Source organism: Lissotriton helveticus, chromosome 4_1, assembly GCF_964261635.1.
Source record: "Lissotriton helveticus chromosome 4_1, aLisHel1.1, whole genome shotgun sequence".
In the NCBI taxonomy this organism is placed as follows: Eukaryota; Metazoa; Chordata; class Amphibia; order Caudata; family Salamandridae; genus Lissotriton; species Lissotriton helveticus.
This window is the reverse complement of record NC_136063.1, coordinates 1,256,022,181-1,256,598,896: the sequence shown is the minus strand read 5'-3', so window position 1 is coordinate 1,256,598,896 and position 576,716 is coordinate 1,256,022,181. Positions and strand designations below refer to the sequence as shown.

The 576,716-nt window shown below is 44.8% G+C and overlaps 1 protein-coding gene across 1 annotated transcript; it reads left to right on the top strand.

Moving 5' to 3' along the window:
* The first annotated feature begins 106,838 nt into the window (after positions 1 to 106,838).
* DIPK1C (divergent protein kinase domain 1C) lies at positions 106,839 to 509,206 on the top strand. The gene is made up of 4 exons (XM_078687817.1): positions 106,839 to 108,149; positions 342,593 to 343,273; positions 469,236 to 469,400; positions 506,763 to 509,206. The coding sequence occupies exons 1-4, from the start codon at positions 107,970 to 107,972 to the stop codon at positions 507,000 to 507,002; spliced, it is 1,266 nt and encodes a 421-aa protein (XP_078543943.1). The 5' UTR covers positions 106,839 to 107,969; the 3' UTR covers positions 507,003 to 509,206.
* Positions 509,207 to 576,716: the final 67,510 nt, after the last annotated feature.

Here is a 576,716-nt window from a genome sequence, read left to right as displayed (position 1 = left end):
ACCTGAGTGGCTCTGTGTGCAACTGTATGGGTGAGTAAGTGGATGTGTGATTGACTCTATGAGAGAGTGAGTAGGTGTGTGAGTAGCTCTATGGGTGACTGACAGTGTATGAGTGGCTGTATTGGTATATGAGTGGATATGTCAGTGGCTGTATTAGTGAGTGAGTTGGTGTATGAATGGCTGTATGGGTGAGTGAGTAGATGTGTGTGTAGACCTATGAATCAGTGAGTGGGCATGTAAGTACTGGTATCTGTGTGTGAATAAGTTTGAGAATGGTTGTGTGGAAGTTGGGGTGGGTGTATGAAAGGTTCTATGGGGTGTGAGTGGGTGTGTCAGAGATTCTGTGGATGATGTCATCAGTGATGTCATTAGTGATGCTATTTGATTGAGATGTCATTAGTGATATCATCAGTGATGTCACTGACCATGTCATGAGTGATGTAATATTTAAAGTCATAAACAGCGCATTGAGTGGGCGAGAGTTATAGTTAGCTCAATAACTATAGCGGCTGAATTTGACTGGTTTTGTATGAGTGAAATCTAAGCCTAACTATAACGTCTCTGTGACCTTTAGTTTGTTCAGTGAATTTCAAAGGTTTATTAAATGCTAATTCCTAACTATAACGTCCTTCTAACCTCTGTTTTTTCCAGTGAAATTTCTATAGTTTTTTAAGTAGAATCGCGTTTGCAGAGTGGTGGAGAAAGAGGGCCGGACCTCTGACCAGCTCTCAGTAATCCCGCTGTGTAGGACTTACAGGAGGTACCAGGAGGGCTTTTTGGCCCCCAAGGCCCTTCAATAGTAAAGCAGACTTAATCCCACAATCAGAAGTGAGCCATTAGGCACATTTGCAGAGGGGAGTAGAGAGGGGGCGTGGCTTCTGAAGACCTCTTAGAAAACCCGCTGTGTGGAACTTACTAGAGGTAACAAGAGGAGCTGATTTACGCCCCTGGTACCCATCTCCTGGGGCCCAGCCTTTTACAGATGGCGAGGTGGTCTGGGTGGCCCCCTCCCTGAGAGAATTGGGCACCGGGCCTGCCCATGTAAAGTGGGTACCTCAAGGGTACCCACTCACCAATGGGACTGCGGGGGATCCTAAAGGCCCCAACGGTCCCTGGCAGATCTCCGCCTTCTGCAGGAGCTGGCATTCCTTTCGGACAGAGGGTGCTGCTGAACATACAAATACCTCTGTCCAGAAGCAATTCTGCTCTGCTTCAAGTAAGCGAGTGCATTTTACAAGCATGGCCCCCCTCCCTGGGCCGACTTTGGCCCCAAGGACTTCATCCCCCCGGGCCTGGTGTTTTGCAGATGGGGAAGGGGGCTACATGGCCCCGGACTGAATTTGGCTCCAGGGACCCCATCCCGGGGCTTGCCCATTTCAAGTGGGTGCCTCCAGGGCACCCTCTCACCAATGGTACCGTGGGGGATCCTAAAGGCCCCCTGGGTCCCTGACGGTTTCCTTTGCTGCGGACCGGTACTGCTGACATGCAGCTCCTTGTGTCCCAAAGCAATGTATGTTTACCTGCTTGCTTCACAGGGAAACATACACTTGCTCTGCTTTCAACAAGCGAGAGCATTTTCAGCTCTTGCTTGTTGAAGTCAGAGCAGTTGTTTGCTATGGCTTTGCTGCAGCACCTCTCTCGCCAAGCCATAGCAAACTGCAATATCCTGGGGTGGGCACGCTGGGACAATGTTGGAGCCAGCCACGGGGGGTGGCGGTCCCCAGGGCCATCTAGGGCCCCCCTCCTTTGTTTCAATTTGCCAAGAGAGGTGGTGGTCCCCGGGGCCAGGGGTCCGCAAAGGACCCCCTTTATTATTGTAACTGTTCCCCATGGAGGTGGTGGTCCCTCGGGCTGCATGGGGGACACAGAACGAACCTCATCAACCAATCCTTTACAGTAGTCGAGGAAGAAATCCTCTATGATATTTATCAATGCTGTAACAGGTAGAGCAGGCAAATGCATTGCTCTTCCCATAAGTATCTCATGGGGCGATAACCCAGTTCTCCTGTCAGTAATGCTGCCCAAACTCAAAAGCACCAGAGGCAATGCATCAGGCCATTTCAACAATGTCGAAGCGCAAACTTTGGCCAGCCTTGCTTTTAAAGTCCCATTGACTTGCTTCACCATGCCAGATGTTTCCGACCTGTAACTACAATGCAGTCTTTGATCCACATGCAAGGAGGTGCACAAAAGCTTCATGACCTCGTTATGAAAGTGCCTTTGTCTATCCAATTCCAATGTAGGTGGAAATCCAAATCTAGGAATGAGTTACTTCAATAACAGCTTTGCTACTGTGAGACTATCACACCTTCTGGTCAGGTAGGCTTCAACCTATCGAGAATAGATACACACAACAACCAAGATGAATATCAACTCATTACACACAGGCATCTCAACAAAGTCAATTTGGATCCTATTGAAGGGACCCCTTGTGGTAGCCCACCAAGTGCATTATGAATTATTTTAGCCACAAGAAGGTGGCGGTCCCCGGGGCTGATCCCACACATTGTTTTTTATTTTGAATTATTTAATGTTGTGCCCCGGGGAGCCGCAAGGCTTCCATGCATATTATCACTGCACCGGGGAGGTGGCAGTCCCCTGGGCTGAGAGGGAGGCTTGTGGCCTTCCCCACATTGTATTTTCAAATTAATTAACATGGAAAGGTGGCAGTCCCCAAGGCAACAGGGGGCTGAGAGCCCCCCACATTTATAGCTTTCAGTGCCCTGGGGAGGTGGTAGCAACCGGGGCTTAGTAAAAACCTTGAAGGGGGCCCCATGAGCCCACCTCTTTCATTACCATTATACCCCCAGGACATGGCACAACTGGGGGTTATTACAAAGCAAGCATGGGAGACCACACCTGCATTTTTTTTTTCCTCAGATTCACGGGTCCACCCACGAGTCCACAGCAGAATTAAAAAAGAAAAAATGCCCTCAGGGACCCACCGACCATATCTGAGGGGTCAGGGTATTCCTATCCTGCCCCCTTTTCTTTTTTTAGAACTTTATTGCTGGGACTCAGCTTCAAGCCGAGTCCCAAGGTGGCTGCCAACACTTCATGGTTGAAGTGTTGATAGCCAATCAAATTTAAGTAGATTTTGCGAGTCCACTGCAAGGACCAGTGTCACCAGATATCTATATTTTTTAAAGATAGATGTCTCAAAAACTACTAAACGGATTTAGACCAAATCACAAAAAGCACGCTTTCTGGACCAACATCTAGCTTTCTGTCAAATTTGGTGTAATTGCATTCAGCCTTTTGGGCTGTAGCTGCATTAAAAAAATAAAAAAACGCCCCATTGACATCACGTGAGGAAAATGCGTTTTGGGATCATCCTTTTTTCTCGACTTCACTTGGCAGACCAACCTTAATTATTTCAACACAGCAGCTGAAACAACAAGCATTGGCATAGCGAATAGGTCTCGCCTTTGTTATGTTATGTTATTAGGATTTGTATAGCGCACAGCTGCCCCAGCAAAGGGGCGTCCCGGCGCTGCCAGCATCAGAAAACGGACCTAGACATCAGGACAGTAGAGCACCGAAGAATAGAAAAAACGGCCAAGGAAACTAAATTGAAGGAAAAAGGAAAGTTTTAATAGCTTTCCTAAAGTCCAACAGACATTCCATTCTACGGATCTGGACAGGCAGGGAGTTCCATAACTTGGCTGCCAGGCAGTGAAAGGACCGGCCCCCTGCACAAGACGTTACACACAGGGAACAGTGACCAGATGCTGCTCCAAAGAGCTCAGCTGGCACGAGGGACCATACGGGGTAAGAAAGTTACCTAGCAGGCTAGGCGTAGCAAGCTTCAGAATCTTAAAAGGGAGACACAACGTCTTAAATTGAATGCGCTCCACCATGGGAAGCCAATGAAGTCTCCGAATGGCTCCAGCAGAGGGGCAAGACCACGGGAGCCCCAACAAGGCTCTGGCTGCGGCATTTTAAACACGCTGCATCCGTGTTATTTCAGCCTAATTGGCCCCTAGTAGGAGAGAACTGGCATAGCCCAATCTGGAAAGAATAGCTGACTGGACAATCAGCTGGCACATTGGTGGATCAAAAAACTTCAGAAGGGGCTTAAGACCCTGCAGGAGACCAAAGCAGGTGCCGGCCACTTTTTGAGTATGGTCTTGAAAACTGAGGGAGTAATCCATCCATACAGTGAGGTTCTTAACCACTGCCTTCGGATTAGGAGTACAACCCAGGGCACTCAGCCACCATTGCTTACTCCACAAGCTCGAGTTCTTCAGTACTATAAAAACCTCGGTTTTGCTAGCGTTCAGCTGTAAGCAATTAGTAGTCATCCATTCTGCAAAGGCAGCCAGGCCGCCTCTAAACCTAGAGGCATTCAATATGGAACTTTCAGCCAGGGCCACCACCAGCTGCGTATCATCCGCATAAGAGACCATGATGAGGTCCCACTGCCTGTACCGCTGCAAGAGGCTGGACATACAGATTAAACAGTGAGGGACTTAGCGCCGAGCCATGGGGCACCCTCTGATCGATGGAATGATCCTGAGAAAGAAACAGGGGGGCTGACACTCGGAAAGATCCAATTCAATTTGTCATTCTGTGACACATCGGGATGACTATAATATTTCGAACCAAATCCATTAGCATGTATCCTTAGCTTATAATTTGGAGTTTGATCTTAGTCCCAAACAATTTGTGTCAGAACCCAGGCGTCGACGCGTTTAGATGGTTTCTTTTATTGGCCCTTCTTTTTCAAGACAAGTGCTAAATACGTCTCTCTTACTTGGCACTGGGTTTGAAATATTATAGTCATCCCGATGTGTCACAGAATGACAAATTGAATTGTCTATGTTTGTGTCTCTTTATGTATTGTTGTGTTGGAGTTACATAGTAAGGGCATGAGCGGACTTATATGTTTATTTTTACAAGAAATGCTTTGTTGAAGTGTGTATTTATATCCCTTATGGTGACATTATTATTTATTTGATGTATTTTTGTAATGGATTATTCTCTTTGAGATAAATTGTGTTTTGTAATTATCAAGTGTTTTAAATTGTGTTATGAATTATTGTTTATATGAATACATGTTTTTAATTGCAACACTGATAACTAAATGGTTTTAAATAAAAGGACATTTCTGATATTTTTATGATTTAGAATCTGATCATTCAGGACTATATGTTTCAGCCGAAACATATGAGTATCGAGTAAAGGATTGTTCTCTGGTTTGAAAAAATATTGATATCAATAGCATCTGTCTACCAAGGGAGATTTTCGCATTTACTAGTCAATGAGTCATTATACCAAGGGCTGGCATCAGAGGTACGGCCCTTAGACCACTTAGCCATAATAAGAGAGGCTTATCCTTGGGTGATTCAATCACAAAATGAACGATATCCTGTCTCAGCGTTATTAAGAGGTCCCAGAGGTTTCGTGCCGAGAAGCTTGTGAAAGTCCTCCAACCTCAGTTTATGCCAAGGGCGTTTGAAGACAGGCAGTTGGGTAACTTTGTTGAAGGACATTACAACCAACAAATGGTAAGTCCAACCCATGGGTTTAGGAGTCTCCAGAGTTGCAGACAGAATATTGGAGAAAATAGGGCCCAACAAATGGCCAGCCAAGTGGGTTGGGCCGGGGACCAGTTGGTTTAGTTCGTACGCAGCTAGGTCTGCAAGCAAGCTACTGATCTCATTGTCTTGCGTTAAATCAAAGTGAAGATTAAATTCACCTAGAATACTGAAATTGTCAGTGCCCATAGGGAGCGTGCAAACAGCCACCAGAAGGGCAACTTTAAAATTAGAGGCAGACGCTGGTGGGCGATAAACTAGCAGCCCAGATAGGGTCAGATGGATACTAACAGTGATACTAAAACAAGCGCACTCGCAGCCCTCAATTACTTCTTTAATGAAAAGACATGAGTAACATGATTTAAAAATCAACGCGACACCACCCCCCTGGACTCTCTGTTAACCATGCCAATGGAGTACCCGGAAGGCAATGCTAGATTCGGTTCAGCCACCATGTCCTCATATCCTCATTGAGCCAGGTGTCAGTCAAGAAGAATACATCCGGGAATTCCTCTATAACTAAGTCATGGATTTCTAGGTAGTGCTTAGCCAGCGACCTCACATTTAGCTGGAGAATTTTCAACCGACGCCGGGGCTGAGTGATGGAAGGGGATAAAAGGGGTAGTAGCGTAGGGGAGACATATCTACAGCATAAACAACCAAATGGTCCTTCCAGAGAGTTAAATGGGGGTGCACTACACACCTTAACTGTGGGGTTAACGGCTAATAGGTCTTCCCTGGAATAGGTGTGCAATCCAGGCGAGCCCTGACTGGCGTTCCTGGCGAGAGGTGACGTACTGGCAGGGATGGGCGCAAACGGCCTTGGTCCGTGCCATATCCTGCTTAAATACCGGTAGCGTCTAGGAGCCCGAAACAGCTAGACTGCCAATGCAAGCCTAGAAGTGGCCGACCGGAAGTGAGGATTTCCGGCGGTCGGGTTCAACTCGCCCTCCACATCAATCAACCAAGGAAGGCTGCGGTGGACCGGGGCGATTTGAAGCTCACGTTGTCAAGTAAGTAAGCAGGATCCTATTGAGAGCACACTAAACAGTAAAATGCGGATAAAATCAGCAAAGGCACTACAAAAGAAAGAAAGGGTTCAAATTAGCAGCGCTACCAGCGTAGTTTAGAACCTCACGTCAGCTGGTCAATCAATTGAGCTAATGCGCCCAAATCCCGTTTAAATACCGGTAGCGTCAGGGAGCCCGAAACAACTACACCGCCAGTCAAGATGGCGTCTAGAAGTGGCGGAACGGAAGTGAGGATTTTCGGCGGTCGGGTTCAACTCGCCCTGCACAATAACCAACCCAGGAAGGCTGCGGTGGACGTGGGCGATTTGAAGCTCACGTTGTCAAGTAAGTAAGCAGGATCCTATTGAGAGCACACTAAACAGTAAAATGCAAAGGCATCACAAAAGAAAGAAAGGGTTTAAATTAGCAGTGCTACCAGCGTAGTGAAGAACCGCACATCAGCGGGTTAATGGGACCTTATAAATCTTTAGCCATGCAACGGTTGATGTTGTTGCACCAAGGATATTGTTCTGCATAACTAAATACTTACAAGGTCCCAAGAGCGAGACCTATTGCCTACTCCTATCACACAAGCTGGTATCACACCACAAACATTCTTTAATACTAGGGCTTCTGACTAAGGGGTGGAGGCCCTACTCAGTCCCAATTGTATAATGCCCAAATCCACGTAGGTGTTACACAAAATCATACATACATAAATAACGTAGTAAATGAAAGGATGTAAGACAGATAAAAGGGGGAAAAGTATTGGAAGTGTGCTCACAAAAGTAATGGAGGGGGAGGATGTAAGGTGGACAGTTAAGATAAATGTACCCTGAGGCCACTGTAGAGTGGTTAGTAGCACTTTACAACAATCCCGCATAAAACAAATTAAACTCAAATAAAGGGAGGGGGATGAATACTTGAATTGGTGTCCTCTGGAAAGCACTCCATCTATATCTTCTGAAAAAAACCAGGATTAAAGTAAAGAAACACCATTAAAATAGTAAGAGGCGCAGTCAGAGCGCTTGAAAAAATATGTATGCAGTCAGGGAAACAAGTATACAGATGTCAGAATGACTTACGGTAAAATGCAGTACATGATGCATGTAACGACGTGCAAGGAAACCCGTCCAGGAAGTTATGCGCCTACCTTCGTGTTACAGGCTTTCTATGCGCTTTATTGCGCCGCCAGGAGCAGTCCGCGCTGAGTCGACTTTAGATGCGGCGGCCCACTCACAAAAACAGTTGTTTGTTAGCAGAAGCGACAATGTGTCCTTTGTGCAAACCCTTATTATCACAGCTTATATTTCTAAGCGCTGTGCTGCTTTTCACAAGTATGGAAGTGGTGGTAGGTTTTGATGTGAGAGGTTTTTTCATGTCTACTACTGCGATTAAAGCATGCTTGGGGAAGGGGGTAGGTATAGGGGGTAAATGGGTTTCCCGCCATGGAGCAGTTCTTAATATCAAGTTATTTTTACTAACCGATGCTGAATTTGCCAAGTTAAAATATTTTTTCTTCCATTTGAATTTATGTCAGACGTAAATTCAACAGTGGTGGTTTCACTAACCAGATTTTTCACCAAGGTTTCATTTCATCAAGTGCTTTAGGCCTTTCAAAAGGTATGAAAATAAATTGCCAATACAAGATAAGTTCCCACATTCCGTAGATCTCTGCAGTAGATGCAGTAACCTACTGTACTATCATCGCAACAAGGAGGAAGTGTCACTTTATTCAACGAGGTAGGGGGGTATGAAAGAGACAGTGAGGATGGATTGTGAATCCTGCAGCAAGGCAGGTGCTCTCCGTTGGGCAGACTCCGGATCCTGTGACTCGGTGTCTCTACAACTCACTGCTTCATTCCCAGGCTGCACCAGGTATGTGTAGGCCACGCCAGGCTCATCAATACCTAGAATGCCCTATCAATTAAAAACTGCAATCATCTTCTCACACTTGTGACGTTAACTGACAAGTAGCAGCTGCTCCCTGGAGACCCGGCCGCAGCCTCTCCTCATAGCACAGCTCTGTGCTGGGTCTGACCAGGAAGCAGCGGTGGGCGCAGGCCCTCCGTGGGTCAATGGGTGTAGTGTCCACAGGGGCCCAGCAGGAGGCAGGATTCAGGGCTAGAGCAAGAATATCTAAAAATGCTGAGAAAAGGATTCACTGAAATAAGCAGCAGAGGCACAAACTTTGGTGTCCAATCATTGAAGCTGCTTGAAACTGCTGCCTTCCTGGACGTGTGTCAAATGGTAAAACACGAAGTGTAGATGGAAAGATAAAATCCTGATACAACAATTGAAATCAGTAAATCAAGAATCACAACAGGTCACATTCCCAAATTCCAGAAACCCGTAATCTTCAGTAGTGAGAGCAATAACGCGAAGCAAAAATCGCAAACTCAAAATGCGAATAAAGAAATTAAAACACAAGTGCTTAAACACAAGCGCAGACCAGCGGACGCAAAAACTGATTGTTATGAGAGCAGGAGGTTAGCCCACGAGTGGAGCGCATGCGCACGCTTGGGAGAGTCTTCACTTTTCAAGCACTGCACTTGTGCTTGTGGCGTGCCCCTTCTCGCTCCCGCAAGGTGAATGCCGCCACAAGCACGAGTGCAGTGCTTGAAAATGAGCAGAGCAATGGCTAAAGGTTCTCCTATGCAGCGCAAGTGTGCTGTGTAGGCGAGACCTAAAAAGTAGAAGTTCTGTGAATATTTTGGGGAGATTCGTCAAGTTGCGCCAAAGTTATTGGCAAAACAAAAAACACTTTTCCTATGGAAACTTTGGTCCTAACTATAACTACCTACTGGAGAGGAACTGGTATCAAGGGTGCAGGATAAGGTTTCTTGTCACTACTGATGCACTTTGAGTACTCTCTCACAACTCTTTGAACCATGTTGTCCATGCTAGGCCCCCAGAAACTTGATCTCACTAGTCTCTTCATTGAAGACATTCCAGGATGACCTTCATGGGCAAGCTTAAGAATGTCATCTTGCATAAGTTCTGGAGGCACACACTTACCACCTTTAAAAATAAACTCACTCTCAACTTCTAACTCATTTGACACTTGGTGGTAAGACTTTAAGTCTGCAGGCATATCGTTGACTTTGGGCCAACCCATCAAAATAAAATGTTTCAAGAGATTCCGTCTATCATCTCCTGCTACACTGCTTCTCCATGAATCTTCTGTAATGGCAGAAAATTCCTTGGCAACACAGAAGCAACAAATTCAATATCATCATTCCTTACAGACTTTCCTTCATCAGAGCATGGTAAGCGGGAAAGACAGTCAGCAGTCACATTGTTTTTACCAGGAACATATTCGACAGCAAAATTATACTTTTGTAACCTTGACATGAGTTTGCTTATGCGTGCAGTGGCATTACGACCACCACCTGGTGATAAAATAGAAACCAAGGGTTTATGATCTCTTCTGAGTAGAAATCTGTTCCCCCATAAAAAATACAAAAAATTTTCTATTCCCCACACATACCCCAGTAGTTCTTTTTCAATATCAAAGTACTTTCCTTCTGCATCACTGAGGGTGCGGGAACCAAAAGCAACACACCACTCATCCTTACCACACTTCTGGGATAGGACACCATAAACACCATTCAAACTGGCATCAACAGTACCAATGCATAACTTGTTCACACAAAAAGGTTTCAAGGTAGGTGCCTGCACAATCCCATCTTTAATTAGCTGAAAAGCATCTTGTTCGTTTTTTCCCCAAAGAAACTTTGTTTTTTGTCCTGTAAGCTCCCTAAGAGGTTCCATCTTAGTTGCAAATCCCTTTATAAATTTGCTATAATACTCACATAAACCAGCAAAGGACAGAAGTTTCTCTTTGTTATAAGGAGGCGGGGCTTTCACTATGGCATCAACAAGAGATTTTTTTGGAACCACACCATCTCCAGAGAGAGTATGTCCCAAATATTCAACAGAATCACGGGAACATTTTACATTTGTTATCCTTGAGAGTTAAACCATGTGAATCCAAACGTCTGCAAACTTCCATAACATGTTCTTTATGAGACTCACAATTGGGAGAAAACACAAGAATGTCATCTTGAAAACGTTTCATGAATGTATCTAAATCTTTGAAAATATGATGCGTAGCTCTCTGAAAAACTGATGCCGCAGAGGCTAAACCAAAAGGCATCCTTTTATATTGAAATAGCCCCTGCGTTGTAAGAAATGCAGTAAGTTCCTTTGAATCATCAGTCAATGCGATCTGACGATACGCTGAACGCAAATCAAAAGTGGAAAATACTTTAGCTCCCTCCAACATACACACAACTTCATTTATCTATGACTAAATTGGCTTTTAATGCTCTCAAGTCTACACAGAGCCTCAAACTTTTCTCGTCTTTCCTCTCTAAAACGATGGGAGAAACTCACTCAGATGATTCTACTTCTTCAATGATATCATCATCAAAAAGATTCTGTAATAAAAGTTTGAGATCTTCCCTCACATTGACTGGGACATTCCTTAGTTTTGGTTTGACTGGTATTGCTCCATTCTTTAATCTGATTTTATGACTGAAATTATTGAGCTTTCCCAGACTCTTTGAAAAAACTTTGGGAAAAGATTCAATAATCTCACTATTGGTCTCATCCCCTTTAAGTCCGTCCGATATGACCATCACTGGATCACAATTCCTATGGTTGAGAATTATCCCCAAACTCCACTGATCTTTCAAAGCCAAAACATTCACTCCTTTTGCTGCAACATACAATTTTACACGCGCAACTCGACCCTTGAAGGTCATATCAACTTCAGAAAAACCTTCCATGTCGATAATGGTTCCATCAAAAGCCTTAGCAATGATATCAGATTTCTTTAAGTCTTGTAGACTCATAACTCCTTTGAATATATCAATGAAATATGTATTATTAGTCCAAGGTGATGAGGAGTCAGCTATGAGCTCTAATGTCAAACCAAGAATATGTACAGAACATTTAGGAGGTCTCAAACTAAACCCAGTGTTCTCCGGGCTTCCATCCTCCATAAGAGAGACTACAATACCTCTGTTATTTTCCCTTACACTGTCATCGCACTCTACCTCATTCAAAAAGGAAACTTTCCCTCTATTGCCATTTCCCCCATAGTTATTCTTGCAAACATTGGCAAAATGCCCATGACGTCCACACTTCTTGCATTCTTTACCCAAAGCAGGACATCTAGGGAATGATGTCCCATGGTTTACACTTCCACACCTAAAATAGGGAAAATGTTTGTCACATTTTTTTAAATTACATTGACTACTTGTCGTACTACGAGGTGATTCAGATGTAACAGCACATACATCTTGATTTTTTTCCTTTCCTTCTTTATCGAAGGACTTCTTCAACTTCTCTGATTGTTCCATAACTTTGGCAGTTGTAATAACAACTCTCAAATTTGGGTCACCCATAATCCAGCACTGTTCCTGGATTTCTTTGCTCTTGACATGAACAATGATCTGGTCTCTAATCATTTCATAGGTGATGGGGCCAAAATTACAGTTTACAGAAAGAGCATGCAAAGCAGTAAGAAAGTCATCAAGTGATTCAGAATTCTCTTGTGCCCTGGTATAAAACTTAAACCTATTCAAAGCAACACTGGAAGTAGGTTTAAATCTAGTGCCAATGCGGGCCATAGCATCTTCAAAATCATTTCTATCACCACTGCCATCTGTTTGAGGAAGTGTTCTGAAAGCAACTGCAACTTGGTCTGCTGACCCTAACGAATGTAGAAGAATATTTTTCTTTCTTTCAGGAGAAAGTCTTTCCCCATCAATAGGTTTAAGATAAAAGTAAACAATTCTTCTTTCCACCTTGTCCATGGAATGAGTGGTTCTCCTTTACTTGGAAGGAGGTCCAAATCGCATCATCTCAAAACAATGTATATGTAAAGGAGAGCATGAGCGAAAGAAATATACATTTCCAAGGTGTTTGAGAAGTATACAGGCTAAAGGCAAAACTCAGATGAGTTTATAGAATATGTAACAAGTAAAAAATCATTTTCACAGTGAAACTATCTGGCACATGCATCAACCAAAATTGCCTTCTGTAAAATAGCCAATCGGTAAATCAGGCCGTTACTGAACTCAAAACCTGATTTCCCAATGCATCAAACACAATCCCAAGAAAAATAAAGAATCGCAAATATACCCCCGCGCTAAATTACCGAATTACAAAATAGCGATTTGTTAACACCGAGAAATGCATTTGCTCCCGGAAATACTGAATCGCAATTAAATAATCGTAACGGAATGCATCAAAATGCGCTAATACCGAAAATCCCCAAATTCGCTATTTAGCATGAGCAGAATAAGGGGAAGCTAAACCAGGAGCTAAAGTTGGTGAAAGGATAAAAAAAACAAAAAAACAGGTGGATACAATCAGAAACCCTTCAAAGATATCACTGGAGACCCCTTATGTTATCCAAAATTGCTGCCCTCTACGTGCTTGCTAGGAGGATGAGAATCAATGCAGCAGCACAGCGCAGGAGGAGGATCCAGGAGAGGGTATTTAGGGTGCGCATCACATTGCTGGGCCAGAATGAGGATGAAATCTATGACAAGTACAGAATGAATCGTGCTATGATCATGTGCCTAATTGCTGACCTGGAACCACTACTGCAGCACCAGCCACGTAGACCAATGCCATCCCAGCGCACGTCCAGGTCCTATGCAGCCTGCACCTGCTGGCATCTGGAAGTTTCCAGGGGGTCTTGGCGGTTGCAGGAGGTGTATTGCAAAGCACATTTTCACGCTTCTTCAGCAAATTCCTTTATGCCATGCTGACAATGAAACATACCCACATCACCTTCCCCACAACCCCGCAGCAGTTGAACCGGACCAAACAGGACTTCTACCAGGTGGCACAGTTTCCCCATGTCATAGGATGCGTTGACTGCACGCATGTCCCCATCTGTCCCCCCTCAGCCAACGAGTACATATTCCGTAACCGGAAGGTTCATGTGCAATGCCAAGAAAATCATTAGGGACATTGTAGCGCAATTTCCCGGGAGCAAACACGACGCCTACATATTCAGACACAGTGGCATCCACAGGCGTCTGCTCAACGGTGAATTCGAAGAGGGACACCTACTAGGTACATACATATACCTTATTTTTTACACCATCATCACATATGTAATTGTATTTATGCCGCTTACCCTTTGCTTCCCACCCTGCAGGTGACAGCGCATACACCTTGCTTGAATATCTCCTCACTCCCTACCTCAAACAAGCAACACCTCAGGAGCAGCGCTGCAGCGCTACAACGCAGCAAATATCAGTACCAGGAATGTGGTAGAGCGAACTTTTGGTATCCTTAAAAGTCGCTTCAGGATCCTACACAAGACGGGAGGTGCATTGCAGTATAACCCTGTAACCTGCTGCAGGATAATAGCAATGTGTGCCATGCTTCACAACATCGCTACAAGAAGGGGGATACCAATAGAGGTAAACGCAGATGACAACTTTTGTGATGAACAACGCCACGCACAACACCCACAGGCACACGGGCCAAACACAGCTGAAGGTCAAAGGAGGCGGACAAACATCATACAACATCACTTCAGAGGTAGGTAAGAATGAGCCATCACTACATTTTGTGGTGTGCAAATGTTTAATACACATGAGCACTTGTCAAGTGAATATGATTAATACGTCAACATTATGCTGACTCAACACATTGTGAGAGATACATATCCGTTGGCATCACAGGAGTATGATCACGATATGTAGGTGGCCCATGGTTACATCACCATGGCCAAATAGCCAGTAGTACATGTCTATTTGCGCCTTCCACGTACCCCCAGCCTCCTGTCGCGTGACTCCTCTACATCACCACGATGTGTGTCGGTGGCTGTAGAGCTGCGCCAACTGCGCCTCCTATCACTGGTCTCCGGCACAGAGATGCTGCTGACGCTGGATGCCGCCTCACTCGCCTCCTCCACTCCCAAGTTGCTGGCACTAAATGTGCCAGACTGAAGATGTTCTACAGCAGTGGTCACCTGGCCTAAGGCCTTGGCCACATCACCGCAGTAATGACCCAGATCTATCTGCAGTGACACTGATCTGCGTGACAATACAGCTGTGCTGTTACAGAGCTTGGTGATGGCCCGAGTCAATGCAAGTTCTGACGATGCCTCCTGCGCTCGCTGTGTTGCCCTGCTAGGACCGCACGGGTTTGCTCCTGTAGGCACTGCTTGATGTCTCGATTCCCCTCTGCTACAACTGTGGTCAGTTGATGCACAGTGTCTGTCATTGTGCACATGTTGCTTGCCAATTTGAAGATGTTCAGGTTCATTGTTCCCATGTGTCTCCCCTGCAGGCGCTGAACACGCAGCATCTAGGACTCTACCCCACCGTAGCCGTGTGTAGGCTGTTCGGATCCCTCAGCAAGTCTTTCCAGGGGCCTGCGTCGCTGTCTGACTTGGACACGTGCTGGTGCTGGAGCTGGCGGAGTGACATGGGACAGGCGGGGAACACTTGTGGGTGCTGGCCTCTGATCCTTCTCCATCACCTGCAGGGAGGGGACATGTGCCCTGCGTCTTGGTGGTGTTGTCAGTGGTGGTGGTGATGGTGTTGATGTCGGTGGTGGTGGTGGTGGTGTGGATTGACGGCCCTGTGGAGTCTCTCCATCGGTCCCTGCCGGTGTTTCGGATATGATGAGGCGTTTGCTGTCATCAGAGTCCACGGGAGATGCATCTGTGTGTGAAACAGTGCATTGTTAATTTTTATTTCTAACTGTATCTGTTATTCATTTTGCATACTTTATACTTAATAAATGACATATTTAGACAGACTGTTAGACCTGTGCTGCTGGTCTCATTTCTTGCACATTGGGGATCATACATGCACACTTGGATGACATGACTACAACTCCCATGATGCAACACTTCTCTAAGGGTATATGTGTTAGGGACTTCTTCCTGTACACTGAGATTAGCCTGGGGGATGGACATGGGTATGCAAGACACAGTGTATCAACACAGGCATGCATCTTACCTTGTTCTATGGTCGCTGCGCCGAAAGTGTCCATGTGGGTGACTCCCATGACTGCCTCTGGCTCAATGGTCCCCTCGACGAGGTCCTCCAGGGCTGTGTTGGGAGTTACCCAGGATGTCCCCCCTCCTGTGGCAGCTGCATCCTTCACCCCTCAGCGATTTGCTCCTTTGCCCTTTTTCTGAGGTCATACCACCTCTTTTTAAGATTGTCTATGCTGCGGTGCATGACTCCTACCGCATTTACCCTCTCCTTGATGCGCAGCCAGATCTTGTGCTTCTCGGTTTCAGGCACCTTGAGTGACAGCTTTCCAAATGGCTTGTCATGCTTGCTGCTCACCCCCTCTATCAGAAATTCTAGTTCCTTGTTAGAGAACTTTCTCTTCCTCTTTCTGGGCGTGTCTGAGGTTTGGGATACATCCTTGTCCATCCTGGATTGCTGTTGTGTGGCTGGTCTATGAGAGTTGAGAATCTCAGCTCAGCTCCTGTGCTCTGCCTCCTCCTCTGAGCTCCTCGGGGCACTGAATGAAGCATGGGCTGGATGACTTCCTGGTTGTGATGTCATCAGCCTGCTTCCAAAGCGACCCGGTTTTTGCGAAATCGGTAATACCGAATTCGGTAATTGCTAATCTTTATTTTGAGCTCTCGCTATCGTACTTTTGGTGTTTCTTTGTGATTTTTACCGATTCGGTAAAAAATACAGAATCTGTTGATGCATCGCGAAAAAAGAATCCTTATTTGCGATTCCTTATTTATCGCTAATAAGGACTCGTTTTACCAAATTTTGATGCATGGGCCCCACTATCTTTTAGTAGAACACAAAAATACGAGATCAAATATTAAGTCTCTTTGTGCAATAAAGAATCAAGATATGCTTGCTTGGCAGAAACTGGACCAATGTATAAAATATTAAGTCTCTGTGCAATAAGGAAATGCTTGCTTGGCAGAAACTGGTTCAATGTTAAAAAAAATAACTAAACAACTTACATGGCAGTCACAATAGAAGAATAAATGCTCTGTAATGTAGAATCCTTAATCGCACGTAAAGTAGACACACTGGAGTGAGCAATCCGTGTTCCAGTTGCTATAGAAACAAATACACAGAAGAAACAAAGATGGCGGCTCACGCATGCATAGATACAGCATACGCAGCGTGCCGCCGCCGAGTTGTATTCACTCCTCAAAGGTTCCAAAGAGAGCAGGCTCGAGAACTCCCAAGCTGAGTGGCAACAATTCAAATGTACACAGCACAAGAACAGTTGCGAGGCACAATAGAACAACAGTGAATGTTATTTAAAGTTGAGGTAAAATGTTATTTAAAGTTGAGGTAAAATACATAAAAGTATTACAATTATGAATTACCTTTTTTGGTAAAAATATCACTGTGTCTTGGAATGTGCTTTGGGGACGTGATTCCCAGCTTTACTCAAAAAGGTCCCAGATGAATGTTGTTGAAGAGAAACGATGTTAAGAAACAAAATTAAAGCAGACCGTAGAAATAGAGCACTGTATGAAAAAGTAAAATATCGATGAATCCAACGGTAATAAATTAAAGTCCGGGGGTGCAAATGAACTTGAATCCAAAGGAGACATATTAAGGTCCATAAGCGAGAAAAATGATTTTTAAAACATTTTCATGCAGGTTCTTGAAAACAAGTTGCTCCTGTGCTGAGAATAGTAGCAGACAAGTTTCCAGTCATCGCCAAATTTGTAATAAATGGATCCAAGTAGAATATTGTATAAAATATAAGATTTATTCCAAATCAGCACAGTACATCCAACTGCTCAGGTAGAGATCTTCTCAGCTTCTGCTACCTGGAACATGGAATGCCATGTACCATGGTAACAGATTACAAAAGGTATTTCAAATATAAATGGCTTTAAAGGAAAAGCATTTAAAGAGACAAAACAATATAAAGAAAATAGAACAGCACCCACTCAGCTCTTCAGGTGCCGCTAAATCTGTGCAGCTCAGGTCAACGCCACGTGGCTGTGGGCCCTTGCTGACCGCTGCCTCTGGCCTACACTGCGGTCAGCATGTCTCACAAATATCAAATCAAATACTGACTTGCAAGGACATGCCATCATCGCTGGCTGCACACCTGCTCAGCTCTTCAGGTGCCACTAACTCTGTGCACCACAACTCATGGACCCTTTATGATTGAGTTTCGTGCTGTGGACAGAGGACGCAACAATGTCACCTCAGGCAGTGGAGAAGACCTGGTACGATGATGATGAGGCAGGTATACCACACCCCGCTGCAGCTGGAATATTCCAAAAGGAGACAATCATTAACAATTTCTTCACGTGAGCACGCTCAGCTCTGGTGCCCCTACCTCAGTGCAGCTCAAGTCATGGACCCTTTATGATTGAATCTGTTGTGTGTGATTCCAAATCTGGTGCCCCTACCTCAGTGCAGCACAAGTCATGGGCCCTTTATGGTAGAATCTTTTGTGTGTGATTCCAGATCTGGCGCCCCAACCTCAGTGCAGCTCAAGTCATGGACCATTTATGTTAGAATCTTTTGTGTGTGATTTCAGATCTGGTGCCCCTACCTCAGTGCACCACAAGTCATGGACCCTTTATGAGTTAATCTGTGTGTGTTATCCAATGATCACTGTTCTAGTTAATGCTAGCACCAACCACTCCCTGAGGGCTGGCTTACACTCACCCCACACCCATCCAGCACAGGCGTAACTGGACATGTGACCCTGGTAATAAAAAGAGCCAGGCGCATGTGCCCGTAGCCAGCTCCACATTCTATCTAAGTTTGTCCATGTGGTCATTATGTATGCATGATGGCGCCGAGCCCTACCTCATTACATTGTACTGTGGACAGCGGATACAACCATGTCACCTCAGGCAGTGGCTAAGATCTTGGACATGTAGCTTTGTCCCCCCCGTAAGTGTACGTGGGGTGGGCTGGGCTGGCGTACGTCAGTCCAGCTTAGGGGTGTGAAGAATTTGCCCTGGGCTCTGGGCATGGTACAGTTCTGGCCTGGACAAGGAAATAACTAATGCGTGGGTTTCTGTTGTAGTGTCTGCGCCACCCTGCCCCGAATCTGAGGAAAATTGAATTTTGCCCTGTCATGTGTCCCTACGTGTTCCCCATCGTATGTTATATGTGCATGATCGATATGCATATTTACCCCCTTGCCCGAATAAAGACGCAATTACAGTTGTGTCCAACGTTAGTATGTCAGTTATCCAGTTCCTCCTGAAGGCAACGTGAATTAGGCTTCTAGGCCTATGTTGCCAACGTCTTTACATTGTGCACGTTAAATCATCGAGTTGTCCCCGTTTTTAGGCCTCACAGGGCACGGACACCAGATTCAAGCTCCAGTCTCCTGAATCACTCCGAGGAGAGATGCAGCCCCGCCCGCATCCCTGACCCTTCACTTACTTCCTGCCAAGCAGCGCGGTGCCCGGCCTGGCCTGCCTGCCGGTCTGCCAACAATATGTTATGCTTACAGTTATCAGTTCAGCTCCCCGGCTTCACATTCCTAGCTAACGAACCGCATAAACATCTTCATCTATAGTCTAGTCTTTCTGTCTCCATGCAAGAGAATTACTGAGTTAGTATCCATAGAAGATTCATAGCACACGCAATACACTAAGAAATATATGCATGCACCAGCCTTAGTGACAAGTAGCCTTTGCCCTGATGACTTTTAGATTCAAGCAACATGTACTCCAAACACGAGATATCTGATATGCTATAGGTACATGTCGTCCTGACATCCCAGACTTTAGTCTCCTCTTCTAGTGCCAGAAGTCAGAGCCCCCAGCTCTCCCCAGTTACACGTCATGACCCGTTTGCGCGCACCAGTAGGTTAAAGGTTATAGCTGCCCAGGTAGCCCCCTCCATGTATCCACCCATTTATGACACTTCTGTGACGTTTACATCACATATTTCCGTGCACGCCCTGTGCACGCCTTCTTTTTACGCCCATATGTTCTTATCTTCCGTTTGTCACTTGTTACGCCTACTGTATTCAATGCAATTGTACTGTTTTACTATATATACTGTATGATGTTAATGAGATGCTGCAGCTGCCATTTCCCCTCTGTCCTGTGTCTGTCCCTTCCTGAACCTCTGCAGGTGATGGAACCCGATGGTCCATTGGCTCGAGCCATCTAATTAAAGCCCGTATGACTCAGATACCACGGATTCTGCCTCTTATTTATTGAGCTATCCTTTTCAGTTAATGCATAGAAAAATAGTACCGGTAATTAATTATTTATTTACCACATAAATGGCGCCCGAACAGGAAAGAGCCCCTTCCCCACGCGCCGGCGATGTAACGCAGGCCCCCTGACCCTTCTACAGCCGTGACGGAACCCTACTGTGCACGTGCAGATATTTCTGCTTCAAGTCTCCCTCAGGCCCACGGAGGAGACGGAGACTGCGGTCCGGCATCCAGACGAGGCGGTGAGGAAGGCGGATCGTCCCGACCAGAGCCCAAGCCGAGAGAGCAAGGTCCGAGGTATCCGGAGGCCCACCTGTTTCCGAAGCCCGAGGCGCATGCGTAGTGCGTAGCAGTAACCAGACGTCGTAGCAGTCCAGTCCAGTCCGAGGCCTTCAGTTTTGCTTCCCGGTGAGTACCGTTGCTGGGAACGTATCTAGACGGGTTCATTAATTTGTGCCCGGTCCGACGGGTTTGGGTACACAGATCCGGTCCGACGTGTTCACCTAGGTGGATACGGTATGACGTGTCTCTTTAGGAGACCGGTATGTTCTGTACTGTTTTAGCAGTGCATCCAGTAATTCTAGTAAGTCTGTTCTCTGGTATAGGTTCTCGAGAAATTCAAGTATTATGTTTTCAATGTATTAGGTAGTATCTGTTCGAACTGTTATTAATGTGTTTTTGATGTCGTGGTATGAGTGATTGTTTTCTATTTATTACTGTGTTCATTGTGTATTGTGTTCAAGTTCAAGTACGGTTCAAATATGCCGCTGTTTTCTAAGTTACGTCAGATAAAAACCAGAAAAGGGTTACTCGAAGAATCAGTTCCTGTCCCTCCCAGGGACAGTCCTGGACATTTCATGTATCATAAGCATGGCTTAGATGCCATACTGTATCTAGATTTATGGGTGGACTACACCAAAGATCTCGAAGAGAAATATAGATGGCCTGTTTCAGAAACATGGGATGCCGAGTGCATCATGAGAGTAGAAGAAGCATTATGGAAAAAGAAAGCCAGACAATCCCAGAAAGACGCCATAGAATTGTGGCGTAAAGAATCCCATAAAAGAACAGAAAAGGAATTCAGAAAAGCAGAACTAAATAGAGAATCTTCAGAAAAAGCCCAAGAAAGGGAATTACTAGAAGAAGGTGAACGAGTTAGAGCAGAACAATCAGACAGACAAAGAAATGCCCTTATTAAAGGTATGTATCCTCTTCTCGCCGAGGGTTTGCCGAAGGCGACCCCGGAAACACCCTGTAATTTACCGCCACCATTGATCCCGACTAAGCTACGTCATAAACTGACTGCAGCCGAAATTTTTCTTTCTTCCTATTTAGATGACACTGTCCCAGAATATGCTAATACGAATCCTACCCCGCCTGTTCAACTTCCACCTCCTGTTAATAATGTAATTACTGTGCCTCCAGTCGTTGGTCCCGGGAATCCTGTTAATGTGCCAGTACCCCAGGATCAACCCACATTACGTACTCCTGCTTTACCAGTCACGTTACCAGCAGCCGCACATTCAGTATTAACTGACGATTCCAGTTCAGGAGGAGCAGGGGGAGGTACTCCTATCACCCCGCCTCAAACAAAGCGACTGACGCTGAGAGATGCAGCGTTACAGCGTACGCCAAAAGTGACTACGTACGAAGCCCTCAAAAAGTATCTCAATGAGTGTGGATCTGATTGTAGATATGACCCAGTGCCCGGCGAAGATCACATGATAATATATTCCATACGTTTACGACGAGTTGCAAACTTCTTGGTTACCATATCAAATATGGAAAAACATCTAGACAGAATATATCATTTTATCCAAACAGGGGAGAAACCAGAAAGTATTCACGAAGCTATGGTACAAAGGAAAGTCGAGATTCAAGGCATGATTTTGCAATTTTTAATAAATTGTTTAATAAGAGAACAGGATTATCCTGATAAAAACAAAGAAGATATGAAAGTCCTGACAAGATGGAGTAACAATATAGCAGAAGGAAAACACAGGACACAAAATTGTATAGAAACCATGTATAGAAAGATTCGTAAAGAAATTATATGTATACACGAAAAGGAGAAAGCAAACAGAGTAGCCGAGAAAGAGAACGACTCTTCAGACGAAGAGGTAGACAACGAGAATCCCACCAGAATAGCGTATGTAGGTAGGACGAGACCTTCTGATAGACACACACGCCTAGATTACAAGAAAGCTTTTCCTCCTCTCGTACCAGAACAGTGTTCTCTTGAACAATTATTCCAGGCTACCGATAAAGTTCTGAAACTACGAATAGGTTACAGTGAGCTTAGTACCATGCATGAACAAGAACTAGCCCGATCAGCAGTTCGATGGATTAGTGATTCTACCACGTTTTCAGACGAAGTAGTGGCTCAAATGTTTCTGAAACTGCCCCCAGGCGAACAGCGACTGGTGGGTATGTATATGATCCAGCACCTCATTACACTGTACGAGGATCAGCATTCTGATCCAGGTCCTTTATATAATGTATTGAACGAATTACTACTAAACAGATGGAAAGGTCTAGGTACCGATTTAATTAGTGTCATTTTAGAACAGTGCCACAAACACAGAACGTTCCTGTCTCCGCATTTTGTTCCTGTTTCACCCCCATTCTACATAGATAGACAGAATCCGTTGCGAGAAGTGCATCCTGTTAAGGGAACGGGGGGTGCGCTCAAACGAGTATTTGTGTACACTCCTATAACGAAAATAGAACTACTAGAAATGAAAAAGTTAGTGCCCTGTCACGATAAAGATCCAGCAGGGTTCCACCGTGAGTTAAAAGATATGCTCCGTATGGGAGAATACACGTATCCTGATATCATCAAAATGTTAAAGGTCCTGTTGCCCGCGGGCATATATGAAAAACTCAAAGAAAAAGAATGGGAGGTGGGAGAGAAAAAGATTGACTGGACCGCGTTAGAGAACGAAGATAATACACGAGTCCCAGGTACTGGTCTTGGGGATAAAGCCAAAGAGTTGCCCGAATTGTTAATACAAGTCTTGCCAAGATTACTAGCCACGAAAAAGGAAGATTGGGATGCCATCTCAGCCTGTAAACAGAAACAAGACAAAGACACTAGTGATTTCTATTCCAGATTTGAGAAATGTTTCATTATTAATAGCGGTTTGAAAACAAGTAGTGAGTCGTATCCACATCTTTTTGTTACTAAACTAGTTGAGAATTCTTTACCACAAGTTAAAAATCGAGTATTAAAAGTCGAGAGTACTTGGCAAGCTAATACCCCGTCACAAATGCTCCAGATGTTACAGTATCACCAGAACCGAATCAGGGAAGAGCAAGAACACGAAAGGAGACGTATGAAAGACACGAAAATGAAAGTTCTAGTTGCACAGTCTGTTCCAGCAGATAGTCAGAAGAGGGGTACGAATCAGACTAGTCATTCTGCAGCTCCCGTTAAAGGGACATGCAATTACTGTAAACAGCCAGGTCATTATATAAACGAATGTGCAGTTCTGAAACACAACATAGCTACAGGTAAGACGAAAGAGAGACCGCGTCCTCCTAGACAGGAACATGTTCCGCAGAATTCGCAACCACCGCAGAACGCACAACAGACAGTTACAGTACCGCAGCCTATAGCTGCCACACAACACGTTACACAACAGATGTACCAGTACGCACAGTCAGATTATCCAGAATATCAGCAGTATTCATGAAACAGCCTAGAGAGGGAGGTTGGCTTGCCTCTCATCGAGGTTCCTGTAGATCAAGAGGGTCCCTATGTACACAGTCAAGTATTAGGGAAAGACAGAAAGTTTCTGATTGATACAGGGGCAAGTAGGACTACCATCAGTCATGACGAGGTTCCAGGGGCTCCACTCTCAGGCTCAAGAAATGTTTCCCTGGGATTTTCAGGAAAGCCGATTGTTAATGAAATATCGAAACCAGTTTCCCTAGAGGTTGGTACATTGTCCCGAACTACAGATTTGTTACTTACGAAATCATGTCCTGAAAATTTACTTGGTATTAAAACATTGAAAGAGTTAGGTGCCGTTATATGCTGTTCTCCGGAAGGAGTGAGATTGTTTTTACGTGATTTTGAAGGTCATTATGTGTTGCGTGATTTTGATCCAAGATTACTGAATGTACCACAGCATTTATGGGCGCAAGGTCCAACTGATGTAGGTTGTATGCACATTACACCATATCGTGTCACTCTGAAACAAGGTGTTGTATTACCACGAATCCGACAGTACAAGTTGCCACCTGAGGCTGTAGCAGCCTTATCGAAAATCATTGACGAGCTCATTGCTCAAGGAGTAGTTGTAGAAACTGACTCCAATGTATGTAATTCCCCTATCATTCCGATTCTTAAACGTACTGACCCAAATGCACCTCCAGTTTATCGATTAGTGATTGACCTTCGAGAACTTAATAAATGTATCATACCCCAGTACCCAGTGGTTCCAGATATCTCTTCCCTATTGACTGCCATTGATTCCGAAGCTACGTTCTTTACTGTTATTGATCTCAAGAACGCATTCTTTAGTGTCCCCATTCATCCAGACAGCCAGTTTCTTTTCGGATTCTGTTTATATGGAAGAAGCTATAAATTCACACGTGCACCTCAAGGTTTCACAGAAAGTCCTAGTATTTACAGTCAAGCACTTAAAAGACAACGAGACAGTATTCACATGCCAACTGACACTGCCCTGCTCCAGTATGTCGATGATCTATTGATCACAGCCCGTACAGAACGTGACTGCGAACATGCGTCACTGACAGTCCTGTATTTTCTGGCAGAGATGGGGCACAAGGTGTCCCCTTCGAAACTGCAATTCTGTGTCCAGCAAGTGGTATACCTTGGACACTTACTGTCCAAGAGGGGTAGACAGTTGACACCTGACCGTATCAAGTTAATAGCACATCTTCCACAGCCCAAGACACAGAAGGAGGTACGAGCTTTTATCGGCCTCACTTCTTACTGCAGACAATGGATTCCTCAGTATGCATATCTAGCCAAACCACTGATACAATTGACAACACAGGAGGCAGCCACATCGACTGTCCTCCCTTGGACCCAGGAACATACACTTGTTTTCAATGAGTTAAAGAAAGCTTTATGTAATGCACCTGTATTAGCGACACCAAACTACAGTAAGCCTTTTACACTTTTTGTCACTGAACGTGATGGTACAGCATTATCAGTTCTCACGCAAGATCAAGCAGGACAACACAAGCCTTGTGCTTATTTTTCTAGCACATTAGATCCAGTAGCCCAGGCTCTGCCTGCGTGCCTCAAGTCAGTTGCAGCCACAGCTCTAGCTATCAGACAAAGTGATTCCATAGTGTTAGGACACTCCCTGACAGTACAAGTTCCACATTCCGTGGAAGTTCTTTTAAACCGAACACAGACTCAGCACTTGACAATTGCACGTTTAACAGGATATGAACTGACACTGTTTCAGCCACACATAGAAATCAGACGCTGCAACATTTTAAATCCTGCTACACTGTTACCCTCGATTACATCAAACCCTGCCACACATGACTGTGTGGAAGTTATTAACACCATGACAAAGCCAAGACAAGACTTGAAGGACATTGCATTACCTGATCCAGACCTGACACTTTATGTGGATGGTTCATGTATGAGAACAAGTACAGGAGAGTTAGTAGCCACGTATGCAGTGACTACTGAAACTGAAGTTATAGAAACACATCGTATTGACACCTTGTCTGCTCAAGCAGCAGAGCTCATCGCTCTGACCCAAGCCTGCATACGAGCCAAGAACCTGAAAGTAAACATATATACAGATTCACGTTATGCATTCGGAGTCGTTCACGACTTTGGAGTCCTATGGCAAGAAAGAGGTTTCATGACCTCTCATGGAGCCAAGATTCAGCATGGCCCCCTCATTCAAGCTCTGTTAGAAGCAATACATTTGCCGACAGCCATTGCCATTATGAAGTGCAAAGCACATACGAAAGCCACTGACACCATTTCCCAAGGTAACGATCTAGCAGATCGAACAGCCAAGCTTACAGCTCAGACTCCAGACATTCCAGTTAACATGACAAAGACAGATGTTTCAGATCAGACGACTTGTATGACAGTTAAGGACCCTATACGAGATGTACTAGACATACAGATACATGCTACCCCAGACGAAATCAAGAAATGGTCTGAACAAGGAGGGGTCCAGACAGATCAGGGATGGTTGACGAAGGGAAAAGCCACATGGTTTCTCCCCGATTCTATGGTCCAAGTCATTATTAATACAGCACATAGTCCAGCACATTTAGGAGAAAAAGCCATGTTAGACAGCATCCAGAACATTTGGTTTAACAAGCATTTACGAGCAGCAGCCAAGCAGAAAGTGCGTACCTGCATGATCTGTTGTCAGTTCAATCCAGGTAAAGGTGTTCCGGTGGAACAAGGTGGATTCCATCCTCCTGACCACCCTTTTGAAGTCCTCCAGATGTATTATATTCAGATGGATCGATGCCGAGGTTTCAAGTATGTCCTCGTAGTTGTATGCGCTTTGTCCAGATGGACAGAAGCATATCCAGTCCCAGATTACACTGCCGCGACCACTGCCAGGCAGTTGGTTCGTGAGTTTTACCCCCGCTATGGTTTGCCCAGGGTCGTGTATTCAGACAACGGACAGACATTCTCATCCGAACTCATGAAACAAGTATCTCTTCTGTTAGGGTACCAGTGGAAGTTCCACTGTGTGCGACATCCCGAGGCAGCTGGCCTCGTCGAGAGACCCAACCAAACTCTGAAAATACGTATTGCAAAGGTCTGTGCCGAGAAAGGTGTAGATTGGATGGTAGCCCTGCCAGTCGCCCTTTTCTATATGAGAATGGTCGCTCACTCCCGTTCAGGTCTGTCACCGTTTGAAGTTGTATTTGGTCGTCCCCCAAACATGTGGGGTACACCTATGCCACGTAAAATCACTGATGTTGACAGTAATATGCTGACAGATTACCTAGCTTCCTTGATGTCTGCACTACTCTCTTGTCGTTCACAGGTCGCGGCTGCCTTTCCAGACAACACCCAGGTGAAACCGCACAAGGTAATTCCAGGCGACCTCGTCCTTGTAAGGAATTTTGATCGTTCAAGCCCGCTGGAGCCCCGCTGGAAAGAGCCGAAACTTGTTCTGATGACCACAAGGACCGCTGTGAAACTGGAAGGCCGGAAGGGCTGGCTACACTCCAGCCACATCAAGCGTTTTCATGGACTGCGTCCAAAGACTTTTTTCAAGGACTGCCCCGATACTGACTCTAAACTTCCCCTGTTAGAGAAAACTCCGCAGCAGGAGTATAAACTCAAATTAAGGTCTAGCAAGTCAGACAGTTTAATTGTTTAAGTCCCTCTCGGGTGAAGCGGTTAGACAGGTTCCTGACATGTATGAGATAGACCCCCATAGTGAGAGAGTTAGACGAAGTTCCAAGAAAATACGTTACTGTAAGAATCTGCGCAGCAGATGCATTGTTACTTTATTGTTTATGTTATTTCTGAGTCTTACGATTACATGCATAAGTTATGTTTTACATGTATTTTTTCCTCCTATTGATTCGCATGTACATCTTTCCTCTAATGATACAGTAGAGCACACTTTTAGTGAACTACCCCCTCACAAGTTATCCTATCGACTTGCCATGCGCAACAATACTTTTATACGTATGTTACACTATTCACACCAGACTAGCAATGCTACTAATTGCTGGGTGTGTGGTCGACTCCCCCCTTTCCAGACACCGAAGGGAGTTCTGCCACTCTTTCCCTATCCGTTTTCACACAATGGTTCGTGTGGAGCATGGTTTACGATAACGTCATCTTTAGACGATAAGTCCCTTCTGAATAGAACATGTTTTCCAGACAAGGAAGGTCTTTCCCATAGGACAGGGTTAGATCTAGAAAATGAAGTATATGATCTAGGTAATTTCTCCTCGAATTTCATGGTTTTGAATGATCAGTCCGAGACTACTCCAGATTTGCCTGCTATTACAGTTCTACCAGTAAAAGGCGAATTATGTGTTAGAAGGAATGGTTCAGTACATCTAGGACACAGTGATTGTACTACTGTGGTCGAGTATAGTGACAGTGGGAAATCTACTTTCAAAGCCTCACGTCATTCGTATTTTGTATGTGGTCAGACCGCATATGTACGTCTGCCCCTAGATTGGGATGGAACATGTTACATTGCCTTCCTACTGCCACCAGTTTTCCTAGCCGCATCCGATTATCACAGAAATACACATCTAGTACACGTCAGACATAGAAGGGAGATCGAGTCCCCAATTGTCGATCAAACTGAAACTGCATTAGAACAGTATACAGATTTCAATAAAGGTTTCTTTTTCTTCATAGGACCTATCCAGAATAGTAAGCTAATACGTAGGTTAACCAGAACCCTTGAAGCAGTAGTGAAAGAGACTACTTCCGCTCTAGGTAACTTAACAGAAGAGCAATCTGCTATGAGATTTGTCGTTCTTCAGAACCGCCTTGTTCTTGACTAAGGGTGGGCGTCCGAATCGGCTACGCCCACGGAGTAGGCGTAGTGTTGCCTTCTACGCATTTTGCGTAGACAGCGTAGCCGGCAACACTACGCCCACTCCGTGAGCGTAGCCGAGTCGGCCGCCACCCGCCTCCCTCCCGCCCTCCACTAGATACTTTATTTAAGCATTTGCACGGATAAAAACAACTTAAAAGCACTTACCTTGTCCGGGGCTCGTCCGGGTCTTCATCTTTGAATAGCGTCCTTTGCCTGGATACCAATGCGCATGCGCGGGCGGCCGCGCATGCGCATTTCTCGGGAGAAATGCGCATGCGCGGCCGCCCGCGCATGCGCATTGGTATCCAGGCAAAGGACGCTATTCAAAGATGAAGACCCGGATGAGCCCCGGACAAGGTAAGTGCTTTTAAGTTGTTTTAATCCGTGTAAATGCTTAAATAAAGTATGTAGGGGAGAGCGGGAGGGAGGTGCGTAGTGGGGCTACGCGGAGTGCGGGAGTGGGCGTAGCTTCTCGCCCTCTCCGCGTAGCTCCGCGGAGCCCCACTACGCCCCACTACGCCCAGGGTTATTCTTGACGTCATACTGGCCGATAGGGGCGGAGCTTGTAGAGTCATCGGATCTAGTTGTTGCATTTTCATTCCTAATAACGCACCGTCTGTATATTCAGCTATAACAAGACTTCATAAAATAGCCCATCAGTTACACCAGAATCCAGGCACCTGGACATGGTCCGGTTGGCTCTGGAGTATAATATCTGCCTGGGGATGGAAAGTACTGTCATTCCTGGGAATAGTAGTAATGGTCATATTCAGTTGTTGTCTCTGTTTACAATGTGGCCCTGCGATTTGCGGCTTGTGCGCTACCTCTTGTATTCCAAGTCCAAAGTCCCATTCCAAGAAGATAAGAGACGAGCAAATAATGCTCTATGACCAGATAGACGGTCTTATGAATATTGATGTTTCCTGAAGGAAACGTAGGGAACAAGGAGGGAATGAGGAAAATTGAATTTTGCCCTGTCATGTGTCCCTACGTGTTCCCCATCGTATGTTATATGTGCATGATCGATATGCATATTTACCCCCTTGCCCGAATAAAGACGCAATTACAGTTGTGTCCAACGTTAGTATGTCAGTTATCCACCCCACACCCATCCAGCACAGGCGTAACTGGACATGTGACCCTGGTAATAAAAAGAGCCAGGCGCATGTGCCCGTAGCCAGCTCCACATTCTATCTAAGTTTGTCCATGTGGTCATTATGTATGCATGATGGCCCCGAGCCCTACCTCATTACATTGTACTGTGGACAGCGGCTACAACCATGTCACCTCAGGCAGTGGCTAAAACCTTGGACATGTAGCTTTGTCCCCCCGTAAGTGTACGTGGGGTGGGCTGGGCTGGCGTACGTCAGTCCAGCTTAGGGGTGTGAAGAATTTGCCCGGGGCTCTGGGCATGGTACAGTTCTGGCCTGGACAAGGAAATAACTAATGCGTGGGTTTCTGTTGTAGTGTCTGCGCCACCCTGCCCCGAATCGACAATGTTAATGCTAGCACCAACCACTCCCTGAGGGCTGGCTTACACTCACCCCACACCCATCCAGCACAGGCGTAACTGGACATGTGACCCTGGTAATAAAAAGAGCCAGGCGCATGTGCCCGTAGCCAGCTCCACATTCTATCTAAGTTTGTCCATGTGGTCATTATGTATGCATGATGGCCCCGAGCCCTACCTCATTACATTGTACTGTGGACAGCGGATACAACCATGTCACCTCAGGCAGTGGCTAAGACCTTGGACATGTAGCTTTGTCCCCCCCGTAAGTGTACGTGGGGTGGGCTGGGCTGGCGTACGTCAGTCCAGCTTAGGGGTGTGAAGAATTTGCCCGGGGCTCTGGGCATGGTACAGTTCTGGCCTGGACAAGGAAATAACTAATGCGTGGGTTTCTGTTGTAGTGTCTGCGCCACCCTGCCCCGAATCGACAATGTTGCAATGTAGCATGCACCCGGAGGGCGGGCTCGCACGAACGGAGAAATGAAGGAGCGCAAGACCGCTCACGGCCTTTGCTCATACATGCCAATGCTGTGTGTATCAGTATTGCCGCAGCATGAGCCAAATGCCTAGCCCTACTCGCAGTGCGAGTTCAGCCAGGCCTGAACTCTACATCTGTGTCCGCCCCATCCGTACCAAAGGCCTACACTCATGTGGCCGCCCACCGTCAACTGCCAACATCACTGTGTCGTTGTCAGGCTTGTGGACATGCACAGACAGGCATGACAATGGTGTGCCGTAGGAGGGCAAGTGATGCAACCGCGCAGAGCACACAAGTAAATAGGCTCGGGGGAGGGAGGAGCAGCTTTGAGGCAACGTAACACACAGTGATGCTGCACATTTTCCACATGCAAGACATGTCAAACATGAATCTCAAAGTCGGACACATCCCACCCTACCCCCAACAAGCCACTTCACATTTCCTGAAAGCAAGCAGATGACAAAATAAAATTAGGGATGAAAGCTCCTTTGTCTGAACTATCAGGCGGGAGCACATCTGCACCTCCGACCTTGGAATTGCATGTGCCTGGCACCCCCTGACAGATACTATAGCAGCTGATGATGACTTCCATACTTCGCTCAGCCCGATGAAATACCAATGTATACACACCCCACAGACAGAAGTCCTTGCTCGAAGTTATCTTGCATGAATGCCCTTTACACTTACTCCCACATCATCCCAGGCGCACAACCGTTACGCACTAAAACAACTCATTTGTCTGAGCTGTGGCATTTCATCCACAGAACTGGTGCAGGTCAGAACAGTGCCACTTCAATCAGAGCCACTGACGCAATGGCAGAACATCCCAGACACATGCACAACCCCTGTCACATGGAACTGTACCGTGCACGTATGCTGCATTTACTGGGGGCACTGCCATTGCAGTACTGTCGATCAGTTACCGGCTAAGCTTCTGCCTTGCCAACGTCACCTGCCTGTGTTGCATTGTCAATTGTTCATATTCGAGTGGTGCATGGATGTCTGCCTGTCCAACAGGAAGGTAGATGAACTGGATTTTGACATGTGTGTGTGCCCCCTGTTGGCACACGACCAGGAGTGTCCCTGTTATACCCGTTTATGGGATACCTTGATACTTGGCATACATGCTAACAGCTAGAACTGGGAGATTGCACAAATCTTCGTGTGCAGTGACCACATTGAAAGGCTCCCCTATCGGGCTGTAGTGCTAATTGGTGAAAGGGGGCGGGAGCAGCACATCTGTCCAGACCTGCTAATGGATGGGCTCGCCGTCTGATGTAGTCGACAATGACCTCATGTTGGAAATGATGGCCTACGAAGCTGCAATTGCTTTCATGGACGAGTGACTACGTACCTGCAGCCACAACTGATTGGAATCCATTGCACATGTCACAACACATTTTTGCATCTTGGAGATCTGGTCACATATCCCACAACAACACTGGACATGGCTGCATTCACCTGGACTCCGACTACATGAGCGGACAACAACCTGGGTTAACACGCACCTCTGAAAGGTGAGGCACTCCTCTGGAGTGGACAGCGGCGCTTGGCAATGTTCCTCATTCAGACATACTGCTGCATTGGTCTGCATGTTGTGGCACTTATCTTGCCCATACTGACACGCATATGCTAATAAAGTCTATGCACCTTCCCTTGTATTCAACTGTGATGAGTGTTGATTTGAATGACAACGTGTGTCTCACCGCCTATCTGGGTCACGGCCATACATGAGCATTGATAGCATTACCCAGGGAGTACTTCTTTGTTGAATCACTGTCCCTACATTCATCCATACTTACATACTTGATTGATCATAGCCATGACACATCTGTGTGAATTAGAATGTTTTATTCACATTCAGTGGTGTGTTGAACCTGGAGCAGTACAGGGCCATGCAACCCCTACTTTACATTATTGCCCTGTGAAGGGCCAGCCAGAGTCTTTTAGGGATTGACAAGTTGATCGGAAGTGGAAGACTTCAGTCCGCAGTGTGATTGCTGTGTCATTGATAACCAGACAAAATATTGCAGTCCATGTCAAGGTCCAAGGTGAGTGTCACTGAGTGTATCGGGGGACAGTGGAAGGTGTTATTCCAGGGCATGATGCAGAGGGCAGAACCAAGCTGAAACCAGCCATATGGCGGAAATGAATGCTACCACTTCATTCTTACCACAAAACTGGATTCTTCATCATCTTCGCCCTCTGATGTGTCAGGTGCCTCACATGTGGGTGGTGGTGTTCTGTCTGCATCACTGTGTGGCAGTGACACATCAGGAGCCGGAGGTTGAATGTCTGCCGCACTGTGTGGCACTGACACTTCAGGGGACGGAGATGTGGATGTAGTGGTAGTAGCAGCATTCATCTGTGCCAGGCCTTGTGGTGGCAATACCATGAAGAGGATCTGCAGGGCATGGAAGATCCCAGCTACATCTCACTGCTGTGCAGCCGTGGCAAACATTCTTTCCACCTGCATCTGCTCTAAACTCTCCATTACTCCCCTCATGAGTACCAACTCCTGTGTGACATCGCTGTAGCCACTCTGAATAGACAGTTGTTCTTTGCTCAGAGTCATGACTCCATCAATGTCAGCCGTGGATTGTTGGAGAGCATGGCGTGGACAGTGGGTGTCCGTTGGGGACTGTAAGTAGTCCCTGATGGGACTTAGACACCCACGTATGGCATCTAGTTTGGCTGCCATGAGGTCAAACCTGACCCGCAGCTGATCAGCCATCTTCTCCTGGCACCCTAACACATGGTGTTCGTATGCCATGTGTTGGTCGTGGGGGTCCTGGGAGACATCCGTGGCGGTGGGTGCTTCCTGCTGTGTGGTATGTGAAGGGGGTGGGGTCTCCTCGAAGCAGCTGGGCTGCTCTGCTCCTGGAGGTGGGGTGCCAGAGCTATCCATGAGCTGTTGGAGGGCGTTGGGGTCGATGTTGGGGATGTCCTCTTCATCATCAGTGCTGTGTTGTTGGGTCTGCTCTGCAGGAGGTGTTGATTCTCCCTCTGCAATGTGAAAGGGAGATGCAGATTGACTTTGTGTTCACATGTATGTTCACGCATTGTACACGTTTACTAACAGACTACATGACAATGTACAATGTGACTGTTTGTGAGGAGATGCCTATTTGATGCAGAACAGTTGAAATTTCACATTCCTAGCTAACGAACCGCATAAACATCTTCATCTATAGTCTAGTCTTTCTGTCTCCATGCAAGAGAATTACTGAGTTAGTATCCATAGAAGATTCATAGCACACGCAATACACTAAGAAATATATGCATGCACCAGCCTTAGTGACAAGTAGCCTTTGCCCTGATGACTTTTAGATTCAAGCAACATGTACTCCAAACACGAGATATCTGATATGCTATAGGTACATGTTGTCCTGACATCCCAGACTTTAGTCTCCTCTTCTAGTGCCAGAAGTCAGAGCCCCCAGCTCTCCCCAGTTACACGTCATGACCCGTTTGCGCGCACCAGTAGGTTAAAGGTTCTAGCTGCCCAGGTAGCCCCCTCCATGTATCCACCCATTTATGACACTTCTGTGACGTTTACATCACATGTTTCCGTGCACGCCCTGTGCACGCCTTCTTTTTACGCCCATATGTTCTTATCTTCCGTTTGTCACTTGTTACGCCTACTGTATTCAATGCAATTGTACTGTTTTACTATATATACTGTATGATGTTAATGAGATGCTGCAGCTGCCATTTCCCCTCTGTCCTGTGTCTGTCCCTTCCTGAACCTCTGCAGGTGATGGAACCCGATGGTCCATTGGCTCGAGCCATCTAATTAAAGCCCGTATGACTCAGATACCACGGATTCTGCCTCTTATTTATTGAGCTATCCTTTTCAGTTAATGCATAGAAAAATAGTACCGGTAATTAATTATTTATTTACCACATAAATGGCGCCCGAACAGGGAGGAGCCCCTTCCCCACGCGCCGGCAATGTAACGCAGGCCCCCTAACCTTCTACAGCCGTGACGGAACCCTACTGTGCACGTGCAGATATTTCTGCTTCAAGTCTCCCTCAGGCCCACGGAGGAGACGGAGACTGCGGTCCGGCATCCAGACGAGGCGGTGAGGAAGGCGGATCGTCCCGACCAGAGCCCAAGCGGAGAGAGCAAGGTCCGAGGTATCCGGAGGCCCACCTGTTTCCGAAGCCCGAGGCGCATGCGTAGTGCGTAGCAGTAACCAGACGTCGTAGCAGTCCAGTCCAGTCCGAGGCCTTCAGTTTTGTTTCCCGGTGAGTACCGTTGCTTGGAACGTATCTAGACGGGTTCATTAATTTGTGCCCGGTCCGACGGGTTTGGGTACACAGATCCGGTCCGACGTGTTCACCTAGGTGGATACGGTATGACGTGTCTCTTTAGGAGATCGGTATGTTCTGTACTGTTTTAGCAGTGCATCCAGTAATTCTAGTAAGTCTGTTCTCTGGTATAGGTTCTCGAGAAATTCAAGTATTATGTTTTCAATGTATTAGGTAGTATCTGTTCGAACTGTTATTAATGTGTTTTTGATGTTGTGGTATGAGTGATTGTTTTCTATTTATTACTGTGTTCATTGTGTATTGTGTTCAAGTTCAAGTACGGTTCAAATATGCCGCTGTTTTCTAAGTTACGTCAGATAAAAACCAGAAAAAGGTTACTCGAAGAATCAGTTCCTGTCCCTCCCAGGGACAGTCCTGGACATTTCATGTATCATAAGCATGGCTTAGATGCCATACTGTATCTAGATTTATGGGTGGACTACACCAAAGATCTCGAAGAGAAATATAGATGGCCTGTTTCAGGAACATGGGATGCCGAGTGCATCATGAGAGTAGAAGAAGCATTATGGAAAAAGAAAGCCAGACAATCCCAGAAAGACGCCATAGAATTGTGGCGTAAAGAATCCCATAAAAGAACAGAAAAGGAATTCAGAAAAGCAGAACTAAATAGAGAATCTTCAGAAAAAGCCCAAGAAAGGGAATTACTAGAAGAAGGTGAACGAGTTAGAGCAGAACAATCAGACAGACAAAGAAATGCCCTTATTAAAGGTATGTATCCTCTTCTCGCCGAGGGTATGCCGAAGGCGACCCCGGAAACACCCTGTAATTTACCGCCACCATTGATCCCGACTAAGCTACGTCATAAACTGACTGCAGCCGAAATTTTTCTTTCTTCCTATTTAGATGACACTGTCCCAGAATATGCTAATACGAATCCTACCCCGCCTGTTCAACTTCCACCTTCTGTTAATAATGTAATTACCGTGCCTCCAGTCGTTGGTCCCGGGAATCCTGTTAATGTGCCAGTACCCCAGGATCAACCCACATTACGTACTCCTGCTTTACCAGTCACGTTACCAGCAGCCGCACATTCAGTATTAACTGACGATTCCAGTTCAGGAGGAGCAGGGGGAGGTACTCCTATCACCCCGCCTCAAACAAAGCGACTGACGCTGAGAGATGCAGCGTTACAGCGTACGCCAAAAGTGACTACGTACGAAGCCCTCAAAAAGTATCTCAATGAGTGTGGATCTGATTGTAGATATGACCCAGTGCCAGGCGAAGATCAAATGATAATATATTCCATACGTTTACGACGAGTTGCAAACTTCTTGGTTACCATATCAAATATGGAAAAACATCTAGACAGAATATATCATTTTATCCAAACAGGGGAGAAACCAGAAAGTATTCACGAAGCTATGGTACACAGGAAAGTCGAGATTCAAGGCATGATTTTGCAATTTTTAATAAATTGTTTAATAAGAGAACAGGATTATCCTGATAAAAACAAAGAAGATATGAAAGTCCTGACAAGATGGAGTAACAATATAGCAGAAGGAAAACACAGGACACAAAATTGTATAGAAACCATGTATAGAAAGATTCGTAAAGAAATTATATGTATACACGAAAAGGAGAAAGCAAACAGAGTAGCCGAGAAAGAGAACGACTCTTCAGACGAAGAGGTAGACAACGAGAATCCCACCAGAATAGCGTATGTAGGTAGGACGAGACCTTCTGATAGACACACACGCCTAGATTACAAGAAAGCTTTTCCTCCTCTCGTACCAGAACAGTGTTCTCTTGAACAATTATTCCAGGCTACCGATAAAGTTCTGAAACTACGAATAGGTTACAGTGAGCTTAGTACCATGCATGAACAAGAACTAGCCCGATCAGCAGTTCGATGGATTAGTGATTCTACAACGTTTTCAGACGAAGTAGTGGCTCAAATGTTTCTGAAACTGCCCCCAGGCGAACAGCGACTGGTGGGTATGTATATGATCCAGCACCTCATTACACTGTACGAGGATCAGCATTCTGATCCAGGTCCTTTATATAATGTATTGAATGAATTACTACTAAACAGATGGAAAGGTCTAGGTACCGATTTAATTAGTGTCATTTTAGAACAGCGCCACAAACACAGAACGTTCCTGACTCCGCATTTTGTTCCTGTTTCACCCCCATTCTACATAGATAGACAGAATCCGTTGCGAGAAGTGCATCCTGTTAAGGGAACGGGGGGTGCGCTCGAACGAGTATTTGTGTACACTCCTATAACGAAAATAGAACTACTAGAAATGAAAAAGTTAGTGCCCTGTCACGATAAAGATCCAGCAGGGTTCCACCGTGAGTTAAAAGATATGCTCCGTATGGGAGAATACACGTATCCTGATATCATCAAAATGTTAAAGGTCCTGTTGCCCGCGGGCATATATGAAAAACTCAAAGAAAAAGAATGGGAGGTGGAAGAGAAAAAGATTGACTGGACCGCGTTAGAGAACGAAGATAATACACGAGTCCCAGGTACTGGTCTTGGGGATAAAGCCAAAGAGTTGCCCGAATTGTTAATACAAGTCTTGCCAAGATTACTAGCCACGAAAAAGGAAGATTGGGATGCCATCTCAGCCTGTAAACAGAAACAAGACGAAGACACTAGTGATTTCTATTCCAGATTTGAGAAATGTTTCATTATTAATAGCGGTTTGAAAACAAGTAGTGAGTCGTATCCACATCTTTTTGTTACTAAACTAGTTGAGAATTGTTTACCACAAGTTAAAAATCGAGTATTAAAAGTCGAGAGTACTTGGCAAGCTAATACCCCATCACAAATGCTCCAGATGTTACAGTATCACCAGAACCGAATCAGGGAAGAGCAAGAACACGAAAGGAGACGTATGAAAGACACGAAAATGAAAGTTCTAGTTGCACAGTCTGTTCCAGCAGATAGTCAGAAGAGGGGTACGAATCAGACTAGTCATTCTGCAGCTCCCGTTAAAGGGACATGCAATTACTGTAAACAGCCAGGTCATTATATAAACGAATGTGCAGTTCTGAAACACAACATAGCTACAGGTAAGACGAAAGAGAGACCGCGTCCTCCTAGACAGGAACATGTTCCGCAGAATTCGCAACCACCGCAGAACGCACAACAGACAGTTACAGTACCGCAGCCTATAGCTGCCACACAACACGTTACACAACAGATGTACCAGTACGCACAGTCAGATTATCCAGAATATCAGCAGTATTCATGAAACAGCCTAGAGAGGGAGGTTGGCTTGCCTCTCATCGAGGTTCCTGTAGATCAAGAGGGTCCCTATGTACACAGTCAAGTATTAGGGAAAGACAGAAAGTTCCTGATTGATACAGGGGCAAGTAGGACTACCATCAGTCATGACGAGGTTCCAGGGGCTCCACTCTCAGGCTCAAGAAATGTTTCCCTGGGATTTTCAGGAAAGCCGATTGTTAATGAAATATCGAAACCAGTTTCCCTAGAGGTTGGCCCATTGTCCCGAACTACAGATTTGTTACTTACGAAATCATGTCCTGAAAATGTACTTGGTATTAAAACATTGAAAGAGTTAGGTGCCGTTATATGCTGTTCTCCGGAAGGAGTGAGATTGTTTTTACGTGATTTTAAAGGTCATTATGTGTTGCGTGATTTTGATCCAAGATTACTGAATGTACCACACCATTTATGGGCGCAAGGTCCAACTGATGTAGGTTGTATGCACATTACACCATATCGTGTCACTCTGAAACAAGGTGTTGTATTACCACGAATCCGACAGTACAAGTTGCCACCTGAGGCTGTAGCAGCCTTATCGAAAATCATTGACGAGCTCATTGCTCAAGGAGTAGTTGTAGAAACTGACTCCAATGTATGTAATTCCCCTATCATTCCGATTTTTAAACGTACTGACCCAAATGCACCTCCAGTTTATCGATTAGTGATTGACCTTCGAGAACTTAATAAATGTATCATACCCCAGTACCCAGTGGTTCCAGATATCTCTTCCCTATTGACTGCCATTGATTCCGAAGCTACGTTCTTTACTGTTATTGATCTCAAGAACGCATTCTTTACTGTCCCCATTCATCCAGACAGCCAGTTTCTTTTCGGATTCTGTTTAAATGGAAGAAGCTATAAATTCACACGTGCACCTCAAGGTTTCACAGAAAGTCCTAGTATTTACAGTCAGGCACTTAAAAGACAACTAGACAGTATTCACATGCCAACTGACACTGCCCTGCTCCAGTATGTCGATGATCTATTGATCACAGCCCGTACAGAACGTGACTGCGAACGTGCGTCACTGACAGTCCTGTATTTTCTGGCAGAGATGGGGCACAAGGTGTCCCCTTCGAAACTGCAATTCTGTGTCCAGCAAGTGGTATACCTTGGACACTTACTGTCCAAGAGGGGTAGACAGTTGACACCTGACCGTATCAAGTTAATAGCACATCTTCCACAGCCCAAGACACAGAAGGAGGTACGAGCTTTTTTCGGCCTCACTTCTTACTGCAGACAATGGATTCCTCAGTATGCATATCTAGCCAAACCACTGATACAATTGACAACACAGGAGGCAGCCACATCGACTGTCCTCCCTTGGACCCAGGAACATACACTTGTTTTCAATGAGTTAAAGAAAGCTTTAGGTAATGCACCTGTATTAGCGACACCAAACTACAGTAAGCCTTTTACACTTTTTGTCACTGAACGTGATGGTACAGCATTATCAGTTCTCACGCAAGATCAAGCAGGACAACACAAGCCTTGTGCTTATTTTTCTAGCACATTAGATCCAGTAGCCCAGGCTCTGCCTGCGTGCCTCAAGTCAGTTGCAGCCACAGCTCTAGCTATCAGACAAAGTGATTCCATAGTGTTAGGACACTCCCTGACAGTACAAGTTCCACATTCCGTGGAAGTTCTTTTAAACCGAACACAGACACAGCACTTGACAATTGCACGTTTAACAGGCTATGAACTGACACTGTTTCAGCCACACATAGAAATCAGACGCTGCAACATTTTAAATCCTGCTACACTGTTACCCTCGATTACATCAAACCCTGCCACACATGACTGTGTGGAAGTTATTAACACCATGACAAAGCCAAGACAAGACTTGACGGACATTGCATTACCTGATCCAGACCTGACACTTTATGTGGATGGTTCATGTATGAGAACAAGTACAGGAGAGTTAGTAGCCACGTATGCAGTGACTACTGAAACTGAAGTTATAGAAACACATCGTATTGACACCTTGTCTGCTCAAGCAGCAGAGCTCATCGCTCTGACCCAAGCCTGCATACGAGCCAAGAACCTGAAAGTAAACATATATACAGATTCACGTTATGCATTCGGAGTCGTTCACGACTTTGGAGTCCTATGGCAAGAAAGAGGTTTCATGACCTCTCATGGAGCCAAGATTCAGCATGGCCCCCTCATTCAAGCTCTGTTAGAAGCAATACATTTGCCGACAGCCATTGCCATTATGAAGTGCAAAGCACATACGAAAGCCACTGACACCATTTCCCAAGGTAACGATCTAGCAGATCGAACAGCCAAGCTTACAGCTCAGACTCCAGACATTCCAGTTAACATGACAAAGACAGATGTTTCAGATCAGACGACTTGTATGACAGTTAAGGACCCTACACGAGATGTACTAGACATACAGATACATGCTACCCCAGACGAAATCAAGAAATGGTCTGAACAAGGAGGGGTCCAGACAGATCAGGGATGGTTGACGAAGGGAAAAGCCACATGGTTTCTCCCCGATTCTATGGTCCAAGTCATTATTAATACAGCACATAGTCCAGCACATTTAGGAGAAAAAGCCATGTTAGACAGCATCCAGAACATTTGGTTTAACAAGCATTTACGAGCAGCAGCCAAGCAGAAAGTGCGTACCTGCATGATCTGTTGTCAGTTCAATCCAGGTAAAGGTGTTCCGGTGGAACAAGGTGGATTCCATCCTCCTGACCACCCTTTTGAAGTCCTCCAAATGGATTATATTCAGATGGATCGATGCCGAGGTTTCAAGTATGTCCTCGTAGTTGTATGCGCTTTGTCCAGATGGACAGAAGCATATCCAGTCCCAGATTACACTGCCGCGACCACTGCCAGGCAGTTGGTTCGTGAGTTTTTCCCCCGCTATGGTTTGCCCAGGGTCGTGTATTCAGACAACGGACAGCCATTCTCATCCGAACTCATGAAACAAGTATCTCTTCTGTTAGGGTACCAGTGGAAGTTCCACTGTGTGCGACATCCCGAGGCAGCTGGCCTCGTCGAGAGACACAACCAAACTCTGAAAATACGTATTGCAAAGGTCTGTGCCGAGAAAGGTGTAGATTGGATGGTAGCCCTGCCAGTCGCCCTTTTCTATATGAGAATGGTCGCTCACTCCCGTTCAGGTCTGTCACCGTTTGAAGTTGTATTTGGTCGTCCCCCAAACATGTGGGATACACCTATGCCACGTAAAATCACTGATGTTGACAGTAATATGCTGACAGATTACCTAGCTTCCTTGATGTCTGCACTACTCTCTTGTCGTTCACAGGTCGCGGCTGCCTTTCCAGACAACACCCAGGTGAAACCGCACGAGGTCATTCCAGGCGACCTCGTCCTTGTAAGGAATTTTGATCGTTCAAGCCCGCTGGAGCCCCGCTGGAAAGAGCCGAAACTTGTTCTGATGACCACAAGGACCGCTGTGAAACTGGAAGGCCGGAAGGGCTGGCTACACTCCAGCCACATCAAGCGTTTTCATGGACTGCGTCCAAAGACTTTTTTCAAGGACTGCCCCGATACTGACTCTAAACTTCCCCTGTTAGAGAAAACTCCGCAGCAGGAGTATAAACTCAAATTAAGGTCTAGCAAGTCAGACAGTTTAATTGTTTAAGTCCCTCTCGGGTGAAGCGGTTAGACAGGTTCCTGACATGTATGAGATAGACCCCCATAGTGAGAGAGTTAGACGAAGTTCCAAGAAAATACGTTACTGTAAGAATCTGCGCAGCAGATGCATTGTTACTTTATTGTTTATGTTATTTCTGAGTCTTACGATTACATGCATAAGTTATGTTTTACATGTATTTTTTCCTCCTATTGATTCGCATGTACATCTTTCCTCTAATGATACAGTAGAGCACACTTTTAGTGAACTACCCCCTCACGAGTTATCCTATCGACTTGCCATGCGCAACAATACTTTTATACGTATGTTACACTATTCACACCAGACTAGCAATGCTACTAATTGCTGGGTGTGTGGTCGACTCCCCCCTTTCCAGACACCGAAGGGAGTTCTGCCACTCTTTCCCTATCCGTTTTCACACAATGGTTCGTGTGGAGCATGGTTTACGATAACGTCATCTTTAGACGATAAGTCCCTTCTGAATAGAACATGTTTTCCAGACAAGGAAGGTCTTTCCCATAGGACAGGGTTAGATCTAGAAAATGAAGTATATGATCTAGGTAATTTCTCCTCGAATTTCATGGTTTTGAATGATCAGTCCGAGACTACTCCAGATTTGCCTGCTATTACAGTTCTACCAGTAAAAGGAGAATTATGTGTTAGAAGGAATGGTTCAGTACATCTAGGACACAGTGATTGTACTACTGTGGTCGAGTATAGTGACAGTGGGAAATCTACTTTCAAAGCCTCACGTCATTCGTATTTTGTATGTGGTCAGACCGCATATGTACGTCTGCCCCTAGATTGGGATGGAACATGTTACATTGCCTTCCTACTGCCACCAGTTTTCCTAGCCCCATCCGATTATCACAGAAATACACATCTAGTACACGTCAGACATAGAAGGGAGATCGAGTCCCCAATTGTCGATCAAACTGAAACTGCATTAGAACAGTATACAGATTTCAATAAAGGTTTCTTTTTCTTCATAGGACCTATCCAGAATAGTAAGCTAATACGTAGGTTAACCAGAACCCTTGAAGCAGTAGTGAAAGAGACTACTTCCGCTCTAGGTAACTTAACAGAAGAGCAATCTGCTATGAGATTTGTCGTTCTTCAGAACCGCCTTGTTCTTGACGTCATCCTGGCCGATAGGGGCGGAGCTTGTAGAGTCATCGGATCTAGTTGTTGCATTTTCATTCCTAATAACGCACCGTCTGTATATTCAGCTATAACAAGACTTCATAAAATAGCCCATCAGTTACACCAGAATCCAGGCACCTGGACATGGTCCGGTTGGCTCTGGAGTATAATATCTGCCTGGGGATGGAAAGTACTGTCATTCCTGGGAATAGTAGTAATGGTCATATTCAGTTGTTGTCTCTGTTTACAATGTGGCCCTGCGATTTGCGGCTTGTGCGCTACCTCTTGTATTCCAAGTCCAAAGTCCCATTCCAAGAAGATAAGAGACGAGCAAATGATGCTCTATGACCAGATAGACGGTCTTATGAATATTGATGTTTCCTGAAGGAAACGTAGGGAACAAGGAGGGAATGAGGAAAATTGAATTTTGCCCTGTCATGTGTCCCTACGTGTTCCCCATCGTATGTTATATGTGCATGATCGATATGCATATTTACCCCCTTGCCCGAATAAAGACGCAATTACAGTTGTGTCCAACGTTAGTATGTCAGTTATCCACCCCACACCCATCCAGCACAGGCGTAACTGGACATGTGACCCTGGTAATAAAAAGAGCCAGGCGCATGTGCCCGTAGCCAGCTCCACATTCTATCTAAGTTTGTCCATGTGGTCATTATGTATGCATGATGGCCCAGAGCCCTACCTCATTACATTGTACTGTGGACAGCGTATACAACCATGTCACCTCAGGCAGTGGCTAAGACCTTGGACATGTAGCTTTGTCCCCCCGTAAGTGTACGTGGGTTGGGCTGGGCTGGCGTACGTCAGTCCAGCTTAGGGGTGTGAAGAATTTGCCCGGGGCTCTGGGCATGGTACAGTTCTGGCCTGGACAAGGAAATAACTAATGCGTGGGTTTCTGTTGTAGTGTCTGCGCCACCCTGCCCCGAATCGACAATGTTAATGCTAGCACCAACCACTCCCTGAGGGCTGGCTTACACTCACCCCACACCCATCCAGCACAGGCGTAACTGGACATGTGACCCTGGTAATAAAAAGAGCCAGGCGCATGTGCCCGTAGCCAGCTCCACATTCTATCTAAGTTTGTCCATGTGGTCATTATGTATGCATGATGGCCCCGAGCCCTACCTCATTACATTGTACTGTGGACAGCGGATACAACCATGTCACCTCAGGCAGTGGCTAAGACCTTGGACATGTAGCTTTGTCCCCCCCGTAAGTGTACGTGGGGTGGGCTGGGCTGGCGTACGTCAGTCCAGCTTAGGGGTGTGAAGAATTTGCCCGGGGCTCTGGGCATGGTACAGTTCTGGCCTGGACAAGGAAATAACTAATGCGTGGGTTTCTGTTGTAGTGTCTGCGCCACCCTGCCCCGAATCGACAATGTTGCAATGTAGCATGCACCCGGAGGGTGGGCTCGCACGAACGGAGAAATGAAGGAGCGCAAGACCGCTCACGGCCTTCGCTCATACATGCCAATGCTGTGTGTATCAGTATTGCCGCAGCATGAGCCAAATGCCTAGCCCTACTCGCAGTGCGAGTTCAGCCAGGCCTGAACTCTACATCTGTGTCCGCCCCATGCGTACCAAAGGCCTACACTCATGTGGCCGCCCACCGTCAACTGCCAACATCACTGTGTCGTTGTCAGGCTTGTGGACATGCACAGACAGGCATGACAATGGTGTGCCGTAGGAGGGCAAGTGATGCAACCGCGCAGAGCACACAAGTAAATAGGCTCGGGGGAGGGAGGAGCAGCTTTGAGGCAACGTAACACACAGTGATGCTGCACATTTTCCACATGCAAGACATGTCAAGCATGAATCTCAAAGTCGGACACATCCCACCCTACCCCCAACAAGCCACTTCACATTTCCTGAAAGCAAGCAGATGACAAAATAAAATTAGGGATGAAAGCTCCTTTGTCTGAACTATCAGGCGGGAGCACATCTGCACCTCCGACCTTGGAATTGCATGTGCCTGGCACCCCCTGACAGATACTATAGCAGCTGATGATGACTTCCATACTTCGCTCAGCCCGATGAAATACCAATGTATACACACCCCACAGACAGAAGTCCTTGCTCGAAGTTATCTTGCATGAATGCCCTTTACACTTACTCCCACATCATCCCAGGCGCACAACCGTTACGCACTAAAACAACTCATTTGTCTGAGCTGTGGCATTTCATCCACAGAACTGGTGCAGGTCAGAACAGTGCCACTTCAATCAGAGCCACTGACGCAATGGCAGAACATCCCAGACACATGCACAACCCCTGTCACATGGAACTGTACCGTGCACGTATGCTGCATTTACTGGGGGCACTGCCATTGCAGTACTGTCGATCAGTTACCGGCTAAGCTTCTGCCTTGCCAACGTCACCTGCCTGTGTTGCATTGTCAATTGTTCATATTCGAGTGGTGCATGGATGTCTGCCTGTCCAACAGGAAGGTAGATGAACTGGATTTTGACATGTGTGTGTGCCCCCTGTTGGCACACGACCAGGAGTGTCCCTGTTATACCCGTTTATGGGATACCTTGATACTTGGCATACATGCTAACAGCTGGAACTGGGAGATTGCACAAATCTTCGTGTGCAGTGACCACATTGAAAGGCTCCCCTATCGGGCTGTAGTGCTAATTGGTGAAAGGGGGTGGGAGCAGCACATCTGTCCAGACCTGCTAATGGATGGGCTCGACGTCTGATGTAGTCGACAATGACCTCATGTTGGAAATGATGGCCTACGAAGCTGCAATTGCTTTCATGGACGAGTGACTACATACCTGCAGCCACAACTGATTGGAATCCATTGCACATGTCACAACACATTTTTGCATCTTGGAGATCTGGTCACATATCCCACAACAACACTGGACATGGCTGCATTCACCAGGACTCCGACTACATGAGCGGACAACAACCTGGGTTAACACGCACCTCTGAAAGGTGAGGCACTCCTCTGGAGTGGACAGCGGCGCTTGGCAATGTTCCTCATTCAGACATACTGCTGCATTGGTCTGCATGTTGTGGCACTTATCTTGCCCATACTGACACGCATATGCTAATAAAGTCTATGCACCTTCCCTTGTATTCAACTGTGATGAGTGTTGATTTGAATGACAACGTGTGTCTCACCGCCTATCTGGGTCACGGCCATACATGAGCATTGATAGCATTACCCAGGGAGTACTTCTTTGTTGAATCACTGTCCCTACATTCATCCATACTTACATACTTGATTGATCATAGCCATGACACATGTGTGAATTAGAATGTTTTATTCACATTCAGTGGTGTGTTGAACCTGGAGCAGTACAGGGCCATGCAACCCCTACTTTACATTATTGCCCTGTGAAGGGCCAGCCAGAGTCTTTTAGGGATTGACAAGTTGATCGGAAGTGGAAGACTTCAGTCCGCAGTGTGATTGCTGTGTCATTGATAACCAGACAAAATATTGCAGTCCATGTCAAGGTCCAAGGTGAGTGTCACTGAGTGTATCGGGGGACAGTGGAAGGTGTTATTCCAGGGCATGATGCAGAGGGCAGAACCAAGCTGAAACCAGCCATATGGCGGAAATGAATGCTACCACTTCATTCTCACCACAAAACTGGATTCTTCATCATCTTCGCCCTCTGATGTGTCAGGTGCCTCACATGTGGGTGGTGGTGTTCTGTCTGCATCACTGTGTGGCAGTGACACATCAGGAGCCGGAGGTTGAATGTCTGCCGCACTGTGTGGCACTGACACTTCTTGGGACGGAGATGTGGATGTAGTGGTAGTAGCAGCATTCATCTGTGCCAGGCCTTGTGGTGGCAATACCATGAAGAGGATCTGCAGGGCATGGAAGATCCCAGCTACATCTCACTGGTGTGCAGCCGTGGCAAACATTCTTTCCACCTGCATCTGCTCTAAACTCTCCATTACTCCCCTTATGAGTACCAACTCCTGTGTGACATCGCTGTAGCCACTCTGAATAGACAGTTGTTCTTTGCTCAGAGTCATGACTCCATCAATGTCAGCCGTGGATTGTTGGAGAGCATTGCGTGGACAGTGGGTGTCCGTTGGGGACTGTAAGTAGTCCCTGATGGGACTTAGACACCCACGTATGGCATCTAGTTTGGCTGCCATGAGGTCAAACCTGACCCGCAGCTGATCAGCCATCTTCTCCTGGCACCCTAACACATGGTGTTCGTATGCCATGTGTTGGTCGTGGGGGTCCTGGGAGACATCCGTGGCGGTGGGTGCTTCCTGCTGTGTGGAATGTGAAGGGGGTGGGGTCTCCTCGAAGCAGCTGGGCTGCCCTGCTCCTGGAGGTGGGGTGCCAGAGCTATCCATGAGCTGTTGGAGGGCGTTGGGGTCGATGTTGGGGATGTCCTCTTCATCATCAGTGCTGTGTTGTTGGGTCTGCTCTGCAGGAGGTGTTGATTCTCCCTCTGCAATGTGAAAGGGAGATGCAGATTGACATTGTGTTCACATGTATGTTCACGCATTGTACACGTTTACTAACAGACTACATGACAATGTACATTGTGACTGTTTGTGAGGAGATGCCTATTTGATGCAGAACAGTTGAAATTTCGACACCATCACGGATGTGAGGTTGTACTTGTATATTGTCATCTCACAGTTTCCTGATATGCCAAATGCGAATGGCCATTTTCTGCACACAAGCGGCAGCAGTTGTGTCCTCTGTTCTGAAGTGAAATTGTTGCAGTTTGTACCACATTGTTGTTAATGTTGAGGTGCTCGGATTCTCATGTGTGTGTGCTGCATTATGGGTGAGTTGCCCCTTCAGCTCTCATTTTGTGGGACCTTACCCCTTTCAGGCGGTGTGCCTTTGACTTCTGTGCTTATACAGTGCTGAGTTGTTGCAGACTTAGCTAAATTGGGCTCTTAGTTGGAGTTGTGACTCTTGGGCATGGTTTGTTCGCAGATGTGATATACTTAATTGTGCAAGTGTGCCATAGTGTCCATCTCCCCCCGTCCCCCCAGTCCCAGGTCGTTACTCACCCTGTTGCTGTTGGCTCAGGTCCTGTTGTGCAGTGTCCGGTCCCCCAAATCTGCCACCGTCTCCCCAATGATGGTCCTAGGCTTGTTCTACGTGGGCCTTGTGGGGTTCTGGTTGTCCTCTGTACTTGCTCCGGCTACCTCCATGATGCTTCACTGTTGTATGTGTTTTGTTTGTGTTTTTTGTGCCGCTTTTATAGTGATTTTTCCCGCCTGACTCGCTGAATTTTTTATCGATGTTGGGCCCATTGCAGCTTTTTTTCACATTCTGGTTTAGATTTTTATCGTCGTCCCAGTTATTTTATCGCGAACATTTAACACGTTATCGGGAATCTATTGCATGTTACCACCGTGTTGTGAATACGACATTAACACAGACTTATTTTCCTATGATAGACGGTGATATGTATATTTGAGTTAACCTATTTTGGTGATGATTATCGCACGTTCTTGAGAATATCCCCCACAGTGTGATTGCTAACAGATCTTTGGAGTCCACACCCCTGTGTGCCCAACACTCTGCAAATGCACCTCCGGGCACACTACTGGTTGGGGGGTGAAGTCTACGTTACTCCTGAAGGACTTTGGGGGACAAGAAGCCATTCTGGAACCTCCTGTAAATCCTACGCAGCAGAAATCCTGAGCGCTGGCCTAAGGCACAGCCTCCTTTCTCCACCACTCTGGCAACACGACTACTAGTTAAAGAAGCAATTGCAAGGCAAAAGCTCTCGCATTTGTGAGAGTAGAGCTATTGGCGTTGTAAATGTAAAAGTTTTTTACTCATGTTTTTTGGAGTGGAGTAGATCTACATTGTGTGTAATAGAATGATGTGGTATGTTGTGCAGTGAAATTATGTGGCTAGAAAGTATGTGGTATTAAGTATATAAGAATTATGTAGAGTGGGATTATGTGTTATGGAGGGTACTTATGTGGTAAGATGGTCTGTGTTGTGGAGTGGTAAGCTCAGGTTTAGTCTTCCTCATTTCCATAGAAGCTAATCTATAAACTCAATGAGACACAAAAAAAGAAGGAACCACTGATCAGCACTTCTGGACCTAGTCAGAGCTATGAGCCGACCCACTCGAATTATGCAACTGTTTGGCTGCAGCGATTTTTGCATACTTATACCTTTTTCACATTTGCCACATAATCCATCATTTGACGCATATTCTGCAGATTTGAACAACAAAAACATTTTTTCTAATTCAAACAGCTCAAACGTTACCAAAAATGCAGTGACAAGTGTTACAGCATGATCGAAGGCTCTTAGTTAGCTGGAATGAACACCTGCTACTTATTGCTAAATGTGGGTGTTAAATTGGTTCTATTGGTGCGCAAACCAGTCTGGCTCCTTACTGCGCCTCTCTTGTCTCTTTTTGCATTTCTCTTGCTTCTTTCTGCATCTTTTTTCCTCTTTCTGCACTTCTTTTGCCTCTTTCTGCACATCTCTTCTGCTTTCTGCATCTCCCTTCTTTCTGCACCTATCTTTCTTCTTTCTGCACCTCTCTTGCATCTTTCTACACCTCTGTTGATTCTTTCTGCACCCCTCTTGCCTCTTTTTACACCTCTCTTGCCTCTTTCTTCACCTCTCTTGCCTCTTTCTGCACTTCTCTTACCTATTTCAGCACCTCGCTTGCTTCTTTCTGTACCGCTTTTGCCACTTTCTGTACCTCTGTTGCTTCTTTCTGTACTTCTCTTGCTTCTTTCTATACCTCTCTTGCTTCTTTCTGTGCCCCATGTCCCTCTTTCTGCACTCCTCTTTCTGTACCCCTCTTGCCTCCTTCTGCACCTCTGTTGCTTCTTTCTGCACTTCTGTTGCTTCTTTCTGCACATATATTGATTCTTTCTGCACGCCTCTTTCCTCCTTCTGTACCCCTCTTCCCTTTTTCTCCACCTCTCTTGCCTCTTTCTGCACCTCTCTTACCTCTTTCTATAGTTCCCAAGCCTCTTTCCGTACCTCTGTTGATTCCTCATGCACTTCTCTTGCCTTTTTTCTGCACCACTGTTGGTGCTTTCTGCACCTCTCTTGCTTTCCCCACCTCACTTTCTTCTTTCATGTGCCCTTTTTGCAACTTCCTGCACCCCTCTACTCTCTTTCTGCACCTCTTTTGCCTGTTTCTGCAAATCTCTTGCCTCTTTCTGCAGTTCTCTTGCCTCCTTCTGCACCTATGTTGCTTCTTTGTGAACTACTTTTGCCTCTTTCTGCACCCCTGTTACCTGTTTCTGCACCTCTCCTGTCTGTTTCTGCTCCACTGTTGCCTCTTTCTGTACTTCTCTTGCCTCTTTGTGCACCTCTGTTGCATTTCTCTTGCCTTTATCTACACCCCTCCTGCTACTTTCTGTACCTCTGTTGCTTCTTTCTGCACTTCTCTTGCTTCTTTCTGTGCCTCTCTTGCTTTTTTCTGCACCCCTATTGCCTCTTTCTGCACTCTTCTTCCCTCGTCCTGCACCTCTCTTCCCTCTTTCTGCACCTCTCTTGCCTCTTTCTGGAGTTCTCTTGACTCTTTCTGCACCTCTTTTGCTTTTTTCTGCACTTCTGTTGCCTCTTTCTGCAGCCCTCTTGCCTCTCTCTGCACCACTCTTGCCTTTGCCTGCACCCCTGTTCCCTCTCTCTGTACCTCTTTTGCCCGTTTTTGCAACAGTATTGCCTCTTTCTGCACTTCTCTTGCCTCATTCTACACCCCTCTTGCCTCTTTCTGCACCTCTGTTGGTTCATTCAGAAAAAGGCAAGAGAGATGCACAAAGAGGGAAGAAGGTTGCCGAAAGAGGCAAGAGGGGTGCCGAAACAATTAAGAGAGGTGCAGAAAGAAGCAAAAGAAGTGCAGAAAGAAGCAACAGAGGAGCAGAAAGAGAAAAGAGAAATGCAATTCATTCTGCACTGCTTTTGCTTCATTCTGCACCTCTATTGCAAATTTCTGTACTCCGCTTGCCTTTTTCTGTACCCCTCTTCCCTCTTTCTGCACCACTCCTGCCTCTGTCTGTACCCCTGTTCCCTCTTGCTGTACTTCTCTTGCCTCTTTCTGCACCTCTGTAGCTTCTTTCTGCACTTCTTTTGCTTCTTTCTGTACCTCTCTTAATTCTTTCTGCACTTCTCTTGCCTCTTTCTGCAGTTCTTGTGCCTCTTTCTGTACCTCTGTTGCTTCTTTTCGCACTTCTCTTTCCTCATTCTGCACCCCTCTAGCCTCTTTCTGCACCCTGGTGCTTCTTTCTGCCCTTCTCTTGCTTCTTTCTGCACCCCTCTTGCCTCTTTCTGTTCCCTCGTCCCTCTTTCTGCACTTTTGCCTGTCTGTACCTCTCTTGCCTCTTTCAGCAACTCTTCTGCTTCTTTCTGTACTTCTGTTGCCTCTGTCTGTACCCCTCTCACCTCTTTCTGCACCTCTGTTGGTTCTTTCTGCACTTTTCTTGCTTTTTTATGCACCTCTCTTGCTTCTTTCCGCAACCCAATGCCACTTCCTGCACCCCTCCTCCCTCTTTCTGCACTTCTCTTGCCTCTGTCTGCACCCTCGTTCCCTCTTTCTGCACCTCTTTTGCCTGTTTCTGCAACACTCCTGCCTCTTTCTACAGTTCTATTGCCTCTTTATGCACCTCAGTTTCTTCTTTCTGTACTTCTCTTAACTCTTTTTGTACCCCTCTTACCTCTTTCTGCACATCTGTTGCTTCTTTCTGTACTTCAATTGTTTTGCCTATTTTTGCACCCCTCTTGCCTCTTCCTGCACCTCCATTGGTTCTTTCTGCACCTTGCTTGCATTTTTACGCATCTCTCTTGCTTCATTCTGTATCCCTCCTACCTCTTTCTGTACCCCTCGTTTCTTGTTCTGCACCTCTCTTGCCTCTTTCTGCAGTTCTCTTGCCTCTTTCTGTGCCTCTGTTGCTTCTTTCTGCCCTTATCTTGCCTCTTTCTTCACCCTTCTTGTTTGTTTCTGCACCGTACTCACCTCTTTCTGCACATCTTTTGCCTCTTTCTACCTATCTCTTGCCTCTATCTGGACATCTCGTGCCTCTTTCTGCACCTCGCTTGCCTGTTTCTGCACTTCTTTTGCTTCTTTCTACACCTCTGTTGCTTCTTTCAACTACTCTCTGGCCTCTTTCTTCACCTCACTTGCATTTTTTTGCTCCCCTCTTGCCACTTTCGGCACCCCTGTTCCCTCTTACTGCACCTCTTCTGCCTGTTTTGGCACCTCTCTTTCCTCTTTCTGTACTTCTCTTGCCTCTTTCTGCATACCTTTTGCTTCTTTCTGTACTTTTTTTGTGTCTTTCTGCACCTCTCATATCTTTCTGTGCCTCATTTGCTTCTTTCTGCACCCCTCTTGCCTCTTTCTGCACCCTCTCCCTTCTTTTTGTACCTCTCTTGCATCTTTCTGCACCCCTGTTCATTCTTTCTGTACTTCCCTTGCCTCTATCTGCTCCTCTGTTGCTTCCTTCTGTGTGTCTTTTGCTTCTTTCCGCACCCCTCCTAAATTTTTCTGTACCTCACATCCCTCTTATCTCTTTCTGTACCTCACCTGCCTCTTTCTGTACCTATTTTGCTTCTTTCTACACCTCTGTTGCTTTTTCAAGCAATTTTCTTGCCTCTTTCTGCACCTCTCTTGCCTCTTTCTGTACCTCTCTTGCCTGTTTCAGCAGTGCTTTTGCCTCTTTCTTAACCTCTTTTGCTTCTTTCTGCACTTCTCTTGCCTCTTTCTGCACCTCTCTCGCCTCTTTCTTCCTGTATTCACCTCACGTGCCTCTTTTTGCACTTCTCTTGCCTCTTTGTGTACCTCACTTGCTTCTTTCTGCACTTCCCTTGCTTCTTTCTGCGCCCCTCTTGCTTCTTTCTATACCCTTTACCTCTTTCTGCACCTCTGTTGCTTCTTTCTGCACTTCTCTTACTTCTTTATGCCCCTTTCTTGCTTCTTTTGCACCTCTCTTCCCTCTTTCTGTACCCCTCTTTCTGCGCTTCTTGTGCCTCTTTCTTCACCTCTCTTGCTTCTTTCTGCACCTCTTGCCTCTTTCTGCACCCCTCTTTCCTTTTTCTGTACCTTTCTTGCAGTTTTCTTGCCTCCTTCTGCGCCTCTGTTGCTTCTTTCTGCACTTCCCTTCCCTCTTTCTGCACTCTTCTTGTCGGTTTCTGCACCTCACTTATCTCTTTCTGCGTATCTATTGCCTCTTTCTGCAGTTCACTTGCCTCTTTCTAGACCTCTCTTGCCTCTTTCTGCCCCTCACTTGAATGTCTCTGCACATCTTCTGCTCCTTTCTATACCTCTGTTGCTTCTTTCAGAAATTATCTTGCCTCTTTCTGCACTTCTCTTACCTGTTTCTCCACCACTCTTGCCTCTTTCTGGACCTCTCATATCTTTCTGTGCCTCATTTGCTTCTTTCTGCACCCCTCTTGCCTCTTTCTGCTTCCCTCTCCCTTCTTTTTGTACCTCTCTTGCATTTTTCCGCACCCCTGTTCACTCTTTCTGTACTTCTCTTTCCTCTATCTGCTCCTCTGTTGCATCCTTCTGCATGTCTGTTGCTTCTTTCTGCACCCCTCTTACGTTTTTCTGTACCTCACATCCCTCTTATGTCTTTCTGTACCTCGCCTGCCTCTTTCTGCACCTATTTTGCTTCTTTCTACACCTCTGTTGCTTTTCCAGGCAATTTTCTTGCCTCTTTCTACACCTATCTTGCCTCTTTCTGTACCTCTCTTGCCTGTTTCAGCAGTGCTTTTGCCTCTTTCTTAACCTCGTTTCCTTCTTTCTGAACTTCTCTTGCCTCTTTCTGCACCTCTCTTCCCTCTTTCTGCACTTCTTGTGCCTCTTTCTTCACCTCTCTTGCTTCTTTCTGCCTCCTCTTGCCTCTTTCTGCACCCCTCTTTCCTTGTTCTGCATCTTTCTTGCCTCTTTCTGCAGTTCTCTTGCCTCATTCCGTGCCTCTTTCCTCTTTCTGCACTTCTCTTGCCTCTTTCTGCAGTTGTCTTGCCTCCTTCTGTGCCTCTGTTGCTTCTTTCTGCAGTTCTCTTGCCTCTTTCTGCACCCTTCTTGTCTATTTCTGCACCTCACTTACCTCTTTCTGCACATCTCTTGCCTGTTTCTGCAGTTCGCTTGCCTCTTTCTAGACCTCTCTTGCCTCTTTCTGCACCTCACTTGCCTGTTTCTGCACATCTTCGGTTCCTTTCTATATCTCTGTAGCTTCTTTCAGTAATTCTCTTGCCTCTTTCTGCACTTGTCTTACCTGTTTCTCCACCACTCTCGCCTCTTTCTGGACCTCTCCTGCCTGTGTCTGCACCTCTCTTGCTTCTTTCTGCAGCCCTCGTGCCTCTTTCTGCACCTCTCTTACATCTTTTTGCACCTCACTTGCCTCTTTCTGTATCTATTTTGCGTCTTCCTACATCACTGTTGCTTCTTTCAGCAATTCGTTTTGGACTCTTTCTGTGCTTCTCTTTCTTGTTTCTGCACCACTCTTACCTCTTCCTGCAGCTCTCTTGCTTCTTTCTACAACTCACTTGCTTCTTTCTGCATCCCTCTTGTGTATTTTTTCACCCCTCTTCCCTCTTTCTGTACCTCTCTTGCCTTTTTCTGCATCCCTGTTCTCTTTTTCTTCACCTCTCCTGCCTGTTTCTGTACATCTTTTGTTTCTTTCTGTACATCTCTTGTTTCTTTCTGCACTTCTCTTGCCTCTTTCTGCACCTCTGTTGCTTCCTTCTGTACTTCTTTTGCTTCTTTCTGTACCTCTCTTACGTCTTTCTGTAACTGTTATGCTTCTTTCTACACCTCTGTTGCTTTTTTTCAGCAATTCTCTTGCCTCTTTGTGCACCTCTCTTGCCTATTTATGTACCTCTCTTGCCTGTTTCTACAGTTCTCTTGCCTTTTTCTGTGCCTCTTTTGTTTCTTTCTACACTTCTCTTGCCTCTTTCTGCACTCCTCTTGCCTCTTTATGCCCCTCTGTTGTTTCTTTCTTTACCTCTCTTGCATATGTCTGCTCCGTTCCCTCTTTCTGCATCTTTTTTCCTCTTTCTGCACTTCTTTTGCCTCTTTCTGCACATCTCTTCTGCTTTCTGCATCTCCCTTCTTTCTGCACCTATCTTGCTTCTTTCTGCACCTCTCTTGCTTCTATCTTCTGCACTACTCTTGCATCTTTCTACACCTCTGTTGATTCTTTCTGCACCCCTCTTGCCTCTTTTTACACCTCTCTTGCCTCTTTCTTCACCTCTCTTGCCTCTTTCTGCACTTCTCTTACCTATTTCAGCACCTCGCTTGCTTCTTTCTGTACCGCTTTTGCCACTTTCTGTACCTCTGTTGCTTCTTTCTGTACTTCTCTTGCTTCTTTCTATACCTCTCTTGCTTCTTTCTGTGCCCCATGTCCCTCTTTCTGCACTCCTCTTTCTGTACCCCTCTTGCCTCCTTCTGCACCTCTGTTCCTTCTTTCTGCACTTCTCTTGCTTCTTTCTGCACATATATTGATTCTTTCTGCACGCCTCTTTCCTCCTTCTGTACCCCTCTTCCCTTTTTCTCCACCTCTCTTGCCTCTTTCTGCACCTCTCTTACCTCTTTCTATAGTTCCCAAGCCTCTTTCCGTACCTCTGTTGATTCCTCATGCACTTCTCTTGCCTTTTTTCTGCACCACTGTTGGTGCTTTCTGCACCTCTCTTGCTTTCCCCACCTCACTTTCTTCTTTCATGTGCCCTTTTTGCAACTTCCTGCACCCCTCTACTCTCTTTCTGCACCTCTTTTGCCTGTTTCTGCAAATCTCTTGCCTCTTTCTGCAGTTCTCTTGCCTTTTTCTGCACCTATGTTGCTTCTTTGTGAACTACTTTTGCCTCTTTCTGCACCCCTGTTACCTGTTTCTGCACCTCTCCTGTCTGTTTCTGCTCCACTGTTGCCTCTTTCTGTACTTCTCTTGCCTCTTTGTGCACCTCTGTTGCATTTCTCTTGCCTTTATCTACACCCCTCCTGCTACTTTCTGTACCTCTGTTGCTTCTTTCTGCACTTCTCTTGCTTCTTTCTGTGCCTCTCTTGCTTTTTTCTGCACCCCTATTGCCTCTTTCTGCACCCTTCTTCCCTCGTCCTGTACCTCTCTTCCCTCTTTCTGCACCTCTCTTGCCTCTTTCTGGAGTTCTCTTGACTCTTTCTGCACCTCTTTTGCTTTTTTCTGCACTTCTGTTGCCTCTTTCTGCAGCCCTCTTGCCTCTCTCTGCACCACTCTTGCCTTTGCCTGCACCCCTGTTCCCTCTCTCTGCACCTCTTTTGCCTGTTTCTGCAACAGTATTGCCTCTTTCTGCACTTCTCTTGCCTCATTCTACACCCCTCTTGCCTCTTTCTGCACCTCTGTTGGTTCATTCAGAAAAAGGCAAGAGAGATGCACAAAGAGGGAAGAAGGTTGCCGAAAGAGGCAAGAGGGGTGCCGAAACAATTAAGAGAGGTGCAGAAAGAAGCAAAAGAAGTGCAGAAAGAAGCAACAGAGGAGCATAAAGAGAAAAGAGAAATGCAATTCATTCTGCACTGCTTTTGCTTCATTCTGCACCTCTATTGCAAATTTCTGTACTCCGCTTGCCTTTTTCTGTACCCCTCTTCCCTCTTTCTGCACCACTCCTGCCTCTGTCTGTACCCCTGTTCCCTCTTGCTGTACTTCTCTTGCCTCTTTCTGCACCTCTGTAGCTTCTTTCTGCACTTCTTTTGCTTCTTTCTGTACCTCTCTTAATTCTTTTTGCACTTCTCTTGCCTCTTTCTGCAGTTCTTGTGCCTCTTTCTGTACCTCTGTTGCTTCTTTTCGCACTTCTCTTTCCTCATTCTGCACCCCTCTAGCCTCTTTCTGCACCCTGGTGCTTCTTTCTGCCCTTCTCTTGCTTCTTTCTGCACCCCTCTTGCCTCTTTCTGTTCCCTCGTCCCTCTTTCTGCACTTTTGCCTGTCTGTACCTCTCTTGCCTCTTTCAGCAACTCTTCTGCTTCTTTCTGTACTTCTGTTGCCTCTGTCTGTACCCCTCTCACCTCTTTCTGCACCTCTGTTGGTTCTTTCTGCACTTTTCTTGCTTTTTTATGCACCTCTCTTGCTTCTTTCCGCAACCCAATGCCACTTCCTGCACCCCTCCTCCCTCTTTCTGCACTTCTCTTGCCTCTGTCTGCACCCTCGTTCCCTCTTTCTGCACCTCTTTTGCCTGTTTCTGCAACACTCCTGCCTCTTTCTACAGTTCTATTGCCTCTTTATGCACCTCAGTTGCTTCTTTCTGTACTTCTCTTAACTCTTTTTGTACCCCTCTTACCTCTTTCTGCACATCTGTTGCTTCTTTCTGTACTTCTTTTGTTTTGCCTATTTTTGCACCCCTCTTGCCTCTTCCTGCACCTCCATTGGTTCTTTCTGCACCTTGCTTGCATTTTTACGCATCTCTCTTGCTTCATTCTGTATCCCTCTTACCTCTTTCTGTACCCCTCATTTCTTGTTCTGCACCTCTCTTGCCTCTTTCTGCAGTTCTCTTGCCTCTTTCTGTGCCTCTGTTGCTTCTTTCTGCACTTATCTTGCCTCTTTCTTCACCCTTCTTGTTTGTTTCTGCACCGTACTCACCTCTTTCTGCACATCTTTTGCCTCTTTCTACCTATCTCTTGCCTCTTTCTGGACATCTTGTGCCTCTTTCTGCACCTCGCTTGCCTGTTTCTGCACTTCTTTTGCTTCTTTCTACACCTCTGTTGCTTCTTTCAACTACTCTCTGGCCTTTTTCTTCACCTCACTTGCATTTTTTTGCTCCCCTCTTGCCACTTTCGGCACCCCTGTTCCCTCTTACTGCACCTCTTCTGCCTGTTTTGGCACCTCTCTTTCCTCTTTCTGTACTTCTCTTGCCTCTTTCTGCATACCTTTTGCTTCTTTCTGTACTTTTTTTGTGTCTTTCTGCACCTCTCATATCTTTCTGTGCCTCATTTGCTTCTTTCTGCACCCCTCTTGCCTCTTTCTGCACCCTCTCCCTTCTTTTTGTACCTCTCTTGCATCTTTCTGCACCCCTGTTCATTCTTTCTGTACTTCCCTTGCCTCTATCTGCTCCTCTGTTGCTTCCTTCTGTGTGTCTTTTGCTTCTTTCCGCACCCCTCCTACATTTTTCTGTACCTCACATCCCTCTTATCTCTTTCTGTACCTCACCTGCCTCTTTCTGTACCTATTTTGCTTCTTTCTACACCTCTGTTGCTTTTTCAAGCAATTTTCTTGCCTCTTTCTGCACCTCTCTTGCCTCTTTCTGTACCTCTCTTGCCTGTTTCAGCAGTGCTTTTGCCTCTTTCTTAACCTCTTTTGCTTCTTTCTGCACTTCTCTTGCCTCTTTCTGCACCTCTCTCGCCTCTTTCTTCCTTTATTCACCTCACGTGCCTCTTTTTGCACTTCTCTTGCCTCTTTGTGTACCTCACTTGCTTCTTTCTGCACTTCCCTTGCTTCTTTCTGCACCCCTCTTGCTTCTTTCTATACCCTTTACCTCTTTCTGCACCTCTGTTGCTTCTTTCTGCACTTCTCTTACTTCTTTATGCCCCTTTCTTGCTTCTTTTGCACCTCTCTTCCCTCTTTCTGTACCCCTCTTCCCTCTTTCTGCGCTTCTTGTGCCTCTTTCTTAACCTCTCTTGCTTCTTTCTGCACCTCTTGCCTCTTTCTGCACCCCTCTTTCCTTTTTCTGTACCTTTCTTGCCTCTTTGTGCAGTTTTCTTGCCTCCTTCTGCGCCTCTGTTGCTTCTTTCTGCACTTCCCTTCCCTCTTTCTGCACTCTTCTTGTCGGTTTCTGCACCTCACTTATCTCTTTCTGCATATCTATTGCCTCTTTCTGCAGTTCACTTGCCTCTTTCTAGACCTCTCTTGCCTCTTTCTGCCCCTCACTTGAATGTCTCTGCACATCTTCTGCTCCTTTCTATACCTCTGTTGCTTCTTTCAGAAATTATCTTGCCTCTTTCTGCACTTCTCTTACCTGTTTCTCCACCACTCTTGCCTCGTTCTGGACCTCTCATATCTTTCTGTGCCTCATTTGCTTCTTTCTGCACCCCTCTTGCCTCTTTCTGCTTCCCTCTCCCTTCTTTTTGTACCTCTCTTGCATTTTTCCGCACCCCTGTTCACTCTTTCTGTACTTCTCTTTCCTCTATCTGCTCCTCTGTTGCATCCTTCTGCATTTCTGTTGCTTCTTTCTGCACCCCTCTTACGTTTTTCTGTACCTCACATCCCTCTTATGTCTTTCTGTACCTCGCCTGCCTCTTTTTGCACCTATTTTGCTTCTTTCTACACCTCTGTTGCTTTTCCGGGCAATTTTCTTGCCTCTTTCTACACCTCTCTTGCCTCTTTCTGTACCTCTCTTGCCTGTTTCAGCAGTGTTTTTGCCTCTTTCTTAACCTCTTTTCCTTCTTTCTGAACTTCTCTTGCCTCTTTCTGCACCTCTCTTCCCTCTTTCTGCACTTCTTGTGCCTCTTTCTTCACCTCTCTTGCTTCTTTCTGCCTCCTCTTGCCTCTTTCTGCACCCCTCTTTCCTTGTTCTGCACCTTTCTTGCCTCTTTCTGCAGTTCTCTTGCCTCATTCCGTGCCTCTTTCCTCTTTCTGCACTTCTCTTGCCTCTTTCTGCAGTTGTCTTGCCTCCTTCTGTGCCTCTGTTGCTTCTTTCTGCACTTCTCTTGCCTCTTTCTGCACCCTTCTTGTCTATTTCTGCACCTCACTTACCTCTTTCTGCACATCTCTTGCCTGTTTCTGCAGTTCGCTTGCCTCTTTCTAGACCTCTCTTGCCTCTTTCTGCACCTCACTTGCCTGTTTCTGCACATCTTCGGTTCCTTTCTATATCTCTGTAGCTTCTTTCAGTAATTCTCTTGCCTCTTTCTGCACTTGTCTTACCTGTTTCTCCACCACTCTTGCCTCTTTCTGGACCTCACCTGCCTGTGTTTGCACCTCTCTTGCTTCTTTCTGCAGCCCTCGTGCCTCTTTCTGCACCTCTCTTACATCTTTTTGCACCTCACTTGCCTCTTTCTGTACCTATTTTGCGTCTTCCTACATCACAGTTGCTTCTTTCAGCAATTCTTTTTGGACTCTTTCTGTGCTTCTCTTTCTTGTTTCTGCACCACTCTTACCTCTTCCTGCAGCTCTCTTGCTTCTTTCTACAACTCACTTGCTTCTTTCTGCATCCCTCTTGCGTATTTTTTCACCCCTCTTCCCTCTTTCTGTACCTCTCTTGCCTTTTTCTGCATCCCTGTTCTCTTTTTCTTCACCTCTCCTGCCTGTTTCTGTACATCTTTTGTTTCTTTCTGTACATCTCTTGTTCCTTTCTGCACTTCTCTTGCCTCTTTCTGCACCTCTGTTGCTTCCTTCTGTACTTCTTTTGCTTCTTTCTGTACCTCTCTTACGTCTTTCTGTAACTGTTATGCTTCTTTCTACACCTCTGTTGCTTTTTTTCAGCAATTCTCTTGCCTCTTTGTGCACCTCTCTTGCCTATTTGTGTACCCCTCTTGCCTGTTTCTACAGTTCTTTTGCCTCTTTCTGTGCCTCTTTTGTTTCTTTCTACACTTCTCTTGCCTCTTTCTGCACTCCTCTTGCCTCTTTATGCCCCTCTGTTGTTTCTTTCTGTACCTCTCTTGCATATGTCTGCTCCGTTCCCTCTTTCTGCATCTCTTTTGGCTGTTTTAGAAACTCTCTTACTTCTTCTGCAGTGCTTTTCCTCTTTCTGCACCTCTGTTGTTTCTTTCTGCACTTCTCTTGCCTCTTCCTTTATCCTTGTTGCTTATTTCTGCACCCAAAAAAGAAGTGAGGAAGTACAGAAGTAATGATAGAATCACCCACCAAAAAGCTGTATATAAACAATAGAATTCTATCAATGTGATGGGAGTGATTATTTTCTTGGTATTTTTGTATCTTTTTAGTGAAGACCTACTGTCTTATGGGTGAGAGAGGTCCTCTCTGCGGTTGGCAGAAGGAGAGCACTATGTGCTTTTAAAATACCCCTCACACACTATGAATCCCATAGTGTCATGCTTCATCATGGGGGTCTTCCCGTCCCTCTATGGGGCGGGGCGTGCTATGACCTACGAGCTACGCGGGAGCACTTGCGTATTTGACGATAGGCTATGTGTAGTGTAAGGACAGTGATAAGTGATGGGGGTGTAGGGACCTATATACGTGAAAGAGTGGTATAGAAAAATTTAAATTTCCCTGGCTAGTTTCTGCACTTCTGTTGCTTCTTTCTGTACCTTTCTTACTTCTTTCCACACCCCTCATGCTTCTTTCTGCACCCCTCTTCCCTCTTTTTGCATCCTTCTTGCCTCTTTCTGCACCTCTGTTGCTTCTTTCTGTACTTCTCTTCCTGCACCCTCTTCCCTCTTTTTGCACTTCTGTTGCCTCTTTCTGCACCTCACTTGCTCCTTTCTACACTTCCCTTGCTTCTTTCTGCACCCCTTTTGCCTCTTTCTGCACCTCTGCTGCTACTTTCTGCACTTCTCTTACTTCTTTATGCCCCTCTCTTGCTTCTTTTGGCACCTCTCTTCTCTCTTTCTGAACCCCTCTTCACTCTTTTTGTACTTCTTGTGCTGCTTTCTGTACCCCTCTTGCCTCTTTCTGTACTCTGTTGATTATTTATGCACTGCTCTTGCTTATTTCTGTACCTCTCTTACATATTTTAGTACCCCTCTTGCCTCATTCTGTACCTGTCTTCCCTCTTTCTTCTCCTCTCTTACCTCTGTCTGCACCCTGTTCCCACTTTCTATACCTCTTTTGCCTGTTTCTGTAACTCGCTTGCCTCTTTCTAAAATCTCTTGCCTCTTTCTGCACCTTTGTTGCTTCTTTCTGCACTTCTCTTGACTCTTTCTGTACCCCTCTTGCCTCTTACTGCACCCTCCGTTGGTTCTTTCTGTACTTCTGTTGCTTTTTTCTGAACCTCTCTTGCTTCTTTCTGCACCCCTCCTGCCTCTTTCTTCACCCCTCTTTTCTCTTTCTGCGCCTTTCTTGCCTCCTTCTGCAATTCTTTTGCTTCATTCTAAAGCTCTGTTGCTTCTTTCAGAAATTATCTTGCCTCTTTCTGCACCCTTCTTCCCTCTTTGTGTACCTCTTGTGCATCTTTCTGCACTCCTGTTCCCTCTTTCTGCACTTCTGCCTGTTTTTGCACATCTCTTGTCTCTTTCTGTACGTCTCTTCCCTTTTCCTACACCTCTGTTGCTTCTTTCTGTACTTCTTTTGTGTATTTCTGTAACTTTCCCACTTCTTTCTGCACCCTTCTTTCCTCTTTCTGCACCCTTCCTCCCTCTTTCTGCAGTTCTCTTGCCTCTTTGTGTACCTCTTTTGCTTCTTTCTTCGCCTTTCCTCCTCTTTGTGGACTTCTGTTGCCTCTTTCTGCATTGTCTTGCTTCTTTCTGCACCTTTCTTCCTCTTTCTGCACCTCTCTTTCCTCTTTCTGCACTTCTCTTGCTTCTTTCTTCGCCTTTCTTCCTCTTTATGTACATGTTTTACCTATGTAGGCATAGTTCGAAATTAGCATTTAAAAAACCTAGAAATTCTCTGAAAATAAAACAGATTTCAGGGATGTTATATTTAGGAATTAGCATTTAAAAAACTTTAGAAATTCACTGAAAAAACACAGGTTCAGGGACGTTATAATTAGTGATTAGAAGTTAAAAAATGTTAGAAATTAATTGAACAAACTACAGGTTTCAGGGACGTTATAGTACATTTCACTCATACAAAAACAGAGAAATTCTGCTGTTGTAGTTAGCTGAGCTAACTATACCTCGCCCCCCCCACAATGCATTGCTGATGATGTCACATATTACATCACTCATGATAAGGTCAGTGACATCTCTTATGACATCACTGATAACATCTCAAATGACATCACTGATGACATCATCCACTCAATATCTGATGTACCTCCTCACACCCTAATAGAACCTTTTATACACCTACTCTAACATACAGACTACCATTCTCGAAACCATAGACACACCAATACCAGTTAGTACATACATGCTCACTGATTCATAGGTCTATACACACATCCACTCACTAACCCACACAGTCACTCATACATGTAGTCACTCATCAATACAGCCACTGATATATGCACTCATATACCCATACAGACAGTCACACACCGCTGCTCACCCATAGAGTTACTCAAACACCTAGTCAGTCACCCAAAGAATCAATCACACTGCCATTTACTCACCTATACAGTTATACATACACACCACCTCACTTATTCATACCGATAGTAACACATACTTACTTTCTTCTACAATCACTGACACAAGCACACACTCAGCCACACAGCCACTCCCACAATCACTCACTCTCACATATACTGCCTTTCACATATGTAGTTATTTACACATATACCACTGAGACATCTATTCACTCACCAACACAGCCATACGCACACTCACTCACATATACAGCCCCTTGCAGATGCACTCATGAACCCATACACCTAGTGAATCACCCACTTGCACATCCATGCAGGGAGTCACACACACCCCCGCCCACCCCCACAGACACTCAGGCACCCATACAGGTACTCAGATAACCAATCATCAACCCATATCAACACTCATGTAGCTACTCACCAACTCATACAGCCACTTACACACCAACTGACAAACTGATACAGACATCCACACAGTTTAGTCATTTACCCATGCATTCACTAAGACATGTTTAATCACACACTTATACAGTCAGTCATGCTCCCACTAAATCATCCATTCAGACACTCATACACCCACTCATTCTTCAAAACATCTTGGTGTGTGTATATATATGCAATCCTGACCTTCTTCTTTTATGGGAATTGTATGCAATTATGCAAAATAGCTAATGATTATGAGGGGTTATGTGTCTCTAGGTTTCCGACCATGGTGCTAAATGAGTGACTCACCTCATTCTATGATCCTGTTTTTGGTAGCAAAGGCCTGTGAGGATTATCAGTTTGGACAAATATGTATCTCCCCATTACATGATAAGGTACAGTTTATTTGGATTTTAAACGTATAGTCAAATATGAACGTAACTACTACGGTCTCCCCAGATTTTTTCATAATTTTTTTACATGTATTGTTTACCATTGGCCAAACTATAGATCTGAATAGTGGCCATGTAAATGGAGGGTTCACCTCTTTTTAAAATTATTTTAATTAAGTTGTTAACACTTGGCACTTGCACTATTTTTAACTATAATTATTTATTATTTTCACTAGCCTCTCTTTTTTATCAGCTTATTTAGCATATGATGTCTGTAGGATCAGGAAAATGCATTGTTAAGAAATTCACCACTATGGTGTTATTCATTAATCTTGTGTATAAATTTAATGAGCAGCAGAAGGCTTTCTCTGTGACTTAGTTAAGTATTTTTTACATGCTTTTCCTTTGTTCCTAGTAGTATGTTGTTTAGTTTCATTGTATGCTGCTATTGGCTGAGCAGGGAGGAGGGTACTTTGTGTTGCTATATCAACTAAAAATGGGTCTTAGCGTGTCATGTGATCAAGGTTGTGGCAACACAGCTGAAATGCGTCATGCCGATCCGCAGGAAATAGAATTGCACTAATTGAACCTACAGCACATTGTGGTCTGTACCTGTGCTTCCGAAGACTTTGAGTTATGGGATTGTGATTTTTCATATATATATATATATATATATATATATATATATATATATATATATATATATATATATATATATATATATTTATATTGGTGCTCAGGCTCCACCTCCAGAGAAGCACTCTCGGGCGGGTGCAGTGCGCGATTGTGGACACCGCAAATTATTGTCGCTCCAGTTCCTCCGAATTTGAAAAGAAACTCCGCACTCACGGGGGCATTTGAATACAGTTTTATTTCAATCGACCAGCAATAGCAACAAACGCGTTTCGGCGATATGCCTTCTTCCGTGTTAGTGAACACATCGGAAGAGGTCATTTTTAGAGAGGCTTCATTAGCGGTGCTTGCAAGACAAAAGAGGGACAACAATCATATCCTTAAAATGTGCGCTGTCTTAGTAGTTCACAAGCTGATTATGAAATGATATATCTTTCCACAATCAAAATATCGTAAAACAATCAATTAATTTGTATTCTTTAAAACACCAGCAGCAGACTGATCATTATATTTACAAATGTACATATAGTTGACAGTCACATATTAGTTTGCCGTCAATCGACTTTTCTTCACAATACACAAACGATATATATCACCAATGATTAAACATTTCATTCAATGTTAAACCCTACATCTGGACTGTTTCTCAAATTGTGGGCATTTGACGTAACATTATTTTAGCCGTGTATCGGCACAGGTAAGCCACCATCTTGTAATTATCATGTATAGTGTTATATTCACTTTTTGTCAACGCGGTATATCAGCTTTACTTTATTACACAAGTAAAAGGCTAAAGAGCTGGTGATATATATTGTATGTATATTGTGAAGAAAAGTCGATTGACGGCAAACTAATATGTGGCAAAATGCAAAATAGACCCGGTGGAGGTATTTAAATTGAATCAACCGCAGGCTCATTGCAATAGCCGCCCCTATGGGGAAGCCAAGGCTTCTGTCCAGTCCTCTTCCGCCATCTGACCTACATCTCCCTCCCAGGCCTCCATCAAACGCTGCAAGGAGGGGAAACAGTGCGTGACCAGGGACTGATAGATTTTAGAAATCTTATGGTCTAGGAAGTCCCCCATAAATACCTTAGCCTCTACTGGGCTGAACTCTGGCAGCGAGTCCAGGCCCTCCAAGCTGGGGGAGATAGCATGCCTAAAATGCAAATATTTAAAGAATTGCTTCTTTGGCATCTGGTAATCCTTCTGGATGTCCTGAAAGGATTTTGAAATTGTGCCCCGCATAACGTCCCCCAGATATCCCAATGCTGTCCCAATCGCGAAACCCGGAGAGGCTCTATAATTGCGGAAAGCGAACATTGTGCCATAATGGGGTCTCCCGAGTCAATCTGTTCCACCAGTCCATCCTTGCAATGCCTGCCTCCAAAGCTGAAAAGCAATCTGTGTGGCAGACGGAATGAGACGTCTGAACAGACCAGAATAAAGAAGAGTATGTAGGGACTGGTCACCCATGGAGTGCCGCTCCACGGCATATGCCGGATCCGCTCTGTCTCCATACCACAATTCGTTTAAGACAAGTAGATGTGATGCTACATAATAAGACCAAATATCGGAGGTTGCCAGCCCCCCGCAATATGTGGATAGGAAGCACCTCCGGATTGCCACCCTCACTTTGCCGCCATTCCAAAGAAACTGTCCCAGGACAGAATTCACCTGCCGAACCACTGTGAGGGGATCGGATAGGGATGATTCTGTAATTGATACAAAAGTTGCGGGAACGCTACCATCCTAAAAATGGCTGACCGGCCGTAGATGGACAGGGCCATGTGGGACCAGGTCTTAATATCCAGACGCTCCCATACAGGTGCAAGTTTCCGCAAGGTTCCTCTCCCAAACCGTGGTGAGGGAATTGGACAAATACGCCCCCAAATATTTCATTCCCCCATATACCGCCCATACTGATGATGCCCAAGATACGAGCTTGCCCTGACCTCCCAATACCCACAGTGTGGATTTCCGAGGGTTCATATAAAGACCTGATGTTTCCCCAAAGATCTGCATGATACGCAACAACCAGGGGCCCGTTTGTTCTAGGTTGGTAAGAAAAAACAAAATATCATCTGCATACAGGGCGATGCGATCAGAGAGTCCATGCGCCCATTCAAAACCGGACACCTGAGCGTCCATCCGCACCCAAGCAGCTAAGTGTTCCATTGCTAGAGCGAAAAGATATGGGGACAGGGGACACCCCTGCTTGGTGCCCCATCCAATAGAGAATGCAAAAGAGACGAAGCATTCGACTCACACTGATGCCTTCATGTCAGTGTATAACAGGGTCAGGAAGGACAAGAAACACAGTCCGAGGTTCAGACACCGCAGGAGCGTGAATAGATAGAACGAACTCAAAGAATCGAACGCCCTATCCATATCCGCCAGCAAGAGCGCTGCCCAATCCCCCAATCCTTGTACCGTCGCGACAGCCACATGTGCCCGCCTAATATTATGACAGGTTGCACGCGGGGGCATGAACCCAGCCTGGTCTGGATGTACAAATAGGGCTATATGGGGGTGGGGGCGCTTCGCCAATGCCTTAGCTAATATCTTGGCCTCCACGTTCAGGAGGGAGATAGGGCGATACGATGCGTGGTGTTCTGGCGGTCTACCGGGCTTATGAAAAAACACTATTTCTGCATGTCTCCAATCACTCGGCGGTCCCTGGCCTCCTCCACCACCCTACGGTAGTGGGGCCCCAGCTGTAGAAAATATATATTTTTTTTTTACTTGCACTGGAAGCTATTAGGGCCTGGTGCCCTGCCCACCTTCAGATCTCCCAAGGCCACCCCCAATTCCTCTTCAGTAAGTGGGCCATCCAGTTCTTCCTTAACTTCACTGCATCTGGCAATACCTTTGGCGGGAGATCGGCCAAGAAACGATCAATGACTTCCAATGAGAGGCATTCCGTGGGGGCATATAATTGAGAGTAATACTCTGCAAAACTATGTGCGATAGCTGACGCGCCAGGCAAAGGGAGCCTATCTAACCCCACAACACCCGGGAGGGACTGGGAGAAAAAGCGATCCCTGACACAATCGATGTAACATTTTACCATGAGTAGCCAACCAAGCCTGGTGAGCCTCAGTTAAGAGGATATGTGAGTATTCCTGTTGTGCTAACAATAACAGGTGCCGAGCCAGCTGCCCCCCCTCTTCCCCGCGATGCGTCTCCAACTCGAGAATAGTAGCTTCTGCACGGACCAGGGCCTCTCTACTCAGTCTTTGGGCAGCAGCGCAAAATGAAATATCCACCCCCAGAATGGTGGGCTTCAAGACCTCCCAAAGAGACCCTGCCCCTGAGAGCCAACCCAAATTAATAGCCAGATATTGATCAATGGCATCCTCCATTCGTCCCCTATAATCCTCCTTCTGAAGGTTCCAGATGGATAGGCGCCATCGGAATGGCCCACAGGCCTCCCAGCTCGTATAGTAAGTGCCACCAGCGAGTGGTCCGAAAGTCCACGCAGGAGAATATCCACCGCCACCACCCTGCTGTCAAAGACCCGTGGAATAAACAGATAATCCATCTGTCCCTGGACACATCCATCACACAGTTCCAGTCCCCCCCAACAACTACCAGGCCCTCAGGTATATCCGCCCACAAGGCCATAATCTTTTCTGCCAGCCCCCAGGAAAGAGGCGGGACATAGACAGTCCCCAGAACCAAAATCTCACCACCCACAGTGCCCTGCACAAACATATACCTGCCCTGAACATCCCCCCAGGTCTTGACATGTGTGTATGCAACTCTACGGTGTATTAAAATAGCAACCCCTCTGAAACCCCTCACCAATCCGGAATGAAAGACCTGTGTAAATCCAAAGTGCTGGAAACATAATGCCATAGTCCCCATGAGATGGGTCTCCTGCAACAACAACACATCTGCGCGGGCGTGCTTGTCCGATTTCAGGATAGCCCCCCGTTTGATCTTGATGAGTGCCCCTCTAACATTCCAGTTAAGGACTCCAATAAGACCAGAAGCCTCCTGTGTGCTTACTGACATTCCTACGCTGTGCAGGTCCTATACAGTACAATGGCGGCATAGATAATCTTGCACATAACACAACAGAGTCCAGAACACCGGTAGACAGTGCAGCAACCCCACAACCCCTCCCCCCCAAAAACACAACCCAACAACACCCCCGACCCTGTACCTCCAAAACAGTGAAGTACCTGTTGCGCCAGGCAGAGCAGGCTGATCCCAACAGGAGGTCCCACCCCTCACCTGCCAATGGATCCCCAATGCACAGTCCATTGTCTACTGGCCTCCTCTCCTTCTGTGGAGCCCCTCGAAGAGATCGGCCATTACACATGCTTCTCCAGTCTATAAGGAACATTAATGTTTGGAAAAGTGCATGGTCATCCTGGGTTCAGTCAGCCGAAACATATGGCAAAGAAACGGACCCCTTCCGAGCCACTGCACCTGGAGACTGTGAGCGACGACTGCACTTTGAGCACCTTCCCCCTATCCCCCATGGCCTGTGCTGTTTCCGGGTAGGCCCACCCAATGAGGAGTGGGATTCCCTTCGCGGGGGGAGCGAGGACGTAGCCGCATAGTTTCATCTGTCCAGTGGAACACCTCCTCTGGTGTATCAAAGAAGTAAATGCGGGACCGATACAACACACGGAATCTGGTTGGATAAAGCAAGGCGTAGGGGAGCTTGAGTTGATGGAGGCAGGCCTTAGCGGCTAGGAACGACTGCCGCCACTGCTGTACTAGCTTAGTGTAGTCCGGAAAGATTAAGATGCGTGAGTTGTCGAACAGCAGCGGTTCCCTAGCCCGGGCCTGTTTCAGGATTGTGTCCCTGTCGTGATAATTGAGGAGCTTGGTGATGACAGACCTCGACATGCCCCTTTGGGGGCTTCTGCATCAGGGCCCTATGTGCACGCTCCACCACGAAGCAACCCGATAATTCCCCAGGGGGGAGTCAGCTCCCAAGCCAGTCTGTAAGAAACCGCTCCATATTCCCCTTTTCGCAGTCTTCCGGGAAACCAACAAAATGCAAGTTATTGCGTCACACCCTTCCCTCCGCGTCCTCCACTCTCAATGCCAGGCCCCGTTGTTTAGTCTCAAGGGACAATAGTTTCTGTTGCAGCGTAGCGACCACGTCCTCCATGCCCGAGATCCTCGTCTCTGTCTCTGTGATGGGGCGGGCAACCTCATTCCTTAGGTCCTGGCGTAGGAGCATTACGTCGAAGCCGTCCGCCCCAATCTTGGCTTCTAGGGCGCCTCTGGATTGAGTAATGGCGACCATGAGGGCCGCATTGTCAGGTACAGCACTCTGAGACCCCCCGGGCAGAACCGCTGGAGCCCTCTGGCCAGTGAACTTGTCCATAGTGCTCTGTTTAGTCGAGCCGCCGCCTGGCTTGTCTCTGGTCATAGTGACCCAGGTGCTGTCCCCAACCCCTGCTGAGAGACCCCCAGGGGGGGCAGAGATGCAGTCGCTCAAACGGAGGTCGGGGTCCCACTCCTGATGGCGTCTAGATAGAGGCAGGCCGCCCCACAAGCTTCCCCTCATCTGGCCAGCCCAGTGGAGCCCCCGGGAGGCACCCCCGGTTTGTGGCCCACGCCCAGCGGCCCGAAACGACTGCCAAACCCCTGCTGACACCACCCCTGAAGAGATCGAGGAGGGCGGGGGGCAAGGTGGGAAAGAAAAGGAACGCCCGGGCCTCAACAATGGACTCATGGGTGCTCCTGACTGCGGCCCGACTCGGCCGCCGAAGTCCCAGATAGTCCCCACCTGCCGTGCTGAATAATTGCCCCCAATTAGGTGCCTCGCACTGTCCAACCGACAGCTGTCCAAAATGGCTAGACAGTCTGTGGGGGCCAAACGAGGGATCCCAGCGCATCACTCCAACCTTGTAAACCCACCCGTCTGCTGCAGCTCAGGGCCTTCCATTAATGCCACTCACGCCGGATCACCATACGGCTGCAGGCTCCCCCCCCCCCGGTGTGGCCCGACAAAACCACTGGACCCCCAGTGGGCACTAACACTCTGAGGAGGGCGGGAGAGATGATGAGGCAAGAGGCACAGGCCACCACCCAGGCAGCTCAGCTGTACTCACTCACTGGGCACTCAAACTGAAGAAACTCCAGCCCCACAGGCCACCGCCGGGATGGATTTGCGGCACCAAGATGGCGGCCAGCCAGCCGCGCGTTCTCGAATTCTCCCCTACCCCGCACCCAGGCCCGATCAGGCCGCTGACTATATCTGTACCCCCGTGAGGGACCGGAGGGCCGCCAATATTTCGGGGCGAGCCCCGCTCAGCACGTCTCCGCCAAGGCCCAGATCGCCATCCACACGAGGCACACCTCCTCTGTCGCCCCGGCGGCGGCCAGGCAATGCGGCAGGAAACTACGTGACACCGCAGCTCAGGATGGGGCTGCGTCGCAAGTGGGCCGCAGATGCCTTTGATCGCCTCACCTCCACATGTGAACCGGCTGGGGCTCCAAAATCCGGCTCCAGGGGCAGCCCTCAGCAGTCAACGGTGGCGAGACAGACCAGGGACCGCATCTAACACAGGAGAGGCAGGATAAATTAAGGATCATGGTGTGGCTGGAAGGAGCGCGCACACCTCATGTCCACCATGCTGGCCCACAAAGCTACTCCCCCCATTTTGGTGTCATTTTGATCATTAAATTATTCTGTTTTTATAAAGTGGAGTGGGATTTTAAATGTCTTGTGTTTTTGACTTTTTACTTGTTTTGGTACTTCTAAACGCTTTGACCATCTTCTTAAGTGCCGCCTGTCTGATCTGTGTCGTAGCTCCAGGGGTTGAGCTCAGGTTTAATTTACTGAAAACTTTACTGGACCTAACAAGAATAGTGGCATTATTACATATAGCGGACTACCATCCAACCCAACTAATCCTCTTTCTCACATCATAATAGTCCTTGGCTTTGAAGGGAACTACTTTTTGTATTCATATGCTCATTGTAAAAGGGAAAAATGTCCTTAGTCCCAGTGAAGTTAGTCAGTGGAGGAGGTGAGTTGGCCCACTGCCTCAAGAAGTATGCTGAAGTGGGCAGAAGAAGCAAAATATGAATGCTGCAGTAACATGCCAGTGGATACAGGGGGTTGCTGACAGCCGCGGTCGGCAGTAGGAGTTCCTGCAGGGTGGTGACGTGGGGAGGGGGAGGGGCATGGTGGGGGGTAGTAATGTATGGACTGCATCACCAAATGTGATGCAGTGCGCGCAACAAAATTAGATTTATTTATTTATATGTTTACTTACCTGTTAAACTCCGTAATCCATACATTACTACCCCCCACCCTGCCCTTCCCCACGTCACCGCCCTGTAGGAACTCCTATTGCCGACCGCAGCTGGTTGCTGACAGATTCCATGAGTATATAATTTTAGTAAAATCTAAAGCTCTGGGCTAATGCCAAGCGAAGCACAGCAACTTTAGCCGATATGACAGCAATAAAATGATGCACAATAAATGTAACCAGACATGGCCATGCACAAACCCGTATGCCTGACTGTTGTCGGGAGTCCTCACTCATGGGACCCGATTTACCTGCACAGGGGCGACTGAAAGTCTCTGTCAAGTACGGGGTGGACAAGACTCCGTATTCGACGAAATCCCAAACGAGGATGCAGAAAAAGCAAAACCGTACAGAATTTTACTGTAAGAGATTGGATTTCCAAGCTTCGAAACATCCGGATATATAATATCAACGTATAACTCCTTTCAGTGCCTTAGAAGTTTTAGAATTCTAACCACTTTCAAGCTTGAACAATTTTCATGTAATATTAAAATGAAAATAGTTTCCAAGCTCGTGCTGAGTCCGTGCTACACGGCCCACGCTTTCCAAACGCTGATGCCCGCTTGGCACAGGCGATTGTTTTGTACTTTACTGAGACGTGACCAGACTGCAGATCCCACGATCATTGTTCAAAATGTTTGCCTCATCACATGTCGAATTTAATGGGCTGGAAGTGGCCTGAGAGACGTGTGGGGCCGCGAGCTACCGAGCCTCGTCCGCGAACCCTTCCCAGGACCCTGCCCCCCACAGCTCGGCCCTACGGCAGCCACCTACACTGGGAGAACTCAGGGGGCGGCTCAAGTCGCGGACTAAAAATCCCTTTATTCTTGCGCGTAAACCCACAGAAGGGGCTGGTGGACAGGAGAGGAATGCGGGCTGCCTGGTGACCGGGAGGCTGGGTTGACAGCGCACAAACGGAGGCGGAACTACGCGGCTTAAATCTAAAAAGTAATATTCACTTCGGTGCAGGACCACACTGCGCTTTCCGAGGACGAGTTGGCAGGAACACAGCACCGCCTTGGTGCAGCCGGCGAAGCAGCAGAGCTGTGTGCAGGAGCTGTCCAGAGGTGACGGGTGCAGCTCAAGTCCACCATGCATCACTGATGCTTCTGTGATCTTCGCAGTTCTCCTTCACCATCCCAACGGGTCCAGACCCCAGAAAGGAGATCTGCGGGGACCCTGCCCCGGGACAGTCGCCCCCTAGAGCTGGATGGGTCCCCGGCTCCTCCCCCTCAGGTGTCACCATGAGACCCCCGGCGCTGCTGAGGAGGCTGCAGCTGCGGGGGTGCCGGCGCGGCGCGCTCCTCTTCCTGCTCTGCTGGGCGGCCGCCTGGGTGCTGGTGAGCACCTTCCTCCTGGTGCACAGGGGCGTCTTCTCCGAGCGCTGCACCGACGCCGAGAGCCGGAGGATCCTGGGCCGCCTGGTAAGGCGCGCGCAAAAACCGAGCATCCAAGTACTTCTTTCAGGGAGAGCTTGGCGTGTAAATAGCCCAGGTTAGACACATCTCCCCGTTAGTGCACCGATTTTGTTCTTTCAAAGACTGCAACCCCTTCAGAAAGCTAGGCGTGCTGCACTATTACGCAGAAAGCCACATATGCAAATGTTCTGCAAACGGGAATTAATGGGAAGGGGTGTGGGAGTGACGGGGAGTCCTGCCAAGTTTTTGAAGTGCAACTGTTGACAGGCGGATTTTGGTAATTAGTTTCCCGAGAAGCACTTTCTGGCGATGGTTTTCCGAGGGCGGGAGGGGTTGCAGTGTGTGCGGGCCTGAATAGTTGCTGTTTTGGGTGCGATATCCATACTTTGCTGGAAAGCGCCTGGACGCGGATAGCGCTACGGAAAGCTTAATAAGTAAAAAAGAAACACACACATTAGTACTCAGTGAGCGTTCTATGAAATTATTAACCTGGTGGGTGGAATGGTGGTCAACTGAAAATCCAAACATGCTTCAGGCTGCGATCTTCAGCATTACCAGCCTGTTCCTAAAGTACACAGAGATTGCATGGAAACGCGTGAGACACAGGTATGTGATGTAAATTTAGCAACATGTTGTCCTAATCTCGTGTTAATTTCAATATTTATGTTTCTGTTGTATCGCTCCTAGTAAAAGTGGGATCGGCATGAGGGCGCTATTTGGTAGTAACTTTGTAAATGTTGTTAAAGCACGTCTCTGTACAATTAGTTGATTTCATGGCGTTTTTCGCATGGCTACCGTGCACTAACATTTACTGTAACTTTACGTTTACCCGTGTGTGCGAGTAACTGTACATGCATGCGTCCAAAGTCAATCTAATGACTACTTCTTGCCCGTACTGGTGGTCATCCGCCGCTTCGGCGCCTTCCTTGATCTCTGGCGAGGATCAAACGCCTTGAGGCTGCTCACTAAGTGCCGCAAGGAATGCGCGCGTTCACTCAGGTGTGGATACGTCTGTCAGCCACCCCCTTCTCTGCCCTCAGCTGACCTCTGGGTCTCCCCTGGCCGTCAGAACACCTGGCAGCAGCGGAATCTGCCTTCGAGAGCATCCTGCGCGTGGGCGGGTCAGATGAGGTGTCCACTGCCCAAGAGACGGCAGGCTGGGCATCACAACCCCAGGGCACTCGCATTACGCACTCTCCCACAGCAGCCAGCCGCTCACTCACTGCCAGCTTCCTCCGGAGAAACAGAACTAATGACTCAGCACCGCAGACGAGCTATACACAAAGTTGAAAACAAATGTTCTAAAACCACATTTCGGTCAGTTGCGCACTAAAATGTGAATCACCTACTGTGAAGATGCAGGCATGCACCAATAAAGACTCTGGAGCCAGGCTTTTATTTCTAATTATCTCCTAAAGAGCGCCGAGCCTGTGCGCTGTGCCAGTTCCGCTCTGACTGTTCGCACGCCCCCTGCGCGCGCAGCCGATCATGCTCGCTCACACGTCATGTCGCCGACGTGACGTGCATCAACTAGACCGTCTCTACATATCTCCCTTTTTTCACACAACATTTGTAACTTACAGTCCGTCGCTCAGATCATAGTCTCTGAACCTCGTGGGCTTCACCACCACTCTGCCACTCCGAGTCTGTCTTACTGGGGTGGTGTAGTTCTCTTCCTCGCCGTTCCTTCTGCTTCCTCTTGCCTCTCCTTGTCCAATTCTGTCACCGCCATTCTCATCCGCTCTTATCTCCTGCCCGATGCTCCTCGCTTCCACTTGTCGTTGTTCTCCTCCTCTCAGGGCAAGTTCATTCTCCTGGTGTTCCTGTTGCCCGAACTCCTTCTCTTCTTCTTCTCCGCCTGCTCTTCCATCGTCCCAGGTTAGGATCTTATTGCATCTAGCCATGCGGTCTTGTGACCATATGTTGCCGTCACTCAATCTGGCCGCTCTGCCCTTAATTTCCTTCACCTGCATGGGCTTGCTGTATTTGCTCTCTCCCTTTCTTTGTAGTGTGGGCAACTTTACTCTCACCCATTCTCCTTCTTTGAGCTCTGTGTCACGCACATTCCTCCGCTCGTTGTAATGTCTTGTGTATACTGCCTGAGCTCTTTCTATGTTGGCTCGCACCACTGCGGGGGACCATTCGCTTACTATCGTTTTTTCTTTCCATACTCGGTTGTCCTGGGTGAATGGTTCCCGGCCGCGCAATAACTGAAAGGGGCTATAGCCCGTGCCTGTGGGGGTGATCCTGTATGCCCATAACATGTGCCAAATGTCCTTCTCCCAGTCTTTGTTGTCTGAGATGGCCGCTTGGATTGATCCCATCACTACCCTATTGAAGCGTTCTACTTGGCCGTTTCCCGCCGGGTGGTAAATGGATGTGTGTTTCGCCAGGATGCCATTTCTTTGCATGAAGTTGTCCCATTTTTCCGATCTGAATTGGGGCCCATTGTCACTGAGGATGGACTTGGGTATGGCCTCCCTCACAAAGGTGTCTGCCAAAAACTTAACTATTGTTTCAGTGTCCATGGCTTCCTCTATCTTCACTTCTGGCCATTTCGAAAATTTGTCGACCAAGACACACACGTACTTCTGGACTCCTTGTGTGTCTAAGATCGGGCCTAAGATATCAACTGACAACTCTTCCCATGGATTTCTTGGCGTTTCAAAAGTACCCAATGCTGGGCGCAGTGGTTTGAGTGTCTTATCTGCACCTTGGCACCTCGCGCACTCCCTTACATGCCGTTCTGCTCTTATATCCATTCCTGGCCACCAATAGTCTTGCTTGGACCGCAGTTTGAGTTTCCCGATGCCCAGGTGTCCTTCGTGTAGCATGTCCAGCAGTCTGGGTATGATGTTTGTCGGGGGGATGACCTTCTCCCCTCTATACACGAATATTCCTTGGTTGTCCAATGATAGTTCTTCCCTTACTTCGAAGTATGGATTTAGTTCTCTCTGGATGTGTCTCTTGTCCGGCCATCCTTGGGTGATGTATATTTTCACCTCTTCCAATGTCTGGTCTTCCTCATACGCCTGTGTCCATTCTTGGAGGCTGATGACTCTTTCGTGATCCTCCATTAGTGCCACCCATTCTTCTGTACCGGCCTTGTCTTCCTCCCCTGGTTCCATGGCTGCCGCTCGGCTCAAGTAGTCTGCGACCTTGTTTTTGCTGCCTGGTATATGTTCCACATCGTACCTGAATTCAAGAAGTTTTAGTGACATTTTCGATATGCGGGGCGTGGCATCTGCATGGCCGCTCGATGTTAGCACTCTCAGTAACGGTTTGTGGTCTGTCCGCAACTGAAACCTGGTGCCCCACAGGAATTGTCTGAATCGCGTGGTGGCCCACACCACCGCCAGCATCTCCTTCTCTATCACGCTGTACTTCTTCTCTGTTTCACTCAGTGTGCGTGAGGCGAAGCTGATTGTTTCCAACTGTCCTTGCCCTCTGTCTTGCATGAGAACAGCACCCAATCCTTTGTCGCTGGCGTCAGTGGTTAGTACGGTTTTGCCTTGAGGGTCGAATCCTTGGAGGGGTATAGCTCCGGCCACTTCCTTTTTGATGATCTCAAATTCCCTTTGTGTATCCTCTGACCAACTAAATTCTGTGTTTTCTTTTGTAAACTGTCTCATGTGATGAGTCTTTGAGGCAAAGTGCTGCACGAATTTCCCGTAATACTCTGCCATTCCCAGGAATGACCTGACCTCTTCCTTGGTGGCGGGGGATGGTGCTTCACAGATCGCTCTGACATTTTCTGCTTTAGGAGTCACACCCTGCACTCCTATCTCATGCCCCAGGTAGGTTACCGAGTTCATCCCTATTCGGCATTTGGACCATTCGGCCGTGAGTCCTTTCCTTTCTAGGATCTTCAATACTTTTCCCAACTTCACATCATGGTCTGGTAGGTCTCTTCCCATCACCAAGATGTCATCCTGGAAATATTGAACGTCAGTGAGGTCCTTGAATAATTGGTGCATCATCTTCTGAAACACCGCCGCTGCTGAGGCTAAACCGAATGGCATCCGGCGGAACTGATAGCACCCGAACGGGGTGATGAAGGATGTTAGTTTTCGGCTGTCCGGGTGCAGAGCTACTTGATGGTACGCGGAGGTCAAATCTATGGTGGAGTACCACTTGATCCCCCTGGTGCTGGCCAGCATCTCCTCTATCCTGGGCAAGGGGAACCTTTCCACCACAATGTTTTTATTCAGTTCTCTCAGGTCGACACACAACCGGACCTTTCCGTTGGGTTTCTTAACCACTACTAAGGGCGCCAGCCACTCGGCGCACGTGATGGGTTCGATGATCCCCTTCTTTTCCAAGTCTTGGAGTTCTTCCCTTACTGCTTCTCTTATCGCCAACGGGACATTTCTTGCTTTGTGGGCCATTGGGACGGCGTCCTCCTTCAGAATGATTTTGTGGGCGAACTTTCCCAGCTTCCCTACTGTGCCTCCAAATACTTTGGGGTATTCGCTCCTCCATTTGTCCAGACTTGGCACTGCTTCCTGGTCCGTCACTAGTATTTGCTCCTTGCCTCCCGGATCCAGCTTGATGCCCAGGTCGCCTTGATCCAGCCATCCTAAGACCGACGGGCCTCTCTCCGATACATAGAGCTTGCAGTGTGCTGACCGGCCTCGAAATTCGAAGGTCAGGGGTCTGAACCCCGCCATTGGTATGCGGTCTCCGTTGTACGTGACTGGGCGGATGTCTAGTTTCTCTAGCTCTGGGCCGAGACGTGGTGCAAATTTCTCTTCCCATACTGCTCTCTGGATGATGGTGAAGGGTGATCCTGTGTCTGCCACCACGTTGATCTTGACACCACCTATAGCCATTTCCAAGACTGGGTTCATCGTACGTCTTCCTTCTCTGTCCAGGACTTTGCCATCCGTACTTAGTATTTGGTCTTCAATGTATATCACCGTGACCTCTTCTGCCTCGGTGTCGTCGTCCAGATCCTCGTTGCATTCACCCACACATCTCACCGTGCTCTTGGAGGCCTTCTTCCTGCAAACCTTCTCGTAGTGGCCAATTATTCCGCAGTACATGCACTTGGCGCGGAATGCGGGGCACTTCCGATCATGTGCTTCGTGCGACCAGCTCCCACACCTGTACCATGGCTTCCTGTGGCTCCCTGCTTGTTTCCCTGACGTGCGTGCGTTGCTTTGCCACTTGGTGGGCCCTTTCTCCGTTGGTTTCCTGTTCTGATACTCTCTGCGAGGCCCTTCCTCATCTACCTTGTTCACCATAGTGCCAGTCGCCATTTCTTTCTTCGTCACTTCAGCACATCGACGTGCTAGTTCCGCTCTTTTTACGATGACTAACACCTCTTTAAGTGTGGTGTCTCCGCTGGCCCATAACTTGTCCTGCACGGTCGTGCACGTGGTGTGCATCACCACCTGGTCCTTGATGAACTCTTCTTCCCAGTTGGCGAACTTGCACATGGCTGCCAGCCGTTTCAGTGCCGCCACGTATTCCTCCACCGTTTCACCTTGCCGCTGTTTCCTCTGTTGGAAATTGAACCTGTCCCCCGACACGCACACTGCCGGTCTGAAATGTTCATTGAGGTCGTCGAGCGCGTGTGCGTATACATCGTCGTCCGTGGCTGTTCTCTGTGTCGGGACTAAGCTCTTGTAGATCCGGAGTCCTTCCGGGCCTAGGTTCAGTAGCAAGATGCGCTTCTTTCTCTGGGGTTTGAACACCTCCTCGTTCTCGTCTTCCAGGACACCTATGAAATTGTCTATGTATTCTCTCCAGTCCTCCCATTTCATGAGGGGTTCTCCTGGGCGAGGTAAAAACTGTACCGGCGCCGTCGCGTATCCTGTTGGCGCGCTCATCGTCTCTCTCTTTAGCGTGGGTAGCGTTCCTCCTCGGCTGCGGGGACTCCCTGGTGCGTCGTCCTGTTCCTCTTCACTCGCTTGGGCTCGGGGGCTATCTGTGTCGGCCCCCTCAGTTCCCTGTGAGTTCTCCAGCGCGCGTTCTCTGGTCCTGCGGGTCCTGTGTGGGTCGGTGCCTTTTATTCTGGTTCCTGGGGTCTGTCCCCCCTTTTTTCACTCCTCTGCGCCTCCCCTTCAGGTGTTCCTGGCTCTGCCACGCTCTTTAGGGTACCTATTGTCCTGCACAAGGGTGTTCCTGCTTGTCTGTCCCTTGTGTGGTGGTCCTGGTGCCTCTGGTGCTCTGCTTGCCATTTTGGGGTCTGTTGGTGGTCCTGTCTTGCTGGGGGGTCTTCATCCCACCCTCGTCGCCATTGTGAAGATGCAGGCATGCACCAATAAAGACTCTGGAGCCAGGCTGTGTTAACTGCTTTTATTTCTAATTATCTCCTAAAGAGCGCCGAGCCTGTGCGCTGTGCCAGCTCCGCTCTGACTGTTCGCGCTCTTTCGCGCCCCTCGCACGCCCCCTGCGCGCGCAGCCGATCATGCTCGCTCACACGTCACGTCGCCGACGTGACGTGCATCAACTAGACCGTCTCTACACCTACTGTTCTCTCTCTCTGAAGTAAAGTAAAAGTCCACATTTGTAAAGCGCACAATCACCCGTAAGGGTCTCTAGGCGCTGGGGGCCGTCGGGAAGATTAAGCGAGCTATTGCCCAGAGTCACATGGTGCTGGGCTAACCTGCCGCCGGAGCCGGGGATCGAAACGTGGTCCCCAGATTCCAGCATCAGTCGCCCTGGCCGCGGCGCCACACCTTTTCCAAAACACACAAACACGACCCACATGCGGCTGTATGTAGAAAAACATGGATTTTCACAGCTTCTATACAAGTTGCCTTAATACCTGTCTTCGTGAAACTGCATTCAGGGGATAGCTACACCATCCCGCAACTCAATAGATACAGACATACGAAATGGTAAAATAATTTAAATCTAGAGCAGTAAAGAATTGTGAAAATGTAACAAAAAAAGCTGAGGCATCCAGCTAGAGGGTACCACTAGAAATCGTTATATGTTTCACAAACGGTCAGAAATGTCATTCATTACTTGTAGGTAATCCAAAGATTACAAACCTGCACACATTTGCAGGTAACCCACCAAGCTATACTGATGAGCCAAGAACGCATTTTGGATGACTGACAACCACAGTGAGGGTATCAACACCAAACCATTACAAGGGGGTCCAAGGGATATCAAGTTTAGAGACCCACACCTGGTTATTATCCCCAGCACCTTCTATATGTATAACACAGAAACATAGGGGGTCTAACAGCCTATTTCATTAAGCTGAGCTGTCAGTTCCGACTTGTCAAAATCTCGGAGTGTTTTAAATCACATTGGGGACAGCCTTTTATAAACAAAAGTGGAAACTATGTTGATAGAGGACACAGTTATTCAAGAGATCATACAAAGATGGTTTACAAAATCCAAAACAGTATTGCAAAGGGTTTCCATCAAATTGACTTAATGATCATCCTATCATCTGGCCAACCCAGGTGTAAGCAAGGCTAGTCCCCTGATCATTGGGACTTTATGAGCCACACCATTTGTTGCTGGTTAAGGATTTGGTCCGCCAACATAAATGAGCCGTCAATATGGCTGATCTTTGATGGTCAAGTAAATAACAGTGCAACATAAGACAAAAGTGGTGAATTTTAAAATAGGATGGTGTGTACTCCTATTACAATTTTATTCTGCGGATGGACAACACCTCCTAATTAAAAACCTAGAACAGTGCAAAAAGAGACAGTCAAAAATATCTGCCTGGTAATGGGCCAACATGTTTCTGCCTAACGGGATTATCGTCCCTTGGCTTTCGTCAGGGCCTCTGTTCTTACAATAGTTGCACTTAGTGAATATAAATTAAAGAAACACCCCCAACACCAAAGCGAGAAAGTGTATTTAAGAAAATCGGTCGAATACGATACAACCTGTATCAACCGGAACCTCTATCCCTCCATGTCAGTTAAGAGAAGAAAATATTTTTCTATGGAGGGAAATATGCAATAGTTAATAATTAAATAACTGTGTCCCAAATCTAAGACATGTATTCCAACAAACCGTTATGTATAAAAATTTATATATTAGTTAACTCATGCTCACCCCTCCTGGTAGGGGACTTGACCTCACCTCACCTGGACCTTGCTCAGGTTCTACGAGGCCCGCACTATATAAATATAAAAGGTGACACTGTTCCCATGAGGCAAAGGGTCAGACTGATTTGCATATAGCCATGTCTGAACTGGGGTGGCAGAGTGGGCTAAAGAACGGTGATGGGTCAAACGCAGATCTTTTGACTGGGTGTGAGTGTTTGATTGGTTCAGATGCTCCGTCCATCACCACCCCCTTTTGTACCGCTTTTGGCCGCCATAAGTGTGGCAGGGTATGCTCAGACGTGAGTCCCTTGCTCACTTTGCCACTGGATTCAAGCAAGCCGGGCTGAATGCGGCTGTAATGCCAGAAACCGGTCCTCGGAAGCTTGTTTCCGGTCCAGGGAAGGCATGGCTTGGCAGTTCGGGCTGGAATGTTCCCATGAGGCACAGGGTCAGACTGATTTGCATATAGTCATGTCTGAACCGGGGTGGTAGAGTGGGTTACAAAACGGTGATGGGTCAAACCCAGATCTTTTGACTGGGTGTGAGTGTTTGATTGGTTCAGATGCTCTGTCCATCACCACCCCCTTTTGTACCGCTTTTGGCCGCCATAAGTGTGGCAGGGTATGCTCAGACGTGAGTCCCTTGCTCACTTTGCCACTGGATTCAAGCAAGCCGGGCTGAAGACGGCTGTAATGCCAGAAACCGGTCCTCGGAAGCTTGTTTCCAGTCCAGGGAAGGCATGGCTTGGCAGTTCGGGCTGGAGTGTTCCCATGAGGCACAGGTTCAGACTGATTTGCATATAGCCATGTCTGAACTGGGGTGGCAGAGTGGGCTAAAGAACGGTGATGGGTCAAACCCAGATCTTTTGACTGGGTGTGAGTGTTTGATTGGTTCAGATGCTCCGTCCATCACCACCCCCTTTTGTGAAATAGTCAGGGCCACGGGAATTATGCGTCAGAGGAGGCCAAAAGTATGCAACAAGGTTGACTAAATTATGCAACAAGGAAAGCAAATGATGTGGCATAATGCGGCACATTTTGCGATAGTAGTACACCATTATTTTGTATAATTTTTACACATGGTAACAGTGCCTGAGAAAAGAGTTCACCCTAATTAGAAACAATTGAACACCAAAATACAACAATTAGTTACTGAAAGATGAGGAGTCAACCTTTACGAAAAGCCTTCTAGTGCACAGGAACCAGAGTCAAAATATGTTTTGTAACTTGAAACCGTTTGAGCTAGAAACTATTTTTAAAATTAAATTCTGCCGAATATGCAGCAGATGATAGATTATGTGACAAATACATAATTATGCGATAATTCCAGTGGCTCTGACAATGTCTTATTACTGTTTTAATTATTATTTCAGCATTGTTACCGTTGTATGCCATTGTACTTTCCTTTCTTTGGGCTAAAACTTTTAAGTCAATGCCTCCATAATATGGATGTAGTGTGAAGCGTAGTGCATTGAAAAGTGATTGGACAAACAATGTGCAAGTTTTTGGTTTTGTGGTCTCGATACCAGTAGCGGCCTGTGGAGGGAGTTCCGTGGGGCAGAGAGGTGGGGCGGGGAAGGGTCAGGGTGGGGGGTACTCAACACCGGAAAATGGATGATCGGAGGTAAGTAAACAATTAAATAAATAAAATGAATTTCCTAGCACATGCAGGGCGCGCTACGAAATTCATTTCATTCATTTAATTGTTTACTTACATCCGATCATCCATATTCCGGTGTTTACTACCCCCCACCCTGTCACTCCCCCGCCCCACCTTTCCGCCCCACAGAACTCCCTCCATGGGCCGCTACTGCTCGATACATACAGCTCCGGCTGTCTATCAGGAACCAGCATTGTATACCTTACTTCACAGATCCAATTCTCGTCCAGGATTGCAGGGTCTTCATGTCAAAACCTTTTCAAAGAGTACAGTTCAACTAAGATAGTGTAGAAGATGTGTCTTTGAACATTCAAATGAAACATATGAGCTCCTCATGAAAGGTTCAGTGCCAGAGCTGCATTGGCCGTAGGGGGCACCAGGCGTTTCCCCGTCGGGCCGCCAAGCTGGGGGCTGGTTGTACACCCCTGGGGGGCTGTTTTTGTTACCGGGCCGATTTTGCAGAATAGCTGCAATATCAGCCCCCTGGAACAAAAGTGGCACAAAGCTTTCCACTAGCCCCCACCCACCTCCGCGGGGCTAGCCAAGCTCTTTGCCAGGGCCGGTTTCTGTTCCCTGTCCAACCCTGGGCACTGCTTCACCCATGCAGTATGCAAAACTTGTTTAGAGTTTTGTAGACCTCTCTGCTGTGATCTTGCTCTTCGGCCGTTAATTTTGAACTATTTAGTGGTTGATGAAGCTGAGCTAGTGGGCCAAGGTTGCACAATGGTTATTTGTAGTAGGGACTTGAAGTGCAGTCCTCAAGGCTTGAGAGGCTTCACCAACTTGCACTCGATCGTGACTGTAAAATCAATTATTCCATTCTTCATAAGTCACATGATTCTTCATTGGTTTCATTCATTAATTATTCATGACAAAACTTTTCTTACATATGTTAATATTTTACATATGCTCTAATGCACAATGCATTTAGGGCTGTTGCCCTTCATCAGGGGATTTTTTCAAAACCACGTATTTAGTATCTGCGTTTTGCACAAGCTCATTCCTCGTTATGTTAGGTATCTGCAAAACATGGCCATGCTTAGTATAAGGTGCGTGAACGGCTTATACCCGTTCACGCATCTTATACTACTCCGAGAAAAATAAACGAGGAACCAGAGATTTATTTACTTGAAAGTTTTTTATAGCGCAGACAGGACCCATGCAGGCATCAGAGCGCTTTACAAACTTACAGAGAACAGAGCAATAATAACAATAAAAACATATTCAAGAAGAGATACAAGAGAGGGTAGTACCAAGTAAAGGGAGGGTAAGCTTACAATGTGCAGAGAGCAACAGAGATAACCCAAGAAAAACCAAAAATGATCACAAAGAAGAAAGAGAAGCACAGGCTTTATTAAATGTTGACAATTTGGAGGTGAGCGACCAGAACATATCTTGTCATACTGGTAGGGAAACGTCCATCATTGACTTGAGGCACTCTCCAGGGTTTACTCAACTTAAATGTTCAATCTATATTGCGACTCTCAATATTGAAGTAAGATATTGTATTACAGAAAAAAAAGTTTAAAAAAAAGAAAAACAAGTTTGTATATTGAATGAAGACTAGCAGTAACATTGCTAAATGTGAAAGCAAGTGTTTCATTGGATAGGGTTTGGGGAAGCATTCTTACTCCTTCAGTATTGATCTCACTTTGCCCTTTGCCTCCGATCAGAAACTGCAGACAAGACAGAACAAATAATTGTCAGGGGATAATTTGACACAGGGTAAGAGTTCTGCAGAATATGCACAATATCATGCTGAGTCCAATTTCAGCAAGTGCTGCAGTCATAAATACACTGTATTTGCTGACATTGTCTCCGAAGCTCCCTGTAATAGCACTTCTGCAAATCCCGATTTCTGCAGTCGTATGGAATTAAAAACAGAGGCAAAAATATGTGTGGCGGTTATGATGAAATGCGCTATAACGATTTCTATTAGGCTTTATTTATATTTCTTTATTATATTAATTTTATTTAATACTAACTCTTACCATTACCATGGTATGAATCCACGGAAATCATTTATAAGGTGATGAAAACAAGTGTTACCTTACTTTATTACTAGCCTTAATATATATAGAAATCCATATATCAGAGTCAGTGGTCTGGTTTGACTTGAATATGAGTAATGTTTGCAGCACAGTGACAGCAAACTATCTGGCAAATCGTAGGAATCTCTTGGCCGGATAGGAAATCAGGAGCCAAAGAGAGTAAAGGGCTGGCTGCAGGGTAGAGAGAGACTCCTCTTCCATCTAGGTAGATTAAGGGACTGCTAAATTACTACAGTTCTGAGATACAGACATGATGGACCAATGCCATAGGCGTAAATGATATAAACTTGTCCCTGAACACCAACAAGTCTCCCAGGTAACAACAAATCCGTAAATCCTATTAATATCCCTAATAATGTATGACCAATTTATCACGTAATCGTTTAGTTAAGCAATGTTAATAATCCTATTGATATCCAGCTCAATTCTTTTCCTATGAGCTCACCTCTTCTTACCCCAATGATATTTACACGTAACTATTTTTCAGCCATCAAACACCGCATTGTGATAGCGCACACTATATGTAGCATGAATCTTGATTTGACCTTGTTAACTGAAACCTGGTTTAATCAAGCTGATCAAATAATTATGACCTACTCCCACCTGCTGATTACTCCATTTAACATTTTGACAGGGAAACCAAGATTGGGATCCAGCGGCCCTAAACTCCTGTAAATACCCACCTTTCCATCCTGTGTCCTACAAATCTCACTTTTCAATGCCTTGCAGTTGAACTGAAGTGGACTGGTCGTACCATTGTCAGGATGCTTTCCTCACATCTTTTCTAAAACGATAAATATGGGGCAACCAAAGTTCAGAAATGTTTTATTAGAGATGTGCTGGACACTTACACTGGCCAAATTGCCTGCACATTTGGCATGTATCTCTCAGATAGCCAGAAGATTGTGATGCGAACAAAGCCAGTAAAAGCATCATTTATATTCATTCTTAAGTTGTTATTGATACCGCTCCACTGACAGAAACAAATAATAAAAAGCAAGAGCTCTGCGTCCCAGGACCTGAATTACGAGAAAAAAAAGATTCAGATTGATTAAACGTTCCAGACATCTTCACATAACCTACAGCACCTACATGCTGCAAGAATGTTATTTAGAAAACACATTTTCCAAGCCAAATCATCTCCCAAAGCTCGAAATAAATTAGCAAATTGTCGGCCATAGAAACTCTTTAAAGTTTTCAATTCAATTACTAGCCTTCAACATGTTGTTACTCCTTTGTAGCATCTCAGGTTGTTTGAACAATTCCGTCATTTATTTGATAGCCAGGTCAGAGGTACTGAAGATCCCCTCTCCTCCTTCTCTAAGTCCCCTATGCATGTCACTTGTAGAAAATCTCCAAACAGTTGGTCTTTTATGATGGGTTCTCTCAGTCTGAACGCTTATGCAGTATTGCGATTTTGAACTTCATGAATCTGTGTTAGAAATGGGGGTCTCAAGTTGGCAATGGTTTGCACCTTTGTTCAAGTGTAGACCGTTGCTTCTAGTCAGGGTGTGGATGATGCGCCCTTACACAACCCCTGCTCACCCCCATGGTAGCATGGCACAAGCAGACATACTTATCTCAGAGGCAGTGTGAAAGAATTTGTGTACACATACAGTAATACAGTGAAAACACTACAAATGGACACATTATCAGTTTAGAAAAATAAGTAATCTTTATCTAAACCAAACAAGACCAAAGCGACAAAAATCAACAATACATATACCAAGATATGCTCAAAAATAGGTTAGTCACACAAATAAAGCTTGTAGCAACAAATAACTCTACCTGGAGCAATTACGATGCTGTGACAGGTGAAAATCCAAAGTACGGCACCGACTGCGAGATGCACGGCATCAGGAGCGGAGTCACACAGACAAAATCAACAATACATATACCAAGATATCCTCAAAAATAGGTTAGTCACACAAATAAAGCTTGTAGCAACAAATAGCTCCACCTGGAGCAATTACGATGTTGTGACAAGTGAAAATATAAAGTATGGCACCGACCGCGAGATGCGCGGCATCGGAAGCGGAGTCACACAGACCCCCAAAGAACAGGACCTTGGCAAACATGAAAGCTTACTGTTGCCGGGGAGGTGATGTTGCGGTGGCGGCGATGCGCCGGTTCCTTGCAGTGGTGCAGTGTTGATGGATTCAGAGCGTCCCCATGTCCAGTATTGGCTCCGTGAAGATGAAGCACCACTGTGATGAAGTTGGGGCTGTGGTGCAAGCTGAGGTGGTGCATTGGGAGCGTCGCGAGTGGCGTCCTAGGCTCTGGTGCAGGCAACGGCCTCAGTGACGGCGTCTGACTTGATACAGTGCAGCTTCGGCAGAGGTCAGGGCTTCGGTGCAAGTCGGGGTGGTGCATCATGCTCTTCATGTGTGTTGCCCAAGGCTTCGTTGCAGGTCACGGCTTCGCTCGCCAGCGACGGTGTTGCAGTTTCCCTCTGAGGCAGCTGGAAGAGCAGTTCCAGATGCAGGAGGACAGAAGAAATGAAGTCTTTGTGTCCATGAGACTTCACAACAGGAGACAAGCTCTATTTCATGACATTGGAGATCTTCTTCAAGCAGGATACACAGCACACAGCAAAGTATTGGTCCTCTCCTTGGCAGAAACAACCACTGCAGGCCAACCCCAGAGAGCACACAATAAAGGGGCAGAACTTCTTTAGTTTTCCCAGCTCTTCTCCTTGGCAGAGGTCCCTCTTGACTCCAGAAGTATTTTAAAGTTCTGGGGTCTGGGCCCCACTATTTATGTTCAATTTATCTTTATTCTCTTGTGGCAGCAAGGTTTTTTGCTCAGTCAAAACCAGTTCTGTCCTCTCTGGTCCAGCTGCCTGGCAGGAGGTAGAGACAACATTGTGTAAGGCAGACCAGGCCCATTCAGATGCAAGGAAATCGCCTCCCCCCTACTCTTAATGCAGCCAGGGTCTATTCAGCCCAGGCCTGACTCATCCAGGAAAAGCAGGACACACCTCAACACCCCCAGTGGCTGTCTACAGGGAACGCACATCCCCAGCCCCCTGTCACTCCAAAGCCAGACAGTCAATCCACAAACCAGCAGAGGCACAACGGATGGCTAAGCAAGAAAATATTCACTTCCTAATAGTGGTATTTTCAAACACACAATATGAAAATCATCTTAACTAAAAGTTGTTTTTTTATATTCTGATTTCAGGCATACTAACTCCATCATTCTATCTTGTCCCAATGAGAATTTATACTTATAAGATGTTATAAATAAACTCCCATTCTATCCTATAAGACAGATAGCCTTTCAATAGTGAAAAACAAAATACACTGTACATGCATGCATGCATGCATGTCACACAAATCAGTACAAATCCCACCTTTCACATACCTCACCCTGCCCTCAGGAATACCATGGGCCTACCTTAGGGGTGACTCACGTAATAAAAGAGAAGGTTAGGGCCTGGCAAGTTGGTACACTTGCCAGATCGACATGGCAGTAGAGACTGCACGTAGACACTGAAGTGGCAGGTCTGAGACTCCTTTGAAAGGCTGCTTGTGTGGGTGGCACAATCAGTGCTGCAGGCCCACTAGCAGAATTTGACTTACAGGCCCTGGGCACACACAGTGCACTGTACTAGGGGCTCAGTAGTAAGTCAAACAAGCCACTCATGGAAACACCAATCCATATTCACAATTTACAGAGGGAGCCCTTGCACTTTGTCACTAATCAGCAGTGGCAAAGTGCCCAAAGCATCTAGATGAGCAAAAATAAATTCCGCACACAGCATAAATACAGGCGGCATAGGCAAAAAGGGAAACCTACACCAAGGATGCCAGGTCTAACCATCTGTGTGCTGATGACGCTCTACTCAGCTCTACTTGAAGGAAAACACTCTGAATTATGTTACCTTGGCTGCCATGATTCTAGACAATATTTAAAGTTAGATGACTGCTCACATCTTACATTTATTCAATGCAGATAATAAAAGCTTCTCTACATTTCTTCTTAACGCAGTCACTCGCAGTTTCAAGATTGGCTTGACTCTAGCAACTTTCTAAGCTACACTCTATCCATCGACAGTGTGTAATCTTTGGGTTTCATTTTAGGGTCTCAACCCAGTCTCTAGAAATATATTAGTGCCAGGCGAGTAGGACCTTTCACCAGCTTTGAATGATTTGTGGAATTAAGCCTTTCCCTGCAGAGGAGGATTTCAGAGATGTGACCCAAGCACTGGTACTATCCACAATGGTTTACAGTAGTGCCATTCTCAAGGACATTTCTAAAATTAATCTTTCCTCATTGAAAGCCTCACTTCATTCAACACCTCATCTTATCTCTGGGATTGACCGTTCTGCTCACATTACGCCTATACTCCACAGCTGATTTTTTACTCCCTCTGGATGTAAGGGCAGAATACAAATGTTCATGTTCAGTGCACAAACTCCTACATCCTGACAATTCCTACTAGTCCTAGAAGCTGACATTTTTTAGAGCGTGCCACCTTCTAAGCAACTCAGATTTCCTTTTACTGGAAACCAATGTCTGCAAAAAGCAGCAATTCCTGAATCAGTCGTTCTCTGGATGTGCACCTAGAGTGTGGAATACTATTCTGTTTCCCATATGGCAAACATCCTTTACACCGACTGCGTTACAACGCATGTCATTACCCCGCATTGTTCTACTCTCAGCAAATTTGACAATGCAGGGCTTTACACTGCAAGCCATTACAACGCATTCCCCATTACAACGCCCCAGGGGAGTTAGAATAGTAAATTGCGTTTTAATGGACAATGCGTTGTAATGACTTGCGGTGGAAAGCCCTGCATTGTAAAAGTTGCTGCAGAATAAAAAATGTGGGGTAATGGCGCATGTTGTAAACATGTGTTGAGTAAAGTGTCATATTCCTCCCATATACCTCATCAAATCCTTTCCCATTTTGAAATGTGTTCTGAAATATTTTGTCCTTGATTAATAATTCTCTCTGCTCCGTGAAATCCCTAACTTAGATTGATTCTTTCCTGCTCTTTCAAACCTAAACTGGTGTGGAAGTTTGGTTACCTGTCTGTTTTTGACTTCACTACCTCGCTTTTCTGGTCATTTTTTATTTTAAGACTTGTATGTAACTTTCTTTGTTAGCGTTTATGTACATAATTTGCTCTTCAAGTTCTTACTGAAGTTATTCTTTACGGTGCTACCATTTTTATGTTTTATGGATTATTGTATTTGCTTTCCTTTATGTTACGGCCACGCTTCTTCTCTGGGAAGTACTTCCTGTTTGGTGATGTAAGCTTGGCCTGCCAGGATTAAAGATTAAAGAGAGCTAGACTGATACTAGGCCAAGGAAGGGCCCAGGGGAGTGAAAAGGTGGCACCTCCTTCTCATCTGGTTGTGCCTGTATTCAAGTCGGAACCAGCTTGAAGACCTTAATTGATATGTTACCCGAGGGACCTGCAATCTGAAGAGCGAGATGGCGTTATTTATATCTCTCTACATCTCATCAGATGGAGCTAACAAGAGCCTTGATACTGGCATAGCTGGATTACTATAATATTAGCATAATCAGGCACTAATTCATGTTCCTGACTGCTCTGATGTCTGGCAAAGCAGAGGACTTAGGGTTCGAAAAGTATATGGTCCTGTGGATGCTGAAGGCTGTTCCCTTGCACTCACCAAGCTTAAGGTGGACTCTGATAGGTTGCAAAGGGGTAGGACCTCATCCAGGTTGCCCTCTTGGCTGCTCCAGTGCAACTCCTTTACTGGCAAGGGCCGGACTCATGATTGGCTACATTCTAGTTGCGTGGGCAGACGTGTAGCACAACCCCTGCCCGTTTCCTTCTAGGAGTTTAGTATCTCTGACCACGACAGGACAGTTAGTCAATGTAGCGCCATACAGTGCAGTGGGTCTGTGGATCTCAGTAGGAAGAGGTACAGTAGCATTTTGTGAAATGAGTGAGTGTATGACTAAACGAGTGAGTGATTCATTGAGAGAGAAAATAAATATGTGCAATGTATATAGTATAGCGGAAGACGAAAAGCAGATAAGAGCACCTGGATGAGGGAGCACACAGGAACATTTCAAGATAAACATCTACCAGGTCCACACTCTTACCTCACAGACCAAATGTGGACAGGTGTGCTATATTGTGTGTTCCTTTATGAAGCCTCAGCATGTTTTGTTTCAAAATTCTTCCTCTTTAGTACCTCTAATCCTGAATCAATAATTAATTCTAAACGTAACTGTCACGCTAACTTATAATTACATTTACTCCTAGCCCAAACTTGACCTTAATTCTAAACCTACACCAACCTCTGACCCTGGACCCAAATCTTTAAACGCCTGTCCCATTCTTTAACCTTAATAAACCTAATCTTAAAACCTAATATGATACTGTTAGAACTGGCTATTTCTGGTAGGCTAAGGCTGACGCCAAAGCCAGGCAGAAACCACCATTCTAGTTAGGGTAAGGAAGTCACACGCCAAGATAACCCCTGCTCACCCCCTTGGTAGCTTGGCATGAGCAGTGAGGCTAAACTCGGAGGCAATGTGTAAAGCATTTGCGCCAGCACACAACAGCAACAACATCCTAGGCACACCACAAAAGGAACTCCACACAAGGTTATGTAAAAATAACTTCTGTATTGTCAAAACACATTAGATAGAAATCACACATGTACATTGTGCCAACTGGCACGGGCAATATTCATAAGGGATTATGTACAGGACAGGGCCACATGGGCCACTGTCAGAATCAACACTTTTAGAAATAGTACTTTGTAGATGATAGAAAATAAGATATAAAATCACTGTAGCACAAAGTAACAGTTATAAATCACAACCAGTATCTACTGGTAACAGGTAAGTACCACCTACGCAACCCTAACCACCTTAGGAGAATGCCACGCAGGGAACCAGGACCTCACTAGGACCACCTCTACTAAAAAGAACAACCACCTAAGTATCACACAGCGTTTAGGGGTATAGGAAAGAACACATTACCCATGATGCATAAATATACATTCAGAGGAGTAGTAAAGGGAAACACATGATGCATAAACCTACACATTCAGCGGTGTTAAGAACAAAGCACATGATGCATCACAAACACATTCAGAGGTGCAGCGCTAGGAGACACATGACGCCTAAAACATTCAGAGGTGCAGCGCAGGGAAAGAAAGACACAACTCAAATAGCGCAAAGACACATGATGCCTAAAACATTCAGAGGTGCAAGGAAAAACCACACAATTTCGCAAAACCTACATAAGCCACCACCTGTGGCAGTCCCTAGGCCAACTGGCCTTGTTGGGGCTAGAACGCCATGTGTTTCAATAGTCAGGGGCCTAAACGGTGCAAGTGCCCACTACTTGCTGGGCACCTGTGGACATCCCAAGACCTAAACGGTGCAGCTGCCCACTAATTGCTGGGCAGCTGGGAAACAAACTGCGACAGGGTCCTCACTGACCCTTAGGCACCAACTGCGCCCACTGCTGGAGCCACACAGGCTCTGGGCATATCACATGCCCCACTCGTTGGAGCCACACAGGCTCTGGCACTACAAATAGCCAAACGTTGGAGCCACACAGGCTCTTAAACAAATATGCTCCATGGAGCCCTCAGGCTCTGAACAAATACCTCGCAGGCAGGGGGGGACGGGCACCGGCAATGTGCCCCGGCGCCCCCCTCCAATTAAAATGGCCCCCGGAACCTTCTCGGGGCTCTAGACAACATGGCCCCAGGGAGCCTTCTCAGGGCTCTACAACGTTGGGGCGACCCGCTGCCAATCGGGGCCGCCCTGACTCTGTGCCTCTCAACCAAATGTGCGCCCAGGGAGCCTCTCGGGGCTCTAGAACGTTGGGGCGACCCGCTGCCAATCGGGGCCGCCCTGACTCTGTGCCTCTCAATCGGCACCATCAGCGGCCGCACAGAGCCCCCCAGCCTGCCTACTCACCGGGCTCTTGTGCGGGGCTCCTCCGGGCGGCGGCTCACTCTCGCCGGCTGCGGGGCTCTCCCTCCATTCTGGGAGCCTCGCTCCCCTCGCGCCGGACTTCTCTCTCCCCCCGGAGCTCTCCCTTCACTTGGGAGCCCCGGGGGACCCGGCGGACAGCTTCCTTCGCTCCTCTCGCCTCTCAGGCAGCTTCACTCCTCTGGTGGCGGACAGCGCGGCACCTGCGGGGCTCCCTCCTTCCTCACGGGAGCTCCGCGCTGCTACCAGCGGCCTCAGCCGCTGTCTTCCCCACTTCACCCGGGCCCCCTCCTGAGACCCGGGGCTCTCAGCCGCAACTCCGGTCTCCCTCCTCCCGCTGCAATGCCGAGGGCGGGACTTCCGGTGCTTTGTCTCGGGGCCGCGCTGCGATTGGCCGGCCGGCCCCAACACTTCCGGGTCGCCGCGGGCAGCGCGGCGGCCCGTTTTTAGGCAGGCAGGCGGGGAATCATTATCCGAGGGGTGGGCTCCCTCGAGATAAATAAGTAAAAAGTGTATACGCGGCGTGGGCAGCCGCGAAAGGCCATAACAGCGCTACCACGCGCTGAGGGGATAATTACAGCACTCCCAGTGCTATAAACGAAATAAAGCGCTCGTAAGCGCTAGCAGCCAAATAAAGCGCTTCCCAAGCGCTACAGGCGAAATAGAGCGCTCTTAAGCGCTGGAAGCAGGACAAAGCGCTCCCAGGCGCTAGGGGGAATCAGGAAAAGTCCAGCAAAGTCCTGGGGGGATAGGAAGAAGGTCCAAAGGATCCCAGGGCAAAGCAAAGTCCCCCCATCAGCCCAGGCAAGGCAGAGGGGTCCCCCAGAAGGCATCCAGGCATCCAGGGGCTGGGCAGCGCCCGCCCCTGGTAGATTCAAGTCAGAAACAAGAACATTTTGGAAGGGGACACAGCCCCTTCTTATACAGAGAAAAGTCTTTGAAGTCTTTGTGCAGGCAGTGTGAGAACCAGCTAGAACTGGTTATAGGGAAGTCCTTTCAGTATCAGGGACAGAGGTGACAGTCGCCCAGCGGGGAGGTGGAGCCAGCATTGTGGCAGGCAGGCACAGTCCTTCACTATCAGGTGCTATCTCCTCCCACTTCCCTGGCAGCAGATGCTGCCTTTCATCCACGGACTGACTCAGACAACCTCCTGGGGGCTCTGAAGCCCCTGCCACCCTCAAACCAGACAGTCAATCCACAAGCAGGCCCAGGCACTCCTGGGCCAGGCTCACAAGCCAATCACATGCCAGGCACAAATTACACAAATATGCCAACTTCTAAAAGTGGCACTTCTAGACTAGACACAACCATGCCGCATACACCATTAAGCAGCATTCAATCTCACGAGTTCACACATATCAAACTCGACCCTGCACTCCCCACACATCAGGAACTAGGATCACTGAAATAATATCGAGGGACAGAATATCGACCATCAAAAATATTGTTGACAAAATATCGACAGTCAAAATATCGAGTTTCTATCTACAAACAGGTAAGTACAAAAATATCGAGTTAAAAATATCGTTTACAAAAATATAGTTGTAAAAAATATCGTATTTACTAAAAACAGTGTTAAATTAAATTAATATTAATAATTAATTACTTAAATATACTTAAAATTACTTAAATTAACTTATAATAATTAAATAATTAATGAAAGTTAAATAAATATTTTTTTATTTCATATTTATTAAACATATATATAGTAACAAAATATAATAAATAATACCCAAAAACTGAAAACTGACCCTGAACCCTAAAAATACCCCTTTACCCAAAAACCCAAAACTGACCCTGAACCCTAAAAATACCCCTTTACCCAAAAACTGAAAACTGACCCTGAACCCTAAAAATACCCCTTTACCCAAAAACTGAAAACTGACCCTGAACCCTAAAAATACCCCTTTACCCAAAAACTGAAAACTGACCCTGAACCCTAAAAATACCCCTTTGCCCAAAAACTGAAAACTGACCCTGAACCCTAAAAATACCCCTTTACCCAAAAACCCAAAACTGACCCTGAACCCTAAAAATACCCCTTTACCCAAAAACCCAAAACTGACCCTGAACCCTAAAAATAAAAACGATATTACTTCACTTACCTTAAAAACGATATTTTGGCTGTCTATATTCTGTCCTGTCGATATTTTGGCTGTCTATATTCTGTCCTGTCGATATTTTGTCCAAACGATATTTTTGACTCGATATTTTGTCCAAACGATATTTTGGAGTCGATATTATGTCTGTGCACCCAGGAACTACCATGGGCATACATATTCCCTATTCATTCCTATGGGAGGGCAGGTCACTCACCACACATACACAGAGAGCTCACGCACTTTAAACTGTACCACAGTGAAAAAGTGCGCAGAGGCCTAAAACCATCAACACTAGGTTCCAGAAACAGGCTAGGAAAAAGCAAAAAGTTTCGGGGTGAACCTGCCAAAAGGGCCAGTTCCAACAGATACTAAAAAAAACATTTCTCAACCTCGATTCCTAACAGTAAACATTTCCCTCTCAATACCCTTTACCTAATACTAAGCCACATCCTAAAGCTAGCACTCTGTCTACTCCTAAATATAACCACAAAACACTAACACTAAACGTAGCACTTACATTTAACAGTGTTTTTGTCCAAGTTTGTATCCAATGTTTTTGAGGCCATTATGTTTTTTTTGGTCCCAAGAATTTATTTTGTCTGCAGGAGCTTTTATCCAGAGGAAATAATATGTTGTGAAATTATTTGTCGAATGTAGGGTCTAATTAAAAGAATGTAAATGTAAATGTAAATGTAGTATACATGAGTGCATAGACATGTCAGAAGATATTTGCTGGGGAGAAGGGAGATTATCATTTGTGGGTTCAATACCATATCCTCCTATTAATTAGATCTTTAACAAGCATTGCCATAGCCAAAAGGTTTCGCCTTTGGGACCTCATAAGTGTTTAGTTATCTAGCACAATATCCTTGGTGCAACAACATCAAGTGTTGCATGGCTAAACATTTATAAGGTCCCAAAGGCAAGACCTATTGGCTATGCCAATGCTTGTTATCTTCTTCCCAGCACTTCCAACCCCAAGGGATAACATGTGGTGATGTATATAAATATATTAATAATATGGCAAATGGTGGGAGGTTGAATGGTCCAGGTGGCACAATGCTATGGTTGGCACTAAGCAGGAAGGTAAACATTGGTTCAGTCAAAAGGATGAGCTTTAACTGTTATGTCAACATTGTTCATTTTGTCTACATGTAGGAGGAGTGCGCCCATCTTGTATCTGTTGTTGCTACTTGTGGGTGTCTTAACATCTGTTTTCAGTGGTCTTCAGACTACTACATAATTCTGCAGGGGTGAATGGAGTAGTTCTTGGACCTGTATCCTCAGGTGATATAGCCTCGTGGTTTAGGCTTTTTAACTTTGATTAATAGATTGGATTGTCAAAGCCTTGACTTAATGAGAGGTATAGTATGTCTCATTTCTGTATCTCTTCTGAACTCTTTATTCAGAACATGCTCATTATGCACAACATTTTTAATTGAAATTGGATACTACAGTGCACCAGTAGGACGTTCATAGGATGGGCCTGTTAGCGAGGTGTATCTTACAATTGAGCACCCACCTTTTTGTCGTCTTTGTGTGTATTACAACCGGTTAATGTGCTTCTCAGTGAGCCCCACTGGACAGCCTAGCTATGGTCCAGGCGAACCATGACATGTCAACTGTTTGTGCAGGCACATTATAGATTTCTGCATTTACAACTGATGTTCTGTGTGCTCTTGGGTGAGCCTTGACATTTCCATTTATTATTGCTTTTTTCCAACTCAGAGGGTGGGGGTTGTGTGGACTCACAGAGGGAGCAACTAGGGTGTTCAAGTGGGAGGAAGCAACACAGAGGGCGTATGGAAGGCAGGAAATGGAGAGAGCAATGGTGGGCAGAAAAACCAATGGACGAGAGAGAGAGAGCAACGTGGAGCAGGGGAAGAGGCTTTCAGCCGAGAAAGCAGCAGGGCTGGGGATTTGGGGAAAGAAGGAGTACACAAGGGCAAGAGCATGATCATCACGGGAAGGCAGATGAAACGCACATGAAGGAGACATTGGTAAAACACATACACAATCGTAGAGTCATTAAACAAAAAAAAACCAGCATTAAGCGCGCGGCCGTGAAAGCGGCACGGCCGCGAAAGGGAAAGGGATCGCGCTAGGAAGCAGCAGCTGCTTGCGTGTGTGTGTGATCGCGGAGTCTGCTGTTTTTTTAAGCACATACTCGTGCTTGTGGGGCACCCCTGCTCGCTCCCGCAAGGCGGATGCCGCCACAAGCACAAGTATGTGCTTCGAAAAAGAGCAGAAGGACGACTAAAGGACCTCCTATGTAGCGCATACGCGCTGCGTAGGCGAGACCTAAAATGCTATCAGTTGACTATGTGTTGAACTCATTGAGTCTTATTACTGTGTCAACTGATTTTAATTCTAACAGTTTTACCACCTGCTGCAGTAAGCGTTGACTGATCTCTATTAGCACTTTCGGAGATAAAATGGATAATACTATTGCCCAAATGGATTAAAATTGTCTTAAGGCCTGAAACACCAATGGAAAATAACAGGATACTGCACAGTACCTCCCCAGGACCTACTGAAAAAGGCTCACTACCTACTTTTGCCATTTTCCCATTCTATGAAAATATTGCAGGTGGACTTAGAAATAGGAATGAAACAGGTAGCAAGTGCTATCAGTTCTAATTTACAAGACCCACATCAAGGTAGGCAATTCACTGGGGTTTGAAGAGCCACCACTAGACTTAACTTCTTAATCCTGGCTTAACCACTTTAACAAAATATGCTTTAAATAAACACTGAATTATGAATCGGAGCATAAATCGCAATACAGTGACATTTGCCTGTGAAGGCAGTCTCTTGGCCTTTCTATCCGGATCGCTGCCGCTCTAGTTGTGGTCCTGTGGGCTAGTTGGAATCTCAGGAGTATTGAGATATCACTTGCATTCCCAGCCTCCCCATTAGGCTAAATTCTATGATCCAAGGCAGTCACCTTTAGAACTCTGTCCTAACTTTTTGTCAAAGATTGAACGGATTTTGAATCCATCTAAAAGCTGTGGGCAGGATGAGGTAAGACAAAACTTGGACTGAATGCTAACTTGAAAGAGTGTAAGTACACAGTGTCTACTCTCATTATCTATTCAATAAAATGAAATATGTTGACAAAGTAATAAAATTTGAAAATGGCAGCACGGCTTTACAATTTGGGGTCAACAACTTCACTGAATTGTTTGATATTAGGCAAATCATAGTCTTCCCATGCCTCACTTCCCTTATCTCTCCCCTGATCTGGCAATGCGTGTACACTTTGAAAGAGGATTGATGGACAATATAAACTCTAAAAGCATATTCCCAGGACAATCCCCCAGAATTGGGTCATTCATACATATAAGGGTGTTTAAGAGCAGAGACCCCGCCATATGGCTCGAAGTGTCCTGTTAGGCAGCTAGCTGTGAGCACCAAGAAGCCGCATATTTGATGTCCCGCCCCAGCTGTGCAGGCAATCCATTTGGCACCAAAACTGGAATCTCCAATGTCTTCTCCACCCTATCACCACTGGTTACCCTTGTGCTCCAGCCCTCCCTTAACCAAGCACAGCCCTGGAAAGTGCAGCCACTAGGCTACTTCCAATGTATGGAGAATGGCAAAATCTCCTCAATGGGCAACAGTAGGGGACCAGAAGCACTGCTGGTCAGCATATGGGTAGGCCTCCACCCTGTCTTTAATAAAGACACCTATTCACCACTGATACTACCATGACACTCAGCTGAATGAACTACAGGTGACCGAGAAATTAGGAGTCAAAGACATATAGAATGGATCAAAGCAGTCAGTGGGGCCTTCAAGTGTATCCAACTGTCCCAGCTTGATCGCAAGAAGCTCTTCAAAGTGTAACCAATGACAATTAGATATACATTCACTTATAGAATAAATCAAGTATCAAGAATTTCACCTCTCAGAGTCTTGATTGGATGCATTTCTAGTTAATGGAATTGTAGCTCTCCAAACAAACATTGGTAAACGTGTTAGGTTTCGCCAATTCGGTCTAATAATAAGCTGTTTTTAATGTAAGTTGCAGATTGTTGAGTAGTTTTACAATATAAGTTACATAAAGTCCGTTAAAGTGTTATGACTTGTTTATGTACAAAAAGGCAATATATTGTGCTGTTACTAGTGAAATAGTGCAGGTAAGTAATAGCAACATTTTGGAAGATGGAATGAAAGAGGGAAATAATAGAATTAATTGATGTAATGGCAATATTATGTGTTTAGAGGAGTTTATTTATTTATTTATTTATTTATTTATTTATTAAAAGTTTTGTATAGCGCTAGCTGGACCCAAGGGTATCAGAGCGCTTTACAGCATGTACAGCAATGTGTCTTAGCGGCGAAAGAGGAATCCACATCTTGACATCTGGAGGGCAATGTACAAAACATAGACATACAGAATCTTGGGGACTCAAGGGGTGATGGGTACTTAGGTCATCCTCATTCAGTTCAGGAGGACTCAATGAAGAGGGCTTTGAGTAAAGTCTTGAATTTCGGGCAGTGCGAGGTCATTCTGATGTGGGGAGGGATGTTGTTCCAGATCCGGGGAGCATTGCCCGAAAAGGATTTATTAGTAGTTTTGCGTTTACCGTGATTTCAAGGGAATGAGAAGAAGCGTGTTGGAGCTTCTAAGGTTTCTGGACTGGCCAGCCCTTTTGAATTTCGCGGCCAGGTATTCTGGTTTGCCTGTGTGAAGGGCTTTGTGCGTGAGACGCGCTGTTTGGAAGTTGGCTCTTTGTTCAATGGGGAGCCATTTCAGATCCTTGAGCGCAGGAGAAATGTGATCAAATTTCTTGGTTCCTGTGACCATTCTAGCCGTGGCATTAAGGGTGGTTTTCAATGGGTCAAGGTGTGATTTAGCTGATCCGGTCAGGGCTGCGATTCCGTAATCAATTCTGGAAAGCACCAGTGCTTTGGTGGCCTGTTGAAGGTCCTTTGGGTGCAGGAAGGGTTTAATTTTGTAGAGAAGTTTCAGGTTGAGGAAGGCGCTTTTGGCGGAGCTCGCGATGTGTTTTTTCATGTCTAGTTTGGGGTCAAGGGTGATACCTAGGGACTTGACCGAATCTTTTGGTTTAAGGGTGCCATTGAGGGCGTCGATGGCTTTGAGCCATTCTTCGATTTGGGGGTTTTCGTTTCTGTTGGAGATGATTAGAACTTCAGTTTTTTCTTGATTCAGGTTCAAGTGGCTCTGTGTGAGCCATTGTTGAACATCTTTGAGCGTGTCATTAAGTTTGAGAATGTCGCCCATAGAGGAGGTTTCCAGATAGAGCTGCGTGTCATCGGCGTAGAGGTGGAAGGGGATGTTTGAATTCTTAAGTATTTTGGTGAGGGGTTCCATGTAGATATTAAAGAGTTGGGGGGAGAGTACTGATCCTTGTGGGACTCCTCTACAGACTGGTAGGGGGTCGGATTCAAAGTTTTTGATTTTTACTCTTTGCGAGCGATTGTGTAGAAAGGAGGAAAACCAGTTAAGTACAATCATTTCCAGACAGGAGTTCTGCGCCAGTCACATCATGCCCCTAGTGCTTGCAAGTTAACTGCATGTGACTGCCTGTTTAGTAGTAAAATGTAGCAATATTTGGTGTTTAGAACAGTTAGGACAACGTTTGGCCCTGATGCCACTGCACCTGCTGCACTATTCAAATAATGACCCTATTGCCTGTACGGTAACTGCATTTGTGAATGCCTGCTTAGTAGTAAAATATTGCAATATTTGGTGTTTAGAAGGGTTCCTACAGCTTTAGGCACCCGGTGTCACTGCACCTGCTGCTACACTGAAATCATGACCTCAGTGCCTGCAAGGTAACTATAATTGCTACTAGTTATTTAGTAGTTAAAAGTAGCAATATTTGGTGTTTAGATGAGATCTGACAACTTTTGATCCTGGTGCCACTGCACCTGCAGCCCCTTGTGCCTACTAGATAACTGCAATTGTGACTGACTATTTAGTAGTAAAGTTTAGCAATATACTGCGTTTTGTGGCATCCCTTGAGCTTTTGGCCCTGGTGCCACTGCACCTGCTGCAACATTCAAATCAAGCCCCTTTATACTGCAAGAAAACTGAAATGGTGTCTGTCTGTATAGTAGTAAAATATAGCAATATTATCTATTTCACGGCGGTCATGTCAAATTCTGGGCCCAGTGCCACTGCACCTGCTGCACCATTCAAATCATGACCCTGTTGTCTGCCAGGTAACTGCACTTGTGACTGCCTGTGTAGTGGTAAAATCTAGCAATAATCTGGGTTAAGTGAGGTCCCTAGAGCTTTTGGCCCCAGTGTCAATGCACAAGCTGCACCATTCAAGTCATGTCCCTTTCAACTGCAAGGTAACTTCAATTGTGGCTGCCTATTTAGTATATAGAAATATTAAGTATTTAGAGAAGTTCTGATAACTTTTGGGCCCAATGCCACTGCATCTGCTGCAACATTCAAATAATGACCCTGTAGCCTGCAAGATAACTGCACTTGTGGTTGCCTGTTTACGAATAAAATATAGCAATATAAGTTGATTAGTGGGATGCCTGGAGTTTTTGGTCCCAGTGCTATTGCACCTTCTGCACTGTTGAAATCATGACACTGTTGCCTGCAAGATAACTGCACTTGTTACTGCCTGTTTCGTAGTAAAATATTGCAATATTAGGTGTTTAGAGGACGTCTGACAACTTTTTGGCCGGGTGCCACTGCACCTTCTGCACCATTGAAATCATGACCCTAATGTAGTGGTTCCCAAACTTTTTTGACCCGTGGCTCCCTTGACCTAATTGGCAGTTGGCCGTGGCTCCCCACCATTTTTTTACCCGCGCACCGGGGTGCCGCGGCGCACCCTTTGGGAACCACTGGTCTACATGAAGAATCAAGCCTAGACGTGATGAAGGATTCAGAGAGTAGCCATCACTGTCATAAAACTTTATTTGCAATCACAAAATCTTATAAAGTACATCTCAATGCATACATAGAGTAGTATAAAGCACTCCCACTAAAAGTAACCAGGCTAGAGAAAGGCTCAAGGAGCTCTGTGGCGTTACAAGATGTTTACGTGAGATGGGCTCTGATCATGGGTATCCGCTGAAATCTTTTCGGGGGGGGCACATTTTTTACTTTATCACCATCCCCCTTGCAACCTTTCCCCCTCTGCCTTACACCCTTCTCCCCCTCCACCTTGCACCCTTCTCCCCCTTCCCCTTGTACCCTACTTCACCTCAACCGTGCACCATTTTCTACCTTCTCCCCTCTGCCTTGCACCCTTCTCCCCTCTGCCTTGCACCCTTCTCCCCTCTGCCTTGCACCCTTCTCCCCTCTGCCTTGCACCCTTCTCCCCTCTGCCTTGCACCCTTCTCCTTTCTGCCTAGCACCCTTCTCCCCTCTGCCTTGCACCCTTCTGCCCTCTGCCTTGCACCCTTCTCCCCTCTGACTTGCACCCTTCTCCCCTTTGCCTTGCACCCTTCTCCCCTCTGCCTTGCACCCTTCTCCCCTCTGCCGTGCAGCCTTCTCCCCTCTGCCGTGCACTCTTCTCCCCTCTGCCTTGCACCCTTCTCCCCTCTGCCTTGCACCATTCTCCCCTCTGCCTGCACCATTCTCCCCACTGCCTTGTACCCTTCTCCTCTCTGCCTTGCACCCTTCTTTTCTCTGCCTTGCACCCTTCTCCTCTCTGGCTGGCACCCTTCTCCCCTCTGCCTTGCACCCTTCTCCCCTCTGCTTTGCACACTTCTCCCCTCTGCCTTGCACCCTTCCCCCCTCTGCCTTGCACCCTTCTGCCCTCTGCCTTGCACCCTTCTGCCCTCTGCCTTGCACCCTTCTGCCCTCTGCCTTGCACCCTTCTCCTCTCTGCCTTGCACCCTTCTCTACCTTGCACCCTTCTCCCCTGTCTTGCACCCTTTTCCCCCTCCCCGTTGCACCCTTCTCCCCTCTGCCGTGCACCCTTCTCCCCTCCTCCTTGCACCCTTCTCTACCTTGCACCCTTCTCCTCTCTGCCTTGCACCCTTCTCCCCTCTGCCTTGCACCCTTCTCCCCTCTGCCTTGCACCCTTCTCCCCTCTGCCTTGCACCCTTCTCTTCTCTGCCTTGCACCCTTCTCCTCTCTGCCTTGCACCCTTCTCCCCTCTGCCTTGCACCCTTCTCCCCTCTGCCTTGCACCCTTCTCTTCTCTGCCTTGCACCCTTCTCCTCTTTGCCTTGCACCCTTCTCCCCTCTGCCTTGCACCATTCTCCCCTCTGCCTTGCACCTTTCTCCCCTCTGCCTTGCACCTTTCTCCCCTCTGCCTTGCACCCTTCTCCCCTCTGTCTTGCACCTTTCTCCCCTCACACTCTCCAACATGCAGCAGTCACGAGTGACGACCCCTCAACGAGGAGTAAGGCAAAGACAGAAGCTGGCAGAGTGCGGCTGCATCAGGGCATAAGGCGCCCACCCAACGCTCTCCACCAGGCCTCTCACCCTGCACGCACCCAATGCTCTCCACCAGGCCCCTGAACCTGCACCCACCCAACGCTCTCCACCAGGCCCCCCACCCTGCACCCACCCACCCAATGCTCTCCACCAGGCCCCTGACCCCGCACCCACCCACCCAACGCTCTCCACCAGGCCCCCCACCCTGCACCCACCCACCCAACGCTCTCCACCAGGCCTCTCACCCTGCACGCACCCAATGCTCTCCACCAGGCCCCTGAACCTGCACCCACCCAACGCGCTCCACCAGGGCCCCCATGCTGCACCCACCCACCCAACGCTCTCCACCAGGTCCCTGACCCCGCACCCACCCACCCAACGCTCTCCACCAGGCCCCTGACGCTGCACCCACCCAACGCTCTCAACCAGGCCCCCCACCCTGTACCCACCCACCCAACGCTCTCCACCAGGCCCCTGACCCCGCACCCACCCACCCAACGCTCTCCACCAGGCCCCTGACCCTGCACCCACCCTACGCTCTCCACCAGGCCCCCCACCATGCACCCACCCACCCAACGCTCTCCACCAGGCCCCTGACCCCACACCTACCCACCCAACGCTCTCCACCAGGCCCGTGAGCCTGCACCCACCCAACGCTCTCCACCAGGCCCTCCACCCTGCACCCACCCACCCAATACATTCCACCAGGCCCCCCACCCTGCACCCACCCAATGCTTTCCACCAGACCCCTGACCCTGCACCCAACCTACGCTCTCCACCAGGCCCCTAACCCTGCACCCACCCACCCAACGCTCTCCACCAGGACCCTGACCCTGCACCCACCCACCCAACGCTCCCCACCAGGCCTCTCACCCTGCACCCACCCCCCCAACGCTCTCCACCAGGCCCCTGACCCACCCACCCAATGCTCTCCACCAGACCCCTGACCCTGCACCCAACCTACGCTCTCCACCAGGCCCCTAACCCTGCACCCACCCACCCAACGCTCTCCACCAGGACCCTGACCCTGCACCCACCCACCCAACGCTCCCCACCAGGCCTCTCACCCTGCACCCACCCCCCCAACGCTCTCCACCAGGCCCCTGACCCACCCACCCAATGCTCTCCACAAGGACCTGATCCTGCACCCACCCAATGCTCTCCACCAGGACCCTGACCCTGCACCCACCCACCCAATGGAGGTTAAAGACAGTCATTTTATGCGTATCTGTGCTCCCAGATGAACACTGGGATACCGCCACAGGTTTATTAAGCAGCGCACGAACACCCTCTAACTCTCCCAATCATTAAATTATTTCACCATTTAAAGAATCCAAAATATATGTCATCAATAATGTGATTTTTCTGCCTGATAATGGACTTGGTACAACGTTGCACATGAATTTGAAAAAGCCGTCATAATAGGAACGTTCGTGAATGTCATTTGACAGTTGAAAAGTTTTACCCTTTTTCTGTGTTTTGGTCGGCTGGATTATTATTATTTTTTTTGCTGCAGATTTATATAGCGCAAACTCGACCCTAAGAGCACCAGTCACGTTACACAAGGATACATTCATGTTTTCTGTTTTTGTAGGCGCTGGGAGATTAAGTGATCTGCCCAGAATGATACAGGATTCTGAGCTGACGTCGAGGGTCGAAACCGGTTCCCCAGCACCAAAATTAGCAGCTCGCAGTTTCACTACATTTTGAGGATAATTATATATTTTTTTCAGACCCACATCCTGCAGAGCGGCGCGGCGCCCCTGGCTTCCCTCCACTGCGCACCAGGGTGCCGCGGCGCACACTTTGGGAACCACAGATGTAGGACATAGATATTAAGAGTTTACTCCCTGGACAGGTCCTGAGCATGGGTAGAGGAGGGGAGAAGATGGAGCTTGAGGTCAGAGCTACCCACTTTGGAACTGAGGAATCAGTTTTGATTCTGGTTTTGGCTCAACATCCTGTGTTCCTGGGCAAATCACTTACTCTCTCCGTATCTAAAAAAGGAACACGTCCTTATGAAATGTCATTGGTGCTCATGTAAAGCACTCCAATATGTTTGGGTTGCGTTTGCTCTATATAAAAATTGAGGGGAAAAAAATGAAAAAATTAGTTTCATTTACTCTTTCAATGCTATTTGCATCTAAATAACCGAAGGTGCTCGTGACTCCTCAAGGAGCATGACCCCCTCCTATGCTGCAACACCTTCCTTTCTGCCACTGACCAGCATCTCTTTCACAGCTCATCAGCAGCTGAAAGAGTTGATTGCCTTTTTAATGGTTAGAACTGCCGGGCGCCAAAATGCGGGATTATGGGCTTCATCTTTTGCCTTTGAGTAAGAAGTGCCTGGATCTTCATTGGCAGGCGGGCCTCACAGCTATGTCTGTAGCCGAGTCCTGTGTGCGCTGTTTGTGCACCCCCCGCCGCCGTGATGCTCTGCTTCAGAAAGGCAGAGACTAGGGGCAGAGCAACCTATTCATCACGGAGGCGGGGGGGGGCGAAAGTGACACATTCTTAGTGCGACTTTCACACTTCCTTTCCCACATCGTGCGCGGCGTCCCTGGCTCCTGATAACGGCGCACCAGAGCGCCGCAGCGCACAGTTTGGGAACCACAGCCCTAATGCCTGTAGGACAACTGCACTTTTGACTGCCTGTTTAGTTGTAAAATATATTATTATCAGTGTTTAGTGGGGTGCCTGGAGCTTTTGGTCCCGGTGCCACTGCACACCCTGCACCATTAAAATCATGACCCTGTTGTCTGCAAGATAACTGCACTTGTGACTGCCTGTTTAGTTTTAAATCTGAGCAATAATCTAGGTTTAGTGGGGTCCCTAGAGTTTTTGGCCTCGGTGCCCCTGCACCTAATGCACCAGCAAATCAAGTCCCTTTTAACTGAAAGGTTACTGCATTTGTGACTGCCTGTTTAGTAGTCACATATAGCAATATAATATGTTTAGAGGAGTTCTCACAACTTTTGGGCCCGGTGCGTGTTAGTGGATCAAAAAACTTCAGAAGGGGCTTAAGACCCCGTAGGAGGCCAAAGCAAGTGCCGGCAACTTTTTTGGTGTGATCTTGAAAGCTGAGAGAGGAGTCCATCCATACCCCCATATTCTTAACCACTACACATCTTGAGCGGCTTCAGACGATCATGCATCAACTCAATCCATCAGTCAGCATGCGAATAACAGAAACTTAGGAGCAGATTCCAATGAGTACAAGGCCAAGAATCATGGGAACATTTGGGAGCCTCAACCGAGAGGAGAGACAAACCATTTTGTTTCAAGGTCCTCTAATTCTTAGAGAGGAAAGACCACACTATATCGCCAACCATGAAACTCCTCACAAATGAGCAGCGACAAATCACGCACCCACCTTAACTGAGTGGCATCCAATAGAAGCCAAGAATCTCGTGAAATAAAGGCGCACCATGTCATGAACCTCGAGCCTTCACCACAGAACATTCAGAGTGGCCTATCACCATGGTAGACAGAAAGGCGAGTTCGACAGCCATTAATAAAGAACATTTTTTTAACGCAACGGCTGGCTGAGTGGCCCTCTTGTTCAATTCCTTCTTCTACTCCCTCTCTCTTGCGCTCCCCTGTGATCCCTCTACCCTCGGGAGGCTGAGAGCCTAGCCCTCCCTGCGATCTTTAGTTCACAAAAAAAGACTTGCTTTGTTAGTGGGGAACATATAATCTCCTTAGTACCCACAACAGACAGGTTCGTGCTAATGTTGAACAAAATACCATTAATTATTAAATAGTCATTAAAGTGATTTCTATTCCTTTATTTTGCCTGTGAAAATAGATCTGAGGTGCACCCTTGGCACGTGCCGTCACGCCATAATCAGCCTAGGGCTCTTGCCTTGCACAATGCTCTTGGCAGGAATAGTAGCGTGGAAGGGCAAGAGTTTGTCTCGTTCACCTGCAGAACGTGTTTTTCAGTCAGTTTAGGACTCCTTAGACATTTTGCTGTCTCTGAATAAGCTTTCACCTGTCACCACTTCTCTCGGATACCTAAATGCGCCTCACCAAAACGACGCACATTCGTGTTATGCCTTCCAGACATTAAAATGGGCTTGGCGCCAAAGATTCATCGTGTACTGAAACGTGATCTGTCTCCATGTACCTCGCCCACAAAATCCGTGTTTTGTCAAAGTGAGGGCCCCACTGCGTACCATAGTAGGCACTGGTGCAAATCAGGAACACGAGTCCGCAGCCTGTGAGTTGGTAGCAACAGTACTAATAATAAACAGCCATGGCCATGGTGCAGAGGACCCCTCACAACCGTGGGACCCGGTGCCACTGCACCCGCTGTACCATTGACAGATAATGTCCCCAAAACTGCAGTAGGGCAGTCAACTCCAAGACAAAAGGTCGAATCTGGGACTCAAACCCCCTCTCTTGCCCGTGCGTAGATTTACAAAAGGGGGTGGCGGGGAGTGGAATGCGGGCTGCCTGGCGACGGGGAGGCTGAGTTCAGAGCGCACCGAAGAGGGCGGAACTACGAGGCTTAACTCTCAATGCCTCTTCAGTTCGGTGCAAAAGCGCCGGGCGCTGCACGAGGGCGGGATAGCGGGTCCAGGGCTGCCTGGAAGAGGCAGCAGCCGCGCGGGCGTGAGGCGGAGCGGCAGCACCCCCAGCCATGTCCTGACAGCATAAGTGAGGGGGGAATTCGGTAGCAGCAGGCGAGTCGTGGACGGCGGCAGAGGACACCGGTCCCACCGCAGCTGCAGCATCAGTCCACGTGCGGGAGGAGGCATGCCGCGCGAGCACCTGCAACCGGCGTCACTGACCCCTCGCGCCCTGGCTCTGCTCCCACAGGTGCTTCGTCCCTGCCGGATGCCCGCTTCCTTCCCCGGGACAGTGGCCCCCTAGAGCTGGATGGGTCCCCGGCTCCTCCCCCTCAGGTGTCACCATGAGACCCCCGGCGCTGCTGAGGAGGCTGCAGCTGCGGGGGTGCCGGCGCGGCGCGCTCCTCTTCCTGCTCTGCTGGGCGGCCGCCTGGGTGCTGGTGAGCACCTTCCTCCTGGTGCACAGGGGCGTCTTCTCCGAGCGCTGCACCGACGCCGAGAGCCGGAGGATCCTGGGCCGCCTGGTAAGGCGCGCGCACATACATACATACATAAACTCAAAGGCGCATGAAGGGGTGGGCGTTGGTGGGCTGAAGCTTCCCCAAAATTGCTATATTAGACTTCAGAAGGTGAATGAGCAATACAGATACCTTTACATTTTTATGTTATCACATTTGCTGTGGGTTCCAAAACGGAGGTCCTATGGCAGGCTATGACTTCTGACAAATTGCTGCCCAAGTTTTTTTTAAATTATTTTTTGATATGGCGATTGGTGTTTACTTTTCTTTCTCTAACTTCAAAGTTAGATTTTTTTTATTACACCCACAAGATTTAAATATCTATAAATGAACTGTACAAATGTGTTAAAATATATCAGCTGGTAGGAAAGCACAAAGGAAGCATATTTTTTGTGTGATGGGAGCAAAGATTTTGATAGGATCACAACTAGTCAAGGCACTTTACTTGGTGGTGTGCAAATGACAACTATTCATCGAAACCCAAATTCCACACGTTATTGTTTGTCCTCTATATAGTTTTAGCAGTAAAACTCTATGCCGGTACGAACTTTTCTGGCAATTTCAATGAAAAATGTGTTGTCTGTAAATAACAGTGTGATACCACACCATCATTTAGTAATATATTTGCACAGTATGTTCCAAAATGCCTTACCCGATACGTACCATCCCCTTACCACTCTCCTTCAAAATGGGTGTGGCTCATTTGCTACCCTTGTTCTTTGTGTGACACTTGGATTTTTCACAATCCCAATGACTTCAGTGATGTCACATTGTTGGCAGCACCCCACACTCTGAAAATAGTTCCAGCACCACTGCACAAACTCACCAACATTTGCCGCTGCAGCAAGGAAGAGGGTGGAGTGAATAAGTCATGGTGACAAGCTAATAGGCTGCCAGGGAAAAATGTATTCCAACCACGCAACATGTTGCTAACACACTAATACTTCAATTGGAGCCAAGATCAGAAGGTTATTGTTGGAGCCAGCTTCATATGAGAGATGATGGGTGTACCCAGCAGGATGCAGGATTACTCAGATACATGATGGTCCATGGAGAAAACCTTAAAATGGAACAAGATTTATGCAGTATTTGTTCATTTTGTGTAGCACCAACCACAATATGCAGTCCACGTTTTCATTTATAAACCAAATTCTGAAATTTAAGAGGTTTATGATCATATTTTATTTTTATTGGTGGCACAAATAGGCTTCCCGACTGTTTGTACACTATGAGTGGAAATTTGAAAAGAACATTTATTTTACATACATAAATCACATACATATTTTCCACGTTTTGAAGAGATGACCTTATAAGTAGGTCAAAATGACATTTTAACACAGGGGCTACACTTGCTTGGTGTATTTATAAAGGGCAGGTTCGTCAACACGTAAAGGAAATGTTATGTTCAGAATGTTTTAATGCTTAGGTGCTAAGGTATAAGAGATAAAAGATGGCTTTGAATTGCAGCCTTATATGTCTGGCAACCCACCTTAGTCCCTTTAAAAATGCTGATCCCTTGTGACTTGTCTTTATAAAGTGGGTGCCTGGCAATACACGAGCCTCGCATACATTTAGCCTGTAAGAAATGTGGAAAGTCCTGACCCAGGTCTTATCATAAATGATAGGCTGGAGCCAAGCCCCGCACACCCTTATAACCAGGCGCCTATGACAGTGGACTACTGCTACCTCACTTCAATGCTACAGATCATTAAATCTCTACGGAGCGTCAATATTCTTTTTAGAAAGGGTAAGCTCTTCTTATCGGAGCTGTATTCAAAGCAGGGTAGTGATGATTTAATGGGACAGTACTGGCACTTCTTGGATGGATGCTGGTCATTCCAGCATCAGGCAGTAGCAGTAGTTCTCACTGGGGCTGCTTTGCTCTAAGTGGGACAGTTTGAGCGCTCGTAGGAGGTCTGCTGCACTTGTATTTGGGCAGTATCCATCCTTAAGTGACCTTCGTGTTTGATTCATTTTTCTCCTCGCCATCTCTTGTGCTCCTCTAAAACCCCTGTGTCCTCGGGAGGCTGAGAGACTGATCATCTGCGCTTGCTTTGTTAGTGGGGAAAATACCTTTGCCCCAGTTCTCAGAAAAGGCTGGAAGAAGACAAGAGGAGGTCTACTGTAGTTACAATGGGCAGTGTCAGTATATTTTTTGATGTCTGCTCGCCTGCAATGGGCAGTGCCAGTGTCTCATAACCAGTCTTCTTTACTTGCAGGGGACAGTATCAGCTAATTTTAGGAGATCTGCTATAACTGCAATGGGCAGTACAAGCACTTCGTTGTCAGTCTACTTTAACTGCAATAGGCATCACCGGTGCATTGTAGGAGGTCTGCTATACTGCCAGTGGCCAGTAAAGCACTTCATAGCAGGTCTGCTATGCTTGCAATGGGCATTACCAACACTTGTTACTTGCAGTTGGCCCTACCAGTGCTTCTTAGGTGGTCTGGTGTCCCTGCAATAGGCCATACCAGGGCTTCTTAGGAGGTCTGCTCTACTTGAAATGGGCCATACCAAGGCTTTTTAGGAGGTCTGCTCTACTTGAAATGCGCCATACCAAGGCTTCCTAGGAGGTCTGCTCTACTTGAAATGGGCCATACCAAGGCTTTTTAGGAGGTCTGCTCTACTTGAAATGGGCCATACCAAGGCTTCTTAGGAGGTCTGCTCTACTTGCAATGGGCCATACCAAGGCTTCCTAGGAGGTCTGCACTACTTGAAATGGGCCATACCAAGGCTTCTTAGGAGGTCTACTCTACTTGCAATAGGCCACGCCAGGGCTTCCTAGGAGGTCTGCTCTACTTGAAGTGGTCCATACCAAGGCTTCCTAGGAGGTCTGCTCCAACTTGCAATGGTCCATACCAGGGCTTCTTAGGAGGTCTGCTATACTTGCAATGGTCCATACCAGGGCTTCTTAGGAGGTCTGCTCTACTTGAAATGGGCCATACCAAGGCTTCCTATGAGGTCTGTTATACTTGCAATGGGCCATACCAGGGCTTCTTAGGTGGTCTGGTGTCCCTGCCATAGGCCATACCAGGGCTTCTTAGGAGGTCTGCTCTACTTGAAATGGGCCACACCAAGGCTTCCAAGGAGGTCTGCTCTACTTGAAATGGGCCATACCAAGGCTTCTTAGGAGGTCTGCTCTATTTGAAGTGGTCCATACCAAGGCTTCTTAGGAGGTCTGCTCTACTTGAAATGGGCCATACCAAGGCTTCCTAGGAGGTCTGCTCTACTTGAAATGGGCCATACCAAGGCTTCTTAGGAGGTGTGCTCTACTTGAAGTGGTCCATACCAAGGCTTCTTAGGAGGTCTGCTCTACTTGAAATGGGCCATACCAAGGCTTCCTAGGAGGTCTGCTCTAAATGAAATGGGCCAGACCAAGGCTTCTTAGGAGGTCTGCTCTACTTGCAATAGGCCATGCCAGGGCTTCCTAGGAGGTCTGCTCTATTTGAAGTGGTCCATACCAAGGCTTCCTAGGAGGTCTGCTATACTTGCAATGGGCCATACCAAGGCTTCCTAGGAGGTCTGCTATACTTGCAATGGTCCACACCAGGGCTTCTTAGGAGGTCTGCTCTACTTGAAGTGGTCCATACCAAGGCTTCCTAGGAGGTCTGCTTTACTTGCAATGGGCCATACCATCGCTTCTTAGCTGGTCTTCTGTCCCTGCAATGGTCCATACCAGGACTTCTTAGGAGGTCTGATGTCCCTGCAATGGTCCATACCACAGCTTCCTAGGTGGTCTGCTGTACTTTAATGGGCCATACCAGGGCTTCTTAGGTGGTCTGCTATACTTGAAGTGGTCAATACCAAGGCTTCCTAGGAGGTCTGCTATACTTGCAATGGGCCATACCAGCGTTTCTTAGGTGGTGGTGTCCCTGCAATGGGCCATACCTGGGCTTCCTAGGAGGTCTGCTTTACTTGCAATGGGCCATACCAGCGCTTCTTAGGTGGTCTTGAGCCCTTGCAATGGTCCATATCAGGGCTTCTTAGGTAGTGGTGTCCCTGCAATGGTCCATACCAGGGCTTCTTAGGAGGTCTAGTGTCCATGCAATGATCCATTGCAGGGTTTTTTAGGAGGTCTGCTCTACTTGAAATGGGCAGTATGAGAGTTTCTTAGGAGGTCTGCTATGCTTGTAATGGGCTGTACCTGTGCTTCAGAGCAGGTCTGCAATACTTGCACTGTACAGTGCCAGTACCTCTTAGGAGGCCTACTAACTTCTAAAAACAGTAAACAGCCAATCTTAGGAGGTCTGCCATACCTGCAAGGGCAGTACTGGTGCTTCATATGAGTTCTGCTATAATTGCAATGATGAGCACAAGCGTTTAGCATTTGCGCTCTACTTGTAACAGGCTGCTACACTTGCAGTGGGCATACAAGCGCTTCTGAGCAGATCTGCTGTACTTGCAAAGAGCCGCACTACTCCTTCTTAGGTCTGCTTTGCTTTACTTGCAGTGGGCGGTACTAGCCTTTCGTCGGAGGTTTGCTCTCTTTTTAATGGGCAGTACCATCTCTTCATAGAAAGAATGTTTGCTATTCTGGCAATGGGCTTTACCAGAGCTTGTTAGAGAGTCTCCTTTATTTTTATTGGGCAACATTAGCACATTTTGGGAGGTCTGCTATCCCTGCAATGGGCAGTGCCAGCGCTTCATTGCAGTTCTGCTATAATTGCAATGGGCAGTACCAGCAAATCCTTTGATATCTTCTACACCTGCATTGTGTGGTACAAGCACTTCTTTTCAGGGCTGCCATACTTTTAATGGGACAGCTATGGCATTGCCCTAGAGGCCTAACATGTTTTAAATGGCACAGTACCGATACTCTTCGGTAGGATGTAAGTATTTAGGGGCCAATCACAAGAGTACCTATTTTTTAGCACTAGAAAAAGTACAAGCACACAAAACGATTACACATATTTTAAAAACGAATTCCACGATTTAAAGTTAAAGTACTGAAACTGGGAGCCTGCCCTCAAAATATTTCAGTTGGGACCGGCATGTCTCCTGCGTTGGGAGTGGGGCAGGCGTGGGGGTGGTCGTGCGGAATGGAGCATATACAAATAATAATAACTTACCTTGAGGCCGGGTCCCGCGTCTTCTATGCTCCTGCTCTCCTGTCTCCAACCCCAGGAACAGGAAGCAGGCAGCCAGGCTCCCTCTCCTAGGCCAATCACAATGCTGCAATTCAGCATTGTGATTGATCTGAGCGCCGTGACACGGTGCTCAGCCAGGCACTGGAGGAATGGGCATGTTCTCCATGCAGGCTGTAATGCAGTCTGCCTGGAGGAGAAAGTGCGCATTACTGGTTTGGACGGCCCGAGAGGGCCGATCAAACAGTCATTGCGCACTTAGGAGTGGGCAAACTACTCCTCCCCTGCCCAGTTGGCAGAGCTGCCCTGCCCACAAGCCCGCTCGCAAAGGAAACATAAATGCTTCTCGCACTGCGAGTAAGTAGTGGGGTGACGCTCTACCGCCATAGCGGAGGAGCCGCCACTGAAATAATTGAATGTAATCAACCTGAAAAAGTCCCTCAGAACAATCTGTATCCGTCATTAAGTGCTCCTGAGCAGCTTTACTGGGCCCCTTGCATGATGACAAGGAGACAGCCGACCTCATATTGTAATGTGCCTGCCTGTAAAGAACAGCCGTGAATTTTAGTCAATTGTAGTTCTCCATGATAAAGGTTCTGGGTGCATCACTTGACCTCAGAATGACGTTGCCCAATGCACTGAAGTAGAGAAGGGACTACTCCTGCACGAGGAGCCTCATCCCTCTACAGACAGATCTGTCTGATCACATTCTCTCCATTTCCTGGTGCAGCGTGGCTCCAAAGAATCCTCACTGGTTGGACTGAATCCTGGCCTTGAAAACTATTCAGAGCAGAAAATTACTATTGGACCTGAATTTAGGAGCACCTCTTACAATTTTATGTCTATTTAGTAACATTTCAGGATAAGTAAAGAATGTAAGAAATTGCACAGTGACTACCAGATCTGAGCCTCTATGTCCTGAAATGTGCCCGCCAAGGTTTTATTTATTTATCAATTTAAGCTGTTTTATATGACATGAGCATAGCCTGGAGGCATTATAGTGCTTCACAAAACAATAGATATTAACAAATACATTAGCATAGGCAGAATAAAGAGACACTGTACACGCAAGTCAAGAATAACATAACAAAAGAAGCAAGAAGGGATTTTATCATGCGGCGAAGAGCTGATTACAGAACATCACATTAGGTAGCAAGAGAATCAGGATAAGCCTATTGGTTTGACCAGCGGAGGGGCCATGTGTGATGCAAACCTAAGGAGAAGAACTCAATCATAAGGTGAGGTGCAGGCTATGCAAAACAGGGACAAGATAAATAGATGAGTAAGAGAAAAGAAGGGGGGAGAAGGAAGCCGGCATGAGAAGATTCGCTAAAATATAGAGGGAGAGAGGAAAGAAAGGATGCAACAAGGGTGGATGGTTATCAGATAGCAGAAATTATGTAGGCGCTCACGCAATATGTCTGAAATTGAAGAGGTTTCAGTTCGTACTTGAAGACGGATAGAGAGGTAGTGGTTCATAAGCCTGAGGACGTGAGATTCCAAACTCTGGTAGTGCCTTCAGGAGGGGTCGCGCCACTGTATATTGAATTTTGAACGTTGGAAGGTCTAATAGCAGTGTTTCGGTGCCTGAACCCAGCAGGTCTTTACAGTTTCTCTGCAATGAAACTGACTATGGGTGATGCATGCCGTCCTGTGGGGATCGCCCGGCTTCTATGGATTGCCACTAAAGGGTCTGTAGCACTTTTGAGATGTATATTCTAATTCCAGAGACAAAACATGCTGCAGCAAGAACCACAGCCCTCGGGGTGGAGTCTGGGTATATTTTAGAAAGTCCGGTCAAGACAGAGTTGCCATAGTCGATCATTGACAACACCAGGGATTGGACTAAAGTCTTGAGCTCATGACAATTGCGTAGCTAGACATATGCCCGCCCGTGGTGGCCCCTGCATTTGCCGCCCCGCGGCTGTGTGTAAGTACTTGGGGGTGGTGGCAGGGGTGGATTAGGCATGTGCAAGCTGTGCACCTGCACAGGGCCACCAAACCCCAGGGGCCACCACGCCAATATATATCCTTAATATAATAATCCTCTGAGGATGGATACATATTTGTGTGGCGGCCCCTGGCAGGGATTTGGCGGCCTCCGGCTCTGTTCCACTTCCAAACACCCTGACCCCCACCTCTTCACTGGCCTCCGCGCTCCGCCCCATCCAAACACCCTCTTCCGGGGCCCCCTACCTACGCTCCCTGTCCAGGGCTGCCATGAGCCTAGAGCCGCCCCTGGTGGTGGAGGGATGCGTGCTGGCGATTTCCTCAGCGGCCGCCCTGCGACGGCCGCAGGTAAGGGGGGGGGGTGGAGGCTGCCCCCCAAAAACTCGCCCCCTCCATTCTACGTCACTGGTACAGAGAGGAACTAGTGAACTCCCCACAGAAGACGCATTTGGGAGCGCGCGGTCTGAGTCATAGCAATCACTGCGTATGTGAGTCTGTTATGAAGAAAGAAAGACCTCTAGTAGGTATTTGGCATTGTCAGCGATTGCAGTCTCCTTTCATACGCGTGGCACGGAGGCATTAGTGCAAGACTACACCCCCAAGCATAGCTGCTATTGCTGCATTGCAGTATCTCGCAGTCAGAATTCTCTTTACAAACAAACCCACCTGAGACGTTGGTTTGTAAAAACAAGATTCTCTTAAAGTGTGTTTTGGGCCAGACCGCGAAAGCTCCTGTCTCGCAGTGTAATTAGCGAATGCTTAGTGTGATCTAAGACATTTGACAGTGCTCACAACACTATTAAGATTGTTGTAATAGGTGCTGTGTAACAAAATGCTACAGTGATTAAACTATTTATAAAGTGGGTACCATAATTGTATTTAGAGGAAAAAATATATATATAAAGAATAAAGTATGCTAACTATACGGAACACTTAACTGGTGTACTATGATACCTCACTTCCATTTGCTCACATTTTGCGTCCACTACAAGTGCAATAACTAGTAAAAGAGAAGAGGCTATATGAAAAGTTAAATACTTCCAGCACATTGGCCTAACGCGCTAAGTGACGTTGACCGGGTTTTATTTAAAATTGTGAAATCTAAGATTTTTCTATCAAAATAGTACATTACAGTTTAACATTTCAGTGTGGCAGTCTTTGAAGATGGGGTGACAAGAAGGCTCCTTTGCTGCCAGAATGCCAACAACATTTCTTCTCATACACAGCACGAGAATAATGTGTTCATCTTTTCTATGTTTGAGTGGTTTATGTTGCACCTTGCTTTTCTTTTTTTGGCACGCCATCGCAGCTGCTCTGCTGCCCCTGCATTGAACTGAGCCCGTGTGGCCATTACAGTTTCTCCGTACTAGTGACAGTCAGTTTTAGGTCTCGCCTGTCGATGCGCATGCGCATCGAGCAAGGCGAGAGTATTGCGAGTTATCCACTCTTTATCCACACTGCAAGGAATCGTGGCGATTCCTTGCAGTGCCCGTGACTTTTAAGGTCAATGCGCATGCGCATTAAGCTTATGCGCATGCGCATTGACCTTAAAAGTCACGGGCGCGTGCATGTCCGTCTTTGTTTACCCGCTCCGCCCCCTCCCGCCGTGTCGCCTTGCCTACTCTCTTCCACAGCCTCCCCCAGCTCCGCCCCCTCACTACTTGATTGCACGGCCGCTAGGCCGTGCCTCCCCTACTCTCCTCCCCCCTCCTCCTCTCCTCCCCTGCCTGCCTGCCGCTAGAAAGCAAACAAAATGTTAGCGGTAGCAAGCAGCAGTATTGCTCGATACCCCGACCTCTTCCGGTGAGAATATTAATGGTGTTATGCTTTGGCGACTTTAAGAACGGACACATCTTTCTTGTCGGATAATGATTTTGTCCCTTTGTTTATTATATATGTCGGAGTGTTCCCGGCTTCGAGTAAACAGCTGACACCTATCCTGAGCAGGCCCAGCTGTCCCGTCGGTGACCAGCCGTTACCATTCCTCAGTTTAGATTTCAAGTTTATTAAATAGAAGGCGCTCCCGTACTTTCCACCTCTCGAGTCCCAGCGCCGCCGCTGTCGCCGCGCAGCTCGTGTGCTGCCAGGTTCATTATCCCTTCGGCTCGATGCTTCCCACGTTTGATTGCAGCTCCCATGGAACGCGTTGGGCCCACTGGTGAAACCCGATCTCCCGCCTTCTCAGGAGCTTGTGTTCCAGCCGCGTCGTTTGTCCTCCCCTACTCTCCTCCCCCCTCCTCCTCTCCTCCCCTGCCTGCCTGCCGCTAGAAAGCAAACAAAATGTTAGCGGTAGCAAGCAGCAGTATTGCTCGATACCCCGACCTCTTCCGGTGAGAATATTAATGGTGTTATGCTTTGGCGACTTTAAGAACGGACACATCTTTCTTGTCGGATAATGATTTTGTCCCTTTGTTTATTATATATGTCGGAGTGTTCCCGGCTTCGAGTAAACAGCTGACACCTATCCTGAGCAGGCCCAGCTGTCCCGTCGGTGACCAGCCGTTACCATTCCTCAGTTTAGATTTCAAGTTTATTAAATAGAAGGCGCTCCCGTACTTTCCACCTCTCGAGTCCCAGCGCCGCCGCTGTCGCCGCGCAGCTCGTGTGCTGCCAGGTTCATTATCCCTTCGGCTCGATGCTTCCCACGTTTGATTGCAGCTCCCATGGAACGCGTTGGGCCCACTGGTGAAACCCGATCTCCCGCCTTCTCAGGAGCTTGTGTTCCAGCCGCGTCGTTTGTATGGCCTTTCTCACTTTCACCGGCTAATGCTTTATTTATGTAGCGTGCTGTCAGCACTGGAGGCTGCAGCAGCCGGTTCCACGCGTTCTTGCAGCTTTTGTTAATGCAGGAGAGGTGATCGAGGCGCTGCGCATGTTCACCCTCTCACGTCCCCCTCGCCCCACAGACCCCAGCCAAGGGAGCTCCCAGTATAGAGCGGAGGGGCCCCTCAAATTCATCCTCTCCCCTCCCCCTCGCCTCACAGACCCCGGCCAAGGGAGCTCACATTGTAGAGCGGAGGGGCCCCTCATGTTTATCCTCTCACGTCACCCTCAACCCCTCACCCTCACTCACCCTCAACCCCTCACCCTAACTCACCCTCACCCTCACTCACCCTCAACCCCTCACTCACCCTCTCACCCTCAACCCCTCAACATCAACCCCTCACCCTCACTCACCCTCACCCTCACTCACCCTCACCCACCCTCACTCACCCTCACCCTCACTCACCCTCACCCACCCTCACTCACCCTCACCCTCACTCACCCTCACCCACCCTCACCCTCACCCTCACTCACCCTCACCCTCACTCACCCTCACCCTCACTCACTCTCACCCTCACCCTCACTCTCACTCTCACTCACCCTCACTCACCCTCACTCACCCTCGCTCTCACTCACCCTCAACCCCTCACCCTCACTCACCCTCAACCCCTCACTCACCCTCACTCACCCTCACCCACCCTCACCCTCACTCACCCTCACTCACCCTCAACCCCTCACCCTCACACAGTGCAATAGGTCTCGGAGCATTTGAGTTAGAGCTTTTAGAAATGTTTATGGCTTTTTTTTTTTATTCTTTAGCATTTGCTACAGGAAACAAAAATGCTAAAGATTTACACAAAAACCCATAAACAATTCTAAAAGCACTAACTCTAATGCTGCGAGACCTATTGCATTTCCAATGCTTGTTTTGTGTGTGATAGGTGTGCTTTGAGTTTTTTTTTTAAATTTAATATAGCAAGGGAAGAATACACGATTTGCCCAGAATCACAGGATGTTGAGCGCCGAGAATTGAACTTGGTTCCCCAGTTTGGAGATCGAGCACTCTAGCCGTTGGGACACATCCTTGCCCCTGTCTCTGCTCACGGGGTCTCACACCTCGCTTCTCCAATCTCCCTCCGAGATCACCTGGCAGCAGCTGGGACAGCCCCGGTCACTACTTTGCCGTGGGCGGGGTCAGGAGGCCGTGGTTGAAACACAGGGCAACGGATGCTGCAGGAGACCTCCTCCGCGCTCACTGCGAGGCGAGAGACAGCCACAAATTCACCAGGACAGTAGACACGCTATACATGTTTTCTGCTTCTACAATAAAAATGTGAAGCTCGTTCTGAGCCGGGCAGAACGTTCGATCCAGTTAACCAGCAGACTGCTTCTAATCTTCAAATATTCGGCACACATGACAGAAAGTCCTCTAGAAACGCGGACAGTTCTGCCCCACTTCGCGCAAGGTCCTGGCACCGTAGCCAGTGGTATGACGAATGAATCGACTGAGATGTGTCAGCACAGGCAGCCCTTGTGTATCTAGTCCACCAGGGGGCAGTCTTGCAATGAATGGGACAAGTCGCTCTTCAGGACGGGTCTTTAATGGGTGACCTGACACTCAGGCTCACCGCTCCAGTAGTCAGAACAATGCAGCTGCAGCACAAACAAAAGTAGCGTGTAAAACGCTACGAAGCCGCACGACAGGAAGAGATGAAAACATTATTTTTTATTAATATTGTTCTTATTCCCATTAAAATACATGGGAGCCTGAAATCTTTGTATAAAAGCATGTCTCTAATTTCCTTATTACATGCACTGTGTGACTTCTCTAGTCCCTGTAATAAAGAAACGACTAGCTGCTCAACTGTGATAACTTATTACCGTTGAGTTCAGACATCAAAACAACTGCTACCAGAGCCAGCAGGCAAGGGGAAAGGCTGAACATGGAACATAATTAAAGCTGCAGTTTCAATAAAGAAAATAAGATCTTGATTTTCCTTTTTCTGCTCTACTTTTCTAGTTGAGTGGTGACAAGCAGAAAGGAGTTATATATCGCAATGTTCTTTTTTTGCACTTTAGGTAATTGTAGAATGGTAAAATCTCTGTATGTTTCTATATGTTCTGATCTGCAGCGGTTTGGGGAAAAACATCTGACTTGTATCAAACTTAATCTAATATATTTCTCATCAAATATCTAACTGCTTTTTGCATGTTTATTTTGCACTAGAAAGTATACTTTTATTATTCAGGTTTGAAAGCAGTCTTTCTATTTCAAATGAAAAAGCAAACTCACAAAGAATTTAAGTGGTTTGGGGAATAGGTTATGTGTGACCATGTATTATAATGAAAAAAGAAACCATGCCATATGCTCAGATGATACTGCAAGTCACCTCTGAGCACCATGACTATGTCAAGGATCTTAGCCATCAGCATCAATCCTCTATATGGCCACAGAACTCCACAGTGGTTTGAAATATCCTTGAATGTGTGGCAGGGGGTTCATGTATCCCATACATTCAAGCTGTATTTTTTTGCCTCAACATTCTTCAAGCAATGGCCCTTTATCCTGTGGGCCTCCTTTTGCTCTCTGCATTGTATGAGAAGTAGAATATAATCTTATGGCCATATATTAGCTGTGAATACCATGATTTTGCACACTCAAGGAGCAGGAAAAAAACCTGAATCGAAAAAGCATTAGGAGAACAAAGGGGACCTGATTTGTAGAAAGGCTTCTGTACTGTCCGCCGGTAGAGATTGAATCAATATCGGACGGAATCTCGTTGCAAAAGCGTGAGCCCGCAGTGGCCAATCATAGTGCCTGAACACTATGATTGCAAGATCAAAGTTCAGAGTTTTTTTGAACTGCTCTTCACACTCACATATCTTCTACTTACAAGTTGTGCCATCTTGAGGCGTTTTTGACATATTTTGAGCTCACTTGGAGTAAGGTTGGTCCTGATGAGAACCTCTTAAACCAAGAGGTTTGAAACGCCTAGGTCACTGGATAAACCAAACGCTTTTTCATCAAAGTATTCTGTCCCAATAGGAGATTTACAATAAAATCATTAATTGCACAAAATGTATAAAGTGTACATAATGCGGTTTACTGAAAAGATACATTGTTGTTATTAATTGATGTTTGGTTTACCAATGTTATGTGTTCGAGTATGGATGTAGTATGTCTGAAATAGTGAGTCTGATGTGATGTTGTTATTTAATTTTTTTTTAGTATTTGTTGGGTATGTAAACATTTTTGTGTATATAAGGTTTAAAAATGAAAAAGTTTTTCTTGAAAAAATAAAACGAGAATTCAAACAATAAAAAGCAATTAATGAGCTTATAGATGTATTGATAGTCAGTGTTTACATCGAAACTGCACCAGCATTGGCAATTGGTTGTGGTCTTTGGTTAGAAATAGGTAAGCATTTTCCATGTTGAATTTCTATATGCAGACCAGCTTTTTTGGGGTTTCACTCTAAACATATAAGTAGTTCATGTGTTGTGCTGTTAACTATTCTATGTCTACAAAACACATATGTTTATATGCCCACTATTTTCTACAAAAACATTTTTATATGCCCATTCAAGATGCGTATTTGCTCCAAGGAAAGGTCTGAAGAGGCCTGATGGTGGTAAATACATCGGAAAAGATAGATGTCTGTGTGTGCTTGAGGTGGGGTGGGGTGACAGACTGAAAGATGGAGCTATGGAAAGGGTAGAGAGATGCAAAGATTGAGTTGAGAATGAGGTAGATATGAGCAGGGAACACAATGGATAGAGAATAGAGGATGACATAGATGGAGACTGTGAAAATTGAGTTTAGAGGTGTCCAGAGCGACTGTGAGATGGAACTATGAGAGATATAAAGAGTACCAGTCAAATATATTGTTAAATAATCCAAAGGCAACACTGTTTCAATGACACTACACGCCTTCGTGTGAATACTGAGTCTAGGTTCTGCAACACAGGGCTAGATATCCAGCAAAGCACTATATTTTTTCAAAATGTGCCCACATATTCAGTAAGCAAAAATGGATCAGTCATTACGCAACCGTAATTTAATACATTTTTAGATAGACAAATCATGGTTAGTCAGTATAATAGTTTCTAAAGAGAAAGAACAGTTATTAAGCCAAAGTCAAACAGTTATTAAGCATCATAGCTCGCTGCTGAGGGCAATAATGAATGATAGGCCCGAGCTAGAGTTACAAGCCTGAACCACAGACAAGTGTGTGTAACCAAGATAACCGTCTTTCACAACTGTTATAGCCCGAGGCCTCTAAGGATATCACAACATTCCACCCAGTGTGGGCACAATGTAATACATTTTGTATTTCAAATAATTTTTATTGAAAATTTTGAAAAGTAAAACAGAGAGCGAAACCAATGCAACCAAGTAATACATTTTAAAGGAGAAGAAGAAATACGAACACTGGAACTTTAGAGCAGAAGATATCACTGGCTCTGAGCCACTTCAATGTTTTAATGGAGAACTCAACATTCCAATGTATTAAAAGAAATGATACATCTCTCTTCTGGTAGAGAGAGAATAGCTACATCACATCTCACATTCTGTGCATAAACATCAGGGGATCAGTTCTCAATTAGCTCGGGTTGAGGTGAAAAACCAACTCCAGGCTTTTCTCATGGCTACTCAACAGTATGAAATTCCAAAACAGAGACTATCGTTCCGGATCTAAAACTACTTTTAATAATCTATTCCTTTAACAATATTACGTAGTTTAACGCCCACAACCTAAACATGATTTATAGAATACACAAAGGGTCGATCCATTTTCATTAAAATGAGCAAGACTGCTTGAATATTTTACCAAAACTCTGCAGTTCCAATAGTTTACAAATTGATTAAATGCTTTCCTAGAAGAATAAAAGGGAACAAAGATCGCACACGTAGTTCCACAGATGAAAGCACATACATGGACTGACAGTGCATTCCTAATAAAGTATAATGACATTTAAAGACAAGTTACTCTCATCTGATGTTCAAAGCAAAACGCAGTCATTAGAACATACTCCTAAGGCGCACCTAATGAGACAAGTGCGCCTGCATTCACAATTCCGTCAGTCTAGGCTGCGGATAAGACTAGTATTAATGACATTGCATTTATGACGGGACGGCAGCAATCCAGCTAAAATTAAGTTCGTGAGAGGGACATTGGGGGTCAAGATGATAGTATAACTTCCTACTGCATGCATAATGTCCAATTGTAATTGAAAGCCTGAGTTTACATATGGCTGTTCAAAAAGAAATGGAAGTATTTCAACACAAGAGAATGGTGGAATCAGGAGTCAACATGCACTCTCCCACTTGGGAAATAGAGAGCAGGGAAGCGTACATGGAAACCCTGTTTTAGCAGCAGCCCCTGTGGGAACAGACAGAAAGACAACTGTAAAACTAAGGGATGACTGAGATTGGTCTCACAACCGGGCGGCGAGGTGTACAGTGCAACCACAGGTAAAGAAGTACTGCAACTGTAGATACCAGGAAGTGATAATGCATGGGACTCACTGTACAACAAATGAAGTCTGTTTTTTCTCTTACCAGTGTTCAAAAGACTGTTTCTTAGGCAATCTTCAAATCGTGCTGCTCTCCTGACCTCAAATGAATCAGCCAGAATTAATTCAAAGGAGTAAAGGAACCAACAGTATCACTTCTGGGTGCAAACCAGCTCTTCCTTTCACATGACAACAAGGGGGAGTACATGAGTCCAATGGTGGCCGGGCGCATGCGTGGTAGCTGGACCATGTGCTTCGGGAATCACAATTGTGCAACATGCAGCTTCATCCGGCTCACTCCTGGTTTCTGCGTGGCTTTAGCACACATTTTGGAAGTTGGAGTTTCTCCTTAATAGATTGCAGTGAAATCATTTAAAGAAATGGGACGGTTCTCCTTGAGAAAATCACAGTTCTAACGCAGATGTAGCCGGCAACATTTTCTCATCCAATGGTAACAAGCGGCAGTGAAAGCGATCGCGAAAGTGAAATCGATCGCTATGGAAAAACATACGGGCCCGCGAGTGGTGAGCGCGTGCACGCCACAGCGAGCCATGTGGTTTCAAATATCTCGCCCGCCTTTGGACAATTGCGTGCTGTCTTTCATAAAAAGGCGCATGCAAAGGCCAATAGAGTGGCCCAAAAGGAAAAGCACACGCACAAGCGTGTGCGATTCCTAGGTCTGTTTCCAAACCCCCTACAAGAGGTCTCTCGCTGTGCGACACTGCTGCGCACTGCAAGGCTGGGCACGAGCCTTAAAAATTACTTGGGCAATTTTTCCAGCACCAGTACCTATAAAACATATGTTAAAAGGACTTGGCTTATATCTACAGGACTGCCACCCCATGGGACAACTAGGGGAGACTTTAGGGGTTCTGAATCTGTCGAAATATTGCAGATCCTCCTCCACAGGGCTCCTAGCATCAAAGTCGAATTTGGGCAGCACTTTTTCTCACAATGTGGGGAGTGAAATGTGAAATATCACTTAACCCAGGGCATATAAAACTCATTTTATAAGGGTCTTTCTTATAACTACCTGACCCCCTCACCCCTGGGACACCTAGTGTAGACACTTGGGGCTCCTAATATGCCAACACTTTGTAGGTTATCCATTTTTATATGCCCCAAACTCCAAAGTCGAGTTTGAGCACAAATTACTTTTTAAAAGCAGTCCTGACACCCAGGGCTACTTTTAAAACTGACCTCAGGCTTCAGCAGGGCACACATGCAATTGCAGAAAAACTGCTGGTCTCCAAACTGCTATGCCCTATTGTGGGCTAGGGACTTTTAGGTAGTTTTAAACCCCTTTCCCTAATATTTAATAGGGGAGGTCATGCCAACCACAGGGTTACCCCAACCCTTAGTGTACCCTAGTGTATGTAGGTGTTTTCACTGTATTCTAAATGTGTCTCTTTCAGCATAGCACTGGCCCTGGGCCTAGTTAGACAGAGCACAGGGTCAGTCAGAGTCAGTTACCACTAGTAACATCCAACAAAAAGTTGGGGGGTGCCCAGGGCACAGGATGTCTTTGCAACAGCATTTTTCACTTGCAATTTCCCATAAGGATTTCGAACACATTTGCAGCCTGAACCGCTGAACAGAATGACACCAAATTTGGCAGAAAGCTAGCTCTTGGTAAAAAAACACCTTTCTGCAATTTGGTGTAAATATTTTCTGTAGTTTTAGAGTTAGCAAAACAAAAAGATTTATAGATATTTAGGGACGCAAATACTCTGCGGGTCGGACTGATCTCATACTGAGATCTGATTGGCTGGCAATACTTAAACCAGGAAGTGTTAGTAGCTATCTTGGGACTCAGACTCAGCCGACCCCTAAGTAAAAAGGAATAAAAAACACAAGCATTTACAATGCAATGGTCTCGGCATTATTAAAGGTAGAGCTATTGGCATTGCTCATGATTTTTTATTTTTTTAAAAATCATAAATAAATGGCATTGTCATTTACATTGCCAATAGCTTAATCGTTAAATCAATAGCATTGTCATTTGCAATGTCAATAGCTTAATCGCTAGTGTTAGACCTGGCATCATTGGCATGAGTCTCTCCTCCATTTTTTCTGTTTGCCTCCTCTGTTTACGATGTTTTTGCTGGTATATGCTTTGGGGACTGTGCCACTGCTGATCAGTGCCACAGTGCAAGTGCTCCCTATGTGAAATTGCTGTATTGATTGAATTCCATGTTTGGCTTATTTGGTTTACTGTCAGTCTCTAATAGAGTGCACCAGGAGTGCCAGGGCTTGTAAATACAAATGCTGCTAGTGGGCTTGCAGCACGTGTTGTGCCACCCACAAGAGCGGCCTAGTAAAAGTATGTCTGAAGGTCTACCATTGCTAGACCACGTGCAGTCGGACTGTCACGAGGAATGCGCAAGTGCCCCTACTTGCCAGTCCCTAAACCTTCCCTTAACTTTATGTTAGTCACCCCTATGATAGGCCCACGGGCAGGGTGCATTGTAAGCATAAGGTAGGACAAGCCTGACAAGGTTGGCATGTCCTAATAGTGAATTACAGCCATATTCGTTTTTCACTGTTGTAAGGTAACCTGCTCTTCATCAGTTAGAATGGGCTGCCAGGATTATTAATGCTATAATCCTAGCGGGCTCGGGGAGCATGGTGCAATGTCGAGTTTGGTATCCCTGAACTCAGGGTTTAATAACGCATCCGTTTGTGTGGATGGTTTTTGGACTCTGTGTTTGAAAATAGCACTTTTAGAAAGTAGCTATTTTCTTGTCTAACTGTCTACCGGTCTCTGCTGGTTCTGGTGTGCGTGTGACAGGAGCTGGGTGGCTCCAGAGGTCTGAATGAGTCAGTGTGGGATGAGTGGGGCATTTGCATTGAGAGTAGGGGAAGAGTAGCTCCTGATAGCCTGCCCTGCCTGATACAATGCTGCCTCCGCCCCCCTGCCAGGCGACTGATGACTCTGTGCCTGCCAGGGACTTTCCTGGCCCCACCTCCTGCCGGGCAGCTGATGGCCCTGCCCCTGCCAGTGACAATGCTGGCTCCGCTCCTGCTGGGCGGCTGAAGACTCTGCCCTGCACAGTGAATAGGCCAGGTGCCTAGGCCTGACAACACCCACAACAAACCCAAGATGGGGGGAAATTCCCCTGCATGGACAAAGGGATCAAAGCCAAAAAGGGGTATAAGAGAAGGACCCCTGAACCAAGAATTTAGATCACTTCTGACAAGGAAACCTGAACCAAGGACAAGAAGCCTGCTGATCCAAAGGACTGTCTACCCCTTCTGCCAGAGTGCTGTTTGTTGGGGGAATCCTGCAGTTGCTTCTTTATTTTTGCCAAGGAACCAGGAGAGAGGAACTGAGTGTGTACTCTCAAACTTGCTAAGAAAATCTCCAAGGGCTGGAAGAAGTGCCAGCCTCCTGTTGAAGTCACAGGGTCAAAGGACTTCATTTGTTTTCTGAAAGTACTTGTTGCTGGAACCTGAAATCCAGCACCTCTGAAGAATCCAGCAATCTCGACGCCGACGGACGCCGCCGAATTCAGCTCGACATCGTGAGTAACGGCTCCAGTGTCCCGCACCTTCGACGCCGGCCGCCGGGCCCGATCGACGCCAGTAGCGACGCCAGTGAGTAGCGAGTTCGGCTCCAGCTCCAAGTGACCCTGTGTCGACGCCGCCGCTGATCGCATCGACCTCGAGCCCTCTCAACGCCGTGAGCGCTGCTCACTCTTGCAACATCGACATCGACGACGCCGTATCCTGCTTCATCTCGTGAGCGCTGCTCCCGCCTGACTTCGGTCGACGCCGCTGCAGATCGCCCCGACTCCGAGGCCCGATCGACGCCGAAGACACGACGCCGGACATCTCGACGCCGCTGATCATCGAGTGCTTCACTTTTCCAAGGTACTGTGTTGTTGGGGTCTGTGCGACTCCGGGCTCGACGTAGCGCTCCTCGCGGTCGACGCCGAACCTTTGGATTAACTTTGCCTCGACGTCGTGTGACTCCCGTGTGGGTTACATTGTTGCTAAGAACTGTGTTTTAAAGAAGAAGAGTTGGTTTTGATACTAAAGACTTTGTGCTAAGAAGAAACTGTGCTTGAACTATTATTTTTCCTTCCAAGAGTATTTATTAAGATTGTGGTATATTTTTGTCGTTATTTGGTCTTGTGCTAAGCCTTATATAAACATTCTTATTTTTATAATACTACTGTGTCGTGTCCATTTGTAGTGTATTCACTTTATTACTGTATGTGGTCATAAATGCTTAACGCACTGCCTCTGAGATAAGCCTGTCTGCTTTGCCAAGCTACCAAGGGGGTGAGCAGGGGTTATCTAAGTGTGTGATCCCCTTGCCCTGACTAGAAAAGGTGTGTCCCTATTTGTCAGAAGTGTATACCTCTGCCAACTAGAGACAGCCGCTTCTAACAGCTAGCAAATGCATGACCTATTGCATTTACACCCACAGAGAGCCATACACACAAAGCCACCCACACACACATACAGAGCCACCCACAGAGTCATTCACATAGAGCCACCTACACAGAGCCACCCTCACACAGACAGAGCCACCCACACATAGAGCCACCTACAAAAAAGCTATCCACAGAGCCACACACACAGAAACAGAGCCACACAAACACACACAGAGCAACAGACACACAAAGAGCCACACACACAGAGCCACACACACAGAGACACACAGAGCCACACACACAGAGACACACAGAGCCACTCACACACAGACACACAGAGCCACACACACAGAGACACACAGAGCCACACACGCACGCAGACACACAGAGCCACACACACAGAGCCCCACACACAGACACACAGAGCCCCACACACAGACCCCAACACATAGAGCCCAACACACAGCGCCGAACACAGACACACGGAACACACACACAGACACACAGAGCCACACACACAGCCCCACACATAGGATTTTCCAGTTAAAAATGGCCTGAACGGCTTGAGGTTAACGTTGAGAGATGTACATCAAGGACAACGAAGAAAAGCTAGCAATACATTAAAAGTAAGCAGTACTGGTGGGTGGTAGAACATGTAATATAAACAGATGGAAAGAGCCAAAATATAGAACTATTTGGGGATCTGGACTGAAAGTCCGGCATCTCCGAAATTTAGGGCAAATTCTTTTGTTTATGCCATGAAAAGGTTGTGCAACAATCTCCATTAACTTGATAGCAAACACATTTAATCAGTAATTTTGGCTAAGCAGAAGCAGTTACGGGCCTATGGTTATGAAGCATTCCCTAGTAAACTAATGTTCTGGATGGACCCTGCATTTTTCAGCGTTTCAATGAAACTCCACTCAGTCAAGCTGCAAAGCACCAATTAGATTGGAGGTAAAATTCTTTAGAATCATATCAACGAATACCACCATGTCTTAATGACTTGACTTAACTTTGGGATCGACAAATGAATATAAAATACGTATTGTGGTTGGAACTTCTGTGAACCACCGTGGCTTGAAATCCGTGAGCCAGCTGTAGGAAGGATTCTTTAACCACATTTGATCTTGGAGACTACTTACTCTAAGTCAGAAATGTCTCCGTTGCATTTAAGCCAGTAGCTACACTGCAAGTTAAAGCGATTTCTTCTTTAAACTGAATTAATTAATTTAATACAAATAAATGGTGAGAGTACAATACAGAAGGCTCCATACAGAATGCTGTGACAGAATACCAGAGAATGGGATGGCTCCACTATTTATCTACACAAAAAAAAATCTAAGTGCTTTATAATTAGTGCCATTGGAGAAAAAAATCTATTGTTGTGAATGAGCTAAACCCTCTTAATTGAATCACTGTGGAAGGGCACAATGCAGCTTCACAGGGTGGTTGGTACAAGAGATACTCCCACCTCAGTCAGAAGTAATCCAGCTTTGCCAGGCTATCAGTGTGAATCGTTTGAGGGAAGAGAGACTGCACCTGCAGTGCGTGTTTATGGGGTAATGGCAAGTCATGCCTTTTGTTTGCCTATCATATCATAGATGGAGAAAAATGATTGTGCACGTGCAAAAACGTTTGACGTGCTTAGTGAAGGTGAAGAAGAATGAACAATAAAGACGTCTTTAAATTTTGATTTGATTTTGTCATGGTTGTTATAACTTAAAAGGCAGAGGTCGAATATCAGACTTTGAGGGATATTCACCATATCAGCCCTGGGGACGATTTGAGGGGAGCTAGTTTGAAGCCAGCTCTATGGACGGGGTGAGGGTGCCCCCCGTCAGAGGCGCTTTGTCGACAGTAAGGCGCTTCAGGCTGGCAGCCCAACCCGGAAATCGAACGGTGCCCGCTGCCAGCAGAGCAGCGTGGGGCCACAAGGAAGCAGTGTGTGATGCACACGTGGGCACGGGGCACCAGGGCGCGGTGCCCTGGGGGTGTCCGTACACACAGACTGGATGCCTGAAGAGGCCTTGCCCTGCCCGCCCAGCCCCACTCGAAGCGGCTCGCAGGTCCGAGCTTGTTTAGGAATGCGGTCCTGGCTCCTCCAGCCAACCCAAGGGCCGTGAGGAGCAGCTTGTGATCCTGGGCTTAGGTGGCACCGCTGGGCACCCCGGCTCCGTCCTGCTTCAGCTAGAATCACTTCCACGAGCCAGAGCCGTCCTCTGTATTGCCAAATCATTTATAAAGGAAAACAATGAATGTGAGCTCGTGCAATGTAACTGGCGCTCATGTAAAGCGCTTCCATACCTTAGGGTCGAATACGCACTGTATAAAAGTGCAAAAACAGAGCAGCAGAGAAAACAAGGGGAAATATGAAGACCTGACACACCCACCCAGAGAGCATCTATGCAGAACGGCCGAGCCGAGGGAAGGGGTGTAATCTACCGGAGCCGCGTTTGCACAAACCTCCTCTGCCCCCGTCCACCTGAAACAGGCGAGAAGCGGCATCCTTACCTGGAGGGGCAGCCAGCGTCTTGGAATCTACCGGAGGCCGGAGCAGAGTCACAAAAACCCTTCTAGAGCCAAACGTTGAAGATCGGACCCGCAGGAGGCATTTTATTTTACTTGGAAATCAGTGTAAAAAAAAAAATGGCGGCCGCAAAGGTCCGCAAATTTCGGATTCGGGGGCGTGTATTTGTTGTTTTGAGTGACGGGTGACGTCACTGGCGAAAGAACAGCAAAATGTACGCCCCCGAATCCGAAAAAGACGGAGATTCTTTCGAGGGACGCCTCTCTCCTCCAATGGCTGGCCTCCGTTTAGGAAGCCAGCCAATGGAGGAGAGGTGGAGTAAAGAGGCGGGTTGAAAGCCCCGTACTCAAAATCATTAAATCTCCGACCGGAAGCTGGCAAGCCAGCATTTCCGGTCCGAGACCTAATAAGGGTGCAGGGTATGAATACCCTGACCCCCTAGGCTTAGTAGTGCAGTCTCAGAGGGAGCCCACTTGGGGCCAATAACACTTCTTTTCAATTGTGCCACGAAACGCAGTGGATCTAGGAATTCACAGCAAAATCGGGGGAAACGAGCTTTGGCAAAGTCAGTAGGTTTCGCCTACGTCACATCTTTTATCTTTGTTATTCTTATATATTATTTTTTGTTTCACAGTCCAGAAACATTTCAGAAGAAGCCCCTGATCTTAGCCTCTAATTTTCATCAAGTCACATATCGCATGGTTGATGCATTCAGAGCAGCTGAGTTAGTAAGAAATTACTGCCGTCTTACCTATAAACCAATGAAAGGGAAGAGGCTGATAGAACAATAAACATTGAACTGTGCTTTAAATGTTCTCTGACATTCTTTGAAAACCAGGACAACACGAGCGGGCAAGCAATAGATAGTAATATGTATAATTCAATGTAATTTGTGCTTATTATTGCACAGAGTATCGTCTGTCATGAGTTTATGAATCATTGAGCAACAGCATTGGATAAAGTCCCTGTCATTTCACTAGAACAGATGCCAGCTTTTTAATGTGAGCAAGGGAGTGGAGTTAAAAGCAGTGAAAGGTGTGATCATCCCCTGATGCCCAGTGCTGCTCCAGGAGCTTGGTTTATTGTGAGCAAGGGAGCACAGTGAGAGCAGGGTACTCACTTGATGCAGGCCATTGTGTTTTGGTGATGTCCTTGGGTCAAAGAGCTGCTCGTAAAAGGTATTTTTTGCATTTGTGCTCCTGATACGGCGGTACATATATGCCCCCAAATACAGAGAGGATGCAGCGTAATGCGTAGAACAGCTGAATTTGAAGATGGGGAACGATGTTTGAGCCTCGGTGTGAGGCTTAGCATCTTGTGATTCTGGGCAAATCACTGAGGACCTGATTACAATTTTTGAGAGCTGCAATGCTTATCCACAACAGTGAAGTGGTAAAAGCGGGCAACTTTGTTATGAGCCATGACCAATTCCTTTGAATAATCTTGGGGTGTATTTATTTGTCAGGAAATGTATTGGTACGGTGATTAGCGTGACATGACGTCCAAGGATTTTATGCCAGTAATCCATTGTCATGTCCACTGGATGTCACGTGAGAAAATTGATGAAAGAGATAAACACAACATTGTAATGTTTCTTTGTCCTTCTGCGGCAACGAGAAATAAGAGGTTTTGGCTGAAGCATGACAGACTTACAAAAGGAGCGCCTTTGTGGTATGGCCATAGCTGCTGTCTTTGGAACTTGGAAATTGAATTTGAGTCTTGGCGGCTCAATATCCTATGATTTTGGACAAATCACTCAATCTCTCAGTGCCTAAGTATGAATGAGGCATGTAAAGTACTCCGAGACCTTGGGATCAAGTTTGCGCTATAATAAGGTGGCAAAAAAAAGAAAACAAATGCAGGCTTAGAGAAAGCCTGAAAATGATGCACTGTGATGGAGCGCTACACTTCACAAAAATAAAGTATATGCAAGTAAGGAACAAGCTTAACTACTATCTTAGCTTTCAAGAAGATGTACAGTCAACAATCGAGCTGCATGACAAAGAAAAAAGTAGCATGAGTAGGCGATAAACTCTGCAACAGAAAGAAGTACTTGGTCCACACTTCACAGAACCAAAAACACACAAAATTGACCAGAAACAAAGAGGGAATAACACACCCAAACCAATAAATAGCAAGATAGACAGGGTGACAACCAGGAAAACAAATGGAAAGTTGGAGGCAGGCTGTAAGCCCCTTTTAAGAATATTTTTTACGTACAAAAGTCTTCTCCAGCGCAGTGCAATCGCTGTGCAGGTGAAACCTAAAATCAAGTGCTGTCACCACCGCTTTTTTGTACATGCCCCCCCGGGTGGGCCAGGTCCCTGGGGATACAATTAATATCATAAAGGGGGGGAGCACGTGGCCCTCCTTCCCATGCCGAATTCAGCCCTGGTGATCACCATTCCCCGGGGCCCAGCGGAATGAATTAAGGTGGAGGGCAGTATTGAATTAACATATAGTAATTAAATATTAAGTAATTAAATATTAAGTAATTAAGCATTACTTTACATTTAAAAAAAATAGAAATTCACTGGAAAAAACAAAGATTACAGGGACCTTATAGTTAGGAAATACAATTAAACAAACACAGCAATTCCATAGAACTTAAAAAATCTTAGAAATTCATTAAAAACGAAAGATTACAGGGACGTTATAGTTAGGGTCAGATTTTATACGCACAAAACCATAAAAATTCAGCAGTTACAGTTATACTTATAAAAAAAATAGCTCTTGCCTTAAGGTAAGTATAACTTCTGCCCTCGCCATGCAATGCTAATTACCTCATATATTACATCACTAATGGCATCTCCTATGAAATAATTAAGAATATCACTGCAACTTTTGCAGCACAATTATTAATGAGAAATTGGTGCATGGTGGGGGCGAGAGTTCTCCTGCAAGATAATCTGCATAGGTCCACACCAACCACCACCTGATGCTCACATGGTTTTTACAGAAATGCTGGGTTTTGTAAACCTACCCCATTTGGCATTTTAACCAAGGACATGCAAAAACCACTTGCCTCTACACCGGTGCGATTCCCACAAATTCCTGAGCAAAGAACATTACAGTCACAGATATTTGCTCACTTCCATCCCAGTCATCAGGATGCATTATGTACACGTTGAGATGAAAGTCCCCTGTATGGCTCAAAAATGCTGGTCCTCCCTGTCCTGTGTGTTTTTCTTTGCTGCTCTGCTCTTTTCCAGTGAACTTCAATCTGTGGATTTACTGGAAGGTGTTCCACATTGTTTTACTTCACAGGTTATTAGCAGGGTAAAGCTCTTCCCACAAAGGGGGGGTTCCACCCAAAATGTCTCCCCAACCTGAGTGAGTGACTTTCCCATAAAGGATACAGCCGTTTGTACTGTAATCCTCTACCTCAAGTCATTTGTGATGTATTTCTTTGATTCATTGATCTGTATTTATTTGCCTGTAAAAGTGCTCTAACTACAGGTTAGCCCTACGGGAGTTATTTCTTCTAGTTGAAGGCAGAAACGTTGATGTATGCCTAAAATTAATCACTTCCTACAGAAGGGTGAATAAAGGTAGCACTTGTAGGCATAAATACTTTGTGTATATACAGAGTGTGAGAAATTGAGTTATTGGTTGAGGGAGGTGAAACCCTTCTCATCAACAACCACAATTCTTCTTTGAGTGAACCACAAAAGTCACTAAATTAACCTGTGCTTAACGTTCTGTGCATGGGAACAAAAGGAGTCAGGTTTACCTTGAAGGCACTGTGTTAAGTATTTATGCAGCACACAAACATTATTAAAGTATAAACACAACACAAGGTATATCCCACATAAATTAAAAACAAAATAGAGAAAAATGTAATAAATAAAATGAGACCCAATGACAATAGACCAATCAGTAGAACCAGAGATATGCAATCTTACAGGTTTAAGTAAAAATAGTGCAAAGAAGCAGAACGCTGTGGATATCTGGTTACGTGATACCAGCACAAAGTCACAAGCTTAGACCGACTACAATGGAGTGTGTGCTGGATACATGTATCAGATTAGTCCTGCTGAAAAAGTTACCTTCTCAAAGTCTGGCGCACGGTGTTTCATAGGTGGAACTCAGCTGATGCCTGCCAGTCCCAAGACATGGGGACGCACCTCTTGATGATCAAGAACTAACTCTAGCAGCGCCCAGCAGGGCTCAGGCAGGTCCAGTTGTGCACAGCATGCTCAATTCATATTCATAAATAATTCTCTTGTGTACAAAATTGATAGTGTGTCAATTGTATGTGGTTTAATATTATTTAATTAACTCTTTCATAGCTGCCTTTTGCTGTCTGACTAGCCTCTTGTTTTTCAAAAATATTTAAAAATCATAATATTAAATATACTAATAGTATACTTATAAATATTATGAAATATTGTATAACTATGAGTATCTATCTATATATATATCCATATCTATCTATCTATCGATATATATATATATATATATATAAAACTTTTGACCATGTTGACAGATTATACATTTGCATAAATCTTGCCATTCTACTAACTCAGTCAAAATGCCTCATTTCAGGAAGATCTGTCAATGGAAAAACATTTTAAGTGGCTGTGAATTAGTGTACCATTTCCCATTTTAGCTCCCAAGTAAAATTTTGATAAAAGATAGAGCCAAAACCACTGAACAGACTTACACCAAACATGGTATTAAAGGAGAGTGCTACTCAGAAAGTTTGCTTATTTGATTTAGTGTGAATCTAATTTGTAGTGTTTGAGATATTCACGTTTTAAAAAGGTACTGGGCAGGATTTAAGGGATTAACACTTTTGTATACCTCTTCCATTTCAACTCACGAGTCAATTGTGTCAATCACATTTTGAAGTTTTTACACAATGTGATTGGCTGCATTTGGGCTGAATTTTGGTTTTGTCCATCTTGAAACACAAGAGTCAGCGCTGGTTTGAGAGTTTCATGTGGTAAAAAAAAAACGATAGCCATGGGGAGCTAAATCCAAATGTGACTGATCCCTGGGCAATGGTGAAGGGTATCTAGATGCGTGGAAAATATAAGGCAATCCTGGGAAAAAACACACATCTTTTGAAATCCGACTTGCGAGTAGGAGTCAACTCTCGAGCTCACCAATGACCTTTTTTGTCCTAAATTTGACCACCATTTTATCACAGAGTCTCGAGTTTCGTAAAGTATATAACCAGAATTGGCAAAGCCAATAGGTCTCGCCTATGCAAGAGCTATTGTCATTGCTGATATGTTTTAGCTATTATTTAAACCAGCATGGTTGCTGGCATGGCTAAAAGTTAGTGGTGTGAAGGAGAGAGGAGTGGAGTATGATGAGTATGGAGTATGATGGAGTGTTGTGGAGTGGCATGTAGTTTTGGAGAGCTGAGTTGAGTAGCATCAAGTGGCGTGGAGGGGATTAATGTTGTGGAGTGTCATTGAGGAAGTAGAGTATAATAGAGTGAAAGGGTGTGGAGTGGATTAGAGTGTCATAGAGTGGTGTAGAAATGAGTGGAGTAGAGTGTCATAGAGTGGAGTGGCATAGTGTGTCATAGAGTGGAATAGCATAGAGCAGAGTGGAGTGGCATGGTGTTGCATTGAGTGGAATAGAGTGCTGCCGAGTACAGTGGCATAGAGTGGAGAAGATTGTAGTAGAGTGAAACAGCATAGAGTTTAGTAGCGTGGAATGGCATAGAATGAAGTTGAATGGAGCAGAGTGCTGTAGTGTTTCCTAGAGTGGAGTAAAGTATTGTAGAGTGGGGTGACATAGAGTTTCAGAATGGAGTGGCATAGAGTGTATTGGGGTAGAGTGTTGTAGAGTACAGTGGCATAGAGTGGAGTAGATTGTAGTAAACTTGAGCAGCATTGAGTGTAGTAGTGTATTGTAGAGTGGAGGACATAGAGTTTTGGAATGGAGTGGTGTAGAGTGGATTGGAGTAGTGTGTCATAGATTAGAGTGAAGAAACGTGGCATCGAGTGGCATGGAGAGAGTCGCAGAGTAGAGTTGTGTCATATAGTGGCATAGAGTAGAGTAGAGTGCATAGAGTGGAGTACAAGGTCATAGAGTGAAGTAGAGTTTGAAGAAGTAGAGTGTCATTGAGTGGAGTGTTGGAGAGTAGTCCAGAGGGAAGTGGCGTAAAGTATAGAGCAGATTGGAGTAGAGTACAGGGGCATAGTGTACATTGGTTTCAGAGTAGAGCGGCCTGCAATGGTGCAGAGTGCAGTGGCTCAGGGTAGAGTAGAGTGGCATAGAGTGAAGAGGCGTAGAGTGCAGTGGTATGGATTGTTCCAGAATAGAGTGAAGTGGTGCACAGTGGAGTGGTGCAGTGTAGAGTGGAGGGGTGCTGGGTAGAGTGCAGAGGTGCAGAATAGAGTGGAATAGAGTAAAGTGGCGTAGAGTGCAGTGAAGTGTTGAGTAGAGTAGAGTGAGGTGAGTGCTGCAGAGTAGCGTGTAGTGGCATAGGATGCATTGGCGTACAGTGCAGTAGAGTGGCATTGACTACAGTAGAATGGCTTAGAGTTCAGTGGTGCAGAGTAGAGTGCAGTGACATAGAGTTCAGTTGTGTAGAGTAGTGTAGATTTCAATGGTGGAGAGTACAGTCTTGCAGAATAAACTGTCATGGAGTGCAGTGGGTGTGAGGTAGAGTGCAGGGGTGTAGAGTAGAGTGGCGCAGAGTAGAGTGGTGTGGAGACCAATGGTCTAGAGTACATTGGTACAGAGTAGAATAGAGTGGTGTAGAGTGCAGTGGAGTAGAGTGTTCAGAGTAGAGTATAGTGGCATAGAGTGCAGTGGTGCAGAGTTGTTGGCGCAGGGTGCAATGGCATAGAGTGCATTGGTTTAGAGTAAAGTGATGTAGGGTGCATTTACAGTGAGTGCCGAGTAAAGTGGCGTAGAGCACAGTAGTGTAGAGTATAATGGGGCAAAGTAGAGTAGAGTAGAGTGTAGCAGCACAGAGTGCAGTGGTATAGAGTGGACTGGGGCAGAGTGGCATAGAATGCAGTGGCATAGACTAGATTGTTTCAGAGTAGAGTAAAATGGGGTGACGTTGAGTAGTGCAGGGTAGAATGCAGTGGTGTAGAGTAGAGAGCTGTAGAGTAGAGTGGCGTAGGGTGCAGTAAAGTGCTGAGTAGATTAGAGTGAGTTGAGTGCTGCAGAGTAGCGTGTAGTGGCATAGAATGCATTGGTGTACAGTGTAGTAGAGAGGCATTGACTGCAGTTGAATGGCTTAGAGTTCAGTGGTGCAGAATAGAGTGCAGTGACATAGAGCTCAGTTGTGTAGAGTAGTGTAGATTTCAATGGTGGAGAGGGCATTCTTGCAGAACAAACTGTCATAGAGTGCAGTGGTGTGGGGTCGAGTGCAGGGGTGTAGAGTAGAGTGGTGCAGAGAAGAGTGGTTTAGAGAGCAATGGTTTAGAGTACATTGGTACAGAGTAGAATAGAGTGGCGTAGAGTGCAGTGGAGTAGAGTGTTTAGAGTATAGTATAGTTGCATAGAGTGCAGTGGTGCAGAGGTGTTGGCATAGGATGCAATGGCATAGAGTGCATTGGTTTTGAGTACTTTGAGTACAGTGACGTAGAGTGCTTTGGGGTAAGTGCCGTGGTTTGGAATAAAGTGGTATATAGTGCAGTAGTGTGGAGTAGAATTGTGCAAAATAGAGTAGAGTAGAGTTCAGCAGCACAGAGTGTAGTGGTGTAGAGTGAAATGGTGCAGAGTGGCATAGAGTGCAGTGGTGTAGACTAGTTTCAGAGTATAGTGAAATTGAGTGACGTTCAGTACTGCAGGGTAGAATGTATTGGTGTAGAGTAGAGAGGTGTAGAGATGGAGAATACAGTGTTCTGGCACGGTGTGGTATAGAGTAGTGCATTGGTGTAGAGTGCAGTGGCATAGTGTACAGTGTTGCAGAGTAGAGTCAGGTAGAGTGGAGTGGCCTAGACTGGAGTGGTGTAGAATGCACTGGGGAATAGTGGAGTGGTGCATAGTTGCATAGAATTGGGTAGAGTGCATTGGCATAGAGGAGAGTGGTGCAGAATAGAGTATGGAGTAGAGTGGCCTAGACTGGAGTGGTGTAGAATGGTTTGGAGAGTAGTGGTGTGGTGCAAAGTAGCATAGAAGTGGGTAGAGTGCAATGGCATAGAGGGGAGTGGTGCAGGGTAGAGTATAGTGGTGTAGAGTTCAGTGGTTAAGAGTGCAGTTCTTCAGGGTAGAGTGTTGTACAGTGCAGTTATGTAGAGTGACATAGAGAGCAGTGGAGAACTGTATAGTTGTGCATAGTAAAATAGAGTGGCATAGAGTGCAGTGATGTGGAGTACAATGGTGTGGAGTGGCATAGCATGTAGTCGTGTAGAGTGGAGTTTTGAAGAGTATAGTGGTGGAGTGCGCAGTGGTGCAGAGTGGACTGGTGTAGAGTGCAGTGGCTTAACGTTTGTTGGTTTTGAGTAAAGTGGTGTAGAGCGCATTGGTGTGGAGCGCAGTGCTGTAGAGTGCAGTGGTTAGAGTAAAGTGCAGTGGCATGGATTCAAGTGGTTCAAAGTAGACTCGAATGGCGTAGAGTAGACTTGAGTGGGGCGGAGTGGAGTGGCACAGAGTGAAGTGGCACTCAGTAGTTTGTTTCAGAATAGCGTGAAGTGGTATAGAGTTGAGTGATGTATGGTAGAGTGGAGTGGTGCAGAGTAGAGTGCAGTGGCGTAGAGTGCAGTGGCATTGAGTGCAGTGGTACAAAGTAGATAGGGGAAACAAAACCCCTTACGAGGCTCCTCACAATCAGGATTCAGTGCCAACCACTACACTGAGACCACACTGATTGTCACCACAGATGACATCAGAACACTCCTCAACATGGAGAAACAGTGGCCCTGATCCTCCTCGACCTCTCCACGATGTTCAACACCATCTCCTACAACACCCTTATTAACAGACTCTACAACATATGCATACAGGCAGAAGTCCTCAAGTGGATCGCCTCCTTGCTTACACGATGCACACAGAGCATCTGACTACCTCCCTTCACCTCTGCCCCCAAAGTCATCATATGCAGCATACCACAAGGATCATCCCTCAGCCCCACCCTGTTCAACATCTACCTGACTCACCTCTCAGACATCGTCAGATCCCACAGACTCAAAATAATCTCCTATGCAGACAACACTCAAATGATCCTCTCCCTCTCAGAGGACCCCTCCAATGCCAAAACCAACTTCTGCAATGCCATGACCAATGTAGCCAAATGATGAGAGACAACTGCCTCGAACTCAACTCCAACAAAACTGAAGTACTAATCTTCTGGAAGAACACCTCTGCATGGGACCACAACTGATGGTCTGCAGAACTCGAACCTACACCCACACCGACCAACCATGCATGCAACCTTGGCCTCATCCTTGACAGCCAACTGACCATGAAATGTCAAGTGAAAGCATTCACCTCCTCCTGCTTCCATACACTATGCATGCTCCCCAGAATCTTCAGATGGATCCCAACCAACACCAGAAGGACAGTCACTCAGGCCCTCCTCACCAGCCACCTCGACTACGGCATCCCCCTCTGCGCTGGCATCTCCACCCAGCTCCTGAGAAGACTCCAGACCATAAGAGAACACCACTGACATAAACCATAAGTCATGGCTCGATGAGCTTAATTAAAGCAGAAGTATAAAAAATGAAAACAAAACCTCCTGCCCTTTCCTTTTTTATGTTTTTCTAGATGGAAAGTGATAACACAAAGTAAAATATTTATACAACTTGTTTTTTCACATTTAAGGTAATCATACCACAGATAGATCTATTTGCATGTTTTTATACATTCTGAGAGACAGTGTTTTTTTAATCTGACATACTGAACTGATTTATTTTTGCGACAAATATCTAACTGCTTTTTGGTGCTTAATTTTGCTGTAGAAAATCGAATTGTATTCTTCATGTTTACAAGTATCCTATCTCTTTCATATGAAAGAGTACAGCACCAAGGAATTGAATGGATTGCGGGAATGGTTATGGTGTGACTTTGTATTATAAGGAATAAAGTACTCCCTGTCATACATTATCAGGAAATTGTAAGTCACTTTGGAGTTACATGATCTTATAAAGGCCATTTGTGGTAGTTTAGCATTCTTCTGTAGACTTGAATATTTGCCTAGAGTGGTCTTAAAATAGCGATGTGCCTTTGAGGAGCTTGTGTGTAACTCTTATTTATGCAACCCACTAATGATAATTAGCTTGTTCCTCAGTTGCCTGGAAGTGTGACAAATGGCATGAAAAGAGACATATGTCCACGTCTATGAAACACATGAAATAAATGCAAACATTTTACTTTGCTGAACCTTGCAAAATACACACCTTTCATTGCACTAAGTAAAAAAGGGACAAACACCGCCACTTACATCATCGAAGAAAGAACACTTTATGAAAACTGTTCTTGAGTAAATAGAATAAGATTTTTCTCAAATCTAAGCGTGACTTCTTTATGTACAGTGTTAGCCGAAATGGCATGGGAACATGCAGGAAAGTAACGGAAGTGAAGGAACAAAAAACAGAGTCCTAGACTTCGGAGAATTTGTGGTGCTGTAGAAGAAACGGAACTTGGCCTCGTGGCCCTTGTACAGTGGCTCCACTAAAGTCACATGTAAGCGTCAACATTTATGTCCATTGACTTTCGCCTACATTTAGATTCTGACTTTTTGGAACTGAGAAAGGTTTCTGAAAGTACACATTGATATCTGTGAAAGCTGATCAGTTCAAATCAGAATTACAAGAAAATGTAAATCCATACTCAGGCTAATAAACACATTTTTAAACAACACAGTGCCTTTTTATGTCTGGCCTACAAAAAGCATTAGCTTTATACAATCAAAAAAGTTGATAAATGAAAAACAGAAACATGTATACGTAGAGAGGTCTTGCGTCAGCCCTCGTCTACCATTGGTCTGTTCAGCAATCATTTGCCTTTTGGTTCCTCCCACCACAGCACACAACATGGTGCAGTGGTTCAGCCACCTCAGCCATTGGCTCTTGTGCACTGTGAACTATATCCTCCTCACATTTCCACTCTTCCCTAAAAACAAAAGTACTTTAGTGCTCGCTGGTGGACTAGTGCTTTATTTAGTCAATGCTGTTTTTCCCTCCATTCTTTGTCGTTTGTTAGCCCTCCTTGTGTGCTGAAACAAAGTCTTCATGCTAGAGTAATTAAAAGATAATACTTCATATTCTTAGAAACAATGAGAGTCATATTCTCCTGTGATGTGAATTAAAACTGAAACGGCTTTCCATACCTGTTTTAAGTCTGGATGCCGGCTAGACATCTATGAAAATTGCATACAATCCATAACTTTTTGTTCAATTTCTCCTTTTTTAATGAGCATTGGGGCGCCACTTTCCCCTTCTTTGTTTTGTGACACATGCTAGTAAAATAAAATGAAAACAAACGTGACTATAACCTTTTCTAACGCTTGTTTAAAAACTGCTTCACAGCAAAATGATACAGGCATAGTAAGATATTCAAGTTCATAATTCAAAAAGATGAGTTGCATAATACACAATAGGCATAAGAAAGACAGGTCAATTATAAAATACACATGCACAACATAATTAATACTAGCAAAATAAAAAGGGCTTACATTTCTTTATGTATTATAATCAGGACCTGTAGAATTATATAGAAATAGACGACCAAATTATGCAGCAGGGTTGACTATATAATGGGCCAATAAAAGACAATTTGCGCTACACAATGCAAAATATTCTATGGCAGTATTAGTTCACAGTTTTTACAGTTTACCACAATGTAATACAGATTTGGCAACGGTTTCACCTCATTGGTACCAGTTAACACCTTAGTAAGCAGTTAGTAGCATAAATGTGAAGAGTTAAACTTTGTAGAGGGGCTGCTGCTGTGCAGCACCATATGTGGCACAATTGTAAATAACGTTTGATCCATACAAAACATGTTTTAGTTGGAACTCGCAAATTGTGCAGAGGTTGGTGATTTATGTGGCTGGCAAATGTGATATATTTATAATTATGTAGGAAACGCTGATGCTGAAGAAATGCACACAAAAATCCAATATTCCTGATAATAATATACTATAATGAGCTCCCCTTAAAAGGACTTGTAACACGAGTCACACCATAAGATGGCTGCCCGTGAAAGGGGGGCAACTCCACTCCCAGTATGAGAACAGCATAAATGATCAAACAAAAGCAGGTTCAGTGGCGGCTCCTCCGCTAAGGCAGAGGAGTGTCTAAGGCAGAGGCGTGTCTAAGGCAGAGGAGTGTCTAAGGCAGAGGAGTGTCGCCTCACTGTGTTGCAGTAGTGAAGAAAAGGAAAAATAAAATGATGATAATGTGTTGTTTTTTATCATTTTATTTGTTGCTGCTGCAGCAGCATGGGGGTGGGGCAGGGCTGCTCTGCTCAGAAAGCAGGGCAGGAGAGGAGTGGTGGGCACACGGAAGCGTGCATGATGCTTTGGTGGGCCGTCTTGTGCCGGCCAAACAGTCATGCGCACTTAGCATGTTTTTCACCCAGGCTGCATTACAGCCTGGGTGGAGAACATGCCTAGGCCCGCAGACTCCATCTGAGCGCCGAATTTCGTCACTCAGACAAATCACAATGCTGCATTGCAGCATTGTGATTGTCTCAGGGGAGCCTGGCTGCTTCCTGTTAGGCCAAAGGAGGAGAGACGACATGAGACAGAGTGGCGAGAAGATAAGTGATTGTTTTGTTTTTTTAAACTCCCTTACCCCCCCTTGCATTCTGGCTCACCAACTCAGATCTGTGGCAGCCGCCACTGCACAGGTTATCCAATAAATTAATTGGCTGATTTAATTGAAAATTAGATATCCCCAAAGGTGATCTTATCTTGAATGCTGCTGCTAAACAGCATCCAATGAGCAAAAGGAACTCTTGTTAACCAAAGTAACTGTGAATATACAAAGGCCAGTCTACATTGTGTGCTACCCCTATATTTTAGGATTGTTAATACAGATGTATGCTGTGGGTATTCATAAAAGGAAAAAAAGAGAAAGAATGCACACAAGTTTGCTCATCACAATAAAAAGAAGCAATGTCATTTAAAGGTGTTCATCCCAGATGAAATCATAAGGCATCATTTATGATCTCAAAATGGAAACACCTTTGAGCAAATGTCCAATGTGGGATTTGCTTTCCCAGAGTATGCAGTGTTCAATTTATGGCCAATATTTCAACATAGTAAAAGTCACTGTGGGTTTCGACAGTTCTTCCTCTGCTCTGAGTCGCAGATGTGAGTAGCAGCTTTAAACATCCATTTTACATACTCTCGATCCGAACTGCAGGAATTGTAAACAATCCTAGTCTGCCAAGGTACAAGGTACCTTAAGGTCTTCATTATATGACTGATCCAGGTCTTTCTATTTTTTTTCTTGAAGCAAAATGTCTTGTAACTATAAATATTGATAGACTTTTCTATGGATGAAACCATTCAGAAAGCCACAACTTTAGGGGGACAAGCTTCTTATGACCTTGTAAATAAACATCAGAAATCTCCTTATGAGTGGCAATGCCTGGTACCAAATTGTGGAGGCCCAATAATTTTATTATGAGCCAGGATGCCGCCATGTGTGTGCATTAAGAATTCATGTAGTACCAAACGCCAGACTCATAAATACAGAGAGAACTCTTTTAGCTCTACAAATTTTTAACATTGGTTGTAGCTAATTTCCCGCCTAATAACTGGCAAAGTTAAATATGTCCACACTAGCTTGAACTTACCATGCATGCACTCCCCCCAGCTAACAAGGGACTTCAATTAATACTAGCATCAAACAAGACATCTAAATATGAACACGCTTTGACAAAGTCAATAAGTCTTGCCTAGCACACAACGGATCAGACCTATTGGTTTTGCCAGTGCTTCTTATTCAGCAGATGGCTGCCAAACATGTGCAGACATTGTGACCATCTTGGAATGCTTTTTCGTAATATTTATGAGACAACATTTCATAATGTCCACTGTCCATGGCAATCTTTGAATACTTCGCAACCAGGCCTGACAAACCTCACCAAATGCCTCCTGGTCTTATCCATAGAACTGTAGTGTAGTTCCTATATTTCCAATAGGCTCTGCGCATTGGAATAATATATCCTATAGATTTGACTTGGGACTTAAGTCAATAGGTCTCTATCGAATATGCTAAACTTACTAGTGAGTGCCAGCTAGCTCAGAGGTCACTAGAAACTTTCTCGAATAAACAAGAAGGGATTAGTTTCTGACAACCGCATAAACATGACAACTTTGTTTCCCAAGAATAAGAATATATCTCTCAGAGTCGTGGAAACAATAGATATGTATTTCACTCAGTCAATCGTGTATGCTTCGTTTCTACAGAGTTGGAGAGAAATAGTGGGACGGGCGTTTTCAATACAAGGTTTATTGAACAGTCTTCTTTTTCATGCAAGAGAGGTAAACTGCTACAATCGTTAGACAGAATGCAAAGTATAATGCGTACAGTGTAAACAGTAATATGAAATAATACTGTAAGAGCATTTGATGGTTTCTAAGCCATATAAAAATACATACATCAATAACATAGACTAAAATACTCAACTGGTGCTTCTAAAATACGCCTACCCCAAGGTACCTAACCTAGGTCTAGTTCGAGGGAAGAAGTAAGTATTGTGTAGCAAAGGTTTTGTTCTTGCCAAGAATCTACCAGAAGTTTCTCTAGGTTCTAATCAGCTCCATACCTTAGAACGAAGGAGGTCTGTTTTCTCTGTCTCGGGACTCGATTTCCAAACACCCCGCAAGGGGAGCCGGAAACACTGGAGCTGGATTCTCGGCAGAGAAGGGCAGCTTCCTGATCAGTTCGTCAGCTGGAGAGTCGGCTTCCTTCGGCACTTGCTGTATCGAGCTGCGTCGGGCAAGTAGGTCTTCGAACTGCTCCGAACCACCGTATCTTGCTATAGCAAGTGAAGGCATATTTATACGTTGAAGGTGTTTAGGAATGCCATAGTTGACGTAAAGTCGGGCATATGAACGTCATGAATGAACCCCTAAGGAATAGATGTTCATTGTAAAACTAACTGAGTTCTTGGAGAAATCAATATTCAAGCAAGGGAAAGTTCCTAACTGCTTAAGCTGGTTTTCCAAGAAATCGTTGTGACGTTTGGTGAACGGATGGAAGTAGCCATGCCTGAATTTGGGTAGCATGGGCTATGCCTAAATAAGGGCTTGATTTATATGCCTATATAAGGGCAACGTGAATTGTACCTATATAAGGGCATGAGTCGGGAAAATTCAATTGGAGCCTAAAACACCACACAACAGACCCAATGCTAACCACATGGCCTGTCATCACCTCAGAAGAAACTGTCACCACCATGAAATCCATCCACTCAGGGGCCTCATTGGACCCCTGCCCCAACAATGCCTACTCCAAAGGACTTCAACCCATCAGTGCCATCCTCTCACTCATCCTGAATGCCTCCACCTCTTCTAAAACATTCTCAGATGCTTGAAAACATGTAACTGTCCTTCCATTGCTGAAGTAACCCTCTGCTGAGCTGTCAACCCTCACCAACTACAGACCAATCTCCCAACTGCCATTCCTGGCCAAAGTCTTAGAGAAAATCATAAACTGACATCTCACTGACTACCTCAATGACCACCAAATCCTCAACACTACTCAGTCTGGTTTCAGACCCAAACTTAGCACAGAAACTGCACTCATCGCGGCCACGGATGACAAGTGCATGACTCTGGAGAGAAGAGACATGGCAGCTCTCATCCTCCTAGACCCCGCCTCAGCATCTGACACCATCCTCATCCAACACCTACTCAACATCGGAATCCAAGGACACGCACTCCAATGGATCTGCTCCTTCCTGATTGGAAAGATCTAGTCAGTCAGCCTGGTACCATACACCTCGAACGCCCACAACCTCATCTTCCAAGTTCCACAAGGATCCTCCCTGAGCTTAACCCTCATCAGTGCATATATGATCCTTCTAACCAGCATTATTCGCTCTAATTATATCAATGACCTCTCCTAAGCCAACGACTGGCAACTCATTCTCTCTTTCAAGGATAATAAGCCCAGTTCCCACATCATGTTCAATGCCTGCATGACTAAAATCAGCCACTGAATGAAGACCAATTGTCTAAAACTGAATACTAACAAGACTTGAAATCATGATCTTCAGAAACAGTGCATCACTGTGGGTCTCCACTGGTGACCAACAGAGCTAAGAATGACACCCACCCCCTCCGCCCACCACCCACACCAAGCAACTTGGGGTCATCCCCAACAGAAAACTCAACATGACCCCGTAAGTCACTGATGTCACCGCTTTATGATTCCAAACCTTGAAGATGCTGAGGAAGTATTTTCAACGGGCTCCCAATCAGCACCCTCAGAACCCTCATGCATGCCCTGGTGACAAGGAAGCCCCCACTAAGCCAGGATCAACAAAAAACTCACCAGAAGGCTGCACACGATGCAGAACTTGGTGGACAGAATCACTCTCAACCTCCCAAGCTGCACTAACATCACACCACACCTGAAGTAGCTCCACTGGCTCCCATTCACAAACTAGCACAATTCAAACTCACCCACTGTTTCAGGGCACCAAGTAACACTGACCCAGCATACTTCAACAATTGCATCTGCTTTCACAAACCTTCAAGGCACCTTTGCTTGCCCTAAATCCTACTTGCACAATCCCATGCATACAGAAAACCAGATCCTGTGCTCGAGTCTTTTCCTACATCAATCTTAAAGCATGGCACGACCTGCCGCTGTACATGAGAGACTCTTCCTCACTTGTTGAGTTCCACATGAAGCTGAAGACCTGGCTTTTCCAGTAGTCCCTCTAGGCTCTAGGTGGGTCTAGACTCACCTGCGCTGCTCAAAGATGTCCTCCTGGGTGACAGTGAGCTCTGTATTACTTAACATATCCTAACATAACATAACATAAAAGTTATTATAGATGTTGCCATGCACATGCATAGCAGACATCTAGTAGTGTCTGCTCATAAAGTTTAAGAAAAAAGCTTTTGACTGTGGTTGCGATGCATGTAAGTATACAACTAGACATTCTAGAGCAGTTTTAACAACTTTCTAAGTGGCTGCTTGCCACTGTATCAGATGTCAGCGGCAAACAGAGCAGAGTGATGCAATTGAACACTGGGGTAATGTAATTTTTTATGTTTTTAATAAAAATTAGTGTGGTCGATACGTTGGTGGAGCAGGGAGAACAGAGGCAGGGAAGTTAGTCCTTTGTGCACTGCAATGCAAGGTCCTAAAGTTAGCAGTGGAAGGATACAACTCATCCACTCAAAACATAGTGACACCAAAATGTTTGTTGGCAGGACAAACACAAGACTAGAAGGGAAATCCATTAGTCAGGAGCAGGTATCTGAGATAGACAAGACAGACATCAAATCATAAGCAATGAACTGACCCCCTGTATTGCTATGCTCGTTACAATAAGCCTCTTTCAGGAAGCAATGATTTCTACCAATAGCTCGCAAATGTTGCTGCATGTGGTTTTTCAAGATAACGACGTGATGTTTGTTCCCTTTTAACGGTGTTTCAAGCAAAAATGTCCACTGACTTCAAATGGTGAGAAAAACTGTTTGCAAGTTGACTCTTAAAAAACATTAAACGTTTATTCTCTGAGCCAACCCGCAGGCACAAAGCAGTGTTGCAGTTTGCGATGGAAACTACCAGCCTGATTCATCAATCTCCCGTTTAGCGAGCCCCTAATAGCGATTCATAAGGAATCGCTATTAAGGACTTGCAAAACGGGATTCATGTAGGAATAGCAAATATATTGCGATTCTTACATGTTCCTTATTTGCGATTAGCAAATTGCTAATCGCAAATAAGGAATAACTCCCCATTCATTCCTATGGGCCTGTAGGCCCATAGGAATGCATGGGGAGTTATTCCTTATTTGCGATTAGCAATTAGCTAATCGCAAATAAGGATGCGATTTCAAGGGTGCAGGGGTGTCCAAAGGACACCCTGTAGCACCCCTGAAATGTAATCTACATTGGTGTTGCGCACACACATGTCCAAAGGACATGTGTGTGTGTAACAAGCAACTTAGAAAAATGCATTTAAATGCATTTTTCTAAGTTTTTGCTATTTACCACGAGGTCTGACCTCTCGGTAAATAGCGGCCCAAAATTGCAATTTCGCAATTTTAAAATGATTCATGAATTGCATTTAAGGAATCTCAAATAGAGATTCCTTACATGCAAATCTTCGCAAATGTGCGAATTCTTTAATAGCGAATTTTGCATTTGGGATGATGAATCCCAAATGCAAAAATTGCACTCGCAAAAGGCAAGATTCTGAGAATCTTGCCCTTTGCGAGTGCAATTTAGCTTGATGAATCAGGCTGTAAGTGAAGACATAAACATTTGGAAATCATGGAACTCTGCTTGCTAGGTGTAGGCAAGCAATTGGGATCAATGTAAGACTTTACTCTTCTAATAAACACTTTTGAGCCCCCTTTACTTGAATCCTTACCTTTCCCTGCCACAGCTCGTCTACTATCTTCTGTCGTTTTATACAAGTTGTGTGGCTGTTAACTTTCCAATCTATACACATTCAAATATCACCAACTAGACTGCATTCTCAGTCCTAGATCTACAACACATTCGTGTGGGCACTCATGTGACTAGGCTGCGCTTCACTGTATAAAGCAGTAACAATGGCAGAGACAATCAAATTTAGCATGGAAAGGTATTTTGCGCCAAAAGTTCCCGCGAGCGCAGCGCCAAATTGCTTTGTATAACGGGAATGTGCATTAGTCCAGGCGCAAGCAAGGGGCAAGGGAAATATTGTGTGAGATTTCTGCGAATTAACATACTTGACACAGCTTACTCTTGGGCGTTTGTAATCGCATATGGCACAGCGCTTCAACGCCTCGTCAGGGCTATATGCATTTAATTACAATTACAATTAATTCAACATGCAATACAATGACTAATGCCTGCCACCCAAAACATTCTTGTAGCTTTTGGGGGGCCAGGGATAGTCTGAGTTGTCAAACTTGTAGGAGAGTGGTGGTCAGTGGGTGTGTTTGTACTTTTATAGGCAGCAAAGACAGGGGCAACAGATGGCCCAAGCAGCAGTGGCCTCCTGACGAGGACCCTGGCACTTATTTTCTTTTTACAAATTAACCACTGCTTGGGTCATCATAACTTTACAAAAATAACCCGTCTCAATTCAAAGTTCCTCGAACTCAGCGCTTCATGTGCAAACATTTTAAGATCTTAAGGAAAATATGATGAAATCATCCGCATTCCTTGAATCCAACATTTTTTTTTTTACAAATTACCCACTGCCTGGGTCATCATAACTTTACAAAAATAACCCGTCTCAATTCTAAGTTCCTCGCACTCAGCGCTACATTTGCAAACATTGTAAGATCTTAAGGAAAATATGATGAAATCATCCGCATTCCTTGCATCCACCAGATTTTAGGATGTATACTATTAGCCAGCCTGCTGCTTCTTCTCTGCAGAGGATTTTTGGCATTCAGTTGACAATCCCAAAACAGGGCTAAAGGTGTCTCTGATGACTGCATATCTCTGTGAGCTGCCTCGCTGACAAAGTCACATGTAAAAGTACATTCCAAATCATTAAGTGAGTTTTTTCAGTTGAATAATTGGAAGTCTCATTTCTAGAAACTATGTCAAAATAGCAGGGCAGAGTTCAACACGAGAGAAGTTGCCTCCATAATGCAGGTCCTGAAGTGCATTTCCTGTCCTACCCAAGTGTCACAAAGGTGACACTATTATCATTTGCAGAATATTAACTATTTCGCAGTATACCTCAGAAAATAATATTTTATTAAATATTAATGATTTGGTGAATTTATAATATGTTAGGCTAAGTCATACATTTGTATTTTATTTGAAAGGTGTAATTAATGCTTTGAAAGACCTACGAAATGTACTAAGCTTACAAAGTATAGAGTGAGATGGAAATGCTCTGTATTTTAGTAATTTAAATCATGTAGACTATTTCAGGGCTGATTGTAATTTGTAATGCTGTTTGCAAGTTTTGACAATACAAGCAAACCTATGTCTGTCTATCTATCTATCTATCTATCTATCTATCTATCTATCTATCTATCTATCTATCTATCTATCTATCTATCTATCTATCTATCTATCTATCTATCTATCTATCTACCTATCTATCTATCTCTTTATCTATCTATCTATCCGTGTGTGTTCCTGAGTATGAAAATAAACACTAACAAAAATGAAGCTTAAAAGTGGGTGTTTCTCAATGAACAGCCCCAAGATGCGCTTTCGAGCCTGAGGTGGAACACCTTGATAAGGGGCTCCGAAAAGCATGTGAGGTGCGCGCAGGATCATGTGACACACATCTTTCCCATTTTGTGTATTCTCTGTTTCATTGAAATTGTATACTCTTCATAACCGCTCATTCAAATGCACCCAGTGAAGGAGTCTCTGACCTGATGGTCACGGGAAAGGTTATCGCAAAAACTCAGGGGCTTATTAACAACGGACATATTACCGCTTTTCCGGCGCATTTCGCCGGAAAGACGGCGATCATAATTTCGTGATATTTACAATGCGCCGCTAACATGCATTAGTGCGTTAGCAGCAGTTTTCCGAACGCCTCGCCTTGCATCGCTAATTAGATGCAAAGTAGGCGTTCCTGATGAAAACAGCATTGCAATATGTGCTGAGCCGGCTTCGCCAAATTAACAACCGGCAGCGGACCCGCAAAGTGATGCCTGACCTTGCGCTAAGCCCCCATTATCGCCTGATTTTAACGTCTGAAAAAAGCAGACTTAGCATTATGTCCTATGGGAGGTGGATTGTGAAGTTAAATCCACGCTTCAGTATCAGCAAGCTCTGCCATTATCGCTGATCATTTATCTCCGGATTTCTCGCGCTAAAGGGATTTTCGGCCTCTATCGCTGGATCTTATATTGCCAATGCGCAAAGCGTTGTTAATACAGCGCTATCATGGCGACAAAATCCAGCGATAGGCGATGATAGAAAAAAACGTGCTAAGCGAGTTTAACAATAATTATCGCTTCGTGTTGTTAATATACCCCTCAGTTTTACATCCTACACAGGTTAATAAAATGGTTGTCGCTTAATTGGGTTAAAATGGACATCTGTTAGTTGTTCAGTGCCAAGAGGTCAATGAGGTGAATGCATGCTTAACAGGTACACACTGTTTTATTGAGTATCTCCAAACAAGAGAAAGTTCATCTGTGGTTAAAGAATATCTTCGAGTAATGGATGTCTTTGTTTGGAAGACTCGTTTAGTGACACTGGATTCAGATTGCAATGATTTTCAGAGGTTCTGCTTGCAATCCGGTGCTAACAATGCTTCACAGTCAAGTATTGCTGACTCATTACTTCAGACCATACCTCGATTGTGAAGTGAGCTCCTTTGAGAAAGGCCTCTAGAGCTCCTGTATTTATAGAGAGGCAGATACTGGTGATCATCCGTTTTATGGGTCTTCTTGCACTGCAAGAAAGCAGAAAGGTTTGGTTGCGGGTGGCTGGGTTTGCAGGGCTGCTCTGCGAGCAGGTCTGGGGAGGAGTGGTGTGCCCACTCCTGAGTGCGCATTACTGGTTTGGTCGACCCTCTGGGGCCAACCAAACCAGTCATGTGCACTCTGCTTTTCTCCATGTAGGCTGCAATGCAGCCTACATGGAGAACATGGCCAGGCCATTAGCTTCTGGCTGGGCGGCATCCTGACCAATCACAACACTGCTTGCAGCATTGTGATTGGCTTAGGGGTGGGACTGGGAGCCTGGCTGCCTGCTTCCTGTTCCTGCTGGAAGGTAAGTTTAATGTTTGATTATTATTAAGTTAACCTACTATGCTACCCCCTCCCTGCGAGGCCCTCCGCCCCCCACCCGCGAGTCATGCCAGCCTCGACTGCATCCGTGCCTTGTAAGTATAAGGAGGACATCTCACAATCCTCAGAGTTAGTGTCACAAACAGAATGGGGTTGGTGACCTAAGTCCTGGAGCTGGGAAATGTTGGCTAAAACAAAGCTGAATCCTGGGCAGTTTGGATATAGGGATATAGGGATACGCAGCCATAATGTGTAACTGAGTGAGCATACATGTCGGGCCCATTAGTTGTACATATTCCCGAAATAAAAGATGGGTTAAATAGTGGGACAAGGCCCTTTTTGCTGGGTTCTCCCCAAATGTTTTCCATTCTTCCTCCTAATTGTTTGAACTTCTTTCTGTTGGCTTTAGGACTCTGGGCAGATTACCACTACTAATCAGTACTAAAGTGCATAAGCTCTCTCCCTGAAAGCATCGTACGATTGGCTTCTCTATGATTTGGCTTATTTGCTTTACTAATAAGTCCCTAGTACAGTACAATATGTATGTACCCAGGACCTGTATATCAAATGCTACTAGTGGGCCTGCAGCGCTAATTTTGCCACCCACATGAGTACCCCTGCAAACGTGCATCAGACCTGCCACCCTAGTGTCTGTGTTTGCAGTTTTAAACTGTACTTTCATCTTGGCAGATGCACCGACTTGCCATACCGTAACTTTCCCTTTTATTACATTCAAAGTACCCCTAAGGTAGGCCCAAAGTAGCCCTATGGGCAGGGTGCAGTGTATTTAAAAGGCAGGACATGTACTGTTGTGTTTTACATGCCTAGTAGTGAAATACTGATAATTTCGTTTTTCACTACAACAGGGCCTATCTCTCACTTAAGTTAGGAATCAAGCATCCTAGGACCGGTTTCTGGCTATCAGCTGTCATCAGCCAGATGTGACTGGGGGTGAATGTTTTGCCAATGTGCAACATTCCGTCCATCATCTTGTGTGTTTTGCTGTTCGCCCTATGTGGGAAGGGTATGCCCAGTCGTGGGTCCCATTCTCACTACGCCACTGGAGTAAAGCTATCCTGGCTGATGACGGCTGATAGCCAGAAACCGGTCCTAGGATGCTTGATTCCGGTCCAGGGAAGACATGGCTTGGCAGTTCGGGCTGGACTGTTCCCATGAGGCACAGGGTCAAGACTGATTTGCATATGGCCATGTCTGAACTGGGATGGCGTGGTGAGCAAAATAACTATGGATTAACCCAGATCTGTGACTGGAGGTGAATGTTTTGCCAATGTGCAACATTCCGTCTATCATCTTGTGTGTTATGCTGTCTCTGAATACACGTCTGGGTTAGGATGCCAGTTGGGCTGCTTATGAATTCACTCTAAATAGTCACACAAATGAAGCTGAGGTTTGCCCTGCATATCCTGATGGCCCATCACCAGGCTGATGGCCCTCCCTGAGCTAGAGTGGTGGGAGGAGTTGATACAGTGACACCTTAATAGGGCTGTGCCTGTCCTCACACAAAGAAGTCTTGACCCCCTGTAGTGTGTCTGGAGCCAGGGTAGGACAAAGGCTGGGTATTGTGCACTACAAAGAGTTTACTTTGAAGTTTGCCTTCTTCCAAGGCTGAAATCGGTATAAGTACTGGACCCCTGACACCATATACTCAGGACACATCCGGGTTGAGGAAGAAGAGCTGAATAGCAGTCAAGAGGGACTGCCACTTTGCTGTTTGCTTTCTTCTGTTGGCCTGCTGCTTGCTGCTTCTGTCCTGGAAGTGAATGGACTGGACTTTGTTTTCTACATCCTGCTTCCAAGGTTCTTCATGAGTCTCAAGCACCCAACACCGAAGTCAATGGTGCACTGCTCCAACTCTGGCACTTGTAGCCTGGTCAGACATCGACACTGCAGAAACCGAAGCTTCACGGCATGACTCTCAACACCTCATTGTTGCCGCTTCACAGTAACGAACCAGGTACCACACCAGCAACCGCTGCGTCACCTCCCCTGCAGCAGTAAGGAACTGGCGCATCACCTCCCCTGCCTTGCCTTTAAGGAACCAATGTATCAATTCCCCTGCAACATGCCGCACTGGCCTCCGAAACGCCTCTTCTCCTCTGTGTTTTGCATCGTCTCTGTTTTTCACTACACTTACAATGTACTGTACTGGGGTGTGCTGGACTCCGTAACCAGCCCTTGCTCCATTGAGGTCGGACTCACTTTGTGGAGTCGTTAAAGTTGCCCAATGTTAGACCTGACATCATTGGCGTCAGTCTCCCTTCCATTTTTGACCGATTGCCTCCTCTGTTTTGATATGTTTTTGCTGGTTATATGTTTTGGGCACTGTGCCACTGCTAATCAGTGCAACAGTGCAAGTGCTCCCTATGTTAAATTGGTGTATTGATTCCATGATTGTGTTATTTGATTTACTTGTCAGACCCTAGTACAGTGCACCATGTGTGCCCGGGGCTTGTAAATCAAATGCTGCTGGTGGGCTTGCAGCACTGGTTGTGCCACCCACAGAAGCAGCTTGTAAAGTGTGTCTCAGGCTTGCCATTGCAAGGCCTGTGGGCAGTCTGTGACTGCCATTGCGACTTGGCTAAGTGCACCCACTTGCCAGTCCCTAAACCTTCCCTTTGCTTCATATCAGACACCCCTATGGTAGGCCCAAGGGCAGGGTGCATTGTAAGTATAAGGTCGGACATGCCCTGATGTTTGTAGCATGTCCTAATAGTGAATTACACCAATTTTCGTTTTTCACTGTTGAAGGCTACCTGTTCTCCATAGGCCAGAATGGGCAGTTAGATTATTACATTATTATAATCCTAACTGACTCAGGGAATATGGTAGAAATTCGAATTTAGTATGCCTGAACTCAGAATGATAAAATACATCTTTTAATAAAGTTGGTTTTAACATTCTGTGTTTAGAAAGTAGGTATTTTCTTGCCTAGCTGTCCAGGCTTGCCTCTGCTAGGTTGTGTATTCCTTGTCTGGGTTTGTGAGTGCCAGGGCTGGGGGATTCCAGGAGACAGGCTGGGGCAGCCCAGTGGTGAATAGAGAGATCTGCTTGTAGATGGGAGGGAGGAGTTGCACCTGGGACCTGAATAGGGCTGGGCCTTCCCTCTACATTGCTGACTCCACCCCCTGTGGCTTATCTGATGTCTCTGCCTTGCACTCTGAAAGAAGAGAAGGAATCATGTTAACAAAGTGCTCCAGAGCTGTGCCTTCCCTCCCCTGTGCTGGCTCCACCTCCTGTGGGGCATCTGATGTCTCTGCCCTGCACAGTGAATAGAAGGAAGGAGTCCTGTAAACAAAGTGCTCAGGAACTGGTTTGGACTAGGCAGAGGCCTCTCTGCCTTCTGAGAACAAAGGATTTTGGGGTATAAATATTGGGACCCTAATACCAAGAAATTAGATCACTTCTGGAACAAGAAACCTTTCTGCCAAGGAGAAGAACCAAGGAAGCTTCAGGAGTTTGGACTGCCCCTCTGCCAGTGTGCTGTTTGCTGGGTTGGCCTGCTGTGGTTGCTTTATTGCCAAGGGAAAGGAGAAGGAACTTTTTTAAGGAATTTCATCATCTACAGAATATTCTACAAGGGCTTGAACTGTGCTTGCCTCCTGCTGAAGTCTCAGGGACAAAAGATTTCACCTCCAGCTCCCCCTGTGATTTCCCTTTCTGTGACTTCTATCTACAGACATTTGCATGTCGCTGGGAGCTGGAAGTGCGACGCACCAAGAGGAAGCATGTCACCGCCGCAGCTGAGATCGAAGCGTGTGTTCATTGAAGCTGCCTGCTGTAGCATCCCCGGAGAAGCGTGACGCCATCGAGAGAGTCGCCATCGCATCACCGGAGAAGCGCGTCGCAGGGCCTGTCGCGGCTCCAAAGTACAGAGACGTCGCAAGGCTGCCAGGGCGTCAGCGTCATCGCATCGCCGTGTGAAGGGCGCCATCTTCTTGCATCGCAACTGGTTCATCGCATCGCATCAAGGCGCCATCTTGCGCACCACAACGGGCCCGCAGGTCTAGAATCTACGCATCACCTCCGCACCGGTAAGGCTCACGACGCATTCCCTACTCTGCGCAAACTTTGAGGCAGTACACAACCGTTCCCCCGGATCATGGAACCGACGCATCGCCCCTTTTGCGAGCCTTTTGTTCACTTTGCGTTACGCATCCAGGTACTTTGTTGCATTTAACCTCATCACTGAGCCGCAGTGCTGAGCATTCCAATCGCGGGCGTGGTCATGACGGCTCCCGGTCGTCATCAGCACACGCCCACCGTGACTCCTGACGGCCGGGAGCCGTCATCAGCATCGATGAGGTTAACATCAACTTGAACTAAGCAACGTTTATCATCTTTAAGTCAACTTTTAGTACAGTATTGTGGATTTTTGTCATTTGTGATCTTGTGGTAAGTCTATTTAAAGAATACTTATTTTAAGAAAACCTGTGTTGTGTCCATCTGTAGTGTTTGCACTGTATTACTGTGTATATTCACAAATGCTTAACACACTGCCTCTGAGATAAGCCTGTCTGCTCGTGCCAAGCTACCAAGGGGGTGAGCAGGGGTTATTTAGGAGTGTAATCGACTTATCCTGGCTTAGAAGTATGGGTCCCTATTTGGACAAAGGTGAATACCATTGCCAGCTAGAGACCCTCAGATCTTTTTGTTCACTTTGTGTTACGCATCCAGGTGCTTTGTTGAAAACGTTGTCGCATTTAACATCAACTTGAACTAAGCAGCGTTTATCATCTTTAAGTCAACTTTTAGTATAGTATTATGGATTTTTGTCGTTTGTGGTCTTGTGTTAAGTCTATATAAAGAATACTTATTTTTATAAAACCTGTGTTGTGTCCATCTGTAGTGTTTTCACCTTATTACTGTGTATATTCACAAATGCTTAACACACTGCCTCTGAGATAAGCCTGTCTGCTCGTGCCAAGCTACCAAGGGGGTGAGCAGGGGTTATTTAGGAGTGTAATCCCCTTATCCTGCCTAAGAAGTAAGGGTCCCTATTTGGACAAAGGTGAATACCATTGCCAGCTAGAGACCATCAGATCTTTTTGCTCACTTTGCGTTACTCATCCAGGTACCTTGTTGAGAACTTTGTCGCATTTAACATCAACTTGAACTAAGCAGCGTTTATCATCTTTAAGTCAACTTTTAGTATAGTATTATGGATTTTTGTCGTTTGTGGTCTTGTGTTAAGTCTATATAAAGAATACTTATTTTTATAAAACCTGTGTTGTGTCCATCTGTAGTGTTTTCACGGTATTACTGTGTATATTCACAAATGCTTAACACACTGCCTCTGAGATAAGCCTGTCCGCTCGTGCCAAGCTACCAAGGGGGTGAGCAGGGGTTATTTAGGAGTGTAATCCACTTATCCTGACTTAGAAGTAAGGGTCCCTATTTGGACAATGGTGAATACCATTGCCAACTAGAGACCCTCAGATCTAACACCCAAATACCCCCAGTTGGAGTTATTTTTGATTTCTAAGACCTATGCTTGATTTAATCTTCAAAAAGTGTTATCTTAATTTCTGTATGTTGGATTTTGTCGTTTTGGTTTTGTTTGATTCATATAATTATTGGCTAATTTTCTAACCCGGTATTAAGTCTTTTTGTAGTGTTTTCACTCTGTTATTGTGTGTGTGTGAGGGTTTACAAATAATTTACACATTGCCTCTGGGATAAGCCTGACTGCTTTGTGCCAAGCTACCAAGGGGGTGAGCATTGGTTATCTTAGGTGCGTTACTTACTTACCCTGACTAGAGGTGTGGGTTCTGCCTGGCTTATGTGACTACCCTAGCCAACCATAAACCGCATTTCTAACAAATAGCCATGATTTCAGGCAGGAAATCTGTAAGACAGATGACCACTCCAAGCTTTCTTACTTAGCATACACACAACATTGAATTCAATTTAATTAAACAATTCTAGTGGTGAGATTGTTTATTTATATACGTAATCCGTAAGAAACAAAGTTGGGCAAATATGCTCATAATTGGTAAGGCTCAGGTTGAGGATCAGCAGTGGCAGAGTTTCCACTGCAGATGAAGTAGGCCTTGTCCCTCTATAGTGGCCATTCAGGTAAGCGATTCATAAAAGGGGGTGGTGATGGACAGAGCATCTGAATTAAGCAGAACACTCCTACCCAGTCAAAAGATCAGGGCTTGATCCATCACTGTTTTTTAGCTCACTGCACCATCCGAGTTCAGAACCTGGCTACATGCAAATTAGTCTGTCCCTGGCCCAGTGCATCATGGGAACAGGGCAGACCAAACTACCAAGCCAATTCTTTACTGGAAAGGAAACAAGCTTCCGGGGACCGGTTTCTGGCATTGCAGCCGGCTTCGGCCCGGCTTGCTTGAATCCTGATGGTGCAGTGAGCAAGGGACTCATGTCTGAGCATACCCTTCCACTCCTATAGTGGCCAAAACGATTCATATAAGGGGGTGGTGATGGACAGAGCATCTAAATTAAGCAGAACACTCCTACCCAGTCAAAATATCAGGGCTTGATCCATCACCGTTTTTTAGCTCACTGCACCATCCCAGTTCAGAACCTGGCTACATGCAAATTAGTCTGTCCCTGGCCCAGTGCATCATGGGACAGGGCAGACCAAACTACCAAGCCAATTCTTTACTGGAAAGGAAACAAGCTTCCGGGGACCGGTTTCTGGCATTGCAGCCGTCTTCGGCCCGGCTTGCTTGAATCCTGATGGTGCAGTGAGCAAGGGACTCATGTCTGAGCATACCCTTCCACTCATATAGTGGCCAAAACGATTCATAAAAGGGGGTGGTGATGGACAGAGCATCTGAATTAAGCAGAACACTCCTACCCAGTCAAAAGATCAGGGCTTGATCCATCACCGTTTTTTAGCTCACTGCACCATCCCAGTTCAGAACCTGGCTACATGCAAATTAGTCTGTCCCTGGCCCAGTGCATCATGGGAACAGGGCAGACCAAACTACCAAGCCAATTCTTTACTGGAAAGGAAACAAGCTTCCGGGGACCGGTTTCTGGCATTGCAGCCGTCTTCGGCCCGGCTTGCTTGAATCCTGATGGTGCAGTGAGCAAGGGACTCATGTCTGAGCATACCCTTCCACTCCTATAGTGGCCAAAACGATTCATAAAAGGGGGTGGTGATGGACAGAGCATCTGAATTAAGCAGAACACTCCTACCCAGTCAAAAGATCAGGGCTTGATCCATCACCGTTTTTTAGCTCACTGCACCATCCCAGTTCAGAACCTGGCTACATGCAAATTAGTCTGTCCCTGGCCCAGTGCATCATGGGAACAGGGCAGACCAAACTACCAAGCCAATTCTTTACTGGAAAGGAAACAAGCTTCCGGGGACCGGACGGCTGCAATGCCAGAAATGCCCTAATGCAATCAAAGGCAGCGCGATAGGTACAACTGGAGCCTGTCATTGTCCAGAGGGTCCTTGAGGTCATAGAGGGTCGAATATTGTTCCTGCAATTATGCACAATGGCGGAGAGGTAGGAGTCCTAATCACGACAGTCCCAAGCTTTATGTATTCTTCTTGTTTTTTCACAGGGAGACCTCAAGGGAATCTAATAATTGTAAAGGGAATTTGATCCAAGTCATGGTTTTGCAATAACCAGCACAAGTTATTGTCGCGCCTATCGCGCTGCCTTTGATTGCATTAGCGACATCATTATTCGTATCTTTTTTCATTGAAACCGACTGATTGATGCCATACTTTTGTGCCTTGAGGAAGCACTCAATGTGGGAGCGAAACACGTTGGCTGATATTCTGATGCAACTGGTTTTAAACTGAAATAATTTGATCTAATAAAGAGGAGACCTTTTTCGTATACTTTTGGTCTACTGGACTTTGTAAGTTGTGCACCCCCATTGTTGTTTAAATTACCCTTTGATCTGGAGCACAGTGACGTCACTCAACAGCTGGCGTAGGGGTTGCTTGCACGACTGCTTGAAATTACTATCGGAACTGGTGTGAGGTGCGGCATCAAGGGCTCGCTGTTGATCTTCTTGAAGAGGCACGTTTAGTCAGAATTCTGTGACTGTTTCAGCCTAGTATCACAAGATCGGGCGATCAGACTTCAACATTGTGACATATGTTTCATGGTTAGCAGGCACTGAGTACCTTTACTTCTTTGTTTTGAAAGGCAGAGTAAGAGTACCTGCACTTCTCAGTAGAGGTTCAGTACTTTATGAGTACAGACACTTACTTCTGTGCACTTCTAAATTTCCAATTCAAGCACTGATTTATACAATACAATGCAGGGCTGCCCCTTGCCAACGAAGGGGGCCCTTCTAAGTGGGTGGCCCCCCTTTAGTGCCACAGGATGGCACATCGAGACAGCCTTCCAGTGTTTGAGATGATTGAGGGTCCCCCATGTCAGCGTCACTCCGGGCAGGAGAGGGCAGGTGAGAGGTACTTATACCTTTCCCGCCCACTGGTCGCCCTCTGTTTATGCTACCTTGACGCTGTTTCTCTCCCCACTGCTTACCTGGTGTACAGGCACGGGGGTGTGTTTATCTAAATCATTATTTTGTTTTGCAGGTGGAGTTACAGGGTGATCCAGAGGCTCTAAGGTACAGAAGGGTACCCTCTGCAGGAGCACAGTAAGGTTGCTAAAGGCAAATATCTCCATGTAGGTACTCGCGTTGGACCCTGGAGGAGCGACGGCGCCCCGTTAGTCCTACGGGCAGTTGTGGCCCTGAGCAACTGGGGGTTGCCTGCAACGCTCTGCCCCCCTTAGCTGGGGGGCGTGAGTAAGGGGGTGGAAGGGCTATTCCCACCCCCAAATCTAACAAACACAGGTTGGCTAGGGCCACAGTGTAATTTGGCTCATCAGGCAGGCAGGCGGCGAGGGGCTGCCTGCCCTGGGATCGCCCATAAGATAACTCACCATGTTGGTATATTTGTTATGCAAATAAACCTGCAGTAATTTTCTCCACTAAGAATGTGTCTTGTCTGATTATTTCTCCAGGTTATTGCTGTGGGAGGGATGGGGAGTGTTGCCGATATTGGCACTATGTAGAACGGAATTATCAGGTTTACGGACATTCAAGCTGCGGCATGTGAATACAAGGTCAAAGGCCTTTTTTGGTTGGATAAAAGAACTAAGCTGCCATATAGATTGAGTACACCCAACTGACTAAACATTTTGTTCACCTTTTTCACATTAGGCCTTGCCATACATTTTTATATAAATATACAGCTACCTACTCAAATGATCAATTACAATGTATTTGTGGTGAAACTTTGCGCCTGAATTACATCCTGGTGCAAGAAGTGGTGATTAATTCATGCAGTTATTGTTTCTGTATACATTAGTACATATTCTGCACATGCTTTTATCATAAATCCAGAGGTAGTGGTGACAAGTGTAAAGCCAAAGCAACGGGAAATGTAAATCACTCTTCCCTCTAAATTGTTTATAATGTCCAACTTCAGCACCCTCACAGCATCAGCACCTCAACACTAGCACAGCAAAGAGCACTTCAGAATCAGAACAGAACCATCATTGCATCAGCAGAGCACCACTTCTCATCAGTTCACCATCACCACTGCAGCACCGACTCATCTTCAGCGCGGCATCAATGCAGCACGACCTCAGCATCACCTCAGCACAACACCAACTCAGCATCACTCAGCACCACCATCACACCAGCTCAGCTCCACCTAAGCACCATCACACCATCACTAAGCACCACCACATCACCACTCAGCACCACTACTCCATCACTCAGCGCCACCACACCATCACTCAGCACAGCATCACTCAGCACCAGCACCACTCAGCACCACCTAGCACCATCCCAGCATCAACACAGTACCACCTCCTCATCAGTGCAGCACCACCAGTGCAGCACCACCTCAGCATCAGCGCAGCATCATCTCAGTCCTAGTGCAGCACCACCTCAGCACCCACACTGCACCACCTCAACATTAGCACAGCACCATGTCCAGCATCAACACCACCTCTGCATCAGTGCACCCCCAGCAGTGCAGTGCCACCTCAGCGGGGCACCACCTCAGGCCCAGCGCAGCCCCACTTCAGCATCAGCACAGCACCACCTGAGCCTCAGCACAGCATCACATCAGCACAGCACCAACTCAGCACCACCTGAGTACCACTTCGGCACCACCACTTCAGCATGACTCAGCACCAACTCAGTATCATTCAGAATCACCTAAGCACCACCACAACTCCACCTCAGCATCAGCACAGCACCACCTCCTCATCAGTGCACCCCCACCAGTGCAGCACCAACTCAGCATGAGAGCAGCACCACCTTAGCACCAGCACAGCACCACTTCAACATCAACACAGCGCCATCTCAGCATCAGCGCAGCACCACCTCCGCAGCATTTAACCACCACCACCAGTGCAGCCCCACCTCAGCACCAGTGGAGCACCACCTCAGCCCCAGTCCAGCACCACTTCAGCATCAGAACAGCTCCACCTCACCATAATTCAGCACCTTCTGAGCACCAGTGCAGCACCACCACCACAACACCACTCAGCACCATCTCAGCATCACTTAGCACCACCTCAGTATCACTCAGCATCACCTCCGCACTAGGACACCACCACCTCAGCACCATCTCATCATCATTTAGCACCACCTGAGTATCATTCAGCATCACCAGAGCATCACGTCTGCATTAGCACACCACCACCTAAGCATCACTACTCACTTCCTCCCTCTGCCCTTTGTATCTGGCATCTGTTGATTCTCCCCTAGTTTCCCTCTCCTGCTCCTGTTGTAATACAGCTACTATTTCTCAACCTCCACCCTCCTGTTGTTTATGCTCTCCCCCCATAACAAAAAAAATGAAACTATAACAAGCAAGCTTTAGAACAGGCAGGAAGAGTTGCCAATATTGCAAGGACAAAAATACTAGTAGGCATTTTTGAATGTTAATTCTTTTTTACCTGGGGTTGTTCAGTTGTACATAATGTCTTCATGGTTAAAAATAGGGAAACAAAAATGCTTATAACACTTCTTTTTCCCCAACATGTTTCACGGTAGCTGCTATGTTCTACAACATAGTTTAAAGGGTACGCAGACATAATATCCAACTTTTAATATCGAAGTGACATAATATCGAAGTTTAAATATCGATGATGAAAAATATCGGAATCACAAATATCGATTACAAAAATATCGTATGTGTGCTGAAATATCGATAACAAAAATATCTAAGTAAAAATATCGTTGTGAAGAAATATCGATAAATAGTAAAAATATCGAAATAAAATATATAGTAATAATTATGTAGTAATATGTGTTATTGTTGTGTAATAATTAATAATATTTAGAATTTATTAATAGTAATGTGTACCTATAAAATATAATAAATATAAAAAATTTAACATATATCAATTTAGGAGCGGGATGTTGGGTTAATGGGGATAAGGGTGGGGAGTGTATTAAAAATGTATATATTATAAATATAAAATTGCAGAATTTTTATTTTAATTAGAAAATATAAAAAAAAAATTATTTAAATATAAATTTTATATAAAAATTAATTAATTGATATATACATTTAGGAGCGGGATGTTGGGTTTATAGGGGATAAGGGTGGGGAGTGTTTTAAAAAAAATTATAATTTTTTTTATTTAATTGAAAAATATAATAAAATTTTTAAAAAAAATTAAAAATATTTAATTTTTAAAAAAATTCGAAATTTTTAAAATATGTTTTCAAATATATTTTTTACAAAATTTTATATTTGAAATAGATGTTATTTTATAATAATTAATTTATAATAATATAATATAAAAAATGTTTATTAATAAATATATTTAAATAGGAGAAAAATTTTAAAATGGTTAAATAATTATACATAATTTTTTTTTTTATGTTTTGGGAATATATTAAAATAAAAAAAATTCTTTTATACTTTAAAAATATATATTTAAAGAATTTTTTTTAAAATATGTAAAAACATTTATAAAACCAATATGTACATTAAATACAAATGTAAAATTTCGAATTTCGATAAAATTTTGAAATAAATTGCGAAATTTTTTCTATAACATTTCTCAATATTGTTCTACTTTAAAATATAGTTTAACAATTTATTTGATATAAATAATTGGAATATTTTTTTACATTTATTTAATATTTACACATTCGGATTAAGTATATTTGTTTGTTGAGTGTATGGAGTGAGTAAAATTGTTAACAATCTATATTGCTGTACAGTTTTGTATATTATACTACATTTGAATAGTGAAAATAAAAATTATTAATTAGAAATTATTATTTTTTACACATTATTATTGTATATAGTGTTTAAGGTATGTATTTTTATTTAACTAAACATATATATATATATGCATTTTATGTACCTTGGAGTGGGAATGTAAATGTATATGTAAATAGTGAGCTAAAGTATTCCTAATTATTGTAGAATGGAGTAGGAATAGTAAATTATATATAATTAGTGTCCACCATCTATCTCTAATTAATGTAGACTGGAGTGAGAATATAACATTATATTTAATTAGTGTCCAGCACATAACCCAAATTAATGTAGACTGGAGTGGGAATAGTAATATCTATTTAATTAGTGTCCAGCACCTACCTCAAATTAATGGAGATTGGAGTGGGAATATTAAATTATAATTAATTAGTCTCCAGCACCTACCCAAATTTAATGGTGATTGGAGTGGGAATATTAAATCATATTTAATTATTGTCCAGCACCTACACCAAATTAATGGTGAATAGAGTGGGAATAGTAAAATATATTTAATTAGTGTCCAGCACCTACACCAAAATAATGTAGACTGGAGTGGGAATAGTAAAGTTATCTAGATTGAAATGTCATTAAATAAATATTTTAGTGAAGTAAAATATTAAATACTGTAGTGTTTTTTGGAACAAAATAATTTTTTTATTAACATGAGAACGAACAACAATAAACATTAGTCTAACATAATTTTTTTACATTTATATTTATTAATATTTTTGTGTAATTTGTGTAAATTTTATTAAACATTTCAAACAATGTTGGTAATATCACTTAATTCAAAGAATACATATTTCATAAAGATAATTATTGTTAGAAGTAAATAAAATGGGAAACAACCATTACAACGCAACTTTTACAACGCACTACCATTACTACGAAATTTTTACAACGCTAAAACTATTACAACGCATGTATTTACAATGCATTTTTGTACAACGCAGGTACCTTTACAACGCATACCATTACTACGTAAGTATTGGTAAGTATATAATTATATTTAATATTTTATATGGTTGGATTTTTTTAAGGGATATTTTTAAGGGTCCAGGTTCAGTTTTCAGTTTTGGGGTAAAGGGGTATTTTTAGGGTACAGGGTCAGTTTTCAGTTTTTGGGTAAAGGGGTATTTTTAGGGTTCAGGGTTAGTTTTCAGTTTTGGGGTAAAGGGGTATTTTTAGGGTTCAGGGTCAGTTTTCAGTTTTTGGGTAAAGGGGTATTTTTAGGGTTCAGGGTCAGTTTTCAGTTATTGGGTAAAGGGGTATTTTTAGGGTTCAGGGTCAGTTTTCAGTTTTTGGGTAAAGGGGTATTTTTAGGGTTCAGAGTCAGTTTTCAGTTTTTGGGTAAAGGGGTATTTTTAGGGTTCAGGGTCAGTTTTGGATTTTTGGGTAAAGGGGTATTTTTAGGGTTCAGGGTCAGTTTTGGGTTTTTGGGTAAAGGGGTATTTTTTGGGTTCAGGGTCAGTTTTCTGTTTTTGGGTAAAGGGGTATTTTTAGGGTTCAGTGTCAGTTTTCAGTTTTTAGGTAAAGGGGTATTTTTAGGGTTCAGGGTCAGTTTTCAGTTTTTGGGTAAAGGGGTATTTTTAGGGTTCAGGGTCAGTTTTCAGTTTTTGGGTAAAGGGGTATTTTTAGGGTTCAGGGTCAGTTTTCAGTTTTTGGGTAAAGGGGTATTTTTAGGGTTCAGGGTCAGTTTTGGGTTTTTGGGTAAAGGGGTATTTTTAGGGTTCTGGGTCAGTTTTGGGTTTTGGGTAAAAGGGTATTTTTAGGCTTTAAGGTCAGTTTTGAATTTTTTGGGGACAGGGGTACAGGGTTAAAATAAATTTAAATTAATTTAATTAAATGAAATTACATTACATTAAATTAAATTAAATTATATTATTTTTAATTACTAAATTTTATATAAAATTAATTAAATGTATTTAAAATACATTAAATTATATTAAATTAAAATAAATTATATTATTTTCATTTATTTTAAAATAAACACATTTTTATATATTTACCAATACTTACGTTGTAATGGTATGCGTTGTAAAGGTACCTGCGTTGTAAAAACATGCGTTGTAAATACATGCGTTGTAATCGTTTTTGCGTTGTAAAAATTTCGTTGTAATGGTATGTGTTGTAAAAGTATGAGTTGTAACGTCATACATCCAAATAAAATATACAGTTTGAAAAATACATATACAATGTATATATTCTAATACATGTTGTTAGTAAACAATAGTTTAGTATTTATATTAATATAAATATATTAATATTACATTTTGTAACAAAAATTTTATTTGAAGAAAATATTGTAGAATAGATTTATTTATATACATTTTGTTAAACATTTTGTTAATTTTTTTTACTCCATTTCAACATTTTTACAATTATAATAATAAATATTATGTATTTTATAATATTTATTTTTATAATTTTACAAATTGTGTACATTTTTCAAAGTAATTTAATACTAATAAAACATTACTATTTTTTCATAGTATTCCTTGGTTTATTAAATTAACAAATACTTTGCTTGCATTAAATAATAAGTGTGTAATTTCTATCATTTTCTTTAGTTTTGGGTCCTTTATTTTGTAACCGCTTTAGGTCGTTTTGTGTCATTTTGAGGAAGTTCAGCTAGCGGTTGGGAAACACTTCACGTCTCTGAAGGTAAGGTTTATTTAATATGTTTTAACTGTGTTTTAAATTAATTTTGAGAGTAGTTTGGTCGTATTTAGTGTTGTTAGAAGTAAATGTGTTGTATTGGCGATTATGATATGTTGTGTTTGCGGATATACATTTAATGTACTTTTTAGTGTTGTATTGGCTTGTGTGTAAAGTTAGTGTTTCGATGTTTAAGTTTATTATTCGAAATATTATGTTGCTATTACTTTTATTAGAACTGTATGTGTTATTTTATGTGGGTGGGAATATTTCTTTTATGTCTTTCACTTGCAGGAGTTCCTGATGTCCGAAGGAAGCGTTTTTTTTTGGGGAGAAGTGTTCGTTAGTTTTATTAACTAATAGTTTGTAGACACTTCTTCAAATTTTTCGGCTTTCCTGGAGCGTTTTTTCTACATTTTTACAATTTTCGGGTTTTTTATGGTATTTCAAAAGAGCTTCGTGGAATGGATTTATCTATTTTGGGACACTTGTATTTTTTCATTTTTTTTGGGGTAACTGGTATTCGAAACTGGATTATTTTGGTGGAAATGGATTCTACATCATTTGGAATATCTTTGGTAAGTTTTTTAAAATTTTTATAATTGTGGGTGGGTAATGTTCTAATGAATATTGTTTAGTTTTATTTATTTCAAACATAATTAATGTGTGTATATATATTTAATTATTTAATATATATTCCATACATTAATTTTTTTCGAAATAAATTATATGAATGTAATATTCTTGTATTAGAACATTTTTCTATTGAGATTGTTTGTGGCTTAGAGTAGTTTACAGTAGTGTTTTGGCTATTATATTGAGGTATTCCATGCCTGTTGTGCTAGGGTACAGCTTTACTTGTTGCTCTAGGTATTTGTGCATTTGTTTTGTTTGTTTGGATGTTTTTGGAGTTAGTTCAGTAATGGATTGCTCCATTCTGAATTCCTGATAACTTTGCTCTTTTTGGAGGCATGTACTAATGTTGGTTTAGTTCGGCCTGTTGATTGGAGGAAGGCATTGTGCCAACCTTCAACTGCGTTGTTTGTTTTAGATTCTCCATTTAAGGTGCTTCTGTAAACATTCCACCAGGGTATTAAGAATTTAGGATTTCTCCTGTGGCCAGATCTATGGAGTCTACCTATCCAAGTGTCCTCAATGTAGTCTAAGAGAGGACTTAACTTTGCTTCATTTTGTTTGTAAAATTGGCTGTCTATTAAAAGGTTGTAGTGTTCAGCCACATCTGTTTCAGGGACGTAAGCTAGTGCTATCAGTTTTTTTATTTGATATGCAAAAGATGAGCTTGTAGCATATTCTATGCTTAGAGTAGTTTTTTGTAAATGCCTCCAAAGACACTGATTAAAATGATAATAGCAGCCTTGGATACAGGTATGGGGGTGTATTTTTAAAATAGCTGAGAGCATTGCTTGTTCAAAATCCAGTATAATTTTTTCAGGGGAATAGTCATTTGTTTTTTGTTTGATAATGTTTAATAAATCCATATATGTTGAATTAGTTTTATTTGGAAGCAGTGCATATAGTAGAGGTATGTTACAGTTTTGATATAAGCCATGTATTGTGTAAAGTTGGTAGAAAGGTCTGGGACAGATGTTAAAAGTACCGTCCATCATCCAAAATTGGCATTGTTGGAGTTTTATTAAATTTATAGCAGTACCAAAGATTATTATTCTTTTCTCATTGTTTTTATTGTCGTAAATTATAAAAGGTATTTTGTTGAAAGTTATAGTTTGGTCATGAGTTAAATTTATATCACTATATGTTTTAGGAGGTGGAGTGGTAGTAGTAGTTGCTTTTTTGGTACATGATATTGTTCTTTTGAGAGAAATTATATTAGGCATTTGGGTACTGGCTGTTTTTGGGATTTGTGGAATTTGTTCTTTTAAAATTAGGCTTGTAGGTTTTTGGGAACCTGTACTAGCTTCTTTAAGGTTTTCTAATTCTGTTCTGACTTCTATTTCTGTTACATTTGGAGGGTGGTTGTGTTCCCTGGTGTAAAGGACAGTTGCTTCTCTAGTTGTTGCTCTTCCATAACATTTGTTAGAGTAATATTTGCAACATTTCCAATTTACTTTCATCCCAAATTGTTTCTCTTGGGTATAAGTATAACCCATGTAGCAGAGTAATAGTTTCCCTTTTTGACTGGTAACAAATTCAGCTCCTTCTGTCATTTTCTCCTTTTTAAATCTATAAGAAATATATGGTATAGTTATAATAGTTATAGTTATATGTATTTTACGTGGGAATTATACATTTTTATATTGTGCATGCTTACCTTTGGTTGAAGTTTAGTCTGTGATTTTGATGTTCTTTACTCTTTTCCTTGTGGTCTGTCTTTTCTGGTGTTTCTTTGCTAGAAAAAAAACATTTATTTGTTTTAATTGTTTAGTTATATTTTTTTGGGTAGCTTTTACATGTTTTGCTATAAGTTAAAGCTCTTACTTATTTTATCTTTTTGAAAAGTGTTTGGATATACTTACTTTGGTAGTTGATTCTTTGTTTGTTGAATTCTGTTCTTTGATATTTGTTGTTAGTGGATGTAGTAGTGTTGCTAGAAAAAAGAAGGATATATGCATAAATTATTACTATATGTTAGCAATTTTTAATTCTTTAGGAGTTACTGTTTGTCACATCATTTAATTCACTTACTTTGTATTAGTTGCTTGTTATGCAGAGTTTTAATGCTGTTGTAGGTGTAAGGCAATCTGTTCAATTTTCAGTTGTGGCCTGTATTGTCTTTGATGTCTATCTGTAAAAAAAAAAAAAAAAAAAAATCCATATTTAGAAACATATTTTTGGTAGCAGGTCTGTTTGCTGTTTTAATTGTAAAGCTTCAATTAATTAATGTTGTTCGAGAAAAAATATAAAATGATTACTTTGTTAGTAGTTTTGTAGTTTTCTTCTTAGTTTTTTCTGTTCTTTAGTAATGAAGTTTTCTGTAGTGGTAGGAGATAATATACAATACATATGTATGAGTAATTTGTCCATTTTACTAATTGTGTAATTTTAGCAGTTTCTTTAATTAAGTTACATTTTGTTACTTACTTTCAATCCTCTTAATGGTAGGTTGAATCTTAGTTTTCTTGTAGGCGTCGTCAAATGGATCCACAGTATTCTTTCCTGTCTTCTACTTTTCTCAGGTAATTTGTTTGTGGGATGTAATTGTTTATATAGTGTTTAGGAGTTAGTAATTAGTTAGCTATTGGTGAGTTTATGTTTGTACTGTTTTGATTCGTTGGTTTGTATTTTTGAAAAACTGTTGGTGTAATTAATTACCATATATGGTAAACGCTAATTAATGTTGAGCATACATACCTTTATATAATATGTTAAAGAAATAATTTATAAATGTATAAATAATTTATTTTTAAATGTGAAAATATTTTTATTTATAAATTGTTGTAAAATGTTAATTGTAGTGCTAATAGTATTTTTTTAATGTTTAAAAGTGTTATAGAATAATAATAAAATTGTTCGATATTGCTTAAATAACGATATTATTGTAGCCGATATTTTTACTCTCGATATTTTTAACGTACTGTTTATAAATTTTATTTATCGATATTTAAATATTGCGATATATATGGGGTCGATATAATTGATATCGATGTTTATGTATTGCGATATTTTAATTTCGATATTTGTGTATGTGATTAAATAAGTATAGGATGACGATATATTTGATGTCGATATTTTAGTGTCGATAATTTTGTACTACGATAATGTGTGTTTCGATATTATGTCATAGATTCAGTTTAAAGATATTGACAAAGCTAAAGCCAATAGCTCTGGCTAACCACGTAGAAGGTTCCCAGAGGCGAGACCCATTAGCTATGCCAATGCTTGTCTTTCTATGGGGCTCTTCCTGCTGGGGGGGGGGAGAGAAAGAGTGATCCCTCACAGATACATGATAACAGTGGACAACAGCTTGCCAGTTGATGGTGCATACTGGCAGAGGAGAATGCCATTCTCTCTGCCAAGGAGAAAAGGGCTCAAATCTGCCACGCAATTGAGGTGTAATCCCTAACAAACATAATGTTCATCCTCTTAAAGTCACTTTGATCCAGAGATGTACTATCCCAATTCCATGGCTCCATTTGAGCTCTTTTGTACAAATCGCATCATTAGAGCGCCTGCTCTTAAAACTTGACACCTACTTATCTGTATCTTCTTTTACCTGACTATTTTTATTGAGGAAAATAATGCAGCGTGCAAGAATATATGTGCTCCTTTTATTTTGTTGCTTGCAAGCAAGTCATTGGTTTCCACAACATAAATTACCCCCATGCTGCTTCTTCCACTGCAGACTCCAAGGGCTCTCCTGCAGGAATTAGGTTTGCTATTTTTTATGCTTGCCGGCCTCGAGCGGGTGCTTGGATATAAATGGGTTGGAAATGAGCTCTGTATGGAGCGCGCTCATGCAAATACCATTTCCAGGAGCCGACATTTCCCAGCCGCACCTGTGGCACAGAAACGTCTGTACTAATTATCTATAATTATAGCAAGCACTTCATCACTCTAAGGGGAGAAGTGACTTTTATGGTACAATTTTAAGTGTATGTTCAATGTAGTTTTTAGGTCTGGCTTGACAGTACAGCTCTATACTACTCGTATTGTTAATTGTTTGCAGTTCTTTAAAATACTCACATGGTAAAGTTAGGCTCCACCCAAAGAAGCAACGATCTCTTATCTTATTCTATTGAATATTGGATGTATCAGTCCACCTCCTACGGAGTGCCTACATCGCAAAGCATGGGGGACTGTTTTCCAGCGTGAAAGTACACTCAGTCCATCACACACTGAATTCTTTATCTCATAGATACATTATACAGAAAGCCACCACTTTTGCTTTGCATTTGCAGAGTGGCAGACGGTCGCCAGTAGGTAGTTATAGTTAGGACCTTGTTTCCATAGGAAATCAACAACATTCTATTTTGGATAACTTTGGCGCTGGTGGACGAATCCTCACATATTCTCCAAGAAAATGGCCTGCTCCGCTCCGCTCCTTCCCTGAAAGTTTGGGGGTGATTCGTCAAGCGGGGGCTGAGAAAAAAGGGGGTCCCAAAAGGTGTTTTCCCTGTGCAATTTTCCATAGGGACCTTTAGCCAGGGCTACAGCCCGAACGGCTGAACTGAATTACACCAAATTTGGCAGAGAGGTAGAGTTCGGTTTGCAGATTGTGCTTTTTGTTAAATGGTGTAAATCCTGAGAAAATCAAAAGTAAAATCATAGCGATCTCCAGAGACTAAGTACAGCACGCGTACGGAAATCCGTACAATTACGAGCACGAGCTGCATGCTGATTGGATGTCAACTGTCTGTCAACACTCCAAACCAGGAAGTGTTGGCAGCCATCTTGTGCCTCGGTAGCACCGAGTCACAAAAAACCAGTAAAACAAAGTTGAACAATAAGGAAAGGGGGTAGGGTAGAAACATGTTGACCATATATGCCTGCTCAGGGGGTCTCACATGGATGTTTAGGCGCAATTTTTTTTAATAAATATAAAAAACGCGTTGTACGCGTATTGTACTCGTACCCGGTTGGAAAAGGAAAAAAAACGAAGTTCGTTTCATTCCTAATTAGCTCCCGGGGGCAATTTTTTTCTATAATGGGGGGTTTGGTAGTGTCCAACAGGAAGAAAATAATGGGAAAAAAAGTAATGTCGAGGACAGTGATGCTTCTGCTTCCTGCGTTTTATCAGGTCAATAGACTGTTTCCCATAACACAAAAGTTTATTGCAATAAATGTATAGAATTTTAACTTGAGCAAAATCAGGATGAATTTGTGTGCATGGACTGTTTGCTGAAAATGCTGGTGCAGCAGTTGATGTGCTTGTGCAGTAGCAGGTGGGTTGTCCTTCAACCTCAGTGTTACAGCTCGAGCAAAGTTGTTGGGGTGTAAGTTACGTGCCGCTCCATATTTGCTGTGCTAAAGGAGTATTTTTGAGATGGATCACCCCTTGAAAGAGTTTGGAAAATTTTACAGGTTACTTTTGGAGCATTAACCTTTTTTTGCCCTTCTGAAAAAGTGAAAAACTACCAAATTAGATCTTCTTTCCTCTTCTTTGGAGTTTCTTTAGGAATGAAATATTCTTCTGAAGAATGGCTGGAAGATGAGTCCATTGCTGTTAATATGGTAAACTTTGTTCTATTTGACAAGATTCTCAGAAGAGATGTTTCTTTTTAGAAAGTCAAAGTAGAATTTTTAAAATGGGATGGAAGTTTCAACAGTTGTAATAGGAAGAGTTATGAACCAATGAAATTTCTTCTTTTAAAGTCACATGGCTTTGCGTACGGTTACGCTGTTATTACGGTGTTCTTAGGAAGCGAGTATGCATGACTTTTCACCGCGATTGGTGTAATTGCTTTTAAAAGTAATGTAGGATTATTGGAACTTAAAAAAAAATGTTTTCATAATTATCCTAGATAATGTGTTCTGTTAGTATGTTCAATAAATACATAAATATATGTTTTTAAACAATTAAAAACATTTGCGTCTTGGCTTACGGGGCACCGTACATGACGTCACATGAAAGCTCTGATGCGATGAACGTGAAAGCGTATTTGTAGCGTGTGGTGAGAATGATTAGCAGTACAAACTATGGTGCGATCACTCTCTCACTGTGAAATCAGAGCACAGGGCGCGCTATGAGAATGGTTAGAAGTGGTCACTCATTGGAGATCCGATTCAGCTGTGTGGCTTATCCACTGTATCATAACGTTACTTTTTAACCTGTTTAAGTTTGAGGTTTGCATGTAATACTATGGTATAGGCAGATATGGATGTTTAGGCAGCGCTTATCTCCATTAAGCTTGGTTATTATCATTTACATATGGGTGTCTGAGGGAGGGACAAGAAGTCTATGTGAATGGCGAGGATTGCAGAATAGCACCACATCACTCATTAATTTGTAGACACATACAATTGCATGGCTCTTGTAATCAAGATGCGCCTAATTTGGTGTGAGTTTTGAAAGGCACTGCGACACCTGCTATCATACCAAAGTTCAGTTTACTGGAAACGTGAGTTATTTAATTTGAAATAATGCAGATTGTTGTGCAATGTTACCAGGCATCGGTTACATGATTATGGTAACTGAGTATGTGGTTTGCTAAAAAAGTTGTGTTTTCTCCTCTGCATGGGAAGCTGGATGTTTCCATCTGGCCGTGGATTCCAACCTTGAAAGCAGAGTCAACCAAGTGAGCCGTATAAGAGCGCTATTGTCTCAAAAAGAGGTCGCTCTTACATCTGCTAGAGAAACATTTGTCCTTCTTGTAGTAAACACCCGCAGAGAAGTGTATGATTTATTAAATACAGACGTGCCTTTGTATTTTGGGGAGTTAATTCAGAGTTTTTTTAATGCGTCCTTGACTATGGGGTTCTTACTTTTTTAAAGTTAGAAGCAGTGGTCTTGTGAGTTCTTTTCAAACTATAATTGGTGTCTTTTCGGCATTTCTTCATTCGATGTTTTTCAGCATCTTTGGAGGATTCCCCCTAATAGTCGCATTAGTTGCCGGTGTGCTTCTATTAATTTGTTTACTTAAATATGGATGCACATCCTCCAGCACCCGACAATATGTCCCGGCTGTTGCTGCTGCGCAACCGAATGCTTAGTTATTGCGGAGCGCTGCCTCTGGCTACATTTAGTGCAGCTTATGGCTTATCGTTTTGATTCTCCTTTTTTACATGCGTTCAGCCTGTCTTCCATTGCCTGAGCTGCGATTTCGACTGGGCCCTGGATTTGTGTCTCTGCAGTACGGTGTCTCCCAACGCGGATTATGACTAGCTGATGAGCCCCTTAGAGGTCCATGACTTGCTCTGTTCTGGCGGCGGGATTATGGCCTTAGCAGCGATACATGGAATAATGGAACGTTGGAATGTTTTTGCAGCGGCGCATGACTTCTTGGCACGCAGTTACATTGAAGATGACCCGAGTTTTCCTCCTATGGTGATACAGGCTCCGGTCGTTGATGAACATGTATGTTCATTCTCACTATTGAATTGGATGGCTGAAATGTTTTCAGATGAGAACAATGACTTCCTCTTGGAGGCTGTTGCAACATACTGTGTTTATACGCTGTTGGATTAAGACTCTTTGATTTTTCTACCTATTCTTTATTATTTAGTTACTGTTTTCTATCAAACAGCGAATAATTTTTTATGCAAATTTGAATTTTACTCTGCTTTTCAGGCTTGGACTATGCGTTCCTAGTTCGCCCACGTTTATATCACGTGGTTCTATCGAGGGAGTGTGTCGTGGGCTGAGCCTTGCACTCACACCGTGTAATGTTAGCATGGGTTCATTAGAAGCTTAAACGCCATTTTTGCTTTCCTGCTCTGCTTTGCACACGACACGCAATTTTGATATTGTTTAGAGAAGGCTGAGTATTTTGTTTCACATGAGAATAATTTGTCATGCTCCATTTCTAGACTGCCTCGCTAGTTTAGTGTGTATAGTGAAAGCATGGAACATCAAGGTTATCTTGGATACTGTGTCTGTTATTTGGAATGATCGTCGCACGTTCGACCTATAACACATATGCAGGTGTGGCCACGTCTGATACTGGCGCGTTTAATAATGCATTGTGGAGGTATAATTAGACACAGTTGGAGAACATTGGTATCCTGACAGTTTGTGCAGAACTCAATGTGATCCACTACTGCTGAGTACCAGAGGTATGGGACCGTCCATGTAATCCTATGAGACCTTCTGTAGTTATAAACTAACCTGGTAGGTAGGGAGGATGAAATGTAGGTATATTTTAAACCTGTTTCCCGTTAGCAATATAAGATGCTTTCTCACTTTGTATTTTATGGAATAGTAACAATGCTGAAAACCTTGTTTCTGATAATATGTTTGGTTGTATTATCTAAGGTACTGTGCATGAGATTACGGGGTTAGAAATAAACATTTCAAACTTGCACGTGTCTTTATTTACTCCTTGTTTTGGACTGGTGTAAGATTATAATAAAAGAGTGGTCTTTTTATCTACCTTACTTGAGGTAATCTAAGTTGCATGTTCTGGGTTGACTAGTCATTGGTGTTTTTGCTATAGGACGAAGAACCAATGAGTCACTGATTGCTAGTCTGGTAGGGGGTTTGGGTACTAAGGTGGGTTTTGGTACACCGTAATTCACTGAGGTCCTAAGTCTTTATGCACAGTTCTGTGTAGGAGCAGAATTCCTGCAACAGAAGTTACAACAAAAAGGCTCGATAAATGGCCTTGAGTTTGAATCAGAATATGAAATTGAAGAGTAATTGATAATCCCAGCCAAGGAAGGGAGCAAGTGTGCAATTTTACAATGTCTTCGGCTGGGGTACTTGTTACAATAAAAATGTTCGATAAAGGCCTGCACTTTGAATAGGTATATGAAATAGAGGAAAAGTTGATAATCCCAGCTAATGTATGCAGCAAGTAGTTGTGTGTATGTGTGGATGATGTGTTGATCGAGCGGAAAATGAATAAGGTGAAAAAAAAGAGAGGCTGCAGAGATGCAAACTTCCCATTTCTTTGTATGGGATGTGGGTGTTTAGTTTTCCAGTGCGCATATATATCTCTGAAAAAAACGTAGGTTTTAGGCATCTTACAGTTAGGAATTAGTATTTAAAAACCTTGCAAATTCACTGAAAAGACCATAGGTTTTAGCCTCGTTATAGTTAGGAATTAGCATTTAAAAAACCTTAGAAATTCACTGAAACAACCATAAGTTTCACACATGTTATAGTTAGGAATTAGCATTTAAAAAACCTTTGAAATTCACTGAAAAAACCATAGGTTTCAGGCATGTGATGGTTAGGAATTAGCATTAAAAAATCCTTAGAATTTCACTGAAAAAACCATAGGTTTCACTCAAGTTATAGTTAGCTGGGCATTTCACTCATACGAAACCTTTGAAATTCCCCCGTTATAGTTAGTACAGCTAACTATAACTTGCACGCCCGCAATGCACAGCTGATGACGTCACATATTACATCACTCATGACATGGTCAGTGACATCACTCATGACATCACTGATGACATCTCAAATGACATCACTGATGACATCATCCTTGTGAAAGAGTGGCAGACCTCCTCTCACCCTAATATAACCTTTGATACACACATTCAAAAATAGAAACTATAATTTGTTTTAAAATGGAGATACCAATACCAGTTATAACAACCTATTAGGTAATTCCAACATCTACATACACATCCACTCATTCACCAACAGTTCTATATAGTCACTCATACATGTACTCACTCATCATAAGTACACATACACCTATACATCCTGTTACACACAGATACTCATCCATAGAGTTACTCACACACATACTCACACACGCAAATAAACTATCAAACATCCATTTACTTGCATATACAGCTATACACACACCACTACACTTACTTCTACAGAAACGTACACATACTTACTCTCTTAAACAATCACTTATAGAAACACATACTTATTTATACAGGAACTCTTTTAATCTCTCACTCTCACATATACTCACTTATATACATCAATACTCATATATACCAGTTTAAAACATATGTAGTTACTCATAAAGATACTCTTGAGACAGTCATTCACTCACTAACACACCCATACACACACTCATCCACCCATACAGTCCTGCACACATGCTGTCTTCAAAACACATACAAACAATGAGTCAGTCATTCATGCATCTATGTACTATGTAATACCCCCCCCCAAATCATACAGAAACTCATACTGATACTAAAAAAAAACAACTCGTTATAGTTAGGAATTAGCATTTAAAAAACCTTAGAAATTCACTGAAAAAACCATAAGTTTCACACATGTTATAGTTAGGAATTAGCATTTAAAAAACCTTTGAAATTCACTGAAAAAACCATAGGTTTCAGGCATGTGATGGTTAGGAATTAGCATTAAAAAATCCTTAGAATTTCACTGAAAAAACCATAGGTTTCACTCAAGTTATAGTTAGCTGGGCATTTCACTCATACGAAACCTTTGAAATTCCCCCGTTATAGTTAGTACAGCTAACTATAACTTGCACGCCCGCAATGCACAGCTGATGACGTCACATATTACATCACTCATGACATGGTCAGTGACATCACTCATGACATCACTGATGACATCTCAAATGACATCACTGATGACATCATCCTTGTGAAAGAGTGGCAGACCTCCTCTCACCCTAATATAACCTTTGATACACACATTCAAAAATAGAAACTATAATTTTTTTTTAAATGGAGATACCAATACCAGTTATAACAACCTATTAGGTAATTCCAACATCTACATACACATCCACTCATTCACCAACAGTTCTATATAGTCACTCATACATGTACTCACTCATCATAAGTACACATACACCTATACATCCTGTTACACACAGATACTCATCCATAGAGTTACTCACACACATACTCACACACGCAAATAAACTATCAAACATCCATTTACTTGCATATACAGCTATACACACACCACTACACTTACTTCTACAGAAACGTACACATACTTACTCTCTTAAACAATCACTTATAGAAACACATACTTATTTATACAGGAACTCTTTTAATCTCTCACTCTCACATATACTCACTTATATACATCAATGCTCATATATACCAGTTTAAAACATATGTAGTTACTCATAAAGATACTCTTGAGACAGTCATTCACTCACTAACACACCCATACACACACTCATCCACCCATACAGTCCTGCACACATGCTGTCTTCAAAACACATACAAACAATGAGTCAGTCATTCATGCATCTATGTACTACGTAATACCCCCCCAAATCATACAGAAACTCATACTGATACTAAAAAAAAACAACTAATAACCCATATAGACACTCATGTAGCTCACTAACCCATGCAGCAACTAATACACAATGTGAGACACTGATACAGTTATTTACATATTTAAACATTACTCGCTAATACATGTATTCACTAAGATACACTTAATAGGTCAGTTATACAATCAATTTTACAAAAAAAATCAATTTAGACACTTATTTAGCCATTTATTCTTCCATCGACCTATAGATATACATATATAAAATATATTTATTTTTCAGAAAGACACCCATTCACTGGATGATCGAGCAGAGCAGCAGATGAGGAAGCAGCCTCCTGGTCACAGGAGCTACACGGGGATGGCGCTCGGGAAACTCATGGATGCAAAAATACGTTTGGCACAGGACCCCAGAATCCTTCAGATGTCCAAGATAGCTCTGCTGCGCATGTTGGTACAAAGCCTTTCTGATCCTGCTCAGTGGGTTCAGGCGCATGCAGCTGCTGCTACTGGACAATGTCCCATCTCATACTAAAGGGCCCCGTACAGGCATGTGCTGGCGCTGGGCAGTAGGGTGCAGTGGCATGTGGGTGCTGCACGCCTGGTACATGCACATACCGGTGCCAGGGGGGACACGTGTTTATTGGTGCTGTGTAGCAAGTTATGACTTTACATTTTGACTGCACCAGACGGTGGTACCACCTATACGGATCAGGAGCATCCAAGCACCAGACTTCATGGTGCAAGAGCATAATGATGCTGTGCGGTACGGGTATATATGTACTGGGGGCAGGGGGGCACTTAGCACAATGTGTGCTCATACCCAGAGGGCTCCCAGGCAATTGAGCACGGATGATTTTCACACTGAGAGGGCTCCAAGGCAGTTCAGCAGCACGGGGGCTCACACCCACTGGGCCCCGGGGCAGTTCTTCCTCTGGTTCATCGCAGCACCCTCTGGTTCACCAGTGCCACCCTCTGGTTCATCACTGCCACCCTCTGGTTCATCACTGCCACCCTCTGGTTCATCACTGCCATCCTCTGGTTCATCACAGCACCCTCTGGTTCACCACTGCCACCCTCTGGTTCATCACTGCCACCCTCTGGTTCATCACAGCTCCCTCTGGTTCACCACTGCCACCCTCTGGTTCATCACTGCCACCCTCTGGTTCATCACAACACCCTCTGGTTCACCACTGCCACACTCTGGTTCATCACTGCCACCCTCTAGTTCATCACTGCCACCCTCTGGTTCACCACTGCCACACTCTGGATCATCACTGTCACCCTCTGGTTCATCACTGCCACCCTCTGGTTCACCACTGCCACCCTCTGGTTCAACACTGCCACCCTCTGGTTCATCACAGCACCCTCTGGTTCACCCCTGCCACCCTCTGGTTCATCACTGCCACCCTCAGGTACTTCACTGCCACCCTCTGGTTCACCACTGCCACCCTCAGGTTCACCACTGTCACCCTCTGGTTCATCACAGCACCCTCTGGTTCACTACTGCCATCCTCTGGTTCACCACTGACACCCTCTGGTTCACCCCTGCCACCGTCTGGTTCATCACAGCACCCTCTGGTTCACCTCTGTTACCCTCTGGTTCACCACTGTCACCCTCTGGTTCATCACTGCCACACTCTGGTTCATCACTGCCACCCTCTGGTTCACCCCTGCCACCATCTTGTTCATCACTGCCACCCTCTGGTTCATCATTGCCAACGTCTGGTTCATCACTGCCACCCTCTGGTTCACCACTGCCACCCTCTGGTTCACCACTGCCACCCTCTGGTTCATCACTGTCACCCTCTGGTTCACCACTGCCACCCTCTGGTTCATCACTGTCACCCTCTGGTTCACCACTGCCACCCTCTGGTTCACCCATGCCACCCTCTGGTTCATCACTGCCACCCTCTGGTTCATCATTGCCACCCTTCTGGTTCATCACTGCCACCCTCTGGTTCACCACTGCCACCCTCTGGTTCACCACTGCCACCCTCTGGTTCACTACTGCCACCCTCTGGTTCACCCCTGCCACCATCTGGTTCATCACTGCCACCCGCTGGTTCATCACTGCCACCCTCTGGTTCACCGCTGCCACCCTCTGGTTCATCACTGTCACCCTCTGGTTCACCACTGCCACCCTCTGGTTCACTCCTGCCACCCCCTGGTTCATCACTGCCACCCTCTGGTTCATCACTGCCACCCTCTGGTTCATCACTGCCACCCTCTGGTTCACCGCTGCCACCCTCTGGTTCACCCCTGCCACCCTCTGGTTCACCAGTGCCACCCTCTGGTTCACCAGTGCCACCCTCTGGCTCATCACTGCCACCCTCTGGTTCATCACAACACCCTCTGGTTCACCACTGCCACCCTCTGGTTCACCCCTGTCACCATCTGGCTCATCACTGCCACCCTCTGGTTCATCACTGCCACCATCTGGTTCACCACTGCCACCCTCTGGTTCATCACCACCACCCTCTGGTTCACAACTGCCACCCTCTGGTTCATCACTGTCACCCTCTGGTTCACCACTGCCACCCTCTGGTTCATCGCAGTACCCTCTGGTTCACCAGTGCCACCCTCTGGCTCATCACTGCCACCCTCTGGTTCATCACAACACCCTCTGGTTCACCACTGCCACCCTCTGGTTCACCCCTGCCACCATCTGGTTCATCACTGCCACCCTCTGGTTCATCACTGCCACCATCTGGTTCACCACTGCCACCCTCTGGTTCATCACTACCACCCTCTGGTTCACAACTGCCACCCTCTGGTTCATCACTGTCACCCTCTGGTTCACCACTGCCACCCTCTGGTTCATCGCAGCACCCTCTGGTTCACCAGTGCCACCCTCTGGTTCATCACTGTCACCCTCTGGTTCATCACTGCCACCCTCTGGTTCATCACTGCCACCCTCTGGTTCATCACAGCACCCTCTGGTTCACCACTGCTTCACCACTGCCCCCCTCTGGTTCATCACTGTCACCCTCTGGTTCATCACTGCCACCCTCTGGTTGTTCACAGCACCCTCTGGTTCACCACTGCCACCCTCTGGTTCATCACAGCCACCCTCTGGTTCATCACTGCCACCCTCTGGTTCATCACAGCACCCTCTGGTTCACCACTGCTTCACCACTGCCCCCCTCTGGTTCATCACTGTCACCCTCTGGTTCATCACTGCCACCCTCTGGTTGTTCATAGCACCCTCTGGCTCATCACTGCCACCCTCTGGTTCATCATTTCCACCCTTTGGTTCATCACTGCCACCCTCTGGTTCACCGCTGCCACTCTCTGGTTCACCCCTGCCACCATCTGGTTCATCACTGCCACCCTCTGGTTCACCAGTGCCACCCTCTGGCTCATCACTGCCACCCTCTGGTTCATCACAACACCCTCTGGTTCACCACTGCCACCCTCTGGTTCACCCCTGCCACCATCTGGTTCATCACGGCCACCCTCTGGTTCATCACTGCCACCATTTGGTTCACCACTGCCACCCTCTGGTTCATCACTACCACCCTCTGGTTCACAACTGCCACCCTCTGGTTCATCACTGTCACCCTCTGGTTCACCACTGCCACCCTCTGGTTCATCGCAGCACCCTCTGGTTCACCAGTGCCACCCTCTGGTTCATCACTGCCACCCTCTGGTTCATCACTGCCACCCTCTGGTTCATCACTGCCACCCTCTGATTCATCAAATCACCCTCTGGTTCACCACTGCTTCACCACTGCCCCCCTCTGGTTCATCACTGTCACCCTCTGGTTCATCACTGCCACCCTCTGGTTGTTCACAGCACCCTCTGGTTCACCATTGCCACCCTCTGGTTCATCACAGCCACCCTCTGGCTCATCACTGCCACCCTCTGGTTCAGCACTGCCACCCTCTGGTTCACAACTGCCACCCTCTGGTTCACCCCTGCCACCATCTTGTTCATCACTGCCACCCTCTGGTTCATCACTGCCACCATCTGGTTCACCACTGCCACCCTCTGGTTCATCACTACCACCCTCTGGTTCACAACTGCGACCCTCTGGTTCATCACTGTCACCCTCTGGTTCACCACTGCCACCCTCTGGTTCATCGCAGCACCCTCTGGTTCACCAGTGCCACCCTCTGGTTAATCACTGCCACCCTCTGGTTCATCACTGCCACCCTCTGGTTCACTATTTCCACCCTCTGGTTCATCACTGCCACCCTCTGGTTCATCACTGCCACCCTCTGGTTCATCACTGCCACCATCTGGTTCACCACTGCCACCCTCTGGTTCATCACTACCACCCTCTGGTTCACAACTGCCATCCTCTGGTTCATCACTGTCACCCTCTGGTTCACCACTGCCACCCTCTGGTTCATCACTGTCACCCTCTGGTTCACCACTGCCACCCTCTGGTTCATCGCAGCACCCTCTGGTTCACCAGTGCCACCCTCTGGTTCATCACTGTCACCCTCTGGTTCATCACTGCCACCCTCTGGTTCATCACTGCCACCCTCTGGTTCATCGCAGCACCCTCTGGTTCACCACTGCTTCACCACTGCCCCCCTCTGGTTCATCACTGTCACCCTCTGGTTCATCACTGCCACCCTCTGGTTCATCACTGCCACCCTCTGGTTGTTCACAGCACCCTCTGGTTCACCACTGCCACCCTCTGGTTCATCACAGCCACCCTCTGGTTCATCACTGCCACCCTCTGGTTCATCACTGCCACCCTCTGGTTCATCACAGCACCCTTTGGTTCACCACTGCCACCCTCTGGCTCATCACTGTAATCCTCTGGTTCATCACTGCCACCCTCTGGTTCATCACAGCACCCTCCGTTTCACCACTGCCACCCTCTGGTTCATCACTGCCACCCTCTGGTTCATCACTGCCACCCTCTGGTTCACCAGTGCCACCCTCTGGCTCATCACTGCCACCCTCTGGTTCAGCACTGCCACCCTCTGGTTCACCACTGCCACCCTCTGGTTCACCCCTGCCACCATCTGGTTCATCACTGCCACCCTCTGGTTCATCACTGCCACCATCTGGTTCACCACTGCCACTCTCTGGTTCATCACTACCACCCTCTGGTTCACAACTGCCACCCTCTGGTTCATCAATGTCACCCTCTGGTTTACCACTGCCACCCTCTGGTTCATCGCAGCACCCTCTGGTTCACCACTGCCATCCTCTGGTTCATCACAGCACCCTCTGGTTCACCACTGCCACCCTCTGGTTCATCACTGCCACCCTCTGGTTCATCACAGCTCCCTCTGGTTCACCACTGCCACCCTCTGGTTCATCACTGCCACCCTCTGGTTCATCACAACACCCTCTGGGTCACCACTGCCACACTCTGGTTCATCACTGCCACCCTCTAGTTCATCACTGCCACCCTCTAGTTCATCACTGCCACCCTCTGGATCATCACTGTCACCCTCTGGTTCATCACTGCCACCCTCTGGTTCATCACTGCCACCCTCTGGTTCATCACTGCCACCCTCTGGTTCATCACTGCCACCCTCTGGTTCACCCCTGCCACCCTCTGGTTCATCACTGCCACCCTCTGACTCATCACTGCCACCCTCTGGTTCACCACTGCCACCCTCTGGTTCCCCACTGTCACCCTCTGGTTCATCACAGCACCCTCTGGTTCACTACTGCCATCTGCTGGTTCACCACTGACACCCTCTGGTTCACCCCTGCCACCATCTGGTTCATCACAGCACCCTCTGGTTCACCTCTGTTACCCTCTGGTTCACCACTGTCACCCTCTGGTTCATCACTGCCACCCTCTGGTTCATCACTGCCACCCTCTGGTTCACCCCTGCCACCATCTTGTTCATCACTGCCACCCTCTGGTTCATCATTGCCACCGTCTGGTTCATCACTGCCACCCTCTGGTTCACCACTGCCACCCTCTGGTTCACCACTGCCACCCTCTGGTTCATCACTGCCACCCTCTGGTTCACCACTGCCAACCTCTGGTTCACCACTGCCACCCTCTGGTTCATCACTGTCACCCTCTGGTTCACCCCTGCCACCCTCTGGTTCATCACTGCCACCCTCTGGTTCATCATTGCCACCCCTCTGGTTCATCATTGCCACCCCTCTGGTTCACCACTGCCACCCTCTGGTTCACCACTGCCACCCTCTGGTTCACTACTGCCACCCTCTGGTTCACCCCTGCCACCATCTGGTTCACCCCTGCCACCCTCTGGTTCATCACTGCCACCCTCTGGTTCATCACTGCCACCCTCTGGTTCACCACTGCCACCCTCTGGTTCACCACTGCCACCCTCTGGTTCACCACTGCCACCCTCTGGTTCATCACTGTCACCCTCTGGTTCACCACTGCCACCCTCTGGTTCACTCCTGCCACCCTCTGGTTCATCACTGCCACCCTCTGGTTCATCATTGCCACCCTTTGGTTCATCACTGCCACCCTCTGGGTCACCACTGCCACCCTCTGGTTCACCCCTGCCACCATCTGGTTCATCACTGCCACCCTCTGGTTCATCACTGCCACCCTCTGGTTCACCAGTGCCACCCTCTGGCTCATCACTGCCACCCTCTGGTTCACCACTGCCACCCTCTGGTTCATCACTGTCACCCTCTGGTTCACCAGTGCCACCCTCTGGTTCATCGCTGCCACCCTCTGGTTCACCACTGCCACCCTCTGGTTGTTCACTGTCATCATCTGGTTCATCACTGCCACCCTCTGGTTCATCACGGCACCCTCTGGTTCACCACTGCCACCCTCTGGTTCACCATTGACACCCTCTGATTCACCACTGCCACCCTCTGGTTCATCACTGCCACCCACTGGATCACCACTGCCACCCTCCGGTTCATCACTGTCACGCTCTGGTTCATCACTGCCACCCTCTGGTTCATCACTGCCACCCTCTGGTTCATCACAGCACCCTCTGGTTCACCACTGCCACCCTCTGGCTCACCACTGCCACCCTCTGGTTCATCACTGTAGATTATGGGGAGAAAGCACACCTGCCCAGCCTCAACCGGGGGCTGGTTAATGTGTTACTGAATTTGAGCTTCAAGTCCGGCACCTGCTTCCTTATCTGTAAGGGCTTCCTGTTGTGGTTTAATTTTTGTGACAGCCTGGAGCATTGTGCCATACTTGTAACTATTCTCTGACCCTGCTTCGAGGGTCAGAGCAGGGTCAGAGAATAGTTGCAAGTAGGCAACAACTCTGGAGGCCCTCTCAGGAAGCACTTACAGGGTTACAGCAGGTGCCCAAGTTGTAGTTAATATCTTTGTAACCATTTTGTAAATGGTTGCAAAGAAATTAGCTTCAACATGGGCACTGCTGTAACCCTGTAAGTGCTTCATTTACTTCAGTTTTTGAAAATCCGTCCCGAACGCGATTTCGCGGATTTTTCTACAATTTCGCAAGAAAATCCGCAAATTCCGCGAATGGAACGGATTTTACGCCCATGCTTACTTCTCATAGGTAATATCTATCTTGCCACAGTAAGAGCAGAACCCTTGGCGGTAATCGCTTTAGATGCCGCCAAGGCGTTCGATAGGGTTTGCTGGTTTTATCTTTGGGAGGTACTAGAAGCAATGGGCTTTGGGCCTGTGTTTATTCACACCCTAAGACAATGTTACTAGGGAGCCTCAGCAAAAATCCTGGTCAACAGCTCACTCACTCCTAGCTTTGAGATACAGAGGGGAACCAGGCAAGGGTGTCCCCTATCTCCCCTGTTGTTTGACTTATACATAGAGCCTTTGGCCCAGGCTATAAGGTTAGACAATCAAATTCTCCAATTTAAATCTCAGCAGTATTTGCCAAAATAGCACTATATGCCGACGATATTATTCTTTATACTAGCGACCCAGTAATAACCATTCCAACGGTTGAGACCCTCTTGGGGGAGTTTGGCTTAATTTATGGTTATCTGGCCAAATCCGCCAAGACTGAGGTAATGTGCTGGAATATGGAGCAGTGGAGGGGACAGGCCAGTATGGAATTTAAATATCTAGGCATCACCATAGTTAGAGAATTGGACAAGATTGCTCCTTTGAACTTGGGAAAAGTTACTAAAGAGTTAGACCGTCTTTTTGCTAGATGCAAGATTCTCTCCCTAATCATATTTGGTAAGGTAAACTTGGTCAAGATGACTATCCTCTCCAAGCTGACCTATATTTTTAATGCCGTCCCCCTGAAATCCCTCCAGCAGGGTATTAAGAAAATACAGAGTAAGAGCTGGGGTTTTGTTTGGCGAGACAAAGGAGTGAGATTGTCATGGAAGAAATGAAGGCGGCGGTTTGTAAGGGTGGGCTAGCTCTTCCGGATATCAGCTGGTATTTGGTAGCATTCCAATTTAAATCCACCCGGATGCATGTGGCAAATCCAGCGGGTTCAGCGTGCAGAGCACTGCATAGAGAGCTGGTCAAGAACGAGGGGGGCGATAGCACAGAAGGGTTTCTTCATAAATTTGGGTCATTGAAATTTTTCCAAAAAGTACGTTTGAAGGTCCTAAAAAATGCACTAGAAACCTGGCTCAAAGTAAGGAACAGGTGTGGGATAGGCTACTACTCGGGCCATTCCCCTGGATGGGACTTCCAGAGGACTCCTCTCTGTCTTAAAGATGGGTTGGCTTTACCTATTAGGAGAGCTGGAGTCTCTATTTGGTCAGATCTGGGGGATATGAATGGTATACACCCGTGTGAGGCTTTAAGAGCTAGGATAGCCCCTGGTATATCCAAGTTTAAGTTTTAGCAAATAAAATCCTGGTTCGAGGCGGAGAGCGGGGGTGTAAGGGGTGACTGGGCCACAGAGCTTCTCTTTTTAGCACCACAATTGTTGAAGAAAGAAGTTTCAATTTGGTACAGAAAATTGGTAGAAGCAGATGATCAGTATATTCCAACACAGGCTTCTGTATGGAACCAATCTCCTTTTGAGTCCACAATAGGGGATTTGTTAGAACCTTCTTTAAAACTTCTTTATAAATTCACACAATCAGCTAGTTTAAAGAAGAACCATTTCTTTGTTACCAATAGAATATACTATACATCAGCTAAAATTGCAAAACACATACTTATTTATACAGGAACTCTTTTAATCTCTCACTCTCACATATACTCACTTAAATACATCAATACTCATATATACTAGTTTAAAACATATGTAGTTACTCATAAAGATACTATTGAGACAGTCATTCACTCACTAACACACCCATACACACACGCATCCACCCATACAGTCCTGCACACATGCTGTCTTCAAAACACATACAATGAGTCAGTCATTCATGCATCTATGTACTAAGTAATACCCCCACCAAACCATACAGAAACTCATAGTGATACTAAAAAAAAAACAACTAATAACCCATATAGACACTCATGTAGCTCACTAACCCATGCAGCCACTAATACACAATGTGAGACACTAATACAGTTATTTACATATTTAAACATTACTCGCTAATACATGTATTCACTAAGATACACTTAATAAGTCCGTTATACAATCAATTTTACAAAAAAAAATCAATTTAGACACTTATTTAGCCATTTATTCCTCCATCGACCTTTAGATATACATATATAAAAATATTATTTTTTCAGAAAGACACACATTCACTGGATGATCGAGCAGAGCAGCAGATGAGGAGAAAGCAGCCTCCTGGTCACAGGAGCTACACGGGGATGGCGCTCGGGAACTCATTGATGCAAAAATGTGTTTGGCACAGGACCCCAGAATCCTTCAGATGTCCAAGATAGCTCTGCTGCGCATGTTGGTACAAAGCCATTCTGATCCTGCTCAGTGGGTTCAGGCGCATGCAGCTGCTGCTGCTGGACAATGTCCCATCTCATACTAAAGGGCCCCGCACAGGCATGTGCTGGCACTGGGCAGAAGGGTGCAGTGGCATGTGGGTGCTGCACGCCTGGTACATGCACATACCGGTGCCAGGGGGGACACGTGTTTATTGGTGCTGTGTAGCAAGTTATGACTTTACATTTTGACTGCACCAGACGGTGGTACCCACTACACGGATCAGGAGCATCCAAGCACCAGACTTCATGGTGCAAGAGCATAATGATGCTGTGCAGTACGGGTATATATGTACTGGGGGCAGGGGGCACTTAGCACAATGTGTGCTCACACCCAGAGGGCTCCCAGGCAATTGAGCACGAATGATTTTCACACTGAGAGGGCTCCGAGGCAGTTCAGCAGCACAGGGGCTCACACCCACTGGGCCCCCGGGCAGTTCAGTAGCGCGGGGGCTCCCAATCCCTGGGCAGATCAGCAGCGCAGGGGCTCACACCCACAGGGCTCCCGGGCAGTTTAGCAGCACCACCCTCTGGTTCATCACTGCCACCCTCTGGTTTATCACTGCTACCCTCTGGTTCACCACTGCCACCCTCTGGTTCATCACTGCCACCCTCTGGTTCACCACTTCCACCCTCTGGTTTACCACTGTCACCCTCTGGTTCATCACTGTCACCCTCTGGTTCATCCCTGCCACCCTCTGGTTCATCACTTCCACCCTCTGGTTCATCACAGCACCCTCTGGTTCACCACTGCTTCACCACTGCCCACCTCTGGTTCATCACTGTCACCCTCTGGTTCATCACTGCCACCCTCTGGTTCATCACTTCCACCCTCTGGTTCATCACAGCACCCTCTGGTTCACCACTGCTTCACCACTGCCCCCCTCTGGTTCACCACTGCCACCCTCTGGTTCATCACTGCCACCCTCTGGTTCTTCACAGCCACCCTCTGGTTCATCACTGCCACCCTCTGGTTCATCACTGCCACCCTCTGGTTCACCACAGCACCCTTTTGTTCACCACTGCCACCCTCTGGCTCCTCACTGTCACCCTCTGGTTCATCACTGCCACCCTCTGGTTCTTCACAGCACCCTCTGGTTCACCACTGCCACCCTCTGGTTCATCACAGCCACCCTCTGGTTCATCACTGCCACCCTCTGGTTCATCACTGCCACCCTCTGGTTCATCACAGCACCCTTTGGTTCACAACTGCCACCCTCTGGCTCATCACTGTAATCCTCTGGTTCATCACTGCCACCCTCTGGTTCATCACAGCACCCTCCGTTTCACCACTGCCACCCTCTGGTTCACCACTGCCACCCTCTGGTTCACCACTGCCACCCTCTGGTTCACCACAGCACCCTCTGGTTCACCACTGCCCCCCTCTGGTTCATCACTGCCACCCTCTGGTTCATCACTGCCACCCTCTGTTTCATCACTGCAACCCTCTGGTTCAGCACTGCCACCCTCTGGTTCACCACTGCCACCCTCTGGTTCACCCCTGCCACCATCTGGTTCATCACTGCCACCCTCTGGTTCATCACTGCAACCCTTTGGTTCACCACTGCCACCCTCTTGTTCATCACTACCACCCTCTGGTTCACAACTGCCACCCTCTGGTTCATCACTGCCACCCTCTAGTTCACTACTGCCACCCTCTGGTTCATCACTGCCATCCTCTGGTTCATCACAGCACCCTCTGGTTCATCACTGCCACCCTCTGGTTCATCACTGCCACCCTCTGGTTCATCACAGCTCCCTCTGGTTCACCACTGCCACCCTCTGGTTCATCACTGCCACCCTCTGGTTCATCACAACACCCTCTGTTTCACCACTGCCACACTCTGGTTCATCACTGCCACCCTCTAGTTCATCACTGCCACCCTCTGGTTCACCACTGCCACCCTCTGGATCATCACTGTCACCCTCTGGTTCATCACTGCCACCCTCTGGTTCACCACTGCCACCCTCTGGTTCATCACTGCCACCCTCTGGTTCATCACAGCACCCTCTGGTTCACCCCTGCCACCCTCTGGTTCATCACTGCCACCCTCTGGTTCATCACTGCCACCCTCTGGTTCACCACTGCCACCCTCTGGTTCACCACTGTCACCCTCTGGTTCATCACAGCACCCTCTGGTTCACTACTGCCATCCTCTGGTTCACCACTGACACCCTCTGGTTCACCCCTGCCACCATCTGGTTCATCACAGCACCCTCTGGTTCACCACTGCCACCCTCTGGTTCACCCCTGCCACCATCTGGTTCATCACTGCCACCCTCTGGTTCACCACTGCCACCCTCTGGTTCACCAGTGCCACCCTCTGGCTCATCACTGCCACCCTCTGGTTCACCACTGCCACCCTCTGGTTCACCACTGCCACCCTCTGGTTCACCACTGCCAACCTCTGGTTCATCACTGCCACCCTCTGGTTCACCACTGCCACCCTCTGGTTGTTCACTGTCATCCTCTGGTTCATCACTGCCACCCTCTGGTTCATCACGGCACCCTCTGGTTCACCACTGCCACCCTCTGGTTCACCATTGACACCCCCTGATTCACCACTGCCACCCTCTGGTTCATCACTGCCACCCTCTGGTTCATCACTGCCACCCTCTGGTTCATCACTGCCACCCTCCGGATCACCACTGCCACCCTCCGGATCACCACTGCCACCCTCCGGATCACCACTGCCACCCTCCGGTTCATCACTGTCACGCTCTGGTTCATCACTGCCACCCTCTGGTTCATCACTGCCACCCTCTGGTTCATCACTGCCACCCTCTGGTTCATCACAGCACCCTCTGGTTCACCACTGCCACCCTCTGGTTCACCACTGCCACCCTCTGGTTCATCACTGTAGATTATGGGGAGAAAGCACACCTGCCCAGCCTCAACCGGGGGCTGGTTAATGTGTTACTGAATTTGAGCTTCAAGTCCGGCACCTGCTTCCTTATCTGTAAGGGCTTCCTGTTGTGGTTTAATTTTTGTGACAGCCTGGAGCATTGTGCCATACTTGTAACTATTCTCTGACCCTGCTTCGAGGGTCAGAGCAGGGTCAGAGAATAGTTGCAAGTAGGCAACAACTCTGGAGGCCCTCTCAGGAAGCACTTACAGGGTTACAGCAGGTGCCCAAGTTGTAGTTAATTTCTTTGTAACCATTTTGTAAATGGTTGCAAAGAAATTAGCTTCAACATGGGCACCTGCTGTAACCCTGTAAGTGCTTCATGTACTTCAGTTTTTGTAAATCCGTCCCGAACGCGATTTCGCGGATTTTTCTACAATTTCGCAAGAAAATCCGCAAATTCCGCGAATGGAACGGATTTTACGCCCATGCTTACTTCTCATAGGTAATATCGATCTTGCCACAGTAAGAGCAGAACCCTTGGCGGTAATCGCTTTAGATGCCGCCAAGGCGTTCGATAGGGTTTGCTGGTTTTATCTTTGGGAGGTACTAGAAGCAATGGGCTTTGGGCCTGTGTTTATTCACACCCTAAGACAATGTTACTAGGGAGCCTCAGAAAAAATCCTGATCAACAGCTCACTCACTCCTAGCTTTGAGGTACAGAAGGGAACCAGGCAAGGGTGCCCCCTATCTCCACTTTTGTTTGATAGAGCCTTTGCCCAGGCTATAAGGTTAGACAATCAAATTCTCCAATTTAAATCCCAGCAGTTTTTGCCAAGATAGCATATATGCCGACGATATTATTCTTTATACTAGCAACCCAGTAATAACCATTCCAATGGTTGAGACCCTCTTGGGGGAGTTTGGCTTAATTTATGGTTATCTGGCCAAATCCGCCAAGACAGAGGTAATGTGCTGGAATATGGAGCAGTGGAGGGGACAGGCCAGTATGGAATTTAAATATCTAGGCATCACCATAGTTAGAGAATTGGACAAGATTGCTCCTTTGAACTTGGGAAAAGTTACTAAAGAGTTAGACAGTCTTTTTGCTAGATGGAAGAATCTCTCCCTAACCATATTTGGTAAGGTAAACTTGGTCAAGATGACTATCCTCCCCAAGCTGACCTATATTTTTAATGCCGTCCCCCTGACATCCCTCCAGCAGGGTATTAAGAAAATACAGAGTAAGAGCTGGGGTTTTGTTTGGGGAGACAAAGGAGTTAGATTGTCATGGAAGAAATTAAGGCGGCGGTTTGTAAGGGTGGGCTAGCTCTTCCGGATATCAGCTGGTATTTGGTAGCATTCCAATTTAAATCCACCCGGATGCATCTGGCAAATCCAGCGGGTTCAGCGTGCGGAGCACTGCTTAGAGAGCTGGTCAAGGACGAGGGGGGCGATAGCACAGAAGGGTTTCTTCATAAATTTGGGTCATTGAAATTGTTCCAAAAAGTAAGTTTGAAGGTCCTAAAAAATGCACTAGAAACCTGGCTCAAAGTAAGGAACAGGTGTGGGATAGGCTACTACTCGGGCCATGCCCCTGTATGGGACTTCCCGGGGACTCCTCTCTGTCTTAAAGATGGGTTTGCTGTACCTATTAGGAGAGCTGGAGTCTCTATTTGGTCAGATCTGGGGGATATGAATGGTATCCACCCGTGGGAGGCATTAAGAGCTAGGATAGCCCCTGGTATATCCAAGTTTAAGTTTTAGCAAATAAAATCCTGGTTCGAGGCGGAGAGCGGGGGTGTAAGGGGTGACTGGGCCTCAGAGCTTCTCTTTTTAGCACCACAATTGTTGGAGAAAGAAGTTTCATTTTGGTACAGAAAATTGGTAGAAGCAGATGATCAGTATATTCCAACACAGGCTTCTGTATGGAACCAATCTCCTTTTGAGTTCACAATAGGGGATTTGTTAGAACCTTCTTTAAAACCTCTTTATAAATTCACAAAATCAGCTAGTTTAAAGAAGAACCATTTCTTTGTTACCAATAGAATATACTATACATCAGCTAAAATTGCAAAATTTGCCCCAAGCCTCCGAGCCAAAATGTTACAGATGTATGGCCCCCAAAGCGGACTACATCCATGTTTTTTTTTAATGTCCGGCGTTGGCATTATTTTGGAAAGGGATTGGGGATTTTCTTTGCAGGATTTGTGACTTGAATATAATGGTAAATGGGTCTTTAGTTTTTTTTGCCGACGACTGCGTTTCAACAAAGGACCTGGCAGTGAGGGATAAAGGACTACTACTATGTCTTATTCTGTTGGCACGTAGAGAAATCTGTGTGAAGTGGAAAGACCCAAGCCCCCCAAGAACGGAAGACTGGCTTAAATCGGCATTGGCAATGGCCCGCCTCAACCTTGCTGGACCCAGCAGCATTCGTACCAATCTCTGGCAACCCCTTATTAACCCTTTCCATGCTGATGAGGAGCTCAGCTCGTCATCAGCGTTACCTACCCTGTGTGGATGACAAGGTGAGCTCGTCATGTAACATGGTATTTATGAAAATGCTGCACACAGCGGGAAAAACAGCCGCACGCATGTGGTTAACCTGGGCCAAGATCCAAGGTTATTTAGGTAATCAACAGCGCAGGTACCCGGTCCTATGATTACATCTTAACTCCAGTGTAAGGAGTTGGTCGGGAGACCTAAGCAATTGCAGTTGGCCGGAGGGAGCCCAGAGACATAATAACGGCTGTAACACTCTGCTATATGCTTATAGGTTAGATGAGGACAAAAAAAAAAAGAAAATTATTCTGAGGTTACTAAATAAAGGGTTTTTTGGGGTAGTAATGAAGACCTTTTAGTACAGACAACCCCAACCACTGTGTTATGTTTTAACTTCTGACTTGGTGTTTCTCCCGACCATGCACATTTAACATATAATGCCGATTAGTAAGGACCATATGTGGCTCCTATACCTTGTAACCCTCATCCTCTTATGTGATATTTCCTGTACACTGATTACACACTTGTATATTGTGTTGTCTCAGAATAATGTCTGCTCCGGCTGCTTTGGAATGAGTAGCACTATAAAAACTATGTGTCTTTGTTTTTTCTATTTCATTGACATCTGGGTGTTATGCTCCTGATAGCTCCCAGCCTAGACATTGCTCGAACAAAAGGAAGGACTATGGCCATTTAATCAGGCCTTTGTTTTTGGTCCAGCTGTAAGTGAAAACAAGAAAGCCCCTTCTCTGCTTGCAGGTTGCTGCCCTGAACATAACGCACATAAAGTACGGGCACTGCTGAATGTATCTTGGTGTTGGTAAATTTCACCAGGACACATTCAGCATATTTCACTGGGGTGAGCCCGGATCCCAGATTGGTTGCATAACAGCTGCCAGATCCATGACCCAGCTTGACCTGTCATTTCCTTTTAGTTGTGTACTTGTAAATCAATATTTGGAATTCATAGTTTGATTGCAATAGTCATAGTAATGACACTAGCATAATTTGGTGGACTATTTTCCTGTACTTCTAGTTGGTGAGAAGTTTTTGCATGCTTTTTGAAGACTCAATGAAAAAGCATATATACATATATGGTCGACGGCGTTTGGAACTAATAAAGAGGATTCTGTGCACTGAACTGTGGTCCGTGCTCCATTTTGTGAAATTCCGAAGGCCGGCTGGCAGTGGAGTGTTCGGGATATATATATATAGGATGTGATCAAGCCCCTTTCCGGGCTGAAACGCGTCATGGCGGTTTTGGTGTTGGGCATACAATCTTAGAAAATGGTACCATTCAGTGGGTTTGCCTCGTCTTTTTGCTACGCTATCTGAAGACGTCTCTTTGCCTCATATATATATATATATATATATATATATATATATATATATATATATATATATATATATATATATACATATATATATATATATATATATATATACATATATATTCCATGAAAAACAATTAATAAAGCGCTCTCAGAAGACAGGATAGTCACACAGTGTCGGTTTATTGCTGTTACGCGTTTCGGAAGTCCTTGCTCCCTTGCTCACACAACAATACCACAGCATTCCACCAGTTACATACACATTGTGTAATAGCCATCGAAACAGGACAGCACAATTCAATTTTGGCAGACATCTTAGAAGGGGTTATTTTCACACACTTTCCTTATTCTTGATGCCATATTTTAAAGCAACTCTTAATTCAATATAAAGTACATTCTAGTCATTTTATAGTTTATACTTTCGCCACAGTGGCATAATATGCTGTTCTGTTAAGTTACCCTTACTTTCTTTCGCCAAGTGGCTGTATAAGGGTCAATTGTCTCTGGAGGTTTCGCTGTTAAAAACATGAGGTGAAAAAAACGTGAACTAAAGTGAATAAATTTGTAACGTTACAAAGTGACGTGATCTCTTATTCTATCTTGTTACTGAATTCTTCCAGGTGACAGGTTTCAATTGCTCGTGAAGTGCACGTGATATCTACTCTGAGCTCCCTGATGTCACCTGTTAGAGTGAAACAAACATACAATTACATTAGAATTCTTCTTAAATGTTTAAAATCATATATACAGTTTTAAGCATTGACCAAATAAACATTTAAACATTTTAAACATTCTTTGCTGTAATAACTGATGATCTCAATAATTTTGACTAGTGGTTATGAAGTAATTTATCAGATTCAGGGATCATACAGATGTACTACTAGCTCCTCATGATCATTATGACCATTAGGCTGTCTCGTCTCTAATTCAAGGATCCACTTGGATTCCTTCTTTCGCAGTTGTAGCTCTCTGTTTCCACCCCTCGGGTTCTGGTTCACCTGTTCTATTGCAAAATACGTTAGTAAATTGCAATTCGAATTGTGGTGTTGGGCGAAATGTCTCGCGACAGGGTATTGTGGGTCCCTGTTTGTGATAGCCCTTAGGTGCTGCATCACTCTATTCTTTACCATCACAGTTGTACTCCCCACGTATCTTTTTTGGCATGGACACTCAAGCACATATACCACATGTGTTGAGCTACATGTCAAAATTGTCCAATAGTTTTCTTTTTATTTGTTCCATGAGGGATCTTGAACTCTTTTCTCATCGAGCTATATCTACAGGCTTTACAATGCCCACATGGGAAGAATCCCTCTAAGTTATGCTGATTTCTATCTCTATGTTCTGTGATATCTCCCCTTGTGATCAGGTCCCTCAAACTTCGACTTCTTCTGTATGTTATAGCAGGTCTTACACTCAGTCTCGGTCCAACAATGGGGTCACATTTCAAAATATTCCAATTTTTAGAAATTATTTTCCTCACAAATTGCGACCCTTTATTGTACGTGAGGATTACTCTAGTGGTTTCATTGTCCTCCTCTTCCACTTTCTTTGGTGTTAATGTTTTTTCTCTTGTGACGCTTTCCATTCTCGATAAGGCCCTATCCAGAACCCATTTGGGATAACCTCTTTCTCTGAATCTCTGTACCATATTTTTGCTTTCTTGCTTGTACTCATCAGTATTGGAGCAATTCCTCCTTGCTCTTAGCAGTTCCCCGTAGGGGATGCTCCATTTCAGGGTGTCTGGGTGACTACTAAGAGCATGGCGGACACTATTGCCCGCAGTTTCCTTTCGGAACAGTTTAGTTGTCAGTCGATCTCCTTCTGCTCTTACCTCAACGTCTAGATACTCGACCTTATGTCTATCTTTACAGTGAGACAGCTTTATGTTGTACCTGTTAACATTAAGCTGTTCTACAAATTCTTCAGCTTCTACATAATTGCCACTGCACACCACAAACAGGTCATCTATATATCTTAGCCAAACTTTGACTTTTTCAAACGCCTGCCTATATCTTGGATCTATTCTGATATCTTCTTCCCATTTTCCAAGTAACAAATTCGCGAAGCTCGGCGCGAAATTAGTACCCATACATGTCCCTGTGGTCTGTTTGTACAATTCACCATTAAACATGAATACATTGTTTTCAAGGCATATTCTTATCATGTCTCCTATCATTTTTGTGTGTTCCAGGTACATTATGTCCGCTCTTTTAGATAGTACATGCATGCATCAATTCCCTGTTTATGGTCAATTATGGTATATAATGCATTCACATCCATTGTCATCAACAAATACTCTGGTTTCCACTGTAAGTCATTGATTTTATTCAGGAAGTCCTGAGTGTCTTTAACATACGACGGGAGTTTTCCTACATATTCTTGCAGAAAATGTTCGACATATTTAGACACATTTTCATAGACACTACCTATAGATGACACTATAGGTCTCCCTGGCGGTGCTAGTGGGTTCTTGTGGACTTTGGGCAGGAAATAGATTATCGGCAATTTGGGATAGTCTTTCTTCAGAAAAACATACTCCTCCCATGATAATAGACCCTCCTCCTGCCATTTAGCTAAATTAGACCACATTGTCAGGATATTATCTCTGTACACTCCACCATTGGTCCTACAGTAGAATGATTTATTATCCAGCTGTCTCCTAGCCTCTTCAATGTACATGGTTCTGTCTTGAACGACCACATTTCCCCCTTTATCTGCTGGGCGTATTATGATGGAGGAATCAGTCGCTAGGGATTCAATTGCTTTTCTTTGTTTGAAATTCAAGTTAAATCCACCTTCCTTTTCTCTAGGTTGATGTTTATATTTCAATAGTGATTTGGTTGTTACATCATGAAAGTTGTCAACATTGTCATGAGGAAGATTGGGAAAAAATACTGATTTAGGTTTAAAACTCGTCAAGGCTGCTCTACCTGTGGTTATATCCCATGTCTCTATTTCCTCATTGCTGTTGGATGCATTCGTACCCTCTCCTTCCCTAAGTAGACTGTGTGCTACTTGGATAGCATTGGCATCCCCTACAGTAAGAGAAGGCTGACTAGGGGCTGTATAATCATGCACCGCAGAAGTTCTAGTGTCTGATCTTAATGCATGCCACTTCGCCAGTTTCAGCTTTCTTATAAAGCGAAAAATGTCTATTCTGGTCTCACTATAGTTAAATATCTCCGTTGGGCAGAACGAGAGTCCCAGGCTTAAAATATTCTTTTCTGTATTTGTTAATTCTCTACTCGATAAATTAACTATAGTTTTATTTACAATGTCTTTGTCTTCCATTATTGATTGCGTTTCTTGTAGCCCCCAAATCTGGTTCCCATTGGCTCGCGTTCCACTCCTTTTCCTTTTCCTTTGTTTCCTCCTTTGTCTCTGCTGCTTGGTTCTTCCGATCCTCTTCCTGCTCCTCTTGCTTTTCCCCGTGGTCTTCCCCTGGTACCTCTTCCTCTTTGAGCTGGAGGGGGTGAGAATCTTCCCGACTGCTGCCCCCTCTTCAGCGCTCGGAATTCGTCTAAATACGTCGGTCTGGATGTTATTATTTCCATTTCTGCAATTGTGCTGGTGCTCTGTATGGAACCATCTGTATCCGACCCTTCTGTTGTTGCTAAATCCGCTTCTTTACATTGGATTTGTGGGGTTCTCTTCACTGGGGTAGATTGTTTCAGATCATACATGTGATCATACTTTTTGCTATACGTGAGAATATGGCCAGAATATTTTGAAATGTGACCCCATTGTTGGACCGAGACTGAGTGTAAGACCTGCTATAACATACAGAAGAAGTCGAAGTTTGAGGGACCTGATCACAAGGGGAGATATCACAGAACATAGAGATAGAAATCCGCATAACTTAGAGGGATTCTTCCCATGTGGGCATTGTAAAGCCTGTAGATATAGCTCGATGAGAAAAGAGTTCAAGATCCCTCATGGAGCAAATAAAAAGAAAACTATTGGACAATTTTTGACATGTAGCTCAACACATGTGGTATATGTGCTTGAGTGTCCATGCCAAAAAAGATACGTGGGGAGTACAACTGTGATGGTAAAAAATAGAGTGATGCAGCACCTAAGGGCTATCACAAACAGGGACCCACAATACCCTGTCGCGAGACATTTCGCCCAACACCACAATTCGAATTGCAATTTACTAACGTATTTTGCAATAGAACAGGTGAACTAGAACCCGAGGGGTGGAAACAGAGAGCTACAACTGCGAAAGAAGGAATCCAAGTGGATCCTTGAATTAGAGACGAGAAAGCCTAATGGTCATAATGATCATGAGGAGCTAGTAGTACATCTGTATGATCCCTGAATCTGATAAATTACTTCATAACCACTAGTCAAAATTATTGAGATCATCAGTTATTACAGCAAAGAATGTTTAAAATGTCTAAATGTTTATTTGGTCAATGCTTAAAACTGTATATATGTTTTTAAACATTTAAGAAGAATTCTAATGTAATTGTATGTTTGTTTCACTCTAACAGGTGACATCAGGGAGCTCAGAGTAGATATCACGTGCACTTCACGAGCAATTGAAACCTGTCACCTGGAAGAATTCAGTAACAAGATAGAATAAGAGATCACGTCACTTTGTAACGTTACAAATTTATTCACTTTAGTTCACGTTTTTTTCACCTCATGTTTTTAACAGCGAAACCTCCAGAGACAATTGACCCTTATACAGCCACTTGGCGAAAGAAATCAAGGGTAACTTAACAGAACAGCATATTATGCCACTGTGGCGAAAGTATAAACTATAAAATGACTAGAATGTACTTTATATTGAATTAAGAGTTGCTTTAAAATATGGCATCAAGAATAAGGAAAGTGTGTGAAAATAACCCCTTCAAAGATGTCTGCCAAAATTGAATTGTGCAGTCCTGTTTCGATGGCTATTACACAATGTGTATGTAACTGGTGGAATGCTGTGGTATTGTTGTGTGAGCAAGGGAGCAAGGACTTCCGAAACGCGTAACAGCAATAAACCGACACTGTGTGACTATCCTGTCTTCTGAGAGCGCTTTATTAATTGTTTTTCATGGAATGAAATTTCACTGGCAGGACTCTGCCAGTTTTGACGCGCCACCAGACCACGGGCGGTTCCCCTCGGAAACGAGCCGTAAGGAAATGGAATATACATATATATATATATATATATATATATATATATATATATATATATATATATATATATATATATATATATATATATATATATATATATATGTATTCCTCAAAACAGTCCACAGACGAGGGGCACACTTTACAGCTGGTGTGTGCGTCAAGGATGGACTGGCCTTAAAATCGAATTATTCACTAAAATCAATGATAACGCAGCATTCTCCAGGGGATTTTGTAATTTCATTTATGGCAAGCCATCTCACTCCACCTACGCGTTTCAAGCACACAGGTCTTGGTCACAGTACGTAGCAGTAGTCCATCTTTACTTTTAACTTTTCATACCTCTCTCCCACTACTTCCATTATGAGGCATTGTGGGAATGATAGTTATGATTTGTGTACCCTGAATTAAAGCATCATTCATCAATAAATCAAGTGGTCTTACATACATATATGCATTTTGCAGCATATTTCATATAGTACATGATAATATTGTCTGGCGCAACCCTTGACCCTACTTGCAGGTCAGGCCACCCCCCCACACCGCACAGCTCCGCCTGTGTGCTCCTGCCTTTTAGCCAGCTGCTGCCACCTCAGGAGTTCTCCGCTCCCCCCCTCCGCTGGTATCACTGCTCTGTGCCTGCTACTCCCGTTCTGCGCCCCAGTTTGTACTGTGCCTTATTCGTTTTATTTTACTTTCTGTAACTGTGCCATTTGTTTTTCATAGTATTTTTCACTGCTCCTGTTGCCCTATGTCGCTGTATAGTGCTCCTGCCCCGCCCCCTTTAGCCTTCGGCTTCTCTCCGTTCCGCTCTTCCCGCCGCAGCCCCCCTGCAGCCCCGCCCCGCGCTCCCATTCGCCACCCCGCTCCCACCTCCCAGCTGCCCCTCCCTCTCACATCCCCTTATATGGCGGCCGCGCAGCGGGCGCGCCAAAGGCAAGCCCGCCTGCGCCTGTCTGCGCCTGGACGCTCCCAGCGCTAGTGCCCCTGGAACCGAAGCCGCCACAACACCAGACTGCACTACGACTCCAGCACCCTCCATGCACTCAACCCTGGACGAGGTCACTCCTGCTACCGGGCCACCCCGAAGCGCACCCAAGTGCCCTTCACCTGTCGGAACTGCAGCCTCACCAGCATCCGGCCCACCATACCAACAGCAAGAGAACCCAACCACCTCCGGTGCATCCTCCTCAACACACGCTCCGCTCGCAAGCACTCCATTGAACTCTGGGACCTCCTAGATTCAACCACCCCCGACGTCGCCTTCCTGACAGAGACCTGGCTGAACACATCGCCATAGCCATCCCAGAAGGCTACAAAATCTCCCACAGAGACTGCACCAACGGAGTGGGAGGGGGAATCGCCATCATCCACAAGGACACTCTCAGAGTCTCAACCAACACCAACACCAACGACACCCTCACCACCGCCGAGCACATGCACTTCCAGAGCCACACCGACCCCAACACCACCCTCAGAGGAACACTCGTCTACAGACCACCCGGACCCCGACCACAGTTCAGTGACTCCATCGCCGACCTCATCAGCACGCACGCCCTCACCTCCATGGACTACATCCTCCTCGGGGACCTGAACTTCCACCTCGAGAACAACAACGACGCCAACTCCATTGCCCTGATCGACAATCTCGCCAACCTCGGACTCAAACAACTCGTGACGACACCCACCCACGCCGCTGGACGCACACTGGACCCCATCTTCTCCGCAAGTTCCCACGTCTCCTTCAACCACACCACCGAACCCCACAGGACAGACCACAGATGCATCCACTTCACCTTCAGAAAACCCACCACACACCACCGCACCCAACAGATGCCACGCCGCTGCTGGGGCAAGGTCACCGAGGACCAACTGACCACCACCCTCGCCCTGGGACCACCCATCGACCCCACCGACCCCAACACCGCCGCCATCAACCTCAAACAGTGGATCAACGACTGCTCCGACACCCTCCCCCCACTCAAGACCTCTGCCACCAATCACACCAACAAGAAGGCGCATGGTTCACCGAAGACCTTCGGACCTTCAAGCGCACCTGTAGGAAGCTAGAGAAGAGCTGGCTCCGCGACCGAACACCAGACAGCTACACAGCCCACAAGAACGCCACCCGCAGACACCACTAACTCATCAGGACCACCAAGAGGACCGCATTCAAGGACCGCCTAGACAGCAACGCACACAACAGCAAAGAGCTCTTCAACATTGTGTAAGAACTCTCCAACCCCAGCTCCAACACCAACGACATTCCATCATCACGCCCTACTGAAGAAATCCAAGGCGGACCCCAACGACCTAAAGAACTTCCGGCCCATCTCCCTGCTCCCTTTCCCAGCGACAGTCACGGAGAAAATCGTCAACAGAGAGCTGACCCGCTACCTCGAAGACAACAGCATCCTGGACCCATCCCAGTCCGGCTTCCGCAGCAATCACAGCACCGAGACCGCCCTCATCGCTGCCACCGACGACATCAGCATCCTAATGGACAAAGAAGAAACAGCCGCCCTCATCCTTCTGAACCTATCAGCAGCCTTCGACACGGTCTGCCACTGCACCCTAACAGCATGCCTCCATGACGCAGGAATCCAAGAAAAGACCCTGGCCTGGACCACATCCTTCCACTCCGGCAGTACCCAGAGCATCCGCCTCCCACCCTTCCGCTCCAAGACCACTGAGATCATCTGCGGCGTTCCACAGGGATCATCCCTCAGCCCGACGCTGTTCAATATCTACATGGCACCACTCGCCCACGTCGCACGACAACATAGCCTCAACATCATCTCCTATGCCGACGACACCCAGCTGATCATATCCCTCACCGAAGACCCCTACACTGCCAAAGCCAACCTCCACAGAGGAATGAAGGCCGACGCCGAATGTATGAAGGACAGCAGGCTGAAGCTGAATTCTGACAAGACGGAGGTCCTCATCCTCGGCCCCACCCTCTCAGCCTGGGACGACTCCTGGTGGCCAACATCCCTAGGAACAGCCCCAGAACCCACCGACCACGCACGTAACCTGGGGGTCATCCTCGACTCCGCCCTCTCCATGACCAAGCAGGTCAACGCCGTCTCCGCTTCCTGCTTCAACACCCTCTGAACGCTCCGCAGGATCTTCAAATGGATCCCCTCCGACACGAGAAAAACCGTCACCCAGGCCCTTGTCACCAGCAGACTGGACTACTGGAACGCCCTCTATGCAGGAACAACAACCAAGCTCCTGAGACGGCTGCAACGCATCCAGAATGCTTAGGCACGACTGATCCTCGACATCCCCCGACGCGGCCACATCACACCACACCTGAGAGGCCTGCATTGGCTCCCCGTCAACAACAGGATCCCCTTCAAACTCCTTATCCACGCACACAAAGCCCTACACAACGCCGGACCAGCATACCTCAACAACCGACTCAGCTTCTACACCTCCACCCGCAGCCTCCGCTCCACCAACCTCACCCTCACCACAGTTCCACACATCAGGAAAACCACCACCGGCGGCAGATCCTTCTCCTACCTGGAACACTCTCCCTACCAGCCTACGACAGACCCCGGGCCTGCTGACCTTCAGAAGACATCTCAAGAACTGGCTTTTCGATCATTAGCAGCCCCCCCTCCACCTCCCCCCCAGCACCTTGAGACCCTCAGGGGTATGTAGCGCGCTTTACAAATGAAATGATTGATTGATTGATTCTGGTTTTGATGACTATTACATGTTTTGGTAGATACAACATTCTACATGGTATTCTTGTGTTTGATCAGACCCCTATTGTCATGTTATGGTAACAATTTGATGACATCTCTGAGTCTGTTACATGCATCTATATTACTATAATTTGCATGAATTCATGGAATATCAGGAATTTGGACTACGTGTCTTTACCTGACCTATATTTTTGGCTGAGTGCCACAATTGCCACACTTGGAATATCCTGATTGTACATGGTCATTGAGTTTGTTATATACAATCCATTATCATCTGCCAGTCTCCTGCCGTATATGTCCCACCTCCTATAATTATATCAGTAATTAACGGATCTGAGTTATGTTTCATAGGCAAATACAAAAAAGAATTAAATTAAATTATAAGAGAATGTACATCTCCTCATCCCCATTGAGGCCTGAAGGGGTCTTGGTTTTGAATCTGATAATAAGTCGTGATTCCAAACGTCATACATTTAGGGTCCTGTTTCCACCTCTTTCATTTATTGGCACACTAGCTATACCCGAGTATGTCATATTCAGTCAGTTCTTTCCTTCATGTGTCTTCATGTGCTTGGCAACCGAGTATGTTGCATCCTTATTTTGAGTGGCTCTGATGTGCTCTAGGATTTGTTTCTTCCTTGGGCAGATTGCGCTGCCTATGTAGTGGAGAGGTGTGGTGCGGCGGCGAGGGCAGCTGACTTCGGAGCACAGGGTTCGCGGTTCGATCCCCGGCGGCAGCTCAGCTCAGCACCGTGTGACTCTGGGCAATAGCTCACTTAATTTCCACGATGGCCCCCAGCGCCTTGAGACCCGTAAGGGTGAGTTGTTTGTGCTTTACAAATACGGATTTATGTAGCGTTTCCCATAAAAGCATTCAATCAGGTAAATTACGTATGTAGATTTGCAGGTAATTGTTTCTTTTATGTTAAAAAAAAATTCTCGTGGGTCACTGATGTTTTTCCTGTTCTTTCCGATTTTGCACGCCTTGCAGCGGGAAACATCCTTTACATCGAGGTGATTACACTGCGATGCATTTAGAACGCAACCATTACAACGCAAGCGTTACATCGACTTGCGCTGGATGGCGCAATAACCTAAGGAATAGTAAGATTTACTATTCCAACACCTTCCCTACTGTACGTAGACTGGTGTTGGAATAGTAAATCTTACTACTCCTAAGTCCATCACCCTCCAGCGCAATTCGTTGTAACGACTTGCGTTGTAAAAACTGCGATGTTACATACCGCGATCATTTTAATTGCATTGTAACATCACATATTCCTTGCAGCTGCCAGACTTACTAAAGCCTTTTTGTACGCTTTGTAACCAAATCTCTGATTTCTTCATCCGAAGTGGCTATTCACCAGGTTGTCAGATAGTGATGGTCCTTTTCTGAATGTTATTTGTGGTCACACACCAAGTTTCTCTCCTATATCGGGATCTTTTCTTAGTACAGTCCAGAACTTATTCAGGACGTTTTGGATTTTAAAGCTTTCCTTACTATAAGATAGTATCATCCTGATTGTTTCGTCCTTTTGTTTGCCATTCCTTTTCTCTTTGTTCATCAGATTCTGCGCATGTGTAAAGGATCTTGCTTTGGCCTCTTCCCGTTGGATGTCGCAATATTTATACCCTCTCTACAGGAATCTCTTTTTTGTGTCCTGAAATTTAGATTCCATTTCTTTGGTCTCTGAACAGTTTCTTTTCATCATCAAGAACTCGCCGTAGGGTATGATTTTTAGGTCTCGGCTAGTGATGCAGCGCATGCGCTGCTCGCTTGCGACATCTAATATCGTGGATTTAGCTTCGGAAGCGGGGTGGAAGTTCCACCCATGCTTCTGATTGGCGTTGGTCAAAAATGCACGCTTTTAATTGGAAGAGAGGCATGTATTGTTGCCTCTCTGTCTCCTGCTCGCCGTGCCTGCACGGACAGGAGCTGTTCACGCGCACTGCGTCTCTTTCGTTTGCGGCGTTTCAGGCACATGTACGAAGTTCGTGCTTTCACTTTTATTTTCCTTTTCCTCATGCACGACGTCTCTGGCAATTTTGCCTGGACAAACTTATTCCGATGCAGGAGATCGGAATCATGCAGTTCCAGACTTGCAGGACCTTTTTAGGGGGGACAAACTTATTCTATAAAGAGTGCCGATGCAGGAGATCAGAATCGTGCAGTTCCAGACTTGCAGGTCCTTTTGAGGGGGGACAAACTTATTCTATAAAGAGCACCGATGCAAGAGATTGGAATTGTGTAGTTCCAGACTTGCAGGACCTTTTTAGGGGGGGAGGTGGCATCGCCTGAAAAGACTGACACTGTGTGGGAACTGGAGTCTTCCAGCCCCGGAAGGAAGGAAGCCGAAGACAGGTCCAGTTTAATGATGTCTCCATCACCTGCCTTCGGGAGGCTGACCTTGTAAGAGGCTTCTATTGTAAGAGCCGCCTGTCACACTTCATTTCCCTCAGATGGACGTTTTCTACAGCCCAAGATGCCGAGAGTGAAACTGGGTCACTTGTCTTCTTTGGGATTGCAAGCCCTGGTGACGCGGCTTCTCTTAGGCGCAGAAGTTACCGGGGTATGGTGGCAGGTTATTGAAACTATTGAAGTAAAGAGCCAAGTTCCTCCACAACTCTCTCTTCCCTGCAGGAAATGTATGAAGCAGTTAGAGGGTGCGCACACAACCCGTTCTCACATACCTGCAACCCTAATTTCCTCCCTGTCCACGCGCTCCCCTACCCTACCTTAATGTATGTTAGTCATACAGAGCTCTGCTTGACTTCCTCACCTATACCACCGTAACATAAAACCATAACATAACGTGTATTTGTAAAGCGCACATTCCCTGCAAAGCATATCTTGGCGCTGAATATCAGATGTTTATTGTGACCTAACTCAATGGTCCTCATTTCATCGACCTCCAGAAGGATAAAGGCTGAGTGGAGCCACCAGGATTTTAACATATGACCATTAGGTCAAACGTAACCCCTACAGTGAATGCATTAGTCCACTAAACCACCAGACGCAGGGCCCACCGGCCCCTCACACCCTAGGTGTGCTTCTAACCGCCGCTGTGTCACACCTCTTTTTTGCCTCTCTTCCACCCTCTCTGGGGTCTCGAAGCACAGAAGTGGCTGAAACACCACAGAATCACCCATATAAATATATAGATATATACCAAAAACAACAGTAGGACATCTGAGAAAGCTGCTCCGTTCACTCTTTCCCGCGGCGCAAAATGGACAGCGCATCAATGATGCACTCCTCCACCCTGCCTAAGGGCACTGTCACAAAATGAGATTCCTCAGGGGTTCGTGGCTTGCAACACTCACACTCCTTCACGCCTCCACCTTCCCCTCAGTACCAGTCGAATTGTCAGCTGTGTGCATGCACTGGCACTTCTGAGGTTTGAAATTAGCCAGAGAGCACCGGAGCCACGCCCGTTAACTGTAGGGGGACCAGGCAGATCTGGGTCCTGTAAAGATGGACCGGGAGTTCGGCATCAACCCAAGGCAGAGTTTGTTCACTGTCGGACCTACCGATGAGATGCCAATATCAGGATTAGCGCTGCGACTCTAGCGTTCGTCTTGTCACAAAAGTGAGCCATGGGGTGCAAAGTTGGCCATAGCAGCCATTCCCCAACACCCGGATGCCCAATACCAAGGCTACCTACCTTAGGTAGCACCCATTCCCTTCAGATGGACGTTTTCTACAGCCCGAAATGCAGAGAGTGAAATTGGGTCACTTGTGTCCTTTGGGATTGCAAGCCCTGGTGACGCGGCTTCTCTTAGGTGCAGAAGTAACCGGGGTATGGCGGCAGGTTATTGACACTATTGAAATAAAGACCCCATTCCCCCACAACTCTCTATTCCCTGCAGGAAATGTATGAAGCAGTTAGAGGGTGCGGCACGCGCCATGTTCTCTTTACCTGCACCCCTAATTTCCACCTCGTCCTTGCGCTCTCCTACCCTACCTTAATGTATGTTCGTCATCCAGAGCTCTGCTTGACTTCCTCATCTACACCACTGTAACATAACACCATAACATAATGTGTATTTGTTAAGCACACGTTCACCGCAAAGCATATCTTGGCGCTGAATATCTGATGTTTATTGTGACCCAACTCAATGGTCCTCATTTCATCGACCTCCAGAAGGATGAAAGGCTGAGTAGAGCCGCCAGGATTTTAACATGTGACCATGAAGTCAAAAGCAGCCCCTACAGTGAACGCATTAGTCCACTGAACCACCAGAGCCAGGAACCACCGCCCCCTCACATCCTAGGTGTGCTTCTAACCGCCGCTGTGTCACGCCTCTTTTTTGCCTCTCTTCCCCCCTCTCTAGGGTCTCGAAAAACAGAAGTGTCTGAAACACTACAGAATCACCCATATAAATATATAGATTGATACCAAAACAGCAGGGGGACATATTTGCCTGATAGTATTCTATACTAGGCATGTTGTTCACGGTACATAATGATAATGTGAACCAAAGGCAGACTGGCCTGTAGGAAATATGGATGATTTCCAGGACCGCCACCACTTGTGACAGGACACTTGGGCCCAGGCAGTGTCAGTCACATACCAATTATGTATGAGATCTGATTAAGCTGAGTCACTTGCCTTTGAGAGGTGTTGGTCTTGTTGGTAAATAGAAATACCTTTATTTTCTTTGGAGAATTGCCAACACCAAAGGCATCAGATGGCTTTACAATAGCACTGTAACATTAAACAAGCATTGCAGTGCAATAGGTCTTTCATTACTGAAAGTTTGAGCTATTGGCATTGCATTGTTATTGCAAAGCCAATAGCTCAAACTTTAAGAAATGCGAGACCTGTTGCATTGCAAATGCTTGCTTAAAAAGAATTGGGGTGGAAGCTCGAGCCATGAAGGACACTATTGGTGGTTGTGCTCTTCCGGAAGACTGTGGTCTGTATCTTGTTTGACTCAATGTATACTCGTGTCCAGAAATTCTATTTCTTTTGCCCTTGTATTGTAAGTGAATTTCCAACCCACTTAATTTTTGGTAAGAATTGTAAAATATTCTATGAATTTGGTTTACATCCCATTCCATAAAAGGAGCAAGTCATCTATGAATTGTAGTCATAGGGCCAGATGTAGGTGGCCATTTACCGGCCGGTAACGGCCGATTTCGGCCGTTACCGACCGGTAAATGGGTTTTTGGGATGTAGGGGGCCAATTTTACCGATTCGGTAAATTTACCGAATCGGTAAAATACCGATTCGGTATTTTTACCGATTCGGTAACTTCTAGATGTAGGTGGGACTCTTCTGAGTCCCAAAGGCCTTTCATATTCGGTATTTTACCACCCAATCCAATTGGGTGGTAAAATACCGAATCCAGGTGTGCATGCACATGTGTGCATGCACACCTATGCCATGTGACAGACAGACATGCCCTTAGGGCATGTCTGTCTGCCACATGGCACACATGCCTGTATTTGGGGTGCTAGAGGGTGTCAAAGTGACACCCCCTGCACCCTTGCTGGAATCGGTATTTACCAAATCTGTAAATACCGATTCGGTAATGCCCATTGATTCCTATGGGCTTCAATGCCCATAGGAATTAATGGGCATTACCGAATCGGTATTTACAGAATCGGTAAATACCGAATCTTAACGATTCGGTATTTACCGATTCTGTAATACCTACAACCCCCCTCTATTTTACCACTTCTTAAATATCGAATTGGTAAAATTCGGTATTTAAGAAGTGGTAAAATAAAATTACCTACATCTAGGCCATAGTGTGATTTTTGCTGTAAGGCGTTCGTTCACCTCTCTCTAAGCTATGGTTTATTCCCACCACCCCATCATGAAGTTTGCATAGCTTGGAAAGAAGAAAACTCCCATAGCAGTCCTGCCAGTTTGGGAGTAGAATGTCTTGTAGAACATGAAGACATTATTCCTTAGTCACAACTCAATCATTTCTGTAAGAATTTGAGTGTGCTGGAGTTCTTCTACATGCCTTTGCTTCACATAGTATATTACTGCCTGCAAGCCAATTTCATGGCTTATTAAAGTGTATATAGATGTAACGTCAATGGTTACGAGTAAGTATTCTTTTTGCCATCCTGTTTCCAGTAAGATTCTCAGAAAGTCACCAGTGGCTTTGATATACGAATTCAGAGTTAACACAATTGGTGCCAAGAAATGGTCAACATATGTGGCAATATTCTCATATAATGACTCACAGCTGGAGATAATGGGTCTCCCAAGATGTCTTATTAGTGTCTTATGTACTTTAGGTAAAAAGTAAATGATGGGTATAATGAGACTGTCGTTATTCAGGAATAAGATCCCTTCGTCATTCAGCAATCCTCTTTCATGCCAATCCTTTAATTTGTTATTAAAATCAATTGTTAAGTCATTGATTGGGGTATTCAGTAATTTTCTATAGTTATTTCTATTATTCATTTGCCGCATTGCATCCAGAATGTATGAATCTTTCTCTAAAATCACTATGTTGCCTCCCTTATCAGCTGGTTTGGTTTCTATAAGGTTGTTATTAGATAGCGTTTTAATGCAATGTGTTTCTCTGTAGTAAGATTTTGTTTTTTTCGACCATCTTTCACATTCTCCATTTGATCCTATCCTGATACTATTAAATCGTGGAATGTATCTATCCAATTGCCTGGATGTAATGCTGGGCAAAAGTTCAATTTGTTCTTAAAATTGGTGTTAATGTGTTTATTTGTGCTGATGTCCATTTCTTTCAAGACTTGAGAATCAGGTAGATTCACATCATTCATGTCATTCACTAGACCATAGGTTGTTCTTAAGTCAGTTATTTCTGAGATTGTGAATTCAGTAGTGGATTCCATGTTGGTAGAATCATGATTAGTGGTTTCAGTGATGTTCCTCATATCTTGGTTGTTAAAGAATTTCGCAAATTTTAGTTTGCGTAGAAATTTGTAGATCTCAATTCTTGTTTCAACATGGCCATAATGCTTTTCTGGAAAGAAAGTAAGGCCTTTATTTAAAAAACTTTGTTTATCCTTTGTAAGATTGTATTTGGATTAGTTTATGATCAAATTGGGCTCTATTTTCCCAACATTCCTTGTTATTTCTTTGTGCGATTGAGCAGATGATATCCCTTTGTTTTTTCCATAGCCTCTTCGTGTCTTTTGTCGATAGTTCTCACTCCTATTTGGCCTTTCCCCCTCCCTCTTCCTCGTCCAGTTCCACATCCTCTTCACCTTCCTCTTGGTGTTTTTTGATCTAGTTACAAGAGTTTCATCTCGTCTAAAAAAGATGTGTGACAGGTAGAGGTCGTTGATCCTTCTCCTTCACTGAAATCGGGGTATGATTAACTTTGGGTAGTATTTGGAGATTATTGTAGCGTTTGTTTATTGACGTGCATCAGTTGTTTCAAAATGTCAAAGCGTTTTGCGAATGTTGGTATTGCACCATTCCCATAATCATGTTCCTCTCTCCTAAATTTGCGTTCTTTGCGCTCTTCCACTTCACTCTTATCCGAATTCCGTTTCATTTCTTTTCTCAATTTTTTAGATTCTTCATCTAGTTTGGATGCTTGGATTTGTGTCTCTAGTTCACCTATGCTCTTACGTAGTTCCTCTATGTCTTTTTGGGAGTATTTCACAATTATTAGCAAGATCAACTACTGTTGCATACTGTGACCAAGATCTGTGGGGAGTAGTGGGAGAGAGGTATGAAAAGTTAAAAGTAAAGATGGACTACTGCTATGTACCGTGACCAAGACTTGTGGGGTTGTAAGGCGTAGGTGGAGTGAGATGGCGTGCAATAAATTAAATGACAAAATCCCCAGGAGAGTGCTGCGTTGTCATTGCTTTTGGTGAATTATATATATATATATATATATATATATATATATATATATATATATATATATATATATATATATATATATATATATATATATATATATATATATGTGTGTGTGTGTAGTCACTGAAAAAAACAAAGGTTACAGGGATGTTATAGTTAGGCTCAGATTTTACCCATACAAAACCATAGAAATTCAGAAGTTATAATTCCCTGAACTAACTGTACCTTAGCCCCCGCAATGTACTGTTTATGACATCACAAATTACATCACTCATGACAGGGTCAGTTATATCAATGATGAAATCATTGATGACATCTCTAATGACATCACTAATAAAATCCCTGACAATCTCATCCTTTGACTGTAAGTGTTTTTTAAACGTTTCTGAGACTTAAAGAAATATATATTAAGCTACAACATAAGTTAAGTTAGTATTCTTTCTGTGCTAGTAATTAGTCATACTATTTCTAACATATCTCATATGAGTGTCTAAAGGGTCTATGGTAATTAACATGGGAAAGGCACTTTTTTACCCCCTTTTTTCTCAGCGCCCACTTGACAGACCCCCCAAAACTTTCCACAAACAAGACTCGCCATGACATTCTTTTGGGAAAATTCCGTGAAGATTCGTCAAATAACGCAAACGATATAGGCAAGTCAAAAAACACTTTTTCTATAGAAAAAGAAGTGCATTGTGAACATGAGTTATAGTTTGCTTGGCTCACTATAACAGCAGAATTTCACTGCTTTTGTACCAGTGACAGTGGGGAGGTGTAGACTGGAGTGGTGTACAGTCGAGTGAGGTAGAGTAAATTCTCTTTGCTAACTTTAATGGCCCAGTAACCTTTGTTTTTTTAGTGAAGGTTTGTTAAATGCTAATTCCTAACTATAATGTCCCTGTAACCTTATATTAGCCACTTGCGGTCGCCAGTAGGTAGTTATAGTTACAAACTAGTTTCCATAGGAAAAGCATTTTTTAATTTGCTTATAACTTTGGCATCGTTTAACGACTCTTTATGATATTTTCCAAAAAGTTGCACTTTTCAGGTCAGCTCCTATCTTGAAAGTTTGGGGGTGATTCGTCAAGTAGGGGCTGAGAAAAAGGGGGGGTCCCAAAACGCGCTTTCTCCATGTTAATTTCCATAGGAGATTTTGCCACGAGCTACAGCACAAACTGCTGGACGGAATTACCTTAAATTTGGCAGAAATGTAGAGCTTGGTTCAGAAAGTGACCTTTGTTTAAATGGTGTAGATCCGTTCAGTAGTTTTTGAGAAATTCAAAAAATAAGAGTCAAACAATCTATCGTCCATAGGAAACTTTGGGCAAGGCTACAGCTGAAACAACTGAATGGAATTACCCCAAATTTGGCACAAAGGTAGTGCGTGGGTCAGAAAGCGACCTTATTTTTAAATGGTGAAAATCGGTTCAGTAGTTGCCGAGAAATTAGAAAAATAAAAGTTTTGATATCTGGGTGGAGCCTAAGTCCTGTGCACAAGCTTCACTGTGATTGGCTGCCAACACTCCAAACCAGGAAATGTTGGTAAGCCATCTTGTGGCTCGGTGGAAGCGAGTCGCTAGAAAACAGAGAAACAAAGGTAGAAAAGAAGAGAAGTGGGCAGGGTAGAAACTCCCTGACCCCTAGGCCTGGTCAGGGGGTCCCAGAAGGACACCCAGGGCCCCCAATTTTTGTTCTAAAATAAAAATTCAGCGTAATTCGCGCTGGGGTCACGGGTTCCCGTGTTTCATTTTAATGAGACCCTGGGGTGGGTAGGTCCCGGGGGCCCCCCTCCTGAAGCTCTCCATCTGCTTATAACTTTGGCATCGTTTGACGATTCTATACGAAATTTTTCAAAAAGTTTCTCTTTTTTGATCAGCTCCTATCTTAAATGTTATTGGGGGATTGGTCATGGGGGGGCTGAGAAAAAAGGGGGATATGAAAACGTGTTTTCTCGAAGGATTTTCCATAGGAAATTTTAGACAAGGCTCCAAGTCAAACTGCTGAACGGAATTACGCCAAATTTGGCAGGGTGAAAGGTCTTGGTCCAGAAAGCGCAGTTTTGCTGAAATGGTGTAAATCCGTTCATTATTTTTTGAGATAGTAAAGGGAAAAAATATATATATATCTGGTCAGTGCCTTACTCCAGAGCACATACTTGTCAGTGATTGGCTGCTAACTCTTCATAGCAGGAAGTGTCCTCTAATTGGCTGCTAACACTTTAAATCAGGAACTGTTAGCAGCCATCTTGTGCCTCGCATCGAGTTGAAATATAAAAGTAAGGTTCTGGGGGCAATTTAATATAGCGAAGCTCTGTGTAATGATGATTTAGACGCAGTGAAGGTTTAAAGATTTATTAACAATAAAGGAGAAACAGGTGAACGCCAGGCAGCACAACTTCCACTCCAGGACACTAGTAGGAGGATAACCCTTTCACACTCCCTGTGCCCAACATCACCACTTTGCAAGTATGCCTTTAGGAGCCAGTCCGTTGGCTCGCAGCTGTCTACCTTTGCAAGCTAGTACTCTGCTGTGCCTGTACCTCTGCGAGATACTACGCTGCTGTTCTTTTGGGAGCGGACGGCTCGTAGTTCTGCCTCTGTGAGTCGAGCGGACGAGCCGCAGTTGTCCCTCTGTGAGCCTGGATACGAACTGTTCATAAGTCACACTACATGATCATTGAAAAGCCATTTTGTGATTCAATCTATCAGCTGGAATCTGTCCAAGGCATTTCTGTAAACATACCGGAGCTCTTTCTGTGAGACATACCACTTTCACGCTGCGTCTCCCCACAATAGCAGGTAACGCACCCTCTTCCCACTTCGCCAGCATACTCCCAACAACCTTCTTGGGCCCGGAAGTGTCCCTCTACAAACTATTAATAAAAGATGCTTGTGAGGTTGGAGAAATAAGAATCTTAGTCATGTATAAATTAACATATAGAATGTTTTATTAAAACAAAACAACAACAAATAAAACTATGTACAGCTATGGCATGCCATAGCTGGTCCATTTGTAAATCACAGCCTGCAAGACAAAAAGAAAGATAAGATGGTGCGACATGCGTCCAGCAAAGGAGAAAGAGAAAGAAAGAAAGAGTGAGAGAGAGAGAGGGAGAAAGAAAGAAAGAGTGAAAGAGAGCGAGAGGAAGACAGAAAACGAAAAAAAGAGAAAGAGTGAAATACAAGGAAGAGAGAGAGAAACTGTGAGAGAGAGGAAGAGAGAGAGGAAAATAGAGATAGAAAGAGTGAAAGAGGAAGAGAGAAAGAGTGAGAGAGAGGAAGCCAGACAAAGATAGAAAGCGTGAGACAGAGAGGAAGACAACGAGAGAAACAGTGTGAGAGAGAGGAAGAGAGAGAAAGATAAAGTGAGAGAGGGAGAGAACGAGTGAGAGAGAGGAAGAGAGAAAGAAAGAAGGAGAGAGAGAGGAAGAGACAGAGATAGAGATAAAATGTGAGAGAGTGAAAGGAAGAGATGGAGAAGGAGTGTTGATACTGGAGAACATTTTTGCAGCTCACCTTTGTGTTACCGGTGTGTCTCCAACCACGTGCCGGGACATAGTACACCATCAAGTTTCGTTATCTGAAAGATAGTATAGATTTAACTATTGCAGAGTATATTCAACTGCACATGCGTAATTCTCTGTTTCAATGAAGAGAGAAAGAGAGAAACAGTGTGAGAGAGAGGAAGAGAGAGAGAGAAAGACTGAGAGTGATGAAGAGAGAGAGACAAAAGTGGGAGAGGAAGAGAGAAAGAGAGAAAGAGTGAGAGAGAGGAAGACAGACAAAGAGAGAAAGAGTGAGAGAGAGAGAGAGAGAGAGAGGAAGTGAAAGAGTGAGAGAAAAAGAGAGAAAGAGTAAGATACAAGGAAGAGAGACAGTGTGAGAGAGAGGAAAAAAGAGAGATAGAGTGAAAGAGAGGATGAGAGGGAGAGAGGAAGAGTGAGAGAGGGATAAAGAGTGGGAGAGAGGAAGAGAGAAAGAAAGAATGAGAGAGAGAGTAAGAGACAGAGAAAGAGAGAAAGTGTGTGAGAGAGAAAGGAAGAGATAGAGAGGGAGTGTTGGCACTGGAGAAAATTTTCACAGCTCACCTTTGTGCCACCAGTATGTTTCCAACCACATGCCGGGAGATAGTGTAGCCCTCAAGTCTAGTGATATGAAAGATAGTATATAATTAGTAATTGCAGAGTACATACAACTGCACAGGCGTAATTCTCTTTTTCACTAGTGCGCAATGAGGCTGGTGCACCCCATACACTCCCACTGCTCGGAGGTGTCTGTGCGCTCTTGTGCGCCCAGACTGCTGCACACTATCCACTCCCACCGGCCAGAGGTGACTGCCCGCTGCTGCAAAAAGAAGTCTCTCTGCTCACCTTCTGCCACAGTGTGTGTGTAAGAGGGCCCACCACGTGCCGAAGCAACTTTGTCATGCGTTCAGGATGGCAACGCATCATCGCAGATTTTTAACGTGTTCAGCTTTGGTGGTGTTGGGGGGGTGAACGTCGATTCGTGATTCACAGCTTCTTAGATAAAAAGCAAGATAAGATTGTGTGTCATGCGTTTATCAAAGTAGAGAGGAAGAGAGAGAGAAAGAAAGAAAAAGTGAGCAGAAGACAGAGAGGAACAGTGAGAGTGAGAGAAATAAAGCGAGAAAAAGAAAGAAAGTGAGAAGACAGAGAGAAAGAGTGAGAAAGACGAAGAGAGAGAGAGAGAGAGAGAGAGAAAGAGTAAGAGAGGACGAGAAGGAGTGTGAGAAAGAGGAACAGAGAAACCGAGGAAGAGTGAGAGAGAAAGAAACAGAGAGAGAGGAAGAGAGAGAGAGAGAAAGAGACAAACAGTGTAAGAGGAAGAGGGAGATAGAAAGAGTGTGAGGGAGAGAAAGGAAGAGATGAGGAGGGACACTGAGTGCCCACACTGTGTAAAAAACCGTCACAGCTTACCTTTACGCCACCACTCTGTCTCCAACCACGTGCCACGACGTAGTGGAACTCTCAAGCTCCCACATCTGAAACATAGTCTAGAATTAGTAATGCAAGAGTAGTTTTGGATTAGGATTCAAAATCGGCCCAGGAACGCTAAAAGAAAAAGTGGCCCACATTTGCATATTGCCTTTGCTCAAAACACTGCTTCGGCGAAATGTTATTTAAAAAAGGGGGGGTGGGGAGATACAAACAAATGCACAGATTAGTTTACACTGGTGACTTAAAAACAAGTGAGGCCACTTCTGCTCAGGTCCCCTGCCCTGCTAGGTATGCATACATTAATGGGGGGCCCTGAGAGAGAAAGAAATTAATACCTCTGCCTGTTGCTAAATGTGAGGTAATGACTTCCATCTGCCTCCAGAAAGGCCATTCAGACAACCACTGGGTCGCTCGCTGTATCCAAAAAACAGCGACACCCCCCAAATCTGCCCCCGAGACTGTTCCAAAAAGCAGCCCACAGTTGGAACTCAGCAACGACCCCTTGGGCATTGCACCAGTGCTCGCGTTAGCAATCCGATGCTGTGACAGAGTATATACAAGTGCGTACGCCTAAATCACTCTGCCGTCTTTCTGCATTCAGGGTGCTGTACCCCATCCACTCCCGCCACCCAGAGTTATCTACCGGACGCTGCGCTCCAAGGCCTCACTGCCCACCTTTTCGCGGTCCCGGCTCCCTCCACATCATGCAGCTCCGTTATGCAAGGTAATAGGTCTCACATTTGGTACTGAGTCTTAATATCGCCATGGCAGAGGACATACTAGTGCACCTATCATCATCGCAGGTTGTACACCCGCTCAGTGCTTGCGGTGCTACTAACTCAGTGAGAAGTGAGGCCACGTACTCTAAACTCTAAAATGGTGTAGAGCACGTGCGCCCGGGCTTTTATATTAGCTGGGTCACGTGTCCTGCGAGGCTTGTGCTGGATGGGTGTGGTGTGGGCGTATACCAGCTGTGAGGGAGTGGCTGTGGCATCAGTGTTGCCAGAATGGGCTAGATCACTCACTATTGGGCTATATTTTTCCAGTTTGTGGTAAAAGTTTGGTTTGTGATAGTTGCCAGATTATAAATATATATATTCAGCGCTCCAGCAAAGTAGTATGTTAAAGAGCTTTATCAGACAAATATTGACTTTGTATACTGCTACAACATCAATTCCAATGCATTCACCGCCTGCTTGACGTTGTCCCTGCCCCTCCTTCCCTAAAGTAGCAATATTAGGCTAGTTTGGGCTACTTTTTGGTTGGCTTTGGGCATTAGAAAGATTTGAAAATCTGACAACACTGGATGCGGGTGTCCGTGTGGGAGTGCGCCGTCACCCGGGTTGCAAAAGCCAAAGTGTCACTCTGTGAGCCAAGTCCCACAATATGGCCAACATGGAAGGTACGGGGAATTACTGACCCTATATTCATCCAAAGTTCGACACAAGAAAGATGGTAGACATGAGATATCTGTGTAGATATGAATGTTTATTGCACATTCAGTGGAGTGTTGCAGCTGTAGCAATACAGGGCCATGGAAAGTTGAAGTTTCAGTATTTGGCACATGGAACAACCAATTAGAGCCAAGGTAATTGTCGGAGTTAGGCTGTGCCAACATATGTACTTATACAATCACTCCAACGATCCTCACCCACCTTTAAAATCACTATACACTTTCCTTGCAGTACTCTAATGATGCAGTCTCTACGTACGTACTTGTACAATGACTGAGACAAAGTTACATAACTAAAGTTTTCCCCCACTGTCAAAGGTAAGATGGTTGCATACGCTTTCCAGAGCACTATGTAATGTGGCAGGGCTTGGGACAGCATGTTGCATACATAATGAACACACAGACACAGATAGATAGTGGAACTGGGTTGGGGCACGTGCGCTCGACTCCTTTTTATTAACAGGGTCACATGCCCAGCGACATCTGTGGTGGATGCCTGTGGGGTGATTGTAAGCCAACCCTCCGTGAATGGTTGGCGGTGGCAACAAGTACAACAGTAATCATCGTAACAGACACAGAGATTCAATCATAAAGGGTAATTGATTTGTGCTGCACTAAGGTACGGGTACCATATGAAATCATACAGAAAAGATTCTATCTTAATGACTTGATATACACTGAGGTAGGACAGCAGATGTGAAATTATACACAAAATATTGTATCAGAAAGGGTGCATGAGTTGTGCTGCACGGAGGTAGGGGCATCAGAAGCATTCAGCATGGGCGCAGTCAGCGATGATGCGTGGCCTGGGGGGCCGAACTGGGAGCAATGTCTCTTGCCTATTGGACTGCGTCATCTGCTATTGTGACTCAATGTGAATTGTGAGCCCTGCTGTCCGCAGTGTAGGTGGATGGAACAAAAGATGAAACATTTATGAAATACACTGTCGAAATATGTAGGTTTCAGGGACGTTATAGTTCAAATTGTGAGCTCTGCTGTCCGCAGTGTAGACTGCCGTTCAGTGTTCATTTGGACTTGCAAGATGAATTTGGTCATTGTAGTACAGCTATACATGATATAAAACAAGTTCTTGAAGTAAGGATACTAAAAGGATATTGTGTAGATTTGAGGGATGGTATACTTAGTTGGGATTTTCACCAGAAACTACTTTAAACTTTGTTATTTCTTTTTTAAAACTTCACATCACTATTATCTTCCATCTCTTCTTCAACACGTACACTTATCAAAGTGTTATTTTCTGTACACTTCTCTTGACTACCAAAGAAACGTAACTCTATATCATCACAAACTTGTTTTATATCATTTATATTAAAACTCAATTTTGTGCAGCAGCAAGACCTAGACTTATCCAGATGATTCCTCTTGACTTTGAATGTAAACTTGCAGATGTCTATCGATCCGAACATTCATAGGATCTAATTTCTCGATGTGAAAGCATCTTGAAGCTGAAGCTGTACAATTTTTTGCTGAGTGTCTTCTCCTGTGAAATTTCTTCCCACATTTCTTTCAATTCTGTCTTCTCAGACTTGGTAATATATGACGTGACATAGCGAGAAACAGCTATTGAGTTATCTGCAACATATTGTATGTACATATTTGCATTCCACATCTTCAAAATCACCGGATTGTAATCATAAATGTACTTCAATTGTTCTGTTCTTTTAAAATTATAAGTAATTTTGGGTGATTTTCGAGTGATAGTATGCCTCACTGTTGACATAAAACTGTTCACTCTTCCTTGCAATGACTTATGGTGCACTGAGTTAGTAGTACCTTTGGCGCGTTAGTTGTTGATCTCATTTGTGACAATTTTTTTTTTGTGGAAGCTATCGCTGGAAAACTGGAGATATTGGCTGTTTTCACTAGGTTGACAATGAAGTGATAATTAAAAATCACTGAAAAAACTATAGGTTTAAGGAAGAAAATAATTAGAAATTAGCATTTAAAAAACCTTTCAAATTCACTGAAAAAAACATAGGTTTCAGGGACGTTATAGTTAGTTGGACATTTCACTCATACAAAACCATAGAAATTCTGCTGTTATAGTTAGTTGAGCTAACTATCACTCATGCCCCTACTATGCACTGCTGATGACGTCACATATTACATCATTCATGACATGGTCAGTGACATCACTGATGACTTCACTGATGACATCTCAAATGACATCACTGATGACATCACTGATGACATCGTCCACGTGACAATCTGATGCACCTCCTTACACCCTAATATAACCTTTGAGACACCCCCTGTAAAATACAGACTACTATTTTCAAAATCATCGACACAATACCAGTTACTACAAACTCACTCACTAATTCCTAGGTTTACAGACACATGCACTCATCCATCCATACATCCATTCATACATGTAATCACTGATCAATACAACACTATCATATGCACTCGTACACCTATACAGACACTCACACACCACTACTCATCTTAGTCAGTCATGCACTCATCCTAGTCAGTCATGCAAAGAATCAATCACAGTTCCATTTAATCACCTACAGAGTTATACACACACCACCTAATTTATTCATACAGATACTAACGCATACTTACTCTCTTATATAATCACTAATACAAGTATACACTCATCCATACAGTCACTCCCACAATCACTGACTCTCACATACAGTCATTTATATACTCCACCTCTCATATACACTGCCTTTTACTTTTGTACTTGGACATCTACCACTGAGACATCCATTCACTCACATACACATCCATACATACACTCACTCACCTACACAACTGTTTCCATTTGCACTCTTAAAGTCATACACCCAGTTAATCAACCACTCACACATCTATGCACAGAGTCACACACCCCCACCCAACCACACACACACTCCACGTCTCATACAATTACTCAGGCAACTAATCAATAACCCATATAGACACCCGTGGAGCTACTGACGAATTGATGAAGCAGGTTATACAACAACAGACAGACTAATACAGACATTCACACAGTTTAGTCACTAACCCATGTATTCAGTAAGACACATTTAATCACTCACTTAAACAGTGAGTCACACACCTACTAAATCCTCCATCCAGACACTAATACATCCACTCATTCTTCAATACAACTTGGTACATATATAATACATATTTAAATTTTAAAGAAAAACACATTCACTGGATGATGTCATGAGTGATATCTTTGATATGTCATCAGTGATGTCACTTACCATGTCATGAATGCTGTAATATGTGATGTCATCATCAGTGCATTGCGGGGGCGTGAGTTATAGTTAGCAATTTGGAAATGGCTTGGTATACTGCCGGAGCATCATCTGGAATATAAATGCATCAGCTAGATCCGATCAATCTACAGACACCTCCTCGGTCTGCTAAGATCACATCTAGCGCAATCCGATTTTGCAACGTCATAAGACGGTCAGCCTGAAGCTCTGCTGTAATGTTACCTATCGCACCTGCAGTAACATTAATAGTGGTCTCAACCACACGCACCAATTGCCTGATGTTTCTGCTGTTAACCATTGGGCCCCAAAAGGGAAGGAATCCTTTAAGAAAGTCTCCTACCTCTTGTGCTGCCGTGTCCTTGGCATCGAATATACCTCGGCTATATCTAACTCTGTGGTGGTCTGACGGAGCCGTATATGTAGGGGGAAGAAGGAAAGCTATATAACAGGTTCCAGAAAAGTTAGAAGGGAGCCATGTGTAAGCTCTATCTTTACAAACAAAACATGTTCCTTGAGACGGAACCAGCGGAGGGAAATCAGGGGCCGAAAAAATGAAGGTATACAAAAAACTATGCTTGCTGTCAGCTTTCTTGCTGTTGACTTGGAGACAAAAGTTACCTTGATGGGGTGCAGTCCATACAGGAGAAGACTCACCCTTTCTAGTTTTGTCATCAAGGCTAGAAACATAGTGGGTAACATTCCATCCTTCATAAGCTCTTTTCTCATCTAACGGAATCTTGCTATTCTCTACAATCTTCGCCATCACCATTATACCTTTAATCAAAGAGCTGTGACTGAAATCCAATCCATTCCCAGAAGTCTTAACAGGGCTTCTGAGTCTGTTGTGGTATGCGGCCGAAAACATAGTCAGGTAAGCCCAAGCTGAACCTTCATATGAGAAAGGAAGAACCAAATATGGCATCCCCTTTCGTGTATTGTGTGGCATAAGACCGCACACCCAACAGTCAGTCATATTAATAGCCAACTGGTGTTGGTGTAACAACTGGATAGACGTATTATTCATATATTCGGCTCTCCTTATCTGTTCATGAGGGGGTAGAGCATGCATTTTATGTGAAAAGACAGAAAGACGAGAGGGCAAAGAAGTTGTAGAATTAGCAACATTTCTTGGGTGTAGAACATGTACAATCCAACCTATGCAGGCTAATAAAATACGCAAAAACATAAAAATACACAAAGTTACGCCAAATCGACTACCTAATAATTTACAATATTTCAATCTCATATCCTGCTTCCTATTTTCCCTACCTATGATTGTTGTACCATCCATCTTTATCTAAAAAAAATGTCGCTCACGGCAATCTTCCTCAATCACTCAGCTACTCACTTCTGTATATCCTGAGGCACTAGCCACTTACTAAAAGAACAAAAACCCAGGTTACAGTCTGAGTCTCCTACCGTGACCCTGCGACGGAGACAGATGGCACATTTAATACTAAATATCATAAAAAAAAGAATGTCTCTGAGCAATAAAAAGGTGTTCAAAGGGTTCAGTTCCTTTGGCCAGCTCTCGGCCTCAGGTTGTAGCGGGTTTTGCTCGGCACGGTCTGGTCCTTAAACAGAGTTTTTGGATTCGTAGTGTCTATTCGAAGATGCGCAGGCACAGCGGCTTGAAGAATGTCGTCATCCACTTTCTCAGACTGAGTTCCATAAATTTGAGCATCACTGAAAGGCACAAACCAAGGAACCGCTGCAGTGTCCGATTCCCTTACACCACTGCGGATCCACTGGTCGAAGGGTAATGGCAATGGCACCTTCTTACAGTGCACGCCATGCACCCAGTTTCGCTTGCCGACCACTTTCACAGCTGTGCGGGTGACGAGCAAAACTTGCATAGGCGTGGACCAACGAGGCTCCAGATTCTTAGTCCACTGAAAATTTTTGACGCAGACCCAGTCACCGGGCAAAATAGTGTGACCAGGGTCTGTGAAGGCCTCTGGCAAAGCACTTTGTACCTGTTGACGAATAACACTTAATTTAGTAGTCAAGTCATGTAAATAGTCAATTAACAGAGGATATGGTATGTCAGAGTATTTCTTGGGACGAGGGACACCCCAAATATTAGCTGGGCGTCCGAATACCACTTCATATGGGCTAAGTCCCATACGAGAGTGCACAGTAGTTCTGGTTGACAAAAGAGCTAGGGGCAAGGCATCAGACCAAGCAAGACACGTAGTGGCTTGAATCTTAGCTAGTTTAAGCTTGAGTGTACCATTATAACACTCAACCAAACTCGCTGACTGTGGATGGTTTGCCGCATGGAACTTCTGTCTAATACCATGACCAGCACACACTTTCTGCATAATTTGACCCACAAATTCACTTCCATTGTCACTTCAGACAATTCGCGGCAAACCAAACCTGGGGAAGAACTCTTTAAGCAACACTTTAGCAGTTGACAGAGCAGTGTTATCTTTCATGGGGTAGGCCTCTAACCAGTGGGAAAAGGCACATACCACCACCAAAACATACTTATGGTTGTTGCATCGATCCATATGAATGTAATCGATCTGCAACACCTCAAAAGGATATGACGGGGGAGCAAAATGACCTGCCGGAGTTGGGGTACCCTTTCCTGGGTTATGCATTAGACAAACAATACAATGCTTAACCACATTCTCTGCACATTTCAGAATTCCTTCATTCTGCCACACAGGAGCCAAAAGTTTACAAATGCCTTTCGCACTAATGTGAGCTGGACCATGAGCCATAGTCACAACCGGCAACACATAAGCGTCCGGTAATAACTATCGCTTATGTTCCGACAATTCCGTCCAACAACCCATCGAATCTAACATTCCCGTACTTTCTTTCCACGTTCTCAATTCCTCTCAATCGTGTTTTCACACATTCCAATTTTCCTAACCTAGTTTGCAGGACCTGCTACATACATTCGGCTAGTGGTGTCTCTAGCTGTAGTTTTTGCTACCTCGTCTGCAAACGCATTTCCACGACCCACATCATCTGTGACTTTCCTATGCGCGCTGCACTTTATAATTGCTATCTGTGCAGGTAAGTTAAGTGAATCAAGAAGATCAGTCACTAACTGACCATGCTGGATCTTTGTCCCATGAGAGGTAAGGAATCCTCTCTCCCTCCATAACTTACCAAAACTATGTGCAACGCCAAAAGCATACCGACTATCTGTGTACACATTCACTCTCTTTCCCTTCGACAACACACACGCTCTAGTCAAGGCTATCAATTCAGCTGCTTGGGCTGAATTATGTCCAATACGTGCCATCTCAACAATTGTGCATAAGGTGGTGACAGCATAGGCAGAAGTAGTCTCCCCATTTGGAAGCTTGAAACAAGAACCGTCCACCCATAGGATCCCATCCAGGTCCTTGAGCGGAGTGTCCTTCAAATCTATCCTACCCTTCGTTTCTTCTTCCGTTCGAAGAAAACAATCATGTTTTTCCTGAAGGTCTTTCTCATCTGGGAGTGGCAGCAGTGTAGCTGGATTTAACGTGTTACATCTTTTGATATGTACATGACTCGCCAGAAGTGTCAGCTCGTATCCAGACAAACTAGCACTCTTAAGATGCTGTGTTCTTGTTTTTTTCAACAAGGTATCCACTGCATGTGGAACCATAACAATGAGTGTGTTATCCAACACTAATCCGGCAGACGGTCTAATAGAAATCGCCGCAGCTGCCGTAGCTCTGAGACAACTGGGCAAAGCTTTAGCTACTGGGTCTAGTGTAGCGGAGAAATAGGCACATGGTCTCTGCTTATCTGCAAATTGCTGTGTCAAAACTGACAATGCGCAACCCTCTCTCTCGTGGACGTCCAGTGCAAAGGACTTGCTATAATCTGGGGTACCCAACACTGGAGCAGAACACAGAGCAGTACGTAGGTCAACAAAGCTTTTCTGACATTCATCCGTCCAAGGGAGCGGATGGGGCGTATCTTTCAACGTTAGTGCCAACAATGGTTTAGCCAAAAGCGAAAAATTGGGAATCCATTGTCTACAGTAGGAAGTGATACCCAAAAAGGCGCGCACTTCTCTCTGCGTGATAGGTACCGACATGTGTGAAATAGCGTGAATACGTTCTGGGGTCAATCGCCTTCCCTCCTTCGACAAGAGATGACCTAGATAGGTAACCTCTTGGCGGGCATATTGCAACTTAGAGGGGGACACCTTATGATGTACAGCAGACAAATGATGCAACAACGCAACAGTCACATTCTTACACACATCTTCCGTATCAGCAGCCACCAGCAAATCGTCCACATACTGAATAAGCGTAGCACCTGGAGGCAAAGAGAAAGCATCAGGTTGTGACTTAAGAGCCTTGCTATAGATAGAGGGACTTTCGCAATAGCCTTGAGGTGCTCTCTTAAATCTAAAACTTCGGCCACCCAGAGAGAAACCAAAGATATCCCTACTTTCTTCAGCAATAGGAATACTAAAGAAAGCATTCTTAAGATCTATGACTGAAAACCAAGCTGCTGAAGCAGGAATCATCGTCAACAAAGCTGTGATGTCCGGAACAACTTGAAACAGTGGCACACCAATTTTATTGACTTCTCTAAGGTCAATAACAAAACAATAAACAGGAGGCTGTGAAGGATCAGTTCTCTTAAGAATCGGAAGAACAGGACTGTTACAAACATTGCCTCTCATTTCTTCAACCACGCCCTTCTGAATAAGATCATCAACGATAGCCAAAAGTGCTCTCTCTCCATCACTAGAGATACGGTACTGGGGAATGCGTGGCATTTTAACATTCTCTTTAACTATGACAACATACGGTGGGATCACAAGACATCCCACGTCATTCGGGCCTGTAGCCCAAAGACTTTCAGGAAGAGAAAGCAACTCAGGTGGAAACTGATCTCAGGACAAATACATGGAAGACGTCAGTTTCTTCTCTAACGTAAGATGCACACCAGAAGGGGAACAATACAATGTTGCATGTAGTCTTTTCAACAAATCCAGACCCAGCAGGTTCTCATCACAACCAGTTGTCAGAATAAGTGGAGCATTCAAATCATAGGGACCAATCGAAACGGGCAAGGGACAAGAAACCGGATTACGAACTGGGGCGCCAGAAAATCCTACAGAAGTATTTATTAAGCCAGACAAAGGTGCCCCAGGGAGTTTAGTATGCATAATAGAACTTCTCATCGCACCAGTATCCAAAAGAAACGGTTCTGAAATACCCATAGTATTTATAGTGACATATGGCCCATTTTGATCTACTGGAATCGACACAACTCCCTCACTTTCTCCATGGCTGTCCTATTCGATCTGAAAATCGTCAACCCTTTCTTCACAATAATCGTCATTATAATACTGCGTAGACTGAACTCTCTGCTGATCAAAGTAATTTGTAGTAGATGAAGGAAAAGAACGCTGCTCCTGAGAGGACACACCTCGTCCTCTACCTTTCGATCCTGACTGAAAATTACCACGACCTCGTGGAGCAGACATCCCATTATTACGCTGTAATAAAACCGGACAGTTATTCTTGAAATGTCCCTCTTCCCTACAGTACGCACATTGATTAGGACCTAACGGAAGATGTGGTGTGAAATACTCAGGTTTCTGGAACACTCTCTGAAACTGTGGGGGCTGAGAAAACTGAGGCTGTGCAGAACGCGAAGGATAAGCTTGCTGTAAAAGAACCTTCGTTTTCAAATCTTTATTTTTCTTCTCTTGTTTCTCCTTCTCCTCCTTATCTCTATTCTCATAATACTGTGCAGTAGCCAATATTTTAGCAGGGGAAGAGACAGCCCATGCACTTTCAAAACTCTTTAATTTACTTGACAATTCGGGAAGCAAGTTATATACAAACTTATCCACAAACAACCGCTGACCACCCTCTACACTCAAATCCTGACCACTATGGTCAATAAACTTCTCTTCAAAACGAGTGAAGAAATCCGAGACGCTTTCGTCTTTCTTTTGCTTGCATGCGGCCAGCTTATCCCAATTAACTTGCACCGCGGGCATCATAGTTTTCATCAATTCAATTATTCTGCCTGGTAGGGCCGTAATCAGATCATCGGGTTTCGCACCACCCACTTGACCTGCATCGGCGGCTCTAATAGCAGCCCAATCACCACCTAATTCACCAACATGATTTTCCCTACGAATCCTTGCCCATATTGCTTGCGGAACAACATTTCCAAACAACATATCAATATCGGTCAAATTCAGAATACAGGCCTCAACTGTTTGAGACAATTCTTTATAATATCCAGCAGGATTTTTACGGGGGTCCGGAAGAGTTTGTTTAAGCGCCAATACTTCAGACCTTTTCCAGGGTTCGTGGACCCATATACGCTGGAAATGAGCAGGGACAGGAGGCGGACCAACTACTGCTTCTCTCCATACGGGAGGAACTTCACGCATCGGATAATTCTTAATGCCTTTGTTTTTGGCAGGATTAGTCTCGGAAAAGGACAAGGACAAAAACATGGTTCGGAACGCAACAAGTTTATTCACCGCCTCTTCAACTCGTGGTCCTACAATAAAACCTTTATCAAAATCAGCTTGAATTTCAGTAACTCCGAAGGAACTGTATCCAACTCCATATCTTCCCAACCTTTAATAAGAGTTTGACACATTACATTAAAAACATATCTTTGTGTGGGCTCTACCCATTGATGGAAGGAACTCATAATGTCCCCTGTACTACATTCTAGTCCATTCTCAATCCATTTACGAACGAGGGAACCCAAAACTACTTTCTCGTCCGTAAGAGGAAGTTGACAACAAGATTGTCGTCTAGAGAAAGCTGGAGACAGATTCAAAGACCCAAAAAGAGGAGAAAAGAAATTCGAGACAGCATCTGCTAGTCTCCTGTGTGAGGTAGGAGAATCCCATGAGAGAATAGGAGGCATTACAGATGTAGAAGGCAATGGGGACTGGAACGTAGCCGACTGAGGAACAAGGGCGGGGGATTGGAGAGGAGGTAGGGACTGAATTACAGGCTGTAAAGACGGAGCAGAGGCAGGCAAGGAAGCATTAATAGGCTGAACTGGTTGCTGAACAATCGGCAATTGAGCAACCACTGGTTGAGCAATAGGAGGGAGTAACAGAGGTGCATTGGGATTTTAGGCATAGGGCGGAGGTGAATTCAATAAACAAGACATTAGGGGATCTTCTTCTAATTCCTTACTTTTATCTGACGAGGAAGTAGGCAGCATCGGATAGCATCTATCTATCACCATTCGATGTTGTCTCTCTAGTATCTCATTCGCACCGTCTACTTCATTATTTTTAAACTGCTGAGCAGCCTCTATCGTTGACATGTTTTGCGCTTTCTTATCCTTTTTTGCTTGTTTAATTTCTTTCTGTTTGGCTTCCTTACGCCAAAGGCGAAAAGAGTAAAACATTGCCGGCCGGGCTTTTCTTCGAAACAGAATCGTTTCCAAATTATCTAGTATGGCGGGGTCAAAACTACCATTTTGGGGCCATCTCAAAACTCCACTATTTTTCGTGTATCGGACCCATGTCTCGTTAAAGGTAATGGGACCAATACCATGTTTGAATAGAGCTCATAAGTGGGAGTTCCAACTGGAGGGATCGGACATGAATCCTCCAACTGGGAATCCCTCGTACAACCTAAGCAACAAATTCTTTTGAACTTACTCAGTCCAGGCATCGTTACGTCTCTAGACTGCTCACAAACAACAAGGGGTGTAAATCAATGAAACAGTACAAACGTACTTACCCCTTGGCTTCGGTTATTGCAATACCCGAATAAAACCCCCCCAAAAAAAAAAACAAAGGTTTGTGGGAGCGACTCACCAAATACTTAACTAAGGATCGTCCTACACCAGCGAAGGTCCGTCTATTGTCTCGCTTTACCAAACATCATGAAAAAGGGTCCAAGGCAGGGCGACAGTCAGGGCAGCAGTCGTCAGCAGCCGTCGGAAAGGAGTAGCGGCACTTTGGTCCACTTCCGACATACAGGGGTCGATCACGTGGTGCGCCTCCTCCAGAATTTTCTTGCGGGGCTCCTCACGACCCTCGGGCTCAACCGCTACCGCCGAAGTCGCCCCGCGTTGGGCGCCAGTTGGAGAACCGCAGCCTTAAGGCCCGGCGGCACAGGGCATGCCTGAAATCCCTGGGATTCACCTGCCTTGTCCAATACAGAGACACGGACTCTTCGTCTGGCGTAGAAGATGGTATTTATTAGCTGCAGCTAGTGCAGTGGTCTTAGAAGTCGTTGATAAAATGAGGTTCAAAAGAGACTGCCACTTAACTCCGTGGCACACAGGTTTATATACGGTACAATACAATGCAAAATGCAATCACACAAAAACATGAGACATAGGCAAACGTTATAAACAATGCTTTAAGTCTAAAGCAACTCAAGTTTCCCGGTTGTGTTTGTCACTCGACCCCTTAAGCAAATTACAAATGAATCCACACAATTTGATTTACAAGTAGAGAAAACACAGCTGTATGTTTTAGAAGGACAGTCGTGAAACAGGATAATGCATGAGACATGTAGCAAAGGACAGCAGATAAGATAACTTAAAGGAAAGAATGGTGTGAACCAACAAATAGTCCGGATGGGGATTAATCAGCTCAGACAGGAATTAGTGTACTCGGCCAGACCCTGACACTTGTTAGTAAACATAGGCAAAGAAGCCACCTGACACGTGAATGCAGAAACGACAAAAACATCGCGTTCGCCGCGCTGCCTGAGTGAGGGCAACATAAGATGGCGGCGTCTACAAAATGGAGGCTGAGCACGAACAAATTCGTAATTTACAGAACCTCAGTCCCTCCTTTTGCCATTACTCGGGCGAAAACAAACCAACTCATGCTAATCTGAGTCGGAATCAGCATCGATGTTCATAAAATCCTCAAGCTGTTGCTGCACCATCATCCTAATATTCTCTGTCTTCTGAGTTGCAGGTTGTGGAACACATAAAGTAGCCAGTAGGCCACAAACTGCGGGACCACATTGAACACACAGACAACAAGAGAATATGATGCCCAAAATTGCTCCAAGGAACGTTAAGATCTTCCATCCCCAAGTCGACAATATTCCCCAAAACCATCCCATAAGAGACCAATCCCCTTCTTCCTCATGAATCGACTCGGAGATGGTATGCAATTTGGAAATGGCTTGGTATACTGCCGGAGCATCATCTGGAATATAAATGCAGCAGCTAGATCCGATCAATCTACAGACACCTCCTCGGTCTGCTAAGATCACATCTAGCGCAATCCGATTTTGCAACGTCATAAGACGGTCAGCCTGAAGCTCTGCTGTAATGTTACCTATCGCACCTGCAGTAACATTAATAGTGGTCTCAACCACACGCACCAATTGCCTGATGTTTCTGCTGTTAACCATTGGGCCCCAAAAGCAACTCAAGTTTCCCGGTTGTGTTTGTCACTCGACCCCTGAAGCAAATTACAAATTAATCCACACAATTCGATTTACGAGTAGAAAAAACACAGCTGTATGTTTTAGAAGGACAGTCGTGAAACAGGAGAATGCATGAGACATGTAGCAAAGGACAGCAGATAAGATAACTTAAAGGAAAGAATGGTGTGAACCAACAAATAGTCCGGACGGGGATTAATCAGCTCAGACAGGAATTAGTGTACTCGGCCAGACACTGACACTTGTTAGTAAATTTAGGCTAAGAAGCCACCTGACACGTGAATGCAGAAACGACAAAAACATTGCGTTCGCCGCGCTGCCTGAGTGAGGGCAACATAAGATGGCGGCGTCTACAAAATGGAGGCTGAGCACGAACGAATTCGTAATTTACAGAACCTCACGGGGCTTTGTTTTTAATAAATAAAACCAAAAAACCTGTGAGGGGGACTCAAGCCCCGGGGACCGCCACCTTCCCGGGCCACTAATATTTAAAATAGGAGGGTCCGTGATGGACCCCCCAGCCCCAGGGACCACCACCCCCCGGGACTTTACAATTTTTGGGAGGGGCGCCTCGCGGCCCCCCTCCTGGAGCCTTTAACGCCCTGGCTGCAGCCGGAATTCTGTGCCTGTGCGGCACATTCCGATCGCGGACGTGGTCATGACGGCTCCCGGCCGTCATCAGCAGACGCCCACCGTAACTGATGATGACCGGGAGCCTTCATCAGCACCGAAGGGGTTAATGGCCCTGGGGACCGCCTCCCACAGGGCCGGCTCCTGCAGTGTCCCAGGGTGCATACCCCCGGGACACTGCTGTTTGCTATGGTAGGGTGGGAGCCTCGCGGCTCCCGCCCTACCAAAGCAAACTGCTTTGATTTTTGAAAGAGAGAGCAGGAAACCTGAGCAGGAAACCTGCTCTCTCTTTCAAAAATCAAAGCTGATTGCTTTTCTGCAATGGGAGCAGCATGTTAGCTGCTCCCCATATGCAGAAAAGCAATGCCGGCTCCCGCAGGATGAGGGGAGCCGGCAGGGACCGTGGGGTGCTTGGGGCCCCCCACGGCCCCCAACGAGGAGGGCCAGGCCCCAGAAGTGGCCAAGGAGGGGGGCCACGCGTCCACCCTCCCCAAAAAAAGAAAACATTTTTAAAATTGCCAGCCCCGGGTGATGGGGTCCCCGGGGCCAAAAGTGGCCACAGGAGGGGGGCAAAGCAGCCCCCGTCCTAATAAAAAATTAAATTAAAAAAAATGGCCCATGCCCCGGGGGATGGGGTCCCCGCGGCAGAGTAAGGCCTTGGGAGGGGGGGCCATGCGGCCCTCTTGCCGATTTATATTTTTTTCAAATTAAAAATTGGGGGCAGGCCCTGGGGGATGGGGTCCCCAGGGCTACACAGCCCCCCTTCTTAAAAATAAATTACAAAAAAACGTGATCGGGAGGAGGCCACGCCCCCTCCCTGCACCCCTTTGCAAACGCGCCCCCTGGCGCGTTTCAAGAGGGGGAACTAATTCCCCTGCATACTGGGGGTCCCTGGGGGCCACTTAGCCCACCAGGAACCTCCAGTATGCACCAGGGGGCTGCGTTGCAGAGAGGTGTAAAAAGAGGCGTAGCCTGAAAACACCTCTCTACAACGCAGCCCCCTGGCGCATAATTGAGGTTTCTGGTGGGCTAGTTGGCCCCCAGGGACCCCCAGTATGAGAGGGGAATTAGTTCCCCCTGTGCAAACGCGCAAGGGGGCTGCGTTGCAGAGAGGTGTAAAAAGGTGCGTGGCCTCATTACACCTCTCGGCAACGCAGCCCTCTGGCGCATACTGGAGGTTCCTGGTGGGATTGTTGGCCCCCGTGGACCCCCAGTATGCAAGGGGACTTAATCCCCCAATTTAGAACACGCTACGGGGCGTGTTTGCGCAGTGGTGAAGGTAGGGGGCGGGGCTTGAGGTGATATGTGTGCAAATATTCCCTGTGGCGCGTTTTAAGTTGGGGAATTAATTCCTCTTCAATCCAGAGGTCCCCTAGGGGCCAACTAGTCCAACAGGTACCTCCATTAAGCGCCACGGAGCTGCGTTGTAGAGTGTTGTAAAAAGGGGACGTGCCCTTTGAACACCTCTCTGCAACGCAGCTCCCTGGCGCATACTGGAGGTACCTGGTGGGCTAGTTGGCTTACAGGGGACCTCAGGTTTGAAGAGGAATAAATTCCCCAAACTAAAACGCCCCACAGGGCGTGTTTGCATACATGTCACCTCAGGCCCCGCCCCCTTCCTTCACTATTGAGCGAAATATTCCTCTAAAATCAGCCGAGCTACGAATTCCGATTTACTCACCTGTCATCAGGAGAGACCTCAGTGCTGCATCTTTCAGCCCACTACTGATACTGAAAAGTAATTCTAACCATACTTACAGTAACTTGAATTTCCTTCCATAGGCTAACATTGACTGGTTTCAATTGGAAATTGTTCTAAATGTGGAGTTTTGGAACTTACAAAAATTCCTCAAAAATCAGCCGAACTACGAATTCCGATTTACTCACCTGTTATCTGGAGAGACCTCAGTGCTGCATCTTTCAGCTCACTACTACTCCTGAAAAGTAAATTCAACTGAACTTACCAGTAACTTGAATTTCCCAAAATAGGATATCATTGCCTGCTATATAAAATATATATAAATTAAACAAATATAAAATAAAATAAAAATATTAAAATTTCAATATTTTTAAAAACATTTTTTTTCAATTTATATTAAAAATATGTAATGTAATTAAAAAAATAAAATATCTAAAAATAAATACTTTAAAACAATGTAGTAAATTAGTATAAAAAATAACAATTAATACATTTAAAAATTATCATTTACAAAACCTTTGAAATTCACTGAAAAAACCATAGGTTTCAGCCACGTTATAGTTAGGAATTAGCATTTAAAAAACCTTAGAAATTCACTGAAAAAAACCATAGGTTTCAGCCATATTATAGTTAGGAATCAGCATTCAAAAAACCTTAGAAATTCACTGAAAAAAACATACGTTTCACACATGTTATGGTTAGCTGGACATTTCACTCATACAAAACCATTGAAATTCCCCTGTTATAGTTAGTTCAGCTAACTATAACTCGCGCACCTGCAATGCACTGCTGATGACATCACATATTACATCACTCATGACATGGTCAGTGACATCACTGATGACATCACTGATGACATCATCCTTATGAAAGAGTGGCAGACTTCCTCTCAGCGTAATATAACCTTTGATACACACATTCAAAAATAGAAACTAAAAATTTCAAAACAATGGAGATACCAATACCAGTTACAACATCCTATTTAGTAATTCCTAAATCTACATACACATCCACTCATTCATCAACCGTTCTATATAGTCACTCATACATGTACTCATTCATCATTCCACAATGGGTCCCCAAGATACAAAAGGGGCTGGGTGTTATTAACCTTAGGTGGTTTGTGATGCTAGGGTCAGAAATGTTTTATTCTGGAGAGTCAAAATTATATGATTTAGAGATGGAAAAATCCTCAATGCCAATTTGAGTTCTTACTTAAAATCAATTCTCAAAATCAAAGCGTAAGGGATCTTCCTGGAGAATACCAAGCCTGGGACAAACAAATGTTTATATGCAAAGGAAGAGAGAGACAAACCCCTTGTCCTAAATTATTCAAGTGATAGTTTAGGTCAAAGCCTTGTGCAGCTATCATCCTGTAAAGGAATAGTATCTGATCTGTAGCCCTGAGCTAGAAGGAGAAAGGTTTACTAAATTCTTTAAATTGCATACTATGACGGCAGTGATGGTAGGATGTTGTGTGCCTCCTTTTAGTTGAATTTCTCTAGGCTGCAGAGTTATGGTGATAGTCAGCCTGCTGCAGAGAAAGAGAATGCAGACAAGAATCTCACACACCTCCAGTGGGTTATGCACAACTTGAGGAGAGATGTTAGGATAGGCTTGTAGGGATTGTAGGAAAAGTGGCCCTTTTTGACATGGTAACCTCCACATGTTGCATGGTATTTGATGCAAGCTTGATTGATGTGCGCTGGGTCCCCGCTAGCTAGGTCCCTGCTAGCTAGGTCCCCAGTGCTAGCTCTCTTTCACTAAAACAAGGTAACTGTGCAACTGTTCCCCAATTGGAAAGACTTTTAGCACCCCTGTAAGTCCCTGGTAAATGGTACCCCTGGTACCTATTGCATGGGTAGTAAAGAGTGTACCTAAGGGCTGTAACATGTATTGTGCTACCCTAAGGGACCCACCACCAAACTCATGCAGACTGCCATTGCAGCCTTATAAAATGGTGCAGGCAAAACTGAAAACAATGCATGGCACACACCTTGTGTGCCATGCTCACAGCCACTGCATGCCATATATGTATGCTACCCCTACAGCTGGTTTTGTAGCCCTAAGGCAGGGTACATTATATTACATGTGAGGACATATCTCCATGAGCAGATATTCCCCTGTACTGTCTAGCTTTCTAAGTAGTATAAGTAAACAGGGAAGACACCTTAAGTGTATGTACTGGGCACTGGTCATTACGAGTTCCCCAGCTACATGATGGCTTCACTGAAACCTAAGGTGTTTGGTATCAAACACCCATGTCTTAATAAATCCATACTGATGCCAGTAAAGGATTTGTTAGAACATGCACCCAGATGACACCTTAGAGATGCCCCCTGAAAACCTACCAGCCTCTTAGTATGCTGGCTGACTGGTATTGTCCATCCTGTCACCACAGACAGGTTTCTGACACCCTGCAGGTGACAGCCCATGCTCTCTGAAGCTAGAAACAATGCCTTCTCCGGAGGAAGGTGTTCACACCTTACCCAACAGAATGGCTAGTGAATCTGCCTACCAAGGCCAGGGACTTCAAAGCCCCTGCTGCCTTTGATATGGGATCACAGCTTCTACCAGACTTGGCAGATGCCATCTTCTGCCTTACACTGTCATGGTTCCCGTTCCAAAACAGCTGAAACCTACATTAACTTCAACGTAAAATCTAGTACATTTGCCACTATATCAGTGGAACAAATCATTGCTGTCATGTGCACAGACAGTGATATGATAATACTCTAAGGCATTATTGTATAATAATCCTGGAAACAGCACACTCGACCTCTCACAAATGACAGTGTATATCAGAAGTTCATAAATGTAAAAGATGAACTTTCTGTTATCCAAGCGACAGTAAGCCATTGAAGTGGCACATGAGGGACATTGTGGAATTGTCGCCAATAAGCGAATTCTCTGAGATCGATTTTGATGTTCCCATCTTGATGAAAAAGTTGAAAGGGAACTAAAGGCATGTCATTTGTGCAACTGTTTATCTCCCAAAAAAACACAGCACCCATTAAGCATATCTGATTTTCTAAAACTTGAGTGGGAGAAAATCGCTGTTGATTTCTTTGGGCCACTTGACAATGGACTTCATTTAATTATAGCCATTGATGAGTATTCTCGTTTCCCTTTGTAGAAGACCTCTTGTCGATCACTCAGGAAATAGAGCCTAGATTGTATTTTTTCAACATGAGGTGTTCCTTTAATTCTAAAGTCCGACAACAGCCCACTTTTAAACAGTCGAGAATTCATACACTTTTTTACTCTTTTGAAAGTTAAGCATCAGAAAAGCACACCTCTTTGGCCACAAACAAACAACATTGTTGAGCATTTTATGAGCACCCTACAAAAAAGACTATTCAGCATGCTGTTCTGGAAAAGCTTGAAATTAAATCAGCTTTTCATTCTGTTCTTCATGCATACAGTTCAACTCCGCATTCAACTACAAGTGAAAGTCCTGCAACCCTGATGTTTGGGAGAGCCATGAAGACAAAGTTGCCTCAATGGATGACTACAAGATGGATTTACAATGGTGAAGTTCTCCAAACAGATTCATAGCACAAACACAAAATGAAGACTTATGTGCGAGGTACACTGTCTTCACAGAAGGAAACTGCGTCCTTGTTAGACAGAAGCAAAAATGGAAGTTTGATACTCCTTTTGATGCGGATCCACTGTGGGGTTGTGACTAGTAAAGGACGAACTCGCCCCTCTAAGGACCCCGCCCAGCAGATCCTGCAGCAGAAAAACACCATGGTTCACCGACGAACTCAAGAGCTCCAAGAAGAACTGTCGAGCCCTCGAGAAAGCCTGGAGAAGGGAACCAACGACGGACAACATGACCACCCTCAAGCTCGCCACCCGGAAACACCACCAACTGATCCGCGCCACCAAGAAAAATGAATACAAGGACCGGCTGGACAACAACGCACACAACTGCAAGGAACTCTTCAACATCGTGAAAGAGCTCTCCAACCCCAACGCCGGAAACAACGACATCACACCGTCGCAAGACCTCTGCAACTCCCTCGCGTCCTACTTCCACAACAAGATCACGGACATACACAACAGCTTCAACAACCAACCAACGCAAGCCACAACCGCAACGACGCCACCCACCACCACCCTCCGCACCTGGACTCCGATCAGCACCGAAGACACCATCCGCACCATGAACTCCATCCATTCAGGATCTCCGACTGACCCCTGCCCTCACCACGTCTTCAACAAGGCCGACGCTGTCCTCGCACCCCACCTGCGGGACATCATCAACACCTCCTTCGACTCCGCCACCTTCCCTGAGAGCTGGAAGCACGCCGAACTCAGCGCTCTCCTCAAGAAACCCACAGCAGACCCCACCGACCTCAAGAACTACCGTCCCATCTCGCTCCTCCCGTTCCCGGCCAAAGTCATCGAGAAGACCGTCAACAAACAGCTGGCCGCCTTCCTCGAGACGAATGGATCCCTCGACCCCTCACAGTCCGGCTTCCGAGCGAACCACAGCACCGAGACCGCCCTCATCGCCGCCACCGACGACCTTCGAACTCTGATGGACAACGGAGAAACAGCGGCCCTCATCCTCCTGGACCTCTCCGCGGCTTTCGACACTGTCTGCCACCGCACCCTAGTACAGCGCCTCAGCAACATCGGAATCCAGGAGAAGGCACTGGAATGGATCACCTCCTTCCTCGACGGAAGAACACAAAGAGTCCGCCTACCACCGTACAAGTCAGAGGCCACCAAAGTCATCTGCGGCGTACCCCAAGGATCCTCGCTGAGCCCAACCCTCTTCAACGTCTACATGAGCCCCCTCGCGGCCATCGCACGCCAACACAACCTGAACATCATCTCCTACGCCGACGACACCCAGCTGATCCTCTCCCTGACCAACGACCCCGCCACCGCCAGAGCCAACCTGCACGAAGGGATGAGAGACGTAGCCGAATGGATGACGACCAGCCGCCTGAAACTGAACTCAGACAAGACGGAGGTCCTCATCCTGGGCTCCACGCCCTCCGCCTGGGACGACTCCTGGTGGCCCCCCGCCCTGGGCACCGCACCCAAACCGACGGACCACGCACGCAACCTGGGCTTCATCCTGGACTCCTCCCTCTCCATGACCAGACAAGTCAACGCCGTCTCCTCGTCATGCTTCAACATCCTGCGCATGCTACGTAAGATCTTCCGGTGGATCCCCACCGAGACGAGGAAGACGGTCACCCAAGCCCTCGTCACCAGCCGACTGGACTACGGCAACGCCCTCTACGCCGGAACCACGGCCAAACTCCAGAAGAGACTCCAGCGGATCCAGAACGCCTCGGCGAGACTCATCCTCGACATCCCCCGACGCAGCCACATCTCCGGACACCTGAGAGATCTGCACTGGCTCCCGGTCAACAAGAGAATCACCTTCCGGCTCCTCACCCACGCGCACAAAGCCCTACACGACCAAGGCCCGAGCTACCTCAACAACCGGATCAACTTCTACACTCCCAAGCGCCTCCTCAGATCAACCAACCACGCCCTCGCCGCCGTCCCCCGCATCCGAAGAGCGACGACAGGAGGAAGATCCTTTTCCTACCTGGCCGCCAAGACCTGGAACTCACTTCCGACCAATCTGCGCCTGACCCAAGACCACCTCTCCTTCAGGAGGAAGCTCAAGACCTGGCTGTTCGAGCAGTAGCGGCACCCCCCCCCCTCCCAGCGCCTTGAGACCCTACGGGTGAGTAGTGCGCTCTACAAATGACCTGATTGATTGATTGATTGATTGACTGCTCACGGTCCTGGAAAGTCCATTACGTGAGATTCTTTGTATTTCAAGCACCTATCTTGACATTCCCCACCAGTGCCAGCCATGGACACTTCTCCTGTATCTCCAAAGCATCACACGATAATATCTGGGCTATTGATTTGAGCACCAAAACGACGTGTTGAAGAGTTATGATGTATATATGTATTAATCTGTACATATTAATTAACATAGAGGGAGATGTAGTGTCTTGTGAGTTTGAGTTGAACCTTGTGGTTCCTGACGCACTCCGTAGAACAGTGACATAAGTGCTTGGGTGAAATAAAGACATATAATACCAAGCTCTGTGTGTGGCGTGATCATTTGCATTATCTGAGGCTGTGGAGGATAATACAGCAACCAATTGCTGGGTGGATAGTAACCTGATGCTAGGTGAGAGCACTTTGAAGCCTGTTACTGAGCTCTGTTGCGTTGTTATCTGATGCGGAGCTTGGTGGCATGGCAGCCTCTCATCTTATGGAGTTCTCACAAGAACTTGGAGTAGAGAGCGTAAATAAATCACACGTTAGTAAATATTATTATTAGGGTTAGATGCAAATTGAGTAGGCACTTCTCTGTAATAAAGCACTGAATTAGTAAAATCATATTGCTGTGACCACCTTCAAACAACAAATTATTTTGGCCTTATAGGTTTTTGCTTGAAAACCAATTAGCAATGGTAATGGTATGGAATGAGTAAATTCTATAGTAAAGACCACAACAGAAGGGAATGGTATCCCATGGTACATTATACAGTAGCCTCATTCTATCAGAGGAAACCTTAATGGTCGTACATAAAGTAAGTGTGTAACAGGCACATAATCTATGACTGCCACTTTAATGAACAGGAATAGAAATGGCTGTTAGTAGTAGCTGGAACATAAGGCAAAACACTGTGGGTACAAATCAAAATGGGAGGTGCAGGTAAAGAATTGAAAGCATATTCACAGAAATTAGTTTTAAAAAGCCCTTTGAGTTGAAACCCTTTTAAAAGTGAAAATTGCTTTGCATCCTTCACACTGTAGCCCTTCTTTTTCTTTTGTTGCCTTTTGTATAGATAAGTAGGAGAGCACAGTAAATCTGATGTGTAACCCAGCCAACATACCCAACATGAGTCCACTAAAGAGAGGGAGAGAGCAGCACAAAACGTAAAACAGCATTGTTGTGGGGAACATGAAAGAGAGTGGAAGGAGGTGTCAGAAACCACTAACACAATGAGAAAGAAACTCAGCAGGTTAAAAAGCCATATAACAAGTAAAAGTCAATAACTGAATACAATCAAAACAAGAAATAACACATATGCCAAAAGTTTTAGTAAATGCAACAAGAAAGCTATGGAATATTTATAAAATACCTTAGAAGCAAGAAAGAAGGTAGTGTCTTGCCTATTGGGCCTTTAATCGTGTGGGCCTGTTTTGTGATGTCATCAAAAATGTACAATGTTAGCCTCTGTGCCATGAAGTGAAATTTAGATCTTTCAACTAGAGATGGCTGTAGATTGTTCACAGTGCCCTGAAAATAGTAGGTTTTCTACTTCTTTAAATATGCTAGAATCTAAGCTAAGAATGTCTCTTGGAGTACGATGAGTCCAGAATTTTAGTGTGTTCCATCTCTTGACCTATTATAGGAACAATGACATTTTAGATTTCTAAAGACTGCCAGGTTTGTATTGAAGCTCCCTATGAGTGCGTTCACTAATTTAGATGGAAATAAAAGTGACTAATAATGAAAGATATAAAAGATAAGTCTAATTTACTTTTTCAGTCAGGCTGTGGGGCCCTAAATTGGCGAGTGAGGTTAAGACCTTATTAAGTGACAGTGTCTAAAGTGGACTGAACATCGAAGTCAAAATGTGTTACTTCAGTAGGCATTTACACTTTAAACAAAAAAATGTCATCTCCATTTAACAAATTAGAAGCGAACAAATGCAACATTTAACATTATAGCAGCCAAAAGAATGTGTAACAGTTCAGTTACACGGAATAAATAAATACAATCGGACGTTAAATTAAGAAATGACCACAGTCTAACTTTTGGATCAATTCATCAAACACTAATATAAGCATCACTTAGTATTTTTCACCAGTTTACGTTTCTTCTGTATTGTTCAAAAATGAATAAACAAAAAAATAAAATATATTAGTATGCATTCATAGTGGCATCTTTATTCTTTGTATATCACACAAGCATTCAGTCAGTGAAAAAGAATGTTTATTTAGACCATTGGTTCGAAAACATATAAAAGCATATCGATCTTCCTCTAAAAGACATCTCAAAATATGATCTGTATAAAAACTCTATAGAATTCCATTAATAAAAACAGTTTTACATTCCATTTCTATACATATCACACAAGCATATTTTCCTTAAAGACAAGAATACTGCATAGGTCAGTATTATGATCTCAACAATTCACAGATATTTTTGAAGGAATTGATATTTTCTTTTTGTGCTTGAGATCACAACTGCATATTTATTGGATACCATGAAATGGTACTTGTTAAAATCCAAATTCTGTGATTTTCCTTAAGTTAAAGAAAACACTTTTAGATATCACTTGACCCCAACTAAGTCTATTTCGCCAAACCAAGATTATCAGGCTTTCTAATAGAAGTGGAGCTTATCTCCTAGACCACTTTAATCAAATACCACTTAATAGAATGCTTTAAAACATTTCACGAACTCCTTGGAGGTAGAATCAACCCCAAGCAGTTCCATATTAGTGAACAATTTCGACCTGACTCATGTAGTAGGAAACAGAAATAAAAGCTCATTGTTACACATTTCAAAAGTCCTTGACCCATGAAGAACACCCTCGCTCTTTCCACAGCTCAAGAGAAATGCAAGAATTTGCATTTTGAAATAGTGTTCAACAAACACAAGAGCCGAATCCAGTCTTTCTACGTAAATCAGCATCATAACTCTTGTGGAGTCTTTCGCTAGTTCTGTGGCCTTTTTTCAAACCTCAAACTCTAGGCCCCATAAATGCTTATAGCGATGATCTTTGCATAGTACGCTTTAACCAATGGTTTGTTGGAAAACCTACACAATGTCCAATCAAACTTTGCAAAGGCATGCATACTTATTGTAAAATTGTTACCTCAAATTTGTTCTGGTATTTCCAAGTTCAGTTAGAGTTGAAGCTAACGGCAACATACCTATGTGTGTCTTCTGTTTCTATCTTTATATCCCCAGATAAATGCGTAAGGTTACTTTGCCTGGTTAACCCCTTCATATACCTCATAATTTAGGGCATTATTTACAAGCCCCTTGTGCCACCAGTGTGTCACGCTGTGTGAAACACCAGCAGCCCAAACTGATGTGCGATATTTACAAGCACAAATAAAGCCACCCTGCGTGGTTTTACCTGTGCTTGTAAATATCGTACCCTTTTCACGCAGCACTTTGCGTGTTAGGGGCATGACATGGGTGTTGCTGTGAGTGTTCCCACGCAACACCCATGTCCACTGATTCATTTCCAGATTTACAAGCAATCGTAAATCTGGAAATGTGTCAGAATGGTATGCCACCCTATGGGTGGCGTAGCGGGGTAAAACAAGGAGAAATGTTTTCATTTCTCCTCATTTTTTTCCTCTTTCAATGCATGCTGCATTCTACAGCACACTTTAGAAGATGAAATCACCTCAGTTGATGGTTTTTGTGCCCCTTCCTGTACAAAAACAATTTCCCCACGACGCAAGCATCTTTGCACCATGCAGCAAGTGTGCCGGCGCATAGCAGCAGTTTGTGCGCCAGCGTAATGGGAAGCACAAAGATGAAAAATATTGTAGTAAATATGTTTCATCCCTGTGTCTCGGAACTAATGCAGCGCAGCACAGAAAAATGACTTGCAGCCCCACGTTGCATTAGTTTCTTGTAAATCTGCCACTCAGTGTTTACCAAAATTGACATGCGGTCTCTCTAAACTCTAGTGTAGGTATGTGATCAATAAGGTCTCTGTGGGCATCTGAACTGACTGCAGTATCTATTTCACAACTCAATCTAGCCCATTTCCTTTTAAATATATATTGTGGTGGTGGGGGTGTGTCATCCAGATTGGAGGGTCTTTCTTTCTCCATATAAAGTTAAGCACAAGATAACCTCAGCCCTTTACTTGTAGGAGGAACGAAAGAAGGGTGGGTTTCTACATATATGATTAGTACTGGTGAAACAACATCTTTATTTCAATTCACTCTCTAGTGCATGACTCCATCCATGGCTTAAATTAATGCATTCAATGATGTAAGCAGTACTGTCCTTAAGTAATGTCTATAAAGTAACTCTGTATGATGAAATAACATTAAACACAATAATTCAAGTACCAACTCACATGCATACGTTAAATAAAATAAAACATGTAATAAACCTGTGTTTGTGTTAAATGCTCAAATATTTACATCCACCCCCCCCCAAAAAAAAAGTAGTTCTACAGCAATTATATGCTACCCTAAAACTGGGATTGATAAGTAAATGTGTCAGTTCAAATGTAGTGCAACTACTAAGTTCAGTTACAGTCTTAACTTCACTTAATCAAAGTAAAAATGTTATCTTGGTGTAAGTTTTTACCGGACATGTATGCCGTTTCACTTTCAGTTAGACTGTAAAAATGGATAGTAAATAGCACTTGTACTGTTTTATAAATTTAGTCATGAAACTTTGCTACTTTGAGAAATAATGTATTTTCAACACCTGCATGTACACAAATACCAGTTTCTGCTGATGTTATAGCGGAAACATAAAAATGTATATCTAGCATGGTGCTTTCAATCCATTGAATTATTTCTTTACCAGGGATTTAAGAAGTGTTGTTTGGGAAAGTTAATTTGCACCTTACAATAGTGTTGATTTCCTCACCTTAGTTCAGCCTGCGTTATCAGGTCACATTGTTCATGGCAGTCTCTGTAGTGAACTACCTCTTAAGTTCAGTGTTGACTGTTCACAGAGCATGGCACTCTGCTTTCTTTCTGCCTTGAACTGAAATATGTTATCACAATTGAAAGTAAACACACCCAAAGGGGTGTCCAAAATCTTCTTTTCTATGTACCCATTAGCGATCCTGCCGTTTCTCACTGCCTACCATGCCAGGCAGTGTCCTGAAAAGTTAAACCTGATATTTAATCAAGTCACATATAATCCTCATGAATTCCAACTGTGCTGCGTGACTTGTTTAGATTAATACCTACTGCTAATTCATTAAAATGTATAGATTTAAGCCCTGCAAAAGTGAATTTTGAGCATGCATTTTAAATACAGAACAATTAGCAATCACTGAATTGTTCATATTAATATTGATATACTCATGTTCTGCTTGAATTGCAGTTCCTAAAAATGAATTTTCGGTAATTTTAAAAACAGAAAATAAGTCCTGATTACGATGATGGTTGGAGTTGCCTTCGACCGGCATTGCCATTGACACACAACCGACCGACCTCCGGTCGGCAGTCCGGACACAGCAATTAGAATGCGACACATGGTTCAGTCGCAAAATTCCATTTTACAATGGTAGCTTGTGCAGCAGTATGAAACTCTTGCAGCACAAGCTCCCATTGTACAATGGAAGGTTTTGCACATTCCTGCAACGTGAGGGCATCAACCGTAAGGCCAGGCGAGAAGGGGCCCTGGGAAGGGCCCCCAAAGTTGCTTTCTGACAGACTTTCCATGTCGGAAAGGTCAACATGGTAAGGCTGTCAGAAACCGACAACATAAAACTGACGGTGGTAACGCCATCCTAAAGGGATTATGAGAGGTTTCTGACTGGCTCACAGGCTCCTTGAGCCGGTCAGAACTGAGTCCGTTTCCCCAGCCGGTTTATACTTCGACCGCTGACATTGTAGTTCAGAGGTCAGAGTGTAAACCTACCATGTCGGTCGGAAAGCCGCTTTCCGACTGACATCATCATAAGGCTCAAGAGGTTAACATCATCAAATCCTGTACTACCTTAAAAGCATACACTGTGGATTTTGAAATATAACAAAATACAGCTGTAAATAATCAATATACACCTTATTTAAAGGAAACGTTTATGACCTCTATATGCAAATTATTTGCCATATATAAAATAAGCAGTGCATGAATTGATTTCTGAATTAAGCTTGCTTCAATAATATTTGAACTTTTAGCTTAGTTTTATTATGAATACAAAGAAATACAATGTTGGAATGGGAAGATATGTGCCCCAGCTATTACATTTGACACATCTGCAATACAATAATTTAGGGTAGTAAATAACAGCGACACTTGAATTTATTTTCAGTATGTCTTTTCTGGGATCTTTCAAAAGAGGTACTATGGCAACCCCTCAATTCTTTGAAATAATCCAATTAATATTGCATTACACAGAGTCAAAGGCTGTCCTAAAATTACAAAACGTAGAAGAATGTGGTACTTCTTAAGGTGCACCCATACTCGGCAAATTTACAAGGCCTAAGTGTGATCTATGCTATCACTTTTGGATTTTGTCAACACAGTCTATTTGAGCTAACCCTCCCCTTATCATGTAAAGCAGGGTTGACTCAAAAAGACTTTGTTACCAACTAAATAGTCACAGAAAGACGGATAATTTCTCTGTTATCCTGCACGTCAAGCATTGTTTGCATTTGGGATAGAGGATTGATGTAAAGACCCTGGCTTTAAATCACCAGGAATTGTAAGGTATTCAACTCTTCCTATTTGAGATCCAACATCACACAGCATATGTTTCTTCTAGGTCTAAAGGACATCACCACCCCTATTTCTTCGATTAGAGCTTACTTGTTCTAGATAATTGTACACTGAGAGAGATCTTTTTGATGGCTGGTCCTAAACTGTGGAATTCCCTCCCACAATCAATCTGGTTAATTTAGAATAAGACTGAAAGCAATTTTTCGCCTTAAACTATGATAGGGCAATGAAGACCTCATGCAAATAGACTGCCAGTTACTATGCAGCCTTAAAGCAGATGTGTACATGAGGCATATTTGGAATGCTGGTCAGTTCTTTTTGAGCCCGGTCGGAGTGTGCAATAATATATTGTTCTCTGTCACACAATTTGGAAAACCCATTAGCTTTTTCCCCCCTCTAAATTATGAATAACTGTCAATTATTAACACCTTTGGTTTGAACTTGTCTTTTTAAAAAATGGTGTACAAGATATTCCTTTTTAACAAACTAACAACATGTTAAATACAGTAAACAGAAAAATGCCCAAGTTTACCTTACACAATTTAGGGGGTCACAAGGACCTGGAGTGCTGAGTTTTGAAACATTAAATGACCTATTTAGATTTTTCAAGGCTGTAGGAAAGTAGGATCTGCTTTTATGGTTGCCCTCCCTTTTTGCCTTGTGCTTAGCTGTTATTGACTAGTCTGACTGGGATCCTGCTAATCAGGACCCCAGTACATCTGCTTTCTCCCTTAAACTGTTGTGATCAGTACTTAGGTACATCCCAGAATGGATACTGGGGTACCCTTATAAGGCCCTAGTATATGGTACTAAGGTCCCCAGGGCAGAGGTACCCCTGATGTCCACCATGAATTGAAGCATATATTATGCCACCCATGGGAGACCATTCGAATTGCAACTACAGGCCTGCCATATCAGCCTGTATAAGATGGTGCTAGCACCACTTACCATAGATATAGGTTTCCTATATCTAGGGTCACTGCAATTGTAATTGTAATTGTAATTGCATTTATATAGCGCTTACTAACCCTGACGAGGCGTCGATGCGCTTTTTCGGTTGGTAGCACGTTACTCCGGGACCCACAGAGGATTAGTGTTGAATTAGTATAGTGAAACATGCAAGTACATTTTAAGTGGTAAGTAAGTAAGTAAATTGAATTGAATATCATTTATAAACAGTAAAACATCAATTTAAAATATGTTTGTGACCACGGTTAAAAAGCACACTTTAAGATCACGGAACGGGTCCACTCCTCCAGCCTTGACAATCCGTAGTATTGTTTCTTTGTTTTTATCATTTGAGGTTCGCAGCAGTTCATGAGACAGAATTGCCCCACTAGTAAGAGTCTTGGCTAAAAAAAGACATGCTAACAAATGCATGTATGTAGTGCATAGTCCCGTCTCAACGTTCATTAGTTTATACAACAATAGGCTATTGTTCATTTCCTTTGAGGCTTATAAGTGCAAATAGTGCTTAAAATTGTATGCTTAAAAACACAGTAACAGATGTGAGCGCAAAGGATTGACTGGTCTTCGCCATCTCTATTCTAGTACAGCTTCACAGTTGATCCGATGATGTCTGTTTTAATCGAAGGTCCGCTGCAGTTAAAAATTTCACCAGGTTGCAGCTTAATTGAATATCTTCACCAGAGAAGCTTGCAAGTACTGCTTGTCGGTGCGACCGTATTTGATTTTTGTTAAACGTTGATCTAAGTAGTGACCGGCGTTCCCGCATCAGCTCTGGGCAGATGGTTATAATATGGACTTTATCTTCCTCTCCTTCCCCGCAGAGGCAGCACGTTGCTGGCTTTGGCGGGCGCAGCCAAGTTGGCAGATGGTATGCTGTTGGCAATAAACCTAACGTGAATTTCAAAAACTTCTCTTTGGTGGCTTTAGAGAATTTAGCGAGTAGGTAAGCTTGGGGAGACGCTTTACTGTAAGATTGAATAGTGAGCCAGCCATGTGAACGCTCCGTCAAAGCCGCTTTGTCTTGTATAATGGACTCTTTTTTGATAATGTTGTTCACAATTTGTTTTAAGCTTGTCATGGTCGCCGATGTTGCCCAGAGTTGCCGTACCCCCAGCTGGTCCAGTGCAGTGTCCAAGAAGTGTCTGGCTGGGCAGGTTTTTATGGTTTCTACTTCTCTCCACAAGTAGAAGTTTAGTGTTTCCGGTTGCCCTTTGTTGATCTTGAACCAGGTTTTAACAAAAGCTCCTTTTCTATCTAGCTCCTGCCTTTGTATCCCAAATTCGAGCCGCATTTGTGCAGGAGATGTGTATCCAGGCAAACCATATATTATTCTCAGCGCCCTAGCAATGATGCCATTCAATGTTTCCGCGTCCCTCCCTCTCATGGGTTCACTTTCATATGTGATTGATGGGTTAAGTTTGGCCTGTATCACCTTGGTCAGAGGGAGAAAGCTTGGCCCGGCGGTTAAGTTTTTCAATTTCCTTAGTGCAATCGCTGTTGTTAGTCCCCTCTTTTTTATTGCCTCACATTGCGCTTTGTAGTTGCCTTTGCTATCAATCATGACCCCCAAGTATTTATATTCTTGTACGACTTCAAGCTTAACTTTTGCCAGGTGCAGTTATACTTTGTCTTTGTTTTCCGTTGATTTACACACATGACTTTTGTTTTATCTTGGTTAATACTTAGTCTATTGATGTCTGAGTATTGCAATGTAGTGTCCAGCAGGCGTTGTAGTCCTATGGGTATCCTGCTGATGAGTACTAAGTCGTCTGCATATAGAATGTTGGATAGCTGACGACCTCCTAGCTTCGGGCCATGCGCGTTAATACCATTGAGTTGGGTTGAAAGCTCGGCCATAAATAGATTAAAAAGTGTCGGGTCAAGTACGCACCCTTGTTTTAGTCCAGAGGTTGTATTGATCTTTTTTGATAAGTAGTGTCCAGCCCCCAGCTTTACTTGTACCCCGGTGTTGCTATGCAAAAGGATTAGTTATCTCAAGAGTAATGGAGGGATACCTAACGTTTTTAATTTTGCCCACAGAATATTTCTGATTACATGATCAAATGCTGAACTGTAATCGATGAAGCAGATGTATAGAGGCTGTTTGTTTACAAGTGCGGTATCAATCATTAGTGAGAGGGTGGAGATGTTAGTAGCAGTGCCCATATCTCTACAAAATCCAGTTTGATTATAGGGTATTGCTTTAATTTCTGTGGCCCATGTTGTTAATTCCTGTAAGAGTACCCCGGCATAGTATTTAGCCTCATTGTCCAAAAGAGCTACCAGCCGGTAGCTCTTTGGGTCACTCCTGTTACCTTTTTTATAAATGGGTGAGATTATTGAGCCCTTCCACGACGATGGTATTATTGATGTCTGCAAGATTTCATCAAAAACCGGTTTTAGGGGTATGGCCCAAAATTCAGGATCTTGTTTAAATAGTATAGGTGGGATCCCATTCGGGCCAGGAGCTCCCTCTCGCCTGCCCTTCAAAATTCGCTTGTAAACTTGTTTTTTTGTGATCGTGAGGTTCTGACCATGTTCTGCCTTGAGGTTTCGCTGATGCAGGTGGGTTTCCGTGCTGGGCGCGGTGTTGTTTAAGCCAATTTGGAGAGTCTCTTTTTTGTTAAAATGGGACTCGAGGTAACTTATCCAAGCCTCTTCTGTGACATTGGAGCTAATGTGTCGACCTTGCAAATTAGATAGGGCATTACTCTTTTTCCAGAACTGTGCACTGTTGTTGCTTTTGATATCGTGCAGAAGAGTAGCCCAAAGAGATTCCTCAGCTTCCTTTTTTCCTTGCCATATAAGTTTTTTCCGGGTGGCTTTTGACTGCCGCAGTTCTTGCAGTGCTGAGTGATCGGTCTTCAGTCTCCGCAGTGTATAGTTTATCCGTGCTTTTAGCTGTTTTAGTTTGACGGTATTACGTAGGATGGGGCCTGACCGTAGGTTTTGGTAGCACTTTATTCTCCTGTTTCGAGAATGGCCTTTTAGATCTCCGTAGCTATTACGTAGGGGGTTTGTGAAAGCCTCCCAGCCTACAATTATATCGGGGTTGACTGCTTTCCCTTCTTCCCAGATTTGTTTTGCTAAGGAGAGGAATCCCTCGGGGTCATTGGTTCTACATTTTACTCTTCTTTCGTTGTGGGTGTATTCTGAGCAGATTGTGTTTGCAGGGGGCAATTTGTATAATGATTGATCTTCTGTCGTGATTTCTTGGGGTAAGTGGTCACTGAAATCTACGCTTCCAATACAATAGTTTTTTACTCTTTTGAACATATGGCGAGAGCAGAATGTGAAGTCAATTGTGGACCGTCTTGATGCATTGTTAAAAGTTGCTGTTTGTGGGCGATCCCCAGGAAATCTGCCATTTAATGCACTTAAGCCCAGTTGTTCTATGAACGACAACCGATTTTAGCGAGGTGTTTGTGAGTCTTCCATCTGCGCTGATGTCTTGGGGCATTTTCTCCCAAGCAAATGGATACTCCTCTGAATTGATGTCAACGACTAGTTTCCTCATCATGTATAGGTTGAAGTCCCCAGTAATTATCCAGTTATTTGTTTTCTCCTCTGTTATGAGTTATACCAGCTCCTCCTTTAATTGTTGACTCCCTTTATTTTTGTCGCGTGGGTGCAAATAGAGGTTCACAAGTATTATATGTTCTTTTCTTGTGTTTCCCTGAGGAGTGATTCGAGTTACTTGTATTTCGTTTGGTGGCGCTAGGTTGTATAGTAAGGGTTCTGCTGCGTAAATTCTGCTTATGGAGCTGTATGTAGCTACACCTCCCATTTTGTGTCTGAATTTAGCGTTTCAAGTTGCCGGTAGGTGAAGCATGTTGAAGCCATGCAATATCGTCGGTGCTTCACTCCACGTTTCTTGGAGTGAGATTATATCAAATTTTTGCAGGTAAGATTGCAGTTCCGGAACCGAGGTCTTATCTCCCAGCCCATTGATATTCCAGGAGCAGATTTTCAGTGTATTTTTTTTGAGTGGGAGTGCATGCCTCTCAGAATGTCACGGTCTTCCAGTTTTTATGTTTATTGTCCTGGTAACCATGCTCCACTGTGGTGTTGGTCTGCTTCTGTCCGCGTATGCCCTAAGTGCAGTGTGTTTTCTATTCCCCCTGTGCTCTGTGCTGTTGCTACGCGCCCCTCGCAGCACTGAGAATGATCGTGGGCTCGGTTGTCCAGAGCCGGGGTTTTCTTCTTGATACTTAGGTTTGGCCAACAAGGTGTCAGGATACCTCATTTTTTCGAGTGGCTGGAGTTTGATGCCCCAGTCATTGAACCTATTTTTTTCCTTTAGGATTTGGTCAACTAGGTCTGGCAGAACCCAGACTGTTTTCGTTGACTCTGTGCATGGGCGGTCAGGTGATTCATAAAACTCAACTGACTCCAGGTCAGTGGTTTTTATGTTCTTTTAAGAGTTGATGGACCTTAATAAGCGCAAAATGTTGCCTCTGTTTATATGTCAACCCGTCCCTTTGATATATACTCTGGGTAAAACATAATTGTAGTTGTTGTACCAGACTGCCCTGTTTGTAAGTCCTGAGTATTCTCTGTCTCTATTGAGACCTCTGTTTATGGTGATGGCCTCCGCGCTGGTATAGTCAGGCCGAGAAGCTGGCTGTTGTTTGCTGAAGCTTTCTCCATGCTCTGCCCTGTTGTTTTAGTTGTCTCCCCACCCTGCAAGTGCTTCTTTGTGAGACTGTTTTCACTCCTACTGGCTCCGGCGGTCCATTTTAAGTGGTGGATAGGTTAGTCAGTTATTTGGATTTGGAATGATAGCAGAAGGATAGAGTAGGACAAAAGTTTGTATTTATTTATCGCTCGCTTGTTGACGCATGCTATTCAGGGAGCCTATAAAGGATTAGTGGTGAGTTAATATGGTGAAATATGAGGTAATTTCAGTGGTGTATATTAGTCTGTTACTTGGAGTGAGAAGGATAGCGGATGGATAAAAGGGGAAGAAAGATGTGCATTCATATAGCACTTGTTACCCCTGATGGGTGTTGAAGCGCTTTATTGGCGAGTAGCACGCCACTCCGGAACCCATAAAGAATTAGTGTTGAAAATTAGTTCAGTATAAATATGAAGTAATTTGAGTAGTAGATATGTTATTCAGTTATTTGGGCAGTTTATTAGTATAGTTGAATATTGAATATGGAATTTGAGAAGTGAACATGTTAGTCTGTTAATTTTGATAGAAAAAGTATAGTGGAGGGATAAAAGAGTGAAGGATTCTTTTTTTAAATATTTTTTTTAAGTCAACTGATGGAAGGATCGTTATATATTTGTTAGTGATAAAAGGTGGACTGTTAGGTGTAATTACAGCAGGGAGAGTGTGTCTGAGTGGGATGTAGTTATTTATGGTGTTGATTGGCGTGTTAGTAATGAGTGTATTGGTTAGTGGTATAGGATAGAGTTGTGTACTGTTTGTGGGTGATGGTGGATATGTGTGGTAGTTGGGATAGTAGGGTGTGTAGATGTGGTTTGGTTGGGTTGGTGGTGCATGCTGCTACATTAATCTGTGCATAGTGTTGTGCATGGTGTATATTTGGTGTGAGTGTGTTGCTCTGTTTGTGGTTGTGGATGGTGTGGGCTGGGTATTGTTAAATGAGAAAAAGGGTAGCATTTCTGGCCCTAGTCCCGACCTGTCTCGTCCAGGCCCAAACAGGCAACTACCCTTGTCGTCTCCACCCTTAGCCTCGACGCCTGGGCTGAGATGCCCTAAGCCTGGCCTTTTTTGTAGCCCTAGTAATCAGGTGACCCCTTCAGCCAATGGGAACCCTAGCCCTAACACTATCCAATCGAAACACTAGCCCTAACATCTAGAACCAATAGGAGACCAGGACCCTGCAGCCAATCTTAACCCTAGTCCAAGCACCCAATCAGTTCATAAACCCTGATCTCTACGTCCAATAAAGGCCTTAGCCCTACCACTAATCCCAACCCAAGTCCAAGCAGCCAATGGTACAGGTAGCCCTAGTCCCTACTTCCAATAGAAAGCCTAACCCTACTCTTAGTCCCACAACTGGTCCAACAACCAATCACACCAGAAGCCCTAAATAGCTACTTCCAATTAAAGGTCTAACCCTAGCCCTAGTCCCACCCTACTCCCAACAACCACTAACATAGGAAGTCTAGTTCCTACTTCCAATAGAAGTCCTAACCCTAGCCCTAGTCCCAACCCTGCAATGATTGAATCACAGACCGAGAAACCAATCAGAACCCTCAAATACCCAACCAATGAGGACATTAACCCTAACCCAATAGAAACACCAGATACAACCACCAATCAGTGTACACATGTTCCAAACACTACCACACCATATAAGGTCCCAGCAACCTCAGACAAGGTTTGCTTGCCAGGGAGTTGGAAGCTGCTTGCTCCTGTTCAGAATCTCCTAGGAGACAGACAGGCTCAATCCACAACTTTGGACTTTTGCAGGTAAAGGCTTCACTAAATCGAAATCTAACAATACTGTTTGAATAAAGCTTTACTCCCCCTGCTGGCCAAAAAACGAAGTGCACAGGCCCCAGTAAATACAGTTTAAACAGCTCACAGAAGCACCATCTGATGTAGAAAATCCCTGTGGCTGGGGGGGGCAGGTGGGCGGGCCTCACTGGCTTGTGAACACAAAATGGTGGCACTTTTTGAGCACACAGGCCTAAGCACAGAGCAAAGGAGAAATTTGGATGGAAAACAGATTTGTCACCAAGGAATGAGAGGGACAAACTACAGAGGTTGGATTGCAAATCCCACAATTCAACGCACTAAATGAAGGCAATCATGGGCAGGGAAAACCACACATTTAAAACACAACACAGGTGATAAAATATGCAATTACAGGTAGGCTAAAACTACAATTTTTAACTGTAACAACCACATGCATAGACAGTAAACACAAAGTGAAAATCGTTTTTTAAACAACTTTTCGTCTTGGGAAGAGACAGCACTAGTCTGTCTCCTTACCACTTCCTGGATTCTGCTCACTGCAATCTGGGGCACATGTGGGCTGCAACTCACAAGAAGGAGGAGAATAATTTGGGGTGCACCCAGCAAGGCCTTAAGGGGCCTGGGCAGGTGTGAGAGGATGGCTCAGACTTGCCTGGTAGCTGAATAGTCAATGGTCTGCTGGCCTGGGGTGGGGTCTGGGCAGCTGCTTGCTCCTGTTCAGAATCTCTTAGGAGACAGACAGGCTCAATCCACAACTTTGGACTTCAGCAGATAAAGGCTTCACAAACTCGAAATCTAACAATACTGTTTGAATGAAGCTTTACTTCCCCTGCTGGCCAAAAAACAAAGTGCACAGGCCCCAGTAAATACAGTTTAAACAGCTCACAGAAGCACCCTCTGATGTAGAAAATCCCTGTTGCTGGGCAGCTGCTTGCTCCTGTTCAGAATCTCCTAGGAGACAGACAGGCTCAATCCACAACTTTGGACTTCAGCAGGTAAAGCCTACGGAGTCCATTCTACCGGGTTGTAAGTGAAGCAGCTATATGCTATTGCATAATTACGCGATGACCATCTCGAAAACGGCTGCAAAACATTCAATCATGTTTTGTGTCAAAAATGTTGGAATCATACCCCCACACTGTAAACTGTGTGGGAGGTATGATTCCAAGCACTGGAAGAGTCCTCTGTTAGGCTCTCAGTGTTCCCGGTACCAGCCTTCTAGACCTGGGCAGCACAAAATGGTTGCTGCCGACCTGAGCCACGATTCTGCCTTCCTGCTGCTGAGCCAAGCTCGAGCAGGAGAAGGCAGAACAATAGGCATCTAGTCACAGGGAGGTGTGACCACCTCCCAGACAGGATTTAGTGTATTGGCACCGGGTGGGTGTCCTTGCCAGCACCACTCAGTCTGTATGAGGGGCACATTTGGTGTCCCCATGCATAGTCCAGTTCAAACCAGCTCTGGGAGCCATTGGCTCCTGCTCTGGCACAAAACTGGACAAAGGACATGGGAGTAACCTCCCCCCTGTCTAGACCCTCCCTTGGGAGGATCCCCTGAATCGTCCCAACGCACTCCTTAGGGTATTTAACGGCTTAACTGTGGGTGGGTCCCTAGTTTCATCGTGGGACAAGATTCAGATAAGACACCACTTCTTCTTCTAACGTCTGGGCACTCTGGACTTTGCTGGACTTCGAAGGGCTCGACTTTGTTCCCCTTTTTTTCTGCTGCATCGTCTGTGCCTGTGCACCATACAGGAACCTTACAAGACCTGTGGGCATCAAAGACACCTGAAGGAATCTCCCTTGAAGTGAAGGAGTCACTTCCCTGAATTCGCAGGCATAGCAACTAGGTCGACCAGTCTGCTGATCCTGAGCTCCTCCAGACTCCGAAAGGTTCTGTAGCATAGGTGGTGGTTCTTCACAGCTCTTGAGGCCTGCCCTGCCCTCTCACCAAGTTTGAGGGCAGTACCCCTCTGGAGCTACAATAACCGAACCCCTGTGCATTGTGTCAACTTGCAGTTGCAAAGGCTTGTTGTCTTCTTTCCAAGATTGATCTTCGGGCTCCAAGTAGCTCCAACCTCTAGCATCTCCAGTCACTAAAATCTTCAGCCACACGGCATTGTGTGCATTGTGGCCTGCATTTTTTAGTGAGCTGCTTGAGTTCCTCTCACGACTCCAGTGCCTTCAGCCTAAGGGTCCATTTGAGGGTCACCTTTTCTCCTTTCAAGCTCGTCTGATTGCTCGGGCCTGCCCTGACTCCCCGGCTTGTGGATAGTCCCCATGGACCTTGCTGGTCCCGACATTGCACCTTCTCTGACTTCTTCATTGGTTGCATTTGCCAAGGCTTGTTGGTGCTCCCACCAGACACCGACCCCTCAGCACTCGTCATCTGATGTTGGGCAGCTTGTGCACAGCTCCTAATCTTTCTCAGCATCGCCTGGTCCTCACAGCTGCAGAATCAAGGTACCTCTCATCTAGAATCCACCTTTAGATTCCACCTGACACTTTCTCCTTCTTCAGCAGCGGCACTTTCCTAAAGTCCTCCATTGGGTTTGACAGCAGTTTCCAACACCACTTCAAACAAATACAACCGGCTTCCCTGGTGTAGGTAACGTGGGTACCAGGGTATCAACGGGTGGGTGGCTCTCCAACCTTCTGTCTTCCATGGAGTTTCTTCGGGGTCCACTGGGAACGGTCCTTAATATTTAAAAATCCAACCGCAACTTACACTTAGACTTGTGTGGAGGACGCAGTCGTGTCTCCACACTGCATAATTTGTCCAACTCAGGAGTAATGCAGGTTGGTATATCTGGTATATTATGGACATCCCTAATAATTGGTGATGCTAAAAGCATTTAAAGAAGGCTCTCTCTACATGTTTTAGTAACACATGATGAAAATGAGATGATAATGTTTTGGGATAAGCATACATTTACTACAAATAATAAAAACATGGTATTTTGGGCCACAAATAAGTTCAAAGATATGCTATTGATTGGGGTGGATTTAGTTAATGTATCCAAACGAAAATGCCTATGCCTGTGTCTGAAAGCAAAATATGTGTGTTTACAGAAAATGACGCGTATGTTTGGATGCAAAATGATTTCATTTCTGAAACATACATAAATCTGGTTGATGCGTCATACTGGTTGTGAGAGATTTATTGCTGATGCCAGTTCATAGGTTCCAGATGGCTCTGACGTCTAGTGATGTTATTTCATAAATCATCTATATTGATAAAGCTTTTTATGCTACTCTATTGCTATTTAAGGTATGAGCCTGCAAGAGAGATGACATCTTTCTACTCTCCAAATCAGTAAACTCTGTAACCTGAGTGGTAGCAGTGCTGTATGATGTGGTAGGATGTGTATAGCTCTGGTGTCGACATTTTGAGATTGTGAGATGTGTGCCTCTTTTCATTTTCCAATTCCAACCTGTTCCTTTCAAGTAGATCCTAAAAGGTAATATAATAAATGACTGAGTACTTGGAAGGGCCAGCACAGAGAATTCAAAAGAAGAGGAATGTAGAAATAAAGTAAGATGCTAAATGCTATTCTGTGAAAGAGAAAGTGCATACCAGTATTACAAACTGGCATTATACATGTGCGCAAATGATATACACATTTTCGTTATTTCTTTTAAAGCTAGCAGCATTTTGTTAGTTGATATTCATCAAGTGTAGGGAAAGGTACATTGGAAAATATATTTCAACTTCTTAAAATTGAGTCCCACAAAACTAGATGTTCTTTTGAGTAATCCCGACTCCCCACTACGGGATGCCAAGACTGGCCTTTTAGTATCGGCCAATGCTCTCAAATTACCTTGACTGTGCATAACATGGGATTCGTGGAAGGCTCTAATCTCACACTGGAAGCCAGAAATTTAGCAGTTTTTAGTGTCGGAATTTTCCAGCTGCAATGATGTACAGTATTTTTGCACTTCTGCTGCAACTTTTCTGCTGTGTGGACTGGGAACATTTGTCCATGTTTCCCCAGCCATCAAACCCTTTCATTGGCTCTTAGTTACTAGGTGCCTTCATGTGAAGGTACTATCGATGGCTCATTGTGCCTTTAACAAACAATACCTTTATTTATTGGTAAATGAATGTATCCACTGTCAACTAGATGTTTGCGTGATTTCCTAGGCCTGTTGAAACTGGCTGTGCCTAAATACAAACTTAACCAAGTGGGCAGAGATTCTTACGGCACAAGCAGCACGGTTGAGTACCACAACATGAATGCTGAAATACACAAACAATAGTCTTCAAAGTGGCTAAACATTGCCTGCCACGTTGTACACTCTTATGCCACACTCAAATTATTTTTCTCCTTTCCCTCGTTCCATACAACCATGAAGCCTTCAGGTGTTGCTTTGCACTTCATAAATGCCCAAGAATTAACACACATTGGTAATGCATCAGGTTCGCCTATATGATGAATAAAGTACTATTTTTATCAATTATCGTCCGGTAAAAGGAAAGAGCTCCCTGACAAATAACACGGGAATGGAGGAGGAAGTGGCGCAGCAGCCAGAACTGCTGACTCCAGAGCTGGGGACCCAGTTCGATTTTCGGCAACAGCAACATCCTGTGATTTTATGCTAATCGCTTAATCTCCCTGGTGATAAATTGTTATATAAATATGCTGCATGAGTAAAAAGGGAAAAGAGGCAAAACTGTAGGAAAAAATAGTTCCACCAAAGCGAATGTTAACAATATTTTGGGAATGGGAAACTAATAAGAGAAGCAGAGGAGGAACAGTATTGGTAAATTCAGGAATATATGCTACAGCCAATAGAAATGAAGAAAAGGTAAGTAGCACGCACAGGAACCAATAACAAGCCAGGAAAGAGAGGAGGCAGAATCGAATCCCCTTTAAGTTTATATTAAAAACAATAGATTTTTCAAGTACAGCGGAAGCACTGTGCAGGCGAAACCTAAAAAGGCTTTGCTACCAATGACTAACTGGATTTCAATGGAGCAGCTGGGTCTTGACAACACAGTTGTCAAACAGACTCATTGCTTCAATGTACCTTGACTGGGCTGTGAGTGCTCCCATTTCTGACAATCATGTTCTTTGGCTAGCCTCTTTCATCCAATTGCTAGAGACTTTATCAATCATGTCTCGACTCAGCCCGGTAGATTATTCATCTCACAGTTAATGCTATTCGCTCATTGGAGGTATTCGACTGCTAACATTGAGCTGCATGTTGGACTACTTCACAATATAGCCCTATTTCTGCTCCTGTTGACTTTTTCGAATGTTGGAATGCTGCATGTGTTAGGGCAGACTATTGGCTCAAGCAAATGCATTTTACTCAAATGGGTTTATGTGTCTGGATTACCCATTTTACTAACGATTGCCCAATTTTGAAGCGATCTGCAACTTTTATTCAACCTAAACTATTACCTGTAAATTAATTCAGCATATTTTGACTTGGTTTAGCACAATCGCGTTCTTTGGTTACCAAAATGCAGCCTGAAAAAAATCCTTTTTTTCCATAATAAGTACATTTTTGTAGTTTATCTTAAAATCTAAAGTACATTGTTATATATGCTTGCAATTTGGAAAAAACTAACTTTTCAGGTTGGCGCAAGAAACATTCCCAGGTTTCGTGCCATTATACATGAATAAATGTGTGCTTGTAGGGCTCGAATGCTGCCAGGACTCGAGACATCACTTGTCATGGTTGCACACTAGACAGATACCCTAACCGAGAAGGTAGTTTGACAGTGTAAAGTCAGACAGAAGCTGTATCCTGAAGCCTATATTTGCACTACTTCTCCAACCCCCTAACTGAAAGCAGATGTCCCGTGCAGTTGGCACACACTTCACATTTAAAAATGGCAAATGCAAGACTACTGGTTACAGAATCTGTTTGACCGAACATGAACCCCGCCCAGCCACTTTCCTTACTCCTTGATGAAACCACGAGAGGAAAAGTCTGCGTTGAGGCAAACATGATACTGGGCCTCGATTCACAAAGGTCTGAGAAAAAAGTAGTACGTTATGAAGACGTAAAACTCGGTGTAACCATAGCCGTAAGTTTAAACTTTTTGTAAGTTTATTCCATGTCAGTGGGAGTCAAGTACAATGCCATTATTGCACACATTGCCTTTGTAACAATATGATTTTTGTATACACTCGTGATTTACACCTACGTATCTAATTCACAATCAATCATGCACAGGAGCTCAGTAAATTCACCAATTTAAAAAGCCCTATTTCTTTTCCGTCTAGAAACTATTTTATCTATGCCATGTAATCCTCATAACATTCGGAAAACAAGCACTGACAAAGACAAATGAGTTGTCTTTTGTATAGTGCATGCACACAAGCATACAACATCTACTCATACATCGACTTAGTTGGAACATGCTTGTCAATATGTGCACAGAGTAACATACGTGCACCCATCCATGCACACACAGGCCAACGTACCCACAGCTACCAATATACACAGAAGAACAGGAAATCATGCACACATATACATAGGCCTACAGGTTCTTTTGCACACAGTACTGTTGACCTGTAGTCACACAGTGTAAAAACATTATACAGAGCATCAATTAGGCATGAATCCTCAAATAACAATGTTACAGCATCAGAAAACTGTGACCATCAAAAATAAATAGTCAATACAGATATAAAAACAGTAAAAGCGGTTATAAAAGAACAATTAAAATATCACACATGAGCTATCACCCTGTGCTTGATGGCATGTTCAATGTGAACAGCAGTTGAAAAGCAAATCTTGGTAGAGAGCAATGTTTGCAAAAAGAGATGGCCGCTCAACAGTAGGGTATATTCGCCTCCTTTAAGTTGGGTGACATATCGTTTTCTCAATAATGAATAACATTTACAAAAAAACATAAAATGTATCGAGCTGTAGGCATAGGGGTCATCGCAAGGAAACACAGGCAAATAAGAGAAATAGGAATCCTGAATAGGAAAGGCAACAAGCAAGAGTCCATAACCACAGTCTGATTAGAAAATATCTGTGACCCTGGCTGCTCACCCATGTTAAATATGGCTCAATGCTAGTACCTGAGCAAATCCCTATATAACCCTAGACCGTTGATTTGTCTACAGTCCTTGGCATTCTTTCCTCCAGGCACCCAGTTAGAAAAGTATTCTGCACGGTGGTGAGAAAAGTAGCTGCACACTACTAATAGAGGGAAACAAATCCTCCCGAACCCATACTAAGGCAGATATTCCGAATGTACCTTAGCCAGGAAATACTCAGCCTAATTTTAAGCAATCAGCAAGGACAGTCCTGTTGAATGAGGTCTGGCTCTGTGTCCAGATTCTGAACCATAAGAGGAGTGGTTGCAATTTAATGAAGTCACTAATGTACCCAATCCCAGTCTCTAAATCGACAATGAAAGAGCTGGTACTCTTTAGGACAGCTAGTAGCCTCTTGAAAAAATCATTCTCTATTGACTCCAAGCCCCCTGTTCAATAATACCTCACGCCCCGGCCCCATCAGAAGCAACAGCACAGAAATTAGCTTTGTATATGGCCGTGAGTTCCCTATTAGGCGTCTACCCTAGTCAGCGGGCATAAATGCAGGACAGCTTCAATTAATTTCGAGAAGGCTATAGATCTACTGGTCTCCAAGGGCCTCCACGTGAGATGTGTATCAATTGGAATACCTAGATAACAAAAAGTGGGGCAATGCCTATTTTCTTGGCATTGACTACCAAGGTAGTGCTGCATGTCTTCTTTGTCCTGCAAACCATTATGTGTGTTTTGGCCTTTTTGACCCTTAAATGTAACCTGGTCGTAAACGTGCGGACCCGATCCAGCTGGGGCTGCAGTCCAATGGCAGTCTTGGCTAAGATTAAATTGGGGATACTGCAGTCGCCTATTCAGGGACAATCCATCCTGGCTGTAACCAACTGGTCCGTCCTCCAGACCATTAACATATCAGGATAAAAGAAACGGGGCCAGCACATGGCCCTAATATATGCGAAGCAGCAGGAGAGGAAAACATGTTTTAGGAAAGGAAAGCTGGGAGCGGGAGCAGACTGAGGGTATAAATAAAGGGGAATACCAAAACGTGTGAATATCAGGGCCTGGTGCAATGTCAGGGAAATGGGAGGGCAAGCCAGATAGAGTTGATTCTCCATTGTCCAAAAACCATCTCAGAGAGGCGACATCCACTGACAATAATGAAGAAGTGGCCTAATGGGCAGAGCTGCCAGCCTTGTAACCACAGAATCAGGTTCGAATCCCAGAATCGGCCTAATGTCCTGTGGTTTTTGGGCTAATCACTCTAAGTCCCTGTACCTAAAAAACATGAATTTCACCTTGCGTAATTTAAAGCACTCTAATGCCCTTGGGCCGAGTTTGCGCTGTATAAAACTGCAAAAAAAACTGATGGTACACATATAGTTCCACAGATACCATCAAACTGTTTACAAAGGGAGCACAGTGGGACCAATGGACAAAAACAGATGTCAGCGGATTTATGGATTTAGATAACATGCCCACTTAAGTCCTTATTACAAGCTGCATGGTACTAGGGCAATGTAAAATTGGATTCCGTTTTGGTTGCCACTAGTATTAAATGAACCCACACCAGTACCATGCATTGTACCATGAAAGTTCTTAGTAAAAGCCTATGGAATGAGGTTGACCGTTTTTGGGTGGTGAGTGGTTTTTAGTGATTGGGAATGGGTGTAGTTTAGAGCGGTGTGGGGATTTAAGGGCTCAAGGATAGGTATAGTTTACGTGTAAGAAAGTGTTTTTAGGGTTCAGGGGTGGGGAGTTTACGGGTGGTGAGGGTTTTTACGGTATGGGAATAGGTGGTTTTCAGGGGGTGTTTAAAAACAACTTTTTCGGGGATGAGTGGAGTTGAAGGATGGTATGGAATTTTAAGAGATCAGAATGAGTGTGGGTTAGGCATAGAATTGGGTTTTTAGGGTTCAGGAATGGGTGGAGTTCAGTGGTAGAGAGAAGTTTTAGATTAAGAGAGAGGTATAGTTTAGGTGTAGAAAGGGCTATAAAGTTGAGAATGGGTGGGTTTAGGAGTCAGGGATGGGTGAAGTTTATTGTAGGGTGGCAATTTTAGGAGGCAGAGAAGGATGGTTTTAGGGGTGGTGAAGTTTCAGCAAATTACAAACTTCCAAAGTAATTGATTGACAATGTAAAATATATAAATTGGAAATAATGAGCTCTGATGCAAAGGATTTAAATACATACTTAAGCAATTTTCTTTCTGAAAGTAAGACCTGCAATCATTTCATCTACACCTCAAAAATAAGTATGCAGAAGCAAATTTAAAAAAAATACTTTTTATGCATTGACTTAAATTAAATAGTAAATGCCATTAATCCTGAACATGTCCATTAAACGGTTTAGATGAATTGGTTTCTCTGTAATGGCAGTCCATTAAATTGTTTTTCTAAGAAATCACATAAAACCATGCTGGGACCTGTGTGTGGGGTGCAGGTGAGGAAATGGGGTATGTGGAGTAAGGGAGGGAAGGGGAAAGTACTTTCTAGCAGGCGAAGTACTCTATATTCCCCATTAGAAAACAAACAGGAGAATGCGGCTTAGCTGCTGCTGCAGCCGAAGCCTCTTTTTCAGCTGGAATTCCTGGATGGAAAATGCAGGTATAGTTCTACCAAGCCTGGTAAAAAAAGGAGTTTAAAAAACTGCCCTCTTTTAATCTAGCACAGTGGAATTATATACAGAAATGTGACTGTGTCTGACTTAAAATCGGAGCCTAAATGTTTAGACACTTTGCTGTGAAATTAAATTTGAGGTAGATGGAAGACTGGCAGCAATATGTAATGAAATCTCAGTCTCACCACAGAGAAATCACTTATCCAGTGTGATGGAATACTTCAGTATCAATGACCTCTTAATCATTGGCATTTTTGACCAACTAGTAACAATGCAGTACTCTTTAAATGCTATAATCATGCTCATGCAGCACATTGATTCAGATCTTTCAAGTCTGTATTTCTAACCTGTGACACACCTAACATTGTGCATCCACTTCACAATTATAAATCATTGTTACCATATACATTGGCTAATTAAAGCAAATGGGCACTCAGCTCCTAGGCGGCACTGATCCCTTACTGCAAAGGGCGGTCCCATGTAGTTACTGCAAAGCTCAGACTCAAAGCATTGGCTCTAGTGTACATGGAACAGGCTAGCTAAATATTAATATACTTTAAGATTACTCAATTGAAGCAAACTCAATGCATTTCACAAGATGTGAAAAAAAAAAATCCCACACATCAACTGAATGTCTCCCGGCCCGGACTGGCCGTAGAGGGCATCAGGACTCAGGAGTTGCCCTGGGAGGCTGGAAGGGTGGGGCCCTTTTTGCAGCGGGAGGGCTGGTTTTGCAGCGGTGCTAGTATATCGGCCCCAGTAACAAAAGCAGCAGGGGGGCTGGTCCGTCAACATCGCCAGGGCTGCTATGGGTTTCCAGTCTGGCCCTGAATGTCTCTCCCCTGTGCTAGATGTACATTTGATGTCTATGATGTCATGTTTTTTCATTCCTGCTTTCACTTGAATTAACCAACTGTGCCACTTGACAACAGTAGTAGCAAGTCCTGAACAAGTTCATCTTTATTCTGCTGCCATGCTTTGCTATCTGCATCTGTTTATTGTTATGTTTTGTGTGCTGCCGATTGCTTACGTGAAATAAACGACAGTCATGTGAGGATGGTTACAAGGCACAGAACCATGCTTTTATTACGAGGGCATGTTACTGTAAGTCTGTGGGCACTGATGTGAAACAAATAGCCATCACAGCATCTGCCTATCTGAATGTGGTGCACTTCGTTTTGACCAATGTCTCTAGGACACCAGTGAAAGCAGCAACAATTGTATTCGAATGTACTTATGTTTCTATCCAGAGCTATAGCATTACTTCTGGCCTGGTGATTAAAGCCTTAGACTCTCAGCCTGAAGGTTTAGTGCTTGAGCTGCCTATTTCCATGCTTGTGCGTTTCCTTGAAGGTCAGTTCTACTGCAAAAACAAACGGAAGTAAAAATATGATAGTTTTCATATTGCAAAAATATATTCGAATTTTTGTTTGTTCAAGAAAGAACTGTAGGAGTAGTTAAAACATATTTTAAATCATAAGGAAATATTTCTATTGGCAATCTGCCAAGATTTTTTTTTTACTTTAGTATTTCCCAAAGAAAAATGTAACTTCTCACTTTCTCACACATTCTCTGATGGTGTTTGCAAAAAATCTCAGAGAAAAAATATCATGTGGACAAAATATTTTGTCAAGATTATTGAGGACAAAAATATTGTGAAGGTACATTTCTATGCATAAGCAAACTTTATACTTAATGGAACATATATGCACCTTTACAATATATATATCTTCATGGGATGTAGCTGGGGAGTTAAGAATAGTAAGTCTATATTTACCTCATTGTACTTCCTTCTTGATATTTTTTACACAATATTTGTTTCCTTGATATTCCCATAAGACACCCCTCTCACAAATTTAGCTCCTCAAAGAGAGCAATTAAATGGCCCCATTCACACAGTGCTTAACTTGTCCGTGTGCCTACAGATAAATGTGGAAAAGGTGGAAACTCCACATGCAAAATTACGTACATTGAATGGCATACATTGAAGTGAGGGGCAGGGGAAGGACGTGTAAGAATGTGAATTAGCGCTTTAGTAGTTGATGGGAGGAGATGTGGGAGGGACAGGAAAGGGAGGAGCAGGAAGTAAGGAAAGGGGCACAGTAGAGTAGGGACCGTTAGAGAAGGGTCACTGAATAAAGGCTGTACAATTAGATAACTGAGTTCGGTGTCCTTATTTATAAGGAGGACACTACAACTGGCGACGAGGGTGGGATCATTGATTGCCTGTGCAACTGCGCTGATCCCCGAAGCTAGTGACCCTGTTCTCGTGGTGGTGCGCGGGAAAAGGCTGTCTCATCACTCTGTAAGAAAGGCGAGAACTCAGAAGCTTACTGGAAACGTAAACATGTTCACACCATCCCCGAGGTAGCAAGCTGCCGCCAGCATGCTTGACTTTTCCATTTGTTCAAGAAGAGGGGAGATGTAAGAACGTGAATTAGCACTCTAGTAGTTGGTGGGAGGAGATGTGGAAGGGACAGGAAAGGGAGGAGCAGGAAGTAAGGAAAGGGGGCAGAGTAGAGTAGGGACCGTTAGAGAAGGGTCACTGAATAGAGGCTGTACAATTAGATAACTGAGTTCGGTGTCCTTATTTATAAGGAGGACACTACAGGACGTGCTAGAGGCTTTTGCTAATCATGAGGAACAGTCATAATTCATTGTGGAGGAATCTGGAGATTTACTATCTATATTTTAATTGGGCCTGTGTAAACTTCTAAAAGAAATCCACACAGGGTTAATATAACTGTTCATGTTATGTATAATTGCTTAGCGCCAACTGCCAGTTCTATAATTATATGAAAATGTAAAAAGGGACCTCCAGCCTCAGAAGCATCACAGCAAGGTCGGAGTCCATATTCAAAACCTTACACTTCAATATGTATCACACTTACAATTCGGCAACACATCAGGTGGCAAAAGGCTGTGGAATACCCTCATGGAAGATCTCTGAGCAGAACCAAATGAGCTGCCCTTCACTGGAGTTCTGAAAAACTGAATTGTTCAAGCAAATAATAACAAGCATTGAAGGATGCAGCAAACACTGCATGTTAAATATTGCACTGCTCCTTTTCTCTCCCCGATACCATCCAATGGCTGTTCATCCCTTGTTCACAATGCCCAGAACTCTGAATGGAAAAATGGTTCAGTGAGCAAAATGCTCGCAATTGTAATCAGTGGTTTGAATCCAGCAAGGTCAATTCAACCGTCCATCCTTCTAATGCTATGTTGTGTTATGTTATGTTATCTGCATTTGTATTGAGCACAACTCCCCTTGAAGCGTATCCTGGCACTGAAGAAAGAGCTCATTGGGCCGAGTCAGGGTCAGGGCTAGCTAAAGAGACAGTTCTTCGGTTTCTTGTGGAATTCAATATTTTTGGAGGAGGCTATGATGTGCAGGTGCAGGTCGTTCCACGTTTTAGGAATAAGGCAGGAGAAAGCTCGACTGTCGGATCTGGTTCTGCTTATGCTGGTTTGCAAGTATTTTAATGCACATGCAGTGGGTGTGCGCAGGTTTTATAATGAGTATTTTAGCAGTGGGAATTAGCTATTGATACAGTCTGCCCTTTATTGATTCTCCAACTATCTTCTGGGCCATCAAGCCGATACTCAGAAGTCACACAGGGGAAAACCCCATGCAACAATATTCACCACGTGTATATTGGCACAGTACTAAGCAGCTGCTAGCGCGTGTAAGAAATAGTGGACTCGAAGAATCGTGTTATTAGTATAAAATGAAACATAACAAAAAAAGAAAAGAATCTGATATTAGGTAATGGGATTTCTGCTCGAAATATTAGCTTGTGTCAGGACCATGAAATGTTATCCAAAACAACAGAATGGTGCATGCACACCTTCAGGCTAGCAAATCATTTGATGGTGCAGTTCATTGCTTTAATTGTCCTTTCTTTGTTTCTAGTCATACTTTGAATTATGGATCATGTAGATTTGTTACCTGAGGCCCTCACTAATAGTTTGTTGGAATAGATTGGGGCATTTGCCACACATCATGAAAATCATTATCCCGGGCAAAGGTATTTACCACGTATGGTAAATACCTCCTATTCTGAGTTTTCAACAGGAAAATGAGGCATTACATGGGAAATCGTTTTTAACCTTATTGTTTTGTTTTCCATGTTTGGCCTTTTTTCTAGGCCTCCCCTCCCCCCCCCCCCGAGAAATCTTGGTAGGTTCAGCTTGCAGCAATTTATCAGAGGAAAACTATAATGGGTGCAAAACCCAACGGAACACAACCTACCCACTGCAGAACTCAGCCATAGTCTACCTTGTTAAAATATGTACTGAAAAGCACTGCTTTTACAGCCTTCCTAAATTTGAGGTGGTTTCCTGGGGGAGGAGTCAAGACCTTGGCTCCAGCCACTCCTTGAACCTGCCTGCCAGGAACTGTCTTTTGAACACTGATCTCCTGAAAGTGGATAGGTCTCAGGCTTCTCCCTGCCACATACCTTAGGTGGGCTCAGTGAAGAAAGAGGGGTCTATTACCCCCACATAACTCCGTGCACCAAGATCGGTATGCAGAATGTGTTTCTCGATGCAACTAAAAAAGGGCCATATTTGGAAACACCAGTTCCGCATCGCCATTTAACAAATGGCTCCCACATTCTATCCAGCACCACCTGAAGTATTCCATCAGCATCGGTTGGAAGTATGGAGCAAATTCCGAGAAGTCATTAGTGACTGGGCTGTGGTTCTGATCAGGTACGCCCAGTTGGATGCAATGGTATGGCAAGATATATTTTTTTACTTCCTAAGGTGCAAATTACAGAACTTGCCCACCTCAAATTTGTTTTACCCGGGAACCTCATAATCATGCCAAATATTTAAGTTATTAAATGTAGAAGTGGTGACTACAGGGGCGATAATGGTGAAAGATATTTGATTAGATGGATACATGACCTACATGTAGTATCTTTTAATGGCATATTGTATTGATTAATGGTTTATGGAAATACATTCCAAATTCTTGGTCCAAAACAGGAAAGCACATGCCCTAATTCTGTCTCTGACATTTTCTGATAGGCAATATTAATCCCCCCCCCACCCCGCCTCCTACACGTTGGGCGCCATGTAGTGTAGTTCCTATTATCCCAATAGGCTCTGCGCATTGGAATAATACCTTCAATAGTGTAGGCCTAGATCAGACGTTAACTAGGTCTTCTACTGTCGATATTAGACTTAAAGTTTTGGGTTTGCCAGCTAGCTCAGAGTTCACTAGAAACTTTCTCGAATAGGCAAGGAGGAGTTGAACCTCCATGGATAGACAAGAAGGGATTTAGTTTCTGACAACCATAGAACATGACAACTTTGCTCTCCCCTAATCAAGAGTGTATCTCTAGAGTCGTGTGAAAACAAAAGACAACTTATTTTACTCAGTCAGTACGTGCATTCTTAGTTTCACCAGATTGTAGAGAAAAGGAAGAGACGGGCGTGTTCAATAAAAGATGTTATTTATTGATCAGTCTCTTTTCTCGTACAAGAGAAATGGATAGATATTATCGCAATACTTATGGTTAAGTAAAGTGCATACAATAAAAGCAGAAGTATAAAATAATACTGTAAAAACATTTATATGGTTTCTAAGCCATATGGTGGTTTAAAATGGATAAAATAGATACATACATATAAACATTTGACTAATCGTACTTAACTGGTGCTTCTAACCACGCCTACCCCGGTGTACCTGACCTAAGCCTAATACGTGGGCGGGAATAGAAAGTAGCAGTTTAAGTTAAGTTTGTTTTGCCAAGTGACTGATTCAAGAATTCTCTGCAAGGGGTTATTCAGTTCTGTACCTGAGATCTAGGATGGTTGAGGGATGGTATCTCTCGTCTTTGGTCTCGATATTCCAGGCTGCCTGCAAGGGCTGCCCGGAAGCGCCGGAGCTGGATTTCTCGGCAGGAGAAAGGCAGCGTGTGCTTCTCAGCGCGTCAGGAAGGCGGGGCTGCGCCAGCGGGGTCTGCTCTGTGCTGGGCTTCGGCAAGTCTGGCTGCTCCGATCTCGTCACCACCGCGTGTGTTTGCTTAAGGCAATATCGGTAATATTTATACCTGTAAGGTGCCGAGATTGACGTAAGGATGGACATAGATACGTCAATAAGGATGTCATACGAACTGGTCGTTAGCACATTCTTTTACTGAAGTGCTCGGTGAAATCAAAACAATGGTCGCAGGGTTTTTCCCAGGTTGTCATAGGTTTGATTTGTTTTGAGAACTCCGTATGCCTTATCAGGGGCTGGAGGAACATTGCTTGCCTAATTAGATGGCAAGCGTTATGACCTAATCAGATAACGCGTTCCTGTGCCGTGGTGTGGCTTAATCAGATAACGGTTTCTGCATCATGGGATGGCTGCTAGTTAACTTGTTAACCAGAACAGGGTCAGGAATAGGGGGATCGATACAGAACCTATAGGAACCTATAGGAATACATCACAATAGTACTTTGCTATGGACTAATATATGTATTTTGGGTATCATTTAACTCAAGATATTTCTGTTTAAGGTCTTATATACTGAGGAAAGCTTTTTTCATGTTGGCTTAATGCAATCTTCCACTCGAGCCAGTATGCAGTTGTCCTCTCATTTAAGATAGGGTACAAATTGCAGACACTCATCAGCAATTTGGCTTCATAATTTTGTGCCAGTCGCAGTTTAGTAAGGAATATGAAGGCATACATGTTTAGAGTCCGTGAGTAATGTCCAACCTTGAACTGGCCCAGCCACCATCCTTCATTCTTGAGGAGTGGGGAGCAGCCGCAAGAAGATAGTGTGAATTACTTCCATGACTTAGGGCCTGATTATGATGTTGGTAAGAACGCCACCAACAGGGTGTAGGTGGCGGTCCAAACGACCGTCCGACTGCTGCATTATGATGCTGCCGGTCGGACCCAATACGGTCGGAGTCCACACCGCCCCCTCTGCCAGGATCCCAGATTCTGACGGGGTAGAGGTTGGAGTCGCACCCCATAATGACGACGGTGCTGAGCAAGGCACTGCAGTCAGGATTTGGATATCCCTTTCTGACAGCCTGTCCATGCAGGCACGCTGCCATGTACAGGCTGTCTCTAAGGCATATATTGGGGGCCCAAACGGGGACCCCGTCCCTCATGGGCCACTGCTAAGTGGCCCTCGGGGCACATGTAGTGCCTCCACTCACCTCCATGCACTGTGTTCCTTGCACCACATGGTGCATGGCACACATGCATGGACGTGTAAGAAGTGCTACTTTCATGACAGCTTGTGCTGCAGCCCTTTTGCTGGGCCGCACCATGAAAAGTAGCACTTTGCGACTGCCAGCCCGGCATTCTCATTGCAATACATCAGTCGGACTTCCTCCTGCTTTTTGGGTGTTCTCCTGACCACTGCGATAGCGGGGAGCGGTCAAACCACTCGGCATCGTAAAATGGCTGCTAATCTTTCTTGAAAAGTTCATTGACAAGTTTGACCCCAGATTTTTAACTTTAACACTTGGGTCAACTGACTGTTCAAGTACTTTGAGTAGAGAACCCCTGATCATGGAGTCAACTTTTTGGATGAAATAATATAATCCTAGTTTTGGTTACACTCGTCTGCAAGCAGCTAAATTTAAACCAGACCCTGATTTGCGAAAGACATTCATATTGAGACCTCTAGCCATTAAGCTTCATCAGGATTTGGATTATAGCAAAAGGACAAGGACCCATTGAGGATGAAAATATACTTAGTTTGGCGAGAAACAGAGCTACTTGTTCCTCTTTGCAGTAGACTACATGAACTTTCATAGATGGTGCCACAGCCAAATAATAACATTTTACTCTCTTCAGAAAGAAAGAGAAACCCAGACGTATTAACTCCCAGGAAGAGCCAACCTGTCGATCTGCTGTTTTTTGTTTTTTTTACCATTTATCATATATCTTAGTGCAATGTTATGATTGATCTGTTTTATGGATAACTGTGTCCAAAATAACACTCTTGGTGATGTTATGATTGGTACATGGGTAAAACCTTGCAAACAGTGATACATCTTTAACAATGCAATACGTAGAAATGGCATTTTTCTGAAGCTCTTTTCTCCATTCAGGTGTGAATGGCTGCTGCTATTTTCATTTTAGCAGATTCAGGTTATTAATGCTCCTGCTAAGTAACATATTTAGCATACCTCTGAAGCGACTAGTCTCTTTCTGGAAGAAAACTCCCTTTTAATATTTTGTTGGCGCCATTCGGGCTAATTGTGTAATCTTGTTCAGCAGGTCTTCTAAGCTTGAGAATTTAAGTCATACGCATGAGGGATTTTTAACATAAAAAAGAAACTGCAGACTTGCAGTGATGGGTGCCACGTCACCTAATGAGGTTCGGAACTGCAGAGCAACTCATTCAGTCACGTTTGATTAGTTAACTGGAGTTACAATGGCCACCGAAAGTGGTCTCTTTGATTATGAATTCAGACTTGTTTTTAGCATTGGAAAATGAAATATAGGTTAGGCAAAGCCAAAGTCGAAAGCTCTCCATACTCACCAAAATGGGGCATCTCCTTTCCAAATTCACTGCACTTTTTTTTAAATGTATTTATGTACTGTGCATGTTACTTTTCACTATGCTTTCATGAGTTGGTACTTGGTGGCAATCGGTTGGATATATCTGATCCCGGGTCTTGTAAATACGCCCCCATTGAACAGACAGAAAATGAGCAACCTTTGGAGTGGTGGGCAGAGAAAACTGGACTTAATTTATAATAGAGGTAGATTAATAAAGAGGCCATGTGGAGTTTTCAGAGCTGTTTTAGAAGGGAACGCATTGCTGTGGGGCAGCGAGCAGAGAGCAGAGAAATGAGGACCAAAGAAATGAAAAGCAAGAGGAGTACAGTAAATAAAAAGTGGTCCAGCAGCAAATTCCCTAGATATTAATCCCAGATGTTTAGGGACGGATGATAGAGAATAACCTGGAAATGGTTGCCTCATGGTTGCCGTAATTGGAATATGGCCATACCAATCTTCGATGAGCAGTATATTATCAAACTGATGCCTTCTGGGATACTGTAAAAGGGTTAACAGAGCTCAGATTCATATTGATGAAGCACACACGTCACCTTTACAATTGCAGAAGATGGAGAAATATTTTATTTAGGGTTTTCACAGGCTGCCAATTAAAAGGAAGCCACAAATGTGATGGATGGGTTGCTAGAATTAGCCTCAGCCACTAGCATTTACTCCAGCCTGCATTCCAGTCCAACATAGTTTTATCCATTGTCAAAATCCAGATAGGGAACAACTACATGGAAATCAGTCCCTGCCCTGTTTCAACATGCTCCTGTGTGAACTGCAGGATCTTCTTACAGGTCCTGATGAAGGCTAACGTATGATTGTCTTCACATTGAAGGACTGAAACACATTGACCACTTAGGATTAGAGGGAGATATCCCAATAGCATCAGTACCCTCGCATTCTTTGTTTGTGCTTGTAACCTTGTACAGGGTAGGCTTTTAATTATATGTTCAATCAATTCAGCTATCATAGTCCCTAACCTGGCACAATTGTAACAGCATGTATTCTATTCTATATCTTGAAACAACATAGAAATACCATGCAAAGATCTCCAAGAGCACAAATTGAGCCCGCTAAGCACTACATCTGGTGCAAAGAGACAATCCAGATGATGAAGCATGCCACTATTAGTGGGTGAGGGGTTGCAAATATTTTCACTGTCCTAGCAGGGTATGTCCTATAGCAGCTAACAAAACATTTTTTTCAGGGGACACATAGATGTGGAGTTGTTATACCACACATTGTATGGTGTGACTCTCACAGGAGACTGACAGTCTTATATTGATTAATTGTGATATTCTGGGAGAGCGACTACTCAAGCTCATAAAGGGCCCGATGTAGGTCACCAAATACCGGTCGGTAACGGCCGAATTCGGCCGCTACCGACCGGTATTTGGTGATTGAGATGTAGGGGCCATTATTTTACAGAATCTGTAAATTTACCTAATCGGTAAATTTACCGATTCTGTAAAATACCGAATCGGTAATTTTACCGATTCGGTAAATCCCAGATGTAGGTAGCACTGTTTACAGTGCTACAGGCCTTCAGAATTCGGTATTTTATCACCCAATACAATTGGGTGGTAAAACCGAATAGAGGTGTACATGCACATCTGTGCATGTACACCTGTGCCATGTGACACACAGACATGCCCTTAGGGCATGTATGTGTGCCACATGACACACAAGCCTGGAATTGGGGTTCTACAGGGTGTCAAAGTGACACCCCGTTCACCCTTGCAGGATTCGGTATTTACCGAATCGGTAAATACCGATTCGGTATTTCCCATTGATTCCTATGGGCCTTGAAGCCCATAGGAATCAATGGTAAATACCGAATCGGTATTTACAGATTCGGTAAATACCGAATCGTACCGAATCGGTAATTTATTACCTACATCTGCCTGCTTCCGATTTACCGACTCTTAAATACCGAATCGGTATGATTCGGTATTTAAGAGTCGGTAAATCAAAATTACCTACATCGGGCCCAAAGTATTCATGTCATAACCTTGTGGTCTAACTTGAGCGATCCAGCCTAAATTGTTGAGGCACGTTCCCTCTGATCTACCCTCAAATAACTTCAGGTTACCATCAAAAGTTTTAGGTCAGTATCCAGGACTTTGCCCTGATCTTTCGATAGATGGGGACATGGATAATGATGTTAAGCTAGGGTCACACCGGCAGGGGTGTAGCTATCGATGGTGCAGCAGGTTGTGAGGTGTTTCATACCCTTAAACAGTTTATCTGATGCTCCCTAACACAAGAAACCAGGCTGACAGCAGAATACCAAGCATGGGCTGCATGAAGCAGTGGGCAGAGACCAGGTATCTTCGATATGGATGACTGATTCATCTGCAATAGAAAACATGCGCTGAAACTTATCCGCGATTTTGCACCTGGCTGATCAGAGTAAATCAATAATGTAAATAATGCAAGTCATCATGTGGCTGCTGGTGTGAGCAATTTAGTTTGTGATATAATTACATTAGCATACCCGCCTCAAAAGTAGATGAACCTAAATGTGGATGAAAATGTACGCAATAACCACACTCCATGCTGCTACTTGAAGCGTAAAAGGTCAATTACATTTTCAATTTCAAAAGGCTTTATTCGGTGTTTTGTAACATCCATAAAAGCATACATGAGAAAAAAATACAAATTCTATTTTTATTTACAGTTAGTGTACATAAAGGTTTTAAAACAAATTTACAAAAGATGCAGATCTGGAAATGTGCAAGTAAACGCAATATTAGCTTATAATATTATACAAGCGAATTCACAAGATGATTAGGTAATTATCTAGCGCCTGCAAAGTGTGCAAACATGGTAAATATAAAGTGCATATAATTCTCTATTTCATTACAGTTATTAACATTATAAATAAATAAAAAATTTGAACTCCATAGGTACAACTTTATAATATAATTGATTTCCTGGCGGCAATACTTTTTAAAATATATGATGCCGTTAAGAAACAGATATCATGGCTTTCCAATCAAAATAGCAACTTCAATGCATTTTTGGTCAATCGGACATTATATTTTAAAAACAGTGGTTTCAGACAGAATTTCCTTAAAAAGTGATACAATTTACAGAACAGTAAGAAATGGCAGGAACTTTGCATGGACTTGTTGTCGCAAGGACATACTACACTCGTACTTCTTTTCAAAACAGGAGAGGCCACTAAATGGTGTGCAATCCCCAACCTTAAACGCGTTAAAACAAAGCGGTGGGATGGTATGGTGACAGCATCCAAATATGACTGAAGGCCTGTTATAAGGTTTAGTTCTTTATAAAATACAACAGTTGGCTGTGACTTAAACAGTTTTCCTCTTGTCTTGCTCGTATGGGCCAAGAAAGCTTCTTTAATATCCTTTTTGGTAATTGCAACTGCATACTCGGGTTCACTAAAAATATCACAATTAAATAAAAGGCTGTACCAGTGTCGTATATAGCTCAGCCACGGGATACAAGAGCTGCAGTCGAGTTTAATACAGTCTCTTATTATACTTTGCGTAAATGCAGTTTCTGGCTTTGCCCAAATAGATCGCCACAATAAAAGGGGGCGCAGCCCTGCCAAATCTGAAACATATTTTAAACCCACTTCTTGGTGTATTATTTCTGTCGCAGCTGATGGTGGTACACACACCAGACGTTTAATAAAAGAATTTTCGTCATGCTGTAATGATTGTTCTAGATAGTGACCCCATACTCCTGCACCGTAAAGTGCGGAAGATACACATTTAGCATTATATATAGTTATCATATCACTAATTCTACGTGCACCAACTTTTGCAGCAAAACGGAAAATGCCATTTCCATTCCTACTCATTTTGTGTCTGATGTTTTCATATTCCTGTAACCATTTCCCGTTTCCTGCAAAAGTTACTCCCAGGTAACAAAATGATTTGACTGTTTGTATTTTTGATCCTTCTAAGTAAAAGACCGTCCCTGGATTAATTGTTGATTTTCCACACGACATGACAAATGTCTTTGTTTTATTAATTCGAAGTTTCCTGTCATTAATGAATTTAGTAAAATTATCTATAAGACGTTGCAGGCCAATAGGGGTACGTGAAATTAAAACCGCATCATCTGCGTATAATAAAATAGGGACAACCGTGCCCTCAATAGAGGGTGCATCAGCAGGGATCTGTTTTAGAGTACTATCTACTTGATTAATAAATAATGAAAATAAAAATGGCGCAAGTACACATCCCTGACGGATGCCCCTTTTTACCTTAAACAAAGGAGTGCACTCGCCTGCGGGACCATAACGCACTTTACTGGACAGCTTCTCATATACCCTAGCCAAAAAATAAACAATTTCTTTTGGTGCACCGGTGTCCAGAAGTATCTGCCACAATACTGAGTGATCTACCAGATCGAAGGCGCTACTTAGGTCCGCAAAACATAAAAATAATTTACCCCTCGTTGCCACAGTGTACTTATTTATAAGAAGGTCCAAATTCACGCACTGGTCCAGGGTGCCCATGCCTCTTCTAAACCCATGTTGGGCTTGAGAAAGTATTTTTATTATCCTCAGCCCATATTTCGAGTCGTTTCAGCATGACCCTGCTCATTACTTTGAGGGAGGAGTCCAGGAATGATATCGGACGTTAGTTTCTGGCCTCGGATTTGCAACCTTTTTTGAAAAGAGGAATAATTAATGATTGACCCCATGTTGAAGGAATTTGGCCATCAACAGCTGCATTAAAAATCTTAGTTAAAATCGGTACCCAGAGGTCCTCCTGGCTTTTATATAGGTCTTCCCTCCTTTACTATCAGATAGTCCTGCTTGGACTTCATCTAATCGTATCATTAGAGGTAATATGGGCCAGGTTGAACTAAATACCTGGTTTATGTCAATCCTATCTGGGTTAAAAATAGATGTATTCTGTTCAATCCAGTTATCGCTATTTACATGTGAAGTACGTTCGGGGCGGCCATCATCTTTTAAAAAGCGACAATTTATTGTTTCCCAAAGTGTTTGCTATTCTTAGTTATTGCTGCCAGGTTAAAGTTGTCCCAAGCCTGATTTTGCAGTTCTTTTTTCCGGGCAATAATAGTATGTTTATACTCGAGGCGTGATACTCTAATACTCTCTTTATTTCGAGGTTTTGTACCCAATGCTAGCTTTAGATTATGTAAAGCATTAGTACAGCTTTTATTAAACCATCCTATGTGTTGCTGTTTCGTAGCTTTATGCTTCCTTATTAGAAGTCCTTCTATAAATCCATTAATCTTTTGAAAATTAAGGAACAGTGAACAAGGGTCCGCCTCCTCTCCTAGGCAATAATCACTATTATATGATAATAGAATATGATCTATATTAGTTGATGCACCTCTGCCAGTGAAAGTTGGGCATAAACTATTGTTCTTATCCCTTGTACAACTTAAAAGATCAAGATCATATTTGGATAACAAGGCATTTAGTGCTGTTCCATACTCGCCATGAGGGAAATGCAACAAATCTATGCTTTCATTTGAGGTATTGCCTTTTGTAAAACCACACGTTTCAGTATGGGCAAGTGGACACATTTGGACATTAAAGTCACCCATCCATAAAAGGATTACTTGCCTATTTGGCACTGCTAGTGCACTGTCTATTGCTTTTTCAATGTCGTGGATAATCCCGCCTCTATTCCTACTGAAGTTGTTGTTGTAGAAATTAATTAACAGCAGATCTTTGCCCTTATTGAATCTTAATCTAATTAGCTGGCAATTGGGGCCTATGATTATACAAGAAATAATTTTGCACTCTGTTAGCTTGTTAGAAATAAGTGTCAACAAACCTCCCTTTGCCCTGCCAGAGATAGAATCCGTTGCTTTGACCCAATTAGCAGTATAACCTTCTACATAAACTGGGTCTTTATGCCAGGTCTCCTGTAAGCAGATTACGTAATACTTTGGCGTAATAAGTTCTTTCCAGTGTGGGGTATTTAGATTACTGTTCAGGCCTGCTATATTCCAGCTCATGAAGGTGTAACCTTCTTGATCGTTTATTTTGCCCCCCTCTTGCTGATTGGCTACATTTGGTATTGCAGATGGATACTCAGGCCGTGTGCCCATATAAAATATAGGGTCTACCATAACCTTACTAAGCAGAGGCTGGTTTGTTATTTCCTCCTCTATATTAGATGTTAACAGAGTGTTTGCAGGAGTTACCACAGAAGGTATATTAGTATTTGTTACATTATGTTTCAAATTATCCATAGCTATTTCCTTGATGTTACTTATTTCCTGATTATTCTCAATGGGATCTAAAGCTGATGTTAATGAAGTCTTCTCATGTTTCCTAAGTCAATCATTATCCTCCATGGAGCCCAATATCTGATACCTATTAAATGTGGGGATACTTGGGTAGAAGGGTAATGATAGTGGTGGTAAAGAAGATTGGTGCTTGGGTTTAGGGTTACAAAGGGTAACGCATTGAGCGTGGATTCCCATTAAGTGTCTATAAAAGTAACCCGATGGCAGAAGAGTCATATTATATTCCCATTGTGATGGGGGGGGGGGGGGCATTTGCCAATACGTCTCTTGCCCAAGCGGGAGATTTAAAATTAATTATAATGCAGTCTCCCTCTAATTTTTTCTTCAAAGGCCCGATCCAACCCACACGCTGTGTTAGTAATATTTGGTTTACACCTACAGGTGGCAAACCACATTTCTCAGACAACCAGTGAGTCGTTTTATTTCTTAGGGCTGCTTGGTTTTCCCATTGATCTTTTTTCAGCTTAGGCACATTTACCAAAACCGCTACATATGGCCCGCACTCAGGCGGTAGGTTAATAAAAGGGGGTGGTGTAGGGTCGATATTTTTAACATCAGGCTCCTCTCTAACTTGTACTGGGGGGTTGTTACTTTCCAACACTATTACATCCCTTTTTCCATTTCCACAATCGGTTATAGCCGCATGTTCTATTATTAGCCTTTTAGTATGTTCTGCTATTTCTGTCATTCGAGTTTGTTCCCCGTTGCATTCCTTGTTCTTATTAGTTATGGTGATATTAGCGTTTTTAGCAGGGAACAATTTAGGTTCACCCCCACCTTTTTTACATACAGCCTCATTGACTTTTCCCATTTTAGTATGAATTTTCTCTATGCAGCCGCTAAGTTTATGTACCTCTTTGGCTATATTGTCTATTCTGTCATGCAATGGCCTTAACAATACAATTAACTTATCAAAGATAGCATCTATATCCAGACTTCTTACAACATCATTAGGCTCTGTTTCTTTGTTTGATGTTGCTACGCTCCCACGGGTAAAATGTTTTTTAACTCTCGTTGCTTTAGTAACTCCTTAGTTGCCAGTTTTAGTAACTATATCCTTTGGGGGCATTGTAGGGGAAGTAGTGGGTAACGTATCCGGTATGGACAGTGAGGGTGTTTTCGAGATACGTGAAAATTCTTGACTAGTGTCAACTACTTCGTTAGCATGAATTATTACATCTCCCAATATAATTGGTGACCCTATATTCAATGCATCTTCTGTGTTTGCCGAATTATACTCTTCCCTGGTTTTATCTCCAAGCGCTACATTGGAGGTTAAAGATAGTCGTCTCTCGGTACTGTCGATTTCCTTGGTCAAATCACTAACTACTTTAACTAGATATGTGTCCAGGGTGTTGCATACATTTTCCACCGGGTTCTTATTTCCCCGTTTTCTTGCCATTTCGATAATGACGGTGATATCAGTTAAAATCAATAATCAAACAATACAAACAAACTAAAACTTAAGTACAACGAATATTCTATTAAGTTTACAAATTATTCTAGACAGTACTTTCTCAGTGTTATATCCGCTTAGTTGGACATTAGGGGGGTGGTCCAGCCCGGCCTCTACCGGCCCCGGACGGCCCTTTGCCCGGGCTTAGCCCGGCGCAACCCACGCGCGATCCCGCGACGCGGGGGCTCAGCTCAAATTTATGCGCCTCCGCCGCTGGGGATCCTGTGGCTTGTGGTCTCCCTGCTCCTCGCTCGCCGCGCTGTGGTGTTGTAGGCTGAGGTGGCGGGAGGGAACCAACACAAGCAGCAGCAGGCAAGGGAAGCGCCAACTCCTCTGAAAGGTTCCCTACACAAAGCAAATATCGGGGCCCCCGCTCCACCAGGGCTCAGCTCAAATGTATGCACCTCCGGGCGCAGTCAGGGCAGAGGCGGCTTCCGCCGCTGGGGATCCTGGGGCTCGTGGTCTCCCTGCTCCTCGCTCACCGCGCTGCGGTGTTGTAGGATGAGGCGGCGGGAGGGGACCAACACAAGCAGCAGCAGGCAAGGGAAGCGCCAACTCCTCTGAAAGGTTTCCTACACAAAGCAAATATCTGGGCCCCCGCTCCACTGGGGCTCAGCTCAAATGTATGCGCCTCTGGGCGCTGTCAGGGCGGAGGCGGCTTTCGCCGCTGGGGATTGTGGTCTCCCTGCTCCTCGCTCGCCACGCTGCGGTGTTGTAGGCTGAGGCGGCGAAAGGGGACCAACACAAGCAGCAGCAGACAAGGGAAGCGCCAACTCCTCTAAAAGGTTCCCTACACAAAGCAAATATCTGGGCCCCCGCTCCACCGGGGCTCAGCTCAAATTTATGCGCCTCCGGGCGCGGTCAGGGCGGAGGCGGCTTCCGCCGCTGGGGATCCTGGGGCTTGTGGTCTCCCTGCTCCTCGCTCGCTGCTCTGCGGTGTTGTAGGCTGAGGCGGTGGGATGGGACCAACACAAGCAGCAGCAGGCAAGGGAAGCGCCAACTCCTCTGAAAGGTTTCCTACACAAAGCAAGTATCTGGGCGTAAAAGGTCATGTTTTTTAGGACAAGGTTGCAACATTTAACATTATTAACCAAAACATCAATACAAGGATAACACTTTCATCATCATACCCCTCATTCTCCCCATCCATCCTCAAACCAGCACACCTGTTTCATCCCTCCACTTTCACTCTGCAAACTCCTCCATCTCCCCATCCTCCACTTCACTTTCCCCGCCAAAATCCTCTCTTGAATCTTCACCATTGCTCTTTGCATCCCACACCCCACCAAAAGTCACCTATCCCCCCGAGGGGTGGATCCGTCTGTATGTGACTCACCACCCCTCCAAAGTACTGCCGCCCCAATCATCCTCAACCTGTCCTAAATTGGCACGCTAACGACACCACCCCCCTTTCCCCTATAACTTGTAGGGTTGGTGGGTGGACTAACTTGAAATGTAACTCCCCAGTGGTGCCAGGTATCAGGAAGAGGACGAACCCTCCTCTCTCTCACCTTTATATCCCCACCCTAATCCTTCCCTTTACCCAGCACCTTGACCTATCCCCACCATGTCCTTCCGGCCCATGCGCGAAGATCCCCGGGGGAAGACTGGTCTGCAACCCTACTTCTCCCGGAGGCTGACATAGGGCTGTGGGACATAACTGGAAGGCACGGAGACAGCCGGAATTAGGCCAGTACGGCTTATGCCTTTCCAGGTTAGTGCCTCGCACCAGCTCAGCTCCTGAGCTTTTTGGTGATTAAAATACGGATACAGCTAAAACAAGGTATTGAGTTAGTATTGTACTTATAAAGCATATCAGCGTATTTTGGATAACAACAGGGTTTTAAGTCTCTTTGTTACAATCTCAATTTTTGTTAGCCGACAGTTGAGCTGAACGTCAATGGGGTTGAAGCAGAGCTTCACTGCCTGCCTACAGGACCGGATGCCATAATACCTGAATAAAAGGGCGCAACAAGGTGCATCTTATGTCCTTTAAGTTGGGGCAGTTGCAGATGACGTGAATCATGTCTTCCTTCCCACTTCCACATTGCCGACAAGTTGGAGTGCCTCCTTTTCTTTCCCATGGCGGAAGATGGGGTTTAATCGCAATTACCCCCAGCCGCAGCCTCAGAAAGTTTTCCTTCTTGCTTATCTTGATTCCGGCACTCAAGTAGGCTTGGGGTTTCAGCCTTACATAGTCACTGAGCACTATCCAGCTGCGAGCCTTATTAGTGAGAATTGCTTTGTCTTCTAAGACAGATAGCATTGATGTTGTTTTTCGTACTGTTTTTTTTAAAGAAAGATGATCAGTTGGAACGGCCTAGAGATCAGACAGGCCCAGTAACTCAATTGAATCGAGCAGATAATTCCTGGCTGGGCATTTTTCTTGGTTGACCAGGGCTTTCCAAAGGTGGAAATGTAAAGATCCTGCTTCAGCGCTTCGGATTTTATGCCAACTTTTAACGTAAGCGCTCCTCCTTTCCACCGTTTGTCTTTGAATCCCAAATTCTAACCGGATTTGAGCCAGGGAGACATATTTTGGGAGGTGGACGATTGCTCTATAGGAGTTGGCAATTACAATGTATAAAACTGCTGCATCTTTACCTTTTAGAGCCTCAATCCCATATGTCAGTGTCGGCAGCAGTTTGGCCCTCAAGACTTGTAAAAAGGGTTCAAGCGTGAGGTCGGGGAGCCGTCTCTTCAGTGACTTCAGGGCTAAATACATGGTGGTCCCCTTTCTTTGAATGGACTCTAGCTGGAATTTAAATGGGTTTTTGTGATCCATTAGAATTTCCAGGTATTTATAACTTTGTACTTGGTCCAAGCGTTGGCCATCAAGGAACCAGTTGTTGATCTTCTTTTTGTGATAGTTAACTGCCATAATTTTCATCCTCTTGAGGTTTATTTTAAGGAAGTTCCACTTAGAAAAACTGCTTGTCGTGTTTATTAGATGCTGAAGTCCAATTGGTGTCCTACTGATTAAAACCAGGTCGTCAGCATATAGCAAGTTTGACATTAGCTTGTTTCCCAGTTTGGGAGCATGGGATACACAGCTATCCAGCTCCCCAGGCAGATCGGCCAAAAAGAGTGGAACTGACTCAAAACAACAAACAGCCTGCCTAAGAAAATTATAATGGCAAATGTTTACGTCCATCCCAATGCCACATCCAGGGCCCAAGCTAGCCAATAATTTGATAGAGATGATATTGGGGCAACGAGTAAAGGGACAGGACAAAAAGTGAATTGTCACAGGCAAATTTAACATGTGGCTAGTGAGCAAATCTTTCAATAATGAGGTCCTAGTGGCTCAAGGTGCTCTTTGGATGACTCCAACACAAGAGCCTCCCCAATGGCAAAAAGGAGATAGGAGAGGTCAAAGATTGCAAAGAAATCTAGAACCTCTAGGCCTCAGAGCATTAAATGACCGTTGCAATCCTGATAAACCACCTGGACATTTGTATCTGGCCCTGGAGCATCTCTTATCAACTATACATTTGTGAACCTTCCACTATCGCAGGTTGCCACAGCTTATGAATTCGGCAAGAAACTGGAAAGCGACCATAGGCTACAAGAAATAATTCTAGACATAGGTTCAGAAGCTCACACACCTGCAATGGATCAGGAAATTCCAGGTTAAATGATTAACCTCAGACATATAAAGTGCATGGTCGCCCCTTTACAAGCAGTAGCACAAGTTGCTAAACTACTGGTGGCAAACCTAAAATAAACAGGCAAAAACCGACCACCTGGGAAATGTTTACCATCAGTGGCGCAAGCTGCTACACAAAGTTCTCATAAGCAAAACCAAGGTCGGCTTACAGTGTCTGTAGGAGGCAACACTTGCTTACTCCACGAGAAATGGGCTGACCATTAACAGAAAAAAACTAAATTTTAATAGTACAAGGAAAAAAGGCACAGAAGCATGCCTGGCTCCTCGGGCACGAAAAAATTGAATTAGTAAAAAGCTTTAAGTACCTTGGAGTTCACTTCAGTAGAAATGGACGATATAGGGACTAATTGGAGGAAATAAGGAAGAAAGGCAATGTGCTGACTTTTGGCCTGAGGTCTCTATACAACAAACTAAAGTGCCCCACTCTCACACCATTTTTGTAGGTGGTACAAGCTAAGATCGTCCCCACTTTGACCTATAAGAGCGAGGCACATAGGGGTTGGGACTGTGCCACCTTGGATGCAATGGTACTCAAAATATATAGGTTTACCTTCAAATTACCACCCAATGAATATGTGACGTTATCCTGTGAGGTTCCGTAAAAATAATTACGATGTTCTGGGCATTGCCGAATATGGATAAGTTTGGTATCTACGAACCGCAAATGACGAGTTCGGCAAGTGTGCGAAATTTCGCTACACTACCTGCCAGGGTTCGTCTAATATTACGCGTTCTTCATCTGAACCCTCGGGTTCCATTTTAGATACGGCATCCATTTTGTTTCTTGCCCTCACGTAGTCAGCGAGCAGATAACTGTTCGCCCCCTGACCCTCTAGTTCCCAAGCCTTACGGAAGACGCATATTGCTTTCATGCGTCTTTATGGCCGGAGGAATGACACAGCAAAGGCAAATGGCTCAGCTTGAGGGTAATCTGGTCGTGCCGGCTTATTGTGACAGCCTTTCAGGCGATGGATCCAACTCTTTGATCCTACGATCATGCTTCCGATATTACCCCCACACTCTTTTCTCTACACGTGTCTGACTTCCTTGCAGCTGTTCTTGTCTCTTCTTCTTTGTCATTTACAACTCTAATGGGTGTGCCTAATGGTGGGAAGATGTACTTTTACAGTTGGGAACCGGCATGGCTATTGTAATTATGTTCCGGGATTCTGAACACATGAAAGCGACCCTTTTGAAGTCTACTGTGGGAACCAGATTGTAATCTTTTGTCCACATGTTATGCAATGGCAACATTCTGTATAAAAGAGAGCGACCTACATATACAATTTGAAGCAGACTCTCAGAACCTACACACTGTTGTACTTCTTGTGACTTTTGCCTCCCTGCAGTAATAAACGCTGATCTTTGACGCCGAAGGAAGTTTCCCGTGTCTCTGTAATTTGTGCGCCGAAACAGGTATCCCATGAAGGTTATAGGTGTTGTTCCCTGGCACCGCTGGTACTGTTAAAAGTCCAGTCCTTCAGTTGGCGCCCAACGTGGGGCGACTTCAGCGGTACCGGTCCAAAGCCTGATGATCGTGAGGAACTTCGTGTGAAATCTCCGAGGGAAGGTGCACCCCGCTTCATCGATCCTATTGTCGAAATAAGTGGCCCGAAGTTTTTCCCTGCGAAGATTCCCGCCTCCTGACGGCTGCGACGGACCGATGCCCTGACTGTCGACCTGTCTTCGACGCCCGGCGCAGACCTTATGTACAAGCGAGACGATAGACGGGCCTTCCTGGTGACGCCATTGAAGTTCTGAGTTAAGTATTTTGTGGATCGCTCCCAGTCCTTAGTGGTTGTTCTAGCTTCTTGAAAGCTTTGTTGTTAGCCTTTAAGGCTTTGTTGTAATAGCTCACCGAGCTTTGTAATAGCCTCCTCAGGCTTTTTGGTTAGCTCTCCGAGCTTTGTGATAGCCTTAAGGCTTTGTTGTATTGCATGGTTCCATTGCATTTGTGGTTCTTAGTATTGGTTCTTAGTATTATTTGACAGTTGCAATTGCCAAAAACCGAGGGTTTTGATTTACACGAGGTTTTATTGCTTCGGTAACCCTTGAAGTTTGATACTAGGTTAGTGTGCACGATGCCTAGCCATAGTGGTTTGTTTCGTATTTTCCAATGTTGCGCAATGGATTCCCGGTTGGAGGACTCATGTCCGATACCTCCAGTTGGAACTCCGATACATGATCTTTATAGTCGACATGGGGTGGGTCCTATAATATATAATGATTACTGGGTCCGCTATACAAAGAAAGAAGGTGACCTTAGATGGCCACCACATGGAACTTTTGAACTTTCGATTTTAGATAATCTTGAGGCTAAATTATTCTTAAAGAAAGCTAGGCCAGCTATGTTTGATTCTTTTCGAATATGGCGTAAAGAGGCCAAGCAGAAAGAAATCAAACAACTTAAAAAGGATCAGAAGCAAGGGTTCGTTCCGATAATGCAAGCTATACGAGAATGTAAACAGGACAAAGAAGAAAGGGAAATGGAAATCTCTACTAGATTGCATCATATGAAAATAGATAAATGTTACCCAGTTTTGCCAAATAATCTAGAAAAGAAAGAAGAAGATTTGAAGGAGGATTCCTTGTTATCGTATTTAATGAAATCACCACCTCCTTATGTACAGGGTGCTACTGCTCCTGTAGTTCCTCCTGTAGTACCTCCTGTTGCTCCCCTTGTTGCTCCAGCGGCTGCGGGTCAGCCCGCTGTTAACCCTACGTTTGTTCCACCACCTGTCCTTGTTCCTACTGCTCCTGTACCTGTACCTTCGCAGACTGTTGTTTCTGCTACTCCAACTATCTTGTCAGTTCCTACTATGCCTTCTTTCACCTCCAGTGTTGTTGCCCCTGTTTTTCTTTCCCCTTCTGTTCGTAAGCGTGTTCCTAACTCTGTTGCTACCCTTTATTCACTTTTTTCTGGTCCGTTATTTTCGTCTGATTCATCTGAAACTCCTCAGAGACGGAGTCAGATCCCTAGTGGTAGGGAGAAAGAGACATTAATAACCATGGCACATAGGTGGATAAGACATCCTGCTAATTACACTCCTCGTGTGGTCTTTGATACATTTTCTCAGTTTAATGAGCCTACGCAGAGATTCGTGTTTGAGGAGATGTGTAACTTTTTGAGGGAAGAATGGTATAATGATGATGTAGATAATGTACCGTCCGACATAATTGAACTTCAGAGTCACTTTTCCAACGGTATGATCATAGGTGAAGATGTACGACGTGCCGTGGAACGCTTATTAGCGTTTAGATCCACAGCACATTCTCGGGTGTCCTCAGATGATACCACCGAGAATTGGAAAGCGGTTCCTGGTCAATATCCCATGAGAGAGGTTCCGCCACTGTGGGTGCCTGGTGATCCTAATGCAAACCCTGTGGTTCTACCGCATTTTCGAAGGGTATGGATACATCTTCCATGGAAACGATCGGAAGTTTTGCAAGTGAAGCAATCCTTACCCGATCCGTGTAAAAATCCGGCTGGTTATTATAAAGAGTTATCACAACTGGTGGAAGCTTCTATTATGAACCTTGCCGACATCGACATGTTGTTTGGCAATGTTGTACCGCAACCAGTTTGGGCCAAAATTCGTCAAGCCAACCACGCAGTTGAATTAGGGGGTGATTGGGCTGCACTGCTAGCGGCTGATGCATTTACAAGTTGGTGGGGCTAAGCCCGACCAGCTAATCTTAGACTTGCCGCAGAAAATCATTACGCTCATGAAAACTATCATGCCAGCGATGAAGGTGAACTGGGATAAGTTATCAGCTTGTAAGCAAAAGAAAGACGAGAGTGTCTCGGATTTCTTTACAAGGTTTGAGGAAGCGTTTGTCGACCACAGCGGTCAGGACATGGGAGCTGAGGGAGGCCAGCGGTTATTTGTTGACAAATTTGTGTCGAATTTGTTGCCTGAATTAAGCAACAAACTGAAAAATTCAGAGAGTGCGTGGGCAGTTTCAACCCCTGCGCAAATACTAGCAACGGCCCAGTATTATGAGAATAGGGAAAAGGAAGAAAGTGATCGTGTAGAGAAGAAAACGAAGGAGCTCAAGACGAAGGTTTTGTTACAGCAAGCATACCCTCCACGATCAAACCAAACTGATTCACAACAGCAGTATCGACCACGAGCACAGCCCGATAGGACACAGCCGCGTTCTGACAACTTTGATTATAGATCTTCCCTTGGGTATAATCAGTGCGCATATTGTAAGAAAGAGGGACACCTAAAATATGATTGTCTTGCCTTACGGGACCGCCTAAATGGTGTGTCAGCACGAGGAAATCGTGGTAGTGGTCCCCAACAGGCATCACGAGGTAGAGGTCGTGGTTCATCCCACAATCAGAGTGATCGTTATCAAAATCAATCAGATGCAAATAATTGTTTTGACCAGCGAAATGCAGGGTCAGTCCGATCTGCACAGTATAATGTGGACGATTATTACGTAGAGCATGAGACTGTTGTAAATAACCATTACTAGGACAGCCAACGACAAAGAGAGGGAGTAGTGTCAGTTCCGGTCGATCAGAGTGGGCCTTACGTTGCAGTGGCTACATCGGGTGTAGTTGAGCCTTTTCTGTTAGACACTGGTGCGACGAAAAGTTCCATCATGCATTCGAAACTCCCTGGCGCACCTTTGTCTGGCTTAACGAACGTTTCCGTTGGATTCTCTGGCGCCCCTGTTAGCAACCCAGTCTCTAGTCCTTTGCCTCTTATGATTGGTCCTCGTGAGCTAACGGCTCCACTGATTCTATCTACAGGTTGTGGTGAAAATCTTTTGGGCCTGGATTTGTTGAAACGATTATATGCAACATTGTATTGTTCCCCCGAAGGAGTGGAGCTTACATTGGGACGGAGAGTGATCTCTCCAATGTATTTATCAGTCGACAAATTCCCACCGGAATTGAGTTCCCTCCCTGCGTCCTTATGGGCCACAGGTCCCAATGATGTGGGCCTGTTAGACATTCCACCCTATGTGATTCAATTGAAACCAAATGCGCGATTACCACGTTTACCTCAATATCGTATTTCTCTTGAGGGCGAACGAGCGCTGTTAGCAATCGTTCATGATCTCATTGGAAAAGGTGTTGTTGAAGAAACTCGTGGAAATGTGTGTAATAGCCCTGTATTACCAATTCTGAAACGAACTGACCCAACTAAACCTCCTGTGTATCGTTTCGTTATAGATTTAAGAGAAGTAAACAAAATAGTAGTTCCACAATTTCCTGTGGTCCCTGACATTACGGCTTTACTAACAATGATTCCGGCATCTGCCTCCTGGTTCACAGTGATCGATCTAAAGAATGCTTTCTTTAGCATCCCGATTGCAGAGGAAAGCAGAGACCTATTCGGATTCTCATTAGGTGGTCGCAGTTTTAGGCTAAAACGCGCTCCACAGGGCTACTGTGAGAGTCCGTCAATCTACAGCCAAGCACTTAAAGGTCAACTTGATGCCTTTGTAGTACCTAAAGGTGCAGCTTTGATTCAATACGTTGACGATCTTTTAGTGGCAGCTGATACAGAAGCTATTTGCAAAACGGCTACAGTATCATTGTTACATTATCTACATAACTTACACCACAAGGTATCGCCTTCAAAGCTACAGTATTGTTGTCAAGAAGTTACCTATTTAGGTCACTTATTGTCAAGAGAAGGGAGAAGGTTGACCCCAGAGAGAATTGCAGCGATTTCCCGAATGACTGTGCCAAAAACCCAGAGAGATGTTCGCGCCTTTTTAGGTATTACGTCCTACTGCAGACAATGGATTCCAAATTTTTCATTGTTGGCGAAACCATTGATAGCCCTTACGTGCAAGGATGTCCCATCCCCAGTACCTTGGACTGAAGAGTGTCAGAAAAGTTTTTCTGAATTGCGTAATGCGTTATGTTCGGCTCCTGTGTTGGGCACTCCTGACTACAGTAAGCCATTTACACTATACGTTCACGAGAGGGATTGTTGTGCGTTGAGTGTCCTGACACAACCTTTTGGTGGTAAGCAACGCCCATGTGCCTATTTTTCTTCGACTTTAGACCCAGTAGCAAGAGCCTTGCCAAGTTGTTTAAGGGCAACAGCGGCAGCTGCGGCGTCCATTCGACAGTCCGCAGGTTTAGTTATGGATAATATGCTCACGGTAATGGTTCCGCATGCAGTTGACACTCTATTGAATCGAACGAAAACTCAACATCTGACGAGCGCAAGATTGTCTGGATATGAGTTGACGTTGCTGGCCAGTCACATACGGATAAAACGATGTAATGTGTTGAATCCAGCAACATTGCTGCCGATCGACACAGAATCAAGTGGTGAAGCAGTACATGACTGCTATCTCAGAACTGAGGAGGAAACTAAGGGTCGTATTGACCTAAAAGATACTCCATTGACAGATCCCGATGGTACTTTGTATGTGGATGGTTCTTGTTTCAAGTTGCCGAACGGTGATGTGACGACTGCGTATGCTGTAGTTACATTGAGAACGATTGTGGAAAGCGAAAGACTAAGTCAGAATTCGGCTCAGGCTGCCGAGTTAATCGCTTTGACGAGAGCGTGTGTGTTGTCTAAAGATAAACGGGTGAATGTGTTTACAGATAGTCAGTATGCGTTTGGTGTGGCACATAGTTTTGGACGACTATGGAGAGAGAGAGGATTCCTTACGTCGCATGGCACGAAGATTCAACATGGTCAGCTTGTAAATGATCTTTTAGATGCACTCACATTGCCTAAACAAGTGGCCATAGTCAAATGTAGCGCACATCAGAAAGTAACGAACGATGTGGGTCGTGGTAATGCGTTTGCGGATGAAACGGCTAAAGAGACGGCTAAAGATTTGACAAACAGAATGTATGTTACGAGCTCAGTGAGATGGCCAACAGAGACTGGTATGTGTGAAGACACATTTGAAAGTGTGAAAGGAATACAGAATGAAGCCACTGAGACGGAAAGGACTAAATGGAGAGAGAGCACGGGAAGATTGGATGAGAATGGATGTTGGGTTGATTTATCAGAGAAGCAGAGATGGATGTTACCGGATGCGTATGTGCTCGCTGTTGTTACAATGGCTCATGGTATGGCACACATCAACACTAAAGGCATATGCAAGTTGTTGTCTCATGTATGGAAGAATGATGGGATTACTAAGTGCGCCGAGAGAGTGGTTAAGAATTGTATGGTGTGTTTGATGCACAATCCTGGTAAGGGCACCCCCACTCCACCTGGTCATTTTGCCCCTCCTACGTACCCTTTCGAAGTTATCCAGTTGGACTTTATCCACATGGACCGATGTAATAACTTGAAGTATGTGTTGGTTGTGGTGTGTGCATTCTCTAGGTGGATTGAGGCCTACCCCCTTAAGGATAATACGGCTTTATCCACGGCAAACATTTTGCTCAAAGAGTATTTTCCCCGCTACGGAATGCCTCGGGTCGTATGGTCGGACAACGGAAGTGAGTTTGTTGGGAGTGTGATGAAGAGTGTGTGCCGCGGTTTAGGGATAGTACAAAAATTTCATAGTGCAAACCATCCACAATCAGCAGGCTTGGTGGAGGGATATAATGGCACTCTAAAACTGAAATTGGCTAAAATTCAGGCAACAACTGGTTTATCTTGGCCCGACGCTTTGCCTCTGGCTCTCCTGTCGACCAGGGCAACTGTACACTCTCGAGTAGGGCTCAGCCCATATGAGATTGTGTTCGGTCGTCCTGCTAATATATGGGGAGTCCCAAGACCTAAGGAAGTTGACAGAATTGAATACCCTATGTTGATTGATTATCTCTATGATCTGACTGCTAAATTGAGTTTGATTCATCAACAGGTCTTTGAGTCTCTGCCATCACAAACAGAGGGTCCTGGTCATCGACTTCAACCAGGGGACTGGGTCCTCGTCAGAAACTACGGACGAAAACGAAACCTTGAACCAAGATTTGTGGGCCCGTTTCAGGTACAGCTGGCTACAAGAACGGCGGTTCGACTACACGGACGTCGGAACTGGGTACATGCTACCCACACGAAGAGAGTCCCGCTTCCTTTGCCATCGGACACCTGGATAAGAAGAGGTCTTTCTTCATCTGAGACCGACACTGCACCACGTTTCGTTCCATTCAGCGAAGCTCGGCTTGTATCTGACACCGTTGCTGACTCCTCTCAAACAATTTCCTCCACATCAACCTTGGAAAATTTGACTGTTGAACAATTGCCTGAACAATTGAACACTCCTTTGCCGTCCAATCCATTGTTTGAAGATCAGACTCGCCCTGGAAGTAGCCGATATTTTCTTCGTCCACGAACAAGCCATAAATAAAAAGATTTTTTTGTTTATAGGTTCTACGTTACTCTGAAAACAGTGGACATTATATATATATATTGTGTATCTTTTTCTTTTTCGTACAGCCAAGAACATTATCTAGCTAGAACCTACCATCCAGGTTGACCGTAAGGCCGTGCGGGTACTTCCTTCTGTTTAGCAGCTATCGACACAAGGTTGGTTTCTATTATCAATTTCTGGGAATTCCTGGGAATTGATAACCGCTACTCAGAACGAAGTGCGTCAAGAACGTCGCGGACGGTCGTTAGGGGATGGAATCATCATTGTCTGAGCTGTCGAAAAGAGAAGAAATGTTGGCGCAAAGATCTACATTGCAGAAAATATGTCATACAAAATGGTTTTTCTCACAAGTAATCATACTGTTTCTCACCATATCTATGCTATTGGTAGGAGGAATATATTATGGGTCTCAGTTCTTATTGTCTTCTGCTACACCTACTCTTCCATCTCATGATCAATATGTCGTTTCTACTGTTTCTCCACATTCCTTTTATCCTCTGCCTCAACACGAACAAATCAGACGTGCGGAATTCAGAAACAACTCTTTTATTCAACTCCTGCATCAGCATCAGTTAGTGGTAAACACTACCAACTGTTGGGTGTGTGGATTAATGCCACATACCATGGATAAGGGTTTTCCGTACTTAGTTCTGCCTTATAGTGCACAAGGGTCAGCTCGAGCATTACAAACTATGTTCCGTAGCGCACTAGATTCCTACCCCCATCGAGAACCACGCTCAGCAAACTCTGGTCCTGGCCCATACCACAAGACTCTGGCGAGAGCTATTGCAGACTTAGATAGAGATATTTTTGACGCATCACTCATCCCAGAGGAAGAGGTGCGAGCATATAAGGAACTAAGTGAAGCTGAGTACAGCTTATCAGTGGGTGAGAGGCAGCTTAAAAGCTCGCCACCGATATGGATTGTACCTCACCTTGGTAATTTCTGCTTGAAAGGTCTTGGTCGAAATCCGAGAGCTCAGTTTGGGGAGAGTGCTTGTACCGAGACATATGTCTTACCGACACTCTCCTCCCCTGTCTTCCTACCTGCCAAGGGTACCTACTTTGTATGTTATGATCGAGCCTATACGTGGTTACCTCATGACTTCTCGGGTATCTGCTATATTGCAAATCTTTTGCCTCCGACCTTCACTGTGGCCTCTGATTATCACAGAAATAGAATTGTAAGAGGTGTGATTAGCAAAGAAGATACTTCCGGACAAGAAGCTGGAGACTTCTTTAAGGGTTTCCTACCGTTCTGGGGACCGATGGTCAATAGCAGGAACCTGAGACAGTTAACTCGTGTAGTAGAATCAACTGCCAACATAACTGCAAATGCCCTTGGTAATTTGACAGCCGAAGTCCAGGCGGATAGACTGATGACGTTGCAGAACCGTATGGTTCTAGATATCATTCTAGCAGATAGAGGTGGGGTTTGTAAAGTCATCCATTCGAGCTGCTGCATATTCATACCTGATAACGCTCCAACGGTTTATCAAGCCATCTCTAAGTTGCACAAAATTTCGGAGTCCATACACGTGGACGAAGGAAATTGGACGCTTCTGGGATGGTTTTGGGGTCTGATATCGACTTGGGGTTGGAAGATTCTGATGATCATAGGGATTGTTGTGACATTTCTGTTCTCATGTTGTCTTTGTGTGCAATGTGGTCCTGCCTTATGTGGCCTTTGTGCTACGACGTGTATAAGACAGCCCGTTGTCACCAAAGAGGCATTGAAGGATCGAATAATGTATCAACAACATCTGAGTGATCTGATGAGTATCGAAATCGATTATGATTCCGACTAGTGCTTGCCTACATGAGGGCAAAAGGACCGTCTGAGGTTCCGTAAAAATAATTACGATGTTCTGGGCATTGCCGAATATGGATAAGTTTGGTATCTACGAACCGCAAATGACGAGTTCGGCAAGTGTGCGAAATTTCGCTACACTACCTGCCAGGGTTCGTCTAATATTACGCGTTCTTCATCTGAACCCTCGGGTTCCATTTTAGATACGGCATCCATTTTGTTTCTTGCCCTCACGTAGTCAGCGAGCAGATAACTGTTCGCCCCATGACCCTCTAGTTCCCAAGCCTTACGGAAGACGCATATTGCTTTCATGCGTCTTTATGGCCGGAGGAATGACACAGCGAAGGCAAATGGCTCAGCTTGAGGGTAATCTGGTCGTGCCGGCTTATTGTGACAGCCTTTCAGGCGATGGATCCAACTCTTTGATCCTACGATCATGCTTCCGATATTACCCCCACACTCTTTTCTCTACACGTGTCTGACTTCCTTGCAGCTGTTCTTGTCTCTTCTTCTTTGTCATTTACAACTCTAATGGGTGTGCCTAATGGTGGGAAGATGTACTTTTACAGTTGGGAACCGGCATGGCTATTGTAATTATGTTCCGGGATTCTGAACACATGAAAGCGACCCTTTTGAAGTCTACTGTGGGAACCAGATTGTAATCTTTTGTCCACATGTTATGCAATGGCAACATTCTGTATAAAAGAGAGCGACCTACATATACAATTTGAAGCAGACTCTCAGAACCTACACACTGTTGTACTTCTTGTGACTTTTGCCTCCCTGCAGTAATAAACGCTGATCTTTGACGCCGAAGGAAGTTTCCCGTGTCTCTGTAATTTGTGCGCCGAAACAGGTATCCCATGAAGGTTATAGGTGTTGTTCCCTGGCACCGCTGGTACTGTTAAAAGTCCAGTCCTTCACCTGCCATCAATTACCCCGCATACCATCACCCCGCAATTATTATAACGCAATTACAATGACCCAGCAAATTATCACAACGCAAACTTTTAGAACGACTATGCCTGTACCATGCATGCCATTACAAAGCAAAGGCATGCGTGGTAAAGGTATACTCATTGTAAAAGATTTAAAGGTAAGTGAGAGTACCCTACCCTACACCCTATTGTAGTACCCCTGCACGACCCTTCCTTGACACCCAGTCCTTTTCCTACATTTACACTACCCAGCACGACCCCCCAACACTACCATAAATCACTATTCTGCACTACACAAATACTACAACACTACCCTAAAACACTACCCCAGCAAGACCCTACACTACACAAACACCACAACACTACCCTAAACCCTACTGAACTACCTTCCACTACACAAAGACCACATCACTACCCTAAACCCTAAAACACTACCCCCAGCATGACCCTACACTACACAAACACCACAACACTACCCTACACTACACAAACACTACCTTAAACCTTAAACACTACCCTACACAAACACCAAAACACTACCCTAAACTCCAAAACACTACCCCAGCACGACCCTACACTACACAAACACCACAACACTACCCTAAAACTCAAAACACTACCCCAGCACAACCCTACACTACACAAACACCACAGCACTACCCTAAACCCTAAAAGTCTACCCCAGCACGACCCTACTCTACACAAACACCACAACAATTCCCTAAACCCTAAAACTCTGCCCCAGCACGACCCTACACTACACAAACACCACAACACTACCCTAAACCCTACTGAACTACCTTCCACTACACAAACACCACAACACCACCCTAAACCCTAAAACTCTAACCCAGCACGACCCTACTCTACACAAACACCACAACACTACCCTAAACCCTAAAACTCCACCCCAGCACGACCCTACACTGCACAAACACCACACTACACACACACTACCCTAAACCCTAAAACACTATCCTATACTACACAAACACCACAACACTACCCAAAACCCTAAAACACTACCCCCAGCACAACCCTACACTACAAAAACACCACAACACTACCCTAAATCCTAACACACTATCCTACACTGCACAAACACCACAACCCTAAACCCTAAAACACTACCCTGCACGACTCCGACACTACCTTGGACCCTAAAACACTACCCTACACTACACAATCACCACATCACTACTCTAAACCCTATAACACTACCCCCAGCACGACCCTACACTACACAAACACTACCCTAAACCCTAAAACACTACCCTACACTACACAAACACCACAACACTACCCCCAGCACGACCCTACACTACACAAACACCACAACACTACCCTAAACCCTAAAACACTACCCTACACTACACAAATTCTACCCTAAACCCTAAAACACTACCCCAGCACGACCCCCACCCCTAAAAAATTAACCGAAACTCCCTTACCTCTCTCTGCTCGTGGTTCCTCTCTCCTCCTGGTTCCTTTTTCACAAAATCTGTTGTCTGTGTCTGAGGGGCGGTGCACGTCGCAGTGAAGAAACGGAAGAGCCTCTGTTTCCTCACAATGACTCTGATCGCCCAAATTGGGGTTTTTCACAACGCGTGTGCGTTTACCATACATGCCTTTACAAAGTAATTCGTTGTAAAGGCATGCGTGGTAAATGCACACGCTTTGTAAAAAAATGTGGAGTGATGGTATGCAGGGTCAAAGTCCTCACAGAGTAATGGTATACGGGGTCAAAGTCAGCGTAAAAAAATGTCATTGTAAACGTAGATTACCCCACCCAATACATCGCCTGCACAAATTAGGCTGGAGTTTAGCACTGCCAAACAGTCCCTGGCTTGGAAGGCGGCCTTTGCGATCTGGTGTCACAGGTCAAGAGGGCTCCTTGGGCCGTCACCTTTGGCATGAACTGGTACTAGGGCTGAGCTTCCCAGCACGGGTCTACTTAAACCAGGCCTTGCTCTCTCTCTCAGCCTAACAAATACCTTGGAATTATTCTTAGAGCACCTGGAGTTCAAAACATTAACTAAATCCAGTGCACAGATGCTATCAATGCTTGAGGACAAAGACAGACTGTCCAAGCGCATTCATGGGTGGATGACACTTCAAAATTATACCAGGACTGCCTAAGAGAAACATACGTTAACCAGGCCAAGTTACTCTTCCTGAAATAGAGGCTGGGATTATTACCTGCTATTAACACATCTTCCCCCATGCAGTAGGGGGCCAGGGCAAGACACCTGTTGGCTACTCATGCAAGAGCCGGGGTCATTGTTCACGTCTTATGCCTGTGCCGAGCTAGCATGGGGAATTGACGCAAGCTCCTGTGCAGGAAGTGGAGAGATCGGCCATAAGGTTATGTAGGGAGGCGGTACTGGCCTGTTTTGTACCAACAGACATTGGTCTGAACTGCGAAATGGTTAACCCCTACGCTGCGGGGCATTTTCACTTCCTGTGCGGGGGGGGGGGCGCACGCGGCGCCGCTGTGCTTGTGACGAGCTCGGCTCGTCATGAGGCCCATTGGAGCTGCACTCATGACGAGCGGAGCTCGTCACAACCACACCCGTTTTGGAACATTCAGCACAGCGGGGAAATTATCCCCGTGTGTGAACGTTCCAATGGTCTGAGTGCAGCTCAACCGTGCCTCATGACGAGCTCGTCATGAGCATGGAAGAGGTTAAGTTCCCTACAGAGATTTGTTAAAAAGCCTGCAATCAAGGATCTAGCTGAAGGTGGTGAGGGGGGAACTGTCTGAAAAAAATATTGCTGCTACTGATTTTCTTCTATGCACTCACACCTCAAATATTCCCTAGCATCCCGCCTGAATTCCAACTGTCTATGGAGTAAGCACTTGCACTTTCATTTAACAAATGCACCATTTCGGACATCGTAATGAGCACTTTGGACGTTCTTTTCTCAAATGGTGCTGCTCCCAAGTCCAGTGCTCCCCAAGACTTTACTACAAGCATCTGCTCACTATGGGGCATATTATCAAGAAACTGCGTTAAAATTATCGCCGCTTTAGCAGCAGAAAACTGCAGCTAAAGTGGCGATAATGGGCTTGATAATATGCCCTTGAGAATTCCAATAGAGGCCCATGTTCTCCTGTTAAAATTAGCTTCTAATGGAATTCTCAAGGGCATATTATCAAGCCAATTATCGCAGTTTTAGCGGCAGTTTTCTGCCGCTAAAGCGGCGATAATTTTAACTCCGTGCTTGATAATATGTCCCTAAATTTTATAAAATTTGATTTTATAAATTGACATCTGTACTTTAATGTTTCACATTGCACTGCCCTAGAGCGCTAAAAAGAGCATTTGCTCGTTCACTTCAAAATGGACTCTGCTTAATGGTCGTACTGCTTTCTTAGATTTTATCTTTCCTTGATTTCAAATAAGTGCTCGCAATTTTAACGGGTTTTAATTGACTTTATGCCATGCATTTTTGATGATGTTTCGATTTTTTGTGTTTCTGTATAGGTGTTTATTATGTATTATATTGCAGTGGTTTTTATTAATCAAGGAATACTGAATTGCCAGCTTACCTAAAACCATCCCAAAAATGGTTTTGCTAAGACACACTTAGAATGAGACACCTAAATAAAGCACATCCCAAAAAGCTAATTTTATCCATTCATCCACCCCAACCAAAAGCTCTCTGATGCATCATTTAGCAAAAAAAGAACTGACACATTGGCAAAGAAAATCATTTTTCAGAAACATGCACATATGGGATGCAGTAGAGGACATTAGTGGACTTGGCAGAAAAATAACACACCAACAAAGAAAAACCTCTTGGTCTTAATTGAATACACCAGTACAGCAAAATGAAGCAAACACACACATTGTTGCATACCCCGAACTCATAATAATACCAAAGGAAAAATTATGGAGGAAAAACACGAGTCAAACCTTGCACATCTTTGATCTCTTACCTCAACTGCCAACCATATGCAAGCAATACATCTGCATACATTAAGGAGGACACAGAAGATAACACTAAACCCACTCAAAATACCTACAGAAACACAAACTCTCCAACTACATCATTGTGGATCTGCTGCCACCAGTGATACCCAAAACAAACCCCTGAAAAACATGTCATACCCTATGGCAACCAAAAATGCTAAATGCTCAGTGTGGAAAGTCACTGCTGACACCCTTGGCATCCAGACCTATCTGTCTGCAAGAGACTGTGGCAGGTCACAGCGACATGGGCAGGCATGTCAACTTTCCCCACACGCCACAGCAGAGGCAGCATCAGTTGTAGAGTGGCCTTTACAACATCTTGTATATCGCTTTAACCATTGGTGGCAAAGATTTCACACACAATGTCTAGTAAAGTAGCAACAAGGTCCTTCATCTCATTCAACTGCAGTAGTTGCATCAGCTTCAGCAGTTTGCATCTAATGTACAGCTATGTTACATCTTATTTTGCTACGTAATGTTGTGTCATGTTATGCTGTGCCGTGTTATGTCGTGTTGAGCTCTGTTGTGTTATACCATGTACAATCTACTATTGGCAAGGCAGCATTTCCACTTATTCTCAGGGTGAATTCCTGAAGGGGTGTGAGATTTCCATCACAGACCTCCTTCTTGTGAAGGTGTGCTTATACTAGCTTAACTGCTAAAATCGTAGAGGCCATTATGAACCAGCAGCTCTCAGAGTTCATTGAACAACACGAACTCTTGGATGACACGCAATTTGGTTTCCGGAGGGGACACGGAACCGAAACAGCGCTGATAAAGGCCTCCGATGAAATTAGAGAAATCTTGGATTCGGGAGGAGCAGCAGTGCTCATTCTTTAGGATCTCTCGGCGGCTTTCGACACGGTCGACCATGCTATCTTGGTCGACCGTGTCGTAGCCCTGGGGATCAACCATCTGGCCAAAGATCTTATAGCTTCTTTTTTAGCTAACCGCAAACAGGCAGTTAAATTGGGCAATTATTATTAATCAACTTCTAAACTGCCATGCGGGGTCCCCCAAGGATCATCGCTAAGTCCTGCGCTTTTTAACATTTATGTCGCAGACTTGGCAAGGGTCATAAAATCTCATGGGATGCGTTTAACTACCTACGCTGATGACACCCAACTTGTGCTGGCGGTGCATAAGAACGGACCAACGGTGGCAGCTAAGTTTCAGGAGGGGATATTAGAGATACAAGCATGGATGCATAGTAATTGCCTAAAATTGAACGCGGAGAAAACGGAGGTTATGACCTTCGGTAACATCCTTCCAGAATGGTCTCCGACTTGGTGGCCGACTCAGATGGGTCCTCCTCCAGTCCCAGTCGCAAAGGTCAGGAATCTTGGAGTGATCTTTGATAAACAACTATCATTCAAACATCATGTAAATAAGGTTGTCTCAGCTGCCTTCTTTATGCTGAAAAAGATTTAAAAAACTGCTACCGTATTTACCAGCATCAGCTGGAAAAACCCTAATTACCACCTTGGTGTTTTCCAAGCTTGATTACGGAAATGCCCTCTTTTTCAACACCCATAAATATATCCTGAACAAGCTCCAATCGGTTCAAAATATGGCAGCCAGAATCCTTCTCAACATTCCAAGGCGCCAGTCCACCTCGGCAGCTATACGCCATCTTCATTGGCTAAGAGTGGAGAGCAGGATCAAATTTAAGGCCTTATGCATTGCCTATAAGGCCATTCATCACACTGGCCCGAAGTTTCTAAAGGAGGCATTTCAGGTATTTACCCCTATAAGGAACCTAAGATCAGCAGCTAGTTGCCTACTATCTGTTCCCCGAACAAGAACTGCTACCTGGGGAGACAGACGATTCCTGGTAGCAACTCCTAGATTGTGGAATTCCCTCCCTCCAAACATCAAAACTGCCCCCACTCTCATCTGTTTCCGTAGGGCCTTGAAGACCTGGCTCTTCAACCAATAAGTTTGTGCGCTGATCATCGTATCCTAGAGTATCTTTTGCGCCTAGACACCCTCGGGTATTAGCTGCGCATTAAAAATCCCATAAATAAATAAAATAAATAAATAAATAAACTGGGCATGTTCCCATGTTAGGTAAATATGTTAGCTTCAAAGTTTTTCAAGGCAACACATTCAATCTGTGAGCTATCACATTCTCCACACAAAAACAATGGCACAGATGTGGCTACTGCGACCTGTTAGGTAAGTCATATCAGGGCCAACAGAAGTCAATCATTCACAAAACTCATAATTACAATATGATGCAATGCAAGGGAGATACTATTTAGCTACACTGAAGACCCAGGTTTTCAGTGGGTGCAAAAAACCAACTGGAAGCAGAGTAAACACGGCAGGTGCATGCCTAGGTATAATCCTATATCGGGTGAGGTATTGGGGTTCCTAAAAAGAGATTAATGGGTCTGTATTTCATTGTATGTAATTGTCAAGTTAATCCACTTAAGGGGGGCTGCCTACCACAAGTCTGCCTCATGAGCCACATCAGAGCATCAACAGAAGGCTACCATGCCTCGACCACCATCTGTCAGGGCACAGCTGCAACTACTCAGCAATAGCACCTGAAGAACCGGGTTATTTAATACCCAGCGGCGCCAGGGGCACGCCCAAAGTCTTCGGGTTCCACCTGTCTTAGAATACAGAGACACGGGACTCTTCTTGGTGGCGTCAAAGATCAAATTTATTGGCTGCAGCCAGTAACAGAAGTCCTAGAAGTCATCACGGTATGAGTTCTCAGGAGACTGCTCAAATTTACACAGCAAGTCACCCCTTTTTATGCCAAACATTATGCTTCAGGCAAACATTCCTTGTTTACAGTTTAACCAATCACATGTTTCCACAACTAAAGTATCCATGACGACAAACCCACTTTTCAGTTGCTCAGCCCATGATCAATCATCGGTCAAACCCAACATTCTTCTTTAGACAGGTCAAACGAACCCATAATAAAAAAAGCCACAACCCAATCATAAATAGACCATAAAGAAAGGAGCAGAAACAGGTGAGAGTAGGATAAGGCATATTTGTGTGCAATAAAACTTTACGATGTCCTGTGCTCTGATCCTTAATCTTGATCAGGTAAAGGGCAGGAACTGGTTTAACAAGGTCAGCTTCAGGCAACAGGGTCAGTTCACTCAGGTCAAACAGGAGTCAGCACGAACTGGAGCTAAGGTGTACATGTACTTAAAAGACTTGTTCAGCCACAGTCATCGGCCTATGTGACGGCAACCACAAAATGGCTGCCATACACAAAATGGAACCCAAGGGTTCAGAACGAAATCCCTAAATACGTAGTGAATCCATCAGTCTAACATGACGAAAACACTCATACTTGCCGCACTAACTAGTTACGGTTCGCTAATATCAAATTCATAACGAAACCATGACCTTTATGGAACGGGTTCAGAATTCACGGAACCTCAGACCCTCCTTTTGCCCTTACATAGGCAATAACCTAAACTCATGTCAATCTGAATCCAGGTCTATATTCATCAGATCATCAAGATGTTGCTGGAGCATAATCCTATTACTTAGTACCTCTCTTGGGACAGGTCTCCTTGCACACGTAGTAGCACAGAGGCCACATATAGCAGGAGCGCACTGCACACAAAGACAGAACAGGAAAATAATCGCTAAAGCCATCCCAATGATCATCAGAATCTTCCATCCCCAGGTCGATAACAGTTCCCAAAACCATCCAATCAACGACCAATCTCCTTTATCCACATTTATAGACTCAGAGATCTTATGTAACTTAGAAATGGCCTGGTATACTGTAAGAGCATTGTCTGGTATGAAAACGCAGCAACTCGATTGGATCACTTTACATACCCCACCTCGATCTGCAAGTATGACGTCTAAAACCATTAGATTCTGTAACGTCATAAGGCGATCCGCTTGAAGTTCAGTAGTCCGATTAGTAAGGGCACCGGCAGTTTCATTTATGGTGGATTCAACCACTCTCGTTAATTGGCGTAAGTTTCTACTGTTTGCCATAGGTCCCGAAAACGGTAGGAAACCCTTGAAAAAGTCTCCCACTTCTTGTCCAGTGGTATCTTCCTTACTGAAGACACCCCTAACGACTCTCGTTCTGTGGTGATCTACGGCAGCAGTGTACGTAGGAGGCAACAAATATGCAACATGACATGTTCCCGAAAAATCAGGGGGCAACCATGTATATGCTCTATCATAGCAGACAAAATACGTGCCCTTAGCTGCTAAAAACGGTGGGGAAGTTTGGGACACAAAGACATACGTCTGAGTACAAACACTCTTCCCTAACTGAGCTCTCGGATTCCTGCCTTTCCCTTGCAGACAAAAATGACCACGATGGGGTACAATCCAAATCAGAGGTGACCTTTTTCGTCTCTGCTTCTCACCCAGACTAATACTATATCCGGTTGCATTCCAACCAACATATGCTAGTAACTCATCCTTGGTAATAGTCTCATACGTTTCGATATCTCTACTCATATCTGTAATTCCCTTCACCAAGGCTTTATTACTTGAGTTATCTCTCATGGAATGCAGGGGATATATTTCGATGGCATAAATAAACATCGTCTGATATGCCCATACGGACCCATTGTAACTGAATGGCAGAACCAGATAAGGAATACCTCTATCCATAGTATGTGGCATAAGACCACACACCCAACAATTAGTGGTGTTTACTACTAACTGGTGTTGATGGAGAAGTTGCACAAAGGAATTATTCACAAATTCCGACCTTCTAATCTGTTCGTGTTCAGGTAAAGTATGAAAAGAATGCACAGAAGTAGTAGCAGGTAAAGTCGTAGGTTGGAAAATGGGTGCAGAAATCAGTTGAAGAGAAAATACAAACCAACCCACCAAAGCTAACGTCATGCTAAAAAACATCAAAAGACATGTGATCAGAAAACATTTGCTATGCATAATTTTACACAGTTTCTTCTTAAAGTTAATTTTCTCAACGGCTCTCTCAATCTCAAAAAACTCCATCCTCTAACCGATGCTGTTCACGGTGGTTGGTTTTCTTCTGCTAAGGAATGCTTCTGTCAGCCCAGGGAACTCCCTTAGACCAACCAGAACCGTTGACCTTGCGTCTTCGGCTTGCACTCTCTAGTCTTTGCACCGTGACCCTACAGCTGAACCCGGATGGTGGTTCACAAAAATATACCAAAAAAGTTTCTTGGCTGAGAGAGTTCAATTCCTGAGAGAGTTCAGTTCCAAAAAATCAAAAAAAGGAATTCATTTATTTTATTACTCCATTGTTTCTAGGACGTAGATTATAACGCTCTTTTCCAGGCCTCGTTTGAGGCTGAAACAACAGTTCAGGTTCAGTAGTGTCTAATCTTTGAGACACAGGCACAGCTTCTTGAAGGACATCGTCATCTTCTTTCTCGGAGCCTCTCCACACCAACTCAGCGTCGCTAAACGGTGCAAACTTCGGCACCCTTTCAGTCTCGGAATCTGCAATACCTTCATGGACCCACTGGTCGTACGGCAGAGGCAGCGGTGCTCTCTTACAATGTACGCCGTGGTTTCAGTTCTTTTTCCCGAAAACTTTCACTGAGGTCCTCGTAGACAACAAGACTTGGTGTGGGCCCGTCCAGCGGGGCTGATCATTCTTGGTTCGCTGAAAGTTCTTTACCAAAATCCAGTCACCAGGATTGAGGGTGTGACCTGGATCCACAGAAGCTGGCGGCAATTTATCATGAACCTGTTGATGCAAGACACGTAATTTAGTTGTTAAGTCATACAAGTAGTCCACTAGCATAGGATAATCAATGTCACTGAACTTCGTTGGCCTCGGCACTCCCCACACATTTGCCGGACGGCCAAAAACAATCTCATAGGGACTAAGGCCTATTCGGGAATGTACTGTAGTTCTAGTTGACAAAAGTGCCAACGGTAAAGCATCAGGCCATTGAAGATCAGTGCTCGCTTGAATCTTAGCCAGCTTTAACTTTAACGTGCCATTATAGCACTCAACTAAACCAGCTGATTGGGGATGATTCGCAGCATGGAATTTCTGGTGAATTCCCAACCCTTCACACACTCTCTTCATCACCTTCCCCACGAATTCACTTCCGTTATCACTCCATACCATCCTTGGCAACCCAAACCTAGGGAAATATTCTTTGACCAGGACTTTAGCAGTGGACGAGGCGGTATTATCTTTTAGGGGGTATGCTTATACCCATCTAGAAAAGGCGCAAACAACTACAATGACATACTTTAAATTATTGCACCTTTCCATGTGGATGAAATCCAATTGCTAAACCTCGAATGGATACGTCGGAGGAGCAAAGTGACCAGCTGGAGTTGGGGTTCCCTTGCCAGGATTATACATTAAACACACCATGGAATTCTTGACCACATTCTCCGCACATTTGGGAATTCCAGCATTCTGCCATACTGGAGCCAACAACTTACAAATCCCTTTCACACTAATGTGAGACAAACCATGTGCCATAGTAACCACTGCAAGCACGTACGCATCTGGCAACATCCATCTTTGGTGTTCTGACAATTCAACCCAACAGCCAGTCGAATCCAATCTACCCGTAGTTTCTCTCCAAACATTCTTCTCTCTTTCAGTAGCTTCAGCCTGTATTGATTTCACACTCTCAATCGTATCTTCGCACATTCCAACTTCACCAATCCATCTCGCAGGGCCTGCAACATACATTCGGCTCATCAGATTTCTTGCTGTGTCTTTCGCAACTTCACCCGCAAATGCTACCACGGCCAACATTATCCGTAACCTTCCGATGAGCACTACACTTCACAATCGCAACTTGCTTCGGCAAAGTAAGTGACTCGAGAAGCTCATTCACCAACTGTCCATGCTGAATCTTAATCCCATGGGATGTCAAGAATCCCCTTTCTTTCCACAAGCGTCCAAAACTATGAGCAACACCAAACTACTGGCTATCGGTATACACATTCACTCTCTTTCCTTCAGACAAAACACACGCTCTCGTTAATGCAATCAATTCCGCTGTTTGTGCTGAATTATAGCTCACTCGTGCAGTTCCAACAACTGTACTTAATGTCGTCACGGCATATCCTGCAGTCGTGTCACCATTCGGAAGCTTGTAGCATGAACCATCAACCCATAACGTACCATCAGTATACGGAAGAGGAGAATCTTTCAAGTCAATCCTACTCTTCGACTCCTCTTCCGTCCTCAAAAAACAATCATGCTGTTCCTGACCGTCTGTATCCACAGACGTCGGTAACAATGTTGCTGGATTCAATATATTGCATCGCTTGATATGCACATGACTAGCCAAGAGTGTCAACTCATAACCCGACAACCTTGCGCTAGTAAGGTGCTGAGTCTTGGTACGATTTAACAAGGTATTCACTGCATGTGGAACCATCACAATCAACGTATTATCCATCACCAGTCCAGCAGACTGTCGGATAGAAACAGCCGCTGCCGCTGTAGCTCTCAAGCAACTCGGCAATGCTCTAGCTACCGGATCTAAAGTTGACGAGAAATACGCACATGGACGCTGCTTATCACCAAATTGTTGAGTCAAAACTGACAATGCACAACCCTCTCTCTCGTGGACGTACAGTGTAAAAGGCTTACTGTAGTCAGGAGTACCCAACACAGGAGCAGAACACAACGCATCACGCAATTCAGAAAAACTTTTCTGACGATCGTCAGACCACGGAAGAGGATTCGGTGTATCTTTACAAGTCAAAGCCAACAGAGGTTTCGCTAATAGAGAGACATTTGGAATCCACTGTCTACAATACGACGTGATACCCAAGAAAGCACGCACTTCTCTCTGTGTGCTTGGTACAGTCATTTGCGCAATCGCTTGAATTCGTTCTGTGGTCAACCTTCTTCCCTCCTTTGACAAGAGATGACCTAAGTAGGTCACTTCTTGGCGACAATACTGCAACTTAGAAGGTGACACTTTATGATGCAAGTCCGACAGATGTCGCAACAAAGAAAGAGTAGCTTCTTTACAAGTTTTCTCATCATCAGCGGCCACTAACAGATCATCCACATACTGAATAAGAGCAGCACCAGCAGGCAACACAAGAGTATCAAGTTGAGTTTTCAAAGCCTAACTATAGATAGAAGGACTTTCACAATAGCCTTGGGGAGCTCTCTTAAACCGGAAGCTTCGGCATCCTAAAGACAAGCCAAAAATATCTCTACTTTTCTCGGCAATTGGAATGCTGAAGAAAGCATTTTTCAGATCTATAACCGAAAACCAGGCAGCTGAAGCAGGAATTAAAATCAACAAAGCACTAATATCCGGAACAACTGGAAACTGTGGCACGACAATCTTGTTAACCTCTCTAAGATCGATCACAAACCTATAAACAGGTGGCTGAGTAGAGTCAGTGCGCTTCAGGACAGGCAAAACAAGACTGTTACACACATTACCTCTCGTTTTTTCAATCACATCTTTCTCAATCAAATCATAGATGATCGCTAAAAGCGCTCTTTCACCATCGCTAGAAATCCTATATTGGGGAATGCGCGGCAATTTAACATTCGCTTTAAGCGTTACAACGTAAGGTGGAATCTCCAAAAGACCCACATCATTAGGACCAGTAGCCCAAAGAGTATCAGGGAGAGAACGCAATTCTGGTGGAAGCCGATCTTTAGACAAATACATCGGAGAGATCACTTTCTTACCCAATGTAAGCTGTACTCCCGCAGGAGAACAACGTAATGTTGCATGCAACCTTTTCAACAAATCCAAACCCAACAAATTCTCACCACAACCTGTCGTTAAAATGAGAGGTGCTTCCAATTCACAAGGCCCTATAGAAAGAGACAAGGGACTAGAAACTGTGTTACGAACTGGGGCGCCAGAGAATCCTACTGAAACATTAGTTAAGCCAGACAAAGGTGCGCCAGGGAGTTTAGAGTGCATGATAGAACTCTTTGCTGCACCAGTATCCAAAAGAAAAGGCTCTACCACACCGATGTGGCTACTGCAACATAAGGCCCACTCTGATCTACTGGAACCGACACTACTCCCTCTCTTTGTCCATGGCTGGCCTAGCAATCATTATAATCAGCATTCTCACTCTCAACATAATAGTCATCAGCATAGTACTGAGTCGACTGACCAGATGCAATTTTCTGTTGATCAAAGCAATTTATAGAATTTTGTGGGGGAAAGGAACGTTCGTTCTGAGGAAACGCACCACGTCCTCTACCCCTAGACACTTGCTGAAAACCACCACGGCCTTTCGGGGCCGTCATACCACTCGCGCGCTGTCGCAACACAGGGCACTCATTTTTATAATGGCCTTCCTCCCTACAATACGCACACTGATTTAAACCCAAGGGTGGTCATGGAGGAAAATACCCAGCGTTCTGTGGCGGTCTCTGAAATGGGGGAGGTTGCTGAAACTGTGGGCGTTGCTGTGACTCTTGCTGATTCAAGCGAGGCGGATACGCCTGCTGCAAAAAAACCTTTGTCTTTAAGTCTTTGGTCTTTTTCTCTACTCTTTCTTTCTCATCCTTGTCCCTATTCTCGTAGTACTGTGCAGTCGCTAATATCTGGGTCGACGAGGAAACAGCCCAAGAACTCTCAGAATTTCAATTTATTACACAGTTCAGGAAGTAAGTTAAAAACAAACTTATCTACGAACAATCTTTGCCCACCTTCCGTACTCATATCCTGACCACTATGATCTATAAATGTTTCTTCAAATCTAGTGAAGAAATCAGATACACTTTTGTTCTTCTTCTGCTTACATGCTGCTAACTTGTCCCAATTTACTCGTAACGCTGGCATCATCATCTTCATTAAATTAATAATTCTACCTGGCAATTCCGTAACCAAAGGTTCAGGTTTAGCACCTCCCTGTTGTCTACCATCCGCAGCAATAATATTTGCCCAAGTATCTCCTAATTCTACCGCATGATTCTCATGACAAATCTTTGCCCATAGAGGTTGAGGTACTACATTACCCAACAGCATATCTATGTCTGCCAAATTCATGATGCATGCGTCAACTGTCTGGGACAATTCTTTGTAATAGCCAGCAGGATTCTTACGGGGATCAGGTAAGGTCTGCTTAAGAGCCAAGACCTCTGCTATCTTCCAAGGGACATGTACCCATACTCGCTGAAAATGAGGCACAATAGCTGGATTAGCGTTTGGGTCCCCTTCCTTCCAAACTGGGGGAACTTCTCTCATGGGATACTGTCTCGCTTTTCTCCTAACAGAGGAATCAGGTTTGTGCAATGTCTGAGGCGGAAGGCTAGATCTAAAAGCCAGTATCGTCTCTACGGCATCTGTAATATCAGATTCCACTATCATCCCTTTAGCAAAATCCGACTGAACGTCAAGTAGTTCCTGCGGGATCAAACCCAAATCATTATCTTCCCATTCCTGACGCAGAAACATACACATCATATTAAAAACATACCTCTGCTTAGGCGGTTCCCACTGAAAGAAAACATCCATAACCGCTGGCAAACTATACCTTGAGGCATTCATAATCCATTTACGAGCTAACAAATCCAACACAGCCCGTTCCTCGGAACCAGGAAGCTGACTACGACTCTGCTTACGTTCCGAAACAGGGGTCATATTCAGTGACCCAAACAATGGAGACAATAAACTAGAAACAGTTTCTGTCATTCATTTTCGAACAGAAGGAGAAGAAGCAGTCATAAGAACAGGAGAATAAGTGTTTTGAGGCAAAGAAGGTGTAGGAATAAGAATAGTAGGAGTCTCAGATGCAGAAGCGGAAGGCAAATGAGTTTGAGGCAAAGCTGGTAGCAAAGCTGGCGACCCTAGAGCAGGTTGCGCGGAGGAGGTAAAACCATCTGTGGAGTACCAGGTGGCTGAACAACAGCAGGAGGTTGAACAACAAAGGGTGGAACAACCAGTGATAATGGAGGCGCAGTAGCACCCTGCACATAAGGAGGTGGCAATCTCAGTAAATGAGAGATCAAAGAATCTTTTTCAAGATCTTCAATCGCTTTCGGAGGAGAAGACGGCAAGGCCGGATAACATTTATCTATGGCCATGCAACGTTGCCTATCTTACACCTCAATTGTTTTATCTTCTTCGTTTTCTTTAAACTGCCTAGCAGTTTGCATTATCGATACATCCTTTTCTCTTTTATCTCTTTTAGCTTGTTTAATTTCTCGTTGTCTGGCTTCTTTACGCCAAAGGCGAAAGGAGTCAAACATGGCCGGCCGGGCTTTCTTCCTAAATAGAGAAATTTCTCACTGAAGTCGGTACCATCTTGGAATCGCTGGCAATTGAGAAGTCACTAACAGTACTTGGGGACTTCAATTTCCATTTAGACAAAACTGAAGATAATGACTCACTCTCTCTCCTGTCTGAAATGGAAATCTTGGGGCTTTCTCAACTAGTAAACCGGCCCACACATGAAGCAGGGCATACGCTGGACGGTATCTTCTCCAATCTAGAAAACATTCAAATAACCAATATCCTCCCATTACCCTGGTCGGATAATCATGTAGTTCTTGGAGTACAACTAATGAGGCCTTCATTTCTAGGACACCCCCTCTTAGTCGTGAACCTTTCAAGGCATGGAAAGACATTAACATCCCTAACCTCAAAATTCTACTTGATAGTACTAAACCAAATTCGTCTGATGATCCGGATATTGCCTTTAAGCAATATCACGACTGGCTAAGTCAAGCCATTAACGAACTGGTCCCGCTCAAATTGATAACCAGAAACAGGAAGACCCCTTCAGCTCCTTGGTTTTCTGAGGAATTAAGAAAGCAGAAACAACGCTGTAGAAATAAGGAAAGGCATTGGAGAAAAAACTAGGTTGAGGAAAGTAAAAATAATTATAAAGAGCTGTTATCTCAGTACAAATCCATGATTATAGAAGCCAAAAAAAAGTATTTTAGCGAGCAAATAGAGAGTGCAAAAAATTCCAATAAAAAGCTATACGATATTACTAAACAACTGGTAGGAAATGCCCCTGATCTTAATCCCCCCGCTTCACAAATCTTTTGTGACTCATTAGCATTATTTTTCTTCACAAAAGTGAATGACATTTATTCAGCCTTCTCCTCCAATGCTACGCCTAGTACAAAAGCTGTATACGCTCCCTCTTCTAGTAGTGCATTTTCTCAGTTTGTGGATATAACAGAGACTCAAGCCAGAGATATTATAAGCACTATTAAATCAGGATCAGCTCTGGATCCATGTCCTTTAAAAACTCTTGTACCGGTTATGGATTCTCTGATTCCAGCTATTACACAAATATGTAATGCTATGTTCAGCACAGGAATATTCCCTAGTTCGTTAAAAAAAACCCTCCTGAAGCCCCTTTTGAAAAAAACAGGCTTAGATAAAACAGAGTTGAAAAACTACAGACCGATTGCCAATCTTCCATTTTTGGCAAAGGTTGTGGAAAAGGCAATGAACACCCAGTTAACAGCGTTTATCGAGGAACATCATCCACTCGACGAGACCCAATTTGGATTCCGTAAGTTCCACGGAACAGAGACCGCGCTGATTAAGGCTGCAGATGACATTAGAGTCCTTAGAGACCAAGGAGGCTCAGCACTTCTGGTGCTTTTAGATCTCTATGCAGCGTTCGACACGGCCGACCATCAGATTTTGGTCGACCGTGTCGAAAAAATGGGTATTCAGGGGACAGCTAAGAACCTACTGGCCTCTTTTCTGAACGATAGATCGCAGGCGGTGACGCTGGAATCGTTCCAATCGGCTAATTTATCCCTGCCGTGTGGGGTACCTCAAGGTTCATCCCTTAGTCCGACACTATTTAACATCTATGTGTCGGACCTAGCTAAAACCATCAAAGCACACGGGATGAACCTTACCTCATACGCAGACGACACACAGCTGGTTCTGGCCATCAAAAATGATGGAGAAAAAGTGGCAGAAGGTCTTAAAACAGGTATGCTGGCAATCGGACAGTGGATGTCTGCAAACTGTCTAAAACTTAACTCCGAAAAAACGGAGGTAGTAACCTTTGGACATCTATCTCCTAGCTGGTCCCCCGTTTGGTGGCCAACATCTTTCGGAATCCTGCCAAAGCCAACTCCTAAGGTGAGGAACCTGGGTGTTATCTTCGATAGCGACCTCAATTTTTTTGCTCACGCCAATCAGACTGCTGCTACAGCTTTCTGCAAATTACGATTGGTGAAAAAAATCCTTCCTTTTCTTCCAAAGAGTGTAGGTAAAACTCTGGTAAGCGCTTTAGTTTTATCGGCATTAGACTACTGCAATGGCTTGTTTGCCAATGCCCAGATTAGGGTCATTAAGAAAATGCAGACGGTCCAGAATGCAGCGGCCAGACTTCTCTCGGGAACTCCCAGGTATAAACCCATTGCCGATACCATCAGAAGTTATCACTGGCTCTCCATTGGAAACCGAATTAAATTTAAGACCCTATGCATAGTTTATAAATCACTGCATCAACAAGCACCTCACTTTCTGAGAGAACAGTTAACTCCATACCGTCCCTCAAGGCCACTTCGCTCCTCCAACCATAATGATCTGGTGGTGCCCCGTACGAAAATGGTCACTTGGGGTGATCGCCGCTTGCAGCACCAAAACTATGGAACACACTCCCCCAGTTTATCAGGACCAGCCCCTCGCTCATGTCATTCCGGAAAAAATTGAAAACGTGGTTGTTTAATCAGTAATTGCCAGAACGCAGTAGTGGAGAAGTTTGCAGTAGTAAGAGCGCCGAGACGCCTACGGGCAATTGTTCGCGCTTTATTAAATACCAATAAATAAATAAAAATAAATAAATAAATAATTTAGTTTCTAAATTGTCTAAAATCTCTGTATTAAAGCTACCATGTTGGGGCCATTGTAAGACACCATCTTTTCTAGTGTAGTGGACCCATACTTCATTGAATGTAATGGGGCCCACGCCGTGTTTAGAATAGAGCTCATAAGTCGGAGTTCCAACCGGAGGTATCGGACACGAATCCTCCAATCGGGAATCCCTGTTGCAACCACAACCAAACCAAGTACCAAATTTGCTACGATTAGGCATCTTCGCTCACTAATCGAGCTTCAAACTTCAAGGGATTATCTCTACCGATACACTCGTAAATATACAAGACCCTCGGCTTTGGAAATTGCAATTTTCAAATCAAAACTAAGGACCAAACAAACTAAGAACCAAAGGACCAAAAACTAAGGACTGGGTGCGACCCACTTATACTTAACTGAGGTATCAGTCACGCCACCAGAAGACCCGTCTATCGTCTCGCCATACAAAGCATCACAAATGGGTCCAAGACAGGGCGACAGTCAGGGCAGCAGTCCTTAGTAGCCGTCAGGAAAGCGGGAAGCCTCGAAGAAAAGACCTTCAGTCCACGTTTGACATGCCGGGATCGATGAAGTGGTGGCCGTCCTCCAGAATTTCCTCACGAAGCTCCTCGCGATCTTCAGGCTTGGACCGGTACCGCTGAAGTCGCCCCATGTTGGGCGCCAACTGAAGAACCGGGTTATTTAATACCCAGCGGCGCATGGGGCACGCCCAAAGTCTTCGGGTTCCACCTGTCTTAGAATACAGAGACACAGGACTCTTCTTGGTGGCGTCAAAGATCAAATTTATTGGCTGCAGCCAGTAACAGAAGTCCTAGAAGTCATCACGGTATGAGTTCTCAGGAGACTGCTCAATTTTACACAGCAAGTCATCCCTTTTTATGCCAAGCATTATGTTTCAGGCAAACATTCCTTGTTTACAGTTTAACCACTCACATGTTTCCACAACTAAAGTATCGCATGACGACAAACCCACTTTTCAGTTGCCCAGCCCATGATCAATCATCGGTCAAACCCAACATTCTTCTTTAGATAGGTCAAACGAACCCATAATAAAAAAGGCCACAACCCAATCATAAATAGACCATAAAGAAAGGAGCAGAAACAGGTGAGAGTAGGATAAGGCATATTTGTGTGCAATAAAACTTTACGATGTCCTGTGCTCTGATCCTTAATCTTGATCAGCTAAAGGGCAGGAACTGGTTTAACAAGGTCAGCTTCAGGCAACAGGGTCAGTTCACTCAGGTCAAACAGGAGTCAGCACGAACTGGAGCTAAGGTGTACATGTACTTAAAAGACTTGTTCAGCCACAGTCATCGGCCTATGTGAGGGCAACCACAAAATGGCTGCCATACACAAAATGGAACCCAAAGGTTCAGAACGAAATCCCTAAATACGTAGTGAATCCATCAGTCTAACATGACGAAAACACTCATAATTGCCGCACTAACTAGTTACGGTTCGCTAATATCAAATTCATAACGAAACCATGACCTTTATGGAAAGGGTTCAGAATTCACGGAACCTCACACCCACCACCAAGCGCTTGTCACTATAACAACATCTTGACTTTACTCTGAGGCGTAGGAGGGCAGCATCGGTCCAGTATTTATAGGTCTCCTGGCTACCACTAGAAGATGCACAATTTCTCTTTCATTTCCTTCCATGGCTCCTAAGTTAATCCCATCTCATTCAATTCTCTCAAATACCTGCAGCCTGCATAGGGATGAAAGTGAAAAGAGGAGCTAGGCCATGAGCTGTACATCCCACCAAAAACGAGTACATAGGTCAGTGCCCGGAGCAGAGGGGTGGATCTCTCTGAGTATGTGACCTTCATGCTGTCTTCAGGTACAGCAAGAGGGGCCTTTTCACAACATTATGAGGTTGAAACAGAAAAAACTCCATGGCAGTTGTCGTTGTTTATGAGAATTGATTGTGTCATCAATATCTCTCTAGGAATGTGCTCCCAGGTGAATGTACTAGACTACAATATCCACAACTCTAACCTCTGTCACCTTACATAGGCATTCTGCAAATTCACAGCATTATACATTCCCAACCCAACTCCAATAAATCCTCAGTGCACCCTGCACACCACACCCACACCCTGTTCAGCTGCACTGTCCTTCACAAGTGAAGCATGGCGGTGCTGGCTAAGGAAAACAAAGACCCCCCCCCCCCCACCCACCCACCAAATGCACAAAGAGAAAACTCTTTGCGCTCCAGGGGCAATTGTGTTTTTGTTTGCGAAAAACAAACTATTGATTTGGGAGTTTGTTTTAAGTAAACCAGATAACTTTGCACCACACATTACACTGGCTCAGCGAAGGATCAGGTCCTTCGACATGGCCTCCCCAGCAGATATAGTCGCTAGCCTAAATATGGCTGACCGTCCTATGCCAGGGGAACGAAGAGCATAGCCTTTGCTGACCTGGATGGGCAGAATGTTACAGATATTAATATTGGGGAACATCAAATGACTACCACCAGAATATTTGTTGAAACTATGAGTAGCTGCAGTGTTAGCACACTCTACATCAAAGCCATGGCCTGACTATCGGCAGTGCTGAAGACTTATTAGGAGGGCAACATCTTCACCCTGTTGAAAATCCCCGGGAAACAATAAAGGAGATGAAATATCAAGCTGCAAAGCTTTACTCAAAAAATGACACAAACAAAGTGAACAAGCATTGGTAAAGCCAAGACGTATTTCTTTAAAGTGCTACTGCATGCAAGCACTCAGATATGTACGTATTAGCATGCGTTGACACATTAAAGCAAAGTAAACTGGTTTTGTCACTGCTTGTTTGAATAATGCACCATTTTGACAGGGTTATGTTAACCTACAGACTTTGTCAGTATTTCTTTCTGAAGTCTCTGAGCTAGCTGTTTCGTGGCACAGCATTCAGAGTGACATAATTGTTGCTTACAAATATTTTGTGTTTGTTAGTCAAGAGTTAAGTACCTGCCTAGAGTTTGTTATGAGAACGAGGTTTCCTGTGTGGTCGGCTCTAATTGTTCCTCACAGCACTGAGGTTCAACACGTCTTGCAGATAAGGAATTGTTTACATTTTTATATGCTTATAGCTAATGCTCGCTTTGAAGAAAGGTACATCAGCCTGTGCCATCTGTTTAGAGTGATGGCAGGGTGTATTATTCTCACCTGTGCATTAGAGCCCAGACATGGCAAGTTATGTATCGATCGATCAGTGCTGTATTTCACTTCCCTCTGATCAATGTATATCTCTTTGACTGGGGTTAATAAACAGCTGGTGCTGATTTCCACCTTATCTGTATGATCGATTGAATCACAGAGTGAAAGTGTTTGTCAGTGACTGTTAGGGTGGCTCGGCGTGCGCCCTTCTTTGTCTTTTGAACCCTGCTTCCTGGGCAAATGCTTTTACTTTTCCTTGACTTGATGTATGCTCAGAAATCAGAAATAAGGGGCTGCAATAGTACTTCTCTGCAAGACAAGTTAAAAGCTTCCAAGAATGCTGGTGGCACCGATGGCACAAGTTGCCTGACAGATGGGGACAATAACTTTACCACCATAGAACTGCCCATTCCAGTGCCACCTATGTCAGCTGATACATGTGGTCTGGCGAATGGAAGAAGGGATGACAAGGACCCAAAATTAGCCCTGGCAAAAGGTTCAAATCAGTCCAGTGCCTTCCTTTCTAAACCTCTCTTTTAGTTCATCTATAGTCTGTCACCCTCCCTCTCTCTCTCTCACCTCCCTCTCTTTATTCCTCTTACACTCTCTTGCCCACATTGTTCCTGTTGCAAAAAACAAACAAACAGAGGAGTGCGAGAGGCGCATAGAGTCGCCAGGCCATGTACTTCCAATGCTGCAGCCCCTACCACCCCGAGAAATGACTGGTGAGATAAATGACCCTTCCAGCCCGACTGAAAGACTGAAGTCGCTGGAAACCAACCAGAATGAAATACCTTGCAAACAATAACAATCAGAGGGAAGCAGAACAACATGACAACAATCATCAACCTTGTAGTTGATACCACCACCAACACCCTTCTCTGGTCCATGCACATCAGAATCAGAACCGTTGACCTCTGGCCTGCAAATCACTTTCAGACCTAGACAAAGTTTAGGCAAGTACTTCTGAAGTGATGCAATTCAACGCAGTCTGCTGTCTATCGGGTGATTAGCCGTGCTTTATAAACCCCAATTGATTGATTGAGTGATTGATTGCACAGGTTACAACTCAGATAAGTCAAAGTGACAAAAAATGGCACACACAGGAAGAGAGGAGCTGCAGAGAGAATACGTCTGGGATGAGGGAGAGAAATCCCATCGTATCAGGCAGGCCACTGCTCTCTTGCCGCCTACTATCTCATGGTTAGCCATGGGATGGAGGCAAGTAAGCTTGCCAACAAAAGCTGTTCTCACACCTTGTCATGCTACTTGAACAGCGCACACGGCCCACAATTCACACAGAAAAGCATGGCAGGGGTTTGCCACTTCAAATGGGTTTTAGTAATGTGACAAACTTGCCCATGAAAGCAGAACCAATTTGATGATGGCCAATCACATTCAAACACGTTCCTCTTTTCTGAGTACAAAAGACCTTGAGTTCTAACAATCCACATAGTTTGTAAAAATTCGGAGATTGCAATAGATTTCCAAACTCAGGCAAAGCATCGTTGTATTTATTGATGTTCAGCGCGTTTTCTTTCGTGTTTCTGCCTTGCACTCAGAAGAGCACATTAACACAGTCTTTAATTTGCTCCAATTATTTCTTGACAACCCTGCCAGAGTTATATCATTTCTATGTGAAATAAACGATCGCTCGTGTTGCTGGCTGCATTACAGTCAGTGTGGGTGAGATCATTTTGTCAAGTTTCTGAAACATTTTGTGCTACTTTTCTGTTGAAGTGCTTGTATTCCTACCAAATAACATCGGCTGACAAGTTGCTAAGGTACTTTAGTGAATAATCTGCTACGTCGCCCACTCAGGATCACATTGGTTCACTGTGGTGCAGCTTCAAAGCACGCACCACCACATTTGTTGTGGTGTTGGCCTAAGAGGCATTCATGCCTCGTTACATTGTCTTGTATTGTATTACAGATTTATATAGTACTTACTACCCTTATGTGGAAAGTGTTTCAATGCAATGTGTGATGGCCACCGTGGTGCGGTTTTCGTGTTATGGGACCCAAGGCCTCATTTACAAACAAGCATTTACAATGCAATGGTCTCGGCAATATTATAGGTAGAGCTATTGTATAGCTCATTAAAAAAAAAAATGTATCCCTAAATAAATGGCATTGTCATTTCTATTGGCATTAGCTTAATGTTTTGCATATGTGATACCAATTGCATTAGAAGAGACAGAGTGAGGTAGAGATAGAGAGAGTGAGGTATTGAAATAGAGAGAGAGTGAGGTAGTGAGAGAGTGAGGTAGTGAGAGAGTGAGGTAGTGAGCTAGAGAGAGTGAGGTAGTGAAACAGTGAGTTAGTGAGGGAGAGGGATGTTGTGAGGTAGTGAGATCTTAGCAGAGAGTGATGTGATGTAGTGAGATAGAGAGAGAGGTAGTGAAAGAGAGTGAAAGTGAGTTAGTGAGATAGAAAGAGTGAGGTAGTGAGAGAGAGTGAGTGAGGTAGTGAGTTAGTGAGATAGAAAGAGTGAGATAGAGTGAGTGAGGTAGTGAGTGAGAGAGAGAGTGAAGTAGTGATGTTGTGAGATAGAGTGAGGTAGTGAGGTAGTGATGTTTTGAGAGAGAGAAGTCGTGAGATAGTGAGGTAGTGAGATAGATAGAGTGGAGTAGTGAGGTAAAGAGAGTTATGTAGTGAGATAGAGAGTGAGGTAGTGAGAGACAGATAGTGAGGTAGTGAAAGAGTGAGGTAGTGAGGGAGAGGGATGTTCTGAGGTAGTGAGATAGAAACAGTGAGTGAGGTTGTGAGGTAGTGAGATAGAGAGTGAGGTAGTGAAAGAGAGAGTAAAAGTGACTTATTGAGATAGAAAGAGAGAGTGAGGTAGTGAGATAGAGAGAGAGTGAGGTAGTGAGTTAGAGAGAGAGTGAAGTTGTGAGGTAGTGAGATAGAGAGTTAGTGAGAGTGATATAGTGAACTTTTGAGGGAGTGAGTCGTGATATAGTGAGGTAGTGAGATCGAAATAGATAGAGTGAGGTAGTGAGATAGAGAGAGAGTGGTGCTGTGAGATAGAGAGAGAGTGAAGTTGTGAGGTAGTGTGTTAGAGAGTGATGTAGTGAGAGAGTGATGTATGTAGAGATAGTGATGTAATGTGGTATTGAGAGAGATAGTTAGTGAGGTAGTGAGATTGTGATGCTGTGAGATAGAGAGAGTTGAGTAGTGAGGTAGAGAGTGAGTTAGTGAGAGATAGTGAAGTAGTGAGAGAGATAGTGAAGTAGTGAGAGAGATAGTGAAGTAGTGAGAGAGATAGTGAAGTAGTGAGAGACATAGTGTGGTAGTGAGAGAGAGAGTGAGTTAGTGAGAGAGAGCCCCCCCCCACACACACAGCGAGCCCCACACACACATGTCGTAACGTGGCTGCCTGACCCTGTGTGTGACAGGACAGGCAGCACAGGAAGGGCGTGGGGAGGAAAGGAAGTAGGTGGGGAAAAGGCAGTTAGGAGATAGGCACGAGCAAACAAAGACGTGCATACCTGATCTCCCGGCTCCCGTGTATTCATTCAAGGGGGAAAGCGACACTGGCGACGAGGGTGGGATCCACAAAGCAAATCCCACATCGCTCACACCCTGCCGCTCGTGAGCGGCCGAACACGGCGAGCCTGCAGCTCGCGCTGGAGGGACGCGCGCAAACAGAACAAAGACGCGCTCACTTTCCGCCCGCTACCGCTGCTGAAAGCGGAGCCCAGAGACAAGGCGGCTGATCGGAAAGAAGCGACCTGTGGCACACACCGCCTCCGCGCAATACCAGCACCCAGCTATAACCGGTGAACAAAAAAGGGCGCGAAGACGGAGAAGCGCTCGCTGATGAGGCAACGTGATCAGGCACCGAAAAGGGTGAGTCCTTGATGATAAACAATTGACGCTAGTGCAGCGGACACCCTAAATTGCCAGCAAATACCTTACAAGCGCCCCTGCAAATACAAAGTGCTGAACATAACTGGACACATGTGTCCCAGACGGCGGCCATTTTGGAGTCAGGCACCGCCTATAGACTCCCATGCACATCATTCGTGTCGGCCATCTTAGGGTCAGGCACCTGAAATAAGTGCAAATAAAAAAAATTCAAATAACAATAAGCACCCTTACCGAGCATGTCATTGCAACCCAGTTCATCCAGTGATACAGGAGGAACACCAGCAACAGGGACACCAGCGATACAAGCCCCACCAACCAACGCCGCCGTAATGAACAACACAGGGCCTCAAACAATCATGGGACTGTCATATCTCAGGCCACCAGAGCCACTGGAACTTACCTCTGGCAGCAGCATGGGCCCCAAATGGAAAAATTGGTCCGAAGACTTTGAGGACTATATGACGGGGTCGCAAGTTCAAGACCCCAAACAGAAGCTAATTGCCTTACGCAATCTAGTGGGGAAAGACATTGCCCAACTCATCAAGGAACTGCCTGATGCAGCCACGGCCTCATATGACGACGTTAAAGGAACTCTTGACAGACAATTCTTACACAAGTACAACCTTGACTATGAACGATACACGTTCAACCTAGCCACGCAAGAAAAAGAAGAACGAATGGGCGACTTCATATTGCGCATACGACGACTAGCCCGTCACTGCAACTTTGACGACTTCAATACTGAAGACGCACTGCGATTACGCATAATTGAAGGATGTCAGACCGAATCACTAAGGCGACGTCTATTGAAAAAGCACTACTCACTAGCAGAAATTGAAGAAATGACACGCATAAATGATCAGGCAGAAGACCATGCCAAGAAAATGGAGGGGAACAAATCGGATAAGAAAGAACAGGCATTTCGACTTCAAGCTCAAAACCACAAGGACCGGCAGCATCAGAATGATCGGGGAAAATCGAGCCAATCGACCTACCACTATTCATCTCGAAGACCCAGAACAGGTCACAGATCACGGGAAACACGTCATGCCAAATCTACCAAGTCAAACCCAGCCTGTTACAGATGCGGACAGGACTATCCACATTCGGGCCAATGCCCAGCTATGGGGCAACGCTGCCACCGCTGCGGCAGAGACAATCACTTCGAAAGTGTATGCCAGGCCAAGTCGTCGAGACAAAGATCATCACGCTCAGGACAAAGATCCTCCAGAGCTCGATCCTCAACACGTCACCACGCACGAGCTGTCAAGGAACGGGAAAGACACTCAACCAGCTCCTCACGATCCAGTGACCACTCCCTCAGATCACGTCAGTCTCGCCGGTCGAGATCAACATCCAGTGAATCCGCAACACATACACCTGTGTCTCAAGATAGTGATGAGTACATATGCATGGTCTCAGATCCGGACCGCTTACGAAAATATCCGAAACTAGACATCCGAATTGGAAGTCACCCAGCCAAATTTGTCCTAGACTCAGGCGCCTCCTTGAACTACATCTGCGCTCTAGAATATCAAAGCATGAAACCACGTCCTGCGCTGGAACCTGCAGCAGTGAGAATATTCACGTGGATGTCCAGGAAGCCATTGCCGTGCCTAGGCCGCTTTCACACCACCCTATCATATCGGGACCGAGTGATTCCAGCATACATCCATGTAGTAGAAGGTCCAGATGTAGCCGACTGCTTGCTCAGCCTGCCAACGGCGGAACGGCTCAAGTTGGTAGAACTCCTCTACATGACTGTAGACACGCCAGACATTGTGGCAAAGTTTCCCAACCTATTCAAAGGACTTGGAAAATTAAACCACTTTAAAGTCAAACTGCACATCGACGACCAAGTCACACCAGTGGCACAACACCATCAGAAAGTACCATTCCATCTGCAACAAGCAGTAGATGACGAACTTCAAGAACTGCTCAAAGCAGACATCATCGAACGCACGTCCGGCCCCACTCCGTGGATATCACCCGTGGTCGCCGTCCCCAAGAAGGGACAAAACAACAAAGTGCGTCTATGTGTGGACATGCGTGCAGCCAACGTAGCCATTGAACGGGAACGTCACCCTGGGCCACACATCAGTGACATGATTGCCCGTCTCAACGGACCTACCATGTTCTCAAAACTGGACCTGAACAAAGGTTATCACCAACTTGAACTCCATGAAAGATCTCGCTATATCACCACATTCACAACCCACCAAGGCCTCTTCCGCTACAAACGCCTAAACTTTGGCATATCATCTGCGGCCGAAATCTTCCAAGAAACCATCAGACGTGTAATTCAAGGAATTCCGAACACCTTCAACTACAGTGATGATCTACTGGTGTATGGCAAAGATCAAACCGAACATGACACTGCCCTTGACAGAGTATGCCATGCGCTCCTCAATGCAAATCTCACTTTGAATTCAGCCAAATGTGAATTTCACAAATCACACCTGAAATTCTACGGACACATCTTTTCCAAGGATGGTATGACCCCGGACCCCGAAAAAGTATCGGCCTTAGCGGACACACCAACACCTCAAGAGGTGAGCGACCTTCGCTCGTTTCTAGGCATGGCTAGCTACTGTGCCCGATACATTCAAGACTTTGCCACACTCAGTCACCCGCTGCGTGAACTCACTCGCCAAGGACAACCCTTTGAATGGACAGACGCATGTCATCACTCCTTCAAGAAGATCAAAAAGGCTGTCAGCTCTGCGATCAACCTGGCTTACTTTGATGCAAAAAAGCGGACAGAACTCACCGTGGATGCCAGCCCGGTCGGGCTTGGTGCCATTCTCGCCCAGTATACGGAGGACTCTGACCAGCGCCACATCATCGCATACGCCAGTCGTAGCCTCACTGACACCGAGACTCGGTACTCCCAACCAGAGAAGGAAAGCCTGGCTGTGGTCTGGGCGTGTGAACACTTCCACCTCTTTGTCTATGGCAAACATTTCACCATCGTCACAGATCACCAAGCTCTCATCACCATCTTCGGCAACCCCAAGGCCAAGATGCCTCCACGCATTGAGCGGTGGGGCCTCCGTCTGCAGGACTACATCTACACCATTGTCCACAAGCCTGGGAAGTCAGACAATCCTGCCGACTATATGTCACGTCACCCAAAAGCTTCTGCTACTGCTCCGCCATCCATTGCCGAAGAGTACTTGCACTTTGTCATTGATGCGGCGTGTCCTCCCACGGTTTCGCTTGCCGCCATTCAAGAAGCATCCACCCAAGACCCTACCATTCAGGCTGTGTCCGAACGCATCCGCAACTGCTCCTGGCGCCACGTGCCGGATGACCAAAGTCCTCTCTCTCGGGAGCTCCTTGCCTTCCGACATGTACAAGACGAACTTTCCATCAGCAGTGAAGGTCCTATTCTGAGAGGGGGGAGGATCGTCATTCCCCAGAAACTGAGACAAGGAGTCATCAACCTTGCCCATGAAGGCCACCGAGGGACAAGCGCTACCAAGAAGGCGCTAAGGGAACGTGTCTGGTTTCCAATGCTAGACCACATGGTGGAAGACACCCTCAAGGACTGCACATCATGCCAGTTAGTAAGCCGAGATGAGCCTCCAGCTCCACTACAGATGTCAGAACTACCTGAAGGAGTGTGGCAACAAGTGGCCGTAGACTTCTTTGGACCCCTGAAGTCAAGCCAATACATCCTCGTCATCATGGACGAATATTCCAGATTTCCATTCGCACACCTCATACCTTCCACCAGAGCCTCCGCAGTAATCCCAATACTTGACGAAACATTTGCAGCATGGGGCATCCCCCTACGCGTCAAGTCAGACAATGGGCCCCCATTCAACGGCCACGAATTTGCTAACTTTGCGACACATCTTGACTTCAAACATCAAAGAATCACACCACTATGGCCACAAGCCAATGGCATGGTGGAAAGATTTATGGGAACATTAAAGAAAGCAGTACAACAAGCAGAACTGGCTCACAAAGACATTCAACAAGCACTGAATGAAGTACTGAGAGCATACCGCACCACGCCCCACAACACCAATGTCCAGCTACTCTCATGCTAGGGAGAGTTCCACGCACCCGACTGCCCACCATGGCCAGTGCGAGCCAGTCACGACCCCCAAACACTGATCATGAAACACTAGTCAATATTGATCAGGAAAAGAAACTGAAAATGAAGACATATGCCGATCAGCGCAGGCATGCCAAGCACACCGACATTAGAGAAGGAGACTGGGTGGTAGTTCGACGAGATCGAGGAACAAAAGCAGACAGTCGCTACTTTGCCCATCCGCTAAAGGTCAGCCGCCGGAAAGGAATTATGATCACGGCTCAAGGCAACCATAAGAAAATCACACGAAACGTATCACACTTCAAGAAATGCAGTCCACCTGGAACAGATGACCGCCACCCTTGGGAATCGTCCACTGACTCTGAAAGTCAAAGCAGAAGCAGTGATTGCGGTTCATCCAGCCCAGCAAGACAAGATCACCCTGCACATCACCGACACACCCCAGAGAGATCTGAGAGACCCCGACGACAAACTCGACGGCCGGAACGCCTCATCGAGATAATCTAAGACACAGTAAGACTTTGTACAAAAGGGGGAGATGTCGTAACGTGGCTGCCTGACCCTGTGTGTGACAGGACAGGCAGCACAGGAAGGGCGTGGGGAGGAAAGGAAGTAGGTGGGGAAAAGGCAGTTAGGAGATAGGCACGAGCAAATAAAGACGTGCATACCTGATCTCCCGGCTCCCGTGTATTCATTCAAGGGGGAAAGCGACAACACACACACCCAGAGCCCACACACACACACACACCCAGAGCCCACACACACACCCAGAGCCCACACACACACCCAGAGCCCACACACACACACCCAGAGCCCACACACACACACACCCAGAGCCCACACACACACACACACACCCAGAGCCACACACACACACACCCAGAGCCCACACACACACAGAAGGAAAAAGCGAAGGAAGAAGAGAAAAAATGGAGAGAGAGGAGGAGAGCGACAATGGGAGCAGGGAGAGTGGAGGAGGTAGACAAAAGGAGGTGAGAGGGAAAGAGATAATAAAAAGAATGGGTATGGTTGAGATTGGAGGAGAGAGATGGCCAAAAGCAGAAATGGAAGGGAAAATGCTACGTTCTAATCGAAAGAGGCCCACTTCACCTTTCACCCCAATTAGGCAGACAAGAACAGTTTCAAACATGGTAAATAATAAATTAGCAATAGAGCAACATGCAGGCATGCCAGGACACTACAAAACTTCTGTGAATTACAGTGATTTTTGTACACGACCGACACCCACTGTGACATCTGCCGATAGTGCGCTCTCTTTTGGAATTACATAATCACACACGCACAGGCTTCATTGCAGCACCCCACAACTCCCACTTACTTCTCAAAGCTGCAGGAGCTCGAGCCACCGCAGCATCACACAGCCTCCTCAGACAGTCTTCTGGGCCAGGCCTAGACTCGGGTCACATGACTATAGGGTCAAGAAGGGCGGTATTTTAGCGCTGGTTTTTAATTTTTACCAGGTCTGCGAATGGCGAGCCCCGCACCTCTTGAAGCCCTGTAGAAACTACTACTGCTGCAGCAGCCCTGCTTAGAAGCTTGTTTACACAGTCCCTTTAGAAGACTAGCAGCCCTGCTTATGAGCTTGTTTACACAGTCCCGATAGAAGAGTAGCAGCCCTGCTTAGAATTATGTTTACACTGTCCCATTAGAAGAGAAGCAACCCTGCTTAGAATCTACTTTACATCATCCATTAGAAGAGCAGCAGCCCTGTTTTGAGAAGTGCTTACGTGCGAAAGAGGGAAAGCAAATGCAATGAGAAGTGCGGCTGCTAGTATGCGAGGTCTGCTGAGAAGTGCTCGTGACAGTACAGCAGATCTGCTGAGAAATGCAGGAGCTAGCATACCAATGAAGCTGAGAAGTGCAGGTACTAGTATGCAAGACCTGCTGAGAAGTGATGGGTCTAGTGCAGCAGATATGCTTAGAAGTGCAGGTGCGAAGCCTTTGACAGGAAGTGCCGGGCACTGAAAGCTTGGCAGTATCGGCCCTGCCACTCCCCCTCGATGGAATGAAGGGAACTGCGGGGGGTGAGCTGTAAAAGCTTACTTGCGTCTCTTGAGGCCGCAACAAAAATTGTTTTTGTTCTTTTTTTTCAAGACACAAGTCGTAAATGCGTTAGGAAAACACTACTTCTGAAGTTCCAAGAGTCATCACAGCGCTGGCAAAAAGGAGGCGGACCTGCCTCTACGCCAGGAAGGTGAGACCAGGAGAAAGGATGGGCAAAAGGTGATTTTCACTGAAACTCTGCCCGGGTGACAACTGAGGGCCTCTCACCGCTCCACAGGTCTGCGAGCATTAAACACCTCATACATTAAAGCATGCCTTCCGAGAGACTGCAGACCGAACTAACAGGCGGCAAAGTTTACACCTGCCAAAACGTGCACACTCGAGTAATGGCGCTCACTGCCAGACCTGCACAAATGGGCGCCCGTTTTAAGAAAGCGGTCCTTTACTGTGCTAATGATAGCAACAACCTGGCATTCTTCGAGCGGGTTCACTGGGAAAGGTCAGTGCCCATGACTCAACGGGGGGGGGGGGTTTACTTCTACGAGGCAGACAGACACAAGATTGTCAACTCAGTGCTGCTCCTCGAGGAGCGAAAGTCGGGTAGACGGGTGTGTGGCTGACTCTTCCCCAGCTTGGCCGTCCTGTGATCTCACTAAGTCCCTGAAGACTATAACAAGCATTTACAATGCAACGAAGCAGGATTGTGACGAGGTGGTCCTGGCTGCGCTGCTGTCCGGTGCGGAGGGAAATGGTGTATAACGCCGTCGGAAGATGAAGGCTCAACATGGCGGCGCCAGATGAGGGTGGTGAAAGCGCGCTCCCGGGGCGAGCGGACGGGAAGCAAACACCCTTGCGAGCAGTACAAAGATCCCATCCCACCATCTATGTTTGTCCTGTGTATGTTCAGCAAACACGTACAGCCACATTTGAAAAACAAAAGAGCTATTTACTTACAATGTGAAGTTTTGCGTCGCCCCATCCTAACTCTTGGGCACTTTGCTGGCGTGTTGTCTTGTGACTTTCGGGACGTAGACTGTCCGGTTAAAGAGACGGCGGTCGCAGCACATCTTTTTTTTAGCTCAATCCTTTCCAAATTAAAAGATGCACAGTGCAATGAGATAGTTGGGGCACAAACAGGGGTGCAGGAGCACTAAAAACGGCACAAACGGGGGCAGAGGCAGAGGCTCGAGCCTCACCCTCACTGCGGGGAAAAGAAAATGGCTGCCGCAGGGTTCTGAATTTTTCGGAATTGGGGGCGTGGTTTTGCTGTCCTGAGTGACGGACGACGTCACAGGGCTAAAGAATGCAAAAAATCACGCCCCCAAATCCGAAAAGGACGGGGCTACATCGGAGTGACGAATCTCTCCTCCAATGGCTGGCCTCCGTTTAGGAAGCCAGCCAATGAAGGAGAGACAGGGCAGGGAGGCGGGACCTTCTGCGCTACTGAGAGTCATTAAATCTCTGGCCTATGACTGCGCAAGCGCAGCCTTTTAGGCCTTCGACCTAAAAAATGACACAGAGCGGCACCGCAAGCCATTTTGTTCTGTCAAGCTGCGTCATTCTAAAACCTCAGGGATGCATTGTATTAACAACAATAGGCAGCATCTGTGTGCTTTCCCCTGCGCTGGCACACAATTGCCTGCCATGCGCCAGCACAGGCACCCTTGAGTCATGTTGCAAGGGTGTCTGCGTTGCTCGGATGATTGTTTTTGTGCAAGAAGGGACACCTTCCTGCACAAAAACAATAATTTTTGGCATTTTCCTCTCTCTATGTGTGCTGCAAAATGCAGCACACATAGAAAGAGGAAAAAACTAGGATAAATAAAAGTATTTCTCCTTGTTGTACCATTCCTACACCTCCCCTGGGGTGACATAGGATTCTGACGCATTCCCAGCTTTACGAAACTGGGAATGTGTCAGGTTCCATGGATGTTGCGTGGGAACACCCACAGCAACACCCATGGTATGCCCCTTTCACGCAGAGTAATGCGCGAAAGCAGCCTATATTTATAAGGCCATGAAAAGTCACACAGTGTGACTTTACATGGCCTTGTAAATATGGACAGGCACACTGCTCCACCAGTGCATTAAAAAAAGTGATGCACCAGCGAAGCAATAACCTTGTAAAATGAGGCCCTCAGTGCGTAGCAGAGGGTTGGATAATGAAGCGTTAGAGACAGACATGCAGTTTTATGGCTTTTATCATGCTGGTATCTTTAAATAGCTCTTCAGGTCCTTTTATGGCTTTTCACATGATATAGCCTGCTTAGCTGGTTACTGTATTTGGTTGTCCGATCTGAGATTTTGCGTATAGTTGTGGTCCTGTGTTGGAATGGTTTGAGGGAGAGAGGAGTGGAGAGATCTATTGGGATGGCCATTTTTATTATCATCCCATTTTTTAGTGTCTGTGAGATTTACAGAAGCAGTCAGATTGGATAGATATTTGGGACCTGTAGTGAATGGACTATATTAAAGTCCTCCAAAATTGTTTAGTAATGTGTGACAGATCTCTTCAGTTATAACTTGCCTGTTAATTTGGTGATGTTTGGCTATGCAGCGCTGATGATGGACAACCATCATACCAGACATTTCTTATGTGAATGTAAGGGGTATAAGTTACAATTTGTTGCTTACCACTGCGTATTATGGTTTTAGTATTATTATGGGCCATAACTCATAAATATGGAAGTACAGAATTATAGAAAGCCAGAGCAAACAATAGGTGATCCCTTTTTTACTTACCTGCATAATAGAAGCAGTTTGCTAGTTGAGTTGTTTGCAACTTATGGTTGATAAGCAGAGGATTATGCTTGAGGGTGCCACAGTTTTCTGGGCTCTAATGCTGGGATGCTGGTGGTAGAGTTATCTAGGAAATAGCCAAGATTTTTAACTGTCTTCAGAAGTGTTTATGGCCCTGAGGTCTTCAAGTCCTAGCTCGTACTGAGTTCCAGAGCTTGGTGGCTTCTTCTGCAAAAGCTGTGCCTCCTACGGATTTTCTATGGTACAGTGGCATGATAAAAAGTGGTGCAAGCCTGGAATGCAGTGTTCTGTTTGGTTTATATAGCTTCCATTTTCTTGTAGGTATAGCAGTCCTTTTCCTTGAAAGGCTCTGTGGAGAATGCAGAATGCTTTGAACATTGCTCTTCTAGATATCAATAGCCAGTGGAGCAATTGCAAGACTGGTGTTGTGCGTTCTCTTGATTGAAGGCGGAGAAGAAATCTTGCGGCACCATTTTGGGTGAGTTTTATTTTTTATACACTAGATGCAGGTGAGGAATAGGCTGTTGGGTTAGTCAAGCTTGGAGAATCTGAACATGAGGACGGCTAAACAGAGTGGATAAGTTTACCTCTGTAACGTGGACACAGAAACCTCACCTGAGCAGGTCTGAGCCCACTACACCCTATGGATTCCAGTAACATCACACATATTGTTCCAGAACAACATATCTGGTCCACAAACAGAATATTTCTCTAACTGTATAGAAAAGGACTCTGCAATCCGTGTAGGTTTCCATACTTACTTTGCCAATAGGTTCTTGTTCTTTATAGAAGACTACAACTTCTCTGGGCTCTGATGGAGAATCTGGCCTATGTACAGCCCATCTTTTCAGTTTGCAATGTCTGCTTGCAAGTGCTTGAAAACTTTAGGTATGGGTCATGTGATTGCTTAATTGCATAGTACAAATTGATTTCTTCGTTATGCCAAGTAATCTGTTCGCAAATCCTTCCCTCTTACAAAAGGGATGAACTTGTGCCTGTACCTAATATGTTACTACAGCAGCAAATAACACAGCACTCACTTTGCCCAGGTAACTGAACTCACTATGGTTTGCCATCAGTCCTGTGGCGTGTATTAACATGGCCACATTCTCTTTGTAATATATTCAAATTAATAACAAAAATTGTACCACCAGAACATCCCTTTTTTGACATTCCGGTGGCTAATAGTGTGTCTTCAGGATCGCCCATGGACCCGCTCCCCCTTAGATTTTGGAAGGTGTTTCAGGAGGAACTCTTTCCTCCTCTTCATGCCATGTGCTGCCAATCGCTTAGCACTGCTACAGTTCCCGCGTGTTGGAAACTGGCGGTGGTCTCCCCTCTTTTGAAGAAGGCTACTCTGGACCCGACATGTGTGGCGAACTACCGGCCAATATCGTTGCTTCCATATCCCATTAAGATCCTTTAAAAACTGGTCACAAAACATCTGTCCAGGTTTTTGGAACTCAATCACTGCCTGGATGTGGCGCAGTTTGGTTTTCGGCCAGCTCATGGCACCGAGTCTGCTTTGGTGGTAGTGCTGGATGACCTTCGTTCGCGTGTCGACTCTGGTCGGGCAGCCTTTTTATTGCTGCTCGACATGTCGGCCGCGTTCGATACGGTCAGCCATGGGATACTCATCAGCGGACTAGAGGAAGCCGGGGTGACAGACCTGGCCTGGGATTGGTTGGTCTCCTATTTGCATGAGAGGCACCAGGTAGTGGCTTTGCCACCTTTTAGGTCTGCCCCCAGGATAGTGGGGCAAGGGGTGCCCCAAGGGTCGGCTATAGGCCGTATCCTTTTTAATTTATATCTTCGCCCTCTGGTCAGGCTGATAAAATCATTTGGTATCTCAGTGGTGAATTACGCTGACGATACCCATCTTATCTTTTCCTTTGAAGGCAGGGATGCTGTGTCACAGGAGACTTTTCATCGGTGTATGACAGCCACGGCGGACTGGCTGCGCCTAAATGCCCTCCAGTTTAATAGCGCTAAAACGGAGGTACTACACTGCTCCTTGGACCGCACCCCTCGTCCTCTGCCAGCGGATTTCTGGCCACTTTCTTCCCAGGGCACCGTGGCGGCGGCAGACTCCGCGCGCAATTTGGGTGTCCTGTTTGGACCCAATCTCCAGTTGGATGCCTCTGTCAATAAAACTGTTGCTACCTTTAAAGCATCTTGCATTGTCTTCAAGGCCCTTCATGGTCAGGGGCCTGTACGGGTACAAGAGCTTTTTTCCTGGTACACCCCAGCCAAATCTTTACGGTCCTCATCAGCCTATCTAGTGGCGGTGCCTAGAATCCAAAGGGTGCGAATGGGTGGCCGTTCCTTTGGTCACACTGCAGCCAAACTTTGGAATTCTCTCCCGCTAACATTAAGGAGCATTGACAATCTTGCTTCATTCAAGAAAGGCTTGAAATCCCATCTTTTTCCTAGGGATGTGTAACTCCTTCTGTTCTGTGGGCCAGGTCATTATGAGTCAAAGCGCCAGGATACCCTCTGGGTGATAGTTGCGCTATAAAAGTATGCTTACTACTACTACTACTACTACTCAATGTGCCCCTGGCATATTTATAAGGCCACGTAAATCCACATTACGTGGATTTTCATGGCCTTATAACGATGTTCCCCTTTCACGCAGAAAACTGCATGAAAGGGGCGTTCCATGGTGGTTGCTGGGGGCATTTACAGCAACATCCATGGCTTTTTGACACTGTCCCAGAATTACGAGAAATCGAAAGTCTGAGACAGTGCCAAAAATGCACAGCTCCCCAGGGGAGGCATAAGGGAGGCACAACGAGGAGAAATACCTTTATTTCACCTTGCTCTTCCTCTTTCTATGTGTGCTGCAGAATGCAGCACACATAGAAAGAGGATAAAAAGCCTCAGGTGAAAAGGAACAGGAATGTGCCATATCTGATAGATACAGCAAAACCAAAGGGGATGATGGACGGAGTGTTCAACATTGCAAGCAATCACCCCGAGTCAACTGATCTGGGTTTAATCCTTCATCATTCTTTAGCTCACTTCGCCACCCCAGTTCAGACATGGCCATATACAAATCAGTCTGACCCTGTGCCTCATGGGAACAGTCCAGCCCGAACTGCCAAGGCATGGCTTCCCTGGACCGGAAACAAGCATCCTGGGACCGGTTTCTGGCTAATCAGCCGTCATCAGCCAGGCTAGCTTGAATCCAGTGGCAAAGTGAGCAAGGGACCCACGTTTGGGCATACCATGCCAACTTGGGGCGAATAAAGCAAAACCAAAGGGGATGATGGACGAAGTGTTCAACATTTCAAGTACTCACCCACAGTCAACTGATCTGGGTTTAATCCATCATCATTCTTTAGCTCACTCCGCCACCCCAGTTCAGACATGGCCCTATGCAAATCAGTATGACCCTGTGCCTCATGGGAACAGTCCAGCCCGAACTGCCAAGCTATGGCTTCCCTGGACCGGAAACAAGCATCCTGGGACCGGTTTCTGGCTAATCAGCCGTCATCAGCCAGGCTAGTTTGAACCCAGTGGCAAAGTGAGCAAGGAGCCCACGTCTGGGCATACCCTGCCAACTTGGGGTGAATAAAGCAAAACCAAAGAGGATGATGGACGGAGTGCTCAACATTGAAAGTACTCACCTACAGTCAACTGATCTGGGTTAAATCCATCATCATTCTTTAGCTCACTCTGCCTCCCCAGTTCAGACATGGCCATATGCAAATCAGTCTGACCCTGTACCTCATGGGAACAGTCCAGGCCTGCTGCACTGCCCTACAGCAAAACACAACCACGGTCCATGCAGGTAACATCGGTGGGGAAGTGGGGCCGCGTAGGGGGGATTTCGAGGGACGATGCTGAGGGAAAATTAATTATTTATTTAATTTTCCCTCAGCAACATCATTTGAAATCCCCCATACTCGGCCCACTGCTATTACCTGCAGGGATATCGGCTGGCACAGCACCTATGAATGAGGCTCTGAATGTTTACATATTTGGTCAGTAGCACTGTGTATATACCACAAGTGCCACCTCTTCTTCCTGTAATACTTTTAAGTCTATAAATGTGAATAGTATTCTGAATTACTGCTGGTCCAGTTGGTGGTGATAATATGTAGCAACTACAGAAGGAGCAAAGGTCAATGAAACAACACTGAAAAAGGCAGAACTGGGGGTCAATAGTTCTACATTTGTGAGAAATCACCCTTATCATCCACCCATTTTTGCAGTCTTAACATTACTTTTTGATCTTAGTGAAAGCTGTTTACCTGTTTTGGGATCTTCCTAATGCCTCAGATCAAATACACCTTGGTATTACTTTGGGCATGTCAGAGACTAGTATGGGGCCTGGGCCATTAAACTGAAGTGGGGCCCTTTGTAGGAGTAAAACCTGTTACAAAGTTTAAGTATTTATTTCTTAGGGAAACAGAAAACATGGCAGATCGGCCTCTGGTGCCATATGTTGGAATCAGCTGTGTTACCGGCTCCTCCTTAATAAAGAAGGCATCTTTCAATTTAAAATCAATAAATAAATATGATGCAGCATCAGTGCGGCCCTCAAAAAGCAGGAGGCATGGCGGAAAAAAAACCTTTGCCCTCTTCCCCTCCAGAAGGCCTGCTTTATTGTCTTCATAGAACAAAGAGAAACAAAACTTGTGCTTTTTTTCATTAGATTTTTAAAGATCTACATATCATCACAAGTGATAGCAAAGGATGCTACCTTTTTGCTTTCGGATCAACTACCAGTGCTGTAAGCTAATGGAGAACCTGAAGATGCAGAATAAGTAAACGTCCTTCCAGCTCTCCTTGTCTTTAAAAGGGACATTTTAAACAGCACATGTAAAATTTCATTTTTTTGGAACAATAATGAAATGACAATGAGTGTTTTTTTTACTTGCCTATATCTTTGGTATCGTTTGACGAATCTCGAGTAAGATGTTCCCTAAAGAGTGCCCTGGTGATTCCTGTTGTGCATGGAAAGGTTCAGGGTGATCTGTCAAGTGGGGGCTGAGAAAAGGGGTGTTAAAGAAAGTGAGTTTCCTCATGTCAATTTCCTTAGGAACTTTAGACACTGCTACAGCCCCGTCTGCTGAACGGAATTACACCAATTTTGGAAAGAAGGTAGAGGTTGCTTCAGGGAAGTCCCTTTTTGTGAATAGGTGTAAATTCGTTCAGTAGTTGAGGAGTTATTGAAAGAAATGCCCAGTTGTATACCTAGAGACACAGAGGTTCCGCGGAACCTCCCGATCTCATGCTGCGATCTGATGGGGTGCCAACACTTCAAACCTTGAAGTGTTTGCAGCCATCTTATGACTCGACTTGAACCGAGTCACAGTAAAACCGTTAAAAGAAAGAATAAGGGACAGGGTAGTAATACCCTTAGCCCCTAGGCTAAGCAGGAGTCACACTGGATCCGTGGATCCCACCGAAATGTTTAAAAAAAATGAAGCGTGAGCTCCAGTGCTTCGTTATTAAACAGCCCGCGGGTGGGCTAGGTCCCGTGGCATTTACATAATACATGAATAAATGAGAGGGGGCGCGCAGGCCCCCTCCTCGGGTTTATTGATTACCCAGTGACCGCCACCTCCCTGGGTTTTTATCGTTAAAGAATATGGCCCGGGGGACCACCAACTCCAAGGGGCTAAAATTGTAAATAATGCAGGGGCCGCATGGACCCCCCACTGCCACCTCCCCTAGGTTTAAGTTGCAGCTAATACCAGGTGGTCCATGAAGCCCTCAGGACCACCACCTCCCAGGGGCTTTATTGTTAAAGAATGCTTGGGGGTGCGTGGACCCCCCCACGGCCCTGGGACCGCCACCATGCCAAGGCCGAGCACATAGAGTCAGCTAGCAATAACTCCAGGGTAATCTTCTCTGTTGTTCAGAGCTTTCTGGCTCCTAGGGCGGAGGCAACTAAGCTCCCTACTTCAGATGCCTGGTGCGAAAAACTTTCCAATTTCTTTGTTAATAAGATTTGCGCCACACAGGCAACATTTACAGGTCAGAGCTTGCCTAGGTCGGAAGCTGTGCCCCCTGTTGGGGCGCTAGCTTCTTCATTCATTCTTGAGGCCTTTTCTTCCATTGACTTGCAGGAGTCTCTTAAAATTCTTTAATCCATGAAATCTGGGTCTCCGTCTGAACCTGCACAGCCAGGCTCTTGGCCTCCTTTGCAGAGTCCCTCAACCCAGAGGTCAGTGCACTTATCAATCTCTCCTTTCAAGAGGCGCTTGTCCCAGCAGAGTGAAAACAGGCAAAGAACCTGCCGCTTTAAAAAAACATTGTAAGATCTGTGGGACCCAGGGAGCTACCGCCCTATCTCTCTGCTCCCTTGTGTAGCCAGAATCTGTGCAAAGGCGGTTAACAAACAGCTTACTGATTTTATTGAAGGCTCTAGCTTACTCCATCCTGCACAATCTGGTTTTAGGGCTGCCTACAGCAGTGAGTCCGCTCTAGTTGAAGTCTCCAAAGCTATTTGAGACAGCTTGGACTCTGGTGGAAGTGCAGCCCTAATAATGCTGGACCTTTTGGCAGCAGTCGATACCGTCCCCCATTCGCTGCGTCTGGCCCGGCTGGCGGACATAGGTATCTCAGGTTTGGCATGGAGGTGGTTGAAATCCTTCCTGGCGGGACATTCACAACAGGTCTGGCTCCCGCCATTTTCATCCCCATCTCAATCAGTGACCACAGGAGTGCAGCCGAGGTCTTCCTTGAGTCCCCTGCTCTTTAATATCTACGTCACTCCTCTGGTCCAGTTGGCGGAAGATCGGGGAGCCAAATTATTATTATATCTTTTTTTTAAACCTTTATTGAGAATCGACATTAGTTGTACAACTCAGCTTACTACCTACAACCACTGTCGGGCCGGCATAGCGACATTGTGGGTGAGTAAAATAGGTGTATTAGGGGGGTAGGGGAATACACAGCAAGCCGCCTACAACCCTAACGGGCCAGCCACGTCAGTTGGAGTGTTGGATTGTGAAGGCATATATAGCATTGCAGTTAAAGGTCATAAGTTAAACATTAACAAAGAACTGAGGCATCTACAAGGAACCAGTTCCACCTCTGAATCATTATGAGAAAAAAATATGACCACATTTTAGGGGTAAGTTGTGGCCTTTGGATAAAAGGAGGCTGTGACCCATACCACTCCGTATCTACCAATGAGCAAGAAGTGCGTGACTTAAGGGGGAGGGCATCGTCAGAGCGCAGATGGTGCAGCTCCTGAGGCGTCCGCGGTGTCGTCTGTCGCGTGTTCCAATAAATAAGTTTGCAGCGGGCTCCAAATGTCTCTTGGGCGCGACGATGGGGGTTAAAGTTCTGCATAGATATGTAGCTGCTCTTGGCAATATGTAAGATCCCAGAGACAGTCCTTAAATTTGGGCGCCCTCCCTCTTCCCCATTTGCAGGCAATTTTCCTTTTAGCGAGTAGGAGCGCTATGGAGGTGTGTTTACGCACTTTTGCGGCAATGGGTTCAGTGTAGCCTAACAAGGTAGTAAAGGGGTCCGTGGGGACGTGCAGGCCTGTCATGAGATCTAGGGCAGCTAGTACTTCTGTCCAATAGCGTTGTATAGGTGGGCAGTCCCAGGCTAAGTGTCTAAAATCAGCCCCATCCTGTCCGCAGCAATCGCATCGGTCGTTGTCGCGCAGCTTTAACTTATACATTCGCGCAGGTGTGTAGTATAAACGATGTATGTATTTGTAGTGTATGATTCGGAATCTGCTACTAGCGGAAATTTCTCCAGTTTGTGTATAACAATATGCCCACTGTTCATCAGTGATGGAGTGGCCTAGTTCCTCCTCCAACCTGCTCTGGGCCGCTGGTGGTTCATATTCTCTGTTCTTCTGTACAATTCGGTATAATTTCGAGAGGATGTGTGCGGGGGCTTCTTGTTGTAGCAGAGCATGTAGCGGGGGCATCGCAGGAGGTTCCAGGGGGAAGTGGATGTGGCAGCTTTAATGTCCTGTCGGAGTCTAATATAGTAAAAGTGTTCTAAGTGAGTGGGGGTGATATGTTTAAAAAATTCATCACTGGTACTAAACTTTCCCATGGTATACAGGTTCCCCCAGGTGTCTAGAGATAGCTTGCGGAGGAGATGGCAACATCCACCCTCCTGTGTGACTGGGAGATCCTGCCGCCCGAAAAGGGGCTGGAGAGGAGAGTATAGTAGTGTGCAGTGAGATAATTTGGCAAGGTCGTTCCACGCGCTGACAGTACATTGCACGGTCGTAGATGCAGTGTGTCTGGGGACCGCGGGAACGTTAAGATAGGCTGTGCTAGGGACGAGGTGCATGTAGCCATTTTCTATCGCCAGATGAGGCATGAAAGGGGGGGTTTAATCCAGTATGCAGCATAGTGTGCTTGTGCACAGCTAAAATATAGTTCAATGTCTGGTATCGAGAACCCGCTCGCGTTAAAGGGGCGTGTAAGTACGTCCCATTTAAGCCTAGCTTGTTTTCCTCCCCATAGCAGTCAAATAAGTTGAGTCTTAATGGCAGAGAAAAAATGATGGCTGGGAGCATATGGAATGTTAACAAATAAGTATAGTAGTTTGGGCAGGATTACCATTTTGATTAATGCTGCTCTCCCACCCATGGAAATGGGTAATGCTATCCAGCCTGTAATTTTATCAGTGATGGAGTCCATGACGCGCCCGTAGTTGGCGGTCATGAGTTCATCGCGAGTGCGAGACACCATGATGCCCAAGTAGGTGAGAGTGTCATCACACCATTTGAGGGGAAAATCAGGGGTAAATCTCGAGGTGGAGTCAGTGAGAGGGTATATCTGGGATTTGGTCCAGTTGATACTGACCCCTGAGAGTTGCCCAAATAGAATAAATAAGCGTAATATGGGATCTAGACTGACATCAGGGTGGCGCAGGTATAGAGTGATCTCATCTGCGTATAGAGATATTAGGATCTGCCGTTCAGGGTAGATGATGGTATGGTCACGATAGTGTTGCCTGATTTTTGCAGTGAGGGGTTCAATGACCAGAGCAAATAAGAAAGGGGAGAGGGGACACCCCTGTCTGGTACCTCTCGCCAGTGAGAAAGAGGAGGAGCGCAGGCCATTTACCATAGCAGTGGCTCGAACCCCAGTGTATAATAAATAGATCCATGCTAGAAATGGAGGGGGAAACCCATACACACCAAGACAAAGGAAAGATAGTCCCATTCCAGGGAATCCAATGCCTTAGTGGCATCGAGAAATATGGCAGCCGCGTTTTCCTTAGGGTCTATATCATGGAGCAGGGCGAATAGTGTTCTCAGGTTATGAGCTGTGCTTCTAGTCGGGACAAATCCCGATTGGTCCGGAAAGACTAGCACCGGCATCAGGGGGCTGATGCGATTAGCAATTAGTTTGGCAAGGATTTTAGCAACCACATTTATAAGTGAGAGGGGCCTGTACGAATCTAGGTGCGTGGGCGATTTGCCAGATTTGGTAAAGAAATGATAAGAGCTTCTCGCATTGTGCCTGGTAGAATGCGGCTCTCACGGGCCTCCTCAAGCACGTGTCTCAGCACCGGAATAATGAGGTGTTTATATAATTTATAAAATTCAGCCAGCAGGCCGTCCGGCCCCGGAGCCTTACCAGACTGCAATTGCATAATAGCGAAGACAATCTCATCATCCTCATGGTGGGCTAGTAGGAAGTCTCTTTGGCCATGCCCCAGCCAGGCTATGGCGGTGTCCTCAAAGAATGATTCAAAGTCTTCTGTAGTGTGCCGATGAATAGAGTACAACCTCTTATAAAATTGCTTAAATGCGGCTAGTATGTCCGAGGAGTTCCTGTGTGTCAGGCCATCCTCGTCTTCAATTTCTAACACAGTATTGTTATGACGTGGAGAACGGATCGTGGAGGCCAGTGCTCTCCCTGGCCTCTTACCTTCCCCGTATTGCCGAGCTTTGTGGTATTTACCCCTGAATTTACACTCCCGCTCTGCAGTTTCTTGGTAGTCATCAAGCAGCGTGCGTAGGTGTACCTGTAATGTGGGGGAGGGTGTTGACTGTAGATCGGACTCAGTTTGTTTGATTTTGACCTCTAAGTCGTGTAGCGTATTTCGGATATCTCTCAACACCCCGCCGCCTTTCGCCAGGCATATACCCCGTATGGTGACTTTAAAAGCCTCCCATATGGTAGAGTATAGAGGAACGGATCCGACATTACGAAGGAAGAAATCCAATATTTCCTGTTCCACTTCGTTTTTGAAAAGAGGATCTAAAAGGGACTGTGGATTGAAGTGCCAAGCTAAATATGGAGGCTCCTCATGAGGCGGGGTGAGAGTCAGTAATACAGGAGAGTGATCCGAGTATGTGCGTGGTAAATAAGAGGTATGTGATGCCCAAGTTGCCAACCCCCTATCGACTAGCCAGTAATCAATGCGCGACCATGAAGCATGAACAGAAGAGTAACAGGATCCCTGACGTGGAGACGGGTAGTGAGTTCTCCAAGGGTCCGCAAGGCCGAATTCCTCTACAATGTCCCTGAGGGCACGCTGTGCAGCTGTGTAATGGTGTGGTTGTGGGTGTGACCTATCTATGCTAGGGTGAATTGTGACATTAAAGTCTCCCCCCCATATCAGGTGAGTAGTGTCTATATCTCGTATCTTACCCCACGTCACCCTAAAAAAACTCTGGGTCGTCCGAATTTGGTCCATAGCATGATACCATTGTGATGGAACGTGCTGCTAGCCTTCCCCACAGTATATGGTATCTCCCTTGCGGGTCAGCATAGGATCCTATAGGAGTGTAAGGGCAGGAGCGTTTTACCAACACAGAGGTGCCCCGGGCATAAGACGAGTAGCAGGAGAAGCCCCTGTGGCTAGCCCAGCGGGCGGCAAAAGTAGGAGGTGAATTAGGAGGTAAGTGTGTTTCCTGCAGCATGGCGCAGTGGATATTGTGGCGATCCAGGTAGGCAAGGATATGACGACGTTTCCGGGAATCTCCTAAGCCACGCACATTCCATGATAGAAAGTTATACTTGAGCGTCTTAGGATGGGCCTCGGTCATGTTTGTAATAGAGAAGACCGGAATAGGCCGTGGTGCGTGCGATTGTGTGGAAATTCAACAAGTGGTGGAGCTGTACGATGCCATAATAAAAGAGTATATAAAAAACCAGTCCCCACCCCCTCCCCCTCCCACAACAGCATCCTCAACCTGCTGTGCAGCGACCCTCCCCATCCCAACAACCCCTCAAGACCCAGTTCCAACAAGGGACATTGAAGAACATTGCAACCACGTTGCACATAGTCTCGTGTTAGGGTTCACCTGGTGGGTGGCGTCTAAAGGGCAAACCAGGTGCTCCTCGCGGTTGCGAGGGTGTTCGGGCATAGAATCTGAGGTCCAGCAGACAGTGGAAGTGGAATGACCCGGAATCCGGAACATGCCTTACCCAACATTAGTATTCACAAGGCTATGGGACAATGCTGACATGAAGGGCCGGGTCCGGACTGTGACAAATTGACACTGAGTCGAGGCTCATGCATTTAGGTTTCTTGTCCCGGGCTTCTATAGTGATGAGGACTGTAGCTTCTTGGAAAGGGAGGCGTGCTCATCCACTGTAGCGGAAGTGCGGCCACGACACCGCAACTTAGAGTCCAACGTCCTGTTTAGAGTGTGCGAGCAGCCAAGTCGGGGGCCCAATATCATGTCACGGGTAGGCCAATTACTCATTGTCCGAAGCGCCGCCGTCAGCTGCTTCTTGTCTCATAGGGGACTTTTGTCCGCCGGATGATCAGGGAGGATTTTGATAAAGTCTTGGGCGTGTTGCAGGTTCGTGAAGAAGTGTTGTCTCCCTTGAGCAGTGACTTTTAGTCGAGCTGGGAACAGCATAGCGTAGGGGAGACTGAGTTGCTGGAGCTTCTTTTTAACTTGGAGAAACTTGTGCCTCTGATCCTGTACAGCCATGGTGAAATCCGGATATATGGATATTTCTTTCCCTTCATGAGAGAGGCGGCCTTTCTCCCTGGAGAGGCAGAGGGCAGTGTCTCTGTCACGATAGTTTAGCATCTTAGCTATTATGGGACGAGGAGGAGTCCCAGGGAAAGGGAGGCTCGCCAGCGACCGATGTGCTCTCTCGACTACGAAGACCGTCGAGAATGCTTCCCTTCCGAATAAAGTTATAAGCAATCGCTCTACATACTCCTCCATTCGTCCGGTGGCAGTGGATTCTGGTATCCCCAAAATGCGGAGGTTGTTTCTCCTTGAGCGCGATTCCAATTCCTCATTTTTGGCGGCTATCACCTTCAGCACCCTATCCATTTCAAGTGTGCGGGTATTGGAAGCATTAGTCGAGTCCTCCAGGTCGGAAATGTACCTCTCTGCCTCCGTCAAACGATCATCGTGCTTTTCAACCCTATGTGTTAATCCCTCCATCCTGGCCGACATAGAGTCAATTTTAGATTCAATAGAGGTCAAGCTGGATTGCATCGCAAGTAGTAGATCCTTTAAATCAGCAGTTGAGGGAGTCGGAGTGTCGGCCTGTTCCTCGTCCGAGCCCATCTGGGACCGGGGGGTCTTTCTAGTGTCAAAGGTGAGCTTCAGCTGCCTGCCGTCTGGTTTCCCATCATACACCAGCGGGGAGGGAGGGTACACCGGCTAGTGGGAGATCGGAGGGGTCCGAGTTTCCTCCTTTTGATTAAATTCTGCAGGCGAAGGATGAGTGAACGCCCTCGCGTGCGGTTGCCGTCTAGTTGAAGGTATGTCTAGCTTCCCGTTTTCCTCGGCGCAGTCCTCATATATGTGCCCCTCTAGGTGCTCTGCATCAGACTTGGTTGGTGAAGTCTATGAGTGGGCGCAATGTTATCGAGGCCAAGTCGTGGGTGTTTATGCCGCCCCTGAAGCGAGCAGAGTCTCAGCAGGCCTCAATGTGTCCCATCATTTCTGGGTAATACCACCACATCCGGGGTGCAGTTGTGTGGCAGGGACATAAAGGTGGCGCGAAATTGCGTGAGCGGGATGGCCGTAGGAGCAGGTGCTTCAGGCTAGGGGCCAGGCAGTGTAGCCGATGTTATATAGTTAGTGGGCTGTATCTCTAAGCCCGGCCTCCTCTCCGTAGCAGCGCTGTAGAGTAGATGCCGCCGCCCCCGCCCGTGAAGCGCTCAAGGGTGCGTGGGATCAGCGAGTCGTGTAGGGCGGCCGGGCAACCTCAACACATCAGGGCCACAGTCGCAAGAAGTCGCCCCCCCGGAGGCTGCTACCGTCAAGCACCGCAAGGGGTCATTTGGGCACAGAAGCGGACTTTCTCTCCCCGAAATTTGGTGAGCTGGACCCAGCATCACGGTGTCTGTTTCAAGCCTTCCCCGACTCCCACGCTGCCCCCCGCTAGCAGCGCGGTCTCTGCCGCAGCGGGCGATCAGGAGTTCAGCAAATACAGCGGCCGGCAGCAGGGGACAGCAGTTCACGGGGAGGAGGCTCCGTACAATGGGACTCCGCAGCCCGGATCCCGCCCGTCTCTCACCTCTTTCACCATGGCCGGCTCACCAGGTCAGCACTCCTCCCATGGAGTGTCTAGGGGCGCCTCTTCCTCCGCGGCCCCCACGCAGCCTCTCCTCTCCGCTGCGCGCCTCCCACGGCAGCCAGGCACTGATCACAGCTGTTTTTCAGTGGCTCTCTGCCGCTCAGCTCAAATGCAACCAGGATAAGTTGGAAATCCTTCTTTATGGGAATTCCCCTCCCCAGTTCAGAGAATGTCTTTGGCCATCTGACTATCCTCTGCCATCCTCCTCGGGCCAACCAGTGGTTGTTTGGTTTGACGACCAGTTGTCCTTCTCGACCCAAATTAAAAAACTGGCCGGGGGCTGATTTGGGATACTAAAGTACCTTGAAAAATTCCTTCGGCTGCTTCCCAGGGCAGTGAAGTAAACAGTAGCCCGGGCACTGATCCTGTCCCGCATTGACTATGCCAATGCATTGTACATTGGCCTCCCCGACTACACGCTCAAAAAATTGCAGGTGGTCCAGAATGTGGCAGATAGGCTTGTGTTTAACATTCCTATCAGAAACAGTGTCAAAGTACTGTGCAGGGAGGCCCCCTCACTTTTCGTTACACCAGTGGTGTCAGGCTACATCTGCGTATGCTGTACTGGTTGCCTGTCATCAAACGTGTAAAGTTCAAGGCCTTGGTTATGGCGCAGCATTCACTTCATATCTTAGGAAGCACTTTGCATTTTACACGCCCGCCAGACACTTGAGGTCAGCATCCCAGCTTCTGGGCACAGATACCCCGTGTGCGCCTTCAAAGAATGGGGGGCAGGTCTTTTGCCTTTAGGGCAGCTACAGTCTGGAACTGCCTGCCTTATTCTTCGCATAGCATTCAGGATCTGGGGCACTTTAAGAAACAGCTCAAAACTTTCCTGTTCTGATCAGTTTTTATTCACAGCACCTCAGGTCTCGCGCCGGGACACTCCTTGGAGTATCTGTGTGCATTATAAACTTCAGTTACATAACATAACATTTTAGATGTCATCAGTGATGTCACTAACCATGTTATCAGTGATGTTATATGTGAGGTCATAAGCAGTGCATTGCGAGGGCTGAAGTTATACTTAGGTCAGGTACCTATAAGTTTTAAATTGTACTGGTTTTGTACAAGTGAAATCTGAGCCTAACTATAAAGTCCCTGTAACCGAATGTCTAAGGTTTTTTCAATTCTATCGCCTAACTATAACGTCCCTGTAACCTTGTTTTTCTACAATGATATATATATATATATATATATATATATATATGTTCCATACAACAAGCTAATTCGAAAAAGCTGTTTGAGCTCAATTCAATGGTAGTTCCCAAATAATTGGGATGATAAATACTGTAGAATGCTACATTTATCTGTAAAGAAGAGATATTCTGGAGTTATGACTATTTCTATGATAAAGAGTAGGGTGAAGGAAGCAATAGGCCTTGTTTCTTATCACAAACCGGATCTCTAATCACAGTTCAGTTGGTTTCAATGATGAGTAGCCAACTCCTTGGATCTCACATTCATGTCCTTCCATTGATTTCTTCTGTCTTTTTTTGTTCTAGTGCCAGGATTACAGAGAAGAAACCCTAACAGGAGACCTTTGTGACGACCTTTGTGTGGCTGAAAATTTGGTGTACAAGCATTGCCTTTACTATGAAAAAGGCAAGAAGGTCATCCAGCTTGACTGGCAGGGACGTCCCGTGATCCTGAAGTCAAAGAAGGACATCTTCTCCAGCTACCAGAGCCTCAGTGTGCTTGAGGAAGCAGATGCCCAGGACCTTCCTGAAACAGAACTTCTCCTTTTGGTGGCACTGGAGGTTAAAAATGTTCTTGGACTGGATTTATCCAATAGTACAAGTATACCCTTTTGGAGCAGAAGGAAGAAAAGCCCACAATGGAAAGCGCAGGTGGCCAGCATGTGGTCTCTACTCCAACAGGAGGAATATGTTTACTTCAGTCTCTTGCAAGACTTCAGCAAGCATGTCTTGCAGGTGATCGGTACCTGTGGCCATTTCTATGCAGTAGAGTATCTTGACAGTGGACAAGCATGGCACCCTACAATGTTTCCCCTAAAAGATCTGAGCAAGTCCCTGTTCACGAGTGGCAAACGCAGAGTGGAAGCAATCAATGTAATTGCACTCAGTTTCCTAGATATGGTGACACAGTTTGACAATGACTTCACTCACCGTCTTCACCTCTGTGATATCAAACCAGAAAATTTTGCAATAAGGAAGGACCTTACAGTAAGTTTACTTGGTGCAAGTGGAGAAACTGGAAAAATGTGCATTTGCACTCTCTCTTCTTATGTGGGGTAATGTTTGTTTCCCAAGTCACGAGCAATCCGTCTTGCACAACACATTTGAGATCTGTTAGAATGTACCAGCAGATGAATTGGTGAAAGAGAGAATGCATGAAAAAAATGTCCCCCTTGAGGTAAGAAAGCAACAAATCTGAAAATGTATATCATACTTTTCTACACTATTAGCAGCTTTTGAAATGACGATATTGTTACTAGTAGCCCACCAAGCATCTGACTCCTGAACCACTGGGAGCCCACAGGAACATTAAGGAGTACATATGGAAAAATGAGCCCTGAATGCGTTCATTCCCAGGGTCAAAACATCCTCAGCCCCTCCACTTCAGGCCTTGGCCCCCGACCTGCTCATACTTTTAACCCTGATACACTCACTGTCTCCGACTCCCCCACTCCCTCGAATCCTCTATCCGCATCCTCTTGACACTGGGCACATCATGTCCTCTGCTCTGCACAGGTCAGACTCAACACAGCATGCCCTCTTCCATTCTTTAACCGCATCGCTGCGGCGGCTTTTCCCGCTGTGCGCGGCGATTTTAAAAACCCCGCGGTTCATGACGAGCTCAGCTCGTCATGAGCGCACGGCAGGTAACGCTCATGACGAGCTGAGCTCGTCATCAGCCTGGAGAAGCGAGGCTCAGTGGTTAGAGGCAGCAGACCCGGAAGCTGAGATCGGCCGTGGACCAGGGTTCGATTCCCCGCCTCGGCGGGTCTCGAGCTCAAAAATTCCACAGACTCGACAATTCTCGCTCCGGTGCCTACTCGACTCACGGGGTCACACTCTGCGACTCTGGGCAATAGCTTGCTTAATCTCCACTATGGCCCCTCGCAGCGGGATGCCTGGCTTTCACCTTGTGGATACCCTGCCGGGGTATCTCACAGGGGAATACCAGGACGGGTTCCCTATGCAAGCGCCTTGATGCCTTCGGGTGATACGTGCGCTATATAAGTCGCAATACATACATACATTATCTTACATATTTTTATTGATTCCTTATTTGCACTGTTGCCTTTTTAGGTTTTTCGTGTTCATTTTGTTTTCTATTTTTGCACAGATTTTAGAAAATAGGCACTGGATATTTTTTTAACAATCTTAGCTCTTGTAATCCTGCTCCTGATCTTTCAGAAAGAAGATTCCCTTGCAATATTGTAAAGGCAATCTCGGGGCTTGGGAATAAGCGAGCCTCTCTGGCTATTAGCTGGGTGGAAGAAGAACATCTCCGTACTTGAGTGGACTAGACACACATCATGTTTTGTGCTTTGGAGAGACACAATTACGGAAAGTATAAAAATGGCTGTGAGGTGTGAATAGCAATGTGTACGTACGTGTACGGTATAAGGTCAATGAGTGGTAGGAAAGGGAGCTGGATTGTTGACGGTTAATGCATTGTGATGTAGAGTACTCTAAAGAGGTGGGTATTCAACTCTTTCCTAAATTGGAGCAGCACTACGGAAGTCCTGATTGGTATAAGGATGATGTTTCAGATCTGTGTAAATACATAGAAAACGTCTGCTGTCTTGGTTTTTCTTTATTAAACTTATAAGTCTGCAGTTTTGTGGTGTCCTGCCTGTGGGTGTGCTGCGAACCACTGGAGGTGGTCAGCCTGTCTGCAAGATAAGTGGGGATGCTGGTTGTGATGGCTTTATAAAAGATGCAGCTGGTTCTGAAGATTGTGTGGGCTGGCAAGGAGAGCCAATGGGGTTCCATCAGGATGTGGTTGGTCATATTTCTTCAGCCTCTGGATGAGATGTGCTGCGGCATGTAGGATGCCCCGAATAGGTGCCAGTGTGGAATCCATTAGGCCATGGAGCAGGGTGTTATCACAATCCAGTTGCAAGAGTGCGCAGGCAAGTTACCACCATCAAGATGCAAGAACATACAGAGTGCAAGAAGCACTGCTGCTGATTGCCAGTTTCTTTGAGCAGCTGGGGGTTATAGGCTTCTTGAAGCTCTGTGCATTCTCTGCCTTTGAATCTTAACTGAAATGTAGGAGTTGGCTATATGCAGACAGCCATAGAGGCTTCGGCTGGATCTTAATGTTGCAAGGTAATAGAAAAAAGCAAGGAGCCTACTGGCTACATGTAGTGGCAAAGCAAGGAAACCAACATGTGAACAAAGAGTTGGGATATTTAAAGGTCTCACTATCAACATAAAAAACTCAGTACATTTGTAAAATGGAGTCAGGTGCCCACCAATACATGCCCTTGAAATGTATACATATTTCTAACAAAGGCACTTGTAATTCATCATAGATGTAAAAACAACAAGGCAAAGCAAACAAACCAACAAAATTGGTAACAGGAGAGACACTATACCTAGAATTACATGCTCTTTCTATAGATGTACAATGATTCCAAGTGGTTCTTATTTCCCAGTTCATTTAGAGTTTAGGTTTAGCTTGCAACTAGGCCTGATCATTTAATGTAGGTATATGCCTGCACACTGACAGTTTAAGACATTAAACTATATCTGAACCTTAACTGCAGTAAAATGGGCTGGAATTAGCAAGAAAAATAAGCCACTTTTAAGCCACATTCCAAGGTCGATGAATGTTTGAGCACTCAGTTCAGGGTCTTTGTCCCCATTTCCAGTGTTTTCAGCTTGTGTTTGTCCGTCCCAGACACCATCTCCGTTCCTTTGTATCTGTATCTCCATGATGCTTGGCCATGTATCTTTGCCCCAGTGCCTTAATCTGTGCCGCCAACCTCCTATTTCAGTATGTTTCTTCCCAAGGCTCTGCCTGTATGTCTCTAAGTTACACTGCTTGTGTCTCCCTTCTCTCCTATGGTGTGTTCCTTCCTCACAGCTTGTATCGGTGTTTCATATTCAATATCAATGTTTCTCCCCACCCCAACATTTACGTCTCCCTTCTCCAGTGTCATTGTTTTTAATTAACTAATCAAGAGGGTAGAGACATGGGACCGGGCCAGTGTGAGTCCCAAAAGATGATGGCCCTTATGAAATAAGAACAAGCATTTGCAATGCAATAGGTTTCACATTTTCTAAAGTTTGAGCTATTGGCATTGTACATGACAATGCCTTTTATTTATGTGCACTTTGTACTTCTAGTCATTGCTTGCAGGTTTTCAAAACAGGTTTTCAAAACACATAAATAAAACTAAAAGGCTTTGTCATTTACAATGCCAATCGCTAAATATAATACATTTGCCTAATAGAAACAATCTGACAATAGCAGATTACTTTGCAAGTACTATTTTTCTGAATTATTTGAAAGCAAACTATGGGAGCTAAAACTAATAAGTTTAGAAAATGTGTGTAGAACGAATCCACCAGTACTTGCCCCTTTCAAGATATGAAAACCTTTAACATCCAGACAACCCTTATTTCTGAGAAGGTGGCAAGCCTTTAAGGAAGTAATATGTGCGCTTCTAGTTTACTGAAAATAATCAGATAATCATTTCTGACATTAAAGGGTACCATGACAAAGGGAAGAGCAGGAATGCGCCTGCCCGAGGCCACGCAGTGGCCATCAGGAGGGCGGGCTCCTAGTCACGGAGGGCTGTCCCGCCCCCGCATGACGCAGTAGTTCCTCTCCTGAGGCAGTCTCCCCTGGTTGGTGGAGACTGGTAGTGATGCACGTCCGGGGCGGTGGGGAGGAGCCGTCTGGAGTTCATCAGACCTCTGCCCTGCTGGGGAGGCCTCTTTGCCGCCCCGGACGTCGCTGTTCCATGTTGGGACACTCTTTTTGCCTCGACGCGTGGTAGTGTCCTCGAGAGGGACTCTCTTTTCCTGTCGGCTGGAGGTCTCCTTCAGTGCCGAGGTCCCATGGGGGCACCTCGATGGTCTGGCGTCGTGTTTGTTGGCGTCTTCCGGTGCGGTGAGTCTTGCCCGGCGTTGTTTATTGCGGGATACACCAGTTTGCATTGCGCCCCCCCCCCCTTTTTACGCGGCGGGAGAACAGCAGGTCCCGAGGTTTGAAGTCTGTGAGGGGGCGCGAACAAAGCAGCACCCGGGCGCGGGGGATAGATTCATACCGCTACCTCAGCTTGACTCTGTTGAATCGTGGCACTTTCTGAGTGGCTGGTTTGCGCGCAAGTAACGGGTGTGCTTGGTGTGATGGCAGTAGGGGTCTCCTGCAGGTGCGGTAGCTGCCGGGGGAGTCGGCTGGTCTCGTCCCGTGGGCGTGGAGGCCTTTGCTGCCGGTGGTATTGTCACGTCGCGGCTCAAGCGGGTTCAAGCGCATCCTGGGTAGAGCAGCGGGTGCGTCGGGCGGGTTCGCACTTCTGGGGGCAATAAGTATTGCGCATATGGGTTGCGGTCATCTTTATTGTGGGGCAAGTTGTCGGGAGTTCGGCTGGAGCACGGGTGGTGTCGTATTGTGCTGAGCGCAGCTCCGCGGGTATCTTGGTGCGAGGTGTTCACAGGCGGGCGTCGCCAGTTCTATGCTGATTTCCGCCCCGGGGGAAACTGAGTCATCTTCGGCATGTTGTGGTTGCGGCCCGGGACTTGTCACGTAGGGGCGGTTGTAAGAGGCATGGAGTCATTTTCATTGCACTAACCCCGGGCTATTCGGATCCATAACGCGGCGGCTGTGGTTGCTTGTGGCATGCTTCCGACCGCGGCGCTAATTCAGTTTATTACTCGCATTATGGGTATATTTAAAATTCTGCGACATCGGTGTATTCACTCCGAGCACATCATTCAGTCTTACCATTGTTGGGTGTCGGCCATCCTCGGGCCTTTCGCGGCATGTCTGTTGTAGGTTTGTTGTGCTGACACTTGGGTCACCAGTCTCCCAACGACTAAGAACGGCGCGATTCTATAACGCAGTGTGGTTTGTTAATATACATGCATATATGGGCAAGCGTGGGGATGGTCCTGGTTCCTTGCAGTTGCTTACTACTATCCTGGTGCACGTGTGTAATGGCTGAAGGGTGCGGCCATTTTAGGGACACCATGGTGTGATGTCCGGCGCTTAAGGGTAATGGCGTCCAGTGCGGCTATTTTTGGTGGTGGTTTGTTTCCTTTGACCGGCGCAAGACGTGTATGGCGCCTGTTGGCGGTGAATTTGGGTCACGGTTCTTCGATATCGGCGCATGTGAGTAAGTGAGGACAATTTTGACGGACATTTTCGTGGAATGCATGGTTAAGAGGATACTGTGTTCGGGTCCTCCCTCCCCCATTATGTTTCCTTTTCGCTCCGCCTGGCTTGCGATGCAGCCGGGTTCTCTATGACTTGCGGTGTTAGTCACGAGGTTCAGCTTCTTAAGCATGTGACTGTTGCTTCCGACCCACGCAGCACTTCTGGTGTGGGCTTCTATACCTAATTTTGCCATTCTTATTTCAGACTCCGCCCCTTTGTTCGCCCCCCCCCCCCCCCGCCCCCTTTTGCGAACTCCCGGCGCCGCGCTGACCAGGCAGCTCCTGCAACCACTCCTTGTGAGGTATGTATGCTGGCAAACAGGAGGGTGTGGTGTTGAGGGGGCCTCAGGTATCCGATTCGTTGCATCAGGCCTCCTGCTAGGTAGTATTATCAGATGGGGTCATAGTCATGTTTAGTCTCCTTCCTTTGCAAGTACAGCGCGAATTTTGTCATCTGGCTTCTGTTACATTAAGTCTCTCCTCATTTATATTGTCATATACAAGCAGTGATTATGGGTTGGTATTGTCTCGTGCAGAGTACATTAACGTCGTGTGATTTGAAAGGGAGTTACCTGCAAGTTCAGTACTGCTGCAAATCATTTAAGGGAGATTGCCGCACCTCTAAGGAGCATTCGGGTACTCAGTAGTTTGTGTACCTGCACTTGCTTAATTCTTTTGCACGAGATATATGTACGGATGAATGTCTAATTACGCCACCCTGTTAAAAAATGGACTCGCCCGCAGTCTTTAGAATTTTGCTGTGAAGGTTTTGGAGAGCGAAAAAATATATCATCTCAAAGGGGCAGTCTGAATCTCTGTAAACTTCTTGGTCTACACCTTCATCGCGCATCCAAGTCTTTGTATTCTCACATCTGCTGATGCACGCGTCTAATCCATACACAAGTTCCTTCTTCAGCCTCTCGTGCGTGCAGGTTGACATTACGGTATGTTTATGGTTTGAGTAATTGCAGTTGTTAGGAACGACGTCCGGGACCACTAGTTCTTACCTGTGCCGGATACGTAGATGGTCTTCTGGCTAAATTATTTATTCCTTAACGAAGCACGTTGGTGTGTACCGCGGCTGTATCAAGCCTTGGCTGTGGGTGGGAGAATGATATGTCTTTATGAAATCTTCAGCGTGTTTGGATATGTTTTTGATGGGTGTTGCCTGTGGTTAAAGAAATGCTCAATATTGTCCGTCATTTTTAGAGGTAGCATCATGGTATTCCAAAGACACATCTTTCCCCCCCATGGGAGCAAGTCCCCTAGCTCAGTTCCCAGTACTAGCCTCAAATATTTAGGCCTCTTACCTAAATCGGAATTTTTAGATGCCGCTAGCCCGGAAAATGAGGGGTGTAGAGTAGCCATGTCAGCCTAGCAGACAAGCACAAACCTAGAGGCCCGGGCCCCAAACTGAAAGGGTTGCACAGATACTTAAGTAGGTAATTCTGGTAGGCTGAAATAACTATTCTGGTGTGTTCACATGTACCCCTATTATGAAATTGACAAGCTATTTATAAGGAAGGGCACTATACGATTTGAATGGGGACCAGCCGTGCGGTGCTAACCCTTGATTCATGTTACTTCTTTGTAATTTCACCCTGCATCGGTTGTGCCTTCCCTATAAGTCTCTATGAACAGGTGCGAGTGCACAAGCCTTAAACGTCATCAGTATTGTTCATCTTGTAGGATGGGCAGTTAAGAATATTTTCAAATTCATTGACCCCCCTGTACGCCAATTTGGTCCGGTTTGGGAGCCCGGCATAGGGGGAAGTCGAGGCTTATGCGCAACTTCCTGTCCCAATGGTATCTTACTATAAGTTGTCTAACCATTCCATTACAATGTGTGGCATTTTGGTGGCAAATGACATGCCTACGATCATATCACCCAAGATAAATATTGGATATTCGACCAGCGTCATCTTGAGTTTAGCAGGACAGTTTCTCTGGCGATGGAGGGTGCGAGTGGTTCATTATACACTTATTGAAAGCGATCCTTCAGTCGAGCCCTGCTTCTATTCCTAATAATACATTACCTTAAGCCCCATGTATGACAGAGATTAGTGCTGTGTTCTTTCTGCTATTATCAGGAATAAAAATGGAAAGTAACCCTCTAACCATACGGGAACTGATCAGCTTTGCAGGTAGTTATCTACAACGGTGTGGGTGGGAGTATGTCATCAGCATAGCATGTGATAGAACTGGTTTAATAATATTATAGCTGGAGGCTGGACAGGATTTGAGAATAAACCCATTCCTGTTTTTATATGAAGAGCCTCCCTCACTGAGACAGGCAAACAAGAGCGTAGCTGCAGCGGGTGCAGTGGCACCGAGGACGCCTGTCTCCTCCTTATTGTTGTATTTGATCATGGCTGTAATTTTCATTCTATCTCTATCCTGGGACCCATATCTTTCCGGTAACAGTGCCTATGACACACCAACTACTCTATTAGGCTTGCTCCCCGCACCCACACCTTGCGATTCCTGCTCAAAGAAAACAAGGCATTTGCAGTTATAGATAATGCTGCACGCCGGGCCATGTTTCGGAAAGTAACCTGACGCTTTGGCAAGGCACGACTACTTTAATTCGATAGTTCTGCCTTGCATCTGACCCGCAGGTAATCTTAAAGGAAATCCAGTATAGTTTTATGTTATTATTATTTTCGAAGCACTTTCGTTATAACTTGGTCCCATTCACCACACAAGAGGTGGTCATCATACTGATAGGCTCTACGGCTGATCTCTTTTCAGTCCTTTTTCTAACATGCGGCGAAGTGCTAGATATTAGACATCATATGTCACACGTAAAATGAATGGATATGCCACACATACTTAGTCTCAAACTGTCAGCTATGTATAGGTCCCCGTATTTACGCCAGGAAGTTATACAGGAGGCTTGCTATTATTTTAAATACTAGGGGTTCAATTGTTTTACAGGTACAATAAATATTATGTATGGGTGTGAATGAGGTGTGAATATACAAGCCTACAAACAGTGTATGCGCTAGGGCACAAGTCATTTGAGCCGCTAATTTCGAGCCCTTGTGGAGCAACTGTTTTTCCCCTCGTTTTCACGAGAAAGCAGCACTGTGAGCTATTGAATTGTCACTCATAATTACACTCAAATTATAAAATGTCTCACATAGCAGCCGGCACTTGGTAGGATGCGGATTGGCGTAAACTCCCCTGCGTCAGTTAAGTTTCATGTTACACGAGTGAGCGTTCATGTTAAATAAGCCAAGGCCATATGGGACTGCCTTGGCGTGCCCTGTAGTCTGTTAGCGCCAGTAAAGATGTACTGTTCCCAAATGTTTTGTTTACATGCTAACCAACAATTTCTTGCTACGATAATATACTAAATTGTGGCCAGACACCTCCTCCTGGCATGTCCCAGCTACCCAGACTGTACTTTGTGAGTGGGTGGGTGGGTATGTATTGTGCGCCTCACACTTATCAAATCTGCTGTAGCCATCACCAGGCTTAGTGCTGTGGCACACCGGAGAATTCGGAATGGATCTACATTCTAGACTCTTCCCCTATGATATCTCATTCAGAATAAACCTTCTCCCAACTAAATCGTCCCTGTTAGACATGTTTTCTTATGCCAGGCAATTTTAGTGGTGTGGCCATTCTTGGGCTTCTTCTGGCCAGAACCTGAAAGCGATTTTCTGAGTGTTGTATTCTGACTAGGGTTATCAAAAATGCTAAAAACTCCGGGAGTTGATAGTACCCCCCCTGGTATTTTGGGCAGATGAAGAGAGTGCAGCACAAGCGCTTGTGCCATGCTGGTCGGCAAACTTGCCACCCAGTGTGGAGGCAATAGGTATAGCACGCAATAGACACCAGGGCATTAGAACATACGGGACGTTGGCAATGTTAGCGCTGGTGTAAGTGCAAGCTAAACACGTGAGAAAGTGTAAGTGCAAAGATAAACACGTGGGAAATAGCAAACAGTGCGTTCAGAGAAGTGGCGTGGCTGGCAACAAAGAGTACCACACACTGGTACATAGGGAGCACTGCAATAATGGCAAACACGTAAAATTGAGAAATACTACCTGTACACTCCTGATAACAGCACATGTGTTGCTCTACCATGAATAGGGAAGGTCGTATGTCAATAGTCATTTCCCTCCTTCCTTTGGTCCTGCTGTCTATCTTTCATCTTAGGCTCGGGTACCTGTTGGCAGCCCACCCGCGGTCTGCAGCCTTAGTGTAACAATCAATTCAGGTATAAGGAGAACATCCGTGGCTACCACAGCCCGAGCCCGGACTGTCTATAATCGTTGAGGTGGGTCCCTAGAAGTCCTTTAGAGAATGTTCTATCTGGTATCTTACCCGGTGCCCCCCCCCCCCCCCCGGTGTCGGTTCCCTATCCCTGGGGGGGGGGGGGTCCTAGTTAACTTAGGACAAGCTATCCCTGTGGTAGGATAGACTGGCAGCCGGCAGGCCGGACTGGGGGGCATGTGTTATCGGCTGTCCCCGTGGTTTTTTCTGTTTTCACTTGTTAGACCACGTCGCTAGTTATTCCAATTTATACATTTGCATACTGCAATAGACTTCTGTATTCTGTAGGGGTTATGCCAATGGGTGCCTGAGTGGCTTTTATTTCTCCAGGCATATCCCGGCGCAGGTCTGGAGCTTAGGGGGCTCCCCGTTGCAGGCGCAGTTCTCCCCGGGAGGTGGTTGTAGGTGGCTTACAGACTAGTTAACTTATGGTATCATGGCCGATGCTGCTTACCAGCCCAAAACCCAAGTCGGCCTTCAGTCTAGCTAACTTAACGGTATGTCTGAAGCTGCTTCCAGCCTAAAACCTAGAGGGCAGGGGATGCCGGCTGTTTGGCCTGGGAACCCGGATTATCCATTATCTGGGACTCGTCCAAGTTCTATAGTATGTCCGGTGCCCTCCTATTCCCTCGTGTCAGTGAGCACAATTACTCTCCCTGCTGGATTATGAAGACAGTAATTCAGATGTATCTGTGACTCCATGGCGCAGTTTTCTGACGCTCTGTGGGAAGGGATATGGTGGTGTCCCAACGGCTTGCGCTGGACAGCCTATTTCATGTTACTGAGGGCCTCTGTGGTAGGGGCCCCTTCCTATCCCTTTAGTTTCCCTGAGGGGTTGTAGGACAGGTTTATTGGTGCCTGATGGTAGCACCCCACGCCTTGGGCGTTGCCCTGTTCCTCCTCTGTCTGGAGGTAGCAATTCTAGGTGTAGGTTGCAGGTAAAGAGCAGTAATAATGGTGGGGGGCCCGTGCGGCAGCGGGAACCACCTCACGGGCTGTGGCGGAGTTACTGGGCGATCCGGAAGAAGAGAGGTGCAAACGCTGGACGTCAGCGGGCACATAGGGGTGCCAGAGCATAACCTCAGAGCCTAACCTGGAACCTCATGGGAGGTGCAGGAATCCGTGTCGGCGCCCCAGTAGTCCTTCGGGCGGTTGTGGGCCTGTGCAACCGGGGGTTTGCCTAGTCACGCCCAGTAAATGGGCGTGTCAGTATAATTATGGTATTTGTACAACAGTTGGGTGGTTCGCCACTGTGTTGTTTGGCTCAACAGGCGGGCAGGTAGCGAGAATGCGGCCTGCCCTAGGATCGCCCGTAAGCTAACCCACCGTCATTACATATGTTGTATGTAATAAACCTGCAGCAATTTTTACCCAAACCTAACATTTGTGTCCTTGTGTTATTTGCGGGTTTGGGCATGTGGGGCGGGGGTTCATGTGGCCCTGATGTGACTATGCGCCTGCCCGAGGCCACGCAGTGGCCATCAGGAGGGCGGGCTCCTAGTCACGGAGGGCTGTCCCGCCCCCGCATGACGCAGTAGTTCCTCTCCTGAGGCAGTCTCCCCTGGTTGGTGGAGACTGGTAGTGATGCACGTCCGGGGCGGTGGGGAGGAGCCGTCTGGAGTTCATCAGACCTCTGCCCTGCTGGGGAGGCCTCTTTGCCGCCCCGGACGTCGCTGTTCCATGTTGGGACACTCTTTTCCCGCCCTTCCTCGAACCCAGAGTGTCGGCTTGAGGGGGCTCCGGGGGGAGCTTTTAATATGTTTCTTTTTCGTTGCAGGCGGAGTTACTGGGCGATCCGGAAGAAGAGAGGTGCAAACGCTGGACGTCAGCGGGCACATAGGGGTGCCAGAGCATAACCTCAGAGCCTAACCTGGAACCTCATGGGAGGTGCAGGAATCCGTGTCGGCGCCCCAGTAGTCCTTCGGGCGGTTGTGGGCCTGTGCAACCGGGGGTTTGCCTAGTCACGCCCAGTAAATGGGCGTGTCAGTATAATTATGGTATTTGTACAACAGTTGGGTGGTTCGCCACTGTGTTGTTTGGCTCAACAGGCGGGCAGGTAGCGAGAATGCGGCCTGCCCTAGGATCGCCCGTAAGCTAACCCACCGTCATTACATATGTTGTATGTAATAAACCTGCAGCAATTTTTACCCAAACCTAACATTTGTGTCCTTGTGTTATTTGCGGGTTTGGGCATGTGGGGCGGGGGTTCATGTGGCCCTGATGTGACTATGGGTACACCAGCCAGGTGCTGCTACCCGTATCTAAAGTTTGTATCTCCGCAGCACTGGTGGGCAGGTCACTTCCAGGGAGCTAATTGCGGCTCGCCCAGTGGAGTGGGAACGGTGACCCTTGATATGCTTCCGAGTGACATCACTCCCTTTTGCCGTTTCGAGACACCGCGCTGCCCCAGACGATCTCCAGGAAAGCAATGAAGGTCTCCCAAAAGAACGGGCCTGTAACTATGCATGAAGGGGCTTAAAGGAAAGGAGCACACCTGCAAGGAGAACAGACACCGAACACTTTAGAATAGCTGCCATTTTCAGAAATAGAGGAGGAGCGGGGAAAGAGGCGGAGGGACAATAAGAAGGGAGGAATAGGAGGGGCTATGAGAAGGGAGGCTTGGCTAGGAAGAGGAGAAATACACACCCAGGCTAAGAAGCACGTAGCACACACATGAACACACATGAAGAAACCCAGAGAGAAACGCTGGCACACAGAGAGAGAAACAATCATACACACAAAATGTTTACACCAATATACACATATAGACATATGCACATAAACATACATGCACACATATTAAGTAACACTCATGCATGAGTGATGGGGGGCGGTGGATGAGCAAACAACGAGGGAGGAGGGAGCAAGGAGCGACAAGAGGGGGGTGGTGGAAGAGGCATGATCTAGCAACCACGTACTGCAATTGTGGTAGGTGGAGGCCATGGAGAGAGTTAAGGCTTAGTGCGAGACTCCTTCCTCCTCCCGAAAAAACAAAACCTTGAATGTCCCAGAAAGGTCGCAAAACCATCCCCATGGACTTCATTTGTACAGAAAAAAATTAGTTGGGCGAGCTGCGCACAAGACTCACGGCTGCCTTGATTTAATGTTAAAAATAAAATGAGTTGGATGAGCTGCGCTGTCCCTACGGCGAGTGTTGCACGGCCCCATTGTGAAATTGAAAGTGTGCATTGTGCGCTGCAAATAAAAAAAAAATTAAAAAGCGGCCGCCATTGCTAAAGCTGGCCTCCTACCACTGCTCTTAATTAATTAGGCAAAGAGTTCTCCCGAAGGGCTAATGCAAGCAATACCGCAAGGACACACGTAAAAGGTCCAGTCCTGATGGGAGGTTACAAAAGAAGACAGGAAGGTAGTAACAAGCATTTACAATGCAATGGTTTCGCCTTTGTTAAAGTTAGAGCTATTGGCATTGCTCTTGACATTTTTATTTATGTTTTTTTTAACATAAATAAATGGCATTGTCATTTACAATGCCACTAGCTTTATCTCTCGCAAATGACACACACAGAGCCCCCTCACACACACACACCCACACAGAGCCCCCCACACACACAGCCACACAAAGCCCTCCACACACACAGCCACACAAAGCTCCCCACACACACAGCCACACAAAGCTCCCCACACACACAGCCACACAAAGCTCCCCACACACAGCCACACAAAGCTCCCCACACACAGCCACACAAAGCTCCCCACACACACAGCCACACAGAGCCCTCCACACACACCCACATTGCACAAGCAGGCAACAGGGGCACATGGAGGCACAAGCAGGCAACAGGGGCACACGGACGCACAAGCAGGCAACAGGGGCACACGGAGGCACAAGCAGGCAACAGGGGCACACGGAGCCACAAGCAGGCAACAGGGGCACACGGAGGCACAAGCAGGCAACAGGGGCACACGGAGGCACAAGCAGGCAACAGGGGCACAAGCAGGCAACAGGGGCACACGGAGGCACAAGCAGGCAACAGGGGCACACGGAGGCACAAGCAGGCAACAGGGGCACACAGAGGCACAAGCAGGCAACAGGGGCACGAAAACTGAGGCACAAGCAGGCAACAGGGGCACGAAAACTGAGGCACAAGCAGGCGACAGGGGCACGAAAACTGAGGCACAAGCAGGCAACAGGGGCACACGGAGGCACAAGCAGGCAACAGGGGCACACGGAGGCACAAGCAGGCAACAGGGTCAGGAAAACAAGCACAAGCAGGCAAAAGGGTCACAAGCAGGAATTGTAATTTAGACGGGGCTGAAGTGGAGAACGGTCAGTAGGGAAGTAGTGCGGCTGGTGCAGTGGTACCAAGCCGAAAGGTGAGAGGGGCTGTCTGCACCCCAGTTTGGACAGTTTCCACTACCTAACAGGGATTGGTGGGAGGGGGGCGTACTTCTTGCTTGCTTTAGGGCTGTTACTTCGGGGACGCAGTGCAAGCTCCTGCCTGCTGCCGCCGGGACACGACAACAGGCAGGGAGAGGACAGGCTGGAAATTCTGGTGGAAATGCAAGAAGCTGTCACGTTGAGTTGCTCTCACCTTGTCAAATATCAAACAAGTCTCTGCCACAGCAAAGCCAGGTGGAATAAACACGGAGAAGGCGGTCTCAAAGTCGTAGACCCCCACTTCCGGAACCAACCAGAGCTATCCTCGCGAGATCAGCTTAACCACCTGGGGGGTGCAGTGAGCTCCTGCAGGGAGGACTGTGAGGTGCAGTGAACTCCTGCAGGGAGGGCTGTGGGGTGCAGTGAGTTCCTGCAGGAAGGATTGTGAGGTGCAGTGAGCTCCTGCAGGAAGGATTGTGAGGTGCAGTGAGCTCCTGCAGGGAGGGCTGTGAGGTGGAAGGAGGGCTGTGAGGTGGAAGGAGGGCTGTGAGGTGGAAGGAGGGCTGTGAGTTGGAAGGAGGGCTGTGAGTTGGAAGGAGGGCTGTGAGGTGGAAGGAGGGCTGTGAGTTGGAAGGAGGGCTGTGAGTTGGAAGGAGGGCTGTGAGGTGGAAGGAGGGCTGTGAGGTGGAAGGAGGGCTGTGAGTTGCAGGGAGGGCGGTGAGGTGCATTGAGCTCCTGCAGGGAGGGCGGTGAGGTGCATTGAGCTCCTGCAGGGAGGGCTGTGAGGAAGCCTGGCGACAGTGGCGTATCCCGCGCTCCTGCCTGTGCGCATATCACCCCCTCAGAAAACGGCGGTATGGAGTGGGTCAGGCGAGCCGTGGGGTGAAGTAACGGGCCTCGAAGAGGTCCCGGTGCCTCGCAGCGCTGAGCTCCTTTAGCAAGACAAAGGATTCCAGCCTCCATCGGGGCCTACGTGTTCATTCTCAGCAGAGCCGCTCTATGGGCCCCTAGAGGACGGACTACAGCCACCCCTGGCTATATTTAGCCACAAATGGGTCTCATAATCCCGACGCTTATAGAGGGAAAGAGGAGCGTGACCCACTCACCGCTCTGAGAGTGCAGTCTGACTGCGCGGCCACAGCGCCACCTGCTACTCCCGCGGGGTCACCTGCGCACAGCTCCGTCCCGGCCAGCAACACCCCAGGCTCTTCTTGAGGCAGCGCAGGGCTCTCCACGACACCGGAGCCCTGCCTGCGCCTGAAGCTGCCCTCCTCCTCGCACCGCCAGACTTCTCCTTGCTGCCGGTACGGATTAGCGGTGGGGGCGGGCACCGACAATGTGCCCCGCGCCCCCTCCGCTCCTCCCTCGTCAGGCTCCTCTCCGGTCTCCCTCCAGGCATGGGAGACCGGCAACACCGGCAAAGGCTTTCCCCAGGCAGGGGGAAGCGGAAAACACCAAGGCTTCCCTTTCCCTCCCCCGGGCTGCGGGGGCGGGACTTCCGGCCGGCCGCGAAGGGATTGGGCGGCCGGCCAGGTACTTCCGGGTCGCCGCGGGCAGCGCGGCGGCCCTCGCTAGGCAGGCAGGCGGGCAGAAATCGCGAGGTGGGCACTCGCTAATTAAATAAATAACTGGGCAAATCCAAGTCGGCAAAATAAGCGGAGTGGGCTCCCGCGCCGATCCGCCGCCGGCCTCCAGCAGCACTTCCAAGCGCTATAGAGGCACATAAAGCGCTCCAGCACTAGAAGTGTACGTAAACTTACAAAGTGAAAACACATTTATAAACAAAATGCTCACGGACAGCGGGAGGGGTGGGGGGAGGATCACAGCGCACGCACATTTATAAACAAAATGCTCCTTACCTGATCGCCTCGTGGGAACTCGAATCTTGCAGCCAACTCCAACAACAGACACTTTGAAAAGGAACATAACAGGCCCACTCGAAAAAAAAAAATAACAAACACCCACCACCGCGATGACGAACAGAAGTGGGTGGAGAGGGAAAAAATCTCGGGAACGCCCCCGAATCTGGTCCGTGAATGACGGACAGATCTCTGTTCCAATGGCTAGCCTCCATTTATGGAGCTAGCCAATGGAACAGAGGGCGGATTCAAGTGTCCCTTACTGAAGACTACAGAATTCTCCTGGAGGCGGAGCTAAAGCTCCGTGCTCCAGGCGAAACCTAAAAATCAATCAATCAATCAATCAATGACACTTGTAGAGCGCGCTACATACCCGTAGGGTCTCAAGGCGCTGGGGGGGGGGGGGGGGTGCCGCTACTGCTCGAACAGCCAGGTCTTCAGCTTCTTCCTGAAGGAGAGGTGGTCTTGGGTCAGGCGCAGGTCGGGGGGGAGGGAGTTCCAGGTCTTGGCGGCCAGGTAGGAGAAGGACCTTCCTCCTGTAGTCGCTCTTCGGATGCGGGGGACGGCGGCGAGGGCGTGGTTGGCTGAGCGGAGGTGGCGTTTGGGAGCGTAGAAGTTGACTCGGCTGTTGAGGTAACTCGGGCCTCGGTCGTGTAGAGCTTTGTGTGCGTGGGTGAGGAGGCGGAAGGTGATTCTTTTGTTGACGGGGAGCCAGTGAAGGTCTCTCAGAGGTCCGGAGATGTGGCTGGTTCGTGGGATGTCGAGGATGAGTCTGGCTGAGGCGTTCTGGATCCGCTGGAGTCTCTTCTGGAGCTTGGCGGTGGTACCGGCGTAGAGGGCGTTGCCGTAGTCCAGACGGCTGGTGACGAGGGCCTGGGTGACGGTCTTCCTGGTCTCGGTGGGGATCCACCAGAAGATCTTCCGTAGCATGCGTAGGATGTTGAAGCACGTCGAGGAGACTTTGTTAACTTGCCTGGTCATGGAGAGGGAGGAGTCCAGGATGAAGCCCAGGTTGCGTGCGTGGTCTGTCGGTTTGGGTGCGGTGCCCAGGGCGGGAGGCCACCAGGAGTCGTCCCAGGCGGAGGGTGAGGAGCCCAGGATGAGGATCTCCGTCTTGTCCGAGTTCAGTTTAAGGCGGCTGATCGTCATCCACTCGGCTACCTCTTTCATCCCGTCGTGCAGGTTGGCTCTGGCGGCGGCGGGGTCGTTGGTCAGGGAGAGGATCAGCTGGGTGTCGTCGGCGTAGGAGATTATGCTGAGGTTGTGTTTGCGTACGATGGCCGCGAGGGGGCTCATGTAGACGTTGAAGAGGGTGGGACTCAGAGATGATCCTTGGGGGACGCCGCAGATGACTTCGGAGGCCTCTGACTTGTACGGTGGTAGGCGGACTCTCTGTGTTCTTCCGTCGAGGAAGGAGATGATCCATTCCAGCGCCTTGTCCTGGATTCCGACGTTGCTGAGGCGCTGTACTAGGGTGCGGTGGCAGACAGTGTCGAATGCCGCGGAGAGGTCCAGGAGGATGAGGGCCGCTGTTTCTCCATTGTCCATCAGGGCTCGGATGTCGTCGGTGGCGGCGATGAGGGCGGTCTCGGTGCTGTGGTTGGCTCGGAAGCCGGACTGTGAGGGGTCGAGGGATCCGTTCGTCTCGAGGAAGGCGGCCATCTGCTTGTTGACGGTCTTCTCGATGACTTTGGCTGGAAACGGGAGAAGCGAGATGGGGCGGTAATTCTTGAGGTCGGTGGGGTCCGCTGTTGGTTTCTTGAGTAGAGCGCTGAGTTCGGCGTGCTTCCAGCTCTCCGGGAAGATGGTGGTGTCGAAGGATGTGTTGATGATGTCTCGCAGGTGGGGTGCGATGACAGCGTCGGCCTTGTTGAAGACGTGATGAGGGCAGGGGTCGGTCGGTGATCCGGAGTGGATGGAGTTCATTGTGCGGATGGTGTCTTCAGTGCTGATCGGGGTCCAGGCGTGAAGGATGGTGGTGGGGGGTGGTTGTTCGGTCACGGTGTGCGTTGGTTGGTTGTTGAAGCTGCTGTGTATGTCCGTGATCTTGTTGTGGAAGTATGAAGCGAGGGAGTTGCAGAGGTCTTGCGATGGGGTGACGTCGTTGTTTCCTGCGCTGGGGTTGGAAAGCTCTTTCACGATGTTAAAGAGTTCCTTGCAGTTGTGTGCGTTGTTGTCCAACCGGTCCTTGAATGCTGTTTTCTTGGCGGCGCGGATCAGCTGGTGGTGTTTCCGGGTGGCCAGTTTGTAGGAGGTCCTGTTGTCCGGTGTCGGTTCCCTTTTCCAGACTTTCTCGAGGGCTCGGCAGTTCTTCTTGGAGCTCTTGAGTTCGTCGGTGAACCATGGGGCCTTCTTGCTGCCGGGTCTGCTAGGCGGGGTCCTCAGAGGGGCGAGTTCGTCCGCGCAGTTGCTGATCCACTTCGTGAGGTTGTCGGCGGCCTGGCTGGGGTTCGCTGAGCTTGCAGGGGGGTGCAGGCTCAGGGAGGTGGCGAGCTGGTCTGCTGTGATCTTGTTCCAGCTTCTGCGGGCGGCCTGTTGCTGGTGTTGGTGGGTCGTCGTTCTCTTGAAAGTGAAGTGGACGCAGCTGTGGTCCGTCCATTGAAGCTCTGTGGCGTGGCTGAACTCGATGTCTGTGCTGGAAGAGAAGACTGCGTCGAGTGTGTGTCCGGCGAGGTGGGTGGGGGTGGACACCAGTTGCTTGAGTCCAAGGTTGGCGAGGTTGTCGAGCAGGGTGGTGGTGTTGCGGTCGTTGTTGTTTTCCAGATGGAAGTTGAGGTCTCCCAGGAGGATGTAGTCAGCGGAGGGGAGGGCATGCGGGCTGACGAAGTCGGCGATGTCCTCGCTGAATTGTGTGCGTGGTCCCGGGGGTCGGTAGATCAGGGTGCCTCTGAGGGTGGTGGTCGGGTTGGTGTGGATCTGGAAATGCAGGTGTTCGGCGCTGGTCAGGGTGTTGTCGGTGCTGGTCGTGAGACGGATGGTGTTCCTGTGGATGATGGCGATGCCTCCTCCCATCTGGTTGGCGTTTCGGTCCCTCCGGACGATCTTGTAGCCCTCTGGGATGGCGATGGCGATGTCGGGAGCTGAGGATGCGTTCATCCAGGTCTCCGTGAGGAAGGCAACGTCAGGGGCTGTGGCGTCTAGGAGGTTCCAGAGTTCGATGGCGTGTCTGTGGACGGAGCGGGTGTTGATCAGGATGCACTTGAGGTGGGTGCTGCTGGCGTTCGACTTGGTGGGTGCTGGTGCGAGGCAGGTCCGGGTGCAGGTGAACTTGCAGGCGTGGCAGCTGAAAGGTCCGTGGGTACGTCGTGGAGTGGCTTGGTGGCAGTCTGGAAGTCGGCCGGTGTTGAGAGCGGTGAGGGTGGCGGCGGCGTACGTCAGGCGGGTCGGGCGGGGTCTTCGTGGGCCAGGGGTCCTGGCCCTGGGCGCGGTCCAGGCGCGGACGGGCGCAGACGGGCTTACCTTTGGCGCGCCTTCGGCGCACAATCGGCGCGCCCGCTGCGCGTCAACGCTGCGCGTTCGCACGGTCGCCATTTAAGGCGAAGTGCGCGGGTGGGCGGAGCAGCTGGGAGGCGGGAGCGGGGAGGGTACAGAATACAAAAAAGGGCGGGGAAAAGCGGCGTTGGCGGGAAGGGAGGGCGGAGGGCGGCGGGCAACAAGGAAGGAAGGCAAAACACGGGGAAAACGAAATTCAGACAAAACAGGCACAAAGATTCGTCAAAACAAGGGAAAAATCGGGTTTAAGACAAGCAGGCACAAATTCACGTGAAAACAAAGGGCAAAACAACCGCAGCGGCGGCAATCAGGAACGAGGCAGCAGCGAGGCACAGGGATGCAAGGGGCACACGCAGCAGCTGGTGGCCGTGCGGCGCGGGGGTGTCCCACAAGTGGGTCACACTCACCTGCGTCGCACGGTCGCCATTTAAGGCCAAGTGCGCGGGTGGGCGGAGCAGCTGGGAGGCGGGAGCGGGGAGGGTACAGAATACAAAAAAGGGCGGGGAAAAGCGGCGTTGGCGGGAAGGGAGGGCGGAGGGCGGCGGGCAACAAGGAAGGAAGGCAAAACACGGGGAAAACGAATTTCAGACAAAACAGGCACAAAGATTCGTCAAAACAAGGGAAAATCGGGTTTAAGACAAGCAGGCACAAATTCACGTGAAAACAAAGGGCAAAACAACCGCAGCGGCGGCAATCAGGAACGAGGCAGCAGCGAGGCACAGGGATGCAAGGGGCACACGCAGCAGCTGGTGGCCGTGCGGCGCGGGGGTGTCCCACAAGTGGGTCACACTCACCTGCGTCGCACGGTCGCCATTTAAGGCCAAGTGCGCGGGTGGGCGGAGCAGCTGGGAGGCGGGAGCGGGGAGGGTACAGAATACAAAAAAGGGCGGGGAAAAGCGGCGTTGGCGGGAAGGGAGGGCGGAGGGCGGCGGGCAACAAGGAAGGAAGGCAAAACACGGGGAAAACGAAATTCAGACAAAACAGGCACAAAGATTCGTCAAAACAAGGGAAAAATCGGGTTTAAGACAAGCAGGCACAAATTCACGTGAAAACAAAGGGCAAAACAACCGCAGCGGCGGCAATCAGGAACGAGGCAGCAGCGAGGCACAGGGATGCAAGGGGCACACGCAGCAGCTGGTGGCCGTGCGGCGCGGGGGTGTCCCACAAGTGGGTCACACTCACCTGCGTCGCACGGTCGCCATTTAAGGCCAAGTGCGCGGGTGGGCGGAGCAGCTGGGAGGCGGGAGCGGGGAGGGTACAGAATACAAAAAAGGGCGGGGAAAAGCGGCGTTGGCGGGAAGGGAGGGCGGAGGGCGGCAGGCAACAAGGAAGGAAGGCAAAACACGGGGAAAACGAAATTCAGACAAAACAGGCACAAAGATTCGTCAAAACAAGGGAAAAATCGGGTTTAAGACAAGCAGGCACAAATTCACGTGAAAACAAAGGGCAAAACAACCGCAGCGGCGGCAATCAGGAACGAGGCAGCAGCGAGGCACAGGGATGCAAGGGGCACACGCAGCAGCTGGTGGCCGTGCGGCGCGGGGGTGTCCCACAAGTGGGTCACACTCACCTGCGTCGCACGGTCGCCATTTAAGGCCAAGTGCGCGGGTGGGCGGAGCAGCTGGGAGGCGGGAGCGGGGAGGGTACAGAATACAAAAAAGGGCGGGGAAAAGCGGCGTTGGCGGGAAGGGAGGGCGGAGGGCGGCGGGCAACAAGGAAGGAAGGCAAAACACGGGGAAAACGAAATTCAGACAAAACAGGCACAAAGATTCGTCAAAACAAGGGAAAAATCGGGTTTAAGACAAGCAGGCACAAATTCACGTGAAAACAAAGGGCAAAACAACCGCAGCGGCGGCAATCAGGAACGAGGCAGCAGCGAGGCACAGGGATGCAAGGGGCACACGCAGCAGCTGGTGGCCGTGCGGCGCGGGGGTGTCCCACAAGTGGGTCACACTCACCTGCGTCGCACGGTCGCCATTTAAGGCCAAGTGCGCGGGTGGGCGGAGCAGCTGGGAGGCGGGAGCGGGGAGGGTACAGAATACAAAAAAGGGCGGGGAAAAGCGGCGTTGGCGGGAAGGGAGGGCGGAGGGCGGCGGGCAACAAGGAAGGAAGGCAAAACACGGGGAAAACGAAATTCAGACAAAACAGGCACAAAGATTCGTCAAAACAAGGGAAAAATCGGGTTTAAGACAAGCAGGCACAAATTCACGTGAAAACAAAGGGCAAAACAACCGCAGCGGCGGCAATCAGGAACGAGGCAGCAGCGAGGCACAGGGATGCAAGGGGCACACGCAGCAGCTGGTGGCCGTGCGGCGCGGGGGTGTCCCACAAGTGGGTCACACTCACCTGCGTCGCACGGTCGCCATTTAAGGCCAAGTGCGCGGGTGGGCGGAGCAGCTGGGAGGCGGGAGCGGGGAGGGTACAGAATACAAAAAAGGGCGGGGAAAAGCGGCGTTGGCGGGAAGGGAGGGCGGAGGGCGGCGGGCAACAAGGAAGGAAGGCAAAACACGGGGAAAACGAAATTCAGACAAAACAGGCACAAAGATTCGTCAAAACAAGGGAAAAATCGGGTTTAAGACAAGCAGGCACAAATTCACGTGAAAACAAAGGGCAAAACAACCGCAGCGGCGGCAATCAGGAACGAGGCAGCAGCGAGGCACAGGGATGCAAGGGGCACACGCAGCAGCTGGTGGCCGTGCGGCGCGGGGGTGTCCCATGGGACCCATGAGCCTATTAACAAATCAAAAGCCAACATTTAGAAAGGACAGTCACAGCAGCCAATTGAAAAGATGGGCGGAGAGTGGGAGGAGCTTCAAGTCCCTACCTGAATACAGCATGCTTCGCAGAGCAGCGCATGCGCTGCCCAGGCTCGACCTAAAAACCTTCCTAGCACATAATTCTAAGTCAAAACCATAAAGGTTTATTAAAATGTATGAATCATTACTGAAGGCAAAATGTAATTAGTCAGTACAATTTTAATCAGCCTCAATAATGTATCAAATAACGCAAATGCGAGAGGATCAACATAAGGCCTATTTCAAAAGCAAGTAAATAGCCAGAACCAAAGTATAGTTCAGCAAAAGGACTAACACAGAGTTTATTCAAACAAAGTCATAAAGAGTTTAAGTATACATCAAAAGACAAACTAGCATACAGCCTGCACAGTTCCTAAAGCAAGAAGAGCCCAAGTATAGACAGACTGGCATGGAATCCACCTATGTCCATGGAAATTAAAAATCTGGTACATATCCCGAAAAGGGCTAATTTTATAGGTTAGGGGCAGTGAAAGCCACACACTCTACGTGGTGAGATCTGACATAATAGGGCTATTCTAATAAAGTTACCTAAACCAATTGCTTTAACATATTTCAGCACTGTGAAATAATTCTATCTTGCCTATTATCTGAAATGGAAGGGCACAGAAGGCAAACATAGCTAGAAAACTAATTATTGTAATTTAAAAGCACAATTATTGCTGTCACTGTAAAATGAATGTCAATGCAGGCTGACTAGACCACAGACATGTTAACTGAAGCCTGATTATGTTTACTATGACACATTTAAATAAAGCATTATTACCTGTGTGTGTATCCATGTCTCAGCACCCAACGCAGTGCCTACATTTTCCTGTCCCAAGGTACTTTCTTCCGTAGTGCCCTTGTCCAAGTCTCCCTTCCCTAAAGCCAATGTCTTTGGCTCCATATTTCAATGCCCGTGTTCATGTCTGCCTGTCACAGTGTCTGAATCAAACTATCTCAGTTTCCATGGTGTACAGTGCCAGCGTTGTCATCTTTCTTCGTGTGTCTGTGTCTTCTGGTCCTTGTGTCTGTATCCCTTAGGTCCAGTGTTCATTTCTTCCCCACTGTCTCTCTCACTGATCACATGTCTATGTCTCCATGTATAAGTGTCCATATCTTCTTGTCCCAATCCCTGCTCTAATGAAGGCGGTCCACTACCCAAGACATTGAGCCACAAAAAAGTGGATACAGCAATGACATTTTGAGATATGCCCTAAATTTGTGTAGGCTTCCTGCTGTCTGGGAGTTCACAAAATCCCCACAATCTAACACGGAAAAAACCTAAGAAATTGTAGATTTCTATGAATACTCCTCCTGAGCAACTTTTCGTGAGGGCTGGCTGCAAGGCAGGCAATCCAGATCAGTAACTGAACTGGATTAATGCATTTGCACAGCACATATTTTTTCCACTGTGAACCACTTCCGTAAGAAACCTATTTGTGTTCCCTTTCCACCATGTTAACACATTTAGCAACTCTAATTTGGGCTGAATGCTGATTTGTGGCGAATTTTATTACATAATGTGTAGTCTTTTCCTTTGCAGTTTGTGCCACTTAGTGCATCACAAAATATATGCTTTGAAACACCGTTATATTTTAAATTTCACAGCTCAGAATAAAGGGAAAACGTGAAGCATTGTTGCGCTACACTACGTTCTGAGGGGCTTATTTATGATCCCTTTGGGCTGCGTCACTTTTTGTGATGCTGCGGCAGTGTAAAAAATGCGCCACATTGCGCCATATTTACAAAATGACGCATCTAAGAATATGCATCACTTTGTAAAGCCCTGCACTACATTATACCTGCATCAGATATAATGTATGCAGGATGGGCTCTCCCCCGTAAAAAAGTGTTGTAGAAGTGGCACAGTGAAATCTATGAGATTTCACTATGCCAATTCAAGGACGCCACTGCGTCAAAATCCTACGCCTGCCTCACAGCAGGCGTAAGACTGACGCAGGCGCCTTTAAAATGGGACTTGCCCATGTGTAATGACCCATTGCTGGAGTAGCGTAACTTTTGCGAGACACTTCAGCAATGAGTCATTACTGCGCCTACAGATACGTCAGAAATACTGACGTATCTGTCCAGGTCCATGTCTCGAGGATTTACAGATAAGTCTTTATTTCTGACGCATCTGTAAATCCTTGCGACATGGAGCGCCAAACAGTAAATAAGGCACATCGATGGTGTCGCAAGCAGGGCGCTCTGAAAAGTGTTGCATCGCTGTCTTCCCGCAGCAATGCAACACTTTTCATAAATTAGACCCTGAGTTGTGCAACTCGGAATGGACAGGAAAAACCTGCGCAACCGGTAAATACATAATTTGTACTGCAGTATGAGTATTTACAGAGTGCGAAATTACTGCACCAAATAGCAGACAACTCAAACTGAGGCCATAAGTACTTATTGATGTACTGGGAACCACTTTCTATGCAACATACAATTGCTTTCCCCCCCAGAGAATCTTTGCCTATCTACCCAAAGGGCATAATTGTCTTATAAGGTTCAAGAATGTTATAGACAAAAAATGTATTACTCCAATTAATGTCATTCATTCGCATAAAATACACTATATATTATTTTGTTTATTTACTCAGGACCTGAATAAACTAGGTCGATGAAAATTCATTCTTTTAGCTTGATTTCCAGCTTGTACTACACGTTTCCCTTTTCAAATGTTAGCACATTGTACGTTCAGTCAACCTGCCTCCTAATAAATAAACCACTGCAGCTCTGCAAAACTGCCAGAAGCAAGGAATGCCAATACTGGCAGACGGCACATCCATTCCAGTGACACGACTTCATTAATGCTGAGTACACCCATCGGTCGGTTTGCAGAGCATTTTTCACTTGCGCTTTTGCTTCTGTTTCTCGGTACTTCTTTTCCCGGAGGGGGGAATCCTGTAATTGACTACAGCTGCGATCGAAGCAGGTCTCCCTCTCTATATGGGGTTGCCATCGACAAAACTGGTGCCATTTCTAGAGGATGTGGGAGTATGCATGCATCTCATCATGGCGCGCTATGTTCTAACAGCATTACGGTCAGGCCCGGCTCCAGGAATTTTTATTTGGGTGGGCCAAGGGTGCACTTGGGTGGGCCACTACGGCAGTTGCGACTCGCGGGAGGGTGTGGGGAGAGAGAAATGGTGGGTTGACGGGGGATCGCGCGCAGAGGTCTGGTGGGAAGGGGTTCAATTTAATAATATTCATTTAAAAATACAGGAAGCAGGCAGCCGGGCTCCCTCCCTTAAGCCAATCACAATGCTGCAAGCAGCGCTGGGATTGGTCAGTACACCACCCAGCCAGGGGCCTATGTGGCGCTGCCCTGCTCGCATGTACAAACGCTATTGTGCAAGACGGTATTAGGAAGGGGCGTCCCTTCCTAATAGCTAGTGTCTCTGGCATGGCACTAAAATGGTTCCAGTCTTTCTTGAGTGATCGTGCATTCCGGGTCGCCACTCCGCCTTTTGAGTCTAAATTCTATCCTTTAGAACTGGGAGTGCCTCAGGGGTCGGCATTAAGTCCCACACTATTCAATCTTTATGTACACCCGCTGGCTGCGGTCGCCATGCAGTGGGATATGACCATCGTCTCCTATGCTGACGACACGCAGCTGGCGGTTGTTCTGAGTGGGAAGTCCGACCTTGATGCCCCCAGGTTCAAAGCGGGTGTCTTGGCGGTGGCCGGCAGGATGACAGCCAACTGTCTTCAGCTGAATGCTAAGAAGACTGAGATACTGGTTGTTGGGAAGCATAGTAACATGTGGAGTGATGAGTGGTGGCCTCCAGAGTTAGGTGTTACGCCTACTCCGGTATCGGAGGTAAAAAACTTAGGGGTTTGGTTAGACTCGGCCCTTAGTTTCTGTGCCCATACAAAAAAAGTTGCAGCTACCTGCTTCGGGATCCTTCGAGGACTGAGACCCATTTTAAAGTTCTTTGACGCCCCTACTAGGCAGTTGATCATCCAAGCCACTATTCTGTCTCGGCTCGATTACGCCAGTTCGCTCCTGTTAGGGGCGAACCAGGCGGAAATCGCCCGGATGCAGCGCGTTCAGAATGCTGTGGCCAGAGCCCTGGTGGGGTTACCGAGGTTTTGCTCTGTGAGTGCAACTATTCGGTCTCTTCACTGGCTGCCTATGGCGCAGAGGATTGACTTTAAAACTCTCTGTCTTTCCTTTAAGATCCTCAAGCTGTCCTCTCCTCAGATTCTTGAGAATCTTCTTATTCCCTATGTTCCTTCTCGCTCCCTGAGATCTGCCTGTCAAAATCTGGTGGTAGTGCCTCGGTTTAAGCTGTGTAGAGCTGGAGGGCGGTCCTTCCGGGTTATGGCTGCTAAACTCTGGAACTCTCTTCCGCTCCGCATCCGTGCACTTGACGACCTGCTTGTATTCAGGAGGGCCAATAAAACTTACTTGTTCCCTAGTGTTTCTTAGTCTCTCTCCCTTTCTTGCTTTGGTCCTGCAGTTTGTGTGGTGTTATGTGTTCATTTGCCTGTTCAAAAGCACCGGGACGCCCCTTTGCTGGGGCAGCTGTGCGCTATAAAAATGTATATAACATAACATATCATAACATTGCGAGCCGCATTTGTATGTATCATTGTTTTGCGACCACAATTAAAGTGACAAAACACTCGTAGTTTACCACCTATTCCTTTGTGAAAGGATGTGAAAATATTTTTTAAGAGCACGTAGTGGTTCACCGGACCGCTGCCTGCTCTTAAAAAATTAAACAGATGTTTCATTTTTTTTTAAATGCATCCCATGTAAGGTTCCTTTGATGAGAAGAGGAGGTTTCTGAGGTGGGAGTATCAGGCAAGTAACACTACTCAGCCTTCCTCATTGCCAGCCTTCAGAGAGAATCTCTCTTCATTACTAATGCCACCTGACCTCGGACTCTGCAGCACCCTCCCTTCCAGCCCTGATTATCCATTTTCAACCATCCATCTCTTGTGCACCTTCCCTCACAGCTGACCTTGGGCCCCAACCCCATATCAGCCACCATCCGGATCCTTTTTCATTATTCCAGGTAAAAACATTAGTTAAATCCCCCTCAAACTTAAAACATTAAATATAACAGCAAATATAAGTAGCACACACTTTAAAATATGTTCCACAGTGGCCCTAATGACCCGACTGCTAAATAAATAAACAAAAACAGAAAGGCCATGAAAGGGCCGGCTTTAGCACTGGTATGAAAGTCTTTATTGGTGCCCCACCACTGACCTCTTTCTCGATATCTTTACTACCACCCTCCAACAGTGCCCGTCATCTCTCCATAGCCTTTCCCCCTCATGACCTCCTCCTCAGACGCTCACATTACCACTCTCCACCAGTGCCTCTCATCTTTCTGTAGCCCCCCTCCACCGCAGGATGTCCTTCTCGGATTCTCTCACTGCCACCCTCCACCAGTGCCTGATATCGCTCCATAGCCCCTCCCTCATGACCTCCTCCTCAGACTCCCTCACTACCACCCGCCACCAGTGCCCCTCATCTCTGTGTAGCCCCCCATGACCACCTCCTCAGATTACCTCACTGCCACCCTCCAACAGTGCCATCATTTCTCCTTAGACTATCCCCCTATTGACCTCCTCCCCGGATGTCCTCATTACCACCCTCCAACAGTGCCCCTCATCTCTCTGTAGCCTCTCCCCCTCCTGATCCCCTCCTCAGACTCCCTCACTACCACCCTCCACCAGTGCCCTTCATCTCTGCGTAGCCCCCCCATGACCTCCTCCTCTGATTAGCTCACTGCTACCCTCCAACTGTGCCCTCATCTCTACATTGTGGAGTGGTGTGGCTCACTGGTTAGAGGCGGCAGACCCGGAAGCAGAGAACGGCCCGGGACCAGAGTTCAATTCCCGACGCGGCAGGGTCGTGGACCAGGGTCAGCGGACTCGATAATTCTCGCCTCGGTGCCTACTCTAACCAGGGATCACACTCGGCAACTCTGGGCATTAGCTTGCCTCATCTCTACAACTGCCCCCCACATTCGCCAGGGATGCCTGGTTTCACCTTGGAGATACTCAGTAGTGACCATCTCACAGGGATAACCAGGACGGGTTCCCCAGCGGTCTACAGCCCCACGACGCCTCAGGGCAGCAGTGCGCTTTACAAGACACATACATTTACATAGACTCTCCCCATAATCACTTCCTCCTCGGATGCCCTCATTGCCACCCTCCAACAGTGCCCATCATCTCTCCGTAGCCACTCTCTAATATGCTTTGCATTTTTTGTATAGCGCTACTCGTAGTGTAGGATTTCACAGTACTTTATATCATGCACACATTATGCAGAGACAATGAATCATACAAATATGTAAATCAGCCTATAGGGAATGTCACATTAGCCAATGAGGATTACCAGGTGTAGGAATCACATATCATCCATACTGGTGGGCGGTATGTTTTAAGAGGGATAGGTCTGGAGAAGCACAAACTCAGGATTTAAAGCATACCCCAGTGGTTAGGGTTTGTCTTTACTGCTAAAAATGTATATCTGCCCAAACAAACTCTTTATAGCAACATTAGAATAATGAAAGACTGGGGAAATTCTAACTATATCACAACACACAAAAAAAAAGTTCTAATTATACCATTCAGCTTTGTATGCAGCTCTTTCAATACAGTTCATAGGACACTGTCCTATGTTAGATCTGTGAATTCTAAAAATATGAACAAATAGCCACACATTCTCGGAGCATACATGAAGTATGTATCTTGCTGGGCCTTTGCAGATTTTTTTTAAAAACGGAATAGCCACACATCATCATACCTGATGGGTTAGAAATCTGTCTCACAGCCCGATCTGATAAGCAGCTGAAGGGGGTCAGGAAAGGTGAATCAGGATAAACAAGCTCCTTTTCTCCAGCGCTGAAAAGAAGGAAATATCCATACAGCACGCAAATGTCACCTGGTGCCAAAGAAGGGATTTTTCCCCTTCCCAATGCCCCTATTCTACCTACACGAGTGGTCGGGGACTCGGCTCACCTTTCTAAAGGAGATGCGTGATTCAGGGTGCCTGTGAGAGAGACCAGGCCCAATCACGCAACTCCTAGGAGGAGATGATAAATGATGTTCAGAGGAATGTTTTAAATTATAGTGCAAATTTTCTGCTGCCTTCTTGACATCGCTGCAAAGGCCAAGATTCGTATTTGGGTGGGCCAGGCTCATGTTTGGGTGGGCCTGGCCTACACGGCCCACCCTCTAGAACCGGGCCTGATTACGGTGTATATTACAATATTCAACTTACAGTGTAATTATTGGGAAATCCAGAGCACGACACAAGTATCGTATTTTTGGCCTGCCGATCTAGCAGATGCGACTTTTAATTTTCAAACAATCCAAACAAAGTCTGTTGACGCGTAGGTCAGTATCAGATAAAAAAACGCACAGCCGACACGTGTTTCGTCGAAAAGACGACTTTTTCAAGGCTCCTAAGTCTTTTGAAGTGAGGTAAAATGGTTTAACTGCACCTCATGTGCAAGTGCCACAAAGAAGTCCTTGGAGCCCCAAGGACAAATATGTTCAAAGTGAAAAGGTCTTAATTTCTAACGACCTCTTGATCAAAGTATATACTTGCTTAAATAATGTTAGCTTTCCCCAACAGGTAAATGAGGACTGCGTGCAAACATGGGCTAAAGTCGGACAGATTTAGAGACCTGTGCCCATAGTGGCTTTCGTGGTCATCCGACGTGTATTTTGACGAAACACATGTCGGCTGTGTGTTTTTCATCTGATATTGACCTACCTGTCAACAGACTTTGGATTCTTTGAAAATTAAAAGTTCCACCTGCTATATTGGCAGATCAGAAATACTATACTTGTGTAGTGCTCTGAATTTCCCAACAATTTGTCAATATATGGAATCTCAGTTTTTTTCATATATTTATGTACACTACTGAGGTGGTGTGGTGTCGGTCTATTGTAGCACACGTTACCTTTGTATTATATGTACTTACCATAGATTGTGAGTGGATGTGCAAGCAGTCTGATGTTATCAGTGCCATCTCTTTTCTTTGATTGTAGTGTAATTAGCTGCCTGTACTATCTTATTACAGGTGAGGAGTGATGTTGCAAGACACTCGTGTATTCGACTGCCATCCAGGTGTTGGACTTCACTCTTCTCTAGTCAGAAAGCCCAACCACAGGAGGAGGGAAGTCACAGACCTTCTGCCACTGAAGATCTGCTTTTTTTGTACAGTGGCCGGCTAGCTGCTTAGGAATGTGCCTACCACGCAACCTTCCATACTGCTGTATATTGACAGAGAGGACAAGGGTAGACCGGCAGGGCTGGAAGGGATGACAGGGGGTAGCAAGGAGCATTGCTGGGAGAATGGTCAGCTCATGTATGGAATGAACACCATTGTACAGCCTCTCCAAGGTCAGAAGAGATGTGCAGAAATGCCCTAGGGAATGGGCTAGCACCGTGATATTCACTTGACATGGTACCAGAACCTACGCATGAGCAGAAAAGGCTACAAGTAGGCCATTTTGGGAAAAGAGGAAGAAAGACTATCCCCAGGCAAGATGGACAAGGAAACATAGAGCCATGATCCATCCTGTCCCCAGCAGACAAGGAGGTATTAGGAAATATGCCCAGGTGTGGAGTCATTACTACATGTGATTTGTCACTTCATTTCTTCCTGGGCCTGACCAAAGAGCATAGCACAATGACTCCTGTTCTTAGGCACACCCACACAGATAAGGAGGATACCACACTGCTAATCAACACCTCTCCGTTCATGACACATATCCAAGGAGGTAGAGCTCACTTAATCATAAGCAATATGAGACACTGTGCATCAAAATACCCTACAAATCACCCCTGAGTTCTCTGACCTTATGAAGATACTTGATCTGTGACATCCAACTCACCGTGAATCGGGTTTACAATATCTTTTCAATGTAAAGACAGGGCATGTCCACTGCAACCAATATTTATTGTTGAATTGTGCTCCTGTCATAAAGCTATAGTAACATGGAATAGAATATGGCTAATCATTTCCGTAAATGCCACATCCAATAAAAATGGTTGCCATTGATGGGACACAATGCAATTTTTTCTCTTACTGTCAATCAAATGCTGCATTAAAAAATGATGGACGGAATGTTGAATGAATCAAACATTCACCCCCAGTCAAGAGATCTGTGCTAAAGCCAATGTTCTTTTGTGCACTACACCACACTAATTTGGACCTATCCATATTCAAATCAGTCGTGACTGTGTTCCATATGGGAATATTCCCACCGAGCTACCAAGCCAGGTCCTCCCTGGACTTGAAACAAGCATCCTGAGACTGGTTACGGGGTAACACCCCGGCTAACTTGGATCCAGTGGCACAGCGAGCAAACTACCCACGTCTGGGCATACCCTTCCCACTTAAGGCAAAAAGGCCTGCAGCAACAAATGGTGGATGGAATGCTGAATGAATCAAAAAAAATTTCACTTGAACAACATAACAGACCACCATTCATTATATGCCATGTATTACATTTGAACATCGTATTACATTTGCAAAGCATTCTGCTAATGTGTTATTTTACATTATGGGATATTGACATTGTATTTCAGCTAGGCGTCTCACTAAGCAAGGTTTTGCTACTGTATCATTGTTTGTGTAATATGTATATTAACCTCTCTTTTTTACATTGCACAAATATGTCATGTTTATTTGAAATTATTTGTAGTTTGTGTTCTGTCATGAGGTATTGCCTATAGCTCTTTCAGCATGTTATTTACTTTCCACATGGACTTCAAGGTTACAATCAAAAGCCACTGTCTGCTTCAGTTTGTAATGATTTGGCATGTGTGTTATTCTGGTTGTGTTCTCCATTGTGTATTTTCTAGGTCAATAAGCATGCATATTTTCCAGCACATTTGCCAGTGCTTCAGTGTCTGCCTCCATGCTGGTGCCGTGTTGTTGTGTTATTTCTTAATTTAAATATACATGTGCAGTAGGATTGTGCATCAGTGCCCGGGTGCTTGTGCCCTTTTGATAATATTTCAGTGTTAATATTTGTTGGCTTGTCAGGATACCTGGATTAGTCTAAATGCAAGTGTTAGTGGTCATATCAGTGTTCCTCGGTTTGTTTCCCCTATAAGTGTTCTACTATTTAGTTCAGTGCCCCTAGTACTGCATCCACCCTCCATCAGTGCCCAAGTGTCAATACCCCTTATGTCTGTTCTACTATGTCATTGTCTTTATGCCAATGTCAGCATCTCAATGTCAGTGTCCTCTTGTCCCAGTGTCTGTGTTCCCAGGCAGTGTTACTGTGCCAGTAACCCTTTCCAGTGTTTCATTGCGTCTTACAAAAAGAACAATTGGTGGCAGAATGCAGAACAATGTCATACATTCACCCCAATACAGAGATCTGGGCCTAAATCCATCATTTATTTGCTCACCATGCAATTCCAGTTTGGACCCAGCCATATGCAAATCAGTCTTGACCCTCCACCCAATGGGAACAGTCCAACCCAACCTGCCAGGCCAGGTCCCCCCTGGACTGGAAACAAGCATCCTAGGACCAGTTTCGGGCCTTCAGCCCTTATCAGCCTGGATAGCTTGACTCCAGTGGCATGAAGAGCACATGACCCACGTCTGGGCATACCCGTCCCACTCGGGGTGTCACATGCAAAAAGAACATTTGATGGACAGAATGCAGAACAATGTCATACATTCACCCCAGTACAGAGATCTGGGCCTAAATCCATCGTTTTTTTTGCTCACCATGCCATTCCAGTTTGGACCCAGCCATATGCAAATCATTCTTGACCCTGCACCCAATGTGAGCAGTCCAGCCCGAACTGCCAGGCCAGGTCCTCCCTGGACTGGAAACAAGCATCCTAGGACTGGTTTCGGGCTTTCAGCCCTCATCAGCCAGGATAGCTTGACTCCAGTGGCATGGAGAGCACAGGATTCACATCTGGGCATTCCCGTCCCACTCGGGGTGACAAATGCAAAAAGAACAATTGATGGACAGAATGCACAACAATGTCATACATTCACCCCAGTACAGAGATCTGGGCCTAAATCCATCGTTTTTTTGCTCACCATGCCATTCCAGTTTGGACCCAGCCATATGCAAATCAGTCTTGACCCTCCACCCAATGGGAACAGTCCACCCAACCTGCCAGGCCAGGTCCTCCCTGGACTGGAAACAAGCATCCTAGGACCAGTTTCGGGCATTCAGCCATTATCAGCCAGGAAAGCTTGACTCCAGTGGCATGGAGAGCACAGGACCTACGTCTGGGCATACCCATCCCACTCGGGCGTGACAAATGCAAAAAGAACAATTGATGGACAGAATGCAGAACAATGTCATACATTCAGCCCAGTACAGAGATCTGGGCCTAAATCCATCGTTTTTTTGCTCACCATGCCATTCCAGTTTGGACCCAGCCATATGCGAATCAGTCTTGACCCTGCACCCAATGGGAGCAGTCCAGCCCGAACTGCCAGGCCAGGTCCTCCCTGGACTGGAAACAAGCATCCTAGGACTGGTTTCGGGCTTTCAGCCCTCATCAGCCAGGATAGCTTGACTCCAGTGGCATGGAGAGGACAGGATCCACATCTGGGCATACCCGTCCCACTCGGGGTGACAAATGCAAAAAGAACAATTGATGGATTGAATGCAGAACAATGTCATACACTCACCCCAGTACAGAGATCTGAGCCTAAATCCATTGATTTTTTGCTCACCGGGCCATTCTAGTTTGGACACAGCCATATGCAAATCAGTCTTGACCCTGCACCCTAAGGGAACAGTCCAGCCTGAACTGTCAGGTCAGGTCCTCCCTGGACTGGAAACAAGCATCCTAGGACCGGTTTCGGGCTTTCAGCCCTCATCAGCCAGGATAGCTTGACACCAGTGGCATGGAGAGCACGGTACCCACATATGGGCAAACCCGCCCCACTCAGGTGAGAAATTGTCCATGTTAACATTGCAGTCCCACTATATATGCCCATGTCCTTATGTTGACGTCTCCTTGTTAGTTCCATTAGGTCAGTATCTAAGTGTCTGTGATACTTGTCAGTAACCAGTAGTTAGTACCTAGTGTGGTGTTCCCAGTCAGTGTCATTATTTTGTGCTCTTGTACCATTTACTCTCCCTGGTGTTGTCTCTAAGCATTAGTGTCTTTGGTGAGAGTATCTGTCAGACATTATTAACTTTTGGGTTGTTCCCCCAGATGTGTGCCTTAACTGTTTTTGTCGTCTATAGAACTCTGTGTACTTAATCCCTACTAAACATTGGTAAAGTGCTTGTTTCCCCTTTCAACAAGATGAAATAAGCATACCCCTAATTAGCATATATAACGTACCTATAAGTCCCCAGTATCTGGTACCCGCCCTCTAAGTTAAATGTCGCCAATGGGCTGCAGCACCCATTGTGCCACCCACTGCAGTGACTGGGAAAACCCGACTGCAGGCCTACCAAGTGTAGCACAGTGATGCAAGTTTTAACCTCAAATATGACCTTTCTAAATAACTCATTTTTTAGAGGTCTAAATCCTCCATTTAATGTTGTTAATCCACTTCTAAGTTGGCATTGGCACTCATAAATGCAGGATGCATGATATTTAACAATAGGACAAGTAAAGGATTATTGTTAAACATGTCCTTACAATGACATGCTCTTCAAAGCTGGTTCACTGAAGTAGGGTTGGCTGTTCCATATGAAAGATCAGGGATGCAATATTATGTCTAATAAATGTTATCTGCACCTAGGAAACAGCAACAAATATTTATTATGAGCCCAATTCATTGGTGAAGTCAGATTTGTAATAAAGATTTTGCAACAAGGTGAATTTTAAAAAGTTACTTTTGCCTTGCCTGAAGTCCCGGAAAGGTAAATCTGCATTTTGCTTCTGCCCTTCTGTAACGCACTAATTAGCATTTCAATGAGCGCAAATGAAGTGTGCTCTGGCACCCAAGATAAGGACAAAAGGCCGTAGGTGTAAGAAGGTGTTGTTGTGCCCTTGACAAGATGTCCTGTGGCTGGACATAAGGACTTGATTAACTTCAAAGAGCCCTACTCTGTCATAAGCAGATGTAGCTAACACTCAGGCCTGGAACCTTGTTTTGCCCCCACCCAAGCCAGACCGGCTTCATAACAGGGGGCCTCTTGTTGAGATTAAAGTGTCAGATCCTGCTGGAGTGTCAAGACCTGCTTGACAGGTTTGCTATTTTTTCACATGGCATTTGGGGTACACTTCAAAGCGGGGAGCAAGATGTCAAGACAATTCTTGGGTATCCACTGTCTGGCTGCAGATGAAGGTTTTGTTCTACCAGAAGTCTGTCTCTGGGTTTGTTGGGGGGACAGGAACTGTCTAAAATTATAGGTTAGTGTTAGATGTGGGGGAACACTAGAATTACTGTAGCACACTACGGACACACACACTCAGCCCTCATAGCCCATGTTTAGTGTAGCTAAAGACTTTTTTAATTGTGAAAATGCCAAAAGTAGACAGAGTTCATTCTGGAAATCGTTATCCCATTCCTTAGTGCATCCCCAAGGGTCATTCCCACCCACTAGCTTGTGCCAAGCATAAATGTGGCATTTCCAGGCACCCACTTTCAAAAACTCCTGGACATGTAGAAGATCAGAAGAGGACTGAGCCTGCTGTCTGAGATCTGAGAACAGCCTAGAATACTAGGCCTGTTCTGCTTGTACCTAGGACAAAGAAGTGGACTGGAAGCGTCATAAGGCTGACCTCTAGTTAAAGTTTCCGGGAGACAGCAAGCTACAGGAGGTCTTTTCATACATCTGCCCACCTGACAAATGGCAACTGGACTTGGACTGGACTCTCCTGCTGACCTCTGCCAGCCACCCTGGAAGTCTCTGAGTGCCTTCACTGAGGTCCTGAGTGGCTTTAAATCTGTACTCCTGTGGTGTATTGTGACTCACAGGACTAAATTTAGCAGGTAAAATCTTTGACCACAAAAAAATGTTTGGTGTATCTGGCCCAAGCTCCCTGGCTGTCAACATCAAATTGTGACTAAGTCCTAATCTACAATGACCATTAACTATCATTGGCCCTAAATTTCAGGGCTTACGCCACTAGGATGCATAAGGATAGGGACAAAACGGGGGCGCTGTTGGCTTGGATGGCGAAGCAGGACACCGAACTTAAGCCAATCACAGATATTATCAACCCGGACGGTGTGTTGGTGCGCTCACAGGCCGAGATTCTCCTGGCGTTCCAGCGTCATTATACACGAGTGTACGGGACCCCGACCCAGTACTCCCTATCTTCTGTAGACAATTTTCTAGACCCTCTGACTCTATCCACAATATCGGACGCCGACAAACGCTCCCTCGACGCCAAGATTGCCCCATCTGACATCACCCAGGCGATACGGGCCATGTCTCGTAACAAAGCGCCGGGGTTGGACGGCTTCCCACTGGAATACTACTCGACGTTTTCCCCCCTGGTGGTCCCTCGTCTGTCGCGGATGTTTGGGGAGTCTCTTCATCTAGGCAGGCTGCCGCAGTCACTGCGAGAGTCCGTGATCGTCACCTTTCCCAAGCCCCACAGAGACCCTCTCCACTTGGGGTCGTATCGCCCCATCACGCTCCTGTCTGCCGACTGTAAAGTCCTGGGGAAAATCCTGGCGGACCGATATGCGCAGGTCATTCGCCCACTGGTCCACCCCGACCAATGCGGCTTCGTGCCGGGAAGAAACACCTCCCAGAATCTCCGTCGTGTCTTCCATGTCCAGGATCAGGTGCGTGACCGATTTCCTCGCGCCGCCTGTCTCATTATGGACCTAGAAAAGGCATTTGACACCCTCACTTGGCCCTATCTCTTCTCTGTCCTGCGGCGCCTTAATATCGGTCCGACACTCATGGCGTACACACGCCTCCTGTATACCGATCTCACCGCCCGAGTACGGATCGGGAAACATATATCACCAGCATTCGGAGTTCGGCGGGGCACAAGACAGGGGTGCCCCCTGTCGCCGCTCTTATTTGCGTTAGCGGTCGAGCCGCTGGCGGTTCGGCTGCGCCTGGAGGGTGTAAACTGGGGCATTCCCCTCGCGGACGACATGCATTGCGTGTCCATGTACGCGGACGATCTCCTCATATATGTCCGGGACATCGAAACGGACCTGGCCCCCATAGGAGCGACACTGGTGGATTTTGCAGACGCCTCAGGCCTACAGGTGAACTGGGACAAGTCCACAGTCTACCCCCTACACCCGAGCCTACCCCCCCGGGAGGTCGAACTCGGTCCACATACACTCTCATGGTCCGCGGAGGCCCCCCGTTACCTCGGTGTCCGCTTATACCATTCTCCGGCGGCCATGCTGACGGGTAATCACCACGCAGTGCTAGCTAGTCTGCGCCCGACTGTCGCCTTTTGGAATAGACTCCCCCTGGCCCCGATAGGACGGATAGCCCTAGCTAAAATGGTGATGCTTCCCCGACTCCTCTACCACTTCACGAACCTACCGGTTATACCACCCAGGTCCTTCTTCCGCGCTGTCGATTCCCTCTTAGGAACCCTCATTTGGGGCGGGGGCCGTCACCGAGTTGCCCTGAAAACCCTCCAACTTCCCACGACGCAGGGTGGACTCGGAGCTCCATCCTTCGAGGCGTATTTCCTCGCGGCACAACTCCAATGGCTGTCTTACTGGACGGCGGACCGTTACCCTCAGGAGACTGTCACTTCGGCCGGCAGAATCACAACCCCAGAACTCACCCGCCTCCTCCTCCCGGGCACCAGGCCCCGGCGCACATATCCCCTTCAAGTGGCGATGGCGCGCCGGTGCATGATGCGAATCCACCGGCTGTCCCCTAATAGACCTCCGTACTCCCCGCTACTGCCACTGATAGGCGGCCCCAGACAGGACTCTTACTTCACCGCTCCACTGCTCACCGAGTGGTCTCTCTGTGGCATCACGGATTTGGAATCACTCTACGAGGAAGGCCAGCTAAAATCGCTGGACCACCTGACCGCTGAATACGGACTCCCCTCAGGCCAATTCCTCAGATATAGACAGCTGCTTGACGGATACCGGCCCCATTTCAATCTCTGCACCGGCGAGCCAGACACGCATCCAGTAATACACACAATCCTACAAATGGGGGTGGGACGCCACTTAATCACCTGGTTATATAAGTCCATCCGGGAACTCTCACATACTCCCCTTACGACTTTGAGAGCCACATGGGAGGAGGACATAGGTCGCGCACTACACGATTCTGAATGGACTAAAGCACTGGAGGCCCCTAAACGAGTCTCTAGAAACGCCCGCTTCAAGAACATCCAATACTACATCCTACACAGGGCATACCTCACCCCAGCGCGCCTGCAGAAGTTCTATCCCTCCACTACATTCCTATGCCCCAGATGCTGCTCTCCTACGGCGGACTTTCGGCACATGTTCTGGAGTTGCCCCAACCTTCACCCCTTTTGGCGGGCGGTACATGACACTCTGGCGGACCTCACGGGTCTCACTACACTAGCTACCTGGGAGTCCAGTGCACTAGGCATCTTTCATGTTCCCAAGAGAGACCCAGTGCGCAGACGTTTCGTATCACTAGCACTCCTGTTGGCAAACAGATGTATAACCATGCGCTGGCGCTCCCCGGAAGGTCCCCCTGTAGCGGCATGGAGGGGCGCGGTCGGTAAATGGGCGGCGGCGGAAGAGGATGCCCTTAGAGAGGAAGAAGCCAGGGGTGCGCGTAAGGTTCCCTTGTCCATGGACTGGGCCATGCTCCTCCACAGCTTCCGACAGTCCACATATGCAGAAGGCCAGCCTACTCCTCCCCCCCCCCCTACCCAAGAGAATCAATAGCCTCTACATGGTACCAACCGTCCCAGGACCGTCTCCCGGCACCCTCTACATCCTGATCAAACTCTAGTATGCCTCGCCACCCACCTTGTTGCCCACATCCCCGAGGGTACTCACCCCCTGCTCACCCCTCTTGTTCCCCTCCCTCCCCCTCTCATGGTGCGTAGACCAACTAGCTCCGAGGCCCCCCCCTGACGCCCGTCGCCAGTATCCCCTTGCCTAGACCCTGCTAGCGCCTATAAGCTTCCCACCCACGGTTTTTGTCCCCCTCGTTATCAGGTGCCACCACTGTATGGACAGTGCAGACCTTGATCCAACGCTCTCAAGGTGGGATCCTATATACCCGCTATTATCCACCGCCCCATTGGCGATATAGATTCACTGTTTCCCGACCTGCGGACATGTTTGCACGATCTACATTGATCATTCAAGGAAATGTATGTTAGCGCCAGTTATGTAGATACTAAAAAACGTTGCACGCCTGACTGTTCGTGGCTGAATGTTGAGGCCACGTCAGCAGATCAATTACACTGTACCTATATACCTTGATGCAACAATAAAATAAATTTCAACAAAAAAAAAACTATCATTGGCCCTATTCAGTTAGTTTCACATAAAACATTAAATATTCATATCTCTGGTTCCCTTCATTGGATTTTTGTCATTTTGGTATCATTTTGTTTATTAGATTGTACTCTATGTTTTCGAAAACATTTTGAGATTTTTAGGTCTTGCATTTCAACTTTATTACTTCTCTGTATACATACTTTGAACATTCTTATTAATTTAGGTTGACTGTTCTGTGCCATAGCTAACAAGGGTTGAGCTCGGGTTACTTTAGTGACTTTGAGGGTTCACTCTGTCAAGGATTGTGATTATTTACTGGGCAGGGTACCTACCCCACTAACTAAGACCTCCAACTGTGTACAGTATCTTAGTGCCTTTGTTTTAATCTCGCAGCTTTCTTAATATTTTTTTATTCAGTTCATTACTTGATTATATTTTACACTTAGGGGAGAGGATGTGGCGTTACAACCAGAGCTGCAGACTTTTCAACTGGGCAACCAGTTTCGACTTTGGTGTCAGCTTGACATCCTGTGATTCTGGGAAACCACTTAATGTCGAGGGGTTGAGTGCGCTACAGGGGTGTAGGCGCATCCCTGCGGTGGGCACACTTGTGCGGAACTATGTGTTGTGAATCAACAACACAGGAAGTTTCCCAGTTTAGAATGAAGTTTTCTTGAGGAGAGTTTCAAAAAAAAATTTTTTAATCAAAGTCTTTCATGTTTGTATTTCATATTACATTCATATGAGATGAATCATCAAATTTAATCCATTATGTGGTGGCTCCGATGCATTTCGGACAAAAGTGTCCTTTCTCAAGGAGCACTAAAACAGAGAGAATAAATGCCAATCAATATATACATTGTAACATCTGATGCAACATAATAGTGCTGGTGCGGGTGACTTGATGTGTCAACCTCATGCGCCCCATCATAAAAGGGTATCTAAATAGCAAAAAAAGAGCGGGTAAAGGAAAGTGTGAAGATGCTGATTAGGAGTTAAGTTTGACAAATGTGGTTATAAACGTGCGTACAGACATGCGAGAAGAACAGAGGTTACAACGTGAGGCAAGTGGTTGAACCGGGTGAGGTCTTCGAAGGTGATTAAAAGACATAGCGGATAAACGTGCAAGTGTACGGAGATTTAGCAGTGAAAGAATTAAGCCGTAGGCTCAAAAGTACATGCCGGAAAAGGACACGACGATCCTAAAAAACAATCGGATCGGTGTCGAAACGCTAAAAAAGCGGCCAAAAGTGAAAGAAGCCGTGCAGAAAAGCGGAAAACTTACTTAGACAACAAGTGCTTCGGGACCGTAAAACGGGTTCTTCGAGGGTGAGGCTCCGCAGAGCAAATGCGAGGTTAAGTGAGTGGTTAGGAGATCATAAAGAGAGAAAAGGGACTTCAGAAATTAGGTGTGTTAAACCGGTGAATGAAGCGGCCATGATAGAATGGAGGGTGAATAACAGTAAAGAAGTATAAGCATGTAGCAGAGCAGAGTAGTCATGCATCAATAAGTGCCCACAAGTGGCGTTTAAAGAAAGCAACTTAATTCTGTCCGGTCGTTAAGACCACACGGTTTCTGAGATTGTAATCTGTAAATCCAAGCGGTTTCCCTCTGCAGTAAAGTCTTATTATTGTCTCTGCCTTCAACTTTGGAAACAATCTCTAGGACCATGTACTTGAGTTGAGCCACACTGTGGTTGGCTTCATTGTAGTGGACGGCAATGTTAGACTTGGTATTTTTAGTCCTTATATTTGATTTATGTTCGTTTAATCTCGTTTTGATTTTCCTGCTTGTCTTGCCCACGTAGACCTTGCCACAAGGGCATTTTAACAGGTAGACCAGGTTTGAAGAGTCGCAAGTTGCATCTACGGTTAGCTTGATGTCAAAACCTCTCATAGGATGGCAAATAATATTTCCTTTCATTACATTATTGCAATTGCTGCAATGATGGCATGGTCGTGTGCCAGTGTAGGTGGTTGAGGTACTTCCCATCGTTTGCTTAGATAAAATTTCTTTGAAGTTCATAGGTCTGGTGTACGCAAAGATCGGAGGATCTTGGAAAAGGTTTCCGAAATCAGGTTCTGATGCGAGGATGCGCCAGTGTTTCATGATGATTTTTTTGTACTTGTTGCTGGAGGTAGAATATCTGGAAACTAATACCATTCGCTGATCTTCGGTTTTGGGTTTGCTTTTGAGAGCTTCAGTCCGGGAGGTGGAGGACGTGCGGTCCATACCTTCCTTGAGGATTGTTTCTGGATAACCTCTGCAACGAAATCTGGATGCGATGTTGGCCATTTGGTTCATCCTGATCTCTGGATCAGAGACGATACGGGTTGCCCTCAACATCTGGCTATAAGGCAGGTGTCGTTTGAGAGAATCTCGATGGAAACTGCTAAACAGTAAAGCGTTATTACGATCAGTGGCCTTCCGGAAAAGGTCTGTCTGTACACCCTGGGGGGTGATTTTAATGAGGACGTCCAAAAAAGCGATCTCTTGGTGGTTGATGGTCCAGGTGAAGTCGATACGGTCATCTTTGGTGTTGAGATCGGTTAATGCAAGTTCAAGGCTTGCCTGGGAGTCTTTCCAGACAAACAAAAGATCGTCGATGTAACGAACATAAAGTTTAAGATTGTCCGTCCATGTTTTGTTTTGGTAAATGTGATTGGATTCAAAATCACCCATGTATAGATTTGCGTAGGTGGGGGCCGCACAATTTCCCATAGCCATTCCGGACATTTGTAGGAACCAGGTGTCATCGTATTCAAAGTAGCTATGGTATAGAGTATATACCATAAGTTCAAGAATGAATGGTTTCAGTGAGTCGTTGATATCCGATGAGAGTAATGCTTGTTCCACCGCGTTGATTCCTCCCTCGTGGGGGATGGAAGTGTATAAACTTCTTACGTCCGCAGTACATAAGATGAGTTTCTCATTCTCAAGGCATTCTATTGTAGAGAGTTTGTTCAGTAGTTGTGTGGTATCTTTGATATAGCTAGGTAATTTTTGGACCATAGGTTGCAAGTAGCGGTCGATGAATTTGCCTGTGGGTTCGTGTATCGAACCCCTAGTTGAAACGATTGGACGGAACGGTGGATCCTTAAGATTCTTATGTATCTTCGGTAACATAGTGATGGATGGACTCCGAGGATGCTCGGTGATCAAGTATTTCTTAGTTCTGTCATCAATTGTTTTTTCCACATGGGCTATTTCCACAATGCGTGAAAGTTCCATTTTGTACTCATTAGTCGGGTTACCATCAAGGGGCAAGTATACATCCGGATCCATGACATGTTCTCTGGTTCTCTGTTTATATAGGTCAGTGTCTAGGATGACAAGAGCGCCTCCTTTGTCGGCTTTCAAGCACTTGATAGCTGGATTCCGGGCAATCTTTTTAAGCGTGTCAAGATCCTTGTTGGTGATGTTCTTGTGAGTCTTTTTATGGAAATTGATCATGGAAATGTCCTGTTTCACTAGGGTCTCAAATGTATCAATGCTTTTGTGGCTTATTGGGGGTGTGAAGGTGCTGGAGGGTCGTAGACCCATGAGTTGATCCGGTTTCGGGTTGATGGTTGGTTCGAGAACTCTCTCAAAGAAATGTTTGAGTCGCAACTTCCTCGTAAGTTTAAATGTACTCACATCTAGTTCTAGTAAATTTGTGTCGCTGGTGGGAACAAATGACAAGCCTTTTTGTAGAATCTTGGTTTCATGGTCGGTAAGGTGAACCTTTGAGATGTTTATTACTAACGATTCTTCCTGGTTTTCTTGTAAGGCTTCGTGGCTTGTTGATTCTCTCCGTTGTTTTTTGCCTGCCCTCTTGCCCCGTCTGGGTCTGCGGTTTTGTCTGGGCCTTGCTCTAAAAAAGGCTCAGCGGTAGTTTGATCTATATTTTGAGTTGGAGATGTTCCGCTAGATGAAGGAGCCGATGTTGATGCCTCCGTAGGGGTTCTTCTCGGGGGTCGGTTGGTACTGTCACTCCCAGAGGATGAGGTGTCTGTGTTAGGGTTATAGGGTTTGTTCCTGCGACGTTGAGCGTAGACATCAGCCCACGTATAAACCTCTCCTAACTTGTAATCCAAGGTGTCCCGACGGAATTTGCGTATCTTACGCTCATTAATTTCTTTGGTGTGCTTATCAATTTGTGCGTTGATTTCATCTAGGGTGTCTTTCAGTTCTTCAGCTGTGCTTAGTTCCTTTAGTTCATTTTCTATGATGGTAATCTCTTGAGTGAGCTCATTCAGAATGCCAGACAGTTCCTCCACGATTAACAAAATGAGATCCAGACTACATTTATTGAGGATGGCATTCCAACGTTCAATGAAAGTCTTAGAGTTCTTGCATAGGGACGGTTTTAATGCAATCCGTAGGCCACGTTTGACATCAAGCTAACCGTAGATGCAACTTGCGACTCTTCAAACCTGGTCTACCTGTTAAAATGCCCTTGTGGCAAGGTCTACGTGGGCAAGACAAGCAGGAAAATCAAAACGAGATTAAACGAACATAAATCAAATATAAGGACTAAAAATACCAAGTCTAACATTGCCGTCCACTACAATGAAGCCAACCACAGTGTGGCTCAACTCAAGTACATGGTCCTAGAGATTGTTTCCAAAGTTGAAGGCAGAGACAATAATAAGACTTTACTGCAGAGGGAAACCGCTTGGATTTACAGATTACAATCTCAGAAACCGTGTGGTCTTAACGACCGGACAGAATTAAGTTGCTTTCTTTAAACGCCACTTGTGGGCACTTATTGATGCATGACTACTCTGCTCTGCTACATGCTTATACTTCTTTACTGTTATTCACCCTCCATTCTATCATGGCCGCTTCATTCACCGGTTTAACACACCTAATTTCTGAAGTCCCTTTTCTCTCTTTATGATCTCCTAACCACTCACTTAACCTCGCATTTGCTCTGCGGAGCCTCACCCTCGAAGAACCCGTTTTACGGTCCCGAAGCACTTGTTGTCTAAGTAAGTTTTCCGCTTTTCTGCACGGCTTCTTTCACTTTTGGCCGCTTTTTTAGCGTTTCGACACCGATCCGATTGTTTTTTAGGATCGTCGTGTCCTTTTCCGGCATGTACTTTTGAGCCTACGGCTTAATTCTTTCACTGCTAAATCTCCGTACACTTGCACGTTTATCCGCTATGTCTTTTAATCACCTTCGAAGACCTCACCCGGTTCAACCACTTGCCTCACGTTGTAACCTCTGTTCTTCTCGCATGTCTGTACGCACGTTTATAACCACATTTGTCAAACTTAACTCCTAATCAGCATCTTCACACTTTCCTTTACCCGCTCTTTTTTTGCTATTTAGATACCCTTTTATGATGGGGCGCATGAGGTTGACACATCAAGTCACCCGCACCAGCACTATTATGTTGCATCAGATGTTACAATGTATATATTGATTGGCATTTATTCTCTCTGTTTTAGTGCTCCTTGAGAAAGGACACTTTTGTCCGAAATGCATCGGAGCCACCACATAATGGATTAAATTTGATGATTCATCTCATATGAATGTAATATGAAATACAAACATGAAAGACTTTGATTAAAAAAAATTTTTTTGAAACTCTCCTCAAGAAAACTTCATTCTAAACTGGGAAACTTCCTGTGTTGTTGATTCACAACACATAGTTCCGCACAAGTGTGCCCACCGCAGGGATGCGCCTACACCCCTGTAGCGCACTCAACCCCTCAACTCTTTAGGACGCATTTGAACAGTTGCGTCACCTGCAGGAGCACCTTAAATCTACACGTTGTTTACCTTCACACCCACAACTGAACACAACTGTCGCGCGCCACGCCCAAGCTTTCTATTTCATATTCGCCCACTGTTCCTGGGGCAGGCAGCACGCAATAAGCAACATGCAATACGAAGAAATTTCGAAATCCACAGAAGCCCGCGCTGAAACCTTGGCTTTCGACACAGATGCTACCGAGAGGATATATGCACTGATCAATGAGGACTTAACTCAAACTGCGTCTAGCAGAACAAGGGAACAGTGCATCAAGCAACTCTTATACCTTTCAAGACGTCGTATCAATCAGAGACTACACGCCAACACCTTGATTAAGTACCACAAGGTACTCCGCATTCCCCGTGGCCTACGGATTGCATTAAAACCGTCCCTATGCAAGAACTCTAAGACTTTCATTGAACGTTGGAATGCCATCCTCAATAAATGTAGTCTGGATCTCATTTTGTTAATCGTGGAGGAACTGTCTGGCATTCTGAATGAGCTCACTCAAGAGATTACCATCATAGAAAATGAACTAAAGGAACTAAGCACAGCTGAAGAACTGAAAGACACCCTAGATGAAATCAACGCACAAATTGATAAGCACACCAAAGAAATTAATGAGCGTAAGATACGCAAATTCCGTCGGGACACCTTGGATTACAAGTTAGGAGAGGTTTATACGTGGGCTGATGTCTACGCTCAACGTCGCAGGAACAAACCCTATAACCCTAACACAGACACCTCATCCTCTGGGAGTGACAGTACCAACCGACCCCCGAGAAGAACCCCTACGGAGGCATCAACATCGGCTCCTTCATCTAGCGGAACATCTCCAACTCAAAATATAGATCAAACTACCGCTGAGCCTTTTTTAGAGCAAGGCCCAGACAAAACCGCAGACCCAGACGGGGCAAGAGGGCAGGCAAAAAACAACGGAGAGAATCAACAAGCCACGAAGCCTTACAAGAAAACCAGGAAGAATCGTTAGTAATAAACATCTCAAAGGTTCACCTTACCGACCATGAAACCAAGATTCTACAAAAAGGCTTGTCATTTGTTCCCACCAGCGACACAAATTTACTAGAACTAGATGTGAGTACATTTAAACTTACGAGGAAGTTGCGACTCAAACATTTCTTTGAGAGAGTTCTCGAACCAACCATCAACCCGAAACCGGATCAACTCATGGGTCTACGACCCTCCAGCACCTTCACACCCCCAATAAGCCACAAAAGCATTGATACATTTGAGACCCTAGTGAAACAGGACATTTCCATGATCAATTTCCATAAAAAGACTCACAAGAACATCACCAACAAGGATCTTGACACGCTTAAAAAGATTGCCCGGAATCCAGCTATCAAGTGCTTGAAAGCCGACAAAGGAGGCGCTCTTGTCATCCTAGACACTGACCTATATAAACAGAGAACCAGAGAACATGTCATGGATCCGGATGTATACTTGCCCCTTGATGGTAACCCGACTAATGAGTACAAAATGGAACTTTCACGCATTGTGGAAATAGCCCATGTGGAAAAAACAATTGATGACAGAACTAAGAAATACTTGATCACCGAGCATCCTCGGAGTCCATCCATCACTATGTTACCGAAGATACATAAGAATCTTAAGGATCCACCGTTCCGTCCAATCGTTTCAACTAGGGGTTCGATACACGAACCCACAGGCAAATTCATCGACCGCTACTTGCAACCTATGGTCCAAAAATTACCTAGCTATATCAAAGATACCACACAACTACTGAACAAACTCTCTACAATAGAATGCCTTGAGAATGAGAAACTCATCTTATGTACTGCGGACGTAAGAAGTTTATACACTTCCATCCCCCACGAGGGAGGAATCAACGCGGTGGAACAAGCATTACTCTCATCGGATATCAACGACTCACTGAAACCATTCATTCTTGAACTTATGGTATATACTCTATACCATAGCTACTTTGAATACGATGACACCTGGTTCCTACAAATGTCCGGAATGGCTATGGGAAATTGTGCGGCCCCCACCTACGCAAATCTATACATGGGTGATTTTGAATCCAATCACATTTACCAAAACAAAACATGGACGGACAATCTTAAACTTTATGTTCGTTACATCGACGATCTTTTGTTTGTCTGGAAAGACTCCCAGGCAAGCCTTGAACTTGCATTAACCGATCTCAACACCAAAGATGACCGTATCGACTTCACCTGGACCATCAACCACCAAGAGATCGCTTTTTTGGACGTCCTCATTAAAATCACCCCCCAGGGTGTACAGACAGACCTTTTCCGGAAGGCCACTGATCGTAATAACGCTTTACTGTTTAGCAGTTTCCATCGAGATTCTCTCAAACGACACCTGCCTTATAGCCAGATGTTGAGGGCAACCCGTATCGTCTCTGATCCAGAGATCAGGATGAACCAAATGGCCAACATCGCATCCAGATTTCGTTGCAGAGGTTATCCAGAAACAATCCTCAAGGAAGCTATGGACCGCACGTCCTCCACCTCCCGGACTGAAGCTCTCAAAAGCAAACCCAAAACCGAAGATCAGCGAATGGTATTAGTTTCCAGATATTCTACCTCCAGCAACAAGTACAAAAAAATCATCATGAAACACTGGCGCATCCTCGCATCAGAACCTGATTTCGGAAACCTTTTCCAAGATCCTCCGATCTTTGCGTACACCAGACCTATGAACTTCAAAGAAATTTTATCTAAGCAAACGATGGGAAGTACCTCAACCACCTACACTGGCACACGACCATGCCATCATTGCAGCAATTGCAATAATGTAATGAAAGGAAATATTATTTGCCATCCTATGAGAGGTTTTGACATCAAGCTAACCGTAGATGCAACTTGCGACTCTTCAAACCTGGTCTACCTGTTAAAATGCCCTTGTGGCAAGGTCTACGTGGGCAAGACAAGCAGGAAAATCAAAACGAGATTAAACGAACATAAATCAAATATAAGGACTAAAAATACCAAGTCTAACATTGCCGTCCACTACAATGAAGCCAACCACAGTGTGGCTCAACTCAAGTACATGGTCCTAGAGATTGTTTCCAAAGTTGAAGGCAGAGACAATAATAAGACTTTACTGCAGAGGGAAACCGCTTGGATTTACAGATTACAATCTCAGAAACCGTGTGGTCTTAACGACCGGACAGAATTAAGTTGCTTTCTTTAAACGCCACTTGTGGGCACTTATTGATGCATGACTACTCTGCTCTGCTACATGCTTATACTTCTTTACTGTTATTCACCCTCCATTCTATCATGGCCGCTTCATTCACCGGTTTAACACACCTAATTTCTGAAGTCCCTTTTCTCTCTTTATGATCTCCTAACCACTCACTTAACCTCGCATTTGCTCTGCGGAGCCTCACCCTCGAAGAACCCGTTTTACGGTCCCGAAGCACTTGTTGTCTAAGTAAGTTTTCCGCTTTTCTGCACGGCTTCTTTCACTTTTGGCCGCTTTTTTAGCGTTTCGACACCGATCCGATTGTTTTTTAGGATCGTCGTGTCCTTTTCCGGCATGTACTTTTGAGCCTACGGCTTAATTCTTTCACTGCTAAATCTCCGTACACTTGCACGTTTATCCGCTATGTCTTTTAATCACCTTCGAAGACCTCACCCGGTTCAACCACTTGCCTCACGTTGTAACCTCTGTTCTTCTCGCATGTCTGTACGCACGTTTATAACCACATTTGTCAAACTTAACTCCTAATCAGCATCTTCACACTTTCCTTTACCCGCTCTTTTTTTGCTATTTAGATACCCTTTTATGATGGGGCGCATGAGGTTGACACATCAAGTCACCCGCACCAGCACTATTATGTTGCATCAGATGTTACAATGTATATATTGATTGGCATTTATTCTCTCTGTTTTAGTGCTCCTTGAGAAAGGACACTTTTGTCCGAAATGCATCGGAGCCACCACATAATGGATTAAATTTGATGATTCATCTCATATGAATGTAATATGAAATACAAACATGAAAGACTTTGATTAAAAAATTTTTTTTTGAAACTCTCCTCAAGAAAACTTCATTCTAAACTGGGAAACTTCCTGTGTTGTTGATTCACAACACATAGTTCCGCACAAGTGTGCCCACCGCAGGGATGCGCCTACACCCCTGTAGCGCACTCAACCCCTCAACTCTTTAGGACGCATTTGAACAGTTGCGTCACCTGCAGGAGCACCTTAAATCTACACGTTGTTTACCTTCACACCCACAACTGAACACAACTGTCGCGCGCCACGCCCAAGCTTTCTATTTCATATTCAACCACTTAATGTCCCCATGCCTAAAACCAAAATTAATGTGCACTTGTGTAATGTAACTGATGCTCATGTAAAGCACTCCAATACCTTCAGGTCAAGTCTCTTCTATAAAACTGCAAAAAAACAAAACAATTAAGTGTTTTGCCCACTTCGGTCATTGGGATATACTTGAGCTACATTGGGTAATATATGTGCTATATTTGTGCTATTTTTTCCTCCAATGGCCATTTTGATAGGCGTATTTGTTATGAAGCTCCCAAATTTACTCATTTACTGCAGTATCCACAGTAGAAAATGCTTTCAGCTTTCTACTTCGATTCCATCAAGATGACGACACCTTTGACATAAATTCAGAACGTTAGTACTCTCGTTTCTCATTAGAACACCGTAGTAAAGCTGCTGATGACCCGGGAGTTAACTGGCAGTCTGCTGCTAGTGTTGAAAGTGTATGTTTCAGTCTGCATGTTTCCATGAAATACGTGAGGAAAATATTTGAGAACTCAATTAAAATGTGTCCTACATTTCCTTTCTACAGCACTAACCATACTTTCTATGACAAAATGACCTCCCCTCATTATGTTCCTTTCTAACTTAAAAGTTTTAAGTTTTATCAGTTTGATTCAATCAAGATGGCTTCAGGTGTTCCACTGTTAGTGCTGTAGTTGTTCTTTAGAACACTCTGAGAGGCTGCGGTATAACACAAGGGAATCTTGTTGGAAATACATGTTTTACTGAGAATGTCAGACTTCATTCACATATGGCTGAGAAAGATAGTGTGAATTTACAGAAAATATGCTTTCTTTTTAGCTTCTGTAGCACCTTCAATAACCTCTATGCGAAAATCATGAGAAAACAGTTTTCTCTCAAACATGATTCATGAAATCCCAGCAGAAGATGTTGTCACAGGGTAAAATCACCATAGAACCCACCATAATTCCTAAAATTAGTATGGTACCATCAAAAAATGATTTATATTGTAACTAAAATCTGTTATCAGCCTTTATACCTTTTCCTTTTTGTGACCATCACAACTTGCCATTCACTACAATGCATTTCAATGGGGACCATGCTTCAGAGTACTGTAAGTGCTTCAACAGCATGTTTTCCATGTTGTGGTCAGACAATAAAGGGAGGGGAATTTGGGACCTCCATACATGCCCCTTGGGGTCTGGGTGTGCTCACCCTTCCCTCTTATATATTTGTTTCAATTAATTTTCAGGACACAGGGACCAAGTCCCTGATTTTTGTAATGGCTCCCAAAGCATATTGTTCAGGTTGTCACCAACCAATCATGACTGACTAGTCTCCTTTAATTTGACTAATCAGAACATATCTAAAGACCAACTGTCCAAATATATTTAAATGTATGTTTCCTTAAATATCTCAAAAACTACTGAACTGATTTACACCAAATAACAAAAAGCATACTTTCTGGACCAAAAGCTACATTTTTGCCGAAATTTGGTGTAATTCCTTCCAGCGGTTCGGGCTGTAGGCGTGTCTAAAATCTCTATGGGAATTAACATGGGAAATGCACTTTTTTTTATGCTCCCTTTTCCTCGACCCCTGCTTGACAGATCCCATGCACAACAAGACCTAACTTAACATTTATTTTGAAAAATGTCATGATGATTCGTCAAACGGTACCAAAGATATAGTTGTCAAAAACACTTTTTCTATCGAAACTAGATCCTAATGATAACTACCTACTGGCAAGCGCCAGTGGTAATATATATGTACATATATATCTCAGTGGTAGTCTCTACTGGATAGTTAGGATAATGTTTCCATATGAAATGTCTTTGGTTTGCATTGCTCATACCTTTGGAGCCATTTGACAAACCTCCACGAAACATTCTAAAAACGTACTACTTTTGGAGTAGTTTGCACATAGAAAGTTTAGGGGTGATCCGTCAAGTGGGGACAGAGAAAGAATTGAGGATCCAAAGTTTGTTATCCCCATGCCTTTTTCCATAGGAGCAATTTTATTTTGAAAAGGGGGCTCATTGCACCCCTCCCCAAGCCTCTCTGAGAACTCAGCCATACCATCCCCTGGGGCTGAGGTGAAAAGAAATTGAGGGGGTGCGTGGCCACCCTCCCAGAGCCTAGAAAGGCCCCAGAGATGACAGACCGGATTAATTAAAGGAGGGGGAGTGTAGACCCTGTATATATGTGTGTGTGTATATATATATATATATATATTGGCAAACAAAAGAGGCGGCACACCAGGAATAACTTTTAAGCCTTTTTAATCAAGACTTCACCTCACCAACGCGTTTCAGCCAACACTGGCCTTGCTCACGGTCTGACCTGTCCATGTGGTCTTAATTACATTGGCAGTACTATCAACAATGTAAAAATGCGAATTTTGGAACATCAACGTGCCATTTCTAACAAGGATGTAACTTATCCAGTGGCACGGCACGTTGCCAAAGTACACCAAAGTAATAGGGACCTATTACAATATTATGGCATAGATCATGTTCCCGCAAACCCGAGAGGTGGAGATAGACTACTGCGGCTGCGTAGACTAGAGTCACGCTATATAGTTGACATGCAAACTAAGAGTCCACAGGGGATGAATAGTGGGGAAGAACTGATGGTACATTTGGGCAAATGAGAATGAATGATGAACTTTGATACTGTAATTGACCCTATGTTTCCTTTCACCACACTCATTTGACCTCCTTCCTTTATTCTCTGGTTATTTCTCGGCTGAGAATTGTTGAAATTGTATATGTATTCTGAATGTGTTTAGTTTTAATTTTGAATATACGTTATCAACTATGGTGATTTGAATTGGAATATGCGCGATGTTCACAAAAGCTGGTGATATGCCGATACACGGCAAGATCTCTCTGAGACACCGGCTTCATGCGGCCCTCATGCCGATACACGGCGAGAAATTTAAACAGAAATATGCTAATGTTATAGTATTTGTGAAAATACCAAAACGTTCATAAATGGCCGCTATGTTTACAAGCGCGATAAACACATTTTCCAGCCGTCATCACTGTCGATAATGTAAGATGTTGATGCATTGAAAAGGAACCGCCTTACAGCGTTAGATGTAAACACTGACGAAGGACTTCTGTCCGAAACTCGTCTGTTCACACAGCTAATGGCGAAATAAAATCCTGCCTAACCCTCGGAGTGCTGTACTTTGTTCCATGGACTGGGGAACGGAGCTGGAGCCTTTATTTAAACACGAGTACCATCGCGTAGAAGCACCCGCCTGCGAGTGACCCGGGATTTTTTGGTACACATGGAGCCTTAATATATATATATATATATATATATATATATATATATATATATATATATATATATATATGTATATATATATATATATATATATATATATATATATATATATATAGTCTTTAAAGTCTTTAAAATTGTTCACCTCACTCGCATCGCGATCCTCAGGGCTGCCTAAACACTTCCCCTGCTCACCTCCCTCAGGCCTTAGCCAACCGGCCTGGATGGGGCGGAGCCTGGAGGCGGGATCTTTGGGTTAAAAGCCAGCTCCCCGCAGTAAGCAGGCAATTGTATGTTGTTATCGTGCGCTGCTCGTTAATCTGCACTGTTTTGACCTGGAAAAAACGTGTGCTTGTGTGCAAATTGATTTGGAATTTGTGTGCTTTTAAAGTTTTTAAAATTGTTCACCTCACCCGAATCGCGATCCTCAGGGCTGCCTAAACACTCCCCCTGCTCACCTCCCTCAGGACTTAGCCAAACGGCCTGGACGGGGCGGAGCCTGGAGGCGGGACGTGAGCCCAAATGCAGATCTCCCCACGGGAGCGCAGCGGACGGGCGCAGCGGGCGCACGGACGGCACGCCAAAGGCAAGCCCGTCTGCGCCCGTCCGCACCAGACCGGGTCCAGGGGTCAAAAGTCCTACGCTATTCCTCTCCTATTCCTCAGGGGCACTTAGAGAGCTGCAGCCCTCGCCCGCTACGCTTCCCCCAGCTGTCCTTGATCGTATTCGGTCCTTGGGCATCTTATGTAATGTCAGTGGTTCTCCCGCTAATAAAGTCCGCCCGGCCACCCTCCCCTCCGCCTACATTACACCCCCTGCTACAAGCAACGACACGTCTCTCCGGGTGCTGTACCTCAACTAGCGTTTGATGGTCAAACACCAGCTAGATATCTTTATCTTACTAACTTCGGAAAAACCTGACGTGCTACTGATCACCGAAACCTGTCTCACTTCAGATTCCACCCCAGATTTACTGGCTGCCCTCCCCCCAGATTATTAAATTCTTAATGTAAATCGAACATCGGGTAGACCTGGGGGTGGGGTAGCAGCCATTATCCACAAAAATTTCAAGTTCATTGCTACTGCTTCCTTAGCCCTACCAGAAGTGGAAAACCTGGTTATCAATCTTGAAACTGACGCAGGCGCTGTTGCACTTATACTTATTTATCGCCCTCCCCAGCCCATGCCCTCATTTCCCATCTCTTTAGGTGAACAGATGGCGAACTTGATGACCTGCCATACTAAGTTACTACTCTTCGGCGATTTCAATTTCTGGTTCAATTACGCTCGAGCAGGACCACATGCCACTGAACTCTTTGAGCTACTCACCAGCCTCAATATGACTCAGCAAGTTACTACACCCACCCACATAAAGGGTCACATTCTCGACCATATTTGGTCTCATAACCTCACTCTATCAAGCCCAATAATCTCCCCTTGCATCTGGTCAGATCACCACCTGATTGATGTCACTGTCACAGTCAAGGGGAGGGTCAAGCCCCCAATATTGGCTGGAGGGCTGTCCCGCAAATGGAGCACCTACGATTCCCACGGTTTCATGGATTCCCTGGCCAGTACACTCCCCATCGTCGAAGCCAACCCCAATGTCGACTCAATGGGGGCAGACATCACCAACTGGCTACAGTCGGCCAGCGATAGGTATGCCCCTCTCACCAAATTCTCGCGTGCAAGGCATGGCAACGCCCATAAATGGTTCTCCACTGACCTTCAGGCACAAAAGCTTAATCTCCGCCAACTCAAACGGAACTGGAGACGCGGCTACTCCACGGTAGACAGACTGCTCTTTGTGGCGGCCCGAAAAAAATATAAAAGCGCGATCTCCTTGGCCAAATCAGCACATGTCTCGGAAAGAATTCTCCTAGCCCATAACAAATCAAAGGACATTTTTAAAATCATGAATGACTTCACCAATGATGACAGAATTTTACCTGCGCAGGCCCCTACTCAAGAGACATGTAATTCTCTAAACACCTTCTTCGTCGAAAAAATCGTGACTATCAAGATTAGCAACCCCCTTCCAACTTCTGCCAGCTCATCGGACCCTACCCTTTTCAATCCACTCTTATTTACACACTTCCTCGCCATCAGCCCGAGCATCCTCTCAGAGCTCTTTTCCCGCATAAAATCGCGCTCTCCAAACGACTGCTGTCCTCCCCCCGTCCTCAGGGATATCTTCTCAACCCTACCTCACAGCCTCCTCCCTTTTCTGAACGTATCCCTTGGCAAGGGCTTTTTCCTAGTACCTTAAAGGAGGCTATACTGGTTCCTCTACTGTAGAAACCTGGGGCGGACCCCTCTAACCTTTCTAACTACCGCCCCATCTCCCTTTTGCCTTATTTGGCAAAGATTCTGGAGGCCCATGTAACTAATCATCTTTCTAAGTTCATCGAAAGCTCCAGTTTCCTCGAACCCAACCAAGCAGGCTTTAGGCCTGCACATTCTACAGAGAACGTCATCTCAGCAGTATTACATACTCTGAGGGGAAACGCTGACAAGGGGGCTCCGCAGGCTTTGGTGCTCTTGGATCTTTCAGCCGCGTTCAACACAGTGGACCACAACATCTTGCTTCACCGTGTCGGACAAGCTGGCATCCAGGGCCCTGCCTTCGAGTGGATTAAGTCATTCCTTTCAGGTAGATCACAAACGGTCCGACTGGGTCCCTACACGGCCACCAAGACACCTACAGTATGCGGAGTACCCCAGGGATCCGCTCTCTCACCATTGCTATTTAATTTGTATCTCCGGCCGTTGATCCACTCACTAAAAAATTGGAAGATCACAGTTTTCAACTACGCCGATGATCTTCAGATCCTCTTCCCTCTGGATTCCCCTAACGCCGTCACAGAATTCCAAGCAGTGATGCTACACATACAGCAGTGGATGAATCACAATCAGCTTAAACTTAATCCTGGGAAAACGGAACTCATTCTGCCAGGAAACAGTGTGGCATACTGGGGCCCACACTTCTGGCCATCTGTACTAGGCCCCCCTCCCACACCTTCAGGCTCGGTGAAGAGCCTAGGGGTTGTTATCGACTCCGACATCTCCCTTAAAGGACACGTAGGGGTAGTGATCTCCTCCAGCATGTTTCAGCTGCGTAAAATTAGAAAGATTTCTCACCTGTTATCGCACGCGGCCATAGTGCCAGTGGTGATCTCCTTGGTGCTATCTCGCCTTGACTTCTCCAATTCCCTTTACCTTGGTTTACCTCAGTCCTTGCTTCACCGCCTCCAAATCGTTCAAAACCAGGCGGCAAGACTAATATACAAAATCCACAGATGGCAATCGGCCAGGCCCCTGCTGCGTAAACTGCATTGGTTACCCATTGAAAAAGGAGCTGCTTTCAAGACAGGCTGCCTAATTTTTAAAACACTCCATTGCAACAGCCCTGAATTCATGAAGGGACTCATTGTAAAGCACTGCCCGTCCCGCAATCTCCGCTCAGCCTACCTCCACTTACTTGTCACCCGCACCATCAAACAGAAGAAACTAGGCGGTCGCAGGTATGCATACTTGGCACCCAGGCTTTGGAATTCCCTCTCCTTGGCGATTAAGACCAGTAACAACTTACTGAGCTTTAGAAAGGGCCTAAAGACCTGGTTATTTTCTCAGCCCTGTTAACCTGCTTTGCCGCGCCTTCTTCATACATACCTAGCGCCAAGGAAACTTATGGTGTCAGTGCGCTTTAGAAATTCATACTAACATAACATGACATAACATCTACTGGCGGACGCCAATAGGTAGTTATAGTTAGGACCTAGTTTACATAGGAAATCTACACCATTCTATTTGAAATAACTTTGGCGTCGGTGGACGAATATTTGTGAATTTCTCCAAGAAAATGGCCTGCTCGGTTCCGCTCCTTACCTGAAAGTTTGGGGGTGATTCGTCAAGTGGGGGCTGAGAAAAAAAGGGGGGTCCCAAAACGTGTTTTCCCCATGCAATTTTCCATAGGGACGTTTAGCCAGGGCTACAGCCCGAACGGCTGAACGGGAATTACGCGAAATTTGGCAGAGAGGTAGAGTTCTGTTCGCAGATTGTGCTTTTTGTTAAATGGTGTAAATCCGTTCAGTAGTTTCTGAGAAAATTGCAAGTAAAATCATAGCGATATGTAGAGTCGGAGTTCAGTACGCACACTGAAATCTGTTCAATTTCGGGCGCGAGCTGCATGCTGATTGGCTGTGAAGTGTCTGTCAACACTCGAAACCAGGAAGTGTTGGCGGCCATCTTGTGCCTCGCTAGAACCGAGTCACAAGAAAACAGTAAAACAAAGTTGAGAAATAAGGGAAGGGGGTAGGGTAGAGATAATATGACCCTCTAGGCTTGCTCAGGGGGTCGTTCATGGATGTTTAGGCTCTATTTTTTATTTTATTTTTTTAAAGAAAAATCGCGGCGTACGCGTATGTAAATACCTACAATTACGAGCAGGAGCTGCATGCTGATTGGCTGTCAGTACTCCAAACCAGGAAGTGTTGGCAGCCATGTTGTTTGTCGGGAGAGCAGAGTCACAAGAAAACAAGAAAACAGTAAAACAAAGTTGAGAAATAAGGAAGGGGGCAGGGTAGAAACATTCTGAGCCTATAGTCTTGGTCAGGGGGTGGTACATGGATATTTAGGGTCAATTTTTATTTTAAAAAAATGGCAGGGTACTCGTACGCGGTGGAAAAGGTGGAAAAAAAAGTAGAAGTCCGTTTTATTCATTAGGTCCCGGGGGTAAATTACGGGGGCAATTTTTCTGCATAATAGGGGCTTGTAAGGTGCCCCGCGCACTGGGGAACGGCACTCCTCTGGTTTTATTTTGAAGTATGCGGGGGAGGGGGAGTTACCGTCCTACTCCCCGCAGTCTCGGGGACCGGCACCCCTTGGGGTTTTTAAAAAAAAGAAATATGTTTTGAGCTCTCTCTCTCTGTCCCCGTACACGTCGTGGGGAACGCGCCCTTTCTGGGACAGTGATATGTAAATGACCTTCCAGCTCTGGGTATCTGCATTGTCTGGAGTTTTTTATTAATGTTGGGAGGGTGGGCTTGATAATATGTCCTTGTTATTTCCCATAGAAGCCTATGTTCTGGTGCTAACATGGGGTTCTATGGGAAATAACAAGGCCATATTACCAAGCTCATTATCGCCGTTTTATCTGCAGTTTCTTGCCAATAAAACAGCGATAATTTTAACACCGGTCCTTGATAATATGCACCTAAGTTTACTGGTAAAAAAAAGAGCAATGGACCATATTATCAACAAAAGGAGATACATTATCGTCGCTTTTATTGGCAGGAAACTGCCGATAAAGCGGAGATAATGGGCTTGATAATATGTACTTGTCAATAACCATAGCAGCCTAGGTTAGGATCAGAACTTTGGGCTGCTATGGGAAGTTACAAGGGCCTATTATCAAGCACATTATCGCCGCTTTATCGGCAGTTTCCTGTCGATAAAAGCAGCAATAATGTATTGCCTTTCGTATGTAAAGCTTTCCTTTTTTTTGGTGTAGCAGTTGTACTCTCTTCGCATGCTCAGCGTCGTTTCGAAGTTCACGTTTTTTTCTTCAAGTTCAACAAGCAAACCTTTCTTTATATCAGTTAGTAAATCTGTCGCTTTCTTTTCCCGGTTCATGTGATTCATCCGGTGCTGTAGTTTTGTACAGTATTAATAGTCATATTCTTTATATATTTATTTGAAAGGTAGTGTCGAGGCACCAAACGTTGATTACATACTCCATCCACCGCCATTTTATTAGTTTCTCACCGTTGTATTTATTATATCAGTTAGTTAGAACTCAGTAGTTTTCAATCCTAGTCTTGACTATCTTACTATAGTATTTCAACATTATTTTTATTGTGGACCGTCATACCCCTCCCCCACAAAATAAAAGAAGTATGTAGGTTTTTTTATTAACTTTTATTAAACATTAAATATAAAAGAAACTCAATTATAACTATATTAGAACTGGCAAAATAACTTAAACAATGTTATAAAGAAATTGTGAAATGGATTCCAAAAGGTGTCCGATTGGTAATCTGCAAAAGAAAAAAGAAAATTAGAGTTTAGAATTATGTAGATGTGAGTAAATGAGCTGAAGCATTACAAGTTGTGGTAACTCTACAGTTTTACATGTGCAGTTTGACTCGTATATTCCTGTTCTGTTATAGTGCCGCGTTCAAGTGGTGTCTATATGGAAGTGCCTATTGCGTTACTGACGCCCGTTATGGCGACTTATTTCTAATGCATTCCTATGAAGGATTTGTAGATCTAGGCCTCTGTGCTTACCGTTGTATAAACCTTGCGGCCAAACACTGCAGCCACTGGGATGGACAACTTCAGGTGGGCTGATCTTCTACATGTCCAAGTAGACAGCAGTGTCTAAGTTTAAGAGAGATAGAGAAATGATGTCACAGAGAGTGAGAGAGAGAGAAAACAATAAAACTGTGTCACAGAGTCTGGAGTTGAAATTTTTTGTTGAACCAGACATAGATTTACTAGCTCCTTGCATCACTTTACCCATGTTAAAAGTGACTCAAAAGTGGCGTTAAGGTTGAGGATCTGTTTGTCAGACTGTTGTCACTGCTCGGAGGTAATTATAGATTTTATAGAGAAGCTGCTGTACACTACCCACTCTGGGCCATAATATCAAGCCTGTGCGACAAAAATTATCGCCACTTTATCGGCAGGAAAGTGTCGCTAAAGTGGTGATAATGGGTGTGATAATATGCTCTATGGAATTCCAATCGAAGCTCATGTCAGATGTCCTTCACATCTAACATGAGCTTTGATTGGAATTCCATAGAGCATATTATCAAACCAATTATGGCCACTTTAGCGGCAGTTTGCAGCCGATAAAGTGGCGATAATTTTGTCGCCAAGGGTTGATAATATGGCCCTCTCTCGTTTCACAAATAAAGATAACACTGCAGTTTTACGAGTGCAGTGTACCTAGTACATTTTACATGTTATAGTGCCGTGTTCAAGTGGTGTCTATATGGAAGTGCCTACTGCGTTACTGACGCCCGTTATGGCAACTGATTTCTAATGCATTGCTATGAAGGCTTTGTAGATCTAGGGTGCTGTTCTTACCTTGTATAAAGAGTGCGGCCACCGGAGTTCACCATTCGATTTGAAGTCTGCCTATATCTCAAAGTATATTCAATAAGTTGCAGAGAATTCCATTGCTGTTGCTCGATAGACCGTGGTTGCTTCTGAACGATGTTTGATGAAGGAAACAAAAGGACATTTTGATTAGTCATCGTAAACTGAGTTGCGTAACTACTATCAAAAGTGAATTTTAATGTGGGTTCTTAATATTCCGTAGTTAAGACTGTTGCTGCTCCAGCAAACAAAGGAAGATCAATAAGTTAAAAGAGGCCTGGGGCGACCTCGTGACGCAGAAAAGAAAATAGTGTCATGGACGCACAATTAATAATAATAAAGGTCTAAGCATGTGGTGTAGTACAGAAATACGACACAGAAATGTATGCACGCACAATTTTTAAGATTAGAGGTGTATAGGACCTCGTGACTCAAAGAAATATTTAAATTATGTAAGTACAATTTAAAACCATTGAGGGGTAGGAAAGCCATATGAAGTATAAAAAAATAGCATTATGTATATACAATTTACAGTGGAGGCTGATTTTGTGACGTCTTCTCTTACCTTTGCTTCTGTCGTCTTTTGTCGTGTCTTGAAAGGCTGCGGTTTTGCTGAGTCTGGGGTGTTTTCGACAGTCTGTCTGTCATCGCAGCACAGGCAGGCAAAAGAGAGCGTGCTCACGTCAGTGCCCGCATTATATGGGAACCGCGGGGGCTAAATGATAGCAAGCATGGTAGGTGATGGCATGTGGGTAGTGTGGGCGGGCGTGCACCGCGCATGTGCAAGTATGAGTGTGTGCACTAACCATTAACAACAGAGAGAGATGGGGCGGTGTTATAATGTACGCAGAGGCAGGCCCAGAGTCGGATCTGCAATGAGTCAGCACTTCTAATCATTCTCCTTAGTGCGCCCTGAGCTCTGATTTGTCATTGAGAGGGTGATCGCACCATAGTTTGTACTGCTTATCATACTCAGCGTGTGCCTGCGCATAGGGTACGAATGTGCTTTGACGTTACGCGTCGCATTAAAGCTTCGGTGTGACGTCATGTACGGCGTTCTGTACTCTAAAGGGGGCAATGTTTCTACTTGGTTTAAAACATGTATGTATTTAATGTACCTACTAAGGGCAGACATTTGGGATAACTATGATTTTTTAAAAATACTTTTAATAATCCTATATTACTTTTAAAAAGAATTACACAAATCGTGGTAGAACATCATGCGTACTCGTATTGAAAGAGCTGCGCAAGCGCATCATAAGTGTACGCAAAGCCATGTGACTTTAAAAGTAGAGATTTGATTGGTTCGTAACTTTTCATATTGCGAGTGTTGAAAGTTCCGTCCCATTATAATTATTCGACTTTGACTTTCTAAGAAGAAGCATTTGTTGTGAGAATCTTCTCAAATAGAAGGAAGATCACCATAATAAGAGCAATGAAGTCATCTTCCAGCAGTTCTTCAGAGGAATATTTAATTCCTGAAGAAGCTCCAAAGAAGAGGAAAGAAGCTCTAATTTTGAAGTTTTTCACTTTTCCAGAAGGTCAAAAAAAGGTTAATGTTGCAAAAGTAACCTGTAACATTTGCCAAACAACTCTTTCAAGGGGTGATCCATGTAAAAAATACCTATGGCACAGCAAATATGGTGCGACACGTGAAGAACTTGCACCCCAAGAACTTTGCTCGAGCTGAAAGTCGGAGGTTGCACGAGAACCCACCTGCTGCTACACCAAGCACATCAACTGCGGCAGCATTTTCCGCAAGCAGTCCACACCCACATATTGATTCGGACTTTGCTAAAGTTAAAATTCTTTGCATTTATTGCGATAAACTTTTGTGTTATGGGGAACAGTCTATAGACCTGATGAAACGCAAGATGCAGGATCATTGCTGTCCTCGGCATTAGTTGTTCTTTTTTTCATTCTTTTGTGCCGCTTGGAATTTGTTGAGAAAACACAGAAAAAATACAAAACAAAAAAAACTGTTCTTTTTAGAACTACCTTCACTGGTCAAAGAAAGAACTATATTTCTATGTTAGTGTGTAACAGTTTGTCAGAATGAATGTGTAGTTCATAAATAAATGAATGAATATATTACTAGTGCGTGGAGAATGTGAAAGCGCAGAGCTATAAGGAAGTGCTACAGCATAAATCTATAAGGTGTTTACCTATAGTATACTATAGTATGTGCGAAGCACTTGAAAGTAACATATGTACATAAATATGTTAGAAGTCTATGCTTCAATTTGCGCTGCTGGTAAAACTGCCTGGGTGAATTTGAATGTGTTGGGGGCGGATTTACAATCCCCTTGTGCCTCTTTTACACAGCCGTTGCGTCACTTTTGTGACACAGCGGTGGTGCAAAAGATGTGCCATGGTGTGTGCTATTAACAATTTAACGATTCTGGAGGGTGCATTACATTGTAAAGCCCTGCGCCAGAAGAGGCTTTCCTGTGCAGAAGGGGGTTTAGCAACGCCTCCTAAAAGTGACTGAGTGAAATGTATAACATTTCATTCATTCACTGTTGAGCCTATGCTGTGTCAAATCCTTGCACATGCTTGAAGCAGGTGTAAGGATTGATACAGCTTTGTGAGCATAGGGCCCCAGAGCATTGCTGGAGTTGTGTTATACATGCAACCGAAGTCTAGCAATAATTAATCCAAAAATTACTTTGCAATTTAGTTTTGTTAATATTTTATCATAAGAATATGAAATATAATCTAAAAAATTAAATACATATACATTTTTATATTAACAATATAAGTAATTAGTATAAAAAGAAAGACATAATAATTAATAAATTTATAACTTTTCATTTACAAAACCTTTGAAATTCACTGAAAAAAACATAGGTTTCACCAATGTTATAGTTAGGAATTAGAATTTAAAAAACCTTGCAAATTCATTGAAAAAAACATAGGTTACACACACGTTATAGTTAGGAATTACCATTTAAAAAACCTTGCAAATTCATTGAAAAAAACATAGGTTTCACACACGTTATAGTTAGGAATTAGCATTTAAAAAAACATGCAAATTCATTGAAAAAACCCTAGTTTTCACACTTTATAGTTAGCTGAACATTTCTCTCATACAAAACCTTTCAAATTCCTCTGTTATAGTTAGCTCAGCTAACTATAACTTGCCCGCCCGCAATGCACTGCTGATGACGTCACATATAACATCACTCATGACATTGTCAGTGACATCACTCATGAGATCACTGATGACATCTTAAATAACATCACTGAAGTGCAGTTGACGTGAAGGAGGTGGAGGTCCCTGGTAGGTACGCCCTAAAAAATAAAACCTTTAGTACTCCTGGATCCTTAGGTAATCCCATTACTGCCCCACCGGCTCCTTTATTTGGTAGAATTGTGTCTAAAAAACCTGGTAGGAAGGCAGGGGGAAATTGCCCAACAACTCCTAAAATCCCCAATTACCCCTTCCAACCCCTTCTGCACGACAACAAAAGGAAATGTCCCATGTGAGGATAACCCCGTCCCTCAGATCATATTTTAAGGTACATGCCAAAATCCATCAGGCTGATTCAGCCCAGTTGGAAACAGCAGAGTTACATGAAGCTGAGAGATCCCCCGATAGGGCTTCGGAAGTAGAAATAGACCTTAAAAGTGATAACTTCTCTGTTGGAGGGGCAGCTCATCAGAATCTTTCTACCTCAAATAGGTTTCAGGTGTTAAGGAATTGTGATATTGATCTTGTCAAACCCCCTGATGAGATTAGTCAGGCCTCCATATGACAGGCTCTCAGGGACCCATTGAATCTGAATAATCATAACCAATCGGAATTGGTGAATATGTCAGAGGGGCTAGCTTCCGAGATCAGGAGTAAGTTTGACATCTCAGAAACAAATCAGGCAAGAATACAAGACGCTTGTGAAGCACTAGAGGTTAACATTTCAGCAATCATGGAGAGAATCTGTGTGATGGAGGCCTCAGTTGATGCCCTAAATAAGGAAGTAGAGAATAATCGTAATGAGATTCAATCATTAAAAATTGGTGAGAAAGCTATGTTGGACATAATTGAGTCTCTAGAGAAAAACTGTAGACGAAATAACATTAAGGTTCTTGATATCCCAGAAGCTTTGGAGAGTGGCAACATCAAAAGTCTTTTTCTAAACTTACTAAAGGAGTTTATACCTACTATTGATCTCCTAGAACTAGAGGCTGATATTCAGAGAATCCAGAGAGATTCTTTCTCAAACAAATCTGAACAGGAAAACCCCCAGGAGAATCTTGGTCTACTTTAAAAATTCTTATTAAAAGAACGAGTACTGTTTGAGGCACTAAAAGCAGGTAGCTTTATTAAAGGGGACTGGTCATTTCGGATCAGGTCAGATCTTTCAAGAATCACTCAGGATAGACAATGGGAACTTGGGAAGTTTATCCCAATATTAAGAACCCTAGGTGCAAAAGTTCAACTGAGGTTCCTTGCTCTGCCTAAAGTGATATGGAAGAACAAAATGCTCAACTTTAGAGACCCTAAGGAGGTAGAGATTTGCATTGATCAATTAAAGGCTCAGGGATAAATGTATTTTATGGCTTCTTCTTTTTTGTTTATGTCTTTCCGGAGGAGGAAGTGAGCTCCATTGGGTGATTTGCTATGATACCCAGGGTATTATTAGGGAGGATTCCCTTCGATGGGGTCGGGGGTTCACATGAGAAGCAAATTGGGTTTGGTTTTCACTGAGTGGGGAGCATTTCAGAGAAAAAAGAAAAAAAGTCCTCATTTGTCTATTTTAAAGGATATTGTAAATAAAATTAGAGTGGACTTCGATCAATCAAGATACTTATTTGATGCTTGTAATATTGGAACGGGTAACATTTCAATGACTAATCTGACCCCAACTAAAATCTTAACATGGAATGTTAATGGGCTTAGAGCAGTGGGTAGACAAAGGAGAATCTTTCAATATCTGAGCCAATCAAATTATGATCCTTAAGGAAACACGTGTAACCACAGATGAATGGGAGGCCATCCGATCTAAGCAGAGATGGATTAAAAGCTCCATTCACACACCCTAAACGTGTTGTATCAAAGGAGTGGCCTTTGTTTTTGAACACTCGGCTAAAGCAACACTACGGGTTGTTAAGGCAGATATTAAGGGGCATGGATTATCACCGATATCAAAATCTAAAATGAGTGGTTAACTTTTGTGGGATACTATAGTCCAAATAAAGATGAGAACGGCCCTCTAAATGTCATTTATAATCACCTGATCCGATCTAACTTCCCTATCATCATGGGAGAGGATTTTAATATCCTTTTAAACCCTGCACTTGACAATTCTAAAGGGGGAGGGGCAGTGCCCACAAAGATGGGTTCACTCATCAGAGTGTTGATTAAAGTCCTAGGCCTGATAGATATTTGGAGAACAAAACACAGGGGATTGAGTGGCCCCTCAAATTTCACATTCCATAACAAAAAACTGACATTTCTCCAGAATCAATTGTTTTGGGTCTTTTGTTAGTTATATGGCCCATGTTTTGGGTTAGGGGATTATTTTGTCAGGGCTATTAATAATACATGTAAAACCCCTAGAGCAAAGATAAAAGTCAATGAAAACCTGACTAATTTGATTAAGTTGGAGTGGGGGATGAGACAGGGATGCCCTCTTTCCCCTCTACTTTTTGATTCATATATAGAACCTCTGGCTTGTTACATTAGGGCTAGTGATATCTTTGCCCCTTTCGAATGGGAGGGGTGGGAGAAAAAATTTGCTCTATATGTGGACGACCTGATGATCTTTACAAGGGACAACCCATCTATCTTGTCCAGACATTAGCAAATTTTGATCGGTTTTGGGGGGTTTCCGGTTACTTGATTAACTCCCAAAAAAACAGAAATGATGTCCTGGAATACGGAACCAAGCAACTTATTGGTTAAACATCAAATCAGATATTTAGGTGTACAAATTGCACACAATATTACTTTGACTTGAAAAGGAAATAGTTTGGTGCATTATTAAGATCGTAGGGCAGCCTCCCGCTCTCCATCCTGGGCCTTTCCAATCTGATTAAAATGTCACTCTTGCCAAAGCTCACATTTATTTTCGATTGATTCCTTTAGCTTTTGACCAAACAGCTTTGAAAGCTTTACATGTGGACATAACTAGTTTCCTTTGCTCTAACAAGGGGGTGAGGATCGTATGGAGTAAGTTACGATGTGCAAAGTTAGATGGGGGTATAGCTAGTCCTGACTTCCGTTTTTACTGCTATGCCTTTCAATTAAAGAACATAATATTCCCCTTGTTCAATTCTACTTTCCCTCCTCTGCTCTAAGCGATGTCTAAAAAATACCCCCCCCCCCAGGGCGGTGGCGGTTTTCGGTTTAAGTTTGGACAACCTAAATATTTTTAAAAAATCAACCTAAAGGTTTTAAGATCCGCTTGTGAACTTTGGCACCAGGTCAGGAAGATTTTTAAGATTCCATATTATAGTGTTGGCACTCCTGTGTGCCTTAAAGGCAGTTTATTGATCCCTTTATTGGAAGAAGGCATTGAGAAATGGGGCCAATTACTACAAAACAATAAACTTCTTCCATGGGATGTATTAGTAATACCACAAACAAAAGAATGTCCAGATTTAAGTTCTACCAACTATCCAGCTGGGCCGTTAATTTGGATGAGGAGGGAGAGGTAAATGTAGAGCATGAGAACATTCTATTAGGTCCTCTCTATCAATGTAAAGAAGTCTCCAAATGGTATTGGCTATTAATCAAGGGGACCCACCCTTAACACCTGTGGAGGAGTACTGGAGAAGAGACCTGCCTTCGTTTGACGTAACATCTTTATGGTAAGTATCGATGTGCACTCTATGGAATGTGGTTAAAGCTGCCCCTCTCAGGAGAAATCATCTGTTTACACTCCACAGAGCATACTGGACCCCTGAAGAAGCTTTCAAAGTTGGGAGGAGAAGGGTTGAAGGTAAGCCTGAAGTGCGCCTTGGGGGACGCCGATGATCAGCATATGTTTTGGCAGTGTTGTCATGTCCAGGGCTTCTGGCACAATATTGGTAAGATTGTTTTGGAGGTCTTTTTGGGGTCCTTCCATAGAAGAGCTCCAGTCATAAGATTTCTAAACTTCAAGCCTTGCTGGTATTTATGTTAATCCTTCTAGCAAGGAGAGAAATTTGCTTACAATAGATTTTATCGCAACCTCCAGTAATTCTAGAATGGGTTGCTTCTGTTTAAAGAATTCATCATTTGGATTTTGCAGGTCCCTCAAGAAAAAGAATGAGGTTTTGGGGGGCCAGGGATGAGTGGGCCAATAATCTTGATAGTACAATATCCTCAAAGTACAATATCCTAAAAACAGTCCAATGATTATGAAATAAGTGAGTTTAAGGGAAGGAGACTGATCCTAGGGAGGTTGTTATACCTACCACCAATTACTTTCCCTAGGAACCTTGCAGTTGGTCTCCTTTCAGCGCCTAGAGGTGGTCAAGTTATAAGATGGAATCATTACCTCCCTCTATAGGAACTAGGAAGGAAACTTTATCTGCTTAAAGGCTATCCACTTATTTATAAATGAGGACAAAAAAAAGTTACAAATGCTATATTCAATGTTTTGCATAGTAACTCAATTGCTGGTTGTATGCTTTGTAATGTCTCACATTCAACAGTAAATTAGTTTCAGGTTTAATAACAGTAAATTCAACGAGGGCAGAGGAGTAATCAAACTTCATTACCTTATGTTGTTATATACATAAAATAAAGGTATAGTACCACAATATTTTCTGCTTACAAGCTATGGTGAGGGGTATAGCAATCACCAATAGGGCAATCAAATTCTTTCATGTTATATGGTAATACAATTAAGCTCAAGTAGCTTATGGATTGTCCATTATTTTTGAAATTCTAACCCTATTTTCCCAAAGGGTCCTATCTTCTAATACTCCAACTAGTAAGAAGAAAGAGTTTCCATAATGAGGAGAGCCTCATTTGTGCAGATTAACTCCCTAAATGCCATTTTCCCATGTCGAGATTCTTAGCGAACCTTCTTTAATTCTTCAGAACAAGATAACAATTATTATTCCAGGACTAAATAGCACGCATTATATGCGTTACATCACAAACAGTACAAGGGAAGAAAAAAGGGGGAAATAAGGAATTGCATTGATCATAATTATTAGAAAAACATCAGGAACTCTGTGGGTTACAGACACTGCTCAATCTTATCTACAGATGTGTATGTAGTTCTTCATCATGGTTCATTCCATGGGGATCAAACATCCAGCCTGCATGAAATATCGGGATTCCAGTCTGCGTAAAGCAGAAATCCTATTACTCCCTCTGGGATGTCTAGGTACAGTATCAATACCAAAAAACTTTGCTTTCGTTCAGTCCCCATTAATTATAATGGGGTGGCCCGGTGACCCTCAGAACCTGGGTTCTAAGATATATACAAAACAATGGTTCTGTTGGGATTAACACAAATCTCTTTGTCAAATGGCAATTCGTCATACACAGCCCTTCATATATATTTCACAGTATCATTCTTGGGAATATTATAATATAAAACATACACACCAAAATTTTTGATTTTCTCAGAAGGGTTTTCTTATTTAGAAAATCAGGTATGGAATAATCGTAAACAAACTTAAACAAGGGTTGTCCTGAACATAAAAAACATAATTTTCACAATTACAAGTGCTCCAGTGAGTGATAGTGACAAGTGATGACAGTGTAATCTAACAATAACATATATAGTTTCACATATATATCAGTCCACAATTCAAAAAAACTCGTTCCAACAATCACATATATTGTTTCTTCAAGGTTGAAACTTAGTGTGGACAGATCAGTGTAGTACAACGTCGACATTTCGACCCTAGTATATGGTGCAAATTTTCTAGCAACCGTATCGGGTCTTCATCAGGACAGACAACAAGGGACAACCTGAGACTTTGGAGATTTTCCTGTTTTTTGCCAATCGTCTGGGCAAGGAGAGCGCCAGCCGACACTCTCAGCAGTAAATCCGTCAATGCGGAATCTTGTGCAATAAATGCCGGAAATTTCTTCACCAGCCGGTGAGGAAATGAAGATAAGGATTATATCAATTACTTGTATCACGAGCAGCATACGTCTGTCTCTTAGGCTTCACAAAATGAATCATCTCAAAGAGATTTGTGTTAATTCCAACAGAACCATTGTTTTGTATATATTCGTTCAGTCCCCATCATGATGTTCTCAAAAATGCCTCTCTGTATTGTAGCTCATGTCTGTGTTGGTCATTGCTCGCCAATGTTCCAGTATCCGTTTTTGTACTGGAATGGTGGTAGAGCCTATGTACCACTGGCCACAATAGAAAGTGATAACATATACTACAAAGTCAGTCTTGCATGTGAATAATTTGGAGAAAATCCATTTCTTTTTTATCCTTTTCAGTGTAACCTCTTGAACATTAGCACTATATTTTCATGCTTTGCAATGCCCACTTTGTTCAAAGCCTTGGCTTTGGTGGAGACAAATTCAAACCTTTTGGTGTTAAATGACTGTGTACCAGCATGTCCTTCCAAGAGAGGTTACTTTGAAAAGTGATATTGGGAGTGTCTCCAATTCTGGCTCTCAATGTGTTGTGTTGTCTTGAGTAAGTATTGACCACCTACGTTTTAGTATCTTACTCAGGTATACTGCCTGCCTCCTGAAATTAGTGATGAAGTGTATCAGTAGTTCAGTACTGGATTCCATATTTTGCTCTAATCTCTGGTGTAATGACTCTTCTCTGGTTTTGGAATCTGCTCTCTCACTAGCTTTTAAAAGGGCTTCCTGTTGATATTTCCTTGCTACTAACAGTTCAGTAATTTCCATCTTTGTCCTTCTGTAACTTAGTTCTGAGTTGCAATTCCTTTTTGCTCTCAGAAATTCGCTGTACGGTATACTCCAGCAAAAGTTGGGTGCATGGCAGCTGTCTGCAAGTAGAATTCAATATCCAGCTGTGTTTTTTTTTCGAATAGTTCAGTGTGTAGGTTGCCCTCATTGATAGTCAGTCTGATATCTAAGAAGTCAATTGTTTCTCAGCTTTATTACATGGTAAACGTAAGATTTACTTCATTCTCATTAAGTTTGCCATAAAAGTTATTTAAATCCGTTTCATTGCCTTCCCAGATGAAAAAGAAATCGTCTATATAAAGCAACATCACACTGACGTAGCTGGTTCATTTACTGAGATCATTGCCCCAGAGCACCTGCTTCTCCTACCAGCCCACTGGCAGTTTGGCATGGCTGGGGGCGAAGCAGGTGCCCATCGCAGTGCCTTGTATTTGTTTGTAGAGAGTATTCTCAAACAGAATATTTTTCTCTTTCCAACCAATGTTCATCACTTCTAATAACATCTGTGTTGGATATAGGACAGTAACGTTGCTGGTCTGTAAGAAGTATTTACATGCATTGATCCTATCATTATGTCTGATGCTGGTTTTAGAGACTCTCTACATCCATACATACCAACTAGCACTCATTTTCCAACATAGATTTTGTGTCTTCTGGATAAAGTCTTTTGTGTCCCTGATATAAGAGTTTAGATTTTGGCAAATGGTGAATAGAAGTGCGCAATGAAAATTGATGTATTTTCAAAAAGACCGTTTTTAGAGGAAACAATGGAACAGTCTGGGGGGTTCTTATGATCCTTGTGTACCTTTAATTATGAGTGTAATATTTCTCAAAAACTGTAATTCATCCCAATTAAAAAATTGGTCCTCATTCCAATTTAGTAATATCTCTGTGCATTTTGTTTGTATATTCTTGAGATACTCTGTCTACTTTAGTGTAGCATGTTGTGTTCCTTAGTTGTCTGAGTCTTTCCTTCACATAGCATTCCCTATTCATGATGACTATGTTACCCCCCTTTGTCTGAGAGTTTGATGACAATAGTCTGGTCTTTTTGGCGGGAAGCTAGAGCTTCCCATCCTGCTTTGCTTATATTATGTTTTTTTCTGTGGTTTCTTACTCAATGTTAGAATGTCATTTGCCATAGCATCCGTAAAAACATCAATGTTGTCACTGGGAAGCTGTGGTATATATTTTTAAGGTAATCTGAAGTCTGTGCTACAAATTCCCCCAGTATCAATGCCAAATCTATTCGTGAGTTCTTCCAGACATGTGGGATTGAATGGATCTATCAAACTTCTTTGTGTTGATTCCCCTGTGTTTTCTAAATTCTGTATAATTTGTAACGTATCAATATCACTAATAGTTAGATTGCAAGCGGTAGGGGGGATTTGGGGTCCATTGGTTCTAGATACGTCATTTGATCTAGGACAATGTGTTTTATACAGTTTCAGTTTTGTAGCAAATTTATAAGGATCAATTCTCACTTGTGTCAGTCCCTACATCAGGGCAGAAAGTGAGCCCTAGTTTTAAAGTCTCGCATCAATGTCAGAAAGTTTTCGATTAGACTGATTAATTACTGTAAGTTGAGTTGACTTTGTTCCCATATTACTTTCTTCTGTGTTCTACCCCTTGTTCCCATGCCGGTGCTCTTTTCCTTATGTGCGTTCTAGTCGTTTCTGACTTTCGTTTTTAAGCCTTTTCCTCTTGGTTTGCCTTTGAAAGACTGTTCATGTTCTCTTTGTATTGCCCGAAGTTCCTTGTAAAAAGAAATCTTAGTTGTTGGGTTCTTGGTCAAATCTTCTACTGATCCAAGGTCCGAACTTAAGTCAGTACCTGATTTTGACCTTCCCTTGTCAAAAGCTCCAAGGGTTCTGTCTTTCGCTAATTCTTGTTGTGCTTTGTAAAAATTTCCTAGCAGAGGTCAGAATTCTCCCTGCTGTATAATCCTGTTCATCGCTCTGTAATTTGTGTTGTTTTCTCAGGGTGACTTCTTTCTCATGTATTTTCACTCTCTCATTGATCAATTTCAGCATATTTTTTTTACAGTTTCCTGATCCTGTTCTTTCTCAAACGCCTCCAATATTGTTAGGTCGAGCCTAGAGCAGCACATGCGCTGCTGCTTGACTCTTAGTAAGGGGGTTTTCAAAGTGCTACCTCACAAGCTTTTCCTGGCCTAAAGCTTGTGTGCATGTGCGCGTGAACGCGTGCAGCCGCCATCTGCCTTTCTTATCTCATTAATTTACATTTACGAGCCGTCATGGCTCATTAAGTGCTTCGCACACAACTCCCTCCACTGCACTCTCCCGCTGCAGCTCCCATCTATGCATTCGAAGATAAAATAAATATAGCTTGCTTTTTGCGCAGAAGTTTAGCAAGTCTGCATTCTTTGAAAATGCTGCTTGGGGCCAGATAGGGATCAGCTGCTTTCTCCCAGATACAACAGGCGGGTTTGCTCAAGATGACACCACTGCGAAGGAATCCATGTCAGATTTAGAAATGTTTTTGTGAACACCACAGAGAAGGCCTGTAAGAAACACATGTTTTCCGTTTGCATGAGGGACGAAGCATCAAAACTGCTTTCATGCTCGGACGGTGGCATGACTCTGTGGCCCTTCTAAAGGGACGGCCAAGCCCCGGTATACACCAACCTGGCTTAGACACCGCTGGAAACTTTATTTCCATAGATGCACTTATGCTGGCTTATCTGTAGATGTTTGGCCCTGTGTTTTATCTTTATATCTGAACTCTGTGAGTAGGCAGTGCCCTGGAGCATGCAGTGCCCAGCGTGGCACCCTGCTGGCACACCTCTCCTAGGGTTTTTTGCATCACACACGAGCTGTTGAGTTTAAAAAGAGCGCAGTGCCACACATTCAGACGAGTGTGTCAAGCAACAGGATTTGTTGCTGTGTTTCCCACGAGTCACACCCCCCCTCAGTGCAGGGGTGTCTGCATCAAGTGTCTTCGCTCACAGATCACACACTGAACCCGCAGGGAACTAGGACATTTCTGCTTCTCTCCGTATTCGGGATGGTTTATTTTTCTAAATGGGGCCAGGCTTAGTATTTTTACACTTTTATATTGTTGGCACTGGAAAGTTACAGAATTGCTGACAGCTATTCCACAACTTCCCGATGTCAGAATGTACCCTGTACAAATGATATAACTATACTTACACACATACATATACAAGTCAAGTCAAAACTTTTGTATCCGATCTTTTAACAAAGGCCCTACCATCATTTTTTCACATCGACCTTTCATTGTGTGGTAGACATACTTCCGTATGATACTGGCCCGTACCCCTCGCGAACTACAGAAGGCGTTAGATAGATACGCAGATTTCATGAGGAATTTAGACCTACATATAAACATAAAAAAGACATATGTAATGGTAGCAGGCTCAGGGAAGAAAGGGGTAAATGATATATACCTTAATAACAAAAAACTAGCCACTACTGCCCAGTACCCTTATTTGGGTATTATAATTGATGACAAATTGAACTGGAAAGCTGCGATTGAGGCTAGGAAACACCATCTAATGAGAGCAATTGCAGCACTTATCAACTTTTCACAAAAGTTAGGTAAGAGACCACCCGTAGAACTGTCACAGATTTATAGAGCGAAATGCCAGGCAATAGCCCTTTACTGGGCTGGAGTGTGGGGGCACGCTAATAGTAGCACTCTGCACGTGGCTGAGAGCACTTTTTTAAGATTTTTATTAGCGGTACCTAAGTCCGTGTCCACGTTTGCATGCCACATCGACTGGGGATCCCGTTTATGGTGGATTTAGCAAAAATCCAACCACTTCTTCTTTGGCGTCAAATTTGGACATCGAAAAAAAACGTATTTACCCAACAAATAATTGCAGATTGTATGACACTAGACCATTCACCTAAAATTAGATGGCTATCTTATGTGAAAAATGTTCTGAATGATCTAGGGCTAGGGAATTATTACACTGCACCTGATACGATTTGTGAACTATCAAGGAAGACATTGAAAGCAAGGTCACTCGGCCATCTAGAAGAATTACGAATCGCCAAGGAAGTAACTAAAGCTTCCGTGCAACATTCTATGGCGGTTCAAACCTCTCTTTCAATTCAGCCATATTTAGCATACGACCTCACTACTTTCGAGAGATTACTCCTGACTAGGTTCAGGCTAAACATCTTCCATCGATTAGCCGTTTTCCCAGTGAGAAATAGCTGGGACCCAGTTTTACCTCCCTGCCCATGTGATGAGATTTCGGAGCAGACAAATATTCACACTTTTCTATTTAGTAAATTCTATGATGGGCATCGAAAGATCTGGTTGATACCTTTGCTAAAATGGTTGAGTATTAGAAGATGTCGCCCAGCAATGTTGCGATTGCAGTTCCTAGAGACAGAATGTACTTGTAAATACATGGTTAGATTCCTGAAATGTATTTTTAGACATAGAATGAATTTGTGATAAGCCTTCCCTTTTGATAACGAAGAGCCTTAGATACTTTAGACTCACCATGTATTAGGTAGAATGGTTAGGGATCCCTGTTGCTGCACATGGATGATTGTGTTTAAAATGAATTGTAATTATTTTTTAATTGTGTATTATCTGTTTTTTATCTGTGAAACTGCTTTTATGGTTTTTTACATTATGAAACTGAATAAAGAGAATAATAATAATAATACTTCTGTATACTTATTAAGAAACATCTAGCTTTAAACACAATAAACTGGATTTGCATCTACTTATCTATTTTTTATCGCACGACAGTCCTGCAAGGACTCCGGCATGTAAAACCTCGGGCCCCAGAGACTCCGTGCACTGCACCACTTGTGTTTTTTCCTTCCCCCGTCATCAGCGTCTTTGATGTTTCCTGTTCTCAGCTTACTTTATCCCGCAACCCTCCCAGCACCGCTCTGTCAGGCTAAGAGGACACATAACATCACGGATGTTGTGTATTTCGAAATATCCCTGGTTAAAGAGCTGCTGCCTGAGCTGGAAAGCTAATGGGTGGAAGTAACACACTGATATATGTGCTCCAAACTCTAAAAACTGCATAGGTGCAGGTATTGAAAGAAATTGTTCTGAAACTTGCCTAAGCATTTTGCTTCACATTTTTTATTTGAGGCAGTGGTGCTAAAAGTAAGATAATCTGGAAAAGACATGCCCATGTACACTTACACACACACACATGCATGTGAGAAGCATCGTGCCAGCTAAATGAGCACTGTATCTGTGCTCTCCTTAAATGAAACTTTGAATACAGTGCGTGAGCTCCCAATAAAAACTGCACACGCCATTGTAATGCATTTTTTAAAAACATATCACCTTTTTCTAGTGTGAAAGGTTGGGACAGAATGAAAATGAGAAGTGAATGGTTTCGGAGTTATGATGTGTGATGCGAGCACAGGCATCTTTGTTTTAGTTACTTAAAGGTGCATTACTTCAGAGGAGTGCCGGTCTCCTCGCCCTTTGTCGCTTGGTATTGGATGCTTCGCCTCTTTCCTCCTCCTTGAGGGCCCGGAATAGAACTGAGTGGGCTTGCGTACTGGGCCGCCTTTAGGCGCTTCGTGGAAGGGTTGATGCGCAAGGCTGCCTGGGTTGTGATCTTAGGACAGAGGGTTGTGTGTTTGCTGTTTTTTCACTGATTTCTCTACCTAGAAACAGTCAAGATGTATGCATTCTTTAAGGTACAGTCCTTCTGCTGTTTCTTACACTCACTCACCCAGCACCATTTTCATGCACAAAAACTATTCACTCTTTCTTTCACGCCCAGTGTGTAGTAATTGTATAACCTGGCCAAACACCACCCAGGATAATGTGGTGCACGACTAAACTCTTGTTAAGGCCCAAAAGCGAGACCTATTGGCTATGCCACTGCTTGTTTTTATTTGTGTTGTTAGTTCTCTGTGTTTTTCCAACGCATTCTCGATCAGTATTCTCAGCATTGTTTTGGAGCAGGAGTTGGTATTCTCTGCCCAATCTTTCAGTAATTCAGGTTTTGGGTTGGAAAGTGTTGGATCAATGAATATTCTCAATCCTCGTGGTTGTCTTTCTACCTCCATATAATTTTGTAGTGACGTTGCTTCCCACCAACTGCTGACTTCCCTTTTTCTTAGCCTCGCCAGTACATTGCCATTTTGTTTGATGCTGGTTGCTGTCCCACTCCCACTGGGAACATCAGCAGTTAGCTGGCTCAGTCCCAATTTTTTCATATTTTAAAATTAGGAGAACGGATGCTTCCCTTTCCTTCAGAAATTCTCCTGCCATTTTAGTATCTTATATATTACTTACTGCCAATTACCAGTAGGTAATTATAGTTAGGACCTAATTTCCACAGGGAAAGTATTTTTTTTTACTTTGCTATAACTTTTGCGTTATTTGACCAATCTTCATTAAAGTTTCCAAATAAAAGTGTCAAGGTCGATTCTGGGTGTCATGGGAAGTATGGGGGTGATCCGTGCAGGGGGAACCAAGAAATTGGTGTGCGAAATAAGGGTGCATTTGTAATGATAATTCCCATAGCAACCTTTAGCCACAGCTACAGCCCGAACCACTGAACTGACTTTCACCAAATTTGGCAAGAACGTAGATGTTGGTTCTAGGAAGTGCCTTTTGCTTATGTGGTGTAAATCCGTTCAGTAGTTGATGAGAAATTTAAGTTTCAAATTATAGGGATATCTCTGATCATAAAGTCTTTGAAAACAAAGATGAGCTTGTGCAGGGAAATGCACTGCTCGGATTGGCTGCCAACACTAAAACCAGGAAGTGTTGGCAGTCGTCTTGGGGCTCAATTTTACTGAGTCCTTAAAAAAGAAAAAAGAAAGAAAATGGGGCCGTTCAAGTTCAATGTGTTTCAATGCAGACATAAAAGCAGATACAAAAACAATAATAAAAAAACTGAATTTTATTTCTTATTATTTACAACATTTAACAAACATAATTTTCCATCATGGCCTAATATCATAATTAAAAATCCATGCTAATACATTTCCTAATTTGAAGAACCTTTTTTTAAAACTTTGTTATTCTCCATGCTACATGCTACATGCTCGTTTTCCAGTAGCTGGAGTAAAAAAAATGGCCTGGCAACACTGCCTAAGCCCTAAATTCTCCATACTTTCCTTGGCTCCATATGGAGCTCACAAAACAAGACTAGATGGATGGTCGACTGGTCTGAGGTGTTGTCGCAAGGACACACAATTTAACTAGCGTGACCAGTTATTCATTTTCAGCCAAGACATTAATCTATGGACATTTCTCAGCCAGAACCTAGTCAGGAGAAATCTATCAAAAGTGCAAGGTGCAAATGATAAGTAAGGCTCCATCCCAAGAGTTGTACATATCAACTGGTGCTACCTCACAGTGACCTTATTTGAGATTTCCCCAGTCATTCTAGCTGATTCCAATAGTTGGAGACAAGCTGTTTTTAGGGTCTTTCTGGGAATATCCAACATAAAAGTAGGATTTAAAAATACTCTGGGTGACCCAGATCATTCATAAAATCATGGATAAAATTTCTCTATTTAACTTTGTCTGGTCTTTGCACCAAACTCTATGCCACAAAAGTATTGGCTCTACTTTTGCTAGATCTGCTATATAGTGTAAGCCCAGTTCTTCATGACAAATAAATGAGGAGGTGCCCTGGGGTACAGATAAGATATGCCTTAAGAAGGCATTTTCAACTATTTGTATTGGAGTAGCATCTGTAAAACCCCACACCCCAGCCCCATATATTGCCATTGTGACACATTTTGCTCTGTAAATTTGAAGGAGTTCTGAGGGTGGTTTCCTCCCTAGTTTTTTTGCAAATGTTATAAGTGCTGCGGTAGATCTGGAAAAGTGCCAATGTTTTAGCAGAAAGAGAGGGAGCCCAGGAATCACATTGGTTAAAAAGTACATCTAGATAGGAAAAGTTTTTTGCTGTTAGTAATTTCTTCCCATCTATAAACATTTCTCGAGTCTTCTGGGTGCCCTGCCTGCATCTCATGACATATGTTTTCGCAGGGAAACATCCTTTACAACGCAACTTTTACCACGCAGTGCCTTTGCGATGCAACTTTTACAACGCAAACCATTACAACGCATTGCGCTGGGGGGGCGCTCTAGGATAGGGAATAAGTTTAATTTACTATCCAACACCTTCCCTAGTGTCCACGGGGACTGGAGTTGGAATAGTAAATTAAACTATTCACTATCCAGCACCCCAAAGCGCTATGCGTTGTGAAGGTTTGCGTTGTAAAAAACGCGTTGTAAAGGCATGCGATGTAAAAGCATGCGTTGTAATGTCATACATAGTTTTAAGGTCTAGATCATTCATAAATACAGTAAAGCTGTCCAAAGCTCCCTGGAGGCTGTTTTGGGTACGTGCCAATAACACAGCATCGTCCGAGTAGAGGAGTGCAGGGATAAACCGACCCCCTACTTGGGAATAATCGTTGCCCTGGTAAAGTAAGGCTTTTTCTAATCCATTTATATGAAGATTAAAAAGAAAAGGGGCGAGAACACAGCCTTGTCTGACCCCTCTCCTAATTGAAAAAGCGTGCGTGTATTCGGCCTTCAAGCCATACCGGATGCTTGCTGAGGCTCCAGTGTACAAGCGCCTTAATAAAATAATGATTTGAGGGTCAACCCCTACCGTCTCAAGGACCTCCCACAGCCTATGATGTCTAACTGAATCAAAGGCTGCGGTGAGGTCCACGAAAGCCAGGAAGAGACTTCCATTTTTTGCTCTTGTGTATTTGCCAATCAAAATTGACAAGTTCAGACACTGTTCGATAGTGCCTAAACCGGCACAAAAACCATACTGCAAGTCGGACATTATCGGACTATCCTCTACCCAGTCTTGAAGGCGTTCCAGAATAACCCTCCCTGCCACTTTGACCATGGAATCCAGGAGAGAGATCGGTCTATAACATCCTGGATTTTCACGATCACCTTTTTTATAAATTGGAATTATTATTGAGTTCACCCACGTCGAAGGGAAAACAGACCCGATGCTAGCTTTAATAACCTGTGTTATAATAGGGCCCCACAGTAAGATATTAAATTTAAACAAGTCAACAGGGACCCCATCGGGCCTGTTCACCTCTTCCAGGGTGACTTCCAAATCTATCTGGGTGCTATTAATTAACATGCCATCATCATGTTGCCCCCCAATATTTCCCTGATCGTTATGCACCGTGGAGAAATGGTTGATCCATGTTTGTTCTGGGCTTGCTATTCCAACAGAAGGGCCACTACTAGGAAAAAGCCAGGGAGCCCTCAAAACCTTACAAAATGCAGCATGATCTTTTCTGCTGGGCTGCATTGTGTAGGGAATCCCAAGCTTCATTCCTCAGTTTTTGTTTTCTTTCCTTTATTGCCCCCCTATATTCTGATCTAGCTTGCCTGATTTTTGACGGGGACCTAGGCTGTTTATGCAGTTTTTTCTTTAAACTAGCATAGGCCCTAGTGCAATTATCATTAAACCACCTGGGAGATGTTGATCTTTTCTTATGTTGTCCTGTCATTAAAACTTTTACCTCCCCCGTGATATCATTAAATGAGTGCACAATATCCACATCAGTTGCAGCCTCACTCAAGCAGGTGTTCAGTGCGGACCGGCAATTCACTATCACATTTTTTGTAAACTGGTCCGGATCCACTTTATCCCATTTTATTGAATAACCATTCGTCTTGCTCAAAGCTACATCCCCCAGCAAAAGGATTGGTTTTATAGACTTTTTGGGCCCGTGCATAAGTAGATTGAGCTTTATAGAAAGCGGAAAGTGGTCACTTATGGCAATGTCACCCACATTGAAAGCAGCGACCAAATTATCATGGGACCGTGAGGTCAATATAAAATCAATTGTTGTTGCGAACCATCTCCCATTACATGTGATGGGCATGCAAAGAGGAGTAGCCAGTTATTCATTAGCATAGGCAAGATCCAGGCTGAAAATAAGCTTGTTGAATAGATCTCCCATCTTGGAATGAACACAATTGGTACTATTTTCCATTTCATTAGTCAGACCACACATTCTATCATCAGTGCTTTTACATTGAGCACAATTAAAATCACTCATCAACAGGTACATAATATCTTTACCTTCCGCAGTGCCTATACCTTTGGAAACATCTATGATGTTCTTTACCACTGATTCTAGGGCATTTTGGGGAGCATTTTTATATAAATTAATCAATATAATGCGAGTGTTTTCATTTAATCTTACAAGATGGTAATAACAGTCCCCCTCGTGAAAAAGAATATCACTTAGGGCAATTTTATTAGAAATATAAGTGGAGATGCCACCTTTTGGTCTTTCCCCCAGACCCTTCACTGCTTGAGTATGATAAGTTCTATAACCATTTATATGTATAGGTTATATTGCCCATGTCTCCTGCAGACATAGGATCTCTATGTTCTCTATAAATTCAACCCAAACAGTATTCAATACTTTCGACCGCAAGCCTGCAATATTCCACGTGGCAACAGAACTAGCAACAATGGTCTGGATGGGCAAGGGGTAAGTTAGCACCAGGCCTACTTGGGTATTTGTACCCCGAGCGGTTAACATCATATTATTTTCCTCATTTTAAACTAAAATAGGGGATTTGTTTGCTTGACTATTTCTCCCATCTATATATTCCTCTAGTCCTTCAATCAATGGGTCCCTCTCTAAATCCTCTTGTGGGGGTAACACAACCTGCGGGTGTGAATCCGGGGGACTGAAATTACGCTGTTCTCCCCACTCTCCAGCTATTTCGTCAGGTAGTTCCAGTCAATCAACCCCCTCTAAATCACAGAGGGGCTCATAAACATTGGATGTTGGGATATCATATCTCTGTTGTGGGATATCTCTAGAGGTCTCCACCATCGATATGCAAGGTGTCAATGCAGATTGATAGAAGAAGCCGAGGGGGACCACGCTTATCCCCCACTTCCTGACCGGGTAATAACCGGTTATATCTAATATGTTCCTGACAAGGCGGTCCTGCAAGTGAAGCACTGCACCTTGCTCCGTCGGCAGAGCTTGGCCTTTGCTTTTGTTCCTAGAGGGGGTTGGTTTGTGTGTGGTTATGGTACCCTGCCCTCTCCTTTTTTTGGATGGTGGTGCTGGCCCTTTCCCTTGACTAATCTTTGTTTTTTGGCCCCTCATTTGAACATTTGATTTTATCTTTAGATTAGCATTTTCTTGCGGGTCAGTTGCTAAGGGATTTAGAGCTAATGGTGTTTCATTAGATAAAGTGGACAGGGATACACATGCCCTAGCCCATAGGGAGGTTTCTACAATTACTCTAGTTGGTTGCGCCAGGGGAGAGTTTTGCAGCCGGGGCAATCCTGCTGCTGGGTCTAGGGACAGCCTACGCTCTGTTTTCGTGTATCAGTACTGTTTCTGCCCGTATTAGAAAGGCGTCTAATGTCCCAACCACCCCTGCCCTGTTAATGATTTCCGCTTACTCATGCTGATTCGCCCGTATATAAAATATATATTTAGTATGTCAAATTTATAGGTGGTAACAGCCCGTTCAATAAGTACTAGTATTTGATTATAGCAGCAAGCTGAATTAACCAGGTAGGTATACCCTGAACCTCAAGCCATTGTCTTGGGGTCCGCCTGTGAACCTGTCATGGCATATAATCATTTTTTTAAAACAACAAATTACCACAGATTTGCATCAAAGAAAAAGTATGTGCCTGCTTTAAAATTACCCCTGGGGGCCACGTCCCGGAGGCATATGATCTAAATAGGAGGGGGCACACTGGGCCCTCCTCCTAGAACTTATTGAAGCAGCGGGGGCTGCCACCTCACTGGGCCTAATATTATTATTATTAGTATTATTAATACAGACTGGCCCACTGGACCTGCCCGCAGCCCTGGTCACCACCACCTCCCGGGGCTACTGAGTCTTATGTTTGAAGGGCCACAGAGAACCCCCTGCCTCAGGGACCGCCACCTCCCCTGGGTTAATTTCAATAGCATGGGGGGACCTTGCAGCCCCCATAGCCCTGTGGACCACCACCTCCCTTGGAATAAAATAAATAATGATGCATGGGGGGCTACAGCCCCCCTACTCAGTGCCAGGGCACCACCTCACTGGGGCCTCAATATACTACTGAAGGGGGCCCATTGGGGACCCCCGGGGACCACCATCTACATGGGGCTATCTATATACCTCTATATACTCCTCCCTCCTGGAGCTCTTCATGGCCCTGGGTACCGCCACCCCCAGGGCTGGCTCCAGCAATGCCCTGGTGTGCCCACCACTGGGGCATTGCAGTTTGTTATGGGATGGCAGGAGAACCGCTTCCGCCATCCCATAGCAAGCAGTGTACTCCTCTTTGAGCAAGTGAGAGCATTATGCTCTTGCTTGCTTAAAGCAGAGCACATTTTGCTTTTTACACCCAGAGAGCTGCATATTAGCAGCTCCCTGGGTGTAAAAAGCAATGCCGCTCCTGTAGGAGACGGGAGCTGGCCAGGACCATGAATGGCCTTCAGGCTCCCCCCGCTGTCCCCAACAAGATGGGCATGCCCCGGTAGATGGTATCCTTGGGAAATTGGGTAGGGGCGGGGAGCCATGCGGCCCTCTTCTTTTTTTATATAAATATATAAAAAGGAGCAGGCTCCAGTGGATGGGGTCCTGGGGCCAAAAATGGCCCAGGAAAGGAGGGGCCACACAGCCCCTCTTCTTTTAATTAAACCCGGAAAAATGAAAGGCAAGGCCCAGGGATGGGGTCCCTGGGGCCCAAAAGGGTTTAGGGAAGGGGGGGCCACGCAGCCCACTTTCCTAAAAGTATGTACAAACTTTTTTTAAAGCTGGCAAATCATTGAGGCCCACCCCCTTTCTCCATTACTCCGCAAACGCACCTCCTGGCACGTTCCTGGTTGGGGGATGAAGTCCCCTTGGCTGCTGAGGATACATAGGGCCCAAGAAGACCACATCTTACCTCCACTTAGCCCAACACAGTGGGATTGCTGAGAGGAGGTCAGTGGCCATGCTCCCTTTCTCTACCAATCTGCAAATGTGCCTCTTGGAGCACTGCTCGTGGGGGGGTGAGGTCCCCTTGCCTTCTGAGGGCCTCAGGACCAAAGTGGACTTCATCCCCCAAGCAGCAGTGCACCAGGAGGTGTGTTTGCAAAGTGGCGGAGAAAGGGGGCATGGCCTCTGATGACATCTCAGCAATCAGATGTGTGGGTCTTACTGTAAGTAACAGGAGGGCTAGTTACCCCCCAAGGACCCTCAAGAGCCAAGGGGACTTCATCCCCCAACTAGTCCTGCACCAGGTGGTGCGTTTGCAGAATGATGGAGAAAGGAGGTATGGTCTCTAAAAGCCTCTGGCAAACTTACTGTGTGGGACTTGCTGGAGGTAACCGGGGGGGTAGTTTCCCCCAAAGGACCCTCAGTAGGAGTGGTGAAGAAAGGGAGCGTGGCCTCCTACGATGTCTCAGTAATGCTGCTGTGTTGGACTTACTGGTGGTAACAGGAGTGGTAGTTGGGCCTGGAGGACATCCTTCGGCCCAACTACCCCTCCTGTTACGTCCAGTAAGTCACACACAGCAGGATTGGTAAGAGGTGTTCGGAGGACACGCCACCTTTCTCCACTACTTTGCAAACACAGCTTGTGGTACACTGCTGATTGTGGGATGAAGTCCACTTTACTCCTGAGGGACATTGGGGGCCAAAAAGCCTCCTGGTTCCTCCTGTAAGTCCTACACAGCAGGATTCCAAGAGCTGGTTGGAGGCTTGCCCCCCTTTCTATACCACTCTGCAAACGCGATTACTAGTTAAAAAACCATAGCAATTCACTGAAAAAACCAAAGGTCACAGGTAAGCTATAGTTAGGAATTAACATTTAAAATACCTTAAAAAGTTACTAAAAAAGCCAAAAGTTACAGGGACGTTATAGTTAAGAAATAGAAATTTACTGAAAAAACCAATCAGAGACGTTACAGTTAAGGTAAGATTTCACTCACTGATGACATCTCAAGTGACATCACTGCTGACATCATCCACAAAACCACTCACACACCTGCTCTCACCCCAATCAACCTCTTGTATGCCCACTGACACACCAGTACAAAAACTGACATACCGATTCACTGACCTATACCAGTACCCACACACACTCACTCTTCCATAGAGCCACTCATACACCCACTCACTCACTCATACAACTACTCACAAAACCATTCACTCAACCATACAGCCACTCATCTAACCAGTTACTCACCCCTACAACCAGCCCCATAACCAGACACCCAGGTATAGAGCCACTCACACACCCACTTATTTACCTACAGAGGCACACACCCACCTAATCAGACTCTCAACACAGCCACTCACTCACTCATAGAAGCACTCACACACTCACTCAATCAACAGATTACATACCCATTCACACATCCATCCAAGCACTCACACATTGCTGTACTCACCCATACAACCATTAACACAGACACTCACTGTCCAATACAGTAACTCACACACAGTCAATTAAAGAAACACCTACTCAAACAGTCATTCACTCACACACCTTGTCACTTACCCATACAGCCATTCTGACATCCACTCACTCAAGGGAAACTTGTCCTAAAGCAGTCAGCTGTGCTTCGTGGGAAGCGAGATCAGGCTTCCTGCTCTTGCTTCCACGAAGCAAAGCAGATTTTGCAATGGCAGGGTGGGAGACGTGCACCCGCCCTGTCATTGCAAACTGCAATGTCCCGGGGTTGGGCACCTGAACAATGTGAGATTGCCAGGTGGCTTAATACACAGGCAAAAAAGCTAAACAGTCACATGTGGTAGAACCACACATGCAGGATGGTGGAAGTCCAACTATACATATAGTGAGTGATGAAAGAAAGCAAACATGCAAAATACAGAATGAATAGGGCTAAAAGAAATTAACACAAACAAAACCCTAATCTTGACGATGTGCACTCCCAGGGAAGAAAAAGGTAGGGAACCTGTGTAACAGCGTCCATTTTCATATGGTGGGCCCCTTCCTTTCCTCCTGTGAATAAGATGTAAGAAAGAATCAATCAAAACAATGCAGTAAAAACATACAATGATTAGAACCCAATTGTAAAACAAACATCTACAGTACAATAGGGTTAACATACTGTTCAGGGTATATGGAAGGGAGGAGAACATAGTGAGAAAGGACCTATAGCTACCCATGAGGTTAGTTACTCTTCATGTAAATGAGTGTCAAGTTCTTCATCCACATCGTGACCCCCAGGGAAGTTGGTCTCTAGCTCGAGAATCCATTAGGATTCTCTGCGAAGTTTCAATACCCTATTCCCACCTCTGGGGCCTGCATGCACTTGTTCAATGGCAAAGAAACTTAGCAGTAAATTGTTGTACAGATGATAATCCTGAAAGTGTCTGGCTACTGGGTAGTGTGGATCCCTGTTGCTGATGGCCCGAAAGTGTTCGAGTACTCTCTTCTTGACCATCAGTGTTGTGCTACCAATGTACCTGAGCCCACACAGACACTCCAGCACATAGATAACAAAACTGGAGCTACAAATCAGAAATTGTGTGATATGTCTAGTTTTATTAGTTCCAGGTATGGCAAACTCTTTCCTCATTTGGCTATTACGGCATGGCTTGCATTCGCCACAGGGGAAGAAGCCTTTGAGGTTATGTACCCCTGGTTTCTGAGATTGAGATATGCCGCTGTGGACCAGAATGTCTCTCAAGCTACGTCCTCTCCTATAAATGATCCTTGGCCTCTCGTATGTCCAAGTATGGGATCACTGGCAAGGATATCCCAGCTGTGGGCCAGGATTTTTTTGTATCTGTTGTGAGTTTTCATTGTATGTGAGGATGACCCATGTGTCATTGTTATCTGAATCCTCAATGTGAGTTTGTAGTCTACTGACCTTGCTCATCTTAGATATGGCACGGTTTAAACCCAATTCATGATAATCGCGAGTTCTGAATCTAGAGATCATGATATCTTGTTCAATGTTGTTTGCTTCATCTGTACTACAGTTCCTTCTTGCCCTCAGCAACTCCCCATAGGGAAAACTCCATTTGAGGGTATCGGGGTGGCTGCTGATGGCATGAAGGAGACTGTTGCCTGCAGTCCCCTTCCGAAATAGACTTGTTTGCAATGTATATTTTTGTACTGTAATCAAGACATCAAGAAACTCTATATATTCACTGCTCATGTTGTTTGTAAGTGTTATATTATATGGGTTGCTATTCAATTTCATAATGAATGTGGTGGCTTCTTGACCACTCCCCTTCCACACAATGAACTCATCGTCAATGTAGCGCAACCATAAAGCTACCTTCTGAAATTCAACAAATCCTCATTACGAATTTCCTCCTCCCAAAGCCCCAGAAGCAAATTGGCAAAGCTGGGCGCAAAGCATGTACCCACTGCAGTCCCCAGTATCTGCCTGTATAGTAAATTGTCAAACATGAAGATGTTATTCTGGAGACACAGGTTCATCATGTCCATTTACATGTTAGTGTGTTCTAGATAGCTAATATGCTTATTTTCAGGAAATGTGATCACACCTTGATTCCTTGATCATGATCGATTATATTATAGAGGGAGTTGACGTCAAGATAGATGAGGACACAGTTATCCTCCCCAAATGATGCTTTTTAATATGGAGAGGAAGTCTTTGGTGTCTCGTACATATGAGGGAAGGGTGGTAACATATTCCCTAAGAAAATGATCTACATATTTGGAGATATTCTCAAAGACTCTCCCCATGGAGGATACAATGGGTCTCCCTGGTGGAACAAAGGGGCTGTTGTGTACTTTAGGAAGAAGATACAGAACGGGAGGTTTGGGAAAATCCTTCTTAAGGAACCAATATTCCTTCCAAGAGATTAAGTCTTATTGTTGCCATTCTGTGAGTTTCTTACAAGTAATGGTGATGCTGTCCTTGTATGTCATGGTATTGCATTTGCAATAGTATCTGAAATCATTTAGTTGTCTCAAAGCTTCAGCGATGTACATCTGTCTGCTCAGAAGAACAATATTGCCCCCTTTGTCAGCTGGGCGAATTAAAGTATCTGTATCTTCGGCAAGAGATGCAACGATTTCCCTTTGTTTCATAGACAGATTATGTGACTGGGATCCCCTGGCACTGACACTGTGTTTAAATTTTGGTAGTGCTTTTGTTACAACCTCATGAAAGGTATTAATGTTTACATGGGAAAGGTTGGGGTAAAATACAGATCTGAAATTGGTGGAGGCAGTGATTACATCCAGTTCCATAATGGTACCAGGTATCTCGGTGCAGTTCAAATCAATGATCCTTTGAACCTCTTACATGGTCAATAATGTATTGCATCACCAACAGTGAGATTGGAAATGTTAGGTGTATTGGATAGGGGACCAGGAACGGTTACAGGTCTTGTGTTCCTTAGACTGTGTCATTTTTCTAATTTGAGCTGTTTGATGAACTTGAAGATATCAAAGCTGGTTTCAGATTAATTAAACAATTCAGAGGGACAGAAAGAGGGCCCTAGACATAAGGTTTTCTTTTCCAGGAAGGCGAGGGGGCGAGTTGTAAGATTGACAATCATTTTGTTTACCATCTCTCAATCCATTACTGTTGCCTCCCCTTGGAGTTTCCAGCCTTGTTTTCCACAAACTCCTTTCCTTTGTCCTTTCTGGTTTCTTTCTTTACATCATCTTCTCCTTTGTTGGGTCCGCCCCTGCCTCGCCCTCTTCCTCTGCAATGTTGTCCTCTCCCCCTTGCTGGAGTGGTCGGTACTGTTGCTGTTCTCCCTGTTTGTCAGCCCCTCCTGAGGAGCCAGTACCTGATGTGTTCTGCTCCCCCTCCCATCGTGGGAGGTTCCTGATGCCGCTTATGAATAAGAATACCATGTGGGGCCTGACAAGATCGTTGTGGAAACTCTAACAGTGGCAAGTACCGAAGAGGGACACAGTATATTGCCACACTGTGTGCGCCTTGATACAGAATGTGTATAAGAATGAACCCGTTCCTGGGTTTGGTATGCTGGGCAGGTAGGTCAAAATGCAGAGAGGCAAAATGCAGCCGTGTGTCCCCACTGCAGGTAGCATGATCGCCAGCCAGAGACGTGTTCCCCGACCCGAGTCCTCTACCAGAGAGAGGGACCCTCCGCGTGTCCTGAGATACAACACAAGCCTCCCCCGCTACTCCCCTAGGGGCTGAGCTTACCTCTGGGTCGCAGCCCCATGTATATGTTGCTTGTCAATTCCTTCTGGTTCCTTCGTGGAAGGCAGCGGCCGACCTTGGATCCCTCATTGCAATGCACAACCACAAACAGTTCCTTCCGGGATCCCTGGCCTGTTGTCAGGTGGCTCGAAAAGCCAGCGAAGCAAAAACTGGACGTAATTCCAAATAGCAGATTCAAATGAAATGAACACTCTGAAGTAGATGGAAGGTGAAGGTTTAATAGCCAGTCGTAATACAGTTCAACAGCAGAGCTGTCTTGATCATACACAGACCGGGAAGTCGGACTCCATTAGATAGGAATGTGGTAACATAAAGGATTGACTTAGATTTTGAATGACAAGTACAATCATGCCACATTGGTGGCCATCTTAAAACATGTGAAGGTGCTATATTGATGCATACAAGCCCACCTCTAACAATTGAAACCTAAACAGATCTTCATAGAAATTGCAACGTAAAAGGTCAATGCATAAAATGCGTCTATACTTGTGAGTTAATGAGTACTTCTCACAGAACACAAAAGTGTACAAAGCAGCAAATCACCAACTGTTACTAGTTTGAACAATGTGAAGTCGCCAAGTGGCTTAATGTACAGGTGCATATATATTAGCAAAAAACAAATGGCCCCAGTTGAAAAGTACAGAGCTGAGTAATGTCCAAAAAATTGCAGAGAACATGCGGTAAGCGTCAAGTGGCATTGCAATGCTCAATGTCATCTGAACAATGTATATATTTATATCTATCTATCTATATATTTATTGCAGAAAAAGGTAATCCTGCAAGCAGCCCGGTCACGTCCACCTGGGTGAGGCTGGTGCGAGTTAGCAGGTGCAGGGCCCGTATTGTATGTCCAAAAGTCAGGGTCAGGAATATTTACGCAAGCCTGACACACACTCCACAGATCAGATCTCCAAAATTATTTATGTGGGCCTATGGACTCATTTCCAAATTTAAAATGTTTACTCTGCCTTATAAGATTTTTTTGAAAAAATACACTTTTTATTTGATGTTTTTTAAAAATTATGTATTATGTGGATACATGCTGGCTTGTTCTAAAATGCTCTGTGTCTGTTGATAATGCCGAAAATCTTCTATGTCTATGCTTTGACTCTAAATGTTTTTAACGGTGATTGTGGACATTGTATCTGCACAGGCCATGATGAAGTCCCATGTGGGTGAAATGCACTGCTGAATAAACACTTTTCGAGATCTGATCTGTGCGGAGTGCAAGTCGTGCTTGAGTCAATATTCCTGACCTGGGATTTTGGACATCTATCTATCTATCTATCTATCTATCTATCTATCTATCTATCTATCTATCTATCTATCTATCTATCTATCTATCTATCTATCTGTCTATCTTTCTATCTATCTGCCTACCTGTCTGTCTATCCATCGATCTACTTATGTGTATATATGATAATCATATGCTTAAAAACTTTGCTAACAACCTGACATTTGAGGTAAGCAGATTCAGAGTGTCGCTGGTGTTGCAGGGTGCTCTATATAGGAGTTGTTCTCCACCTACATTTGGGAACTACCCAGCATCCTCTGCTTCCCATATTACATAATTTATTAGGCACTATAAGCCTGAAATGGTATTGTTTTTTTACTTATACTGGGTGCTACCTTGTGTCTGGACTAACCTATACCTCTCTGAAAAGCTCTAATTAGTGCGAAACACGTCAGGGGTCACTTTTATGCATTCCAGATTGGGTCGGATTGTATTTTACCAGTCCAAAGCTGTAAAATTGTGCCTGGAGTGGTAAAAGGCTTTTGTCATTTTACATCTCGGCATGGATAGCACTTTGTTCATCCTCTGCTTAAAGTGTTTGCTGTATAAATGGCAAAACGCTTTGTCCCTTTCTAGCTCGGCATAGATAGCAAAGTTCTAATCCTGTGCTTAAAAACTTTGCTAGAAAAAAATACATTTGAGGTTAGCAGATTAAGCGTGTCGCTGGTGTTGCTCTATATAGGATCGGCTCTCCACCTAAACTTGGGAACTCCCCAGAGTTCTCTGCTTCATATTTTACATAATGTATTCAGCACTATAAGCCTGAAAGGGTATTTTTTGACTTATACTTGATGCTCCCTTGTGTCTGGACTAAGCAATAACTCTCTGAAAAGCTCTAATAAGTGTGAAACGCATGTCAGGGGTCGCTTTTATGAATTCTAGATTGGCTTGGATGGTATTTTACCAGTCAAAATGTGAAAAACTGTCCCTGGAATGGTAAATTGATTTTGTCATTTTACTGCTCTGCATGGCTAGCACTTTGCTAAGCCTATACTTAAAGATTTTGCTGTATAAATGGCTAAAGACTTTGTCCCTTTCTACCTTGGCGTAGATGACACTGTGATAATTCTATGCTAAAAAACTTTGCTATAAAAACAGACATTTGAGGTGAGCAGACTCAGTGTCACTGGTGTTACAGGGTGCTCTATAAACTTAACTCGCACAAGACGGAGGTCCTCATCTTCGGCCCCACCCCCTCTGCCTGGGACGACTCCTGGTGGCCAACCGCACTGGGAACAGCACTGACACCCACCAACCACGCATGCAACCTAGGATTCACCCTCGACTCCTCCCTCTCCATGTCGAAGCAGGTCAACGCCATCTCCTCCTCCTGCTACAACACCCTCTGCTTGCTCCGAAGGATCTACAAGTGGATCCCGACCGAAACAAGAAGAACAGTGGCACAGGCCCTCGTCAGCAGCAGGCTGGACTACGGCAACACACTCTCTGCAGGAATCCCGGCCAAACACCTGCGTTGACTACAACGCATCCAAAACACCTCCGCCCGACTGATCCTCAACGTCCCCCGTCTCAGCCACATCACCCCCCACCTCAGAGACCTATACTGGCTCCCCGTCAACAAGAGGATTACCTTCAAGCTCCTCACCCACGCACACAAAGCCCTCCACAACACCGGTCCAGCCTACCTAAACAGCCGACTCCGCTTCTACACCCCCACCCGCCAGCTCCGCTACGCTAGCCTCGCCCTCGCCACCATCCCCCGCATACAACAAACGACCTCCGGCAGCAGATTCTTCTCCTTTCTCGCCACCAAGACCTGGATCACCCTCCCCACCCACCTGCGGCAGACCCAATACCTGCTCACCTTCAGAAGACTCCTCAAGACCTGGCTCTTCGAGCAGTAGCGGCACCCCCTCCCCTCAGCGCCTTGAGACCCTCACGGGTAAGTAGTGCGCTTTACACATTTTTTGATTAATTGATTGATATATAGGAGCAGCTCCTTGCCTAACTTTGAGAACTATCCAGAATTCTCTGCTTCCTACATTACATACTTTATTCTGCACTTTAAGCCTGAAAGGGTATTGTTTTGACTTATACTCGGTGCTCCTGAGTGTCTTGACTAAGCTATACCTTTATGACTAGCTCTAATCAGTGTGAAACACGTCAGGGGTCACTATTATGCATTACAGATTGGCTTGGATGGTATTTTACCAGTCCAAAGCTGTTAAACTGTGCCTAGAGTGGTAAAAGGCTTTTGTAATTTTACAGCTTGGCATGGATAGCACTTTGCTAATCCTATACTTATAGATTTTGCTGTATAAATGGCTAAATGCTTTGTCCCTTTCTAGCTTGGCGTGGATGACACTGTGCTAAATCTATGCTTAAAGACTTTGCTAAAAAAACAGACATTTGAGGTGAGCAGATTCAGAATGTTGCTGGTGTTGCAGGGTGCTCTATATAGGAGCTGCCCTCCACCTAAATTTGGGAACTAACCAGCGGTCTTTGCTTATATATATATATATATATATAATGTACACAGCAGCATGCCTTTGACACAACTGACCAAAGATATGGCCCATAGCTGCCAGCAACACGGTCGGATTATATGTAGCCAAATTAACTCCTGGTGATTTGGGCAAACCGCTCAGCATGAGCTACATAGGTGTAAATAATTGTATACTTGATTCATGAAACCAGGATTTCACAGGACTAGGACTACATGAGGTACTATTTACACCATGTGTGTGTGGATGTGCCCATTGGGTCAGAAGTTGTATTTTCTCATATTAACTCATTTGGGCGGAATCCACAGAGACTATACGTTTAAATTGCCTAATCGTTTCTCGCTAATCACGTGTCTTAATACATTTACCTCCGTGATCACGCATGGATTCGTCCACCTTTGCCTAATCGAGTGCTGCATTTCAGTTGCCCATTGGGATGGCAATTTCAGGAGTGGTTATGAGGCTCTGGTATATGTTTTACTACTGAGGGCTATCTTTGGGCTGCCTATTTTGACTTTGAACCCCAAGTCCCAGTGGACATACATTTGAATGCACAAATGGGTTAGCTCCATGAACTGTAAAAGTAATTCTCGTATGTTTGTTACCTATAGGGCATATTTACAAGCCCCTATCGCCATCACAATTTCGCTTTCAGTGACGTTGTGATGGCGATAGGGGCCTCCCCTTATTTACAAGGCAGTGTTAAGCCACTTAATGTGACTTAACGCTGCCTTGTAAATAAGGCACCCTTTCACGCTTTCTAGCTGTATTTAGCGTGAAAGGGGAGGGCAATGGGTGTTGTGGTGAGCGTTCCACCGCAACACCCATTGATTTTGATGCTGCACTCTATTTACGAGGGCAGCGTAAATAGGAGGCTGCCTCAAAATTAAGAAAAGCGAAAACCTGGACCTAAACAGGTGAAACAAGAAGAAATGCTTGATTTTTCCTAGTTTTTGCTGTTTTCATGTGTGCTGCCTTGGGCAGCACACATAGAATCAGCAACGTTCTTATGATTGTTTATGTGCAGGGAGGTCCCTCTTCCTGCACACAAACAATCATTAAAAAAAATGTTGTTTTGCAACTTCTATGTGTGCTGCATTAACCAATCTTCCCCCCAACTTCCCCCCAACTTAAACACCTTGCACTATGGTGCATGGGTGCCTGCATTGGCGTTAGGCAGCTGAACTCAGCGTCGGCGCTAGGGGAAACGCAGGGGTCCGTCGCATTCTTGTACTTGCACATCCAGCATTTTCTAAATGGAGAAGCATGCTTCTCCATTCTGCTGTAAAAAAACCCTATCGCCATGGGACCACCACTTTTTGTGCTTTATTTCTCCTCGTGTTTACTTTTTTCAGCACACATGGAAAAAGCAAAATGCCTTGGATTGTTTATGTTCACGAGGGTGACCCTTCCTGCACATAAACAATCTTTAAAAAAAAAACATTTTGTAACTTCCATGTGTGCTGCATTAAGCAGCACACATTGAAGTGACAAAACTGCATTTCAAGATTGTATATGTGCAGGAAGGGGGACCTTCCTGTACATAAAAAATCTTCCCCTGCACACAGACACCCTTGCACTATGGTACAAGGTTGCCTGCGCTCGCGCTACACTGCCAAGTGTAACACCAGCGCCGGGGAAAACGCAGGGCAGCACCATATTCTTGTAAATATGGTGCAGCCCTGCACTTCTGACTTGGTGGAGCGTTGTTAAGCCAAGGAGGCTGACGACACGCTCTGCCACTTCTTTTGTAAATAGCCCCCTATGTGTTTTATGTTTTGCGATTTTTATTGATCATGGCAAAAAATCTATTTACGATTTACATATTATATGGAATTCATTTTTATGTGATGGTCTGAATACGCAGGTCAAATTGATTCGATACATCTTTAGCATTTTTCCATGTTTACACAAGCTTTTGTATTTTTTTCGAATGATGGTAGGGAGTGCTCACCTTGACAAATGCTTTTCACCCGAAAACGCATTTGAACTGACATCACTTTGCTCAGGGCACATGCCGGGGGTACACACAAGTCCATGGTGTCCACCCACTATTTTCACTCCGTCCCCCCTGCCAAGAAGTAGGACCCCACAGAAATATGCTGAACTTGTCCCTGGGTAAAACACCGGGACATGTTCAGCAGCGCCTGTACATTGCCTGCTTTAAATTCACAGAAGCAACGTGCAGGCAGCGACTAAGCTTTTATTTCACTTCCAGTTGGGCCAAAGTTAAGGGGCCATCAAGCCTCCCTTTGTTTGAATATTCTGACCGGAGGAGGCCTGGAACCTCACACTTAAATGTAAATGCCACGGAGGGGAAACAAAGCATACAGCTTGTTATCTCTTCACAGGTACTTAAGAGAGGCATGCTTTTGCCTTTGTTCAGTCCCTCTAAATGAGATGCATGCATGCATTGTAAGAATGTCTGATTTGTGGGTCTGTCCGAGTATACACAAACAGCAGTTTCAATAGCACTATTTTATTAATTTTATAGCGCTCCCCAACCCAATGCAGGGTGTCAGAGCTCTTTATGTAGCATTCACATTAGACACTGACAAAAAATCATGTACATCTGTAAATCAATGTATAAGATAAGTTACATGAGACAGGGTTACAAAGTGTAGGAGTCACATGTCCTTCATAGCTCATTGTGCTATAATACAAGGATTTCAATTTATGAACTACAGGAAACAAAAGGATATCTGTGTTAAAAGCAGTAACCCACTTTACTATCTACATCAAATACAAATCTGTCACCTGTATCTTATGTGATGTGCTTTGCACATTAATTTTATACTACTTTGATACAAATCTGGACTTCACAAAACACAAATCTCTCCAACAAAGGAGTTAAAATCCAGCGTTATCTCACCATTATTCGAATATTTGAATGTTGGAAGCTCCATTGTAGACAATGGAGTGCTCCATGCTTCCATGGGCCGGTAAAGGCCCGCAGAGCAACATTCCAATGTTTTATAAAGGCCTCTCAGAGCTCGGGGGCTCGAAATCCCCTCGAGCTTCGAGAGGCCTTTGTTTTATTTGTTAGAACATTCTGCCCTCTAGTGGCAGAATGTTCTAATAGCCTTATAGCCCTTCATAGCAGGGCTATACCGGCTATTAAAGTCCCAGTCCCTTGTTAAAGTCCCTTGCCTTCGGCTCGTACCCTTTAAAGCGGGAGCAAGCTTTTAAATGCCGGTATAGCCCGCTGTGGCGGGCTATAAAGCTATATTACTATCCCCTGAGATTTACTGGCACTTTTACAGCAGACGCGTTAACCCAATCATATATTATAAAATGTAGACTTTGCAACCAATTAAGCATAACAGATCTTTGGTCATGCTTCTTCTTGTTGACAATTTCTTTGTGGCAGGGCTTAAAAAAATTATGTTTCAGGTGAAGCCTAGATTTTGCATCAGGATTACGCCACTATTGTGGCACATCTCCGACCCCAAATCTTATTTGTTAAGTCTCAAAATGCGCTTAAATGTGCTCATGATATACCTGATATTCAGATGTGTGAGGTCTTACTATCTGATGTCACTTCTTGTGATCTCACTTCCAGTGAGGTCACTTCCTGTGATGTCACATGCAATATCACATGTCGTGACATCATGCACTGTGGTGGCACTCATCATGATTTCCCTTGCATACTGCCTAACCTGGTTAGTCCCCCCACTTCGTTTTTTTTGGACCTGTGTCCTGCCTTTGCTCAATAAAAGAACGGATATTTAACACCTCCCTGGAGTGCCTGTTTCTTTTTTTTTTATTTTAAAAGTTTTTATTCATAGTATTACATTTATTCCCCCCCCCCCCCGATCCCCCGTATGACAGACAGGTAAACATACGCACATTAACGTCATGAGCATTACATTGTTTTTTCTTTTTGTTTTAACCCATCATTACATAAACCAAACTTAAGAGCAAAATTCTATATACATTACAGCCTTATATGTACATTCGATTATGTTTGTGAATCCCGCCATAGTGTAAGAGGGGTCCAGATTTTCATACCCCTTTTATGCCGTTGTTTACCTTTTCGTTGGTAAATGGCTATCTCAATATTATGTACCGCCAATAGCCTAGCTAACCACTGTTGGGAAGAGGGCGCTAACGGGTCGAGCCAAGCGGAAGCTAGGCATAACCGCAGGACAGCCATCGCTACGAATATGAACTCTTGGCCACTTTCAATGTTATCTGGTTCGTCTACCCCAAGTACCATTGCCTCTTTTGACAAAATCACCTCTCTATGAAGAACAGATGATAAGAACCTCTCTATGTCTTGCTTTAAAGGAATTAGCACAGGGCAAGAGGCAAAGATATGTATGGAATCGGCTTTAGATAAGTTGCATCTTGGGCAACAGGTCCCTTTGCCAGTTCCCAATTTTGCAATCTTGTCAGGTGTATAATAAAGAAAAAAACAGGTTTTGTAGAATTGTGCCTGAAGTTTAGTGGAGATCAGAATAGTTTGAGCTAGCTGATAGGTGTATAGAAAGCCTTTGTTTGAAATCTCAAGTTTGCTTTGCCACTTCATTGATGTTTTATCTAGGTCGTCCGGGAATATGGCTAACAGCAGCGCGTAAACTCCACCTATAGAATGATTTTTAGAGTGTATGATCATCTCTACTAGGGTAGATTCTTCCCCCAATGTCCTAGCCCCCAGTTTGCGAGTTATAAAGTCCCTGATTTGGAGGTATTTAAAGAAATTTCTCCAATCTAAGCTATATTCTTCCTTCAAAGCTTCAAAATATTTAATCCTCTGTGTTGTAAACATGTCCCCTAATTGTGTAATTCCTATTCTATGCCATTTGCTCACACAATTATCCTTGAAAACCATTGGTGGGAGAATTGGATTGTTCCATATCGGTGTGTAATGTGAGATTTGTCCTATTCCTAATGCTTCTCTTACGGCCTTCCAAACTTTAAAGCAGCTATAGAGAGTCTTAAATTTGACCTTCTTGTGATAACTGTCATGAATATGCCTCCATAGATAACCATTACTAGAGTTTCCAACGAGTAGCTGGAAAATTGATACTGTATGATCTTCTGTGTTATCTCCCTCTTGTAGTAGTTCCTTACTGTAAAGTAGTACACATGACCAGTAATATCTTCTCGGATTAGGAAGAGCTAGCCCACCTCTATCTTTAGGAAGAGTGAGATATTTATATGCCCGCCGGGGTTGTGCATATGCCCATATAAATTTTGAGAATGTACGTTCCATTGAGGTAAGCCACTGGTTAGAGAATTCCAAGCAAATTGCCCTGAATAAGTATAATATTTTTGGGAAAAACACCATTTTGATTACGTTTGCTCTCCCAATGATGGACAGATGAAGGTTATCTAGGCGTCGTAAGTCCTTATGCATTGAGTTCAGCATTGGCTTGACATTAATATCCACAACTTCCTCCAGGTTTGAGGAGATGGTAACCCCCAGGTAAGTTGCTCCCTTTACTACTCTAGGGTCGTCCATCACAATTTTTTGATTTAAAACAATTTGTGTCTTCCCCTGATTGAGTGCATAGCCAGAGACAGCTCCAAATTTCACCGCCTCGGCCTCAATGTTCAGCATTGCACCTACAGGATCTGGGGTGACTATAGCAATATCGTCAGCATATGCTAGCGTTTTTGTAGCGTGTCCCTGAGATATGATAGGTGCAATGTTGACATTTTTTTACAGGTAGCGAAGAAAAGAGTCTATATATATTGCAAAGAGCAATGGCGAGCAAGGGCAGCCTTGGCGAGTACCTCTAGATATAAGAAATTCCTTGGTTAAGCTTCCATTAACGGACACTACAGCCTTTGGATTAACATACATTTTTTGTGTAGCCCGAATAAACCCTGTTCGAAATCCCATCATAGCCATTGCTTTCCAGAGAAACTGCCAGGAGACCCTATCAAAGGCCTTCTCTGCATCCAGAAGGATTAGGGCCATAGGGTCTCCTGCAGTTCCTGTTCCATCAAACAGCGTGAAAACCCTCTGAATATGATTTATTGTTGACCTCACGGGGACAAAACCATGTTGGCTACTTGCTACTAATTTTTGTATAATTGGTGCTACCCGGTTTGCCAAAATTTTTTAATATATTTTGGAATCGGCATTTATAAGAGTTATGGGGCGGTACGACCCCAAGATTTCAGGGGGTTTCACTTTTTTGGCAAAGATCACAATTTTAGCCCTGGACCAGGAACTAGGTGGTTGACCCCCAGAGAAAATATGTATAATCAAGTCAATCAGTATATGCTTGATTTGATCTATAAATGTACTATAGAACTCTGAGGGGATGTTATCAAGTCCTGTTGCCTTCCCTTTCGGGAGACTTTTGACAGCCGTTAGCATCTCCTCCATACTAGGAGTTTCCTCTAGAGTCTGCTGTACGTTTTCCTCAAGGCTGACGCTTTTGCAGTTTTTTAGGTAATTTTCCATTTCAGCTATGTCCCCACTGCCATCTTCTGAATATAGTACTGTGTAAAACCGACAAAAGGCTTCCCTAATTAATTCTGGGTCTTTTAGTTGTCCTGCCACTGGGTCTTTAATCTCCCTAATTATGTTAACATTAGTTTGTTGCCGCATTCGCACCGCTAGTTGATGACCCACTTGTTCGTTTACTTCATATACTAGTTCTTTTCGTGCAGTGGCTTTCCGAATGGCTTTGTCTGTAAAGATATTAGTAATTGCTGCTTTAGCAACTGCTACTTGGGCTATGCTACACGAGATATCCACAGTTGGATCACCATTGCTGGTGGCTCTAACAAGACCTACTTCTGCTATCGTCACCTTATCCTGTAACCTCCGTATCTCCTCCTTCTCCTGCTTGTTTTATCTGAGTGAGAATAGCATGGTCTCGCCCCGAATCCCGGCTTTTAAAGCGTCCCATACAATTTCTATTGAAGTGCTGTTAATATTCTCTACTAGAAATTTGGGGATCCAATCTTTCATATGGAGACAATATTGGGAGTCATTCAATAGGGCTTTTTCAAATGTCCAAGGTGTTGGTTTAGCCGATCTATTAGTTAAAGTACAAAATAGGGGATTATGATCTGATAATATACGGGGCAATTTCACAGTTTGACAGTCCTGACTAAGCGAGTTTGATATAAGCATATAGTCTAATCTGGCGTGTGTACGGTGTGGATTAGAGTAATAAGTGTAGCCTAAATCACTACTATTAGTATTAGAAGTCTGCCAGCTGTCCACAAGCCCATGTGCTAAACAAAGATTCTTGATAGCACGAAATACCTTTGGTTTTCGGCCTTTATAAACCCAGTCGTCCTTCAGAGACCAATCGGACGGGAGATTTATGTTGAGATCCCCACAAACCAGGAGCGGAAGAGACCAGTGTGAACGTTCGTTAGAGACCTCGTCAATGACCCCAGGATCGTCTAGGTTGCTGCCATAAATAGCACAGAGTGTCAGTTTTTGGCCTGTTTGATAGTTGCATTCGGTGATAGCCCAGCGTCCACATTTGTCAGTTTTGGATTTACTAAAAACATACCCACTCGCTTTAGCCAAGATGGCAACCCCCCGTGTCTTAGCCCCTTGTATGGTAGCACACACCAATGTATCCCCTAATGTATTCAAAATATGGCTCTGTGCTCCTTCGATATGAGTCTCTTGCATGCATACAATATTTGCTCCCCAATTTTGTAGGCCACTTGCCACTGTTTGTCTCTTTTTAAGATTGTTCAGACCACATACATTTAAAGATATTATTTTTATCCTGGCCATACTACCAATGTAAGAGTGCCACAGCTGTTGATCCCTTCCTTCAAATTTCCTCTAAACCTTGCGTGCATTTCCCTATTCTTTTTTGACCTAGATTTTGATAACCTGTCCGTCAGTCCCATTCTCCCATTCTCCCCCCCACCCAAGGACCCACCCCCCCGCCCCCCACCCCCCACCAACCTTAGAGGTTACCTGGCTGCGTCGCCAGGGGTGTAGCGTCCGTCCAGAAAGCCCCACCGCGCCCCCCCTGAGCCCTCCCCGCATGCATAGAAAATTTAGCAAAAAGAGTAATTAAAGACAAAACATAAACGCCAGGCTATACCTGTTCTAGCAATCTATAGTCCTATGATTCATATTCTCAAATTCTAGTTTGTTGGCTTTAGCAGCCTAATACTATTTCTACTAAAGGTAAGAAGAGAATGGAATAAGTTAAGAACAAGGCATGGAAAAGTAAATTCAAACACAAAAAGATTAACATATCTCTTTCAGAATACCTTCAGCCGAGACAAAGACCCTTGAGCCTAAAAAGAATAAGGGAAGGAAAAAGGAGAAGAGAAAAAAATAGAAGAATTCCTAATTCGTTTGCCTTAATCTCCTATTCGAACACAATAATATTAACGCCTTTCCTGAGCTGAGATTTCATCAAGATATGCTCTAGCCTGTATCTCGGAGACAAAGCTACGGGTGGTCCCATTAAAGATGACCTCTAGTCTGGCTGGGTTCTGCAGGTACACAGTAGCCCCAGTGCCTGTTTCTTTGGTCCCTCGTGTCCAAAGTGTGCTGTGGTTATTATCAGGGGGGAATCACACCCTCTATGGAGCACCCGTACATCAGCTGCACATGACCATAATACAGCAAGGACACTCTATAGGTATATATATATATATATATATATATATATATATATATAATAACAACCTTGCCATGCTGGAATGCCTACAAGATGTGTGAGAGGTGAGAGTGTGGGGATCGAAAACTAAGAGACCTGAATATCCTAGTTGTGTGTGTGCTTCAGTCACCACGCTGGCGATGCATAGAGTTTGGATAACAAATGACCCACACCGAAATTAGTGGCCCCAGGGATATTTACTACCGCGAGCTTGTTGTGAACAATAGCACACACAGAACTGACGCACATAAGAAATAGTTGGCGCTCTGTGAGCTTCCGGTGGCTTGCCGCTTTGGAACTGCGTTCCTGGAGTTCTTTTGTCGCCCTGTCCTGAAGAGGCCAGACTTGTTGGAAGGCCAAAACGCGACCGCGTCGACACTTTCCATATGGAGGAGTCTATGTTTTGAATTAATTTGGGGAAATTGATGCCATTGGACACACTTGAAGATTAAGGTTCTGTGAGGTTCTCGCGTGGAACCTGTTGTGTCTGACTACCTCCTTGTGTACACCCTAGATTGAATAGGAGGGCACTCTGTGTTTGCTGCAAATTTTGTTTCTTAGGGTGAAGAAAAGATAAATAGTGTTTTTCATGATATATTTTTGTTCTTTGTATAAAGTGTATATGTTGTCCATTGTGTGTAATTATTGTATATAGGTGTTTACATAGGTATGTATTCTTTTGTGTATAGTGCATAAAATTGCCTTGAAGAGATTTTTTTCTGTTTTGTGATAAAAAAAGAAATGAGATAAGAACATCTCGGTTTGATTACAATAAATAAAATGTGTAATCTTATCCCCTTGTGTTTGTGATGACATTGATAATATTTGATTTATTGAGCAGTGGACTTTTGCCACAAAATCAATAGGAGAATTTATTATCACCTATTTGAAAATCAGTTGTATATATTTGTTCCTCCTTTCTCCATCTCTCCCCTTTTTTCTGTATCAGTCAAACACAGGGCTGTTGTAGTTCAAAGATGTATTCCTTATAAGTCTGGGGACCACACAGCAGCAGCTGGCTGCAGGCGTGCCACAATGCCCCACTGTAATCCCAGTTGAAGGTGACCCCACCTTCCTCCATTTTGCCCTTGTTAGTGCTTGACAAGTGGTAATTGGGGTCAGTCCAGCCGGGTGTTGTCCAGTAGCCCAAGTTGATAAAGAGTATGGTGGGGTTGTCAGATAAGTCGTAGGTAGGCAACAGTACATAGAAGCTAAGGAATGTCTCAGTTTGCACTTGTGTTCTCAGAGTCAAGCTAAAGCTTTAAACATTGGCATGGCTGTGATTCGAGGGACCATAGGAAGAAATTGAACAGAAGCTAAATGGTCTCCTTATCCTGACTGTCCCCGTTAGACTTTTCGAGTGTGAATCTGAGCTTGAGAGTGTGGTATGTGTTTGTTGCTTTACTCCTACTAATAATTTTTAAATGCTTAGACTCTCTCAATTGCACTACTCTGTCTCATTCTATACCTCTCTCAAGTTATACCCTACTCTCTGACTCATCCCAAACCTCCTATATACCTCTTTGGCTCGCCCCAAGCCTCATTTTACTATTGAGATCTCCCAAACAATTCTTCCTTTATGGATCTCTCCTTGATTCATCCCAAACCTCATCTTTCTTCTATGTTCTCCCAAATAAACACTTTCTAGACTCTTCTCTCTTCTACCACTCCATTATCCTACTCAATCCAACTAACATACTTGCATGTCCGCCACTGAAATTAAATCATATTTTCCTATGCTAATCGACCAATAATGTGTTTTTGAACAGTTATCCGTATATGAATACATAAACGAAATATGTGCAGTAAAAATTGTTGATGTAAATTAGGCCCATCCAAGGCGTGCAATCTTCAGTGTATACTTGAAGCCGATGAGTTACTATAAGCCCATCCAGGGCGTTATGTTTTACTTTATTTAATGTATAGTCACATGCCAACATTATATCAGCAGGTGTATGCTGTGTACGATGTGATTTGACTTTTGCTTTACTTATTTTGCACACTTAGTAATGGCAGACACATTTGCGAATGTAGCTGGGTGTCCTTTGTTTATGTCTCATTATTGTATATAAACTTGCCTCATGGCGGCGCCGACCACTATTGATAAAGGCGACAAGCCGAAACGCGTCTTTTGAGGTGTACTTTAAACCCAATAAACATCAGGGGTTTAATATGTTCCTGTGAGTGCTTTTTGCAATTTTTGCGAGTGAGCTGCTGGATTGTTGTTCCACGCGGAGTCTGTCTCCGCGCTTCAGAGCACCCAGTCGAGAGTGAAGAGTGTCAATGGCGAACAGCGGAGCAAAATATATATATATATATTTTTATATATATATATATTCACTGAAAAAACCATAGGTTTCACACCAGTTATAGTTACCAGGAAATTTTACTCGCATAAAACCATTGAAATTCCCACGTTATAGTTAGTTGGACTCACTATAACTTGCGCGTGCAATGCACTGCTGATGACGTCACATATTACATCACTCACGACATGGTCAGTGACATCACTCATGACATCACTGATGACACCATCCAGTGAATGTGTGTCTTTCTGAAAAATAAATATGTGTTATATATGTATATGTAAAAGTTGATGGAAGAATAAATGTTTAAATAAGTGTTTACATGGATGTTTTTTTTAAAACAAATTGATTGGTTAACTGGCTTATTAAGTGTATCTTAGTGAATACATATATTAGTGAGTAATGTTTAAATATTTAAATATATGTATTAGTGTTTCACTTTGTGTATAAGTGGCTGCATGGGTTGGTGAGTAGCTACATGTGTATGTATATGGGTTATTAGATGTTTTTTTTAGTATCAGTATGAGTGTCTGTATGGTTTAGTGGGGGTATTACTTAGCACATAGATGCATGACTGACTGACTCTCTCTTTGTATGTGTTTTGAAGACAGCATATGTGCAGGACTGTATGGGTGGATGAGTGTGTATATGTGTGTGTTAGTGAGTGAATGACTGTCTCACTAGTGTCTTTATCAGTAACTACATATGTTTTAATCCAGTATATGTGAGTATTGATGTATATAAGTGAGTATATGTGAGAGTGAGAGATAGTAAGAGTTCCTGTTTAAATAAGTATGTTTTTCTATAAGTGATTGTTTAAGAGAGTAAGTATGTGTAAGTTTCCTTAGAAGTAAGGTGGTAGTGTGTGTATAGCTGTATATGCAAATAAATCGATGTTCAATAGTTTATTTGTATGTGTGAGTATGTGTGTAAGTAACGTTTGGATGACTGTCAGTGTGTAACAGGATGTATAGGTGTATCACTACATATGATGAGTGAGTATATGTTAGAGTGACTATATAGAACTGTTGGTGAATGAGTGGATATGTATATAGATGGTGGAATTACTGAATTGGTTGTTGTAACTGGTATGGGTATCTCCATTTTTTTGTAAATTTTTGTTTCTATTTTTGAATATGTGTTTCAAGGGTTACATTACACTGAAAGGAGGTCTGTCACTCTGTCACAAGGATGGTGTCATCAGTGATGTCATGAGTGATGTCACTGACCATGTCATGAGTGATGTAATATGTGACGTCATCAGCAGTGCAATGCACGCGCAAGTTATAGGGAGTCCAACTAACTATAACGTGGGAATTTCAATGGTTTTATGAGAGTAAAATTTCCTGGTAACTATAACTGGTGTGAAACCTATGGTTTTTTCAGTGAATTTCATAGGTTTTTTAATAGCTAATTTCTATTTTATAATGAATCCTATATCGTATATTTATGTAATACTTTTTATTTTTTTGCCCTGGAGCGCTCCCGGTGCACGTACCGGTGCGCTCACCAGTAAGCGCAGTCTGCTGGCGCGCCCCGGTGCGCGTACCGGTGAGCGTCCCGTTAGCGCTATTGCCGCGAACGAAAACATCTTCGTGACGTATCGCGTAGCCGCGTGATGCGTCTTATGACGCACGACGTAAGCGCACCCGGAAGCGCCCGAGCGCATACGACTGCGCTACGTAAGCGCCCCCAGGCGCGCACCCGGGGCGCGTAGCGTAAGCGCGTCGGGTCATGTGACCTGAAAATAACACTTTTCATTGGTTCAGAACACTTTTGGTTTCCAAATGATGAAACACCGGGTCATGTGACCTGAAAATAACACTTTTCATTGGTTCAGAACAGTTTTGTTTTCCAAATTATGAAAGCCCCCACCTTTTTTCCTCATTCTCACTTTGTTGTTTGAGTGAGGAAGACCTGCTTCTATTGATAGAGAAATAGCTACAGTAGCAGCAGCAGCTGGAGCATCTGCACCACCACCACCACCACCACCACCACAAGGACCACCACAACATCACATTGGTGGTCAAGAAGAAGAGGAGGAGGAGGAGGAAGAAGAGGAGGAGGAGGAGGAAGAGGAGGAGGAGGAGAGAAGGCAGTTCCTGCCTGAAGACAATCCCCCATATAAACCTAGGGAGCACTTTATATGGGAGTTTTTTAAAATCCCAAGGGGTGCAAAGAAAGTAAACGCTGCAAAGGTGACCTGTCTCATCTGTGGCGCTGTACTACCCAGGGGGAACCCTGCAAAAAAATATTCATTTGGGAATCACACAATGATTCGCCACATGCAACGATTGCACCCCAATAATTATTCTGCAGCAGAGGTGAGAGAACTGTACAGAAACCTTCCCCAATCGTCTTCCAGAAGCTCAACTAGTAAAGAACCCACTCCATCGGGTCCAGAGGCAAGGCAGATGGTGCCAAACATACAAACCAAGTTTGGTAGATACAAAATCGTTTGTGTATTATCGTTTGTGTATTGTGTGGGAAAACAATTACGTATGGTGAGCAAAGTATCACACTCATCAACCTTGCTGGTGATAACCACAAGTGCCCGAAGCAAGCTTAATTTTTTCCTGATTTTTTTTTGCTCCAGTTGAGCCGTTTACAATTCCCTGTTTTTTGTTTCTCCCCATAAAAAATACAAAAAAAAATTAAAACTGATCAGAAAAGCCAAAAAAAGTAAAAAATGTTCAAAAAAACAATAAAAAAATATAAAACAACAAAAAGAATAAAAAAACTGTTCTTTTTAGAACTACCTCCAATTTATAAAAAAATGCTACATTTTAAAAAAACTGTCATTCTTTTTTCTCCAGGGTACGCTCCCCGGTACGCTCCCCGGTGCGTGTGCCGGGCGTTCCCCCCGCGGAAAAAAAAATGCAATTTTTTTTTTGCCCCGCGAAACCTTTGTATGGCCCCCACATCAAACCTAGGGGGTCAGGGGGGGTCTACCCTGCCCCCTTTTAGTCATTTCCCCCTTTGTTTTTACCACCTCTTGTGTCTCGATCCTACCGAGACACAAGATGGCGGCCACTCCGGACTGTTTGGAATGTTGACAGACACCCGAGAACCAATCAGCTTTCCGCTCGTGTACTCGCGTAGCGCGCCTGGTGCGCTCCCCGGTGCGCGTACCGGGGCGCGCTTATAGATATATATATTTTTTTGAACCTAAATTACTCAAAATCCACTGGAGCACATATCTTGAGACATAGCAAAGGCACATCGGGCTACCAGTCCCTACAATTTTGCCAAGTTTGGTGGGAATACATTCAGCCGTTCGGGCTAAAAGTGAGTCCAACCACCCTATGGAAATGAACATGGGGAAAACACGTTTTGGGCCCCCCCTTTTATCTCGGCCCCCGCTTGACGAATCCCCCCAAACTTTCGGGGAAGGAGCCGAGCGGAGCTGGCCATCTAATTTGAGAAATTCGCGAAAATTCGTCCACCGGCGCCAAAGTTATTCCCAATAGAATGTTGCGGATTTCCTATGGAAACTAGGTCCTAACTATAACTACCTACTGGCGACCGCCTGTAGGTAATATATATATATATATATATATATATATATATATATATATATATATATATTACCTACTGGCGGTCGCCAGTAGGTAGTTAGTTAGGACCTAGTTTTCAAAAGAAAAGCATTATTTGACTTGTTTATAACTTTGGCGCCGTTTGACGAAGCTTTACGAAATAAAAAAAAGTGCCCCACTTTGTCTAGTTGTGCAAGTTTCTGAGTAATCTGTCAAGCAGAGATCGTGAAAAAGGGAGGAGCTAAAAAAGTGCATTTTCAATGGTTATTCCTATAAAAATTTCAGACACAACTACAGCCTGAACCGCTGAACAAAATTACACCAAATCTTCGTCCAGAAAGCGTGCTTTTTGAGATTTGGTGTAAATCCGTTCTGTAGTTTATGAAATATTAAAGGTAAAACAATGTGTTATCATCTGTTTTCCTGCATACTGTCAAGTGGGCAGGAAAACAGATACAATAATTGCTCCTGAATGCAGGGAGCTGCTCTTTGCCTGCAGGAGCAATGCTGGCTCCCGATGAAGGCGGAGAGTTGGCAGGTACCGTGGGGGCATTGGGTATCCCCCCCATGGCCCTATTTTGTGAAGTACTTTGGACTACCTGCCCTGGTGATCATTTCCCAGAAATGAAACCTCACCGGCAAGCACGCACAAATATAAACATAGCAGTTGCTCCAGTTAAAGCTCCACTTCAATAAGGGACAAACAATGCTAACTTCCTGGGCTTGACGGAGGCAAAGCAAGTGTGTTTTCTCTGCAAATCCACATTGAAAAACAATATGAAATCCTTGGCGGAGGAGAATGGATTGTTAATCAGTCGGAGTGCCATCTGAAGTGACTGTGACTAGTGGGTTCTTCCTTTGCCTCGCTTGGTGAAGCAGAATCCATGATTTTCTTTTTAAATTGCAACAAGTAATCAAATGTGGAAACCCCTTGGGAGCTCTGCCCCTTTGGCCCACAACATGCACGTTAGTAGTATGCAAAGGTATTCCTTTCTTTTGCCAGGATTATGGACAGCTTAACAGGAGACCCCCCAGCACGTTTCCCTTCGATTTGGGTGACATGTTCTTATTGCCAAAGAATATGAGGACACCTCCACCACACAAATAAGCACTTATTTTATATAGTTAGAGGAAGGACCTTTGTTTGGCAGAGATTTACCTCTTTGTGGTCTCATTGTCTTCCATAAAGGAAGATTCATGTTATCACAGATTTCTGGATGAAAACGCATGTGGAACAATCACAATGCCAAAATGAAGCACACACAAGATCGCTGAAGACACCTCCTCACAGTTCATTGTGCAGCTTTAGTGTAGATTAAGTACTAGGCATTTACCCAACGAGGTAGCACTTACTAGTTAACCAGTAGAAAGTACTCCAGTTGGGTATAAATTTTGTGCAATGCTGTGGACTCCAGTTCAATAAAGGGACAGGTGAGATTTGTCACAGACACACCCACTTACTCACCTACCTAACCACTCACACACCCACTCACAGACCCATACAGCCACCCACAAACCTTCTAACACACCCACACAGCTACATACACATCTACTCACAAAACCATACAGCCATACACACAGCCACTCACCTGCTCACAAATGCAATCACACACCCACCCACTTACACACACTCAAAACTACTCACACACCCACTCACAGACCCATACAGTCACTCACACACCCAGTCACTGGCCCATACAGCCACTCACACACCCACTCACAAACCTATACAGTCACTCACACTCCCACTCTCAAAGATTACAGTTATGAAATCTATATTTTTTTAAAACCTTAGAAATTCACTGAAAGAACTGAAGGTAACAGGGACATTATAGTTGAGAAATAACATTAAATAACCCTTTAAATTTACTGAAAAAATCAAAGGTTACACACAAATTATAGTTAGGAAATAGAATTTAAAAAACATAGAAATTAACTGAAAAAAACAAGGGTTACAGAGACGTTATAGTTAACCTCAGATTTCACATGTATAAAATCATAGAAATGCAGCAGTTAGTTATCTGAGCTAACAATAACTAATGACCCTGCAATGCACTGCTTATTACCTCACATATTACATCACTCATGACACGGTCAGTGATATCACTGATAACATCACTGATGACATCTGAAGTCATCATTGATTACATCATTCACAGAACCACTTACACACCCTTTCACACTCCATACAACCTCTCATACACCCATACAACCACTCACATACCCATTCACATACCCATACAACTACTCACACACCCACACACTCATCCATAGAGCCAATCACACATACACTCTGTACCTCAGCCACTCACACAACCACTCACTCACCCATACAGCTACTCATACAACCACTCATGATTACAGCCACTCACATACCTCTTCCCTCACCCACACAGCCTCTCAACACAGCCGCTCACTCACCCATACCACTCACACACCCACTTACATACCCATTCATACATCTATATAACCACTCACACACTGGCTCACTCATCCATATAGCTACTCACACTCACTTAAACAAACACCCACTCAAACAGCCACTCCCTCACCCATACAGCCACTTACACACCCAGTCACTCACTCCTACAGCCCCTCACACAGCCAATTACCCACCCATATAGCCTTTCTCACAGCCACTGACTCACACACACAGCCGCTCGGACATCTACTCACTCACCAATACAGCGCCTCACACAGCCACTGACTTACCCACACAGCCACTGAGACATCCACTCACTGACCAATACAGCCACCCACACACCAATACAGCCACTCAAACACCTACTTAAACACGGATACACAAAGTTACACAGTCACTGACATAATATATGTTTGAAATAGTATCACTCATTAATATTACACACGGTAAACATACTAATTTAACTTTTGTAGTGTCTTAACATATATGTATAACACTCAAAAACCTTTACGAAACACACACACTGGATGATGTCATGAGTGATGTCACTGACCATGTCATGAGTGATGTTTTATGTAAGGTCATAAGCAATGCATTAAGGGGGCGAGAGTTATAGTTAGAGCAGGTAAGTATAATTGCTGAATTTCACTGGTTTTGTACAAGTGAAATCTGAGGCCAACTATAATATCTTCCATGAAGTGAAACTCCACGAGTTCTGCCCACCCATAATTTAAAGCACAAAATGAAAACACACCTTCTCCTTCTGTTGTTCGTAGATCCACCATGGATGTCAATTCACCAAATGCCAGGGGTAGCAGCAGTAAAATCACCTGCCCCTTGACCTTCACTTTCCCTCACACACACGCTTACACATACACACACATTCACACTTACACACACTCTCCCTCACTTAACTACATTCTCACCTGCAAGCACGCATTCAACATTCATTTAAAAGCATTTTTTATTTATCTCATTTGCTTTGAAAGGTCACATTCCAGCTAATTGTACACCACTTTTTATTACACTAATGGTGAATAATATAATACTATTCACCAGAAGTTTAATAAAACAAATTAACAGAAACCAAAGAGTTGAGCATCAACCGATGTCCATAGGGAGAGATGCCATTGCGTTCCTGGCACTGATTTTGCCACCACTGAGGCCAGGGATCACAAAGGCAGTGACAGGAGTCGCAAAGGGTAAGCCAGGGGTAGCAGCTGCGACCCCTAAACGACGTCCATTTGCTTTAATATTATGGGATGCACCTGCTGGCATGATCCCCGAAATGCTGCCAGTGCACATCTTTCACTGCATAGTCAAATATACAGAGAAGAATATGAACTTTGCACATTAAGGAATACTATCTAGTTCTATAAATCAGAAGTAGTCAAGAACAAAGTACATCTAACACGTTGTATCGGTGGCAACAAGGTCATCAACGTCTACTTATTTATAGCACACTGAAGCATTCTTCAGCAGGGAGAACAATTAAGTGTACTGAGGTCGCTGGTTTCCCTTCTGGTCCATTACCACTGTCACAGCTACCCTGTAACCTTAGAGGACAGTAGCTAATTTAGAAAAAAAACGAACTGGTGAAAGTGGTGTGGATTGTCTCCATGTCTCCCACTGCCCCATATCTTGTGGAGGGAGTAAGAAAGAAATACAGAGGAGAGAAGGAGAGAGAAAGTGAGAAAGGAGGTAAAGGTAAAAGGCTTTGAACCAAAATAACGAAAGGAAGAAGACTCTACAGAGAGAAGGGTGAAAGATCAGGAGAAAAAGGCAGGAGGATGAATGTTTAGGATAAACAAAGAGGGAAGAAAGAGGCACCAATAATACTGTGACATAGGTGAGAAAGGACAGATAAGGGAGTAGGGGTGGGTGAAAGGTGAAATAGAGTGGAGATAGAGTGGAAAAAGAGACAGAACAGGTGAGAAAGTTAAGACAGAGAGGGGCAAAGTATTATAAGAAGATCAGTAAGAAAGACACAGTTAAGGTAAACAGGAGAGGTGAACAAGTCAACAATTAGTGAGAAAGAAGTTACAGATAACAGAAAAGTTGAACAGTTCACAAACAGCCATGGGAGGGTGATAGTGTGTCAAAAGTCAGACAACATCACTTCCTGTGATGTAATTGGGGTCAAAACATGTCATGCCACTTCCACTACCCCTGACATTCTGGTGGATCAACACCCAAGGCCTTCTGCTCATTCATTTTGGAAGATATGGGAACGTAGGCACAAGGGAGTTGCTTGTTTTGCACATATTTTTAAATTATTGTTCATGTGGGGAAACAGAATTAAATCAAAGTCTCTTTGATCTGCAGTTGATAAAGTAGCCACTTGTGCAAATGTCCTCCAATAAAATGTTTTGTATATTCATATTGCGAATAGAACAGTTTTTCCATTGTGTCTTCCATCCATGTTAAAATCAGGCGTGTGTTTTACAGAAATTGCTGGAACATTCCAACCCTTTCTTCTAAGAAATATGAAGCATTTACTTGAGGTCATAAGGGTTCACAATGGAATCTAGGACATTTTAACATATTCATAAATAATCTAGAAGTGCATACTGGGAAAGTACAACAGTTCCCTAATACATTCGAAAATTTGGCAAAACGAGTGGTAGATGGGGGTTTAATTTTGTTAGATGTGTTGTGAAGCATTTAAATCTAAGGCGCCAGTATAAGGCGGTCGTAGACTTTATGCCTTTTTGCCGGTTTGTGCTACAGAACTATCATATATAAACCTACACATTTAGAATGTAGATAATACTGCACAATCTATAACAATATTCAACATGAATGTTAGGTATTTCAAAGCGAACAATTAATGTAACAGTATCCAATAAAGTGCAATAAAGTACAGAAAGAAAGAGGCCATTCGAGAAATTAATTGCATTGATTTTCCATGGCTTCTCCACAAGATGTTGCAGTAAACTTGATCCTAAGCGATTTAATTAAATAGTCCCTTGTTAATGAAAGTGTTTAAAATTCAAAATAAAAAGAGCAATAATACAGCTAATCTAATACATTTTCTGGCTCTTCAGGAAAACTGTAGATAGCTTGACACTATATTAGATATACAACGGTGGTCCGTTTACCAATCCTTTTAGCTAATTTTATAATCCATATGTCCATGTGTAGTAATGCCGGCAACAGCCATTGCGTAACATAAGAATGTATGAGTATGGTCGGGGAATGTTACTCCATGAGTACTTTTGTATGTGCTCTTAAGTGCCTTTGTAAATACACCCCAAAACGTCAAACCAGGCTATTAGTAAAAGTGCCTAGCGGACACTGCCTATTTCTATTTGTACTAATTGTATATAAATGCTATCTTAAAAGTCCCATTTTATTCCCATTTCAGATGTTTTGGGGTCTATTCACACAGGCATGTTAGAGTACATAAAAGCTGACTACAGGAGTATTACTTTATGTACTTCAAAATCAGGGCCGGACTGGGAACCAAAACCGGCCCTGGCAAAGTGCTCAGCTGGACCCCTCCTCCCCTCGGGCTTTGTGGGTGCTGCCGAGCTCTTTGCCGGGTCCGGTTTTCAGCCGATTTTGGTACACGGCTGATTTTGCAGCTATGCTGAAAAAACGGCCCTGTAACAAAATCGGCCCCCAGGGCCCCCAAACCGGCCCCCCACCCGTGCGGCGCACCGGGGGATTGCCCGGTGCCCGCTACGGCCAGTCCAGCCCTGTTCAAAATGCAGCAGCGGCCCGTGCATGTAAGAGCGGGGGCGAGGACTTCGACAGACGATGACATCGTCATCGCCCGTCGAAATCACCCCCACACGGCCCCACCACTCTTACCTGCAAGGACTGCGGCTGCTTAAATGCCTTTGTGAATTAGCCTCAAAATCTTTGCAGCCCTCAATTCTAAAAAGCCAAAATAATTTTCAAAGCCCAAAACACCTCAAGTTTTGCATACTCATCCGTCAAAGGACTTGCTTCGCTAGTCTTTAATTTCAACATGCTAGAAATAATCAAATTTCACTTTCTTTGTGATGAAAGACGTCATTAATAGGGGGCTTGAGCAAATATGGTGCTATTTCACTGAAACTGAAACTGACTGAAAGTCATCTTACCCATTTTTCCTTTGAAAACACTGCATGGCTTAGGTATATAAAAAGATAATGTGGTGTAAGAAAGGAGTGTGAAATCTCTTTTCCATGAGCACAATCCTAAGTTCCAACTCAGGCATAAGAGAACTAAAGGGAAGATGGAATAGGGGCATTAATACCTATCTATGGAAGAAAAACTCTGGGAGTTCTTGTGTGTGGAGCTCTTTGCAGCCATATGTTAGCCCGAGCCTAATGTGGGGATCCAGATTCACCAAACGTTCATCCAATGCAGCAAGGCAACTTTGGGGCATATTTACAAGCACCTATCGCCATAGGAATGTCACTTTTATCTACTTTCCTGTGACGAAAGTGGCTTCGCCTGATTCACAAGGTGGCGTGGCCTTTGGTTTTTCTTTACCTTGTAAATAAGGCACCCTTTCATGCTATACTTAGCATGAAAGGGGTGGGCAATGGTGTTGAGGTAGAGGTTCCACTGCAATACCCATTAATATTGACGCTGCACCCTATTTACAAGGGTGTGGTATGTATGAGGCAGCGCTAAAATTAAGACATAAAAAACCCTGTTCTTAACATGGCAAAACGAGGAGAAATGCTTTATTTCTCCTCTTTGTTGCTGTTTCTATGTGGGCTGCACTGTGCGGCACACATAGAAACAAAAAAGCATCATGAATGATTGTTTATGTGCTGCAAGGTGTCCCTTCCAGCTCATAAACAATCATTTAAAAAACTACGATTTGCAACGTCTATGTCTGCTGCACAATGCAACACCCATAGAAGTTCCAAATCGCCAATCTGGCACCTTCCTGCACATAAACTATCTTTCCCTGCAATGCAGGCATCCTTGCACAATGGTGCAAGAGTGCCTGTGTTGGCGCTAGGCAGCTACATTTAGCGCCAGCATTAAGGTAAAGGTAGGCTGCACTGTATTCTTGTGAATATGGCGCATCCCTGCGTTTAGAAACTGTAGAAGTGTGGTGCTAGCCGTCTTGGCTCAACGCCACGCTCCGACAGTTTCCTAGTAAATATGCACCTTTATGTTGCAATGCGTGAAAGTGAGGGAGCAGAAATGCTCCATATTTTCTAAGATATGTCACACTTGGCTCCCTCCTTGTGCTAGTGCAATTGTAGCAGCTCAGTGCCAACACATTCACAATGTGCTACAACGCAAGGGTGCCTGTGTTGTGGTCAGAATCATTTTTGTGGAGGAAGGATACCCATACAAAAAATATTCTTAGAGGTTTATTCCTTTTTGTGTGTGTGTTGCAGAATGAGGAAGTAACAAGAAGAATATAAAGATATTTCTCGTTACACCAGCCTTGGGTAGGCACACCATTTTGGGGCCAACCTAGGCTTACAGACTGTAGTAAATCTGGGTTTCCATCAAAATACATGTTTAAATGCATGGGAACGCCAATGCACCCCCATGTAACACCTCCTCGATGCAAAGTAATGCAAGGCAGCGCTGTGCACTGGGATGTTCTTTTTTACAAAGTCACCCAAATAAGGCTTTGTGTGGCTTTGTAATTCCCAATTTACATTTTGCGTCGTGGAAGTGCCAAAATAGTGATGCATTCACAACACAAAATGTTGATAAATCTGATCCCTGATTTTGTGTGAACTACTTTACTAAATATTCACATTAACAATATCTAAGCTGTAGATATTATGGCACGCTCTAGTGGAACAGCTCTGCATAGAAACACAGAGGATCTGGTCTATGTCTCTAGGCAGGGGAGAGAAAGTGCACAAACATAGTTACTGGGGGGATGTTACCCACAGAAGAGCTTCTGTTCATTAAAACGGCTTGAATAAAGGTTGTGTTTACAATCCATGAGAGCCTGGTGCCTGACCAGACTGCAGGATGGTGTGAATGCTACTGAGCACCTCGTAAAAACAATGAGGGGGCGCTTGATATGCGCAGTGGATTCTCCAGAAGAATTCTTATTTGGGAAGTAGTATTTGTTTGTGAGCCAATCCAGGCTGTCATCGGCCAGCAAGTTCCGGAGCAGTGTGGGAAAGAAAGCTGCACACCATCACTATCAGGCCAAATGAGTAAGTTCAACGATTGTCCTATAAACTCCATTTGGTGTTTTTTGCACCTTAGGTACACAGACTCAGCAGCGGTCCGTGCAAGTAAGTGCTGTGTGGCAATTGGGCGGGGTTGGGATGTCGACAGATGACGGAATAGGAATGATTTATTTATTTAATTTTCCCTATTCTGTTGTCTGTAGACTCCCCGCCCCACCCCACTTACCTGCACGGACCGCCGGGTGGCTTTTCCTGGCCTTGTAAATATGGGGTAAAGTAATGTGCTGCCGCCGCGTCACAAAAAGTGACATACTGGCAGCGCCAGGGGCTTGTAAATCTGACCCACAATCTGCCCCTATATGTAGTTCTATGCAGCATCCCTTAGTGTGGAATGGTCATCAGATACGATCATCATTATATACCATGATGTTTTATTTTACTATTAGCGTATCGTCCAGCAATAGTATGTGCCATTCCTCCGAAAAATACTCTATTCATTCTTGATGCCCATTCATATTTCATTAGCCTGTTCACTGTTACTCATTATTCTGCCCCCGGAGTAGAGTCTGCTAATAGTATGTCACTGCCTTTACTTTGGCCTCTTTCCCATGTAGAGCCCACCATTCCAGTGTTCCCCAAAACATCGACATAAATCATAGTCCTCAGGCTGCATCACAATGCTCATCAGTGCCACCCACCTTCCTTCTCACAAGGGGAACATACATTGCCTTACCCTTCAATATGCCTGTCTCGGCTGGGTGAGAAGAGAAGTGCACTGAAACCAAGAAAACCAAATATCTGACCCTTCCACACCCCACCAGAGTTTATGGTTATATTTAGTTATGCTATGTTTAGTTATATTATGTTATGTCATGCCATGTCATGTTATGTTATGTTATGTCATGTAGATCTTATAGAGCACACTTTCACCCTAAAAATACCTCTTGGTGGTGTTGTCAATTGAAGCAAATATGAACTCGTTGAAAGGGAGTGGAGAAAATTGCTAAAGTTTTTTTCTAGATATAAAACAGTAATGTCTTAAGTTATTTGCAGAATTGTAAATGTTCTCCTTCAAATCTCAACTGAAGGGTAGACAGTTTCCAAGTATTGGCAGAGTTTTGCACCCTAAAAGCTTTATTATATTTTTAAGCCCTAATTGGACTCTGCCTGCAGCATTCTTGATATGAATATTGGAGTGTATTTGTTGCAAAACTCAGATATACTCCATTTCCAAACGCGAGTGTGCATTATACAAAAGCTTTCATTGCAGTCACTCTGAGGGAGAAGGCTACAAAACCATTAGTCTTTTAGATCAAGACTTTAAGAAGGAAAAAGCTGAATTTTGAAAGAGATGTGATGTAAGATTTTCAAAGATAATTGTGCATCAACTAGACTTCTTAAGTGTCTGATGACAGGGTATTGCACAGGGATTACTCCTATTGAGGATGAGTAAATACTTATTTTCCAATGTCAGGAGTTTTCCAATAAATTTCAGATGTATTGCTGTTATGTTTTAGTAAGTTGCTAATCATCCACCACACAGCCATGCCTATACAGTGGCCTTCGCAAAGACATGTTAGCAGATGGAGCTTCACGGCGCCCTCATATCGAAAAGAATGTCTATGCCATCGATGGACATAAAACTTCTATTGAATAGCATTGGAGTAATGGGGCCAACAGGTCAATATAAACCAAAAGTAAGAACCACCATAGGCTTGTGGTATGCCACAGCTCATTGACTTAGAGAAAGGCACAAAAAGAAATAGCTGACTAGTTTGGGAATCGGAGGTTAAATAAGCTAGGAGCCCACTTAAAAGAAAGTTTACAAATGGTTTCAAATAAGCACAATATAGGTCTTTATTGTCCACAATGTCGAAGGCTGCTAAAAGATTTCACAATATCAGGGCTCCCACACAGCGCCCACCAACCAACATCCAAAGAGCATTTAGGACTGGAACAACAAAACACGCAATAATCATATCTGGGGGAAAAACTTGTTTGGTAGGGATCCAAAACCTGCTTGACCTTAAGAAACAATTGGAGCTGTGCAGTTAGGGTACACTCAAGCAGTTTAACACAGAATGGAATATGTAATATTGGTCTGAAGTCGGCTCAGTCTAAGGGCTCTATATGAGTTGGCGGAGTGGGAACAGGGCTGCACCACCAAGCCTGTGGTTGAACTGCCCGCCACATTAAGTGTTTTCTCCTGTCTGGCAGGCAGTTCTTTGGCGGTGCCTATGAAATGCGCTCCGCCATGGGAACGTCAAAACCAGTATCTGCACTGCATGGACTGCTGCATTCAATGGCGTACAGGTATTGCTGTGCATGAACACAGGGGGGCACAACATGTGCCCTCCTGCATGCACCCCATGGCACAGTGGCACAAGGGGGCCCTGTAGTGTTTCCTTTTGTTTCCTCACAACCACACTTTTCATGGTGGTAGCACTGCCATGACAAGTGTGGCAGTGAGGAAGCTTGTAATATGCTTGACGAGGTCGCAGTGTCCCCGCCAAGCATATTGTGGCCTCAAGAATGCAGTGCAACCACCAGGGATCTCTGATCCCTGGCAGTTGTGAACGGTCGCAGGGTGGCCTGACCACCCTGGTCATAATAGGATAGTTGGAAGACTGCTACAGCCGCGCCCTCGTGAGTCTGGCCGTCCATGGACCACCCGACTCAAAATGAGGCCCTAAGAGATCAGCAACCACCCACCTACAGCAGATTTTAGCTTGTCAGAAATCATGCCAGAGCTGAAGAAAGCAATTACCAGATGTAGTGAAACAGGTCTAAAAAAGCAGTAACTATTAACAGCAGTACTGTAGGCCACTGGCCCTAAGGTCATTAAGCAGGAATAACTATAGAAATAATGTTATGGAAATCATCCTATCAAGTAAGGACCAAGACAAAAAAGAGACCCCGTGATCCAAAATAAAAGCTGCTCTATTAGTGAATCAAATTGCTAAAAAAAGTTGCCCACGTTTAAAAATTGGGGCAATTTTGAACTTGTAAAGATAACATGACAGATAGTTTTGGCAAAGGGGCATGGCTGGATCTTCGATATTTTTCAAACTTCCAAAAGAACTTCCTACATTTTTTTAGGCCAGATGGAATCTATTTATAGCTTGGATACAATTGTTCTCTTTGGTGTGCTTCAGAGGGGCAATATCATCTAAGCAAAGTAGAATAGAGTTATGTAGATTGTTTAATAATCACGAGGGACTAGAATTTAAAGAAATGAGCCAGAATTATGCCAATGCTAAAATCTCACAAAGCCTGTAAACTGTGCTTAGGGGATTACCTTAATCATAAGCTTCTCAAGGAATTTATAGTATGCCTGGGCAGAATTGTAATTACTCCGGAATCATCAGAGTAATTTTAGTAAGCTTGCATTTATCTTTTGATTAAAAATTACTGAAAATTATGCAATTATGCCTGTTCACATAATTATAAGTAATTTGCCATAAAAATGTTACGACAGGAGCACAGAAACAATGAACTTAGTCAGCACGAGAGGATGCTGGCTGCTTCTTTTCATGTCCTGTTGCATTTAGCTCTATTTTGTCAGCACAAATGCTTCCACAGGACCATTTTGGATGCAAGGGTGTATTTTGCCATAAGAAAATAGCGCTAAATGCTGGATTACGCTCCCTGCGTACTTCTCTGTAAAAGTTGACCTTTCTCTCCTTGCAGATGCATCACCTGAGCAAAGCATCCTCTGCTTTATGGTCGAGGAATGGTGCTTTGCACTGGTACTGACCTGCCTCTATCTGAGGACCTTGTTTCCGGTCCTTCGTGCCATCTGCAAAAGAGTCTGTCTTGAGACTTTAAGGACACACGACTGGGCCATTGCCGGGATAGCCCCATATCAAATAAATCAGGATAGCCATCTAAGACTGTTCCAGCTGCTGTTTCTCCAAATTACAATTTCAAAAATACAGTTTGACACAAATATCATGCCAAATAAATTGTGATGTGAAAACTATTGTGGACATAACATAGAAGGTAAGAATATTGTTTGTTTAGATACTTTATATTTATTTTAATATAGTTGTGTGCCAAGCCACCTAATATGCGGAAATGGAGACAGGGAGTGGACTGGTGTGGATCCCAAGAGGAGCCCCTTTCCGAGGTCTGAGGATGCCTCGAACTTTTTGGTTAAATATGGGGCAAATGGTTCAACAAATGGTTTGAGGGGTTTGGGTGAGTCGGGTACCTGAATATTTGTAAACATGTGCTGTATTCAAACCATCAATGCCTTACGAGTCTCTGTCGCCTTTTATCGCCTGTACTGTATTTAAATAATGTGCCTGAAATGCTACTAATGTATTGTTGTTCTCTAAAAAATCCAATAAACTTGATTATCAAAAAAAGTTGTATACAATATTGTTTTCTAATTGTTTTGTTGTTTTAATAGTTTTTGTTTTGTAAGTTAATATTATATTAATGTGAAGTGTATGTTATTTTTTAAGTATAGTTTATATTTTGTGATTTGATATTTTAGGTAAATAATTGTTTTTTATTTTATTTGAATTTATTTATCGTGGTTTCTTGGATTTCTAGGGAAATTGGGTGGAAAGTTTTTTTAACATATATTCTTAGGTGTTTACGATTTTTTTAAATGTTTCAATGTGATTTTAAAATATGCAAATTATTTTAATTTTGAAATTATTTCCTAGAACAAATTAAATACAATGGTTATTATTTGTTGTAACTGCTAATTGATTAATTTTATTATGTAAATTATGTATTTGATTTTAAGACTTAGGGCCTCATTATGATGTTGGTCGGAGTTGCCTCCGACCAACATATCTGCTGTTGCGGAACCAACCGTCCTATGGTCAGCTATCCCGAATCCGCAATTACGATGAGACCGCACATAGTGCAGTCGCAAACTCCCATTTCTCTATGGGAGCTTGTGCGGCAGTCGGAAACCTGCCACAGCCCAAGCTCCCATAGAGAAATGGGAGTTTCTGTAAATCTGTAATGAGGTGCCTGCCACACTGTGCAGGGAATTTCAAAAGGGCACCAAAGGTGCCCCTCTGGCCCACAACCGGAGGGCTAGGGGAGATGGTGGCTCTTCGAGGTGCCCCCAGCTTTTCAATGTCGGAAATCATATTCCCACCGGTGGAAACGACGTCCTTACAGGATTATGTGGCAGTTTTCCGACTGGCCAACTGGCTCCTTGAGCCTGTCGGAAGCCAGTCGGATTGACCGGCCCAGTTTACACTCTAACCACCGGCATTGTAATTCGGCGGTCAGATTGTAAACCTACCGTGTTGGTTGGTAAGCCTCTGACGAGCGATCGGAGGCTTACAGACCCAAATCGTAATTAATTATAATACATTTTTATAACTAATTGTTTTGTTACTATTATTTCCTAAATAATGTGTATTGTTGCTTATTTTCAGGTAGTAATTTAATTTGTTTTTGTGGACATTGGATTGTTGGGCAAGTAGGCCAGGAAGTGTTTAAATACATATTTTGTGATATGTTTAAATGATAAATAAGTGCCATTTTTATGTACTCTTGATTGTTAATGTATTCATTTTAATTTGTGATTATTTTATACATTGGAATGGAAACAATATATTTTTCAGATATTTGTTATATTTTATGTTATTATTTTTAAGTATATATTTTTTAATTAGAGGTAATACTACATTTAAGCTGTCCAATCGCCAACATTTTCACTACTGTTGCTTATATTGGAGTGGAAATAGTAACTTTGACTCCTCCAAAGCCCAACACTTTCTATACTATTGCTCAGGTTGGATGGAGTGGGAATTGTAAATCTGACCCCTCTAAACTTTCCCTACTGCTGCTTAAGTTGGAGCAGGAATAACAAATCTGACCCCTCTAAACTACAACGCTTTCTCTACTATTGCTTACGCTGGAGTAGAAATAGTTAATCTGACAATTCCAAACTCCAACACTTTTCCTTTTGTTGCTTACATTGAAGTGCCAATGGTACATTTGGCCTCTCCGAAGTACAACACTTGCCATATTGTTATTTACGTTGGAGTGGGAAGAGAAAATGTGATCATTCCAAAATCCTACACTTGTTTTACTGTTGCTTACTTTGGAGTGGGAGTAGTAAATTTGAACCCTACAATTCTAATTATTGTATATGATTTTTTTTAAAGATGTATTCTTGTTGATTTCATTTTAAAGGTTGTTTTAATTTATGTTTTCACTTTTGCATTTCATTTTAAGAAATAATACTACTTTTGTAATGTTTTTAATTTTAATAATTGTATTCTTTACATATTTTTAATGTACTAAAGAGCAGTATTAATTATTTATTATAAGTACGATTATTTTATTACTAATGTTTATCTCATAATTATATTGATATGCAGTCTTTATTATTTTCTACATTTATTTTTTAGCACTTTTTTATGCAAGTTGTAAAATGCATTTTTATATTTTGTATATTAAATGTATTTTTACATGTAATTTATTTATGCTTATTTTTTGTTATATTAATTTACTGTTTAATATCGCTTTCTCTACTATTGCTTACGCTGGAGTAGAAATAGTTAATCTGACAATTCCAAACTCCAACACTTTTCCTTTTGTTGCTTACATTGAAGTGCCAATGGTACATTTGGCCTCTCCGAAGTACAACACTTGCCATATTGTTATTTACGTGGGAGTGGGAAGAGAAAATGTGATCATTCCAAAATCCTACACTTGTTTTACTGTTGCTTACTTTGGAGTGGGAGTAGTACATTTGAACCCTACAATTCTAATTATTGTATATGATTTTTTTTAAAGATGTATTCTTGTTGATTTCATTTTAAAGGATGTTTTAATTTATGTTTTCACTTTTGCATTTCATTTTATGAAATAATACTACTTTTGTAATGTTTTTAATTTTAATAATTGTATTCTTTACATATTTTTAATGTACTAAAGAGCAGTAATAATTATTTATTATAAGTACGATTTTTATTTTATTACTAATGGTTATCTCATAATTATATTGATATGCAGTCTTTATTATTTTCTACATTTATTTTTTAGCACTTTTTTATGCAAGTTGTAAAATGTATTTTTATATTTTGTATATTAAATGTATTTTTACATGTAATTTATTTATGCTTATTTTTTGTTATATTAATTTACTGTTTAATATCAAAAATTCTATATACTTACCAATTTTGGGATGATATTTTGGTAATTGATATTTTGTCCTTTATATTCAAATTATGAAAAGTCAATATATTTGTCCTCAATATTTTTTGCCACAATTTTTGTATTTTGTTGTTTTTGTTTCTGATATTTTGTTCCAGTAGTTTAAAAAATATTTGTATTCCAGTAGTTCAGAGATGATGGAACGACATTTCTTAGGAAGTATGGCTCATTGCATGTGATCACAGCGCCATTTACACGTTCAACTCACAGCCTACCTGGTAATAATGCTTAAACTTTACTGTTTTTATTTTAAAAGAAGGAGAGCCTTTCAACCTGCTTCTTCTAAGGCCTCCCAATCTCCTTAAGGTTGCAAGTGTCTTTGCATGCATAATGTAAGCCCTGTCGCACACTCTTGGTATGACCTCTGTTTAGATTGCCAACAAGTTACTTATCACACTGCTTGTGGTTAATGCTGTGATTTAAATATCAAATTAATTCTTCAAACTGTTCTTTTAAAAGGATGGTCCCCTATAGTGCTTCATGAGAGCATGAAGGGGGACAAGGTACACAATTAACTTGTGAGCCTAATTTAAAAGAAGCATTTGCAATGCAATCGGTCTCGCCTTTGGGACCTTATATGTATTTAGCTATGCAGCACATTAGCCTGGGTACTGAAACATCTACTGTTCTTTAACATGGAGGGAAAATAAGCACCAAACTTCGTGACACACCAGGTATGGGAACACATGGAGAGAAATATTGCCTTTTAGCGGGAAATGGTATAGTCCAAAGCTTCGGTTTTAATATAAAATCAGGGTCTACAATGGCCGTATCACTGAAAATACAAGATTTGCAAAAAAATATTATTGTATACGGGTGATTGTGGAAGACAATTTCTACGGACTGGAATCTAGAGAAGTGATTCTGGTATTTTACTGACCTCTGCTGGTCGTTTCCTATATAATAGAGGCAGTTGAACAGAATAAAAGTTCCTAAATGGAAGCAGACAAGTCCTAGGGCTGCTCTCCAGAGCCCACAAAGTACATGCACATATCATTATATGCTAAAGTATATACAAGAGGTCTCGAAATGCTTGACCTAAAACAACAATGGGGCTTATTTTTAATTAAATCGGTGCAGGAAATCCACCAAAAGTGGCAGATGTCCCACCCGCCATAATATGAGTGCACTGATGTTGGTGACACTCCAAGTGCAGCAGACAGGACATACGCTACTTTTTGGGGGTGGCCCTAATCCACCAAACTCTAAAAAAGGCCCTAACCCTTGCATTGATCAGAGGCTTTAAGATACAACATGCCATGTGGTTTACGAATCATAATAGTATCTTTGACTAAAGTACAAGCCTGTTTTACATTAAAACAGAGTTTAAAATGTACTATACTCTTATTTTGGAATGTCAACTTGTGAAATTTAATACAATCTGCTATGAAAAAAAATACACTTTTGGAAAAGAAGTGAATTGTGTTCTTAAACCTTGTTTTAATGTTATTGTTGATGATGCTCAAGACAAGCAGGGAGCTCACTGTACAAATGTCTGTTTTTTAATGTTCTTTGCATCAGTATTTGTGATTTATGCTTTTTAATTCAGCTCATCTGATGAAATATTTGCAGCGCCTCACTGAGGTAGCATTTCAGCTTTGATGAATCAGTTTTATTCAGTTTCAATCATGGAGTGCGGTGAAAACAAAATGCTTGATTTGTACTGGTGGGAACTGGCACTCATTTTTAGGGATCGTGCACCAGACGTACAAAGCGTTTTAGCAGTCACAAACCCTGCCATTCACAAAATTATGAGTTGTGCAAAATGGCTTTTTACTATGCACTAACCCCATCTTAACATTTCTGACTTGGAAAATAGTTTGACAGATCCATTCCTAATCGCAATTAATAAGGGGTATAAAAGGGGGGGTCCCCTCTTAACTGTAGTTCACAGCAGGGCCGGACTGACATTTGCGGGCACCGGGCATTTCCCCGGTGGGCTGGAGGGGTGGGGGCCGGTTTTGTCGCCGCAGGGGGGTGCTTTTCTTAGAGAGTGCCGGTTTTGTAGCAGTGCTGCAAAATCGGCCTTCTGTAAGAAAAGTGGTAGCAGTGCTTTGCGGGTAACAACCCCCTCCCCTCCCGTTACCAGGGCCGGTGGAGAAGCAACCTGCCAGGGCTGGTTGCTGGTCTCAGTCCGGTCCTGGTTCACAGTGGTATGTATCAGAGGTTAACTGCCTCAAACTAGTTCAAAGGAGGTGCTAACAGATTCGCAAAGGGGAAGCTGTCCTTGTTGGACAACTTCTCCTTTGGGGGGCAAGCTGTACAACCCCGGGCGAGAGGCAAAGGTTCAGACGGGAAAAAAGATTGTTTTTAAAGTAGCATCACTTTCTTCAAGGAAAACGGGCTGCTTTAAAAAATATTTGTTTCTTGTTTGGGAATGCAAACAGGAATGGTGGTTTGCTGTTCCTTGCAGGACACACCATACCTTTCCTCTCAGAACTAGAAGAGGCATGATGTGGAATCAAGACTAGACACCCTTGGTATTCAACAAGCTCAGCTTTCAGTGGTGTGTTCTACCACAACATCACAGTCAAAATATAGGCCTGCAGATGAAGATATTTAGTGCTTAATCTGGGCCGGTGTTTGCAGGTGGGGCACACCACCATTAATTTGTGGGGGCTGGCACTTAATTTCCCTCAATAAACTTTGAGCCCGTGCAAGAGACAGAAAAACACATTATGGGGAAGAAGGAGGAAGAGAATCTGCAAAAGAGGCCGGAAGTGTCGGGTCGTGGATTAATGAGGCATGAGGTGGAACCAAGCAGTGTTTTTAACTCCCTAAGTGCGCATGAATAAGTACGTTTTTTTCTTCTTTACCCCCTCTTCCACCCAGCCCTCCGACCTCCCACCACCTATCTGTGCCAGCCTCCTCTGATGACAATCACATCTAAACTATAGTTCATGCCAAGAGAAATACATTAAAAGTTGTTTTTAGAAGATCATCAGGTGATATGTGTCTATTGTTAGTTTGTAACAGTAAATGTGTGGTCCATTCCCTTTTCTTTATTTCTATTAATGTCCCATTCACAGATGCACTTATTAAAGTGGTTGGGGAGGTGCTACATAAATGGTGAGCAGGACAAAATCATGGCGGCTCACTCAGAATTCAAGTCCATCTGCACAGGCGGAGGTATTGCCATCCCAGAGATATTCACAAGTGGGAATATCTCAATATGGTGCCAAAGAGATGCAGACCTGGTGGGCTGGCAGGGTGCTTGCCGAGGTCTAGTGAGCTCTTAAGAGCTTCAGGGGCATATTTAAAAGCCCCTGACACCACCACAACATCACTTTCATTGAAGTTGTGATGTCGATATGGATCTTGATTATTTACAAGGCAGTATTAAGCCACTTAACATAGCTTAACGCTGCATTGTAAATAAGGCCCCCTTTCATACTGTATTTAGCATGAAAGGGGAGGGAAACGCCAACCGTAACACCCATTGATTTTGACGCTGCCTCCTATTTACAAGGGAGGCCTAAATAGGAGGCAGCGCCAGAATTAAGACCAGGGAAAACCTGGTCTTAAACAGGAGAAACGCAGGGATGAACCATATTCGCCACTTTATTGTAAATATGCCCCTCAGTGTCGCCATATTCAACTATATTCTCCTGCGCCTTTTTCAAACTTCAAAGAGAAAGGCATTGCCATAATGGCGTAACTGTGGCTGGAACAATAGCAGCAAAATCTCGAGAGGGAGTTCATCATCTCAATTCATAGATTCATTTAAACAAGGCAACAGTTGAAAGGAACTTCGGGAAACAACCTGCCTGCATTTTTTCTAATATCTTCAACATAGAAGTAAAAGGTTACATCACCCAGTGTTAAAAATGCAAGACCACCCTCTCTGTCTTTACACCTTTTACTGAAACAATGCTTAGAGCATATGACTGAGTCACTGCTATTACATTTTCTGCTGTGAAAAATTATTGTGATTTAGCATTTATTTTCCTTTGTTTTACTACCAAGTTAGTTCCTCATTTGTTTATATAGACAGGGGAGACCACTTTCTCTGACCAGAAGAAGGGACAGAAAGTGTAGGACAAGAGAAGACCACTTCTGGCCACAGCAGAATAGGGATAGCAGGGTGGGGGAGAAGGATCTTGATTTTGTACCACTTACAAATTTCACAATTGATTTTAGCATTCAAATCTGTTGTCGTTGTTGTTTTTTTGTTTTTACCAAAGTGCATGCATAAGAAACTTGCATAAAGATTACACCACTGTCATTGCTTCTGACCTCAATTCACCCAAAAATAATGTTACCATTTCTGTTGCAGGTTGTGGCCATTGACATGGACATGGCGTTTTTTGAACCCAAGATGCGTGAAATCTTGGACCAGAACTGCACGGGGGATGAAGACTGCAACTTCTTTGATTGTTTTTCCAAGTGTAATCGAAGAATTAATAGATGTGGCGCTCAAAGGGTCAACAACAATCTGCAAGTAAGTGGCACCTTTTGATATTCTTGTGCAAAATACTGAGTAGCTGCCCCCCACCGCGGTTTTCTTCCAAAACATTATTACAAGGTTTCCTGCTTTTGCTGCTAGGCAACAGATCTTAAAATCGAGGACTTTTACCATAATCTTTTTTCTCCCACTTGCGAAAACAGTGCCTCAGGCACAAATCAAAAACGATCTCGCTAAAAAAAAAACATTGGGTCATATCATATTTCAAGGGGATATTTCCTCCAGAACGTCACTTTTAGTGACGTTCTGGTGGGCGAAATACCCTTCTCCTTATTTACAAGGCAGCGTTAAGCCACTTAACATGGCTTAACGCTACCTTGTAAATAATGACCCTCTTCACGCTTCACTGAGCGTGAAATGCGTGTGCAATGGGGGTTGCCAACACCTATTGCATTTTGACACTGCCCCATAAGGCACATGGATGGGACAGCGCCAAAAACTAAGACCAGGTAAAACCTGGTCTTAGGATGGCGATACAAGGAGAAATTATTAATTTCTCCTCGTATTTTGCTCCTCCTATGTGTGCTGCATTCTGCAGCACACATGGAAACAGCAAATTGCCTTTAAATATCGTTTATGTCCAGGAAGGTGTCCCTTCCTGCACATAAACAATTGCCCCTGCAGTGCACCCAACTTGGCGCAAGGGGGCCTGCGCTGCGCTAGGCAGCTCTTTAAGTGCCAGCACTAAGGGAAATGCAGGGGTGTGCCATATGTTTGTAAATACGGCGCATAACTACATTTAAAAAAGTCAGAGCACGGTATTACCAATTTTTGAGTAAAGCCCCGCTCCGACATTTTATTGTAAATATCCCTCATTATATCTTAACACATCTGTCTCCAAAAAACAATCTGATGTCTCTGATAAAACTGAAATAACAATCATCTCTGTATCCACGAATATTGCTTGTATCCCACATAGGGCGAAAGAACATGGAAAGAAGGGAGATTGTAGACAGAAACTGTTTGGGAATCTAAATTTGGGTGCAGTGCCCTGATGTAAATACTCAATCCTCAGGCTAGTGACAATAAGAATAGCGCCAAAACTTACAACAGAGATGTATATGTGGATGTCCCATGATGGTAATTAAAAGATGGCTGCCAACTGTAAACAATACACAAAACCAGCAAACAAGATTAGAGTGCCCACATTAAATTCTGCCTTAACTTGTAGTATGCAGTTATCTGTGGCACTAACATGTTAACCAGCATTTACACTGCTGCGTTGCACTCTGGTGTGAGATAAGACAGGTGATGGCTAACAGTGACGGGTGTGAGGGCAAGTATTGAATTAGAGAGATCACTGGTCAACTGTTCTGGGTCACAATATAAGGGTCTCTCACAATCTTAAAATGCTTGACTGGGTCCTTTATCAGTTTGTTTCCGGTCCAGGGAAGGCATGGCTTGGCAGTTCGGGCTGGACTGTTCCCATGAGGCACAGGGTCAGACTGATTTGCATATAGCCATGTCTGAACTGGGGTGGCAGAGTGGGCTAAAGAACAGTGATGTGTCAAACCCAGATCTTTTGACTGGGTGTTAGTGTTTGATTGGTTCAGATGCTCCGTCCATCACCACCCCCTTTTGTACCGCTTTTGGCCACCATAAGTGTGGCAGGGTATGCTCAGACGTGAGTCCCTTGCTCACTTTGCCACTGGATTCAAGCAAGCCGGGCTGAAGACGGCTGTAATGCCAGAAACCGGTCCTCGAAAGCTTGTTTCCGGTCCAGGGAAGGCATGGCTTGGCAGTTTGGGCTGGACTGTTCCCATGAGGCACAGGGTCAGACTGGTTTGCATATAGCCATGTCTGACCTGGGGTGGCAGAGTGGGCTAAAGAACGGTGATGGGTCAAACCCAGATCTTTTGACTGGGTGTGAGTGTTTGATTGGTTCAGATGCTCCGTCCATCACCACCCCCTTTTGTACCGCTTTTGGCCGCCATAAGTGTGGCAGGGTATGCTCAGACGTGAGTCCCTTGCTCACTTTGCCACTGGATTCAAGCAAGCCGGGCTGAAGATGGCTGTAATGCCAGAAACCGGTCCTCGGAAGCTTGTTTCCGGTCCAGGGAAGGCATGGCTTGGCAGTTCTGGCTGGACTGTTCCCATGAGGCACAGGGTCAGACTGATTTGCATATAGCCATGTCTGAACGGGGGTGGCAGAGTGGGCTAAAGAATGGTGATGGGTCAAACCCAGATCTTTTGACTGGGTGTGAGTGTTTGATTGGTTCAGATGCTCCGTCCATCACCACCCCTTTTTGTACCGCTTGTGGGTCCTTTATCAGGCAGCTATATGAGGACTCAACAAAATAAACCTGTTCAGGAAGAAATTATAATCGACTTTGGATTTTTCTGTTCCTCAAATGTAGCAGTGCGGACAATGCTGATCTTCCAAAGGCCATCAGGTTCTCCTACTGCTACTCATAATTTGCTTAAATGCTTTTTTTACTCTCTAGTATTTACTTAACTGATGGGAAATGAATGTCAGTTTTGTCCAAAGTGGACCCTTTGAAAAAAGGATATCCGTGTCCTCTTTATCCTGGTGAACCTTAGCAATGGCCCATTTATGCCCATAGTTTTTAGGTCTCGCTGAGCGAACGCGCATGCGTTCTCAGCGAGACTTAAGTAAGGGATCTCAAAAATGCACCCAAAGGCGGATTGCCTACAGTGCATGTGTGCGGGTGCGTGCACATCGCACATCATTTGCCTCTCTCCTCACTCATGCTGGTTTGCTTGCAGCCGGCATCAGACTTCAAAGAAATCCGCTTCCCCGCTCCCGCCGTTTCTGGCTTTGCTCCTGAAGGCTGCCATGCCAAAGATCACACCCGATTAATCAGCCGAGGTAATGCGTCCATAAATTATATTGTTGCTTCCTGCTACTTCGGTGTCACCTCCGCTTTCATCATTGGATCCCAGTCTTTTGCTATGTTGTAAAATAGACATGAAAGGTTTAGTTCTGTCCTGATTAGGGTCACTTTCGGAAAGTCTTACAGAAACGACACTGTACCCATTCCTACCCGTTCTGGTCTCGTTTCTTAGAGGTTTATGGTGCTGTTCATTCACACTTGCCAGAGATGCCGAAAGAGCTCTTTTGAGCTTCTTATTTAATTATGTGCTAAGAAATATTTAATGTGTACTATACTGTGATGCCAAATTCTGTGTGAAGTCCGTGCATTGCAACAAACGCCTAGAGGCGCTGCTGAATTTTGCACAGCCTGCGGGCAGACTCCTGCAGGATTACCACCACACCCACCTCCACCACCACCACGTTTACCACCCACCACCACCATGTCCACCACCACCACATCCACCACCACGTCCACCACCACCACGTCCGCCACCACCACGTCGACAATCACCACCTCCACCACCACCACCACCTCCACCACAACCACATCCACCACATCCACCACCACTACGTCCACCACCACCATGTCCACCACCACCACATCCACCACACCCACCTCCACCACCACCACCACATCCACCACCTCCACCACCACGTCCACCACCACTACCACCACTGCCACATCCACCACCATGTCAACCACCACCACGTCCACAATCACCACCTCCACCACCACCTCCACCACCATGTCTATCACCACTACTACTACCATCACCACCACATCCACCACCACATCCACCACCACCACGTCCACAATCACCACCTCCACCAACACCAGATCCACCACCACTACATCCACCACCACTACGTCCACCACCACCATGTCCACCACCACCACGTCCACCACGACCACCACACCCACCTCCACCACCACATCCACCACCACGTCCACCACCACCACATCCACCACCACCACATCCACCACATCCATGACCACCACCACGTCATCCACCACCACTACATCCACCACCCACCACCACCACCATGTCCACCACCACTACCACCACATCCACCACCACATCCACCACCACCACGTCCACCACCACGTCCACCACCACCACGTCCACCACCACTACGTCCACCACCACCACGTCCACTACCACCATGTCCACCACCACCACGTCCACCACCACCACATCCACTACCACCATGTCCACCACCACCATGTTCACCACCACCACGTCCACCACACCACGTCCACCACCATGTCCACCACCACCACCACGTCCACCACCACCACATCCACTACACCACGTCCACCACCACCGCGTCCATCACCATCACATCCACCACCACCACCATGTCCAACACCAGTACATCCACCACCACCACCACATCCACCACCACCACCACATCCACCACCAGCATGTCCACCACCACCACGTCCACCACCACCACATCCACCACCACCGTGTCCACCACCACCGCGTCCACTACCACCATGTCCACCACCAACACCACCATATCCATCACCACACCCACCACGACCTCCACCACCATGTCCACAACCACCACCTCCACCACTACTCCAAATACCACTCAGTGTCACATAATTACACGTCACATAATTACACTGCACTCAATGCAACATACACTCCAAATACCACTCAGTGCCACATAATTACACACCACATAATTACACTCTACTCAATGCAACACACACTCCACACAATACCACTCAGAGCCTCATAATTATATGCTACATAATTATACTGCACTCAATGCAACATACACTCCACACAATACCACTCAGTGCCACATAATTATATGCTACATAATTACACTGTGCTCAACGAAACATACACTCCAAATACCACTCAGTGCCACCTAATTACACACCACATAATTACACTCTACTGAATACAACACACACTCCACACAATACCACTCAGAGCCACATAATTATATGCTACATAATTAAAATGCAACATACACTCCAAACAATACCACTCAGTGCCACATAATTACATGGCACACAATTACACTCTACTGAATGCAACATACACTCCTCATAATACCACTCAGTGCCACATATTTATATGCTACATAATTACACTGCGCTCAACGCAACATACACTCCAAATACCACTCAGTTCCACATAATTACACGCCACATAATTACCCCCACTACGCCCCTCACTCTATCAATCTATCTATCTATCTATCGCCCTCACTCTATCTATTGCCCTCACTCTATCTATCTATCACCCTCACTCTACCTATCTATCGCCCTCACTCTATCTATCTATCTATTGCCCTCACTCTATCTATCTATCGCCCTCACTCTATCTATCACCTTCACTCTATTTATCGCCCTCACTCTATCTATCTATCGCCCTCACTCTATCTATTGCCCTCACTCTATCTATCGCCCTCACTCTCTCTATCGCCCTCACCCTATCTATCTATCTATCTATCGCCCTCACTCTATCTATCGCCCGCACTCTATCTATCTATCTATCGCCCTCACTCTATCTATCTATCGACCTCACTCTATCTATCTGTCTATCTATCTATTGCCCACACTCTGTCTATCTATCGCACTCACTCTATCTATCGCCATCACTCTATCTATCTATCTATCTATCTATCTATCTATCTATCTATCTATCTATCTATCTATAAATCGCCCTCACTCTATCTGTCTATCTATCGCCCTCACTCTATCTATCTATCTATCGCCCTCACTCTATCTATCTATCTATCTATCTATCGCCCTCACTCTATCTATCACAACATCACTCAGCACCACCACAGCATTAATCTGTGCAACCATTCAACAACAACTTCTTGGATTTTCGTCACAATAAAATACACTGAACATAATCTTCACAAAAGTTATTTACAAAAGTTTAAGCTACTGCCATTATAAATTACTATAACTTTTATTTAAGTATTAATTATAAAAAAAAAATAAAAGCCATTATTTGTAATATCAATACATCTAAGTCACGAAATACAACACATATTGCATTACAAATGCTATAGGTGTCACATTTGCGAAAGTTATAACTATTGGCATTGTAATTGACAAAGCTAATAATTTCGCTATTTTCAAAACCAACACATAAATAAAAAAATTGTAATTTACAATACCAATAGCTCAAACGTTCCTATTGCGAGACCTATTGCATTGCAAATGCTTGTTCTTACTCTAGTGAACCTTTGGAAGAAAGCCAATAGAGAAAGTATTCCTTGCAATAAAGGGCATGTAATAATGAACGATGAGGAAAATTCTAGTGACACCTGGAATCTGACACCTGTATTTATTTAGAATTAGAAGTCTGCAGTGTGGCAAAAATGTATTCTTGCAGAAATTGTTAGTTACTGATGCGTGTTTTTAACTTTGTCTCTTTTTGTATAGCGCATCAGCATTGCAACAATTTGCTACAACTGAATATACATTAAAAAAGTAAAAATACCAGGCCGTACAGGCCATTCTCACAGCCTGCATGACCTGGCATCTTTATTGGGTGCGAAAGAATTGGCAAAACAGTGGCATTGGCGGCATGTGATATTTAGTGGGCATCGATGGCACAAACATTTGTCGGATCTGTTTGGGCAGTGGGTGGTGTCACGTGTAGTGGCCTCGTGTGAAATACTATGGGCTCTGGAGCTTATTTATTTACAAATTAAGCGCTGACAAGTTCTTCTAGGGTGTTTCCTTGGTGCATTATTCCACGATGTGTTCAAACTGAGGGGTATATTTACTAAGATTTCGCGATTTTGTTTGTGTCAGAAAAGTGACCCAATTCAACAGAAAATATTTTTTACTGACTTACTTTTCAGCACAAAATTTATTTTACGCTGGAAAATCACTTGAAAGTGGCGCAAAGCAGCACATAGCGCTGCTTTGCATTATTTAGCGCCACAGTGGTGTGGTGCTGGGGCGTTCCCATGTGACCACCCAAGGGTTCAGATGCAAAATCCGATTGCTAAAAAAAGTTGCTTTGCTATGCTCAAAAAAAATATCGACCACTTCCACCAGGCGCTGTCACAGGGAAATGCTTTTATTTCTCCTTTCTTTTCTGACTTTGCATGTGTGCAGCCCTGTACAGCAAGCACACATGCAATGTTTGAAAATGTTTAAAGTTAGTCTAAGCATAGTATTTTGTACTGTAAGGGTATCCTTCCTGTGCTGTCGTGTATTTCTATAGGTTCTGAATCAGTCCCCCTATTCCTGACCCTATTCTGGTTAAACTAACTATCAAGTTAACTAACAGTCAGCCCATGAGGCAAGAAAACCCCCATGATGCAGATACCGCTATCTGACGCAGTCACACTACGGCACAGGAACGTGTTATCTGATTAGGTCATAACGCTTGAGATCTAATTAGACAAGCGACATTCCTCCAGCCCCTGATAAGGCATACGACGTTCTCATAACAAATCAAACCTATGACAACCTGGATAATCCGTGCGGCCATTGTTTTGATTTCACAGAGAACTTTAGTAAAGAATGTGCTAACGAGCAAGTCGTATGACATCTTTATTGACGTACCTATGTCCATCCTTACGTCAATCCCGGCACCTTTAAGGTATAAATATTGCCGACCTTGCCCTATGCAAACACACGCGTGGTGACAAGACGGAGCAGCCACCCTTGCCGAAGCCGAGAGCAGAAGCAGACCCCGCTGGCAGCAGCCCCGCCTTCCTGACGCGCTGAGAGACGCGCTGCTATCTCAAGCCGAGAGACCCAGCACCGGCGCTTCTGGGCAGCCCTCGCAGGCAGCCTGGAATATCGAGAGCAGAGAAAGAGATACCATTCCTCATTCATCCTAACTTCCAGGTACAGAACTGAATAACCCCTCACAGAGAATTCTTTAGTTATTCACTTGGCAAAAACAAACTTAACTTAAACTGTAACTTTCTATTCCCGCCCACGCATTAGACTTAGGTCAGGTACACGGGGTAGGCGTATTTAGAAACACCAGTTGAGTATGTTTAGTCAAATGTATATGTGTATGTAAATATATTTTAATCATTTTAAACATCATATGGCTCAGAAACCATATCAATGTTTTTACAGTATTATTTTATACTATTGCTTCTAATGTATGCACTTTACTTAACTATAAGTATTGCAATAATATCGATCCATTTCTCTTGTACGAGAAAAGAGACTGATCAATAAATAACACCTTTTATTGAACACGCCCTTCTCTTCCTTTTCTCTACATTCTGATGAGACTAAGAATGCACGTACTGACTGAGTAAAATAATTGCCTTGTGCTCACACGACTCTTGAGATTGACTCTTGATTAGGGGAGAGCAAAGTTGTCATGTTCTATGGTTGTCAGAAACTAAATCCCTTCTTGTCTAATCAGGGAAGTTAATCCTTCCTTGAACATTCGAGAAAGTTTCTAGCGAACTCTGAGCTTAGCTGGCAAACCCAAAAATTAAGTCTAGTATCGACAGTAGTAGACCTAGTTAACGTCTGGTCTAGGCCTTTACTGCTGTAGGTACTATTCCAATGCGCAGAGCCTATTGGGAAAATAGGAGCTACACTACATGGCGCCCAACGCGTTTGGAAAGGGCGATAAAACTAACGTAAGACATTTAGAGTAACTCAGTCGTGCTTTCTCACTCAGACCCCTTTTCCCGAATACTCCAAAGACGTCTGGAGTGGGTGAAAGGTTATATCCTCCAAAACCTCGCAGGAGGGAACTCCTATGTATGGTTCTTGGTCTAGTCAACGTTGAAGGATAAACAGTTCCAAAATATTGTGCATCTAATCTCTGTTTCCATAAAGAAACCTGATCTGCAAATTAACATAATACCATCCTGTCTGTAAAATGGCAGAGAGTGATGATGAAAGAGAGGCAGTTAGATTAGCAACTGAACTCGCAGCAGCTGATGCTACCATGCAGGCTGCAGACAGGGATATAATACTCATCCCGGTCATTAAAAGGAGATCTATAACCTTAAAACTTATAGAAAATGGACTGACACCTAGAGGTGGCACAGTCATATTCGTAATTGAGGCACACGAATATCGGCAGACAGAGGTATACTATTCATGGATACATTTTCCGGCAGCAAATGCTGTAACAAAGTACTTCCACTATTACAAAGTAGAGGAACCTCCTGAAACATACACTCCCTTCGAGGAGGTGGAAGTACCACTCAAATTCCAAGAGCATTTGCTCTGTTTTGATGGCGCCCTAAAACATAACAATCACATTACAAGGCTCGGTCCTTTAGGAAGACCAGGAGCAACGTGGCCGGTCTTAGCCGGATACACACCGCATCCAGACATCGAAAGAATGCCTGCAGCAGAACTGTTAATACAGCTAAAACAACTACTAAAAATTCATAGACAATTAGTTCAGTATGTAATGCGGACTTCAACAATTCAGCCAGCGATTAAACTTCCACAGCTGACCCCTCACCAGGGGAACACAAATAAAATTACACCACAGAACATCCAATCCTGCCTAGGTAAAGTTCCAGCTAAACGGGAACAGATACCATTCTGGTTGGCACAGAAAATTACCCAAATAGAGGCGGTGTTTCCTGACACCACCCCATTGGAAAAACACAGGATTCTGACTATATGTCTCCCAATGGGAATCGCACCACACATTGAGGACTGTGACACTTGGGGTACAGTCTTTGCTTCCATCTACACAAAAACGCACGGTGTCCCATCCATTTAGGTGATACCAGATGTGCTAAAACAAATTCAAGATGAATACGGTCCAGAACCTGCTTTAACTCTTGGTATGAAATTACTAAAAGACTTCAAACAGGTCTCGGCTATATTACTAGCCAACATAAAAGGTGAAGCAGCAAACGTGGCGATCCGCCAGAGGTTAAAAGAGACAGATATAGCAGACCAACCAGCTGAAATTGCCAGAATCATAGAAAAATCCTATGAAGAACTAGGCAGAGATAGTCTAGGTGGAATACCAGTAAAACCGCAACTGACTACAAGTCCAGAAAAATTATTTTTTAATAATAATAATTCACCAAAAAAGAACTGGGATGGAAACAAACAATCCAATCCTAAAGAAAAGAAATTCCAGTCCAGAGGAAGGTCTCCTAGGCGAAGAGAGAAATCTCCAAACCAAAGACAGAGGTCACCGCAGAGTGACCCCTCTGGGAATAGATATAACCTTAGAAATAGGGATAATATTAAAAAACCTGATAGATATCAAGACATTGATACACGTCCCTCTCAATCTTTTCAGAATTCCTCGCAGAAATCGGAAAGAAGAGGACGATCAGAAGAGCACGCCAAGTCCAAAGACAAGGAACCTGCTCAGCTAAAAAAGAAATTACAATTTCCAAAAAAGAAGGTAGCCAGTATCAAGGTAGTTAAAAATGCCGAGAATACTGAGGACACAACTGAAAAACGGAGAGTGGGCTCAGACAATGCTAGACAGCGCAGCAGAGGTGAGCATAGCTCGCAAAGTCCTTATGAATCATCTGGAGACAGTGGACACGAATGAATACCTTCAAGTGGAAACTGCAGACACCAGAGTTAGCAAGCCCCACAAGATATACGAGATAACATTACGTATAGAGGGAGATAAGACTAGGAAAATAAGGGGACTATTTTGGGATAACCTCTCCAAGGGCTATGACATCCTTCTAGCTGAAAAAGACTGGCCACCAGAGTTTGTCAGGGAGTGCCCTCATGGCGAAGAAGTAATTATGCCTGCCTTCTCGAATCAAATACCGATTCATAAAAAATACACACTTGCTAGAAAGTGGGCAGTGGCCTTAGCACCTGCTTTATATAAAAATCATGTAGGATGGGATGAGGATTCTCCTCCTCACAAAATCCAGTTAAAATCACAACCAACTGCACAAAGGCAGTACCCAATTAAGCAAGAAGCTAAAAAACAAGTAAATGAAATACTAGATCAGCTAGAATACCAGGGGGTGATTGAAACTTGCAACTCACAAATGAACAATCCTTTGTTTCCGGTCTCCAAACCAGACAATTCATACCGTCTAGTTTTGGATTACCGACACCTTAACACATGTTGCAAAACCTTTGCAGTGCAAAACTCACACAGTGCTGCACTAATGAATAACATAGTGCGCAAAAAATACAAAACAACCTTGGACATCTCCAATGGATTCTTTTGTCAAAACATAGCACCAGAGAGCAGATCTTTAACTGCATTCTCAGTAAATGGCACTCAAAAACAATTCTGTCGGTTAGCCCAGGGGTACAAGAACAGCCCGGGGGTATTCTCAGCGAGAGTAACAGAATTACTACAACTATATGATGATGAAGCATTATCTTATGTTGATGACATTTACTTAACAGATGATGACTTGGAGACTCACTTGAAAAGGGTGAACACCATAATACTTGGGTTCGCTGCAGAGGGTTACAAATTCAACTTCAAAAAGTCCAGAATTGCCCATCTGACGGTCCTATTCTTAGGATATGAGTTATCAAGTGAAGGTAAAAGCCTGGCAGACAATTTCCTAGAAAAATGTGCCGTAATCCAAGCTCCTAAAACACTAAAAAACCTACAGTCAATTCTAGGCTTCCTAAATTTCGGAAGAACATACATTGCAAATTACGCAGAAAGGGTCAAACCCCTTTATGATCTAATTAAACCAGACTTTAAAAGATCCAGTTGGACTCAAACACACACAGAAATTTTGAGATCCTTACAAACAGACATGCTAATTAAAACAAAATTAGAAACACGTGATAACACACGCAACCTTGTGATCCGAGTCATCCCAGGGAGATGCGGATTCACATACCTGACCTCTAATGAGGGAGATAAGGTACCAATTGCATTCAAATCACACATGTACACAGAAGCTGAACAGAAATTCAGTAATACAGAAAAAATAATTCGTGCAGTTCAAACCGCAATAGCTAGAGAAAAAGACATAGCTGACGGTAGACATATCACAGTCAGAACAGCAGAATCAGCCTTTGAGGCACTAACAACACCGTGTAATTTACCAACAACAACATTGAATCCGGAATGGATACAATGGGTGAATTCAATCACAACGGACAAAGTATACTACTACTTTGATCCAGAACTAGAAGAATTAAAAAATCTAAAATATGAAAAGACGTATCCTCTGCCAATCGACATTCTGCCTCTACGACATTACGCCTGTGTAATCTATACAGACGGACATGCTCAACCCTCCGTTTGGGGAGAACATGCATACAATCCCACATGTGAGATTACAAAAGAAGTGTGGCGCGGAGGTAAACTAAGACCTCTATTAACAAAATCACACTCAGTAGAAACTAATTCAGAACTACAAACTGAAATAATAGCTTTGAAAATGGCGCTAGATAATGCGGATCGCGAATTCCCGACACTTATAGTGTCAGATTCATATTACTGCGTCAAAGCATATAACAAGGATTTGCAGACATGGATTCAGAACGGTTACAAAGATGACACAGATGCACCAATAAAGCAGAGACTGCTCTGGGAACAAGTAGCTCTTTTGAAAAAAGAACTACCAAAGACTCACGTGACTCACTCACTGAGTCATCAACGTGATGGCGTTCACGTTGTAGGGAATTCATTGGCTGAAACAGCCGCAGCGGCAGCCACTAAATCGGCTCCCGTAGATCGAAAAAAGCGTACATTAAAATACATTGACGGTGAAACAATGCTGGCGGTGAAAACGTCATCAAAAGGCGACTGCTCAGCGTTACCGATCAACTATCCACTCAATTATACATACATAATCGATGCAAACTCCGTCCCTTTTGCTCGAATCCCTGGAGTGGGGGATAGAGTGAATCCAAACATGGACAGGAGAAACTTGTTAATCGCAGACGCACACATGGGCGAGGGTCTCAGACACCTTAAATTAAAAGATTCTCTGGAAGAATTACAATCACGGTACTGGTGGCCAGGCATGAGCCTGCACTACACCATGTTTGTAAAAAACTGCCCAAACTGCAACAGAGATCGCAGTGGGGAGAGAAGCAGTTTAATACCTCGTCGTATCAAGGCAGATAATATTACCAGCAAAAAGAATGGCTTGCGATTAACATATACAGGCTAGTTTCCACTTATAATGTAGATCACCAGCACTCGGCTGACGTCCGGACTATTATACAAGATTGCGAGTCTAAATGGCATATACGCTAAGAGCATGCTACGTTCGACCATTGTTTTCACTCAGGCAATCCAGCCTGGGGGGGAAACATGGCCAAATGAGCACAGCCCAGCGGGAATCTTCTCACTTCCTTCCTGAGGGTACGGGATGGTGTAAAGAAAAAACCAAGGCAGAAAGCAATCTATAATGGAAAGGATATTAGGTTCGGGAGCTGGGTGGGTCAAACATCTAATAAGTGTCCAACGTAGTCTAAATAACTTGCCAAGAAATTCTCTGAAGGGATTCAGTCCGTACGGAACTAGGATGTTGATCTCTGACCTTGATAGTCAGACTTCAGTGGTAATAGAAAAAACCTTTGATGTCAAAGACCGTTTGGCTATTTTGCAGGACTTAAACAAAACAAGAAAAGACCTGAGCAACATACAGTTGAAACAACAGCCAACGACCACTGAAGAATCACCACCTGTCCCAGCAAGACCTGTCTGGATTCCAAAAGTCGGGGATCTAGTCAGGGAGAAGATCGCGGTAAAGAAGGAATTTGGGCCTTCTTACAGAAAAGCAGTTCCTGTCTTGTCTGTCAACGGGACAAGATCAGTTGTACTACCGCCACTTGCTGGTAAAAAGGAGAACCGAGTTGTATCCATCGACCTGGTAAAACCACAACATGTGGCCGATAACAAACAGTAGGCCAAGTGGACTCCCAATAAGTAGCAGAACACCAAGGTTTGCTACCAGTACAGAGGTCCTAACAAAGAGGCTAATCACATTCGAAACGCCTACAGAAGAACAACAAGGACTATGCAACAATGCAATAGAACTCAGACCTCTGAAAACCCAAATAAAAACATTTAGCAGAGACACACCAATCTATACTGAAGTACCAAGTGAAAATGCAAGAAACAAAAATCCTGAACCAATTGGAACAATTGACAGAACTGCATCTGGTTACTTCATCAACTTCGATGATTCCTCTGACGGCTTCAGTGAATCAAAGACACAGCCATCATCAAAATCCTTTAAAGACAAAGCTAAGGAACTTTTGAAACAACTGAAAGAAACATATCTGGTTTCTCCATGGATTGAATTTTGGGTGGGTTTTGGTGCATTTATCCTCATACTTTGGCTCATCATGGTATTTACTTTGGGACGCTTCATTGAGGGAAAATATGCTAAAATGGACACAGCAAGTCAGAACATCAACTTGGTCCTCAAACCACACACATCTTCGCACGTCGAGAAAAGAGAACTTTCTTCAGAACTTTCTTCAGCCAACTTCACAGCCAATCCGATATCTGGTGGGGTAGCCTGGGACAACACTGACTATGAAATTTATGGTCCGGTCGAGATCCTGAAATATCCACACCAAATCAAGATCTCCTTGAGTGACTTTGCAAAACCAAACTCATTTGCTGATGATTGGGACTTTGAAAGTATTAACAATATGATGTCTGACTTAGTAATGTCTGCTAAATTTACAAAACATGATTATTTGCAAGGTTCTACAAATTATGATAGTATGTATTGCTATAACCATTATGGTAACCATTTCTTGCATAAATCTGCACAACCTAGAAATGTTTTAAATTATAATCAATGGGAACATTGTGCTACACCTCCAAAAGGGAGCTCTAGAACCGTTTATGACAAATATTCATATTTTTCAGGTTTTAACATAACTAATGCTGAAACATTTTATTTTAAATTGTCAAACAAGACAGGGATGAAAAACATTATAACCAACACAAAATTGATATATTCAGATTCATTCTTCGAAAAAATGAATACTTTTGGATTTGATTATTGGGACAAAAATGTTGATTTTAAAAAGTGTTTGGGGTACAAAAGAATGGCAAGTACAGGGTTTAGAAGCTTTGTTTAGAGCCTGCATGATCCCAGAACAAATGATATTTTTAAATGACACTGTTCAACAAACCACCTGTCTTGGCTTAGCCAAAATCAAAGATTTAAATAACCCGTCTATTCCAAAGCCAACAATGTTTAGCAATAGCTCTGATACAGATGAAGAGATAGACGTAAACCATATACTTAACCAAAACAGAACACATCCTGATTGGAAACAATGGTTGATCTGGCCCACAGATACAAATAACTGTCAAGATAGATTCCTGAATAAAACACAGGGTTTCAAAATGACCAGGCCAGACCCTAGATATCCCCAAAGACATCACCCAGGGATAATAACAACCTACAGTGTGGGCAAATTATGCCTTCAATGGCTACAGACTTCCACACTGCCTGAAATTAAGCAACACCTAACTTTACTTACTGATGGTGCTGACTTGCGTGATTTCATACTGGGACCACGCAAACAGCGTCAAAAGCGTTTCATAGCAGCCTCTGTATATGCAGCATACAATGAGGCCTGGAAGGTTACTCAAATTGAGACAGCAGAGAGAATACGTGAAATTGATCGTATTAATTTGGAAAAATCACTTTCTGTAAGTGGACAATGGGTTAATGACTCTGTCCTCCAGAATTTTTTCATTGGACAGCATTGTGTCGTCAGCAATCGATATATTATCGCAAGACTTACTGTTATTACAACATGGTCAGTCACAATTGCGTTCCATTGTACAGCTTGGCTGGACGTTACAAAATCTGCGTTCAGGCTATGTGCCTTGGCGTTTAATCAACACAACGTCACTATTCCAAATCTTTAACCTTACTGATAGACAAATCGGTATGGCGCAAAAGGGTGCTGATTATACAATCTTGAGCATTGAAAAACTAGAAAGATTACCAATGACAATGTCAGAACGACCTGTCAGTGAATGGATAATCCACGGAATCATAAATATTCCAATCTCAACCTTCAGGTTTCAATACTGCCAAAAATATATACAGGCTGGCATGTACGAGAAATTGGGAAAGGGGTACCTTAAAACAACTTGGAACCTGCCCTATTCACATGCATGTGTCAGTAATAAAGGACAGAAAGTGTTTCTTAGTGGCAACAATTGTGCTATGTCACTAAGCGGCACGCTTCTGTGTAACGGTATTAGTTTGCACGGAGCCTGTGAAGGGAATTCTTACAACCTTTCATGTCACCAGCAAGGCGCACCTGCAACTGAAATAGAACCATTCTTTCAAAGACTCTATAATGGGAGTTACATTCTTATTGTAGACCGCAGATGTTGCAGTCTTATGCCCGGGACTCCTTATCTAGTAACTACAACAGCGAAGGTCAAGTGCTGTGGACGTTCTTTGTTCCCCAGCTCCTTTCCAGACAGGGAGGCAAGGGCATGGCCCAGTTTGAAAATTACTTCTATTCGAATAGACACTTTAAGCAGAATGAAAACAGTGCTTCTTCAGACGCCTACAAGGCTCACGTCATCAAAAGAAACGTATGATCTACAAGTCGCAAGGACGACTGCAGAGATACATACATTATTATCAACTAATTCCCCCGTACATTTCGCGGAAATCCTGAGCGAAATCTTGAATATTTCTGATACCACAGGGGTCTCAAAGGTATTTAAGACAGTATTTTCGATGGCATTAACACCATTCAAAGCCATACTGGGTATTTTTCCAGATTTCGTCCATTCGATTTTTGGCGGACTTCCCCTGATCCTGGGACGAATTGCAGGAATCCTATTCCTAGTCCTTATTTTTCGTTATGGCAACCCATGTCACAGATCAAACTCTCGCGACAATGGAAGATACGATCCTAGCCATTGGATACCGGGACCGGATATCAAAAATCCTGGGACTCTCCCGGCTTAGAGACCTAAACATGACTTGGTTTCTATCATTTCGACCAATGTGGCAAAGGTGTGTTTTACCTGTACTAAGGTGTCTGCTATGCGGAGAAGAATGCGTGTTAGACACCTGTCTGACGCTACAATCGGATGCGCCGGTGGATGCAGATACACTGTTGGTTCCTACCAAGGTTCACGCTTTGTGCTGCCCTCAAAGGCTGCCAATCCTGATGACGGCATTCCTGGAATCTTCACCACTACGATTGAAGAGTAGTGAAGTTCAAGATGAAAGCAACATCGAACAGGTACGACCTTCTGTCAGCAATGCGAATCAGAATGTCAATGGAGACAATCATGCGCACGAATGCATGGTTACCCCTATTTCCGACTTAGTGGAACTTTCCCATGAAGCTGTTGACAGTTTTTTCGAAAGCCTGAATGATATGATGTTCTCTCCGGAACAGAAATAGAGACTTTTGAGTAAACTCGCACACGGCGTTCCCTGAATTCGGCCTTCAACTTTAAAAATAAAGTCACATGAACAATTACAATCCAGTTCACGGACAGCAATTTTTTCAGCATGCCCCTTAAAATATTTTTCTACATATTTTTTCCTGGGACACTGATCTTCTGCTTAAAGTAAGAAACTATTCCTAGAGAACTAAGATTTCTATTTTTAGATACTTTATATAGACTTTAGCTGCCCGCTGGTAGGTTCACAAATATTTTATTATGTGATGAAATGGTCTCGAACTTCCTTTCTGTATAGCCATATTAAGAGCCATTTCATGTGTATTTCTCATATACCAAAAAGCAATAATGCATAAAAAATGCGTGTTTACTTTTGCATTTAATTCATAGCTTAAGTGCATACAATATATATGACTGCAATTTTTCAGTATATTTGAAAATTTCGAAATGCATTTATGTATTTTGGGGTGGTAAGGTATACACTATACTCTATAGTATGTTGTACTATGTTATACTATGCATAGATTAGTAGATATGACCATAGTTAGCGTGGAGTGGGTGTCGTGTATTTCTATAGGTTCTGAATCAGTCCCCCTATTCCTGACCCTATTCTAGTTAAACTAACTATCAAGTTAACTAACAGTCAGCCCATGAGGCAAGAAAACCCCCATGATGCAGATACCGTTATCTGACGCAGTCACACTACGGCACAGGAACGTGTTATCTGATTAGGTCATAACGCTTGAGATCTAATTAGACAAGCGACATTCCTCCAGCCCCTGATAAGGCATACGACGTTCTCATAACAAATCAAACCTATGACAACCTGGATAATCCGTGCGGCCATTGTTTTGATTTCACAGAGAACTTTAGTAAAGAATGTGCTAACGAGCAAGTCGTATGACATCTTTATTGACGTACCTATGTCCATCCTTACGTCAATCCCGGCACCTTTAAGGTATAAATATTGCCGACCTTGCCCTATGCAAACACACGCGTGGTGACAAGACGGAGCAGCCACCCTTGCCGAAGCCGAGAGCAGAAGCAGACCCCGCTGGCAGCAGCCCCGCCTTCCTGACGCGCTGAGAGACGCGCTGCTATCTCAAGCCGAGAGACCCAGCACCGGCGCTTCTGGGCAGCCCTCGCAGGCAGCCTGGAATATCGAGAGCAGAGAAAGAGATACCATTCCTCATTCATCCTAACTTCCAGGTACAGAACTGAATAACCCCTCACAGAGAATTCTTTAGTTATTCACTTGGCAAAAACAAACTTAACTTAAACTGTAACTTTCTATTCCCGCCCACGCATTAGACTTAGGTCAGGTACACGGGGTAGGCGTATTTAGAAACACCAGTTGAGTACGTTTAGTCAAATGTATATGTGTATGTAAATATATTTTAATCATTTTAAACATCATATGGCTCAGAAACCATATCAATGTTTTTACAGTATTATTTTATACTATTGCTTCTAATGTATGCACTTTACTTAACTATAAGTATTGCAATAATATCGATCCATTTCTCTTGTACGAGAAAAGAGACTGATCAATAAATAACACCTTTTATTGAACACGCCCTTCTCTTCCTTTTCTCTACATTTTGATGAGACTAAGAATGCACGTACTGACTGAGTAAAATAATTGCCTTGTGCTCACACGACTCTTGAGATTGACTCTTGATTAGGGGAGAGCAAAGTTGTCATGTTCTATGGTTGTCAGAAACTAAATCCCTTCTTGTCTAATCAGGGAAGTTAATCCTTCCTTGAACATTCGAGAAAGTTTCTAGCGAACTCTGAGCTTAGCTGGCAAACCCAAAAATTAAGTCTAGTATCGACAGTAGTAGACCTAGTTAACGTCTGGTCTAGGCCTTTACTGCTGTAGGTACTATTCCAATGCGCAGAGCCTATTGGGAAAATAGGAGCTACACTACAGTGCAAAACCTATGCTAGACTCGCGCAGACACCCTTGCACTATGGTGCAAAGGTGTGTGTGTGGTGCACACCAGTACATTTCCACACAGGCGCTAGGTAGAGGAGAGGAGAGTGCTATTTTTCTATGAATTTGGCACTTTCCTGCTCTCTCCTGTTTCACAGAGCAGCATTCACGGCTGTTGCACTGTGGTGCTTGATAATTTAGTAAATCTGGGCCTAAGTGTCAAGTGCACAGCTGGACTGCTGTCATCAACAAAGTATATGCGCTGCATGCTGTTGAGCTGGACGTTATGGTTGAATCTCCTCTTCCCTCGTCTGATGAGCCGACAAGTGTCTGCTTCAGAAGCTCATAATGGCAAAAGGCCCCATTGCGGCATATCCTCAGGTAATTTGTGGCTTGAAGTCTCTTCTCAACCAGTGAGGTCACCAGAGGAAGTATCAGTGAAGTGGGAAACAAATCTGAGCAGTATTTATCACTCTAATTTATGCACAGCACTAGATTCTTCAAAACAGTGCACACTTTTCCAAACTGTATATGTTTCCATCATGTATTTCTCCTAGGAATCCTGTAATTCTCATGAGAATTAAATGAGGACAGCATCCGCATGAACATTATATGTGACGCGGGTACCCGGATATAAAATAGTCGTAAGATGCCTGCTCCAACGTTTGACCATCCAGCCTTTAAAGTCACAATAGACATTGATAAAGTTCAGTGCTGGCTCACACAGGTAAGACCTTTAGGGCACAGAGGGAGCGGGTCGGGGTGGGGGGTGGTAGATGTCAACAGACGACGGGATAAGTAATATTACATAAATAAATGAAACCACTTACTTTGCGCTCCCCGCATCGCGACGTGGCGTTACGGCAAGGGCAAAGTAAGTGGTTTTATTTATTTATTTAATATTACTTATCTTGTCGTATGTCGACTTCCACCACCGCAAACCCTGCCCCGCCCGCCGCTCTTACCTGTGCATTCCGCTACTGCTAAAGTTGCACATACAACACCGTCACACATCTGGTCTCCCATTTCACACAATGGGGCTTACTTACAAGCCCCTTGCACCGCAGGCGCGTCACTTTTTTACCAGGGCTAGACCAGGAACCCAAACCAGCCCTGGCAATACAGCTGGACCGGCCCCAGAAGGGAGGCATGCTCCTGAGAAGCACTACTGGCCACTTTCGCACCCATACTGCTTTTGTTACAGAGGACCGATACTGCAGCACTGCTGCACAACCGCCCCCCAGTTCTCGAAAACTATCCCCCACTGTTGCAGGCCACCAGGAAAAAGCCCAGTGCCTGCTACAGCCAGTCTGGCTCGCCTTTATACATAAGAAAAAATGGCGTACGGGTGGAGCAAGTATTGTAAATAAGCCCCAAGATATTTTCTGCTCGAGCCAAGTTTCGCGCAAGAGTGTTTGATGTAACCATGATGAAAACATAACTTACACGTGATGTCCTTAGTCAAATAACTGGGGTTTAAACAAGATGTTGAGTTCCATATGAATCAAGAACATGGTGTATAATTATTCAACAATAAACATTAAAAAAATATTCTTTTATAATATTATTGCAGTGTAGGTGATATTGTGATGCTCAAGAGAGAAAATTATGCACATTCTAATGACAAGAGACACATTATATTTGGAGCTGTATTACAAAAACGTTGTACTTGTTAAAAACACAAAAACAATTTGCTCTAATCTGCTATGCCTTATAGAACGGAAATCAGCAAATATGTTTTTCCCTACTCCATAATACAAATATTTTGCACTAACCCACAAATTAGCAAATGGATTGTGGAATCATTGCACTAACTTAAATCGTACTCTTGTTTTGTCCCAATAATACCTTTCCAAAGAAACCCTAATCCAATATCAACCACCATAGCCCCCCTCCAGAAAAACAACAATACCCGTGCCAAGAAAGCCAGATGGTTTACCACCGAACTTCGAGAGTCCAGGCGCACATGCCGCCGCCTCGAAAAGGCCTGGAGAAACACCAAATCCACAGAAGCCCACAACAACTTCAGAGCCGCCACCAACGCCCACCATCAACCCATCAGAGAAACGTGGAAAAAAGCGATTAAAGACAGAATCTCCACCCACGCACACAACAGCAAGGAACTCTTCAGCATCATCAAGGAGTTCGCCCAACCCACCAGCGAGTCTACCGACATCCCTCCCTCACAAGACCTCTACGACAAACTCAGCACCTTTTTCCACCACAAAATCAAGAGCATCTATGACAACTTCGACGAAGACAACCAACACACTGAACCCTCACCAACCACCCCCGACACCCGGAAACCAGCGATTGATGACTGGACAGCCCTCACCACCGAAGACACACTGAAGACAATGAAGTCAATCCACTCAGAGGCCCCCACGGACCCCTTCCCCAACCACATCTTCAACAGAGCCGCCGACACCATCGCACCCATGCTCCGCCACACCATCAACCGCTCCCTGGCGACCGCCTCATTCCCCGACGACTGGAAACACGCCGAGGTCAACCCCCTCCTAAAGAAACCCTCAGCGGACCCCACCGACCTCAAAAACTACAGACCCATCTCCCTGCTCCCTTTCCCAGCGAAAGTCATCGAGAAAGCCATCAACAGCCAACTCGCCACATTCATTGAAGAACACAACATCCTCGACTCCTCCCTATCCGGCTTCAGAAAAAACCACAGTACGGAAACCGCCCTCCTCACCGCAACAGACGACATCCGCACCGTACTGGACAAAGGAGAAACAGTAGCCCTCATCCTCCTAGACCTATCAGCGGCGTTCGACACAGTCTCCCACCGCACCCTAATACGCAGACTCTATGACGCAGGAATCCAGGACAAGGCCCTCGACTGGATCTGCTCCTTCCTCTCCGGCAGGACGCAACGGGTCAGACTCCCCCCTTTCCTCTCAGACCCCACAACTACCACCTGTGGAGTCCCCCAGGGCTCCTCCCTCAGCCCGACGCTCTTCAACGTCTACATGGCTCCACTTGCCCCAATCGTCAGAACCTACGGACTCAACATCGTGTCATACGCAGACGACACCCAGCTCATCCTCTCCCTATCGAACGAGCCCAACACCGCCAGACGCAACTTTTGAGAAGGCATGGAAGCCGTCGCCAAATGGATGAAAAACAGCTGCCTACAACTAAACACCAACAAAACAGAAGTACTCATCATGGGCCCAAACCCCGACGCCTGGAGCGACACCTGGTGGCCCACTACCCTCGGAAACCCGCCAACCCCCACAGACCACGCACGCAACCTGGGAATCATCCTGGACTCCGAGCTCAAAATGGACCGCCAGATCAACTCTGTCTCATCTTCCTGTTCCACACCCTCCGCCTCCTTCGTACGACCTTCTAATGGATCCCCCTCGAACACCGAAAGACAGTCACTCACGCCCTGGTCACCAGCAGACTCGACGACGGCAATGCACTCTACACCGGAATAAACAAAAACCTCATCCGCAAGCTACAGAACATCCAGAACGCCGCCGCAAGACTGGTCCTCAACCTGCCAAAACACTGCCACATCTCCCAGCACCTGCGCACACTCCACTGGCTCCCCGTCGAGGCGAGAATCACCTTTAAGATGCTCACCCACGCACACAAGGCCCTCCACGGCACCGGACCAGCATACCTGAACAGCGGGCTCAAATTCCACGCACCCCAAAGGACCCCACGATCAGCCCAGCTCTCCTACGCCGTTGTCCCCGCACCAGAAAGACCAGATCGGGAGGCCGCTCCTTCTCCTTCCTCGCGGCCAAAGCATGGAACGCCCTTCCGCTCCACCTCAGACAGACAACATCGCTCCCCATCTTCGCAAGAAACCTCAAAACCTGGCTCTTCGACAGACCCCCTCCTTGATGGAATGGAACCTGCACCCCCCCACCCCTAGCGCCTTGAGACCCTTACGGGTGAGTAGTTGCCCTTTAACAAACTCCTGATTAATTGATTGATTGTAATAAAAAAAATGTTGAGCAAACTGATTTTACACTGTTTTACGTGGAAAATGGAACAGCTTCATTGCCCAAAATCTAATCCAAACTTTCACTTTGAAAACTGAAGATAATGTACATTCTCCACTTTATCGCGTAATAATAATAACGAAAAAACTGTTTATGAAATAGCGTTTTCTCCATTCTCTATTACACAGACATCACACATGGTGAAAATGAGTAGGCAGTGTTGTTTCTATGCCTGAGCAAGTTTGTATGCTAAAGCTCTAGGAAAGAGTTGCTAGTAAATCGGTGTTGTCGAAGTTGGACTTTTTTTTTTAAGTAGAAGAACTGATGCTAACTTCCATTTGGTGGGAAAGATACATGAGGAGAACATTTGGTTAAAGATGGTTAAGAGTTGTTTCGCAAAGGTACCGGAGCTAACTGAAAAATCTTGGGGGTCAAGGGTCTAGAGAGGAACCGGACTCAGTTTCAAGAAACAGGTTTTTGACATGATCAATGGTGAGGTGTGAAAAGAATGATAAAGTAGGGGGGTTAGTCGAGTCTCATGCAGTGTCTGGAATATCATCTATAGTGCTCATTGTAAACGTCGAACACTGGGTCAAAGCTTGTCCCGAACAGTGAGTGCTTGAGAAGTTACTATCGACGGCCTTGATCTTATCCTGGAAGAAAATTGACAAAGAGTTACAAATCCCTTGGCTGATGTTTGTGTTTACGACCTCTGGAGGTTTAGCATGTTTTTTCACTGTGGCAAACAGTTCCTCGGATGAGGCTTTAAGGCTTCAATAAATGAAGTGTAAAGAGTTTTTTTCCTTGAGAATTGACTCTTTATAGATTATCAACGACTGTTTATACACTTCCCTTTCCATAGAGCCATGGTGAAGTCTCCATTTCCTCTCCAACCAACAACAAGATTGTTTTTGAAGCCTAAGGCTTTCTGAAAAACAGGGTTCCAAAGGCTTATATCTCCAGTTTATTATTTTTTTTATCAGCGCCTTGTACAGTAATAATGCCCAACTGTTTCCTTTCCTGTTCCCCCTTGCCTCAAAATTCCAGGAATAAGCCCAATATCCAATAGGTACATGGCAAAGGGCAAGGGGAGGAGAAAGGAAGGAAGGGAATGAGGAAACAGATAAGGAAGGACATAGAAGATATACTATATGACAAAATGCATATGAATTAAAACATGACACATCTCCCTTCTTAACAGTATTTGAACCATGTAATAAGTTAATCATCACCTTATACACAAAGGAGCTATAGGGGTAGAAAACAGGTCATCCCTCCACTCCTAATCTCATACACAACATTGGACCTCTTGACACAGTGACTCTCCTTCTCAGATCCACACCTAGATACTATTCTATCTGTAGGGGCAGCGGTCAAATTATACCGTCTGTACTTTCCGGATCTGGGTCACCACTTTAAAACACAATCTAAAGTTCCAACTATTGCGTTGATTCCAACTGATGTCACCTCCACACTCTCCCTCCCCTAATGTGAAGAGAATACTTCCAGTGAGTGAGAAGAGCTATGAAAGGAAAAAAATGTGAGAGGGCTGGGGTGCCTCACGGAAGTAACACCATGGGGGTAAGCAGGAAGGTACTCGCCTGCTACCTCAGGTTCTCATCATCAGCAACCACCAAACCTGAACATAAATTGGATCAACCCCACAATAAGGACTACGGGGCCTGGACCATGGCTCCGCCTATCCCAAATTAAAACCGGTCTGGATCACACTGGCTATTGGACTTTTATTCAGTGCTGTGTGTCTGCCCATTTAAAAGCCGACATGTTTCATTGCCCAAGGAAAAACTCACGGCAATTTCTTCAGGGCGTGGGTTCTGTCACTCCACCCTGCACCAATTTAACTTTTATTTTAGTGTTCCTACAGGAGACAAAAGTAGAAAACAATGCTACATGCTTAGTTGGCACCTGATCACTAGATCTACTATTTTCATTAAAAACCACGGGATGTCATAAATATTTACCTGGAAAAAGCCCATTCCGGGCATACCTGTACCCGTACGTGAGTTTGTGTTAAGTCACTGTCTCACTGGTTATCACGTGCACTGCCACCGTCAGTCTGTAAAACATAGTGTGTTAAGATGAATCATAACAGTATCACACAAAACATATACATTATATGGCATGTCTCACTCTATGTAAGTCAGACTGTACTCTCTCTCCTATTCTTACATTCTTTGTGTTAGAGGACCTCATTCAGCTATGTTCTCAAGATTAATGCCTCCCACCACCTCCATCTTCGTATTTAAATCCTCAACTTGTTATACAGAATTCCCTTTGTGGAGCCCTCCGTGGCAATTTGCCGGTTGACCATATTTCTGCGTTACCGCCGGAATTGCTCATCATTAGAAGAGTTTACTGAACAAGCTCAGGACCTCTCTATGAAATTGGAAGAGCGTGCTTACCCTAGGAAGGTGATTAGACAGGCATGAAAATGAGCTCTTAACACCCCACGTGCTGCCCTGTTAGGGAGGACACCCAAGAGTAGTGGAGAGTGTATCCCAGTGGTCACCACTTTTGGACCATTGTCCACCAAAATCAGACAGATTATTAGAAGGCATTGGCATTTACTCAGCACGAAGAATATGAAAATGCCCCAACCTCGCTTTGCTTTCAAGTGATCAGCCAATCTGCGTGACCGCTTAGTCCACTCACGGCCCAAACTAGAATCACGAGAGACGAATGTGCCAAAAGGACATTTCCCATGTGGGAACTGCTCGGTCTGTGAGCTCACAGCATCGATTAAAGGCGTTACCCTCGCAGAGAACAAGACATGGTTTCTGAACATGTTTAGCAACTAAAATACCACCAACGTTATCTACAGACTGACGTGTCTGTGCCACCTACATTATACAGGTCTCATGACACGGAAAGTCAAAATAAGGATACAGGAACATCTGAGTACTCTACGCATGGGGAAACTCACAACGAAACCAGTGCGGCATTTCCAGGCACTAAAACACATACCGAGAGACATCCGGTGGGTAGTGCTCGAGAAGGTAGTGGGCGACCATTACAACATTGAAAGCAGACTGAGCACAAGGGAAGCACGTTGAATCTACCAAGAGGGGGTGAACCAACGGGGGCTGAATGACCTCATTGAATGGGGCAAAGTCACTGCCTAAATCAGTGTACCCGACCTTCAAGTAGACCGTACTTCATGCAAGTGCACTATCTACAGGGGTACAAAACAGTTGTGATTGTGGTGTCTCCTTAAACCTGTAGTGAACTACGATATGGTGAGAAGAGGGTTTGATTACCCCCTGTACAAGGCAGGCCCTTCAATGTGGGGGGTATCAGACCTTGCACATGGTACATTGTCCATAGCAGGACTCAATAACGTTGCAGACACTCAATAAAGTTGCAGATTGACAATTGACCGCTCCTCATTAGGAATAGGAACTTCTGGTTGCCCAAAATTGAGAGGCCATATATCGGTATTGTGACACCAAGATAATGTATTGTAAACTAAGAGTTTTTACACAACCCCAAAATGATGTTTTGTACAGACTTGTGAGAGAGGATACTATCCCTTAAATTATGTATGCTCCTCGTTGATTTATTTAAATCAAAAACAGTTGTATAGACATAGAGCTTTTGCTCCAGGTTTGCGCGCCGGTATACATGGAAATTCAATATAATACATCAAATACGGCACTTATTGTACATTTTGAGATGGTGCCCGGGCTCACGCCTTACAGGTTAGAATGTAACTGTGAATCACGTGACCCGCGTGATGACGCGGAAGGTATGCACCCATACAAACTCCCACCGCGTACCGAACCCGGTAGGTGCTGAGTTGATGCGATACACCTACGAAATCACGGTAAGCGTGGGGTGCTTTTTTAGAGCTGGAACGAGAGCCAGACTAAGATCTAGAAGTAAGGCCATGGCGGGGGGAAGGCTAAGATGAGTGAATACGAGGCGAGGCACGCACTGCTTCTAAATGGGCTCTTTTAAAGAAGCTGAGCTGCCAGTTACACTCCACACTCATGGCAATAAATGTGTTATCACCAGCGAGTAAGTGAGAAGTGTAACAAAAGGCAGTACTTATGTTGGCTATTCAATGTTAGGCTTATGCGTGATTGTACCACAAAGGGAATTCTGTATAACAAGTTGAGGATTTAAATACGAAGATGGAGGTGGTGTGAGGCATTAATCTTGAGAACATAGCTGAATGAGGTCCTCAAACACAAAGAGTGTAAGAATAGGAGAGAGAGTACAGTCTGATTTACAGAGAGTGAGACATGCCATATAATGTATATGTTTTGTGTGATACTGTTATGATTCATCTTAATACACTACGTTTTACAGACTGCCAGTGGCAGTGCACGTGATAACCAGTGAGACAGTGACTTAGCACAAACTCACGGACGGGTACAGGTATCCCCGGAATGGGCTTTATCCCGGTAAATATTTATGATATCCCGTCGTTTCTAATGAAAATAGTAGATCTAGTGATCAGGTGCCAACTGAGCATGTTGCGTTGTTTTCTACTTTTGTCTCCTGTAGGAACACTAAAATAAAAGTTAAATTGGTGCAGGGTGGAGTGACAGAACTCACGCCCTGAAGAAATTGCCTTGAGTGGGCAGACACACAGCACTGAATAAAAGTCCAATAGCCAGTCTGATCGAGCCTGGTTTTAATTTGGGACAGGTGGATCTATGGTCCGGGCCCCGTAGTCCTTATTTTGGAGTTGATCCTGCGGTACATTGGATTTCATACTGATGTACAGGCAGTGTTCAACATCCTAGCACCAGTGTTCACCCTTTTTTTCTTTTCACATTCACAATTTATGTTCAGGTTTGGTGGTTGCTGATGAGGAGAACCTGAGGTAGCAGGCGAGTACCTTCCTGCTTACCCCATGGTGTTACTTCCGTGAGGCATCACCAGCCCTCTCACATTTGTTTCCTTTCATATCTCTTCTCACTCACTGGAAGTATTCTCTTCACATTAGGGGAGGGAGAGTGTGGAGGTGACATCAGTTGGAATCAACGCAATAGTTTGAATTTTAGATTGTGTTTTAAAGTGGTGACCCAGACCGGTATAATTTTGACCACTGCCCCTCCAGATAGCATAGTATCTAGGTGTGGATCTGAGGAGGAGAGTCACTGTGTGAACAGGCCCAATGCTGTGTATGAGATTGTAAGTTAATCATCAAACAATATTTTGCTTGACAGAACTCTGGACCTTGGAGCAATTTTTACACAGTTTTCTATAGCTTGGCTTATCACTTTCTGTAGGGCTATCATAGTCTACAGAGCTTTTTCCTGTCCTGGACAAAATAGTTTCCATAGCTCGTGGTTTTGAGCTCTTTTCATTTACCCTCAAATTCTCCTCAATGAACATCCCACTGTCTGCTACACTAGGTTCATCCATTTAAACCACCAAGGAGAGATCAATAAGGTGGGTTGTCTCCCTTCCATAAGCATAAAAGGTGATACCCCTGTGATTGTTTGAGGAGTGATTCTATAGGCCCACAACCTTTCGCGAACAGATACAAAGAAAGTGTATACTTTCCTTCAAATATTGATTAAATCGTTCTTCCAAACCGTTGTATTGGAGTTCATATAAGGCTGTATGTACATGCTTTATCCTTTGAGTTTGGAGAAACTGTGTCATCTTATTAGAAATGAAATGCACACCAAAATGAAATGCACACCATTGTCTATAACCAATTTCTCAGAGAAGCCTTCTCTACTAAGTACCTTTACATGGTGACTCCATTTGAGGAGACGGTTTCGCAGTTTCACTGGTGGGATACATTTGTCATTGCGAAACAAGAATTTTCTACTCATAGATAATTCAAATGCAGCCTGGGCAAATGAATGTAAAGGACTACAAGATTTTTAATACTGGGCCAGCCTTTAACAAGGTATTTTTGGACCATGTCAAGTTCTTCAACCTTAGCATCTTCACCAATCCACATATCTTCCTTATTATCTTCTGCACTATTTACACATACATCATTTAAACTGGCCACCACATCAAAATCCTCATCCTCATTCATTTTTCTCTCTCATCTCAAATCGGGGTAAACAGGAGAGGAAATATGCTGCTTAATTCAATCGGCCAGGTACATGATTAATATTGAAACTATACTCCTGTAACTTGGAGGACAATCTGGTAATACAGGCAGTAGAATTTCTTCCACCACCAGGTGACTAAATTGGTCTAATGGGCTTGTGATCCGTCACAATAGCAAAACGATTTCCTCAGACGAAATGTCTAAAGTAGTTTGTAGCCCAGACACAGGCTAATAACTCACGTTCAATAACGGAATACTTGCATTCGGCTTTGTTTAATGTCTTAGAAGCACACACTACCACCTACTCCACTCAGTTATACCTCATCTCTGTGACAGCACAGCACCAAGCTCAACAGCACTGACTTCCACTGATATCACACACGTCTTTCCTTCTGTAAAAGGTTGCAGGGTAGGTGAATTTATAATTTGTGAATTGATATACTCAAATGCATTTTGCTGGTCAGTTTCCCACACATACTTGTAATCATTGCATAATAAACTTCTCAGAGGTACCATCACAGTGGCAAGTTCTTTCACAAATCTACCATAGTACTCACACAGCCCAATTAAGGAGACCAATGTCTTTCTTTCATCAGGTACGGGTGCTTCTTTAATAGCATCACCAAGATTCTCTTATGGTACCACACCTTTGGCAGACATTGTATGTCCTAAGTAATTCACCTGGGACTCAAACTATTTATATTTTTCAATGCACAAAACAAGACCTTTCTTGGATAGTCTCCCGCAAACCTCTTGAAGAATACAAAAATATTCCTCCTCTGTTTTGGCGAAAACCAGGATATCGTCCTGGAAGTATTTTACTTGATTCTCCATATCCATGAACATATTTTGCATGGCTCTCTGGAAAACAGAAGATGCTGATGTCAGACCAAATGGAATCCTTTTGAACTGGTACATACTACAGGGTGTGATAAAAGCAGTCAAATGCTTTGACTTCACCAAGTTTATTTGGTGCTAGGCGCTATGTAAGTCTAAAGTGGAAAATATTGTGGGTCCATTGAACATAGAAAGCAGATCGTATATCTTTGGTAAAGGATGTCGGTCAACAATGTTTTCATTAAGGGCCCTTGTTAGACCTGAAACTCATCAGATAATGTTTCCCTAATCTTTTTGCTTTTTTCTCCCGGGTTTTGCTGATTCTCTTGTTGTGGCGTTAGGGCTCTGGGCACTTTCCCACTGTAAATGCAGTGTGAAAGTGTGCGCGCCCTTCCGACGCACATTAGGAAGGGGTGCTTACCTGATGTTTTTAAGTTTATGTCTCAAGCCTGCAGCTATGGTGTTTTAAATAAGTGTCCAACCTTCCTTTGCAGATCGGTGTTTGCGCACGTGCACCTATATTGTTTTAAACATGTGTCCAGCCTGCCATTGCAGGTCGGTGTGTGCGCAATTGCACTTGTGCTCCGGTTGGCTATCTAAACCACTAGCCAATCCTGAGGGGACCTTTCACTACCACTAGAGCACCCCTAGGGTACATCATAAGGGGTGAAGTGAGTGTTAGGTGACAGGCAGGGAAGGTACACATGTGTTCCCTACCCAGGTAGAGAAGAATACACACGTGTGTTTTCACTATCTAGAGGTTTGCTCTTCCCATAGGCTAACATGGGGAGATGGTTGAAATTACTTCAGGCTGCAATAGAAGATTGCAGAGGAGCAGCCTCATAAAGGACCGTGCGCCCTTCCTGAATAGTGACTGGCCATGGTCTCACAAATATCAAAGATCTCATACGAGGGACCCATGCTTTCCACATGTGACACCTGGAGATCAGTGCCCTCCTAAGTGCCCACATCATCTTCTGGATCCCAACTGGTAGCACAGCTTGAGCGTGGAACTAAGAATTATGTCTGGAAGGCCATATTGCCTTGTGCAGGGCCCCAGAAGTCTTGCCCACATCTAAGGAGTGGGGCCACTGCATTGTGGAGACCTCCACATGCATAAGCGTCCTGTTGGTGGTGAGCGAATTCACCGGCTGTGGGATCCAGAGTGGCCCGCTTCATCAATTGTGCCGCATCTCTCTCATGTGGCACGCCGACTGCTTGCTCAATGCATGCGGTATCTGAATTACAGGTAGCAACCCTCAGAGGTGGGGGTGTAACCTTAGTAATGCCTCATTCTACTTTATGTGGCACTTTTCCAGGGAGGCCTGGACTTTCCGACTCTTCGTTGTGTGTGACCAGGATTGTCTGGTGTGACTCATATCAACGCGCACTGGACGTTGTGCCTCATATCCAGGGAGGTATGGAATTTGCAACGCTTCATTGTGTGTGACCGGAACTGTCTGGTGCGACTCAGAGCAAGGTGCATCAGACGTTGTGCCACATTTCCAGGGAGGGAGGCAACTCTGCATTGTGTGAGACCTAAATTGTCTGGTGCAACTCATATCATCACTCACCAGACTTTGTGCTCTTATTGCCTGGGTGCAACTCTGATCAACGTGTACATGCCGGGGTGACTTGTTCTTCTGAGAGGCTCCCCTGCTTCATTCCTCTTTCATCGTTTCATTTCTTTTGGGCCCTCAGTGTAGCGTAACAACTGCTCTCTCCTCACCCAGCTCCTGACAACATCGTGTTGCCAGGTAGTATTGTCCAGATCTAGCCTAAGGTAGTGAGAGTGATTAAATGGCTGAAAGAATGCTTCAGAGAGCGATCGGAAACAGGTCAAGAGACTGCATGACCCCTCCCCTGTGCTTCGCAGAACTGGGCTGGTGCCTTAAGGCACATTGTGGAACCCTTTTGAGTGATCAACTGTCTCCCACAGCCTGCTTCTGCTCCGCATTTGGTCGTTGAACTTCCTGGGTGGTGGCCAAACCCCCATTTGACGACTGACTCCTAATTAGTCCTGCTGCCTACCCCAACCTTTTCCCTGGGACCCTGACTAAGTGACTTGGCCCGAGTGGGCAAGCATCTGGAGGGCGGACTGGTCATCTCCAATCCGTGGGCATTGGGTAATCGGGGTTAGTTGGAGGGTGAAGGGAGGCTTGGGCCAAGGGGTCTGCAGAGTGCTATCAATTGGCCCGCTGGATATCATTTGCACCGCATTACGGTGCTGCGTACGTATGTGTGCGAGTGCGTCCCATACAGACCTGCCTGATATTTATGGCACCACGTATCAGTCCAGAGTGAGTGTGTGTGTACGAGTGAAAGTCTGTGGACCACTGTGAAGAACGACACTGGCTGGCAGTGTTGCTATAAACGTTGATTTCTTGCCAGAAGAATACTATGTTTGACATTGGTTTTACACATGGGTCCTGGGTCCGCGATGCTGCCTAAAAGTGTTATATTTCTTTGCATGAACATATTTCTGATATTGTTGTGACCTAGGGTGCACCCTATAACTGTGTGGTATTGAATTATAAGAATTCCCAGCGTGGGCCTGGGGTGGAAAACGTGTTGCACTGCATAATGGTGCAGGGGGTGTGGAATATGATCTTTCACAAGTGTGCACCACATAAGGGTGCTTAGTGGCATAGAAAAGGATCTCTCCCAAGTGTGCATACCATTGATGTAATTTTAACAAAGTTGGGCCCAGTACTGCTAGTAATAATTCCAAGTGGGATTTATGCCCAGAAATACATGATCTTAATGTGATTTTGATTATTGTATGTCAGTGTGTGTTGAATACAAACGTTATATACATACATCACGTGTGAAGTCTCTTTTGGATGCTCGTTTGTTTTTCCACCACTGAGCTACAGCTCCACGATGAAGCGGGTGCGGTAGTCAGTTAGGGTATAACTCACTTATCATTTTGGTGTTTCGCCACGGTACAGAATACAGGCACTCTTGGGGTGTAGCTGATATACCAATTTATAGCCAAGTAGATACGCAAAACAGAAGCGTTTCTGCTCTTGCCTTTCTCTGTGTCGGCGACCCACGCACCATATTGCCCCATTTATACAGATCATGATTATAGTGACATCGACAACAAAAACGGTATGTTTCATACCAAATGATGCACAGAACGAATACTTTTACGAAGGGGGCAATCTTAGAATGTGTTACTCTGGTTGTAATGCTCATTCCCAGCATCTGTTATTCCTTTGGCTTTTCACTGGCATTCTTTCGACGATCTTTATATATTGATCAGACATTACATTGAGAGCAACGGCAATTACTATCCCAGATCTTCTCAAATCAAATAAACATAATATTAATCTTAATGCCAATACATGTCCTAATTTCATGAATGTGTACTATTAGTCCATAGTGTCACAATTTAATTCCGATAGCCCACTTGTAACTTAATCACATCACGTTAAACAATTAGTTGTAAATAAAAGGCAACGAATAATTCACAAATAAAATAAATAAAATCCGACATTTGTTACTTTCATGTGCCTAATAGTATCCCTGTCCACCCCATCGAAGTAAATAAATACATATATAATATATATATATATATATATATATATATATATATATATATATACTAGCAGCCCGTCCCGACCTTGTCCGGGAGCAATCAGGCTTCCCCGACCCCCGCCTGCCCCGACATTGTCCAGCATTTCGGGCCCCCGCCCGCCCCGTCCCCCGCCTGCCCCGACCTCCGCCTGCCCCGACATTGTCCCCCGGAGCCTTAAAAAGGCGACATATGATAGTCACAGCAGTGCACTATAATGTAAAACCGTTTCACTGTATTGCAGCTATTACTCCAGCTTTCGCCTGGAAATTACCATTTCCATGTGTTTAGAGTGGGGATAAACCGAACCAGATTTCCTGGCTTTCCTTCGGGCTGCTTGCTTTCCCTGTCCCCGCCCGCCCCGTCCCCTGCCTGCCCCGACCCCTGCCTGCACCGACATTGTCCCCCGGAGCCTTAAAAAGGTGACATATGATAGTCACAGCAGTGCGCTTCGGGCTGTTTGCTTTCCCCGTCCACAAGAAAAGTACCACAAAAAGAGGGCACATTTAAACACGGCTCCGAGGTTGACGGGTCACTTTCGCCTGTGGGGTCTCTTTGAGCGGGGTTTACCCTTGACGGAGCTCGGCGTGCCGAAATTCCAGCCTGGTAACATAAGGCCCGCGTGTCAACGTAATGACCCTTAAAGCTGAAACGCTGAAACGCTGGCGCTCTGCAGTTCAACTTCCTGAGCTGTGTTTGAGGTAAAACTAATGAGCGTGATTGTGGTAGTTTGGAGCCTTACATCACCCCGTTCCCCGCCTGCCCCGACCCCCGGTGCCTTACCTCAGCCGCCGCTCCTTAGTCCACCGCTCCTCGCCGCTTGTCATCGCTCCTCCCCCGTGCCATGTCCGCCGCTCCTGGACGCCGCTCCTCCCCGTGCTCCTGACGTCAGCACGCAGGTCGCGGCCGGCGCTACTTCTAGGGGACTACTTTTTTTATAATGTAAATTTTTTAAATATAACGTATTTTTTAGCTTTATATAGCCTATGTCCATCTGCACACCCTGAGGATTCCAACGATGTATCGGGTGTGTGGATTGGCGCTGTGGTTCCCGAGTTTACCCGCCTCAAAGCCTCAAAGATCTTCCTTTATAATAGCAGTATAGATATGTAAATACATGAAAAGATAATTTGCATCATGATGCAGCTTATGAAGATGTGATATATCTTGAGAAATGTAAGGGTGGAGATGAGGGGATATTTACTTTCTTCAACAAACAAGTATGAAGACACAAAAATGCTACAGTGCACCAAAATAAGAAGCCTAGTTTTTTTTACATTAAGCTCTATTATTTTGTACATTTTAAAACTTTAACACTTCTGTTATTTCTTTTGAAATGTTTCTCTTTATATTGCACATTTTTGAAAAAAATGGATATATGTTGCTAACCTAAAAATAATGCAAAATGAGGCTGATGATGAAGTGATTATCTTCTGTACTGGAGTCGTTGTAGTGGTGTCTTAAAGATGGTATATTGATTCAGTAGAATCAAAGTGGTAAAGTTAATGTAGCGTGGGGGCAAAAGCACTCGAAATACTGCCCATAGCTTGCAATTCTCATTAATTCTATGCACACTGCTCTTTGCAGCTCCATGTACCTCCATAATTTCAGCAACGGGCTTGCAACACTATTGAAAACGTAAGTCTACAAACAGTTGAAATTCATTGCTAGCTGTGAGAAAAGAAGTCACACGCCCTGATTATGAGTGGGTCGAAGTTTTCCAACCCCTGTGCAAACTCTGTATGTGAAGGTGTCAGAATTGAGAGTTGATTGGAATTTATCACACTCTTAAATATCCGGTACGATAAAGTCCTCACCCTTTGTTGCATTTTGACAAGTCAAACCTGCTGTAATTTAACTGGAAAAATTGCTTAGTATTTACTGTGGTATTTTGATTTGATAAACACCAAAATCTGCATGTTATTACCAACAAACTTTATACTGCACTTGGTAGATTCTGAACCGCGGGAGGCGGATTTTATTGGGTGTGATACATTGCACCATTGCTCTGACTCACTCATCATCAGATCCTTAATCGTTCAGCTCTGAATAGACTCAGAATAATGCAATAGTTGGCCTGAACTGGGCAACAAGTCCAGAACAGGGCCTTGCCTCAAACGAAGTGCAGGATTACTGAGATAATTTCAAGATGATTTAAAGGGACAGCTTTCCCTTTTGGCCAATGCAAGCATCAGACTTTAGGAAGGTTCACAGCTTGCCCCTGACTCGAAGTTGCAATGTGACACACGATATCGGCTCCCATCACACAGTCACACGGTCAGGAGCCGATATCACACTGTGAAAGGGAAAAGGAGCTGAATAACCACTGGAAATAGTGGTTTTCCAGCTCGTTTTCCGAGGCACTAATGGGTGTGAAAACACCCCAGGACATCAACACCAACCTCAGCAAACTTTTTTTCTGGGGAGGAGAAGAGGTCTTGGGGGCATGGGGGTGTTCAAAAGTGCCTCAAAGGTACTTCTCTGCACGAGGCCCCGCTCACTCCAAGGCCCCACCGCCTCCGCAGACAGTGAGTTTTTTTGTTCAAGTTGGCAGGTATGTGCAGGTGTTTTGAATGGCAATTTTTTAATGCCAGCATTACTGCTCCTGCAGTGCAGACTTGTGGGCACTTTGGGAACTCTATGGGTCTCTCGCAGTCTGTGCTTTAAATCGGCCGGTGCTCTCAGGTCCTGAGGACTTGTTTTTCTTTTATTTAATTTAAACAGGAGACTACCAGCATTTCTCAGCAAGAGTGAAATATTTTTAAGAGGAGAGTAGCAGACATCTCAAAAGCAAACAGGTACTCTGTGATAGTGAGTACCTGGACTTCCAAAATGTCCATTCCAAGTACCTCTCACAGTCCCAACACTGGGCAAACAGGAGGTGCCCAGTTTTGCGCCGTGGTTGCCTTAATGCACTGCTGCTGCTTCTATTAAAATGTACTTTTCCTTTAATGGGCAGATGGCACCCATGTTCCTATGCTTAGTTAAAATTAATTTTAATGCAAGAGGCAGTGTGTAAAAGCTTCCCCTGCTGCTAAAAGCATAAGTAAAGGACAAATGAAAGTCTTGTACTCACAAGGGAGTCTCCCACTGCCTTTGAGTTGCAGTTTGGCACTAAAATATCTAGACTTTCGTCAAACAAATATTCCCTTTGGGACACCTTACTGTTGGAACATATATTCTCAGGACACATGAACAAGAACAACAATACTAACGTGATACTGTACTAGCGAAGCAGAATGTAAAAACAGACAAAATTATGAGAATATACTGGACAGTTTATTCATATTACAATATATTACAAAATAATTTAAAAGGGGGGACAGACAATTAAAATAAGGAAACACTCAAATTCCTATTGGTAAAAAGGAGGTACCAAACAGAAAATCAATTCAGCAAAGCGTCAGAATTGTCTTCAATTAGTATAGAACACAATCCTCCTTTCCCTTTTGCATCCAAAGGGAATATTTGTTTGACGAAAGTCTGTTGTGGTACTCCATCCCTTTGGTTGTGGGGTCCTTCTCTCTTTTACTAGAGACTAAAATATCTAGGACTGGTTAATGTGGTGTGGAACTGAGACACAGTGCTGGTAAGGTAGACGACGACGCCGCACTGAGTAGGGAATAACAATACAGGCTGTCGTTCTGTGTAAATGCCAGACTAAAATGCTGTCCAGGCAAAAAACACAGGCAAGGGACTGATGCACTACTTTTGTCCTGCTACCATGCAATTAGATGAGAGTCTGACTTCTACTGCTCTCCTGTAAAAAATAGTAACCAGCTATCTCTTATTTCTTCAGGTAATATGCGACAAGATATTCCGTCACTGGTTCCTGCCAAGCATTATGGGATCTTTGGTGTCCTCAGATTTGCTGCTGCGGATACAGAGGGCAGTCCAACGATGTGCTGAGCCAGTGGACATGGAGGTGACCAGCACTGGGCCATCTCTCGCATCAGCCTCCCAGCTGTACAGCTTGCTTCAGGACAGCCAAAAAGAACTTAAGAGCAATGGGGACATTTTCTTTTTCTTCGGGTTCTGAAAAAGACTTGATTGAGTATTAACGAACAATAGATTCTGCTTCTCTTGACTAAATTACCTTTATTCTTGGAATTTAAGGAAGGTGGTCAAAGTATAATAACGTCACTTATTGAGCACATGGTGTTGTATGACACTGCTGTACCGGTGAGAACCATCATCTCCACACAGGTTGTATAGAAACCATCTCTCGCCCCGCACACTGAACTGTAGTTGCCCATTACGTGAAAAGGACCACCCAGTGTAGAGATAAAAAACTGTTCTTTTGAACCAGTCTGACATCTCTAACAATCACCGCCAATAGACATCCAAGAATGTTCCTTTGTTTGATGATGTCTGCTTGGGTTTTGAGACCTGTTATAACTTTGCTCACCTGAAGCCTAACCAGTGCTCTGTAGAAAAGGACAGAGATCAGTCTATAAACAACTCTCTTCAAAAGCGTGAGGGGTATGAATTGCCTTCCCAAGTTTGCTCCCCCGCTGCATATAAATGTAGGGTGTCATATCCTGCCAAGAAACAGCCCGTAATATCAAACTTGTTGCCATTCCATCATATGAAGACCCCAATCAAGCTCACTGTGGATAGGAAGTTAAAGACAGATGTTGTAATAAGTTGTTTAATAGCTTTTTGAAGCAGCTCCTAAAATATCCCCCACACAGAGGTACAGCATGTGCTTATCAGACTCTGCAGCTACAACCAGAGTGAAAAAAGAATGTAAAATATATGAGGTAATTGTGCCTCAAAATGAAGCTTCCTTAATAAATTCAAGAACCCTGTAAAGTTTTTTTTCCCTTATAAAAAAAAGTGTCTACTCTGTTCTGGATTATTGCACATCATCATCCAAGCCGCACCAGATGCGATGCTAGCACATGACATTAACACGACTCTGTTGTACACACATCCTTTAGTAACATGCAGAACGTGCCTCTAGTTGTTCCCTTGCTTTGACTGCAAGTTAACGCTAACTAAAACATGCCACTGTCCCTAACAGATGGAGTGTGTGTGTGCCTCGCTGGCAGTGCTTAATTTGTAAAACTATAAGTGCCAGGTTCCTCTTCAGGAGGCCACTGTAGCTTGTACTACCCATTGCCCCTGTCAGCGCTGCCAATGACAAGTACTAACACAACTCACTACCACACTTCTACAGGTGTGGTAATTCCGACTATTTCAGCTCCCACAGCCATTAGAATGGTTTAGGCAGCAGGTATTAGTCCTTTTTAATGAGTATTGAATTAATGAATGAGTGTTGTTGTGCTCATTTCTAAATTAAACAGACAGCGCCACCATGTGGCAGACCTTTATAAGTGCCGGTGTTGACAACTAAGTGACGGTGCCGAGCACCGGAAACCACTGGGACAAGTTAAGACCTGCTCACTGGACTATCAGGGCGAGAGCAGCAAAAACACTTCATAGTGCTCACCAAACAACCCTTAAGCCCCTAACTTGCAAGGCCCATGGAAGAGGATGGTAGCGTAACTCTAGAACACAAGAAGTGCTTGCCTTCTAAGGTGATAATTGCAATCAAAATGTGTCGATCAGTGTAGAATTCACAGATGTTGTTTGAACGAGTGGGTGATCACCTGCTAGCAAATCAACTGAGATCACACACCTCTTTCACGTTGTTCACCAAGCCTATGGCTCTCATTACCAGCAGTTGGAAACATTCCAATACATTGAGCAAACCCCTATTTGAGTAAGGGTTGGAAGTATGGGTGGTGTGGATTTGATCCCACCCGGTAATTACTGAGTTCAATGAAGCCCACAATCCCTGTTACATTTTGGTATGTCAAACCTATCAGAATCTCACGGGGGAAAAAGGCATGCAGGCACCAAAATACTTGTCATGCCCCATTTTCAGGGCAAAACTTATAAAAGGTGCTATAGGTCATCCTGCTTCGAGAACTTTCGGCCACTACTGACTCATTCAGTTTGCGCTCCACCCCACTTGCGGTTGCATTCTGTCCTACCATGATTGTACAGTGTCCTACTTCTACATAGTTCTTATAACACTTGAATAATGAAAGTTGACATTTTGTGGTCATCCCTTTGATTGTACAGAAGTCCTTGCAAGCTTTTGTATGCAACGCCTAAAGCTCGTGGAAGTGCCTTACTTAGCAAGCAGAGGACTAAGTTATTGTATTATTTTTTGCTGTATGAACCACACTCCATCACAAACACCTTTTAATAAAGAAGTTTATCTGAATAATATTAGGTTGTCAAATTCATTCTTAAATACATTTGACTTGATTGAAAAGAATATTATTGTGCACTTATTTGAAATGTAGAGGCTCAAAAAGTGTGAGCGTGCCACAAACGACAGATCATAATTTACAGAGACAGGATCTGCAGATTTGCTGGTGCAGTTGGTGTCCACAACTCAGAAATCTGAAAGCACAAGTTTTTTACCATTCACAAGAGTAGTAAAGAGGAATTAACCCCTTGCGTGCTGATGACGGCCCCCAGCCGTCATGCACTACGGTGCTCGTGTGCTGATGACGGCTGGGGGCCGTCATGAACCCGCCCACTTCGAAAAACGCCGCACAGGCGCAGAATCGCGGATGCACGCAAGGGGTTAAAGTGTTTGTTCACAGTGGATTGATTATCAACAAAAAGGCCATAGGGAATGTTGGATAAATGCACAAAATTGAAACTTTGCACAAATTCACAAAACCCCTCAGGGTAAAAATGTGGAAATGTAAAATATTTAAAATTGTAAACCTCCATATTTTCTGCTGGAATAGTGTTTGAAGAGCAGGTATCTACATGGAAATACTGAGGAGCAAATTTACAAGGAGCTACAAGGATGTATGGAATCTGCTGCATTACCAGATTTAAAAGGTTTTGTAAATCTGGGAATGCGTCAGATTGTAACGCCTCCTTAGGGGAGACGTTAAAATGGAGCAATGAGGAGAAATACCTTTATTTTCCTCTTTTTTTGTTCTCTGTATGGGTGTTCCAGGAAAACACAATCAATTACTGTTTTTGAATCTTCCTGCACAAAAACAATCATCCCTGCAATGCAGGCACCCTTGCACCATGGTGCAAGGGTGCATGTGTTGGCGCTAGGCAGCCAATTGTGCGCCAGCGCAGAGAAAATCACGGGAATGCATCATATTTCCTAATGATGATGCTTGGTGCAGCAAGATGGCTTACAGCGCCATTCTGCATCATTTTCTAGTAAATATGCCCCCATATTTACAAGGTTACATATCTTTGAGGATGCGTCACTTTTTGTTGGCCTACATCGTTTTTTAGGTTTCGGCTACCGTCGCACTGCGTAAGCAGTGGGCGGAGCCGAAATCTTTTGTCTGTAGTATGGGCGCCTGAAGACGCCCCTGTCCTGCATTGGCTGGCCTCGTAAATGCTGGCCAGCCATTGGAGGAGAGGAGCGTCACTCAGTTCAGGGCCCGCCTTGACGCGATTCGGGGGCGTTTCTGGGTCTTTTTTTAAGTCCCGCCCTCCCCTCTTCCCATTGGCTGGAATTTTACCTTCCAGCCAATGGGAAGGGGAGAGCACGCCCCCGAATCCCTACAGGACGCTGTGCTTTCCGAGCAGCGTCTACCGAGGCCATGAGGTAAGCCTCTGCCCCCCTTTTGTGCCGTTGTTTCTTGTTTTTTGCCTTGTTATATTGAGCAGCTGACTGGGATGTGTAAGGCAAATAGTAGGTTGTATTTAAAAATAATTGCGCAGAAAGTCAGTTCTTAGAAAGATTCTGAAATACGTTGTTACAATTCTACTCTAACGGTTCTCTCGAATAACAGGGTAACAGCCAGGACCCAGGAAACGTATTTTTATCGTAAGGAAAGTCCGTCATCCCGATGACCATGTTTTGGGGGGAGCATTTATTGGTTAGAAGAGTTGTTCCGAATGTCCATTGGATATTGCTCTTCAGAAAAAATACGGGGGCTTGTGATTGGCTTAGTAAATGTCTGCTTCTTATTCATTGGCCATGGCTGGCTTTCAGAGGGGCGCCAGTGCCCCCTGCGAAGAGTTTGCGTTGCTGGTCGCCTCTATCTGTTGTGAGCAGGCGGACCTTTCTTTTCAAAGGATGGGTTTGGTTTTTGAGGTCAGTGAGTTGGCGCACGGGTCCGAGGGAGCTGGAAGATCCTGATGACCCTCGTGAAGCGAAGCTAGATCGGTGAGTAACCTTGTAACCAAAGCGTCCGTAGCCTGATTGGTCTCCGCCCAGCAGCAGCGCATGAGGCGCTGTTCGCCACCGAGATCCACCCGGACCATACATTTTTCGGACGCGCATCATCTCTTCCACTGTCTCACTCGGGGGAACGGGCCGACGCCCCGCCCTGTACCGGCTGATGCCCTGCGCATCTTGGCTTTGAGGTTAGACTTACCGTGCGGCTCCATCCTTAACTATTTGTCCGCTGCCACAGGAACGTCCCCCTGCCCGGGACTCCCACCAGCGCGGTGAGTGTGGACTACAATGCAGTCCAACGAGCTGCGCGTTGTGTCCGGGCTCCCTCATCCCTTCGTGGCAGGACTGGGCACGGATGGACGTGATTTACGCCCGCTTTAGGGTAGGTCTTGCTTCAGGGCCGGCTCTTTAAGTGCCCTGGAAACGAGAGGCCATTTAAGTCTACATCTTGGGGACCTCACGCTTTCCTAAAGTGCCGTCTCATGTTTTGTTCCTCTCGGACAGCAGTTGAAGACAAAGTATTGGGGGGACCTACATTTGTGACTTGGCTGTGAGATTATTTTTCAAATACCACAAATCGCAAAGGTAGTGCTTGTGGATAGGTGTGACTTTCTATTGTTAGTACGTCTGGTTTACTCTAGAATTACAAGAGAAAGTCCGGATTACAGTTTACTCTTGAACCTGGATGTGGAAGAATGGGCGGGGGAATGTAAGCCAGCATCATAGGCCCTGGAAGTGTCGGCACGGAGTGCTGCTGAACCCCAAAAGGAGAATGCTGGAGTTACGATGGTGAATGAGTAATAAAGAGGTTTTTACATTTTTTTAATCTTGTTAAATTTGCCGTTGGTGTAAATGGAAAGCTAAGTCTTCTGTCAAATTGCTGCGATTTTTTTTAACATGGACATTAGTGCTTCCTTTTCTCTAAAGTAAAGGTTTTTTTAAAGCAAGCTATTCAGGCCTGGCTCCAGGAATTTTTATTTGGGTGGGCTCGATTTGTCGCATATATGTCTAGGGAGGCCTGCTTCAGGGCCCTTCTTTATCTATTCTTAGTCTTACAAGGCCAAGTAAAACACTCTTTTCTAAATCTCTTTCTAAATATTATCTCTCTCAGAAAGTATTTTTCCATGTAATATTATTTTGAATGGAAGAGGAGGTTTCTGAGGTGGGAATATCAGGCAAGTGACACTTCACGGGCTCCCTCTGTGCGGTCCTTCAGGGAGAATCCCTCTTCATTACTACCTCCACCTGACCCTGGAGTCTGCAACACACTCCCTTACAGGCTTGATTGTCCACTACTCCTCTACAGTGCACCTTATCTCACAGCTGACCATATCGGGCTCCACTTTCATTTTTTCTGGTAAAAACATTAGTAAAATCACCTTCAAACTTAAAACATTGAATATAGCAGTAAATATAATTAGCACACACTTTAAAGTATGTTCCACAGTAGCCTTTAAGACACGTCTGCTAATTAAATAAACAAAAACAGAAAGGCCATGACGGGGCCGGCTTCAGCGCTGATGCAAAAGTCTTTTTTTGGCGCCGCACCAATAACCTCTTTCTCCGTAAATACCTTTACTACCACCATCCAACAGTGCCCCTCATCCTTCCATGGCCCCCCCATTGACCTCCTCTTAGAATTCCCTCACTGCCACATGCCACAAGTGCCCCTCATCTCCATATAGCCCCTCCCCTTATGACCTCCTACTCGGATTCCCTCACTGCCACCCTCCACCAGTGCCCCTCATGTCTCCCTAGCTCCCCCCTCCATCCCATGACCTCTTCCTCGGATTCCCTCACTGCCACCCTCTAACAGTGCCCCTCATCGCTCCATAGCCCCTCCCACTACCTCCTCCTGGGATTCCTTCACTGCCACCCTCCAACAGTGCCCCTCATCTTTACGTAGCCCCTCTCTCATATGCATTTTATTTGTTGTATAGTGCTACTCATATCAGTGTAGTGTGTGTCAGTACTTTACACCATGCACACATTATACAGAGACAATGAATCATACAAGTATGTAAATCAGTCTACAGGGAATGTCACATTAGCCAACGAGGATTACAAGGTGTAGGAATCACATGGCATCCATACTGGTGGGCTTTATATTTTAAAAGGGTTTGGTCTGGGGGAAACACAACCTTAGGATTTAAAGAGTATTCCATAGGGGTGAGCTTTACTGATAAAAATGTATATCTGCCCAAACATACTCATTTTAGCAACATTAGAATAATGAAAGACCGAGGAAGTTCTGACTATATCACAAAACAAAAAAAAGCGAGGTTCTTACTATACCATTCATGTTTGTATGCAGATCTTTGGTGACAGTTCATTGGTCACTGTCCTATGTTAGGATCTCTGTGACAAAGACAGTAACCCACTGAGCATCCACATACAATATAGTTCATATGCATTTCAAAACTACTAACATGCAAATGATTGCTCTCCTGCAGGATCATTATCCACCAGCATTATCTGGACATTTTGTATTGTCATATTGTTGTCCTGTATCAGCCATGATAATGATAAAAACTGTTTAAATGAAGCGCACACAAGGTATGTGTCCTGCTGGGCCTGTGCAGATTTTTTAATTTTTTTTTTAAAGAAAAACAAATAGTAACGCATTCTCTTACTTACTACTCCATTAGTCAAACTTTGTGTCAAAGCCTGATGTGATGAGCAGCTCAGGGGTCAGGAAAGGTGAATAGGAATAAACAAACTTTTTTTCTCCTGCGCTGCATAGAAAAAGAAATATCTACACAGCAGAACAGTAGGCAAAGGTTATTCATGTCAAAGAAAGGATTTGTCGCCTTTCCCCATGTGGAGATGAAGGGGTGAGAAAATAAGCAAAGCCTCGTTAACATGTAAATGGTCTTTTAAAGACCTGTGAAGGACTCAGGTGCGGCTGCGATAATCTCAACAAGCATTTACAATGCAACGGTTTCGCCTTTGGAAAAGTTAGAGCTATTGGCAATGTAAAGGACAATGCCATTTATTTATCTGTTTTCAAAACCAACACATAAATACAAATGTTGTCATTTACAATGCCAATAGCTCAAACTTTTCCAAAGGCGAAACCGTTGCATTGTAAATGCTTGTTTCTTTTGTCGGAATCGGCTGCGTTGTGCTAGTTCAGCCATAAAATTGCCCATAAAACTGACGCAGTAGTATTTATGAAATTTTTATAAAAATGCTGCGTTGTTGGGAAGAGTAGGAATAGGTGTTAGCGCTCTATTTCACTACTGAAAAGTTCCTATGAGAATGTACTCAATGCATAAAATATGCAGTCTTTGATCGGACGCCAATAAAAATGTTTGTGGATTAGAAACTCACTTAATTGACACACAAAACTTGGAAAAAATATGGAAATTAAGGAAATTGAGCTTTCTACCAACACATCTAACTGGAAAGTTGATTGTTTTCCCTCGCTTTGAGAACTATAATTTGTAGCACCTATCCTGTAAATAATGACTGTCCTCTTATGTGCATTGTGCATTTTGATGTAGCAAATTGGGAAACGCTAGTCGCAAAATTGATGACGATCTTGAGGATTGCCAGATCAGGTGCACTCTCAGGTCCTTAACTTTTTCTCCACATTGGCCGAGTTGTAAAATATCATAGTCATAAATAGCGTCTAACATAAATGTCATACCCTAAATATGGTTTACAGAAATATTGTCCCATTCGGTGTAGATTTTCTAAAATTACCTCCAATTGCAATATTGTTGTGAATGATATTTAAGATATGACATTTATGTTTGGCGATATTCTGAATAAGATATTTGGGTTCCAAGCCCACTAGTTGTCTTTATAATTTTGGCTGTAATTGCTGGGATAATGTCCAGGTTGGTCGAAGATTGCTGCACGTTTGTGGCTTTAAACTTGGACTTAACCACATTAGCTGCCTACATATTTTATTGGTACAGACACCAAGACAGATGACTATGCAGCTGAAAACTCATGTTCACCAAAGGCAACAAGGAACTATTGAGTTACCACTGCCTTATACTCTCTGCATTAGCTGTATAAATAAGAGGACTGGAGGTCCTATGCATTCATTTCTAGCTTCTTTTATACATGCATTCCCAGACAAATTGTCTAACCCAACCTTCTTCCGAATTTTGGCATAAAAAGAACCCTATGCATTTGTATTTACCAATAGTTCCTTTGGCGCTGGAGGGGAGCTTCAGGAAAATGTATGGTCGGTTAGCTTTGGAAATGGGCCCCTTGTTAATTCAACCATTCAACTTGCTCCCCAATTGCTGTCCAATTCCCATCTTATATGCAATTTTTTTTTAAAGCCTACTTCATTTTTTGAGGTTTCAACAAACATCAAACGTATCTTATTAATAGTCTTTAAATAAAAACAACAAAGTGTATCCCAAATGTTTGTCATTTAACGTTAATGGCCTTTTTTCTAATAGTGCGAGATTAGAAGCCAGCGCTGTTTAAATGGAGGATTACATTTTAATCGACGAGACCTAAAATGTTATTTTATTAATTAAAAGGTTACGCCTTATAACTATTGAAATGCTGTTCTTGCACTTGTTTGGCAGACTCATACAATGTGGCATTGAATTGTGGATGTATGACGGTACAACGCGTGCTTTTACAACGCGTACCGTTACCACGCAGGTTTTACAACGCAAGTCGTTACAACGACTTGCGTTGGAGGGCGCTGGATAGTTAATAGTTTAATTTACTATTCCAACTCCAGTCCCAGTGGATAGTAGGGAAGGAGTTGGATAGTAAATTAAACTATTCCCTATCCTACAGCGCCCTCCAGCGCAAGTCGTTGTAACGACTTGCGTTGTAAAACCTGCGTGGTAATGGTACCGCGTTGTAAAACTTTCGAGGTAAAGGATGTTTCCCTTGAATTGTAATAGCGTTACTACAATATTTGTAATGCAGATGCAGATGTTTACCAATATTTGCCAAGCTGATCCAGCCGTGAGATGTACAGTTGTGAAGTTGGCTATTTTCATTCTCTCCATATAAAAATAGCATTTGTGAGACTTTCTTCCAAGAGGCTGGTACCTGGTTATTCCAAAGATAATCATTCAGAGTAAGTATTGTTGCCTAGCTTGTCAATCTAATTTCAACAAATTGTTGGAGCCATCATAAGACAAGGAGCTCGAAATTCATTCATACCAGCAACAACTTGGCCATGTACCAGGTAGGGATGAGTTTGAAACTACATTTTATTATCACTAAGAACTCACACGATGATCGTCTTGATGGCCCTCAAGATTTCACAAGGGTAACACTGGAAAATGAGTGCCCTGGATTATACAGAAAATCTATCTTCCTTACAGATGTTACTTATTGTAAAGCAGCATCCGACACAGTGGATACCAAATCAAGAAGTTACAAAAAATATGGTGGCCCACGATGTTAATTGCTGATCAAGTTGAAAAAGCAAGAGAGAAATCCTGACAAGAACGGATGCAAAATTGTATTGATCTGAAAATTGTTGAAACATTGTTGCAGTTGGGAAAATAATAAAACACAACAATTTTAAGCTTGTAGAAAGACAAAAACATATTTTCCAAGACTGTTTTGGTAAAATAAGTTGTTTTTCAATGTAGGCTACACCTAATCACCTTTCAAATTAGGCGCTACATCAGTTTCGAATATTAGGGTACATAAAATAAGAACAAGACCTCTAGAAGCTGTAGTGGTAGAATTCATGTTAGTTGCATCTTTGAAATAAATAAGGGTACACATAACAGAACAAGCATTGGCACACCTAATATCTCTTGCCTTTGGGACCTTATAAGTGTTTAGCCATGCAGCACATTATCCTGGGTGCCACCAAGAATTAAAGAGCTATAAAATTGCTACATACTGGTCATGCAGTGCGATGTGATTCAATAGTACATGCTTGCCCCAGGAAACATTTATGGACACATTCAAAGGCTTTTTAACGCACAGGCAGAAAGACAAGTGCATCAATGCAAGTCAACAGCACTTTGTGGGACTGCATCTTTAGAGTATTGAACAGCCTATGAAAAAAGCATGGCTAGCCAATAAATCTTACCTCCGGGACCTTTTAATTGTTTAGCCATGCAGCACATTATCCTGGGTGCTGTGCTGCCAAAGATTGAAGAACTATTCAATTACTAGATACTGGGTCATGCAGTGTGATTCAGGGAATACATGGTTGCCTCCGGAAAAATGTATGGACACATTTCAAGGCTTTTTAATGCGCAGACAGAAAGATAAGTGCATCAATGCAAGTAGTTTCCGCTATAACATTCTGTGAGCAACTGCATCACTAGAGCATTAAACAGCCTTTGCAAAAAGCAGTGAAGTACTTCCCAATAGTGGGGAAGTCACATCTCTCCTCCCCAGGCCTCTATTCACCAGGCACTCTTATCAAGAGTTTTCCATTGAAAACACTGGTCGCCCATCCGTTTACCAGCAAGCCCCCAGCCCTACCCTCTGTCCCAGCCCCCTAGGTATAGGAACCTTGACATAGCAATAACAACAAAAGGCCCCCATTTGTAAGGTAGAGTGGAAATAAATATTAAACAGGAATATTGTAAGCATCACTTAATCTCCACACACCTAGAAACAAAGAAATTAACCGATCTTGTGTAATGTAACTGGTGCTTTTGTAAAGCGATCCAATCTCTTTGGGTCAGTTGAGTTTGCACTCTATAAAAATGCCCCCCCCCCAAATTAATCTCATCTTTTGTAATGTAACTAGCACTCATGTAATATCCCAACAGGTTTCAATTCAAAGACAGTTATGTACATATGCAAAAATCCTTACAGCAGTGGTCCCCAAACTTTTTTCGACGGGGGCCACATCAACTTTCCTTTCTATGATGGGGGGCCAGGGTCAGTCTTATAACAGGACATGATATGGGCCAAAGTGACAACCAGTAATATTGTGGAGATTATAATGAAATTGTAATAAACAGGCTGACTTTAGGGTGGTCCTGGAAGCATGCAGGCCCTTCAGGAATGGCAGATAAAAAAAACACAAGCAGCCCATCAGCAGACGACATGCTGCAGTGTCATTTCGTGTGTGACATCACTGTTCAAGAAACATGTTGCCTATAAAAAGAGCATTACTACACTGACATTTTTTCATGTTCATAGTTACTGAAATCAGCAGGCTTACCATATCAGTGTGAGCTGTGGGCTTGCTTCTGACTGGTGAGGAGATTGATGTCAGGTTCCATTCCAGTTACAGCATCTCAGAAACTGATGCAGGTGTTGATCTGAGAGTCTTGATCTTGTCCGATTTTTTATCAGCTTCATGCGTGAAAAAGTTTGCTCACAGATATATGTGCTCCCAAAAACTGTGGGCATCTTCATAGCGTGCTTTCTGGTGTTGGGGTAGGTCTCGATTGGGAGGGAAGCATAGTACTCTATGAGACAGTTGGGCTTGAATGCATCTTTCAGCACATTGCAGGTCTGCAACTCAGATAGTTCAAATTGAAGAGAAGGCAGGGTGTCATTAATGTCGGCAGCAAAAGGGTTCTGGAATATGCAAATTTCTTTAACGTGGGCATGAAGCTCATGGAACCGCATACTGAACTCCGCTCTCAGCATTTCCAGTGCTTGCACTTCTTGGTTGGAAACGGGAATGCTGGCTCCTCAGCTGAGAGGCTCCGTGTAGCAGGGAGATAGGTGAAGTCTTGTTTTTGCACTTGTCCAACAAGCAGCGCCATTTTAACCTTAAATGCTTTGACAAGGGAATACATGTCACGGATTAATTTTCCCTTGCCTTGGAGCGGCAAATTGAGGCCGTTTAAAATTTCTGTCACACCTGTTAAAAAGGCAAGGTCCCATTTCCATTCTGTGTTGATCAGCTCTGGGACAGTTTTTCCCTTGTCAGGAGAAAGGCGTTGATTTCGGGTAGCAGCTCGTAGAGGCGCTACAAAACTCTAACTCGGCTTAACCATCTTACTTCAGCGTGGTAAAGCACGTCTCCATGGGCAGACTCCAGCTCGGATAGAAAAGCTTGGAACTGCCTGTGTTTTAGTCCGTTTGCTCTGATAAAGTTTATGCAAGACACAACCACCTTCATGACAGATTCCCACTTCAGAACTTTGCAGCACAGTGCTTGCTGGTGAATCAGGCAGTGTACTTGTAGTGGGTGGGGGGGTGAGACCTCGTTCCTCCATTTCTCTTTCTATGCGCCCCACTAGCCCCCGCAACGCACCAACCATACTCGGAGCACCGTCCGTTGTGATGCTAGCCAGCTTAGCCCAGTCTAAATCCAACTCTTCCATCGTTTGGCGTACTTTACAAAAAATATCCTCTCCTGTCGTAGTATCCGGGAGACTTTGTAGAGCTGCCAGCTCCTCCGACACTTCAAAAGTTGAACTAACTCCCCGAATAAAAATGAGCAGTTGTGCTGTGTCCTGCACGTGATTGCTCTCATCCATTGCCAATGCAAAACACTCAAAATCTTTAGCTTTCTCTTACAGCTGGACATGTACATTATGCTCCATTTCTTCAATTCGCCTGGTAACTGTAGATACGGACAGACTCACCGCATTCAGGGCATCTTTCTTGTCCGGACACATCTCCTCCGCGACAGCCTACAAACACTTCTTGACAAACTCCCCATCACTGAATGACTTTCCACAGCTTGCAATCAGTTTAGCTACCTTGAAACTGGCCCGAACGGATGACAGGTTCACCTGTGTTTGGCGTAGCATTGTACTCTGCTGGGTGGCAAATCCATTTTGTAGCTTAGCCACCTTGTCTCTCTTCACTTGGCCCAGCAAGCTAGCATACTGCCCTCCATGTCATTCAATGGATCCTCTGAGAGTGGGCGGTAGTGGTATGGATTGGATTTATACCCATGACAACAATCCCGCCCCCTTTGTCCGCGGGTTTGATGATGATTTCATTGAATGACATCAGATCCAAAATACAAGAAGTAACCAATTAGGCTAAGGAATTAAACATCATTACCAAGAAGGAATATGAATTCCTCAATAATCCACATCCTAGGACCCCTGTCCTGTGTGTCCTACCTAAGGTCCACAAGGATAGTGTCAACCCCCCCGGACGTCCAATCGCCTCTGGATGTGGTTCAATACTGGAACCACTGGGGAAATACAGAGACGCTAACATCAAGTAATTTGTTCCCCTCACGGATACCTTTATACGCGACACTATGGATCTCATAAATACCATTGACACCTCCACACAATTGATGGTCGGCGTGGACATAGAGTCCTTATATACCAACATCCCCCTAAGTGAAGGCCTTCAAGTCATCGGAAGCCTGCTACTTTCCAGACCACAACCCACACAGAGCCCCACTGAATTCATCATGGACCTCCTCCGCATTGCACTACAGAACAACTACTTCCTATACCGTGACACCTATTATCTACAAGTGAAGGGTGTATCAATGGGCGCTTATTTTGCTCCAAATTTTGCCATCCTGTTTGTCCATAACATGGAGAAAACACTCATCCTCAACCCCATCAACCCGTATCTGTCAAATATAGATCTCTGGCGTCGATATATCGACGACGTCCTCCTCATCTGGAATGGCACCACTGATACATTAAACCCCTTCATTGAGTGGTTGAACAGCGCTCAAGAACACCTGAAGTTTACAAGCGACTGCAAGACAAACGATCTACCATTCTTGGATGTCACCATCCACGCAGAAGATGGGATATTAGGGACGTCCCTCTATCGGAAACCCACAGAAAGAAACGCTTTGTTACAATACTGAAGTCACCCCCCACAAGGCCTACGCGATGGGCTTCCCTATGGTCAATTTTTGCTCATCACACGCAACTGTAAATGGTGCAAAGACTATTTCCGTGAGGCCGAAATACTTACGAACAAATTGATACACAGAGGATACCCGCGCCGCCTAGTAACTAGAGCGAAGAAGAGGGCCTGGTACTGTCAACGCCACCACCTCCTGACCCCACACACCAAGAAATCCATGACCAGGATATCGTTCGTGTCCACATTCAGCCCTGACAGCAACAACATAAGCAGGATTATCAAAAAGAACTGGCCTCTACTACGCCCCCATAAACAATTTCAAGATTCACCTTTGTTCTCCTATCAACGAGGCAATAATCTTGCCAGCCATCTGGTACAAGCCATTACCTGGCCACACCACCCAGCGACAAACATGCAATAACCGCAGCCTGGGGATTGGATGCCATTGTTGGTCACTACAAGTGCCAGAGTTGCAGTGTCTGCGACCTCACGTTCAACAGCAAAGAATTCAACTACAATGGCCGTGTTCACAAACTCAAGAATCAAACTAACTGTAGATCACAGAATGTGATCTACGCCATACAGTGTCCATGTGATCTGACATACATCGGACAAACGACCCAGATGATAAAGCAGCGCATAATCCAACGTAAGAGCAGAATAAACTGTAAAATCCTAACTGCGCCCTTGGTCTCACACTTCATCGACCACCAACACCTGGACACAGACATAAGATGGCAAGTGATTGAGAAACCTTCGTTGCCCATCAGAGGAGGCAACATCAAAAGCCTACTGAATAAGGCTGAATGTAATGTATGACTTTATGTGACTTTGTTAATCATGGTTTGAACACTATTGACGAGTGGAACAGTACCGTGACCACTTAGTCTCTTTTCCCATGAACCTTTCTCTCCCACCATGTATCAGTACCCTTTCACCTCAATTCTTATAGACAACACTACTGACATTTCTTAGCTGTCTATACAAAGTACACTATATAGGATACTATGTATACATACCCATTGACTATGTAATTGGTCTCTTCTGCAATTGTAATGTTATATTGTCCCTGTATTTTCCTTGTCGCATGTTAAAGTGAATGACCACACACATGTGAGTCAATTGTAAATGCTATAGTGTCCTTATAATATCCTTGTCGCATGTATAAATGAATGATCACACACATGTGACCATAAGGGATTTTCACTTATCTGTTTTATTAGGCCAGCAGAGTAATTTCCTGCCGCCTAGTGATACCGGCATTGTTCCACAGCTGCACCCACACTAACGGCGTGTATGAGCCTTGTTCGGTCTTATACACACCAATAAAGTTAATCTCGCCTTTATGTTGCCTTCCCCTTTAATTTTCCCGTTCCCTTGAGGCCCCGCCCACTGCCCACGTCACGCTAGGCGTTTCCTCCCAGCGCGCTACCCCTGCCATATACAACACTGCCCGGCTTCAATCTGTAGGTGCTCCAGCTTCACTGCCGCTTCACCTGACCCCCGGATCAAGTCCACAGCAGTCACTACGATTGACTCAGGTACGCTGTTTACCCATTTGAGTCCTTGGCCACCGCTGCGGTTCCGCCGGACTGGCTTGTGTGCCTGACTCGCTGTCCTTTGCTCCCCGTTAGGCGCTGCTCTACTTGAATCGTTTCCCCCCCCCCTGGATTCGCGGAGACGTATACCTCAGACACTCCTTCTCCCTCTGAAGTTAGTATTCCGCCGTTTTCCATACCTCACATTCCACCCCAGGGCACCTTCTCCAGCCCGCCTCACGCTCTCCCCTTCCCTTACAGATTTGCGGAAGACGCTGCCGCCTCCATCTGGAACTTTTGGCACCTGAATTACCTACAGTGCCACCCAGGTATGCCCCCGTCTCTCCATAGACCTGACCTTCCCGCACCTCACTCTGGACAGACTCTCCTCACACCCGGCACTTCACGCCCATGTATAGTCTGCCCTTGAGGTCTTACGAACCTCCAACACCACACGGTCTCTATCTGGTCCCATTCTTGGGCCGTTTGTACACGCCATGACCTTCGTATTACTAGCTACTTTCACTGGGCATTATTAGACCGGCCCAACTCACTATAACTGGAACATTAAGGTTTAAACCTTTGCGATGGTTTCTGCTTAGGCACTGTAATCGGCCTTTCACTGGGCATTACTAGACCGGCCATACTCACTATAAATAGAAACTTTTAGGTTTACACCTCCGCGATTGTTTCTGCTCAGGCACTGTAATCGGCCTCTCGCCTATATCCTGACCTCTGCACCATCCCGAACACAAGTATCTCCAGTGCACCTGCCATATCATTCCCATTCCGTAGTTCACAGCCCCGGCCACACTGGATCGCCAATAATCACCATTGAGTTCTCAAACTTTCCTCTCAGCATCACCATCCTTACTGCAGGTATTATTATGTCTTGCCATCCACCGGCACTCTCCCTTCCCACTCTAAGGGCCCCCCTACCTTTTAGTCATTCCTTGCCCCACCACCCGCGCTTACCTCCCGGCTACCCCTACCCCCCTGATCTCTCATTTATATCCCGCAGCACTTCACAAACTGGACAACCCCATCCTGAGGATGATGCCAATTTCAAGAGGATCGAAACGCCGTCGACTCCACAGTGCAATATTAGGCGCATTCCTTCCAAATGGCTCACAAAAAATTGGTAATTTATGAATACAATTGAAGTGAATTGTAATTCTTTGAGCCACCACTGTACATTATTTACACTATTGTTCACTTTGTGCCGTTCACACTGTTCACTCTGATCACTTGCGTCGCCACCTATGTTCACCTGTATATATTGCTTTGCACCAAGTGCCTTCGGGTTGTCACATGATTTCTCTTATACAGTGCTGCTTTAACTGTATACCCTGAGGAATCTCTGCTCGAAATATATGGTGAATAACACCCCAAACCAAATGCAATTGAGTATCCTTTTTTCTTGTTCCTGTAATGCTTTTTGCATACGTACATAACTGTCTTTGAATTGAAACCTGTTGGGATATTGTCTTTTTTTCTCTACATTGCACCCAATCCCGACGTGGTCTATGGTCCCAATCCTGTTATGTTTCACTAGCACTCATGTAAAGCACTACAACACCTTTGGGTTACTAGCATTTGCATTATGTAATAAATAATGTCTCACAGTCCCAGGGAAGATGCTGTGAAGGAGCTTTGAAATTAGAGCTCCGACAGGAGGAGGACAACAGCAAAAGACAGTGGGGCGGACATGCAGCTATGTGGGAGGGACGAATGTTGCTCCCATTTGTCAGTCAGAGGAGAAATAATGAATAAAAGGGACAGCGTTGGCATCACTCAATCGCCACGCACCTAAAAACAAAAAAAGAACCTCACATTGCATAATGTAACTAACTCATGTAAAGCGCTCCAACATCTTGGGGTCGCTTGAGTTCCCATTATATAAATAAGCATTAAAAAAATGCAACAGGAGTTGCCTAAGCCTTGCCCTTAACTGTGATGCAAGGTAGGGCTGCTGAAGTTCCGGTGACCGAGGCTCACTAAAGAAACAAGCAGCAAAGCGGAAGGAGGTTGGGGGAAATCCTCGCACTTTTAAGTCAGACAAAATGAAAGAGGCAATTTCGAAAACAGCTTCTGAAGTGTCTGACATTTCATCTTGGTATTTGAATGGTACGAGGAGTTTAAGTGACTGGCGCCAAAGCTGAACCACTGAAGATGGACAAACAGTAACACGAGTAGGAATCAAAGAAAAAAACTGTCTGTGGAAGGAAACTAAACACAAAAAGGAGGGACAAAGAGGAAGTATAAGCATTTTTAAATGACAATCGAAGGGGGAAAATAAAAAGGCGATGGCCGGGCTCGGAGAACACAGAGTGAATACAGCATGTCTCAAAGAGGCAGCACATGCGCTGGTTAGGCTCAGTATAAAAAAGGAGGCTCAGGGTTGGGGTCCCACCGGAATTTGGGATCACTGCAAATGAAACGCAACAGTGTGCCAGTGACATCACAGTTTAATAATGTATATGTCTGATTTGCAAACCCTTTAAGCATTGGATAACTGGATTACTTAAATGTCACCCACACATAAGCAATTTCCAGGTATCATATTGTAGCTCATCTGCTATTAAGATATTATGCTTTCAGTATAAACTACCCAGATCCCACTATACAAAAACCTAAATAAATGGATACATAGATAAATAATGCCTGCTTAGAATAAAATGAAAAACAACTCGACTTTAGTTTTGTTCTTATTGAAGCTTATTTGGCACGCATAGCTCAGTCCAAACAGGAGCAGGAAACCAAATGCAAATGAAATCAAACTCTCCTAATGTTCAGGCTGATGCACAATTCATGCACAGGAAGGAACAACTGTGAATGGTGTGCTGATATGGTGTGCCAATATTTCTTTGAAGAGACATGTGCTCGGAACTCCCATACCCAGCCCCTGTCTTGTGTTTAAGCTTGACTTGGAAGATCGACATATTCTAGTCACCAATCTCAACATCAGCCAGAAAGAAAAGGTAATGGGAACATATATAGAGAAGAACTACACAATGGTCTTCTGGTGGAAAGCCTTCCCTCAACCCCTGTTATGTCCGCATTGTGTATGGCTAGCAGGAAAGACCAAGTTTTTAGGCATACTTTGCTTAAAACAGCGCAAATACTCATTCCCCTTTTGTAGGCAACATGGCATTCCCTGTGGTGCTCCTAAGTAGAAAGCCCCTGCATTCTTTGCTCATCCCTGTCTGCAGATGGAAGTCTCATCTTCTCATCAAGTCCCTTGCAACTTCCTCAACAATAAGTTTGCTGACAAAATAGCAGCAGTCAGGAAGACATCACCAGTCTTGTGGCTGCATGTGTCTGCCCAACTCTAAACCTACTGACTTTTGAAAGTAGGAGATCCATGGGAACACTGCAGATCTCTGAAGTTTCACATACAGGGTTTAGTTGCTGAAAAGAGCCAACATCTCTATGTGAAAGTCTGGGGGAAAATAAGGGATTACCTGGGACCAGGGCCGAAATTACAGATCCCCCAGTAATTCCTAATTTCCTCTTTTAATAATAATGTTATTATTACTATTATTATTATTATTATTATTATTAATATTAATAATAATAATAATAATAATAACAACAATAACTATTATTTTAACATTATTATTATCATTATTATTATCATCAAAGAAAAGTGTTATAAAACTGAGACAAAAGATGAAGTTTGTATTGAAAGTGGTGAAATTAAAAGATGTTCAGAGCAAAATATTATACAGAATGGGCTTTTGGAAAGAATCAGTCTACTTATTGTTCTTTAAGAACGTGTGTGATCCACAAATCTTTACGTTATGCTATATGTCGAACAACATGTTATCATGACAGCATACTAAAACAAATGAAAGCACAAGAGTGAGTAGTAAATAGCACTGTGCCTTTATTCCATGGCATGCTTACTCAGCCAAACAGCAAGCAGTAAAGTCATCAACAAAAAAAGTTTTGTTGTGAAATAAACACATCAGGGATCACAAACTGGGCCTCGGTTTCACCCCACACATTTTGTTGCATCTTTGGATTATCATAAGGACCACTTGGCCCTATCACAAAAATCAAAAGGGAACAAAAATCAAACAACGAGACCATCTTCAAATACCATGGCCTTGAAGAACAGCCCATCCAAGCATTAGCAAACCATGAAGAACACATGAAAGCCAATGGATGAAGAGGGCTGATTCAAAGCCCACTCTCTCTAAATACATGCTTCTTTTATACTTCTTTTTGAACTATTAATGACAAAAAGTCTCACGACAGACAGCCAAAGTTGTCTGCAGCCAGACCTTAAAAGTGAGGCCATATCCGACATCCCAAAGAACTTTCATTGTCTAGCGGTCAGCACTAATATCAAATTCTAAGGGCCACATGTATGAAGCCTTTTAGAGTTTGCAACGGGCTGATTCACTCAATTGGTCCATTGCGAACTCAAAAAAGGCTTTAAACATGCGTCAAACCCAAATTGTGATTCAGTAACCTGTTACCGAATCACAAATTGGGTTTTGCGATTCGGTATTAGTAAGGGGCGGTTAACGGCGTCCCTTCCTAATACCAAATCTCATTGGTATGTATGAATGTTTTGAGAAGAAATGCAATTGCAAAATATTCGCATTTTACCACCTACTTCAAGTAGGTGGTAACCCATTCGCAAATGGGAAGGGGTTCCCAAGTGACCCCAAGCATCCCATTTTCCATTAAGGAAAACGGGCTGCTTTACAAAAAAAGATTGCCTTATTTAAAATCAATCACAGACATGGTGGTTTGCTGACCTCAGCAGGCCCCCTTCCCTGTGATTTTTACGATTCCTAGAGGTTCGCAAATTTCGATCTACTTCATTAATATTAATGAGGTAGGTGTGTTTGCGACCTGCTATGGATTGGTATTTGAAACTCATGGACTTTCACACATTGGAAATTGCGATTACCTGATTACAATTCTCAGAAAATCACGATTAGGTAATCACAAATTCCAATTTTGATACATGTGGCCCTAAATCTTTTGCTTGATTGTCTGATTGGCAAGTGATTTGGCAGCCCTGCATGCCATATTGACCAACTAAGAACCCTGCAAATTGCCACCAAACTCATCCTGGTCATCCTCCACCCTATCAAGACAATTACAAAGAAGCAACATAAAGAATATTCTTAATGTAAGCTGCGTCCCTCTGGAATAGTTTTCCCCTTGACATCTGTAGAAACCAATCACTCACCAACTACAAAAATGCCTTAAAGATTCACTTTTGCCAAAGCAATACTATCAAATAATTCCCATTGTGCCAGCTGGCCTCACCCATGGTAAGCTCCTCCTATCCCATTTGAAGGACCAAAAACAATAAGAATGCTAAGAACCCTGTGACAATTCAGATTGTAAGTTAGGCTCTACATACTACATCAATAAAAATAACATTGGTCACATCCAATGGGTGGAGTTACCAGAGATTTGAAATTGGAATCAGAGGGTCCCTTTAGAGATGAGGACCCACAGGGAAATTACAAGGCAATCAGTAAGTGGCAATTCAGACCTGATTCCCATGGTAATTCCTCATTTCTGCAGTGTCTAACCATGAAACACCATCTGTTTTGAGCAGTTGGAATCGCAACATAAAACACCACAAATCAATGGAATTTCTAGTGATCTTGTTATTTCAATTTGGCTGGAAACTCTTGTTACTAACAGAAATGGGCAAGAAATGACAGTAATAGGGCCTCATTATGAGGTCCATAGGAATCGCCCCGGTACCTCTGTACCCCCAGAGTTACGGGTCCTCAGTAATAGTTACAAGGGATTACAAGTCAGACCTTGAGGGTCCTCTTGGACATGAGAATTTACATGAGGAATTAGTTGTTGTGATCCCGATTCCCCTGGTCATTCCCTTGTTGGGATGGAAAAGTCCACTACATTGCAAAGGCATGTACCCCTGCCCTCAGTGCCTAACTATACTGTTGTATAGATCTCTTATGCCGATTTGTTTTGTCATACTCCAACACCGATCATGTGTGTACCATGCCATAGGCCTGACTCACGGATTGAGGACTTGTTGGAACGTGAGTGTCGCCCAAAGCACTACCCTCAAAGTGGTAAAAGGCTACTGCCTTCAACTATATGTAAGCAGCATGAGCGAGATGGTGGCAGCATACCATGTAGTGATCAGTAGTAGTAAATGTGACCTTGTTGCCCTGTGTCACTGGATTGAGGCCAGCAGGTTCACTCCCCTTTTAAAAGTTCTGCTGCGGAGTGATTAATTCACCCTCAGGTAGATGTAAAGTGCTGCCCAGTGTGGGAGTAGTGACACTGCACTGGTTATATGTGTCCTGGGGGTACATTACAGGGATAAAGTAGTATCATGAAGTGCATGTGTGGTTAGTGCATGTGCTGGTTGTATGTATGCCTGGAATACATGACATGGAAGATGCAGTGCTATGAAGTGTGTGCACAAGAAGAGCATGTGCTGGGTGTATGTGCACTTGTGTGAAGTACAATACATGAAGGATTGATTGATTGATAGGCTTTATTTCGATATAAAAATATCATAAAAGCTTGTTCAACAATTATAAAACACAACATTTACAACAATCACTTCCTAATTACACAGAAAAGGAGAAAGGGAGTAAAATGTTAAAACAGTTAAAACAAGAATTAAATTGACAAGGACAGCCTTCTTACACGAATCAACCATGACCATTTAAAAAATTTTGAAACACCGCAAACAACCAAAGCGGATGTGTCAGACATTAAAATGCGTAGCGAAACTGTGTGCTGGCGGGTGCCTAAAAGTCTACATAAGGGTTTGAGCCAGCGCCTCCTAGGTGCACAGTAATCCGGACATCCGAAAAAAATGTGGGCTACCGACTCTACTCGAGTGGGACAACGCGCACAAAAGGGGGAGGACTGGTGAGAGGATTTCCATCAGGCAATCAGTTCACCTACATGTAGGGTCCCCACTCTAAATTTAAAATACAGGGCCCTGTCAAAAGGGATGGGGATCATATCTAGATATGGTTCATAAGACACCACATCTTTAATCCTCACAAAGGCTACAGTGGAATTACAATGACGTGAATCTGTAGATAGTTTAGAAGAGACCCAATTCCAATAAAGTTTCTTTATCATGGCTTTGGGTGGGGCAGTTCTCGATGCCCACGCGTCACCAAGCCCGAACTCCACTAATAGCCGTTTTACATCCCTCAACCATTTAATCCTGGACCAGCCTTCCATTGCCATGACCTCTGATAGCGCCTCTGCATAGGAAGCTAATTCGGGCACCCGCCACATCCGAGCCTAAAGAAGCAAGGGGCGGAGTTGGGATTGGTCCTTAATCGATCTGCAACCTAGATCCAATAGCACGGGTACTGTAGGTGTGCTCAGCGGGAGAGCCATCAGATCTTTCAGAAATTTGCTCTCCGATTTTGATAATGCGTCCAGGTTGCAGGTGCCCAACAACTCCGCCCCATACAAGGCAGCACTAACCCCTCTAGCTTTGTATATCTCCACAACTGGGGCGATAGGTTTGCTTGTGGAGGAGCGTTGCTCCTTAAGTAATACACCACCCACCCTTTTGTGACTAAGGAGCATTTTTTGGATGTGCGGGTTCCAGCTCAATGAATCGTTAAGGCGAATGCCCAAATAGTCCAACTCAGATACCCTCTCCAATGGGACAGAGTTCAGAGCCGGGGGAAGCCCAGGTTTTTTAGGCGGATTCATGATCAAATACTTGGTTTTATCAGTATTGACTACCAATCCCCTTAATGAGCAGAACTCCTGAAAGCTATTCAGGAGACTCTGGAGGCCCATGGGAGTCTTTGAGATGAGAAGGGTATCATCTGCAAAGAGCAATGTTGGGATCCGTTTACCCGCCAGGGACGGAGCATCAGAGGGATTTCTTAACAGATGCTCGACCACTCCGTTCACGTAGAGAGAGAACAGAGTGGGAGCTAGCACACATCCCTGGCGGACGCCCCTTCCCACAGGGATCCTATCAGTTTTTTCACCGTTCATGCCCCATCGCACCTGCGCAAAATTGCCGGCGTGTAGTCTCACAAGAAGGGACAGGATATACGGAGGCAGCCCCAGTTCTAACAAGACCTTCCACAACCCCTCCCTTGGTACCAGGTCAAAGGCAGTCATTAGGTCTATAAAGGCCAAATACAGACTGCCTTTGCCCAGCACCACCACCTTCCAATACAAGAGAGCCAGTCTAAAGGCCTGTTCAATCGTCCCGGTTCCAGAACGAAATCCAGCTTGGAAGTCCGACAAGATGTTGTTGTCGTCCACCCACTGAAGCACCCTCCCCAAGATCACCTTCCCTGCCACTTTTTGTGATGAGTCGATGAGACTTATGGGCCTGTAGTTGGCGGGGTTGTCCCGACACCCCTTTTGAATATCGGAACAACCTCCGCCCCCTTCCAGGATTCAGGTACAGGCGCTCCGCTATTGATAGCGTTAAGCAATGACGAAACCAGCTTCCCCCACTCCTTGGGGTTCGCGTGTAGCAGGTCACCCGATATCCCATCAGGCCCAGCTGCTTTTAGGGGCACCAATGATTTAATTATACCTTCCACCTCTCTAGCGGTGAAGGGAGCGCCCTCAGTATCCCCTATACAGTCAGCTAAGGAAAAGGTGGTATCGGAAACCACCTCAATAGGGGTATAGAGGGACAAGAAATGATTAAACCAGTTCTGGGCTGGGATGTTACACGTCATCAGGGTGCTGACTGGCCTATCCCTAGATCTTATAAGGTTCCAAAAACCTCTGGCATCCCTGCCCGCACTTGCTTCCATGAGATCCGCCCAGAACCCATCCTCCCATTCTCTCTTTGCTGCGATAGTTGCCTGGGTGTACTCTTTCCTAGCCAACCTAATTGCAGCCTGGGATTTACTTTTGACAGCACCTACCAGGGCGTTTTTCTTCCCCCTGCATTTTTTAGTAAACCAGCCCGGCGGTTTGGACGGCTTCTTACTATTACCAGCTCGGGAGGCCTTGCTTGGGAGAATAAAAAGGTCACTCAAAGCCTTGGTAGTATCACAAAAAAGCACGGTTACTAAGGAATCAGCTAGTCCAATTTAGACTGGGCTATATCTAAAAGTGCCCCAATAGCTAACACTTTCTCTTCGTCTATAATAAGCTTTCTCCACTTCAAACGTCTACCGCAGTTAGGGGGATGTACTGCGTGGGGGGTAGATGCTATACAGTGCGTATGCACCCCCTGGTCCCCGATCCACAGGGGAAGGAGGACAAGAGAGAGGAGATTGTGGTCACTCTCGACTGATGGAAGGACCTCCATATCCCGCATGAAGCTCCAAAGCTTTACGTCAAGGAGAATGTAATCTATCCTTGACGTATGATTAGCCCTGTTGTAAGTATGGGCTCCAGAGGGATCTGACGGCGTCCTTCCATTAACAGCCCTTAGGCCAAATTCCATGGTTAAGGAATTAATTTGGACCACCACTTGAGACCACCTCCTGATGGGAGGTATAGTTAGGACTGGTATCCCTCTCCTAATGTCTTCATTGGCGGTTCCCAAAGTGTCCTCCGACCCCATGGGCTCAAACGTGCAGTTTAGGTCCCCCGCGACCAGGACATGAGATCTGTTGGGACACTGCCTTAGCAAAGATTCCAACCCTGATACTATGGGTGATTGCGAACCTCCCTTCGTGCCCCAGGCATTAATAATAATAATATCCAAGGTCAGCCCTCTCTGCGGTCCCTTAATTGATATGCTGAGTGAATCGGGTGAATTTGTCACATGCTGAGCAACTTGGCAGCCGATCGAGATAGCAACCCATATGAGGAGGCCTCCTGAGGGGCGGCCCTTCCCCGAAAGGGGGGACACAGCTGGTACAAAAAAGGATGAATAGCCTACCTTGTGGCAAGGCTCCCTACTCCAAGTTTCTTGGAAGATGCAAATAGAGTAGCCTTCCAAAAGGGTGTTCCAGTCGGGTAGAGCCAGCTTCTTCGAGATACCCGCAACGTTCCAGCTGAGAATCCTTAGGTCTGGATCCGCCACAGCAGGCTCCCTGCGGGGTTCAGAGCTGGATACCCCCTCCCTCTCAGGGGTTGTCCATGGTGCACTATCTCCTTGTTGAATCCCGACAGCCAGGTTGGGATCCTGAATTAGGGGGCTACATGCAACTGGTAAAAATGGTGGATTAGCATTACTTGGGCCTAAGACATGAGACTCAAACACAAATCCCGGACTCGGAAGCATGGGAGCCACCCCAGAGCAGATATCATTTCAATGTCCTAGCGTCCTCCCATATGGCCCTGACCATGCAACAGGCTGATATGGCAAAGGGATGTAATGATTCTCGGGAGAGGTAAAGTTGTGCCTCCATCCCCCACCCAAATAAGTACCGTTTCCTACGGGTCTTGGGTAAAAGTAAGTCAAGTCTACCTCACCAATGCCTGCACCACCAATCCCTAAATTCTGATTGCAAATTGTTTGGGCAACCCTAACATCCTTAAAATTTACCACCACACAGTCTCCCTCAAAATGCTTATGCCCGTAGCCTACCCACCCTACCCTTCTGATGCCTAGGATCAGGCCATCTAGTTCCCTAGGGAGAGGTCTATTTGTCCTTAACCAGTGCAAGGTTTTATTATTAAGCGCTTGGTAGGATTCTTGCTGGTCAGCCTTCAGTGATGGTACGTTAGTAAGGATGGCAACATAAGGCTGGCAATCTGGTGGTAGATTCATGGGTGGTATTCTAGGGGCCTCTTTGAGAGGGAGCGCGTCAAGCTGGATAGCTGGTGGAGGATTGGAACTACTTCTTCTTGATTGAGCTAGCTCGGGGCCTTTGCTATTGCCAGAATTTCTTGGTTTGGCAGGACCATTTCTACCAGGAGCCTCAGACCGTACGGGCTTCTTAACAGGGACAGTACTAGCCTTAGGTGTATTTGGATGTTCTGTAACATTCGTTGCGGCCAACCCTGGGTTCTGGACGCCCCCAGATAAAGCCACAGCGTGTACAGCGGGGGCATTTACCACTACCACCCCACTAGCCATTCCAGATGAAATAGGTGGGCCCTGTGGGGATGTAGGGGTCGCCCGGGCAACATTCCCCCCCCCAGTCCATCCTCCCTAATTCTAGAGTGTAACTTAATGAGAGATTTTATGGAAACAAAGTTGTCCAGGGTCACTTGCTCAAACCTGTCCAACCGCTCTGCCAGCCCTTTAACTCTCTCTAAGACCGGGATCAATAATTAATTCATCATTTTCTCTAATTGGGCAATCGAGGGGGTTTCATGTGGTGGGACTTCGGCAGAGTCAGTCGTCAGGTCAACAGGTGACTTCTCTGCTAAAGCATCGGAGGGCTCTCCCCCCGTGTCCCCCTGGGGGCAACTTACACCCAACCACGCGCCCTTATGGGTCCCGCCCACCCTGGTACCAAGTCTCCTCCGTTTCTTGTAGGGTTTAGGATGGCTACCTTTGCGCGGGCTAGCAGTTCTTTTCCTTTTAATATGGACTGATCTATTTACTACCAGCGGTACCAACGCTGGTGGAGGGAGGGAATCCCCATGGCTAGAAGAAATGTTAGGAGAGAGCGTAGGGACGGAGGTCTCACTGGACCGTGAATCCGAAACGTTATCTTCGTTAAGTGGGGCTATAACTGCCATACTCTCCAGCCTATCTATACTGACCCTTAAAGCAGCAACCCGTGGATGATCTAAAAGGGGAGAAGCATTCACCTGGGGATCGGATGCGTGTACTGGAGAGGGAACTAGCGCCAAGGGACCCAATGACGACCGCTTATTTGAGAGAAGTTCTCGAGAAAGACGCCGCTCTGTCATGGCGATTTCCTTCTCGATAACTGTAACAACTCGGGTGATAAACTGGTCCATTGCACCAGTAACACAACCAGGGCCTCCCCCCACCCCCTCTTAGACTCTTCCCTGAACGAGTAGACATTAGCATAAACAACCAGAAAGAAATATATACACTGTGCCCAACGAAACAACTTCCTAGCTAAAAAAAAATCAACAGTGTACAAGAATTGGCTAACTGTCCATGGTACCGCAGCCAAAGTTTTCAGGGGGATGGCCCAGCCCAGCCTAGACAGCCCCGGACGGCCCCAGACGGTCTCGCCCTTGTCCTGGGCTTCTCCCGGGACGCTCCCGCGCAGCGGTTCGCCGAGTCTACTAAATAGGGTGGGACACGGTCAGGGGGCGGGGCAAGCAGGGAGAGCGGACCAGGTGCTGCAGGTTAGTCGGGAAGGGACTCCTGGGAGATGGAGTCCCTGCGGCACCGCTCGCAGCCCCGCTTCAATTCCAACCCTCGCCTCAGCCGACCTCAGCGCCACAACCCCAGGTCCAGTGCAGGCTCCCGCTGCTCAAGGTCCGTGAAGTACAGCAGAAGGGAGAAGCACAGCAATCAGAGTTCCAGTCAAAGGGCTCCTCGCAGGGCAAGGTTAGTGCAAACAGTGTCCCGCCGAGGTGGTAGGCGCAGGGGTTTTTGCTCCTTCGTGGTCAGGGGGCGGGGCAAGCAGGGAGAGCGGACCAGGTGCTGCAGGTTAGTCGGGCAGGAACTCGTGGGAGATGGAGTCCCTGCGGCACCGCTCGCAGCTCTGCTGCAATTCAAACCCTCGCCTCAGCCGACCTTAGCGCCACAACCCCAGGTCCAGTGCAGGCTCCCGCTGCTCAAGGTCCGCGAAGTACAGCAGAAGGGAGAAGAACAGCAAGCAGAGTTCCAGTCAAAGGGCTCCTCGCAGGGCAAGGTTAGTGCAAACATGAAGGAAGAAGAGTTGTGCAATGCACACATGGTGCTAACAGTGTATGTGTTTGTAAATAACACACCCTGGTTAAATATAGAAAAGCTATTAGTGCACGTACTGAATTCATGTGTCCATGTAGGGGTACAATGCACAGCGATAACAGTGCTGGACCAAACGTGTGCTGTGAATGTGAACAGAGTAAGTGTGCCTGCAGTGATACATAACATGGAGGATCCTGGGTTCCATTTTGGGAAGACCGGGCCTGCTTAGTGAAGACATGAGGAGGAGAGGAATTCCCTAGACAGAATTCTATATTGCTGCATTCATGTGGGCTGAGTGGAAAACAAGGGACTCCCTTTACACTTCAAAAGACTGCTGTTTGATTAAGTGATAGATCCCATGGAAGGAGCCTGGAAAATTCTCGGGAAGGCAGATGGGGCGGATAAAGGAATCATAAAGAGTAGGGCTGGGGTCTTGGATTAATCGTTTGATGCACAACTCATTGAGGCTGTCATCCAGGTGGGAACTCTGGTCACTCCTATGAATTGTGTTGTGGGACAATCAGCTTTGGAGTCTTGCTTGCTGTGACAGACATCTTTCTTGTGGAAAGAAGAAAAGGAGAAGTGTCCATTTCAAAAGAAGCAGAAACCTAATATAAAGCTTCAAAGACAGACCCTATATCCCATTTGGTGCCTGGAAAAGAACTATATGAAGGGGATGTTGAGTCTCCAAAAATGGGTCATCTGCCAAGCAGCCAGATGGACCGTGTGAGAATGGGAAGCTCTGCAAAACCTCTGTCTGTGACCAGGATTGGGGGCCAAGACCTGCCAGACTCCCTGCTGGGTGAGGGCAAATCACCCAGGGAAACCAAGATCACCTGCCCTGAAACCTTGAGCACCAGAACCTGCCTGCTTGCTAAGACCAGTATGCCCTGTGAGGAAGAGGAGAGAATTGCAGGTAACAAGGTCCAATAGGGAGACCTACCATGAGGACTCTCTGTGAAGGTGTGAGGAGTCAGCTGTGCCCCAGTCATGTTGAAGCCCATGTGCAGGTTTGTTTTTGGTGATCCCCTTATGACAGGAAATGGCTGCCATAGCTGACCCAATGAGAATTGCCGTATGGGTCTTGCTCAGCCTGTACCGCTGCACTGCATCTGTATGCCAGAGAGAGCCACAGATGAAGTTATTACTTTGAGGAGTGCCAAGACTTGTGATAGTCTGGGCAGGGGCACTTGTGCTAGAAGAGTCTGTTCTCATTTTGCCACGTACTGCACAAACCCAGAATGCCAGGAGGGGCTACTGGAACCAACATTGGCAAAGGAGTATGGACACCCCCCAAATGAATGACTGAGGGTACAATCAGCGGTTTGGAGCCACACTGTGAGGGACCTGTCCTGTACTCACCATTGAGGACTGCCAGAAATGCCATCGATTATTTCAATCCTTCACAAGCTCCGGAAGGGAGCTGAAGAAAGTATTCTCCCCCCCCCCCCACCCCCCACCCCCCACAATCCCCTCCATAGGGTAAAAGCCAACTTACCACACCTTCCAGAGCTGGGAGCTGCTCTGCCAACTGAGAGACCTTCAGCAGTGCCACTCGAGAGAGTCTACACCGCCGGGTGCTGCTGTGTGGGCCTCGAGCAGCCTGACTTCTCCAAACTCAGCAGGACTCACAGATGCCCTTTGCAGGCAACCACTGCATTACAAACTCTTCTGTGCTGCAAGAGCGGATAAGACATGAACTGAGCCAGCCAGGGCCTGGGGGACTCGCTGCTAATGTTGTTGCAGCACCGCAGACGCTTTTAACTAAATCCTATAGAGTCAAGTGGGAACTCTTGAGTACAGCCTAGTATTAGGATTCCCTGGATGCACCCACCAGTGAATGAGGAATAACCCTGCAGATGTTACTCAAAGGAGGGTGGGACAGAGATTTGCCTGACAACTGCTAGAGCCCCAATCACAAGGAGATTGTGTTATTTCTTGTGAATGTTATATTGTTGCATGTGTAGAGTTAGAAATAAAATACTACTTTTTCATATAAAAGCAAGTATTTAGCTGGACACTGATGTTTGTTCGTACTACCTGCACTTTGAGTAGCGCGTCATGTTCACTGACCTGTAACTACATCCCTGCCCAGCTACCAATGAGAATCAAGTGTAGAAGGGGTACTTAGCCCAGTTGAGCAGGATCCAGTGTAGGCTGGGCCCTGTAACATAAGGAGTAAAAGGCCTCAGATATCACAGTTGTGTCCAGTAACCCCTGTGTGCTCCCTGGCCCTCTGACAGGGGTTCTGACATCCCAATTTCCTAAAAAGTACCCGGAGAATACACCTGCTTGTAATCTCTGAGTAAAAAGCACCAATCCCATTGTGTTTCAGTTGCATTCATAATTCCGATGGGGCCAGTATCCGATATTACTGAACCATTGAAATTGAAGAAGGACTTGTAATCAAGTCTAAAGCGTGCATAGCATAACATAACATAACATGCTCAAATACATATACTATTCAGTGAGATTACAAGCTCCAGAGTCAGCCACCCATTCTACCAATCACAATCTACTCTGAGAGATGTCCAAGCAGCTGGTCAGACGCTAAACTGGGGACAACGATTGCAGAGGTAAAGGTCTCAGGCATGTGTAATGTAAGGTCAAATGGTAAAAAGGCTGTCTGATTGGATAGCGTAGGGTTATTATCTGCAGGATCAGAGTAGAAGCAGTCAGACAGCATGAACAGTGCAGTTTCTTGCAGTGCTAAAGTGTTCCATTGGTTGAACCCCAAAGGAAAACAGCTCAGGAAGTATTCATAGCCCAAGTATACTGTAGGGGGAGGCGATTGACATCTGCCCACCTTGGGTCAGGTAGTAATCGACGACTCTAGGTTAGGGAAGGGTGATGGAATGATAACCTGGAGGCACATTCATGTAGGTTTAGGTTATCATTGGTCTGGGTAACCAAGCCCAGGTAAGCAAACCTGTGCTTGGTCACATACCTGCCACAGGAGGGTTTGCATTTTTTCTCATTTTTATCTTTAACCCTGACTAGGCTATAATTGAAAAAAAAAAATAATGGTCCCTTTCAAAATATTGGAAACAGTTCTGTTTGGTCAAGAACAGCAGTCCCATTGCGAATTATCTAGGTGCAACAGACATGCGCCTACCAGGACCTGAGTAAGGAAAAATTAATTTAGGTTAAATCCATGTAGTAAGGAAAAAAGCGCTTATCAAATGTGCCTACAAGACCTATTATATTAGGCCTTGGTTCACATAGGCCAGCAACATCATAACTGACAGCTATGTATTCACTGACACCTGGTTAAAAAAAATATTTTAGGGCCAATATGTGGGGAAAGATTTAGTAGCACGTAGTGATTTTTTAAAGTAGGAAATTCAAATAATGGCACCATTTTGAGACCAAGGGCCAGATTTATCAAGGTTCTGCGCTGGTGAATTGTAACAAAAAATCAAATCACCGCAATGTCTCGGTAAAGTATTTACTACCCAGCACAAATTTTGATTTGTAATGGAAAGAAGAACTAAAGTAACTCAAAGTAGAGATGTGCACTACTTTGCATCAAGGGAGTATCCCAGTGGTGATGCATGGATGTTCCTATGCAAACACCCATAGTTTTTTATGCAAAGCCCTATCTACTAAAAAGGTAGACAGAAGTTTGCACTAAAAATCACACTGCCTGGTGGCAGGTGTGAAGTTAAAAAAAAGTTTCTTTCTCTCAAAACGTTTTATACATTGCATGTGCGGTGCAGTGTACAGAAAACATACAAGTGTTAAAGTATGTATAAGCATAGTATTTTGTGCTGAAAGGCTACTCTTTTCCGTGCAAAACCTATGATAGACATCACACAATAACCCTTGCACTATGCTGAAAGGGTGTTGCATGGTACAAGGCAGCCTAAGTGGGGCAGCACTGGGGGGGGGACTAACAGCATCAAATCTTCGTAGAAATGGTGCAGTCCTGCTCTCCCTTTCGTGCAGTGCAAATCAGCAACTTTGATGTAAAGTAAGCCTGGCCCAAAATCCCACCAGTTTGAGCACTTTTTAAGAATTCAAAACATAACATACATTGAATTTACTTGCTTACAACCTCTGAAAATGCGAATGAATAGCTGGCAAATACAGGGCCTGTGCTAATGGATTTATTTGTCTTCACAGAAGAGAACTTTCACATTCACCTCTGCGCAGACAAAACAGGCAGTGTTAACAGAGGATAAGAAAATTGATTGGGAAAACTCTGAAAAACACCAATGCCTAAAGGAAATCTTCTGATTAAGCAGAGAGTGCTTCGTGTGAGTCAGAACAGGTGCCACATGCCAAAGCAGATAGATGTCTTAATCCATCTGAGGGCCAACCCACACTTAATAGCAGCGTCGTGAGCCCTTTCTTGCTTGTGGCTGTCGCTTACAGGGATGCAGTCCTAAACATGTCTGGCAGGATCAGACTGCCAGATCTGCACTCAAACAGGAACAAAGTCACCCCCGAGGATGCACCCAGAGAACTTTATTTTTTTTTAACTAAAGAGAGGATTGTTGTGCTTTTCAGGGCTAACACGTCGCAGTGTGAATGTATTTGCAATCCACCTGCCATTCTACATTCACCCTCCTGCTCCCACGTCACTCTGCCAACCCACCTCATATGCCCAACACACTCAACACACATGATCACACACACCCTACCTCAACTACATCACACCCCTCCCTGTCCTGCATACTTTTCAATATTCACTCCCTCAATAAACAAGCAACCGAAATTTAGCATCTGCTACATGACCTGCTCTTCCTGACTGATCCTGGCTGACTCCCTCATCGGTTCATCACCATTTCAAGGGCAACCGCCCCTCTCCCTGATACAAGTTTGCAAGACAGGACAGGACAGACAGACCTGGAGGTGCATTCAATATCATCTTCAGAGAATCTACCCAATGCTCCACAACCTCAGAAAGCACTGACTGCAGCATGGAACACTCGGCCTTCAAGCCTCTCATCGCCACCAACTACATTCTGAGCAGTGCTCTTGTCTACTACCCTCCTGGTTCATTTGCAAACTTTTGCAACACCATTGTGGACTCCACCGCTCCCCTGTACCTGAACCTCGACTCCAGCTCTTTCATCCTCTTTGGTAGCCTCAACTACCACCTTGAGGCACTCCCTGATCCCAAACATGACTGACCTCCTTGAGGTCCTGTCCATCATCAGACTCACTCAGTTGGTGAAAGGCCTCACACACACCCCTCCAGACACCTGCTGGACCTCCTCTTCACCTCCTCTTCCACTGCTTCAGCAACATCAGAGTAGACAAACCCACACCGATCACCTGGTCCGACCACACTCTCAGCAACTCCAGCATACCCATCCCATACCACCTCAGAAACACCATCACCAAATCTTCAAAATGGCACTGCAAGAAATTCTCAGAAGCACCCTGGTGTTCTGGACTCCTATACCACCAGTCTTGATACAACAACAACATCTGTAAATCCATCTCCAACTTCAGTGACACGACCATTGCCTAGCAGATAATCTGGCTCTTCTCAAAGCCACAAGAACCAGACTGCAAGCAATTTGGCACACAGAAGAACTCAGGCTCAACAAATACTTCTGCAAACAATTTGAATGCAGTTGGAGACAAGGTCAGAACTACACTGACAAGAGCACCTACATATCGAACCTCAGATGCTACCATCATCAAATCAGAGCCACCAAACACTACGTGCCCATTAACTGCATTGAAAGAAGCACCAACAGCAACAAGGATATCTTTCTCAAGTGAAAAACTTCACCTCTCCGAAAGCAAGATTCACCAGCGTTACCCCCTGTCACAACCTCTGCACCAAGCTGTCCCCATTCTTCTGCAACAAGATCACCAGCATCTGCAATAACTTCAAGCCCCAAAAAGGCCTACCACCCGTGCAGCCCTCGTGACAATGTCTACTAACATCCAGAGGACCACCCTTGCCTACTATCACTACTGAAGAAACTGAAATGGCTATGTGGTCCACACACTCCGTAGCACCCTTAGACATCTAGCCTCACCCTGTCTTCATCAAAGTACTGGTTGTCTTCAGCACAGACCTCACCTCAATCCTGAAAGACTCAATCATCACAGCCTCCTACCCAGGTACCTGTAAGCATGCCACAGTATTCCTCTTCCTGAAGAAAACTTCAGCAGACCCAAAGACACTGGACAACTACCGGCCTATATTCTTGCTACTTCACCCAGTAAAAGTCAGGGAAATTAAGACAAACAAATACCTAGCACCCACCTCACCTCCTCAACACCATTCATTCCAGGTTCAGGTCCAACCGCAGTACAGACACCAGCATCATCACAACCTTGAACGCCATTCGAATGATTATGAACAGAAGGGAGACCACTCCCCTCATCCCTTCTTCCATACCCTTCGACACCAACTCCCATCCCATCCTTATCTAATGACTGTCCAAAGCCGGCATCCAAGGTCCTGCAACTTGCTCCTTCCTGGCAGGCCACACCCTATCTATCAACCTGTCCCCCTTCACCTCAGACTCTGCAAACCTCATCTACCGAATTCCACGTGGATCCTCACTGAGCCCCACCCTGTTACAATGCCTACATGATCCCACCCCCAGGATCATCCTCACCTAAAGAATCCTAGGCTGATGACGCTCAGCTCATACTCTCCTTCTCCAACAAGTTGCTAAACACTCAGACCAATTTGTCTGCCTGCATGACCGAAGTCACCAGACAGGTGAAATCCAACTACCTCAAGTTCAATACAGACATGATAGGAATAGTAATCATTAGCAAATACACCTCGATCTGGCACTCCGCCTGGGGCCCTATTACAGATAGGACACACTTTTCTTGTTTGCGCCACGGCACAGCTTTAAATAGGTGTGATGTGTGCAAACTGGGAAAGTGAGCCCCTATTATGAAGAACATGCTGCCCTTAGGGCAGCCATGAATTTTGCTGCCCTAGAGGCAGCCCATTCAAGTGAAATACGAAGCGCCAACCCACCTGCACTTTTAAGAGAGATTTGAGATCTTCTTGCAGGTGGGTGCAGTGAGAAAGGAGATGTCTGGGGTCCCATAGACCCCTTTTCTCCCTCTGGAGGGCTGCCATCAGGGTGCTCACTGATAGTGTGCCACCTATTTGTAGCGCACTTTCAGTGTGCCTCCCAACAGCTTCTTTACCTTTTTGCCCACTTCCATAATACGGCACGGCGAGAGGTAATGAGATTTCCTTATTTGCACGGCGCCACGCCCCCATGCAAATGATGGAACACCCTCTTGACACAGAACTGGTGCTATATGTGTGCCAGTGCTATCTGCATAACATAGGGGCCCACACAAGTGTCTGCAGCCCTTTTTGTAATACCAAAGTGCCCCAGGGGCACACAAAGTGGGCGCTCATGGCCATTTCGCCCCTGGGGCACTTCTACAATATGGCCCCTGGTGGCCGGCCGAACTGGGACCCACAACCCTCCCAGCAACTCATGCTAAGAACCTCAGAATAGTAATCGACAACCAACTCACCATTCCCGGCCAAGTGAAGGAAGTCTCTGTCTCCTGCTTCTACACACTGAAGATGCTCAAGAAGATCTTCAAATGGCTAAACAGCAATACTCATCAAACCATCACCAAAGCTCTAATGACCAGCAAGCTGGACTTCAACAAAGCACTATATTCTGGAATCAAGGTTAAACTGACCAGAATATTCCAGACCACACAAAACTCAGTAGACCAGGCACTCCCTCAACGTCCCACGGCACCTACATCCCCCACACCTCAAAGATCTTTACTGACTCCCAATCCACAAATGAGTACTCTTCAAACTGCTAATGAACACATACAAAGCCTTACATAACATTGGCTCCACGTACCTCAACAACCCCATAAACTTCCACAAATCTACAAACACCTCACCTTTGCCGGACTCCTACTAGCACTCCCCGCCCCACGTGTGCAGAACCAGGTTGGGTGGTTGGGCCTTATCCTTCATCGTTTCTAAAGCATGGAAGGACCTCTGCCCCTGCACATCAGTGCCTCCTCTTTATTTCTTGAATTCTGCAAGAAACTGAAGATCCAGCTCTTCACCTAGCCTTGACCATGGCTCGTCCCATACAGCTCCTGCTTCAGTGCCAGGATACCTTCCAGGGTGTGTTTGGCACTATAGAAATACACATAACATATTATGAATGAGATGCTGGGTGCAGACCACATGCCTCTGAAGAACTATACTGATAAACAGGCCCTCTGCCCCTCTCTACTGGCATCTGATATCCTCAAAGCACCCCTACTAGGCCTCAATCTCTCACTTTGAGTGTTACGATAGCCTCAATCCCCTGAACCCTTAAGATGCCTTGCACTAGTACCCAGAGCACCTGACCTGGCCTGCCCAACCTGTTAAACTTCCAGCCAGTCTGCACTCAGTGGCATATAAACCACAGTCACCTGCAACCAGCGTTCAACACGGGTCTTCACTAATCCGCAGCTACTAGAGAACTACGGCTGCCTTTCCTTCAAGCAAACTGTGGGCCTCATTTATGAGGTTTTGCCTTAGGGCAGCGCAGCAGGCCTTACTGCTGTGATGCCCTATAGCAAAAGAAAAGGACTGAAATGTGCCATATCTATCAGATACAGCGCATTCCTGTCCTTTTCCTCTGTGCCGGCACACAATTGACTGCTGTGCCCCAACGCAGGCACCTTTGCTCCATGGTGCGAGGGTGCCTGCATGGCAGGGATGATTATTTTTGTGCTGGAAGGGAACTCTTCCTGCACAAAAACAGCCACAAGAGGCTTTTCCTCTATCTATGTGTGCTGCAGCAGCACACATAGAAAAGGAAAAAAAAGAAATAAAGCTATTTGTCCTCGTTGTGTCTCCCTTATGCCTCCCCTAGGGAGGCAGAAGTTTTTGGTGCTGCCTCAGATTTACAGTTTCTCTTAAATCTGGTGCTTGTCAAAAAGCCATGGATGTTGCTGGAAACGCCCCTAGCAACACCCATTGCATGCCCCTTTGGCACAGAAAACTGCTAAAGGGAACAATATTTACGAGGCAGCATTAAGCCAAAAAAAGTGGCTTAGTGCTGTCTCGTAATTATATGGAGCAGGCTCCGGTGCCACAGAACATCCCAAAGAGTGACGTTCCGGCGACACAAAGGGCCCTTATAAATGAGGCCCTGCGTCTTTATGCTTGACTGTGGGAAAATACTCGCACTATATAGAACACGCATTGGCATAGCCAATAGGTCTCGCCTTTGGGGCCTTATAAGTGTTTAACTAGATATATTACCTTTGCCAATGTCTTTAAGCTATGCTGAAAGAAGTGTGACTGCTGTTTAGCATGCTGAGAAATTATAATAAAAAAGTGTCAGAAGCATTTTTGTTACCTTTGTCCAGAGTTACACCTCATAGCCCTGGCCGTGGTATCTGGCTGTGCCAATGAAATCTGTCCTGAAAGCACTGTGTCCCCCACTCCCCTGACAAATTGGTCTTTCACAACCTGCTTCAAATCAATATCCGGGCTTGACTCACATGCAGTGCTCTAAAGTACACTGAAGGCGGCGCTTTATGAAACTCCCCAAAAAAATAAATAGGCAAAAAATTATATGTTATAATTCTGTGAACTATCTAGGCTAAGAGCATAACAAACTTAACATGATTTATAATGCTTCATACATTTCTCATATTTCTGGACAAAATAATTATTATATTTTGCACACTATCCATCAAATATGCATCATATGGCCAGAGTCAATTTTAATCAGATGGAACTTGTGTCACTCTGCTGAAAAAATGTTTGCGGCTGCACAGAATTCCAAGGTATTGCTCGAAATGTCAGCGCAGAGTGCATAAAATATATGATTTCACATGTGACTGCCGATGTAAAGAATGCTTACCTGCTTGATGCACTGCCTGAATTTTAAACAGTGTGTGAATTAAAGGTAGTTCTTATTTCCAATTATACCGTAATTGAAATCAGCCCAGCGGTTAGCACAAGGTTGCAAGGCGCGCGGACAGTTTATTAGCATATTTTATATGCCGATGCACAGGTTGTGAACTCAGTGTATTAAAAAAGCAAATAGGAAATGATACAGAATGTTTATGTCAGCGCTCAATATATCTCGCTTGTACTGAGTCCGACGCTAGGAGGTTGAAGAGCGGAGTCATCTAGAATTTTAACCTGCACTTCCGCATATCAAACACAGGTGTCTACCATTGAGCTATATAACTTGTAACCACTACTACCCCGCATGCATGCACCCACGACCCAGAAACTTGCTGTGCTGCTCTTCAGGTAGGAGTTGCGTGCTGTCCTTCTCGTGAGGGTGCTAATAATGTCACTGAACGTCAGGGATGGGTGGGGGCTCCTTGGCTTCGAGTTGGCCGGTGTCATCAGGGCTGAGCGAAAGTTGCGCCTGCCGCTCGTGGGGTCATTCGTGTACCTATGAACTTGGAATAAACCCTCCACTGATAAATCTGTGTGTCTGTCCATCACCACAAAGCATCTTGCATTACAACAAAGAGCTTGACGAATTCTCGGAGTGGTCCTTCTGCGGTTGAGACGAGATAAGACCGGAACCAGAAGAGGGTCTCAGGCCCTTGTCACAGGTGACGGAGAGAGAGAAACACAAGTACCCCCCCCCCCCCCAGACAGCCACTCCTCTTCCCAGCAGCTACCAGCTGTCTGCCATGATGCCATTCTAAACTGAGAGGGCAAAATCTGAGTGGGCAGCAGGTTATGGAATGGAAGACCTAGTACCATTCTCTACATTGGTATGCCATTATAGAGTTGTCTTTGTTGAGTGTGTAAGGTGATGGAAGACAGTATTCAGATGGGACACATCCGAGCTACAAACAAGTGTGGCTGCGAAAGCGAACGTGCTTTGTTTACTTAGGAACATGAGCCAAGGTCGCGATAAGGGAGGTATGCAGCTGGCACAATGCACGCCACTGCTCGCTCCCGAGACCCCTAGGCCAAGGGAGTTAACTTTAAAAGAAAAGGCGGGACATGCTGCAGTCTTTGGCCATTTGCGTGCTTTCATTACTGAAAGCCACGCGCAAAAGCCAATAGAATATGTGGGAGTTAACTAACTCCCACGGAGAAGTTTAGGAACCGTCTGGAGTGCTCACAAGAAGCCTCACATAGAGCAGCGCATTTGCGCTGCGCTAGGCTCAACCTAAAAAGTAATATTGCAAATTTCTGGCATGACTGTGGTATCAAACTGCGTGCCAGAAAGATGTAAACATGTGCGCACAAACACACACACACGCAACCATTATATTATGTCAACCCACACACATGCCCATACTTATTTTTTACATGGAATTTGTTACCGCAGTCTTACATTTTAGTAACAATATTGATCTGTCTCCTGCACCTCAATAAATGTCAACCTGTAGGTTTCAGGTTAGAATTGTAATGATGCACAGACATAATATCGACTCCAAAATATCGTTTGGACAGAATATCGAGTTTGAAATATCGTTTGGACAAAATATCGACAGGACAGAATATAGACAGACAAAATATCGTTTTTAAGGTAAGTGAAGTAATATCGACTGTAAATAATATAGAAAGTGAAAATATCCAAGTATATAATCTAGATAGTAAAAAATATAGTTTTTTAAATAATATTTAATTATTTATAGTGTTTTTTCATGTTATAATATGTGTGAAAAGTGTCATTTTATGTTATAATTATTTTTAATTAATGATTTTTTTTAATTATTGTGTAATTTTATTCTGTAGCGGGTTGTGGGTTTATAGGGGAATAGGGTGGGAAGTAATTTAATTATAATTAATTAAATATGTAAATTTATTTATTGGTAGTAATATTTAATTAATTGTTAATTAAATAATATTTGTTAATTATTTAAAATGTAATTGTTAATTAATTTAATTTTATTGATTAATTGCTAATTATGTAAATTTAAATAATTTATTTCCTGTAGCGGGTTGTGGGTTTATAGGGGAATAGGGTGGGAAGTAATTTAATTATAATTAATTAAATATGTAAATTTAATAATTGGTAGTAATATTTAATTAATTGTTAATTAAAAAATATTTGTTAATTAATTAAAATTTAATTGGTAATTAATTTAATTTAATTGATTAATTGCTAATTATGTTAAATTAAATTATTTATTTCCTGTAGCGGGTTGTGGGTTTATAGGGGAATAGAGTGGGAAGTAATTCAATAATAATTAATGAAATAATAACATTTATTTAATTGTATTTAATATAAAATAATTGTAAATTAAATTTTAATTATCAAATAAATAATTGGTAATTAGTTATAAATTAGTATTAATAGGTAACTAATTGAAATATTTATAGTTAATTAGTCATTTTAATATATGAATTATTATGTTATATTAAATAGTTAATCATTTTTAAATACATTTATATTGATATTATTTTGTAATTTATTTATTAATATATGAAGTATTTACTTTCTCTAATGTTGCACCCACTGGAGTGGGAATAGTAATTTTAACCCTTACGCTATCCAATGCTTTACCTACTGTTGCACCCACTGGAGTGGGAATAGTAATTTTAACCCCTACGCTATCCTACGCTTTCCCTACTGTTGCACCCTTTGGAGTGGGAATAGTAATTTTAACCCTTACGCTATCCAACGCTTTCCCTACTGTTGCGGGAAACGTCCTTTACAACGCAACTTTTACAACGCACTACCATTACAACGAAACGTTTACAACGCAAAAACTATTACAATGCATGTTTTTACAACGCATGTTTTTACAACGCAGATACCTTTACAACGCATACCATTACAACGTAAGTATTGGTAAGTATATAATAATTTTTTTAATGTAAATTTTTGTAATTTTTGGGTAAAGGGGTATTTTTAGGGTTCAGGGTCAGTTTTTAGTTTTTGGGTAAAGGGGTATTTTTAGGGTTCAGGGTCAGTTTTTGGTTTTTGGGTAAAGGGGTATTTTTAGGGTTCAGAGTCAGTTTTTAGTTTTTGGGTAAAGGGGTATTTTTAGGGTTCAGGGTCAGTTTTTAGTTTTTGGGTAAAGGGGTATTTTTAGGTTTCAGGGTCAGTTTTTAGTTTTTGGGTAAAGTGGTATTTTTAGGGTTCAGGGTCAGTTTTTAGTTTTTGGGTAAAGGGGTATTTTTAGGGTTCAGGGTCAGTTTTTGTTTTTTGGGTAAAGGGGTATTTTTAGGGTTCAGGGTCAGTTTTTAGTTTTTGGGTAAAGGGGTATTTTTAGGGTTCAGGGTAAGTTTTGGGTTTTTGGGTAAAGGTTTTTTTTTTAGGGTTCAGGGTCAGTTTTGGGTTTTTGGGGTACAGGGGTACAGTGTAAAAATAAAGTAAAATTAAATTTACATTAATTAATTTAATGAAATTAAATTAAATTAAAATATATTAAATTAATTTTAAATAATGTAAATTAAAAAAAAATATTATATACTTACCAATAATTACGTTGTAATGGTATGCGTTGTAAAGGTATCTGCGTTGTAAAAACATGCGTTGTAAAAACATGCGTTGTAATAGTTTTTGCGTTGTAAAAATTTCGTTGTAATGGTAGTGCGTTGTAAAAGTTGCGTTGTAACGTCATATATCCACTGTTGCACTCTTTGGAGTGGGAATAGTAATTTTAACCCCTACGCTATCCAACGCTTTCCCTACTGTTGCACCCACTGGAGTGGGAATAGTAATTTTTACTCTTTTGTATTTGTACGTTAATAATATTGGCTATTATTTAATTAAATTTTGTTACTATATATATATATGTTTTAAGAAATATGAATAAAAAAATATTATTTTTTTACTTTCATTAATTATTTAATTATTAAAAGTTATTTTAAGTATTGTTAAGTATATTTTAGTAATTAATTTTTTATATTAATGTAATTAAATATTGTTTTTATTAAAGTCGATATTTTTTACAACGATATTTTTGTAAACGATATTTTAAACTCGATATTTTTGTACTTACCTGTTTGTACATAGAAAGTCGATATTTTGACAGTCTATATTTTGTCAACGATATTCTTGAAGGTCGATATTTTGTCACTCGATATTATTTCAGTGATCCAATTGTAATACAATAGCTCAATGGGGTTATGTGGTTATTTTAAAGGTCTTTATTGAACCTATAAGTTACAAGTTCTGGCCCTGAAAATAAGTTTATGTTGCTCTATGTCTGGTGTAAAGATCTACATATAAGCCGATTGAACTACGTTGGAATCTTTGCAGGGCAAAATTACATTTTAGTTTTTCATAGGACATTGATAAAGTGAATGCCGTAAGTTAGGTAGTAATATTATGAAGTGGTAAAACCAAATAATTTAGTTCTGGTTGCTTACCATGAAAAGTCATTGTTTGGTTTAGTTAGCCATAATCAGCTGCCTACATGATACATTACATATTATGGAAAGTGCATGTATGTCTTTTTTGGTGCTGAAATGGGTAAGCTGTAACACAACTGTTCTCTCTTATTGCACGTTTTCATGTTTGTCAGTTCAGCAACCGTGGTTTTCTGCCCCTTCCTGCACAAAAACAATCTCCCCATGAAGCATGCATCCTTACACCATGGTGCAAGGGTGCCCACATCAGTGCATGGCACAGAGAGGCGACATATTGTTGTAAATATGTTGCATCCCTGTGGTTCGAAACTATCGCAGCCCGGCGCAGCAAAATGACTTGCGGCACCACGCTGCGTTAGTTTCCTGTAGATCTGCCCCACGACGATGTTCTATAAGTTAAATCAATAAAGACACTAACAATGAAATAGTTATATTTTCACACTGCTTTTATACTATTTTTGTATAAACCTTGCATATACAAACTTAATTGATAATATATTTCCAGCAGAAACCCACACTTTATTTTATATGCCTCTATTTGCTGGTATTTTACTTAAGAAATTTGGCGCATTGCTATACATTTTGACACTTGCTGAATTACTGTAAAGTTAATTTCGTGATTACATCTGCAAATGCCTCTCCCAAAATAGTCACAAAACACACTTAAAGAGATGTTGATCTTGTTTAATTTCTGTGTTGACTTGCTCGTGCAGCAGATTAGTAAAAATACAAAACACCAATGGAGAAGTTTAGCAAATTAATATGAAATTCCCACAAAATAAACTCAAAACTACATGGTTATGTAAAGTAAAATATGGGAGATCCTAATGAGATAAAAATTAACAAAATTCTAATTGTGAAGATTGTGAGAAAGACAGCATCTAAAATGAGAACTATGTGTGTGATCTTGAAGATGGTTGAAACCCTCCTGCAAAATTAATTCTTAGAAAACACAAACAAATGCTGACAACGATAGACGTGTGGATGCACGAGACAGTTCATTATATTTAGCGTCTGTTTGATCTGACCGCCCTGAGTACAGGAATCTCTAAGTCGACATGATGTAGCACGCTATCCTTGGTATGTATGTCATTATGTATCACTATAGCTAAGATTTTAAAAACAATTTCAATTGAAAAGTCAGACTTTCCTATCTCGTTTACTGAAATTGACATTTCAATGAAAACTATTAGGATGAAAACATTTTCAGTTAACAATGATTTGATTTTGAATGATACGCAGCTACCCTCTTTGGAAATATAGCTTTTTGTTATTTTTACCAAATGCTTTGTAGAAGACCTGAACATATAACAGTACACCAACACTTACGCTAATCTTTCATCCTAACCTTATTATGAACCCTCACCTCACCCAAACTCAGCTCCTAACCATAAGCAAAACTATAGCCATAACCATAACTGTGATTGTATCCATAAGGTAGTGTTAACCATCCCCAAATCGTGTTTCTTGCTTTTCCCCAAAACTAACCCTAAACTTATTTTTCTAATTATTTATTGAGCATAACATTTTCCAAAAAGGTGTCATCTGTTTCAATAATACATAAAATAAAGTCCCACACAGCAGTTCATAGATTCCTCCTGAGTTCTAAATACTTAAAACATTATCTGAACTCCATTTGGAGATAGTTCCAGACAATAGCCACCGTAAAGGTGAAGGCCATGCCATCCTGACAAGACTCCCTTATCTTTTTATCTTCGCAAAGAATGCCACTGTAGAGGATAAAGTCTTTCACGGTGCCTACCAAGAAAACAATCACTGAATAAAAAGAGGGTCTTTAACGCAGAGAACTATAAAGGATAATGCCTTCTACTGGCAAGAGGATAGGGAATATGTGTCTTCTCCGAGAGGAAAGACAGAATTCTCCTTAAGACTTTACAATGTAAGAAACAGGATGCAAAACTGTATCCACCTGTGCTTTAAATGAGAGTTTATCATTGAATACCACTCCAAGGTTTTACACATTCCTCATTTGAAGAAGACAATAACCCATGATATACAGCTACCAATAACCACAATAATCCTTGTATTGATCATTAGATGCGATACAGCCTACTCATAACTTTGACACTAGCTCTTACCTTGAACTTTACTTTTACCCTGGCATAACATTATCCTCACCTTACACAAAATTGAACATTTACCCATACCTCAGTCCTGAACACCAGTGCTAACTTTGCCCATAACCATATTCTTGGCTCAATACTAAACCTTTTATATACCTCAACCATTACCGTAGCTCTGACCCTTAAAATATATTTCTAGTAAATGGTTTAATTAAATGGCTTCACCTAAAACTTATATATATGAAATGATAAGATACCTCTTCAAAATCCGTCTCTCCTGGATATATGGATCTGGTTCACAGCAATCCTTTCTGAGGTCAGGACCAAGCCTCTTGATGAGCATGTAACAACAATTATAGTAAAAAGGCAATCTCTGTATTACTAGGCTCTAAAGCAGAGCTACAATCTGGGCAGGTAGTAGATATCTCACTCTAAAGCATATTGGTGTCTGCTATGATAATGCAATAACTTGTTACTTATTCAAACAGTTACAAGTTTACTCTTAAGCTATTGGTATTCTGCCAAAAAGATTTCAGAGATAGTTCCACACCACATATCATTACACTGGTATCAAACTCACAAATGTATCTCAACCACAAAGAAGAGATGGTGACCCATCATATGTATCAGTCCAAATAACATGATAAAGGTGATAGAGGTATTCATGAAGATCAGTGGGGTGACTCCCAGGGGAATGACTTACAATAGATCATCAATTAATTTAAATTTGGTTTTGAAGTCAAGGTTCATATACTGCACACCTGACTTAAAACTGGCATCATCGACATATACACGAAGTTGGGCAACTTCATATATCAAGCAGGTAATTTGGGAAAAGAATAAACAAATTCTGAAAGACGTCAATTAATCAATCCTTTATTCACTTCTATAAAATAAAACCATAAAGATACAACGTAATATTAAGAACAAAAAATTCATAATATATTAAAACAGCATGGAATAACAAAGTTTGATAGCAGATCTTAGAAAGCCACCAACTGCAACACAGACAAGTCGAGACACAGACAAGTAGGTTCAATAACATTTGTAAAAAATAAGTGTTGGCCTACATCAAGTAAAAGTAGTTCTTAAGCAAGAGTAAAAGATGGATTTGTAAATATTACAAATGAAAATAAAGAACAGAAGAGATTTAGAGAAGTACTCATCAAATGAGCAACAACATCATACTGTGCCATACTGTACCACAAAAATTCAGCCTTTAGGAAAGTAAGGTTGATATTTTAGTATTCCATCATGAAACAACATAACAGATGTCATGTATGAATTAGTGACCAATACTAAATATGGTTCCATGTCAAAAGAATTTCTCAGTATAGCATGTTATCTAACACTGGGCTCAACTGTTTCCCTCTCCAACACCTGATCTCAATAATGCATTCATGACCTATTGCCTATCTCTTTTGGTATTGCTGCAGAGATTACAAATGAGTTGGGTATACTAGGTCGAAAAACAGATGTTGAACACTGATAAACCAAGGGATTTTCTGGTCATCTTTAACTTTAAGATAGCTGTTCACTTTTGCTCTACTCAGTGCGGTGGTGGGGTTAGTAAATAGTTGGTCATAATTTTAAAGGAGTTCATTTGATGAAGTCCTGCATATTATGCAGGTCCAATTCCTCTTGACAAGAAAAATGCGGGCTTCTTGGGGGAAGACTTATAAGCCAGCAACAAAAACAATTTTTCATTGTTGTAATATGTTGTTATTGAACCCAAAATATCTGATTCTTAACAAAAAAGCAGTAAATATTTCATTTTTTTATAGATTTCTATCATGTGATTCATTGACTTGTTACCTAATTTGGAGTCAAAATTAAATAAGCCCTTACAGACTGTGAACATATTTTTTCCTTGACAAGAGTAATGAAGGCCAGGTTCCAGAGGAATTGAAAGTCGTACTCAGATATGGAAAAAAAACATAGATCTTCTCCATCATTTTGATGCTGATAATCATATTAATTGGTTTGGAATATTTTGGACTACAGATCATCACATACATTTTAGAATAATCTCTATCTATTTTATCTAAATCAAGGTTATCCATGAACGAGATAAAAGGATCAATATGTTTTTGTAGCACACTAGTGCTGCGTGATAATAGGACAGATTCGCCCTCTTAAACCACAGCGTAACTGTGTCTATGTCCAATTAGAGGATAAAAAAAATTTGGATTATTAATGTGTAAAATAAAAGGAATGGGAGCAAGGACACAACCTTGTCCCATCCTTCTATCAACCCTAAACTAATCAGTACACTCCTCATTATATCCAAACCTAACCTTAACAGAGAGATCCATGTGAAAACTCTGCAAAAAATAATAAGAGCAATATCGACATCCATGATTAATACAACGAACCATAGCTTGTGTGTGTTCAAGTGATCAAAAGCACTGCTGAGATCCTTAAAAACAAATGAAGAGGTCCCTGTGCAGCCTTTGTATGTTTATCAAAAATCAAATGCAAATTTAAACATTGTTCTGAGGTTCCTAGGTCAGCCCTCAAGATATATTGTATTTTGGCAAAGATGTTGTTGAAAGCCCAAACTCTTTTAAAGAGAACTCTCCAAGCAATTTTGGTTATTGAAACAATAGGAGAAATGTGTGACTAACCACAGGGGTTTCTCTTATTATCTTTTTAGAATACCTGCACGATGATGGAGCGTGACAAAGAATAAGGTAAGTAAAGATGCTGGCTACATTTAACATATTTAAAATAAGATGTACTCAGAGTTCAATATTAGGTTTGTAATGATCCATCTGAGCTCTATCAGAACCAAAAGCTTTAAAAGAGGGACTATTATTGCTAGGGAAACCTGCTCACACAAAACCAATAAGACCAGTTATCCACACTTATGGAAGATAAAAAAATGCTCAGATGTACTATGGGAAAAATAACAATGAGGGGCTGATTACGAAGTCGTTGTAAAGCCTCCGACTGCTAGTCGGAAGCTTCCCATCCGCAGTCAGAGGCTTTCCAACCAACACGGTCAGTTTGCGGTCTGACTGCCAAATTACATTGCAACACGGTTCCACAATGTCAGCGGTCAAAGCGTAAACCGGCTGGTCATTCCGACATGGTTCTGACTGGCTCTCAGAGTCTTCCTGCCAGTCGGACCTGCACCATAATACCCCATGGACAGCATTTCTGCCGTCAGGATTACAATGTTGATTCCCACAGCATTTTCGTGCCACCTTTCAGACATGGAAATGCTGTCAGAGAGCAGCTTTGGGGGCCCCTAGCAGGGCCCACTTGCCTCGGCAGCCTACTGTTGGTGGCCAAGGGTGTACCTAGGGTGCCCCCCAGTAAATCCCTGCACTGTGCCTGCCACAGGATCGAGAGTTTTACACACTCCTTCATTTTTCAATAGTAGCCTGTATAATGGCTGGTTTACAGCCATAACACAAGCTCCCATAGAGAAATTGGCGTATGCGATCGAACAGTGTTCGATCGCATCGTAATCAAGCAGTCAGAACCGCCGACCAGAGGTCATCGGTCCTGAGACCGTGATGGTCCAACAGACCTCGTAATAAGCCCCTAAATTTTTGAAAATTGAGAGCCAAACATTCAAAGTCATGCAGCAAATACTTCCTTTAAAAAACTACAAGGAACTCCAATTTCCACTTTAGTCTAAGTCCACCATTCTTGATAGATATGTTTGGTGATAGATCTTGAGTGAAGTTTGAGAGACTGACAAAAGGGTAATGGACAGGGAATTAGGATTGTTATACCCAAGTTCAAGGAGGGAGTTATCAGAAATACAATTAATCAGGCTCCTTGCATAAAAACATAATCAATAACTGATAAGTAACCACTACCACAAAAAGCAGAAATATTATTGTTACCTGTGAAGTGGGATTTATGAATATTTATAAGCTTTCTATTAATCAAGAAAATGAAATATAGTTTTACCTGATGGTCTGGTTTTTGGTAGGTCATTTAGCAATTTTTACCCAGAGAATAGTTTTTTTTTCTCCGTTAGGTTGAGAACCGTCAGTCAAAATAAAGGAATAACATGAGTGAGATCAATGAAAGAGAAATTTACACTTCAAATCTATTCTGCTTTAAAACAGGATGGTTGTTGGGTTGTATATTTATAATCTCATATGTATTGTTTAGTTACCGTGCCTCTTGTGACTCTAGTGAACTTCCACCACTGTGGAATTCCAGAACGTGAGGTGCGGGGAAATACAGCTGAGTCTGTGCTGGGACATCTGCGGTCGTTGCTCCTGTCTTGTTGGAAATAAAGAATTGAAGAACTTACGTTTTCTCTTCTTTTCACTGGCGACGAGTTACTTCCTCCTTCAAGATCTCCACGCATGCCTGCAATTGAACTTTTGTTTTTGTCTTCAAATGACGACAAGGAGCAACGGACCTGTTTGAAGTCGTTGAGGCTGTAAGGACTCTAATTTTTTACGCCGTCCTTCCTTACACGCAGGATAGAAAAAACGCGTTTTCAACAAAGGTTGTGGTGAGACGTTATACATTTGTAATATTATCAAGCCTGTCTCGCTCTTTTGCAAGCGTTCATCCACGCGTTGCATGCTGTGCGCGCCACTGAATTCTAATTCAGCTCATGCTGTCAACGTGAGCATTGCCTGTCTGCCTGGCGCCGCTCTACGCTGCGTCCCCACCTTGCGTGACGCAATTTTCCTGGATTTCATTCACGTTGTTTCACCATAGCAACGCCAGCATCTCTTTTAACACTGGTGCGCACAGCTGTTCGGCATTTGAATTGCGCACAGTTTATAAAGACACCGCTGATGCGCACAGCTGTTTGACATTTTATTGCGCACAGTACTGAAAGGAATCGCTGATCCCTGACATGCTGACACGCACAGCTCATTTCAAAATTCTACATTTGCGTGTCTCCTCATTATATGCAATCCTGCATACAACTGCAAAAATAACATTGTAACTTCATCTTGTTTTTAACATACAAGTACATACAAGTACATTAATACAACGTTGACACACACACCTTATCTAATGTGTGTCAATCTTTCAATGTGTGCACTTTGCCTTTAGTTTTGTATTTATTCACTTTTCCAAGTCATGCAGCAATCGTTGTCACCTCCTCCTGCGTTTTCCCCAAATCCTGCCTCTCCTGAGTCCGATTGGGAAAAGTGGAAGGAAAGTTCCGAGGCATACCTAGATGCCCTCGATGGTGACTCCTTTACGAATAAGAAAAAATCACAATTTTAAGGCATTGCCTTAGTTCTGAAGGACGCACTATTCTTAAGCACACTCCTAAAGTGCTCGTATTTTGCATTGAGGGTGAAGGTGACGGCGTTGAAGATGAATATGCCATGGCCATTAAGTCTTTTGATACTATGAAAAATGAAATGAAATGAAAAAGGAACTTAGTTAAGCGCACTGTGGCCAAGCGGCTTCCTGGCGCTGGGGGGAAAGGGGGAGAGGGGGAAGGAGGGGGAGGGAAGGGAGGGTGGGAGGGAAAGGAAGGGAAGGGAAAGAGAAAACGGGTTCGACACTGCAAACAATGAGACTAGCCAGGGAAAGCCTGAAGAAAAAGAAAAGTTTTTAGTGCTTTTCGAAAAGCCAGGTAGGTGGGAATTGATCGGATAGAGAATGGAAGACTATTCCAATACTGGGGGGCCAGCACCGAGAAACGGGTGCCACCAATGCGAGCTTTACGGAAGCGGGGGACTTGAAGAAGAAGTTGAGAGGACGAACGAAGAGTACGAGAAGGGGTGTAGGGAGTGATCAAAGAAACAATAAACAAAGGGGCGGAGTGGGTGAAGGCCAGAAAAGCTAGGCAAGCTAATTTGAAGGAAGAACGAAGGCGTACAGGGAGCCAGTGAAGGGACTTGAGGACAGGCGTGATGTGAGAGAATTTGGGAAGTTGAAAGATGAGCCGGGCGGCCTGGTTCTGTATGGCCTGAAGCCGGCGCATTTCGTAGCCGGGGATGCCAGAGTAGAGGGCATTCCCGTAATCGAGACGGGAGGTAATGAGGGCTGAGATGATGGATTTGAGGGCATCAGTGGAGAAGAATCGGGATATCTTACGAATGAGGCGGAGGGATAAGAAACAGGATGAGATGACAGCACTAACTTGCGAATGAATGGAAAGATCACTGCTGACTTTGAGGCCTAAAGTACGGACAGTGGGAACTGGAGTAGGGGGAGTGCCAAGAGAGAGGGGCCAGTAAGAAGGGGACCAGGGATTAGAGGGACCACCAGTGAGGACAAGCTCCGTCTTGTCGGGGTTTAATTTAAGGTGGTTCATGATCATCCAGTCCGAAATGAAAGTTAAAGTGGAACTGAAAAAAGAAGAAGAATCAGGAGTGGAGAGATCGAAGATGAGCTGGAGGTCATCAGCGTAGTTATACACGGAGACCCCCAGCTCACGAAGAGAGAAGATTAGAGGAAAGATGTAGAGGTTAAAAAGGAGAGGGGAAAGAGAGGAACCTTGGGGGACCCCACACACCAAGGGGCGGGCAGGGGCGGAAAAACCAGCAAACTGGACTGCCTGGGACCTACCCCGAAGGAAGGACTTCAGCCAGGATAGTGCTGACCCCCTAATGCCGGCTGCGCTGACACGGTCGAGAAGGATGGCATGATCAACCGTGTCAAACGCAGCCGACAAGTCGAGGAGCACCAGCGCCTGGGGGGAGTTGGAATCAGCCCCTCCCTTAAGTTCATCCAGGACAGCAGTGACGACCGTCTCAGTAGAATGACCCGGGCGGAAACCCGCCTGGTGAGAGGCCAGAAGGCCATGCCTCTCGATGTAAGAGGAGAGGCAGGAGGTGACGTGGCTTTCCACAATCTTCCCCAGGTAGGGGAGGAGAGAAATAGGCCTAAAATTAGAGGGTGAAGAAGGGTCTAGTCCGGGTTTTTTTATTATGGGGAAAACAGAAGCTATTTTGAAAGAGGAGGGAACAGATCCAAGGGCCAGGGATGAATTAAGGAGTGTGAGAGGGGGTCCGGGGGAGTGAGAAAAAAGGGTTTGAAGAATCCGGGCCGGCGCGACGTCAGCTGGCGATCCCGATTTGACCTTGGCCAGCAAAGCAGAAAATTGTGCAGTAGTAATAGGGGGAAAAAGATCTAACGAAGAGGGTGGGGGGGGGAGGGGCGGGAGATCCAGGGTTTGAGAGACTGCAGGAATGTTGGCTTTAATAGCAGAGATTTTGTCAATGAAGTGATTATTGAGGGAGAGACAGAATGAGAGGGAAGGGGCGACACTAGCGCTGGTACGGTCGGACGTGGCCAGTTGCTTCACAAGTGAAAAAATCTCTCGAGATTTGTTGGAAGAGCGAGCGACTTTTTCAGAGAAGTATTCCTTTTTTGTCAAGATGATGGCTTTTTTATAGTCATTAAGTAGTGCCTTGTACTTAACGCGAAGAAGAGGACAATAGTGATGCCTCCATTGGCGTTCTGATCGTCTAAGATTGAGTTTTAACTCTTTGAGTTCATTAGTGAACCACCGGTGGGCCTCATGGGGCCGACCAGATTTGATGTTTTTCAAAGGGGCGACGAGATCACAGGAGGAGGATAACCAGGCACCAACCGCATCAGCTTGATCTTCCAGGGAGAGGTCGGTCAAGTCAGGTGTGGTGGAAGTCAGAGAGGAAGAGAGAAGGGAGAGATCTGTCTTGTTCCAGCAGCGTGCTGTCAAGTTCTTGGGGTCAGGGACTTTGGGATGAAAGAAAACAGGAATGTTAAAAGAGATTAAAAAGTGATCTGACCAGAGACAGGGGAGAATGGAAAGAACAGAAAGGGGGCAACGCAGAGACCAGATTTGGTCCAAGGTATGACCCTTAGCATGAGTGGGTGAAAAAACGTGAGGTGAGAAGTTTAAAGAACAGAGCGTTGCAGAGAAATCTTTAGAAGTCTGGCTTTCTCGAGGATCGTCCGGCCAGTAGTTGAAGTCGCCTAATAGGACGACTGCCGAGTTATTAACTGATAAAGTGGCTAAAATGTCTTGAAAAAGGGGAACAAATTGGGGCATTAGCGAAGGGGGCCGGTAGACAAGGACAAAGGTAAGGGGGTCAGTGAGATTAGTGGACCGGGCGACCAGGAAATCCACGTTGGGAATGGGGGAGAAGTCAAGAAGCTGAAACTTCAGCGTAGACCGAATGATCATAGCCACTCCACCGCCGGTCTTGCTGGCCGGTCGGTCCGCACGGAGGGCGTAATATGTGTCAGGGAGAATAGCAAGAAGGTCGGGGAGAGAATCGGGAGAAAACCATGTCTCCGTGAGGAAGAGGTAATCGGGGGAATCGGTGGAAAGAAGATTGAAAAGTTCAATCTGATGCTTAGCAGCTGACCGGGTGTTTAACAAAAGTGCCGAGGCTCCAGGGGGAGACGGAGGGAAGGAAGGGGATGCTTGGCAAAATGTTGGAGGGGGGGTGATAGGTAAGAGGGAAGGGGATAAAGTGGGACCGAGAGGAGCAGAAATGCCGAGTGAGGCAATGCGCGCAGCTAACGAAGGAGGGACAGTGAAGGAAGTCGTGATTGCAGATAGTTGAGCAGAGGTGTAAGACACAAATTGGGCAGGACCTGTGGCCCCTGGTCCCGGCCGGTCGCGGACGGGCGCAGACGGGCTTGCCTTAGGCGCGCCTTCGGCGCGCAAACGGCGCGCCCGCTGCGCCCGTCCGCTGCGCGAACGGTGGAGACACATGGTAAATAGGGCTGCAAAGGGGCGTGGCCAGAGAGAGTGGGCGTGGCCGGGGGAGCGGCCGCTGAGGGCGGCGAACGGGGACTCCTGGGTCCGCTGCAGCGTCAAGCTCGGCTGCGCGGAAAGGCTGTAGCAGGGAGGGGTCCCTGGAAGCAGGTAAGAGTGATTACAAGCAAAGCGCTAGGCGAGCGCTGTGCTGGCTAAAAATGGTTAAAAAAGTCAGGGCGTTGGCTAATACTCCCGCGGAAGGCAGGGGAGGAATCCGTCTGGTTGCCTGAGCTCGTATTCAGCTCCTATCAAGGTTTCCAGGGGGCGTGGCCAGAGAGAGTGGGCGTGGCCGGGGGAGCGGCCGCTGAGGGCGGCGAACGGGGACTCCTGGGTTCAAAGCTTGTAAGAAGGTTACATTAGAAAGGCACAAATTCTCTAAAATGCACAACTTCCTGGAGTGTCTGCATCTAGCTATGTAGGCGCTTTACGAATTCTAGCAGTTTCATGTGATTATAAAACATTTGTGGAAGAAATGAATAGAGATCGGCTTGTGGAGAAAACCAATAAAAAAAAAAAGTTCAAGAGGCTCTTTTGTCCAAGCCTGAGTTGACTCTACAAAAAGTATTGGAGATTTCTACTAGAATTGAGAGTACCACCTCAAATCAAGAACAAATGTTTTGGCCGTTAAAAGCAAATACAAAATTTCAAAAGAAAAACCACACCAAGAAAACTCTGCAGGTATGCAAGAACTAACTTCACCACCAGACCCACAAATAAACATTGAGAATGTTACCTTTGCGGCAGCACTTCTCACCTTGGAAATGCCAGATTCTGTCCTGCTCTGAACAAAACTTGTAGCAGATGCTTTAAGAACGGTCATTTCGCCAATGTTTGTAAATCTAGTGGCAAACCATCTGTTAATCCTGATTCATCTTCCAAGAGAGTTCTCAATGTTGAACAGCTCACGGGTGAGTCGTCTTCAGGGGATGAAGACCAAATCTGCTTAATAACAGAGTGTCACAGCGCTGATGTCGTCTCTGCTGTATCGCAAGAAATAAGACGACCCTTATGTACTTTGGCTGTCAACGGAAAGGATATCAAGATGTTGGCTGACTATGAATCTCCATTCACACTTATAAGTGACAAAATATGGGAAGATCTGTTTCAATATCAGGGGTTTGTTTTAAAGCACTCATCAGTCCTTCCCATTGCTTATGGTGGTAAAACCATTGAAGTACTAGGTGAATTTCATGCAGATTTGTGTTTTTAAGGTAGTAATGCTCAAGGTGTAATTTACGTTCCTGAAGATGATACTTGTTTGTTGGGGTGGCATGACCAAGGTAATCTGGGGATCATTTGGGATCCTAAAGATCCTCACCAAGTTATATTGAAGAAGTGTTTAGCTTGTGAACAAATGGTCAAGGAAGAATCATGGGAGTCCGTGTATCCTGAAATTTTTAATGAAAAGTTAGAGCTACTTAAAGGATCCAAACACAAGATCAGATTACTTGACAGTGCCAATCCGGTGGTGCACAAAGTTCACAGAGTACCCCTGGCTTTGCGTGATGCACTTAAAAAAGAATTAGATAAGCTGTGCTCTAGTGATGTCATAGAACCCATTGACTCTTCCGATTGTGTTTCCCCCATTGTCCTAGCCTGAAAGGCCAATGGGGCGTTGCGCATGTGTGTTGATCTTCGCAATTTGAATCGCCATAGCTGGGTTGATCAACACCCATTGCCCAACAGCACTGAGATGACTACTACCCTTAAGAATGGAGAATGGTTTAGCTTACTTGACATGACATCAGCTTACCATCAAATTGATTTACACCCCGGTTGCAGGCACTACACTGCGTTCATCACCCCAGAGGGTTTGTTCCAAGTCAAAAGTATGCCTTTTGGGCTTGCTTCCGCATCCGCAGTTTTTCAAAGTATTGTGGAGAGTATGTTCAAGGATACCCCTGGGGTGATGGCGTTCCAGGACGATGTGTTAGTTTATGGTTCTAATCAGATTCAACACAATAAAAGATTGCGTAATGTATTTTCTATTTTAAAAGAAAAAGTTGTCAGTTTAAGTTTCAAAAAATGTAAATTAAATGTGACCTCTGTGGATTATTTGGGATACAGAATATCTGCTAAGGATGTTGAACCTAAAGCCAGTCTAGTTAAGCTATAGAGAATTTTTACGCACCTTGTGATAAGGATCAGTTGAGGTCCTTCATGGTACTCATTGAGTTCTATGCTACATTTTTGCCTAATTGTTCTGCCAAACATTTCAAATGAGAAATCTCCTTAGAAAAATGTACTTCTCAGATGGAGTGCTGAATGTGCTGAGGAATTCCAATTAATCAAAAAAGAGATTGCACATGCCATTCCTCTCAAGTCTACTGACATCAATGACCACTCTATAATCATGACTGATGCCAGTCAGAAAGGTCTTGGCGCTGTACTCATGCAGCAAAGGATTGGCAGAGATGAGGTAGTAGCTTTTGCTTCCAGAGGTCTCAAGGGTGCCGAAGCTACTTACTCAGTGATAGAGCGCGAAGCGTTGGCTTGCCGGTGGGGCATCATCCATTTTAAACAGTATTCATGGGCTCCAAATTTACTGTAAGAGTGGATCATAAACCTTTGGTCCAACTCTTTACCACTAAAGGGGGAGACGAGCCCACTCCTCAAATTGCTAAATGGCAATATAGGCTGTTAGTACATAACTTTGATGTCGAGTATGTTCCCAGGATACGAAACATCTTAGCCGATTATTTGTCCAGGATACCCAGTAGTACGCATGATATGGATGATCATGACGATAAGAGGTTTGAGTATGAGATATTTTGTTAAGCTGTATCTCATTCAGATGGAGCCATTTTAAAAAGTGAATAGAGAGAGATGCATATGATACTGACTTAGAAATTAAGAAGCTTATGGATGTGATTCACACAGGTTTGACGAGAGAATGTTTGCATGATGAAATGATCAGTAAATTCAAGAATGTTTTTGATGAACTACCTATTGTGAATGGGCTCCTGTATCGCTCTTCTTTACTTGTGGTTCCCATGAGCATGAGAGACAAAGTGCTTGCCCTAGTTCATGAAGGCCTCATTGGCATGCGTGCCATGAAAAGAAGGGTTAGAGAGCAGTTTTGGTGGCCTGGTCTCGACAAGCAAGTAGAGCATTTTGTTAGAGATTGTTTATACTGTGCTGTAAGTGACAAGTCTCAAGTGACAGTTCCTAGTCCTGTTCAAGCTGTGAGTGTCCCTCACAGCTTAGGGGTCCCATCACTGCTTGTGTGATAGAATTCCTTGAATTTTCATTTGCCAGGGAAGGTGTTCCAGATGAAATAGTCTAGGACAATGGCTGTCAATTTACTTCTTCAGAATTTGAGAAGTTTTTAGCCTTCATGGGTATTAAACACACCAAAACCTCACTTTATCACCCCAGGAGGAATGGTCTCATAGAGAGATTCAACAGAGTGATCAAGGACAACAAACAATTGTCCAAAACCAGTAGTCTAAATTGCAAAAATGAACTTAAAAACTTGTTGTGGGCCGTACGCACCACCTCCAATTCTGATACTGAAGTTTACTGATTCATTTTACTAAGGGACCATCTTCCATCTTCTAAGTTGTTAAGGAAGTGGATGGGTGCGTTCGATTTACCAGAAGCTAAGATAAAAGAAGTAGGCAAGAAAAGAGTAGAAGCTCAAAACAGGTACTTTCAACATAGTTGTAGGGAGCTGAATGTGAAAGTTGGAGATCGAGTTAGAATCAAATGTTCTCGTATTGTGCCCAAGGGCGAATTCAAGTTCTCTAATCTTAAGTCTGTTGTAAGAGTTAACAAGAGTGCAGTACAATTCAAAGACGGGAGATGGTGGAACAAAAACAAGATTCCAGTTCCTAAATCACCCCATCTTTCGACGCACAATCATTTTGCATATCACCACAATCAAGGTGGAGTGTGCCATGGTTCTAATACCCGTGTTCCTTCATCCAGAGTTCCAAGATTACCTAACAAATTACATGACTATGTTATGCATTAGTATGCTTTGCACTTTTGTTTGTTTTTGCCATTTTTAATTGTTTTTCTTTTGCAGGGGAGGAAGATGTGTTGGGTTGTATATTTATAATCTCATATGTATTGTTTAGTTGCCGTGCCTCTCGTGACTCTAGGGAACTTCCACCACCGTGGAATTCCAGAACATGAGGTGCGGGGGAATACAGTTGAGCCTGTCCTGGGACACCTGCGGTCGTTGCTCCTGTCTTGTTGGAAATAAAGAATTGAAGAACTAATGTTTTCTTTTCTTTTCAATGGTCTGTAGTAAAAGAGGTACAGGAGCAGATGTTCCATGAAGAAAAAATGAGAAATGGGTTTGGGATATGGTGGTCTAATGTAAGGGGCCTGATCAAGCAATTCTGTTATCTTACATGATTGAATCAAAAACACCTATGTCCTGCAGGACAGCTGGATCCCAAAATTAATCACTGTACAATCTTCATCGTAGTGCTTGAGAAAGGGTCCAACTCAAGCAGTGTGTTGACCAAATAAAATATTGTCACGTAATGACAAATCATTATTCACCCTTTAATGATACCTGTATTTAATCTTATTCTTAATTTCATTAATAGACTATTTTTATTCAGCACTAGCATTGGGATGTTGGCAAAAATCAAAACGTAGGTTTGTGCATCAGAGGGAAGATTTAAGTCAGGTGAAATAGAATTAGTAATAGTAGGTAAAGTCATTAATGGTGTTAAAAGACGTGATGGGCTCATTTTAGAGAATCCAACACTTGGCACAATAGGAATAGACAGCGTTTTTAGATCGATCCTACAGGACAATAGATTGCACTTCATCAGAAAGAGTCATTAAGGTGCCACATGACACTTTAGAAGACATGGAACATAAATAGATACAGGGAAAGCTGCTGTGTCTGTTGCTGTCAGTTGTTCCGCCCAAACCAGCACCAGAGGGAAAGCAGAGACAACTTTGTTGCCCAGGTTCTCCAGCTCCGCTGTCACTGCCACTGCACATGGAGGCGTTTAAATTACAAGCACAGCTGCCGCGGGTGGGAAACCTGCTGTGTTTGTTGCTGTCTGCTGTTCTGCCTGATCCAGCGCCAGGGGAGAGTAGAGTACTTTGTTGCCCAGGCTACCCAGCTGCGCTGTCACTGCTGCTGTGCCTGGAGGTGCACAAATTACAAGCGTGCCTCCCGCAGGCAGGAAACCTGCTGTGTTTGTTGCTGTCTGTTGTTCCGCCCGATCCAGTTCTAGAGGCAGAGGAGGGGACTTCATTGCCCAGGCTCCCCAGCTCCGCTGTCAATGCTGCTGCGCCTGGCAGCGCACAAATTACAAGCGCGGCTCCCACAGGCGGGAAATCTGCTGTGGTCATTGTTGTTCCTCCCGGGTTGTCTAATTTTCAGAAATGTGTGGGTTTGTAAGGTTTCCCTACATGGCCGCAGAGCCCAGGGGCAAAAACATAGGTGACCTCCCCCCTTGCAAAACCAGGTCGTTTTGTGATAGGTAATTTTGATGTCTCCTCAATACATTTTGGGTTTTTGCTTGTTGCGGGTCCTTAGTTCACCCACACTAGTGAGGTACCATTTACGCTGGGTGGTAGGAACTTTGTGTCAGCCCGGTAATCCCATAACTTAACCACACAGAAATTTGCAAAAAATGTGATTTTTTGGGCTAAATTTTAGGTTTGCAGGGGATTATGGGTAGGAAAACCTTGATGGGTCCATGAAAGCCATTCCTCTCTGGACTCCCCAAGGTTTCTAGTTTCCAGAAATGTAAGGGTTTGGTGGTTTTCCCTAGATGTCCGCCAAGACCCGGGGCCAAAAACCCAGGTGACTCCCTTGAAAAACCAGGTTGTTTTGTGATAGATAGATGGGCACCTGTGTTTTTGGTCCAGAGTTTGCAGACATTAAGGGGAACATAAAAATCCCAGGCATTTCTGAAAAATAGACACCTTTGGGAGTCCAGGGAGTTGTCTCTTGCATTGATCCTCCTACATTGTCCTTCCAAATATTTGCTGCAAACCTCAAATTTAGCTAAAAAGGCAAATTTTTCTGTAATATATGTGTGGGAAAGTTGTGGGATCACCACATAGCACACATTTCCTACCACTCAGTGTTCCCCTCAGTCTCCCGATAAAAATTATACCTTACTTGTGTGGATGGGCCAAGTGCCTAAGACCAAGGGGAATGCTGGGTAGTCAGAAATCTGTGACTGCATGGTGATCCTACAACTTACTGACAAACCCATAGGTTTTTATGGCGTCCATATCAATTTGGACTTTCTTACTGACAACTTACCCACTCAGAAATGTGGGGAAAATGTGACTTTGTAAGTAAATTTGAAGTTTGCAGAGGATTCTGGGTAAGAAAACATTGGGGGATCCATGCATACCACACTGCCAGCTAAGAGTCAGTGCACGCACACAACCATCCACACACACCACCAGCCAAGCGCCATCCTCACACACCGCCAGGCAAGCAACATCCACACACACACTGCAAGCCAAGTGCCATCCATGCACACTGCCTGCCAAGCTCCATCCACGTACGCCACCAGCCAAATGCTATCAAGGCACAAAGTCAGCCAAGCAATGCCCACGCACAGCACCAGCCAAGCACCACCCACGCACTCTGCCAGCCAAGTGCCGTTCCTGCCAGCTAAGCAGGGCTGGACTGGGAATCGCAACCAGCCCTGGCAGATTGCTACTCAACCAACCCTGGGGTGGCGTTCTAGCAAAAAGCATTGCTCCCATTTTTGTTACTGGGGCCCGATATTGCAGCTCTGCTGTAAAACCAGCCCCCAGTGACAAAAACACCCGCCACTGCCATAAAACCGCCCCCACCCCTCGGGCCAACCAGGGAAATGCATGGTGCCCATTATAGCCAGTCTGGCCCTGCAGCTAAGCACCATCTAGGCACACAGCCAGCCAAGCGCAACTGCACGCACACCACCTGGCAAGTGCCAATCTACATACACCATCATCAAGCGTGAATCTACCCACACCATTAGCCAATAGCAGGTCCACACAAACTGCCAGCAAAATGCCAACCAAAGGTCAGTACACACAGACAGTCAGCCAAACTCCAGTTTACACACACACAAATTCTCCCTGGTTTCTAGTGGTCTTCTGCCCCACTTGGGTGTAGATGAGAATAAAAATATGACAGAACCAGCCAAAATGTGTGCCTCAAGAAAAGGGAGCGACCCTTGCATATGGGACTTCTCACTGGCATGCCCATAAACGTATCCCTGCTGCCTAGTGGGCTTTCTGCCCCCTTTCCCCGATCTGCTTTCCAGGGGGGCAGAAAGCCTTTTTTGTGGTGGGGGCATTAGCATGCCCATTCTTGGCAGCCCACACCCCTACATATAAATAAAACAACAAAATCCCTGGTTCCTAGTGGGCTTAGGGACTATTGCCCCATCTGCCTCTAGGAAGTCATAAAGACTGTGGAATTTTTGGGGGTACTGGGTAATTGGAATGCCCATTTTGGGCAGCCCCACCCCTAATAACAATAAAAAAAATAGTTCCTGGCATCCAGTGGGCTTTCTGCCCCCTGGGGCAGATCAGAGGCTACTGCCCCATCTGACTTCCTGGGGGGCAGAAAGACTGTGGAATTTTTCAGGGGTGAGGGACTGTCTCAAGCAACCCCCACCCTCAAATCGCTTTAAAAAAAATCCTTGGCATCTAGTTGTCTTTCTGCTCACCCGGGGGGAAATTGGGGGCTACTGCCCACATCTTCCCCAAGGGGGGCAGGAAGCCCAATAGATACCTGGGATTTTCATTCCATTGCAATTTGGGGTGGGGCAGCCCAAGATGAGCATGCCTTTGATCCCACCCCTAAATTCACTGGGAAAACAATCCCTGGTATCTAGTGGGCTTTCTGCCTGCCGGGGGGGGGGGCAGATTGGGGGCTACTGTCCCCATCTGCCCCTCAGAGGCGGCAGACCCACTGTAATTTTTCAGGGGGTGGGGGCATTGGCATGCCCACCTTGGGCAGCCCCCACCACTAAATTCAATAAAAAACATCCCTGACGTCTAGTGGGATTTCTGCCCCCCTGGGGGGCAGAAAGACTTTAATTTTGAGGGGGTGGGGTCATTGGTAAGCCGATCTTCGGAAGCCTCCTTCCCTAATTGCAATTGGAAAAAATCCCTGGTATCTCCGGGCTTTCTGCCCCCCGGGGAGGGGCAGAAAGACTGGTTAATGCTTTTTGCAATGGGGGAGCAAAGGCCCTTGCCCTAGGGGCCGCTCACCCCTTCCTGGTTACTAGTGAGTAAATCCCTACTTGGGGATCACACTCTTAGTTCTCCCCTTTCCAACGATACCTCTCCTGACTTTCTACATGCTCAGGGGGCAGAGATAGCCCCCTGAGCACGTAGAAAGTGAAACTGTAATGACAACAGCGTGGCGTGGGAAACCATCTACACAGCCTCGGGAGCTAGGGAAGCTCTTCCTCAGCTCCCGAGGCTGTTGGTGGGCTGGAAGAAACCTCTCTGATGCCCGCACCAGACGGATTTCAATTGCCATGTGCGAGGACGGCCGTCCAGCGCACACCCTGGCTCAGGAGGCTCCCAGCCGTCCTGAGCATGGAAGGGGTTAACCAGTTTAGCTGCTAACTATCTATAATGGGAAAACAACATTTTAAGAACTTTGAAACAGTGTTGGAGTTCAGGGATAATGCAATAAATATCACATACTAAAACGAGGACTAATATTCAGAGTGCTGTGTCATCTGCACCCAAATCCACTTTGTTGGACCTGGGGTTACCAGTCTACATAGTGTAGCTTGGCACAGAGTAGGAAGGCCTATCTCCAAAGGTACATATGTAAAGTTTGCGTCACACCCTTCAGTAACTCAGCGCCCATCCACTAGAAAAGAAAGACACCACACCAATCTTAGGAAAATACGAGCTGTTTTATAAAATCTCTTTGTTGTTTTTCTTTCTGTTACTTGGCAGTATTTAGTTTCAGTTCATAAAATTACTCTGCATTAGGTTACTAACATATGCACAATTTCATATTACATTGACAACACTTTTCTCCCTCCCAATTGAAAGGAGCTCAGTAGTATTCCTGCACCTTATGTAACCAGAGTATATTCCACATGTTAATTAGAATGATCAACAAAAAGACAGTTTCCTTACAGTTATGCCCGGTTGTACATTACCCTTGAGGACTCAATGTTATTTCTAGCAGGAGATTACAGGCTTTCCGCAAATATTCCACTAATGGCCCATTATTACCTTGGTTCAACAGTGGTAAATCTGAATAAAGACAGGCAAGATATTTTGTTATTGTACTAAGCCAGATAGTCTGCTCTAGATTCACAATGAATTGACAGATGGTCCTAGTGACCTTCTCAGGCTCTAATTAACCTAGCATAAAAGAAGCAACCCCCCCCCCTCCCCCATGCTCTTCTCTTCCTGTAACAGTCCTATTCACTCGGCTTCCATGAGCGGTAAATTGAGCTTTTATTCAGGAGTCTCTTTCCCACAAGCGTCTTTAACCCAGCAGGGGGAAGTACGGAAAACTCTGTGTCAGGTTATCATGGGGTAGTTTGATTGATGCAGGATACCAGATGTGGGACCTTCCCCAAAGCTGTGGTGTTCATTCAGAGTCACCGGTCACTGTCCGTTAACTGGAATAAGAGGGGCCGGGTAAACCTGACTCTCCCTTCCCGCCAAGGCTTCCAAGACCGAAGCGAGGCCCCCTCAGCCCCGCACTTCCCTTTAGGCCTTACCGGGTTTTAGACCAATTGCCCCAGCCACCTCACTCGATCCCGCTGCTTACTCGATCCACGCTGCAGCCGTTCGGTGATGATCCTGGCCCCAGCGCTGTAGGCTCCTCGCAGCTGTCTGGAACTTCACCGCGTCTCCGCTTCTCTCGGCTCCGTCGTCAGCGAGGGAGGGTGCTAAGCGGACCAGCCTCTTCCGCTACCCGCCCCCCTTCTCAGTGCGCAACTGCGTCAGCTCTCACTGACCTCCGCGGCTCCGCCTCACACAGCCCTCTGCTCCGCTGCTGAAAAACCGGGCCTTCCCCACGGAAACTCCTCAGCAGGGATCCGTGATTTGGGGCCAGTAGTCCAGCGATAGGGACTTCAGCAGCCAGCCGCGACCAGGTAGGGTTCTTGTCACTAACTTTTGGCTCAGAGTACACTTGGGAACAGTAGCAGTGATGCTTCAGACCTTCCCTCCGCACTCTCAATGGGGCATTTCAGATGAGGTCACGAAGGAGGGGGGAAGACCGGACAGTCTCTCTTATGGATCGTTGTTCTCCCTGAGGAATTCCCAGGCTAGAGTTATAACTTCTTCACGGGCAGTTCTGGGACCTCCTTCTCAGGGGGTTCTAACAGATTTTTAGAGCTTATGATGAAAAGACGATGGCAGGGCTTAGTCACTAGGTAGGGGGGTCACATCAGCTAGGTGGAGTAGCCGGCCCGTGGGTCGCTCTAACCCCCTCTCAGAGTGTCATCCTCCCCACACTACTGCTTCACTCCTCACAAGGTTCTGCTCAAGCCCTCCGGCCAGTCCTCATCAACAACTAACAACTAAAATGGGCGCCCTGGGTCTGGCCTTTTATAGACTGGGCTCAGGTCACTAGAACCAGCTAGAAGGTTCTAGAGGCCCCCTATGATTCCCTATGGGCCCCTTCTAATGAAGTGTCAGTTACGGCAGTTACTGACCACCATTTTGTGTGTTTTGTAAATTTCAGTCAGGAAGGCACCTAGGCCTCAGGAAAAAGACTATGAGGGCAAAGAGCTCCTAACCCCCAAAGTCAACACCTGAAAAATTCCAGTGGACATCAAAAATAAAAGGTTAGAGGGGCAAAAAGGGGACAAAAATAAATAATAAAAGGAGGGACCACCCAAAAGGCCTACAGGTCTAACACACTTGTTCTGGTGACTGCTCTCCATTTTACCCATGGTAAATTCGGACATGAAATAAGTGAAGCAAGACACTATGCGATGTGATGAAGCAATGTTCATTGAATATGTATCAATCTCTGTATGCATCTAAATGAATAATGACTGTACTACAATACACTTTGTCATCAATAGAAAGAATTATAAAAAATTCTGATTATTCATCCCCATGTGAATGCTCTCCTATACAATTTAGCCTTCACCTAAATTAACTTTATGCCTGATGATGCCTCCATGGCGTGAGACACATTCGGCTCATAAGCTGCGAAGAGCAGTTGACAAGTTGGTTACAGGAGTATTCCACTATCAAATATCAGTGTGGTAGGGGGTTGGAAGAGAAAATGGCAAAGTCATCCAGCCTCCGTGTGTGTGAAAGTGTCAGAAAACACTGACGTATGTGTGAAGACTAGACCCATGTGGAATTATAAATCTGCTTGAGGAATTGGTGAGCAAGGGACTCACGTCTGAGCATACCCTGCCACACTTATGGCGGCCAAAGCGGTACAAAAGGGGGTGTCTGAACTGGGGTGGCAGAGTGGGCTAAAGAACGGTGATGGATCAAACCCAGATCTTTTGGCTGGGTGTGAGTGTTTGATTGGTTCAGATGCTCCGTCCATCACCACCCCCTTTCGTACCGCTTTGGCCGCCATAAGTGTGGCAGGGTATGCTCAGACGTGAGTCCCTTGCTCACTTTGCCACTGGATTCAAGCAAGCCGGGCTGAAGACGGCTGGAATGCCAGAAACCGGTCCTCGAAAGCTTGTTTCCGGTCCAGGGAAGGCATGGCTTGGCAGTTCGGGCTGGACTGTTCCCATGAGGCACAGGGTCAGACTGATTTGCATATAGCCATGTCTGAACTGGGGTGGCAGAGTGGGCTAAAGAACGGTGATGGATCAAACCCAGATCTTTTGACTGGGTGTGAGTGTTTGATTGGTTCAGATGCTCCGTCCATCACCACCCCCTTTTATACCACTTTTAGAAGTTGGCATTTCTGTGTGCAGTGTGTTGTGAATTGCCTGTCTGGCTTGTGAATGACAGGGGCTGACTGGTGTGGTTGGCTCCAGGGGCCAGGATGAGTCTGCCTGGTGGTGAATAGGGAGATCTGCATGTAGATGGGAGGGAGGAGTTGCACCTGGGACCTGAATAGGGCTGTGCCCTCCCTCCACAAGGCTGGCTCCACCTCGTGTGGTGCATCTGATATCCCTGGCCTGTCCTGTAAATAGGGAGAGGGGCTGAGCAAAACAAAGTGCTCCAGAACCAGTTGCATCTGGTTTTCCCCCTGGGTTTAAGAAGGGGCTGTGACCCCATGTAAGTTGTTCTCTGTTCCTGACTTGAGGGGGGCCAAGGGGGTGAGCAGGGGTTATCTTGGCGAGTAAATCCCTTGCCCTGACTAGAGTGGTGGTCTCTGCCTGGCTTTGGCGCAAGCCTTAGCCAACCAGAGATCCCATTTCTAACAGGGGCATATTTAGTTATGCCAAATTTGGCAAAGCAGCGCTCTGACATTTTTTTAAACACAGGGATGCACCACAATCACAAGAATACAGTGCACCCCTGTGTTTCCCCTAGCGCTGATGAAAAAAAATCTGCTTAGCGGCAGCATAGGCACCCATGATGCAAGGGTGCCTGAGCTGCAGGGGTGGTTGTTTATGTGCAAGAATGTTTATGTGCAGGAAAGGACACCTTCCTGCACATAAACAATCATTAAAGGCGATTTGCTCTTTCCATGTGTGTTGCAGAATGCAACACACATGGAAATTAATCATTTCTCCTGTATCTATGAGACCAGGTATTCCCTGGTGTTACTTTTTGATGCTACCGCAGCCTTGTAAATCTGAGTCAGGATCAAAAAGCAATGGTTGTTGCAATATAACGCCCACTGCAACACCCATTATACGTCCATGTGCCGCAGAGGACTGCGGCAGAAAGGGGCATATTTACAAGATGGCGTTAGCACCACCTTGTAAATATGTGAAATGGTGCTAAGCCACAAGAGCGTCAAAACAAGTGATGCTCTGGTGGCGAAAAGGGCTTATAAATATTACCCCTTGTTTTTGTGGTTTCACAAGTAAGTAAAAAAGACTTTTGGATACAACTGTTGTTTGATAGAGGGCAAGCACCATGTACCAGTGTATATTTGTAGCTTTTATTCCAGTTTTTTATTTGATTGTAGATATAGTGGGTGGCCTGGAGTTGCAGTAGAGGGTTATTTGTTTTTCATTTAATATTTTAGCTTTTATAAGGAAACAAGGTTGCACAGTTAAGTACTTTTTCTCCATGTTTGTGAAATTTGCACTATTAATTTATTTTACCATGTGATGAGGTCTACTCTGAACCACAGGCCATCCAGCCAGTACTAGGAATTAGGTTATGAAACACTTTTTCTGTGGTATATGTTGTTTTAAAACAGCTATGATTTAGAGATGGCATTTATATGCAAAATGTTATTTTTTTCGGCAAATTGTATTTTGATGGGTTAATATTTTGATGTTTTGTTGCTGGAAATTTATAGTTGACTCAATTTCGTTTTTGGCATTGCTGAATTCATGATAGTGTTTTCCTCTATGTATTACATGCCCCCTTAGTTTGCTGACCAATGGGCCATTTTATTGTATGGCCAGTGTGCGTGTGCATGGGTGTGTGTGGTTGTGTGTGTGTGTGTGTGCGTGTGTGTGTGTGTGTGTGTGTGTGTGCGTGTGTGTTTACCACTGGCAAAATTTTTGTCTGTGTTCCCTATGACATGTGGCCGGTGACCATTTTGTTTACTCAGTGTCCATTGGCCTGCATTTGGTCTTTGTTGTCCATGCTTCCTTGTTTAAACATGTGGCCGGCAACCATTTTGTGTAACCAGCTAGTGTGTTAAATCCCTTTTTTCCAGTTTTCAAAGTCATTTTCTAAGGACATTGATAGAAGAGGGTTATACCTTTTTATTTTTTGTCATTTTTTTACTTTGTTCCCTGTTATCCCTTTAATGGACTTGAGGATGATTGTAGTATGTAAGTACAGTGTTTATATAATATTATATGCATTTTTTCCATTTTCCCCTGCACCTCTTTGCCTCCCAAAATATTTCTCATAGGCCTTATTTAGATTCCAGCAATTTTTTTTTTTACATTATCTGATTTTTCCCTGTACCTCCTGCCTGCCAGAGGTCTCTTAGTATTGTACAAAAACACAGGAGCAGGAACCCGTCAACCATGTTGGGATTGGGGTGTAGAGTCGAAAATGTCAACATAATATCCCAACTGGTATTATTAAAAGACAATTAGTGTAGATATGCAAAAAACATTATCTGAGACAGAAAGTAAGGAGACTCGTCTTAGTTTTATCAAGTGTGCTCATGGCATCAAGTTTAGTTCAGGAAACTAAAACAGAGTACAGTTGTAGCAGCACTGTAGGTCAATAAATAACAAAACAACCCAAATTGTACTTGTACTTGGTGCTCAAAGCGTGCAAGAAATGAACAAGGTGGCGACGCAAGTGACAACTGTGATCAGCATAAACGGCGCATGGTGACTGGTGCTGAGTAATATACAGTGAGTCCTAAGTCTCACTGTATATTACTCAGCACCAGTTTTGTTATTTATTGACCTACAGTGCTGCTACAACTGTACTCTGTTTTATTTTCCTGAACTAAACTTGATGCCATGAGCACACTTGAAAAAACTAAGACGAGTCTCCTTACTTTCTGTCTCAGATAATGTTTTTTGCATATCTACACTAATTGTCTTTTAATAATACCAGTTGGGATATTATGTTGACATTTTCATAGGTCTTTTAGGCCATAATCACACACACACACATTTATAAAGGATTATTTATTTTTCTCTTGCACCCCCTGTCTGCCACAGGCGCACACCAGCATTCATGTTTTTAAGGAATATTCCATTCTCCCCTGTAGCCCCTGCCCACAACAGGCACACACCAGCATTCATTTTAAGGATCATTCCATTTTTCCTTGCACCCCTTAACCGCCATATGTCTCTTAGGCCATAGACGCACACCAGCATTCATTTTGTTTTTAAAGATTATTGCAATATCGCCTGCACCCCCTGTTTACTATATCACCAGCATTTATATATTTTTAAGAATTGTTACATTTTCCCCTGCAACCCCTACCTGCCATAGGTGTACATCAGCATTAATTTTTCTTAAGAATGATTCAATTTTCCCTTGTATCCCCTGCCTGCCACAGGTCTCTTATGCCATAGGCGCACCACAGCACTTATTGTTTAAGGATTTTATAATTTCTCCACACACCCCCTGCCTGACATAGGCACACACTAGCATTCATGTTTTGTGAAGATTATTCTATATCCCATGCACCCCCTGCCTGCCATAGGTGCACACCAGCATTCATTTTTTTGAAGGATTATTACATTTTCCCCTGCCCCCCCCTGCCTGTCACAGGTGTCTCATAGGCCTAAGAGGCAAATAAAAACAATGTTTAATTTCTGTATGTTGCTATTGAAATATTACGTTACGGTTTGGATTGGAATGGATACAATATTGTTAATTATTTGAGATAACCTCACTAAATTATATTGCCTGCAAAGATAATTCAAACTGCAAAAATGCCATGTTTCACAGAATGTTCTTCTTGTTTGTTTCCTTTCAGGTGCACAAGAGACATCACCCACCATACTGCCAGACAGAAGGCCAGCACAAAGTGACACCACACCACATGAGTTCTCCTCTGCTTCCTCAGCTCCCATCCCAGTGATAGAAGGAGGTGATGAGAAAGAAGAGGATGACAGCTTTACACAAAGTAGGCCTATCCCCTACAGTGTGCCAGCATAACCCGCATCAGCAACCTTCAAATGGCACAATACTCAGATGCAGACACCACCGCGTACAGTGATTGCCCCAAGATGTACATTGAGTGTACCACTTCCTGGTTCTCTCCAAACGCCGGCTGTGTCAGTGGTACCACTAAAAAAAAATCAAAGCTACTATTATGAGCATGTTTAGGCAGGACAGCCACAATGAACGGAACCACCCACTCGCATGTTTGTGCAACAAGAAGCTGGCTAAAATATTAGCACTGAACCTCCTCCATTTTTCTTTTGTGGAAGGAGTGGGATTTTTAGAATTTGTGTCGGCAACCTGCCCAAAATGGAAGGTTCCCAGCCAGATCTATTTTGCCAGAGTTACTATTCCAGCGCTCCATCATGATGTGCTGCAAATGGTTAGCTAAGCTATGCAGCAGAGTGCTATTCACACTATCCACCTGACGACAGACATGTGGACCAGCTGTCAAGAAACTCATTACATGTGTAGCACAGCATAATGGATCTCCTTTGTGGGGGTTAGGCAACAGCTATCTGCAGGTCTCAGCCCTGAAGAAAGCTTTAAGGGCGTTCAGTGGCATACAATAGTTGCAGTGTTCACCATGGAGAATTTTCATACAACTGCAAACATCTTGAGACTTTAACAGCAAGGTGTTTGGATGGATTTGACCCAGAAGTCTCAGAATTGGATTTGTTGCCACGGACAATGCAGTAATATAGTCAAGTCCATGGCACATGGTGGATATTTCAGGGTCCTGTGTTTAGCGTATTGCATCAACCTGATTGTGCAAGACTTTCTAAAAACGAAGACATAGTCATCAACATATG

Bases quoted from the DNA above. Each gene is read 5' to 3' on its own strand.
- DIPK1C (XM_078687817.1), top strand. From the start codon at position 107,970: ATGAGACCCCCGGCGCTGCTGAGGAGGCTGCAGCTGCGGGGGTGCCGG. The intron at 343,274-469,235 runs GTAAGTTTACTT...TTTCTGTTGCAG, and splicing joins CAATAAGGAAGGACCTTACA to GTTGTGGCCATTGACATGGA. The intron at 469,401-506,762 runs GTAAGTGGCACC...TTATTTCTTCAG, and splicing joins GGGTCAACAACAATCTGCAA to GTAATATGCGACAAGATATT.